Source organism: Pleurodeles waltl, chromosome 11 (genome assembly GCF_031143425.1).
Source record: "Pleurodeles waltl isolate 20211129_DDA chromosome 11, aPleWal1.hap1.20221129, whole genome shotgun sequence".
NCBI lineage: Eukaryota > Metazoa > Chordata > Amphibia > Caudata > Salamandridae > Pleurodeles > Pleurodeles waltl.
In genome coordinates, this window is record NC_090450.1 from 898426251 (window position 1) to 899002966 (window position 576716).

The window sequence follows — 576716 nt, forward strand, 5'->3', positions numbered from 1 at the left end:
GATAAGTGATCTTCCAGCTTGTTATCTGCAGCACATTTGTACTAAGACAACTTATTAAATTATATATACATTTGTACAGAGTAGCATTCATTGCGTCAGGAAGGCAATAAATGTCATAGTGAGAACACAATAATTTTTCCTGAAAGCCAATGTAGCAGATTATGAAGTACCTTAAAGGTGTGCATGTTCTTAAATCAAAACAAAAACTATGTATAAACCATATCAAAAAGGAAACATTGAAACTACCCTTTGACAACTTTATAATACAAACAACAAAATGAACATTAAGTGGCTACAGCTATACAAATTAACTTTCAAGAGAGTGTTATTGAAGGTTCTATCATTCTAGTAGTTGGTTTAAGAGGATGCGTTGTTTGAATAATTTCTTTTCAAATTGTCATACTTAGAATTTGAAAGAATTAAAGCGAGACTGAAAGTTCAACTTTTGGCTAAAAAAACATATGCTTGTTAAGGTGAAAGTAACTTTTGATTTCCAAAATCTGAAGGGTCAGAAGCAATAGCTAGTGAGCACCATCAAACATGCAAGTTTGTGCATATTCACCAACCATTTGCAGATAGTTTTCAGATGGTAAACTCAAGCATATTTACACCTGTCCAGGGCAGGAAGTGTAAATCCATGGTGGGAGTCAACATCAACAAAATCAATACAGGTGCAGAGGAATGGGATTCTTCAATTTGAAAGTGTGCAAATGTACATTTATCTTCAATATAACCATGCAAAACTAAACATGTTTTAATTATTAATGCAGAAACTTACACATTATGCTATTTAAAGGAATGTACAAATATGCTGAATTTTCTTAACAGCTCCTGCAATTCAGTGAGAATACCAAATAAGGCAGAATGTTTCCTGAAAAAAATGAGTGCATCTAAAGCAATTTAGGAGTTTTTCTATTATTTTGTGAATCTGACTGTTTGACTCAAAAATAATCTCTGACAACCAAATTATTGGTATTTCTATTTTCTAGCTAAGATACTGATTACAACATGATCATACTTCTATTAAACGATAAAGCAGTGGAAATGAAATAGTAGTATAATACAAATGCAATCATAGTAGTATAATACAAATGCAATAAATCAAGCAACAAAATGTGTAGAAGCAAGGCACAGATGAATAAATGCACATCCACTAAAGTTTCTATACGTAAACTAAATTTTAATGGCATGTTCACAATTTTGAACGGATTACATAATGTTCTGTATGTAGGCAAAAAGGCAATAAGTGATGCAGTTTTTTTATGAAACACAATGTATAATACAGCGCTTATTAATACAATTATCAACATTTACATGATTCACATCAAATCGATGACATCCAAACTGTATTCCTTTTAAAGGACAGAATTGTTTAATAAAATATAATATTTCATCTAATACTCTGGTACAATACCTCATACAGTTGAAGAAAAAAGTCACGTATTCTACAACCATGATCTTTTTTCAAAATTCTTCCATAATCACAACGGTGACACAACAACTGCCAAAATGCAATGATTTCATTTTTTCCAATATTGAATCGGAATATATTAACAAGCATTGAATGATAAAGTCATGTAAAACACTGTCTTAGTACCTACCGCATAGCTTTTTTAACATTTAGACTGCCCACAATAAAGGAACATGTTTTAAAAGAGAGAGAACAGATTGGGTTGCAATTATAGTTTCCAACAAAATTACCTTCAGAGAAAGAAACAGTCAAAACAAATAGGATAGTAAAGAGATACCAAAAATATTAACTGAAATGTAAAATCATATGTGGTTAAAACATATTGTGCAGAGGGAATTTGAATATCCCTGTAGTGTAGAGTGCACTTATATGGCCAAGTACTTCAGAACGGTATCCCTTTTGCTTTTGAAAGTGCTAGAAATTTGAATGCTCATATGACAAGTACTTAAAAATAATAATGTCACACAAGAAAACCATTACTGGAGTCTCCAACATCTGCCAAAGCATGGCATACATGCTTTCAATTATTTACAGTGCAATTCAAATAAAGAATGTAAATTGATGTTTGGTGTTTATAGTACTGGTTTAAAAGGCAAAGAGCTGCAACTTCTAAGACACTGTGGTTTTTAGAATGGCTGAGCACAGAATCAGTCTGGAAAATATGTTAGCTATTACCATCATAACTGAATTTTTCACAATAAGTAATACTCCACTGTATGATTGTTGAAACTGATGTATTCTGGGTATATCACCTTCTATCAGGCTGGGTTCTCTACAGTGCCGAGCTCAACCAAACACATACACAAATGATTCGTTATCAGGTATTGTACTTATCAAGAAAGTGAAACTCTATTGTGACTTATGTATGCCATGACCCATCTGATTCATTTGGGAAAGTTGCCACATTCAAAGAAGAATTAGTCACTATTAAAAAAATAATGACCTGTTAATAAAAAAAATATGAAGACCCCTTCATATACACATTTAAAATCAGAATATTACATTCAATGATTTTCTTTATTTTGATCCATCAATTACCCACAAGGCCTCACCCACCACATTTACTCAACAATCATTTTTTTATGTTTTAATTTCAGCACCTAGCATTTCTGTTTGAGGATCTAAATGTGAATGGATATGGCTTAAATAAAGTCTGTACCTAACAAAGAGTACACGTATAGAACTAAAAGAATGTGTAGATCATATTGACTACAAATATTTCATGAGCTGCTCTGGAAAAAAGTAAAATTTGTCATCACTGTGTACTTTTAACACCATTACACCTTTTCAGACAGAATCATTACCAAGCTTAGATTCAGACAGGAAAGCAAGTACAGCTGATAAGTAAAGAGAAAGCTTACAGAAACCTTTTAACATAAAATTCATGACTGAATAAAACAATCACCAATCATAAGGATTCAATTCTTACTGCCACCACATTCCAAACAACATAACAGCTGACTTTGCAGCATCAAAGAATGGCTATTATTTATGGATTACACTTTACAGTCAGTATTTTATAATAAACATTGTTGTAAAAAATATGCTGGTATGCAGGTGACCCATAAGGTTAAAAATGTAAAATATACTCTAGCAAAGAACATGGAGAAAATAACATGTCCTGCCATAAAGAAAGATGCATTAAAAATGTGTTAACTTCAATAAAGAAATATGGAAAATATGATACTGTGCAGCACCCTAAAGTAGAACAGAAATCAAAATGTGTTTGCTACCAACAAGTTCTGTAAGCAAGATAACAATTGCTTCTGAGCAGCCCAACATAGTAACTACATATTTTTTAGTTATGCAGTAATCCACCCTTCACATAGAAGAGTATAGCAGTAATCACATTCTCGGTCTTCACATACTGTTAATATGGCCCAAAATATATCAAGTAAGGATAGACCTCTGTTGAAGCAAGCATGAGCTAAAGGTAGGCTGTGACTTTAAAAGGCACTTTAGGTACAAAATTATGTGGTGGAGCCACCAAATCCAATAAGTAAATTGAATTTGCTGCAACCAACAGCAATTGCTTCTTACATGTGGCCTTTTTCACAAAGGCGACATTCAAGTGCTTGAAGAATTGAAAGTAGTGTATCCCCAATGGCACATGAAGAGCTTTTATACCTTACAACATATTTAATAAGAGTCAGGTAAGATGCAATAAGAAGCAATGGCTTTAACATGTAAAGAGTTTGCTCATGTTTGTTAACATGCTCCTCTAAATGAAACAAAGGGGAAAACATTCCACTGCTTCAGTGCATTGAAACTCTTGCTCAATTCATCAATATCAATGCATATAAATAGTCAAGTCCTCAAGAGGCAGCATCAGCACCTGCTTCATAATTGGTGTTGGGTGCTATCTGGAAGGATTAAAAATCCTCGGAAAGGGTTACGATGCTGTGCCAAAGATTTGCTGCCTTTGCCTGTACGATTCATTTCCACGTAGTTTGAAGAACACACAAATCAGCAGATGCCAATAAAGGACCTTCATATATTCAATGGTTGCTTCATATGGCCCCAAAAAGGTAGTTTGCAACAACTGGCCATGCAATAATGTTCTACCCTGGTAAATAAGTATTAATTGTAAAGTCACAGGTGATCACTTTTTTCACAAAGGTCATAGGATACTGACTTCAAGTCTTATAACTCTGTCAGCATCACAAACAGTAAAAAGAAACGTGTTCCCATAAGATCTGTACATTCCATATCGCAGATTCCTACATTAATAATTTCCCGAAAAGAAAAAGAAAAAAAGAAAAATGTGCTCCAAAAAGAAGGGACAAAACAATCATGAAAATTAAAAGGTGAAATAAAATACAATTTGGGAAAAATGCCAATGTGCACTGATCGCCGGATTTGAAAGTTCCCACAAAATATTGTTGTCTACCTTGCTGAGCCGGCGTTTTACTTTAGTGTCTGGAAAATGAGCAGCTGGAAATCAGGGCGTACTAAGAACGAATTTCTACATGGACTTCAGTTCTGTAATATGGCTGCAGGGTTTAACAGCATTTGTGGGAACAGTGTCAATCCATGAAAGTTCACTCTTCATGTGAAACTTCTCTCACCACCTTCTTCACTTTCTGGACAATTTTACAAAATTAGGCTCTGGTGTGAAGAAAAGATAAAAAGTTAGTACATTGTGAAGAATACATGTGACTGTCACTGCCACCTTTATACTTATTTGATGCTGATTTTCCACCCACCTCTCATCCATATCATTACTGGAAGGTACTTTGTGATTAAAAAAAAGGAAATATCTACATAACATACTTTCTTAACATTTAGAATGAAGAACAGACACCTATAAAATGCACACATTTTACAAAGTAGCTGTGACCGCTGCTTCTCATTGTGACAAGTTCGCCCTCAGAATGTCCATTCAACAACCCACCGGATGCAATATTTGGGAAAGGGGGTAAAAGCAGGCTCTTGCCCCTGACACCAATCTGAAAAGTCTAGGAAGTAAGATTGGATGAACAGGCAGCCACCTGGAAAACATCAAAATTATGGGTGCCAAGCGGAACACAATCAATACAATGTGAAGTGTCAATCACATGCTCTACAGGAGCATTTTAGTTGCTGGTGTTCAAGAGCAATACAGGCACGACAGAAGGTGTTAAAAGAGACCAGCAAAGACAGAACAAGTAGCAGGAAAGTGAAAATAAGAGAGAAGACAAGGTGGAGGGAGGAGAAATAGAATGAAGGAAACATGCAGGAGAAAAAAAAGAAACGGAGTGAAAGTAAGGGAGAAAGTAATAATGAACGGAGGAACTGTGAATGAGGAAGAGATAGACAGCTGAGGAATAGAAGAAGCTAAGTTATATTAGTCATATTACAAAATAGTTACTTACCAGTAGGAGTAGTTTTGCGACCTGAAGAGTTTTCTGGATTCACACGCCGTGCATTATTCCGCCATCAGGCGGTTTTGGTCTGGAATTGTCTTATTTATTTATTTTTCCCCCCTTTGGGCGTCAACCACCATTTGGTCTGCCCCCTGCATGACCTCAGACAGCGCCCCAAAAGTTCATTTGCGTAGTAGCCATCTTCACATTCTTTTTTCATTGTGTCCTCCTTTTCTCCTTTTTCTTTCTCCTTTTTGTGCTTGCTTTTATGTACGTAAGACCTCTTTGTCCTGTTCTCATTTCTGGGGAGGTGAGTGAGTTGCCTGTGAATCCAGAAAACACTTCAAGCTGCAAAACTACTCCTACTAGTAAGTAATCATTTCATTTTGCTGCATGAATCCTTTCCAGGATTCACATGCTTTGCATTAGATTGTGTAGCGGTTTCCCCTTTCTTCAGGTTGGTTGAGGTGTAATGATGAGCTTGAAAACAGGTGCTGTAGTACCTTCTGTCCCACTTGGGCTTCTTTATGCATTTGGATGTCCACACAATAATGTTTTGTGAATGTGTGTGGATGTCCATGTTGCTGCTGCGCACATAGTGTTTATGGGCACATTTACCATGAATGTGTTAATATTGCGCCCTTTTTCCTAATTGAGTGTGCTTTCGGTCAGTGAGGTAGGTGTTTGCCAGCCAATGCGTAGCATGTTTGGATTGTCTCCATGGTCCATCATGCGATAGTCCCCTTTGTGACTCGGGATCCCTTACTGGATCTGGCATATAAAACAAATAGTTGGTTCCCTTTACGGAACTGCTTGGCCTCCACCAAGTAGGATACGAGTGCCCTCCTTACATCCAGGATATGTAATTTTCTTTCCAATTGTGTTTGTGGGTTCTTAAAGAATACCCACAACTGGATGGTCTGGAATTTGCTCACCACTTTAGGCAGGAATTGGGGGTTTTCTCTGAGAACCATGAGAACCATCTTCTCTTTGTGCATTTGCATGTATGGTTTCTGTATTGTTAGCGCTTGAATCTCGCTTGCTCTTCGTAGCGATGTGATAGCTATCAGAAAGGCAGTTTTTAATGCAGTAAATTGGAGTTCAGCTTTGTGCATGGGTTCAAATGGTTTTATCATCAGCTGTGTCAATACTGATTTTGAGTTCCACTTTGGGGCTGGTGCCAATCTTGGAAAGGCGATTCTTTTTGATCCCTCCAGAAACCTATTTATAAAAGGTGCTGTGAAAAAACATTCACATAACACTCCCCTGTTATAGGCCACAATTACACCTTGAGAGAAGAGTAGTTGATTCTGCTGTCCAGCAAGTGCACAAGATAGGTTATTACTCTGTCTTGCCTAGATATTGCTTCTGGGGTATTATTCTCTGTGAACCATAGGAGGTATCTTTTCCATTTTGATGTGTAGCATTTTCTTGCTGTTAGTTTCCTAGACTCCTTTAGTATCTGCATGGCCCCAGGTGGTAGGTTTAGGTGTCCGAATTCTATGTATTCAGGTGTCAATCTGCTGTACTGAGTGTTGCTGTTCCGGGTGGAACACTCGCCCATTCTGCACTGTGAGTAGGTCCCATTCCACTTTGATCTTCATCATCTGTCCCTTGGACAGTTTGAGTAGGTTTGAATACCATGCTTGTCTGGCTCATTGAGGAGCTATTAGTATGAGGTTTGCCCCTGGTTCCTTGGACTTTTCCAGTACCTTCAGTATTAGGGGAATCAGGGAAAAGGTGTAGGCAAATCTCACTGACCAGTTTAGTGGCAGGGCATATTCCCCTTTGACTGGTGGTATGGAAACCTGGAGGCAAAGAATTGCCATTTTTTGTTTTCTGCTGATGCGAAAACAATCGATTGTTGGTGTGTCCCGAGCCCTGAAGATTTTTTCTAGGGTCATTTGTTTTATCTCCCATTCATGTGTGCTGCTTTCCTATCTGTTTGCCTCTATGTTGTCCTTCCCTGATAGGTGGACTGTTTTGTAAGTTGATCCCTTGTGGTATCGCCCACTTCCACATTTCTTGGGCTAGTTTGATTAGGGTAACAGATTTTGTGCCCCTTGTTTGTTCAGATAGAACACTTTTGCTGTATTTTCTGTTTGGATTAGTACTGTTTTCTTCATCTATGGGAAATTGATGTGCATTGTCGCAGCAGTCTTGTTTCATGGGCTTCGAATTCTTAAGTTGCTTTTGTGTGCTACCCAGACCTTCTGGGAAGCATCTGTTGTGATGGTGACCAAGAAAGTTGCTGTCTTGTAAGGTCTTCCCCTGGTTGTCTTTGGATGTCCACCACTGTGTCTCCTTCTGTATTCACTCAGTTACAACCACCAGATCCTCCCAACTCCTGGTAGTTTGTGACCAGGTGTTGCCTAACTATTACTGGAATGATCACATGTGGAGTCTCAAATGGATTATGAGGGGGATGCATAATGCCATCATGCCCATTAGCTTTATGACTGTCCTCACTGTCAGAGGTCGCCCCTTCTGGTAAAAGCGAGTTTGCTCTGCGATTGCCTTTACTCTCCTCCAGGTAGGGTAAGCATGTGCTTTCCTTGCATCCCGTTTGGCTCCTAGGAAGATATTTTCCTGCTGTGGTTTTAGGGATGATTTTTTGTAAGTTATGCTGAACCTAGCCTCTGTAGGGTTGTGATCACTGTTTGGGTATCCCTTTGACATTTTTCTTTTGTATGTGCCTTTTTAGCCAGTCGTCCAGGTAGGGGTATACGTGAATCCCCCTCCTTCTTAGAAATGCTGCAACTGTCGTCAGGAATTTAGTGAAAACCCTTGGTGCTGACTTAATTCCTAAGGGAAAGACCTTGAATTGGTAGTGAACCCTTCTGATTACGAATCTGAGGTATCTTTTGTGTGGCTGGTTTACAGGTATGTGCAGATAGGCGTCCTGTAGGTCTATGGTTGCCATATAGTCTCCCTTTTGCAGAAGTGGGATTACATCCTGTAGGGTTGTCATCTTGAAATGTTGTGTGCAGATACATTTGTTTATGAATCTGAGGTCCAGGATTGGCCTTAGTGTAAGGTCTTGTTTTGGTACCAGGAAGTAGGGTGAATAGTTTCCCTTGCTAAATTCCTCTTTTGGCACTCTTCCAATTGCTTTGTTTTGCAGAAGTTCTTTCACATCTTTCTTTAGTTGTACCACTTCTGTTCTCTGATATATTTTCTTCTTTTGTGGGTTTGGTGGTGGTAAATTTGAGAGTTCTATACAGTAGCTATGGCATACCATGTTTAAAACCCAATTATCTATAGTAATTTCTTCCATTGTTGTGGATATTGTGCTATTCTACCCCCCACCAGTGTTGTGTGTGGGCTTGGGGGTATTTGAGTCACTTGTCTGTTCCTCCTCCTCTGGGTGGTTGGCCCTTTGTTCTCCCTCTCTCTCGAAATGGCTGTCTTGCGGGGTGTTGCCATTGCTGGTATGCGGCCTGTTGGCCAGTCTGCTGAGTACTCACCTGGGGGACGGGGTGGCTGCTACTGCTGTTGCCCTGACGCAAAGGTTCCCCTTTCGGTGGTTCTTCTGATGGTGTTTCCTCCCCTACTGAAGCTGCCTCTGTATTGTAGTGCACCCGTTGCCTATGCTGTTTCATTGTCCTTTTTGATTTGTTGCAAGGACTCATCCAACTCTTGGCTGAATAAGGCCTCACCAGGGCTTGTTTATGATGGAGGCCTGTACCTCTGGCTTGAAACAGGATATTCTGACCCATGCATATCTCCTCAGAGTTGTCCCTGTGCACATTTGCCTACTGGCTGTGTCGGCGGCGTCCAGCTCCGATTTACGGCAGGCGTTGGTTTTCTCTGCTTGGATGATTGCCTTTGGCCTTTTCTTGCACCCCTTTCGGAAGCTTTTTCATTAGACCCTCGATTTCGTCCCACTGCTGATGGCCATATCTTTTGAGAAGGGTGTTGGAGTTCACTATATGCCACTGTGTTGCTGCTTCCCTCTCCATCTTTCTCCCTACCATGTCCAGCCTCTAGCTTTCCCTTTCAGGAGGGGGGGCCTGTGGAGGTGTGTGCATTGCTCCTCCTTCTTGCATTTGTAACGATGATAGAGTCCAACACTGAGTTCCTTTGTAAGTATTTGGGGTCCTTTGGAGAGGGTTTGTATTTTTTCTCAACTCTTGGTGTCACCCCTTTTCTGCAGCCAGTTCTTTGAAGGTCTCCTTACCCTGGCCCAGTATGCCTGGGTAACATGGTGAGATAAATGTTTCCTTTTCTTGATGGCATGAGAGTTTCCAATAGGAAGCAGGGGTCTCCCATCTCTTCTTCTAAGAGTACTCATATGTGTTCACTGCCCGCTTCATTAGGTTGTTGTAACATGTGATGTTGTCAGGGGGAGAAGGCTTTGAGGGGTAGCTGTCGACCTCCTCTTCTGGGCTCTCTGTTTCGAGGTCATTCCAGTCATCCTCGAAACTCCCTGTTGATTCCTACCCTTTGGGGTCGTAGAAGTCCTCCTCTGCCTCTTCTTCGTGAGGTTCGGTGGTTGCTGGTGTCGAGCGCAGTCTCCTCCTCAAAGTCTGTGGTTGTCAAGGGTTTTGGTGGGATTCTGAATTGATTTAGTGCAGCAAACAAAAAATTTTGTTATGGGAGCGCTGCCATTTCAGCCTCTAGTTGACGCCTTTTCTTCTACACCTCCAATGCCTTTTCGTCAATGGTAATTTTTTCAGCGATGTTTGTTCTTCCTTCGACGGCTTTGAGGTTTTTTCTCTGTGGAGGGTTTTGCCTGTTTCAGCGCCCAGCCTTCTTTGGTATCCCTGGTCTGGGGTCTGTGGGGCTCTCTTGTTTGTGGCTGGCCTTCGATTGTCACTTTCTTGGTCGTCAGGGTTGCCTTATGGTGGTGCTTCTCGGGGATTTTCTCCTCCAAGGACTTCAGCGATCTCTTTCCCTTTTCGGGCTTTCTTTCAACGTCCTTTGTCAATTTCTTCAGCGGGAGTTTTTTCTCGGCGTCCCCTTTGACAAGTTCTATGTGCACCCCTCCTTGGGTCGACTCTGCGCCTTAGGTCTGTTCTTCTTTGTCGCTGGATAGGCCTAATTCCCTTAGCGACTCCTGATGTTTTTGACTCTGCATTGTTGTGTGGTGTTCCTCTCTCTGCCTTCAACGTGCCCTGAGAGTTTTGGGTACAAAAGCGGCAGAGGCTTTGCAGCCCTCATCCCTGTGGTCTTTCGGTATGTAGCGGTTGAGGATTTAGAGGGGGTCGCACTGGGCAAATTTGTGGTGGCAGTTCGGGGAGAATTTAAATAGGGTGTTTTCCATGACCCTTAACTTGCTTCAGTCTCCTGCCATTTTCGAATTCTGTGGGTGACACCCGTCGAGGGATGTGTTCTGCTCTCTCCTTCCCCTGGTCACTCTTCACTTCCATCATTCTGCGAAATCTTCCTGAAAAGACGCTTGGATTTCTTTTGATTTTTTCGAAGTTGTGTCAAAAACGTCGGAGCTCCTCCTTTTGCTTCCAGACCCAACGGCGGAAAAAAGAATCTCTGAAGATGGCTACTACACACATGAACTTCTGGGGTGCCATCTGATGTCATGCAGGGGATGGACCAAACAACAAATGGTGGTCGACGATGCCCAAATTGGGGGGAACAGAGGAGAAAATTCTGGACCCAACCACTAAGTGGCGGAATAATGCACATCATGTGAATTCAGAAAAGGATTCATGCTGCAAAAGTAGAATATCCAAATATGTATCCCTTTGCATGATGGATTTTTTTTTAGTTTTGCATTTTCATTTACAACTTATAACATAGGGGTTAATTAAATGAAACATATGGCTACTTCCAGACACAGGGCAACCTAAAATAAGTAAAGGAAGAGGGATTACAAGAGTGAGAACCTACAGGTGGGGGTGGGAGGGTGGGTTGTGTAGTGAGGTGAAACCTGAGGACAAGGGGAACGAAGTGCTACAGTGCGAACAGGAAGTGAGAGGCAGAGGGCAAGGCAGATAGACAATGAGGCCAGTGAGATAGGAAGGGGGATGCATGGGGAACAGTCCACATTTATTTCTACCCAGGTGCATGGACATTATTCAGTTCATTTTTAGGTCTGGCGTAAAAGAAGACCATTTCAATTTACGATTTATAATCTCTTAAGGGGGCTTACTGCTACCCTTTCATATCAATATGTTTGTTGCTGTTTATTTCTTCTGCCCACAGCACAGTGCAATGATTAGCCCATTTCAGCAACTGGCTAGCTTCACTGTGAGTGGCGACATTCTACTGGCCAATATGTGTTTTTTGAGGCCCAAAAAATATTTTGCTTTAGCTAAGCTTTTTTTTCCTTTACTGGTGAGGGTCCTGCAGCTACCACAACTAAAATTTACAAAAACCATAACAAATGAAAACGCATTAACAATGACTAAAGGCTGCATGGGTGTTGATCACCAAAATGCCACGGGTAGCGGAAGAGACATCATACACTCTTTGACCTTAATGATGTCACATGACGTTAATCCTCATGACCCCCCAACCATCTCAGATGCATCCTCCTTAACACCCGCTCCATCCACAAGCACGGCATTGAGCTCTGGCACCTACTCACGACAGCCTCCCCTGACATCACCTTCCTCACTGAAACATGGATGAACCCCTCATCTGAACCAGACATCGCCATAGCCATCCCGGAGGGATACAAGATCACCCGAAGAGACCGTATCAACAAACCAGGAGGAGGAATCGCCATAGTATACAGAAGTTCCACCAGGATCTTCACCAACGACACCCTGAATGCCGCAGAGCACCTACACTTTCAGATACACATCAACGCCAACACCACCCTGAGAGGAACCCTGAGAGGAACCCTTGTCTATAGACCACCAGGCCCGCCCCCAATTCTGCAACACCATCGCCGACGCAATCAGCTCCCACGCCCTCGCCTCCCCGGACTACCTGCTCCTCGGCGACCTAAATTTCCACCTGGAGAGCACCAGCGACTGTAACTCCACTGCCCTGCTGGACAACCTCGCAAACCTCGGCCTCAAGCAACTGGTCACCTCACCCACCCACTCAGCCGGGCAAACGCTTGACACTATATTCTCCTTCAGCAGCCACATCACCTTCACTCACACCACAAACTCCATTGAACCGACCACCACTGCGTTCCCTTTTCCTTCCTGAAGCCCACCACCCACCACCACCAACATCCGATCCCTCACCCCAAGTGGAACAAGATCTCAAAGGAACAGCTGATCTCCAACCTCGCCCAATCCCCACTACCCAAAACCAACTACCCCAACACCGAAGCCCTCAACCTCAAACGATGGCTTGATTACTGTGCCAACACCCTTGCTCCACTCAAGAAAACCAACAACACCTGCATCAACAAGAAAGCTCCCTGGTTCACCGCAGAACTTCAGGCCTCCAAACGAGAATGCTGGAAAACTGAGAAAACCTGGCGCCAAGAACAATCAGTGAGCAACTTCACCGCCCTCAAATCAGCCATGCGCAAACACCACCAGCTCATCCGGACCACCAAAAGACCCTTCTACAAAGAGCACATAGACAACAACGCACACAACAGCAAGGAACTATTCAACATCATCAAGGAACTCACCAACCCCAAATCCTGCTCCATCGACCCTCCTCACTCACAAGACCTCTGCGACTCTCTCTCCATCTACTTCCACCGCAAGATCGCAGACATACATGGAAGCTTTGCAACGCCGTCCCCCACCACCACCACCACTGACACGGTCAACCCCATTGCACCCTGCTGCACCAATGTACTGAGCACCTGGACCCCCACCAACGATGAAGAAACCACCAAAACCATGAGCACCATCCACTCAGGCTCTCCAACAGACCCCTGCCCTCACCACGTCTTTAATAAGGCCAGCCAAATCATCGCTCCCCAGCTCCAGACCATCATCAACAGCTCCTTCGACACCGCCACTTTTCTGGAAAGCTGGAAACACGCCGAAGTCAACGCCTTGCTCAAAAATCCCAAAGCCGACCCCGAAGACCTCACAAACTACCGACCTATCTCCCTACTTCCCTTCCCCATGAAGGTCATAGAGAAGCTAGTTAACAAGCAACTTTCCAGCTTCCTGGAGGACAGCAGCCTACTCAACGTCTCCCAGTCTGGATTCCGCAAAAACCACAGCACTGAGACCGCCCTCATCGCCTGCACCGACGACATCAGGACCAGGCTTGACAAAGGTGAATCGGCTGCCCTCATCCTTCTCGACCTTTCCGCAGCCTTCGAAACCGTATGCCACCAAACCCTTCGCACATGCCTCTTCGATGTCGGAATTCGCCACAAAGCCCTGGACTGGCTCACCTCCTTCCTCTCCGGAAGAACACATAGAGTTTGCCTCCCCCCGTACCGGTCAAAGGCCACCAAGCCCATATGCAGAGTCCCCCAGGTATCTTCACTCAGCCCCACCCTCTTCAATATCTACATGGCTCTTCTCGCCAGCATCGTCCGACCCCACGGCTTCAACATCATTATCCTCTTCCTCACGAGGAACCCTGCAACCGCCAAGAACAACCTCCACACCGGACTTCTCGCCATCGCTAACTGGATGACAGCAAGCCACCTCCAGCTGAACCCAGAAAAAAACGACATCATCATCTTCGGACCCAACAAGTCAGCATGGGATGAGTCCTGGTGGCCGGCCACCCTGTGGCCTCCCCCGACACCCACCACCCACGCACGCATGCACGCACGCACGCACGCAATCTCGGCTTCATACTAGCCTATACTCTCTCCATGACCCATTAAGTCAACGCCATCTCGTCCTCATGCTTCAACACCCTTTGTATGCTTCGCAAGACCTTCAGGTGGATTCCCGTAGAAACCAGAACGGTCACCCACGCCCTCGTCAGCAGCAGACTGGACTATGGCAACACCCTCTACGCGGGAACTACGGGCAAGGTCCAGAGAAAACTCCAGCGCATCCAGAACACCTCAGCACGTCTCATCCTCAACCTCCCTCGCCACAAACACATCTCCACCCACCTCAGAACCCTACACTGGCTACCCATCAACAAAAAGATCATCTTCAAAATCCTATTCCACGCTCACAAAGCCCTCCACGACACCGGACTTGCCTACCTCAACGATCGACTTAACTTCCACATCCCGACACGCCAGCTCCACTCCGCCAACTTCGTCCCTCGCATTCACCGCACCACATACGGCGGCAGGTCCTTCTCCCACCTCGCCGCCAAAACCTCGAACTCCCTCCCCACCAACCTACGCAAGACCCAGGACTTCCTGCCCTTCAGGAAGCACCTCAAGACCTGCCTCTTTGCGCAGTAGCACCCCACCACAGCACCTTGAGACCCTACCGGGTGAGTAGCGCGCTCAACAAATGTATTGATTGATTGATGACATCAAAACAATTGCACTCACTCTTAGGCTAACTCACTCATTCTCTTGTTCACTTTTATTCTGACCCACTTATACATTCTCACTCACGCACATGCGCTATCCCACATACTACATTCATACTCACATACACTCACTCACTCACACAAACTCTCTCTCACCCTCATGCACACATGTAAATACAAACTCTCTCACCCTCATGCACACATGTAAATATACTAAAAAGTATTTTAAATTCACTTACCTAGGATGCCAGGGGAGGTTGCATTCCAGATCCTGCTGTTCCACTTTTTTATTACATTAACAGAGAATGTTATTAATCACTATTAATGTAATAAAAATAAGTAGATAAGGAGGTTGAAGCCTGACACTGGTAATACGAGCTGCCCCTCTATTCGTGGCAAAATTAATTTTGCCACCTCTGAGGACAGGGGGTCGCAAAGGCAGTGTCAGGGGTTGCAAAGGGCAAGCAACCCCTAACTGATATTGTGAAAGGCTGGCGGCCAACTTCCAATGAGTAATTGTCTTTCCACTCTGGCATTTGTACGTTTGTATTTATTCATCCATTATTAAAACTTCTATAATGCAAAAAAAAATCCTGACTGGATGAAAATGAAAGGGATGAAATGTAGAGGATGAAGTATAGGATTAAGGAAAGAAGAGAGAACAGAAGGGATGAGGCTCAAGAGAAAAGGATGACAGAGGGTAAATGGGAGAGGATAAGTGAGAGGCTGGATCAGAGAACTAGAGAGAGAGAAAGTGTGTGTGGGTGTGTGAGAGAGAGAGAAATTGAGTTTTTGAGCAGGGTGACGGGGTGATAACTCTGCTCAAGCAGCAACCACAAAAATCACTAAATTAATCTGTGCTTAATTCTCAGGTAGACAGCTACAAAAGCAGTCAGGCAAAGTTTAAAGTATTTACACAGCACAGAAACAAAATGTGAAACCATAACATAAGAAAAATCAATCCTAAACCAATTTAAAAATACAGAACCTTTCATTGAATACAATTACACCAAAATGAATTAAATCCAACCTGCAGATCCAGAGGTAAACATTTTTAAAGTTTTTAGTAAAATCGCTCCTTAAAGATCAAAGCACCAAGTAAAGGTAAATGGTCACATGAGACCTGGTCAAAGTCACAAGTTAAGGCTGACCACGGTGGAGCGTGGATCAGATCCAAGAGGCGGATCGGGTTTGGCCTCTACTTACCTTTGGACTTGAAAGAAATTTTGAAGAAAAGTCCAGGAGAATGTAGGGTTTAGCGGGACAAGGTAGCTCAGCGGGTCTAGGCAGCAGGGTGTGTCCGTGGAGGAATCGCCATTGCTGGGGAGCACTGGACAAGGTCTTGGTGAATCTGTTGAAAATGGCAGAAAAAAGGCCTGAGCAGGAGAAGCCAGATTTCCAGGCCACAGAGGTTGTTGTCAATGGTCAGCATGTCAAGCTTGGTGAAGATTTTTAGCTTTGCACTTAGGCAACGTTTTGGAAGTTGAAAACCTCCATCATGATGAAGCTGCAGTTCAGTTGCTTTGTAGAGTTGAAGAGGACTCTACAAAGTTGTATACAGTCGTTCGAAGGTCCCACTGAACAGAATTGTTTGCTGTGGAGAAGAACAGAGCAGGAGCTACTGCAAAGTCAAGCTGACCGGCAAAGCACCTTGGGTGGATCAGCAGATAGGTCTTGGTCTTCTGTCAGTTCTTCTGCCACTTTTTGGTGGAAATGTTTCCAAATCCCAACTTTTAGGGTTAGGCATGAGCAGCACCTCTTCACCACTTCCAAGGGTCCAGGACTTTGGGGAATTAGGATTCACTCCAACAGTGGCCAGGTATACGGCTCAATGCTTTTGGAGCTTGTTATGTCCTGAAGCACACACAGAGACGCCAGCCAACTAGCCCTTGGAGTCACTCTGGTAGTCTTTGGTTCAAGCACCAAAGCAGGCCCCTAGCAGAAGAGCAGTTTTTTAAGGGAGCAAGAGAGGCCTCAAGCAACAAGACAATCCTCTAGTAGCAGTACAGCAGTCCTCTGCAGAACAATGAAGACCTCAAGCAGCAGGGCAGGCCTCTGGGAAAGGAAATCAGGCATTTAGCGGCAGGGCAGTCCTCTGGGGAGCAAGGCAGGCCTTAAGTAGAAGGGCAGTCCTCTGGCAGCAGCATGGCAGTCCTCTAGTAGCACAGGGGCAGTCATCTGGGGGTCCAAGCAGTCCTTCTTAAGTCTACCACAGGTCCAGGAGTATACTGAAGAAGTGGGGGAATCTTCTAGGCTACCCCCAATCTGTTTCCAGAAAGTTCTTCCATTCCCCTGCTACGGCTCCAAAAAGGTTGTGGTGACAAAAGGCTAATGTCAGGTTCCTTTGTGTGCATGCCACATCTTAAGCACAAATTCTCCATTATCAACCTTAGTACGTCCTAACATTCCTCCCTTAAAAAGCTTCAGTGTACTCTTCCTCTCCTATTGCCAGCCTCCATCTGCTCCAATAGAAACCCAGTATTACACTAATGTATTTAATATGAACTACTCTCAGCCTTTGTCCAGACTCAACCTTCCACCAGTCTAGTGGCTTGCTCACAACGCCAAAAGTAATGTAATACTGTGCCACCTGTGACTATGATGCAATTTCAGTTTCCTTTTGTCAAAGGTCATTCTACCTTTTTTTGAATTTATAAGTTGAATAAATATGTATGAAAGGTTAAAGCTCACATTGTGCTCATTATAAAATTGTTGCTTTATTTGTCTTAATTTTAAAACTGTAAAATTCACTAAATGCTAGCTTGTGCGACATACCTATGTGAGATTCATGAGCATTACTGGTCTCCAATTAAATCAATTACCACCCAACCTCTAAACCACTATATTTGATTTGCAATTACTCACAGTAAAGTCAGTAACCCTTAAATGTTGTAAACATTAAGGATATTAATACTCGGACAAGTGCACAGCTGCCAATAGAGTAACTATCTTAACTCCAGTAATATAGGTAACTTTTGCCAGGAGTAAAATCAAAGAAAAAAGAAATCTTGGAAAGTAATCAATGCAAATTTTTTTTTTTTTATGTTGGGGACTTAATAAAAAAAGTATCTTTTTTTCTACCTATACCCCTATAAACAACCTTATGTCACTAATGAAGTTTATTAACAACCATTACAATATAATCCATTCAAATAGGACATAGTTAAACATAAACAATAAAGTAAACAAAGACCAAACAAAGCACAAAAACAAGTTAATCACAGCCTCTAGATGCATGGATCATATTCAGAAATAAATATTTACAAACCTGTCCTAACACTGCAAAAAAGTAAAAAAACTAGTTAGTCACAGTTGCACGCTCATCATCCAAGGACATGCTAATGTAGCCTTATGGCCTGCTGCTGATGGTTATACTGGTTGTTAAAGACTCTGAACCCGAGAGCGATGAGGGCATATGATGAGGGTGAGGGCCTTTAACAACCGGCACTGCCCTTGGCAGAAAGGCTATATGGCTGTTAGAACATTGCAACCACCGAGGACAGAAAGAAAACAAAGTCTCCAAAATTTACACCACAGTTCTACAGAAAGATTACTTTTTAAATGCCGACCAGGGCTTAAAGAGTTCTAATTTTACACTCCATATAATTTGAAGCTCTTCATTTATTCAGTATTTTCAGGCTTCTATTAAATGAAGCATCAATTCTTTACTTAATGCTTACTGCATAATAATGCAACAGATTTAATTAGTCTGTAGATTAATCTGCTCAAATTACAGTACTGCATCCAAGCGCTGGAACACTATTTCACATTAATTTCAAGCCACAGAAACTATTTTAGGGAATAACTTGTGGAACTTGCAGTCCTGTCATATAAATTATCTACACTTTATCTGCCAAGACTGAAGTCCCCTGATCACAAACGTTTTACATTTGAACAGAGCAAAACTTGTATAGATTACCTCTGAACACAGTCTCAATAACTGCAATGTGTTCAAGAAATCTGACACAGAAACACTGGGTCTATTTGACCACAACTTGTATAGATTACCTTTGAAAACAGACTCAAAAATTGCAATTCATTCAAGAAATCAGGCTCAGAAACATTGTATGTATGTGACAAAAACAAGTAGAAATCACAACATTCATTGTTCCATCTATGTATGGACGCAATAAACATCCATTTAGTTTTTTTTCCAAAACCCTCTAATGAATAGGTCTAATTTATGTATGTCACAGCCGGGAGAGAGAGAAATAAGTAAATTCACAGTGGTGCACAATTCAAGTACTGGTACTGGTACTCAGAGGAGTTCAGAAAAGGAAGGGGGGAGCTATGTATTATGCTCTGGTTTCCTTAGACCAGTAAGACATGGTTCCATGTATTTAGGCCACTCTGACAGGTCAACAGAACAGCTGGTGTTCCCCCACTCCTTCTTGGTCTAGCTTTTAGAGTTCCAGCAAGCTGTAGGCTGTAAACCATGTGCATACTCTAGGCAATGTGTGGAGTAGGGTTAGTAAATTACATGAATTTCACTGTTAAGTTTTTATTGATATTTATGGTTCAAATCACATAAAACAATTCTCAGCTGTGCCATAAACAAGCAGCTCATCCTCTGAAACATTAAACTGAATGAGATAAAACTTCCCCAACCCCCCCTCCCTCCCTGGGACCTACAGTGTGCGTAAGAATAGGATGTAGGGGTGTCTATCCTCCCCACTCTCCCAGAGTGCCAATCTACTCGGTGTCTTTCTAGTTGCCCGCTTCAGGAACCTCCGTTAGGTGAAGGATCCAAAGATATATGGGGCCAGCGAGTTCTCAGAATTCAGTGGAAAGTAAAGCGATAAAGGGGCACCAAATATAAGTGAAAAAGTAAGAGCGTTGGGCAAACCCAGGATGGTGTACGCCGGCAAGTGGGGGAGCCGTGTGTTTAGGTGAGCGAAAATCGTGTCTAGCAGTTGCGTCCAATAGGAAGTGAGTTTCAGACAGTCCCATAGAAAATGTTGCAATGTACCAGGGGCGCCTCATCCTCGCTAATGCTCAGGTCTGCAAGTGGGGTTTCCCCGATACAGGTGGAATGAGGTAAGGTACCAGTATGTGACGATCTTTGTAGCCGTCTCAATACTAGCAGTGTTGCAGGCAATGTGTTGTGCTCAGTAGTAGATATCCCTCCATTCCTCCTGGGTCAAGGTGCGTCCTGGCTCGGACTCCCAGCGCCTCTGGCCTGTTGATTGCTCCTTTGTTGGGTCAGAGCCAAGGAGGCTGTAAAGTACCATGATGAGGCGTCCGTCTGATGTTTTGGTAACCAGCCATTTCTCCAAACTAGTAAGGACCCATTATGTTCCTGGATGGTTCAATGGGTGCATCACCCAGTGCCAAATCTGCAGATAAAGTATCCACTCGGTTTTGGGTATTGCATGATCCGATTGGAGTTGCTCAAAAGGCATAGGACCCTCTTCATTAAATAAGTGACCTACAGATCTGCATTCAACCTTATGCCAGTGCCAGAAGGAGGTTGAATTAAGTCTGGGGGTGAAGTCTGGGTTACCTGGTATTTACATCCGTTTTAAATTAATCATAATAATAATCAATTTCAATGTGCTCTAATAAAAAGTGCTTACCTTTACAATTACACAAGGAATCTTCCCTCATCTAAAGCTTTTCTGTTGTTGAATCAAACCAACATTCTCATACACCCTTAAATTGTCTTCTCGCAGTCTGGAGGAAAAAAATAGTACTGATCTTCAGATAGTTATATGTTTAAAGGTAACGTAAGTTTTAAATCATATTGAAAAAAGTATAGGGAAAATGATTTTACAGAACAAGACACTTAGTAAGTTACAGCTGTTAATTAACAAACGTATGAACACTGGTGTGTCCCCTATTCACTAATGTTGCCTAGTGGTATGGCTCACTTGCCTGTAGTTGAGAGATACTAAACTAACAATAGTAAGGAACTATAATGTGAACAATGTATAAAATTGTATCTGGGTACATATGAAAAATTACAGCAGTTTACAGTGTTGATACCAGCACCCACTACAAGATCAATTCCAAACAGGCATTGGTGAAGGAGGGCACTTGGCTGTTTTCTATTCAGTGATGCAACTTCTGACTACAGGTTTATGTTGTACTACGTGGAAAACAATAAAAAACAATATTACAAAAAAAAAGCCAAATAAGCACGTGACCAACCATGTTTTGGTAGCAGACCATAACAGAGTGAGCCACTTGATATACCAGTATATTAGCCCTATGAGTGTTAATGAAGTACACCTCAACCTCTCACCTATAGTCTGTCAGAATATCGAAGACAAACATATTGCAGGAAGAGAATATCGAGAACCAAAATACTGTGAAGGCAAGTGCATATAGCTAAGTAAATATTTGTTATTCTTAACTTCACCTCTACATACATTGAATACAGAAAAGAAAATTAGTTACTTACCTGTAACTACGGTTCTCCAGTATTGGTATCTTTCATAGATTCACATGCTTGAAACATTCCCCGTAATCGAAGTGGGAGTCGGACGATACAATCAAATAGCAGTATTGAAAACGTACATGTCAGTGTTAAAGTCCATTCACTTTCACAGCATATTCACATTTTAAAAAAATACCCCAAGTCCAGCCTATAAGGTGACAGCACCCTTTAGAACCCTCATCACAGAAGCTCCAGTCAAGTGAGATATATATCGAGCAGACATAAAGAGTCTCTCTATATGTGGAGGAGGATAATGGTCACATGTGAATCTATGAAAGATACCAATACTGGTACATAATACAGGTCTGAAACTAATTTTCGTCTCCGGTGTTGAATCTTTCATAGATTCACATGCTTGAATAAGAATGGCAAGCAGTATTGTAGTTACACATTTCGTAATATAAGTACCCCTTGAGGATGGTGGGTAATGGAGTTATCTAGCTATCTATATAAGTACATAAATTAACAACGCTCACCTTATTGAAATTGATGGCGCAACTCTGCATGTCAAATGGATGCATCACTGCGCTGTGCCGATTCCATGACATATCTTCTCAAGCAGAACACCGCAAACAGGACAGCTGAAGTGGAAACTGCCCTCGTGGAATGTGTCCATGCTTTTGCTGTAAGTGGTATGCCAGCTTTTAAGTGGCAAAACGGGATGGTGGCAGAAATCCACCCTACAATGGTTGCTTTCATGACTGGAGCACCTTGTCGAGTTTGTCCATAAGCGACCAACAGTTGCTCAGATTTCAGAATGTGTTTGGTGTGATGCAGGTAGAATTTCAGGCATCTCTTAACATCAAGCGTATGCAGAGATCTTTATGCTGGTGATGTCGGAAACATGTGTAGTGTGATCGGTTCACTGAGCTGAAACTGCGATGGAACCTTGGGATTGCATCTTGGGTTAATCCTAATAATCACATAATCATCTGTGAAACTTAATCAAGGTCCCTGCATTGTGAAAACCTGTATCTCACTCACTCTTCTAGCTGACATGAGCGCCAACTGCAAAGCTACCTTCCATGTGAGAAATTTAAGGTCAATTTTTTGATGGATTCGAATGGAGCTTTAATAATTTGGATGAGAATTACATTTACGTGTACCTACTGTGGCACCCGTTGCTCTTAAATATATCCCTAGTGTAATAATATGAATTTTTATGAACAAACCTAATACTTAATAATTAATAGCAATTATTCATATACATTTGTATTGCAATAACCGGGTTTAATAATCAAACTCTCAAAAGAAAAAAACCTTTCAACTCAAATTCAATATAAATCCAAAACTGAATCAGTCCATTTGTGTTCCGAATCGAGTTAAATTCACTATACTTAAGTCATTTCATCCGAGTCCATATTCCGTTCTGCTTGAACACAATTATTCCCATCATTTAATCATCTTGTATTCCGGTAAAAATCCACTAGGAAACCAAAAGGAAAAAACTATCCAAGTTCTTTATGACGACCTTACAGCCAACACGTGTTTCGTCACTTGACTTCCTCAGGGCTGGAATCTGGTCGTTTCCATTAATTTAATCCATCTCTACAAATCCCAAGGATGTAGCCAGTGCCCAGGAAGCCAGGCTCTCTACAGGTAGATGTGGATGAGCAGCCAAGACGTAACTAGGAGACATGCAAAGCTTATGCAATACCAGTGTAGTCACACAACAGACACACACACATGAAAGAACCACACAGTGTTACAAAAATAAAGGTACTTTATTTTAGTGACACAAATACTAAAATACTATATAGGCAATACCCCAAATGGAGGTAAGAAAAACACACTATTTTATGTACAGTAGCAGTCAGAATTAGCATAGAATGCAACAGAAAACAGTGAAAGCAATAGGCAATACTGAAGGCCTTGAGGGACCAAACCATATACTAAGAAAGTGGAATGTAAAAGTCGGGCCCTCATCCAAGGAAATGGAATCGGTAGAAGGGAGCTGGAAGAACGAGGAAACCCACAAGGTAACTACCAGAGTGCCCCCCCCCAGTGACCAGGAGAAAAGAGGTAAGTAACTGGTTCTCCCCAAACCCACCAAAAGGACTTCAGAGAAGGATACTGCAAGGCTCAGACAAGACTGCAAGCAACCAAAGGTAGATCCTGGAAGAGGAAGACATGGTAAAGAAGGGGACAAAGTCCAGTTCACATTGGAGTGCCCAGTGGAGGCAGGAGCCACTACCCATGCATCTGTGGATACAGGACCAGGTCGACGGTGGATGAAGACAGTCAGTAGTGCAGCCCTGGAGCAGCTGAAGAGTTGCTGGCAAAGACAAATGTCGTGGATGAAGAAACGCAGAGCTGCCAGGGACCAGCAAGGACTAGGGGGCCTCAACCCATGGAGGGTAGTCCTGGGTGACCCTTAGCAGTGAGGAGATTCACAGGAAGAGGAGGCAGCCCTCACAGGTGACCCACAGGCAGCAAACACAGGAGTCGCAGTGAGGCCCACGCAGCACACCACAGAAGGAGTCCCACATAGCAGGAGAAGGACGCAGGGGGCTGTGTGTCACAGGAAAGAGTGCTGGGGCTTGGGGCTACACGGAGCCTGAAGATCCCTTGGAGGAGATGCCAACAAGCCTTGGTAGCTGCAAGAGGCACAGTGCACGGGGTACTGTCTTGCGTGGAGAGGCAAGGACTTACGGTCTCCAAAGTTGGACAGCTGGCAGATAGGACCAAGGGGACCACTTCAGACTACCACCCGTGATGCAGAATCCAAGCAGATCTGGAGGAAAGGGGATCCACGCAGCCAGTTGTCATTGCAGTTGGTGAATGCGGATAAAGGGGAGTGACTCCTTCACTCTGAGGGAGATTCCTTCTTTCTGCAGACTGAAGACTTGCCGCCTTCAGAGGATGCACAAGGGAAATGTTGCAGTTGCTGGAAGGAGTCAGAGAAACAATGTTGCAGAGCAGAGTTGTCGCTGTAGCTGCAGACTGCGGTTTCAGTGGCCAGAAGTCGAAGTAAAATTTGCAGAGGATTCCTGCTGGAGTCTTGCATGTCGAAACTGAGGACCCACCCAAGAGGGAGACCCTAAATAGCCCTAGAATGGGGATTGGTCACCTAGCAAGGTGACCACCTATTAGGACGCGGCTGTGATGTCACCTGCCTGACCTGGTGACTCAGATGCTTCCAGAGGCCTCTGCCCACCTTGGATTCAAGATTGCAGAATCAAGTGGCCACCTGAAGGAGCTCTGGGCACCACCCCTGGGGTGGTGAGGTACAGGGGAGTGGTTGCTCCCGTCTCCATTGTCCAGTTTCGCGACAGAGAAGGGACTGGAGGTCCCTGAACCGATGCAGACTGGTTTATGCAAGGAGGGCACCAAAAGTGCCCTTCAAAGCATACCAGTGGCTCAGGGAGGCTACCCCTCCCAAGCCATTTAACACCTATTTACAAAGGGAGAGGGAGTTACCACCCTCTCCCAAAGGAAATCCTTTGTTCTGCCTTCCTGATCTTGAGCTGGTCAAGCAGCAGGAGGGCAGAAACCCGTCTAAAGGGTGGTAGCAGCGTTGGCTGTCTGGAAAACCCCAGAAAGCTGGTAGGAGCAATGCTGGGGGTCCTCTAAGGAGCCCCCAGAGTGCATGGAATCATGCAACCAATTCTGGCAACAGTATTGGATATGATTCCAACATGTTTGATACCAAACATGCCCAGGTTCGGAGTTACCATTATGTAGCTGGACATAGGTAGTGACCTATGTCCAGTACATTGGGTAAAATGGCTTCCTTGCACTCACGAAGTCCAGGAAAACAGAGCTGGAGTCCGTGGGGGCACATCTTCTCATGCAGGGGTGCCCTCACACACAGGTACCTGCACGCTGCCTTCTGGGTTAAGAGGGCATACCATAGGGGTGACTTACAGTGACCTAAAGTGAAAGGGTGCATGCACCTTTTCACCCAGGCTGCAATGGCAGGCCTGCAGACACATTTTACATAGGTTCCCATGGATTGCATAATATATGCTGCAGCCCGTTGGGAACTGCTGGTGTCCCAATACCCTGGGTATTGTATTGTATTGTATTGTAATAGTATTTATATAGCGCTTACTACCCCTGACGAGGCGTCAAAGTGCTTTTTGGTGAGTAGCACGCTACTCCGGAACCCAACAAGAATTTGTGATGGATTAGTATCGGGAAATATGAGTACAGTTTTAGTATTATTATGAGTTAATTTGAGCCGCGGATATGAGAGTTTGTTAGTTAGTTAGATTGACTGGAGTAACGGAGGGGAGGAGGAGATATGAAATCCAGAAGTGTTAATTGGGAGTATATCCCTCATTTACTCGTCCCTAAGGCTTGGGATGAGTAAAGGGGGAAGGGGGATGGAGGAGGGAAGAGTCTGTGGAAGGGTTAGGGAGATCATAGTAGCAGGGTGAGATAAATGAGTGAGAATTTAGTAGGGTTGTTTGGGAGGTCATGGTAGTAGAGTGAGGTTTGGTGAGTTAGATGTGGAAGCGGAGGGAAGAGCTTAGGCAGAGTTATTTAGGAGATGAAAGTAGTAGAATGGACTTGGGATGAGTCAGAGTGGGAATGGAGGATAGATTGATAGCGACATGACATATGATGATGGGTAGATAAGTGTGATAAGATGAGAGCAGGGATTTATAGATATCTAGTTTAACAACCCACCCAGGAGCCATGCAATGACCCACGAACATGCCAAGCACATAACATACACACATACATATATATACATACACACATGAATACACACACATATATGTACATACAATACATAATTAGAACCATGGGTAAATATACTTAGTCAAACAGGTTTAAAGAGTGTGTGTGTGTATTTTATTGTTATGACATAGCAGCAATACATATTTTCTAAAGAACTATACATAACTAGAAATAGACACATAATCAGAAAAAATATTTATCAACATAGGCATATGCAGTCCATAGTTGTTTGAATATGGTGGTTATGAAGGGAAGAGAGTAGTTTTCTGAAGACAAGAAAGTTATCTGTGGCTCTTATAGTTGGGGGTAATGAATTCCATAGTTTGGCTGCTTGAACGGAGAAGGATGTACCACCTATAGTCTTTTTCTTGTATGGTGGTGTTCTAAGGCGGGGTGCCAATCTTGAGCGGACGTTTCTTTGTTGGATGTATTTGGTTATTTAGTTTCTGATAAAAAGCGGTCCTGTTCCATGTATAGCTTTGTGGGTGATACAAAGCAGCTTGAAAGTGCATCTTCTGGCAATGGGTAACCAGTGTAGTGCTCTCAAGGCACCTTCCAGGTGGACTATTTTACAAGCTTTCTTATGGACTGAGCGTGTGGGCTGAAAACAGTGGCCACCTTCCTGGTCCGGCAAGTCGGAGCATGTTGGTTCACTGGTTATGGGGAGGAGGTCGAAGGGAGGCCTAGGCTCTCTTGCGACTCCAACTGGCTCCTCACTAGGAAGCATTTCCTCTACTATGTGAAAAGATTACAAAAAGCGAACTCCCAGCGGTATGAGATTATTATTATTATTATTTTTTTTTTTGTTGTGTGAATTGGCCCTTTAGGCCCTCCCAGACAAAATCTCCGGGGAGATTGGGGATCCCCATTGCCTGGTCTCTTCGGCCATATCCATAATTTTGTGATGGGCCTCTTGACATCCAGCAATTTATCTTGGCACGACTGCCATTAGCAGTCAGTGCCCTTCTTGAGGTACCAAACATACTCAGAGGTGTGCATGGCCTCCTTCTCTAAGGGTTTTCTTAATCTGCTTGTGACATACGTTGCCACTTTCTCGGCTAAGGACCATTCTGAGGAGCCAGGGTGCAGGAGATCGTCAGGGTCCAACATGTCTGGCAAGTCCACCTCTTGTGGGTTTCGGGGGGCTGCTGACTGCCCAGTGTCCATAGATGGGTGCTTAGTTCCCATGGGAATCATCTGTGTCCAGTACGGCCACCAATTCCTCCGGGCCTTTAGCCTTAGGAGTGGCTATCAGGATATCCTGGTTATTCGTGGCAGGTAAGGTATGGAACAGGAACGGCCTTTGTACTATACTTACTATCAAAAGCGTCAAAGTCTGCGCCTTGTACTCGTTTTCGGTCCCCCCCCCCCCTTAAAGGGGTTTTATCTGGAAGTCCCAGAGACTGTAGTGAACACTGTGGTCTAGCAGGTGTGTCCGTCAGGATAAGAATTATGGGGTAGTAGTATGCTGAATGCAGTAGCTTTCGCTCCAATCCTGGTGGAATGACGCATATACTGCATCACATAAGTCATCATCAAAGAGGAGATGAGGGGAATCCTCCTCCAGATAGTCGGCTTCTACATTTCCCTGCATATTAAGAAGAGAGGCCAGACATGGTTATATATTGTAGAGCAGATAGGCTGGATTATATCAGGTTGTGGCAGCTGATAGCTGCGTGACGTGGTGCTGAGCTGTGAAACTGGATTTCGGAGTCTGAAACTCTGAAATGGGTCACTGCCCGAGGACAAATTCGCCCTTCTGTTTTAATGGGCTCTGCACCTAGGCTCTGTCCCAGTGGTAGGGGAACTGGTGTAACAAATGCCCCCGCATTGCGGGGGGCCTCCAGCTCCAGGGACCCCCTCAGCACACTACAATATGCCTGGGCAGGGGGCTCCTGGCCTGAGAGCTCATGACTGAGTAGGGAATGGGGGCCCTCCCTGTACTTTGCAGGGGGGGGGCCCACAAGTCTAGGTAGGAGTAAATGCACTGATGCCTAAAGTTCAGTACAGATCCCTTTGGGGTGTTGAGTACTGCTTGACGGCCTTATTTAGTTTCCCTTTTGTATAATACAAGCCTCAATGGCAGTGTGTTGTGCTCCAGGTGCTGCAGGAGGCCAGGGCTTTGATCACAGTTGCACTGATTTGAAGTGTAATGGAGAACGCACACCACTTGCTGAGCCTAAAGAGACACTCTGGCGCACGGGGACCGCACCCTCTATTGTCTGAGGACATTACCATGTAAGCACTGCCAGCGAGAAGGAGAAAATAACTGTGTCTGCGCGGCATAAGGATCACTGAGATGTGTTCCCGCAGTGCCCTCTGTGAGGAGAAAGAAACGTTAGACCCACTGTACTATTAATTAGATATGAGGAAGAAGGTATTTAACTTGTGGCTGCGGAACAGCAAAGAAAGGGGGGTGTAACATTTGAGGAAGGATTGTTCTTGACTTGGTTGTCTGATATGTTTTTCCACTTCCCTTTCTTCATGGGTGATGGGAAGTTTTTTTATGGTTAACAAGGCTGTTGTATTGAATAAAACAAGGAAAGTAAGCATAATCCTCGCCTTCGGCCTGGACATAGAATTAAAACATATATAGAGGTATTTTGTTACATGGAAACCCACCGATTCCATATAACCACCATATTATCCCATCTGGCTACTCCTGGTTGTAAAAACTGTATATGGTGATATTACTTGTTTCCCCTCATGGCAGGGGGTTGCATATTGTGATGCCAACCTTAACGTTATACGTATTTGTAATTTTAGGATTGTGTCCGATGGTTGCCTTTTAGGGACATTTATGCTCAATACAGTAGACCCGAGTTGGTGACAGTGATAAGCCGGTAATAAAAGTAGTAGGCTTTATTAGTTCATTGACAAAAGTTGTGTCAAATGCTATTAGTCTGATCGGTTTATTATGAAAATGTATGACAAAGGTGGGCAGCTAGGGACTTATATGGGGGCACCAGCATGCCAAATGTGGGGTGTCTGAAGGCCCAGCAACCAAATTTAGAGAGAGAGAGCAGAGTCACTGGGGTCCTGGTTAGCAGGATCCCACTGAACAGTCAAAACTTACTGACATCAGGCAAAAAGTGGGGGGTAACCGTGACAAAAGGAAGGTTCTTTCCTACAGGTACTATCGCCTGATTGGCTGGACTTCAGACCTTTAGTGAGAATTTAAATAAACAGTGAAAGTGAACATATTTTACATTAACTTGTATGTACATTTTCAATATGGCTATTTGATTGTATCGTGGGACTACCACTTCAACGATGGGGGGTGATTCAAGACTATGAATCTATTAAAGATCCAATACAGGAGAATGTTACTTAACCTGTGTAGGAAGCTGGCTCTGTATACACTATATCAAAATGAGATTTAGTCTGCACAGCTTCCAGGGGTTCCCCAGAGGCTTAACGGAGGCTAAAGTAGATAATACTAATGCTCTCTTTTGTGGTAGTGTGGTCGAGCAGTTAGGCTTATCAGAGGGGGGGGGGGGGGGCACAAGTAGGCACCAAACAAACACCCTCAGCAGTGCTGGGGCGGACGGGTGCAGGGTGCAAACAAGATGTCGGGTCTCCAATGATTCCCTATGAGGGAACCCCAGTGGTCACTCAGCGGCTGCAGGCGAGGTCCAGGGGTTCGTCTTACGCAGACCATAGGCTGGACAGGGAGGAGGGCCGCCAGATGAACGTTGCTGAACCAGAGATCGGGTTTTCCAAGATCTGGGGGATGTGGGTGCAGTGTCTCTTTAGGCGTGGGATATCTTCGTCCACAGCTTCGCAGTCAGGGCGATCCTCGGGATTCCCTCTACAGGTGTCGTTGTGGAGAGGTCAACCCAGTGTAGGCACTTGCTCAGAATCGTCTGGGGATCCACTCTAGCTGGTTGGGCCACATGGACACAGGACATGGGCGTCTGCTGCAGAGTGGTCAGGATTCATGCATTCGGAGTGAGGTTGGAGTCCTTAGGTATTGTTTCCTCTTGGACAGGGCCGCTGTCAACGGGAGTTCTTGATCCTTTCGAGTGCAGGGCAGTCATCTGGAGCTTAGCAGAGGTCACTGGTCCTGGTGGATGCGTAATGTTCTTTTGGAGGTTCTTTGAAGCAGGACACAGGCCGGTAGGGCTGGGCCAAAGCAGTTGTTGTCTTCCTACTGCTTTGCTGTGGGTTTCAGCTAAGCAGTCCTTCTTCTTGTCAGGTCACCAGGAATCTGGTGAGCTGGGTTCAAGGGAGCCCTTAAATCCTGGATTTAGGAGGGGTTTCGGGGGTGATAACCATGCCATCAGTGGCACTTTCCTACATCCTGTAACCATCTGTTTGTAGTGCTGTAGATTCACAGGCTCTGCATGCTACTTTTATCTAGTACTGTGCTTGGATGTTTTAAAGTTGTTTTTCTTAAAAGAAAGGTACCTGAGTGATGGGATACAATGTGAATCCACCTGCAAACTTCTGCATGTTTATAGTGAACCCCAGCAGTTGAAAGAGGTCTACCGTAGGCTGGTGTGAGACGACAGCCTGGGGCGAGCCCGCCTTCAACAGCCAGTCATAGAGGTAGGGGAAGGCTGACCTGCACAGATGAGCTGCAACCACCGCCATCACTTTAGTGAATACCCGAGGGGTGCTGGTAAGGCCAAAGGGGAGCAAAGTATATTGCAAATACTTCTGACCTGCTGTGAAAAAACAAGTAACGTATGTGGGCAGGCAGGACGGGAAAATGAAAATATGCATCCTGCAAGTCCAATGCTACTATCCAGTCTCATGGGTCCAGGGTAGATAGGACTTGAGCCAGAGTGAGCATTTTGAACTTCTCCTTCCTGAGGAAGAGACTGAGGATTGTGTGGAGGCCCTTGTCCTTTTTGGGCACCAGAAAGTAGCATCAATAACAACCACAACCTACTTCTGGCACAGAGAACCTCTCTATGGCCAAGAGAGCCTTAACCTCCTCGTGGAGAAATGCCAGGGTATCCTCCGTCATGGTATCGTAGGATGGTGGCATGGATAGAGGGGTAGTCTTGATGGGAAAGGAGTTTCTGCTTTGGACTATTTGCAAAACCCACTTGACGTGATGGATTGCCAGTGGGGCAAGGAGATGGCGAATCCTGCCTCTGGCTGGTCCCAGATGGGGGAGCTTTAGACTAGGAAGGTTTGCATGCTGCAGTGTGAGAGACCGTGGACTGGGCAGACCGCTGGTCCCCAGATCCATGAAGATGTTGGATCCCACTTCCTAGGCCATGCAGAGGCTGGGCATCATGCGCAGCATTGTGGCTGGAAGAAAAGGGATGTGGTTTGGCGCCCCTTCTGTAGCCACGAAAGGGGCGAAAAGCAGACTGAGGGGGGCGAGGTGTACCTGCGAGGCCCAAGTACATGATCGTAGCCCATGTCTCCTCAAAGCACTAGAGCACCAAGTCTGCTTTGTCTCCAAATAGACGAGTGCCATCAAAGGGCATGTCCATAAGCACAGCTTGGACATCCCCCAAAAAGCCATATGTCCTCAGCCAAGCCTGGCGCCTCAAGGCCACGGTCGATGCAACCGATCTACCTCGTGAGTCGGTCGTATGCAGTCAACATCGTACTGTGAACTTCGTTGCATCTCTTCCATTCGCAACAGCTTGAGAGAGCATGGATCGGACCTCCTCTGGGACCAATGGCAGCACTTGCACAACTATGTCGTACAAAGTATGGGAGTAACAGCCCAAGAGGCATGAGGTGTTCAAGGACCGCAATGCCTGTCTGGAGGAAGACACATTTTCTTCCCAAATGGATCCAGTCTTTTGGATTCCCTATCCGGGGGTGCCAAAAGGAATACACCTGTGGAAGTAGAGGCCTGGATAACCAAGCTTTCAAGGGTTGGATGTTGCGTTAGGAACACTGGTTCATTAGGTGATGGTCTATGGCGGCAGGCGATTGTCCTACTAACAGGAGCCCCTTTGCTGGGTTTGGACTAAGTCCCCAACAGGACATCAGTGAGGGCTTAATTAAAGGACAAAAGAGGTTCTGGAGAGGAAGCCCCCTTGATGAAGCACCTCAGTCAGGAGGTTAGTCCTGATGGCCAAAGAAGGCAGCTCGAGGCACAGGACCTCGGCAGCTCTCCTCACCACCACGGAATAAGACGTTCCCCCTCCTCAATTGCCACGGTAGGGGGAGAAAGCATTCTAGCATCTGGGGAAGTCTCCAGACCACTGGCTTCACCCAGGTCCGCAGCCCATGGAGTCAACAAGCTGGTATTCTATGGGGTCCAGCGACCCAAACCCATAGGGATAAAGGTCAAGATCCGACCTCTGTAATTTCCTGCAGCTTGGTGACCAGCGACTTCAAGTCAGTGATGATAGTGAGAATGGCCATTCCCGTCTCCATCTGCCTCTGCTGCGCTGCCAGTCTCCATTTCACCTTCTCTCCCTGTTCACAGCGCTGGTACTTTAACCTCTAAAGCGCATACTCCGCTTTGGAAGAAAAGAGGGTATACACGCTTGGTAATAGCGAGGGGGGATAAGCGCGTGTGAGGTGGGCTACATACACTTCCAGGGCCTTCTGACAATTCTCCCTCTGTCTGTTGGACAGGGCAACATCCCTCACCAGGTGCCCGACAGTTGCCTTCGCTTCCACCCACAATGTAAAGGCAGAGTCAACCAAGCCACCGTTATGCTTCTTACAGGTATGCATGTGAGTTTTAAGCAGATTCTTGCTCACCGGGTGATTGTAGCAGGACAAGCTAAGATGCCAGGGCTTGCGAACTGGCCGTGACAGACCCAGATCAGCCTGTAGGGCTAAAAGGGAGTGGTCCAAAAGTGTGCCCAATAGTATTTAAGTCTCGCAGCAAACAGGAAACAAGGGCCGGGTCTTCAGGAAAAAATCCAATTGTGATTGTGTGCCACGAACCGGTGACAAGTATGTATATTCCCAGTCCGTCGCATGCAAGAGACGGCATATGTCATGAAGGCCGTGATCAGCCCCAAGATCTCCCAGGACGACACTGTCCACATTAATGGATAAATCAATTGGACCGGTGCAGTCTAAGACCACAACTCAGGCTAGGTTCCAATCCCCGTCTATCAGTATGTTGGTGGTATTTATCTCTGTCAATACACTGGTGAACTGAAAGAGGAAGGGGTGTTTCGGAACGATGAGCACATACATTGAAACTACACATTGTACCTTCCCGTTAATCTTTAGTTTGGAGAACACACAGCAACCCTCCGGATCAACCCAGGTCTTAAGCACTACATGGGGCAAAGTTGTTAGAATCAGATGGCTACTCCATGTTTCTAGGGTGCCAGTAAGATGTCTGCCTCTCACTGAGGACAGCAACTGTTTATCCCTTGGTACAACAAACCCCACCAAAGCTTCTGACTCGGTGAGGTACGGCTCCTGGAGGAGAGCTATGTTGACATGTTTGGCATTGAGATAGGAGAGCACTTTTCTATGCTTGATGTAATTGTCAAGATAATTTTCAAGATGTGGCCCGCCCCACCAACTGGTAAAAGGGAGTTGTCCATGTAATGGTGACTTGTGAAATAGGGTCAGAGAAAGGGCTGCCCTGCAACAGGTTCTTGCTCTTCCACACCTGCACAAAGAGATGGGCTGGCCTTTACCAACACTAGATCCTTAAGGTAACCATCTGATTGTGACCACTGAGAGGAGAGGCATTTCTGCAACTGGAGCATGTGGACATGTGCATGGGTTCTATGGTGATGAAGGAGGCATTCACCCCTAGGAGGCGCATGAAAGTCCTGACTGAGTTGACGACTCGGCTGAGAAAGAGGTAAGAGCTGCTGTTTGGGGAAGGTTTACTTGTGACTGCATTGAGTACAGATCCCAGGAAAGGTTAAACCTGGAAAGACTGTAGGTGGGATTTGGAGGCAATGATTGTGAATCCCAGTCCATGAAAAAGGGAGATCGCTGCTTGGCAGTGGGCTAAGAATTATTGCTTGCCTGATCAGCCAATCCTTGAGGTGGATGCCCCATCATCCTTAGGTGATTGCCTACCACTGCTAGGCACTTTGTAAAAACCCTTGTAGAAAAGAGAAGCACTTTGCATTGGTAATGGTCAATTACCACATAGGACAGACAGGACTGCTGGCCAGGAAGGATGGGGATGTGAAAGCAGCTGTCCTTAAGGTCTATTGCTGTCATGTAGTTGCCTGGTTGAAGCAGAGAGATGACAACCAGCAGGGTTGTCATGAGGAAATATTTCAACAGTATGTAGCAACTGAGGGGCCTGAAGAGAGCAGACATCCTTGCCCCGGTGGTGAGGGGGCACAATCTCAATGGCCCCTTTGTAAACTACTGCTAATATTCATTGATCTGATGTGATGTTTTTCTCAGAGAGTGAGGAAATTCTTCCATCTCCCCCCTACCAAACAGGTGACATGTGGGTGGTGAGGGGCGAGGAGGTTAGAAGTGGGAAAAGTCAGTGCTTCGTGAGGTGGGTGCTCCTTTAGTGGAGCTATCCCTCCCCCTGTTGTTATTGCCACTGCAGGAACCACTAGTATGTCTTGTAGGAAACTAGCATTTTTCTGACACAGTCACCCACACTTTTTGCATGGTGTCAGTGTGTTTTGACTGCAGTACACTGGGATCCTGCTAACCAGTACCCGGGGGTTCTCTCCCCTAAATTTAGTTGGTAAGCAACTTTTATACCCTGCAATTGGCATACTGGTGTACCTCTGTAAGTCCCTAGTATTTTGTACTTAGGTACCCATGGTATTGGTACACCAGGGATCCCCTATGGGATGCAGCATGTATTATGCCACTCATGTGAGCCCAGGCAAACTGTAACTAAAGACCTGCCATTGCAGCCTGTGTGACACAGTGCATGCACCTTTCACCTCAGGTATAAGGTTTATCTTATATCGAAGTCACCGAACAGTGAGCTTATAGGTCACCACTAAGGTAGGACCTTCAACTCAAGGTCAGGGTGCATGGCTCTTGGTGTTAGGGAATGCTTGAGCAGAGGTGCCTCTACAAGCCCCAGACTCCATGTTCTGGGTTTTGTAAGTGCAGGGAAGCCATTTTAAGGTATGTAGTGGACACAGGTCATCACGAGATATCCAACAACATAATGGATTCACCAAACCTAGTCTTGTTTGGTATCTAACATGTTGGAATCCTGCAACTACACCGATTCCAGTGTTAGTTGCATGATATCATGTACAGTGGGGATTCCTTAGAGGATCCCCCCATGTCTGCCTGTACAGCCTTCAGGGTCAGAGGGCAAGGCAGTGCTGCCGCCGACCCCCAAAACTGTTCTGCCCTCCTGCTGCTGAGCCTAACTCAGGCAGGGGAAGGCAGAACAAAGAATTTCCTGAAATAGTTGTCTCTGTGCTGGGGTGGGGAGGTGCTCCTGAGCTCCACCAGACTGCTTTGAAGGACACATTTTGTGCCCTCCTTGCATAAACCAATTTACTCCAGACACTCCACACAAAGGACAGGGGAATGACCACCCTCCTGCCCAGCTCCTCCCCTCGGGAGGTGCCCAGAGCTCTGCCACGTGGCCACTTATTCTGCCATCTGGGAAATAAGATGGGATGAGGTCCCTGGGAGCATCTGATTGTTGAATCCACCAGATTAGCATCCCTACCCCCGACAGGTGGGTCAATGCAGAAGCTGTCCAACCCCCTACCACTTAAGGGCTCCGTTGAGGGTGGGACCCTAGATTCACCGGCAAGACACTTCTGCACCCTGGACACTGGAACCACTGATGGACTTCACCAGGAACCACAACAAGACTGCAACTAGTAGGAGGGCTCCTACTGCAACATTGTCCCCATGTATTGCAAGGACTCTGCAACTTCAGTGGCCGTACATACTCCAAATTCACAAGGACTCTGCCTGCACTTAGGACAGCAAGAAGGAATCTCCCTTGGAGTGAAGGAGTCACTCCCTTGTGCCCGCAGGCACCTCAACATCGATGACTGGTTTGTGGATTCTGCTGTCCCATGGACTCTTCAAGGCTCTACAACACAAGTAGTGATTGTGTTGCTCTCCAGAGGTCTGACCTGTCTTCTTTGCATCTGAGAAGTCTGTGGTCCCTCGTTGGAGCTGCTTGCCGGAAACCCTGTGCACCGCATCTATTTGTCACGGCAAGACTTGTTGTCTCTTCAACCCGAAGACCTCTTAGCTCCAAGAAGCCCCAACCTCCATCACACAGCTCCAAGAACAACATGCTCCCTGCAACCCCTGCAATATGGGCATCTATCTTTGTGTGCAGCTGGGCCCCCCCTGCGACTCCCTGTGCCTGCTGCCAGAGGGTCCTCTGAGGTCTCCAACAATTCCTGCTGGCTCTCATGCATGCTGAGGGCTGGCCCTGACTTACCTACAAAGGTTGAATACCTTGGACCTTGCTGGTCCCCAAAACCTGCAACGCTTTATGAAACACATTCTTGCATTTGCCAAGGCTTGTTGGAGGTCCTGCTTACCACTGACCCCGCCTGCTAAATCATGACCAGCATGGGACAGCTCATGGATGACTCCTGGGATTGTCCTGCATCAACTGGACACCACAGCTTCACTTACACAACAACTGTCCCTCAGGAAAGCATCTTCAAGAAGGGTAGGCATTGCCCTCCTGCACCCCTTGCGCATCTCCGGGTGGTCTGGACACTGCCCTCTCTTGCATTAGGTCCTCTTTGTCCGGAATCCATGTCGGATTCCACCAACCTGATCCAAGCATCACAACAGCAGCTGGACAACCGAGGTCCCCAATGACGTCAACAGAAGGTTCAGACACAACTTCACCCCTATGCACCTAGGCTCCCTGGTGTAGTAACTCCACTTCTCTGGGTATGCACAGGTGGGGGCACTCTTGAACCTCCCTTACCCCAGCGAGCTTCCTCTGGTCCTATGGGAAGAGTCCTGGAAAATGAAAACTCTAATCGAGACTTCCTTATGTTACCTTATGTACACTGACTCGGACTAACACCTCTGCACACGGGCGTCTGGAGAAACATAGGTACTTACCTTTGGTATTTTAGTACTGCCCCAGTCCTGAAGATCCTAGGGTGCCAGCCTTGGTTAGCTGTGCCTTTCACATCCCATTTCTTTAGTATATGGTTTGCCCTCCCCACCCTTATCTCCCACCAATGGGGGCCTATGGTATTTTTTGCCTTTACTTACTTGTTTCTAAGTATATTGTTGTCTGTACATATCTCAGGATACGAAATACACCAAAGTTAGTTTTGTGCCTGTGTTTTAATAAATAATACATTATTTTTCTAACACTGGTGTGGTTCTTTCTTGAGTGTACATCACTGATTGACCTATATGGTATTTTCAATTGCGTTACACCCTCCTCAATAAGCCTTAGCTGCTCTCCACAGCGCTGGTTATCTGGATCCAATACACTATCACTAAGGGTTGCCTGGACTCAGTACAGGGTGCCTCACCAATAGTTGTACACCATATACTGAGCCAGACTCCTACATGTCCTATGCACACTAGCTCCCCCTTTTCTAAACTCTTTGGGGTAGATGTTTGACCAACTCCTGTATTTCTTCCTTCTGGGCCCTATTGCAGCTGGAGAGAAGTCCCAAGAAAGGGGTTAGGGGAGCTGCCCTGACACGGTGATGATCAAGGGCTGGGATGCATGGTGGGTTGACATAGTAGTTGTTTAGAGTCGTCTGTGGATTGAAAGGCGTGTCATGGTGAGAGGCAGAACTGAATGGGCTGCCTGGGTCACAAGTGGAGTGTGGAAATCCCTCTGATGACTGTAGTGGAAGTAGTAGAGGTGGAGCACGTGTCGCAATAGAGGTGGAGTGTGTGGCAGTGGTGGTGGAGGATAATAGGGGAGTTGATGCCCCTGTCTCCATGCTTCTAAGGCACATGAGCCTGGGTGCCGCCGATGCAAGTTCCTTAAATGCCATTCTCCTCTTTTGAAGCAGAGTCTCTGTTGGTTTGGCAGTGGCGGCTTTGCTGAAATCTTCCTACAAAGAGGATGGATAAAGAGGCAAATCTGCCATGTGCTGAGTACCTCCTACAGATTTGAAGGATCGGCTGTTCTTTGTCTTTGGATCCAGTCATTAAGGGTGTTCTTGACACTGATGATTGGAGCTGAGAGCGTCCTAGGCGTCACTGTCGAAGGGGTGTTCGGCTTCAAGTGGAGTTGAGGCTTGTTGGTGGTCCTAGGGTTTGAAAGCCAACAGGGGTCGATGGCCTTTCGGATGCTTTCATTCGGTGCCAAGGGGGCAGAGGTCCCCGGAGGCTGTGTCACTTTGTTCACAGGGCCAGACTTCCTCTGGAGTAGTTTTCTGTCTCGGTGTCAGGGTTTAAGAAGGTTTGGAGAGGGTGCAGGAGCTGACCACACCTTCAACCCTGGTGGAGCTCTTTGTTCAAGGACTGCTGGCCTTGGAGCTCAAGGGAGCCTCCTCTTCTTTCTCTGGGCCGGAGCCACTGGAAAGGACAACCTCTGGTCACTAAAAAGACAGCCCCTGGGCTGGGGCAACGGCTAATGGGGCAGGGTGTCTAAAGGGCTGGGATCCTCACTTTCTTTCGTGCCAAAAAGGGTCCTGTTTGCCAAAGATGTTGGGCGTGTCAGCACAGACTTCAGGTTCATTCAACACCTCTTCTTTCTGTACCATAGAATTTTCCTTCAGCAGAAGCTGAAGTAAGATTCACATAAGGTGCAGTCATGGTTAGGGAAGAGGCAGAGGTTACAAACCTCGTGGTATTCTGATCATGTGGCACCATGGGTCTTTAAGTGCCATTGATTTTGGAGGTTGAGGGAGCCTCCTCTTCTTCGTCCAAGTTGAAAACACTGGAAAAGATGGATTCTGGCTAGGTGATAGTTGATGGGACGGTATACCTAAATGGCCAGCATTCTCATATTCTTCGGTGCTTAAAGGGGCCCTGTTTGAGGAAGATGTCAGGCATGTCGGTGACGGACTGATGGTGCATTATACGGTATGCATACCGCTTCTCCCTTCAGTACTAAAGAGTTTCCTTTGTCCGGATAGTGGGCAAGCTGCACGCAAAGTGTAGTTTTGGTCAGGGAAAAGGCAGAGATTAAAACCCTTATGATGATCTGACCACAGATATTTCAGGTGGCACAGTGGGCAGTGCTGGAATGTGGCGGTGGGGAGTAATACAGGGGGGAATAATACAGCAGGGACGAATGCTAGATTAGACTTTTGTAAGTGTAACAAATAGCTTACAATGTCTTTTGTGGAGGCATGTAGTGGTTGAATTTGAATAGTGTGGCAGTAGCAAACTAATCTTTTCCATTTGTTTGCGTAACAATGTCTTGTTGTAGGTTTTCTCGCTTGTTTAATGACCTCCATACACTCTTGTGTAAGATTTAAATGTCCAAATTCTAAGACTTCAGGAGCCAGATTGCTAGATTGAGCGATGCTGGATTCGGGTGTCTGATCTGTCGTTTGTATTGTGTTAACAGATCTGGTCTGTTGGGTAGTTTGATGTGGGGTACTACTGATAAGTCCAACAGTGTTGTGTACCACGGTTGGCGGGTGCCCAGGTTGGTGCTATGAGTATTAGTTTGAGTTTGTTTTGACTTAGTTTGTTGACCAGATAAGTAATGAGTGGGAGAGGGGGAAAAGCGTAAGCAAATATCCCTGACCAGCTGATCCATAGAGCATTGTCCTTTGACTGAGGGTGTGGGTACCTGGACGCAAAGTTTTGGCATTTTGCATTTTCTTTTGTTGCGAATAGGTCTATGTTTGGTGTTCCCCAGCGGTGGAAGTGATCCTGTAGGATCTGGGGATGTATTTCCCATTTGTGAGTTTGCTGGTGATCTCGACTGAGATTGTCGGCTAACTGATTCTGATTGCCTGGTGTGTATTGTGCTATTAGGCGAATGTGGTTGTGACTTGCCCAATGCCAAATCTTTTGTGCTAAGAGACACAGTTGTGACAAGTGTGTCTCCCCTTGTTTGTTGAGATAGTACATTGTTGTCATGTTGTCTGTTTAGACAAGAATGTGTTTGTGGGCTACTAGTGGTTGAAACGCTTTTAAGGCTAGAAAAACCGCTAGCAGTTCCAAGTGATTTATGTGAAGTTGTTTTTGTTGATTGTCCCACTGACCCTGTATGCTGTGATTGTTGAGGTGTGCTCCCCTTCCAATCATGGAAGCATCTGTTGTGATAACAGCTTGAGGCACTGGGTCTTGGAATGGCCCCCCTTTGTTTAAATTTATAGGGTTCCACCATTGAAGCGAGGAGTGTGTTTGGCGGTCTACCAACACTAGATCTTGAAGTTGACCCTGTGCTTGTGTCCATTGTTTTGCTAGGCACTGTTGTAAGGGCCACATTTGAAGTCTTGCATTTGGGACAATGGCTATGCATGAGGACATCATGTCTAGTAGTTTCATTACAAACCTTACTGTGTAGTGTTGGTTTGGTTGTATGCTTGATCTTACATTTTGGAACGATTGGACTCTTTGTGGACTTGGAGTGGCAATTGCCCTTTGTGAGTTGAGTGTTGCTCCCAAGTATTGTTGTATTTGGGATGGTTGAAGATGTGATTTTTGGTAATTTATAGAGAACCCCAGTTTGTGCAGAGTTTCTATGATGTATTGCGTGTGAAGAAGACACTGTTGTTGAGTGTTGGTTTTTATTAGTCAGTCGTCTAAATATGGGATTACGTGCATGTGCTGTCTCCTTATGTGAGCGGCTACTACTGCTAGGCATTTTGTGAATACCCTGGGGGCTGTTGTTTTTCCGAACGGTAGCACTTTGAATTGATAGTGTATGCCGTGCATTACAAACCTTAAGTATTTTCTGTGAGAAGGATGGATGGGTATGTGGAAATACGCATCCTTGAGATCCAATGTTGTCATGTATTCCTCCGTTTTTAATAAGGGAACTACGTCTTGAAGTGTTACCATGTGGAAGTGGTCTGATTTGATGAAGAGATTCAGTGTTCTGAGATCTAAAATAGGTCTTAACGTTTTTGTACTTTTTTGGAATCAGGAAATATAGTAAGTAGACGCCTGTTCCTTTTTGATGATTGGGTACGAGCTCCATTGCTTGTTTTTGTAGTAGTGCTTGGATCTCTATTTGTAAGTGTTGTTGGGACAGTCTGTGCGTTTTGGGTGGCACATCTGGAGGGAATGTTGTGAATTCTATGCAATAACCATGTTGGATAATTGATAGGACCCATGCGTCTGTGGTAATATGTATCCAGTTTTGGTAGTATGTGGTTATCCTCCCCCCAACTAGTGACAAGTGTTGGGGTGTTGGGACATTGAAGTCACTGCTTGGTCTGGCTTGGTTTGGTTGGTTGGAATTTCCCCCTTCCTTTTGGGAATTGTCCTCTATAGGAACCACAAAACCCTCCCCTTTGGTATTGTGATTGATAGGTGGGTCTGGTTTGAGAGGTGGAAGGCTCAGATGTTTGTTGCCGAAACCCTCCTCTGAATTGTGGTTTTCTAATGGTGCCTCTGACTTGTGGGGAATAGAGCGCGCCCATGGCTTTGGCCGTGTCTTTTTTTATTTTTTCACTGGCTGTATCGACTTCCGGCCCAAACAATTGTTGTTGATTAAACGGCATATTTAACACCGCTTGTTGAATCTCTGGCTTGAATCCAGAACTTCGCAGCCGTGCATGTCTGCGAATGGTTACAGCTGTGTTGACAGTTCGTGCTGCTGTGTCTGCCGAGTCTAGTGCGGACCTTATCTGGTTGTTAGATATGGCCTGTCCTTCCTCCACTACTTGCTGGGCACGTTTTTGATGTTCCTTGGGCAAGTGCTGTATGATGTCTTGCATCTCGTCCCAGTGTGCCCTGTCGTAGCGTGCAAGTAGGGCTTGTGAATTCGCAATTCGCCATTGATTGGCTGCTTGTGATGCCACTCGCTTGCCTGCAGCGTCGAATTTTCTACTTTACTTGTCAGGTGGTGGAGCATCTCCTGATGATTGAGTTTGCTCTTTTCCTTGCCGATCCTACAACCACTGAGTCCGGTGTGAGTTGCTGTGTTATGAACACAGAATCTGTTGGGGGAGGTTTGTACTTTTTTTCAACTCTGCAGGCTCCTGGAAGACCTGTTGTGCGTGCTTGAGCATGCCCGGAAGCATCGGCAGACTCTGACAGGAAGCGTGGGTGGATGCCAGAGTGTTAAAAAGGAAGTCATCCTCCACTGGCTCGGTGTGCATTGCTACGTTGTGGAACGTAGCTGCCCTTGATAGTACCTGCGTGTAAGGAAATGCCTCCTTGGCATGGTTACCCCCTGACTTTTTGCCTTTGCTGATGCTATGTTTTGAATTGAAAGTGTGCTGAGGCCTGCTAACCAGGCCCCAGCACCAGTGTTCTTTCCCTAACCTGTACTTTTGATTCCACAATTGGCACACCCTGGCATCCAGGTAAGTCCCTTGTAACTGGTACCCCTGGTACCAAGGGCCCTGATGCCAGGGAAGGTCTCTAAGGGCTGCAGCATATTTTATGCCACCCTGGGGACCCCTCACTCAGCACAGACACACTGCTTGCCAGCTTGTGTGTGCTGGGGAGAACAAAACAAGTAAGTCGACATGGCACTCCCCTCAGGGTGCCATGCCAACCTCACACTGCCTATGCAGTATAGATAAGTCACCCCTCTAGTAGGCCTTACAGCCCTAAGGCAGGGTGCACTATACCATAGGTGAGGGCACCAGTGCATGAGCACTGTGCCCCTACAGTGTCTAAGCCAAACCTTAGACATTGTAAGTGCAGGGTAGCCATAAGAGTATATGGTCTGGGAGTCTGTCAAACTCGGACTCCACAGCACCATAATGGCTACACTGAAAACTGGGAAGTTTGGTATCAAACTTCTCAGCACAATAAATGCACACTGATGCCAGTGTACATTTTATTGTAAAATACACCCCAGAGGGCACCTTAGAGGTGCCCCCTGAAACCTTAACCGACTATCTGTGTAGGCTGACTGGTTCCAGCAGCCTGCCACATCCGAGACATGTTGCTGGCCCCATGGGGAGAGTGCCTTTGTCACTCTGAGGCCAGTAACAAAGCCTGCACTGGGTGGAGATGCTAACACCTCCCCCAGGCAGGAGCTGTAACACCTGGCGGTGAGCCTCAAAGGCTCACCCCTTTGTTCCAGCACCGCAGGACACTCCAGCTAGTGGAGTTGCCTGCCCCCTCCGGCCACGGCCCCCACTTTTGGCGGCAAGGCCGAAGGAAAATATGAGAATAACAAGGAGGAGTCACTGGCCAGTCAGGACAGCCCCTAAGGTGTCCTGAGCTGAAGTGACTCTAACTTTTAGAAATCCTCCATCTTGCAGATGGAGGATTCCCCAATAGGATTAGGGATGTGACCCCCTCCCCTTGGGAGGAGGCACAAAGAGGGTGTACCCACCCTCAGGGCTAGTAGCCATTGGCTACTAACCCCCCAGACCTAAACACACCCTTAAATTTAGTATTTAAGGGCTTCCCTGAACCTAAGAATTTAGATTCCTGAAACTACAAGAAGAAGAAGACTGCTGAGCTGAAAAACCCCTGCAGAGGAAGAACAGAAGACACCAACTGCTTTGGCCCCAGTCCTACCGGCCTGTCTCCTGCCTTCCAAAGAAACCTGCTCCAGCGACGCTTTCCAAAGGACCAGCGACCTCTGAATCCTCAGAGGACTGCCCTGCTTCAAGAAAGACAAGAAACTCCTGAGGACAGCGGCCCTGCTCCAAAAGACTGCAACTTTGTTTCAAAGGAGCAGATTTAAAGACCCCTGCAACTCCCCGCAAGAAGCGTGAGACTTGCAACACTGCACCCGGCGACCCCGACTCGACTGGTGGAGAACCAACACCTCAGGGAGGACCCTCCGGCGACTCCGAGACCGTGAGTAACCAAAGTTGTCCCCCCTGAGCCCCCACAGCGACGCCTGCAGAGGGAATCCCGAGGCTCCCCCTGACCGCGACTGCCTGAACCTAAAGTCCCGACGGCTGGAAAAGACCCTGCACCCGCAGCCCCCAGCACCTGAAGGAACGGAACTTCTGTGCAGGAGTGACCCCCAGGAGGCCCTCTCCCTTGCCCAGGTGGTGGCTACCCCGAGGAGCCCCCCCCTTGCCTGCCTGCACCGCTGAAGAGATCCCTTGGTCTCTCATTGAAAACCATTGAAAACCCGATGCGTGTTTGCACACTGCACCCGGCTGCCCCGCGCTGCTGAGGGTGTACTTTTTGTGCTGACTTGTGCCCCCCCCGGTGCCCTACAAAACCCCCCTGGTCTGCCCTCCGAAGACGCGAGTACTTACCTGCTGGCAGACCAGAACCGGGGCACCCCCTTCTCTCCATTGAAGCCTATGTGTTTTGGGCACCTCTTTGACCTCTGCACCTGACCGGCCCTGAGCTGCTGGTGTGGTAACTTTGGGGTTCCTCTGAACCCCCAACGGTGGGCTACCTTGGACCCAAACCTGAGACTTGTAAGTGATTTACTTACCTGCTAAAACTAACAATAACTTACCTCCCCCAGGAACTGTGAAAATTGCACTGTGTCCACTTTTAAAACAGCTATTTGTGTTTTATGTGAAAAGTATATATGCTACTGTAATTATTCAAAGTTCCTAAAGTACTTACCTGCAATACCTTTCAAATGAGATATTACATGTAGAATTTGAACCTGTGGTTCTTAAAATAAACTAAGAAAAGATATTTTTCTATAACAAAACCTATTGGAAGATTTGTCTCTGAGTGTGTGTTCCTCATTTATTGCCTGTGTGTATGTACAACAAATGCTTAACACTACTCCTTTGATAAGCCTACTGCTTGACCACACTACCACAAAATAGAGCATTAGTATTATCTCTTTTTTGCCACTATCTTACCTCTAAGGGGAACCCTTGGACTCTGTGCATACTATTCCTTACTTTGAAATAGTACATACAGAGCCAACTTCCTACATTGGTGGATCAGCGGTGGGGTACAAGACTTTGCATTTGCTGGACTACTCAGCCAATACCTGATCACACGACAAATTCCAAAAATTGTCATTAGAAATTGATTTTTGCAATTTGAGCTATTTTTCTAAATTCTTAAAAGTCCTGCTAGGGCCTTGTGTTAGTCCCTGTTTAGCATTTCCTTTTAGAGTTTAAAAGTTTAGTAAAAGTTTGAATTAGATTCTAGAACTAGTTTTTAGATTCTTAAAAAGTATTCCAACTTTTAGAAGTATAATGTCTAGTACAGATGTGAATGTGGTGGAACTCGACACCACACCTTACCTCCATCTTAAGATGAGGGAGCTAAGGTCACTCTGTAAAATAAAGAAAATAACAATGGGCCCCAGACCTTCCAAACTACAGCTCCAGGAGCTGTTGGCAGAGTTTGAAAAGGCCAACCCCTCTGAGGATGGCAACACAGAGGATGATGATAGTGACTTGGAGGGTGATTCCCCCCTACCAGTCTTATCTAGGGAAGACACGGCCTCTCAAGCCCTGACTCCAAGCATAATAGGCAGAGATGCTGGCTCCCTCACAGGAGGGACCAACCTCTCTGAAATCACTGAGGATAACTCCAGTGAAGAGGACATCCAGTTAGCCAGGATGGCCAAAAGATTGGCTTTGGAAAGACAGATCCTAGCCATAGAAAGGGAAAGACAAGAGATGGGCCTAGGACCCATCAATGGTGGCAGCAACATAAATAGGGTCAGAGATTCTCCTGACATGTTGAAAATCCCTAAAGGGATTGTAACTAAATATGAAGATGGTGATGACATCACCAAATGGTTCACAGCTTTTGAGAGGGCTTGTGTAACCAGAAAAGTGAACAAATCTCACTGGGGTGCTCTCCTTTGGGAAATATTCACTGGAAAGTGTAGGGATAGACTCCTCACACTCTCTGGAAAAGATGCAGAATCTTATGACCTCATGAAGGGTACCCTGATTGAGGGCTTTTGATTCTCCACTGAGGAATATAGGATTAGATTCAGGGGGGCTCAAAAATCCTCGAGCCAGACATGGGTTGACTTTGTAGACTACTCAGTAAAAACACTAGATGGTTGGATTCAAGGCAGTGGTGTAAGTAATTATGATGGGCTGTACAATTTATTTGTGAAAGAACACCTATTAAGTAATTGTTTCAATGATAAACTGCATCAGCATCTGGTAGACCTAGGACCAATTTCTCCCCAAGAATTGGGAAAGAAGGCGGACCATTGGGTCAAGACTAGGGTGTCCAAAACTTCCACAGGGGGTGACCAAAAGAAAGGGGTCACAAAACCTCCCCAGGGGAAGGGTGGTGAGACAGCCAAAAACAAAAATAGTAAAGAGTCTTCTACAGGCCCCCAAAAACCTGCACAGGAGGGTGGGCCCAGAGCCTCTTCACAAAACAATCCTGGGTACAAGGGTAAAAACTTTGATCCCAAAAAGGCCTGGTGTCGTAGCTGTAGTCAGTCTGGACACCAAACTGGAGACAAGGCCTGTCCCAAGAAAGATACCACTTCTAACTCCACTCCAGCTAAAACTGGAATGGCCAGTCTCCAAGTGGGATCAACAGTGTGCCCAGAGCAAATCAGGTGTCACACTGAAGCTACATTAGTCTCTGAGGGTGGGGTGGATTTAGCCACACTGGCTGCCTGGCCCCCTAACATGCAAAAATACAGGCAGCAGCTCTTAATTAACGGGACAAGTGTAGAGGGCCTGAGGGATACAGGTGCCAGTGTCACTATGGTGACAGAGAAACTGGTTTCCCCTGGCCAATACCTGACTGGACAAACCTATCCAGTCACCAATGCTGACAATCAAACTAAAGTACATCCCATGGCAATGGTAACTTTAGAGTGGGGAGGGGTCAATGGCCTGAAACAGGTGGTGGTCTCCTCAAATATCCCAGTAGACTGTTTGCTTGGAAATGACCTGGAGTCCTCAGCATGGGCTGAGGTAGAACTAAAAACCCATACAGCCATGCTGGGTATCCCTGAACTGGTGTGTGTCAAAACAAGGGCACAGTGCAAGGCACAGGGTGAAAAAGTAGAGCTGGAGTCTGGAAGAAAGGCCCAGCCTACCAAGAGAAAAGGAAAGTCAGCTGGGCAACCAGCTGCAACACAACAAGAAAAAGAGAGCCTCTCTTCTCAGGAAGAAGTTCTGCCCTCTGAGAGAACTGAGCCTATGGAGCTGGAACCTTATCAGGTTGAGCTCTTGGGCCCAGGGGGACCCTCAAGGGAAGAGTTGTGTAAGGGACAAGAAACCTGTCCCTCTCTTGAAGGCCTTAGGCAGCAAGCTGCTGAAGAGTCCAAAGGCAAGAAAAATGGAACACATAGGGTCTATTGGGAAGATGGACTCATGTACACTGAGGCCAGAGATCCCAAACCTGGTGCCACTAGGAGAGTGGTAGTGCCTCAGGGGTTCAGAGAGTTTATTCTGACCTTAGCCCATGATATTCCCCTTGCTGGGCATTTGGGACAAACCAAGACGTGGGAGAGGTTAGTCAACCACTTCTACAGGCCCAACATGTCCCAGAAGGTTAAGGAGTTTTGCACCTCCTGTACCACCTGTCAAGCCAGTGGTAAGACAGGTGGACATCCAAAGGCCCCCCTCATTCCACTTCCAGTGGTGGGGGTCCCCTTGTAGGAAAGTACCATCTTGCCTGGCATGTTACCCCCATTTTTCACTGTATATATGTTGTTTTAGTTGTATGTGTCACTGGGACCCTGGTAACCCAGGGCCCCAGTGCTCATAAGTGTGCCTGAATGTGTTACCTGTGTAGTGACTAACTGTCTCACTGAGGCTCTGCTAATCAGAACCTCAGTGGTTATGCTCTCTCATTTCTTTCCAAATTGTCACTGACAGGCTAGTGACCATTTAGACCAATTTACATTGGCTTACTGGAACACCCTTATAATTCCCTAGCATATGGTACTGAGGTACCCAGGGTATTGGGGTTCCAGGAGATCCCTATGGGCTGCAGCATTTCTTTTGCCACCCATAGGGAGCTCTGACAATTCTTACACAGGCCTGCCACTGCAGCCTGAGTGAAACAACGTCCACGTTATTTCACAGCCATTTTACACTGCACTTAAGTAACTTATAAGTCACCTATATGTCTAACCTTTACCTGGTAAAGGTTAGGTGCAAAGTTACTTAGTGTGAGGGCACCCTGGCACTAGCCAAGGTGCCCCTGCATTGTTCAGAGCCAATTCCCTGAACTTTGTGAGTGCGGGGACACCATTACACGCGTGCACTACATATAGGTCACTACCTATGTGTAGCTTCACCATGGTAACTCCGAATATGGCCATGTAACATGTCTATGATCATGGAATTGCCCCCTCTATGCCATCCTGGCATAGTTGGCACAATCCCATGATCCCAGTGGTCTGTAGCACAGACCCTGGTACTGCCAAACTGCCCTTCCTGGGGTTTCACTGCAGCTGCTGCTGCTGCCAACCCCTCAGACAGGCAGCTGCCCTCCTGGGGTCCAGCCAGGCCTGGCCCAGGATGGCAGAACAAAGAACTTCCTCTGAGAGAGGGTGTGACACCCTCTCCCTTTGGAAAATGGTGTGAAGGCAGGGGAAGAGTAGCCTCCCCCAGCCTCTGGAAATGCTTTGTTGGGCACAGATGTGCCCAATTCTGCATAAGCCAGTCTACACCGGTTCAGGGACCCCTTAGCCCCTGCTCTGGCGCGAAACTGGACAAAGGAAAGGGGAGTGACCACTCCCCTGACCTGCACCTCCCCTGGGAGGTGTCCAGAGCTCCTCCAGTGTGCTCCAGACCTCTGCCATCTTGGAAACAGAGGTGCTGCTGGCACACTGGACTGCTCCGAGTGGCCAGTGCCACCAGGTGACGTCAGAGACTCCTGCTGATAGGCTCCTTCAGGTGTTAGTAGCCTATCCTCTCTCCTAGGTAGCCAAACCCTCTTTTCTGGCTATTTAGGGTCTCTGTCTCTGGGGAAACTTTAGATAACGAATGCAAGAGCTCATCCGAGTTCCTCTGCATCTCTCTCTTCACCTTCTGATAAGGAAACGACTGCTGACCGCGCTGGAAGCCTGCAAACCTGCAACATAGTAGCAAAGACGACTACTGCAACTCTGTAACGCTGATCCTGCCACCTTCTCGACTGTTTTCCTGCTTGTGCATGCTGTGGGGGTAGCCTGCCTCCTCTCTGCACCAGAAGCTCCGAAGAAATCTCCCGTGGGTCGACGGAATCTTCCCCCTGCAACCGCAGGCACCAAAAAGCTGCATCACCGGTCCCTTGGGTCTCCTCTCAGCACGACGAGCGAGGTCCCTCGAATCCAGCGACTCTGTCCAAGTGACCCCCACAGTCCAGTGACTCTTCAGCCCAAGTTTGGTGGAGGTAAGTCCTTGCCTCACCTCGCTGGGCTGCATTGCTGGGAACCGCGACTTTGCAGCTACTCCGGCCCCTGTGCACTTCCGGCGGAAATCCTTTGTGCACAGCCAAGCCTGGGTCCACGGCACTCTAACCTGCATTGCACGACTTTCTAAGTTGGTCTCCGGCGACGTGTGACTCCTTTGTGCAACTTCGGCGAGCACCGTTTCACGCATCCTCGTAGTGCCTGTTTCTGGCACTTCTCCGGGTGCTACCTGCTTCAGTGAGGGCTCTTTGTCTTGCTCGACGTCCCCTCTCTCTTCAGGTCCAATTTGCGACCTCCTGGTCCCTCCTGGGCCCCAGCAGCGTCCAAAAACGCCAAACGCACGATTTGCGCCTAGCAAGGCTTGTTGCCGTCCTTTCGGCGGGAAAACACTTCTGCACGACTCTCCAAGGCGAGAGGGATCCGTCCACCAAAGGGGAAGTCTCTAGCCCTTTTCGTTCCTGCAGAAACCTCAGCTTCTTCTGTCCAGTAGAAGCTTCTTTGCACCCGCAGCTGGCATTTCCTGGGCATCTGCCCATCTCCGACTTGCTTGTGACTTTTGGACTTGGTCCCCTTGTTCCACAGGTACCCTAGATTGGAAATCCACAGTTGTTGCATTGCTGGTTTGTGTCTTTCCTGCATTATTCCTCTAACACGACTACTTTGTCCTTAGGGGAACTTTAGTGCACTTTGCACTCACTTTTCAGGGTCTTGGGGAGGGTTATTTTTCTAACTCTCACTATTTTCTAATAGTCCCAGCGACCCTCTACAAGGTCACATAGGTTTGGGGTCCATTCGTGGTTCGCATTCCACTTTTGGAGTATATGGTTTGTGTTGCCCCTATCCCTATGTTTCCCCATTGCATCCTATTGTAACTATACATTGTTTGCACTGTTTTCTAAGACTATACTGCATATTTTTGCTATTGTGTATATATATCTTGTGTATATTTCCTATCCTCTCACTGAGGGTACACTCTAAGATACTTTGGCATATTGTCATAAAAATAAAGTACCTTTATTTTTAGTATAACTGTGTATTGTGTTTTCTTATGATATTGTGCATATGACACTAAGTGGTACTGTAGTAGCTTCACACGTCTCCTAGTTCAGCCTAAGCTGCTCTGCTAAGCTACCATTATCTATCAGCCTAAGCTGCTAGACACCCTATACACTAATAAGGGATAACTGGGCCTGGTGCAAGGTGCAAGTACCCCTTGGTACTCACTACAAGCCAGTCCAGCCTCCTACATTGGTTGTGCAGTGGTGGGATAAGTGCTTGAGACTACTTACCACTCTTGTCATTGTACTTTTCATGAGAGAAAAATATACAAAACAAGGTCAGTGTATATACACATAGCCAAAAAGTTTTGCATTTCCTCTTTTCACTCTTTTCTAAGTGCTGAAAAGTACTTCTAAACTTTCAAAAAGTTCTTAAAAGTTAAAAAAAAAAATTCTGTCTTTCCAAAAAGTTCTGAAAACTTTTTTCTCTTTTTCTATCACTTTAACTCTCTCTAAAAAATGTCTGGCACAGGCCAAAGTGTTGATCTGTCCAAACTTGCATATGACAACCTTAGCTGGAAAAGAGCAAGGAGTCTCTGTATAGAGAGAGGTTTGAGTGTAGGGAAGAATCCTTCCTTGGAACTGTTACTTAACATGCTTAGAGAACAGGATAAGGCCATAGGTGCCCCATCTGTTGAAAAAGTACCTAATAGTTCCCAATCTGATTCAGGGACTCTCCCAGGAAAAGATTCAGGAAAGAAACTTCCTGGCCTGCCCATTACTAGACAGTCTAGCATAGATGGTAATGATGATGAGCCACACCAGAGAAATAGTGTTGTCTCACATCATAGCAAAAGCATATATTCTCACCATACTGGTAGTAATGTTTCTGTAAACCAAGCTGTTAGGGTGGCTTCTGTAAGGGACAGGCCTCCTTCTGTTCATTCCCATCATAGCTCTGTTTCTAGAAATGTCCCTCCCACCAACCCTGATGACAGAATGTTAGAGAGGGAACTCAATAAGTTGAGGGTGGAACAAACCAGAATGAAGCTTAAAAAGCAACAGCTGGATTTGGATAGACAGTCTTTTGAATTAGAGAAGGAAAGACAGAAGTTGGGTTTAGAAACCCATGGTGGCAGCAGCAGTATTCCCCATAGTCATCCTGCAAAAGAGCATGATTCCAGGAATCTGCACAAGATAGTTCCCCCTTATAAGGAGGGGGATGACATTAACAAGTGGTTTGCTGCACTTGAGAGGGCCTGTGTTGTACAGGATGTCCCTCAAAGGCAGTGGGCTGCTATCCTATGGCTATCATTTAGTGGAAAAGGTAGGGATAGGCTCCTTACTGTGAAAGAAAATGATGCTAATAATTTCCAAGTTCTTAAGAATGCACTCCTGGATGGTTATGGCTTAACCACTGAACAGTACAGGATAAAGTTCAGAGAGACCAAAAAGGAGTCTTCACAAGACTGGGTTGATTTTATTGACCATTCAGTGAAGGCCTTGGAGGGGTGGTTACATGGCAGTAAAGTTACTGATTATGACAGCCTGTATAACTTGATCCTGAGAGAGCATATTCTTAATAATTGTGTGTCTGATTTGTTGCACCAGTACTTGGTGGACTCTGATCTGACCTCTCCCCAAGAATTGGGAAAGAAGGCAGACAAATGGGTCAGAACAAGAGTGAACAGAAAAGTTCATACAGGGGGTGACAAAGATGGCAACAAAAAGAAGGATGGTAAGTCTTCTGACAAGGGTGGGGACAAATCTAAAAATGAGTCTTCATCAGGCCCACAAAAACACTCTGGTGGGGGTGGTGGGTCCAAATCCTCCTTTAATCAGAACAAGGAAAAGAAACCATGGTGCTATTTATGTAAAATAAAAGGCCATTGGACAACAGATCCCAGTTGTCCAAAGAAAGGCACCACAGCTCCTACCACTACAACCCCTACTGCTACACCTAGTGTCCCTACTAATAGCAGTGGTGGTGGGAGCAAACCTACTAATAGCCAATCCAAGGGAGTAGCTGGGCTCACTTTTGGTAATTTAGTTGGGGTTGGTCTGATTAGGGAGACCACAGAGGCTACTTTAGTCTCTGAAGGGGCTATTGATTTAGCCACTTTGGTTGCTTGCCCCCATAACTTGGAGAAGTACAAGCAACTAACCCTAATAAATGGTGTTGAGGTCCAGGCCTACAGGGACACAGGTGCCAGTGTCACAATGGTGATTGAGAAACTGGTGCACCCTGAACAACACATACTTGGACACCAGTACCAAGTAACCGATGCTCACAACATAACACAAAGCCACCCCATGGCTGTTGTAAATCTCAACTGGGGGGGGGGGGTAACTGGTCCAAAGAAAGTTGTCGTAGCTTCAGATTTACCTGTAGACTGTCTATTAGGGAATGATTTGGAGACATCAGCTTGGTCAGATGTGGAGTTGGAGGCACATGCAGCAATGCTGGGCATTCCAGGGCATATTTTTGCTTTGACAAGGGCTCAGGCCAAAAAGCAAAAAGGACAGGGAAGCTTGGATCCTGGAACAATGGACCAAGTGCTCCCTAAAGCTAGGGCTAGTAGAAGCAAACCACTTCCTACTATCCCTCCCTCTACAGTGGATTCAACTTCTGAAGAAGAAGAATTCCCTCCCTGTGCAGAACCTACACCAGAGGAGCTGGAATCAGACACTGCTGAGCTTTTGGGTGAAGGGGGGCCTTCCAGAGAGGAGCTGAGTGTGGCACAGCAAACCTGTCCCACATTAGAGGGTCTCAGACAGCAAGCTGTCAAACAGGCTAATGGGGATGTCAGTGACTCTCACAGAGTTTACTGGGAGGACAACCTCTTGTACACTGAGCATAGGGATCCTAAACCTGGAGCTGCCAGGAGATTAGTGATTCCTCAGGAGTACAGAAAGTTCCTCCTAACACTGGCACATGACATTCCCTTAGCTGGGCATCTAGGACAAATGAAAACTTGGGACAGGCTTGTTCCCCTGTTTCATTGGCCTAGGATGTCTGAGGACACAAAAGAATTTTGCAAGTCCTGTGAAACCTGTCAAGCCAGTGGCAAGACAGGTGGCACCCCAAAGGCACCCCTTATCCCACTGCCTGTGGTTGGGGTTCCCTTTGAAAGGGTAGGGGTTGACATAATTGGCCCCCTTGACCCTCCTACTGCTTCAGGCAATAGGTTTATCTTAGTGGTAGTGGACCATGCCACAAGATATCCTGAAGCTATTCCTTTAAGGACCACTACAGCACCTGCAGTGGCAAAGGCCCTCCTGGGAATATTTTCCAGGGTGGGCTTCCCAAAGGAAGTAGTATCAGACAGAGGAAGCAATTTCATGTCTGCATACTTAAAGGCCATGTGGAAGGAGTGTGGTGTAACGTACAAGTTCACAACACCCTATCATCCACAAACAAATGGACTGGTGGAGAGATTTAATAAAACTCTCAAAGGCATGATTATGGGTCTCCCTGAAAAACTCCGCAGGAGATGGGATATCCTTCTACCATGCCTCCTTTTTGCCTACAGGGAGGTACCCCAGAAAGGAGTGGGCTTCAGCCCCTTTGAACTTCTTTTTGGACACCCTGTTAGGGGTCCACTCACACTTGTAAAGGAGGGTTGGGAACAACCTTTAAAAGCTCCTAAGCAGGATATTGTGGATTATGTACTTGGCCTCAGATCAAGGATGGCTGAGTACATGAAAAAGGCCAGTAAAAACCTTCAGGCCAGCCAAGAGCTCCAGAAGCAATGGCATGATCAGAAGGCTGTTTTGGTTCAGTACCAACCAGGGCAGAAAGTGTGGGTCTTGGAGCCTGTGGCCCCAAGAGCACTCCAAGATAAATGGAGTGGACCCCACACAATTGTTGAAAAGAAGGGTGAAGTCACCTACTTGGTTGACTTAGGCACTGCCAGGAGTCCCCTTAGGGTGCTCCATGTCAACCGCCTGAAACCCTACTATGACAGGGCTGATCTCACCCTGCTCATGGCAACTGATGAGGGACAGGAAGAAGACAGTGATCCTCTACCTGATCTCTTCTCTTCCACAGAACAAGATGCTCTTGTGGAAGGTGTAGTTTTGGCAGATTGTCTTACTGCTGAGCAGAAAGACCATTGCATAAATCTCCTAGGACAATTTTCAGAACTCTTCTCTACTGTGCCAGGCACCACTTCTTGGTGTGAGCACACTATAGATACTGGAGACAGTTTACCTGTCAAAAGTAAGATCTATAGGCAGCCTGACCATGTCAGGGACTGCATAAAGCAAGAAGTTCAGAAAATGTTGGAACTAGGAGTGGTTGAGCACTCTGACAGTCCATGGGCTTCCCCTGTGGTACTGGTACCAAAACCCAATTCTAAAGATGGAAAGAAGGAAATGCGGTTTTGTGTAGACTATAGAGGTCTCAACTTGGTAACCAAAACTGATGCTCACCCTATACCCAGGGCAGATGAGCTTATAGATACACTGGCATCTGCCAAGTATCTAAGCACTTTTGATTTGACTGCAGGGTATTGGCAGATGAAATTATCAGAAGATGCTAAATCTAAGACTGCATTTTCTACCATTGGAGGACATTACCAGTTTACTGTAATGCCTTTTGGTTTGAAAAATGCACCTGACACTTTTCAGAGGTTGGTGAACACAGTCCTGCAAGGGCTGGAAGCTTTCAGTGCAGCATATTTGGACGATATAGCTGTCTTTAGCTCCAGCTGGGATGATCACCTGGTCCACCTATGGAATGTTTTGGAGGCCCTGCAAAAGGCAGGCCTCACTATCAAGGCTTCAAAGTGCCAGATAGGGCAGGGTAAGGTGGTTTATCTGGGACACCTTGTTGGTGGGGAACAGATTGCACCACTTCAGGGGAAAATCCAAACTATTATTGATTGGGTTCCCCCTACCACTCAGACTCAGGTGAGAGCCTTCCTAGGCCTCACTGGGTATTACAGGAGGTTCATTAAGAACTATGGCTCCATTGCAGCCCCTCTTAATGACCTCACATCCAAGAAAATGCCTAAAAAGGTATTATGGACAGCAAGCTGTCAGAAAGCTTTTGAGGAGCTGAAGCAGGCCATGTGCTCTGCACCTGTCCTGAAAAGCCCTTGTTACTCTAAAAAATTCTATGTCCAAATTGATGCATCTGAATTAGGAGTAGGGGCAGTCCTATCACAACTTAATTCTGAGGGCCAGGATCAACCTGTTGCTTTTATTAGTAGAAGGTTGACCCCTAGAGAAAAGCGTTGGTCTGCCATTGAGAGGGAGGCCTTTGCTGTGGTCTGGGCTCTGAAGAAGTTGAGGCCATACCTGTTTGGCACTCACTTCATTGTTCAGACAGACCACAAACCTCTACTTTGGCTAAAACAAATGAAAGGTGAAAATCCTAAATTGTTGAGGTGGTCCATATCCCTACAGGGAATGGACTATACAGTGGAACATAGACCTGGGAGTAGCCACTCCAATGCAGATGGACTCTCCAGATATTTCCACTTAGACAATGAAGACTCATCAGGTCATGGCTAGTCTTATTGTCCTTCGTTTGGGGGGGGGGGGGGGGTTGTGTAGGAAAGTACCATCTTGCCTGGCATGTTACCCCCATTTTTCACTGTATATATGTTGTTTTAGTTGTATGTGTCACTGGGACCCTGGTAACCCAGGGCCCCAGTGCTCATAAGTGTGCCTGAATGTGTTACCTGTGTAGTGACTAACTGTCTCACTGAGGCTCTGCTAATCAGAACCTCAGTGGTTATGCTCTCTCATTTCTTTCCAAATTGTCACTGACAGGCTAGTGACCATTTTTACCAATTTACATTGGCTTACTGGAACACCCTTATAATTCCCTAGTATATGGTACTGAGGTACCCAGGGTATTGGGGTTCCAGGAGATCCCTATGGGCTGCAGCATTTCTTTTGCCACCCATAGGGAGCTCTGACAATTCTTACACAGGCCTGCCACTGCAGCCTGAGTGAAACAACGTCCACGTTATTTCACAGCCATTTTACACTGCACTTAAGTAACTTATAAGTCACCTATATGTCTAACCTTTACCTGGTAAAGGTTAGGTGCAAAGTTACTTAGTGTGAGGGCACCCTGGCACTAGCCAAGGTGCCCACACATTGTTCAGAGCCAATTCCCTGAACTTTGTGAGTGCGGGGACACCATTACACGCGTGCACTACATATAGGTCACTACCTATATGTAGCTTCACCATGGTAACTCCGAATATGGCCATGTAACATGTCTATGATCATGGAATTGCCCCCTCTATGCCATCCTGGCATAGTTGGCACAATCCCATGATCCCAGTGGTCTGTAGCACAGACCCTGGTACTGCCAAACTGCCCTTCCTGGGGTTTCACTGCAGCTGCTGCTGCTGCCAACCCCTCAGACAGGCAGCTGCCCTCCTGGGGTCCAGCCAGGCCTGGCCCAGGATGGCAGAACAAAGAACTTCCTCTGAGAGAGGGTGTGACACCCTCTCCCTTTGGAAAATGGTGTGAAGGCAGGGGAAGAGTAGCCTCCCCCAGCCTCTGGAAATGCTTTGTTGGGCACAGATGTGCCCAATTCTGCATAAGCCAGTCTACACCGGTTCAGGGACCCCTTAGCCCCTGCTCTGGCGTGAAACTGGACAAAGGAAAGGGGAGTGACCACTCCCCTGACCTGCACCTCCCCTGGGAGGTGTCCAGAGCTCCTCCAGTGTGCTCCAGACCTCTGCCATCTTGGAAACAGAGGTGCTGCTGGCACACTGGACTGCTCCGAGTGGCCAGTGCCACCAGGTGACGTCAGAGACTCCTGCTGATAGGCTCCTTCAGGTGTTAGTAGCCTATCCTCTCTCCTAGGTAGCCAAACCCTCTTTTCTGGCTATTTAGGGTCTCTGTCTCTGGGGAAACTTTAGATAACGAATGCAAGAGCTCATCCGAGTTCCTCTGCATCTCTCTCTTCACCTTCTGATAAGGAAACGACTGCTGACCGCGCTGGAAGCCTGCAAACCTGCAACATAGTAGCAAAGACGACTACTGCAACTCTGTAACGCTGATCCTGCCGCCTTCTCGACTGTTTTCCTGCTTGTGCATGCTGTGGGGGTAGCCTGCCTCCTCTCTGCACCAGAAGCTCCGAAGAAATCTCCCGTGGGTCGACGGAATCTTCCCCCTGCAACCGCAGGCACCAAAAAGCTGCATCACCGGTCCCTTGGGTCTCCTCTCAGCACGACGAGCGAGGTCCCTCGAATCCAGCGACTCTGTCCAAGTGACCCCCACAGTCCAGTGACTCTTCAGCCCAAGTTTGGTGGAGGTAAGTCCTTGCCTCACCTCGCTGGGCTGCATTGCTGGGAACCGCGACTTTGCAGCTACTCCGGCCCCTGTGCACTTCCGGCGGAAATCCTTTGTGCACAGCCAAGCCTGGGTCCACGGCACTCTAACCTGCATTGCACGACTTTCTAAGTTGGTCTCCGGCGACGTGGGACTCCTTTGTGCAACTTCGGCGAGCACCGTTTCACGCATCCTCGTAGTGCCTGTTTCTGGCACTTCTCCGGGTGCTACCTGCTTCAGTGAGGGCTCTTTGTCTTGCTCGACGTCCCCTCTCTCTTCAGGTCCAATTTGCGACCTCCTGGTCCCTCCTGGGCCCCAGCAGCGTCCAAAAATGCCAAACGCACGATTTGCGCCTAGCAAGGCTTGTTGGCGTCCTTTCGGCGGGAAAACACTTCTGCACGACTCTCCAAGGCGAGAGGGATCCGTCCACCAAAGGGGAAGTCTCTAGCCCTTTTCGTTCCTGCAGAAACCTCAGCTTCTTCTGTCCCGTAGAAGCTTCTTTGCACCCGCAGCTGGCATTTCCTGGGCATCTGCCCATCTCCGACTTGCTTGTGACTTTTGGACTTGGTCCCCTTGTTCCACAGGTACCCTAGATTGGAAATCCACAGTTGTTGCATTGCTGGTTTGTGTCTTTCCTGCATTACTCCTCTAACACGACTACTTTGTCCTTAGGGGAACTTTAGTGCACTTTGCACTCACTTTTCAGGGTCTTGGGGAGGGTTATTTTTCTAACTCTCACTATTTTCTAATAGTCCCAGCGACCCTCTACAAGGTCACATAGGTTTGGGGTCCATTCGTGGTTCGCATTCCACTTTTGGAGTATATGGTTTGTGTTGCCCCTATCCCTATGTTTCCCCATTGCATCCTATTGTAACTATACATTGTTTGCACTGTTTTCTAAGACTATACTGCATATTTTTGCTATTGTGTATATATATCTTGTGTATATTTCCTATCCTCTCACTGAGGGTACACTCTAAGATACTTTGGCATATTGTCATAAAAATAAAGTACCTTTATTTTTAGTATAACTGTGTATTGTGTTTTCTTATGATATTGTGCATATGACACTAAGTGGTACTGTAGTAGCTTCACACGTCTCCTAGTTCAGCCTAAGCTGCTCTGCTAAGCTACCATTATCTATCAGCCTAAGCTGCTAGACACCCTATACACTAATAAGGGATAACTGGGCCTGGTGCAAGGTGCAAGTACCCCTTGGTACTCACTACAAGCCAGTCCAGCCTCCTACACCCCTTTGAAAGAGTGGGTGTGGACATAGTGGGTCCACTTGAACCTCCCACAGCCTCAGGAAATATGTACATCCTAGTAGTAGTGGATCATGCTACTAGGTATCCTGAAGCTATTCCCCTTAGGTCGACTACTGCCCCTGCAGTAGCCAAGGCCCTCATTGGTATCTTTACCAGAGTGGGCTTCCCTAAGGAGGTGGTGTCTGACAGAGGTACCAACTTCATGTCAGCATACCTAACACACATGTGGAATGAGTGTGGAGTGACTTATAAATTCACTACACCATATCATCCACAAGCTAATGGCCTTGTTGAGAGATTCAACAAGACATTAAAGGGCATGATCATGGGGCTCCCAGAAAAACTCAAAAGGAGATGGGATGTCCTCCTGCCATGTCTGCTTTTCGCTTACAGAGAGGTGCCTCAGAAGGGAGTAGGGTTCTCACCCTCTGAACTTCTGTTTGGCCACCCTGTAAGGGGACCACTAGCTCTTGTGAAAGAAGGCTGGGAGAGACCTCTTCATGAGCCTAAACAAGACATAGTGGACTATGTACTTGGCCTTTGCTCAAGGATGGCAGAGTACATGGAAAAGGCAAGCAAAAACCTTGAGGCCAGCCAACAGCTCCAGAAGTGTTGGTATGACCAAAAGGCTGCACTGGTTGAATTTCAACCAGGGCAGAAAGTCTGGGTTTTGGAGAATGTGGCTCCCAGGGCACTTCAGGACAAATGGAGTGGCCCTTACCCAGTGCTAGAGAGGAAGAGTCAGGTCACCTATCTGGTAGACCTGGGCACAAGCAGGAGCCCCAAGAGGGTGATCCATGTAAATGTAAATTAGCACTTGTATAGCGCACTACTCACCCGTTAGGGTCTCAAGGCGCTGTACTCATACCGCTATGGAACCCCTCCTGGCTTTTCCCTGTGAGGCGCCCACTCCTGAGCACCCCCAGGGTGAAGCCAGGCATCCAAGCGCTGTTGGGGCCGTTGTGGAGATTAAGCACGCTGCCCAGAGTTGCAGAGTGGGACCCATGAATTAGATTAGGCACCGAGGCGAGAATTATCTGGTCAAGGGGAATTGAGCCCAAGACCTGCCGAAGCGGGACTTGAACCCTGGTCTTGAGCCAGATCTCTGCTTCAGGGTCTGCCGCTCTAACCATTGAGCCACACTTCTCCATGTGAACCGCCTTAAGCTCTTCCATGACAGGGCTGATGTAAATCTGTTAATGGTAACAGATGAGGATCAGGAAGCTGAGAGTGAGCCTCTCCCTGATCTTCTGTCATCAGACCCTAATGATGGCTCAGTAGATGGAGTGATCTATTCAGACACCCTCTCTGGCCAACAGCAAGCTGACTGTAGGAAGGTCCTGCAGCAGTTTGCTGAGCTCTTTTCCCTAACCCCTGGTCAGACACACCTGTGTACCCATGATGTGGACACAGGAGACAGCATGCCTGTCAAAAACAAAATATTCAGACAGTCTGATCAAGTTAAGGAAAGCATCAAGGTGGAAGTCCACAAGATGCTGGAATTGGGAGTGATTGAGTACTCTGACAGCCCCTGGGCTAGCCCAGTGGTCTTAGTCCCCAAACCTCACACCAAAGATGGAAAGAGAGAGATGAGGTTTTGTGTGGACTGCAGAGGACTTAATTCTGTCACCAAGACAGATGCCCATCCCATTCCTAGAGCTGATGAGCTGATTGATAAATTAGGGGCTGCCAAATTCTTAAGTACCTTTGACTTAACAGCAGGGTACTGGCAAATCAAAATGGCCCCTGGAGCAAAAGAAAAGACAGCATTCTCCACACCTGATGGGCATTATCAGTTCACTGTTATGCCCTTTGGTTTAAAGAATGCCCCTGCCACCTTCCAAAGGTTGGTGAATCAAGTCCTTGCTGGCTTGGAGTCCTTTAGTGCAGCTTATCTTGACGATATTGCTGTCTTTAGCTCCAACTGGCAGGATCACCTGGTCCACCTGAAGAAGGTTTTGAAGGCTCTGCCATCTGCAGGCCTCTCTATCAAGGCATCCAAATGCCAGATAGGGCAGGGAACTGTGGTTTACTTGGGACACCTTGTAGGTGGAGGCCAAGTTCAGCCACTCCAGCCTAAGATCCAGACTATTCTGGACTGGGCAGCTCCAAAAACCCAGACTCAAGTCAGGGCATTCCTTGGCTTGACTGGGTACTATAGGAGGTTTGTGAAGGGATATGGATCCATTGTGACAGCCCTCACAGAACTCACCTCCAAGAAAATGCCCAAGAAAGTAAACTGGACTGTAGAATGTCAACAGGCCTTTGACACCCTGAAACAAGCTATATGCACAGCACCAGTTCTAAAAGCTCCAGATTACTCCAAGCAGTTCATTGTGCAGACAGATGCCTCTGAACATGGGATAGGGGCAGTTTTGTCCCAAACAAATGATGATGGCCTTGACCAGCCTGTTGCTTTCATTAGCAGGAGGTTACTCCCCAGGGAGCAGCGTTGGAGTGCCATTGAGAGGGAGGCCTTTGCTGTGGTTTGGTCCCTGAAGAAGCTGAGACCATACCTCTTTGGTACTCACTTCCTAGTTCAGACTGACCACAGACCTCTCAGATGGCTGATGCAAATGAAAGGTGAAAATCCAAAACTGTTGTGGTCCATCTCCCTACAGGGAATGGACTTTATAGTGGAACACAGACCTGGGACTGCCCATGCCAATGCAGATGGCCTTTCCAGGTTCTTCCACTTAGAAAATGAAGACTCTCTTGGGAAAGTTTAGTCTCATCCTCTTTCGTTTGGGGGGGGGGGGGTGTTGTGTAAGGAAATGCCTCCTTGGCATGGTTACCCCCTGACTTTTTGCCTTTGCTGATGCTATGTTTTGAATTGAAAGTGTGCTGAGGCCTGCTAACCAGGCCCCAGCACCAGTGTTCTTTCCCTAACCTGTACTTTTGATTCCACAATTGGCACACCCTGGCATGCAGGTAAGTCCCTTGTAACTGGTACCCCTGGTACCAAGGGCCCTGATGCCAGGGAAGGTCTCTAAGGGCTGCAGCATATCTTATGCCACCCTGGGGACCCCTCACTCAGCACAGACACACTGCTTGCCAGCTTGTGTGTGCTGGGGAGAACAAAACAAGTAAGTCAACATGGCACTCCCCTCAGGGTGCCATGCCAACCTCACACTGCCTATGCAGTATAGATAAGTCACCCCTCTAGTAGGCCTTACAGCCCTAAGGCAGGGTGCACTATACCATAGGTGAGGGCACCAGTGCATGAGCACTGTGCCCCTACAGTGTCTAAGCCAAACCTTAGACATTGTAAGTGCAGGGTAGCCATAAGAGTACATGGTCTGGGAGTCTGTCAAACACGGACTCCACAGCACCATAATGGCTACACTGAAAACTGGGAAGTTTGGTATCAAACTTCTCAGCACAATAAATGCACACTGATGCCAGTGTACATTTTATTGTAAAATACACCCCAGAGGGCACCTTAGAGGTGCCCCCTGAAACCTTAACCGACTATCTGTGTAGGCTGACTGGTTCCAGCAGCCTGCCACATCCGAGACATGTTGCTGGCCCCATGGGGAGAGTGCCTTTGTCACTCTGAGGCCAGTAACAAAGCCTGCACTGGGTGGAGATGCTAACACCTCCCCCAGGCAGGAGCTGTAACACCTGGCGGTGAGCCTCAAAGGCTCACCCCTTTGTTCCAGCACCGCAGGACACTCCAGCTAGTGGAGTTGCCCGCCCCCTCCGGCCACGGCCCCCACTTTTGGCGGCAAGGCCGAAGGAAAATATGAGAATAACAAGGAGGAGTCACTGGCCAGTCAGGACAGCCCCTAAGGTGTCCTGAGCTGAAGTGACTCTAACTTTTAGAAATCCTCCATCTTGCAGATGGAGGATTCCCCAATAGGATTAGGGATGTGACCCCCTCCCCTTGGGAGGAGGCACAAAGAGGGTGTACCCACCCTCAGGGCTAGTAGCCATTGGCTACTAACCCCCCAGACATAAACACACCCTTAAATTTAGTATTTAAGGGCTTCCCTGAACCTAAGAATTTAGATTCCTGAAACTACAAGAAGAAGAAGACTGCTGAGTTGAAAAACCCCTGCAGAGGAAGAACAGAAGACACCAACTGCTTTGGCCCCAGTCCTACCGGCCTGTCTCCTGCCTTCCAAAGAAACCTGCTCCAGCGACGCTTTCCAAAGGACCAGCGACCTCTGAATCCGCAGAGGACTGCCCTGCTTCAAGAAAGACAAGAAACTCCTGAGTACAGCGGCCCTGCTCCAAAAGACTGCAACTTTGTTTCAAAGGAGCAGATTTAAAGACCCCTGCAACTCCCCGCAAGAAGCGTGAGACTTGCAACACTGCACCCGGCGACCCCGACTCGACTGGTGGAGAACCAACACCTCAGGGAGGACCCTCCGGCGACTCCGAGACCGTGAGTAACCAAAGTTGTCCCCCCTGAGCCCCCACAGCGACGCCTGCAGAGGGAATCCCGAGGCTCCCCCTGACCGCGACTGCCTGAACCTAAAGTCCCGACGGCTGGAAAAGACCCTGCACCCGCAGCCCCCAGCACCTGAAGGAACGGAACTTCTGTGCAGGAGTGACCCCCAGGAGGCCCTCTCCCTTGCCCAGGTGGTGGCTACCCCGAGGAGCCCCCCCCCTTGCCTGCCTGCACCGCTGAAGAGATCCCTTGGTCTCTCATTGAAAACCATTGAAAACCCGACGCGTGTTTGCACACTGCACCCGGCCGCCCCCGCGCTGCTGAGGGTGTACTTTTTGTGCTGACTTGTGTCCCCCCCGGTGCCCTACAAAACCCCCCTGGTCTGCCCTCCGAAGACACGGGTACTTACCTGCTGGCAGACCGGAACCGGGGCACCCCCTTCTCTCCATTGAAGCCTATGTGTTTTGGGCACCTCTTTGACCTCTGCACCTGACCGGCCCTGAGCTGCTGGTGTGGTAACTTTGGGGTTGCTCTGAACCCCCAACGGTGGGCTACCTTGGACCCAAACCTGAGACTTGTAAGTGATTTACTTACCTGCTAAAACTAACAATAACTTACCTCCCCCAGGAACTGTGAAAATTGCAGTGTCCACTTTTAAAACAGCTATTTGTGTTTTATGTGAAAAGTATATATGCTACTGTAATTATTCAAAGTTCCTAAAGTACTTACCTGCAATACCCTTCAAATGAGATATTACATGTAGAATTTGAACCTGTGGTTCTTAAAATAAACTAAGAAAATATATTTTTCTATAACAAAAACCTATTGGCCTGGAATTGTTTCTGAGTGTGTGTTCCTCATTTATTGCCTATGTGTATGTACAACAAATGCTTAACACTACTCCTTTGATAAGCCTACTGCTCGACCACACTACCACAAAATAGAGCATTAGTATTATCTCTTTTTTGCCACTATCTTACCTCTAAGGGGAACCCTTGGACTCTGTGCATACAATTCCTTACTTTGAAATAGTACATACAGAGCCAACTTCCTACACTGCGTATATGCAGTACTGTCTTCTGGTAGTGACGGCTTTGTTGGATAACATTCTGGACTATTATCCGATACTGGCGCATCATATAAGTCCCATGCATCAGCATCATCCTGTGTCATCCCAGTATGTGTGGGTGACTGCATTATAGGTGTTCCCACTGGTGACAGTTGTGGTGAGTGTGGTGGGGACGGTTGTGGTGCGACCATTGGTGGTGGTGATTTGTCTCTAACCACTTTTGCCTTAGGTCGCATTTCTGTCTCCTGAAATGCAAGCTTCCTTTTTGATTTGAGTGGAGGTAAAGTCTGTATTTTGCCAGTCTCTTTTTGGATATGTAACCTCCTTTGTGTATGGTCAGGTTCTTCCATACCTAACTCTTGCTCGAATCGATGTCTTTCCTTGAGTAGGCTGAAAAGTCCTTGCTCTTCTGTATAAGAGCATCTTTTCGGCTCCGACGCCGCTTTTTTCGGTACCGAAGTTTCTGCAATAAAAGTCTTTTTCGGTTCCGAGGAGATTTTTCGGGCTTTAGTCGATTTGATCACTCGGTGTCGAGATCATTCGGTGCCGGATTCTCGACCGGAGTCGGAAGTCTTCGGCAACTCTTTGGCCTTTTTCAGTGCCGATATTTGGTCACCTTCTTTTCGGTGGGTTGAGCCATGGCCTGCTGGCGGTGGTGTCCCCATGGCCTTAAGTGTTTTTGCATGAACCTGACTTTGGGACGGGGCAGGTTTACTCATGGTTCGTTGCACCGTCGAGGGTCGTTCACTTTCGGATTCATCCGAGTCCATCTCTTGGATGGAGATACTTTCCTCCTCTTGGACGTCGAGCTGTTCTTTCGGTTTCGACGCCATTTGCAGTCTTCTTGCGCGTCGATCCCGCAAGGTCTTTTTCTATCGGAACACTCGGCAAGCTTCACAGGTATCCTCTCTGTGTTCGGGTGACAAACACAGGTTACAGACCCGGTGCTGGTCTGAATAAGGATACTTTGCGTGGCACTTAGGACAGAAACGGAAGGGGTCCGGTCCATTAGTCTGGGATGACGGGTGTGGTCGGGCCGACCAGGCCTCGGTGAAGAGTGGAAGCCCCGAAGGGCCGCCGAAACGGCCCTGATGTCGGTGCCAGACATTGTATCAAATATAAAAAGTCCATATTATTCTCCCTTACTAACTGTAATAAATTTCAATCCCAGTACTCATGAAATCACAAAGCCATATTTTATGAGAGAAACCCTCTTAGAAGTAACATTCATTGTTCTCTAAACCTCTTCCCCAACTAATAACAAGATTCAAAGGCTTGAGCATAGGCCGCATTCATCCGGCACTTATTTCTTCACAATGATCATAACATATGGGCTTGACAATGTTAACATTTAATTTGGTCATTTAAATCAAGATGCCTTCCACACAACTTGAAAATAAATCCTTTCACAAGTCCACTCAACTAAAAAATATACAGATATCTTACCATGTAAGCCTGACAGTATTAGCGGTTAATTCAGTTGTTTAAATCAAGTCAACTTTCAAGCAGCTTGAAAATTTATCCTTTCCTATTACAAGAGAAAAACAAACCCACCAAGTGTATAAAACCCAAAAGGCCATCTGGTGAAATGTTACCCTCGAGCATACTATGCATAATAACTCATCATTTTAAATCATTCTCACCTGACCACACCATGATACGCAGCTCACATAGCTGTTACAAACACTCTACAGGACACCATGGTAAAAGAGCATTGGCGCTAATTTCACTCCTATTTAAATGTTGTGTTGCACTCACGTGACCGAAAGCTCTTTAAAGTAAAATGCACTCGGCACTGAAAGTAAAGCATTTCATATTTATTTCCCTCTGTTATCCTTTCCATATTCACATAGCAGTCAAAAAAATTAACTATTGTCAAATATATGCACTGCCTGTTTCGATTTAACATTGTAGTTATGAGCCAAACTTGAACTGTTTATCAGATCTGCAACCGGGAATCCAGCAGAGCAAGATGCCCTTTGCATTAAAAATCATCCTTTTTGTAAAAAAATTCTAAACCAGAAACAATCCTATTATGCCCCAAAATTTTTTTGTAAACGTCCATTGCATATTTTCTTAATTTAAAATGTTGCCCACATCACCAAAGGTCACACGTTGGGTTTGAACCATCTATCAACTCTTCCAGGCAAAGGTCGTCAGACCCCCTACACCATAGCTAGTTACCTCTTAGCTATCTGACGTAATTGCTACAATAAGGTTACTGAAAAAGGTGGCATTTGAGGATCGATGGTCAAAAAGCTCTTTAGGCTTATGCCTTATGTAAAGGCATTTGTTTATTAGTGATCTGTATGTCTAAAGGGGATAGTGTATATTTAAATATTTTCTCTATAATTCTATATAGATGTATGTTGACACTAGTTTTATTTGTTTTAATGTGCTTGTTTTACAATTGTACATATTGTCTTTTTTCATTGCTGAGTGTTAGTCTTTGATGTTGTATTCTATTGCAAATACCAGCTATGGATATATGTTTGTTCTTTACAGCCCTGAGGAAGTTCACAGATGGTAAACGAAACGCGTTGGCTGTCTTCTTGTTTGTTGGAGAAAATATAGGCATTATTGGAAAGATATATTGGATGATTCGAATTTGTTTTAAAAAATCTTGTCGGTGCCTGGCCAATTACAACCTAAACTCTTCTGATTTGCACCATAGGAGCAGCAGGTGCTTTGGTTGGGGTACGACTTTATAAAATACTTTGGGACAAGAGGTAGGTGCGATTGGACTATTTGGCTCACTGCTCTGGTTGCATGACAAGTATAAGCCAGCATATGTATTATAATGGGCAGAGAGTTTAGTGTCCTCTGAATCATCATCCTACCCATGTCCATATTCTTTATCAGGCATTACAATCTCTTCCATCTGGGCAAATCTTTGAGTCCTACGGAGGAGCACTGCCAAAAAAACATTTTTAGAGTGTGCATTAGCATTTTCCGTTGCCACACAGATCATTTTCTGTGACAGTTTTGAAAGTGGCAGGACTGTCTCCTCAGTGAATAATATCTCTGTTCGTAGTGAAGGGGGATCCAACTAAACAGGGAAGTAGCATCTTGGCAAGTTTTGACTTATTCGCAGGCACTAGAACCCATGGAGGCATGGCTCTGGATTGACAATTAGAGATTCATAAACAACACATAGAATGCAAGAATATGAAGGAAAACATGTTTTAGGGTCATTTGATGGTCTAAACTATGTAACAATGTTAGTAGAAAAAGAGTCAACAAGTCCACAGGGAAGTACTCCCCCTGTGGAGCAACCCAAAGGGTGGAGGAGTTGTCCTGAACAGCTCCAGCATAGCACCCAAGAAGGTGTTGACCTGTGCGGGTCAGCCCTGTTGACCCAGAAACCTTTTTCAATGTGGATCATATACAATGGGCAGGACATTTTCAGCTTTGGGGAATGGTGTCAAGACGATCATGGGAGCGGGACCAGTTTCCTCAAGGAAGAAAAAATCTTCTCCTTCCTAAGGTGTTTTTTATGGGAAGATATTTTAGGACATCAGACCACATACAGGATACTTACTAGTGCATGAAGGAGATCACATCGATGCCTTTCTGAGGGCTGTAGCAAGAAACAACTTAGGCTCCAGCTCCTAATTGCTTTTGTTTGCATGGATGCACAAAAATCTCAGGCTACAGTGTCATGCTCTGTTCCAGGATACCACATGCAACAGTCATGTGAATTAAAAAAGCACAACGTCTGTGACAAGGCTTGGACCCTGAACATTCTAAGGAAGACATTTGATCTGATTTGATTTGATTTGATTTGATGCTGTCTAAATGCTGAGGAATTTCAACAGTGAGACACCAAGTAAGTTCCCTGGATGGGGGATAGAAAAATAGGAACTGATGGTTATATAATGACTGACACTTAATACATTTCAGGTTTGTCATGGCTAAAGCCAGATGGCACCACCTGGCAGAAATCAATTATGTGATTAGGCTGGGGAATTTTCCAGACCAGTCTGATGCCAAAAAGGATAATTTATAAGGTGACGAGTCTGCATGAAAATGTATTCATCAGAACCTATGTATAATAAAATGCTTGAAGAACACATTGAAAAATTTAGGTGGAAGAGGTGAACTGCATGCACTGACATCCTTTTAATGTAGATGGAACTAAGGGCCAGATGTAGCAACCAGTTTGCGACTCGCAAACGGCAAAAATTGCCGTTTGCGAGTCGCAAACCGGAGTTTGCTATGCAGAAATGCATTTTGCGAGTCGGGACCGACTCGCAAAATGCATTTCCGACTCGCAAATAGGAAGGGGTGTTCCCTTCATATTTGCGACTCCCAGTGGTATGCAATTCCATTTGAATGGAGTCGCAGTTACCATCCACTTGAAGTGGATGGTAACCCACTCGCAAATAGGAAGGGGTCCCTATGGGACCCCTTCCCCTTTGTGAATGGACCCCAAAATATTTTTTCAGGGCAGGTAGTGGTCCAAGGGACCACTACCTGCCCTGAAAAAATTCCGAAACAAAAGGTTTCGGATTTTTTTTTAAGTGCAGCTCGTTTTCCTTTAAGGAAAACGGGCTACACTTGAAATAAAAAAAACTGCTTTATTAACAAACAGTCACGGACATGGAGGTCTGCTGACTACAGCAGGCCTCCATGTCAGTGAGTGCCCATAGTCGCTATGGGGCCGCAATTTGCGACCCACCTCATTAATATTAATGAGGTGGGTCTTTGCGACCCCATAGCGACTCGCAGACGGTGTCTGAGACACCGTTCTGCATTGCAAATTGCGAGTTGCAATTTGCGAGTCACTCGGACTCGCAAATTGCAAGTCGCAATTTGCAAAGTACCTACATCTCGCCCTAAATCCCACCATTGGACCGTTGGGACAATGGGTGATGGGCTAGATATGCTGGGGAATCCCATGGCTTCTAAGAGGTGATAAAAGACTTGTAGAAACTGAAAATAATCATTGTTAAGTAAGGCACAGAAGAAAAGATGGAGGTTAAATGGAAACAAAAACATGTGACCACACATTAATGTAATATTTGACTTACTCTGGGAGGGTTGGAGTGGGAGTTGGAATTGGAGTACATGGCGGCAAGGGACTCTGATCCCCAGCTGTCTGGTCCGTTAAAGAATATTTAATGTTTGTGTACTCATGTCCTTTCCTCTTGCTCTTCTGAAAATAGAAGTAAAGCTGCAAAATTAACATGTTAAATACCAAACGTATAATAACTGAAAAAACATACGTTCAGAAGGATAGTATAAAAATCAGCAAGTAAATCAGAAAACATTCAATAGTGTTTTTTTGTTTTGAAAAATAGAGATTCATAGTATATTATACTTGAACAACACAAAGAATGCAAGAATATGAAGGCCACTAAAGGAAAACATGTTTTAGGGTCATTTGATAGTCTAAGCTATGTTACAATGTTGGAAGAAAAAGGAGGAATAGGGATCTGTAAAGAGAAGGGACTGGTCTGCTGCCCTCCCACTGTTGAGTTTGGTATGAGTTGTATTACTGAGCAGGTCAGCCTCTGACACACACACCCACACAATGCAAGAAGTACAAGTTACTTACCTTTGGTAACAAAATATCTGGTTGAGACATATTCTAGTTGCAGATTCCTTACCTTTGAATTTCCCCAGGCGTCAGACTGGATCCAGATAATTTTTCTTCGAGCAGTACCTCTGCGCGCCGTCAGGTGGCGTCAGTCGACTCCGCGGGCGTCGTGCTCACCGTGATGACGTTGCGGTCATATATAGGCACCACCCAGGCACGCTGACGTCAGTTTCTTTTCACGACTTTCCACACCAGTAGCGCAGAGCCATGAAGAACCAGAGTGGTGCGCCAAACCTTTGGGTGCTCAAGGGAAAGTTTCTGTCCTTAGAAATCAGTTTGCAGTGCGGGGAGGATGAGCGGGTCGGTAAGGAATCTGCAACTAGAATATATCTCTACCAGATATTTCGTTACTGAAGGTAAGTAACTTGTACATCTGGTAGAGACTTCTAGTTGCAGATTCCTTACCTTTGAATAGATACCCAAGCAATACCATTCCCCGGTGGTGGGCCTGCGAACTAAGATCACACCAAAAAGTCCTGCAGGACCGAACGGCCAATTGTCCAGGCAGCAGTGCTTGGTAAAAGTGTGCAGAGATGCCCACATTGGTGCCTGACAAATATCCAGGACTGGAACGCCCCATGCTAGCACTGTGGTGGCAGCAGTAGTTCTGGTGGAGTGAGCTCTCAAACCTTCAGGGAGTTGCTTTTTAGTCAGAACGTAGCACATTTTCATGCATAAGAGTACCCATCTTGAAATGGTCCTCTTCTGTACCGCCTTCCCCTTCTTTGCACCCACATGTCCCACAAAGAGTTGATCATCCAACCGGAAGTCTTTGGTACGCTCAAGATAGAACACCAACCCTCTTTTTGGGTCCAGATGGTGGAGTCTCTCCTCTTCATGAGAGGGATGTGGGGGTGCATAAAAGGTAGGCAACGTGATGAACTGTCCGACATGGAAGAGTGTTACTACCTTAGGTAGAAAAGAAGCCCTCATGCGAAGCACCAATTTGTCAGTGTGTATGGCAAGAAAAGGTGGCTTAGATGACAGAGCCTGGAGTTCACTAACTCTGCGGGGCAGAAGTAATGGCAACTAGAAAGACAGTCTTTATAGTTAAGAGCCTTAGAGGGCAGTTGTGAAGCCGTTAAAACAGGGTACGCGTAAGGTAAGTTAAGACCAGGTTGAGATCCCATTGGGGCATGATGAATAGGATAGGAGTAAAAAGATGTGTGAGGCCTTTAAGAAACCTCCCAACTATGGGAGATTTAAATAAAGAAGGCTGATCAGGTAACCTTAAGAAAGTAGAGATAGCAGAGAGATATTCCTTAAGAGTGCCCAAGGTGAAACCCTGCCGGGCAAGAGAAGAATAAAGAGAAGAACTTGAGAGAGAGGAGCAGATAGAGGATCAACAGAATTGTCGATGGACCATGCCACACATTTCTTCCAAGGACAGGCATATATAGTTTTTGTTGACGGACGCCTGGCTGCCAAGATAACGTCACAGACTTTGGGTGGCAAGTCGAAAGACGTCAACTGTCGCCGCTCAATCTCCACGCAAGAAGTCGCAGAGTTGACAGGTTCAGGAGGAGGACCTTCCCCTGCTGCTACGTCAGAAGATCCTCCCGAAGAGGCAGACTGTTCGGAGGAGCTATGGCCATGTTCAAGTTCTCAGGATACCAGACTCTCCATGCCCAGTCCGGAGCCACCAGTATTACTTGGGCCTGGTCTTGTCTGATGATCTTCAGAACTCTGGGGAGAAGTAGTATTGGTGGGAAGGCATACAGGAGGCCTGAGTTCCACTCGCGACGAAAAGCATCGCTGAGCAAATGCTGCCTTGGAAACTGCAACGCGCAAAACAGGTGACATTGCGCGTTCTCTACGGAGGCGAACAAGTCTAACCAAGGTTCGCCCCACTGCAGGAAGAGAGCTTGTGCCACCTCCAAATGGAGACGCCATTCGTGATCGACCATGCATCGTCGGCTGAGTTCGTCTGCTCTGGCATTCAAGGAGCCTGCCAGGTGTTGAACCAACAGGGAAATGCCCTGATGTTCCAGCCAAGTCCAGAGACGAAGGGTCTCTTGATAAAGAGTCCAAGACCCCACTCTGCCTTGTTTGTTGCAATACCACATGGTGGTGGTGTTGTCCATGAACACCTGCACAGCTTTCCCCTTGAGGGAGGGAAGAAATGCTTTCATTGCTAGTCGAATCGCTCGGAGCTCCTGAAGACTGATATGGAGACCGGTTTCCGCCAGAGACCAGTTACCGCTGATCTCTGCCTCTCCCATGTCGCCACCCCATCCCAGAAGTAACACATCTGTCACAACTGTAATATCTGGTTGGGGAAAGGAGAGGGATCGGCCCTTGACCCAATCCTGATTTGTTAACCACCACAGCAGGTCTTTCGCAGTCCCTTCCGAGATCTGGACCTTGTTGAAGAGATTCCCTGATGCTGCGCCCACTGGAACTTCAGGCCCCACTGCAGAGCCTACATATGCCATCTGGCATTTTGAACCAACAGGATGCAGGTTGATAGTGAACCCTTCAACAGCCAATCGTCTAGGTAGGGGAAGACTGGGACCCCTAACCTGCGCAGATGAGCTGCCACCATTACCATCACTTTCGTGAACACCCGAGGGGCACCGGTAAGGCCAAAGGGACATAGGGCAGATAGGACCTGAGCCAATGTTAACATTTTGAACTTCTCTTTTTTTAGGAAGCGATTGAGGGACCGAAGATCTAATATAGGTCAAAGACCTTTGTCCTTTTTCGGAACCAGAAAGTTGCAGGAATAGCAACCACGACCTAGTTCTGGAAGCGGAACCCTCTCTATTGTTCCTTTGGCCAAAAGGGCTTAGACTTCCTCGCAGAGAAGCGCCATATGATCCTTCGATATCTGACTGTATGAAGATGGCATGGCTGGAGGAGATGTCTCGAAGGGGAGGGAGTAGTCCCTTCACACAATTTGGAGTACCCACCTGTCCGAGGTAATGGCTTGCCATTGGGGCAGGTGATGGCGTATCCTGCACCTACTGGTTCCTGATGTACCTGCGGACTAAGAAGGCTTGGAGGCTAAGGAGGGAGCAGGGGTGGACTGGGCGACCCGCTGGCTCCCTGATCCCCAGGAACATAGGATCCTGCATCCGCGCAGGGGCTGTACAGCATGCGCAGGTCTGTGGCCAGGTGGAAAAGGACGTGGTTGGGTGCCCCTTCCGTTGCCACGAAAGGCGGACTGCTGGGGTCTAGGTGCGGGTGTGAGGCCAGGGGACCGGGCTGTGGCTCAGGAATCCTTAAAGCCCTCGAGCCCCAAGTCCGCCTTGTCTCCGAAGAGCTGTGTGCCATCAAACAGCATGTCCATCAAGGATTGCTGGACATCCCCAGAAAAGCCAGGTGTTCTCAGCAAGGCGTGGCGTCTCAATGCCACCGTCGATGCAACCAATCTGTCCAGAGAGTCAGTCGTATCCAGTCAACAACAAATCATGAACTTAGCTGCATCCCTCCCACTTGTTACGGCTTGGGACAGGACAGCCCGAGCCTCCTCTGGAACTGTAGGCAGCACTTGTGCGACCGTATCCTAGAGAGTATGGGAATAGTGGCCCAAAAGGCATGCAGTGTTCACGGACCGCAGCGCTAGACTGTTAAAAGAAAACAACTTCTTCCCCAAATTAGCCAGTCTTTTTGATTCCCTATCCGGGGGTGTGGCAGGGAATGCGCCAGATGGAGAAGAAGCCTGGATGACAAGGCTCTCAGGCGTGGGGTGTTCGGTCAGGAATTTTGGGTCTGACGGTGCAGGCCGATGGCGGCGGGCTATTCAAGGGAGCCCCTGTGCTGGGGCTGGGAAGGACGTCTGTCAGTGCTTCGTTAAAGGGTAAAAAGGGGCTCGGAAGAGGAAGACCCCGGATGAAGCACGTCGGCAAGGATGTTAGGCCTAACCTCCACAGAAGGAAGCTCGAGGTCCAAGACCTCAGCCACCCTTTTCACCACCATAGAGTAATAAGCACCCTCCTCCGTTGCCAGGAGGAGGGAGCATACCATTGTCAGGGGAGGTGTCTAGTCCAAAGGCATCACCCAAATCCTGCACCCAGTCCATTTGGGGGTCAAGCTGGTATTCTAAAGGGTATTCTAAAGGGTCGATCCCTCTTTACTCTCCCCATATCCATACCCACAAGAATACGGGTCAGGATCAACCCTGGGCCCAGGAGAGCCCATAGAGAACGGAATTGTTCCGGCTCCGGGTTGTCAGGTATGAGTATGGGATCGACGTTGATTGTGGGCCCAACCGACACCTGGAGCGTCGACGTCTGACCAGAAGAGCGTCGGGACAGATCCGCGTTTGGATCCGGGGGGGCCCTCCGTAGCCAAGGCCGAAGCCGACAGCTTTGAAACCGAAGTCACCCCAAACGACTCACCTGAGCCCGAAGGTGGGTTGGGCCGCCTAAAAATGAGGCACTTGGCCTCGTAAAACTCTGAGTTGGGCGGCGGTGGCTCCGGCTCCCGGGAAGTCAGGGAATCGTGTAGCTGACCTAGAAGAAGGCTCCACTGACAGAAGCCTAGAGCGTTGATGCTCGTCCCGCGCCGTATCATCCGATCGACAGTGTGAATGTCCTGATGACTTGGAGGACGAAGAGTGGTGGCTGATCTCAAGACCTTCCTCTTGAACGTTGTGAGCGCCATGGAGACGAGTGTCAGGACGCCATGAGCTTTAGGGACAGCTCCCTCAAAGCCTTCGGGTTCATGGCCCAACACTCGGAGCATGACTTCGGGTTGTGATCGCGCTCCAAACACCATAAGCACACGAGGTGCGGATCCGTCACCGACATAGTTCGGTGACAGGAGTCGCAGGGCTTGGATCCAGTCTTGCGGGACATCCCTCGAAGCATCCACGGACTTAAAAAAAAGAGCAAAAAGGATGACGTAGTCAAAAAATGACTGAGGTAGCTCTTCTCCGGATCTGCGCGTAGGCTGGTGCGGAAAGAAAAGAACTGACGTCAGCGCGTCTGGGTGGCGCCCACATACGACCGTGACATCATCACGGCGAGCACGACGCAAACGACGGTGCGCAGAGGTACTGCTCGAAAAAAAAATCGCCAGGTCCAGTCTGACGTCTGAGGAAATTCAAAGGTAAGGAATCTGCAACTCTATCAGATTGTGCATCTTTAGAGCATGACAGTGTGTGTGTGTCTCTTGTGAGGGGAGACACGCATTGCAAAAAAGAAGCAGGTTGTTCCAAGACACTAATGTGTCTCAACTGAGACAGGATGGGAGCTGTTCCAAAACCCAGACACTTAACTTCTACTGTCAAAGGCAAAGCCTTCAAAGAGTCATCAAGTGAAAGGAGACGCCGGGATCCTAGTGAAATAGAATGTGAAGAAACAAATTTTTCCTGTGCATGTCCCTGCCTGCATGGTCCCCTCTAGCCTCCTAATCTGCCCCATACAGACAGGAATCCATCCAGGAGAAAGGCCACCTAGGCACTGATGGCAGAAATCTGCCAGCCGCAGCTCACCATTTCCTGAGCTCTCAGGAGGCTAGCACCACATGAAATGGAGCATGGTGCCTGCAGCTCTCTCCTTCAGGTCACAACTGGATCAATACTACCCGTGTAGCAATATCTATGTAAACTGTACTAAACATGGCTTATTTTTCATACTTTTTTCAAATCACTGAGGAATTCTTTTTTAAGATCTTGGATCACTGGGGTGGCTTTTGGTACTTTTTAGGTACCCATGACTCCTCCTTTAGTTGCCAATGTGCCGGGAGACCGACTATATTGTTAAGTTGTGTTTCACACAGTGGGTGAGCCTAGGTATGGAGTGGTGAACAGACTGAAAATGGTGATCATGCAAACAGTGTAACAGAGTAGTAGATCATAATATTACAGATAGGTGCAACAGAAAACTGACTTCGGGGAGGAGGTTGTGAATTTACACCACTACAGGGGGGGGAGGGGGGGAAGAGGGAGAGAGAGAGAGAGAGAGAGAGAAGAGAGAAGAGAGAAGAGAGAAGAGAGAAGAGAGAGTTTTTTTTTTTTTTTTAGGAAGTGTGTACAGGGCTACCCTGAGCCCACCATTGACGGGCAACCAAGATTGATAGGTACTGGCTCCCCATTTATATCACTGTGGTTCCAGTTGGCTCAGGACTTTGAGTTGCTTGGGAGATAACACTTTTATAGTGGAGTGAGTCTTTGGCTGGATGTAGCAAGTCTGGGGTGCTTGGGAAGGCACATATTGTTCTGGATTGTTTACCCGGTGGGTGGGATTGGTGGTTTTCTATTTAAATTGTTGTTCAGTTGCAGCAGCTGCCCAGCAGTGGAAGGTGGAGCAGGGTGGGACAACATGTCTCTTAAGAGTCCATGACTACAAGCTATGGGGTGGTGACTTGGAATGTTCGGGCCTTATCTCAAATATTAAAAGATATACGATTAAAACATACTACAGAAGGCAAAGCATACAGATTGATCTTCTGCAGGACATCCACCTCTTGGGCAGCAAAACCCAGAGGGTACAGAGGAGGTGGAGGGGACAATTTTACTCTGCTACATACTCTAACTATGCCCATTGTGTTTCTATCTGGATCGCAGCTCTGGTCCCCTTTCAGATGCACAGTTTTAAGGCTGATGTCGAGGGTAGACACCTTTTGTTGTGTTGCCTCCTGGATGGCCGCAAAGTGTGTCTACTGAATGTGTATGCACCCAACACAGATGATGGGGCGTTCTATCTTTGTCTCCAACAAGAACTCCTCCCCTATCTTGGATTCCCCTAGTCTGGGCTGGAGATCTTAACAGTGTGCTGGATGGTGGTCGGGACTGTCACCCTCCCAGGACGGGCACAAAGCCCAATATAGTAGCTGCATTATGCGAGGTGATCAATCAGGTGGGATGTGTAGATAGCTGGCACATGACGCACCCAGGCATCAATGAATACACATGCTATGTCATGACACATATAGTCGACTAGACATATTTTTAACCACACCGGATATATTCTAAGAAATGGTGCAGTCGCGGATACTTGGTTGATTCCTTTCAGGCCAAGCATCACTACTGATGGAGTGGGTGACGCTAGACTCTTGGTGCTCCTGTGGCGCCTTCGCTCGGGGGAACTTACTGATTCTCTATTTCGTGAGGTGCTCAGAACGGTGACTGCTGGCTCTTTCGAATCCAACTGGTTAACATCGACCCATAGGAGTATATAGTGGGATGCACTGAAGGCAGTGAGGAGAGGGGAGTGTTTGTCACGTTACAGGGGCTCCAAGCACTGGCAAGAGGCAGAGCTGCTTGAAGAGGAAAGGTGGTAGACGACCCTCCAGCAAGACGCTTCCAAACTGGGGGCTCAGCATGGGCAGGTACTGTCAGCCCAGAGAGCAGTGGAAGAAACCCTAGATAGGCTGGGCCACCTGGTTTGGTGTGACTATCATCCGTTATTACACCTACTGATAAATCTGGACGCCCACAATGGCACAATTTCAGATCACAGACTGCAATTAATCTTCTTTTGTTGGATCACCTTGCAGCAGTTTATGGCTCACAAGGGGTTAGCAGAGTGGTGAGGGCGTACAACTTCTTAGAATCATTGCCTTTCACTTCCTTCATGATCGAACAAGGTGCGACTCTCAAGGGTGAGCTCTCGTCGGAGGAGTGGGTGCAGCAGCCTGGGAGATGGAGAGTAGTAAGGCGCCTCACCCGGATGGGCTGCCAGTGGAATATTAGCAGACATATTCAGAGTTGCTTCTCCCACATCTGTGAGAAATGCTCCTGGAACCTCGAGAGAGCGGGACACTGCTGCACACTATGGGGGTTATTACAACTTTGGAGGAAGTGTTAATCCGTCCCAAAAGTGACGGTAAAGTGACGGATATACCACCAGCCGTATTACGAGTTCCATAGGATATAATGGACTCGTAATACGGCTGGTGGTATATCCGTCACTTTACCGTCACTTTTGGGACGGATTAACACCTCCTCCAAAGTTGTAATAACCCCCTATGTGCGAAGAGCAGACTGTTAGCTCCCCAAGCCGGGTAGAGACCCTTTGGCTCCCAGCTTCTACCGTCCTCTGTCCATGCTGGAAGTTGGAGTCAAAATTCTTGCAAAAGTTCCCTCTATGAGACTACGTGGCATGGTCACTCCTTTGATTCACAATGACCAGTGTAGTTTCTTGCCGGGGCATGGTAAGCACATGAACCTGAGGCGGTTTTCACATGTCTTACACTCTGTTGCTGACAGTGGGATAGCGGCTGCGTTATTTGTCTTAGCAATCGAAGAGGCGTTAGATGCACTAGACTAGGAGTACATCTGGAAGGTCCTACAGAGAATGGGACTGAGGCTGGTATGTGTCCTGGGTGAAATCGCTTTATACTGATCCATTTACAAGGATCCAGACAGGCCTGTGGTGTTAGAAACGCTTTACCCTAGAAAGGAGCACTAGACAAGGATGCCCCCTGTCACTGCTCCTTTTCACTTTAGTGATGGAGCAGCTGACAATATGTCTCTGCCATGACATGACTGAGTGGTGGGGTCGTAATGGGCAGCATCACACAAATTGTCTCGCTCTACGAAGACTATGCTCTAATGTATATCACACACCCTGAGCAGTCAGTTGAAGTACTACTACACATCATGTCTGAATTTTGAGCCTTATCAGGCCTTCAGATTAATAAACAGAAGACAGTACTGTTCCTATTGGTTAGGATACAACCAGCTGAGCTTCCTGTGACTGAGCTACATTGGGAGAGAGATCACTTTCGGTATCTAGGAATCCAGATAGCAACTACTCCAGTAGCCACCTATGACCTCTCCTACAGAGACTTGAAGACTCCATCTGATTCTGGATATACCTACCGCTCTCAGGGATGTGCTAAGCAAAATGGTTTTCCCACCCTGATGTATCTATGCCATGTACAAAATTCCACCATCTACCTTTGCCCCCTCAACAAACTCCTAGTCTCCCTGGTGTGGGCAGGTAAATACACCAGAGTTAAGCTGGATCTACTGAAATCGGACACTGACCTGGGGGTTCTGGGACTGCCAGATCTCAGATTGTACCACTTTGTGAGCCTCTTGCAATATGTTGCCCAGTGATGATCGGATAGCCTGAACATGGAGAAGAATCAGCTAGGTGCATGGGTGCTGAGGCTGACCTCCCATGCTGCCTTGTGCTGGGGCAGGCATCCCCAACGACCACCCCTTCATTGTCCAACAGGTGATGGTGGCAGACGAGTATGTAGCAAAACTTGTGTTGAACTGGGCTCCATATGCAAAACTCTGCCCTTTGTTGGCTGAAGCCGATACGAGACATCCTATCGGTGATGGACCTGACACAAGCGGCTATAATACTGTTGGTGATCTATACCTCGATGGTGTATTTCTTACGATGGAGGAGGCTCAAGATGTTTAACCTACACTGGGGTCTGTCTTTACAGTGAGCCAAAGTATCCAGAACGATCCGAGAGATCTGTCCGACGTTCCCCACTGAGCCACAGAGTTTCAGACACTGCAGGTTATACTGGACCCCGGGTCATCACGAGGCCTGGTCTCGCACGTTTACAGAGCCCTTAAGGAGGATCGCCAAACTAACATGGCAGTGGTCCAGGACAGGTGGACGGGGGCGTGGACGGTGCCCCTCACGGAGGCTGCCTGGAACAGAGTGATTGCCCAGGTGTAAGGAAATGCCTCCTTGGCATGGTTACCCCCTGACTTTTTGCCTTTGCTGATGCTATGTTTTGAATTGAAAGTGTGCTGAGGCCTGCTAACCAGGCCCCAGCACCAGTGTTCTTTCCCTAACCTGTACTTTTGATTCCACAATTGGCACACCCTGGCATCCAGGTAAGTCCCTTGTAACTGGTACCCCTGGTACCAAGGGCCCTGATGCCAGGGAAGGTCTCTAAGGGCTGCAGCATATCTTATGCCACCCTGGGGACCCCTCACTCAGCACAGACACACTGCTTACCAGCTTGTGTGTGATGGTGAGAACAAAACGAGTAAGTCGACATGGCACTCCCCTCAGGGTGCCATGCCAACCTCACACTGCCTATGCAGTATAGATAAGTCACCCCTCTAGTAGGCCTTACAGCCCTAAGGCAGCGTGCACTATACCATAGGTGAGGGCACCAGTGCATGAGTACTGTGCCCCTACAGTGTCTAAGCCAAACCTTAGACATTGTAAGTGCAGGGTAGCCATAAGAGTATATGGTCTGGGAGTCTGTCAAACACGGACTCCACAGCACCATAATGGCTACACTGAAAACTGGGAAGTTTGGTATCAAACTTCTCAGCACAATAAATGCACACTGATGCCAGTGTACATTTTATTGTGAAATACACCCCAGAGGGCACCTTAGAGGTGCCCCCTGAAACCTTAACCGACTATCTGTGTAGGATGACTGGTTCCAGCAGCCTGCCACAACCGAGACATGTTGCTGGCCCCATGGGGAGAGTGCCTTTGTCACTCTGAGGCCAGTAACAAAGCCTGCCCTGGGTGGAGATGCTATCATCTCCCCCAGGCAGGAGCTGTAACAAAGGCTTACCCCCTTTGTTCCAGCACCGCAGGGCACTCCAGCTAGTGGAGTTGCCCGCCCCCTCCGGCCACGGCCCCACTTTTGGCGGCAAGGCCAGAGGAGATAATGAGAATAACAAGGAGTCGTCACTGGCCAGTCAGGACAGCCCCTAAGGTGTCCTGAGCTGAAGTGACTCTAACTTTTAGAAATCCTCCATCTTGCAGATGGAGGATTCCCCCAATAGGGATAGGAATGTGACCCCCTCCCCTTGGGAGGAGGCACAAAGAGGGTGTACCCACCCTCAGAGCTAGTAGCCATTGGCTACTAACGCCCCAGACCTAAACACGCCCTTACATTTAGTATTTAAGGGCTTCCCTGAACCTAAGAATCTAGATTCCTGAAACTACAAGAAGAAGAGGACTGCTGAGCTGAAAAACCCCTGCAGAAGAAGAACAGAAGACACCAACTGCTTTGGCCCCAGTCCTACCGGCCTGTCTCCTGCCTTCCAAAGAAACCTGCTCCAGCGACGCTTTCCAAAGGACCAGCGACCTCTGAATCCTCAGAGGACTGCCCTGCTTCAAGAAAGACAAGAAACTCCAGAGGACAGCGGCCCTGCTCCAAAAAGACTGCAACTTTGTTTCAAGGGAGCAGATTTAAAGACCCCTGCAACTCCCTGCAACTCCCCGCAAGAAGCGTGAGACTTGCAACACTGCACCCGGCGACCCCGACTCGACTGGTGGAGAAACCACACCTCAGGGAGGACCCTCCGGCGACTCCGAGACTGTGAGTAACCAAAGTTGTCCCCCCTGAGCCCCCACAGCGACGCCTGCAGGGGGAATCCCGAGGCTCCCCCTGACCGCGACTGCCTGACTCTGAAATCCCGACGCCTGGAAAAGACCCTGCACCCGCAGCCCCCAGGACCTGAAGGATTGGAACTCCAGTGCAGGAGTGACCCCCAGGAGGCCCTCTCCCTTGCCCAGGTGGTGGCTACCCCGAGGAGCCCCCCCCTTGCCTGCCTGCACAGCTGAAGAGACCCCTTGGTCTCTCATTGAAACCTATTGAAAACCTGACGCGTGTTGGCACACTGCACCCGGCCGCCCCAGTGCTGCTGAGGGTGTACTTTTTGTGCTGACTTGTGTCCCCCCCGGTGCCCTACAAAACCCCCCTGGTCTGCCCTCCGAAGACGCGGGTACTTACCTGCTGGCAGACCGGAACCGGGGCACCCCCTTCTCCATTGAAGCCTATGTGTTTTGGGCACCACTTTGAACTTTGCACCTGACCGGCCCTGAGCTGCTGGTGTGGTGACTTTGGGGTTGCTCTGAACCCCCAACGGTGGGCTACCTTGGACCCCAATTTGAACCCCGTAGGTGGTTTACTTACCTGCAAGAACTAACATTACTTTACCTCCCCCAGGAACTGTGAAAATTGCACTGTGTCCACTTTTAAAACAGCTAAATGTGTTTTATGTAAAAAGTATATATACTATTGTGATTATTCAAAGTTCCTAGAGTACTTACCTGCAATACCTTTCAAATGAGATATTACATGTAGAATTTGAACCGGTGGTTCTTAAAATAAACTAAGAAAATATATTTTTCTATAATGGAATCTGAGTGTGTGTTCCTCATTTATTGCCTGTGTGTATGTACAACAAATGCTTAACACTACTCCTTTGATAAGCCTACTGCTCGACCACACTACCACAAAATAGAGCATTAGTATTATCTCTTTTTGCCAGTATCTTACCTCTAAGGGGAACCCTTGGACTCTGTGCATACTATTCCTTACTTTGAAATAGTGCATACAGAGCCAACTTTGCATTTGCTGGACTACTCAGCCAATACCTGATCACACGACAAATTCCAAAAATTGTCATTAGAAATTGATTTTTGCAATTTGAGCTATTTTTCTAAATTCTTAAAAGACCTGCTAGGGCCTTGTGTTAGATCCTGTTTAGCATTTCTTTTAGAGTTTAAAAGTTTGGTAAAAGTTTGAATTAGATTCTAGAACTAGTTTTTAGATTCTTAAAAAGTACTCCAACTTTTAGAAGCATAATGTCTAGTACAGATGTGAATGTGGTGGAACTCGACACCACACCTTACCTCCATCTTAAGATGAGGGAGCTAAGGTCACTCTGTAAAATAAAGAAAATAACAATGGGCCCCAGACCTTCCAAACTACAGCTCCAGGAGCTGTTGGCAGAGTTTGAAAAGGCCAACCCCTCTGAGGATGGCAACACAGAGGATGATGATAGTGACTTGAAGGGAGATTCCCCCCTACCAGTCCTATTTAGGGAGAACAGGGCCTCTCAAGCCCGGACTCCAAACATAATAGTCAGAGATGCTGCTTCCCTCACAGGAGGGACCAACATCTCTGAAATCACGGAGGATAACTCCAGTGAAGAGGACATCCAGTTAGCCAGGATGGCCAAAAGATTGGCTTTGGAAAGAAAGATCCTAGCCATAGAAAGGGAAAGACAAGAGATGGGCCTAGGACCCATCAATGGTGGCAGCAACTTAAATAGGGTCAGAGATTCTCCTGACATGTTGAAAATCCCTAAAGGGATTGTAACTAAATATGAAGATGGTGATGACATCACCAAGTGGTTCACAGCTTTTGAGAGGGCTTGTGTAACCAGAAAAGTGAACAAATCTCACTGGGGTGCTCTCCTTTGGGAAATGTTCACAGGAAAGTGTAGGGATAGACTCCTCACACTCTCTGGAAAAGATGCAGAAACTTATGACCTCATGAAGGGTACCCTGATTGAGGGCTTTGGATTCTCCACTGAGGAGTATAGGATTAGATTCACGGGGGCTCAAAAATCCTCGAGCCAGACCTGGGTTGACTTTGTAGACTACTCAGTAAAAACACTAGATGGTTGGATTCAAGGCAGTGGTGTAAGTAATTATGATGGGCTGTACAATTTATTTGTGAAAGAACACCTGTTAAGTAATTGTTTCAATGATAAACTGCATCAGCATCTGGTAGACCTAGGACCAATTTCTCCCCAAGAATTGGGAAAGAAGGCGAACCATTGGGTCAAGACTAGGGTGTCCAAAACTTCCACAGGGGGTGACCAAAAGAAAGGGGTCACAAAACCTCCCCAGGGGAAGGGTGGTGAGACAGCCAAAAACAAAAATAGTAAAGAGTCTTCTACAGGCCCCCAAAAACCTGCACAGGAGGGTGGGCCCAGAGCCTCTTCACAAACCAATTTTGGGTACAAGGGTAAAAACTTTGATCCCAAAAAGGCCTGGTGTCGTAGCTGTAATCAGCCTGGACACCAAACTGGAGACAAGGCCTGTCCCCAGAAAAATACCACTTCTAACTCCACTCCAGCTAAAACTGGAATGGCCAGTCTCCAAGTGGGATCAACAGTGTGCCCAGAGCAAATCAGGTGTCACACTGAAGCTACATTAGTCTCTGAGGGTGGGGTGGATTTAGCCACACTGGCTGCCTGGCCCCCTAACATGCAAAAATACAGGCAGCAGCTCTTAATTAATGGGACAAGTGTAGAAGGCCTGAGGGATACAGGTGCCAGTGTCACCATGGTGACAGAGAAACTGGTTTCCCCTGGTCAATACCTGGCTGGACAAACTTATCCAGTCACCAACGCTGACAATCAGACTAAAGTACATCCCATGGCTATGGTAACTTTAGAGTGGGGAGGGGTCAATGGCCTGAAACAGGTGGTGGTCTCCTCAAATATCCCAGTAGACTGTTTGCTTGGAAATGACCTGGAGTCCTCAGCATGGGCTGAGGTAGAACTGAAAACCCATGCAGCCATGCTGGGTATCCCTGAACTGGTGTGTGTCAAGACAAGGGCACAGTGCAAGGCTCAGGGTGAAAAAGTAGAGCTGGAGTCTGGAAAAAGGGCCCAGCCTACCAAGAGACAAGGAAAGTCAGCTGGGAAACCAACGGCAACACAACACCAAAAAGAGAACCTCTCTTCTCAGGAAGAAGTTCTGCCCTCTGAGGGAACTGAGCCTATGGAGCTGGAACCTTATCAGGTGGAGCTCTTGGGCCCAGGGGGACCCTCAAGGGAAGAGTTGTGTAAGGGACAAGAAACCTGTCCCTCTCTTGAAGGCCTTAGGCAGCAAGCTGCTGAAGAGTCCAATGGCAAGAAAACTGGAACACATAGGGTCTATTGGGAAGATGGACTCCTGTACACTGAGGCAAGAGATCCCAAACCTGGTGCCACTAGGAGAGTGGTAGTGCCTCAGGGGTTCAGAGAGTTTATTCTGACCTTAGCCCATGATATTCCCCTTGCTGGGCATTTGGGACAAACCAAGATGTGGGAGAGGTTAGTCAACCACTTCTACTGGCCCAACATGTCCCAGAAAGTTAAGGAGTTTTGTGTCTCCTGTACCACCTGTCAAGCCAGTGGTAAGACAGGTGGACATCCAAAGGCCCCCCTCATTCTACTTCCAGTGGTGGGGGTCCCCTTTGAAAGAGTGGGTGTGGACATAGTGGGTCCACTGGAACCTCCCACAGCCTCAGGAAATATGTACATCCTAGTAGTAGTGGATCATGCTACTAGGTATCCTGAAGCTATTCCCCTTAGGTCGACTACTGCCCCTGCAGTAGCCAAGGCCCTCATTGGTATCTTTACCAGAGTGGGTTTCCCTAAGGAGGTGGTGTCTGACAGAGGTACCAACTTCATGTCAGCATACCTGAAACACATGTGGAATGAGTGTGGAGTGACTTATAAATTCACTACACCCTATCATCCACAAACTAATGGCCTTGTTGAGAGATTCAACAAGACATTAAAGGGCATGATCATGGGGCTCCCAGAAAAACTCAAAAGGAGATGGGATGTCCTCTTGCCATGTCTGCTTTTCGCTTACAGAGAGGTGCCTCAGAAGGGAGTAGGATTCTCACCCTTTGAACTTCTGTTTGGCCACCCTGTAAGGGGACCACTAGCTCTTGTGAAAGAAGGCTGGGAGAGACCTCTTCATGAGCCTAAACAAGACATAGTGGACTATGTACTTGGCCTTCGCTCAAGGATGGCAGAGTACATGGAAAAGGCAAGTAAAAACCTTGAGGCCAGCCAACAGCTCCAGACGTTTTGGTATGACCAAAAGGCTGCACTAGTTGAATTTCAACCAGGGCAGAAAGTCTGGGTTTTGGAGCCTGTGGCTCCCAGGGCACTTCAGGACAAATGGAGTGGCCCTTACCCAGTGCTAGAGAGGAACAGTCAGGTCACCTACCTGGTGGACCTGGGCACAAGCAGGAGCCCCAAGAGGGTGATCCATGTGAACCGCCTTAAGCTCTTCCATGACAGGGCTGATGTAAATCTGTTAATGGTAACAGATGAGGATCAGGAAGCTGAGAGTGAACCTCTCCCTGATCTTCTGTCATCAAACCCTAATGATGGCTCAGTAGATGGAGTGATCTATTCAGACACCCTCTCTAGCCAACAGCAATCTGACTGTTGGAAGGTCCTGCAACAGTTTTCTGAGCTCTTTTCCCTAACCCCTGGTCAGACACACCTGTGTACCCATGATGTGGACACAGGAGACAGCATGCCTGTCAAAAACAAAATATTCAGACAGTCTGACCAAGTTAAGGAAAGCACCAAGGTGGAAGTCCACAAGATGCTGGAATTGGGACTAATTGAGCACTCTGACAGCCCCTGGGCTAGCCCAGTGGTCTTAGTCCCCAAACCTCACACCAAAGATGGAAAGAGAGAGATGAGGTTTTGTGTGGACTACAGAGGACTTAATTCTGTCACCAAGACAGATGCCCATCCCATTCCTAGAGCTGATGAGCTGATAGACAAATTAGGTGCTGCCAAATTCTTAAGTACCTTTGACTTAACAGCAGGGTACTGGCAAATCAACATGGCACCTGGAGCAAAACAAAAGACAGCATTCTCCACACCTGATGGGCATTATCAGTTCACTGTTATGCCCTTTGGTTTAAAGAATGCCCCTGCCACCTTCCAAAGGTTGGTGAATCAAGTCCTTGCTGGCTTGGAGTCCTTTAGTGCAGCTTATCTTGACGATATTGCTGTCTTTAGCTCCAACTGGCAGCATTACCTGGTACACCTGAAGAAGGTTTTGAAGGCTCAGCAATCTGCAGGCCTCTCTATCAAGGCATCCAAATGCCAGATAGGGCAGGGAACTGTGGTTTACTTGGGACACCTTGTAGGTGGAGGCCAAGTTCAGCCACTCCAGCCTAAGATCCAGACTATTCTGGACTGGGCAGCTCCAAAAACCCAGACTCAAGTCAGGGCATTCCTTGGCTTGACTGGGTACTATAGGAGGTTTGTGAAGGGATATGGATCCATTGTGACAGCCCTCACAGAACTCACCTCCAAGAAAATGCCCAAGAAAGTAAACTGGACTGTAGAATGCCAACAGGCCTTTGACACCCTGAAACAAGCAATGTGCACAGCACCAGTTCTAAAAGCTCCACATTACTCCAAGCAGTTCATTGTGCAGACAGATGCCTCTGAACATGGGATAGGGGCAGTTTTGTCCCAAACAAATGATGATGGCCTTGACCAGCCTGTTGCTTTCATTAGCAGGAGGTTACTCCCCAGGGAGCAGCGTTGGAGTGCCATTGAGAGGGAGGCCTTTGCTGTGGTTTGGTCCCTGAAGAAGCTGAGACCATACCTCTTTGGTACTCACTTCCTAGTTCAGACTGACCACAGATCTCTCAGATGGCTGATGCAAATGAAAGGTGAAAATCCAAAACTGTTGAGGTGGTCCATCTCCCTACAGGGAATGGACTTTATAGTGGAACACAGACCTGGGACTGCCCATGCCAATGCAGATGGCCTTTCCAGGTTCTTCCACTTAGAAAATGAAGACTCTCTTGGGAAAGGTTAGTCTCATCCTCTTTCGTTGGGGGGGGGGGTTGTGTAAGGAAATGCCTCCTTGGCATGGTTACCCCCTGACTTTTTGCCTTTGCTGATGCTATGTTTTGAATTGAAAGTGTGCTGAGGCCTGCTAACCAGGCCCCAGCACCAGTGTTCTTTCCCTAACCTGTACTTTTGATTCCACAATTGGCACACCCTGGCATCCAGGTAAGTCCCTTGTAACTGGTACCCCTGGTACCAAGGGCCCTGATGCCAGGGAAGGTCTCTAAGGGCTGCAGCATATCTTATGCCACCCTGGGGACCCCTCACTCAGCACAGACACACTGCTTACCAGCTTGTGTGTGCTGGTGAGAACAAAACAAGTAAGTCGACATGGCACTCCCCTCAGGGTGCCATGCCAACCTCACACTGCCTATGCAGTATAGATAAGTCACCCCTCTAGTAGGCCTTACAGCCCTAAGGCAGGGTGCACTATACCATAGGTGAGGGCACCAGTGCATGAGTACTGTGCCCCTACAGTGTCTAAGCCAAACCTTAGACATTGTAAGTGCAGGGTAGCCATAAGAGTATATGGTCTGGGAGTCTGTCAAACACGGACTCCACAGCACCATAATGGCTACACTGAAAACTGGGAAGTTTGGTATCAAATTTCTCAGCACAATAAATGCACACTGATGCCAGTGTACATTTTATTGTGAAATACACCCCAGAGGGCACCTTAGAGGTGCCCCCTGAAACCTTAACCGACTATCTGTGTAGGCTGACTGGTTCCAGCAGCCTACCACAACCGAGACATGTTGCTGGCCCCATGGGAGAGTGCCTTTGTCACTCTGAGGCCAGTAACAAAGCCTGCCCTGGGTGGAGATGCTATCACCTCCCCCAGGCAGGAGCTGTAACACCTGGCGGTGAGCCTCAAAGGCTTACCCCCTTTATTCCAGCACCGCAGGGCACTCCAGCTAGTGGAGTTGCCCGCCCCCTCCGGCCACGGCCCCACTTTTGGCGGCAAGGCCGGAGGACATAATGAGAATAACAAGGAGGAGTCACTGGCCAGTCAGGACAGCCCCTAAGGTGTCCTGAGCTGAAGTGACTCTAACTTTTAGAAATCCTCCATCTTGCAGATGGAGGATTCCCCCAATAGGGATAGGAATGTGACCCTCTCCCCTTGGGAGGAGGCACAAAGAGGGTGTACCCCCCTCAGGGCTAGTAGCCATTGGCTACTAACCCCCCATACCTAAACACGCCCTTAAATTGAGTATTTAAGGGCTTCCCTGAACCTAAGAATCTAGATTCCTGAAACTACAAGAAGAAGAGGACTGCTGAGCTGAAAAACCCCTGCAGAAGAAGAACAGAAGACACCAACTGCTTTGGCCCCAGTCCTACCGGCCTGTCTCCTGCCTTCCAAAGAAACCTGCTCCAGCGACGCTTTCCAAAGGACCAGCGACCTCTGAATCCTCAGAGGACTGCCCTGCTTCAAGAAAGACAAGAAACTCCTGAGGACAGCGGCCCTGCTCCAAAAAGACTGCAACTTTGTTTCAAGGGAGCAGATTTAAAGACCCCTGCAACTCCCCGCAAGAAGCGTGAGACTTGCAGCACTGCACCCGGCGACCCCGACTCGACTGGTGGAGAAACCACACCTCAGGGAGGACCCTCCGGCGACTCCGAGACTGTGAGTAACCAAAGTTGTCCCCTCTGAGCCCCCACAGCGACGCCTGCAGAGGGAATCCCGAGGCTCCCCCTGACCGCGACTGCCTGACTCTGAAATCCCGATGCCTGGAAAAGACCCTGCACCCGCAGCCCCCAGGACCTGAAGGATTGGAACTCCAGTGCAGGAGTGACCCCCAGGAGGCCCTCTCCCTTGCCCAGGTGGTGGCTACCCCGAGGAGCCCCCCCTTGCCTGCCTGCACAGCTGAAGAGACCCCTTGGTCTCTCATTGAAACCTATTGAAAACCCAACGCGTGTTGGCACACTGCACCCGGCCGCCCCAGTGCTGCTGAGGGTGTACTTTTTGTGCTGACTTGTGTCCCCCCCGGTGCCCTACAAAACCCCCCTGGTCTGCCCTCCGAAGACACGGGTACTTACCTGCTGGCAGACCGGAACCGGGGCACCCCCTTCTCCATTGAAGCCTATGTGTTTTGGGCACCACTTTGAACTTTGCACCTGACCGGCCCTGAGCTGCTGGTGTGGTGACTTTGGGGTTGCTCTGAACCCCCAACAGTGGGCTACCTTGGACCCCAATTTGAACCCCGTAGGTGGTTTACTTACCTGCAAGAACTAACATTACTTTACCTCCCCCAGGAACTGTGAAAATTGCACTGTGTCCACTTTTAAAACAGCTAAATGTGTTTTATGTAAAAAGTATATATGCTATTGTGATTATTCAAAGTTCCTAGAGTACTTACCTGCAATACCTTTCAAATGAGATATTACATGTAGAATTTGAACCGGTGGTTCTTAAAATAAACTAAGAAAATATATTTTTCTATAACAAAAACCTATTGGCCTGGAATTGTTTCTGAGTGTGTGTTCCTCATTTATTGCCTGTGTGTATGTACAACAAATGCTTAACACTACTCCTTTGATAAGCCTACTGCTCGACCACACTACCACAAAATAGAGCATTAGTATTATCCCTTTTTGCCACTATCTTACCTCTAAGGGGAACCCTTGGAAGCTGTGCATACTATTCCTTACTTTGAAATAGTGCATACAGAGCCAACTTCCTACACCAGGTTAAGGAGGTAGCAAGTAATACGAGGTCCAAACTTCCAGTTTCATTATCTCCACAACCCAGCCTGACCCCACTGCGCTTGCACAGGATTAATAGAGCCCAATCGGAGAACTGCCTACATTGTGGGGTTTCCCCAGCCACCTTTCTACATATGAACTGGGATTGTAGCGAGTTGCAAGGGTACTGGGAAGAAGTCCTGAACATGCTACTGGGAGTCCCACTCGTGTCCGTTGAAGCCTCCGTGGAGCACTGCTTGTTTAATGTGCTCCCAAAGCCTCAATTAGGGGCCTGAATGCGCCACTGATTCGCTCTATAGGGTCTGGTGCTGACCAAGAAGGGACTGGCTGTTAGACCTGACAGCCTTAGGGTGGTCACACCTAACTTTTTGCCTGCCTCCCTCCACTTTTTGGGCACTGGTGTTTGCTGGTTTTAGGACTCTGCGCACTTTACCACTGCTAACCAGTGATAAAGTGCATATGCTCTCTCCCTTAAAACAAGGTGACATTGGTTCATATCCAATTGGCTTATTTAATCAACTTGTAGGTCCCCAGTAAAGTGCACTAAATGTGCCCAGGGCCTGTAGAGTAAATGCTACTAGTGGGCCTCCAGCACTGATTGTGCCACCCACATAAGCAGCCCCTTAACCATGGCCCAGGCCTACCATTGCAAGGCCTGTGTGTGCAGTTTCACTGCCACTTCGACTTGGCATTTAAAGTACCTGCCAAGCCTTAAACTCCCCTTTTTCTACATATGTCACCCCTAAGGTAGAGCCTAGGTAACCCATAGGGCAGGGTGCTATATAGGTAAAAGGCAGGACATATACCTGTGTAGTTTATAGGTCCTGGTAGTGTAGAACTCCTAAATTCGTTTTACACTGCTGTGAGGCCTGCTCCTTTCATAGGCTAACGTCAGGGCTACCCTCATATACTGTTTGAGTGGTAGATTCTGATCTAAAAGGAGTAACAAGGTCATATTTAGTATGGCCAGAATGGTAATACAAAATCCTGCTAGCCGGTGAAGTTGGATTTCATATAACTATTTCAGAAATGCCACTTTTAAAAAGGGAGCATTTCTCTGCACTTAAATCCTTCTGTGCCTTACAATCCACGTCTGGCTAGATTACTTGACAGTTCCCTTGTGCATTTCACTCAGACAACCCCAAGCACAGGATGCTCAGTCACACCTGCACACATCTGCATACTGAATGGGTCTTCCTGGGCTGGGAGCGTGGAGGGCCTGACAATTGCATTTGAAAGGACAGTGGCCCGCCCTCACACAATGGGCTGCCAAACCCCCTGCTTGGACCCTGGCAGACAGAATGGCACCGAAAGGGGACCTGGTGCACTTCTAATCCACTCTTTGAAGTCTCCCCCCACCTCAAAGGGACATTTGGGTATTTAAACAGGGTCTCTGACCCTACCAACTCAGACACTTCTAGACAAGATACCACTGGTGAAGAAACTCTGAACCAGACCCTGCAAACTGCCAAGAGGAACTGCCTGGATGCCCAAAAGACTCATCTGAATGCTTTTCTGCAAAGGACTGCTGCCCTGCTGTTGCCCTGCTGCCCTCTGGCTCTGCTGAGAAAAGCTCTCTAAGGGCTTGGATAGAGCGTGCCTCCTGTTACTTGAAGTCTCAGGGCCAAAAAGACTTCATTCTGCAAAGAACTCCTTGTACGGTGAAAATTTTACGCACAGCCTGCCAGAAACGACACACAACATCACAGTGAGAAAATCACCACACGCCGAACCGGAATGAGCAGCCCAGCTCCCCGAAGGGAGATCGACGCAGCACCAGCATTGCAACCAGAACTTCAACGCACAGCCCACTGGATCGACACATAGCCAACCCAGAACGACGCAGTCCCACTTCCTACAAGAAGAATCGACATAGCGCCTGCCGTGCAACAGAAATTTCCCCCATCGCCCACCAGATCGACACAGCCCCTGTGACTTCGTTCTACATGGCCAGCATTTCTCAACATCGCCTGGGGCGTCTGAAAAGCCCGCAACCTGAAGAGGATCCAAGTCAGTGCGCAGGATATCAACGCAAGGCCTTCCATGCGTGGAAAATTACTGCTGCATCGTCTGTGTGCGCCTGGAGAACCCGGCACACACCTCTCCGTTTTCCGTGCATCTCCTCCTCTGCGGTCCATTGCGGAGAATATGAACGCAAACCAGGTAACTTTGTGCTTGCAAGAGACACTTGTTGGTTTTTAAAGACTCCTTTTATCATTCTCTAAAGTGATATTTTAACGTGTACTTATCAAATCGTGATCGTTTTGACCTTCATTTATCCAGATAAATATTCTATATTTTTCTAAACACTGTGTGGTGTATTTTTGGGGTGTTATACTGTGTTATTGCATGATTTATTGCACAAATACTTTACACATTGCCTGACTTGCTCAGTGCCAAGCTACCAGAGGGTGGGCACAGGATAATTTGGATTGTGTGTGACTTATCCTGACTAGAGTGAGGGTCCTTGCTTGGACAGGGGGTGACCCGACTGCCAACCAAAGACCCCATTTCGGGGGGCGTGGCCTGCTGAGCAGCGAGATGGCCGCTCTTTGAGTGAGCTCCGCCGGCCGGAACGTAATCCTTTAATTATCCTTCACTTGAGGGCGAGCCGTAGCTGCCAGGACCGGTAAAAAGCTTGCAGGTGGCGGTGGGGCACGGGCGGAGATACGAGAGGTTTATGCCCTAATGCCCATGAGGAGCTGGGGACCGCGTGGCCTGCGGACGGGCCCGTCGGAGGCGCCTGCCGAGGAGTGCCGCTGGGAGCGCTGAGACTCGGGCCCGGGGCGCGGACTGGCGGCGGGGCCCGAGATGGAGCGGCGCCGGGACGTCGTGGATCCCGGCGCAGACAACAGCTGGCCGGGTGATCCTGCGGGCCGGTGTGCTGTGGCGGCCCCCGTGCAGCCTAGGAGCCGAGATCTTGGAGCTGCGCGGCCGGGTGGCGGCCCAGAAGTCAGGGCGCTGCCCGCCGGCGCGGCCGACACTAGCAGGTACAAGGAACCCCTAAACCAATAAGTTGCATGAACGACACCAGGGCTGCACTCCGTCTTACGAAAGCGGCCCGCTGGACACCTTCGTTGGGCCTACGGCGAGAGCAGTGGCGGCGGATTCTGGAGGTGGCGGATGACATTTAGAAGCCAAAACACAGGCCTAAGAGTGAGACGGTGCGAGAACTTGTGAGCGGTTGGGCATTGACGCGGGGCCCCGCTGATACCGTGGGCGCACAGGTGAAGGCTACTGGAGCACCGGTGGAGGTAGCGGTGCCTGGCATGCTCCAGGGATGCCGAGGTGAGGAGACAGGGATCCTACGAGCAGGCTCAGCTGGGCTGGAGGCTGTAGGTGGTCAGTTGGGACAGGCGCTGCTGTGACGGGGCCAGTTGCCTTGCGTGTGCGGGGAGTGTATGAAGGGCCTCCCCCCCCATCGGTTTGTGGTCATGGAGGATATAGTGGACACTTGATTACATCCTGGCAAAGGTTTTGGTCTACCGTGGAGAAACAATCTAATGGGAACCCAGTGGAAGTGCTGGCGGCGACTAAATGGTTTACAAGTGAGGAATCAGTCAGCGTAGGCACCAAGTGGGGGATAGAAGTCCCCGGCTACGACTGCTTGGAAGTGGAGGTGGCTGTAGGCCCGGCTCTTAGCTCGCGGCGCGACCCGGTTGATATCTGGCTGCCATGGGGAAACATGATGCTAAGCAGCCTAAGCTGAACTTTGATAATAAGCGCTCTACACGTCATGGAGAGCCGGAGCAGGGGCCCCAGGCGGCGGGGGGGCCCGACTTAATCGCTGATGATCAGGGTGAAGATTTGCGCACAGTGATGCTGGAGATGCGTTCCAGTCTCAGGAATATAGACACTAAACTGGACAATCTTACCAATCAATTAGACTCTGTGAAAACACAGGTGACCACTCACGAGACGAGGTTGGACACGCTTGAGGCTCGCCAGACTGAGTGTCACGAATTTCAAGTGGAAACGAGGGACCAGCTCCTACACATGGACAAACTGCTGGGAATAATACAGGCCAAAAATGAAGACTTGGAAGCGCAGTCCTGGCGTAACAATCTACGTATCACGGGGATCCCGGAGACCACTGCCATAAATAAGATGGAAACATACATTACTGAACTCCTACACAAATTATTTGACCCTGACCTCTCGGCGATGTTTGCTGTGGAGAGGGCACATAGGTCATTGGGCCAGAGACCCCCTGTTGGAGCGCCGCCAAGGCCTATAATTGCGAGAATCCTGAACTACCAAGACCGTGATTTGATCCTGGCAAGGCAGAGAGGTTCCATCACGCAGAGGGGCAACAGCATCTCCTTTTACCCCGACTTCACCCCGGCTGTGCAGGCTGCTCGCCGGGGGTTTCTGCCTGCTAAGAGACTTCTACTACAGGCGCAGGTCCCTTATTCCCTTCTCTACACGGCCAAATTAAAGGTGCCCTTTGAGGGGTCTACCCACATATTCATGGATGCCAAGGAAGCGATGAAGTTTGCCAAACATGTGGGACGCAAATCCGCACAAAGATCAAGAGAGGCTGCGGAGAAAATGGATAGCAGGCTCAGTGACAATGAGTAAACGCGGGCCCAATCTACTATATCCTTTGGGAATGACTCTTACTTAAATGTGTCCTCTATTTGCTTGAGGGGGTGATGCATATGTGTAGCCTGTGATTCAATCTCTGTCATCTGCTATTTTAGATAGATCTAAATTATAAGGTTTTGTGCGGCTCGGTTCCCCTGCAGTTCTTCCGGCCACCCCGTTACATACGGGGAAGTAGCTGGCATCGCCACACCCTCTCGGGAATGTTCACCTGTTTAGTACAATGTTTTTTGGGGGATAGTATGGGGATGGTTAATCTACGACCCGGTTGGGGGGTTGGAGTAGGTGGGGGGCGGCTGAATGGGGTTGTTATTTTGTTGTTTATTGCCAATATCTATTGTATGCTATTTGTGTAGTGTCTTGAGTGTAAGGTAGGGTCACTGTCTACATGTCCTCCTGCACTTTACATGATGTGGATGAGAAATGTCAAGAGTAGATAAAACCTTGAACTGTCTCACCTGGAATGTTAGGGGGCTCAACGACCACAGGAAGGCTAGGTTGGTACATGCCTATTTGGTACGACATGGTGTGGATGTCTGCCTATTGCAGGAAACTCATCTGAACACCGCCCCTGCCCAAAGACTGCGCCACACCAGATGGGGGCAAGTTTACTCGGCTATCTACTCCAACTATGCTCGGGGGGTGGCAATACTGATACGCCGCGGGCTGGACTGGCGTGAGGGCGCTGTTCAGTGTGACCCAGAGGGGCGATATGTTTGGGTACAGGGTGTTATATGTGGTGTTTCGTTAATATTCGTGGCTGTGTATGGGCCTAACGCTGACTCTCCAGGTTTCTTTCATAAGTTGTGGGGACAAGTGAAAGCCACTGGGTGCGATACAATTATATGGGGAGGCGATTTTAATGCAGTACTTGATGACAGAGTGGATAGGAAGGGAGTGGCTCGCACTTTAAATCCGTTGGCGGGCTCTGCGCTGCGGGATATAATGTTAGATGGTGCGCTGGTTGATGTGTGGCGTGGTGGGCATGAGGACCTGAGGGAGGGCACTTGTATGTCAGCCGATAGCGGCGCGTGGTCCCGTCTTGACTTCTGGCTATTGTCGCGAGATGTGGCGTTGTGGACGGTGCAGGCGGAGCATATGCCCAGCACGCTGTCAGACCATGCACCCTGCATGCTGAAGTTGCTGCTTCCCAGGGGCCCATTCCCGTCTTTCTCGTGGCGGCTTCCACCCCAGGCATTACTTGATACTGCATTCAGAGAGGAGATACGGACTGATATCACTGACTATTTTGAGCACAATGAGGGATCGGTGGACACAGAGGCGACTCTGTGGGAGGCCTTCAAGGTCGTCATTAGAGGCCAGTGTATAGCCCGACAGGCAGGTGTATTAAGGGCGATAAGGGGCAAGCTGGTGGGGCTGGAAACTGAAATAAAACGTCTTGAGCGCACTTTCTTGGAGGCTGGAGAATCAGAGGTGGCGGGCTGTTGAAAACCAAATTATTGGAATATGATGAGGTGGCGCTACAGGAGGTCAAGTTTCTAGGGAAATATGCGGAGGCGAGACGTTACGGAGAAGGAGGGAGACCGGGTAGGGTCCTGGCAAATATGATTAGACCGCCTAGTCCCGCGACTTATATCCATGAACTACGCACAGCGGATGGCGAACTGCTCCATGACAGGGAGAACATTGTAGGAGCATTCTCCAAGTTTTATTCTCGGGTATATACCAACACTCATGATACATGTCCAGTGGGGTTGGAGCCCTATCTGGACTCCATTGCATTGGCATGGCTCAATAATAACCACAGAGAATATATGGACCTCCCGGAGATGTGGCACAAGTTATCAGGAGCCTACCGCCTGACAAGGCACAGGGACCTGACGGTCTGACAACAGCCTTCTATAAGGCATACGCAGATGAGCTGTCGCCCAGGTTGCTGGCGGTGTATGAAGAGGCCCTGGAAAGAGGGGTGTTGCCTGCCACTATGCGTGAAGCGTTGATTATCACGCTGCTGAAGCCAGATAAACCGGCTGACGATCTAAACTCATACCGACCATTATCTCTGATTAATGTAGATGTGAAAATGTTGGCCAAATTGATTGCGAACCGGGTGCAACCAATGCTGCCGATGATCGCACTCCCTGACCAATCCGGTTTTATACAAGGTAGAGCGACCTCCCATAACCTACGAACAATCTTCGCTACATTACATCACCTACACCCTGAGATTAGAGCGGCTGTGGTGTTTTTGGATGCCACTAAGGCCTTCGATACAATTGAATGGCCATATTTATTCTGTGTTTTAAAGAGGATGGGGTTCAGTGCGTTGCTGATTAGGAAAATCCGCCTGCTCTATACAGTGCCTACAGCCAGAGTGCGGGTGAATGGTCTGGTGTCTGAGCCTTTCCCCGTCTTGCGTGGTACTAGACAGGGTTGCCCTTTGTCCCCGCTGCTATTTGTTATAGCTATGGAGCCGCTGGCAGCGAGGATTAGACAACATCATTCTGCAAGAGGTATAGGATTCAGCTCTAGAAACCTTCTGGTGTCACTATACGCTGATGATGTGACCCTTTACCTTACCAATCCTTCTGACAACTTGGATCCCATCTTGCGGGAATTTGTCCGCTTTGAGGGCTTCGCAGGTATTTCCATCAACTGGTCCAAATCAGTTATCTTTCCTCTCACGAACGCCACCACGGAAGTGCGCTCTGAATATCCTTTGCGTTGGGAGGCAGGAAGGGTCAAGTATCTGGGGATTTGGATTAGCCGGGACCTTCAGGAGATTTGGGGCCTTAACTTTGGTAGAGCAATGTTATGGCTGAGCGAGAAAGTGAAATTATGGGCTACCCTGCCTCTGTCATTGACTGGACGGATTGCGCTTACAAAAATGATAGTGTTACCCAAATTCCTTTACCTATTCGTCAACATACCTATACCGCTTACGGCACACTTCTTTGCCACTTTACACGCTAACACTGCCATTGCGATGGGGAGGTCTAGGTGCCCCAGATATAAAACTGTACGCCCTCTGTGCTCAGGCTCAGTTCTTGCATTTTTGGTCCCACCCGGTCCTTTTTCAGCCTCACGTGGCGGTGGAGCGCGATGTGGTGGCGCCCCTTCCCATTGGAGTGGCGATATGCGCTAAGGCAGGGCGCCCCAGAGCAGACGTAGACACGGCTAGGATGCTGCAGTGGGTATGGGAGGAATTGCGCCAGAGGGCCGGGGTACCACTGTTGTATGCTCCATCGCTCCCACTATTGCATAACCCGTTGCTGCCTTGTGTGGCTGATGGGATAGCTAGTCATCTGATTGACAAAATGCACCTCCACACATTTGCTGACCTTTTTCCCAATGGTAAGTTTATACCTCCCCCGACGTCAGAAGAGGGAGGCACAGCGCCTTTTTCTGAACTATTTCTATACCACAGGCTACGTGCGGCGTGCCGGTCGCTATTTGAAAGTTTCCCTGACGCACCACCCGTATTTACAGCTTTGGAGGCGGTGGTGAGCTCCCCTTCCCCCCGAAAACTGGTAACCCGTATTTATCGCCATATGCAAAGCATGGCACCGGAAGAGACGCCTAAATCTATGCTGTGCTGAAATGAGGAGCTCCAGCCTGAGATTACTGAGGAACAGTGGGAGTTCTGTTGTGGGCAGCTTACTGAGCTTTCGCCAAATTACAAGCTGCGTTTAATACATTTTAAATTCTTGCATAGGTTCTATAGAACCCCCATCAACCTGAGAAAGATGGGGCTTGGGGAGACAGATGAATGTTGGCGATGTGGGTCTGTCTCTGCCTCATTTTTACATATAGCGTGGTCCTGTCCAAGGTTAAAGGGTTATTGGTCCCAGATCTTTGTGTCGGTAAATCAGATAGTGGGCCGCTCGGATGTCCCCTCCCCTCTGCTTGGGCTTCTGGGATATGTCAGGGACACTCCGACAACAATGCGCAGGCTGCATGCACTACTACTACTGTTTGCTAAGCGACGGGTGGCAATCCACTGGGGTAGGCAGAGGGTACCTATGGTGAGAGATTGGCTGGCTGATGTGACTTACGGACACACGCAGTTAACTACATTCTGGGAGTTAATGCCAGCTGCATCTAGGCCCCGTGACATCTGGGACCCGTTTGTGAGCTGGGCTCGGGAACACCGGAGCAGTAGGTTGGGGAGTGATGCTCTGAGTGAATGACCCCTGGGAGGGGGGGGGGGGGGGGGGGAGGCGGGGGCGGTGGGTGTCATATTGTACTTCTCCCCTTTCACACCATGTGGGTGGTGTCCATATCGCTAGAGTGTGTTTGGTTACTAACCCTGTTTTCTTTCGCTACCGCCCTATCTACATGCTAAAGCAAAATACTGTGGCCCTCCGATCCATTGAGTCCAGGCTAGAGGCTTGTAATCTCTATTAATACAGACATGTTGACTATTGTAACACGTTCTATTTATTCGACACCTAATAGCATACCATATTTAACACAATATGATGATAACTGGCAAGTTTGTTTGTTGTATTTTTTATACTGTAAAATGCTCAATAAATATAAAAAAAATAAAAAAAACAAAGACCCCATTTCTAACAGTGGCCATACACTGGACACAAGCAGTGCCCCCGGCTAGTGGAAGATGGCTACCTGATGTGCAGGAGTGGGGTGCGGCAGAGGAGAGACGTTTAAGAGCTGCACGTACAGATGACAATGCTGAGCGGGATCTGGAATGCTGAATACCCTGACGGAGGTCAATCTGTTGGCTGCCCCCACCCCCCACTCCAGGAACCCAGATACAGGAGACACCCCACACGGCTGGTTTGAATACTGAATCAGATACTGAGGCTAGATGAGCTCCTACATGAAGACGGTTTTGATGGTTAGGAGATATTGTGTACATGAGGGGGATGCTCTGGCTACGTCTACCCTGTTGTGGTCCTCCCCCCCTTTCTTCCTCAGCATTGTCCCCTTCCCATCCCCAAGGGCTGTTCAATTTGTATCAGTCACCGTTTCTCCCCCATTGTGTTGTGGAGGAACACATTGGAAAACCCCACACACTGTACAGCGCCGTTTGTTTTCGGCTTGTTGATTTCTTTCTGCTGCACTGTTTAAGTTCTGCATTTGATTCCTGATGATTCTGTAAACTGCTTAAAGATGCGCTCTGCACATGATTGCCCTGTTTGTCTCCATGATGCCCAGGCTAGACATAAGGGTTCTAAATTTGAACCAAATGTTAATAAGACATGTTTACAAAATGTTCCTCTATAACATTACAAAAGAGTCCCAGCTAAAAGAACTACCACAGGATGGACAGGAAAAATGATTTTCCTGTTAGAAAAACCCTCACCCACAATGGTTTACCCCTTGGTGGCATGCTTCATCATTGGGTGTCTTCCCATTCCGCTACAGAGCGGGCGTGTAACGACCTATGAGATACATGGGAGCACTGATGTAGTCTTGTCAATGTGAATCGCAGGAGGGATAGGAGTGGTGGGGTCTTGGATGAGTTAAAATACCTGTCTCCTAGAAATTCCAATGATTTAATAGATCTCTTGGAGGCGGTATGATAAAAAAAGGTACTGCGCAAGTGGGGGATGTAATGTACCTGAACCACAAAGACTTGGTTCAGCAGTGCTGCTCTTGATAAGTGCCAGGATGGGATGCATGAGCTCTGCCCCATCTAAGACATAACAGTAGGGGGATTGTGGTCAAATCACTTTACACATATATTCCACTGAATCCACATTGTGCACGTTTTCCATTCATACTAGGATCCTATCAGTGTGGGTGTGTGCCAAATGCACTTGTGAATAAAATGTGTATTTTCCTGTTTCAAGGAGTTTTTCTCTTGACAAATCATACATTTCAAATTTGTCAGCACCTTGTCTATTGCCAATGCATTCAAAGCAATAGTGGTTGCAAACAGTAGTGGCAAAGACCTATCGAGCCGCACATTAATAACACAATTAAAGTCTCTGCCACATACTATGCATGTGTTCGCAACAACAACTAAACAAAATATCACTGTACACAGTTATTCACCAGGTAAAATATTTGGAGTATAAACACATACCAGAATCACTATTTACCATCACTTTCACAATAAAAATGTTTCCATCCAAATCCAACATGTCCTTGCATACCTCTTGTGGGGCACCTGTTTTTCTCATATCAAAGCAACACAGCATAGATGGAAAAACGAGTTGCAAATATTTTGCCCCACGATCTAACGTAGTTTCACAATCTAAGATCCAATTATATGGGGCTTCTTCACAAAAGCAATACTTTAAATTGTTTGGCACACAGTGGCATATCCTGGATAATCAGGGTTTGATTGCCTTGTGGGAATCATCATAATCAGGACACTCATCAGTCTTGATGTCTCTACTTGTGCACAGGCTCTGCTATAAACAGTTGTGTTCATTGTTCCAGTCCTATGATGTAAAGTCAGCACTGTCAGATACAAGGGATGTACCTCATCCTGCAGAGCAGTACTCAATCTCTCCTCATACTGTTCTACCACTGTTGTGCCATCTTTGTGATGTAACCATAACACTGCAGAGTTCCAGTCCACCAACTCCTCCCCAACAGCTGGGCCAGCTTACCCCTGGTGAACCATAAATCAAGTCATAATCTAAATTTTGTAAGAGAGAAGAGCTATTCATTCCATACACTCATAGCTCCTGACATCCAAATGAACTTCATAAGAAACAATTATAAGGGTAAATGTAGCTCGGCTACCTGCAATTATTTATTAAAATTCATTATGTGCACACCTATCATCTATATGTTCATCTTTACGAGATGACAAAGTCTGAGATCATGTGAGTAACCACAGGTGCTATTCTTTTGATACAATACTGATCACTGGTGTTGTTTTATGTCAAGACTCTTCACTACTGGAGTCACTTGCTTTCATGGACTATCCACATTCCCTCTGAGCTTCTGTAACAGCAACTGCTGCAGCTTAATTAGCTAGCAGCAGACTGAGAGGGCCCTCTGGACTTCCTGTTTTCCCTTCCTATTCTTTTGTATGGATGTGATTGAAGACCATTCTGTAAGGGGCTTTGACCAGCTGGGGGTGCACCTGAGAGTGAGGGAGGAGCAGGTCCAATAAATAAGAAAGAAATATAGTCAGATTTTGTGGGGAAACAGCAGTGGGCAGGCCACTTTTCTAAGAAAAGTGCAGTGTATTTATTTCTAACTGACCAATGATAGAGTTGGTACTTATGTTTTGAATTCTAAAAATCGCAGCCTCTCATTTATGAGACATGTTTATAAAAAAAGTCACCCCTTCTTCAGGCCCACGTTCTGCCAATATCGGCTTTGTCTTTCCAGCTCTTTCAAAGACTTTTTATAGAACAGTACACAGGAGGTCTACATCTAATGCAACTGTGTCTAATTTCACTTCTATTACCAGTATTGCTTCTTGTATGCCAGCCAAGGTGCAGTCCAGGCAGTCCGGAGAATCAGGGCCATGCTCCTATTGCGAGCAGCTCCATGATCCCCCTCTTTAACCTCTAGCCACAATATAGAAGAGGGTGTGTGCCACACTGTAAAGTAAACCTTGGTGAAAGTGAGTGAGGTTCAGGGGTGGGAGAAAGTCATTTACTTAGATAGATGCATCCTTTGTCATTCATCCCTGTGTTTAGGCCATCCACGTCTCCCTAAATGGCCTTCAGCATCTCCTGTGCCACCAGAGGAAATCCAAACTAGGTCTAGAAGCACCCTAAAAGGACAGGACACAAGCCCCACAGACATCAGGGACTAAACCTCTGTCAGCTCAGTCATCTAAGCCATGAGCAGGACAATAAACCGGATGTTTCTACTATGCTGCTTCAATCATGAAGAGCCACAAATGTAATTTTGTTTAACCAGATGGGTAGCTCCAGATTAGACCTTCCCCTTGAACAAATACTGTTGACCTCCAGTCGTGAAGCTAAGCATTTTCAATTTCAGATGATGCAGGGCAAATACCCCTTACATAGTGTCCTCATTTTAGGCAGGGAAAGTTGAGTATTGTGTAGGATTATGTTAGGTGTCTAGGACAGGGTGCTGCAGGCCCACAAATCACATCTCCAGTCATGCTGTCTACTAAGTCCCCAAAATAGACTGATATAAGAGAATTCGAGACATTTTCATATAGATCATGCAGGATCCATTTAAGGAAAACTGTTTACTCCAGTGAGCATTCACATCTACAAAGCAAGCATTGGCAAAGCCAACAGGTCTCGCATTTTAGACCTACTGGCTTTGCAAATTGCTTGGGCAAGCTGTGTCGCATCGTCAAATAAAAAAACTGCAATGGCAATAGCATCAACACTCATGCATGTGCCAGTGGAACGATTCAGGTGCCATTTGCTTTAATGTGTTATTTTACTGATCCAAGATGGTGGGTGGCACTTGAATCTGTAAATAAAAAACAAATATGATTTTAATGCAAAAGTACCAATTAAAACAAAATCAGAACAAAGGTGTTGTGGGGGTGAAGGAGGAGAATAAATGAAAAGCAGAAAACGGAGTTGTGTGAGAGAAACACACAAGCCCACAGGTGACAGAAGGTAACAAGGAACAATGGGTTGCCGGCGAGGGGTGGAGGAACAAGCACATAACAGAGAGAGAGCAATCCAGAGCGGGAGATGGGAGAGAAGGACAAGGGAGACAGCTGGAAAACATATACAATCTGGTGGTTGGCTTCATCAAAAAGAAACAAATTGTTCCCTAAAAGTGAACAGTGGAAGGATACAAGGAAAGAGACTCTCCTCCAAGGGAGAGACAAACACAAGATGGATAGGGCATGTAATTAAATAAGAACCAAGCAAGTGAGAGTGACAATAAGGCCAACTAATAGTAAATATGATAAATAATAAGCATACTTTAAGCCAACTTTCAGATCTTCATAAGCTGACAACAGGTATTTTGCAATAATAACAAAAACAAGGGAAACTCTGTACCAAGAGAACCACAGTAATAAATTCTCCTTAAGAATAACAAATGATAATAAGCCACTGTCACAAAATGCTCCACAAAATAAAATACCTGTCCAAGGTTATCAGAGAAATTAATCAAGGAAGCATTGCATGAAAAAAAAAACATTATATTTGAAATAATGCATATACAATGTACTAGGTGTCCCATGTGAACAAAGGAACAAAACAAACAACAAAGTAATCATATAACTAGTACAATAAATGAGTAAATATGTTTCCATCAAGCCATTAACGACCACACTGAATGAATTTATGAGTACTTAGAATTGACCCTTCTATGAGTTAAAGGGACCAATACATTGAATCATAAATAGGTGGCTTTCAGGGAAAAATCAGCCCTCACAATCGTACAATATTTTCCTTACATTATACTTTGCAGTCTATCCAAAACTATTTGCAAGGTTGTGCTCTTTACAGGGAACACATCCAAAACCCCATACATTAAGAATCCCTGATTGTGATTTAAAAATATAAGTATAAATTAAGGCACACAGGTTGTACTGTTCAACACTGTGATGTGATCTTCGTATTTTATTTCTTCAGCTCAAACTCCAGCCAACACGTGTTTCATCTAGGATGTGACCCATTGACTTCATCAGGGCGGTGAACAATATATATATATTGTAGGAAGTTGTCTCTGTATATACTATCTCAAAATGAGAGATACTGTGCACAGAGTCCAAGGGTTCCCCTTATAGGTTGATAGTGGCAAAACAGGATAATACTAATGCTCTATTTTGTGGTAGTGTGGTCGAGAAGTAGGCTTATCAGAGGGTAGTGTTAAGCATTCATTGTACACACACCGGCAATAAATGAACACACACTCAAAGACTTAACTCTAGGCCAATAGGTTTTATATAGAAAAATATATTTTCTTAATTTATTTTACAACCACAAGATTCAGGATTTGAGGTAAGTACATACAATGCAAGGTACGTCACACAGGTAAGTATAGAACTTTGATTTAAAACAGTAGTACACACAGTTTTGGTTAAAATGGCAATAAGCTGTTTTAAAAGTGGACACTGCAAAAATCAACAGTTCCTGGGGGAGGTAAGTTTGGTTAGGTTTTTCGGGTAAGTAAAGCACTTACACAGTCAGTCTGCTGGGCATAGGCACCCCACTGCTGGGGGTTCAAGGCAACCCCAAAGCCACAGCACCAGCAACACAGGGCCGGTCAGGTGCAGAGGTCAAAGGAGCACCCAAAACACATAGGCACCTATGGAGAACAGGGGTGCTCCGGTTCCAGTCTGCCAGCAGCTCAGTACCTGCGTCCCCGGGGAGCAGACCAGGGGGGTTTTGTAGAGCACTGGGGAGGACACACACAAACCACACCCTCGGCGGCACAGGGGCGGCCAGGTGCCCATGTGCAAAGTTGGCATCGGGTTTGCTACTGAAAGCAATGGAGGGACCGGAGGGTCACTCTGGCGATGCAGGCAGGGCACAGGGGGGCTTCTCGGACCAGCCACCTACTGGGCTAGGATGAGGGCCGCCTGCTGGTCACTCGTGCACTAGTAGGTGGTTCCTCTCAGTCCTGGGGGCTGCAGGTACAGTGCTTGGTCCAGGCGTCGGGTTCCTTTGTTACCAGGCAGCCGCAGTCGGGGAGCCTCTGGATTCTCTCTGCAGGCGTCGCTGTGGGAGCGCAGGGGGGTTGACTCAGGGTGTCCACGTCGTTGGAGTCGCCTGGGAGTCCTCTCTGCGGTGTTGGTTGTCCTGAACTCGAGCCGGGGGCGTCGGATGCAGAGTGTGAAGACTCACGCTTCTGGCGGGAAGTGAGAATCTCTTTAAAGTTGTTTCAAAGTTGCAAGTTTGTTGCAGTTTGTGAACAGTGCCGCTGTTCTCTGGAGGTTCTTGGTACTTTGGGTGCAGGGCAGTTCTCTGACTCCTCAGGGGTCGCTGGTCCCGCTGGATGTGTCGCTGTGCAGGTTCTTTGAGTCTGGAGACAGGCTGGTAGGGCTGGGGCCAAGTCAGTTGTTGTCTCCGTCGTCTCTGCGGGGCTTTCAGGTCAGTAGTCCTTCTTCTTCTTGTAGGTTGCAGGAATCTGATTTCCTGGGTTCAAGGTCACCCCTAAATACTAAATTTAGGGGTGTGTTTAAGTCTGGGGGGCATTAGCCAATGGCTGAGGGGAGGGGTGCACATCCCTATTCCTATTGGGGGAATCCTCAAAAATTAAGATGGAGGATTTCTAAAGGCAGGGGACACCTCAGCTCAGGGCACCTTAGGGACTGTCCTGCCTTTCAGGTGAGTCCTCCTTGTTTTTCTCATTATCTCCTCTGGACTTGCCGCCAAAAGGGGGAGGGGGGAGTGTGTCCGGAGGGGCAGGCATCTCCACTAGCTGGGATGCCCTGGGGCGCTGTAACAACAGGCATGTGCCTTTGAGGCTCAACACCAGTTGTTACAGTTCCTGCAGTGGGAGGTGAGAAGCACCTCCAACCAGTACAGGCTTTGTTCCTGTGACAATGGCACTCACCCCATGTGGCCAGAAACTCGTCTGGCTGTGTCAGGCTGGCATGAACTGGTCGGCCTAACACTAGGAGTCGGATTGGCATGCAGGAGGCATCTCTAAGATGCCCTCTGTGTGCATTTTGCAATAAATCCCACACTGGCATCAGTGTGCATTTATTGTGCTGAAGAACGCTAACACACAGAGGTTTCCAAATAATAGTTGGCACCACATGTGTGTGCATGAATTAATCGTATTGCATTGGACTCTTATTTAGGATACTTTATGTGTATCACTTGTATTAAGGGGTTTCCGATCTATTTAGTCTATCTTCTCCTGTCCTGGCACATGGCTGCTTATAATAACAAATGCTGACTAGATGTGAGGACACATTATGGGTATGTGAACACGTACAGCATGTTTGCATGAATATTCAGGTATACTGGAGTATCATATGGCTCATATTGGTTTCCGCCTGTAGCACACTGGGAACTGATGTGGTGTAGCACACTGGGGGCTGATGTGGCATGTGGTAATGACAGAATTATGTAAGATTGATATTACAATGCTATGGTCTGCTCCCCGGGGAAGCAGGTACTGAGCTGCTGGCAGACTGGAACCGGAGCACCCCTATTCTCCATAGGTGAGTATGTGTTTTGGGCCCTCCTTTGACCTCTGCACCTGACCGGCCCTGTGTTGCTGGTGCTGTGGCTTTGGGATTGCCTTGAACCCCCAGCAGTGGGGTGCCTATGCCCAGGAGACTGACTGTGCAAGTGCTTTACTTATCTGAGAAACCTAACCAAACTTACCTCCCCCAGGAACTGTTGATTTTTGCAGTGTCCACTTTTAAAATAGCTTATTGCCATTTTAACCAAAACTGTGTGTTATACTGTTTTAAATCAAAGTTCTATACTTACCTGTGTGAAGTACCTTGCATTTTATGTACTTACCTCAAATCTTGAATATTGTGGTTGTAAAATAAATTAAGACAATATATTTTTCTATATATAACCTATTGGCGTGGAGTTAAGTCTTTGAGTGTGTGTTCCTCATTTATTGCCTGTGTGTGCACAACGAATGCTTAACACTACCCTCTGATAAGCCTACGGCTCGACCACACTACCCCAAAATAGAGCATTAGTATTATCTAATTTTGCCACTATCAACCACTAAGGGGAACCCTTGGACTCTGTGTACACTAGCTCTCATTTTGAGATAGTATATACAGAGACAACTTCCTACAATATATATATATTGTTCACCGCCCTGATGAAGTCAATGGTTTACATCCCAGACGAAATACATGTTGGCTGGTGTTTGAGCTGAAGAAATAAAATACAAAGATCACATCACAGTGTTGAACAATACAAGACCTGTGCCTTAATTTGTACTTGGACCAATAAGTTGGTTCGCTTTTATGTATGTCAACGGCGTTACGACCCTTTGTGAAATGTGGGGTCTCATCAGGACCAGAACAATGTAGGAACACCTGATGGTAAGTGAAATTGCCAAACAATAAAATAAACCAGGGCACAAAGGGTCGAAACGTCGTCGGCATACATAAAAATGAACTAACTTATTGGTCCCTTAAATTCATGCAAGTCATTTCAATTACTCATAAAAAGTTCATTCAGTGTGGTCGTTTTTGGTTTCATGGAAACATATTTACTATTTTTTTTTTTTTACTGGTTATATGATTTCTTTGTTGTTTGTTTGTTTTGTTCCTTTGTTCACATAGGACACTGAGCACTCTGTATATCCATAATGTTAAACATAATGTTTTTTGCGTGCAATGCTACTTTCATAATTAATTTCATTGATAACCTTGGACAGGCATTTTATTTTTTGTAGCATTTTGCGATTCTGCTCACATAATACATATCAGTGGCTTATTATCATTTGGTATTCTGAAGGAGAACCGGTGTGTTCTTGTTAGAACAGGTCTTTTGCAAACATGTAGTCTGCGCTGTCTGATAGGCTCATTCTTACTAATGAACCAAAGAGAGTTACATTATTGCAAAGATGAGTGGCCCATTCATCAAATACAAGTCTCATTAAAGGTAGATGCTTTAAAAGTATGATTTATACATAATCGACTAATATGCAATACCTGTTCTTCATCAATCCTACGCTGCAGTGTTTCAATGTAGTGCTGTACTGCCATATAGATAAACCTATACTGTGCTTCTGTTTGAACCATTCCTGACCGTTGAGACCTGACCATCTGGATAGTCTTTGGGACATCAATGTCGCAATCCACACCTGGAAAATAAGCACATTAGTTTACTTTAGACTTGAGCACTTTTTATAACAGGAAAAACATGGCTGAGACCCCTTCATGAGATAATATCACACTCCTGCTGCTGGACTGGTTACCATGTGACTCAACAAAAAGCAATGTTCAAGGAGCCCTCATACCTGCTTCATCTACCAAGCTGTTTGCTAAAGGAAAAGGAACTCGCAGAAAAACATGGAGTCAAAGTCTATTCAAGAATGCTATTTCATTCAGATTCTACATGTTTTTCCTCTTGACTAAACAACGTAGGAAGCTGGCTCTTTATATAATGTATCAATATGAGATATATCTTGGAAAGGGTCCAGGGGTTCTCTTGCTAGTGGACAGGGGCTTGCTCTAGCAATCCCCATGTGCTTTTTTAAGGGGTAGTGTGGTCAAGCAGCCTTTGGCTTATCAGAGAGGAGTGTTAAACAACTTCAAATCCACACACAGTCAATATATTAGACACACGACTCAATAGGGAAATCCACACCAATTAAAAAAAATTACAAATATATGTATATATATATTTAGGCACCAGAATCAATAAAATCAGGTAAGTACATTTATCAAGAAAAATACTTTCAAGTTTCAAAAGTCGACTGCATTTTTTTGAAATGGCAATGTTGTCCTACGGAAAGAAAAACAAGTACTTCATTCAGGTACAGTACAGCAACATTTGGGACCATCCTCCTGGGCCTATGGTAAGTATTGGGTGGGGTCATGACCACACCACCAGGTTACACAGGGTGTGTCTGAGGTGGCTGGGCGCAGAGGTACAGTACAGCAACGGGTGCCCTATGTAAGTCAATAGGGATTAGTCTGGTTGAAAAGAGGCTACAGGTTTGGACAGGTAGTCCATTCGGAGAGAACCACCAGGTGGGTTCAAGTCTTGAAATGCTCTGGGATGGAGGGACACCTTTGATACTCTTCTCCAGGGGTGACAGTTGCAGGGTAGTCCTTTACCGTCAGGTTTTCTCCACCTGGAGTACTTGCGGTCAACTGGGTGTGTGGAGCAGAGGCTGCAGACTGCGTCAGTGAGTCCACAGTGGGCAAGTCCAGAGCGGACTATGTCTCTGGAGGGCTGGAGGACTACACTGGCCCAGTTCAGCTCGGGCTGGGCTGCACAGGTGCACTGATACTTTCTGGTGTCGACTTTTTGCAGTCCAGAGTCCTTCCAGAACTCTTGGGGGGCCTACAAAACACAGGTAAACAGCTCTGCTCACCACGAGCATTCCTGGGTCTTTACTGAAGGCAGGCAGTCCTCCCAGGCTTTTGGAGGCACAGCATCGTGCAGGGCGAGTCAAATTTGACGCAAAATCAGCAGGAACAGCAGACAGGCCAGCAGGGCTGCGACCAAGTCAGGTGCTTCTTCCTCAGGTCTTGCTTTTACGGCCTTGAGTGCCCTCCTTCTTCGTAGGTCAGCAGGAATCTGATTTCCTGGTGCCATGGCCTCCCCAAATACTGAATTAAGAAGCATTTTGGGAGTGTAGAGCAGTAGTCAATGGGCTAATACACGGCCTATGTGACCACTTCCTGTGGGAAGTGGGCATAACCCTGTCCTAGAGTTCCTAAATCTGCCAACTTAAGGTAGGCAGACGTCTAAATGTTGTGTCCACATCAGGCAGTGCACTTTAGAGGTGGGACTGACCTGAAGGGTAGACACACCTCTCTGAATACTAAAGTACCTGCCTGTTAAGATGCCAAATAGGCTCCGGGGCAGAAGGTTGGCATCTCTCCTTTGAGTAAAGCCAGACCTGCAAACCAAGGGCGGTGTGCTTCTTTGAGGCCCTCTGCCCTGGAATACAGATTCACAGGTCATCCTGTTGGGTGGGGTGTCTAAACACCTGTCCCAGAGCAGGCTTTGCCTCTGACTAAAACTAGCCAGTCCGCACATTGGTAGTTGGTAGGTTTTCAGGCTGAGTGCATGTATTAATAAATCCATCACTAGCATCAGTGAGGGTTTATTAATATAAGATGTTTGATCTCAAACATCACTATCTTAAGTGAAGCAATCATGCAGCTGGGGAACTCGCAGTGATCAATGTCCAGCACATCTACTTAAAATGGCTTCCCTGTTCACTCACTATGTCTAAGAATCGATAAAGAAATAACAGGGGCTATCTGCTCTTGCAGATATGTCCTCACATGTAGTATAATGAATCCTGCCTTAGGGCAGTACGGCCTGCTGTGGGGGTGACCTACATATATTGCATGCAGTGTTAGATAAGATGGCACACAGGCTGTGTGCTATGTCGTGTTTTTACTTTTAGCTGCACCAAGACATGCTGCCTGCAATGGCAGTCTGCATGTGCTAGGTGAACGGTTCCTGTGGGGGGCACAATACATGCTGCAGTCCTTGGGGACACTCTTTAGTACCCTTGACCTAGGCACCAGGGGTGCCATTAACTGGGGACTTATAGGGGGGCCAAAGGTATTGCCAAATGGGGAACAACTGCACAGTTTTAGGGAGAGAGATCTGTCACTGCAGACCTGGATAGCAGGAATCCTGTGCACTCTGTCAAAAATGCATCATGTACCAAGCAAAAAGGGGGAGTGACCGCGTCCAAATGGGGCATTTTCGTACAAACAATATATTCTGAAAGTAATGTACAATGCAGTCTACTCAAATCTGTGCGTTTCCGTTGGGGAATTATAGTCACATTTGCAGGCTCTTTGGAGAAACCCATACAGTTCCCGGATTAAGTAAATTTTTATCAGCTACATCATCTCTTATATACAGACTGTCTCAAAGCAACATGTGTAGTATTATTTAAATTGTTGTCAAATGTTTGTTGATATACAAACTAAAAGTCAAAAAAGCTAAAACTCAATAATTCTAATAACACAGATACAAATTTGGGAAATGCACTAACAATTCTCATATGCCATGCAGAAGGGTTGCAAATATTACAATAAGTGACCATTGACAAACACACGAACTTAGGCTGAAAGAGAATAATACATTCCACTCTGGGCAGGAAGCAAAATCACGATTGCGAATTTGTAAGACTACTGGTCAGTTTAAGAAAATTATTATCAACCAACACGTTAACACAAATGTGAATTAGGAGTGGTCCGGGGAAGTAGCTGCTATCTCTGAGTTCACTTTTGTTTTTAGAGCCCCTGGTCTCAAGAGTCATGAGGGTGGCTGAACAAACTGAAACTAAAGTAAGAGTCCAGTTAACTTTCTGCAGCTTCCTGTCTTTGCCTTTTCCAAATCGAGTCAGCAGCTAACAGGAGGCTGTTGAGTGGCAGAAGATCGAGTAATGGGTTAGCACTCTAATGTCACTGATGGTTACATCGCTACTCCGCACAATATGGCCAATCAATGAACTTGAGTCTCAATACAGCAGAAACCTATTTATGCCTGTATCTTTCTATGTACATAGGTATGAATATATATACTCATTCATCAACAGGTCCTGTGGAACCAGAAAACAGTTACACATCATTCTGACTTTCTTCTCTTTCTGTGCATCAGAAGGGTGAGGCAAAGCTGAGAGCAGGTGGTGCTGCCGAAAATGATAGACGTTGCTTACTTGGCCTATACCTTACTACAGTGTAGACCAAAATCCCAGTCAATAACAATCTCATTTTGACTCTATCATAAGGAGTCAGTTTCAAATACCCACACCATTAGCAGGCCACTCCAATTGTGTGCAATGCTAAAAGAACATCACCAAGGAACTGTGGCCAGCAGCCACTCTATATTTGTTTTAAATGTATTTACTTCTGTATCCCCAAACATACTGCCTTATGGTGACTGAAGAGTACACTTGCTCAACGGAAAGCATATTCTGAAGCTATTCTTAAGAGAATGACCACTATGTCGATCATAAACTATTAACTGACATGTCTATGAAAAACAGAATGTCATGTTTGATATTAGTATAATTTCAAGCATAACACAACAGACGGCAGCACCTTAGTGAGCTCTGCACCAGCAGCACTGACATCTGACGCATCATTTAAAGTACAATCACTGAAATAAAAACAGTTGCTGCTGTTGATTAGCCACCTGACCTTGCTGAGTTAGGGAGCGGCTTCCCCTCCGGGGAGGCAAAAGAGATCATACAACTTAAGGCCCGCAGTAAGCCTCACCTCAAAGGTCTAGCGCTGAGTAGATTTGTAGCATTTCTGCTGGCACCACTCATACAACACTTGGCAGCCGCACCCATATTAGACTGCTAGGTCCCCTCGCCCCTGGTTTAGGACGGATGCAACGAGAGAGCCTGTAGCTCATACAGATGAACAGCTGAACTGATCACAGTGAAGGCAGTTATGAGAGTCAAAAGACTCAACAAGAAGATATGAATTGGCTCAAAAGTGCGCATGAGGAACCTCAGGACCAAATTAAGATCCCACTGTGGCATCACAAACAGTTTAGAAGGGAACATATGTATTAAATCTTTAAAAAAAAATAGTTACAACTGATGATTTAATAACAAGGACAGCGGATCTGGCAAACAAAAAAATAGATGAAAGCATTGACTGACAACTTTTAAATGGTGCCCACTGCAAGATGTTGCTGGGCCAAAGAAAAAACAAACATTAAAATATCATAAAGTTTAGCCTACAACTGCTCCATAATGCGGCTCTACACCAAGCAAACCAGCGACAAACTTGCAACAGTATTCCACATAAATGTATTTTGTAAAAGGTAGCCTTGCAGAAAGGATAACATCCACAAACTCAAGAGGTAGATCAAACGCAATCAACTGCCACCACTCAGTCTCCACACACAGCGGTTTACACTGTGTACGTCAGGGTGCAGAATGCTACTGTGCTTCTGGGACAGAAGGTCCTCCCTAAGTGGAAGCCTGACTGGGCGACAGATGCTCATAGCCAGAAAGTCTGGATATCACAATCTCCTGGCCCAACTCAAAGCCACTCAGGTGATTTGATCCCAGTAAGTACTGATGTTCTTCATAACTCAGGGCAGGAGAGGTAGTAGTGGAAAGACATACTGGAGTCCCGCACTCCACTCTACCTTGAATGCATATCCTAGAGACAGACTCCAGTGGAACTCCAATGTGCAAATATTTTTACAGTGTGTATTAGTGACAGTGGGAAAAAAGTTCTAGCCAGGGTTTACTCCATTCCCTTTAACCCCTTCGCTGCCAGGCCTTTACCCCCTCCTATGCCAGGCCTTTTTTTGCCTATTTGGGGCAGTTCGCGCTTAGGCCCTCATAACTTTTTGTCCACATAAGCTAACCAAGCCAAATTTGCGTCCTTTTTTTCCAACATCCTAGGGATTCTAGAGGTACCCAGACTTTGTGGGTTCCCCTGAAGGAGGCCAAGAAATTAGCCAAAATACAGTGAAAATTTCGTTTTTTTCAAATAAATTGGAAAAAGTGGCTGCAGAAGAAGGCTTGTGGATTTCCCCCTGAAAATGGCATCAACAAAGGGTTTGCGGTGCTAAACTCAGTAGCTTCCCAACTTTCAGAAACAGGCAGACTTGAATCAGAAAACCCAATTTTTCAAAACAATTTTGGCATTTTACCAGGACATACCCCATTTTTGCTATTTTTTGTGCTTTCAGCCTCCTTCCAGTCAGTGACAGAAATGGGCATGAAACCAATGCTGGATCCCAGAAACCTAAACATTTCTGAAAGGTAGACAAAATTCTGAATTCAGCAAGGGGTCATTTGTGTAGATCCTACAAGGGTTTCCTACAGAAAATAACAACTGAAAAAGAAAAATATTGAAATTGAGGTGAAAAAAACATCAATTTTTCTCTACGTTTTACTCTGTAACTTTTCCCTGCAATGTCAGATTATCGAAAGCAATATACCGTTATGTTTGCTGGGCTCCTCTGGTTGCGGGGATATATAGGGCTTGTAGGTTCATCAAGAACCCGAGGAACCCAGAGCCAATAAATGAGCTGCACCCTGCAGTGCGTTTTCATTCTATACCGGGTATACAGCAATTCATTTGCTGAAATATAAAGAGTAAAAAATTGCTATCAAGAAAACCTTTGTATTTCCAAAAAGGGCACAAGATAAGGTGTTGAGGAGCAGTGGTTATTTGCACATCTCTGAATTCCGGGGTGACATACTAGCATGTGAATTACAGGGCATTTCTCAAATAGATGTCTTTTTTACACACTCTCCTATATTTGGAAGGAAAAAATGTAGAGAAAGACAAGGGGCAATAACACTTGTTTTGCTAATCTATGTTCCCCCAAGTCTCCCGATAAAAATGATACCTCACATGTGTGGGTAGGCCTAGCGCCCTCGACAGGAAACGCCCCAAAGCGCAACGTGGACACATCCAATTTTTGGAAAGAAAACAGAGGTGTTTTTGGAAAAGTGCCTACCTGTAGATTTTGGCGTCTATCTCAGCCGGCACCTAGGGAAACCTACCAAACCTGTGCATTTCTGAAAACTAGAGACCTAGGGGAATCCAAGATGGGGTGACTTGTGGGGCTCGGACCAGGTTCTGTTACCCAGAATCCTTTGCAAACCTCAAAATTTGGCTAAAAAAAACACATGTTCCTCACATTTCTGTGGCAGAAAGTTCTGGAATCTGAGAGGAGCCACAAATTTCCTTCCACCCAGCGTTCCCCCAAGTCTCCCGATATAAATGATACCTCACTTGTGTGGGTAGGACTAGCGCCCACAAAAGGAAATGGCCCAAAACACAACGTGGACGCATCACATTTTTTCATAGAAAACAGTGCCTACCTGTGGATTTTGGCCTGTAGCTCAGCCGGCACCTGGGGAAACCTAGCAAACCAGGGCATTTTTTGAAAACTAGAAACCCAGGGGAATCCAAGATGGGGTGACTTTTTGTGGTTTTTTTTTTTGGTTTGTTTGTTTTTTTAGAGATGGGGAGCGACCCATCAGGCAAGGATCGCTCTCCTGGGGGGCAAATTGTATTTAGACCATTTCTGCCCCCCTTGGGGGCAGATTGGCCGATTTTAGGTCAATCTGCCCCCAAGGGGGCAGAAACCACTAGGCACCGGGGATTTGTTTTTTGGCGCCAATGTCACGCAGGGGGAGCGACCCCGTAGGCAAGGGTGGCTCCCGGGGGGGGGGGGGGGGGGGGGTTGGGGTTGGGTTTTCCCCCAACCCCCCCCCCCCCCCCGGGAGCCACCCTTGCCTACGGGGTCGCTCCCCCTGCGTGACATTGGCGCCAAAAAACAAATCCCCGGTGCCTAGTGGTTTCTGCCCCCTTGGGGGCGGATTGACCTAAAATCGGCCAATCTGCCCCCAAGGGGGGCAGAAATGGTCTAAATACAATTTGCCCCCCAGGAGAGCGATCCTTGCCTGATGGGTCGCTCCCCATCTCTAAAAAAACAAACAAACCAAAAAAAAAAACCACAAAAAAAAAATTTGCCCTGGCGCCTAGAGGTTTCTGCCCCCCCTCGGGGCAGATCAGCCTAATAATAGGCCGATCTGCCCCCAGGGGGGGCAGAAATGGCCTAAAATAAATTTGTCCCCCAACCACCCCCCCCCCCCCACCCGGGGAGCGGCCCTTGCCTACGGGGTCGCTCCCCCTGCGTGACATTGGCGCCAAAAAACAAATCCCCGGTGCCTAGTGGTTTCTGCCCCCTTGGGGGCAGATTGACCTAAAATCGACCAATGGTCTAAATACAATTTGCCCCCCAGGAGAGCGACCCTTGCCTGATGGGTCGCTCTCCAGCTCTAAAAAACAAACAAAAAAAAACCCCCCAAAAAAAAAAAATTGCCCTGGTGCCTAGAGGTTTCTACCCCCCCGGGGGCAGATCGGCCTAATAATAGGCCGATCTGCCCCCAGGGGGGGGGGGGGCAGAAATGGCCTAAAATAAATGTGCCCCCCCAACCCCCCTCCCCCCCTCCGAGAGCGACCCTTGCCTACGGGGTCGCTCCCCCTGCGTGACATTGGCGCCAAAAAACAAATCCCCGGTGCCTAGTGGTTTCTGCCCCCTTGGGGGCAGATTGACCTAAAATCGGCCAATCTGCCCCCAAGGGGGGCAGAAATGGCCTAAATACAATTTCCCCACCAGGGGAGCGACCCTTGCCTGATGGGTCGCTCCCCATTTCTAAAAAAAAAAAAAAAAAAAAAAAAACACACAAAAAAAAAATTGCCCTGGTGCCTAGCGGGGGGGGGGGGGGGGGGTCGGGGGTGGAAGGGGAAGATCTTCCCCTTCCATCCCCGCCTTGGGGGGGGAGGGGGGTGCACGGGGGGCGCGCTAGCGCTCCCCCAAGTTCCCCTGTTCCTTGGACGAGGTGACCTCGTCCAAGGCACAGGGGAACTGTAGCCTTGGACGAGGTCACCTCGTCCAAGGCACAGAAGCGGTTAAAACCTTGGGATGCTGTTGTCATTCATGATCTGCCAGGTGCCATCTTCTGAGTTCATCTACACTGGTGTTCAAAGATCCCGCCACGTTGTTCAAGACCAGGGATATGCTCTGATGGTCCAACCAACTCCAGAGGTAAAAAACCTCTCACAAGGAACCCTGAACCTCACCCTGCTTTGCTTGTTGCAGTACCACATGGCAGTAGTGTTGCCTTCTGGTCCCCACCTCTCCCAGATGACCTGCCCAAAGCAGCAGGGATGCATGTGTCATTACCGTCAGGAAGAGAGAAGGGTCTGCTGCTGGACAAGTGATCAAGCAGTCACCATTGCAAATCTTATTCAGTTTCCTTTCAAACCTGAATTGAATATTAGAGCTGAGGTTCTCCTGGTGCTGGGCCCTCTGAGACTACAGATTGCACTGAACAGTTTGCATTTATCACCTGGCACAGCCAACAAGCAGGATGCAGGAAGTAAAAAGTCCAAGAAGCTTCAGAGTCAATGCCACTGAGATCCAGAACCAAGGCTAAAATACTGGGATCACAGTCCGAATGTCCTGGACTCACTGCAACAGAAGAAAGACCTTGAACAGCACAGTTTCCAGTACAGCTCAAATAAAAGGAAGTCTGGTATGACTTGGGCTCATTGATCATGAACCTCAAAGATGTAAGAAGGTTTGCCGCTATCAAGAGGTGGTCTAAAACTGACTGAGGAGAGTCTGCTTTCAATAGCCTGAAGTTGAAGCAGGCATAATCTGCTATCCCAAACTTCAGAAGATGTGCTGCGAACACCGCCATCACAGCGAAAAGGCGAAAAGGCCAAATGGAAGCTCGGCAAATTGGAAACACTCTTGCTTTACTCTAAATTGTAGGTAACATCTGTAGGACTGCAGGATGGGTATATGAAAATATGCTTCCTGCAGGTCCAGGGATACCATCCAGTTGCCCAGATCTAGGGCAGATAGAACCTGGGGTAATGAGAGCATCCTGAATTTGTCCTTCTGCAGGAAGGCATTCAGATGGTAAAGATCTCAAATATGACGAAGGCCTACACCCTTCTTTGGCACCAGGAAACTGCAGGAAATATACCTAGCTCTTATTTCAAAGGTCCTGATCTTCTCTATGTACACTTCGAACAAGACAGCCTGCTCTTCCTGCAGTCCAGTGAAGGGCTTAGCCCTGTTGAATGATTTGAAAGACCCATCTGTCTACTGTAATCTGTTGTCACATGCAGAGAAAATGTTGAATCCAGCCTCCTACAGGGTTGTCATGAGCTGCTACGGGCAAGTTAAAGTGGTCTGAGGGCTTCTGCAGCAGAGCTGGGAAACTGAGAGGACCAGTATCCCTGCTAGCCAACGCGTTATCTGTCTAGTCCCCGTCCACTACCTAGAAAGGACTGGGGTGCTTACAGTCGTGGCACGGGGGCACTGCGCTGGCAGTACCTCAACCCTCTTTAGAATTCCTAAAAGGGACATTTTTGCTTAGGGAATTGCCAGGAAAGAGCTGAAAGGCCCAAGAAATGTGCTGTGACTTGGCTTGACTTTTCTTAAAGCGTTCCAGTCTTACTCTGCTTTCTCAAAAAATGGGAAAGAACCGTCAAAATTGGTACATCAATAAATGATGCCTGGACATCCCCAGAAAAAAAGCTATCTCTCATCCATGAATGGGGACAGAGAGCAATTGGTAGTGTCCAGGCCAGAGTGAATGACATATTTTACCGCATTCTGGCCATTCAAAATGGTTTGTGCCAGGGAGGCCATAAGGTCTTCAGAGAATCCCAAACGGCGTGCATGTTTTAACCATGAAAACAACTGGTGCTGAATGACCTCTAGCCTAGGGAGGTGGGGGAGGTGTTTGTCATAGGAAAGGAGATGGGATTCATCTTGCTGGTAGAAGCTTGAACCACCAGACTCTCAGGTTTGGGATGCTGATTGAAGATGTCAGGGTCACCTCACGCCGGCCTTTGGTGTTTGGCTAACTGCATGTTCCACGGAGGGCAGGAATAAGTCTTTGCCAATGCACCCAACAATCTCAGTCAGGGCTTCATTAGCAGACAACAACGTCTCACAAGATGCCTGCGCAGGTTGCAGGACCTCTGTAAGCACATTAGTTCTGATGTCTACAGAGGGAAGTTGTAGGTCCAAGACGTCCGCTGCAAATCAAATGACTACAGAGAAGAAATCACAGTCTTCGCTCAGTGGTCCAGGGAGAGAAATTAATCTAGTATCAAGGGAAGTATCAAGCCGCCTGGCCTCTTGCAAGTCCATATATAAACTGTCATCACTGTGGGGCAGCACATCCCCATCTTCAGCACTGTCATCATTAAATGGTGGCAGGTTCTAGTCAGAGTCCGAAGTAAAAAGCTGGTGGAGTACCTGAGAGCGGTTCTGTGACAGTGACATAGTGTTCTAGCAGAATTTGAGACTGAATAGGAAAAGAACACATCCATGTGAATTCCAGATGCGTCAACATTGAGACGAGTTCAACTCGGAATCAGATACCATAATCAGTATAAGGCCATCCTCCATCACCAGTAGTTTTCGAGGTCAAAGGGACTGACACAAATTTTAGTGCCAGAATGAAAGGTGGCACTAATGCTGGTGCGGAACCCAAAGTGGGTTTGATGGGCACAGGTGTGCCGAAGATAGATCTATCTGTAGGAGGCAACACAACTGGAGGCCCCTTTGGATGCTTGGGGCTTGAAAGCGCACCAGAGGATACCGGAAGAGTGACAAAGATGAGCAGCATGGCCTCCCCTGCAGGCCTTGATCTGTTGCAACAGCGCTGATGACCCGGGGAATTCGGGTGCATCAGGACCAACCAATGTCAGAATGGGATGTAATTATGGGAAGTGTCTTAAGGGCATAATTTTGTGACTTTCACATAGCAGGTGTTACATGAAATTCACAAAATCATGCGAATAATGCCTATTAGGCCTAATCATAACAGCAAGAGAACACAACAGACTGATCAATAACCCAGTGGACCTCCCCACATACAAGTATGTTGTATTGGGTTAATAGGTAAGACAGAATGTGGGGTGGAACGTTAAAGCTTGGGGTGGAATGTTGATTTCTGAAGCGGAGTCAGTTTCTGCCCCTGGTCCCGCCCTGCTAGTTGTGTATGTTAATCTGGAATAAAGAATTGGGAAAACATACATGGATCTGTGGAATACTTCCATATCAATTGGCAACGACTTGTGAACCACGCAGTTCCCAGCAGGGTGGCGATTATCTGATCTTCGGCACCTCTTCGTCGTTTGATTTGCTGTCAAAAAGGACTCACACAGCTGTAGAATATCCCTCCTTGATCCAGTGTGGAGCAGAGCTGCAGAGGGATATTTTCCAGGGTGAAGTTGGTAAGTGTTGACAGTAAAGGAGTGTACTGCTTTTGGAAGTGAAGGGCACGCGACTCTGCGTTGCCTGCGCGTGGGGTGGTCTGCATAACTGTGTCAAACATCAACGTGCAGAACGGCATCCCCATTGTAACGGAAATGCATTTAGCACGTAATGTTGCTTTGACTGCATAAAGTGTCAGACGCCAGAGTCATCTCCACAGCAAAGCATAAGGTGATTCTTAACAACTGCTTGTACTGAAACTGTCTGACTCAGTACATATAGTTGTCTGAGTCGCAACGTTTGGCCACAAATGTAATAAATGCACACTCGGTGAGGTGCCCACCAGTTTACTTGAAGTTAAGTTTCTGAAAATTGAACCACAACCGAGAGTCCCATCAAGGAATCGGTGATTCGCACACAATTTGGTGCAAACTACGGTGATTTGCACACCAGCAAGAAGAAAAAAGTGACTTTCACACCTTCTACTGTGCGATTTATGGTGATTTGCACCCCTGAATAAAAACGCATTGCATTCTATAGCGATTTAAGGCTAAATTTTAGTACAGTTTACATATTAATAGATATAATGCAGGAAGCAGTTATGCCACCAGTTCCATTTTTATCATCTCTAGGGTTACCCCCTGTCAAGTGGGAACAGTGGAAAGGTTTCAAAACATATTTAGATGCCGCAGAAGGTGAAATCTTCATTCAAAAGAAGAAATGTGTGTTATTGAAACATTCTTTAGGAATGGAAGGGAGGAAGGTATTAAAACATTTACTGTGTGTACTTGTCACTGGTGAGGGAGATGAAATAGATGAATACGAGTCAGCCATAAAACCTCAAGATGCATGTTTCAAGAAGAAAAAGAATTTCATTATGGAACGGCATAAGTTTTACAGGACACTGCAAATGCCAAAAAAATCTAGATAAAACTTTCTAAGTAATCTTAGAATGTTAGCCTCAACGTGTGATTTTAAAACATTCGAAGATGAGGTTATTCGTGCCCAAGTGGTGGAAAAATCAAATAATACAAAAATTCAAGAAAAAGTATTGACAATAGAGAATCTCACGTTGGAGAAAGCTATAGAAATTGCTAATTGAGTTCACAACTAAGTTTATGGAGCAAATGAGTATGAGGTATGAAGTACAGTTTATAATCACAATATAGTACCAAGCAAAAAGAAGATTGCAATATTCAGTGAAAATAAAAGAAAACCACTTGAATGTTATCGTTGTGGTAGTAAAAGACATTTAGGTAACTCTCAATTGTGTCCAGAGGTTGACAAATGGTGCAACAAATGTTTAAAAAAGGGGTCATTTTATGAAGGTACGTAAAGGAAGTTGGGCAAAGGAAACAAAGAATATGGAATCAGTCAATGTTGTGAAAAGTTATGCAGAAAAAAAGAACCTAAGTGACTCAGGTGAAGACAGCCTAGTATTCGTATTTGAGGAAGACGTAGCAGTTGTGTGAAGAAACCATTGTGTTTAATTGAAATCAATGCGATCAATTACGATATGATGGCAGCTGATCTATGCCTAGGCCAGCACTGCGTTCTTAAACAAGACATTTCTTTCACTCTGTGCTTCTCTCAAGGCTGCAGTAAGATAGGTTGCCAGTGAATGTGGTAATGTTTTGTCTCTGGTATTCATAGAATCATACACATCCTTACATAGGGAAATTTACTCAGACTTCAGCTGTTTTATTATAAAAACACTTCCCTGTCCATGCACGTTAGAGGGAGATTCCAGCCAGATGACCACGACTGTATGCTGATTGCTGAACGCTTCTCTATACCTGCTTATGCAGATTTCAGGACTTTGCTCAGGCATGGGGGATGATGTCTTCCCAGGGGAACCTGAAGGGGAGAACTAGAGCTTAACATGCTGTGCTCTAATATATCATAGGTAGGAATTAGTCTATTGACTCAAGTGACAATACGGTTGCGCTATTTCTATGCTTTACTCTCCTTGTCACAATGTTAATCCTGTCAAGCTTTATCGTCCTGGTTATTGCAGTACATGCTTTATTGTCTAAGATGCAGTTGCTTCATTAAAACCTTATTGATACATATAATGCGCCTCTGCTTGTCCCTGTATATGTGAGACTAATGTAACTGAGAAAAACGGATGAGGAATCAATTCTGTCATGCGCTCGGCTGCCCAATCATCCCTGCTCTTGGGTAAAGATAAGGCACTGCTAGTTAGCTGGAGCAAAACCCAGATTAGGCCGACAGGTGTCATCTGTAGTGGGTCAGACTCAGCACCCTCCACCCCAAACCGCAGGCAATTCCGCCACTCAAATCCAGTAATCTCATTAGAATAATGAGAGCCTACGCAACATGGCGCCGCCAACGTTTGGTCAGGCTCTAATTTTCGGGTCCTCCTGAGTATCTCTGTTTCACTACATACAAAGACACCTCAGTACTATATATGGAGACGTCCTTGGTATTGAGGTTTTCCTCTTCAGCTACGTAGGGAGTACCTAATTAAGCTGTAGGTTGTTCAAGCTTGAACTCTAAAAGGTTAATCCCCATATGGTGTGCATATCTCTGAACCTATTTACCATTCATTATGGTGAATCCACAACAGGTAGCAATTGCGGTCAATGTGAGACCACCCCTTACTACACATTTACTGGCACATGGACTAACTGCCCAGGGGGGTCCGGTCACATTTGTCGTTGATGCACATGCAGCCTATAGAACAGAACTTTTTTATTCTTGGGTCACATTTCCAGCAGTCGATGGAAACACAAATACATTTCATCACTATACACCTGCAAACGTACCTGCACAATACAGATCATATGCATATCTAGAGATACCTCTATCTTATCAAGAACATAATAATTGGCTTGATGGTGCCCTACCCCACACAATTTTACATTTTAGGTTAGGTCCCTTAAGTAATGATGGTCCTACCTGGCCTTTACTGGCCACCTATACACGTTACCCTGCTGCAGCGAACCTAACGGTAGCTGAAGTCCTTCGCTTATATGCTGATGTGACGGCAATATGCAGACAATTAGTACAGTTTGTAATGCAAACATTAAACACAAAGCCAGCACGTGCTGCTCCTGCGCAACCACATGCAGTAACACCAGGCATTAACCCTGCGACTGTACATTCGATCATGGTTAAAGCACCCACCAAACAAGAAGAAATTAAGTTTTGGTTAGCTAAAAACAAAACAAAAAAAAACATGCTGGAAGCAGTATATCCCCACACGGGACCGCAGGATAAACACAGAATATTAACAATGTGCTTGCCATTTGGGATGGTTCTCACAGTAGATAATTGTAATACATGGGGCACGGTATCTGCTACATTCTATACTACCCTGACACTTTCCAACTCACCAGAAGCATTGAAACAATTACAAGATGAATACGGGGCTACCCGGCCCTGGACTTGGGGATGCAACTAATAGGCAATTTTGCCACAGTATCCTCAATTATATTAAGTAACCTTAAAGGGGAAGTGGTCACACTAGCGGCACGCATGCGGCTTCGGGACGTTCCTCCACAGGATCAAGAACGTGAGCTGCCAAAGATTATCGCGGAGACCTAATCTAGCATTGGTCGAGATAGCCTGGGGCCAGACCTACAAAACCACAATTTCAAGGTAAATTTAATAAAGATTCTACCAAGCAAGCTCCTGAGAGTACGAAGAAACACTGGGATAAAAAACAACAAACACCAAAAAAAGAAAGGGGAGAATCTCCACATACGGAGATCCAGCAGAAAAAATATAATCTCAGAAATAGAGATAATATAAAAACGCCTGACAAATATCAATATACTGATGATACATGCCAATCTTGTTCCTTTCAGGACTCATCGGAAAAACGCAGTGAGAGGGGTGTCGTGGAGTGACGAAACCGTGAGTTAAAGCAGTCCTTAACAGCCAGCGTCTTAGGTACGGGTTGTAGTTGGCTTAATCACATGTATTGAGTCCAGAGAGCACTTAACAATCTGCCTAGAAGGTCCCTGGTGGGTCGTACTTCATATGAGTGCCTGTTCGGAACTTGAATGTATGTTCCAGATCTTGATGGCCCTGGCGTGGAGGCGGCAGAAACAACCTTTGACATAAATGAACGTGTCATTCTCTTGCAGGAATTACAACAGTTCAGTGACAACAACGCTTCTGCCAATGCTGCCTCCACAGGAACTAAGGATGTGCCAATAACATGTACCGGCTGGATTCCTAAAGTTGGGGATCTTGTACGTGAAAAGGTTGCTGTGAAAAAGGAGTTTTGTCCTTCTTACCGTACACCGGTCCCAGTCTTGGGAATACACGGTACCAGAACTGTCATTCTACCACCGTTGGCTGGTGCTAAAGAAAACTGCTTTGTATCTATTGACAATGTCAAGTTACACCATGTGGTTGATCCTGCACAGCAGACCAAGAGGTACAGCCAGTAGTTCCCGAATCCCTCTCACTACTGGCCAGGAAGTCCCTCTAGAAGTTTTAGGCAGCAACGCTGACACCTCTCCGAGCATGGGGAGGGTGAAAAATTATTTTCCATTAGTTCCACTAACATCTATTTCAATAAACAATACAGAAATAACTGATCGATTTGACACAATCTCAACACAGACGGATGGCGTCATTTATTCGGAACCTCCTACAAATATGGCTCCAGCTTTTGCACAAACTGCTTCTGGCAGTCAACAACACCTTCTCTGACTCATTCGCCTCTTCTACATCTGAACTGTCGAAAACAAGTAAGCTGATAAACTGGCTCAAAACTAATTACCTAATTTTCCCATGGAACTATCTGTGGCTTTCTTTGACTGTTCTAGCTTTCCTCCTTTGGTTTTGTCATAACATTTTTCTTATTAATACATGGGTCTTTTTCTTCCTGAAAGATCAACAGTTGAATTGGTGGATGAGGTCCTAAAACACCATCTCTCTTCTCACAAGGTCCGCAGAGACTTGTCTTTTGTGAACATTTCTGCTATACCAATTCTTGATGGAATTGTTTGGGATAAAGTAACATTTGATGTATATGGCCCCACAGAGGTAATTCAAATACCATATGTGCTTAAACTTTCAATAAACAATGTAATAATACCCAGAGTTGTTTTGATAGCTGCATGTAAAAACAGTTCATTCTATGATGATTGAATTGCAGTATTATAGTGTATTTGAAAGTGAAGATGTTTATCAATCTAAAGAAAATTATGGTGATATGTTTTGCTATACTTATTATGGACACCATTTCATTCACAGAGCAAGTACCCCAAAGACTGTTTTTAATTCAACAAAATGGGAACATTGTCCGACTCCACCACATGGGAGTTCTAAAACATATTCTGAAAAGTTTGCATATTTTTCTGGGCACAATGTTTAAATTGCCACCAATGGAAAATGTACATATATTATTGACAGATACGAAATGTATTTATTTGGATTCCTTTGTTTCCCAGTTGGCTATAGAAGGATATGAATATTGGTTAAAGTAGATTGACTTAAAAAAGAGAGAACACTACTTCGTTGGGGACTCCTTGTCCCAGGACTCCATTTCTGTGAGGGGGCAGAGCAAGGACTGCGAGCGCTTCATAGCGCATCGGGATGCCCCGCAACAAGGGAGAACACTACTTCGTTAGGTACTCCCTGTCCCAGGACTCCATTGCCGTGAGAGGGGCAGAGCCAGGACCACAAGCGCTTCATATCGCATCTGGCCGCCCCGCAACAGGGGACGCGCCCGGGCAAAGCCAGGGCCAAGGGCAGGCCCATCCGCGCCCGTCAGAGACCGAAGGAAGCCGGGTCGGGCCAACCCCCTTTTGACACAAGGTAAAATCGGGACATTAACCCTTAGAGTGTATAAACCCATTAAAACCTCCTTGATTTTTGCTATTTAATTGGGAATGGGCAAGCATGAGGCTAAAGGGAGCCCTGCACCGGGTGCAGCTTTGTCTGAATTTCCCAAAATCCACACTACTTCCCGCAATTTCCAAAACTGTGTTACCAACCAGATCGATACATTGATTGAAGAAGTCGAGACTATGTTGAAGGGGAAAGAACAGTATGCCTATGAGAGGAAAAAAAGTGGCCCACTTCCTTCCTTTTTCAAACCAAGCCAAAGAATAAGGGAGAACTGGGTACTAAAACAACGTCAACTGTGGAGCCTATCCCGGGGATTGTGATAACTTTGTTACTGAAAGTGGGACCACCAATCCCTCGCGTGGGAGCTTGGGGGGCGCACCCCTGTGTACCTCAACCACTTATGAGATCCCCTGTGCAAATCGCTTCTTACCCTTGGGGACTCTTGATGACTTACCGGGCATTGACAAGCAGGATTAAGGCATGCAAACATCTTGGCATTTGCCCGATCAAGTCCCCTTCCAGGAAGGTATGGGTAACGCTATTTTAAACCTAAGAGAAGAAACTAGTGCACTCCGACATGACGAGGAAGTGCTTAATCTCTTACGACAGCTGGGAAGGGGTACTAGAAATCAAGGCATTCAAAGTGATTACCCAGCCTCCATGCTGACCATCCATGAAACTCAAAGGCCCATAATGATCGATCACCATCCAAGCCATGTTGCTGTAACAAGATCATTCCCAGCTATTGTACCAAATGTTGGACCGAGTGTTCATAAGAGATTCAACACAGCATTTGGTCCTCGAGCCAGCAGATCTCACGAACAGCCTTTTGTATCGCCACCAATTAAAATCCATGACAAGGCCCACCAAATTTTCATGTGTAATGTACCATCACTACCTACTACCACACGTGAAAGCAGCTTGTCCTTAAAGAACAAAGTCATCCATTGGATCAGACACGTTAGGCAGTGTGGTTCTATAATACATTCTGACATTATTTCCGTCATGCGTCACACAGAAACTACATCTACCCACGATCGTACAATGGGCAATGCTGTGGGGCCAGGCTCTTTTGATTCTGAATTAATGTCATGGAATGTAGCTGGCATCCGTAGCAAGATCATTGATCCTGGGTGGGGACAGTTCATCAATACTTTCAATGTCTGTCTTTTTCAGGAGACCTGGTTTAATTCGAACATTTACAGGCAGGGTTTTATATCATATTGCAAGAGGGAAAAACCATCTGTGGCTGGGCGGGCAGTGGGGGGCCTCATTACATGGATTAACATTCTCCTTGCGGGGGAAACAAGGGAAATATATGTTGATTCATGTGATATATTGGCAATTTCAATAAAGCTAACGCAGGGCCCTAAGCTTTTATGTGCCAATGTATATCATAGACCAGGTCCGCCGAGCCAAATCACTACTACTATCAGCATGCTGAGTGTATTGGTTTTGGAATTTCTCCCTACCCATTATGTTCTTGTAGCTGGAGATTTGAATGTGTCCTTGGAGCCAAACTCCCTTTTTTCTGAACTAATTCAATTAGAAGATTCCTCATGGGGAATTCCCGCTTTCTCTTCAACAAGGAACCAGCCTAAATTTAGTAATCGGGCTCTCCAGGAGATTGATTTTATGTTAACACATGCCTTCGCCAAGGAGATGGGACGTTTCCCTCCGACATTGCTGCTAAATCGACCTTTTTAGAAGGAGTTACAATAGCCCTATCGATTTTGTCCTGATTGATGCTAGGATTTGGCACGAATTCAAAGATCTTAAGGTGGAGGAACAACGTAGTAGTGACCATTCACCCATCTTAGGACAGTGGGACGGGTGGCTCTCGACCAAAGCTAACACGCAGCGGTAATGTGAAGGTATGCTCCTTATCACAGTGGCAAACAACAAACGCTCAATAAAATGGAAGACTTTCTCTAAACCCATGGGTTAATGGCCAAAATGCATGACTTAATCCTTAAGTACTTCACTGTGGCCGTACCGTCTATATGTTAACCTACATAGCTTATGGATAAACATTTAACGTTTTTCCCTCTTTGAGGGACCTATTCTTCAGAGCTTGCAAGGGGAAAAAACAGTGCATGGGGAATAACTGTAGATGGTTTAATAAAGAGTGTAGACAGGCCAAGAGTAGACTCTTGGAGGCAGTACGGACAAATAAAAGAGAGAACCTAATTTTAGCTCGCCGCGAGTATGCTCATACAACAAAGATCTGCAAGTCCAAATGGGAGGAGGGGATTTGGCAAGAACTGCTACTAGCAGCAAGAGATAGCAATTCCAAACGATTTTGGTCTTTGATTGCTACTTGAGAGCCCAACCAAAATCCTAGACCTGATTGCCATATCTCTGCTGAAAATTGGATGCATTATTTTATAGATCTTTACAAACAGGAAACGATTCCTTCTGTATGTAATGAGAGCCCTATAGAGATAGATATACTGGATAAAGGCAAGCTCATACCATTTACCCTAAGGAAAACAGAGAAAGCAATTTTAGCACAAAAATCAGGAAATGTGCCATGTCTAGACGGAATTCCTTGTGATGTGTTTAATCTGATCCCAAATTTTGGTGTCCCTACATCAATAGCATTTCCAATTCTATTTTGGAGGGGTCCCAAACTCCCCGAACATGGAGAGGTGCGATAATAGTCCCAAACCATAAGAAAGGGGACAGGACAATTCCAGGTAATTATAGACCAATAAGCCTCCTAGATAACTTACAAAATATTTTTTCCTACCAAGTTTTGGGCAGGCGTAGGGATTGGATAAAGGACAATGAAGCCCTAAGTCATCTGCAGGCAGGATTTAGTCAGAAAACAAGCACAATAGATCAGATTTTTCGTTTTCTAACAATAAAATGGAAAACTGTTGATTTAGAGGCAGGGAGACTTTTGTCGTCTTTGTGGCCCTTAAGTCTGCTTTTGACCTGGTCCACTGAGACAAACTATGACAAATTATGGGCAAGATCAGAGTCGCAGGACCCCTCTTAAAATTGTTCTAAGTATGATATACTGGAAGTTATGCCAGAATAAGATGGGGAACAGATGGAACAGATGGTGAACTCACAGAGGAATTCCCCCTACAGAAAGGCAGAGTTGCGTACTAGCACCCACACTTTCTTTTTTTTAATTTTTATTTTTTACTTTTTATAAACGCATGCATACCCTACTTGCTTGATTGTGAAAACGATGCCCCGAAACTGGATAGAGTCAAGACACCATGCCTCGTTTTTGCGGATGACACACTACTGCCTTCACAAACCACTACAGGTTTAACCAGGCTGCTTGAGAATTTTTGGGGGTTCCGTAGGGATCACGGCCTCCAAATGAATGCATCCAAGACCAAATATATGGTATTCGGGGACTTAAATTGTAGGATGAAGAAAACGATAATGCTTGATGGGAAAATTTTAGAAAGAGTAACGGATTTTGATTATCTAGGATTTAGGATGGAGGATTTACACAAATGGCCAGCCCATCTGCTAAAGTGTATTATGTCACTGAAACAAAAAGCAGGTGGAATACTGAGATTTGCTGCCAGATCACCCAGATATTCCATTACGCCGGCAATGGAAATGTATAAAAGTCAGGCTAGAGGAGGAGTCCCCTATGGTGCAGAGTTATGGGGGTACTGTAATTTGCAAGACTTGGAGAGAGCAGGAAACTTTATTAAAAGTGCCTTCGAGCTCTCCCACTTTGCCCATACGAATGGACTTAAATTTATACTCTATAGCAAAATCAGCTGCTCTAAGGCCACTTCAATATTGGATCAGATTATGGTCTATAGACACTTTAGACCCGTACAGAGTCTGGCTCAGAGCAGGGTTAGCAGCCCCCCCACATAGAGAAAGTACTGTGGTGTAAACATGTAAAAACTCTCTTCCATACGCTTGGTCTAGGCCTGAATTGGTCCGATCCTACCCAGCTTCCAAAGAATGCCAACCAGATCTTGAAGGATGCTTACTGGATGAGCCGACAAGCTGAAGAGATGGCATTAGTTCCATCTTCCAGTCTGACAGAGGAATTTCTATTAACTAAGTGCCACTATGAGCTTGAGCATTATTTAGACATAATAACCTCACCCCTCGCGAGTGCACTTTATATTAGATTTAGACTTGGATCATTACCCCTGCGGGGTTTGACATCAGGATGGGAACAAACGGAAAATCCAACTGATCTTTGTCCAATGGGATGTATGATCCAAGAGAGCGTTGCACATGTTTTATTCTTTTGCTAGGCGTATAAGAAACAGTGGGCTTACTGGATAAAACCATTATGTAAATCGGTGGGCATTAGGGATTGCCACTCGGCTCTTAGAATTTGCAAAACAAGTCCACATGTGATGGTAGTATGCGTACTGGCAAGGTTTTTAGAGGCAATTTGGTATGTTAGAGGCAAGTGTCTTTCCAAAAAAGGATAAGGTCTGTTTTTACAATGGATACTACTTGTGCATACTCATAGTTCCAGAGACCAAGTGAATTTATCTGCCAGAACGTAGTTATTGCTACTAATAGTGAGATAACAATATCCACAGTTTTTTCCTACAAAGATTTGTAATTATAGTTATGTCATATTATTTGTATGGTGACGTGTATTATTATAATATTTTTTATTGACAAATTGCTTATTTTTAAAATATTAATATTGACAACTTGCCTACTTGTATTATATGGCCTTGGGGGAGTCCTGGATTCGATTTTTTACATCATGATGGGTTTGATTTTATCGACTTTCTTAAAGTGTTTTTATTCCTTTTTAGAAATGTATGAATTTTGTTAGCATGCTTTTATGATATTTGTTTGCCAAAATAAAGCTGAAATTGAAAATGTACTCAAAAAGTGTGTGGGGAGCAAAAAATTGGCAAATAAAGGGGAAGAAAGATTTATTTAGAGCATGCCTTATACCTGTTCAAATGATATTTTTAAATTAAACTGTACAACAAACAATTTGTTTAGGCTTAGAAAAGATTAAGGAATTGAATGCGCCCAGTATTCCTGTCCCTGCAAAATTTCACAAATGGCAAAAATATATAAATGCAACTGAAGATCAGATCGATGAATGAATCCAGAATGGCACGTTTAATGCTTCAATGTCATGTCCTGTTGGGTGGTTATTGTGCCAATAGATACCAATGGGTGTCAAAAATGTTTTATAAACTCCACAGACGTTTTAGAACTAATAGGCCTGTATCATCCGAACTTGCTAGTAACGACATTCAGTGTAGGGAAATTATGCCAGCAATGATTGAAGAGTTCCTCACTAGATGCTGTTAGAGAACACCTCAGTCTTCTGTCTAATTACACTGACTTACAGGACTTCCTGTTAGGCCCCAGAAAACATTGCAGAAAGCGATTTTTATATAAAGTATATAATGAAATTTGGAAGCTTTCCCAACAAGAATCTGCTGCCCAGTTAAGGCAAATACACTAGGAAAACTTACAGAAGTCATTAGCTGTTGTAGATAATGGGATTAATGCCCTGTCCGACCGGATATACACATTAAACAACATTGTTTCCTCTGCAATAGACATAATACAAAGTGATATGCCTTCTTTACACCATGGACAGAGTCAACTAAGGTTCATTATGCAGCTGGGTTGGGACACTTCAAACATTGAAGGCAGGTCGTGTTCCCTGGCAATACGTTAGCGCAAGGGACATATTTTCTACATTTAATTTAACTCTACAACAACAAATAAAGGCTAAAAAAGAAGCAACTTATGTTATGTTAAACATCAAAAAATTAGAAAAGTTGCCTTTCATTGTGGCTGAAATATCATCTGCTGAGCGATTAATACACTGGTTCATTAATATGGCTATTTCAACGCTCCAATTCACATCCTGTTTAAAACACATTCCAGTAGGCAGATATGAAAGGCTGGGAGATAGTTACATCCATGAGGTGTGGGAGTTGCCCTTCTCGTACAAATGTCTCAGTGGCATGAAAGAGGTCTTTCTTAGCAGTAGTGAATGCGAGACTTCTGTCAACCATTCAATGGTTTGTAAACAGCTGTCCTTGCACGGGGCTTGTAACGCTTCGGCAGCAAACTTGGCTTGTTATTTGAAGGGAGTTCCAGTCCCCTTAATTAGACCTACGTTCCAGGGGCTTTCAAATGGCAGCTACGTTCTCCTCAGTAGTAAAAACTGTTGTGGGATGCGAGCCAGAATAGTTTATGTTGTTTTGGTCTCTAAGATTGTTACATGCTGCGAGAACGTACTTTCTCCTCCCACCAGACAAAGGGAAGTAGCTGAGATTTGGCCCCATATTGCTGCTTCTAATGTGAATTTTGACAAGTTGAGCAGACTCAAGGCTTTATTGTTTCAAAAACATGGGGCGCACAAATCTGCACGCGAGACCTATGCACTTCAGGTGGCAAGGTCATCAGCTGAGATACAGCCCCATTTAAGTACCAACTTTCCGAGACACCAGTACTACTGGAATCGCAAATTATTTTAAGGCTGTTGGTTTTCTGGTTTGGTTCATACCTTCCCCTCTATATTCGGTTTAATACCATCAGACATTTATTTATTCAATATTCTCCAGTATTTTCGGGGGGTTTCCGATAACTTTGGCTATAATAGGTAGGATTTTGCTATTGCTACTTTTTCTGCGCAATGGCTGTCCCGCCGCAACAAGGAGGAAGGAAAGCGCTCTCACCAGCGCAGTTGTGTCGTGAACGCATGATGCAGTACTTTGGATCATCGCTCCTGGAGCAATTGGAGTATGACTGGTCTCTGGTCATTGAGACCGGTTTTGTATTGTGTGCGGCCTGGGTTTCAGTGCCTCTGGTGCTCTTTTGAACATGCACTGAAGGTCTGTCTTTCTACGCAGCGATTGCTTTCATTGGACGCTGATCTGTTGATGTTCTCGCTGAGGGCTCATTACCAGACATGCGCGTTGAGGGTGCGTTTGCTTCAGGAAGCTGCATAAGCTGCCCTTCACGGAGGATGCAGCTCTGAACTCATTAATGGCCACACCACGGAATACTGCTGCCTTGGCTGAAGCTCATGCTATGGAACACAAATGCTTCTTGGTTCTTCTTGGTGACAAGTTTTCTACTTTACCACCTGCCGAAGTGGAAGATTTCCTGTCTTCAATTGTCCCGGATTCCATTGGCAACTTCTAAAATGACATGACTTTTTTAAATTCGGCCTTTTTAGGCCACAAGATAATATTTTTCAACTGTCCTATTATATATATTCAAGTGTCCTTTTTAACTTGTCATTATTGACATTTCTATATGTATATATATATAGGATTAGCTTTTATTCATAATTAGGCTTGGAACCACCTTTAAACTGGCAAGAGGAAGGTGTTATGTAGCCATTTTAGTTATAGCTCCATGCATGTTAGTTTAGCACACTAGGCCTGCCGCTGTGCACTTTACCCTAGATATATTTTATTCAGCTACGTTCATTGTTTTAACAATAGCCACATTTGCCGTCTTGTTTTATTTGTTCTTTGCCCAGGCCAGCACTGCGTTCTTAAACAAGACATTTCTTCCGCTCTGTGCTTCTCTCAAGGCTGCAGTAAGATAGGTTGTAGCTAAATGTGGTAATGTTTTGTCTCTGGTATTCATAGAAACATACGCATCCTTACGTAGGGACATTTTCACAGAACATCAGCTGTTTTATTATAAAAACACTTCCCTGTCCCCTACACGTTAGAGGGAGATTCCAGCCAGATGACCACGACTGTATGCTGATTGCTGAATGCTTCGCTAGAGCTGATTATGCAGACTTCCGGCCTTTTTAGTCAGGTATGGGGGATGATGTCTTCCCAGGGGAACGTGAGGGGCAGAACTAGAGCTTAACATGCTGTGCTCTAATACAGCCTAGGTAGGAATTAGTCTATTGACTCTAGTGACAATAAGGTAGCGCTATGTGACCGGGCGTCCCCGGCAACCGCGGCTCGTCATGACGCATCGGACCAGGCCGATGCGTCATGTCCGCGTCTCCCCGTTGCCGGGGCGACGCGGTACGAGCGAGGCAGGGGGAAGGCCGTTGCCTGGGAAACCGGATGGGTTTCCCGGCACGGCGTAAACAAAAGGGAAGACGGCACCGGAAGGAGGGGCAGGAGAGGAGAGCCAAGGAGAAGAGACCGGAGGAGGAAGAGAAGAGGACCCAGGAGGAGAAGGAGGAAAGGAGAGCCCAGGAGAAGGAGCAGGAGAGGAGAGCCCAGGAGTGGAGACCGGAGGAGCAGGAGAGGAGAGCCCAGGAGTGGAGACCGGAGGAGCAGGAGGGGAGAGCCCAGGAGAGGAGACCGGAGGAGCAGGAGAGGAAAGCCCAGGAGAGGAGACCGGAGGAGCAGGAGGGGAGAGCCCAGGAGAGGAGACCGGAGGAGCAGGAGAGGAGAGCCCAGGAGAGGGAGACCTCAGAAACGACCGCAGGAGAAGAAACCGCAGCAGAGGAACGCCACAACGGCAGCCACGACCCAGGAGGATCGTGGCTCACCAAGGTACGGTCCTTCTGGACCAAAACAAAGGCCATATCAGACTAGGGGGGGGGGGAAGGGAAGATAGAGGAGGAAAGGGAGGGAAATCGAAAGGGGCACGATAACGAACACATATGAGCACTGTAAAGAAATGGCTCCCTGTTGCAGTTACCCCCCACTTTTTGCCTGATACTGATGCTGACTTGACTGAGAAGTGTGCTGGGACCCTGCTAACCAGGCCCCAGCCCCAGTGTTCCTTCACCTAAAATGTACCATTGTATCCACAATTGGCACACCCTGGCATTCAGATAAGTCCCTTGTAACTGGTACTTCTAGTACCAAGGGCCCTGATGCCAAGAAAGGTCTCTAAGGGCTGCAGCATGTCTTATGCCACCCTAGAGACCCCTCACTCAGCACAGACACACTGCTTACAAGCCTGTGTGTGCTAGTGAGAACAAAATGAGTAAGTCGACATGGCACTCCCCTCAGGGTGCCATGCCAGCCTCTCACTGCCTATGCAGTATAGGTAAGACACCCCTCTAGCAGGCCTTACAGCCCTAAGGCAGGGTGCACTATACCATAGGTGAGGGTACCAGTGCATGAGCACTGTGCCCCTACAGTGTCTAAACAAAACCTTAGACATTGTAAGTGCAGGGTAGCCATAAGAGTATATGGTCTGGGAGTCTGTTTTACACGAACTCCACAGCACCATAATGGCTACACTGAAAACTGGGAAGTTTGGTATCAAACTTCTCAGCACAATAAATGCACACTGATGCCAGTGTACATTTTATTGTAAAATACACCACAGAGGGCACCTTAGAGGTGCCCCCTGAAACTTAACCAACTATCTGTGTAGGCTGACTGGTTCCAGCAGCCTGCCACACTAGAGACATGTTGCTGGCCCCATGGGGAGAGTGCCTTTGTCACTCTGAGGCCAGTAACAAAGCCTGCACTGGGTGGAGATGCTAACACCTCCCCCAGGCAGGAGCTGTGACACCTGGCAGTGAGCCTCAAAGGCTCACCCCTTTGTCACAGCCCAGCAGGGCACTCCAGCTTAGTGGAGTTGCCCGCCCCCTCCGGCCACGGCCCCCACTTTTGGCGGCAAGGCTGGAGGGAACAAAGAAAGCAACAAGGAGGAGTCACTGGCCAGTCAGGACAGCCCCTAAGGTGTCCTGAGCTGAAGTGACTCTAACTTTTAGAAATCCTCCATCTTGCAGATGGAGGATTCCCCCAATAGGGTTAGGATTGTGACCCCCTCCCCTTGGGAGGAGGCACAAAGAGGGTGTACCCACCCTCAGGGCTAGTAGCCATTGGCTACTAACCCCCCAGACCTAAACACGCCCTTAAATTTAGTATTTAAGGGCTACCCTGAACCCTAGAAAATTAGATTCCTGCAACTACAAGAAGAAGGACTGCCTAGCTGAAAACCCCTGCAGAGGAAGACCAGAAGACGACAACTGCCTTGGCTCCAGAAACTCACCGGCCTGTCTCCTGCCTTCCAAAGATCCTGCTCCAGCGACGCCTTCCAAAGGGACCAGCGACCTCGACATCCTCTGAGGACTGCCCCGGCTTCGAAAAGACAAGAAACTCCCGAGGACAGCGGACCTGCTCCAAGAAAAGCTGCAACTTTGTTTCCAGCAGCTTTAAAGAACCCTGCAAGCTCCCCGCAAGAAGCGTGAGACTTGCAACACTGCACCCGGCGACCCCGACCCGGCTGGTGGAGAACCGACACCTCAGGAGGGACCCCAGGACTACTCTAAGACTGTGAGTACAAAAACCTGTCCCCCCTGAGCTCCCACAGCGCCGCCTGCAGAGGGAATCCCGAGGCTTCCCCTGACCGCGACTCTTTGAATCCTAAGTCCCGACGCCTGGGAGAGACCCTGCACCCGCAGCCCCCAGGACCTGAAGGACCGGACTTTCACTGGAGGAGTGACCCCCAGGAGTCCCTCTCCCTTGACCAAGTGGAGGTTTCCCCGAGGAACCCCCCCCTTGCCTGCCTGCAACGCTGAAGAGATCCCTAGATCTCCCATTGACTTCCATTACAAACCCGACGCTTGTTTCTACACTGCACCCGGCCGCCCCCGCGCTGCTGAGGGTGAAATTTCTGTGTGGGCTTGTGTCCCCCCCGGTGCCCTACAAAACCCCCCTGGTCTGCCCTCCGAAGATGCGGGTACTTACCTGCAAGCAGACCGGAACCGGGGCACCCCCTTCTCTCCATTCTAGCCTATGTGTTTTGGGCACCACTTTGAACTCTGCACCTGACCGGCCCTGAGCTGCTGGTGTGGTGACTTTGGGGTTGCTCTGAACCCCCAACGGTGGGCTACCTTGGACCAAGAACTAAGCCCTGTAAGTGTCTTACTTACCTGGTTAACCTAACAAATACTTACCTCCCCTAGGAACTGTGAAAATTGCACTGTGTCCACTTTTAAAACAGCTATTTGTGAATAACTTGAAAAGTATACATGCAATTTTGATGATTCGAAGTTCCTAAAGTACTTACCTGCAATACCTTTCGAATGAGATATTACATGTAGAATTTGAACCTGTGGTTCTTAAAATAAACTAAGAAAAGATATTTTTCTATATAAAAACCTATTGGCTGGATTTGTCTCTGAGTGTGTGTACCTCATTTATTGTCTATGTGTATGTACAACAAATGCTTAACACTACTCCTTGGATAAGCCTACTGCTCGACCACACTACCACAAAATAGAGCATTAGTATTATCTCTTTTTGCCACTATCTTACCTCTAAGGGGAACCCTTGGACTCTGTGCATACTATTCCTTACTTTGAAATAGTGCATACAGAGCCAACTTCCTACATTGGTGGATCAGCGGTGGGGTACAAGACTTTGCATTTGCTGGACTACTCAGCCAATACCTGATCACACGACAAATTCCAAAATTGTCATTAGAGATTGATTTTTGCAATTTGAAATTTTTCTAAATTCTTAAAAGTCCTGCTAGGGCCTTGTGTGTTAAGTCCCTGTTTAGCATTGTCTTTTAGAGTTTGAAAGTTTGTTAAAAGTTTGAAATTAAATTCTAGAAACAGTTTTAGATTCTTTAAAAAGTCTTCCAACTTTTAGCAAAATAATGTCTGATACAGAGATGAATGTGGTGGAACTCGACACCACACCTTACCTCCATCTTAAGATGAGGGAGCTAAGGTCTCTCTGTAATATCAAAAAAATAACCATTGGCTCCAGACCTACCAAAATTCAGCTCCAGGAGCTGTTGGCAGAGTTTGAAAAAGCCAACCCCTCTGAGGATGACTTCACAGAGGAAGAAATTAGTGACTTGGAGGGCAATTCCCCCCTTCCAGTCCTAAATAGGGAGACCAGGGCCTCTCAAGCCCTGTCTCCAAAAATGAGTCAGAAATGTTGCTTCCCTCACAGGAGGGTCCAGCATTTCTGAAATCACTGAGGATGCTCTCAGTGAAGATGACCCCCTGTTAGCCAGGATGGTCAAAAGATTGGCTTTGGAAAAGCAGCTCCTAGCCATAGAAAGGGAAAGAAAAGAGATGGGCCTAGGTCCCATCGATGGTGGCAGCAACTTAAATAGGGTCAGAGATTCTCCTGACATCCTAAAAATCCCCAAAGGGATTGTAACAAAATATGAAGCTGGTGATGACATCACCAAATGGTTCACAGCTTTTGAGAGGGCTTGTGTAACCAGAAAAGTGAACAGATCTCACTGGGGTGCTCTCCTTTGGGAAATGTTCACTGGAAAGTGTAGGGATAGACTCCTCACACTCTCTGGAAAAGATGCAGAATCTTATGACCTCATGAAGGGTACCCTGATTGAGGGCTTTGGATTCTCCACTGAGGAGTATAGAATTAGATTCAGGGGGGCTCAAAAATCCTCGAGCCAGACCTGGGTTGATTTTGTAGACTACTCAGTAAAAACACTGGATGGTTGGTTAACTGGAAATGAAGTGTGTGACTATGTTGGGCTTTATAATTTGTTTATGAAAGAACACATTTTAAGTAACTGCTTCAATGAAAAGTTGCATCAGTATCTGGTAGACCTAGGTCCAATTTCTCCCCAAGAATTGGGAAAGAAGGCAGACCACTGGGTCAAGACTAGGGTAACCAAAACTTCCACTGGGGGTGACCAAAAGAAAGGGGTTACAAAAACTCCCCAGGAGAAAGTGGGTGACACTAGAAACAAAGAAAAAGAGTCCTCTGTAGGCCCCCAAAAACCAGAACAGGTGGGTGGGCCCCAAGACACAACCCAAAACAAAGGTGGGTACCAGGGTAAGAACTGGGATGCCACTAAGGCATGGTGCCACAACTGTAAACAGTATGGGCACCACACCAAGGACACTTCTTGTCCCAAAAACAAACCCCAGAACAAAATTCCAGGGGTAACCAGTGTAGCCATGGGAGATGACTCCTCAGATGAGGAGGTCTTCCTAGCCTTCAACTGGAAACAGGGCCCAACAGGTGAGTTGGAGATTCCAGAGGGAAGTAGACACTTCCACCACCTACTGGTGAATGGAATCCCAACCACTGCCCTGAGAGACACTTGTGCCAGTCACACTATTGTGCATGACAGGCTGGTGCTCTCAAACCAGTACATCCCAGGTGAGACTGCCAGGGTAAGAGTTAGCCTAGACAGGGTCACTAAGAGGCCTGTGGCTTTAGTGCCCATAGAAGTGGGTGGCACTCTTAGCTGGAGAAGGGTAGTAGTCAGTACAGACCTCCCCCTTGATTGTCTCCTTGGAAATGACTACCCAGAGGTTAGTCAGAGCCCAAGAGAGAAACTGGTCCAGTGCCAGCCCTCTCCCAAGGATTTTGGAAGTCCTGCCTCTGCAGTAAATGCAAGCAGGCCCCAGAAGAAGAAGAAAAGAAAACAGAGTAGGAAGGGTGGACAACCTTTAGCCAAGGTTACAGCAAGCCAAGGAGATTCTGCTCCAGTAGGGGAGAACTCAAAAAATGGCCCTGATAAAGTCCAACCTGACCCACAAGAAGTCCTGGCTAGTCAGGCAACTGTTAAACCTGAGTGGGTGGCTCCTCAGCTAACAGAAGAAAGAGTGGAAGAAGGGTGTTTACTACAAGATGTGGTAACCCCCCACTCCAATACAGCAGACAGGCAACCTGAACCCAAAGAAGCCTGTAACTTAGCCCCTTCCCTTTTAGGTGAAGAGCTAAAGGTGTGGTTCTGGGCACTGACAGCTGTCAGTGGCCTCTGCTGGGTGTTAGCCTTTATGGCTGCACTATCCTTAGCATGGTGGTCTGACCCCATGCCAAATAGCAAGTTAGGCCCCCTGACCCTATTGGTCATGGTGGGGTTACTCCAGCTCTGGGTAACCTCTCTGGGTAAGCTAGGGGTGACCCTGGCCAAGATAAGGTTAGCAGAGGTGGACACCTCTAAGACCAAAATAGAAAGAATGGGTGGAGACATTGAAGAGGCAGACAAGAGGCAATTCAGACTAGGTCCTATCACTGTGGAAGTGGGTCAGTTCCCCAAAGGGAATGACCTGAACAGAAGGATGTAAGGCAGAGTAGGCCCTGCAACTAACCAGCCTATTTCTCCTACTCTTCCTCGCCTGACAGACTAGGAAGACTCTCCCAGCTTGGGCTGAGTCTCCTGGCCTGTGGGCTGGGGGGGGCTTGTGTAAAGAAATGGCTCCCTGTTGCAGTTACCCCCCACTTTTTGCCTGATACTGATGCTGACTTGACTGAGAAGTGTGCTGGGACCCTGCTAACCAGGCCCCAGCCCCAGTGTTCCTTCACCTAAAATGTACCATTGTATCCACAATTGGCACACCCTGGCATTCAGATAAGTCCCTTGTAACTGGTACTTCTAGTACCAAGGGCCCTGATGCCAAGAAAGGTCTCTAAGGGCTGCAGCATGTCTTATGCCACCCTAGAGACCCCTCACTCAGCACAGACACACTGCTTACAAGCCTGTGTGTGCTAGTGAGAACAAAATGAGTAAGTCAACATGGCACTCCCCTCAGGGTGCCATGCCAGCCTCTCACTGCCTATGCAGTATAGGTAAGACACCCCTCTAGCAGGCCTTACAGCCCTAAGGCAGGGTGCACTATACCATAGGTGAGGGTACCAGTGCATGAGCACTGTGCCCCTACAGTGTCTAAACAAAACCTTAGACATTGTAAGTGCAGGGTAGCCATAAGAGTATATGGTCTGGGAGTCTGTTTTACACAAACTCCACAGCACCATAATGGCTACACTGAAAACTGGGAAGTTTGGTATCAAACTTCTCAGCACAATAAATGCACACTGATGCCAGTGTACATTTTATTGTAAAATACACCACAGAGGGCACCTTAGAGGTGCCCCCTGAAACTTAACCAACTATCTGTGTAGGCTGACTGGTTCCAGCAGCCTGCCACACTAGAGACATGTTGCTGGCCCCATGGGGAGAGTGCCTTTGTCACTCTGAGGCCAGTAACAAAGCCTGCACTGGGTGGAGATGCTAACACCTCCCCCAGGCAGGAGCTGTGACACCTGGCGGTGAGCCTCAAAGGCTCACCCCTTTGTCACAGCCCAGCAGGGCACTCCAGCTTAGTGGAGTTGCCCGCCCCCTCCGGCCACGGCCCCCACTTTTGGCGGCAAGGCTGGAGGGAACAAAGAAAGCAACAAGGAGGAGTCACTGGCCAGTCAGGACAGCCCCTAAGGTGTCCTGAGCTGAAGTGACTCTAACTTTTAGAAATCCTCCATCTTGCAGATGGAGGATTCCCCCAATAGGGTTAGGATTGTGACCCCCTCCCCTTGGGAGGAGGCACAAAGAGGGTGTACCCACCCTCAGGGCTAGTAGCCATTGGCTACTAACCCCCCAGACCTAAACACGCCCTTAAATTTAGTATTTAAGGGCTACCCTGAACCCTAGAAAATTAGATTCCTGCAACTACAAGAAGAAGGACTGCCTAGCTGAAAACCCCTGCAGAGGAAGACCAGAAGACGACAACTGCCTTGGCTCCAGAAACTCACCGGCCTGTCTCCTGCCTTCCAAAGATCCTGCTCCAGCGACGCCTTCCAAAGGGACCGGCGACCTCGACATCCTCTGAGGACTGCCCCGGCTTCGAAAAGACAAGAAACTCCCGAGGACAGCGGACCTGCTCCAAGAAAAGCTGCAACTTTGTTTCCAGCAGCTTTAAAGAACCCTGCAAGCTCCCCGCAAGAAGCGTGAGACTTGCAACACTGCACCCGGCGACCCCGACCCGGCTGGTGGAGAACCGACACCTCAGGAGGGACCCCAGGACTACTCTAAGACTGTGAGTACAAAAACCTGTCCCCCCTGAGCTCCCACAGCGCCGCCTGCAGAGGGAATCCCGAGGCTTCCCCTGACCGCGACTCTTTGAATCCTAAGTCCCGACGCCTGGGAGAGACCCTGCACCCGCAGCCCCCAGGACCTGAAGGACCGGACTTTCACTGGAGGAGTGACCCCCAGGAGTCCCTCTCCCTTGACCAAGTGGAGGTTTCCCCGAGGAACCCCCCCCTTGCCTGCCTGCAGCGCTGAAGAGATCCCTAGATCTCCCATTGACTTCCATTACAAACCCGACGCTTGTTTCTACACTGCACCCGGCCGCCCCCGCGCTGCTGAGGGTGAAATTTCTGTGTGGGCTTGTGTCCCCCCCGGTGCCCTACAAAACCCCCCTGGTCTGCCCTCCGAAGACGCGGGTACTTACCTGCAAGCAGACCGGAACCGGGGCACCCCCTTCTCTCCATTCTAGCCTATGTGTTTTGGGCACCACTTTGAACTCTGCACCTGACCGGCCCTGAGCTGCTGGTGTGGTGACTTTGGGGTTGCTCTGAACCCCCAACGGTGGGCTACCTTGGACCAAGAACTAAGCCCTGTAAGTGTCTTACTTACCTGGTTAACCTAACAAATACTTACCTCCCCTAGGAACTGTGAAAATTGCACTAAGTGTCCACTTTTAAAACAGCTATTTGTGAATAACTTGAAAAGTATACATGCAATTTTGATGATTCGAAGTTCCTAAAGTACTTACCTGCAATACCTTTCGAATGAGATATTACATGTAGAATTTGAACCTGTGGTTCTTAAAATAAACTAAGAAAAGATATTTTTCTATATAAAAACCTATTGGCTGGATTTGTCTCTGAGTGTGTGTACCTCATTTATTGTCTATGTGTATGTACAACAAATGCTTAACACTACTCCTTGGATAAGCCTACTGCTCGACCACACTACCACAAAATAGAGCATTAGTATTATCTCTTTTTGCCACTATCTTACCTCTAAGGGGAACCCTTGGACTCTGTGCATACTATTCCTTACTTTGAAATAGTGCATACAGAGCCAACTTCCTACAAGCACCCCACGAATCTATAACTAAAGATTGAGAGCACTTATTCCCCAACTCCTCACAGGCACCCACCCCTCCTTATCGTTCCTACCCATACACAGAGAAAGAGTGAAATAACCTTGGATAAAACCCCATACTTACCCGGGTGTTGTTTTCCTTTGTTTTCCGGTATCTGGGAATCCACCTGAGGGGATCCGCCAGAAGTCACCCGGGAAAAGAAATTGAGACTAAATCAACAATACAGGAAACTGAACAACAGCACCGAAAACCCTAAGGAAACCCGCCCGCTTGGTTATATACTTCAAGTTTTGTCTTTATTTCACCTTAATCTTAGAATAAACCCCACCATAAACTAAACGCATATCTCGTCGTCATTTGTATATTGTTCGATCTGTCACAGTGGTGTCAGAAGTGGGATCAGATTCTAGATCCTCCTCGACAATCGAACAGTATACACAATGAGTGACGCCCCCTCTCTGGAGGACATGATAAAACAGTTGGCCGAGGGCCAACGACACCTACAACTGGTGTGGGAGGCCCACCAGAGGGAGGCTAAGGAGGACCGTGAAGCCTTACAGTCGGCTTTGAAAAGTCAGGCAACCATACTGGCCAATAATCAACTGGTCCACGAGATGGCCATGAAGAAACTAACGGAGACTATTGCTACCACTAAGGTACACCCCAATGTCCCAAGTTCCGTCTTGCAAAAATATCAAGAAGGGGATGATCCCGAATCCTTTTTTACTAATTTTGAAAGGGTGGCCTCAACCGCACAATGGCCGGAAGATAGATGGGGCCAGTATGTCGCCCCCCTGCTTACAGGAATCCTACAAGCCGCATATCAAGCAGCGAACCCCGGGGGAACAACCCCATATTCCGAAATAAAAACCAGTATATTAGAGCGGGTGGGCCATGACACAGAATATTATAGAATCAAATTCAGGAAAATCAAATGGGGACCGAACGAGGATCCCCGAACCTTCTACTATCGGGTAAACGATTTGGCTTTAAAATGGTTGGGTCCGTCAGGGAATAGCCGGGAAGACGTAATCCAAACAATTGTCCTCGAACAATATTTAGATGCCTTGCCTACGGCTACAAAACACTGGATCCGTCAACATCCCAAGGTGAATACGGAGATGGCAATTGACTTAGCATGTGCATACCATCGTTCGGTGGATGTACGAAATATGCCAACCCGCCCCAGCATAAAACCGGGGCTCCCCAACCCAAAAAGCACTCCCAGAGTCCTTCCCGAAGAACCCATACCTCGCAGAACCTACGAGCATCCACCAATACCGGGTCCTCAGTGTTATAACTGTGGGGAATGGGGACACATTGCCCGTATGTGTCCCAGGAAACAAGACACTAGTGAACCCATGGAGGTTGGAGTTACCCGACGACGGGTACTGTGTACAGGCCGGGGCAACCCCAAATTTAAACAGTCCTTAAACGTCAATGGTCGAGTGGTTTGCGCCCTTATAGATTCTGGATGCAGTCAATCCGTGATAAGGAAGGATCTCCTAGCCCTAGCAGACCAGGAAGTCGAACATTGGGTGACTATTTGCTGCATTCATGGGGATAAGGAGAGATACCCCTTACAGGCCCTGACAGTAGAGTGGAGGAATTACAGGGACAGCCTTCCTATGGGTATAATGTCAGATCTGATAGAGGAATGTATTATTGGGACGGATTACGAACATTTTCAGGAGATCCTGGACCACGTTCGACAACCAACCCTGACCCAGGATTGGTGGAGGGCTGCCCCTTTTTCTGACAGCGACCTAGAGCCCCCCCTCTACCCGTAGGAAACTGTCACGTAGGGAGAAACGTGTAGAAAAAGCAAACCACCGAGAGAAAGAGACACATAGCACATCCTCAGGTCTGATTGCCGAGACACATGAGGTGCCTGTCGGGTTTCCCCAAAGACAAAGAGAAGATCCTTCTCTCACCCAAGCTTGGAAATCGGCCAAATCGGAAGAAACCGAAGAGGTGGGTCCCTACTTCTTAATTAGAAAAAACCTCTTATATCGCATAACCACTAATCGCTCCGGAGACCGTAAGCAACAGTTGTTAGTGCCCGAGCACTATAGAGACCATATTTTAACCTTAGCCCACTGTCAACCCGGAGGAGGTCATTTCGGAAGGGAAAAAACAGAGGAGTATCTCCTCCGGCGGTTTTATTGGCCGGGGGTTTTCGCCCACATACAAAAATTTTGCTCCCAATGTTCCAGGTGCCAACTTACCGAACCCGGTAGACCTAGAAAAGCGCCTCTCATGCCATTACCCATCATAGACGTTCCATTTAGTAGGATGGGAATGGACTTGATAGGTCCCATAGTACCCTCCACGAAAGGACACACATATATCCTAGTCATGGTAGATTATGCCACCCGATACCCAGAGGCCATTCCTTTAAAAAGGATGACAACCAAAACAGTAGCCCAAGCAATGATTAATGTATTTTCTCGAGTAGGATTTCCACATGAAATACTCACTGACCAGGGAACTCCTTTCATGTCTACACTCATGAAGCAGGTGTGCAAAACGTTAGGCATTTCCCAAATTCGCACCTCGGTGTACCATCCACAGACCGATGGACTGGTGGAAAGGTACAACCGTACCATAAAAACCCTGCTAAGGAAAGTAGTAGAGGAGTCAGGTAGAGACTGGGATCAAAAGTTGCCCTTGGTATTGTATGCAATACATACACATGAACAGGCGTCTACCGGACACAGTCCTTTTGAACTCGTGTTCGGAAGACAGCCCCGATCCCTGCTGGACATGGCCATAGAAGCTTGGGAAGAGGAGGCGGAGGAAGGGGGGAAACCCTTGTTAGAATATGCCCACGACTTACGGTCTCAGTTACAAGGGTTATGGGACACAGTCCGAGTAAATATGGAACATGCCCAACAGAACCAAAAACAGTATTACGATCGAGGGAGTAAATTAAGGGTTCTACTACCAGGAGATCAGGTACTTATAATGCGCCCCACGTCTGAACACAAATTGGTTGCAAAATGGCAGGGCCCACATAAAGTACTACGAGCCGTTTCCCCGGTCACTTACCTAATTGAAATCTCGACCACGCCGCAGAAAACCCAGATTTATCACATAAATCTCTTAAAGAAATGGGAAGAACCCGAGAGCTCTAACTCGACCGAAGCCGTGGGCCGGTTCCTATGTCCCAATGGGAGGGTTCAAATTGAATTTTGCCCGACCGAGACCACTATTGAGGAGAATCTGCCCACAGTGAACACCTCATTAACAAAATTAGAGAGGGAACAGGTATTCAGTTTACTGGAACATTTCAGATCATTTTTTTCCATAGTGCCAGGCAAAACCTCTTTGATTGCCCATAAAATACGGACTACGCCAGGTACAATTGTCCGGTTACGACCAAATCGTATACCAGAGGCCAGGAAACAGATTATGGAGGATGAGGTCCAAAAGATGCTAGAATTAGGAGTGATAGAGCCTTCTACTAGTCCCTGGTGCTCCCCAGTTGTCCTGGTACCAAAACCTGATGGTACTATTAGGTTCTGCATCGACTTCAGGAAACTCAACGAACATTCCATGTTCGATACTTATCCGATACCCAGGGTGGATGATGTATTAGAAAAACTAGGAAAAGCAAAATACATGTCCACCCTAGATTTAACTAAAGGATATTGGCAGATTCCACTAGCCGCAGAAAATAAAGAGAAAACGGCCTTTGCCACGCAGTCAGGTCTGTACCACTTCACAGTGTTACCATTCGGACTGCATGGAGCCCCAGCGACATTTCAACGGTTAATGGACAGCCTCCTAAACCCCTTTCGACATTTTTCAGCTGCTTACTTAGATGACGTAGTTATTTTCAGTGAAACATGGAATGATCATCTACTGCATTTGCAACAGATATTCCATACTCTGAGACAGGCAGGGTTAACTGCCAATCCAAAAAAATGCGTTATCGGACAGCCTGCCATATTATACCTAGGATACAAAATCAGTCAAGGGAACCTCCAGCCACAATCTAAGAAGGTAGAAGCTATTCTCAATGCACCTAGCCCTGCAACGAAGAAAGATTTGCGTTCCTTCCTAGGGTTGGTCGGCTACTATCGAAGATTCATTCCCAATTATTCCACCCTAGCCGCCCCCCTTACAGATCTTCTGGCTAAATCTCGTCCTAATCAATTAGCCCCTTTTTCAGATCAACAGGAGACTAGTTTCGAACAGCTAAAATCCTTTCTGACTAGGGAGCCCATCCTACGGTGCCCAGATTTCTCGAAACCGTTCCACCTCTATACAGATGCCTCTGATGTCGGGCTAGGAGGGGTACTGACCCAGCCCGATGGGGACGGTGGGGATCACCCGATAGTGTATATTAGCAGGAAACTGTTTCCTCGGGAGCGCCATTATCCCACGATCGAAAAGGAATGTTTGGCCATCAAATGGGCTGTAGACACCTTGCAGTATTACCTTTTGGGTCGCCCTTTTATTCTCTATACAGATCATGCTCCCCTCACTTGGTTATCGGCTCATAAAGATACGAATTCACGGATCTTGAGGTGGTTCCTTGAACTCCAACCCTTTTCATTTCAGGTCCGTCACATCCCTGGTCCCCAGCAGGCCCCGGCTGATTATCTCTCCAGATACCCAGACTCTACCTCGGTCCTCGATCAGGACCGTTCTTGGGAAGGGGTGTGTGACCGGGCGTCCCCGGCAACCGCGGCTCGTCATGACGCATCGGACCAGGCCGATGCGTCATGTCCGCGTCTCCCCGTTGCCGGGGCGACGCGGTACGAGCGAGGCAGGGGGAAGGCCGTTGCCTGGGAAACCGGATGGGTTTCCCGGCACGGCGTAAACAAAAGGGAAGACGGCACCGGAAGGAGGGGCAGGAGAGGAGAGCCGAGGAGAAGAGACCGGAGGAGGAAGAGAAGAGGACCCAGGAGGAGAAGGAGGAAAGGAGAGCCCAGGAGAAGGAGCAGGAGAGGAGAGCCCAGGAGTGGAGACCGGAGGAGCAGGAGAGGAGAGCCCAGGAGTGGAGACCGGAGGAGCAGGAGGGGAGAGCCCAGGAGAGGAGACCGGAGGAGCAGGAGAGGAGAGCCCAGGAGAGGAGACCGGAGGAGCAGGAGGGGAGAGCCCAGGAGAGGAGACCGGAGGAGCAGGAGAGGAGAGCCCAGGAGAGGGAGACCTCAGAAACGACCGCAGGAGAAGAAACCGCAGCAGAGGAACGCCACAACGCCAGCCACGACCCAGGAGGATCGTGGCTCACCAAGGTACGGTCCTTGTGGACCAAAACAAAGGCCATATCAGACTAGGGGGGGGGGGAAGGGAAGATAGAGGAGGAAAGGGAGGGAAATCGAAAGGGGCACGATAACGAGCACATATGAGCACCCCACGAATCTATAACTAAAGATTGAGAGCACTTATTCCCCAACTCCTCACAGGCACCCACCCCTCCTTATCGTTCCTACCCATACACAGAGAAAGAGTGAAATAACCTTGGATAAAACCCCATACTTACCCGGGTGTTGTTTTCCTTTGTTTTCCGGTATCCGGGAATCCACCTGAGGGGATCCGCCAGAAGTCACCCGGGAAAAGAAATTGAGACTAAATCAACAATACAGGAAACTGAACAACAGCACCGAAAACCCTAAGGAAACCCGCCCGCTTGGTTATATACTTCAAGTTTTGTCTTTTCTTTCACCTTAATCTTAGAATAAACCCCACCATAAACTAAACGCATATCTCGTCGTCATTTGTATATTGTTCGATCTGTCACACGCTATTTCTATGCTTTACTCTCCTTGTCACAATGTTAATCCTGTCAAGCTTTATCGTCCTGGTTATTGCAGTACAGCTTTATTGTCTAAGATGCAGTTGCTTCATTAAAACCTTATTGAAACATATACTGCCTCTGCTTGTCCTTGTATATGTGTGACTAAAGTAACTGAGAGAAACGGATGAGATCTGAGTGACTGCGATTTCCCTGAGAATCAATTGTGTCATGCTCTCGGCTGCCCAATCATCCCTGCTCTTGGGTAGAGATGAAGCAATGCTAGTTAGCCGGAGCAAAACCCGGATTAGGCCGACAGGTGTCACCTGTAGTGGGTCAAACTCAGTCCCCCACATCGCAGGCAATTCTGCCGCTCAAATCCAGTAGTCTCATTAGAATAATGAGAGCGTATGAAACAGCAGATTCTGATTCTTTGTTTACATTGATTAATATTGATGAATTGAGCAAATTACAAAATGTTCAACTAAGTAAGTCTAAAATGAAGCTAGCAGCATATGGGGGAATGCCTATTGAGGTAGTAGGTGAATTTAATGCAAATTTGGGTTTTAATGGCAATCAAACTCAAACTACAGTGCATGTGGCACGTACAGGAGGAAATTTACTGATATAGTTGGACCAAAGAAAACTGGAAATTGTTCTTGATCTCAACAGTCATGAACAAGTGCTGTTACGTCAAGATGTAGTAACCTCAGTGTCGGCAAAGTGCTGTATATGGATAGAAAAATTTACAGAATTATTTAACAACACATTAGGGGGAATAACAGATTCCTGTCATCATATACAATTGAAATCAGGAGCAGAACCTGTTGTTCATAAACCCAGACACTTACCAATTGCCATGAGAGAAGAATTAAAAAAGGAACTGCAAAGTTTGTGTGATCAAGATATAATAGAACCTATAGCATGTTCCAAATGGTTATTCTCCGGTGGTTTTGGCAAGGAAGTCCAATGGGGCGTTAAGGATGTGTATCGACCTGAGAGATTTGAATGAAAGGATAGGGGTCTATAGGCATCCTTTACCTAACATTACTGAAATGTTGACCATGAATAAAGGCGCAAAAGGGTTTACAACGTTGGATTTATTGTCCGCTTACCATCAAATTATATTGCATAAAGATTTGCGCCATTTAACGTCTTTTGTCACACTGAATGGGGTGTACAGAGTTAAACGTATACCATTTGGATTGGCTTCTGTCTCATCGGTTTTCCAAAGAGTGATGAAAGCTGTGTTTAAAGGTGTTGGAAAATTCAAATGTTTTCAGGATGATATACTGGTTTAGGGAGTATCAAAAATAACTTGATGAAACTTGAACAGTAGTTTTGATGATTTTGAAGGAAAAGGGAGTCACATTTGAGGCAAGCAAATGTCACTTTGGACTGAAAAGTGTGGATTATTTGGTACACAAGTTGTCTGACAATGGGGTGGAACCAAAGAGGAGTTTGGTAAAAGCTATAAAAGAATTTTCTGCACCCCAAAATAAAGATCAGCTAAGATAATTTTTTGGGATTTTTATGCAGACGAAGAGGATGCAAGTTATTAAAGAAAAATGCCAAGTTTGAGTGGACTAAAGAGAAGGAAGATTAATTCAATATGATAAAATGTGAAAAAGCTAAGGCTATTCCTCTGAAACCATTTGGCAGGCGGGATCAGAGTATAGTGTGACAGATGGTCAACATGGATTGGGAGCTGTTTTGATGCAATCCAGGGATGGCAAAAATGAGGTGGTGGCGTTTGCCTCTCGAGCATGGAGAGGCGCTGAGGTTACATTTTCAGTTATCGAGCCGGAAGCTTTGGCATGTTGGTGGGCAGTGAATTATTTCAGGAAATATTTGTGGGGTACAGAATTTGTTTTGTGGATGGACCATAAACCTTTAGTCAATTTATTGTCAACAAAGGGTGCTTTTAAAGCAACACCTAGAATTGCCAAAGGGTATATTCCTGGGGCGAAAAATATCTTTGTCACGTCTTCTTATGAATGCAAATATAGAAGAGGATAATAGTGATGACTTTGATACAGTAGCATGCACAATGCTAGATGGAAAGGAATGTATAAAAGAGGAAGAATGGAAAGAAGCAGTGAGTCAGGATAAAGTGTTGCAAGAATTGATTAGGTGGTTGAGTAGTGGATGGGGTAAGGTGGATGAAGAGATGAAGGTGTATAAGGACATTTTTGAGGAGTTAAGTTGGACTGGAGGCATTTTGGGACAAGCTAATTTGCTAGTGGTGCCTCAAGCGATGCGAAGTATAGTGTTGAGTTTGGCTCATGAACGGCATGTTGGAATGAGTATAATGAAAAGGAGAGTAAAAGAGACATTTTGGTGGCCTGGTGTGGATGGAGAAATTAAACATTGGGTAACAGAATGTGTATCATGTGCTTTGAGTGACAAATCTCAAGTAACTGTACCAAGTCCGGTCGAAGCGGTGTCTGTGCCAAAGAAACCTTGAAATAAGTTAGGAATGGATATTATTGGACCAATGAATATGCTGCATGAGAGTCACAGGTTTGATATTGAACTAATGGATTATTACCCATGTTGGCCAGAAGAAGTAAAATTGGTTAGCTTTAAAAATACTAAAGAAATTATGAAATCTGCGCGTGATTTGTTCATGAGGGAAGGTGCTCCATTTGAAATAGTGACACATAATAGAGTGCAATTTATGTCTAAAGAGTTTAATGACTTTATGAGCAGTGGGGTGTAAAGCATATAACTGCTTCTCTGTACCATCCAAGGAGTAATGGTTTAGTGGAAAGATGCAACCGAGTGATGAAGGATAATGCACAGCTGTCATTGCTGAATGATTTAGAATGGAAAAAGGAGTTGGAAAAGTTGATATGGGCATTACAGACCACTCCAAATGCTATCATTGGAATGTCACCTTCAGGGAAGGGAAGTAGCGAACAAATTAGTTCGTATTTGGATGAGTAATTTGGAGGTATAATAAAAATAAATATGGATAGTTAAGAAAAGAAGAAGTAGGGAAGTAAGGGAAGGAAATTGGGTTTGTGCCAAATTACCAGTGAAAATTACTAAAGGAAATTCCACATTTTCAGATCCCAAGATGGTGGTGTGTGAAGAGGTGTATGGTTGAACTTAATGATGGAAAATGGTGGAATAAAGAAAGATTGGCCATTCAAAGAAGAAAAGGGGCAACATCAGACAAGGACAAAACTAACAAATGGGAATCTAGGGAAATGAGTGGTCGACAGTTAGAGGGTAGGAGATCTGCAAGGGAAAGGAAGAAACTAGAGTGGTTACAAGAATATATTGTATAAACGGCAAGAAACATTGTATAGAGTTCATTAATGGTGAGTGTGCATCTATGTTGCTTAGTAACTTAAAAGGAAAATAAATAATTTATTCTATAATTAAATGAATTAGTGGATGTATAGTATTGTAAATTTTATAAAGATGTAAGGTTGGGATTGTAGGACTTAGGAAGTTTTTTTCCCTCCTTCTTCGTTCTCAGGAATTTTAGTTTATTATTGTATTGTATAAGGGGAAGATGTGATGTGTTGTATTAGGCTAATAGTTAAGATAGAATGTGGGGTGGAATGTTGATTTTTGAAGTGGAGTCAGTTGCCACTCCTGGTGCTGCTCTGCTGGTTGTGTATGTTAATCTGTAATAAAGAATTGGCAAAACATACATGGATCTGTGGAATACTTACATATCAAAGCTGATGCACCATGGTTTATAAAAAGGCTGCTGACAGTTAATTTTCAGTATTAATAATATTAATTAAAACAGTTTTATTTCACAAAAATATTTACACACAGAACCACAAATTAAATGTTTTATGACAAAGCTTTGAAATCATACCTTTTTCTCTGATGATGTCAATGAGAATATCAATGACAATGAAAGTGCCCGTTCGCCCAATCCCAGCACTGTTAAAATAAACAAAATTAATGTCACCCTGCAGAAAGGTATATTGTTGCCAGTCTTGCAAAGCAAATTAGATGAAATATAAGTGTGCTCTCTTTTGTCAAATCAATAGGCTCGTCCAACCTTTCAAACAAGATTAAGAGCAAGTATATAGTGAGAGATCTTGCTCTGTAGTAGCATTGATGCTATCATAACGTGCATTCATAATTTCCAGGATATAATTAAGCATCCTGTGTTACAAGCCTATTAACTATACATGCTTCACTCACAGTGTCCAATAAACATGGTGCAGATGATTCGCCACTGCTGAATAACTTGGCCTGAATGGTTGGCAGTGTATTCACTGTTAAGACCGACGGGAGTGCACCTTTTTGGCCTCTTTGCTTTGGTTATGTCATTATAGAGGGACAAATCACGGAAAATGGCTAACCAAATCCAAAAGCAACAGAGAAGGCAAAGAAGTGGAGCCTCACTGTAGTACTGACTTAGTTTCTCCTGCAGGAGAAGGATGTGGAGGCAGGTAAATATGCAATGGACATGGAAAGTCTGATTATATGCACCACCTCCTTTCCTAGTCTGCCTTTTGATTGCACCATACCAAAAGGTGCAACCCGGCAGGAAAAAGTCCTGTAGTGTATTCACCAGTATCATCTAGTTATTTTACTCAGGCACCAAAATGGGTTCATAGTGTATAACTGTATAACTCTGCCTACTGACCATAAACATATTCTCAATCAGTAGATGAGGATTTATTAGCAACTCATTTACCAAATAACTACTGTACTGAAATGATAAAACGGATATACATCTCCACAAATAGCAAATTACTGTAACGATGCTGTAACCTATTCAGTTTATTAAAAAATGGAGTATTCCCAAAATCAATAACAGAAACATTTTCAGGTCAACACATCCAATTGTGCCAGTTTGATACAATAAAATGGTCAGACTGAAGAAACTGTTGAAATATTTAAGCAATCTCCCGCCAAAACTGAGGTGGGTTTACATCCATTCCATAAAGACAACAGGTATATTTCCTTCTCCAACAGAAAGCCAACGACCCAACATCATATCTTTTAGTGCTGTATTGATTGAGGCAGCAAAGTAGGGTCTTACTGCTATAATATATTGCACTTTTCCTGCTTACAAAAAGGCACACAACTCAATGAAAATTGGAAAGGCAGCTCGAAGGAGGAGGCTGTTGTGTGACTCTGGTGGAATTACACAACCATTAAATAAGGCCTTAACTGTAACCAGTGGGTACTGGTTTCTTTGCTAAATGCACCAGTAAGATATTATAAAACTAACAGCTGTAGCCTAAAGTTGACATTGTTGTTACTCACTAGTCAAAACAATAGAACAATAGATACACAACAATGCAAAATATCAGTTAAATTACCTGCAGTGTACCACAACGGGACCGGGGTCAGTGATGTTATCTTGTTTATGGTGGACCTCTTCCAAAAAGTCAAGAACACCGCCAGGGTCAGTTGGCACACCATGATCGGGCCAAGTTTTAAAATGATATTGCCATACAGTTCGTTCAGTGTTTCCCTACAAACAAAAGAAGGCAAGAATAAAACTGTAATTCTTAATCAAGCACTGGTGCAAATTTACATGATAGGCTTTGAAGAAATGAAGATTCAAATAACTGTCAAACAGCCTTATGTTTAAGACTCACAAATTATGAAAATGCCTTGAGAACGCCATAGAGGGCGAAACACGTGTCAGCTGTGTTCGTTGTGTAACTTTCAAGTCTCTTCCAAGATTGGATATAATTGAATCAACCAATAAATATAACTGAATCACAACATATGGACTGCACAATTTTTTGACTGCTTGCAAGATTGTATTATGCAATATTACCGTACCAGTACTAATTAAGTGGGCCCTCAATCTCGACATTTACATTCCTAAATGACTGTCTACTCGAGTGACAAGTCTGATTATTGTTAATGACAATGGAATTTTGAGTGGTGATGAAATAGGATTTTGGCCACTCATGCTGAACCTCTGTTTTATTTAAAAAAAAAAAAATATTGGCATCTCATCAAAAGTTACAAACAACTGTGTAATTATTCAGCAAGGAGTAAAATATTGATTCATAACAGAGTAACACTGCATCAACGAACTACATTAATAGATAAACATTCAACAAAATACCTCAAACCACTTCTTGTCTAGCTTCATGTTATTGCTCAAGTTATCAAGTTAGCAATAAGGCAAGCTTGTCAAAACTTTGAACAAGTTATGCAGCTGCCTGGCATTTGGAAGCAGTGTCAGTTGTGTATGTAGTAAAACCAGGTGTAAGAAATAGAAAGTAAGCGAAACAAACAGTAGAATCAGAACAATGACTAATGACTTCAAAAGGGGGGAAGCAGAACTTCTAATCATAACCAATGCATGTGATATGTAGTCTAGGGATGGGTGACAGGAGCCTCTTGCAAAGTCACATGGAGAGAGATAGGTGAAGAAGATTAGCTAGAGGTGCTCTTAATCATGGCTGTGTGCATCTCATTCTATTCTCTCGCCACTGGATATAGTGTCAAGGCCCCAGGCTTCAACATTACATAACACTGTGTGTGGCACTAATCACAAACTTGTGAACTGCGATTTTCCACAGATTAATGCAGGAGCCAGAAGCAGATTTCTAATGTATTGTAATTAATCACTAGTATCATTAAAAGATAGGAAATTCAGTCCCGGCCTTAACTTGCTTTGGGTGAGCACGAAGCCAGCCTCGGGAGAGGTGTTAAGACTCCTGGCAAATCACCAGCTTTCCTAAGACTTGGACTTTGTGCCTGAACTGCATTAATATTGGACAGTTTCAGATCATATGAATAAAGTCTCCTTTTTCCGTGCGACAGTGGGGGCAGAAGAACATCCCAGTGGGCTGCAATCTGCTGATTATGTGTGGGGAAACGCAAGTCTGATGTGTCTGGTAATACTGGATTCTTGCAGTCTGGTGTTGCAAGACACTTTCCTCGGGCACCATGTAAAATGTACCACATCCCTGCCAGAGAGGAGGTTCCAAAGTCAGTCTACCAGTGGGTTCAGAGTCTAGTCAATGGGGCAATGTACAGCATATCTATAAAGCCATATACAGCCAGGTTATCAACCACCATCCTGTGCCCATGGTGAAAAAAGACCGCCTATAACTGTAGTTTGGGTTTAGAGTCTGTGATGCTCATGTGCCCCAAAATCACCCCATGGGATAGGAATGACCTAGGAGGAAGTCTTATATTGGCCATCAAAGCATCTATGTGCATTAACGCCCCTTAACTAAAAGGTGAGAGTTATGTGGAATCTGTAACATACCATCTGTCTGGCCAGTGGAGTTGTCCAACAGTGACAATACTGTGCTGCCCTCAGGAGGCAGTAGTAAGTGGTCTTAGGCTTTATTGGTCTAAGCACCCAAGCACCTAACTGTGCAACTCTAGAATGTTGATTATCATTCCAAGGTCATTCAACTTTCGCTATGCTAACCATCATGAGAGCCATTGTGTTTGGGCTGCTAAATAGTACATTTCAAAATCTGGGGTCCCTCTGTTACCCTGGTCCACTTGTTGTTTTAGAGTGTCTAAAGCCACTCTAGAGTGACTACCATTCCAGATAAGAACCAGCAGCAGATTGGCTATCTCTTTCAAATGTTTCCTGAGGAGAATGCATGATATGTTTGTATAGCAGTAAAAGAGGAGCGGTAACATTATAATTTTTATCAGTGCTATCTGACCAGCCACAGTGAGGGGCTGGGGGAACACCAAAACGTCACTTGTGAATGGAGGAACCTCTTCTCACACTCTAGGTTTCCATCAGTCACTTCTGTGGTTGCATAACTGAACTGAATAACCAAGTATCCAATGGTGGTGGCCTCCTATTTGGAGAGGAGAGTGAAAATATAAGCCAGCGCCTGGGGAACTCTAGTTATGAGGGGGAATATACATACTGTTTCCTAATAACTACATTAAAAACAATCTTAGGATCCTTCATATACACCAACAGACACCATTGTGTCTGCCGCCACAGGGAATACCCTAAATTTTGCTGTGTTGACAAATGTGTGTTGCAAAGGGTTTGAACGTTTGCTTGAACAAGAGTGGAGATATGGGTCAATGTTGTCAGGTGCTCCTAGATACTTGATTTTGTTCCGAGGTTACTCAAGCTGTCCAAACTTGCACAGTCAGAAGGATGTAGAAGACCCTGGTCCATTTATGAAAGGAGCTTTCTACCCCAAAGCGGTCAAACACATTTTGCAGGTATGTGCAGCTGAGGGAGCCAAATGCCTACTCCATATAAACCGCCAAGACCAATACCACCGCCCATGTCCTGGGGGCTTCCCCAGAGATTCTAAGCAGGCGTCATATGTTGTGCGATGTTTTGCGGGACAAAGTAAAGCCATTTGTCAGTGTGGACAAACTATGGCATGTGTAACAATGGTCTATTATCCAGGATTTTCCAAAGTTTTTTTTAATAATCAAAGCTTACAATGAAGAGGGAGTGATAAGCTGATAACTCCTCTGGTGGCTTTCTGGGTTTCAACAAGTCTGTTACCCGTGCCTCACCGGTCCAGCGCGGTGGGGGAGGGGGGGTCCGAGACCCCTCTATGCTCGAGGTCGCGTAGTTGGCCCCTACAATGTGGTCCTAGCTCACTCAGAACATCTATTGTGGTCTGAATACAATGGCCACAAAGCATCTAAACATTTCCCATATGATAAGATAGGAGCCAACCGATACCTTGTTCTTCTATTAAAAAAAAGCCTTATGAGTCACGTAGGGACTCCTCGAAATGCAGAATCTTCTAAAGCATGGGGAAGAAGCTGCCAAGTGGGGATGGGTGCCAGTCCCTCCCCACAGGAAATGCATAGCAGAAGTAGGTTGTGGTACAAGTTGGTGCGGCTCAGGTATTCCACTGCAGCTACTCCATGGAGCTGGCCATAAGCAGGCTATAAGTACATATAATAAACTCCAGGTAAACATGGACATCATGAACAGTCAAATAATTTGAGAATTCCTGTGACATTGGTTGTTTGTTGTGCCAGGTGTCCCCATAGGACCAAAAGCCAGTCCTCGGGAGCCCTGGCTGTTATGTGTCCCAAGTTAGGGAGGGGCTGCTGAGACTGGTCTGAACACACAGATGACCCCAATAAAGTATCCCTCTATGTTAGCAGAGTGGTTATACCAGTTCGAGAGTGGTGGAGAAAGGGATGTGTGATGTGTAAAGACACACCTTCCATTTGAATATCATGGTCAGTTTTGAAAGGGACCCCTGGGCTTATCCAGAGAGGTGTCCCTGTGGCTTACGCAGAATGCTCTGTGGATATTACCCAGCCTAAACCTCAGAATGTGTAGGTGCTGGCACTCTTTGTCGGTCAGATGGGTCTCCTGGAGCATGGCCACTTGTACACCCCAACAAGGCAAATAGGAATGTATCTTATAACACCTGGATAACCTGAACATCCCCGGACGTTCCAAGTCAAAAGCCTGTATGTGTTTAGACCCACCCAGTGTCATGGTAGAGGGACCAATGAGGTCTGATTAGTGATCCCATCTTGTGCAAGAACCTACTCCAGTAACCAAGGAGTACCATCCATTGTAAAGCCACCCCCCACACCCTCTGAGGAATAGACCACAACTTTACCCAACTCATGTTAAAACAACTGAATTCATGCACTCCTTTCTCTGCGACTAGGAAAAGATGTGCCATGATCCTAATGGCTAGGGGGGCATACAGCTGACACAGAGCTGCTGTAATGAAACCTCCACAGACCTGGATGACCTCCCCAGTCGGCACGACTGGCCCAACGTCGATCAGCTGTCATCATCTCTAGGCACTCTGATATCGCCAGGCATATTGGGGTATAGAGGATGAAAACAGGGCGGTAGGGAAATCCTGTTAAATCACGTGGGTCTCGGTTTGTGACCGCATGTCTATGTTCCAGCGGTGAGAACCGGCACTGAATTTCTACTCCCAGGGTGCTGAAGGATGCATGATCTTTCAATCATGTAAGCAGACCATCCCCTGACAAAATATCTATAACAGTTTGTCCGCTGTTTGTGGTGTGACAGTGGGCATAATAACAGTTTGTCTGCTGTTTGTGGAGTGACAGTGGGCATAAGTATGGAGATATCACTGCTGGCATCAGATTCAGTTCCATCCTTTGAATGTGACCCATCCAAAGCATCAAGGAGAAGGTCACCTACTGGTGTTGAAGCAATACTGCAATTACTATGGTGGCCTGCCTGCCTAATTGGGAGGGTGCAGGCCTATTGTGTGTGTGGGGGTCAGGGGGGTCTTCCCCATAGCCTCCCTCCCCATCTTCCATGGAGTAGTCTGGGATTTTTGTATCATGCCTCCGTTTCTCTTTGAGCTGATGGCCTCAAATCACTCTGTCCAGTCATGTGCCTCTGTTGGTTCAATAAAATGAATGCTGGCTGGTTGATCATAACCTGCAGGAAACAGGAGGGTGTATCTGAGTCCTTGTGAATGTAGCTTCAGTTTGAGCTCCACAATGCTGGCTCTACGGTGTGGACCAGTGGTGTATATTTGTGAAAGATAAATGTACCGGAGCCAATCCCCTAGTTCCCTTCTTCTGCTTGATGAAATTTCGGTAGTTCAGGATTCTTGTAATTACTGGGTGAGTGTAGTCGGTAGAGCAGGCCTACTGGCTGGCTGATGGTGGACTCTACATTGTGCACCAATTTAAGACACCTTAGGGTGAAACTGTTCCCGACAGCCAGGACTTAATACAGTGAGCAAGATTGGGTCCCTATGTTCTATCTAGCGTAACAACGATATGGAAGTTATAGACCCTGAACCATCCTTCTATATCGTCTGCTCTCCCCTCCAGAGAAAGCACCTGGTCCAGATGAGTATGCACCTGTGATTGTAGTCCGGACGGCTGCGGTTGTAGCTCCTGAAACATTGACTCAGCTATGACCTGGTCAGAGAGCTTGTGCTGAGCATCCTTCAGAAGGCTAAAGCCAGACTGTCCACTTTTTACAACAGGGTTGTGTTGGTGCACTGGTTAACAATAGCCCTCGCAGCTCCTCCAGTGCATGGGGGAGAGCTCCAGGGGGCCCCGCCAGCACAGTAAATTGTACACAGCCTGAGAGCTCCAACCTGGGCAGGGGTCCCCTCGATGTATTTTGCAGTGGCGACCCCTCAAGTTTCGTTACGCCACTGTGTTACCAGAGGCGCATTAAGTGGCTCCACAGTGCACTCTGGTGCAGGTTCTGACGTGGGTTCCACTGTTGTCTCCGAACAAGGATTAGCTGAATGACACAGAGAATGTCAGTCAGGGTGGGATTCATGATCAGCACATCGTTCCAGGTTTCTCGAGTATGCCTCACCCAACAGTGCTTGAGCAGCTCTCGGATAGGAAAGATGTTAGGAGCACAAACAGCTGGAGCAACCCAACAGCAATCTTGTGAGGTCCAAGTGAATTGGGTAACACAGATGTTCTTACCTGTCCAACCTTGGAGAGTTTGAGCTCTCGTAGTATGTAGTCATGAGCTGGTGTCTCCTTGACATTTCGGACTCGCATAACTCCATATTCCTTCAGAGCAAATTCTTCAGGCCAATACTTGACACACTTGCTCTAGACAGAAACAAAATAAAAACACCATTATGTAAAAAATGCCATTCTTATTCTCCACGGTATTCGTTTGGGAACAAAAACATTTCTGTTGAAGCATTGTTAACACTACGAACCCCTCAAATAAAACACAAGAAATTAAGTAGTAGTAACTAGAGCTTGAAAATATGAAAACTTCACTGCTCTGCTCAGCAAAACTGTAGCATCAAGGGCTATATAATAGCAAGCTTTTGCTGGGATATTTATGCTTGTGCAACACATATAAATCAAATACATTAAAGAGAAAACCGTGCATGAAAAGACACTCTCCCATGACATACGAGAATCAGTATATGAAAACTCATGCTTGTATTGTATTTTAATCATTTTTACAATTGAGGAAACACAAAGTAATGTGACACCATGATAATGAAAGGTCCATCAAAGCAAGAATATTAGGGATATAACATGAATCTTTCTAGCTTCGGCTTTTACTTTAGAACATCTCTTTTTAGTGAAGTCCTAGACACAACTGCAGAAGACCCGGTCACATAAAACTGTTTAAAAAATTAAAGTTAAATCTGCTGCAATAGTGGGATCATAAAGGGAATATTGGAAGACAATATGGAACAGAGCATTATGGATAAGATAGGTTTGCAGAAAAAAGTTAATCAAGTAGGCTTGGAAAAGCAGATCAGTCAGTGTTTTTACACAAAGGGAGCAAACTGAGCAGATTTTATTAAGGAAATGGTGTCACATTCTGTGGGAAAGCAGGAAAATGGTTTAACCAGAGCTTTGTAACTCGTACATTATGGGGTTTTAAGGACGTGTTGCATGTAGATCTGAAGCCACCTGCAATTGTGAGTTTGTTATTCAAATAGGGTGGGTAAGAGAAATGGATGGCTTTGAAGATTAAGGAGGTGATCTTGAATGCAATCCACACTTCCTTAGGGAGCCGGTGCTGTTTGATTTACAGTAATATTAGGTAGCATGATTTATTTGCTTCAGATTTCTTTACTCTCCCCAGTAGGTATAACTGACTTAAGGCTTTCAAGAATCTAGGTATACAGGAGTGAAGAGAGAGACAAATACCCTGAGTGGAGCATATTCACTTGGCTAGAGTAGGAAGAATAACTATTGCAGACCAGTTTTCTATTTGGACTGGACTCAGGGAGAGAACTCCATTTTCATTAGGTTAAGGTTTAAGGAGAAATAAGCCATCTGTTTTGCATTGTATCAGATGAGCTTTATTAATGTTATCCCAAAAGAAAGCCTTCCAATAGTATGCAGTGTTTTATGTATATTGATGGGACTCTGACCCCAGTGGTCCTACGTATATGGTGAACAGAGCTTGGTGCAAAAGAGATAATTGGGGTACTTCACATAGGAGCAGACAAGCTGGGAACACAGATAATTCACAAATGGTCACCTCCTGAAATCGTATAACCAATTAATTTAAGTAAAGGACAGTTTCCGCATATCAAATATCCCCAAAATGTTATTTCCAAATAATAATAATGTTCAGTTCTTACAAAATAACTGCAAAATATCCTAGTATAAGATTCTGAAATGAATTACTCACTCTTCAGGAATATTTCCATAAACTAAATTACTTAAACACACTTGACTCACCTGCTCACAAGCCACATCATACATCAATTTCAACCATCGCAAAGTAGACAAATTACTAACAAATCTCACCTACAACATCAGCCCAATCTCACCCTAATCAGAAGCTGAATTTAGAACACAAATTATACCATAGGGCTTCGCGACTATTAAACATTCCAAAAAAATCGTTGTATAATCCTACAGATCACCTTCAGATGCTGTTCTATTTCAAAAGGGGTGCAAAAACTGAGACCATTTTGAGAACAACGTATTGCCAAGTTCTGCACAGATTACTGTTTTTTCAAAGCTTCAATTGTCAAACTCTTCTAAGACTTTACTAGTCACACAAAAAAGATCACATCCATCTATTCATAAACACCCTTAACAAATACCTTGTACTAATTTTCAATAGGAATTCTAGCCAAGCAAGGGGTGGTTTGTTCCAAACATTTAGAGCAAAAGTCTAATTAAAAATAATGAACATAAGAACAATTCTAACATGTTTCTTGATCACAAAATGTTTCAGAGTGAAAGGGGAAAAATAAAGTAATGCTAATGACTGGAAACATGTGAGGAAGGAGTAAGGGGAAGCAAGTGCCTGAAAAACAACAGATAAACACACTACTCCTATTCCAAGGTTTCCAACCACAATATCTATAAGACAATATATTTTTAGACCATTTTCCGTGTAAGATAAATTGCATTAGGAATTCTATTGAAAAGGAACGTTAAGATGTCACCAGTTGTGTTTGTGAATTACCAGGAGCAGAAATCAGCTTAGTTCCTGAAGAACTACAAGTGGTTCACCTATCGTTCCATTGCCCAAATGCAATCAAGATTACTGTTCTGAAAAAGAGATTGAGCTATGTGCCCACTATTTGTTATGATGTGTCTGGAAGCAGGGTGAAGATCTTAAAACTGGTCTCCAAGAACAGATTAAAACCATTTCTCAAAATCAAGAATATGAGGATACCACGTGTCTCGGAAAGCCCTCCTCTAACCAGTCTTCCCAGAATACCATCCTCCATGTAATCATACACCTTCAGCCAGACAATAACGAAAGATATTAACAATTTACAACAGAAACAGAACATTTGGACAATTAAAAGCCCTTTGGATGTTGAAAAACAGATATTTACATCACTGAATAGCCACAAGAATGTAGTGATTAAGCTGACAGATAATAGGGGTGCACATACTTTATGGATATCAAATCACACAGAGCAGAGCTAATCTATCTCTTTGATGACTCCAGCAAAAACAATGGGCTGGAATGTGGTGCAGAGTATTTATCAATAGCAGAAAATAATGTAACCATTCTACATTTGCGGATTGCTTAAATGAATATGTTTTTTTTTTAAAGTGAGGAACCACCATATTGCTTGGGCTCTACCATCCATGACATGCACAGAAAGCATTCAAGTAATGTTCCAGTCCGGATAGGGACTTAATCCTTTGTGTACTTATAGGTGACTAGTACAGCCTGTTTCTGGGACTGGGATAGTTATCAGTAACACCACCTATGTGGCTTTGTCCTACCAAATAGCTTTAATGTATCTTGGTGTCAGGAAACCAATAAAGACCAACCACCAAGAGGCCCTACTTGAACCACTTATTATGAAAAAAGGCACAAAAAAAACTTTATAAAACAAATATACGGGCTTCTGTTGTATCGCATAAAGAAAGTATTCTAAAAGATTGGAAGATTCTAAATCAAGGGAAAAAGCACTTTAACACGGATGGTATCTGTATTTAAAAGGGATCTGAATATAAAATATACATTGTGTCCTGAAAGCATGTCCAGGCACAAATCAAGTGTAAAAAAAGGAGGATCCTTTGTCCCTCGCTAGGATTAACTGGACATTATCAAAGTGGTTCCTGTGAGGCTAGCCAAAACACAGCAGTCACAAACACTGAACCACTGAAAATGTTGGGCTATTTTCTTTTTATTCACTACACCAATATGTGTGCATATTTGTCACCATTTATATGTTTACCCTTCAGCCGTTAGCAAACTGACTTTGTACTTAAACATACATATTGTTCAGGCATCAAGTCAATCATGATTACTATGAAAACCAATTCCAAAACATTACCATGCTCAGTGCTACAGCTTGAGTATGGCAAAAAGAACAACAGCAAGCACAATAAAAAGAAAAGCAGAGTAAACAGCCAAATTTTGAGCCAGTTACAAAATGAGAAAGCTCTTCACCTCGGAAAGTGAGCGGCAGGCTATCCCAAGACCTAAGGGTGAGAAAAGCGAAGCCCCTGAATCCCCTTTCCATTGCTGAAGAAGGAGCAATTCCTGGCACACTCAGAAATTATGTTGATCATAGTCTAACTTTAACATCAATGTGCCAGCTCCTCTAATGAGAAGCTACTGATCTGACAAAATGGCTAAAAAACATTAGGTGTCATGGCATTTGAGGCTTCATGTGTGCATTTGGGGTTTCTACTGACTATCAGTTACAATAATGATGCACTTGAGGTTGTAACTGGGCACCTGGACTGTAATTTAACAAAGTTAAACTTAGATATACAAATACCATGTATGATGGATGTAGATGATGGATGTTCCACTAGTGATTATTGGCTGTACTCTTGGCAATCAACATCATCATTTTAGTGAATAATATGACAGTAAATGAACTGGCCTTTTGTCTGCCTTAGCAAGTGTTTGTGTTCATTTTTGATATTTTATCATTCTAGCGTGTTTTTTTTGTTTTGTTTTTTTACTCCATTGATGTCACTTCCTGTAATCAAACTGGCAAAATTCATATGTCGATTTCATTTCATCATGGTGAAAATTAATGCAATGGCAAAGTCTGAGTAGAAACACGAGTAGGTGGAATTTGGTATGGCAAAGAGCCCATGTAAACCTAATGAAAACCAAGTATGCAAGAGAGGCGAGGTCAGAGGATGATTTCAAGATGTACGGTAACCATGTTAGGAATTACCAAGGTTGATGTTTGGTTTAAAGCTATGTTAGATGGTCTGAGCACAGATTTCATGTGGTACAAGGATAAATGAATTATGTGTTTGAAGATGACTTTCTGTGATCAGGCCTTTGTGGTTTACTCTGTTCGAGGTTAGCAAGAGAGTTTGTAGATGGTAAATGGTGCTAAAGTTTTTCTAACCGTCAGATGACCCTTTTGCTAGCAATGATTACCAGTTTTATTTGGAAATGTATTCTTTTTGTATGGCGAACATCATTCCTAAAACTATCATTTAAGATATGAATAAGCCTACTAGATTGTCCGTTCCTTTCACTAAAGACATAGCCTTTTATGCCATTCCAGCTGAATAGGTCTTTGGTGTTAAAACCATGTTAGAATCCATTTTGAATTGATTCGTTTCTTTTACATGTGTAAGTTTGAGCTTTTTTGTCTCTGAACGCACTGTCTATCACATATGTTATCTTATGTATATTTGTTTAAGTAAAATAAGCCTGGTTCCACACCATAGGCTTGCAGCTGGTTTCTTTCCCTAACTGGGGCACGGTACTCATTATAATTATGTGTTCAAAATAACTAACTGACCTCGGCTGTTGTATTTTGGGGAGGGAAAGGCTGATATCTATACCTTTGAACCACGCAATCCTTTGAAGGGTCTCAAGAATGTGGGGAGTCAGGCAGCTGCAGAGGGGAGGCAAGGACAAAGCTGGGAATGGAACCGGTGTGTGGAAAACTGATTAACTCCTTAAAATATCTGTATGACGTATATCATTAGTTACACACTTTATGTATCCTTTGATGTATGAGTATAAATATCACTGTTAAACGCTTCATGCTAGCACACTTTACTTCGGGCCTGGGATGCCAGTGGTAAACTTGTCCTCTTTTGCTGCAGCAAAAATAAACAGACCTTTGGTCATTGATTTTTCACTCCGGCTCTCCGTGTCAAAACCTCCTTTGTAAATGCATTTGTAAGTATCTGCAAATATGTGCATTTGACAACCATTACTGGGAAAGCAATGCAGAAAAGGGTTTGCATATCTCTAAACTAAAGCCTGCACAGTTATTGTTGTGCTTGCTCAAGGTTTATGCTCAAGGTGTCCCTGTATAGATCACATGAGCACAACAAGGTGCATGATGGATGCTCTAAAGTAATGTTGTTGGCAGTGGCAATAGTGGAAGATTACACTGGTTGCAGAGAGATGGGCCTTTCTTCAGTGTTCTTTATGTAGAGGGCCTAATAGTTGGGAATCCCCAGGATACATTTATGAGAACAGCCTTACTTAGTGTAAGGTCGTATCCCAAACACTGGGATGAGTTGTATAAAATATCAGCTCTTGGAGAAGTACTAGTGGGATAATGTGTTCATAACTGAAACATAGCTATTCAAAGCTTTGAGATGAACACTGCCTCTGCCATTCCTGCTTGTTACAATATTTTGCAATGGGTCAGGAATCAGCACCTGGAAGACACAGTTGCACTGGCATTCAAAAACCCAAGGTTATCACCACGGATGTGGCACACATTAATCACTTGGAGAAAAGTATACCACCATACCACCTCTCTAGGCACCTTTCTGGGTATTTGTATGAATCCAGTTCGCAGTCTGGCTATCATCTCCACCAGGACTTAATTCAGTGGTTTGACACCACCACCCCTCTTACCAGCCAGGTTCTAGTCCTCTCAAAATTTCTAACCACCCATAGATTTACTCAGGATGCAGGTATGGCTCCCAATCATTTCATTATTTCAAATGATCTCATCTGACCACTCTCTAAGTCAGTTCAACGTCTCTCATCTAGCTAAAATAACTCCACTCAGCATTCATGTCAAAGGAGGTCACTCCCAGCCACACAACAGGAAGAAGGCATATAAGGCCACTGGAGAGTTTCACCAACTATGATCAGCAACACCCCTGCCCAAGTATAGGTCTTTCACTAATACCTTTTATTTGTACATCAGACCTCCGTGATTAGTTCATGAAAGTAAACAGGCTTCAAGGATGTGCAATTGTTGGCACATTTCAGCCCTGAGATCTGAAAAACTGACACTTTCACAGGCAGAATCGAAATAGTATACTAATTACTTGGCTGAAGCTTGGTCAAATTGTCAAACTGGATTAAAGCATTATAAAATTTGCCTTCTCATAGAAAAACATCTCTTATGAGAACACACTCTCGCAAGTGATGAAATCAGGATGAACATCATTTGGATAGTCACTTAGTTAACCCTGTGGCTGGGTTGACATAGCAGTCATGAGGACTCTCTTGTGGGTCTTTCAGCTGACAATCTGAGATAGACTATTTGCATCAGGAGTACGTTTAGTATTGTTTGGCATAAGGAGAGCCTCTTTCTACAGCTGCACAACAGGTTAAAACATATGGGTTGGAAAGCTACCCAGAGCGACTGCTAGCGATTTAAATTATTTTCAAGCATTTCTTGCATGATCTATTGTGTTTTCAGGCCCACTTGGTATCAATAAAATCCGGGTTCCAGGTGATATTTGCCCCTTGTCAGCACTACAGACTTTTGTTTTTACATCTATGTGTTGGAAACTGACTTTTCTGCAGGGTTATCCCCTCCTAATTTTCTGACCCTCTTTTTGTTGGCTTTGGGACTCTCTGCACTTTACCACTGCTAAACAGTGTTAAAGTGCATGTGCTCTCTCCTCTACAACTTGGGATAATTGGTTTACACCTGTTTGGCTCAATAATTGACCTTTAAGTCCCTTGTAAAATGGTATAAGATATACCCAGGGCCTGTAAATTAAATGCAACTAGTGGGCCTGCAGCGCAGATTGCACCACCCACAGAAGTAGCCTTACAAACCGGTCTCAGGTCTGCCACAGCAGGGCCTGTGTGCACAGTTTTCTGCCACCCTGACTTGGCAAGTCAAACTATTTGCCAAGGTCTAAATTCCCTTTTTGCTACACGTAAGTCACCCCTAATGTAGGCCCTGTATAGCCCTATGGGAAGTGTGCTGTGTATGTAAAAGGTGGGGCATATGTCTTTATGAACTACATGTCCTACTAGTAACAAACAACCTATTTAGTTTCTCACTACCGTGAGAACTGTTAATCTCATAGGATTGCATTGGAAATGCCCTGACATATGTCTAAGTGGGATCTTCTGATCTATGAGGAACAGCACGGGCATGTTTAGGATGTTTGGAATTGTAGTGCTTACTGGTGTAGGTGGATTTTTAGAACCATTGTAGAGATGCCACTTTTATAAAGTGGGCATTTCTCCGTGCTTATAACTCTAGTGATTTTGCAGCCGGACTCCAATCCACGTCTGGGGTAGAGTGACAGCTCCACCTGGTGCATACTGTCCGGACTGCCATAACACAGGAGGGGCTGGGTGTGACAGAAGTATCTGCATACTGATAATCTTCATGGGCTGGGGAGAGGGAGGGTCATTCACACATTACATGTGAATAGGCTGTGTCTTGCCCTCTCACAATGGACTGATTACCCCCTACTGATGTCTAGAGACAGGGCTGGGTTGAAAGGGTGTTGTGCTCGACTTGAAAGGACTCTTTTGAAGTTACCACCCTGAAGACTGTAAGATATGCACACTAATGTTTTGTTTGTGATGTTCTTTTTATGACATATGCAAAGAATGCGGATATCTTCTTTGCAGATTCATAATGATGATGACCTGACAACTGTTTAGCAGAGTATTACTGGTTTGTGTCATTTTTGGTCTAATGTTGTATTACACAATACATAATATTTTCATATAACTTGTTGTGGAGTTTTCCTTGTGGTTTAATTATTGCGTCATTGGTGTGAGGGGGTTGCACAAACGCTTTACACTTTGCCTCTGAAGGTAAGCCTGACTGCTCTGTGCCAAGCTACCGGGGGTGAGCACAAGTTATCTTTGGTGTGTACCTTACTCGCCCTGACAAGAGTGGTGGTCCCTGCCTGGCTGAGGTGCCTACCCTATTCAACCAGGAACCCCATTTCTAACACTATTCTTATCATAACATCAGTGCTTAAATCCTTATTTGACTTGGTTACAGTGCCCCTTCTGTTGGCCGAAAGTGGTAATTAAGCCACCCCTAAAAAATCCCAGTGTCGACCGAAACACAGAAGTCAATTGAAGACCAATTTCCATGCTTCCATCTCTAGAATTGGTGAAAAATACCTGCACTGTTGATTCTCAAAACATCAGGATGCATATGATCTTCTTGATTTTGCACAAGTGGGCTTTTGAACACAGCTGGAGATGATGCCTGTCCTGAGTGAATCTTTCTGCTGTCTATGATGAAGTGAATCATGCAATCTTATTTCACTGTCAGTAACCCTGCCGGTGTAGTGCTATCTTGTTGTGCATTTCCATGCCCGAAGGAAGTCAATCTCTGACCCTTCATTCTTTACATCAAAACTATCCCCTGTGAAGCACTGTACGGGTCTTCCCTCTGCCACATTTTGTTCAATGTTTGCATGCGATCCATGATAATCATTGTAAAGTCTTTTGTAACTGAGTCGGTCTCCTATGAAAAATCATACATAACTGATTCTGTGCTTCAACAGATTCCCGTTGAAACTTCAGCATTCTTGCCTGTTAACGATCCAAGACTGGATAAGTAATGATCTGCTGAAGCTCAACATCAAAAAAACTTACCTCTTGATAGTTTGTCAGGAAAACCTGTTGACCCCCACCATGTGGTCTAAACAGATGGAGCCCTAAATCCTGCCCTGTCACCAAGACTAACAAGCTTGGCCATATTTCTGGCAAGCAACTGTGACCGAACAACTAAGTGAACTCAGTTGTCTCGGCCTGATTTCATTAAATGAAAATTCTTCCTTTCAGATCACACATTTCCATGATTCTATGGTGGGACCCAGGATCCTATGCCAATGCATGATCCTTGAGACTACCACCACTGCCTGGTTAGGAAAACTATGGGTTATTGAAAACCTGGTAGTAAGACTGTTCTTTAATATACATATATTTGGCCTTGGTGAATACCAGCCAATGCTTAAGTTGGGTCCCTGTAAAGCAGCATACTGATTTTAGGATATGCCTCACTCATCTGGCCATTTACTCGCACAGGATCAAAGTAGCCCCATCCTACACCATACACTCCTTTGGTAGCATCCATCCTTAGCATTCTGGAGTATTATGCATGTTAAATGTTGCCCTTCATGAACCCGGCTTGGAAAGAGAGCAATCTCTGATCTTGTTCCTCAGATCTGGAATAGATTAACAGCATCTCTAGCATTAGTGGAAGTTTCTAAATTCCTCCTGCTGCAATTTAGGTGACAGTTGAGTCCGGTTTCCAAGAGGCTCTCTGGTGTACTTGTGCTCATAAGTATTTTCATTCAACATGGAAAGAGACAGAAAATATATATACGGTAGTGACTGTTGTCTACCATACTGGATGACAGCATAGTAGTCTAGGAGGATGTTAGACCTGTCAGCCTTAGGATGGTCTTCTCTGAAACCTTTTGCCTGCTTTGCCTCACTTTTGCTCATCTGTTTTTGTTGGCCCTAGGACTTTGGGCGCGTTGACACTGCTAACCAGTGCTCTAGTGCATGTGCTCACTCCTGTAAAACCTGGTAACACTGGTGTGGCCACAATTGCCATATTTTACTTACTTATAGATCCCTAGTAAAGTGCACTATATGCACCCAGGACCTGTAAATTAAATGGTATTAGTGGGCCTGCAGCACTGATTGTGCCACCCACTTAAGAAGCCCTTTCAACATCTCAGGACTGTGTGTGCACTTTGACTGTCATGTCGACTTGGCATTTAAAACCCCCTCCTAAGCCTTAGACTCCCCTTTTATTACACATAAGTCACCCCTCAGGTAGGCCCTAGGTAGCCCAAAGGGCAGGGTGTAATGTAATTAAAAGGCAGGACATATACATTCAAGTTTTACATGTCCTGATAGTGAAAAACTCTCAAATTCATTTCTCACTACTGTGAGGTCTACCCCTCTCATAGAACAACATTGAGGAGTCCCTATTACATTTACTAAACTGTAATTCCTAATTTATTTAAAAAGACTAGACCTGACAAGTTTAGTACCTATGGAATTGCAATGATAAATACTTTTTCCTGGTGAAGTTGGACTTACTGCTACAATTTTGAAAATGCCACTTTTAGAAAGTTGGCATTTTCCTGCTCTTACCCCTGTGTACCTGCAGCCTGTCTCCTATACCCGTCTGGGTTGGAGTGGCAGCTGGTTTCCTGCATTCCGTCTAGACAGCCTCACAAAAAGGAAGGGTAGGAGTGACTGAGTAGCCATCTGCATGTTGATGGGTCATCCTGGGAAGGATGGGAGGGAGGAGTTGACACTTCTACCTCAATAGCAAGTGTCCTGCTCACACACAAAGGACTTGATAACCCTGTGTAGTGAGTCTGGAGCCAGGGCAGGAAGGGAAGACTTCTGCGCACCTCCAAGCCCTTCTTTGAAGTCACCACTGGGTATAAGACCTGGACATGTGACTCTACCAACACAGTACACTTCTGGACCTGTGAAGAACGCTGCCAGGAAGAAGAACTGACATTTTGCTGTGCTGCTCTGCTGCCATCTGCCCTGTTGAGGAAGGACTGGACCCATCTCACTTGAACCCAGAGAGACTCCAAAGGCTTGCCTCCTGTTCTTCTGAAGTCTCAGGGAACATTATCACCTACAGCACCTCGACTTTACTTGATGCAAGTATTGCACTGCCAAGTGGTACCAATCCAGTCCTGGACCTATGGAAGTGGGGTTAAAGTGCTGCAGCTGGCAAAATCCACGCATTGTCGCTGTTGCGCAAGTCGAAACTGACCCAACTCCTTCGTCACAAAGGGTGCATCTAGGATGCATCTCCAACTGTGCGACTCGGAACCAAAGCATCGCCAGCATCCAAAGGGATCAACGTCGGTGCATTGCCTCCTCTGCTCCAACCAGCAGGATGTCGACGCATTCTCCATCCAAAGGTTCTTTTTCAGCGGGACAAGGTTGGTCCCCGTATCCAACTCACACACCATTGCGGTCGGCCTAAACTTTCAGATTTGACCCAGTGAAGTTCGACCAGAAAGCCCCAGATGGTGATTTATGTTTCTGAGCACTATACTGGCAGATATTCTTTGAAAATTCACATCTCAATTTCTACTTATTGGATGTTTGTCGTTTTGGTCTTGTTTTGTTCATTAAGTGTCAAACCAGGCGTGGTATCTTTTTGTGTGGTGTTTTCACTGTTTTGCTGATTTAAGTGTTGCACCAATACTTTACACACTGCCTCCTAAGTTAAGCCTGCCTACTCTGTGCCAAGCTACCAGACGGTGAGCACAGGTTAATTTATGGTGTGTAGCCGATTTACCCTGACTAGAATTGAGGTCCCTACTTAATCAGGGTGCATATCTCTGCCAACCAGAGCTCCCATCTCTAACAGAAGATAATAGCTAAGATGATGGAGGAATACTAAAAAAAAACATGTCTCTGATAAGGAATAGGCCAAACTGCTTATGCTCCACTATACCAATGATTTTGTTACAGTGGGCTGCTTCTGGGAAAGGGTTGGTAAAGCAGGATTGATGATTGCAAGTATATTTTTAACTAATGTGCGCAGGGACTTAGATGGAAGTCCTAATTTCCAGTCAGTTGTTGGTCTATACCTGGTGAATGGATACAAAGGTTGAACCGGGTTCTGGACAAAGAGCTTTAGAGAGGGGCATAATGCATTTTATGACACTGTAGGGTAAGGGGAGAGAAACAGTAAACTGTGGGAAGGTCACACACAGGCAGAAATATCGCAATGCACGGTAACAGTATTTATATAGACGTATCCTATCCATAAAAAAGGCCCAAAACTGTTTGGATGGTCAAACAATAGAGTACTCTGTCTGGAATACATGGTTGGCAGAGTGCACATTCTTGTATGTTGTCTGTACAGAATATTTAGGTGTCCTAAACTCCGTTTCAGAATTCAACCTCTAATAACAGCTTAATCATTATTTTGCAAACCAAGCAATTGGGTGAAAAGGCGCCCTAAAACATTTTCACAGACTCTGAAGCTGATGTGGACATATATTAACATCCTTAATATATGTTAGTATGGTATATATATGTGTCTGTTGAAGAGTATTCACTTAGCATTAGGCTCAGAATGGGGCATTAAAATGAAATGTAAGTTCCTGTTTCATTCCCATAAAGCAAACAGGCCTCGTCATCTGTTCAGTTTCTTTGCTGCTCTGCATTACCAGTCGTTGCGGTATGAGGTAAAACATTTCATGTAGAATGACCTTGCTGTGGTTTTGGTTTCCACCGAGAAGAATGCTATGGAAAGAAATATTTATAAGCTCTCCCTGAGTAAAAATGGGGGTGAATTGGAGAGAGAAATCAGATGCCGGGGACATGCAGTCTACATGGACATTTAATTGAGGACCCTTCACTCTGCAATAGGTTTGATAGGGTACTACGTCACTACAGCATATTAACGTATTGCCACATGGCAGACAGGGAGTTCCAGACTAATAGATTAGGTGAACAGGTGTATGTGATCAATAATGCTTTAATGTTAATTAAGCTATAAAATAAAATACTAACTTAATTCAACTTGGTAATATGGATAATCTCTGGGATTAAAAAGATCAATCAAAATTTGTGTTAGCACTGATTGTAGGAGTACGGGGTGGGTACCTTTTTCAATAACGTGCAAGAATACAAGCTTCTCTAAACTCTTCCACACTTCTGTTGGCATAGTCCATAGGAAGGGGTAGGGAATGCTTGTCTGTTTTAATTCTCTCCACAGTGGATTTTGCCATCTTTGGGGGCTAAGAAAATCTATCAGGAAGGACACCAAAAAGAGGAGGAAGGCTCCCAACAGGATGCACCTAGCAGGTACAGATGGCAATGTGACATGGTATACTTTAATAATCCATGGAAATGTTACTGACACATCACAAGCAGAGATTTTTGGACATCTGGGTAATAAAATTAGCATTTATATGGCAGCAGGCATGTTCTATGTGCATTGATGGGGAGAGGACCGATGGATACAAAGCTATTTGAAGTAACTAATCTTTAAACGATCTACACATACTAAGAGTGTGTGTTGAGCCATCTAGTATTGGATTACATTAAAGCCATCTAGTATAGGTAAACAACTCTCTTAGTGTAATCAGGTAATGAACTATGACACCAGATACCCAAAAGCCAATGGGTTGCTTTAACAAAAGATTATGTTAGCTTTTGCATATCTTTATGCATAGCTATGCATCAACCCATACATGTATTGTTATAGTTTGCAATGTGTGACAACTTAAAAAGATATCAAAATATTAAGTATTAAAGAAACATTTACGAAGCTACACATTTATGTAAATTTCTAGTACCTTTCCCCTTTCAACTTCTTTGGTGGTCATGACGATTACTCGAGAATTTTCCTGAAAAACCATCCTCCAGAAGTCATTGACTGTGTGCTGCAAACACCCTTGTGTGGCAATGTAGCGCTTCCTGGGCTTGGAGTTGTTGCATTTAGAATCCCCTTCGGGCTAAAAAACAAAGGACAGGAAATTCATTGACACTTAAATTCTGAACTTCAATAGAAGTGCGACACTGATTGAAAAATATTTGAAAATTGTTGCAATTACAATTTCTATAAATATTATTAATGTTAAGCATGTCACACAGCTAGATAACTGTAAAATCAGTTGTAATAAAGTTGTTCCACAATGTTTCAGCAGGCAAAAGATGGATCTGCGGACCTGTAATTACACCGGATACACACTGCGGATTAAGGTTCACCCATACCATAGGACGCTATAGGGAGGACTGTTGTTTCTATATGACAGAGTCTACATAATCACATTAGGGATGCAGTAGTAATCTTCTTAGAAGAAGTGGCCTGATGGTGTTCGGCTTCACACTGACATCTTCACATAGGCACCTCCAGTCGCTGAGTATAAGGATTCCACAACATGTGTACTGAAAGTGTACATAGAGCAAGAAGGAAGCCATCACACCACAAACACGGTGAGAGCACAAACAAAATACTGCTTGCTTTAACTTCCAACTACAGTTGAAATTCTTTCACTTGAAATACTCAAATCACCTCTTCTCAGGAACCATGTACTACATTTTTTTTTTTTTAAATGAGAAGTTTAAAATCAACGACTGATGGTAGAGGGAGTCGGCTGGTGTTGAGAAGCAGTGACTCAGACGAACAAAGGCGCTGCACCACACCTCACCCTTAAAAGAGCATTTTAACCTATTGATGACTAACAATGATCAGTAAGTAGATGGTCATTCTGTTTAAGGCCAAAGTATTAGGTAGTGGCTTTCTAACCAAAAAACAACACACGCATACATGTATTGTACATACAAATTCAACGCTAAGATGACAAATGTTTTTGTCAAAAAATACTTATTCACTTGAGTGCTTTGAAGGAAAACCAGCATTACAGTATTAACAATATACCTCCAGGGACGGCTCCTCCACTATGGCGGAGGAGAATCACCCCATGCCAGCAGCAGTTGCAAACCTTTTGCAATAAAACCATAATAAACTACGTTTATTATGTTTTTATTGTAAAAGTGGCAGGGCAACAGAGAATGACAGGGATGGAGGCATGTATGTTTGGCCGGCCATCTCGGGCTGGCCACACACACATCCGTACAGGGCTTTCTTCAAATCAGCACTGTGTTGGCGGGTTGGAGAGAGCAGGCAGAAGCTCCCATCCTGCCTCGGAGCACCCAGCCAGGGCGCTCCGTCCAATCCTAATGCTGTTGGCAGCATGAAAGCAGAGTTAGGATTGGCCACAGGGTAGGCTGGGAGCCTGTGCTTGCAAGTACTGGAGCCAGAGGAGCAGTGCAGTTTTTTTCCCCTCAAATCCATCACTCCACCCCGACTGCGTACTTCAAATCCGGGCTGTGGATTCCCAGTTTCTTGCCTAGAGAAATTTTGAAGGGCACAATCTATTTCTTCCACCTTAAATTCTTATTAAAAGTTAAAACAAAGATATATAAGTGTGCACTGAAAAATATGATCTCTCGTCCGAACGCTGTACAGGCACTAAAAATGAGATGTAAGTGGTATTGTTCATATTTTCAAACATCTAGCATTGTTAAAGTTAAAATGATAACATTGTTAGTTTCCTTGTCTGGACTTTATTGCACAGCAGTCCTGTGCCCTACTTAACATTTTTAACATCAAATTTTGCATTACTAACAACTGACAAAATGCCTACATCTCAATTTCAAGATGATTTTTAAATTTGCTGTAGTCTACACTGTAATCAACAAATAATAATGAAAACAAAGGTGCTTACCATAATGGTGTTAGCATTAATATAGTCTGATACTGCCTCGTTAGGGTCTCCATCATGCAGAATAACTCTGGTGTGATCAACTATTCCGAGAAAAAAATACACATCAAGTTACACTTTTCAGCTGCCGCCCAATCACAGGGTTGCAAAACGTTCTACCCATCTATTTGTCCACCCGGGAGCTCAAGTGTGTCCATGTGAAAACACGGAGTATACAAATACTTATCCAAATACACAGATTATAAAAATAATGACAACATAAAAGCATAAACCCACAAGAACATTAACCTGCTATTATCTCAAAATTCAACCAATCTCACTTTTCACCTCTTTTGGACAGTTTTAAATTGCTATGGTAATTTCTTTCATAGAACATTTGGGGGCAGCTGCTAATTCCAGCAATAGGTACAGGTTTTTGTTGTACCTACATACTTTCATATGGTCTTTAAATCTGTAGTCCATAATGTTATAATTTGTGTATTTTCACATGATACTTTCTTAGTCAGGTTGCAATAGATGACCAAATACTGTGTGCATTTACAATGGTTCTAAAATACAGCAAGTTAAATAGCCCGCCTACCTTCTGTGTCAGTGAGCATCGGGTGAGCAGCTGGTCCTTAGGGCAGAGGGGGTTTGCAGAGCAGGCACACAAGCAGGTAAGAACATAATATTGATCTTATCGCCCTACAACAATTACATCTGTGGACCGAATTAATGTATTGCTCTTGCGAGAGGATGAGAAAAACCATTATCTCCAGGTCTAATTATCAGCAGTGCCAAAATCTTTCCACCTAGATAACCATACTGTATAGATTCTGAATCCGTGAGTTCTAAAACAAAGGCCATTTTAATTTTTCAGAGGCACGGAGATCAACAGAGATAAATGGTCTTACAGAGTATGGATGTATTTGAATAGAATATTCCCAAACATTTCATAGGCAGCAATGTGGTGTATGACCTTCACAGGAGTGAGGGAGCAGGTGGGAATTCAAGCCGTTACAGCTGTCCTAAAATAGTTTGAAAACTACATGATATGGAATTGTCAACACATGCTCTAAATAGTTTAAACCTTGTATTTCAAAAATCCACGGACAAAATGTAGTAAAACCCTCCTCCTGATCAGTATGCAAGAATGGATGAACTGCGCATCGTCCATGTAGGATTAAGGACAGATACCCCTCAATTGAAAGCATCACACCTCCTATGACTAAACCTTCTCCATGAATGTTTTAAACAATCGATCAGGGTCTCGATATACAATTCTACTTGAAACATCACAGCAACATTTTTTTTTTTAAAAAGTGACTTAAGAAGATTCTACAGACAATTTTGGACATGCAACAAGAAAATAAAATGTTAGAAAACGTAGGCTAACAAAGGCCCTTTTCTGATGTAAATGAAGACCCTCTCCCCCCTTAAAAGAAATTGATGTCATTCTGTAAAATGAAATGTGAAAGACAAGACTAGAAACACTTTGGTGGGAAAAAGTTTCATTATATTGGTTCTGCTGGAGTTCTCATTGTTAAACACTGCAGCAAGCCCTCTTGATCGTTATTAGTTAATTAGCATACGTCTAATCATTAACTTGATTTTTCCATTTTTTAATAGAAACGGAAGTACAAAAAGACTTGTCCTCTGGGAAGTGCAAACCACGCTTGAACATGTTTAGTCAGAATAAGGGAGATGATATATTATAGCACGAAATACTTACATGGCAAAATATTCTTGTATCGATTCTTCGCTTTGTTTTCAGATCGTTGTCCCTCCTTTCGGCTATAAAGAAGTTTGCATTCTTGCTGCTGTAACGTCTAGATAGAAATATTTGTGCATTTTAGTATCACGTGTATTGTGTGTAGGAAAAAGACAAGTGTGTCTCTACAAAGATTAATCAATATGACTTTTAAGTTACATTCATTATAATATGGCCATCTAAAAATATTTCAGAATTACTAGAAGGTGCAATTCCTTGCCCCCCTATACTGCTGCAATCATCAGTCTCAATTAACGGCACTTTCACGTCATTCGCAACGGGATCCTCTGGGATGAGTCAGCCAACATTACATCATCTCTCTAGTTCTTCACGTCATGGGTATTGCTGTGGATGCTCTTGGTCACAAAAAGAGATGTTTTCTTAATTTGCTTCCTCGTCTATTGTGGTTATAGTCAATGGCAAGAGTTTTTTTTTTTTTTAAGAACGCCAAACTGCACAGGAATAAAGAAGGCACATGTAGTGCAGAAAGTCACATGTCCAGGTCCTGGGTCACAACCCAGCATTTGAAGCTCCGGTGGTCCTGAAGCAAAACAACATTGCAAGCGCTGAGCGCACAGTGAGCAAGCGTAGCGAATCCTTTCCACCCGGCACTCGACTTTTTGTTCATTCCTGTTTATTTTTGTCTCCATGAATGTAAGATTTTCACATGCCCATCGCCTCTTGAATAATTAAAAAAGCATTTATCTTTTCAAACATTCTTTTTTCCTCATCGTGAGTTACACAGCCTGAGGCCTAGCATCTGCTTCGCCGTCTTCTCAGGTTGTTTCATCACCCTCCTCCTAATTCTTAGCCACTTGAAATACGATTCTATGTCAGGACCAGAGGCGAGGATTATGCTTTCCTTTATTCACTTTGGGCAACATGAACGTAAATTCAGAATTGCGAACCGCAAATTGCGAGTCAGAGCGACTCACAATTTGCGGGTCACAATTCCGAATGTAGGATCGTGTCCCTGACACCATCTGCGATTCGCAAGGGGGTCGGAAAAGCACACCTCATGAATAATCATGAGGTGGGTTGCAATTTGCAACCCCCTTGCGAATGGCGGACCTCACAGGGATGGTGGCCTGCTGCGGACAGCAGACCACCATCTCTGTGACTGCTTTGCAATAAAGCAGTTTTTTTTTTGTAATGCAGTCCGTTTTCCTTAAAGGAAAACAAGATGCATTACAAAAACAAAAAATAAAACGTTTTCGATTAATTTTTTCAGAGCAGGCAGTGGTCCTACGGACCCCTTGGGGACTCCTTCCCTTTTGTGAAAGGGTTAGCATCCATTTGAAATGAGTGCAAACGGCAATTGGTTTGAGAGCGCGTTCGTGGTCACAAAACAATCCTACATTGCACTGCGACTCGCAATTAGGAAGGGAACACCCCTTCCTAATTGCGAGTCGCAAACCCGTTTTGCGATTTGGTAACCAGGTTACCGAATCGCAAAACTGGGTTTGTGCATCGCGATGTGCTTTTTGCACGTCGCAAACAGCAAAATTAGCTGTTTGCTACGTGCAAAAAGCTACCTACATGTCGCCCTTTATTTCAACAGCAGCCATTTTAAGCAACACTGAACCACTGTTCCCATGAACCATTGGAAAAAGAAAGTCAGTCCAGCCAATTAACAATCAAGGTCTCACCTCATGTTCCCCTGTTGCCTCGCCTGCCTCCTCGATGCTCCAGCAGCCAACAGTTAAGTGTCTTGGACTCTATGGTCTACTGCTTTGTTTAACTATATGGTGTATTTAGCTAATTGTGTATTTGATATGCTTGTTGCTAATTTGCCATCTTGTATTGCAGAGTTCCCTCAAACAACATAGCTGTGGGACTTCTGTGATGCTCCTACGTGGGCACTATTTACTGCGCAGCATTTCACCTCAGGAAAGGCATCGGGGTCAGCACACTGCAGTCTTCCTACCGCTGGTGACTATGCCCCACTTAGCATGTCTCAATGCGCACATTTCCTTCTCTCCCACAGCCAGAGCACAATACGGGAAAATTCAGTTAAACCTGGTTCAACGCACCCAGACGCAGAGTGCAAGTAGTGATGGCCCCTTCCAACCTGGAGTCAACACCCCTTTTTTGGGGATCTGTACTGGCCTTCTGGTTTTTAGGCACTGTGACTCTTGGTAGTGTGTAGGACACCGACCTAGGCAACAGACAACATCCATTGAGCCCCTATAATACCCGACGATTGTGTGGTGTTGCGGGCTTTGACTCAGATTTTCCTTGGGGCCAATATATCAAAAAAATCAGAAAAACAATAATACATCCTGGGTACCTCCCAGCTTTCAGTTGCCTTTTGAAGAGATGTAGGAGTCTGACGACTCGTATATAGGAGAGAAGTATATCTCCTACTTCCCGTTCACGGATGAGGTTTGTGAGACAATGGATACCTCCATCCATAGAGCAGTCGCGAACGCAGTGGCACCCTTTGAGCAGAAACCTTACAAATAGCAGAAAGATGCTTTAAACCCTGCCCTTCAATGGAATACCTTTCTGGCCCTCTGGTCCCCCAACCTCCAGGGCAGCCTGATACGTGAACACTTGAGACCAGACACAAACGCACACATGACCATGGGATGGATTTAGATACCTTTGCCAGGTTTAAAAAGGTGTTTATAAGCAATGGTTCATATTCCTTCCCCTCCTCAACTGCCAGGGGCCTTGATGAGGCCTGACTGTACAAGGGGCTGATCACCCACCTCACCCGTTCCTCTAGACCGCAATGACTCCTCAACAGGGTTCGACGTGGATGCTAAGCCTGACACACCATGGTGCATGTCTGCAAACACTCCCAATAGGGATTCCCCACATGATACTAAGGTCTGTGACAGGGAGTTCGATATGTTGAACCTAGAAGATCTCTTACACCCTCACTCTTCCGAATGCGACCCAGTAGAAGAGGTAGCCACCTTTGTGGCAGGGAGGTTGCGAAAACTGCTGGATAAAGAAATCAACAACCACCTGCAAGCAGAGTGTCTCCATTCGTCGCTGGATGGTAAAGTGGCACTAACATCTGAAATTGATCCCAGGAGGGCTACTTTCTTGGCCAAATAGGTCAGTGACCTCAAAAAAGGGAATTGACTACTCTTGGCTGGTCCCTGGACTAACATTTTTGACATGGCCAAGGATGACAAGGTGGCTAACTCGCTCATATCCCCTGGATTTTTTTTCAGGTTGGGTCCAACAAGCCATTATTTTCCTGGGGAGAGCCAATCGTGCTATCTCTACTGAATGGTGCAGGTCCCTCCTGATAATAATCCTGGCCCTGATATATACCTCCATAAAAAAATATATTTTCTAGAGATTTTCATTTTTGATTTGTGTTTCTGGATCATTAGAGTAGTAACTTAGCTTGGGTAGGCATTGCTGAGCCGGACAAATTTTCCTGAACAACATTTTTAAAAATGGAGGATGTGTTGTAGTGATAATGTAATTTTTCAGTAGCCATGAGAACCCTATACTTAATTTTGGTGTAAAAACATAAGTTTTAGGGATCGGCTCAAGTAGTCTTATACGGACAGAAAATAACTCCTAAGAGCAACTTTTACGCCATTTTCTAAAATGGCAGCTATAATAGAGGAAGAAGAGGAATATAGAAATAAAACAAATATTGTTTTTAAACCTTTTGTGTATACACCAAACAATATTTATAATCTGAATATGAAAAATATAAGGTTTATTACTCGTGTTTTAGACACATTTTCATAGTTGACTTTATTTGCTTCGGTAATCGCTTGCGGTACATTGACAGGGGCATCTTTTTGTAGCACAGGTTTTGCAAGTACATGTATGTGTAAGTTCTGTAGGTAGAGGCTGTAGAAATTACCTAGGTTTTAGCAACCCATCAATATCTTCCAAAACCAATTCACACGGATCTTTCTCTACGTATGCACAATGCAGAACATTTACACATCTTCTGATCAATTAGAACGCTCTTTTAATGCGTTTACGTGCAGAATACGACTTAGCGGGACAGATATCTTGGACTCACTATACTGAAGATCATCAAATATGTGACAGTCAGAACTCGTTTTCCACACGTGCACAATGTATTTTCTACGTCTTTAAAGTCACATTCTTCATCTCAGCAAATCGCAAAATTTCACAGTTCAGCAGTTAAAGCCTCAAGCTTTGTTCCAATTTTGCTCATAGTGTCATCACTCTCACATTCATTGACAGATAGTTCAAGATAACTGTCAAAGACAATAAGCAGTTCTTGAAAGGTGCACACTGACTTTGATATCTGGATGAAATCTTAACTACTGGCAAATGTGACACACAGTCCACAACAAAAACAGTTTTCAATGAGGACACTGTAGGTCTTCAGGTGAAAGGTTTTTTTCTGAGCTCTTTCATGAGTTTGTGCTTCATTGGTTTGGTTGCATTTCCATCAAATAATGTGTTTGTTGAAAGAAGATCATGCAACAATGTCCATGATAAATTCACCCCTTTCTTCTGCTACATCCATGTGTCTATAAGCTTGAGAAAATTATTTTTTGTAACCTGTTTTGTAGTGGCCGGTTGTACTAAACTCTTACTCTAGCAATTAAAGCGTGAACGTTTAGCTTTAGTGATTATGTCAAACAGCTTTGCCTCTTTCAATAAAAATCTCTCCTGTTTTCAGTTCCACGTATAGTTTTGAGCCATGTTGCAGGACATCCAGCTGACCTGTCTTTATATCGTTACCCACATATTGTTTGGTCACCAAGTTGTATAGTTGCACAGGCTCAGTCATTTCAAAGGTGGGTTCCTTGCTGCTGCATGAAATGTAGAAGGCTGTCAACATATTTATTAAAACGTTCCCTTCTCTTTTTCCACAAGTTCATGGTGAGCAACACTTTCGCAATGGTCCATTAATTTTGAATTTGTCATCTCTCTGAAAACACTGCAGATAGAAAGGACTCCATAGTAATCCAGCTGTCATTGAACAACATATTCACTTTTACATGTCTAACCAACAATTTCCTTGGAGCTTTTCTGTGATCTCTGGATCGCGTGTTCCAGTTTCATACATGGGAGCAACAGCATTGAACCTTCCCTTTCAGTCTTTCACCACAAAATGTCTTTGGATTAATTTTCTGTAAAGGTATGGTTTTTCTACTTCTGGCTTCTTCACTCTTTCCAAATACCAGGACCCATATGTCAGGTAGTTTATGCAACTGAAGTTGCGAAACACTGTTATCAGTGACTCCACACTTCTCTAATGATACAAAAACACAAAGCAAAAATGAAAATCTATGGACAATATTATTATTATTATTTTTTAAAAGGAGGTATATCAAGGGGCCAGGACTAATAAAGATTGATCCAAAGTTGGGGGACCTGGCGATCTCCGCCTCACCTTTTTTCCCCACAAAAGGGTGGAAGGGTAGGCTAGCACACGCTTCGTTCATAATTGGAGGGTGGAGACTTACGACTCGTGGGTCCTTCAAACAATTCAGGGTTTCTACATAGAGTTCTATGGATCTCCCTTTCAAACCTCCCTACGCAACCCCTATATTTCTCAGCTGTGGAGGCTGCCCTGATCGATATGAAGATAGAGGAATTACTCTCATTCCATCTACAGTCCATCCCATGGGCTTCCTCAGCAGCCTATTCTTGGTGGAGAAACGGGATGGCGGTCGATGCCCTGTAATAAACCTATGGAAGTTCTACAAAGTGGTTAGTCTTCCATCACTTCAAAAAGGAGGGGGATCTACCGCCTACGTGACCTCCTGAGATCCAACAACTGGTTGGTTTGTCTGAATCTTAAGGACGCCTACCTTACGATCCCGATATATCCAGCACATCGTTGGTTCTTGCAGGTCCAATGGAGACTCCAGACCTTTAAATTTACAACCCTCCCTTTCGGTCTATCCTCTGCACCTTGGTGCTTCAACAAGGTTCCAACACCGGTGGTGAAACACCTCAAGGCCAAGGGTATTCGCATGATTGTATATCTGGGTGACATCCTCCTCATGGATCAATGCCCAATGATGTCAGAACATCTGCAGAGGACCACCAACCTTCTCCAGTCGCTGGGGCTCATTATCAACAGAGCAGAATCCATCCTAACCCTGATCCAGACCCTTACATTATTGGGATTATTGGTGGATTTGGTCAACACTGCTTTGAGCTTTCCCTCCACGAAGCCCTTCAAAATCAAACACAAACTTCGTAGAACCCTGGCCAAGCCAATCACATCTCTCAGGTAGATAGCAAGGATAGTGGGACTTCTTTCTTCCCCAATAGAGGCCATATTTCCGGAACCCTGGCACTATTGATCCCTCCAGCGTCTGAATGCTTCTCATCTTTGCAAGGGCCTCACGTACTCTCAACGGGTTCCACTGATGGATGGCACCAGAGGGGAGCTATGCTGGTGGCTCACCCACATGGGCCTGAAATGTGTGCACTATTTTCGGATCCCAACCTGATTTGGTGATACAGACAGACGCCCGCTGCACAGGTTATGAAGCACGATGTTGGGAATTTTCAACCGGAGTCAGATAGTCCTCTCTAGAACAAACCTTACATGTCAACTGCCTCAAATTGATGGCCGGATCCTTCGTGGTAAACTACTGGACCAAGGAGAATACACATTGCTGCGTCCTTTTAAAAATGTACAATGTGGCAGTGGTCCAGTATAGCAATAATCTTGGCAGAATAAAATCTAGGCCTCTCTCGGAACCGGCTCAAAGCTTCTGGCACTATTGCCTTGAGAATCACATCTAGGTGGTAGCAGGACAACACCATACAAATGGCGGATTGGCAGTCGTGCTATCTGTGAGACGAGAGTCTCTGGAGACTAGATCCAGCAGTGTTCCAGGCCATTTTGAACACCTTCACTGTGGATCAGTTTGCGTCTCACTTGGACCACCAGCTCTCAAGGTACTTTAACTGAAAACTGGACCCCAATGATGTGGCAACCAATGCTTTTCTACAGGAGTGGACAGAGGAGATAGGATATGTGTTTACCCCCTTTTCAATGATAACGCGGCTTGCAGCCCAAACTCAAAGGCAACAAGCGAAGCTGGAGGTGGTGGCTCCAATCTGGAGATCTCAAGATTGGATTCCGGTTGGGGATGGAATGTGTTGGGAATTTTGTTTTTGCAGTTGTATTTTAATATAGTGGCACACACCAGCCAATGGCTGGGCACAACATACTGTCAAGATGTTTCACTAGAACAGATTTTGCTGTGTGATGTTTGTTTATGAACAAAATCTTAATAAACATATATTTTTTTTAAGTTTGTTTTCCGGTTCTGACAGAACTTTCTTGGGATTTTCCAAATCTGTCTACCCCCATTTCTGGGTCTCCTCAAGGATCCCTCCAGGAACCCTAACCATCTGGTTCTGGAAGGCACTCTACAACGTATGGCATGGAGGATTACACGGAACGATGGAGGGTCCCAGGCATTTCTCGAAATGCTGTCAACCTCCTCTTCAGAGCTTGGGCCGATAGCACAATCAAAAGATGTTGGTCGGCTTGGTTTCATTGGATGGTTGCTGTCAGCAGAGACGCCTCAATCTTGTGAGGACAGTTGTCCATATCCTGAATTTCCTGACTTCCCTTGTCTCGATGGGCATGGCTTACAGATCAGTCAATACCTTCCATTTGGCAATATTGGCTGGGCATTCCCACACTGATGACCATCTGGTGGGAAAGCATTCCCTGGTCTGCAAATTGGATAGAGGCATTAGATTGTCTTTGCCTCTGGGACCGAGGTACTCATTCCTCTACGATGTCAGTAAAGTGCTGAACTTGTTTTTATGTTAGTTCAGTAATAGATATCTCTCTAGAAAAGAAACTTGCTACTTTGTTATGTCTGGTATCTTGCAGGTGAGTTTCCGATGTCAGAGCTCTAGACAACGGCCAAAGCCTTTACTGTGGATGGGGTTAACTTCCACATATCCAGACGAACCAAGTGTAAGTCCTGCAAAGTTTCAGACCCCCACATTTACAGAATCCCCAAGTTATGTGTAGTTCACTGTATTAAATCACACATAGCCATTACAGAGGATGTCCGTCTGTCTGGAGAACAATAGCTTCTTATTTCCATTAACACACACACAAGGTGATATCGTCTCCTACGATTCCAAGGTGGGTGAGACGGGCCATGCAGAAAGCTGGTATTGACACAAAAGTGTTTGTGGCACATTCCACAAGAGGTGCCAGAGCTTCAAAGGCATTCGCATTTGGGGTATGCCTAGAGAATATCTTCAGTGCAGCAGACTGGTCTTCGGATTCAACTTTTAAAAGGTTCTATTTTAAACCAGTCTCATCAATGGCCGTTCTGGTGGTTGACAAGCTTTAAAATAGCATAATTCTCAATTTGGCCCCGACAATGAAAGAAAAATGTCCTGGCTATAGTAACGGAAAGTTTCAATTCTATTAACGACATGAAGGTGAGGCTAAGCTAACCCAATGCTTGATTATCGCTAATCACACCCCAGCAGAAAAAATGACTCTCAAATGTTCCACGTAGGTATTTAATAATCCTGCATTTTCAGTGAATTGTGCACCAGTTATCAGTTATGCTGATGGTTTGATTGTCAAACTATTGTTCATCATATGAGAAATGTTTTTCTACTGGTCTAATTCTTTCAGGGATTTTTGACAGTAAATGTAAATCTGCTTCTTTACAGGGGCAGAGTCGTCTAAACGGGAAGGAAGAGAGCATGAGTGCCGGCTTTTGTTGCACGGAAACAAAGGAGGCAGGACAGTCAACAGGGGAATAAAATCAGAGACTTTGCTTGTTGATTGGCTGGACTGATGTCCTTTTTTACCCAGTGCTTCATGGGAAACAAAGTTTATCATTGTTATTTAAAATGGCTGTTGTTGAAATAAAGTCACGAAAGGAAAGCATAATCCTCACCTCCGTGTCCTTAACAGAATTGAAACTTTCTGTTAAAATAGCTAGGACATTTTGCAATCAAGTGCATTGTTTGCCTGTTTGTGTTAATTAGTTGTAGCATCATCCTTCTTAAATGTCTTCTTATTCTGTTGTGTCTACTGCATTTGTACTGTCAGTCCCACTCTCTCGTGGTTTTGTCCTCAGCAGAGTGAGGTGCCATCTATAATCAACTATATGTAGGGTGCGTAGCCAAGACAGCTAACATGACGGACGTGGAAAAATAAAGCCTCGTCTTAGGTCCACACAAGATCCTATAACATCTACAGATGGCGGCAACATCAACCTGCACCTGCCGCCTTATTACGCCTGAGGGCAGTGGAAGATATACTGGCAGAATGAATGGCGCCACTACCCACATGACACTCCCCAATCATTGAGGCCCTGGAGGACTGCGGCGAAAGGCTGCACCACCGCTGCACAGGAGAAGCCTCTGCTGGATGCCCACGCAGCACTGGCCCAAACAGAAAACTGCAGCCATGACTCCTGGGGTGTTGCGCCGATTGAGGGGGAATTGCCTGCTGAAACACCCCTCTTCCCCCGCTCAGGTGGGCCACAATGACCAGTGAGTGCTCTTGCACCTCGGCTCCTGTAAAGGGCATCTGCTGGGGCTGGGGCCTCCCCCTCCACCCTGCTTGAAGACCACTGCAGTCTGGCCCCATTGGATCTGTGCAGCAGCTGGTACATGAATCGGGGGAAGGTGCTGCAACCAGGGGGCCCGTCCCCTCTTAGGATGACCGCGTGACCGCGTTGCACATAAGGGGGAATTGAAGAGTGCCAGGACACCCCTCCCAGAGGACTATTGTGAACAGCAGCACCTCTGACCAGAAAAAAACATGAGGCTTTCACCTGGGCACCTGCGTCCTGGGCCGCCAGCACTGCACCAGAAGCGGGCAGTGTGCTCATCGCCTCCCCCCCTCCTTAACAGTCAAAACTTAAAAATGTGAGTACTTTTGTAAAGCAAACTCCCACCACTTTCGATCCTTTTCTGCATACAAAGACTGGGGCCTCTCTCCCTAACTAGGAGGCCCACAGGTAACGTCAGCCGGCTTTGCTTGACAACTACCACCTGTGTCATATTACAGATACCGCTACCTTGAGACTTGCCGTCACGGAACAACATGGCTCTTGGTAATGGTGGGAAGAGTGGGTGGAGGGGAGGTGGTGTGTGGGGGGGGATGAAGGTGGTGGTGGGGGAGGGGGGTTGTGGGAGGTGACTCTCTTTCCTGGCGACCAGGGAGCATATAAAAGGCCAGGAGCGTGATGACTGGTGTCTACTACGCAGGAAACACCATCCCAGGCACCATTTGAAATCTGTGTTTAACAACATGCGCTATCGCCCGGTTCCCCCCTGCTTGTCAGGCCCACGTGGGCAGCAGGGGAGCTGGGTCACCTGAGTCCAGCATTCACAGTGCCAGAGTCACCAACTGCGGTTCGCGGTCTGCAGGTCAGCGGACAGAGGGTACACGCCCCTCTTAATCACTACACTGCTACCACATCAACACCACCAACCTGTCTGGAAGGCACACACTTCGCGCTCCCCCCGTCACATACTGTCAGGACAACGACCAGGAGGACCTACCAAGTTTCCATTGAGGGTCGTCATGGGCAGACTGCAAACTCATCCACAATCCCTCGACCATGGCATGGGGCCCGTTACCGCCCATGGATGCAGCAATCTTAACACAGGGCAGTACCAGTGTACCCTCGATGTCTGCCAAACCTGATCAGGTATTAGCTGCAATAGAACAATCCAGACTATATATGGGGACACAACTGGAATCGCTAACTGTTGAGTTCAGTCTTCTGCGCGACGCCTAATGGACAAGGTGTTTGAAGGCGAAATAACACTAATCGAACTGCAGCCATGGGTGACAGAACACCATGCAATGCTCCAGGACGTTTGCAGCCGGGCCGGGGCAACTGGAGATACAGACAGATTGTGCCTAAGGGCACTCCCGAAGGAGCAATATCAGGATACTTGGGCTGCCGGAGGAGGTAGAGGAACAGGAATCCCTGAACTTCATCTAAATCTGGTTCAGATCCTTCACTCCAAGCTCTGACCTCACGCTTTTCTACACCCTGGAGAGGGCCCACAGGGTCCGAGCCCGCCGTCCATCTCTAGGGTCACTCCCACGCCCCATGCTAGCCAAATTCCCCCACTTATGAGATAGAGATGCCATTCTACAAATGGCTAGGCTGCTGGCCCCGCTGCGGTATGAAGATAAGACTGTGATGTTGTACCCTGACTCCATGACACTGGTCCAGCAGCAACGTACCTCCTTCAAGGCTGTCAAGGGCTGTCTTCGGCAAGCTGGTCTCCAGCATTCATTACTTTTCCCAGTCTGCTTAAAGATCATTGCAAATGAAACAAGACACTTCTTCACTGACACCCCGGAGGCCTGGGAATGGCTGGATAAACAGGATGGCAGCACTAGCACACACAAAACCGGAGTCCCTTAAAAGTCTACCATCCCTCGACGGCGTCTAACAGCCTGACCATATAAGGAGACGATCACCCAGAAGGTGGCAAATACCTCCCCGGACCTGGAACAAATTATGAAGGAACATAAAGCGGCACGAGATGTGGCGGTCACCTTGGGCACTGCGACCACCTCCACGGACAGAGACAAAGAATCACATCTCTTCTCATCAGATATGGACTCGATTTTTATGCCTCAAGATTCACAAACAATTCCCGCTGTCACACCACAAACAGCAGATGGCTTAATTTAGCAACTCACCCATTACCAGTGCTCTTTATCACTTCCTCACGATGACGCAAAAGAACTTGACATCGAGTGGATGAAGGGAGTGACACTAACAACTGTTTATTATACAATGAGTATAATAAACTATATGCACGGAAACATTTAATTCCATGGCACATAGCAATCTCAAGGCATGATTTCTTTGGTATGATAAGATGCATGGAAACAACAGAAACTGGAGGGGCTGTAGTCTTTCCCAGTAGCTCAGTGGCTGCTCATGCATCTGGAAAATTACACCAGTAGTTTGTTTCATCCCATACCTTATGACCTCCATTTCCTAAAGCTGATGTGTGCGCTCTTACCAGTAACAGACGATTTGGTTTTAGAAGATATCAAGGTGTCCATCACAGGCACTAAGCACGTCAAATTAAGGCTCACTGTGATCAATGATAGATCTGTAAAGATCCGAGTCATTCAGTGACAAGTTAATGTCCTAGGACTTGTGAGAATCAAAACCTTTTATCTTTTTCCTACCCATCATATTCACAGAAATCTTTATAGTCTTGCAGGTTTTGATGTTCCATTACCCGAATAGTTGGCCATGATATTACTGTCAAGCTGTGACTGTGGATTAACTTGTCTCTCTTGTTTTCCTTTGAGCACTAACCCTGTCAGTTGAAGGCTCTCAGACAACCTGCTTCTAATTAGTACAACATTCTCAAGGGACCAGGACAAAACGTCAATGATGTGAAAAACAAATGGCAGAGGTGAGTGTGGCGAATGGTTCTTTAGGGGCAGTTTTTAAATCCAGTAGGACCACTCCTGAAAAGTAGAAGAGTGTTCTTCAGCCACCAGTGATGATAAAATGTAACTTCCAAATGGCATGAATGTTCAGGACATCTAACCAACATCTGTAACTTCCAGGGGTTATGAGAAAGCTGGAGGCTGGAACTGGTTGAATCAAAAGAGGGTATGGTTGCAAGGACCATGTGACTGTTTTGAAAGTGTTGGAGTAGAACATTATACTAATACTCAAGTCTTGCATGTAGAAGGAGGACTATTTGCTGAAGATAGAACTCCATAAAGGTGAAGAAAACAAGGGGCTAAAGGATTTGAGGATTTGAAGGTGTGTATGTGTGTGTGTGTTTGGAGGGTAGTACGGCGGGTTAGGCCTGGGAGTGTAAATGGTGCCTGTTATCATCTGTGGGAAACCATCTGTTACATTTCTTGAAAAGTACAGTATTGGTCGTATGATGTTGGCACTACCCAGATTTATATCCAATAGCAACAATATATAATTGTGCATTGCACTATCATCTTCTCCTTCTCTATAGACCAAAGTATTTTGACAGGAAATGCAGATGCCCAGCTATTAATTTAGGGATGGGTTGGAGTTTAATACTGCTGGGTCTGACATCAGAAAAACTAATTCGGTTGAATAGGTGCCCCCAGGGAATGCTTACATGGAATCCTTTCACAAAGCATGTTCCCACCAGCCTTCTCCTTATAGCCTTTACTCATTTTGACTACAGGCTGTTTTAAAACAGAGTCGTGAGACACTAAATTAAAACCTCGGACAGAGAGCTCATACTCTTACTGAGATATAGCTCCTGATCCTTCCAAAACACTGTTTTTTTTCATCATAAGATTTTGACCCAGAGCATGACAAAGAAAAAACACAAAACGAAGGAATAAAGAGAAAGATGAAAAACCAATGACGAAGAGAGAAAGCAGACGAGAAAAAGAACCTGCCAGAGTAGAAGGTAGATGGTGGATGAAAGAGAAATAAAGGTGGGGTCAAGACTAAGCAGCCTCGGCATTCTGTGCCCCTGTCCTTTGATATCATCTGCTGCTGACTTTTTTGTCAAAACTCTGAGCCCCAACACTTACTCTCTAACAAACCAAACAGTTGGGAAACTGCAGAACTGTGCAAAGAATAGCGAACTTAAGTGCCCCCTCCAGCTTCACTTAAGAGGAGAACGAAGGACACTGAACCCTGACTGAAAGGGAATTTGGACTGTGGTTAGAGATCTGCACAAATTGATTGCACTGACCAGAGACGTGACAAGAGGAACTTTGATCACTACTATCACAATTTTATTATCTACAAGACCATACCCCAACCATTGCTAACAGAAAAGACACTGCAAACAACCAATGTTAACTCGGCTGTGAGCAACACGATAATGGGGGGCAACAAAACGGGCCATGAGCAGATAGGAGGTGTACAATGGATGATGAATGAATGACTGCAACTATGACAATTAATGGATCTAAATGTCACAAATATACCTCACAAAAAATGTGAATATGGACAAAATAAGCTTTTTTAGTGGCACAGGAAAAAAGTTAGGAAATGACAAAAGTGACGAAGATTCAATGCTGTACAGCTCAAGTAATCCTCACCAGTGCAAATATCATAGTCAAAACTCAGAAACGAAAACAAAAACAAAAGAGCACACTAAGTTTGGACATAGAAATACACTGACAATTGAAGATAAATGTAGTAGTAAAATTATAATATCTGAAGAGAGTACAAACAACCAAAATCAGTAAGAAGGTGAAGAAAGCAGATAAAAATATTATTTTCATTCACGACAAAGCGAAATGCCTTTCAGTTACTATCTATACAAGCGCCAGCAAAGCCAAGAAGTCTGGCATTGGGTTACAGCCTTCTCGCTTTGTTTTTTTTCCCTCATGGTGTATATAAAACTTTATTGTTGAGCGAGCTGCTGCCCTTTCACCAGAATACGAAAAAACACTGGCTAAATGCAAACAATTTTTTCTTCGTTGCAGAAAGCACATATTACCATGGTAGTACCTGCCACTGAAAGGAACTACTTTGTGTGAGGATGCTTGCCTTGTGAAATGGAAGAAAGACTTCACTCACAGTGAAATTAGCCAACAGCTGAAGTGGGTTGACCAAAGGCCCCATGCTGTTTGCTGCAATGGGAGGAAAGAAAAACATGAATGACAATAGTGGAGGGGACTAGGCGAAAACCGCTAAAATATATTTTATGTGCATATAATTTTAGCAAAATCAAAGACTTGGTGGCTAACTATAGACCTATAAAAAGAAAATCAAAACACCTATATTTTCCAGCGCTCAGTGTGTTATGGGTGAACTAACGACAGTCAAGGTCATCCACACAGGTATGTGGGAGATGTGTATCTGGTTTTGAACCACATCCTTCTTTAACTAAAGGCATATTCATTCTTCCTCACTTTTATGACTTTTTAACCGACCTGTCCTTGTAGCTTACCTTGTACGTGGTAAAGTGCATAGACAAAACTAAATATTGTAGTCCTTGCAAAAAATAAAATAACAATTATTGCTACTACTATTAATAGTAAAAATAACTATTAAATCTGTCATAAAACTGGCATGTATACTTGTTGGACCTCAAACACATTTTAGACCCCTGTAAACCGTGCCCTACTCAGAACGATCAAATGGTCTCAAAATGGAAAATCAATCAATGTTCTGGATTACAATAAAAATATATTACACCTTGTTTCTGCCACAAATTCACAGAAGAAAAATAAACGGTAATATCGGTCATAATCAGACAATGAATTGAAGAAAAATATTATTTACACCAATGATTTCCTTAGATCTCTGTCCACAAGCATGAGTAACTTGGAGAGATGTATTGTCACCAGCCTAGAAATCCCAACTCAAGCATACTCCTACACACCAGCTAAGTCTGATCTCCAGTAAGGTACAAGCCCTAATGATGCTAGCAGTTCAGAGGATCCTGTTCTAGATTTGCAGGCACATTTTCTAGGCTGAGTACTAAAACCGACATTTAAATGTAAATAATAGCTATATAAAATGGAATTGGTCTATAAACATATGCCACTTGCGCCTGGGGAGTCTGCGGAATTTCAACTCAAGGGCAAGAGACACTCAAAACATGCTATGAAAAAACAGGATCTGCACCGAGCGGCAGGCTATTTGGTGAACTGAGACCAACTTTACCTTCATGTGATTAAAACTAAAGTCGCCCGAGTCTGGCTCTGAGCAGAAAACGATAGAGACTGTTCATTTCATTAATTAATTTGGACAAGAGATTAAATCCGCTGGCTCTCAAAGAAAAGGTGTCAGATTCTAGTGAATCGCTTGGGCGTGTGCAAAAGGGGGCTGTACACCTATATGTTCACTGAGCTTAGGGATTTGGTCAAGAAAGAGAAAATGAAGGAAGCTCAATGATGGCACAGAACAGTCATGAGACAAGGCATGACATGCTATGCTATGCTGATGTTACTATGTTTGCCAAGCCTCAGGAATGTTGAGGAAACTTTCTACATAGTTAAGAGTCTTTTCAACATGACATTAGCATGCGTATTTCTTGATTTGCCTTTCATCCCATGTTACAAATGTCTGTAAAATAAGTACCACATTGCAGATGGAAAATATAACTGCTCTTCGTAACAGGAAGGCAATACCGACTGCGAGATTGACAAACAGGCCTTTTCACTACATTTCACAGCTATTTGCATAGCACTATAAGTCTCAAAGGGCATCTACGCGCTCATGGACACCACTGGCCCCGTTTTCTGTGCTTCTCGGAAGTCGATTGTTAAGCAGTTTTTCAGGCAGGCTATTACACGTGAAGGAAGCAAGTTTTAAATCCACACCAGCCACACCAATATTCATCAGTCGAACACAAGGCTCTTTTAGGTTTATACATGAATCTCCTGCGCGTAAGAGAAGCTAAATAGTTTCATAAATTGATGTGTTCCCATGAACAGAAAGATAATTTCATGCTCCCTTTGACCGACAGCCAGAGTAGCTTCCCAAGAACCATACATATCCCAAATGCCTGTAAGCGCCACCTCTTTCACATCCATATATTTATAAAAAAATTAAAAAAAAGAGAAACCGTTCTGCCAAGTGTTAACTAAATCTTAGCTACTTTCTAAGAATTTCACCCCTGAAAAAATCCACTGCTTTGGCTGAAAAGATGTACATCAGAAAACAGGCTAATTAATAAAAGGGTGTTATATCCTCCCTGAAGACTCAGCGATTTGGGCATTCATAAAACGTGCAAACTAACTGCGTGAACAACTTCACAGAGGACTGTCTGGCATAAGCCCCGACATGCTCATTTCTTGTTAGCAACATCCCCTTTGACAGTACATAAAGGAGTACAATTCACGTGTTTCTACTGCTCGGTGTTAAGTGTAATGGTCAGACATAGTAACTATTCAAGAGCCATACCCTGAATAAAGCTGCAAGATAATTTACATTATTAAAGATAACATCAGACTGAAATCTCAAGAACATTCAGACAAAAGTCATACCAGACAAAGGTTATAAACCGTTGACGAGTAAGCACCATGTTGTGTACATTGTTACATTATGACCATCCAATCTAAATGTTTTATAAAGATTGTTTATTTTTTTGTTTTATAAAAACATTGTATTGGGAGTTTACAGCATACAAACAAAACATTTGGGCTGCATATTATGAAGTCAATGACAGACCGATCCACTTCAAAGTATATTCCCATGTCTGAGTTGGTACTTTGTCCCCCCAAACATTCTCGAAATTACCTCGGGTTTTGTCTAACTTTCTGGTCCAAGGTAGACCCACCATTTTTTTCCAAACGTTGTCATATTTGCTGGGGTACCCCTTGCTTCGTAGGACGTTTCTTCCTGCTTGCCACACCAGTTCATGCCTCTTGTCCAGACCTCCATCGAGGGGGCTGTAGGGCAGGTCCAGTGCCAGGCTATATCTTTCTTGGCAATTACTGTTCCTAGATAGACCAGTGTTCTATCCCCCGTGGGCCTTTCCATATTAACTAGGATACTTAGTGGTGCAATACACAAGTGGGACTCAACAGGTGTGCCCACTACAGCGGAGAGGACATTAATAATGGCAGTCCAGTAGGCATGCCTCACGGGGCAGTTCCATATCGCATGAAGGAAGCCCCCATAGGGTCTTTACACCTGTGGCAGATTGGGAATTCGAAAATGCCCGCCTTCCATATGCAGACAGGTGACATGTACGCTTGGTGTAGGTATTTGAACTGTATTATGTGGAGTCTGGCAGCTACTGCTAAGTTTCAAGTGGAGGGAGGGCAAACAGGCATCTCTCCAGTCTGCCTCATCCAAGTCTCCAGCCCAGCAATCCCACTTTTCTTGAATAGAGTTTAACGATACAGGTGAGTGCATCACTAATGACATGTCTGGGATACTTTTTACTTGCCTACGTGGCCCATAAGAATCCTGCTTGCTAAGGGTCTACACTCGGAAATGTCCTCTATAGCAGTGGTTCTCAACCTACAGTCTGGGGATCCCTGGGGTCCGCTAAGCCCACACAGGAGTTCCGCAACTGCTTAGAAAATTAAAAAATAATAACAACAGTTAGATAAAGGGCATATAAATTTAAAAAAGCATAATATAAATCTGAACATTTTAAAACATTGTATACATGTGAAGGAATTTAAAATTGGAGGCTAAAAAATTACTGGGTGTCTTCATTTTGATTCGTGGAAGCAGTGCAAACAGAATGTAGTATGGATGACTAGTGGCCTCAATTGAAATTGAAATTAGAAAAGTCACAACCATCCCATTAAAATTTTAATTGTTTTTTTATTTGTTTGTGAATTATATACATAAATATTTTGTGTATTTGTTTGAAAAATGCTTGTCTCTGTACTTTTTGTGTGTTGTTTTGTGGTTCAAATCATAGAAAATGCTTAAGCTGGGGGCTCCTGCTCCAAGTAGTCTCAGTGGGAGTCCTAGGACTTCAGTAGTGATTCACTGGGGGGGCCTTGGGTTCCAGGAAGGATTAAAGAGCAATCTACGTGGTGGCTTAGGTCAAAACGGCGCAATCCAGCTCGTGCCAATAGGAATTTCTGAAAAAATAATTCATGTGGAGCTCAAGAGAGGGCGTGGGAGCCACCAAACATTACGCAAAGAGGTAATATACCTCTAATAATATATACATTAGTCCCCCCAAGCTGCCCTTAACACAGCAATGAATATGCTCAATTACAAATTCAAATTTTTCCACGTGGTTGTCTCCAAAGCAGATCCAAGTGCATCCAAGTTTGACAGACATATCTATACAGTTCATGCTTTCCTTAACTTCATACAGATCACGTAGCCAGCACGTGTTTCGTCGTAATGGCAGTAAGCGACTTTGTCAGGGCTACAACATATATAGCATAAAAACCATTCGAACAGAGTTTGCCTCCCTTACAATGTGCACAAAAGAGAAACATTTGAATTTTTAACTGAACATATTCATTACTGTGTTGGGGCAGCTTGGGCGTATCTAGTAATGATTAAGTAGAGGTCCACAGGAGTCAAAAAGTTGAGAACCACTGCTCTAGTGCATCATGATATGTGCATAGGGAGTGTCAGAGCTGCAGTTAGCAGAAGAATTGGGTTGTCAGTATGTGGAATTCTGCTTAGAGCTCTTGACATGATTTCATATGGCCCCTTCCCCAAACATTTCCGATTCTCGATATTCCAATAGAGTCCCTGCCCTTAAACCAGCCTAAAGCGGACACCTAAGCCAAACATCCGCCCTCCCACAGCGGGGTCTCCCTCATGAGTTTACGGTTCCCCCTCATCAATTGAAGGGCATTGCTACATGCTCCAAATACCACTTGGATCACCTCTGGGAAATAGGAGGGGTTAGGGGCTCCATAAAGGATGTTCAGCACATTTTCCAGTACCAATACGGCCATATGTCCCCTATAGGTTGGGTCATCCCACCTCCGTGCAGTAAGTCATTGATGGGGAGGAGTTGGGTTGTCCAATAGTACAGACGCATGTCCTCCATGGCCAGTCCACTGTCGTATATCGCCAGGGTGCATTTCCCAAAGGATACCCAGAGAGGATCATCGGCCCATATAACTTTGTGTCCCATGGCCAACTTGGAGTCAAACGAGGCCTGCTGTATGTATAAGGGGTAGTTTTGTAGAGCATATAGTAGTCTCGGGAGGACCAACGTTTTGAAAAGTAACATTCTACTGTTGTACAGCTATTTTAGCCATGTTTTAGACATGTTATTTTGCTGTAAAGGGGGTGATTGTTCCACCTCAAGAAGTCCTCCCGAGCCTTCCATGTCACAAGGCTAAAGTTCAGACTCCATATCAGGCCCTGCTTCTAATAGAGATGTGTGCCCCGAGATATCGGAAACTAACCCAACGTATCAGGATTTGAGACCGCCAGGCCTCATCCATCCTGGCGATTGCCCTTTAGAGAGCCCATCAGAGATTGGCTCCAGTTGACCCATAACCCCAATAACTCCCCAAAGACACCCAGGTTCTGGAGAAGTCTGGACATAAATAGCATGACGTTGTCCGCATAGAGTGCTACGCAGTCTTCGGGTGTTAGGCCTCAGTCGTAACCTCACACCTGAGTGTCACATTTGATCTACACCACCAGGGGTTCTATAGCCAGTGGGAATAGGAGAGGTGGCATCCCTGTCTGGTACCACTCCCTATGGGGAACTCATAGGACAGCACACCACTGACTTGCACCCGGGCTTGTGGGACTGCACAGAAGATCCTGACATAGGCTCCCCCATGGCTTTCATGCAGGATATGGCTACATGCACACTGCATATGCAATGCCTGGTGACACGACGGGGGGATGAACCACATTGGTCAGTGTGAACGAGATATTGGATGACAATCAGCAACTGGTTCGTTAGGAGCTATACAGAGAATTCAACTTTGCTGCTTATAAGGAAGATGGGTCGGGAGGAGGCACATGTCGATTGTGGACAGCCAGATTTGGGTAAGTCTACTGTTGTAACTTGGTCAATATCAGTGGGGAAACAGCCTTTATCAATGGCTTCAGTGTATAATTTAAGCAAGGGTGGGACAACATCAGGACGGAGTCTGCTGAAGATTTCCACTGGGTATCTGTCGGGTCCCCATATCTTGGCAGGGTTTAGATCCACCAATGCCTCCCCCCATCTCTTCACTGTAGTATCCTGATCCAAAGCAATTCTATCTAGAGCTGACAGAAGGAGGAAAGGGAGCTGCGCCTCCAGAGGGGATGTTACCTCACTTTCTGGCTGCACCCACAATCCATAAAGCTTTTTTGTAGTAACAAGCAAGTACTGCAGCAATCTACCAGGAGTCTTCAACCCACCCCCGGAGTCCTCCATTATGTGGTGTATTATTCTAGCATCTCATTGGTGTGTGGTGAGCTAATGCAACAATGTGCTTGATTTATCCCCCCACTCATACACCCACCGCACAGAGGGCATCCAGCATTAGCAGGCCACATTCATACAGAGTTGGTGTAGAGATGTTCTGTCAGGTTCTAGCTGGAGTTTCTCCGAATCACTTAGTGTTCCTGGGTTTTTCCATTCTCTAAATACTATTGATGCTTCATGCTCAGCAATTCAGCTATGTTTATTGTGATCATCCCCTCCCCCCTGAAAATAGGAGCAGGCCTCTCCGCTCATAGACGTCTTGCCTGCCTCACTTAAGGTCTCTACTGAGTCTACTGAGCCCTCATTCACCCCAATGAAAGTCCTGAATTTGTCAGGTAGCTAATCTGCAAATTTGTCATCTTGAAGGAACCAGGCAATAAGGCACCATATGGGACGATTACCACTGGGTACCATGTTAAAGTAAATCAGGACCGGTGCGTGATCTGATATCCTGCAAGGCAAGATCTGAGAACCTGTGCTCTGAAGGTGATCAGTAGGTGGCAAGAACAGATATTCGATGCGGGACAGTGACCCATGTGTAGCCAAGGCATGATAAAAGCCCAAACCTTCCAGGTGCCCACCCACCAGGCTTCACTAAGGCCAAGTCCCTGTGCCCAGTCCACTAAACTCCGGCTGCATCTCAGAGCGCCCCCTATCGACCCATACCAGCCTCCATGACCCACGATGTCACTGAAGTCTCCCCCCACCCCCAACTATGGTTATCCCCTGAGGGAGCGCCACCACCAAGTTCCTTAGGATTTTCAACGTGGTCTGGTGCATCACTGGGGAACATAAGTGCTCAGGTCATTGTAAGGAGTGCCTTCCATCATACCCTCTAACAGGATGTATCAGCCGTGGGTGTCACGTGTGACCCTGGTTACGGCCATTGGCAGTGATTTGTCTAGGAGGACAGATAACCCTGGGGATCCTCTAGTGTGTCCTGCAGGAAATATCCTATCATATCCACTGTGGGGGAGAAATTGACAGTTGTGGCCTCGTAAGTGTGTTTCCAGTAGTAGCACTGTCCCTTGGGTGTGTCGTTGTGAAAAATGAATCGCAGCACTCCCCCTCCCCACACCCCCCAAATACAGTCCAGAAGGCCATTAGCATTCCATGTCATAATTACTAGGGACTGAGGCATAGCTGGGCCAGCAGGAATAATTTGTGGTCATCGCAATGTATATTTTATTTATTAGCATAGTTACTCTAAACCATTGCATATTTGAAAAAGAAAATAACAATAAAACCTTACAAAACATTATAAGGCAATAAGACTGATTCAAAAAAACCTTTGCAAAGGTAATAAACAGTTGATGTTGCCGTAAATACATGAAGTATGTAATTATAAGTCCTATAAAGCATTTAGGAAACTTCTCTTGGTGTGCAGCTCCCTCAAGTTGCAAAATTGGTACACCAGCAAGTTAAAGGCAAAGAACTTGGTTCGTGAGCCGGCCCTTGACCACACACATGCAGGGTGCAGGAGGTCTGCAACTAAAACACATGCCCTTTCAAAAGACAGCAAAAAAAGCTGGACCTGTTTCGAGACGGACTTAGTTGGATGCTCGAAACATTCTTTCTGCAGTGTTTTTGGCCACCAATTTGAGAAATCGTACAAATGTGCAGCTCAATTGTGGATTGTCTGTGGCAAAGCAAGCCAACACAGCCTGCTGACGCCTGGGACATCTTGTTTGGGGTCAAGGGCAACAAGTTTTTATGTTTACTTTGTCCTTGGGACAAGTAGGCCCAACCCCCTGCAGCACAAACCCTTTGGTTGCTTGTTTACAGAGAGTGGAATTCTCTGCAGTTGAGGTAATGTTTTTCCAAAAGATAATGCTGTTCGAACTTGTATATATGGTTCATTATTTGAAAGCCTTCATTATTAGGGTGAGTGCTGTAAATAAATGTTTTAAGGTCACACTTCACTACTGACGTTGGTTCCAGTACAAAAAAAAAAAAAAACGTGTACACACATGTTTGAAAAGTTTAGGCTAAGAGGCTAAGTATAATGCTCCCAGAATGCTCTCTGATTATATGCAAATGAAGTGTCATTTAGTAAAATGTGTTGATGCATGCTAGTATTTCCCAAAAATATTTCTAATGGAAAATCAGTGTAACCATTTTCAACACGATTATGGGAAGCATGAAAATAAACAAACACTGACAAAGCCAACTGATCTGACATATTTTTATAAGTCTTTTAGTTTCATCAATGCGTGTCTTGTTTTGACATGGCTTTTGTAACACTTTATTCTTGTGGGAGCTACCAGGCACTCAACATTGTAACAAACATTGGCAAAACCCCCCCAAAAAGTTTTTGAACTCTTAAAGCACACGTTGCCACCAGCGGCATAACAAAGGCCCCGCAGCCGCCCTCCAGGGGGCCCCTCCAGCACAGCACCTGCCCTGAGTGAGTCTGGAGAGGGGGCTCCTCCATGTTCTTTGCAAAGGGGCACCCTCCAGTTTTGTTACGTCACTGATTGCCACTGTAGTTCCTGACACTGAACAAAACTACTTTGTGTGGCAATATGCTCCTTGTGGAAGAGCAGAATGCGATCGCTCACAGTTAAGCCAGCCGAAAGAGAGAGAAATAGAAGTTTAATAAAAACAAAATGTCTTTATTAACACCAGACCTAATTAGGGACCAAGACCCACATGCAGGTAGCTTTTTGCATGTCGCAAACAGCGACTTTCGCTGTTTGCGACATGCAAAAAGCACATTGCGATACACAAACCCAGTTTTGCGATTCAGTAACCTGGTTACCGAATCACAAAACGGGTTTGCAACTCGCAATTGGTAAGGGGTATTCCCTTCCTAATTGCAACTCGCAGTGCAATGTAGGATTGTTTTGTGACCGCGAACGCGGGCGCAAACCAATCGCAGTTTGCACCCATTTCAAATGGGTGCTAACACTTTCGCAAAAGGGAAGGGATCCCCATGGGACCCCTTCCCCATTGTGAATGTCACTGTAAACATTTTTTCAGAGCAGGCAGTGGTCCTACGGACCACTGCCTGCTCTCAAAAAAATGAAACGAAAACGTTTCATTTTTCGTTTTTGTTATGCATCTCGTTTTCCTTTAAGGAAAACGGGCTGCATTACAAAAACAAACAAAAAAAACTGCTTTATTGAAAAGCAGTCACAGACATGGTGGTCTGCTGTCTCCAGCAGGCCACCATTCGCGAGGAGGTCACAAATTGCGATCCACCTCATGATTATTCATGAGGTGGGCATTTGCGAAGCCCTTGCGAATCACAGATGGTGTCAAGGACACCATCCTACATTCGGATTTGCGACTCGCAATTTGCAGGTCACAAATCTGAACCTACCTACATGTGGCCCCAAATTCTTAAAGAAAGTCACAAAAGTGCACCCATGGTATATGTCGTACCCCTATAAAATATTTGTGAACTGTATTTTAGCATGGGTAAATACGATGTGTAGATTTGCTCATGTGAAAATCTATTGAGCATTTGCAAGTTCATTTTCCCTCCAGCCACTTTCTTCCCAACCCTGGAAGAAGTTCTAATTCTGCCATTGTCAGGAGTAAATGTCCAACCTTTCTTATTATGGGAAAATATTAGAGAGAAGCTGGTAAAAATCTTTAAAACATGCAGGTTAGTAGGTTTGCAGACTCAAAGGCATTCCAGCCCTGAAACTATTGCTTACTGCTTCCTCCAGCCCCAGTATGCAGATCTGCAGAAAGGTGGCAAAATAAGGAAATTGCTACAGTAGCGATTGAAACGCCAAGTATTCAAGCCCTACTATGGTAGTAGCCCTGGCATAATCAGACAGGCTATTAATTGCTGCCATAATTTGTCGACACACTACATGGCACCAAAGGGACAAGTAGATCTTTTTACAGGACAAGTAGATTTGAGAAGCAACCTGTCCCCTGGACAAGTAGATATTTTAATAAATTCCACACCCCTGTCCTTGGCTGTGCTGCATAAGCGGTAGGTCGTCCTTATGGATTCTCTCTGCCAAGGAGGTAGGTGCTGTGCACACAGTAGCAACCCCAGGCGATATTTCATGAACTGTTCCTTAATTGTTCATGAATAGCCTGAACAAAACAAAAATACCTTTGGGGGGCCAGTGTGCCATAAGAATTAAGTGTCATCCAACTGTGGGCGGTGGTGGCTAATACGCCTTTATCGTCCACCAGCGACAGAGACTTTGTTGATTCCCACACCAGCTTTTTAAACACAGCATTGTTAGTGGAAGAATCCCAGAGCTGGGACTCTCCAATCTTATGCAAGCTGTTCATGAGATAAGACCTGGCCAGTGAAGAGTCTCTCTGTTGCAGTTCTAGCCATTAATAGCGGTTAAGAGAATCAGGGGGAGCTTTCCTATTTGTATCCCAGCATATTATGAAGACTTCTTGCATTGCCAAGGTCATCCTTTGCAGTCCACTCCAGCCTGATCTGTGCTGGTGAGGTGTAGCTTGGTAGGCTAAAGACGATTCTATAAGCTCTTACTATGGTACTATCTAGAATTTTGTCATCCCTGTCCCTCTGGTGTTTGCTTCCATATTTTAGCTTTGGTACAAATGTGACTTGTATTACGCAAACTAAAGAAGATCGTATTGGCCCCTCCATTTTAGTCTTGAGGCGTTTTAGTGAGATTGCCAATGCAAGGCCTCTTCTACCAATTGGGTCTCTCTGGCGAGTAAACTGGCCCTCCTGGTCAACAATCATACCTAAGTATTTATATTTGGATACAGATTGTAGACATGTCTCACTCCAAAACCATGCATGTAATTTCCTGTCGTTTTTTTACGATCGTCATAGTTCGTGTTTTCTCAAAGTTGATGTTTAAGCCATTTGCCTCAGAAAAGTCCTGCATTGTAATAAGAAGGTCTGGCAGACCAGACTGTGCTTGCCTGACCAAGACTACATCATTGTCGGAAAGGAAGCTAGGAAGCATTAGGACTCCAAGCCTTGGAGCATGGGAGTTACAGGCATTAAGTGCCAGTGTCAGATCAGCCAGGAAGAGATTAAATAAGGTGGGCAGCAGGACCCCCCCCTGCTTGAGCCCCTTGTTTGTCAGTATGCGCCTTGATAAAAGTGAACCGTACCCTAGCTTTACCTGCACCCATGTATCGTTGGAGAGCCATTAAAAGGTCCAACAGACTACCAGCGATTCCATTAACGTGGCAGTTTGTTCCAGAGCTTACCAAGATTCACATGATCAAAGGCTGCTTTGAAGTCAATAAAGCAAAGATGTAGCAGCAGGTTTGATGTTTTTGCCTTATCAATTAGCAGTAACAAAGCCATAATATTTGTTACTATGCTGCAAGATTTTGAGAATCCAGTTTGATTGAGTGGTATTATCGATCTCTCTGTGGCCCACATCACACAGTGTTTCTGCAAAAATATTTAGCCTCACTGTCTATAAGGGCTACTAATCAACTAAGCAATTTGTCCCCAACCACCTGAGGGATGCTGCCGGCAAAGGTGCATCTTGTAGGGACCACTAGCTGGGATCCTGTCGGGGGGGATAGAGATCCCGTCCAAAGTGGATACAAGGCATAGCAGAAAAGGACAATCTGAACACAAACATGTACAACAAATCCTTCAAACCACCCCCCCCCCCCAATTCTCCCCTCCCTATACTTCCCACCCCAGATAAGCATCTGTCGCCCATCACCACAAAATAATAGAACAAACTATTCAAATAAGGGGGGTAGATATATCAAAGCAGGCCAAGAAGTCCCCCGCTAGCCACCCCTATAAACCGCGCTTACTGAATAAGTTACGTATCTTTGGTAACACATTGTCTGGTAGAGACTTTATCTTGCTGCAGATTCCTTACCTTTCGAATTTCCTAGCGTCAGCTTAGAATCCAGAACTTTTGCAGAGCAATACCCTTGCGCGTGCTGTCAGGTGGTGTCGTCGACATCCCTGGATCAGTCTGTGACGTCACGGTTGCCAATAAAGGCACCAACCAGGTGTGCGAATGTCAGTTTCCTTTCCACGAACTTCCACGCTAGGAGCACGGAGCCATGGAAAGAACTTTCAGATTGTCTGTGCCAAAAAACTAGGGCCCTGAAAGGGGCAATCCCTCACCCTAGCAGAAGTGCCCGCAGAGCGCGGAAGCATGGGCGGGTGTGAGGAATCTGCAGCTAGATTGAGTCTCTACCAGGTAATGCATTACCAATGGTAAATAACTTGTTCATCTGATAGAGACTTCTAGCTGCAGATTCCTTACCCAAGCCATAACTTTCTGCGTTCTTCTCACACTAAAAAGTCCTGGCGGACCGAATGGGCAAAGTGCCCGTCTCTGCGGAGCTGATTGTCCAGGCAGTAATGTTTTGTGAACATGTGCAAGGACACCCACGTTGCTGCCTGACAGATGTCCAGGACTGGAACACCCATGCTAATGCAGTGGTAGCAGCCGTGTCCCTGGTGGAATGAGCTCTCAAGACCTCAGGAGGCTGCTTCTTGGCCAGCGCATAGCAGATCTTAATGCACAGAATGACCCAGTGCGAAATGGTTCACTTCTGCACTGCCCGAACTTTCTTTGCTACCACGTCCCCAACAAAGAGTTGGTCATCCACCCAGAACTCTTTTGTGCGGTCAAGGTAGAATGACAACACTCTTTTAGGATCCAGCTGGTGGAGTCCCTCCTCTTCTTTAGAGGGATGCCGTAGAGCAAAGAAGGTGGGCAGGGTGATGTTCTTACTCAGGTGAAATGGGGTCACCACCTTGAGGAGGAAAGAGGCATGAGTTCTAAGTACCACATTGTCTGGATACATGGTGAGATAGAGCGGCTTAGATGAGAGGGCCTGCATCTCATTCACCCTCCTGGCAGATGTTACTGCCACTAAGAAGGCTGTCTTGATGGTGAGCAGCCAGAGGGACCAGTTGTGTAAGGGCTCAAAGGGAGCACACGAGAAATGTGAGGACCAGATTTAAGTCCCACTGAGGCATGACAAAGGGTGTAGGAGGATACATATGTACAAGCCTCTTGAGAAATCTGTGTACAACAGGTGATTTGAATAACAAAGGCTGATTGGGCATCCGAAAGACACCGATAAGGCGGAAAGATACCCTTTTAGAGTGCCCCATGCAGATCCCTGCTGGGCAAGGGATAAGACAAAGAGAAGAATGCTAGAGAGAGAAGCAGAAAGAGGATCAGTAGATCTTTCTGTACAATAATATTCAAAGCGTTTACAATGGTAGGAGTATACGATCTTGGTGGACGGACACCTGGCTGCCAGGATAACTTTACAGACTTTGGGATGAAGGGCGAAAGCTGTCAACTGCCGCCGTTCAATCTCAACGCAAGAAGGTGCAGAGTTGACAGGTTTGGATGGAGAACCTTTCCCTGCTGCTGCGACAGAAGATCTTCCCGAAGAGGCAGCCTGATTGGAGGATTGATGCTCATTTTCAGAAGCTCGGGATACTAAACTCTCCATACCCAGTCCAGAGCCACCAGAATTATTTGGGCCAAGTCGTTCTTGATCTTCTTGAGATCTCTGGGCAGAAGTGGTATGGAAGGAAAGGCATACAAGAAGCCTGAGCTCCACTCATAATGAAAAGCGTTGCTGCTCAAGTGCAACCTTAGAACCTCCAACACACAATACTGCTGACATTGCGTGTTCTCTGTGGAGGCAAACAGATCTAACCAAGGCTCTCCCCACTGCTGAAAGAGTCCTTGTGCCACCTCTGGATGGAGATGCCACTTGTGATCTGCTAGGCATCGACAACCGAGTTTGTCCGCCCTAGTGTTCAGAGAACCTGCCAAGTGTTGAACCACCTGGGTTATGTCCTGCTGTTCCAGCCACGTCCGGAGATGCAAGGCCTCTTGACAAATGGTCAACGACCCCACACCACCCTGCTTGTTGCAGTACCACATTCCGGTGGTGTTGACCGTGAACACCTGCACCATCTTCCATTTTACAACAGGAAGAAATGCCTTCAATACCAGTCAGATCGCCTGCAACTGCAGTAAATTGATATGGAGTCCAGAGTTCTCTGATCTCCACCTCTCCCAGATGGCCGCCCCATCCCAGAAGTGATGCATCTGTCACTACTGTGAACTCTGATTGGGAAGGGGAGAGAAGTCTGCCTCTGACCCAATCCCAGTTCATTAACCACCACTGCAGATCTTTTGCAGTTCCCTCTGAGATCTGAACCATGTCGGTGAGATTTCACTGATGCTGTGCCCATTAGAACTTCAAGTTCCACTGCAGAGCCTTCATATACCATCTGGCATGTTTTACTAACAGGATGCATGGAGGCCATTAGGTCCAACAGCCTCAGGTTCTGTCTCACCAAAATCGAGGTTAAAGGATGAAACATCAGAATCATAACCTGAATATCCTGGAATCGCTGCTCGGGGGGATAGGCCTGAAACTATACTGTGTCCAGAACAGCTCCGATGAAGGGGAGATTCTGAGAGGGAGTCAGGTGTGACTTTGTCATGTTTATAGTGAACCCCAGCGAATGCAGGAGGTTCGCTGTAGTCTGAAGGTGGATGACAACAGCCTGGGGAGAAGGAGCCTTCAATAGCCAGTCGTCGAAGACTGAAACCCCTAACTTGCGCAGATGAGCTTCTACCACCACCATCACCTTGGTGAACACCCGAGGGGCACTAGTAAGGCCGAAGGGTAGCAATGTAAACTGAAAGTGCCTGTGGCTTTCCTCGAATTGCAAGTAGCACCTGTGAGCAGGCAGGATGGGAATGTGGAAATATGCATCCTGCAAGTCCAACGCTACCATCCAGTCTCTTTGGTCTAGTTCAGGCAAGACCTGAGCCAGAGTGAGCATTTTGAATTTCTCCTTTTTGAGGAACAGATTGACGACTGCATTGGCTGGCGGGTCTCCAACTTACCGATACTGCAACCAATTCCCCACCCTGGATACTACATCTCTTTCACCCCCTTACTAGGCCACGGCCCCCTGCAGAGCTACTGCTTAAGGTGGCTCACTGCTGTTACCGAAGGTCCCTGCCTCTCACAAGTAACACTATTCCCTACGCTCCAGCCCTGGCCTTACTGGGTGTGCAGCGTGGCACACATCTGCCTTTGGTGTCTTTGCTCTTATCACAACTAAAGATCTTGAGAGTCCTGTCAAAGTGTGCACCATAAGGCCATTAAAGAGCGAGAGGCTAAACTCTTTGTGGCCAGCGGCAACACTGGGGAAAACTACAATCCTGGCCATAGGGCACACTGGGTCCTTGGCATGCAGCTGATCTGCACACTCTAGGTGATCTCTACAGCGGGGTGTTCTGATTCAGTTTGCCGAGCTCTCGACGGAGACGGGGCTGCCATCAAGGCAGTTTCTTTTGTACAATTTGCTACTGCAGGAACTATCGCACAGATGGAGAGATATGGCCTCCGAGCCTCCCACACACCTACTGGTGCAATACTTGCAAGTTCTGGGACAAGGTAGACACCTGATTTGATGGTTCACTGATGCGCTTAGAGCACTTACAGAGAATGCACACACTACTTTACAAGCCAGTTGGGAGGGTGATCTAGCAAGACCTCTCACTGATACCGCTTGGTCAGAGGCACTATCCAGTCATACTAATGTCCCAAGTAATGCCAGATTCCGGCTTATTCAATTTTACATATTACACAGAGCTTACCTCGCGCCAGCCCGCATTAACAGATATTTTAACCGTGTGGATTCTGCTTTCCCTCGTTGCAATTTAATTGGGGCGGACTTCCTTCATATGTTCTGGTCCTGTCCCTCCTTAAGCATTTGTTGGCACAGAGTTACTTCATCCCTATCCAACTATACGTCGCACCCATTGCAGCTAGATTGCGGGTTCTGTCTCCTGGACCTTTTCCAGAGGGCCAAAAAGCATAAAGTATCCACAATATTCCTTGATCTGGGTCTTCTGGCAGCCAAGCGTCTCATTACTAAAAGGTGGAAGGCCACCGAATTTACCATCGGCACTGGCTTGGAGGCACTCCTTTATGGTATAGGCAGAGGCGGAGGGGGTGGCGCTGCGACGTGAGGATGCTATGGGCATGCGTAAATATCCCCTCTCCACTAGCTGGGATGAGATGTTGGCTCAGTTGCAGGGGGAGGAACCAGATGCAGTTGCTGATGATATAGTGCCACCCGACTCCGAGCTGGTACCCGCTTCATAAAGCTATATGCTTTATCTATCACCTGGTCATTTATTCGTATACTTTCCCTCCTGGGCCTCTGCTGCCTCCGCTTGAATATTACTAATCTAATGTTTCTGTGTTGGTGCGAACACGAGTGAAGTTATGGAGATGCTGCCATACTGTGAGTCCCCTGGACAGTGGGAGCGGGGTGGGGGGTTGTGAACGGGCTCTACGTTTTGTTACAAGTTCTTTTATATTAAGTAATTCTTTTTTTTCCACTGTTGTTGCGCCTGCAAATACATCAATAATTTCCTATATGAAGGAACTCGTTTATGCCAGAACTGGGCTGTCCCTAGATCCGTTGAAAGTAGCTCACGGACCCTACGTAATCACCTCATGCATGATATTGTTTTCCAGTACATTCTTCATTCTTTACAACCTTAAAATAGCTGTGTATATTGATCTCGCCCCTATTACTTTCTTGCACTGGCTGTATTTCACTGTTTCCCCCACATGGAGTTCGAATGTATAAATAGTAAGATTGCTACCTTTGACTGACAAATATAAATGCCTACCAAATCTGTACGGTATAAACTGACGCTATGTTAAATGGATAAAATCAATAAAAAGATTTAACTAAAATGAGGGCCCAGTTACCACAAAGGGCCAAGGAGAATAGTATCTAAGCTCCTAATGGTGAGTGTGTAGGTAGTTCAGTTTATCTTATGTTTAACTGGAGTAACATGCACTTCAAAGTAGAGGCCAGACTACAGAGATCATACTAGTGTGTTGGCTTTAAGTTGCCGTTATTCAACACGTCAGAATCTACTGTCTAACTCATAGTAGAAATATCAAAGTAAAACTATGCAATTAAAACGACCCTTTGATGGACACAGATTTATGAGAGTAAGATATCTCAAGCTAAAGACTAGAAGGTTTTGTAGGAATTAAGAGCATAGTAGGCACAAACAATACAACAAAAGGAAGCGTTAAAATGTAATTCTTTGAATTATACTGCAACTGTTATGGGATATATATATATTATCTACCTTTCAAAAAAATTTATATTTTCTTACACAAAAGCAACACAAAATCTTAATTTTAGTGAGGAATAAATTGATGTCCCACAAATCCAGAATAGGGAGAAGGCTGTTGTTCTTTTTGGGTATCGGAAAGTAGCGGGAATAACAACCACTGCCTACTGCTGATATCGGGACTCTTTCTATGGCTCTCTTGGCCAAGAGAGCTGCAACTTCCTTGTGGAGCAAAACCAAGTGATCCTCCATCAGCCGGTCTTTTGAGGGAGGCATTGAGGGAGGGAAAGACTGCAATGGGAGGGTATAGCCCTTCTGTATGATCTGCAAGACCCATTTGTTCAATGTTATGGACTACCAGCGAGGGTGATGAAATTGAATCCTCCCTCAAACTGGAAGATGTCCTGGCAAACCTCATTGACATGCCCATGCACAGTCTAGCAGAATCACACTGGAAGGGCTTTGAACGCTTGTGAGGAGGGGGGCTGGGTGGTGTACCGTGACTGGTCTGTGGATGGCGTTGTGTTGCGCCCCTTCCAAAACCTTCACAGGGGCGAAAGACAGACTATTGGTGAGGGGTTGCTGAAAGGACCAAAGTCTTGGCCGTAGCCCGTAAGTTCTTGAAGTGCTCCAGCGCTGAGTCTACCTTTCTGACAAAAAGGCCGGACCCATCGAAGAGCATGTCCAAGAGGTTTGCCAGGACATCTTCCAAAAAGCCAGAGGAACGTAGCCAGGCACTGCATCGAGAAGGGCCACTGTTGAGGAAATTACCCTGCCCAGCAAGTCCGTCACGTCCAAACCACACCTGATGGTAAACTTGGCTCCCCCACCTTTGACTACCTGTGAGAGAGTAACCCGCACGTCCTCCAGGACCTGAAGCAGCACCTGAGCCACCATATCCCATAAAGTATGGGAAAAACGGCCTAATAGGCATGAGGTGTTTACCGACCTCAATGCCAGGCTGGAGGAAGGAAACACCTTCTTCCCTAATTGATTCAGCCGCTTGGATTTCCTATCCGGGAAAGCGGACGGAAGGCGCCATGGGAAGTGGAGGCCTGGACCACCAAGCTCTTCAGGGAGGGGTGTTGAGTGAGGAAGCTAGGGTCACCCACAGAGGAGCGATGGCATATTGCCCTATTTACAGGCACCCATGTGCTGGGTTTGGACCACGTACCCAGCAGAACATCAGTGAGGGTTTCATTAAAGGGCAACATCGGTTCCAATGAGGAAACCCCCGGCTGAAGCACCTCTGCCAAGAGGTTAGTCCTGACTGGCACCATTAGGAGATCTAGGTCAAGGACTTCTGCTGCCCTACGTGCCACCATTGCATACAATGCACCCTCCTCCGTAGCCACAGTAGGAGGTGAGAGTATGCCAATATCTGGAGAAGTGCCCAGTCCACTGGCCTTGAGTGAGATGAAGAGGACTTAGGTCTCCTGGAGGGGTTCTGTGACCTCCTCCTCCACCGGGACTGTGACTTCCAAGGAGTTGCGCCCGCCGACGTCCCTTCCGCGCCACCATTAGCTTCAGGGACCACTCCCTCAAAGCTTTCAGAGTCATGTCCTGGCAGTCCGTACATGACTTCAAGCCATATCTGGTGGGGGTCCATCACCGACATGAACCCTGTCTTCCTCGTTGTCATCTGCACGAACGATAAAAGTCTTGACAAAAAGGTCGAAAAAGGCCTGTCAAAAAAGACAGAGGGTAGCTCTATTCTGGATCTGCGCTTTAACCAGCGCGGAAGGAAAAGAACTGATGTACGTGTGGCTGGGTGGTGCCTTTGTAGGCGACTGTGACGTCACAGACGGCTCCAACGATGCCGTGCAGATCTGAGCAACACCACCTGCAAGGGTACTGCTCTGCAAAAGTTCTGGATTTTAAGCTGATGCCAGGAAATTCTAAAGGTAAGGAATCTGCAGCTAGAAGTCGCTATCAGATAAATCCATGTCAGGATACAATAGTGCATATTGTAGGGACCACTAGCAGGAATGCTGTCAGGGGGCATAGGATACGATTTATCCTTCCAAAGTGGATACAAAGCAAAGCAGAAGAGTACAAACTGAACTCAAACCTGTACAACAAATTCTTCACATTTTCTCCCATCCCCAATTCTCCTCTCCCTATACTTACCATCCCGGATAAGCATCTGTCGCCCATAACCAACAAAATCACAGAACGAACTATTCAAATAATGGTGGTGAATATATCAAAGCATGCCAAGAAGTCCCCTGCTCACCACCCCTATTTACTGGGCTTATTAATACCATGTCAGGATACCATAATGATGGCATGTTGAAATTATCTGAGTTGCAAATGTGCAAAGTTTTCCTGAGTTCAAGTTCACGGGTAGGCCGGGGTTGCATTGAAATGCAGAATTAGCATTCTTTGATTGATGTTCTTTTTCACACTCGGACTCTGAATTGACATCCACGTCAAGATCTTCTGTTTGCCGTCAATTTGATCTCTTTCTCTGGTGCTTGCCTTTTGGTCTCCGGAGCCTCAGTTAGGTATGCAAGTCAAGTTAGAAGGGCCCCAGGGAAGGGGCAGCTTGGGCGCAAGTGTGCGCTGCTCAGTAAGCCATGTCCATGATTTCTTTAGGGAGTCAAAGAAGATTGTTTTGGAGTGATGGACCACTCGTAGTTTAGCGGGGTACAGGAGCATGTAAAGTTCCCTGCATGGACTGCAGTTTGACTTTATTTTGGTCAAACTGGTCCCCTGAGCAATTTCAAATGGAAACTGAAGACCTGGCTTTTTACCACCCCTGATTCACTCTGCTATTCTTTGACCTGATGATTTATGATTTCAGTCCAGCTTTACAATGGAGTAGTTTATCAGCAAAGCGCCAGGATGCTACTTGGGGATTGGCAGTTCATTCATTCATCCACTCATTCATTCATTCATTCAAAAGACATTGTGCCTGCACCATATGGGGAAAAACCGTGAACATCACAATGCGACTCGATTGGAATGGCAAGTCTTTAGTGAGGTGGGAGCCCTTCAGGATGCATCACAGTCCTCTGTAGTTTAGAAAGAGTGCCCTGGGGTCGCAAGGGGGTTCTGGGTGAGGGAGTGGGGTGTCCGTTCAATAACAGGAGGAAAGGCTGGATCAGTCAATCCAGGACCAAATTAATTGTTTAAGGAAGTGTTCAGAGATTGGACCCTCAGACCCTTGGGGGAGCCTAATGAAACAGAGATTGTTACGGCGGGCCCTATTTTCAGCATCCTCCGCATGGTCTCGAAGGGTATTTGTGTCATGGGATGGTCGGGTTAACTCTAAAGGGAGGCGTTTGATAGTGTCTTCCAGGATTGAGGTTCTTTCCATGGCTGCTGAAACCCTCTCAACTGTTTGACGAAGGTCCTGACGAAGCAGGGCCACAACATCTCCCACTTCCCCATTTTTATTCTCCAGTAGTGTTTTAGATTGGTGAATGGCTTGCAGTATGACAGACGTGATTTTCCCATTCACTGGAGTGTCAGTCCGATGGGCACTCTCCAGGATTCTCTTCACTCCTCCTAGTGGAGCTATGTATTTGTCCATCTTGGCCTGGCATGTTGGACCTGTGTCGTGGCCCATAGCTCTGTCCAAAATTGTAGGTGCAGGTCCGTGCTGTGTTAGAATTCCGAGTTACAATGTAATGTTTCATGGGGTGAAGGGAGAAGCAGGAGGGGGGAGTGGGGATGGGGGGACTGGCACACACGACCACTACTTACAAAAAAAAACGACTTCTCCTTTACAAATCCATTACTATAATTCTATCCCTACTTCAAACTCTCCCCTTTTCAAACACATCCCTATAATTCTCCCCCTATTCCAAACTATTACTAAACATGTATGAAATGAAGAGTACAGACCTAACACACCAGTTCCCAGTTTGTGGGTACAGACCTAACACAGCCAATGCACAAAAAAAACAAAAAGACAGAATAAATAATAAATTACTAACCTATTAACAAGCTACTCGCCGAAAAATTATTTAAATGCCTTGTCCTAGCTGCTCCAGCCAGATAACCAACAAATGTTTTGTGGTAGAAGCAGATGCCTCAGATCATGCCATAGGAGCAGGCTTGATGCAAACTAACACGGATGGGGATGAAGTTAGCATTGCTTTTTTTACTCAAGGAAATTGTAGCTGACTCAACATGATTTTCTGTATATTGAAATGTTACGGAGATTTCCATGCCGAAATCTTTAGTTTATCAATATCACCCTGTTTCTCTGAATTTCGTTCTATTCTCATTGTCAGGACTGTGTTTACAAACATACACTTGAGGAAAAGCACAGAGGCTATATAGATGACCATAATTGAAGTTTCTGATTATATCTGTAAATACCTTGAATACAATCTTTTGTTCACAGATTCAACTTTCAAATTAACTGCATTTTGAATGTACCTCCCTCTTAATCTATCTTTTAAAATGCAGTTCAACACCACTACCAAATTGAATGACGAATCAAAATACAAATGAGGCCCCCTCTTCTAGGGGTGGCCAATGTGACATCATCATGAACAACCATAAGGAGCTGGAGCCATCAACAATGAAACTTGAATAAGTGAGCAATTCCAATGTATAGTGCTTGCACAACCTCATTAGAATATAGACTTAAGAACAGAGACTCTATGGCACAAATGTTTACAACAAAGACAAACAGCAAGCAGGTCCAAATCTATTTCTATCTGTACTATTGCAATATTGTTTGGCGTAGGCATCATCACAGAATCAATCAACATGAGTTTAAGCAATTAATTAATTATATTTACATAAGAAATATTTTACAGATACATAAAGAGAACATGGAAATCAAACATTCCCTTTCTACACAATGCTCAATAATAGAGATTTACTAAGTTCATATAATGATGAAAAATGACAATGAGATGAGCATAATTGGAGCCATAAAATAAATGGGCCAGCACTGATATCATTCTAGCATCAATGTTGAATCAGGAGCTGACAACAAGCTATTACATTGTACCAGATAATAATAACACACTTATATTTCTGATTTACACAAAATGCTCTATATTCCTCAGGGAAAATCCGAAGTGTGCTTGGCAAATAATGGAATGAAAATTGAAATGAGACTGACTAAAAGAAAGCAGATATCCAGCAACCAAAAAGGACTAGTGAGGTTGTATCCAACATTATATGTAGCTATTGCTCCTGGGACCCAACAATCCTAAAATATGCCCAAATATTAGCTAAAGTCTGAAAAGCGGATAGTATAGTTTGATGTAGTAAATAAATCCTTCCTCAGAACATGTGCATAGAAATATGGTTAATGTAAACAAATGAAAAAGGTGCATGGAATGAAAGAAGGTGAATTTGACGATCCATGCTAAAAATTGCTTAATCTAATTGGAGAAATAAATCAGTTTCACAAACGGAACAATTTTTTTTTTTTTAAATACAATATGAAAATGAGAAAATTTCAAATAATGTGAAAAGTAAGGCTTTTTTGCCGCCTTCCTTGAAATCGGTTTGTTTTCCTAGTTACTCTTTGAAATGTCCTGTATCGGTAAATACAAGGCTTATACAGTCTTTGTAGGTGACATATATAACAACGCAATCAGTTAGATGCAAGTAATTGCAAACCTTTCATTTATCATTTGATTCAATCATCTTTGTAAATATTTATGGTATAAAAAGTGAAGGTCAAGTTGATAAAGGGTGTGTGCAGGCTTTTTGATAATTTGGTACTATTTCCAAGCCCATACAAATTGAATGCCTGGTCTACTGTTGGTCCACCCTTTTTCTTAAACCCCTTAGATAATTTGATTAAAATCCATCTATTCTAGCCGACTGAACAAACAATTAAGAATGATAGTGTCAAAAAGTCGCACACTAAAATTGGTTGAGAAGATAGATCCCTACTACCATCATTTTTATATTCAGACACAATATAATCTCATTCAAATGCCCATGAGAACCATCTACTTGGGTAGTATTCATATACACTGCAGCTATAACATCAAAGAGCACAATCGTGTTAAATTATCCTCTAATAGGATAAAAGAGGCAAGGGCTCTGTACATCAAGCTAAGGAAATGGACTTTAAAATCTTGCATTGCTAGCACTACACTCATGCTTGTATATAAATGATGTTTGTGAACTCATCTGGCGAAAGTAAGAAAAACTATAGTGAAATGGTCACATAGGAACAAATGTTGGGGTCCTGGGTGAGGTGTTCAAGGACTGGGACTATTGATGGTTCACGGAGGTTATTGAAAACAGACTTCATTTTGTTTAACGCCTTAACAATGAAGGTAGGTCTCAGAAAACTATTGAGTGTGGCATACAAAATTACTAAATTGACACCGGCAGCTACATGAAAGAAGAACATTTACTGAATAAGTCGGAATGAACAGGAAAAAAAGTTTGAATGAACAGAAAAAAAGTATAGGACAGTTTGGTTCTAAATTTGTGGTAAACAATAAAGCTACCTTATCGAGGAACATATGTAGCTAACCCAGAAAGTCTCCTTGCACTTACTCAAGTCTTGATGCCTGCTTCCGTGACACTCCAGCCACAAGGGCACTTTTTCCTTAGTCAAGTACTGGTTTCCCATACCTAATATTTCACTTATTTGGAGACTTACAAAAGGGTATTTCTCTCAGTTCTTACTATTTTGCAGTCAGCTCTACAAAATTCTGCTTGTTTGCTATTCATGTTTGGATTCAGAAAAGTATAATCAACCTTAATGTAATAATGCCAAGTTTTGAGACCTGATGACAGTTAAATCACTGCTTTTTAATTTGATGATTTGGGTTCAATACCCAAACTGGTCTGGAGTGGTCAGACATTTAGGTGATCAGCTCACTGATAAACTGGGACTGACCTGAAGTTTAAGTAATATCCAAGCCCTCCCACGTGCAGCTAAGAAATTTAAGGCAATTCTTCAATTTTTGCCTAGATATAAAAAAAATACATCCGGTAATTATGTTCATTTTATCAGTCGTACCTAGGATTACTTCAACATCTTATTAGATTACGCTAGTAATCTAGTTAGTAGCTAGTTTTGGTACCACAGCATAATGGTGTTCGCTTATATTAAGTGTTCTGCACTGCTTAATGGCTACCAATTAGCCAGCAATTAAAGTTTAAAGCTCGTATTGTAATTTACAAAGTAATGCATCGACCCTTCCCCACATTCTATACCAGTAAAACTGTAATACCTCAGGACTCAGCCCAAAAGGTGTAATGAGAGTCATGGCCACCTCCTTATGAACAATGATTCCAGCTTTTCTGAGGCTGCAATCCAACTACCTCATCTTCCTTGAACAGCTAAAAACCTGGCCGTTCCCCAGCACCCGAAAAACAAACAGTTTCTTTTCTTACTAGTAGCATATTTTCTGTCATACAAATCACAAAGATGCCCGTGGGTAGAAGTATGCTTTGCATGACAAATACATTTAGTAACTTGTCTACAAGAATCACATTCAAAAGACAATAAGAAACATGTTAAAATAAAATTGTAGCTGACTTACCTCAAACTCTTCCCAAAAACCTTGCTTCACCTTGTCTGTTGTCTCTGCTAGCTTGCTTAATTCTTTCACGCGGCTTTCAATTTCAGCAGCATTGATACGTGTTGTGTTCAGTGGCTAGTGGAAACAGAATATAAAACCTATTATGTAAAAAGATAAATAAAGCACAGCATGGTTCTCCTTCCCACAAGATTCGATTAGTTCCTGTTATAATAGAAATGCAGTGACGTCAAGTTTAGGAAGATGACTGAAAATAAACTTATGTTAGCAAGAATTAAATTACAGGTAATAATATCAGAAATAAAACAAACATGTCAACAAACAATAAATAGTTGATATTCTGTATAGCTACCTTAGAACTGTTGCTTGAAAAAAGGTTCTTCTGTTAAATAGTTTTAAATGTTTGAGGTTTACCACAGGAGTTTGTAACACAGGAGTTGGTTGGACCTTGTTACAACTTTCGTTGTACTGGTATTAACGGTCCAGAGGGCTTTTAGTTTTTTGTATTTAACAATAACTGTCTTATGATAAGGATACAAAATGTCAAGAATCCAATGGTATTTTAACAATCAGTGCTCAGAAATTTAAAACATGTGGTCACTGCCACTATAAAACAATAATTAACATTCACAGTATACATTCTGAAAGTCATTTAACTAACAGTAGCATAATGGAATTTGACAAGGAATCCAAATTCACACGATACAGCACTTCACAACTCCATAAAAGTAACTTAGTTGTAATACTTTTTGTCAATCTTGGAAAATTTATTTGAATCCCTGAATAAAGGATATTTCCACCATTTTCAAAGAAAAGAACGCCATAGAAAACACAGTAACATAGCCTGTCTACAATGGACATCATCTTACTGTTTAACTTCAAATAGAATTCAAACAGAAAGTAGCCCATCAACTTGATTTAAGGCACACACACAAGGCCTCCTGGCATAGGGCCTATGACTCCACTCTACCCTGTTTGTTGTAGTACCACATGGAGGTGGTGTTGTCCGTAATCACCTGTACCAGCCTCCCTTTGATGGGTGGCTGGAAGGCTCTCATTGCCAAGCAGATGTGCTTCAGTTCCATGACGCTGATATGGAGTCAGGACTCTGCCGAAGACCAGAGACAGCAGATCTCCACCTCTCCCAGATGGCTGCCCCATCCCAGAAGCAATACATCAATCACCACTGTCGGCTCTGTGTGGGTAAGGGAGCGGGGTCCGGTGCTGACGCAATCGCTTTAAAGCTAACGTCACTACAAATCTTTTGAAGTCACCTGTGAAACCTGAACGTGGTTAGAAAGGTGATGGGTCCACTGGCACTTCAAATCCCACTGAATCCAGTTTTAAGATATCCAGAGTTAAGCCATCAAGGCCTTTGATGATAAGGCCTTTTTTTCAATTAATGAACACAGATATTCTGTTGTGAATTGTTTATGTAAACCATATTCACTACTACAAATGTATAAGTTGGTAGTGTGTTACTTGAGGAAAATTTCACAATCAAGAACTATTGATGAAAATGGTGACTCTGATCTGGATTCAATGAGCTCTCTTTGTGCCAAACATTACCTGCTTTAACTGAAGTACTGTTCCCAGGGTTTCCACCATAGGGTTCTTCTTGTAATGTTCCACTAAATCTGTCAGGGAGTCAAATTTCTCACCACCACCAACGTCATATTTTAGATCCTTCGCAAAGAAATGAGAATGAACACTTTTTCAGGGGTAATATTGCATACATATTTTAAGACAGTATTCATCAATTAGAATGGCCAACGGTTGATTTGCATGCTAATTTGTATTGCTATTATATAAATTCAAAAGGCAAAACATAAAATAATGGAAAATGAAAAACGAATCCAGGCCAGATTTCAATGCATTCTGTGAACGTGTAATTCACAGTACTACATTCTGTGAACATACAAAAAAAAAAAAAAAGAAAGAAAATCGCAACCCCCCACCATTCTTCCCACTAAACTTTGCATTATTTCACGACTACCAAATTCCAATAAATAGGATATGAAATATACCTGCACATGAATTTTTTAAACCAAGGAAAAGTTACTCACCTTTAATATCACTACGAGGAATACTTGTATTAGATTAATAAACTGGAATATCTTCATTCATGTACGGCATTCCACAATATGTTTTAACAGACTGCACAGAAAAAACTATATCTGTGGTAAGGCAATATTTTCTTTTACAACCAAATATGGTAATAAGCTTCGAAGGCCACAACAGCCATTCATGAACAATTTAAAAAAAACACTGCATTACCACATGTCCATCTCCCCATTCCAAGGAACAGTATGGGAAACAGGTCTTCAAACTGGGGAGCGGGCCTCCTGGGCGGTGGGGGGCTTAACTTATCCTAAGAGGAGGTTGCAGGCTCTGCCCAAGAGAAGCACTATGCTAATAAAAGTGCTATGTCTTAAGTGGAACCAAATGTGTCAGTAACCCACTCTCCAATAGGCCATCACTAACACATTTTGTCATGTATTTACTGGCAGGGAGTCGATGTCAAAAGGAAAGGGATTCCAAACATTTCTTGAAACTCTCCCCCGCCTCTCACTATTAGTGATAATCACACAGTGTATACTTTTACACTTTAGTAAGGCCTGCCTGACCAGAATAGTATGTTTGGCAATCATGTTTTTTATTGTATTTTTAAAAGGGGTAACAGAACTTAACTGCAATGTTTAAATATGTTTAGGCATATTTAAACATTGCCAGTTTCATAGAATAATTGTAAAAAAATCCAGGGGGTTCTGATGTTCAAAAAACATGGCTTCAAAAATGTCGAAGACCACTGGTATAGGATCAACTCAGAGTCCCAAAACCCAGTATGCATAGCCAACAAAACTCTACGCTTCCAAACCTTCTGCAACACAATCACAAACAAAGGTGTATCTATACAACAAGGAATATTACAGCCTCATGCTTCAAACAAAAACAATTAGTTTGAATTCAAGGAAATGCCCAAGGCAAGCAAGTCAGCTAGCTTTCCAACAAACTCCTGCCAAGTACAAACATTAAAGGACATTGTACTCTAAACATCCACTGCATACACAACAATGTACTATAAACATCCACTACATACACAACAAGAATCATCACCCAATAACTTGAGATATTGAGGCATCTATCCCTCCACCATCAAGACCTGCTTCATTAGATCACTTACTAAGACATAAAACCTGAAACAAGTATACCTGTTTAATTATTAATCCACCTTCAATGGATCATTCTTAGGAAAAACTGACTGGAAGAACAATTGTCACTCAGATTTCTGTTTTGATGGAAGGAAACAACCTACTGTCTGATCATCTAATGGGCTTGCACTACTGCAGGACCCCTCTACCACCTTTTGAGGCAGTACAGCACAAGACCCTACTACCGCCACTAGAAGAACTTGGCATCAGACAAAGCATAACAGGTGGGCTCTCCTCTTACCTTTAGGTATCATCTTGCTGCCCTACTCACATCAGCTCCTTTCCCCAGTTACTCTGACATCCAACAAGGTGTAATCACCTCACCACTCTTGTTCACTCTCTACCTCACTTTGCTAACAGTCCTCGTCAAATTAATCAACTTCAAAGAAAAGACACAAATTATCGTAAAACTGGAAAACAGAAAGGATATAGACTCCTCAGGACTTCACCACTGCTTCCAACTACTGATGAATCCAGACTATTCCACTGGTCTCTCTTTCAGGTGGCCCTGCACTTCATACTCAAAATCTGTGAGAGAAGAAAAATGCAGAATCAGCTCTTACACAAGGGGCCCTCAAACTTTTCTGTAGTGAGAGCTACTTCTGAGCAGTGAAAATCATTGTGAGCTACTGAAGGCCAAGCAACTCGCACACTGTTTCCAGCCTAATGTGCATAGAGCCAGATAGTAGCAACTGAATAAAATACTAGGGGCACTATGAAAGGTCTACAATGTGTGTCAGTGAAAGTGTGATCTTTGAGGATGTATGAACATTTGTGCATTTGAATGTAGTATATGGGTGTCCGTGCCCTGTGGTGTTTGTACTTGTGGCACAGGAGACACCTCTCGCCATATGTGGCACTGGTACATGTATTACAATCATACAGCCATTTTATTTTATTTTTTAAATGGGAAACATTCAAAGAACAGAAAAATGTTCATAAATGGTACATGTCTACCAGACACTAGGAGCGAGATGCCTGCTGTGTGTACTGGTGACACTTTGAAATGGGAGAAAATTACACTGACGAGTTTTTTTATGTTTGTATGAATTCCATAAGACTCATCATTTCATTTTTCTCCCATTTCTAAGTGTCATATTTACAAGCAGCAGGTACCTTGACATTGCACCCAGTGGCTTCTAGACACAATGCCACATTTATAACAAATAATACAGCCATTTGTTTAAATGGGAGGAATTTTAAGTGAAGAAACATGGTTCACGAAACAATAGGATGTTATTGGCTTATCTGAAAGCATAAAAAACATAAAGACTTTGGGCTTGATTTAGAACCTGACTACTCGGAAGTCCACCTGTCCATTTAGATGATGGCGGTCCCATAGCCGATAACCCACCCGAGCGCTGCCAACTCCGCCAGAACTTCCCAACCGTGTTGATGGCACCACAGGAGAAAGCAGCTGATGGTGGACTCCAGCCACCCTTCCTGCTGAGCAGATTTGCATGTGCCTTCACGCAAAGCCAACTGTGGAGGTGCTACCTCCACACCTGGGTTGGCAGATTGGGGGAATGAGGTAAAAACCTACCTCCTCCAAAGTCCATTCCCGTTTTCTACTGGACATGACAGGACAAGACCTTTAGTCGCTACAGCCACTGGACCACAGATAAAACACGACCCACCCCAACCCATCGCCCCCACATTGGACATGAGCTCTGGAATACTGCAGTCATAGACATATCACAGTAAAAAAAAAAAAAATTACTTTGACATGCATACGTCAGGGGCACAACTGTGTCTGACATGGATGGGGACACAGTGGTACAAGGCACATATCGTACACATTCACAGATGTCATTTTAGTGTCAGTATTCATTGTCAAATGAATGCTGGCACCACAATGGCGTAACATTCACACTCGTCAACAATGTCCATGTGTGCACATGACCTGTACCTGTGATGCTGTGCTTCCAGCTGTGTATGTGAGTCAATACGTGTATGAGTGTGTGCGACTGGATTGGCTGATTTAGGTGGAGGGAGCTGGAGTGGGTGATTTGGTTGTGTCCGATTAATTGTATATGGGTCCGAGGCAGTGTATGCTTGGTTGTGTTGCTGTGTGTAACATTCAGGTGAGTGTTGTTCTGTGGTGGTGACTGTTGTGATGTGTGTAGTTGTGCTTTTGTGTGAGAGTGTTTGTGTAGATGAGTGTGTAGTTGTGTTAGTTGTCATTGTTGTGTCGTGTGTGGGTGTAGTGTTATTAGTGTGTGTATGTTGTGTCATGAAAGTATGTCAATGTGTGTTTGTGCCTTGTACGTGTTATGTTGTAGTTGAATGGCACAGGATAATAGTGTGTTGTGTAGTTCAGGGGGACACATATGGCTATGGTACAATATGTAACCGTGGAACTTACCTCTCTTCAATAGCTACTGGCATTGTATGATGTCCAATGGGCACCTTGATGGTCTCCCTCAGTCAGCAATCTGCCACCAGAACACCGACTGCAGGACTGTAACATCTAATTATGGCCGGCGGAACCCAATACCCTGACTCACTCCATCATGGCGGTCGGCAGCTCAGCCGCAATACACCTAAATACAGCGATCAGAACACCATCTATTCGATGGCGTACTCCGGTCTGCCCTGCCGTAGACTGGCGGTAGTACCGTCAACATCTTAATCAGGCCCTCAATTGTTTGATAGAAAGAAAAATGTTACTTACCCAGTAAGCCTCTGTTTGTGGCATGCAGTACTGTAGATTCACATGCTTACCATAATCCTGGAATCTTGTGTTGGGCTCGGATGTGTGCAAGTTGTTTTTCTTCAAAGAAAGACTTTTGAATCACAAGGTGCAGTGACTCCTCATCTTGCTGGTAAGCGCATGGTCATTGAGTCCATTGCTAGATTGTTTTCCCGCAAGGCGGTAAGAACGGAATGTGAAATATAGTGTAGGATAATGCAATGTCCATGATGAAAAAATCAGTGACAACATAAAAAAAATGAACTACAACAAACACAAGTGTCCAGGGAGGAGGCTGTGTGCATGTGATTGTGCAGTACTACATGCCAGGAACAGATGCCTACTGGATGAGTAATATTTTCTGTTCAAGGCATGTGTGGCTGTAAATACACATACCTAGCACAGACTGAAAAGCAGTCCTCCTCCATAAGCGGTGGCTAGCCTCTGTTGGTTACAGGTGTTTGGAATAAACTGCCTGACCAATATTAGCTTGTTGACGGGCCGGTACATCTACACAGTAATGTTTTGTAAATGTATGTGATATAGTTCAAGTAGCTGCTTTACATATGTCAGCTACAGGTATATTTCCCAGGGAAGCCAAAGAAGGTCTTTTCTTTGTGAGTGGAATTAGCTCTAAGAGGTATAGGGATAGGTCTTTCAGCTTTTGCATAACATGTTTGGATGCAATTGACGATCCAACGTGCACTGCCCAATTTAAAAAAGGCTCTTCCTCTGTGTGGTTTAGAGAAAGCAATACAGAGTTGTGTGCATCTGAATGTTTTGTTTCTATCAATATATTACATAAGGGCTTGTTTGTTCGGTGTGTAGGGCCATTTCCGCAACTGAGTCAGGTTGTGGAAAGAATACGGTTAATTCTACAGACTGATTAATGTAGAATTGAGATACATACCAATCCCAAATATCTTCCTAAGGTGGTAATACCACTGAATATTTATGTATTGGAAAGAATGTTTCTTGTAAGGTTAATGCTTGAAGCTCACTGACACATATGGGTGAAGAGATGGACACTTTAAATGATACTTTCCAGGATAAGAACTGGAGGGGGCAGGAGTGGAGGGGTTCAAATGGAGGGCCCATTAACCTTGTCAGTACAATGCTGAGATTCGATAATGGAGCTGGTGCACTCTATGTAAAATGTCCCTTTTAAGACCTTCAAGGAAGGGTTTAACAACTGGGATCGTGAATAAGGAAGCATGCTGTCTGTTATGCAAATATGTGGCTACTGTCGCTAGGTGTATCCTTATAGATGTAAAGGCTAGACCGGGGGTGTGCAAGTGAAATAGATAGCAGACAATGGGTTGTAAAGGATCAATCTTTTTAGAATGACAGTAGTGGACAAATCTTTTCCACTTTGCTGCATAACAAGCATGAGTAGTGGGTCTGCGTGCTTCTTTAAGAATGTCCATACAAGATTGTGGTAGGTTCAAATTACCAAACTGTAGGACTTCAGGAGCCACACTGCAAGGTTGAGGGATTTGGGTTCAGGGTGTCTGATTTCTTAATGGGTCTGCTCAAGGAGGTCCTGCCTGTTCAGCAGCATGGGGAACTACTGAAAATTCTAGGAGTATGGTGAACCACCATGTGGGAGCCACTAAGATAAGGGTGAGATGTCTGCCGAAGTTTGCGAACCACTAAAAGAAGCAGTGGGAGAGGTGGAAAAAGCATAAGCAAATGTCCTTGACCAACTCATCCATAGTGAGTTGCCCATGGAGTGTGGGTGTGGGAACTTGGAGACAAAGTTTTGGCATTTTTGCAGTGGCAAAGGGTTCTATTTGCGAGTGACCCAATAGTGGAAGTATGGGGGGGGAGACATGTGGGTGAAGTTCCCACTTGGGGACTTCTTGTTGGATCCGCAAAGTTGTTGTCCACCCCCAGAAGGAGCCCCGCTAACGGTTGAATGTTGTTAATGGAAAGCCCCCTTCCAGATGTTCTGGGCTAGATGAGACAGCTGAGGGGATCTGGTGCCCTCTGGTTTTGGAGACAATAAATGTCAGTCATGTTGTCTGTTCTGATCAGGACCACCTTACCAATAAGTTGAGGAAGGAGGGCTTTGAGCACTAGATGAACAGCTAGCAACTACAGGTGATTGATACAGAGATGTCTCTGGCTGATCACCCAGTGTCCCAGTGCTGTGAGATCATGTGAATGTGGTCCCCATCCGGGGGCGGGAGGCATCCATTGTAATGGTTCTCTGCATAACTGGGTCTAGTAACAGAAGTCCTTTAGGAGATTGTTCGTGTTCCACCACTGCACAGAGTGCCAAGCTTGACTGCCTACCAACACTAGATCTTCCAACTGACCCTCCGCTTGAGTCCATTGGTGTGTTAAGCACTCCTGCAACAGACGAATGTTAAGTCGGGCATGAGGTACCATGGCTATGCATGAAGCCATCATACAAAAGAGAAGTATAACTGTCCTCACTGTTACCTTTTGATGAGTCTGGAACAGTAGAATGAGTGCTTGGACGGATTGAATTGCATCAATATTTGGGTAAGCTATCCCCCACTGTGAATTGAGGATGGCTCCCTGGTAGCATTGCATTTGAAGTGATTGGAGGTACGATTTGACTGCATTGATGGTAAAGCCTAATTGATGAAGTAGATTTATGGTTGCCTGAGTATATTGAAAGCGTTGTTGACGAGCTGCGCTTTTGAAGGGCCAATACTCTAAATATGGGAAATTGTATATGTTTTGCCTGCGCAGGTGAGCTGCTACTACTGGCAAGACACTCAGTAAAAACCATGGGGGCAGTTGGGACCTGTAAGGAAATGCCTCCTTGGCATGGTTGCCCCCTGACTTTTTGCCTTTGCTGATGCTATGTTTACAATTGAAAGTGTGCTGAGGCCTGCTAACCAGGCCCCAGCACCAGTGTTCTTTCCCTAACCTGTACTTTTGTATCCACAATTGGCAGACCCTGGCATCCAGATAAGTCCCTTGTAACTGGTACTTCTAGTACCAAGGGCCCTGATGCCAAGGAAGGTCTCTAAGGGCTGCAGCATGTCTTATGCCACCCTGGAGACCTCTCACTCAGCACAGACACACTGCTTACCAGCTTGTGTGTGCTAGTGAGGACAAAACGAGTAAGTCGACATGGCACTCCCCTCAGGGTGCCATGCCAGCCTCTCACTGCCTATGCAGTATAGGTAAGACACCCCTCTAGCAGGCCTTACAGCCCTAAGGCAGGGTGCACTATACCATAGGTGAGGGTACCAGTGCGTGAGCATGGTACCCCTACAGTGTCTAAACAAAACCTTAGACATTGTAAGTGCAGGGTAGCCATAAGAGTATATGGTCTGGGAGTCTGTCAAACACGAACTCCACAGCACCATAATGGCTACACTGAAAACTGGGAAGTTTGGTATCAAACTTCTCAGCACAATAAATGCACACTGATGCCAGTGTACATTTTATTGTAAAATACACCACAGAGGGCACCTTAGAGGTGCCCCCTGAAACTTAACCGACTATCTGTGTAGGCTGACTAGTTTTAGCAGCCTGCCACAAACCGAGACATGTTGCTGGCCCCATGGGGAGAGTGCCTTTGTCACTCTGAGGCCAGTAACAAAGCCTGCACTGGGTGGAGATGCTAACACCTCTCCCAGGCAGGAATTGTCACACCTGGCGGTGAGCCTCAAAGGCTCACCTCCTTTGTGCCAACCCAGCAGGACACTCCAGCTAGTGGAGTTGCCCGCCCCCTCCGGCCAGGCCCCACTTTTGGCGGCAAGGCCGGAGAAAATAATGAGAATAACAAGGAGGAGTCACTGGCCAGTCAGGACAGCCCCTAAGGTGTCCTGAGCTGAGGTGACTCTAACTTTTAGAAATCCTCCATCTTGCAGATGGAGGATTCCCCCAATAGGGTTAGGATTGTGACCCCCTCCCCTTGGGAGGAGGCACAAAGAGGGTGTACCCACCCTCAGGGCTAGTAGCCATTGGCTACTAACCCCCCAGACCTAAACACGCCCTTAAATTTAGTATTTAAGGGCTACCCTGAACCCTAGAAAATTAGATTCCTGCAACAAGAAGAAGGACTGCCCAGCTGAAAACCCCTGCAGCGGAAGACCAGAAGACGACAACTGCCTTGGCTCCAGAAACTCACCGGCCTGTCTCCTGCCTTCCAAAGATCCTGCTCCAGCGACGCCTTCCGAAGGGACCAGCGACCTCGACATCCTCTGAGGACTGCCCCTGCTTCGAAAAGACAAGAAACTCCCGGGGACAGCGGACCTGCTCCAAGAAAAGCTGCAACTTTGTTTCCAGCAACTTTAAAGATCCCTGCAAGCTCCCCGCAAGAAGCGTGAGACTTGCAACACTGCACCCGGCGACCCCGACTCGGCTGGTGGCGATCCAACACCTCAGGAGGGACCCCAGGACTACTCTAAGACTGTGAGTACGAAAACCTGTCCCCCCTGAGCCCCCACAGCGCCGCCTGCAGAGGGAATCCCGAGGCTTCCCCTGGCCGCGACTCTTTGAACCTAAAGTCCCGACGCCTGGGAGAGACCCTGCACCCGCAGCCCCCAGGACCTGAAGGACCGGACTTTCACTGGAGAAGTGACCCCCAGGAGTCCCTCTCCCTTGCCCAAGTGGAGGTTTCCCCGAGGAATTCCCCCCTTGCCTGCCTGCAGCGCTGAAGAGATCCCGAGATCTCTCATAGACTAACATTGCGAACCCGACGCCTGTTCCGACACTGCACCCGGCCGCCCCCGCGCCGCTGAGGGTGAAATTTCTGTGTGGACTTGTGTCCCCCCCGGTGCCCTACAAAACCCCCCTGGTCTGCCCTCCGAAGACGCGGGTACTTACCTGCAAGCAGACCGGAACCGGGGCACCCCCTTCTCTCCATTCTAGCCTATGTGTTTTGGGCACCACTTTGAACTCTGCACCTGACCGGCCCTGAGCTGCTGGTGTGGTGACTTTGGGGTTGCTCTGAACCCCCAACGGTGGGCTATCTTGGACCAAGAACTGAACCCTGTAAGTGTCTTACTTACCTGGTAAAACTAACAAATACTTACCTCCCCTAGGAACTGTGAAAATTGCACTAAGTGTCCACTTTTAAAACAGCTATTTGTCAATAACTTGAAAAGTATACCTGCAATTTTGATGATTTGAAGTTCCTAAAGTACTTACCTGCAATACCTTTCGAATGAGCTATTACATGTAGAATTTGAACCTGTGGTTCTTAAAATAAACTAAGAAAAGATATTTTTCTATATAAAAACCTATTGGCTGGATTTGTCTCTGAGTGTGTGTACCTCATTTATTGTCTATGTGTATGTACAACAAATGCTTAACACTACTCCTTGGATAAGCCTACTGCTCGACCACACTACCACAAAATAGAGCATTAGTATTATCTATTTTTACCACTATTTTACCTCTAAGGGGAACCCTTGGACTCTGTGCATGCTATTCCTTACTTTGAAATAGCACATACAGAGCCAACTTCCTACATTGGTGGATCAGCGGTGGGGTACAAGACTTTGCATTTGCTGGACTACTCAGCCAATACCTGATCACACGACAAATTCCAAAATTGTCATTAGAAATTGATTTTTGCAATTTGAAAAGTTTTCTAAATTCTTAAAAGACCTGCTAGGGCCTTGTGTTAGATCCTGTTTAGCATTTCTTTTAAAGTTTAAAAGTTTGGTAAAAGTTTGAATTAGATTCTAGAACCAGTTTTAGTTTCTTAAAAAGTATTCCAACTTTTAGAAGCATAATGTCTAGCACAGATGTGAATGTGGTGGAACTCGACACCACACCTTACCTCCATCTACAGATGAGAGAGCTAAGGTCACTCTGTAAACTAAAGAAAATAGCAATGGGCCCCAAACCTACCAAAGTACAGCTCCAGGAGCTTTTGGCAGAGTTTGAAAAGGCCAACCCCTCTGAGGATGGCAACTCAGAGGATGAAGATAGTGACTTGGAGGGAAATTCCCCCCCTCCAGTCCTACTTAGGGAGAGCAGGGCTTCTCAAGCCCTGACTCCACAAATAATAGTCAGAGATGCTGGTTCCCTCACAGGAGGGACCAACAACTCTGAAATCACTGAGGATAACTCCAGTGAAGAGGACATCCAGTTAGCCAGGATGGCCAAAAGATTGGCTTTGGAAAGACAGATCCTAGCCATAGAGAGGGAAAGACAAGAGATGGGCCTAGGACCCATCAATGGTGGCAGCAACATAAATAGGGTCAGAGATTCTCCTGACATGTTGAAAATCCCCAAAGGGATTGTAACTAAATATGAAGATGGTGATGACATCACCAAATGGTTCACAGCTTTTGAGAGGGCTTGTGTAACCAGAAAAGTGAACAGATCTCACTGGGGTGCTCTCCTTTGGGAAATGTTCACAGGAAAGTGTAGGGATAGACTCCTCACACTCTCTGGACAAGATGCAGAATCTTATGACCTCATGAAGGGTACCCTGATTGAGGGCTTTGGATTCTCCACTGAGGAGTACAGGATTAGGTTCAGGGGGGCTCAAAAATCCTCGAGCCAGACCTGGGTTGACTTTGTTGACTACTCAGTGAAAACACTAGATGGTTGGATTCAAGGCAGTGGTGTAAGTAATTATGATGGGCTGTACAATTTATTTGTGAAAGAACACCTGTTAAGTAATTGTTTCAATGATAAACTGCATCAGCATCTGGTAGACCTAGGACCAATTTCTCCCCAAGAATTGGGAAAGAAGGCGGACCATTGGGTCAAGACAAGGGTGTCCAAGACTTCAACAGGGGGTGACCAAAAGAAAGGGGTCACAAAGACTCCCCAGCAGAAGGGTGATGAGACAACCAAAACTAAAAATAGTAAAGAGTCTTCTACAGGCCCCCAAAAACCTGCACAGGAGGGTGGGCCCAGAGCCTCTTCACAAAACAATGGGTACAAGGGTAAAAACTTTGATCCCAAAAAGGCCTGGTGTCATAGCTGTAAACAGCATGGACACCAAACTGGAGACAAGGCCTGTCCCAAGAAAGGTTCCACTCCAAACTCCCATCCAGGTAACACTGGTATGGCTAGTCTCCAAGTGGGATCAACAGTGTGCCCAGAGCAAATCAGGGTTCACACTGAAGCTACTCTAGTTTCTGAGGGTGGGGTGGATTTAGCCACACTAGCTGTCTGGCCGCCTAACATGCAGAAATACAGACAGCAACTCTTAATTAATGGGACTAGAATAGAGGGCCTGAGGGATACAGGTGCCAGTGTCACCATGGTGACAGAGAAACTGGTTTCCCCTGGCCAATACCTGACTGGAAAAACTTACACAGTCACCAACGCTGACAATCAGAGAAAAGTACATCCCATGGCAATGGTTACTTTAGAATGGGGAGGGGTCAATGGCCTGAAACAGGTGGTGGTCTCCTCAAATATCCCAGTGGACTGTCTGCTTGGAAATGACCTGGAGTCCTCAGCATGGGCTGAGGTAGAGCTAAAAACCCATGCAGCAATGCTGGGTATCCCTGAACTGGTGTGTGTGAAAACAAGAGCACAGTGCAAGGCACAGGGTGAAAAAGTAGAGCTGGAGTCTGGAAAAATGGCCCAGCCTACCAAGAGAACAGGAAAGTCAGTTGGGAAGCCAACTGCACCACAGCAAAAGAAAGGGAACCTCTCTTCTCAGGAAGAAGTTCTGCCCTCTGAGGGAACTGAGCCTTTGGAGCTTGAACCTTATCAGGTTGAGCTCTTAGGCCCAGGGGGACCCTCAAGGGAGGAGCTGTGTAAGGGACAAGAAACCTGTCCCTCTCTTGAAGGCCTTAGGCAGCAAGCTGCTGAAGAGTCCAAAGGCAAGAAAAATGGAACACATAGGGTCTATTGGGAAGATGGGCTCCTGTACACTGAGGCCAGAGACCCCAAACCTGGTGCCACTAGGAGAGTGGTAGTGCCTCAGCTGTTCAGAGAGTTCATCCTAACATTGGCCCATGACATTCCCCTTGCTGGACATTTGGGACAAACCAAGACGTGGGAGAGGTTAGTCAACCACTTCTACTGGCCCAATATGTCCAACATGGTTAAGGAGTTTTGCCTCTCCTGCCCCACCTGTCAAGCCAGTGGTAAGACAGGTGGGCACCCAAAGGCCCCCCTCATTCCACTTCCAGTGGTGGGGGTGCCCTTTGAAAGAGTGGGTGTGGACATAGTTGGTCCACTGGAACCTCCCACAGCCTCAGGAAATATGTATATCCTGGTAGTAGTGGATCATGCTACCAGGTATCCTGAAGCTATTCCCCTTAGGTCGACTACTGCCCCTGCAGTAGCCAAGGCCCTCATTGGTATCTTTACCAGAGTGGGTTTCCCTAAGGAGGTGGTGTCTGACAGAGGTACCAACTTCATGTCAGCATACCTAAAGCACATGTGGAATGAGTGTGGAATGACTTATAAATTCACTACGCCTTACCATCCACAAACTAATGGCTTAGTTGAGAGATTCAACAAGACATTAAAAGGCATGATCATGGGGCTCCCAGAAAAACTCAAAAGGAGATGGGATGTCCTCCTGCCATGTCTGCTTTTCGCTTACAGGGAGGTACCACAGAAGGGAGTAGGGTTCTCACCCTTTGAACTTCTGTTTGGTCATCCTGTAAGGGGACCACTTGCCCTTGTTAAAGAAGGCTGGGAGAGACCTCTCCATGAGCCTAAACAGGACATAGTGGACTATGTACTTGGCCTTCGCTCTAGAATGGCAGAGTACATGGAAAAGGCAACCAAAAACCTTGAGGCCAGCCAACAACTCCAGAAGTTTTGGTATGACCAAAAGGCTGCACTGGTTGAGTTCCAACCAGGGCAGAAAGTCTGGGTTCTGGAGCCTGTGGCTCCCAGGGCACTCCAGGACAAATGGAGTGGCCCTTACCCAGTGCTAGAGAGGAAGAGTCAGGTCACCTACCTGGTGGACCTGGGCACAAGCAGGAGCCCCAAGAGGGTGATCCATGTAAACCGCCTTAAGCTCTTCCACGACAGGGCTGATGTCAATCTGTTGATGGTAACAGATGAGGATCAGGAGGCAGAGAGTGAACCTCTCCCTGATCTTCTGTCATCAGACCCAAAAGATGGTACAGTAGATGGAGTGATCTACTCAGACACCCTCTCTGGCCAACAGCAAGCTGATTGTAGGAGAGTCCTACAACAGTTTCCTGAACTCTTCTCCTTAACCCCTGGTCAGACACACCTGTGTACCCATGATGTGGACACAGGAGACAGCATGCCTGTCAAGAACAAAATCTTTAGACAGTCTGACCATGTTAAGGAAAGCATCAAGGTGGAAGTCCACAAGATGCTGGAATTGGGAGTCATTGAGCGCTCTGACAGCCCCTGGGCTAGCCCAGTGGTCTTAGTCCCCAAACCTCACACCACAGATGGAAAGAAAGAGATGAGGTTTTGTGTGGACTACAGAGGGCTCAATTCTGTCACCAAGACAGATGCTCATCCAATTCCAAGAGCTGATGAGCTCATTGATAAATTAGGTGCTGCCAAATTCCTAAGTACCTTTGACTTGACAGCAGGGTACTGGCAAATAAAAATGGCACCTGGAGCAAAAGAAAAGACAGCATTCTCCACACCTGATGGGCATTATCAGTTTACTGTTATGCCCTTTGGTTTAAAGAATGCCCCTGCCACCTTCCAAAGGTTGGTGAATCAAGTCCTTGCTGGCTTGGAGTCCTTTAGCACAGCTTATCTTGATGATATTGCTGTCTTTAGCTCCACCTGGCAGGATCACCTGGTCCACCTGAGGAAGGTTTTGAAGGCTCTGCAATCTGCAGGCCTCTCTATCAAGGCATCCAAATGCCAGATAGGGCAGGGAACTGTGGTTTACTTGGGACACCTTGTAGGTGGAGGCCAAGTTCAGCCACTCCAACCCAAGATCCAGACTATTCTGGACTGGGTAGCTCCAAAAACCCAGACTCAAGTCAGGGCATTCCTTGGCTTGACTGGGTACTACAGGAGGTTTGTGAAGGGATATGGATCCATTGTGACAGCCCTCACTGAGCTCACCTCCAAGAAAATGCCCAAGAAAGTGAACTGGACTGTGGACTGCCAACAGGCCTTTGACACCCTGAAACAGGCAATGTGCTCAGCACCAGTTCTCAAAGCTCCAGATTATTCTAAGCAGTTCATTGTGCAGACTGATGCCTCTGAACATGGGATAGGGGCAGTTTTGTCCCAAACAAATGATGATGGCCTTGACCAGCCTGTTGCTTTCATTAGCAGGAGGTTACTCCCCAGGGAGCAGCGTTGGAGTGCCATTGAGAGGGAGGCCTTTGCTGTGGTTTGGTCCCTGAAGAAGCTGAGACCATACCTCTTTGGGACTCACTTCCTAGTTCAAACTGACCACAGACCTCTCAAATGGCTGATGCAAATGAAAGGTGAAAATCCTAAACTGTTGAGGTGGTCCATCTCCCTACAGGGAATGGACTTTATAGTGGAACACAGACCTGGGACTGCCCATGCCAATGCAGATGGCCTTTCCAGGTTCTTCCACTTAGAAAATGAAGACTCTCTTGGGAAAGGTTAGTCTCATCCTCTTTCGTTTGGGGGGGGGTTGTGTAAGGAAATGCCTCCTTGGCATGGTTGCCCCCTGACTTTTTGCCTTTGCTGATGCTATGTTTACAATTGAAAGTGTGCTGAGGCCTGCTAACCAGGCCCCAGCACCAGTGTTCTTTCCCTAACCTGTACTTTTGTATCCACAATTGGCAGACCCTGGCATCCAGATAAGTCCCTTGTAACTGGTACTTCTAGTACCAAGGGCCCTGATGCCAAGGAAGGTCTCTAAGGGCTGCAGCATGTCTTATGCCACCCTGGAGACCTCTCACTCAGCACAGACACACTGCTTACCAGCTTGTGTGTGCTAGTGAGGACAAAACGAGTAAGTCGACATGGCACTCCCCTCAGGGTGCCATGCCAGCCTCTCACTGCCTATGCAGTATAGGTAAGACACCCCTCTAGCAGGCCTTACAGCCCTAAGGCAGGGTGCACTATACCATAGGTGAGGGTACCAGTGCGTGAGCATGGTACCCCTACAGTGTCTAAACAAAACCTTAGACATTGTAAGTGCAGGGTAGCCATAAGAGTATATGGTCTGGGAGTCTGTCAAACACGAACTCCACAGCACCATAATGGCTACACTGAAAACTGGGAAGTTTGGTATCAAACTTCTCAGCACAATAAATGCACACTGATGCCAGTGTACATTTTATTGTAAAATACACCACAGAGGGCACCTTAGAGGTGCCCCCTGAAACTTAACCGACTATCTGTGTAGGCTGACTAGTTTTAGCAGCCTGCCACAAACCGAGACATGTTGCTGGCCCCATGGGGAGAGTGCCTTTGTCACTCTGAGGCCAGTAACAAAGCCTGCACTGGGTGGAGATGCTAACACCTCTCCCAGGCAGGAATTGTCACACCTGGCGGTGAGCCTCAAAGGCTCACCTCCTTTGTGCCAACCCAGCAGGACACTCCAGCTAGTGGAGTTGCCCGCCCCCTCCGGCCAGGCCCCACTTTTGGCGGCAAGGCCGGAGAAAATAATGAGAATAACAAGGAGGAGTCACTGGCCAGTCAGGACAGCCCCTAAGGTGTCCTGAGCTGAGGTGACTCTAACTTTTAGAAATCCTCCATCTTGCAGATGGAGGATTCCCCCAATAGGGTTAGGATTGTGACCCCCTCCCCTTGGGAGGAGGCACAAAGAGGGTGTACCCACCCTCAGGGCTAGTAGCCATTGGCTACTAACCCCCCAGACCTAAACACGCCCTTAAATTTAGTATTTAAGGGCTACCCTGAACCCTAGAAAATTAGATTCCTGCAACAAGAAGAAGGACTGCCCAGCTGAAAACCCCTGCAGCGGAAGACCAGAAGACGACAACTGCCTTGGCTCCAGAAACTCACCGGCCTGTCTCCTGCCTTCCAAAGATCCTGCTCCAGCGACGCCTTCCGAAGGGACCAGCGACCTCGACATCCTCTGAGGACTGCCCCTGCTTCGAAAAGACAAGAAACTCCCGGGGACAGCGGACCTGCTCCAAGAAAAGCTGCAACTTTGTTTCCAGCAACTTTAAAGATCCCTGCAAGCTCCCCGCAAGAAGCGTGAGACTTGCAACACTGCACCCGGCGACCCCGACTCGGCTGGTGGCGATCCAACACCTCAGGAGGGACCCCAGGACTACTCTAAGACTGTGAGTACGAAAACCTGTCCCCCCTGAGCCCCCACAGCGCCGCCTGCAGAGGGAATCCCGAGGCTTCCCCTGGCCGCGACTCTTTGAACCTAAAGTCCCGACGCCTGGGAGAGACCCTGCACCCGCAGCCCCCAGGACCTGAAGGACCGGACTTTCACTGGAGAAGTGACCCCCAGGAGTCCCTCTCCCTTGCCCAAGTGGAGGTTTCCCCGAGGAATTCCCCCCTTGCCTGCCTGCAGCGCTGAAGAGATCCCGAGATCTCTCATAGACTAACATTGCGAACCCGACGCCTGTTCCGACACTGCACCCGGCCGCCCCCGCGCCGCTGAGGGTGAAATTTCTGTGTGGACTTGTGTCCCCCCCGGTGCCCTACAAAACCCCCCTGGTCTGCCCTCCGAAGACGCGGGTACTTACCTGCAAGCAGACCGGAACCGGGGCACCCCCTTCTCTCCATTCTAGCCTATGTGTTTTGGGCACCACTTTGAACTCTGCACCTGACCGGCCCTGAGCTGCTGGTGTGGTGACTTTGGGGTTGCTCTGAACCCCCAACGGTGGGCTATCTTGGACCAAGAACTGAACCCTGTAAGTGTCTTACTTACCTGGTAAAACTAACAAATACTTACCTCCCCTAGGAACTGTGAAAATTGCACTAAGTGTCCACTTTTAAAACAGCTATTTGTCAATAACTTGAAAAGTATACCTGCAATTTTGATGATTTGAAGTTCCTAAAGTACTTACCTGCAATACCTTTCGAATGAGCTATTACATGTAGAATTTGAACCTGTGGTTCTTAAAATAAACTAAGAAAAGATATTTTTCTATATAAAAACCTATTGGCTGGATTTGTCTCTGAGTGTGTGTACCTCATTTATTGTCTATGTGTATGTACAACAAATGCTTAACACTACTCCTTGGATAAGCCTACTGCTCGACCACACTACCACAAAATAGAGCATTAGTATTATCTATTTTTACCACTATTTTACCTCTAAGGGGAACCCTTGGACTCTGTGCATGCTATTCCTTACTTTGAAATAGCACATACAGAGCCAACTTCCTACAGGACCCCCAAGTGAGAGCACCATGATCTGGAAATGTTTGTTGTTTATTGTGAACCCAAGGTATCGGCGATGCACAGGGTGAATAGGAATATGGAAATGGGCATCCTTCAGATTGAGTGCCACTATGAAGTTGCGTTGTTGTAGTAACAAAATGACTTCCTGAAGAGTGACCATGTGAAAGTGCTCTTAGAAGATATATCGATTTAGAGGTCTGAGGTCCAAGATTGGCCTTAAAGACCCGTCCTTTTTAGGTAAAAGGAAGTAAATTGAATAAACCCCTGTGCCTTGCTGGTGTACAAGCACTGGTTCTATGGCAACTTTCTTGAGACGTGCCTGAATTTCCTCCTTGAGCAACTGTTGATGGTCTGTTGAGAGTTTGTGTTCGAGAGGTGGAATGTGTGAGGTCACAATAACCATGCTGGATAATATCCAACACTTACTGGTCAGAGGTGATGTTCCGCTATGCAGGAAAGAACCTTTGTAGTTGACCTCCGACTGGTGTTGTGTGATCAGGAGGAATGGTTGGTAATTCAGGGTTTGGTGGAGGTGGCAGAAGGTTTCATGAAACCACCCTTACCTGAACCTGTATAGGAGCCCCTAAAGGATCTGCTGGGCGAGGTGTTGTGTGGCTGGAGAAGGTGGTACAACGAGGAGGGATCTGTGGAGGTAGGCTTTGTTGCTCCAAGACTGGATGAACATTGAAAAGAGTTGCATTGTGAATGTGTCTGCCATGTGCCCATAGCTTTGGCCGCCTCATTGTCTTTTCTTTCTTTTCTCTAGTAGAATGTCTACTTGTAGCCCAAAGAGGTGTTCTCTATAAAAAGACAGCACAGGGATGTGTTGTACCTCAGGTTTAAAGCCTGAAACCTTAAGCCAGTCTGAGGAGCAGGTTTGAATTAATGCCTCATGCTGCTGTGTCAGCTGCATCAAAGGATGCAGCGAATGGAGGTGTTGCCAATTAGTTTACAATCTGAGGTGATCTTGTAAACCCTCTTTTTAAGTACCTCATAGAGGTGCTGGAGGAGCCCCTCTATCTAATCTCAACAAATTCTTTCATAACGGGAAAGGATATCAAAGCATTTGTCAAGTCTCCATTGGTTTGCAAATTAAGAAGCAACCCTTTTTCAAGCAGCATCTAACCTTTGACTCTTATCTGCTTGAGGTGCCTCACCAGATGTCTGTGAGTTTGCTCTTTTCATCCCTAGGGCAACCACTAGGGAGTCAGGAGGGAATTGTTCTCTAATATATATAGGCTCTATGGGGGAAGGTTTATAGTTCTTGTCGAGTGCCAAGTGCTGTCAAGAGGATATTAAAAAAAACAAAAAAGCCATTTTCTAGTGGTTCTGTAGGTAGTTGAACCTTGTGACATGCAGCCAATCTACCAATGATGTTGTGGTAGGCAGTGGTGTCATCTGGTGGAGACTGCTTTCCTGGGTATAGGTCAGGGTCCATATCAGTAGGTGGGTCTATGTCAGAAGTACTCCATCGGTCATCATGCTGTGGTGGTGTAAAGGTAAGCACAAGCCTAGTAACCTTGTCAGCCTTTTTCCTGTGCTTTGGTGGTACAAAGCCTACTCAAATAAGTTGTATTATTGCTGGCTGTGCAGCAGTCTGTGAAGGTGTTGCCAGGATACAACCAATGCCCAGTTGAATAACCAGGTGTTTTTGGTGCAAGTCAATGTCCTCCTGCATCCTTTCGAGCACAGGTTCTACAGTTTCTGGATCGACTGTGTGCTTTGCAAAGGAGTAGGATTTCAGCTCCGATGCAACCTTCGATGCAATTCTTTTGGCGATGAGGGTTTTGATGCCGAGAGTCTTGGGTCTTTTGTGGAGTGGTGTTTCGACACTGACCCTCTTATATCCGATTTTAGACTCAACGCTGATGATGTGGGAGTCGGTTTCAGAGCAGGTGTCTTTTGCTGTTTTTTGCCACCGAGCTGAGGCTGGGCGTTTCAGATACAGCTGCTCGGTGCCGACCATGGCCCGAGGGCAGTGGTAGCCCAAATGAAGATTTTGTTTGGTCCAGACGCTTTGGGAAGGCATGTTGGATTTGGGGCAGGGATGCAGAGGGGAATGTAGCCACGGGTAGTCCTGGCTTAGTAATATACATCTCAAGCAGTATTTGGATGAAAAGGAGCCCTCGTCTGCTGCTGAGAACTGAGCCTGGGTCTCGTCTTGAAGGTCTTCAGATCCAAAGAGGTTCTGCAGCAGAACATCTCGAGTTGTCAAGCTCATCGATATCTCATCGCCTTCTTGGATCGTAAGGACTAGCAGACTTCGCAGTTGGCTTCTTTGTGGTTTGGAGAGAGACACAAGTTGCATACCTGATGTGTTTGTAAATCTAATACTTAGAAAATTAAAATGAAGATAATTAAAATGAAGAGTTAATGTAATCATTTTAATGTTCTTGCATTTAAAAGCATTCAAAAACATAATTGTGTTCTCACACTCCAATATTGAGTTGACAAGGGCTTTTTTTGAAGAGTTAAATATCTCATTGCTTCAGTTCCTCACCTCTGTGCCCCAGCCTGGGTCATAAATCTGAGTAAGACTGCTCATTAGCAAGCCCTGCTATCTGCAGCCTGATGGTAATAATGTAAAATAAACATAGCCTTCCCTTAACTCTAAATGGAAAATGTGACCCTGTAGTTATGTAAAAATGAACTCAAGGCTGTGAAATACTCAGAAGGTGTCTGTGAGCTACTGGTAGCTCGCAGTTGACTGGATGGAGACACCTGTCTTACACCTTCACCCACGGGAGCAAAGCATACCGGCACCCTAAGAGTGTTGCTTGCTCCAAAAGACTAAACATTCCTCCTGAATGCACTCTACATCGCCCACCTGGGCATTTAAGGTAAAAGTCATTACTTCATCTAAGTAAAGCTTCCAACACACAGCAATTTACAGTCTTTCAATCAAGCACAGCCTACAATGTAGCTTGCTACCCATCTGCCAATGCACATCAGTGCCACATTTGAGATATGAAGCGCTGAAAATATGTTGAATTGTCAAATGTCTTTCTTCTTCGAATTGGCTGACTTGCTTTCATACCATTCCTTCTGAGGAGTGGTATTATTAATCCCATCAGATCCAAATCAGCGGTGCGGTATGGTTAAAATCTCGGAGGAACAGGCCCTGCTCTTATGCCATTCTCTGCCATGAAGTCACATTCAACTTGTAGTTAGTAAAGTTGATTCAAGTAATTAATGTGATTCTTACACTTTAAAATACTATTTTGTTAATGTCACTGAAAATCTGTTACTGCTTTTGGTGAGCTGGGAAAGACATAACTGCTATTGTTGTGTAGCCATTTTAGTTATAGCTTCATATACCTTATTTTAGCAAACCAGGTCTTTGCTGTGCACTTTAACCTAGACATATTTTATTCAGCTTTGTTTTATTATTTTAACAATAGCCACATTTGGGCTCTTGTTTTATTTTCTCTATCTAGCTGTTCTGTGCCTAGGCCAGCACTGAGTTCTTAAACAAGACATTTCTTTCACTCTGTGCTTTTCTCAAGGCTGCAGAAAGATAGGTTGCCGGCAAACGTGGTAACGCTTTGTCTCTAATGTTCATAGAAACTAGAAACATACCCACTCTTACGTAGGGATCCATTCTTGGAACATCAGCTGTTTTATTATAAAAACACTACTTTGACCCTTGTACGTTAGAGGAAGATACCAGCCAGATGACCACGACTGTATATTGATTGCTGAGTGCTTCGCTGCAGCTGCTTATGTAGACTACAGGCCTCTTGCGCAGGTATGAGGGATGATGTCTTCCCAGGGGAACCTGAAGGGCAGAACTAGAGCTTAACATGCTGTGCTCTAACATAGCTTAGGTAGGAATTATTCTAATGATTATATTGACAATATGGTAGTGTTATTTTTATGCTTCACTCTCCTTGTCACAATTGTAATCCTGTCATGCTTCATCGTCCTAGTTGTTGCAGTACATGCATTATTACTAAGATGCAGATATTTCAATAAAATCTTATTGAATTCTATTCTGCCTCTGATCGTCCTTGTATTTGTGAGACTAATGTAACTGAGAGAAACGATGCAATCTGAGTGACCACGATTTCCTTGAGGAGTCAATTGTGTCATGCGCTCAGCTACCCAATCATCCCTGCTCTTGGGTGGAGATAAGGCACTGCTAGTTAGCCGGAGCAAAACCTGGATTAGGCCGACAGGTGTCACCTGTAGTGGGTTCAGACTCCGTCCCCCACAGTGCAAATGATTCTGCCAGCCAAATCCAGTAGTCCCATTAGGATAATGAGAGCCTACGCGACACTACAGTCCTGATTCTAGACCCCTTAGTATTATTTAACAGGCAAGACTGTAAATGTTTTATACAAAATGTAATGTTCAATTATTTTTGTTCGACATTTGAATCTATGAAACTGAGTATCTGCCTGTTGATTTCTATTCACCTAACATTACATTTTAAATGCTTATGCCCTACTGGGTACAAAGGAGCTTTCAACAATGGAAAAGCTAGAGAAGTCCTATCAAAGCAGATGGTGGTTATGGTTGTGATTGACCCCTGCAGGTTGGTTCAACCCACAAATCAAGAATATACTTTCTATTCAAAATCTCAAAATTATTTTCAAGAATTTATGTTTTACCTAGATAATAAACCTCAGATATACAATAGCATGTATGTCAACGTCATATGCAGAGACATGAACAGTCACTATGACCATCTTAAAAAAAACTACTCTTTGGCAAGATTAGCAAAATACAGCTTTACATGCAACAAATTAAAATCCAGTTGAAAGGAGCAATGCAGTGAAAAGAAAACAGTTATCTTTACCCAGTCCTGCACCTCTAAAAAGCACCAGCAATAGGTGTTCCAGAACGCTGCTTTATTGGATGGAGCCTTTTGGGGCCTTAAGAGATACAGTCATATCATTTAATGGATGGCCCCTTAAAGATTTAACAATCTGGTTGCCAATGAAAACCTATGTAACAGGACACTTTTCACATACACTGAGGGAGCCCACTGGAACCATCATCCGTGAGCGACAACAGCAGAGAGGCCGGGGGAGCCACACGGCTGATGTGGGTGGGACAGGTGCTGCCTGCGAGGTGTCTGGAGCCTCCCAGGGAGAGGCCGCAGGAGCTGAGGGCATACGGCATGGACTGGGTTATCTGCTGGACCGCGCTGTGACACCTTCTGGCATTTGGGTGGCGCTCTGGCAGGGTCGTGACGCTGGCAGGCCTAGGCCGTCGGGTTGGGGCGGTCTTTGTGCAACATATGCTGTGCGCGTGAGTGGGCACCGGCACTCCCTCTGGGTGACGGGGCCCGCGTTAGGGGCTGGCGCACTTCCCCCGTGGTCTGGGATGCGGGTCGCGCCCGTCCTCACCACCAATTTTTGTTGAGCCCAGACACACCGTTGCGTGGGACCCATGACTCCCTGGGATGTCACGTCCTAACAACCTCACACCACCCCACACAACGACCTCATCTCCAGTCTGCCTTCCATGTGTGACTACTCGGTCCCCTAGACCCACCTGGATTGCGATTGGCCCCAGACGACCAAAAAACACAGTGGCCCGCTGCTCATTATTATACCTGAACAGGGTGACACTGAGACTAGAGTGCAAACTGAGAGGTACCCTTGGAGGACTCCTTCGGAGACAAACTGGCAACTGAGTTGTGTATGGGTGCATGCCCGTCATGAACAACTATGACATTGATCCTGCATGGTCTGCTCGTGACCCTTGAGTGATTGCTGCCCCAGGGTGACGCAGGACCACTACATGCAACGCACTGCTTGTGCCCATAGGCAGTGTGTATTAACCTGGCAGCATGTCTCTACAGAGGGGCACTCCTGATTGCCCAAGGCTACCCCACTGGAACTACCTGGGTACCGAGAGCATCCAAATGATAAGTATTTGCGCAGGCCACCACGGGCAAAAAAGACACCAAACAATGGAAATTAGCCTTCGATCAAAAGCGTGTCACCCATCAGGTTGAACTAAATTCTTGTCAAGACAACGCCTTCAGACTCTCCAAGGAAGACACCCAGCAAAAGACTGAGTTTAGAGACATTCTTGTGGATGTTAAATCTAGCCTAAAAGCCATAGATGCCAATCAGGACCTCCTCACAAGTGAGTTGGATCAAGTCCAAACACAAGTTGACAAGCACAAAAAGACTGGACATGCTGGAAAACCATGTCTTGGATGTAGAGGGCCTGCAAGCTGAAACCAAGAAACATCTACTGAAGATGGGCAGAGTTTTAGCCCTAATTAAGGCCAAGAACCAAGATCTGGAAGCACGTTCCAGGCTTCCAGGCGTAACAATCTCCACCTTGTTGGCATATTAGAATCAACGGTCATCACTAAGATGGAAGACTTTGTGGAAACACTGCATAGAGTCCTTTTCCCAGAAGATATCTCTGCTGTATTCGTCGTGGAGCACGCATACTAATCTCTGGTGCAGCGACCGCCACCTAGGGCTCCACCTCACCCAATAATTACCCACCTCCTGAACTACAATGATCTGGACACAGTGCTGAGAAGCACCCAAGAATGCGATCCACTGCAGTACCAAGAAATGAAAATGTCACTTACCCAGTGTACATCTGTTCGTGGCATCAGTCGCAGTAGATTCGCATGTTCTGCAATAGCTCGCCATCTGGTGTTGGGCCGGAGTGTTACAAGTTGTTTTTCTTCGAAGAAGTCTTTCGAGTCACGGGACCGAGTGACTCCTCCTTTTGTCTCCATTGCGCATGGGCGTCGACTCCATCTTCGATTGTTTTTCCCCGCAGAGGGTGAGGTAGGAGTTGAATTGTAGTAATAGTGCCCATGCAATGGAGTGACTAAGTATGCACTTATTTAAGGTTGAGATGATACATATATAAATAATTGAAGGTAACTTCCAAACTGCTACAGGCTCCCGGGGAGGCGGGTGGGCACATGCGAATCTACTGCGACTGATGCCACGAACAGATGTACACTGGGTAAGTGACATTTTCAGTTCGATGGCATCTGTCGCTGTAGATACGCATGTTCTGCAATAGACTAGTAAGCAGTTATTTCCCCAAAAGCGGTGGATCAGCCTGTAGGAGTGGAAGTAGTCTGAAATAATGTCCTTAATACAGCTTGACCTACTGTGGCTTGTTGTGCGGATAACACGTCTACACAGTAATGCTTGGTGAATGTGTGAGGCGTAGACCATGTGGCTGCCTTACATATTTCTTGCATTGGGATGTTTCCTAGAAAGGCCATGGTAGCACCTTTCTTTCTGGTTGAGTGTGCCCTTGGTGTAATGGGCAGCTGTCGTTTAGCTTTAAGGTAGCAGATTTGGATGCATTTAACTATCCATCTGGCTATACCTTGTTTTGAAATTGGGTTTCCTGCATGAGGTTTTTGAAATGCAATAAAGAGTTGTTTAGTCTTTCTGATGTTCTTTGTTCTGTCAATGTAATACATTAATGCTCTTTTGACATCTAATGTATGTAGTGCCCTTTCAGCTACGGTATCTGGCTGTGGAAAGAACACCGGAAGTTCCACTGTTTGATTTAGATGGAACGGTGAAATAACCTTTGGCAAAAATTTAGGATTGGTCCTTAGGACGACTTTATTTTTGTGTAGTTGTATAAAAGGTTCCTGTATAGTAAACGCCTGAATCTCGCTTACTCTTCTCAGGGAAGTAATGGCGATGAGAAATGCCACCTTCCAGGTTAGGAACTGTATGTCGCAGGAGTGCATGGGTTCAAAAGGTGGACCCATAAGTCTAGTTAGGACAACATTTAGGTTCCATGAAGGAACAGGTAGTGTTCTTGGTGGTATAATTCTCCTAAGGCCCTCCATGAATGCTTTAATGACTGGTATTTTATATAGGGAAGTTGAATAGGTAGTCTGCAGGTATGCAGATATTGCTGCAAGGTGAATCTTAATGGAAGAGAAAGCTAGGTTAGATTTTTGTAAGTGAAGCAAGTAACCCACTACATGTTCTGGAGTTGTGTGTAATGGTTGTATTTGATTAATATGGCAGTAGCAAACAAACCTCTTCCATTTACTTGCATAGCAGTGCCTGGTGGATGGCCTTCTTGCTTGTTTTATGACTTCCATACATTCTTGGGTAAGTTGTAAGTGCCCGAATTCTAGGATTTCAGGAGCCAGATTGCTAGATTCAGCGATGCTGGATCTGGGTGTCTGATCTTTTGGTTGTGCTGTGTCAACAGATCTGGCCTGTTGGGCAATTTGATGCAGGGTACCACTGATAGGTCTAGCAGCGTTGTGTACCAGGGTTGCCTTGCCCAAGTTGGTGCTATCAATATGAGTTTGAGTTTGCTTTGACTGAGTTTGTTTACCAGGTAAGGAAGGAGAGGGAGAGGAGGAAAAGCGTAAGCAAATATCCCTGACCAGTTCATCCATAGGGCATTGCCTTGGGATTGTTTGTGTGGGTATCTGGATGCGAAGTTTTGGCATTTTGCGTTCTCCCTTGTCGCAAACAAGTCTATCTGAGGTGTTCCCCAGAGTTTGAAATAAGTGTTCAGTATTTGGGGGTGAATTTCCCATTCGTGGACCTGTTGGTGATCTCGAGAGAGATTGTCTGCGAGTTGATTTTGTATCCCTGGTATAAACTGTGCAATTAGGCGAATTTGGTTGTGAATTGCCCAATGCCAAATTTTTTGTGCTAACAGGCTTAACTGCGTGGAGTGCGTCCCTCCCTGCTTGTTTAGATAATACATTGTTGTCATGTTGTCTGTTTTGACGAGAATGTATTTGTGAACTATTATTGGTTGGAAAGCTTTTAGTGCTTGAAAAACTGCAAGAAGTTCTAGGTGATTGATATGCAGTTTTGTTTGATGTACGTTCCATTGTCCTTGTATGCTGTGTTGATCGAGGTGTGCTCCCCACCCTGTCATGGAAGCATCTGTTGTTATTACGTATTGTGGCACTGGGTCTTGGAAAGGCCGCCCCTTGTTTAAATTTATGTTGTTCCACCACAGAAGCGAGAGGTAAGTTTGGCGGTCTATTAACACCAGATCTAGAAGGTGACCCTGTGCTTGAGACCACTGTGATGCTAGGCATTGTTGTAAGGGCCTCATGTGCAGTCTTGCGTTTGGGACAATGGCTATGCATGATGACATCATGCCTAGGAGTTGTAATACCATCTTTGCTTGTATCTTTTGTGTTGGATACATGCGTTGTATGATGGTGTTGAAATTTTGAATTCTTTGTGGACTTGGAGTGGCTACTCCTTTTGATGTGTCTATTATGGCTCCCAGGTATTGTTGTACCTTGCGTGGCAGAATTTTGGATTTTGTGAAATTGACGGTGAACCCTAGTTTGAAGAGGGTTTGTATGATATAATTCGTGTGATTTGAGCACTCTATTAACGAATGGGCCTTGATTAGCCAGTCGTCTAGATATGGGAACACATGTATTTGCTGTCTTCTGATGTGTGCAGCGACTACCGCTAGACATTTGGTAAAGACTCTTGGTGCGGTTGTTAATCCGAAAGGCAGTACCTTGAATTGGTAATGTATTCCTTTGAATACAAACCTTAGGTATTTCCTGTGCGATGGGTGTATTGGTATATGGAAATAAGCATCCTTGAGGTCTAAAGTTGCCATGTAGTCGTGCAGCTTTAGCAATGGCAATACTTCTTGTAGTGTGACCATGTGGAAGTGGTCTGATTTGATGAAAGTGTTGACTACTCTGAGGTCTAGGATTGGTCTCAGTGTTTTGTCCTTCTTTGGTATCAGAAAGTACAGTGAGTAAACTCCTGTGTTTATTTGTGTGTTTGGCACTAATTCGATTGCATTCTTTTGCAATAGTGCCTGCACTTCTATCTCTAGGAGATTGGAATGGTGTGTTGTTAAATTTTGTGCTTTTGGTGGTATGTTTGGAGGGAACTGTAGAAATTCTATGCAGTAACCATGTTGGATAATTGCTAGAACCCAAGTGTCTGTAGTGATTTTCTCCCATGCTCTGTAATAATGACCTATTCGTCCCCCCACTGGTGTTGTGTGGAGGGGGTGAGTGACATGTGAGTCACTGTTTAGTAGTAGGGGTTTTGGGGCTTTGGAATCTTCCTCTATTTCTAGGGAATTGCCCTCCTCTATATTGTCCCCGAAAACCTCCTCTATACTGTCCTTGGTAACTGGACGGTGTGGCTTGTGAGGTGCTGGCTTGTGTGCTTTGACCCCGAAACCCCCCTCGAAAGGGCGTTTTACGGAATGAGCTGTAATTCCCTCTGCTCTGCGGGGAGTAGAGTGCGCCCATGGCTTTGGCAGTGTCCGTATCTTTTTTGAGTTTCTCAATTGCTGTGTCCACTTCTGGACCGAACAGTTCTTTTTCATTAAAAGGCATATTGAGAACTGCTTGTTGAATCTCTGGTTTAAATCCAGACGTTCGGAGCCATGCATGCCTTCTGATAGTTATAGATGTATTAATTGTCCGTGCAGCTGTATCTGCAGCGTCCATGGAGGAGCGGATCTGGTTGTTGGAGATGGCCTGTCCCTCCTCAACCAATTGTTTTGCCCTATTTTGGAAGTCTTTGGGCAGATGTTCAATGAGATGCTGCATCTCGTCCCAGTGGGCTCTGTCATAGCGCGCAAGTAGTGCCTGGGAGTTCGCGATGCGCCACTGGTTTGCAGCTTGTGCTGCGACTCTCTTACCAGCTGCATCAAACTTGCGGCTTTCTTTATCTGGGGGTGGTGCATCTCCAGATGTGTGAGAGTTGGCCCTTTTTCTAGCTGCTCCTACAACAACAGAGTCTGGTGGCAGCTGTGTTGTGATGAAAGCCGGGTCCGTAGGAGGCGGCTTATACTTTTTTTCCACCCTTGGTGTGATTGCCCTACTTTTGACCGGGTCCTTAAATATGTCTTTTGCGTGCCGGAGCATACCAGGGAGCATAGGCAGGCTTTGGTAGGAGCTGTGGGTGGAGGAGAGTGTGTTGAACAAGAAATCATCCTCGACCTGTTCTGAGTGGAGGCTTACGTTGTGAAATTGTGCTGCTCTAGCCACCACCTGAGAGTACGCGGTGCTGTCTTCTGGTGGAGATGGTTTTGTAGGGTATGCCTCTGGGCTGTTATCTGACACTGGGGCGTCGTATAGGTCCCATGCGTCCTGGTCTTGGTCACCCTGGCTCATGGTGGTGTGAGCTGGGGAGTGTGATGGCGTTTGTGCTGGTGAAACGTTAATCACGGGCGGAGGAGAGGGTGGTGGTGTAACTCTTTTCACCACTTTTGGTTGTGGTGCTTGTTCCGTCTGGAACTCCAACCTTCTCTTTCTCCTAATGGGGGGAAGGGTGCTTATTTTCCCTGTCCCCTGCTGAATGAAGATACGCTTTTGCGTATGGTCCGCATCAGTTGCTTGTAGCTCTTCCTCAAACCTATGCTTCTGCATTTGGGAGGTTAGCGAGTGCTCTTCTGTATAAGAGCCTGAAGCTGGGTCGCTTGCAGTTTGTTTCGGCATCGAAACTTTGTCTGCGTGTTTTTTCGGCTCCGAGGTGACTTTTTTCTTTTTCGGGGCCGAAACCTCTCGGCGTCGATCTGTTTCGGTGCCGCTGTCTCGGCGTCGAGCCGTGTCCACACCGGCATCTCGGTGTCGAGGCTTGTCTCCAGCACTTTCTCGGTCCCGAGAAGGCTGCGTGCCGGTGTCTCGACCGGAGTCGGACGATCTCGGCACCGTTTGGGCCTTTTTCGGTGCCGACGGTCGGTCACCGATTTTATGGGTTGAGCCATGGCCTGGTGGCAGTGGCGTCCCCTGGGCCTTGTAAATGTTTCTTTGTGTGGTTTTCGACGTCTTACTCACGGTTTGTGTATCGTCGAATCCTTCGGAGTCTGAGTCTTGGATCGAGAAGGTACCTTCCTCTTCCTGTTCCTCGAACTCCCGTCGGGCTGTCGGTGCGGACGCCATTTGAAGTCTTCTGGCTCGACGGTCTCGGAGTGTTTTTCGGGACCGGAACGCACGACAGGCCTCGCAGGTGTCTTCGCTGTGCTCAGGTGACAGGCACAGGTTGCAGACCAAGTGTTGGTCTGTGTAGGGGTATTTATTGTGGCATTTGGGGCAGAAACGGAAAGGGGTCCGTTCCATCGGCGTTCCTCAGCACGCGGTCGGGCCGACCAGGCCCCGACGGAGGATCGAAAAACTACCCCGAAGGGCACCGGAGCTCTTCGATCTTCGATGCGGTGTTGAATGTAAGTACGCCGATCCCGAACGCAACAATACCGACGAAAATCTTCCGAAATTAACTATTTTTTTTGTTCCGAAACTCGGAGCGACAGGAACACGTCCGAACCCGATGGCGGAAAAAAAACAATCGAAGATGGAGTCGACGCCCATGCGCAATGGAGACAAAAGGAGGAGTCACTCGGTCCCGTGACTCGAAAGACTTCTTCGAAGAAAAACAACTTGTAACACTCCGGCCCAACACCAGATGGCGAGCTATTGCAGAACATGCGTATCTACAGCGACAGATGCCATCGAACATAGCATTTCATCCTTTCTGGATTTCAACCCAATGGTACAGACGGCCAGGCAAGAATTCCAGCCAGTAAAATGACTATCGCAGAAAAATCACACCCACTGTGCTTTATTGAACCCGGCCACACTCCAGATCTCGATGACCGATAAATATCACCACTTTACTGACGCAATGAAATTTGTGAAGACCGCTGAGAAAGCTTGGAGGGCTTCTCGGGGTCCGAAACTTGGCACAGTCGACTCAAGTCTCAGCGATAACGACTAACCTAATTCGTCCTTTCGCCTTCCGTGCTGAGCATCCTCCCACAAGAGGACACTCTTGTACTCAATCAAGGCTCGGACTAGTCACACACCTAACACCTACTTGTCAACACCGTGGATGCAGAGGCCTGTAGGGATGCATAGACCCTGAGGGGCTTCACTGGTTGAAGTCCTTGAACATCCTAGAGTGGCCACCCGCCCAGTATATGAAGGGACATGCTTGATCAACCCGCTTCCTCCCGAATGGATCACAAATTGCTCCCAGTTAATGTTTCGTTTAATGGGGGCAAAGGATTACTCAACCAAGTTTGGATGTTGGAATGGGTGAGGGGAGGGACAAAGACTGTTTTATGTTGTAAGTTATTGTTTCCTGAGCAGAACAACAGAGTTCTCAATTGCACCAACTACATATCGAAAAGGAATGACTCCACCCCAATTACTCACCGCAACTAATCTGGCCTCAGACACATAGGGGTGAACACCAATAGCAAGACCCAAACCACCTGCATCACATGCAACATCTGGGGCCTCAATGACCGCCAGAAGGTACAACTGGTATACTTGTATCTCACATGACACAAAACCACAAAACAGATATGTTTCCTACAGGAGATATATCTGGCTAATGCAACAGACCCTGATCTGAAGGCTGTGGAGACACATATGGAGCAGCATATTCCAATTACACAAGGGGGTATCCATCCAGATGTGCAGAGGCCTACACAGGTAGATCACAAACTCGATAGCTCACAGAGAGAGCCACTACGTCATACTTGCAAGCACGCTATATCAACACCTGGTGGCCCTCACAGCTATATATGGCACAAATACAGATGAACCAGCCTTCCTTACTGAGATTTGGAGATTAATTACGGGACTCGGCCCATGCTCAGTTCTATGCGGTGGAGACTTCAATGTCGTACTACAAGACACAATAGACCGTCAGGGTAGTGATAGCAGCTTACATCCCTGCGCCACTAAGGCTCTAAACGCCATCATATCAGATAATTGGCCATATGGAGAAATGTGCACCCGGCATCACGCAAGGGAACATGCCACTCAGCACACCACTCTGCTTGGTCCTGCATAGACTTCTGCCTGCTGTCGCAGGACGTCTCCACCTGGGTCAGAGAGATCTCCCACCTCCCCCATACCTTATCAGATCATGCAATGGTCAAGTTAACAGTACAGATCTATCAGGCGCCATTGAGAGCATACATGCAGCTACTGCCGCCCAGCGTGCTACGAGATGGGGCGTTCAGTGAGGTGATCAGGACTGCCATAGTGGAATATTTCGCACACAATAAGGACTCCCTCCACGCTGTAGGAGGCATTCAAAGTGGTGAGTTGAGGAGACTGCATATCCCTTCAATCTGGAGTTCTGAAAGCAATCCGTTCTACGTTGGCACAGTTGGAAAATGAGATACGCGAGTGGGAACTTAACTACTTCCTAACAGAAGGCATCTCCATGCGCACAGGGAGACACGCTGTTTGTTCAAATAAACACAAGCATGCAGATAAGGTGAGGGTGAACTCCTGAGCAAAACACTAGCAGGGCTTCTCCGCAAATCCCGTACTTCCATCTATATCACCCAGCTCCTGCATTCCAATTTACAGCCGGTATCGTCCCCCTCGAAACTCATAGAGATGACATCTGCCTTCTATTCCCATCTCTATCAGCACACAGTCTTGCCGGACCCTGTTGAGCTGTTCTATACCACTTATATGGCTGGACCCAGCGCATTATGAGTATCTTGACGTCCCTATAACGGTCAATGAGACTGTACAGGTGAATAAGGGACTCCAAGGAGATAAAGCTCCTAGACTTGAAGGATTTACCTTGTATTTCTATAAAGAATATGCCCCCCTCTTCGCCCCCACCTACTGGCAATGTACCAGGATTCATTAGCCGTGGGCTCATTCCCACCAATGCTACGAAAGGCAGTCATCACCACCATTCTCAAACCAGATAAACCCACTGCAGGAAGCTGGCCTGGTATGTGGTGGGTACCTAGGGTACTTAAACTTCCTACCAGGTCCAAGTATCCCCTATCAGTGAAGTGTAGGCAGTGTCTAGAAGCCAGGCCCCCTAGATGTAGCTGTGGATGAGCAGCCAAGGCTTATCTAGGAGACATGCAAAGCTCATGCAAAACCACTGTATTCACACAGCACTTACACACATGAAAGAAAACACTCAGTTGAACACAAATAAAGGTACTTTATTTTTGGTCACACAATACCACAAAGTACTAGAAGGGCAACCCTCCAATAGGAGGTAAGTAATACACTAAGTATATACACTAGTATACAGTAATAGCCATAGAAAAGGTTACAAAAACAGTGCAATGACTGCTATGATCCAAACTGCTACACATGAAGGGGTAATCTATAATCTACAGGATCAGGCGGCCTTGTTTACAGAAGTCTGGAGGCCTTTCCTAGTAGGTCCGTAACTGACAAAAGCCTTTCCCCTTTTAACACCCATCACCTCTACCACCCATCCCTCCCCCCCATTCCACATCAGCTGGTGGACAGCCGACAGACGACAACCTGGTCCCCCCCTTCTCTCCCTTCCCCCTCGTTCCCCATCTCACCAATCTCCATCTCCATTCTCGCTTCCTGTGTCAACGCACACCCTCTTTTTCTCCGACTCCTAGCCACCTATCTCTGGCAGTACCCCTCGGTTCCACACTGTTTCACTATAGCCACGTCCTTCTTAATCCTCCTCAAGTCAGTTTCCTCTCCCTCTCTTCTATCCAGCTTATATTAGCCCGACCAGTGCAGGACTACCAGATTCGCTCCCAAGAGGTTAAAGCTGTCAAGGACACCCACCCAGACCTCCCTTGATCCCTCCTCCTCCCAATCAACGAGGGGAGACCCCCAGGATACGGGAGAGGCAACAGCAGACAACTCACCCATACAGTACTCTACACATAACCGACCCACAGAATATCTGCCCGTTTCGGCTATCTTTTAACCAACAGTATGGTGCTGGGGCATCACTCTCCTGTCGGATTGTACTACAGGCCAACAACTGCATGCATAAACATCTATAAATTGGAGATACATACCTCCAACATCCCGTGATAGACACACCTATGAGCTTACCAGTCCTGATCCCCCACCTCCCTGGTCACTTGAATAAAAGCGGCAATTACGTCCTGGATTACCGCTCAACTCCCCCCACCATGCCCACATCCTGGATACTCCACACTTAACATCTTGGACCTCGCGCCACACAGTATAAGTATACATATACATAAGCTCACATAATATTCCATAATACTAAGGAAATTATCAACATACTCTCTAACCCACCCTGGCTCGCTGACCTAACCCTCCCCCCCCCTCAGTTTTCTTTCTCTTCACCTCTACCACCCCCTGCCCCCTTCTCCCTATCTATCTCCATCTCTAATACATTTTTCCACCAACCCCCCTCTATCCCTCCCTATCTCCCCCCACTTCATATTATTCATATTATTTTTCAGTCTATCTTACTCAATGTATTTTAAATCGCCTCAGATGGCAATTAACCCTCGCATGTTAAGCGTAAAACTAGCCCTGTTATGAAGCATATGGACATTCCCCGCAATGTACTCTGTAATATCCTTCAATTCCCAATAAAGATTTAAAAACAAAAAACAAAAAAAACTGTGCAAATGCAGATACCCAATAGTGACTCTAGGGGGAACCCAAACCATATACTAAACAAAATTGGGTGCGAACACAGGACCACCCAACTAGGTAAGTGAAATGTGTAGAGGGGAGCTGGGAGTACTAGAAAACGACAGGGGTAAGTAACACAGTAACCCCCCCCAACCCTAGCGACCAGGAAGGAAGGAGTAAATCACTGGAATTTCCCCCAAACCACCCAAAAGGAGGGAAAAAAAGAAAAGAAGACACCCAGACTAGACTGCAAGAAGCCAGCGGTGGATTCCTGGAGGAGAAGACCTGTGGAGAGAGGGGACCAAGTCCAGGAACCACAGATGAGTCCAAGAAGAGTATGAGCTACTACCCACCCAGCTGTACTTGCAGGAGTTGGTTGACGGCGATGAAGATCAGGTCAGCACTGCAGTTCTGGAGCTGGAGAAGAGATCCTGAGAGATGCAGAAGATGTCCCATACTGGAATGAAGATTGAAGACGGGTGTTGGTGCAGGAATTCCACCAACAAGCCTTGGCAGAGGCAAATTCGAGGTTAGCGAAAAACCAGCAAGGCCCAGGAGGACTCAACCCAGGAGGGGGAGTCTGAGGGGACCCTCAACGATACAGAGAGCCCACAGGAGCAAAAGCAGCACCCACAGGAGTCCCATAGGACAGGGATACAGAAGTTGCAGAAGAAGCCCACGCAGCACTACAGAAAGGCATCCCACGCTGCAGGAGAACCACACAGAGGGCTGTGCTTCGCAGGAAGGAGTGCTGGAGTTCCACGTAGCCTGAAGCTCCCTTGGAGGATATGCAAACAAGCCTTGGCAGCTGCAAGAGACACAGTGCATGGGGGTACTATACTGCGTGGGAAGGCAACGGCTTACCTCCAGCACAGTTGGACAGCTGGCTGAGAGGACCAAGAGGACTACTCTGAACTGCCACCCGTGATGCAAGATCCATGCAGCTCAGGATGAGAGGAGATCCACGCAGCCGGTCATCATTGCAGTAGGTGCCTTTGGATGCAGGGGAGTGACTCCTTTACTCCAAGGAAGATTCCTTCTCGTGCAGACTGAAGACTTGCCGCCTTCAGAGGATGCACAGTCAGGGAAATGTTGCAGAAGCTGGAAGGGGCTGTGGAAACAATGCTGCAAGAAGAGTCTTCTTCATGGATGCAGATTTTCAGTTTCTGGGGGTCCAGTTGCAGTTCCAGTGGCTAGAAGTCTAAGTGGAGGTTGCAGAAGAGTCCTATTGGAATCTTGCAAGCCGAAACTGAGGACCCACCCAAGAGAGACCCTAAATGGACCCGGAAGGGGGATTGGTCACCTAGCCAGGTAAGCATCTATCAGGAGAGGGCTCTGGCGTCACCTGTCTAGCCTGGCCACTCAGATAATCCCAGAGGTCCCTGCCAACCTTTGATTCAAGATGGCAGAACCCGGAGACCATCAGGAGGAGCTCTGGGCACCACCCCTGGGGTGGTGATGGACAGGAGAGTGGTCACTCTCCTTTCCATTGTACAGCTTCATGCCAGAGGAGGGATGGGGGTTCCTTGAACTGGAGGGCACAAAATGTGCCCTTCAAAGCATACAAGTGGCTTGGGGAGGCTACCCCTCCAAAGTCAGTCACACCTATTTCCAAAGGGAGAGGGTGTTACCTCCCTCTAACAAAGAAAATCTTTTGTTCTGCTTTCTTGAGCTTGATCAGATCAAGCAGCAGGAGGGCAGAAACCTGTCTGCGGGGTGGCAGCAACTTGGGCTGCACGTAAAACCGTAGAAAACTGGTGGTAGCAATGCTGGGGGTCCTCAAAGGAGCCCCCAGAGTGCATGGAATCATACTTCCAATACTGGCAACAGTACTGGGGTATGATTCTGACATGTTTGATACAAAACAGGCCTCGTTCAGAGTTACCATTATGTAGCTAGACATAGGTAGTGACCTATGTCCAGTACACGCAGAAAATGGCGTCCCCGCACTCTCGAAGCCCATGAAAATGCCACTGGAGTTCGTGGGGGCACCTCTGCTAGTGCAGGGGTTCCCTCACACACAGGAACCTGCACCCTGCCCTCTGGGCTAGGAAGGCCTGCCATAGGGATGATTTATAGTGACCTGGTGCAGTGACTGATGGTGAAAAAGGTTGCATGCACCCTTTCACGCAGGCTGCAATGGCAGGCCTGCAGAACACTTTGCAGGGGCTCGCCACGGGTGGCATAATACATGCAGCAGCCCATGGAGATTCCCTGGTACCCCAGTGCCCTGGGTACCTGTGTATCATATACTAGGGGCTTACATGGTGGCACCAGTATGCCAAATTTGGGGGGGGGGGAAGGTATAGTTACCAAATTAGAAGGTAGAGAGCATAATCTCTGGTGTGCTGGTTAGCAGGATCCCAGTGAACACAGTCAAACACAGACAACAGGCAGAGAATGGGGATAACCATACCAAGAAAGAAGGTACTTTCCTACACCCACCGAGCACTGTGACTCTTATAGGCCTCTCTCTGTCATAAACATTGACAACAAGATCCATGTCAAAATTCTGGCTAACGTATGTCCCCCTGATGCCTCTGACAGTCCAACCTGATAAATCAGGTTTCATACCTCGAAGGTCCACCTTCCACAATGTCCGCACCATATTTGCGGTCATGCACTACCTCGCCCCCATGTCATTGCCCTGGCGGCACTGCTAGATGTCACAAAGGCATTTGATTCTTTAGAATGGGACCACCTGTGTTTCCTCCTCCCACGCATTGGGTTGAGTTCCCAGTTCATACAACAAATTAGGCTTTTTTTTACAAGCATGGTGGCTCGAGTACAGCTAAACAGGCTCCTTTCTGATTCATTCCCTGTTTCCTGTGGCATGCGACAGGGATGTCCCTCAAGTTCGCTATAGTGATGGAGCCTTTAGCCGGAAACCCTCACCAACATAATGCCAGCAAAGGTATAGGCTTTCACACCAGTGGCCTCAATGTTTCGATGTACGCAGATGACATCACTCTATATATCAGTAATCCTAGGAAAAACCTTAGCCCTCTCATCCAGGAGGTGCTACAGTTTGACTCATACTTCAGAATCTCAGTTAACTGTGCCAAATTCAATCTCTTTCCACTTACAGACTTCACAATACCCTTTCAATGCGAATATCTGCTGACCTTGGCAATGGGGCCCGTTCGTTACTCGGGCATCTGGATGAGCAAGCATGTGGAAGAGCTCTGGAGAACTAACTACAGTCGGGCCCTGGAATGGCTCGAAGATCATATCTGGTCCCGTCTGACCTTAACCATAGCAGGACATATCACTATAGCTAAAATGGTTGTTTTACCAAAATTGCTCTACCTGTTCGTAAACATTCTGCTCCCCCTCGTGACCCAATTCTTCAAACTACTACGGTCTAGCCTGAACTCATTTTATTGGGCCGGGAAACATCCATGGTCTCCAAAGAAACCATGACACTGCCACTATAACAGGGAGGCCTGGGAGCTCTAAATACAACCATCTACGCACTATGCGCGCAGGCACACTGTTTGCAATATTGGAGTCACCCTACTCCATATCAACCACATATCGCTATTGAGACACATTGTGTATCTCCTTGGCCCCTTTTGAATGCCCTCTTCCTTCCATATAAGGCACCCAAGAGCAAAATCGGTTGAGTGCGTATGATGAGCCTGGGAGGGATTACGAAGGTGGGCAGGGCTGACGACACTTTATTTCCCATCTGCCACACTGGCGAAACACTCCACCACACGTTCTCGAAACCCTCGCTGCGCCTTTCGCCATTGGAACACATGCCAACATCCATCTTGCCCTACAAATCAATCACCAGGCTCTATGTCCACACACAGACAAGTGAATGCATTGTGACCTCAAGATTGTGGGACACATGGACTACAAACATAGACTCCGCCCCCCTCTTCACAGAGGAAATGTGAGCATACTGCTGTAAGCAACTGACAGTGCCCTCACCAAACTACAGACTGCGCCTTATACATTTTAAATTCTTGTATCGTCTTTACAGTACCTCCTTACGGTTATTAAGATGGGACTCTTCCCCGATACAAGATGCCAGTGATGCAATATGCCCGGGGCCTCTTCCCTCTACCTCGCTTGGCAATGTCCCCTCCTAGCACACTTCTAGCTAGAGATCTAAACCACAATTCATAGAATGACAGATATGAGGCCCCAGTTCACTCCACTGACCAGTCTACTGGGCTATGAAGCAGACATACCTCCACGGGACCCAAACGCATTGCTATCCTGCTCATCCTTGCCCATGCACTGAGGTAGGAACCCAGCTCCCACTGTATAGAAGTGGCTAGAAGTTGTGACCTACTGTCAAGAGCAACTGGCTAATTACTGGGATCTCATGCCACCTCGGTCCAGACCAATAGATATCTGGGAACCATTCCTGTCATCTTGCATTTACAAAACTTAGTACACAGGACATTACTGGTGAGCCCCTGGGATGGGTAGTCAGGAAAGGGACACCCTTATGGCAAGGGCCTCGGAGCAGGGCCCTCCATATCATGAAAGGGGTGTGCCTTCGCTAAAGCAACACCCATTGAGACTGCCGGGGGGGGGGGTTCTCCTGTCCCATACTGGACACAAAGCATAACCTGAGTCACCTTTCTCATTAAGATGGCATCCTGGGCCAGTCGGACACTGTAACACATTTGAAACACGCACCCTTATGTCAATCATTCAACTGTAGATCTGTTATGACTTTGTGACATATATAGATATATCTCCTCAATGGTTCTGTGTTTTATCTTTGTAAAAAACAATAAAACCAATTAAAAAAAAAGAAGATAGGATGTGATCCAGTCGAGAGCAGTCCCTCTATGCTGGCTTCATAGAGTCTTTGTATTAGTGTTGCAGGCTACTGTGTTTTAAGATCATTCCAGATAGTGATGAGGGTAGATGCTGTGCCTTTTCCTGGGTGGAATCCTGTTATGTAGTGAGAAAGCATGGAGTTATCTTCAATGAATTGTGACATGTGGGTAAATGCTACTCTCTCAATCAGTTTTCCCAGAAAAGACCCATTTATAATTGGTCTGAGTATGTTGGGTTCATGCGGGTCCAGGTTTGTTTTCTTTAATAAAGGGTTTATGTATGCCTTTTTATGTCTTCAGTAAAGATTCCCGTAATTAAAGAATTATTGATTATTCTTCTTACTGGTGTAGCAGCAGAGGTAGTTAAAAGCATATTCCTGAAGATTTGTGATGAACAAAGATGAGAAGGACAGCAGGCTCGCCTGCTTGGTTTGCCCGGATCCCTAAATCCACTTTGTGATATTTGTTTGAAGAAATGCAGAGGCTGTGTTGGCCTACTCATGAAGGGGATTTTTGGGAATGGGTTGGTGCTGGTGGTTTTCCATTGTTTTAAATAGGAGCCCAAAGTGCCTGCTTTGGTTGTGTAATGATTTTCCAGTTTATCTGTGGATTCCTGTGTAATGGGATGAGTTCCTTCTGTGCTTTTAGGTTTAAAAAATTTGGTGTGAATTTTATAAAACTATTTATTTGCACTTTTATCATTTTGAATTCTGTCTGAATAGTACATTATTTGTTGTCTGTTTACTTGTATATTCAGTTAAGTTTCTGTAGGTAAAGTTTGTCTTGATTGCTGTTTGTTCTGAGCCCGGCACGTTGCAGCTTTCTAATTTGCTATTTTATCTTTTTTAGTTTTGCATTTCTCCAAGGTATTTGTTCACTTTAGTTCTGTTTTGTTGTGCTTAGTGGTACTAGGATATCAAAAGCTTCCTACAGCCACACAAAGTTTTTGAACAGAATGTTTTTTTCTAGATCTGTGTTGGATGTTAGTTGTGTTTCTAAGTATTCAAAATTGAGTTTGTTATACAGTCGGTAGGGGGATGCATGTATGGTGATCTGAGGTGGGCTTGGTTTGTGGTGTTTTATGTTGGAAAGCTAGAAAATGGTGGTCTGATCATATGGCCAGAGTAATTCCTTTAAAAGTAACTAGTTCTGGATTAGCAAGAATGGCGTCTAGGATATGTCCTGTGATGTGTGTGGGTTTTTGTACGATCTGATGTAGGTTTATGGTGACTAGGCCAATGATGATAGTTCCTGGATGGGGCTATTGGGTTAGTCAAACCAAATGTTTAGGTCACCAAGAATGATATTTTGGAATATAGTGTTATACATTTTCAACCTGTGTCCAGAAATGTGCCTGGGACTGTTGCATTTCTAAGTGGTGGTCTGTAAAGGAGACGGAACTTACAGGATGAAGTTGGTTAAGGGCTCATTCTGGTGATATGGGCCTCACATCCATGTATGGAAATGCTACATATATTTTTTCACCAAAAAATCAAGGGTTAGAGGGATGTTACAGTTCAGTTCATATTCTACAGTTATAAAACCAGAGAAATTCAACAGTTATAGTAATAGTTATCTCAATAAATTATAAATAGTGTCCTAAGATAACTATAACTCATCCCCAGCCATGCACGTTTTAACATTCATTATTTTAATGCAAATATTAAAGTTAGGAATGATGCCATACAAGATGTCATTACTGATGTAATATGTGGGGAAAGTCCCAGTGCATGGTGAGGCCGCATGCACCCCCTCCCTGGGCTAATTTTGGACCCCATCCCCCAGGGCCAGGCCAATTAATTGAAGGGGAGAGGGAGCCAGGCAACTCCTCCCAAGGCCGATTATGGCCGCTGGGACCCCATCCCCTGGGGCCCGCCAATCAGTACAGGGGTGGGCTGCGTGGCCCCCTGGACCAGGCCCACTTTGGCCCTCGAGACCCCATCCTCGAGGGCTAGGACACTTGACACTAAAAACATGCTGCTCCCAGCATACAGGAGCAATTACTCCATCTGTTTTCCTTGCTGATTCACAGTGGGCAGAAATACAGACAAAGTCCACTCCCAGCAAGCAGAAGCAGTTTTCATGCACCCGCCCACTGGGAGCGAACTTACTGCTTGCTCTTGGTTAGCGGGACTGTCAAAGCTCCTGCCAAGCGACAGTATACAACTATGTGGCTCAGGGTGGGCACCTCGGGCATAGGAAGCCGGCCCTGGGAGTGACGGTCCCCAGGGCCATCAATGGCTCCAGGAGGGGGGTGGGGGTCGTGCGGTCCCCACCTCTGTATTTCCAGAGCCTGCCCTGGAGAGGTGAGGGTCCCCAGGACCAAAAACAGCCTGGGAGGGGGAACTCCATGGCCTCCCTCTTCAATGACTAATCAGTCATGACATGGGGAAGTAGTGGTCGCCAGGTCATAAAAGACCCAGAAAGGGGGGGTCTGCGCACCCCCTTCCCCTCTTACATTGGCCCTGACCCGTAAAGCTAGCAGCCAATCGGGCAATAAACCCCCCTTCTCTTCACTTAAGGTTAGCCTGGACCCGGGGAGGTGGCGGCCCCCGGGGGCAATATTGGCCTTGGAGATAAGGGCCAGCGTGCGACCCCCTCCTCAAAATCAATAATTATATATGCCAGGCTCAACTATAAACATAGTACATGTACATCTATAAAACTCTTGAATGAGAAGTGAGAGATAGCTTCTCCATCCTTCGTGGAATATGTAGAAAGGAACTAAAGATTGAGGATTTAGTATTTAGAATTTGGTTTAGTTTTATTGAGAATAATGTGTGATTGGCGATTTGAAAGCGCTCTTCTGGTGCAATTTGTTTTTCTTTTATTGCTTTCATAGACTGGACGCTTTTCTTTTGCAATTCAAGAAGCGGGTTCCTTGATGTATTAAACCATATTAAGCTACTGTAACAGCAAACCTTGGTAGTACAAATAATGTTGGATGAGAATTGGCTACACTAGCAAATAACTGTGAAATACTAATAGTTTTGTAGATGAAACAATGTACAAATTATCAATGAAAGTCACAACGAATTGTGATCTTTTTGGTTTGGGGTGAGAAACAACTAACTAGGAATGTAAATGATATAGAGGTAAAATGATAACATGACATCACCAATGAATAGTTCAGCAAATGAATTTGAATTCTAGTTAAGTATTTCTATGCAGTTATTTTAGCTTATGAACTTTGCGAGTACTCATGTGCAATTATAATGATGTTGAATAATTAAGTATTTGAAGACACATTGGGAAGGTGTCTGATGTGCGGCTACTTAAGCATATGAGCTTTGTGATCATGCGTGGGGAAAGTTTGATAATTTCTTATATTAACCAAATGTTTCAAATCAAGCTACTGATATCATAGTGTCACCAATTAACATTGGGAAAATGTGGATTTATCTAAATCATTATGTTGTCTTTTCCTTTTGAAAGCACTTTAGAGAGGCATATAAAGTATTTTTTTTAGACTTGTCATGTGGTGTTGTTTACAAAACACATCACAGGTCATGTGATGAAGAACCGAGTGCGGTTGAAACGCGTTATCTGTGAACTTTTTGCCAGGCTGCAGTGGATCATGTTTTAGCTCTGGGAGAACGAGTGGCAATAGAAGTAAAGATTACTTCGTGGAGAGACACCCGCTCACAAGCCCAGACAGACGGGGCATTTAATGTCTACATGGTTACGTCCTACCAAATAATTGCTTGCTTTGCTTGCTAGAAGCTCTACAGCGAACACAAACATATAATGCTTTAACTGTATGTACATTTTCATAATGTGTTAGGTGGTAAGATTTAAAATTAGCATGATTATTGACTGAAAATTCTGGGGAAATAAAGAAAGACGGACTGCATTTCATGCCTTAACTATGATGGAGAACATCACTTTAATGTTTCTGTTTCAATCAACTGCACCTTCGATGGAGGACAGGAAACAGTTATGATGTTGATCCATCTTGTAGGTTAGGACGAGTTCTGGCAATTTTAACTAATGGAAACTCTGATCTAGAAATCATGTCAAATACACAGCCTGTAATGCCTTCCAGCAACAACAAAAAGGTAGTTGAAAAAGCTCTACCTGGCACCGTATCATGACGTGTGTCACTTTAGATTTTCCATCGTTGCTCTCGCCTTTATCATCCCCCGTGCGCACAGACAGGACAAAGTCACCAGGGTGGCTTTGGCTTTCACGGACTAGAAAGCTTCCATGTTTTCCTTTTTCTGTTAACAACTTCTCAGCTTCCTTCCCAGAAAGGTGCCCATGAAACCACCTGCATTATGGTAAATGAAAGAAAAAGACATTCGTAATCTTGCAACTTGTGACAAATGTATACACTGCTTACAGCAAAATCAAGGACTTGAAGTGGAAGGTAGTAAAAAAAAAAAGAGTGAAAACATAGCAAAGAAATAGAAAAGAACAGGGAAGTTATGGCTCGGAAGAACTATTTTCTTGTGGTTTGTCATACCTGCAACCCAAATACCGGCAAGCGCACCATCATCAATAATGACTTTCTCTAGGATACATTATGTGTAACATTAGCTGCATAAAATTAGGCCTGGGTGGGATTATTAATTCCTCTAGCAGAAGAAGAAGAATTTGGTAATTCCACGCTAATATGCAGTTCAAAGGGGCATATTTATACTTTGTCTGCGCCGAATGTGCGTCAAAAATGTTGACGCACATTCAGCGCAAACCTTGCCCCATATTTAAACTCTGACGCCCGCGGCCGTTTTTTGGATGCGGGAACCCGCCTTGCGTTAATCATATGCAAGGTAGGCGTTCCCGTCCAAAAAATGACTTAAACGGCCATGTGTCGTATTTATGCTTCTGGGCAAAAATGCCGCACGGCCGGGAGGCGGAGCCGGAAAATGACTCACAGCCCGATTTGCGTCAAAAATTAACTCCTGGGTCAGGGGAGGCGTTAAAATGGGGCAAACACACCTGTATTTAATCAGAACACACAGAAGCAACAGCAGAGCAGCAAAAGGGAGACATGGAGGTGCTTCTCATCCAGCGTGCACGCAGATGCAGAGCCCAGCAACAACAACAGAGGCTACCACAACACCAGCAGAGACCCCAAAGGCAGCACAGAAGGCAGGAGAGAATATTCCGCACCAGAACAACCCTTCATGGCCTCAGGGAACATGACATCAACCAGAGGTACAGGTTGAACTGGCAGGCCATTCAGCAGCTGTTGCGCAACATAGAGCCACAGTTGGCACCCACCTTGCTGACACCCCGCACTACCCCAACAGAAACCAAGCTGCTAGCTGTACTTCACATGCTGGCAAGTAGCTCCTTTCAAAGCACTGGCACCCTGGTTGCCGGAATATCACAGCCATCATTTTCTGCCTTCATTGGACTCACACCCCGCCACATCTGCTTCCCAAACACACTGCAGAAGCAGCAGGAGACAAAACAGGGGTTTTACCTTATTGGTGGCTTCCCACACGTCCTTGGTGCCATCGACTGCACACATGTACGCTTTGTGCCACCTGCTGCAACTGAACACCTCTACCGCAACAGGAAGCACACACATTCCATCAATGTGCAGGCCATTGTCGATCACCAAGGATTGTTCACCAACATCGTGGCAAAGTATCCTGGGAGTGTCCATGACTCATTCATCTTCCGTCACTCTACCATCAATCAACGCTTCCAGGATGGACAATATGGCAATGGACTACTTGTTGGTAATACAGAAACCTACTTATATACACACTGCACTGCACAGCAACCCTCTAGGACACACAACACATACACCACGACAGCAACATGTGGACAGAAACACACAGGTTGTGACATCACTAGCCATGTTTCATAGGTCTGCAGTGAACCTGTCACACATCTGAAATTAGTGTACAGTCTAATGTTAAGACGTCAATGATCACAACGTATGGAGAGGTTTGGCCAATTGTCACCTTGCAAAATGTAAGCGGCTCACTGATGTTTAAATTAATCCATTGCATAAGTCTAAAGGTATGGGATGTCCAGGGTACATAGATGCTAACGTGTTACTACCACTGTCAAAATGAATCTGTGTATGGAACTATCATCTCACCCCCGGTGAAGAAACAGGGACACCTGTATAACAAGTCACAAGGCTAGGGAGTGCACACTACTGCAAATACCCAAACATACTGCTGACAACCGGTCAGCAGGCAAACACTTGTTTAGCCAAGGAAACAACCCAATTCAGATTGTACATCCTACAAGCCTAGGAAGGAACACAATAATACAAAAGAGTCACAGACAACACAAGACAACTACTGCCATGCAAGCTGATATCAATGGTGCAAGCTACATCAACATGATCCTATTCATTTTCTTTTTCAGCTGATCATGGGTATGGGATCCAGCCATGGATTATGACACCATTTGGCAACCCAAGAACTGCAGCAGAGCGTGCCTACAATGACGCACATAGGAGGACACGCAGCATAGTCAGGAGGACACGCAGCTTAGTCAGGAGGAAACGCAGCATAGTCAGGAGGAAACGCAGCATAGTCAGGAGGACACGCAGCATAGTCAGGAGGACACGCAGCATAGTCAGGAGGACACGCAGCATAGTCAGGAGGACACGCAGCATAGTCAGGAGGACACGCAGCATAGTCAGGAGGACACGCAGCATAGTCGAGAGGACCTTCGGCATCCTCAAGTCGAGATTCAGGTGCCTTGACATCACTGGTGGCAGCCTCCTATATTCCCCAGAACTGGTCTGTAAGATCATTCTAACATGTGCCATCCTGCACAACATTTGCATACAAAGGAACATTCCCCTCTTAGAACAAGAGCCACACATGCCTGAAGAGGGGGAAGAGGAGGATGCTGTCCTGCAACATGAGGGGGAACAACAAAACACAGCTGCTGGAGTGCGTAGGCGCCAACATATTGTGAATAATTTCTTTTAAACCAACTCACCATTACCACTGTATTAACTAATGTAAATAAACACTGTTAATAATCACCATATCATGGTCTGGGTAATCATTTTTGCTCACCTTTATCTCCAACTATCAGAATAATAGTGTAGCCTCATGGAGCATTGCTGATATACCGATCATGACACAGAAATTTCCTGAGCAACTGTGATGCGTATCATACAACAGTCACATACACACACAATGTAAATGACATATATCCTGTACGTTTCACCTTTGAAGGGCAATAGCAGAGGACCACACCTATTTCACACATACATGTTGGCAACATGGTTCATCGCAGCATATGGCACACAACTAAGACACCATCAGTCACTAAGGGAAAAAACGCCTGTAGGAAGTTGGCTCTGTATGTGCTATTTCAAAGTAAGGAATAGCATGCACAGAGTCCAAGGGTTCCCCTTAGAGGTAAAATAGTGGTAAAAATAGATAATACTAATGCTCTATTTTGTGGTAGTGTGGTCGAGCAGTAGGCTTATCCAAGGAGTAGTGTTAAGCATTTGTTGTACATACACATAGACAATAAATGAGGTACACACACTCAGAGACAAATCCAGCCAATAGGTTTTGTTATAGAAAAATATCTTTTCTTAGTTTATTTTAAGAACCACAGGTTCAAATTTAACATGTAATATCTTGTTTGAAAGGTATTGCAGGTAAGTACATTAGGAACTTTGAATCATTTCAATTGCATGTATACTTTTCAAGTTATTCACAAATAGCTGTTTTAAAAGTGGACACAGTGCAATTTTCACAGTTCCTGGGGGAGGTAAGTTTTTGTTAGTTTTACCAGGTAAGTAAGACACTTACAGGGTTCAGTTCTTGGTCCAAGGTAGCCCACCGTTGGGGGTTCAGAGCAACCCCAAAGTCACCACACCAGCAGCTCAGGGCCGGTCAGGTGCAGAGTTCAAAGTGGTGCCCAAAACGCATAGGCTAGAATGGAGAGAAGGGGGTGCCCCGGTTCCGGTCTGCTTGCAGGTAAGTACCCGCGTCTTCGGAGGGCAGACCAGGGGGGTTTTGTAGGGCACCGGGGGGGACACAAGCCCACACAGAAATTTCACCCTCAGCGGCGCGGGGGCGGCCGGGTGCAGTGTTAGAACAAGCGTCGGGTTCGCAATGTTAGTCAATGAGAGATCAAGGGATCTCTTCAGCGCTGCAGGCAGGCAAGGGGGGGCTTCCTCGGGGAAACCTCCACTTGGGCAAGGGAGAGGGACTCCTGGGGGTCACTTCTGCAGTGAAAGTCCGGTCCTTCAGGTCCTGGGGGCTGCGGGTGCAGGGTCTTTTCCAGGCGTCGGGACTTAGGTTTCAGAGAGTCGCGGTCAGGGGAAGCCTCGGGATTCCCTCTGCAGGCGGCGCTGTGGGGGCTCAGGGGGGACAGGTTTTGGTACTGACAGTCGTAGAGTAGTCCGGGGGTCCTCCCTGAGGTGTTGGTTCTCCACCAGCCGAGTCGGGGTCGCCGGGTGAAGTGTTGCAAGTCTCACGCTTCTTGCGGGCAGTTGCAGGGTTCTTTAAAGCTGCTTCTTGAAACAAAGTTGCAGTCTTTTTGGAGCAGGTCCGCTGTCCTCGGGAGTTTCTTGTCGTCGTCGAAGCAGGGCAGTCCTCAGAGGATTCAGAGGTCGCTGGTCCCTTTGGAAGGCGTCGCTGGAGCAGAGTTCTTTGGAAGGCAGGAGACAGGCCGGTGAGTTTCTGGAGCCAAGGCAGTTGTTGTCTTCTGGTCTTCCTCTGCAGGGGTTTTCAGCTAGGCAGTCCTTCTTCTTGTTGTTGCAGGAATCTAATTTTGTAGGGTTCAGGGTAGCCCTTAAATACTAAATTTAAGGGTGTGTTTAGGTCTGGGGGGTTAGTAGCCAATGGCTACTAGCCCTGAGGGTGGGTACACCCTCGTTGTGCCTCCTCCCAAGGGGAGGGGGTCACAATCCTAACCCTATTGGGGGAATCCTCCATCTGCAAGATGGAGGATTTCTAAAAGTTAGAGTCACCTCAGCTCAGGACACCTTAGGGGCTGTCCTGACTGGCCAGTGACTCCTCCTTGTTGCTTTCTTTGTTCCCTCCAGCCTTGCCGCCAAAAGTGGGGGCCGTGGCCGGAGGGGGCGGGCAACTCCACTAAGCTGGAGTGCCCTGCTGGGCTGTGACAAAGGGGTGAGCCTTTGAGGCTCACCGCCAGGTGTTACAGTTCCTGCCTGGGGGAGGTGTTAGCATCTCCACCCAGTGCAGGCTTTGTTACTGGCCTCAGAGTGACAAAGGCACTCTCCCCATGGGGCCAGCAACATGTCTCTAGTGTGGCAGGCTGCTGGAACTAGTCAGCCTACACAGACAGTTGGTTAAGTTTCAGGGGGCACCTCTAAGGTGCCCTCTGGGGTGTATTTTGCAATAAAATGTACACTGGCATCAGTGTGCATTTATTGTGCTGAGAAGTTTGATACCAAACTTCCCAGTTTTCAGTGTAGCCATTATGGTGCTGTGGAGTTCGTGTTTGACAAACTCCCAGACCATATACTCTTATGGCTACCCTGCACTTACAATGTCTAAGGTTTTGTTTAGACACTGTAGGGGTACCATGCTCATGCATTGGTACCCTCACCTATGGTATAGTGCACCCTGCCTTAGGGCTGTAAGGCCTGCTAGAGGGGTGACTGACCTATACTCGCATAGGCAGTGAGAGGCTGGCATGGCACCCTGAGGGGAGTGCCATGTCGACTTACTTGTTTTGTTCTCACTAGCACATACAAGCTGGCAAGCAGTGTGTCTGTGCTGAGTGAGGGGTCCCCAGGGTGGCATAAGACATGCTGCAGCCCTTAGAGACCTTCCTTGGCATCAGGGCCCTTGGTACTAGAAGTACCAGTTACAAGGGACTTATCTGGATGCCAGGGTCTGCCAATTGTGGATACAAAAGTACAGGTTAGGGAAAGAACACTGGTGCTGGGGCCTGGTTAGCAGGCCTCAGCACACTTTCAATTGTAAACATAGCATCAGCAAAGGCAAAAAGTCAGGGGGCAACCATGCCAAGGAGCCATTTCCTTACAACGCCTCATACATGAGGCAGTGGATGTGCTATTGGATTGGTAACAGGAATGTATGACCAGAACCTTGACAGCAGTAAGTCGTACAGCACCTATCTTTGCAAGGACTATCTGTGACTAGAGTTCCATAGAAGCAGAACATAGACAGCACAAGTGCCACACCTATGACAAGCATTGCGCACATGACATTCCATGTACATGTCAGCCAATTTCCTAACTCCTGACACACCCATGCCCCTGGTCTCAACCCACCTGTCTGAAGAGGTCCCTGGAATGGTAATATGTGTACCCCGATATTCCCTCCTCTACACACACAGACTAACAATAGTCATCCAGTGTGCTACACCCTTTCCTATGTTATGCCATTGTCATAGTACACCTGACTGCATGGACGTCCGGTCAATTAATACACTGGCTTGTAGTTTCTAAGCCCTGTTATCACCTGTAGATTGCTTCCCGTGTGAAAGGAACTGTTAGCCATTTGAACTCGGATCTCACCTACAGGACTTCTGAGAAACTGATGCAGCACACACCTGTGATCACCTCCATGCACACCACCCATTTCAACATGCACTGCCCATGCAGATGGTTGGAACAGCATAGAATTTGACATTTAGTCAAATACACTGTTATGCATTGCTAGTATTTAAGCATGTGACACAGCCTTTGGGTTTATGTGTCACCTTCAAAAACACAGGACATACACAGTTTTCCTTGTCAACTGTCTTGTTCTTCCTCCGACCATTCTTAGTCAGACCACTGAGTCTTTACCTTGTGAAATTGGAGAATCCTGATTGACCCTGCAGCCTGTCAGCCTGACTGGCACCTGTCTGTGAGTTACCCTAAAGGTCCCCTGTGGATACATAAGTACCACACTTGCGTTACCAAACCTCACATTCCTCAGGGGGTATTTTGTCAGGTGCTTCCTCATTGCATACCCAAATACATTGTATAGCATCATCTGCTTTTTAATTGTACCATATTAGTAAAATTGTCTTTGAATACCAACATCATGGCCTATCCCTTGCCTGGGTCTCATGTATGCATGAACGACAAGATGTGACAGTGTACCAGGGCCGTATGCAGGGATTGGGTATGGTGCCTCCAGCAGAACCAGCTACCTCTGATAATGTTCATGAAAAGTCCACACATTTTAGGACCCCAACAGTTCACACGCAGAATTACATTGCTCACATCATATTGATGGGCTGTGCGTGGTGAATATTTGCAAGATTAATCAACACAGAGGCTATGATGTTCTCAGATGCAGTGGGAACTTTACAGGCCAACCTGTGTACAAATGTTGTAATGACACCTGCCGGAACCTGACTCCTGATATATGATCTCACTCAGCACACCAAGGTTGCCCTGTTGACAGTCTCATAACGCGTCTGCAGTGACAGGGTGGGACCATCCCCATGTAGGTTCTCATCGACTTTACTCACATTGATCTCCGAAAGTAACTCAGTAGATACAGGAATAGGCGCCACTGACTCATGATGAGACCTGGATGTAACTGTGACAACATATCCCCCTAAAAATATACTGGATCAACATTGGACCACACACATGAACCAGACACCTCTATGCAATTGACCACAGGAAATATGTGGCCATGTGCTGCCTCGTCTGCTGGTCCACCACTGCCACTGGAGATTTGTGGATCAGTCATATCACCACAACTGTGGCGTGATATAATAGTTGGGGGTCACCTTTGGCTGTCTGTGCCAATAACATGGTACCCACTTAGTCTGTACATGTGCCAGATTCACGGTGGGTTCACCAACAAGTGCCTAGGAAGCAGTTACCAAATTTCTAGGACATGGGATGGGCAACTTGTGAACCATTGACATGAACAAGCGTCTGCCATCACTCCGGTGCATGCTTTGTCATTTGTGGTGTCTATGTTACCCAAAATCTTGGAAGTGCACACAACAGATGTTGCTACATGTATGACTAGCACATGTCCTCTCTCATTTCCACACTGACTTGCATTTAAGGTTTGGACACATTGACTTCACATTCATACAAGCATATTTTCAATAATGCATCTTGTGATGCACACACACTGGGTCGACAACTACATTAGTAGCCAATGCACACACATTGGGCCATAGGCATTGAGGTATTGTACTTATGTGCGTCACCTTGCTATCCTCTCCTGATGCCAAACATGCCCAATTTGTGCAATACATATATGTAGGCCACACATATGGCCATCTAGTGCGTCAGCCAAGCGTGAGAATCCTGTTAAGGAAGTAGCGGATCATGGTCCGCAGCAGTATGATGTCTCACATGTGACCATACACTGTCAACACCAAAGTGGGTGCAATCAGCCTATCTCAGTTGTGTCACAAATGTAACATTACACAAAAATGGCAAAATTACCCAAACCCAGTTAATGCCCTGAAATTTGGCACATACGCGTCAAAAAATGATGCACAAGCGTAAAAAATGACGCTCATGCCAGAGAAATGACGCATTATGCCCTTAAAATTGGTTAACTGTTAAGACTATTTCCAAATATATGGATGCAGCCTAATTTTTCCCCTCTTAGAACTTTATCCAGGAAGTGATGTAATAGGATATCCTGTTTACAGAATATGTACAGTGGGGGTACTTTCACTTTGCAGTCTGTGATTCTTCTAGACTGTGTGGCTGTGTTCTGAGTTTTGTCCAGTGAAATTGTGCTTTTGTCTCCTGTGTGGTCCATTACTTGTTAGTTTGTTATCTAAATTTGTTGTTGTACACTGTCCGAGTGTTTATTGTGTACTATTGTCCAGTATTGTATTGTCTTTGTTTTTTTGTGGGAGTCTGTTGTGGGTAGTGCTAGTTTGGGGATAGTAGGGCTATTTTAGTGGTTAAGTTTACTTTTTTGTCATTCTACTTTCCCCCTTTTCTCCCTTGTTCTTCTTTATCCCCTATTCCCCTTTTTCGGTGCTAAGATGTTGGGTAGGCCACGTCTTGGCAAGATGGGTGAGGAGGAGCTTGGGGGGTTTATATGGCTGGTGTGCCATTTCCTCCCACTGATGATTGAGGCAGGGGGGCAGGTGATACAGGGGTATCACACCGAGGCACGTCGAATCCGGTGGGGAAAGGTCCTGCATCACTTGCAGCGCGTGTATCGGAGCCAGAGGAATGACCTCATCACCAGGGAGCAAGATCTGCTGGACCACCTGAGAATAGTGATTGGTGGCCCTGTTGGTGAGTACAAATCATGTATATGTGCACGATTAAAAGCTCTGTAGTGACATCAGATGATTTGTACAATATCTGCCGGCTATGTTGTTGAGTGTGTGGAATGCTTCGGAAAAATACAGGGTCATTGATGGACTATGTGAAGGAGCACGATTGCTAGCTGTCAGGAAGCAAGTGCTCTGCAAACTTACTGAATACCTTTGCTTAATGTAATTTGGTGCCCCCTTTGTGTCAGACAGCAACGCAAATTAGGAGCCAATCATGTCTATATAGGTCACATTTGACATGAAGTATAGATTTTCCAAAATATTGCCAACCTTTGTTGACGCAACAGCTAGACTGACTTTAGAAACACTACATGATGCAGAAAATGAGTGCAGGCTTCACGTCAATTGATGATAGCAATGGGACCCAGACATATGTCTCATGTGTGTCTGGTGAGTGTGTAAGGAAAGCGTTCACGGAAGTTCTATGAATGTTAGGGATTATTGTGGTCTTTCATCATTTTGGATACATGTCAGATCTGGATTTGGAAACAGAGGGAAAAAGTGTAAGGTGCCCTCAGCTAACATCTTACACTGGTATTTGGTGTTTGGTGTTCCACCTTTCGTTTAAGAATGGCAGGCCAAAGGTATGCACATGGGTTCATATCTCTATGGTTGGTGCAAATCACCATAGCTGGGCCACATCAAATGAATAAACTGTAACAACATGAGGGCTTACAAATGTCCCTTCCCTCTGTACATTGTACCTATGTGTCATAAATTTGTCATGGCCACAATGGCTGTTTGACTGGTAATGCACTACTCAAGTAAACAGGCTTTGGATGTCTCTCTTGGATGCACATGATGAGACGAATACACGCCATTATTATGTCTGCTCACTAATGAAGGAGCATGTTTGCCACCACATGATAGTTAGGGCAACTGCATGTGTGCAGATATGTGTGTAATTGTCACAGGAGACCCATGCTATGTACATGTTAGCCGTGCTATATCGGATGCAGTATCATCATGCCTAGTGGCTTTACTTACTTATGTCATCTTACACATAGTTTATGTCTTTTGTCTTTGGAGTTTTTGTCAGTGCAGATTTTGAGCTCATTTCTTCCTTCCATGCCTTACAGGTGGACCGGCACCCTACACTGTGGGCGAGGTGGCTTCATTTGAGGACCCCGACAACTCCAGTAAGTGTTGATATGTCTGTTATGTGTTGTGTTCGCTGGTGAAGTGTGATGGACTCCTGTGTGTTGAACACATAGCAAGGTGTGATGCGCTGGCCCATCATTTGTCTTGTTCCATGAGTGGGATTTCATGATCTCAGCATTTTGGAGTTTGCCAATGCTTATCCTATTGTCTTATCTAGGGATTCTAGGTCATTCCTGTAGGCCCCGCAATGTGAATTGGGGTGAGTCATATGGATAACACTTGTATCAACAAGAGTCGCACTGGACCTAATCTCAGAATTAGTCTGCCTGTCAGACCCACATTCTCCTAGAATGGGGCTGCAAAATGCTTACCTACAGACTTCTGCTTCCCTATTCACTAATGTACTTATGAAACTGTAGGTTGAACTCCTAGCAGCATGTAGCTCCACATGTAGAACTACAAGTATGTGGCACTTGAGTGCAATGGCCTAGGTGTGCATGCAAATCATGGCCAGGGGTGTTCTTGCAACTCTTTGTCTGTTGTAAGTCATGCCTTACTGGAAGTATCTGATGTGGACAAAGGTCTGCATTTCCAGACATGTGTGGCGCTGGGATTGGTCAAGGGTTGGCTGTCTCCTATTTGTAGATACACCTTACCTGTGGTGTGTGTGTAGAGCCAAACACATGTCCAGCTTTCCTAAGCTTCATGGGTGTCCATGTTGTTTGAAATTGTTAGTTGTTTCTCCACCCCCCCACCTTCAAACACAGGCATGGGTTTGTGAATAGTGTACCTAGGACTGATGATACAAGTATGTTACACAGACATGTAAATCAGTGAATCTTTGGTCGGAACCTAGTATACACACTCAGGTATAGCACATGAGTACTATACTAGCAAGTCCATTTACAACTTGCAGATCATGTGGCCCTAGATTTCCATCCCATACACTGACATTTGTAGCCCTCGCATTGGCGAAGGATGTGCTGAATGATTGTTAGCTGACAACTGTCAGAACTCTGATGCCAAATTCATGCCAGTTGTTACCCATCTTGTAGGGTTTGGATGTGCTATGTATGATACGACCTTTGTAGGCTGGCCTGCCATGTACTTCCTCAGAGACATTCAATGATCTGTATGATGATATGAGCTGTTACAAGTGCAGTAGATGTACTGTCTGATTTACTTCTTGTGCCATTTCACACAATGCAGTTCCTAATGTAATTTTTTGCCTTTGTCTTCACAGCTGCTAACATGACACCCATCCAGGTCCGTGAGCTCCAGAGGCGGGCAATGCGTTTACCAGCATATCCTGCTGGTAGAGTCGGGGTACAGACGGATGGCCCGAAGATACAGGACCGAACGTGCCCCGGAGCCTGGAGGGCTTTCCCAGAGGGTGGCCCTACTTTGCCCACCACAGCCACCACCAGCACGACCACCACTTCCACCCAGGTGGCTCCACCCACAGCTGGGACTGTTGTCCCAACAACGTCTGCAAGTGCTCCAGGCATTCGCAGTGGACCACCTTCAGGGCAGCCCACAGGCATTGACAATACACGGCCACACACGTCAACAGCTGGTACCCAGACCGTGTCCTCCGTCACCTGAGCCGGGATGTTCGCCATATGAACAGGCGTGTGCGGTCCATTAAGCGGACGCTCCGGAGGGCCAACCTCTAGACTTTGTTAATGGAAATGATTCCTTCCCCTCCCTCCTCTTTCCTTGTTCTTATACTTAGTGGGCTTAGTGTTAGGTTAGTATAGGCTGTTAGTTTAGTTAGTGTTAGTGGGTGAGGGGAGGGGGTCCTGATTATTTCAATTTTTTCTTTTTGAGTGTGTGGGTGGGGGGCTATGTTGGGGGTTCTTGTGTGTTTAGAAGAAAAAAAATTAAAAACAAAAAATACAAAAAAATATATATTTGTTTAGTATAGGATAGTATGTGTTTAGGTTAGTATCTGTTGTCCTCCATGTGTCCCGTCTCATAAGGGGTGTGGGGGGTTGATGTTTAGAACGTTTCATTACATGTGATAAGTAAGTTTGGCTTAGGTTAGTGAGGGACAGTTGTGGGTAATGAGTAGTTAGGGTAGATTAGGGTAGGTAAGACTTTTCCCCGAGTTTCCTCTACTGTTATTAATGTTTAATAAATATGTAGTAAACCCTTTACAGTATGTGTAAAATGCTTGTAAATCAGGGCCTTGGCATAAGTGTACATGAATTTTGTTCTATTACATGTGTGTCCTATGCTACAAACAAATCCCAAATAAGCTGTAAGACTGTCAGCTACCCCAGAGCTACCTTGCAAAGATTCCACCATTCATTGCAACCACCAATCACAGTTACTATGGATCTCAGCGTCTTTTTTTCATTACGTATGTTTTCAAAGTCACAAACAGTGCTTCCAGATTTGGTATTGGGGAAACTGTTTTATGTCTGACTGCAGTGTGATGTTCAAGGAAACCCTTATTAGCTGAGTGGTCGTAAGCACTCTTGTAGTATCGTGTTCATGACTCACAGACATCATTTGTGACACTGTTCAGCATGATTACTTATTTGGATGTAAACTCAGACACCTTCATTCATGCAGTTTGTTGACTGTTTGCTTATATTTGTGGGCACTGTTATATGTGTTAGTATTGCATGGTGGCAACATTTTTCTGCCACTATTTGATGGCTTAGATATCCCTTGAGGAAGCATTATTCTGTCCAACACAGCATGATGGTGTATGGTTTCTCTTTTCATCAGATATTACCCTCAGGAAGGGCAGAGTATGGTGCAATCCAGGCCACTGTGCATAGTTATCAGACTACATAATTTCAGGACAGTTGTATTGACAAGCTATGTAATTTGACAGGAGGTACATTTCAGTTATCTACTGCACAGTTGATGTGTCACATTACACAGAGACAAAGTGGTTGTGTAAGTGCTATTTATTGAAAAGTGCTGTAGTGGTATATGTACATTGTCCATGATTGTGAGTCCAATATAGTGACATCTTCCATTGTGATCCTACACAAGTGGTAAAGGAAAATGCATTTGACATGCTGGGGTGATGTGTCAGACAGTGCAGAGGGACAGGATTTGCCAATGAGTAAGTGAGAGACAATCACTGGGCAGGATAACAAGATAAACAGTGGTTTGCAGAACAGTCATTGAGTACAGTTGTTGTAAGACTGGCATGTTACAAAGCGCAGGACCTTGGTAATGCTTGGCCATGTGGCAGGGACTAGTGCTTCCGGGTACTTTTCCGTGTGAAGGTGATCTGTTCCATGCCTTCTTCTTCTGATGTGTGTGTTGCCTCCTCTGTCCTTGGTGGTGGTGGTTGTGAAGGGGCAACACACACACCTCAGTGTTAGAAGACGTGGAGTCAGACATCCTGGTCGCTGCTACCTGTGAAGATCTTAAGGGCAGTACTGCTGCAAAGAGGATCTGCTGATTCTTAAGAATAGAAGCCACATCACGATGGTAGGCAGCCAGGTCGGCCCTGAGGGGGTCATGATTGCATTCGTGCATGGAGTGGAACGTTTGGGGAGCGAGGTGTTGTGGTTCCCTTACTGCAGTGGTGAATTCCTTGACAGTTTGTTGTAGTCCTTGCAGGATGGATGTTAGCGCTTGCATGGCTGCTGCCTGATCTGCAGATGACATCATGCACGAACGCACCCCCTCTAGGCTGGCTGCCATAGTTTGCATCCCCACCCGCACCTCCTTGCCCAGCTCTCGCTGTACTCCGACTACAGTTCTCTCAAAGCTGGTGCCTGTGTTGTCTGAGTCCTCAGCTGTATTCGAGCTGGCAGGTCTTACAATTGGTGTTGTGGGTGGGTCCTCTGCGATGGCTGCTTGTTCTGAGCTCCTCCTTGTGACAGAAGGTGGGGTCTGGAGGGTTCCAAGGACATCTTGGAGGGTCTGGTGGCTGATGTTTGTCAGCTCATCATCCATGTCATCAGGGTATTCCTGGACAGGCATATCCGCAGGAGATCCATCATCCTCTGCAATGAAATAGGGTACAATTAGTGTGTCTGTGTTGTGGCATTAGTGATGTGACATGCCTGCCTTGTGATGTTTTCACATTGTGATCTTGTTTCCTGTTCATTGCTCCAGTCTTTCAGATGGACATTCTCCCAGGCCTATGGCCCACCTACATGTCACATGTATTGTGGTAAGTTATTAGACTTGTCGGCATCATCTCCTCTAGTGCTGTTTTAGGCCAAATAGTGAATTGCCACCTTCTTGTCCTACTCAACCCTCCGTCTACATCCATTCTAATGGCGAGGCCTTTCACTGGCTGTGGGTGTTCTGATGGAACTAGCAGCACACTTAACAATCTGGACCTGCCCCAGTCTCTGATCTTTCACATCCACTTATATGTAGTTGACATGTAGCGTATCCTATGCATAGCATTGTTATGGCACGATATGGATGTTAGCATTGGTAATGTGTACAGCTGATGTTGGGGAATGTGTGGAGATTGGATTGCCCTGATAGTCATAGCAGTGTCCTATTTTTTCCTCTGACTGTGCAGGTGTATTTCAGTTACCAGTTACATGTGTCCTCCCCCTCAATGCTGTTGTCTGAGCAGTATGACATTTGGGATGTTGCATTGTGACCCAGGCACAGGATGGACCCTGGCATATGCAGCATGGGTGTGTCCTTAGTGCTGTGTAGCTCCTACTGTTGATGACATTGGCTGATGTTTGCGGCAACTATGGGCATTCACAATTGCAAGGACTGGAGCATTTGTCTTGTTTCAGGGGATTGTTGAAGTTGTCATCCTCAACCTACTAATTTAGGTGTGTATGATCCATGGGGACGTTACTGCCATTGGCAATTTGAGCTGCACACAGAGCGGAGGTGGTAGTGGCAACTGTTGTCACTGTTACATTCCAGTTGTCGGTATGGCTAGAGGTTGTTAATTGGGCCCTAGGTAATGTAGGGGGTATAGTGGCTGAGGTGTGCCGGGATGTCAGTTTGACGTTGTGCCCTTCCCTCCTGGCGTGGCTTTACCTTTGCTCCATCGTTGGCATGGCAGCATGCCCCCATGGGACGGTTGTTGGTGTAGTGTTATGGTGTGCCCCAGCTTCTCTCTGTACAGGCCATGCCCCCATGCCATACCCCTTTACCCATACCACTCCATGTATATGATGACTTCCATGCATTTTGTGGTCGGTATCCCTCCCCCCCCAGCTTACAGTTGACATTAGTGCATTTTAATTCCCCATGCATGTGCGTTGTCTCCTGGTAGTCTGCGCTGTCCTGTCCTTGAATCCCTGTGACGATCTCCTCGGGGATGACGGCTGCGACCATCTCCTCCATGTGGTCCAGGGCCTCCTGGTGTGCTGGACTCCCACCTCCAGTCTACAGTGCTGCCTTCTTGTTCCTGGCCATTTTTTCCTTGGTCCTGCACTTGCAGTCATGCCAGCATTTCTTGCACTCGATGACTGTTCTGCGTACTTCTGCCACACTGCTAATCTTGTCAACAATTTGTTGCCATATTGCCTCTCTCCAACTGATTGGCAACTTTGAGGTGACAAACAGTTGGAGCTGGTGTTCCGTCACCTCTTTAACCAGAATTTCCTGTTCCTCTGCACTGAAGCAACAGTTTCTTTTCTTCTTAAAACTGTCCGGGGTCTTGTGTGGGTCCTCCTGGCTGGTTCCTGGTCTGTTTTCATCTTCCTGGGGTCTGTACAGGCATCTGGGTTCCATTTTGGCTCTCCTCTGCTGAAATGGCTATGTTTGCGGGGAATTTTGACGCTACTGCGTCAAAAAACGCTGCATATCCGGTGTGCCGGGTCATAAATCGACCCAGAGTAATTTCCCCCGTGCTAATGTCGTTTTGCTTTACGACTTGACGCTGCGGTGTGCGTAAAAAAAAATGACTTACACCTGTGGTTTGTCCCGCCGTGCGTCAAAGTATAAATTTGACGCCCGCACAGCGCACCGAAATGGCATTAGCCGGCGGTAATATTTTTGGCGCAAAACTGCGCCGGCGCAGTTTTGCATCAAAAAGTATAAATATGAGCCAGTGTGACTGCTCCCTCTTCTGCCCCGTTTAACAATCATTGCACAGCATAGCACTGCACAATCCTCAGTGCCCTTACATACCCTGCACTGAATACTTGAAAGTATGTAAGGGTGCCAAGGGCTATCCACTGCAGAGTGATATGCAGTGGTTTCGGCAGCAGCACACTTGCATATGTAAGGAAGGTGAGTGGTGTTTGTCCGAGTAATTTTATTAGTGAAAAATGCAACCTCACATAATTTTTTTTTTAGATGTGAGGGTGAGCTAGGAAAATAGCACCAAATATCCACTTTGCTCAGTCACGGAACTCTATGGAATCTTGCAGAATTTTAATGTAATTCCAAGTAATTCCGCCAATTCCACCTACCCCTACATAAAAAAACAAACGGGCAACTGCTCTCTCATGTATGCCATTTTAAAAGAAATTGGCAAAACTGAGTCGCATCTGCACAGTATAAGTGTTACGTGAAAATAACCTATACACAGGGTTAATGGGATTATGCAACTACCAAGGAAGTAATGATGCAAATGAGCTGACAAATCAAATTACGTGGCACTTGTGCTAGCTTTATTATGTAACTATTTTTAGATGTTACTGCACTTTAATACAAAATGACTTTCAATACTACTGAAAATACTATCAGATCCCATTCAGGGAGCCACCATGCAGACAGGGGCTTCTGGGCTCCAATTGTGGTGGTAGAGTAGTTTCTCCGACAGCTATCCCATGATTCGTCCAAATACAGCTTGCAAACCTCAGCCAAGTACAACCCTTTGTGTATTTGACTCATATTAACGAGGGCCAGAAGTCACAGGCATTTCAGGGAGGAATTGTAGGAGCATGAGCTCAGAATGCAATAATAAGCCAACAGACACAATAGCTTCTATATCCAGCCCAGAGCTAGTCTTTCAACAAAAATGAAGGACTTTTTAATCTCACAGCAGTACTAAAAACCATACAAGTCAATCCAGAATACACGCCAGTGATCCTGACATGATTCTCCTTGTGGGGCTACACTCACTGATCACCCGTCAACCTATTTCCCACCAATAATTTGGTGAAACCAGCTCATTCATCTGAATGCAGCAACTAACAGCTGACTGATGACATGATACCTAATTAATTTTGCAAAGTGCCAGGTGAAGCACTGCAATTCTATTGCCAAGACTTCAATAACATTTGCTACGTTTTTATTGAGCTTGAGATAGATATGTATTTTTTTGTACAAAAATACTCAAATTCTGTTCAAATTCCAAATGTTATGTTATTGGTGTTTTTACGGCACACTAATCACCCATGAGGGCGCCCAGGCCCTCTGTAACAGGTGTGTGATGCACGCCTTGGGGGGGAGGGGAGGGGAGCTTACTCACAAAGCCAGGTCTTCAGTTTCTTGTAAAAGTCCAGAAGAGAAGAGGAGAAGGAGGAGGCTCATATGTTTTGTGGGAGGTCATTCCAGAGTTTAGGGGCCAGATATGAAAAGGTGCGGGTCCCACTACTCTGCTTTTGTATATGTGGGTAGTGTGCACTTGTGAGAGTTCGGCACAGAGGAGGTGTCTTAGTGGTTTGTGGAAGTGTATGCAGCTGTTCAGGTAGGCAGATCAGTGCTGCAGAGAGCTTTGTAGGTGTGGGTGAGAAGTGGCAAGTGCAGCACATTCACAGTCTCATCTGATTGCACTATGGACGGATGGATCAATGAAGTTAAACATAAAACACAATATAGTCCTTAATTTCATATAAACTCTGTTTCGGCCACTGGAGAGTCAATCTCGACTAGTGGTATTGCACATGAAAGACGCCAAAACCCTGCAAAGCTTTGCAGTATGAGTTACAAGGGTTACCTACATTGCCATCCATATTAGCAGAACAACCCTAACTTTAGGACACACCAGAAGGCATCAATACCCGTGTTTGTCATCCATATTAGTAGAACAACCCTAACCTAGGAACCCACCAGAAGACACAAATACCTGTGTTTCCTAATAAAGCAGTTTTTTTAATGTCATGTGAAAGAGACCACGTGGCTGGCTACAGCCAGCAGGGCACAGGAAGCGCTGTACGGGCATGGACAGAAACATGTGCTAATAAAAAAATATTTATCCCGTAGATTCAGTGTTTGGCTTTGTATCCCCAGGAGAATGCTGTGGGAAAAGCTGAGAATGAATTGTGGTTGGTCACAAAAATTAAGGCATAGAAAATGCTTTTTCCTCTCAAAAGCCATTTTCTCTTGCAGATGGTGCATTGCTGATGAGCCAATTATTTTTCTTGGCTATGCCAGTCCTCAACTTAGCATCTGATTACATGTTTCATTACTACAAATTCAGAAGTGACAGTTCCAATGCAAATAGGGAAGCTGCAATATTGTGTACTGACAGCTGTGCAGAATCTGGCGAGATTCCAATCAGAAGTAGGTCACGAAATGGCCTACTGACATTAACACAGTATTATATACATTATTGTTAATTAACAGACGAAATACATAACGACTAACTGTGTAATAAGGTTCTATATTGCTATTAAGGTGTTCTGCTGGCATCCTAAACCATGAGGCCAAAGGCTGAGTGGTTTGTAAATGTCACCAAAACTCTGAGATGGCAAAACAGGACAATATCATACATGTTATGCATTTATTATATCCAATGTTTAGTTTGGAGAAGTTAGCTTGAAAAAGCAGTTTTCTTCAAAGTGCAGCTAATAATGGGCACTGATTACAATTAGCATGTTTAGGCTTTTTTTTTACCATTCGGGAATAAATTGCAATGGTGAGGGTAGTGAATTCAAACGTTTACTGCATAATAATAGACTCACTGCATTTGCAACATCGATGGAAAGTCGGTATAAAGATAATCTGGTTTATATGGCAATCCCATACCACTTCCAGAAGAAACTTCTCTATACTTGTGAAAGATAGTGTAACATTCACAGACACATAGAACGTAGACATAATGTATTACATCAGGCACATAACTGCTGTAATTAGGCTTTTTGCATGCATTCAAGTGGGTGTCTGTGTGTGCGTTTCCACTTATAAAACCAAATGTTACAGAGACGTTATAGTTAAGTTCAAAGTTTACACACACAAAACTATAGAAATTCTAAAGTTGTAGTTATACTTATATTAAGAAACTATAACTCTTCCCCTGCCATGCACTGCTACTTACCCCACATCCTACATAAGTAATGACATCTTGTATGACATCATTCATAATGTAACTGCAACATTTAGAATAAGATTAGTGATGGCAAAACTGTGCATGGGGAGGGCACAAGTTACAGTTAACTAAGGGCACGAGTTATAGTTTCTTGAGATAAGTATAGCTGTAACTGTTGAATTTCTATAGTTTTATGCATGTAAAATTTGAACCCAACTACAATGTCCCTGTAACGTTTGTTTTTGTCAGTGAATTTATATACATACATACATATATATATATATATTTACACACACACACTTTTTTTCTATACTGCACTTCATGTGATCTCTCCGATCCCTCTCCTTCGAGATTTGCAAACCTTTCTGTTTTCACTTGAGATACCTGGATCACCTTTCTTCTTTCCACTTCATTTTCTCTTAGTTGCTCCACAAGTCATCAGTCATATATACACATACACACACATATTTATATGTATCAATTAACAACCTTGCTTGAAAAAGTCCTACAATTTTAAACATGCTCCAAAGGCTATTTATTCATAAAGGTCTTGTCCTATACCTCAATCCCCCCAGAGCATGTCATACACTAAGAAGATAGAACAGATATGGCGTGGGGTGCTCCAGCCATCATTAAATATCCAGCCGGGAGGTAATTATACTAAGATATTGCTTAATTGTACTTAACACTAGATCTGGAGGATACCAAATAAGTTATGTAGAAAAGTGGTGCAATAGGAAATACATTTCACATCATGAGGGATTGTCCTGAGATATCTGAGGTCTCATGGGATCTTTGCACTGTGTAGCTGAGAGGCGATGACTCACTAAATGCGCCAAGGGACCATTCCAGGATACATAACTGCAATTAAGCAGCAGAAGGAATCTGCAGGGAGGGAAACTTGCTTCTTAGCTTATAATACAAAGAAGTTTGCTTTAAGGTCATTTATATAATATAATTATTAACTAACTTGACTTGCGATGTACAAAATAAATCACTTTTAGGAGAAGACAAAGGAGTGACTGTTCAAAAGACATGTTTTAGGTTTGCCTAGAAGTCTGCCTTGGACTATCCTAGAAGAGTCGTTTAGGTTTGTCTGAATGATTGTGTTTATATCACCTGGAAAAACACATTCAAATTTCCTAACATACTGTGTTTAAGTATTCACGGTCTGACTAGAATCCAAAATCAAAAATGGTCAAACTAGCCACACAGTGCAGGGCTGGCCACTTTAGAAATGGACCACGGGTGTTTTATCATGTGGATCATAGCAGCCCATCCACCTCTGAAAACAGGCCCACAGTCCACTGGCATCTTTTGTTCAATTATGGATATTTTGAATGTGACCATACTGTCAACCTTAATGTGTTGTTTGACTTTATCCCAGGTCTTGAAGCTTATTTTGCCTCAACACATAAAGGGTATCAAATCATCCTAGGTGGAGATTTTAATGTTCAAAGACCGCTAACTCAGTTGGAAAATAAATCCCACCTGTTTGATTGTTCCAGCGTAGGCAGCCTAGGGATAATGGGGTCCTGTCTTTTTTCAAACTATAACAGTGCTTGATCCTTTTAATGTTATTGAATTTTGCAACTCACTTTATCCAATGAAAGTGACTTTTGAAAGAGACGAATGCTCCTCTGTTATTGATGATATTTTTGTTACCTGTAACCTGTTATTCAGAGTCCCTAGGGCTGATATTAGCGAAAGCCATAACAATAACCACAATCACCTAAGCCATTTTTTATATACCAGTAGGAGGGGTGGCCACAAGAGTGTGACATCTCAAACTTTAGAAACCAAGACCCGGGGCCTGCGTTTAGCCTGAAAAAATGCTGATTTAAGTACCCTTTTGAAAAAAAAACTATGCTTGAACAACCTCCCCTTGGTTCTTGAATGCCTTATCCCCACTGATGATCACTGGGGGGAACAATTTGCCAAGCTGAATTCAGTAGTTAGCACCTTGCATTTGAAGGCAATTAGACCAGGGGTATACAGGGCCAAATGGTTCGCCAAGCATGCAGAAACGCTTTAGCATGTTTACACAAGGCTCTGTAGGACAGAGCCAGGGACACTAACAAAACCCAAGTGTGTAGAGCAGATTATAAGTCTGCCCAAAGATCCAGGTATAAAGAGCTCCAAAATTAGTCATGGGGAAAGATGGTCATGGCCTGTAGGTTGAAGGACACCAGGGCCTTTTTGGCAATGGTGGCAAATATTAAAACACAGGGTATAAAATCTAATATTGTCATTACCATCATTAGCCAAGAAACCTGGGTCAACCACTTTAAAGTGGACTATTGGTCCTGTCAAGGAGGTGACCCCCCCCCCCCCCCTTCATACCTAGAATTTACCTTAGATGAGGTCAGAGAGGCGGTCAACAAAAGTCCCCCAAATAAGGCCCCAGGACAGGGCAGGGTACCTATGGATTTGTTATAATCTTCTCCAGTCCAGTCTATGGACTCCCTTGTTGTGCAATTGTTTTAATTGTTGCTATTTTGTGCCTACCGTCCAACATCCTTCCTGAATTCAGCGGTTAAGCAGGTGGGGAGAATTGTCCTGGAATGACTTCCGGTCTAGGTCAGGAAATCTGACATTCTGTCGGCGGTGCAGTATGGGTTCCGTGAGGGGCTCGGCACGGTGGAGCAACGCCTGAATTTACATCTATTGATTAGCATATACACTGATGCTATGCAGGGCTCCATCCGCCAGGCCTTCGTGGACCTATACTCTGCCTTCAACATCATGGTTAGTTCATGTTATGGGAGATTCTGACCAACTAAGGAGTGGAGGGTGATCTGGTTCAGTTCCTGAGAGCTTTGCATTATGATCTATCTGCCTCAGTCAGGTTTGGCCAATCAGGTGAGCGAACAGATTGCCTCAGGCTAGGAAGAGAGGTACTCCAGGGGTGCGTCCTAGCCCCTTTGTTGTTTTTACTCTACATTAATGGCTTAGGTGCCGCCCTGTCCAACAAAGTTTCTGACGCCCCCTCTGTTAGCAGGAAAAAAAATTCCCATCCTATTGTATGCAGACGACGCAGTCCTACTTTCGAGACACCCACTGGCCTTAACATTTTAGTACAGGAATTTGTCATCTTTTTGGGCTCACTTGTACTTGTTACAAGTCTATCTAAAACGTTCATTATGGCCTACAAACCCAGGCAAACCAAGATGCGTGTATTTCAATACAAGGTCACCCTGTTGCCCTTGCTCCGAACCTTTCATACCTGGGTGTTGTCTTTGATACAAGGGGCAACTGGGGCTCCTGAACTGCCAAAGTCCGCCACAAATGTGTTAATGGTATGTTATTAATCTTGTCAAGCGCATTGGCAAAAAAACCTGTGGCCCCTCTGATCGAGGTGTATAGAAGGGAGTGTCTACCAATCGATGCATGGGTCAGACAATTGGTGGTACATCAACACTTACCCTTTTCAGGCTGAACAAAATAGGGTGCTTAGGAGACTTCTGGGTTTCCCGCCTGCATGCTCCACATTTATTTTGCACCAGGAGCTGGTGGTAGAATACGTGGCAGACTCTAATAAACTGGCGTCCCTGTTTCTGTGGTGCTTGATTTGGACTAACCCACCCTGCCTCCTCTAACGGGGAAGTTGTCACGGGCAGTATCTCACGTGAGAAAGGTTTGAATATCTTCTGGCACAATTACATAAAGAAGGAGACGACGTGCCTGAGAAGGTGTACCTCTTTTTCGAGCCTGATACTATGAACAGAACGTATATGATGTGTGTGAAAACTATATTTAAATCAAATAAGTGCTACATCAGAAAGAGCTGCGAACTTAAAAAACCCTCTGTAGGGGAATATGCTGTGCTCCACTGCACAATTGCCTTGGAGCTGTATTTAGAATGGGTTTATAACACGGGGGATAGAAGGTTTCTCAACCGTTTTACATTGGGTTTTGCGAGATGGCATCTGGGTTTTCCTCTTGGTCAGTTTGACACATCTAAAATATTGTTATGCCCCTGTGATGAAACCTCTCCCTAGAACAGTGGTCTTCAAACTGGGGGTTGCGACCCCCAGGGGGGCCGTGGAGTCCTGGAAAGGGGGTCGCACATTCCCCCAGCCTATCCTCAAAATGCCTCAGCTGAACTTTGAGTCTCCTGTGCTGTGAAAGCTGCACAGACAGCTAAGGAGGCCTTCCCAGGACATCTGCTTCCTGAATGAAATGCAAATGTGCTCTACGAGCTCATCTGCAAATGTAAAGGGTGCTTGGGAGCAGCTTTAAATGATCAAATCACTCAAAGCTTTGCGATGACAAATATTTATTCTTTTTGAGGGTAGTGCAAAGAGTTAACAACTGCGCTCTGAAGTGCGTGCTTTTAATTGTAATTGTTTTTCCACAGTGCTTACTTCACCTGAAGGTAATGAAGGGACAGCTATTAAAAAAAAAAGGTATTGCATATTCTCTGATATTACTTAAATCTACATTTTGGAACCACAGTTTTATCTTAAACCTTTTTGTAGTGGCCTATCTTATACTGTGTGTAATGCAAGTATAAAATAATGCCTTACATATTCACAGTGCTTTCTGACACAGGCAGTGACCTTGTGACACTAAAAATACACAAGTCACTATTCTCAACTGGACTAACCAAGATTTAGTTCTGTTGCTCTCTGGTTACACGCAGACCTCTGCAGTGCATTAACTAATAGAGGTTTCATAGTGCATTTACCAATGAGTAACAACTTTCTTTTATTTATTTTTCATTTAAGCTGGCTGTTATTTTATATGTAGCTACCTGACAGTGAAAGACCTAAAAAAACGTAGAGAATATTTGGGGTTTATTTTTGAGACACTTTTTTATACGCTCCAGCGGCGCAAGCCTCTCAATCATACCTATGAGGTGACGCAAAGCCACCCTGAGTGGCTTTGAATGGCCTTGTAGATATGGAGTAAGGCAAAGCAGCGCAAGCCGCTGCATTGCCTTACTTTGCATCGAGGAGGCGTTCCATGGGAGTAGTGGTGGGTGTTCCTATGCAACACAGATGGATTTTGACGCTGCCCCAGATTTACAAAATCACGTAAACTGGAGCAGTGCCAAAACCTTACGCCTCCCCAGAGCAGGCATAAGGAGGAGAAATGTTTTAATTTCTCCTTGTTTTTTTCTCTTTCCATGCATGTTGCATTCTGCCGCACATATAGAAAGAGGTACAATGCCTCTCTGGATTGTTTTTGTGCTGGAAGGTCCCCCTTCCTGCACAAATACAAGCCTGCCTATATTGGTGCTAGGCAACAATTGCGCGCCAGCGCAGGGGGAAAGGACAGAAATGCACTGTATTTCATAAATACGGTCCATTCATGCCCTTTTGTATTGGCGTGGGGCAGTGTAGCAAGAAGACTCGTGGCACTGTGCTATGCCAAATCCTCATAAATGAGTACCTTTGTTTTTAGTCACACCCTTGACCACGCCCCCACACTCACTGACCTTTGGTTTGCTAGACACTGTTTAATATTATTTCCTCACAGTAAAAATGATTTGCTGTGGGAAATGGGGACGTTTATTATTGTTGTTGATGATGACGAGTACCAGGTTCTAGAAATTTTTATCAGAAGGGGGTCCTTACACCTAAATTTTTTTAAGAGGGGGTCCCGGCATCAAAAAGTTTGAAGACCTCTGCCCTAGAACCTTCTGCACGTTACCTTTTTTTGCCAATTTTATTCTGAATTTACTAAAAGGTTTTTAATTTAAAAAATCAGGGTCAGTGGCATTAGGAGATCAGGGACTGCTTTCGTTTATTTGCAACAGCCTGACTCTCCATCCAACTTATAAATATCTGAACCTTTTTAAAATATGCTATTATTAATAGAAATAAATGTATGTTCTTTTAAAAGTAACAGTGCCACATATTTTAAATATGTGTTTTTGTAAGTTTCTTGAATACAGTTACTCTGAATCATGTTATCTTGTTAATTAGCACTTGCACTTTACTTGATTATACAATGCTGGAGAGTGGGTAGCTTTATAAGTGGCTTGATAAAGCTTTAACTTACAGTCTTAATGTGATGTGTTTTACCTTGTTGAGGCTTTTACATCTGTATATGGTTTGTCTTGAGCCATATTTTAATGTGTTTTTTTGTGCTTTTATGCTTAGTTTGTTAACCGAATAAAGCTTTTGACTGACTGACTTCTAGAAGAAGACGGGGTGATGCACAAACGTTAACAATGTTTTAGAATGTTCTAAAGTTATGTTTCAGTATTGCCTGGAAGTCTGCCTTCGACACTCCTCGAAGAGTCGTTTAGGTTTGTCTCGATACTTGCGTTTCCATCATCTACAAAGGTGCATTAAAATTTACAAAAATATTGTGTTAAAGTCATCACGGCCGGACTGGAATCCAAAGCATGTCCAATAAAAATGTTCAAACTAGCCACAAAGTGCCGGGCGGGCCATGACTAGGATATGGCCATCGGGGCTTTCATGGGTAGGTCATAGCAGCCCGTTCAGTCCTGAAAACAGGCCGACAGACCCCTTGCATATTTTTATCTACTACAGATCTTAGATGGGGCGACTGCAAAACCTCCTAAAAGTATCCGATGTAGGCTCCTTTTACTTTCATTGTCTCGGCGGCGATTTTATGTGCAGTATTTACAAAGCTATAAATCTACTTGGGGCTTTTTAAATACATTTAAAAAATATTCTACTCAAGTAAATGTCGCCACATATGAAATCACATATGAAAAGCAGCTACTTTGCAGCCATACCACGGTGCTTTAGGAATTCAATGAAAACCTGGTTCAACATTCCTTCACCCACACACCTGATAGCACTCGACATAAAACGATCACTTTTGGAATCAGCTAATATAGATCGTGTGCATTTATTTTTCCCGTTGCATGCCGTTTGAGCTTCAAGCGACATCTGCTGGTTGCAACGTGAAACTGCCGACTGAAAAAAAAAACGATAGAAGAACTATGTACGTATTAAGTAAGGTTTGGCTGGAATTTCGTAAGTACAAAAATTCGCGACACAACTTCGATGAGAATAGTCCGTATACCCTATTAAAGTAGAGAAGTGCGAACACGCTGTGGCCAAAATGGGGCCATTACTGCATCTTTCATGAGGCAGAATGGTTGTACATAATCCACAGAGAACCTCCTGGGCTTGTGTACTAGAGAGGACGGAAGAGAATCCTGAGATGTGCAACTTTAAAGGTGACCATCAGAAGACGTGCTCCAGCAGCTGAAGAATCTCCTTTTCAAAGTTTGCATTATTAACCCCGTACACTTTCTCACATCCCTATCACGAGGTTACGTCTGCATTTGAGCGTGGCCTAAATTTCTAAATATTTCCCTACATATGCTTCTAGCCTTTGCTTTAAGCTTCCAGCCCTTGAGCTGATCAGTTGTTCTTACTGAAGAAGTGGTGTAGCGGTAGCCTTTCCGATAATATAATGTTTGGCTGATTCTAGGGTTTATCAAAAGTCCCCAATACAGCACTGTCTGACATACAAATTATGATGTTTTTCCAGTTTTAAGTATTCAATTTCCACGCAGTCTCATAAAAACACTCCTATAGTCTGATGAATATTGACCCTAACAAAACCTCCTACTGTTGCCTCTCCTTTCCTTTCAAATAACCATCTCCTTTCCATCTACATGCCTCCTTCCTCTGAGAACAGCCGACTCATGCAATGGAATGGTTTTGTCAAGAGCACAAGATGAATACTAATAACCAACAATAACCAAATAAAAAGGATAAGAAAAAAAAAAGAAAACAAAACAACTCCAGCCTTGGGTTCCAGATTAGCATGCTGCCTGGTGCAAAGCATTTTAACACCTCGTCAAGGGTAGTATAAATGCTATTACAATACAACACACTAATGGCCCACAGTAATACAACACTCAGTTGTCAGACAGTCGATTCTGGTTCATACAGGCTGCATAGTAGTTCTCTTATACTGCTTGTTATGCTTGCACTCATATAAAATGAAATTGCAATAAGCGATGTCCATCGCCCAATAGTGTACCATTCCACAGCAATAACTCAACCACTACCAATTGGCATGGAAAACCAAAGTCATTGAAAACCTGTAAAGATCTCAATCAATCAAGGATTTGTAAAGTGCGGCATATCACTCAGGAGGGTCTCAGGGCACTGGAGTTGCTAACTGCTTCGTGGTGATCTGTTCATTCACACAGCCATGTCTTGATTCCTTTCCTGAATTGTTAGAGCAATGAGGTGGTCCTGAAGTACAGGGGGCAGTCGTTCAAAGCTTTGGCCTAAAGGTGTGAGAAGGAGCGTCCTCTGTGGAACCAGGGTGTGTCTGCAAGGAACAGGGAGGCGGAGCATAGGTATCTGGTCAGTTAGTGGAGGTCTTGCATTTGTTGATATATGCTGGTCCTTTGTTGTGCAGGGCTTTGTATGCGTGGGTCAAAATCTTGAACTGGCATCTCTTCTGGATCTGGGGTGTAGCTTCTTGAGGAGGGGTGTGATGTGTGTTCGCCTGGGGAGGTCGATGTGGAGTCTGGCCTCTGAGTTTTGTATTGTCTGTAGTCTCTTCAGGGGTGTGCAGTGATTCCTTTGTATAATGTGTTCCAGTAGCCCAGCCTGCTGGTGACGAGGGCCTGAGTGATGGTCCTTTTGGTGTTGACTGACAGCCATCTGAAGATCTTGCAGAGCATGCGTATGGGGTGAGGAAGCAGGCGGAAGAGACTGCATTTACCGGTTCCTTCATAGGCAGCTACCTGTCCAACATGATGCCTAATTTGTGGGGGTGGTCTGTTGGGACGAGGACGGCTTAAGTTCAGAAGGCCACCATGCATCATCCCACGGGGTGTGTTGTTCCCAAAGATAAGCACTTCTCCCTTGTCGAGCTTAAGAGAGTTGTTCTTCATCCAGTCTGTGACGTTCATCAGATATCTGTGGAAGTTGGCTCTTGTGGTGGAGGGGTCTTCTGACAGTGAGAGGATGAGCCGACGTAAAAGATGATGTTGAGACTGTGGGTTGGGATGGTCTTGGCCACAGGGGTCACATACATGGTGAAGAGGGTGAGGTTGAGGAACGATCCTTGGAGGACGCCACAGATGATCTTCTTGGGTTCTGAGGTGAATGGTGGGAGGCTGATTCTCTGTTTTGTTTTTGGTGAGGTGCGAAGCGATTCAATTGAGAGTGTCTCCCTGGATTCAGATGTAGTTAAGTCTGTTGATCAAGATGTGATGAGAAATGGTGTTGAAGTCGGCTGAAAGGTCTAAGAGGATGAGGGCTGCAGTTCTGCTACAGTCCGAGAGCACCCTGATGTCATCAGTGGCTGCGATTAAGGCCGTCTATGTGCTGTGGTTGGCCCAGAATCCAGATTGAGAGGGGTCCAAGATGTTGTTGTGTTCCAGGTGTTTAGTGAGCTGCTAGTGGATTGTCTTCTCAAGAACCTTCACTGGAAAGGGTAGCAGGGAGATAGGCCGGGAGTTCCTTGGTTCTGCTGGGTCAGCGGATGGTTTCTTCAGGAGGGGCCTCATTTCGGCATGATTCCAGTCCTCAGGGAAGAAGGCCTGAGGTGATGGAGATGCTCAGAGCTTTCTTAAGCTCGTCGCCAATCATCTTGCTCCGGAGGTTGAAGACGTGGTGGGGACAGAGGTCCGTGGGTGCTCCAGGGTTCACGGAGTTTATGATGGATATTGTGGCTGGAGTTGTGAGGGGGTCCCAATGGGTGAGCATGTGTTCAGGGGTTTGTGTTCATGGGTTTGAGCAGGCTGATGCTGTTGGCAGTGGTGGGCTGTGTTTTGACATTTTTGTAGATGGCTGAGATCTTGTTGTGGAACAAGTCCACCAGGGTGTCACACAGTTCTTAGGAGGAGGTTATGTTGTTCCCGGCAGCTTCAGGGTTGAAGAACTTCACAATGGTGAAGAGCTTCTTGCTGCAGATTGTGCTGGCTTCTATGCGGTTTGCTAGGACGTTCTTTATTTCTTTCAGGAAGCGGTGGTATTGGTGGAGTTCTGTCTTGAACGTGGTACGGTCTTCAGTCTCTTCACTGGAGTGTCACTTCCTTTCTAGTAGCAGGAAGTTGTGTTTGGTAGATTTCAGTTAAACAATGAACTAGCTGGCTCTTCTGGCTTGTCCTTTGGCTTGGCAGGGAAGATTGTGTTGACCCATTCAGTGATCCACTGGGAGAAGTTCCTTGCAGTGTGTTCTGGGTTGGATGTCAGTTCTGGGAGATCGGAGTTGAAAGCGTTGTTCTGCTGTTCTTCTGATATTTTTTTTCCACACACATGCCACTGGCAAACGGAGGGTTTAATTTAGTCTACGACTGCAGGTCCTGAGAAGCTGCATACTATGATCACTTATTGACATCTCACAATGACAACCAGGTACAAACTGATATTAAAGTATATCCCAGCAGATCTCTGCACCAATTCTCCCTCCAAAATATGCTGCTCAGGACCAGAAAACTTAAAAACAAAATATTGCAGCATGGCAACCTCAGTTTGATTGGCAAACTCTATTCCAGTGGAGCCCTACATGTATTTTATTTCACCAATTAGTTTTATAATCTCTTTTCCATTTGCAGATATCATTTGGTCGCTGAAGCTCACATTCTACAGGTGCACAGTTGAGACACTAATAATCTCAAATTATATATTAGGCAAGATTTTATTATCCAAAAGAAGGGATTTTTCAGGTTTCGAAACCAGGTTTCGAAACCGCTAGTAGCATAACAAACGCATCACTGGCAATAGCATCACATGGTCTTTGGTCAGCCAATGACATCAACAAAATCACATGGCTATAAATGAGATCCTGACCAGAGGAAATTACATCACAGCTTCTAATTTAGGTATCATGAAATATAAATGACATGATATACATAAGTGAACTTTAATCATTGTGAACTGCCTCAACGTCACTAACACAGAGTCAGTAACTCCAGCAGAAACTTACTAGAAGGCATACATTTCAAAACCGTTTATAGCGTTTAGAGGTTTGTGTTATGTCCAACTTCCTGCTGAGGGACCAGTTAACAAATAAAATTTGCAAAGCAGCTTACATTGCTCAGATAAATATTTATCCTCTAATTCTGCAAACAACATGTAGCCCACTGCCTAAAGCATAAATGTTGGCAAGAACGGGGTTGAAGAAAAGTAGGGGGCACGCATATCTCACACTAAGCCAGTGCCTGAAAGATAGTGTCAACACCAGGGCAGTGTGCGCTCTATTGGCGACTAGAATGCAAAAACCCAGCACTCTCAAAACAACGTAATTTATTCATTGTGCTGATATGCTGTTGTTTAACCTTTTGCATTGCAAAGTTCAATCCTAAACACTTATTTTTAATGTGCTTACAAATGCTGTTCATTTGCAATGTACTGCTGTAGGCTTTCAGAGTGTGTTAGGGTGTGGCCCCTTTCCAGGGCATTCTAGAGACTTTCCCTGCAACATGCCTGGGTGTGGTTGTGGGCTGGGCCAAGACTCTATAAAAAGGAGCCAGCCCAGCTCCAAGTGCTCACTATTCAGAGGTCCCGGTGCAGAGCAGCAGGTACTTCCTGAGCTCCTGTCCCAGTGGACTATTTGATCTTCCAGACATCTGACTTTCATTCTTCATTTGGAGATCCTTGTTCTGGGCGGTAAGACGGTGGTTGGGCTGGCCTCCCGACGCCGTTATCGAGAACTCTCATGTTCTTGGGCCTAATTCTTTTATGATTTGACAGAGTACTTTGCGCGTGTGAAATATGCGCTTGTGTGCTTGTGAAATTTGCAGGGTGACTTGCGAATCGGCAAGACGCGCAATTCGTTTCATGGTGTTTTAACTTTGTTGTTCATTGCGCGCTACCATTTCTTGACATTTACATGGTGGCTTAAGAATCGGCAAAAGACGCGCAATTCGTTTCATTGTACTTTGATCTTGTTATTCATTGTGAGCTGTTATATCTTTGCATTTACATCGTGGTTTACGAATCGGCAAGACGCGCGATTCGTTTAATGATGATTTGACTTTGATATCCACTGCGTACTACCATTTCTTGGCATTTTACATGGTGACACTCGAATCGGAAAGACGAACGAGTTACTTACCTTCGGTAACGATTTTTCTGGTGGATACATTAGCTACCTGTGGATTCCTCACCTAATGAATACTCCCATGGCGCCAGCATTCGACGGAAATCTTCTTACTAGTCTCTGCACGTCGACGAGGACGTCACTCTAGCCCACGCGACGCCGTCTGACGTCATACAGGCAATAAGAGGTCCTCGCCGACGTGCCGATGACAGTACCAACATTTTTTACGTGCATGAGAATAATAATAACCCAATGTAATGAAAGAGCAAAGCAACATCTCTTAATATTGTAAATCACACAACATTGCAATAAAATAGCTGTAGATTTAATATAACCTTTTTTTTTTTTTTTTTTTTTAAACAAATAAATATATTTATACATACGAATCATGTATATACACAATATATATAGATTTATATATAAATATACACATATATACAAATATCATGTATGCAAAATGTATTGCAACTTTGAAGACCAAAAGGAGCACACTCAAGGATTGCTTGGAGAGACCAAAAAGGCAACGGGGAGGCGGGTGGGACCGTGAGGAATCCACAGGTAGCTAATGTATCCACCAGAAAAATCGTTACCGAAGGTAAGTAACTCGTTCTTCTGATGGATACAACTACCTGTGGATTCCTCACCTAATGAATAGAGTCCCAAAGCAGTACCACGCCCGGCGGTGGGTGCCTAAATGGTCAAACCAAGAAATCCTGCAGCACTGACCGTGCAAAATGACCGTCCCTTCTGACCTCAGAGTCCAAACAGTAATGTTTCACAAAAGTGTGAAGGGACGACCAAGTTGCGGCCTTGCAGATGTCGACCACAGGAACACCCCTGGCCAAGGCCGAAGAGGCCGACTTAGCTCTGGTGGAGTGAGCCCTAATGCCCTCAGGCGGATCCTTCTTTGCCAAAGAGTAACAGATTTTAATGCAAAGAACAACCCACCTGGAGAGTGTTCTCTTGTGGACTGCCTTTCCTCTCCTCTTGCCCACGTATCCGACAAACAGCTGATCCTCCAGCCTGATATCCTTCATTCTGTCGATATAGAAGCTCAACGCCCTTTTTGGGTCCAGGCGATGTAGTCTTTCTTCCTCCTTTGAAGGATGAGGCGGAGGATAAAACGTGGACAAAGTGATTGTCTGAGCCAAATGGAAGGGTGAAACAACCTTCAGAAGGAAAGCAGCCTTGGTCCTCAACACCACCTTATCCCCATAAAACGTTATATAAGGGGGTTTAACCGATAAGGCCTGCAACTCACTCACTCTCCTTGCAGATGTTATAGCTACCAGGAATACTGTTTTAATAACCAAATACTTTAAGGGGCAAGAATGCATAGGCTCAAAAGGGGACCCCATAAGGAAAGTCAGGACCAAGGACAAATCCCATTGAGGCATAACGAATGGTTTTGGAGGATATTGATTCAGAAGACCTTTCAAGAATCTGAGAACAATAGGGGATTTAAATAACGATGGTTGGTCTGGAAGACAAATGAAGGCTGACAAGGCCGACAAATAACCCTTAATGGTAGCCACTGCACAACCTTTCTGCGCTAGAGACAGTGCAAAAGACAAAACATGTGACAGATGAGCATGTAAAGGATCAATCTGTCTCTCTCCACACCACATAACAAATTTAGACCACCTATTAGCGTAGATAGATTTAGTGGAGTGTCGGATGGCCGCTAAGATAACATCCACTACATCAGGCGGGAGAGAGAAGGAACTCAGGTTGCCCCGTTCAATCTCCAAGCATGTAGGTGCAGACTCTGGAGGTTGGGGTGTAAAACCTGCCCCTGCGACTGCGAGAGGAGGTCTGCCCTGAGAGGGAGACGGAGCGGAGGGCACAGTGAGAGTTGGAGAAGGTCGGAGTACCATACCCTCCTTGGCCAATCCGGAGCTATTAAGATGACTTGGGCCCGGTCTTGGCGAATTTTCCTCAACACTCGAGGAATCAAGGGTATGGGGGAAAACGCGTAAAGCAACTGGTCGCACCAGGTTATCTGAAACGCGTCCCCCAACGCTCCCTGCATCGGATACTGGAGGCTGCAGAATAACGGGCAATGCGCGTTCTCTAGAGTGGCAAACAGATCTATCCGAGGAAACCCCCATATCTGGAAGATTAGACAGACCTGATCTGGATGGAGACGCCACTCGTGGTCTGCCGAGAATTGGCGACTGAGACTGTCCGCACGTACATTCAAGACCCCGGCCAGATGATTTGCCACCAAGCAAATCTGATGGTCCTTTGCCCAGGACCATAGCCGAAGAGCTTCTCTGCAGAGAAGGTACGACCCTACTCCTCCCTGTTTGTTTATGTACCACATCGTGGTAGTATTGTCCGTCAGGACCTGTACCGACTGACCACGAAGGGATGGGAGGAAGGCCTTGAGAGCCAGACGTACAGCCCGTAACTCCAACAGATTGATATGAAACACCTGTTCCTCTGGAGACCAAAGCCCTTTGATCTCCAGATCCCCCAGATGAGCTCCCCATCCTAGGGTGGAAGCATCCGTTATGACCGTGGCCACTGGTGGCGACTGCGCGAACGGCTTTCCCTGTGAAAGATTGTTGCCCGCAATCCACGACTTCAATTCCACAGCAGCATCTCTGGAGATCTTGACAGTACCTTCTAAATCTCCCTTGTGTTGAGACCACTGCCTTCGGAGGCACCACTGAAGAGCCCTCATGTGCCAGCGAGCATGCGTGACCAACAGAATGCAGGAGGCGAACAGACCGAGCAGACGAAGGACCTTGAGGACTGGAACTACCGCTCCATTTCGAAACATTGGAACCAATTCCTGAATATCTTGAATCCGCTGAGGCGGAGGAAAGGCTCGACCCAATGTTGTATCCAGTACTGCCCCTATGAACAGGAGGCGCTGAGAGGGCTCCAGGTGAGATTTGGGCACGTTCACCGAAAAGCCCAGGTCGAACAACAACTGGGTTGTTGACTGCAGATGATGCGACACAAGCTCCGGGGACTTGGCTTTGATCAACCAGTCGTCCAAGTAAGGGAATACTGCTATCCCCTTCCTTCTGAGCTCCGCCGCAACCACTGACATCACCTTTGTGAAGACTCGAGGTGCTGAAGTAAGACCAAACGGGAGGACCGCAAACTGATAGTGCTGCGACCTTACCACAAACCGGAGATACTTCCTGTGCGACTTGAGTATCGGGATATGAAAGTAAGCATCCTGCAAGTCGACAGACACCATCCAATCTTCCTTGTTCAACGCCAAAAGCACCTGTGCTAGGGTCAGCATCTTGAACTTTTCCTGTTTGAGGAACCAATTCAAGATCCTCAGATCCAGGATTGGTCTCAACTGACCATCCTTTTTGGGAATCAGGAAGTATCTTGAGTAACAACCTCGACCCTTTTCCTGCTCTGGGACCAACTCTACCGCGCCCTTTGAAAGGAGGACTTGAACCTCCTGTTCTAGCAACAGGAGGTGTTCTTCTGAACAATAAGATGGGCGGGGCGGGATGAGGGGCGGGAACTCCCGAAAGGGAAGGGCGTAGCCTTTCCCCACAATGCCGAGAACCCAAGTGTCCGTTGTGATAGACTTCCACTTGTGGAGAAAATGCTGTAATCTTCCCCCTACAGGAGAGGAGTGAGTGGGAAACGGTGGAAGCCTAAGGCTGCTTCCCCTGCTGCACCCCTCCAGAGGACGAGGAAGAGGCAGAGTGCTGTTGAGAGGCTCCTCTGGTACGGGCCCCACCCCTCCCCCTCCCTCTAAATGACCTATAGGGGAGGGAAGAGGCGGGTTGCTGGAACCTCCCCCGAAAGGAAGAGGAAGAAGAGCCACGCCCAAATCCCCGAAACCTCCTGAAAAATCTAGAAGAGGCAGAGGAAGAAGGAGCTTGCAGTCCTAACGATTTGGCTGTGGCTCTGCTCTCCTTAAATCGTTCCAAGGCCGAATCTGCCTTGGCTCCAAACAGTCTGTTCCCATCAAACGGGAGGTCCAGCAGGGTCGACTGCACATCCGCAGAAAACCTTGAGTTTCGGAGCCAGGCCTGTCTTCTTGCCACCACAGCCATGCCCATCGCCCTGGCCACCGAGTCGGTCGTGTCCAGCCCAGACTGGATAATCTGGGTCGCGGCAGCCTGGGCGTCCGAGACCACATCCAAGAGACCCTGGGGGAGCTCCGTAAATGAAGACGAAATATCATCCATCAGAGCATGGATGTACCTCCCCAGAATGCACGTTGCGTTGGTGGCCTTCAACGCCAAACTGCATGACGAAAATATTTTCTTGGACTGCGCATCCAGTTTCTTGGAGTCTCTGTCTCCAGGCACCGTCGGGAAGGAACCAGGCGCTGACTTTGAGGAACAGGAGGCTTGCACCACCAAGCTCTCCGGCGTAGGGTGTCTAGTGAGAAAGCCAGGGTCAGATGGTGCAGCTCGATACCTCCTGGCCACAGCCCTATGAACGGCCGAGGAAGACACCGGCTTCTTCCACACCTCCAACACCGGATCCAGCAAAGCCTCATTAAATGGCAAGAGAGGCTCAGCTGCAGCAGAGGCCGGATGCAATACCTCTGTCAGCAAATTCTGCTTCGCATCTGCCACCGGCAAAGGCAGGTCCAAAAAGCTCGCTGCCTTCCTCACCACAGCATGAAAGGAAGCAGCCTCCTCCGTATATTCCCCTGGAGATGAAAGGTCCCACTCAGGGGAAGTGTCCAGCCCACTGGCTGTATCCAGACCATGTAGTCCGTCTCCAGAGTCCTCAATCTCTCCCTCCTCTAAGACTCGCTGGTACTCCTGTTCTTCTAAAAGACGGAGAGCACGCCTCCTCGAATGAAGTCTCTCCTCGATACGCGGAGTCGACATGGCCTCCGCCGACGTCGAAGAACGGCGCCGATCTCCAGAAGCATCTGACGCCGCGTCCGGCGCCACAGGCAGCTTCGGCGCCGAGGTAGGAGCCGGAGGACGAGGTCTTGGAGCCGATGGACCAACCGGAGTCACAGGGCAAAACTTCGACGGAAGGGCAACCTCCGGGGCCGAAACATCCGAAGCCACCGGGGCGGCCACCGACGCCGGCACCGGCGCCGAGCCCACATTCCCAAAAGGGAGAAAGGGCATAAAGGGTGCCGGCCGAAGAGGCGCAGGATCACCCAACGAAAAGGCCAAGGGCCCCGAAGGACCAGCCGGAGCAGCTCCTGGAGCCATCTGCTGAAAGATGGTATACATCGCATTAAGAAACGCGGTACTATCGGCTCCAGGAGTGGGAAAAGCCGGATACTGGGGTGCCTGGATCGAGGGCGACCCCGACGCCGGCCTCGACGTCTGCGACGCCGGAGAAAACACAAGAGGCTGCACCACCTCAATCACCGACGCCTGACCAGGCGAAGTCGCTGACGCCGGAGAGGGCAACGGCGTCGATGGATGCGGCGTGACCGTGGGGCTGACCTCCCAAGTCCTCCGACGCCGAGCCGAAGGTGACCTCGAACGAGACTCCTTGCTGGAATGACGTCGTGAGTCTCTACGGCGCCGGGAGTCTCGATGACGCCGGTGAGACCTTGGCGAAGAAGACTTCTTATGATGTTTCTCCTTCTTCTTTGACTTTGCCATGAATAACTTGGCCTCACGCTCTTTGAGGGCCTTCGGATTCATGTGTTGACATGAATCGCAAGTCGAGACGTCGTGGTCGGAGCTCAAACACCATAGACAGTCGGAGTGAGGATCTGTAACTGACATCTTGCCCCCACACTCTCGACAGGGCTTGAAACCCGACTTCCTCTGAGACATTATTACCGCAGAGAAGACTACGCAGCAGACAATACACTGTATCCCCGAAGGTAACAGTAGCTCCCTCGAAGATAACCGTTTCGAATGCACGGAAAAAAGGGAACTGTCATCGGCACGTCGGCGAGGACCTCTTATTGCCTGTATGACGTCAGACGGCGTCGCGTGGGCTAGAGTGACGTCCTCGTCGACGTGCAGAGACTAGTAAGAAGATTTCCGTCGAATGCTGGCGCCATGGGAGTATTCATTAGGTGAGGAATCCACAGGTAGTTGTATCCATCAGAAGCACAATTCTCTCCTCGAGTTTAATTCTTGTTGTTTATTGTATGCCACTATTCTAAGATATTTATCATGTAATATTCGAGTTGACAAGTTATGTGATTTGTTTTCCTGAATCCATATTGTGTTATTCATGGTGCACAATCCTTTTATGGTGTTTACTATATATATATAAATCTACAATATGCGCAATTTGTGTTGAAACATTTTAAGAGTACACAGAAGATCAGAGTTTCTAGATGCAATATTGTATGGTCCTAGTATGCATTCTCAAAAAAGGATTTATATGACTGGTTTAAAATTTAGTCACAATGGTTTTCTGATTCTAATGTAAAGGAAAGTACTTGAATAAGAAAGTTTTCATTTAATCCATCTTGATTCCCTTACAGGTATCCGGCCATCTTGAAACTTTGTCATTTTAAACGTAATTCTTAGATTGTTCATGTTTTCAGAATGACGATGCATAGAATCATAGTCTAGTATTGATTTCAGGAGATCTAATTTTCATATTGTGTGTTCTAACCTTTTTCTTACTACAGGTTTCCTTCCCAGCTGTTTCCCTTCCTAATCCCCTCTTCAACTCTCTTAGCCTCTGTGATTTATCTATCAGAGTCTTGGAGCTGTTCAGTGGTGGACGTGTTGGGAACGTGCGCAGACCCCGAGGATCTGGTGACTCTTACAGATATTAGATGAAGCAACATGTGGGAGAAATATACCTGTCCAATATGCCAACTTGTAAGAATACTACCCAAATCCAGACCTTTGGCACACTTTGTTTTTTTTTCTTTTATTTTTAAGTTCCAATGCAATTCTTTCTTGTTTAGACTATAAAATGCTAAACAAACTAAAAACCAAAGTCCAAACACAAAAATCTATAAATAATCCATACACATTACAATAAAATCAAGCTCTCGTTATCACATAATTTTACAAGATCTTAACACATTATTAGCTTTAGCAATTTCACAACCATAATACTGAACACTTTGTTAAAAGAGGATGTCAACCAATACCACCCATGCACAAACGATCTAGCATATTGTTTAATTGTACACAATAGTTTTTCTGTTAAAATCATACAAAGAATATCCCAGGAGAATTTGTGGGAGGGATTTTCCACTAATCGGTCAGAAACAGATGCACAGTACTAGTAATGTATTACCCTGTTGTCCCATCTATGTTCATAGCCATATACAAGACAGACTAATTTTGCAAAAAGTCACAAGATAAAGAAGGACGTTACAGTAGATATACGTAAAGCTTTTCCACAAAATTTCCTATACCTTATTTGAGAAAAGATTATATATGTGCTCTGAATTTTTCTTCCTAATAATGATTGTGTTCTATTTCTTATATCTGTATCACCTGAAGACTTACATAATCACATCACCTGGCATTCTCAGACACACTGGGAAAATACAGTTACCTACAGTTCCCAACATATTAGGCCACTCCTATATCACCTCTCAATAACTGACACCCAATGCCACAAAGACATGATTGACATCCCTTTTCATATTGAAAAAATATGTGCACACTTCCAAATAACCCACATGTGCAAAACTTACTTCCAGTTTTAATATTAATCTCGGTTTATGGCGATGGTACTGTTGTAGTGGCCTTATCTCTAAAGCGATCAAGCATAGCTCAGCATGGAAAGCATGGATCTGTGTTGATTTACAAACTACTAAATGACGCTTACAATTTCGACCTTATGTTACAGGGTTATCTTGATATATGATATTTGCCATACAGTGGCAGTACTGCCACTTTCTTCATACAGTGAAACAATTTTTATGTTTTGTAAGTGTAGTTCAAGACCCCCAATTTGACATACTGACATTGCAACTAGAAGCTAGTCCTGACGTTTGTGTACATATGGACTTTAAAGTAAGTGCAGCATATTTGAAGGGCGTGGACTTATCTATTATATTACAGTTCAAATGGCAAAACATATACACCTTCATCTTCCAAAAACATTACCTGTGATTAAGGGCCAGATGTAAAAAGGGTTTTGAGACTCGCAAACGGGAGGCGCAAAAGCCTCTCCGGTATGCAGAAATGCATTTTGCGAGTCGGATCCGACTTGCAAAATGTATTTCCGTCTCGCAAATAGGAAGGGGTGTTCCCTTCCTATTTGCGACTAGCAATGCTATGCAATTTCATTTGGTCGCAAATGAAATTGCAGTTACCATCCACTTGAAGTGGATGGTAACCCAGTCGCAAACGGGAAGCGGTCCCCATGGGACCCCTTCCCCTTTGTGAATGGAAACAAAAATTATTTTTCAGAGCAGGTAGTGGTCCTATGGACCACTGCCTGCTCTGAAAAATACCGAAACAAAAGGTTTCGTTTTTTTTTTCTAAGTGTAGCTCGTTTTCCTTTAAGGAAAACGGGCTGCAGATAGAAAAAAAAAAACTGCTTTATTAAAAAGCAGTCACGGACATGGTGGTCTGCTGTCTCCAGCAGGCTACCATCCCCGTGAGTGCCCATACTCGCAATGGGGTCGCAAATTGCGACCCACCTCATTAATATTAATGAGGTGGGTCTTTGCGACCCCATTGCAAGTTGCAGAAGGTGCCTGAGACACCTTTCTGCATAGCAAATTGCGACTTGCAATTTGCGAGTCGCACGGACTCGCAAATTGCAAGTCGCAATTTGCTTTTTTGCTACATCTGGCCCTAAGTAACATTAATTTTAGACTGATCCTATAAAAATAAGGTGCAACACTCTGAATAGACTTCGGAACCCAAACGTTTGGAACATCACCAGGTCAACATCTACAAACATAAGAAGTTGTAAATATTAAGATATGATGCAAGGTGGATCGGCTATCAATGCCAGTCAGAAAGATAATAAACAAACAGTGAATGAGGGGGGTAGTTTTCACCCTTCTTTTAAGTCTTAATCCAGGAAGAATTTAAATTCGCTGAGAGCAAATACACTGGAAAAATGACAAGATTATTAACAAGCATTTGCAAAGCCAAAGGGTCTTGTCCTACTTGTTTTGTCAATGGTTTTTAGCCGTTTAGCCTTGCTGCACACCATTCCATATGCTGTGCAGAATGGTTAAATAGGGGGTGGGGGGAATCCTATTACATGGCCGGCGAACTCATTATGTAGGCATGCGCACCACACATGCGTACCAGTACAAAATTACAGAGTATCTGTGTTTTCTTTTTATTTGCCCAGTGGAGTTGGATTGGCAAATAAAAAATGTGTAAAAGCACTGTCTGAAGAACAGGTGGAGGGGAGCAGCATACAGGGTTCAGGTGGGAGCAATATAGATGGTCCGGGTGGAAGTAAGCAATGCCAGGGGTGTGGAGGAGAAGCAACAGTGACAGAGAAGGAGGGAATGCATGGGGAGGAAAGACGGGGGCGGAAGCAACACAGCGACTGGGGTGGGGAAGCGAAGCGATGGGCGAGAGAGCAATGGGGAGTGGGTGGCACAAGAAGCACACAGATGAGAAATCAATGGAGGAGGATACAACAGCAAGACTAACATGCAAGGGGGAGGGAGAAATACACAGGCAAAAGAGAGCAACAGGGATTGCAGGGGGAGAGACGTACACAGGGGGATAACTGAAAAAAAGATGCACTGCTATGAAATACTCAACCAAAAATAAACAAGCAATGGCAAAACCAATGACCCTCACCTTTGTGACCTATTGGCTTTGCCAATGGTTTTAGCAATGCTGCACAGCTTCAGTGAGCCGTAATGCTGTGCAACATGGCGAAAGTATAAAATATATATATATGTCAGAGATGCTCACGTCATTCTCTAGGGGTGCGCACAACACATGCTCATGCCTACAAAATTACAAAGGCACTTTTTTCTGTTAAGTCACCTCTCCAACTTGGATCATTAAGTTAAAAAAAAATGAAACACTCAAAAGTGTGTCTGGCTGGGGGAGCAAAGCAACATGGTGGAATGGGGGAGGGAATAGCACAAGCAACATAACGCATGTTTCGGGAACGAAGCAAAACTGGGAACATGGGGGGCAAACACCACCTAGGTGGTAATAAACTGAAAAAATGGTTCCAGAAGTTGGCCCCATTATTCGTGGCTTGCCTTCAAAACCGCGATCAACAGTCCAAGCGAACCCTGCACTTTAGCTGTTTATAATTTTTGTGTTTACAGAGGCACACAGATGGTAGGAAAGGATAACAATTATTCCATCTTCTTAGTCTGAGAAGTTTTGGTAAAGCATAACAAGGCCCGCATAGAGCCTTCATTTTAGAATGCACATTTTAGCTTGGCATCTTTCCAGTTGGTGATCTTCTACCATAATTTTAAACTCATGCTATATGGTGCTGAGAAGACACTGTACAGGAACTCCTGTACAGAAAGGAGGAGGGAACTTCTGAAAGGGGAGAGCATATCCTTTTCCCACAATATTCAACACCCAAGAGTCCGCTGTCATCAACTCCCACTTGTGGAGAAAAAGATGAAGCCTTACCCCTACAGGAGAGGCATGTTCGATAAAGAGGGGAAAACCAGGGCTGCCTTCCCTGCTGTTGTCCACCAGAGGAAGAGGATGACGAAGAAGGGTGTTGCTGGACTGCCCCTCTAGCCCTAGCCCTCCCACCCCCTCTAAAGGGTCGATAAGACGGGTTGGCAGGCTGTTGGGCCGAGTACCGGAGCCTCCGAAAAACCGCCCCACGACCAAACCCTCTGAATCTGCAAAAAGACCTATACGGAACAGAAGGGGTAGCTTGTAAACCTAAGGACTTTGCAGTAGCTCGGCTCTCCTTAAAACATTCAAGGGCAGAGTCAGCTTTCTCTCCAAACAGCCGTTCACCATCGAAGGGCAAGTCAAGTAAGGTGGTCTGTACGTCCGAGGAAAATCCGGAGGACCTCAGCCACGCATGCCTCCTTGTAGCGACAGATGTCCCCATCGCCCTAGCAATCGAATCAGTGGTATCAAGGCCAGATTGTATAATCTGTTGCGCCGCAGCCTGCGCCTCCTGTGGCAGATCCCCGACCATAGCCTTGGCTGAATTCATAAGGGCATGGACATACCTGGCCAGCACACAGGTAGCGTTCACAGCCTTAAGCGCCATGCTGCAAGACAAAAAGATCTTTTTTGAAGACTGCTTCATTCGTTTGGACTCCCTATCAGACGGGACCACAGGGAACGAACCAGGAGCAGACTTTGTGGAGCAAGATGCTTGAACCACTAAACTCTCCGGGGTTGGATGACGTGAGAGGAACCCAGGATCCTCGGGTGCCCCCCTATGTCTCCTTGCCACCACTCTATTAACAGCTGGAGCCGAAACTGGCTTCCTCCACAAGTCCATAATAGGCTCCAACAATGCCTCGTTGAAGGGCAGCAAAGGATCAGCTGAGGATGTAGAAGGATGCAGCACCTCAGTCAGCAGATTTGTCTTTACCTCTGCTGCTGACAAAGGCAGGTCTAAATAGTCCGCTGCCTTTCTAATAACTGAGTGGAATGACGCTGCCTCCTCCGTAAACTCCCCCAGAGATGAAATGTCCCATTCCGGGGAAGTATCCAATCCACTGGCCGACCTCAATCCTTGGAATTCCTCCAAAGGCTCCATAAGCTCCCCCTCTTCCTATTGCCGGTATTCTTCTTCTTCAAGAAGACGCAAGGCCCCTCTCCGAGATCTCAAGCGGGATTCTAACCTCGGCGTCGGCATCAACTCCATCAACGCCGAATCCCGACCAGGCACAGAAGATGCATGGATCCAACCATCACTCGGACCCGGGGCCGACACGACTCCAACAGCGCCTCCTTTGGCTGGCACGCAGGTAATGGAGTCGGCTGGCCAGGGGAGAGCATCGGCGTCGGCTGACGCGGAGATGGCTACGGCGCCACGGATCTAGATGGGGACGCCATACCTCGAGGAGACACCATCAATGGCGACCCGGCACCCTCAACCGGGCAGAACGGCATAAATGACTGTGTCTGATATGGAGCCGTGGAGCCCAAAGAAATAGCTAATGGCCCTGTGGGACCCTCCGGTGCCCCAGCAGGGGCCATAGCTTGGAAAACAGCATATATGGCATTTAAAAATGCTGTCAGATCCACTCCCGGAGCCGGGAAGGCAGGATAACGCTGTTCTTGATCCTGCTACTGCACATCAGATTCTTGCGCCTGACAAAACGGAGACCCATGAGGAGCCACCTCATATACTGACGGCGTCAGAGACACTTCTGGGCTCTGGGGCTGCGGAGTGACAGTAGGGCTCACCTCCCAATTACTTCGACGTCGAGTTGATGGAGACCTCGATCGGCTCCATGAACCATGACGGCGCCGAGTCATGCCTACGCCTCTTCTTATGCCTCCTGGAAGAGGAGTGAGAAGAAGCCCTCTTGTGGCCCTTCTTCTTAGCCTTCGCTAGGAAAAGCTTGGCCTCTCTTTCCCTAAGTGCCTTAGGATTCATACTGTGGCACGAACCACACCCCTCGACATCGTGCTCAGAGCTAAGGCACCAGAGGCAGTTCTCATGCGGATCCGTGACCGACATCCTTCCGCCACACTCACTACAAAGCTTGAAACACGATTTTCTCGGAGGAGACATTGTAACAACCGAAGATACACACTATCCAATGAGCCACGAAAAAAAAACATTGGCGTCGAAGGCACGAAAAAAAAAAAAAAACTGACATCAGCACACTGTTGAGGACCTTTTATTGGCACAGTGACGTCAGGCTGAGTCGCATGGAGCCGTGAAATTGTGACGTCCTCGTCGACGTGGAGAGCAAGGAAGAGAACTTTCCGTTGGATGCTGGCGCAAGGATGAATTCATAAAGTGAGGAATCCACCGGTAGTTTGTATCCATCAGAGAAATAACATTGCATCAGATCAGCATCCCTGATTAAACTACTGATAAATACTGCCGCTGTACTACATTCGGCAGAGGAGCACTTATGCTAGGATTGTCCTGTGAATTGTGACCAAGATGAAGTCCTGCTAAATCTGACCTCTGTCCGGCAAGGGTCTATAGCCTGCACTAGCCCAGATGAGCTCCCTGGCTTTATGATACATCTTACCCAGGTATAGGGCTTAGGATATCCCAATTGATCTGGCAGAGGGTAATCCACTATGGTAATCCCACTATGGTCTTGATAGATAGGAGTGAATAAACCCAGTCACACTGACATGGTTGTAAAGTAAAAAAAAAGAAAAACAAATCACCGTTCTTATACTGCTGGTTACCATGTTTTGTTTCATCTTTTTAAACAAGAATAAGACTATAGCAAGAAGTGTTTCAAAATACATTTTCATATCTTTCTTGTGTCTTGCCAAGACATTGGCACACCTTTCTTCCTTGTAGAATGTGCTCTAGGAGTGATGAAAAGTTGTCTTTTTGCTTTGATGTAGCATGTTTGTATGCTTCTAACAATCCATCTCGCTAAGCTTTGTTTAGATATAGGATTGCCTTTATGTGGTTGTTGAAAAGCAACAAAAAGTTGTTTTGTTTTCCTAAAATCTTTAGTTCTTTTTATATAGTTAATAATAAGAGCTCTTTTGAGATTTAGAGTATGAAGAGCTCTTTATGCAACTGAGTCTGGCTGTGGAAATAAGACTGGCAATTACACTGTTTGGTTGATGTTAAAAGGAGATACTACTTTTGGCAGACAATTTTGGATTTATCCTAAGCACAACTTTATGTTTGTGTACTTAGACAAAAGGTTCCTTAAGAGTGAATGCTTGTATTTCACTAACTCTTCGTAAAGAAGTAATAGCTACAAGGAAGGCAACCTACCATGTTAAAAAATGAATTTGACAAGAGTGTATGGGTTCATAAGGTGGGCCTATGAGTCTGGTAAGTACTATTTTTTAATTCCAAGAAGGAACAGGTAGTGTTCTAGGTGGAATAATGTGTTTTAATCCTTCCATCAAGGCTTTAATAACAGGAACTCTGAACAGAGAAGTGTGTTGAATAGTTTGTAAATACGCAGATATTGCAGTAAGCTTGATTTTGATGGATGAGAAAGCTAAATTTGATTTTTGCAAATGAAGTAGGTAGCATACAAAATCTTGTATAGATGCTGTACGAGCATCAGTGTTTTTGGATTGACAGTATTAGACAAATCTTTTCCATTTGTTAGCATAACATTGTCTAGTAGTAGGTTCATGTGCCTGCTTAATCACTTACATACACTCTGGTGGAAGTTTTAGGTAACCAAATTCTATCACTTCAGGAGCCAAATCACTAAATTGAGAGCAATGGGGTTTGGGTGCCAGATGAACGAGTTACTTACCTTCGGTAACGACTGTGGATTCCTCACCTATTGAATACTCCCCTTGCACCAGCATTCGAAGGAAATCTTCTTCCTAGCTTCTACACGTCGACGAGGACGTCACAATTGCCCACGCGATGCCGTCTGACATCATACAGGCAATAAGAGGTCCTCGCCGACGTGCCGACGTCAGTACCAACATTTTTTACGTGTCTGAGACGAATAGGCCATTGAAACAATCAATCATATAACAATATTTAATAATATCAAAAGATAAAAACATCATTCCAAAATCTCTTTTTTTTAAATAAATAAATAAATAAATACATAAATATATATACAATATATCTACAAGCCCTCAAATACCAATAGGAGCAGACCCAAGAATAACTTGGTTAGACCAGAGAGGCAACGGGGAGGCAGGTGGGACCGTGAGGAATCCACAGGTAGCTAATGTATCCACCAGAAAAGTTGTTACCGAAGGTAAGTAATTCGTTCATCTGATGGATACAACTACCTGTGGATTCCTCACCTATTGAATAGAGTCCCAAAGCAGTACCGCACTCAGTGGAGGGTGCCTGAATGGTCAAACCAACAAATCCTGCAGCACTGACCGTGCAAAATGGCCATCCCTCCTAACCTCCGAATCCAAGCAGTAATGCTTCGCAAAAGTGTGGAGGGATGACCAAGTCGCGGCCTTGCAGATGTCGACCACAGGAACACCCCTAGCCAAGGCTGAAGAGGCCGACTTAGCTCTGGTGGAATGAGCTCTTATTCCATCAGGGGGCTCCTTCTTTGCTAGAGAATAACACAGTTTAATGCAAAGAATGACCCACCTGGAGAGTGTTCTCTTGTGGACTGCCCTTCTTCTCCTCTGTCCCACGTACCCGATGAAGAGTTGATCCTCCAACCTAAAATCCTTCGTTCTGTCCACGTAGAAGCTCAGTGCTCTCCTCGGGTCTAAGCGGTGCAGTCTTTCTTCCTCCTTCGAAGGATGAGGTGGAGGATAAAACGAGGAAAGAGTAATTGTTTGGGCCATATGAAAGGGTGAAACAACCTTCGGCAGGAAAGCAGCCTTGGTCCTCAACACCACCTTATCCCCATAAAAAGATGTGTACGGGGGTTTAACAGATAAAGCCTGCAGCTCACTCACTCTTCTTGCTGAAGGAAAACAGTCTTCTGAACCAATAATCTTAAAGGGCAAGAATGCATTGGCTCAAACGGCGAGCCCATAAGAAAAGTCAAGACTAGGTTTAGATCCCACTGGGGCATAATGAAAGGAGTGGGAGGAAATTTATTAATGAGACCTTTTAAAAATCTTAGTACTATAGGAGATTTAAATAAAGAAGGCTGGTCCGGAAGACATAGAAAGGCTGACAGGGCCGATAAATATCCCTTGACTGTAGCCACTGCACAACCCCTCTGTGCCAGGGACAACGCAAAAGACAAGATATCCGATAAGTAGGCACGCAAGGGATCAATTTGCTTCTCTCCACACCATATCACAAATTTAGCCCACATGTTAGCGTAGATAGATTTAGTGGAGTGTCGCCTGGCCGATAAAATAACATCCACTACCTGAGGTGGGAGAGAAAAGTAACTCAGGTTGCCCCGTTCAATCTCCAGGCATGAAGGTGCAGGCTCTGGTGGTGGGGGTGTAAAACCTGCCCCTGCGACTGCGAGAGGAGGTCTGTCCTGAGAGGGAGACAAAGCGGGGGGCATAGAGAGAGTTGGAGAAGATCCGAATACCATACCCTTCTCGGCCAATCCGGAGTTATTAAGATGACTTGGGCCCGGTCTTGGCGAATTTTCCTCAAAACTCGAGGAATCAAACGTATGGGGGGAAACGCGTAAAGCAACTGAACGCGCCAGGTCATCTGAAACGCGCCCCCCAACGTTCCTTGTACCGGATACAGGAGGCTGCAGAACAACAGGCAGTGTGAGTTCTCCCGAGTGGCACAAAGATCTATTCGAGGGATCCCCCACATCTGGAAGATTTGATGGACTAGATCCGGATGGAGACGCCACTCGTGATCGGTCGAGAAATGCCGACTGAGACTGTCTGCACGCACGTTCAAGACTCCGGCCAGATGGTTTGCTACCAAGCAAATCCGATGGTCCCTTGCCCAGGACCATAGTCGCAGAGCTTCTCTGCAGAGAAGGTACAACCCTACTCCTCCCTGTTTGTTTATATACCACATCGCAGTAGTATTGTCCGTCAGGACCTGAACCGACTGACCGCAAATGGAAGGGAGGAAGGCCTTGAGAGCAAGACGTATTGCCCGCAACTCCAACAGATTTATATGAAACATCTGTTCCACTGGAGACCAATGACCTTTGACCTCCAGGTCCCCCAGATGAGCTCTCCACCCTAGAGTGGAAGCATCCGTTATTACTGTGGTCACCGGCGGAGGTTGCGAGAACGGCGTTCCTTGGGAAAGATTGCCGTCCGCAATCCAGCATTTTAAATCCGCAGCAGCGTCCCTGGAGATCTTTACCGACCCTTCGAGATCCCCTTTGTGTTGAGACCACTGCTTTCGGAGGCACCACTGAAGAGCCCTCATGTGCCAGCGAGCATGAGTGACCAACAGAATGCAAGAAGCAAACAGACCGAGCAGACGTAGGACCTTGAGGACTGGAATGACCGCTCCACCTTGAAACATTGGAACCAACGCCTGAATGTCCTGAATCCACTGAGGCGGAGGAAAGGCATGACTCAATGTTGTATCCAGTACTGCCCCTATGAACAGGAGGCGCTGAGAGGGCTCTAGGTGAGATTTGGGCACATTCACTGAAAAACCCAGGTCGAACAACAACTGGGTTGTCGACTGTAGGTGATGCAACACGAGCTCCGGAGACTTGGCTTTGATCAACCAGTCGTCCAGGTAAGGAAATACTGCTATCCCCTTCCTTCTGAGCTCTGCCGCAACCACCGCCATCACCTTTGTGAAGACTCGGGGTGCTGAAGTAAGACCAAACGGAAGGACCGCATACTGATAGTGCTGCGACCCCACCACAAACCGGAGATGCTTCCTGTGCGACTTGAGTATCGGGATATGAAAGTAAGCATCCTGCAAGTCGACAAACACCATCCAATCTCCATCATTCAGCGCCAAAAGCACCTGAGCTAGGGTCAGCATCTTGAACTTCTCCTGTTTGAGGAACCAATTCAAGATCCTCAGGTCCAGGATTGACCTCAACCGGCCATCCTTCTTGGGGATCAGGAAGTATCTTGAGTAACAACCCTGACCCCTCTCCTGCTCTGGAACCAACTCCACCGCACCTTTTGAAAGGAGGACTTGAACCTCCTGCTCTAGTAACAGGAGATGCTCTTCTGAACAGTAGGATGGGCGGGCCGGGATGGGGGGTAGGAAACTCCCGAAAGAGAAGGGCATAGCCTTTCCCCACAATGCTGGTGACCCAGGAGTCTGATGTTATAACCTCCCACTTGCGGAGAAAGTTCAATAACCTCCCCCCTACAGGAGTGGTATGAGAAGGAATTGGTGGAAGACTAAGGCTGCTTCCCATGCTGCACCCCTCCAGAGGAAGAGGAAGAGGCAGAGTGCTGCTGGGCGGCTCCCCTGGTTTGAACCCTACCCCTCCCTCTCCCCCTGTACGATCAGTAGGAGAGAGCAGAGGCGGGTTGTTGCTGAAATCTGCCTCGAAAGGAGGAGGAGGAACCACGACCAAACCCCCTAAACCTTCTAAACCTTCAAAAAAATCTGGACGAAACAGAAGAGGAGGCCTGCAAGCCTAAAGACTTCGCCGTGGCCCTACTCTCCTTAAACCTCTCTAGGGCAGAGTCTGCCTTGGAGCCAAAAAGTTTATCCCCATCGAAGGGAAGATCCAAAAGGGTTGACTGTACATCAGACGAGAAACCAGAGCTACGAAGCCAGGCTTGCCTCCTTGTAGCAACAGCAGTACCCATAGCCCTGGCTACAGAGTCAGTCGTATCCAGTCCAGATTGGATTACTTGGGTTGCCACTGCTTGAGCATCAGAAACTAGGCTCATCACTTCTTGAGGCACCTCAGTATGGGACGACTTTATTTCGTCCATCAGGGTGTAAATGTATCTTCCCAAAATACATGTAGCATTTGTAGATTTTAAAGCCATGCTACATGACGAAAAAGCCTTTTTAGAAGAATGGTCCATCTTCTTTGAGTCTCTATCCGAAGGCACAGCTGGAAATGAACCTGGGGCAGACCGGGATGAACATGAAGCCTGAACCACCAGGCTCTCAGGGGTTGGGTGCCTGGACAGAAAGCCTGGGTCAGCAGGAGCCACTCGATATCTTCGAGCCACCGATCTATTCACTGCCGAAGATGACACCGGCTTCTTCCATATTTCCAGGATTGGATCTAACAGAGCCTCATTAAAAGGCAGAAGTGGCTCTGCAGCTGTTGAAGCAGGATGCAATACTTCTGTTAAAATATTAGGCTTAGGCTCAGACACCGGCAAAGGAAGGTCCAAAAAATCAGCTGCTTTCTTAATAACTGAGTGGAATGATGCAGCCTCCTGCGTATACTCTCCAGGCGATGTTAAGTCCCATTCTGGAGAGGTGTCCAAACCACTGGCTGTATCTAAATCATGGAGGTCTCCTTGAGATTCCTCAATCTCTCCTTCCTCCAATGCCTGCTTCTGATATTCTTGCTCCTCAAGGAGGTGAAGAGCAAGCCTCCTCGAGTGTAACCTGGCCTCAATTCTAGGCATCCACATGGCTTCAGCAGACGTCGAAGCTTGACGCCGATCCTCGGATCCATCAGACGCCGGATCCATCAGCACCATGGATTTCTTCAGCGCCGTACGAGGCGAAGGGCGGACAGGAGACTGTTCCGGCACCGGAGCTACAGGTCTACTCGGCGTCACCGTTTGAGAGGCAGATGCCATAGGTGCCGAGCCCACATTTCCCATGGGTGGAAAGGGCATGAAAGGTGCCGGTCGTAACGGAGCTGGTGCACCCATGTTGAAAGCCAAGGGGGCCGAAGGACCAGCCGGTCCTCCACTTGGAGCCATCTGCTGAAAAATTGTAAACATCGCATTCAAAAATGCGGAACTGTCGGCTACTGGGGCCGGGAAAGCCGGGTACTGAGGAGCCTGGGCTCGAGGCGACATCGGCGCCGGCCCCGGCGTCTGAGAAGCCGGTGAGAACTCCTGCCGCTGAGGAACCTCAAATACCGATGGAGGATTCACAGGCGACGTCGGCGAAGCTGGTGAAGTCGGTGATGCAAACGGCATCTGCGGCTGTGGAGAGATGGTGGGACTCACTTCCCATGTCTTCCAGCGTCGAGCTGAAGGCGACCTCGAATGCGACCTCTCCCTACTCGACCGGCGCCGAGATTCACGATGACGCCGATGCGACTTCGGAGAAGATGACTTGCGATGATGTTGCTTTTCTTTTTTCTTAGACTTCGCCAAAAAGAGCTTTGCTTCTCGCTCTTTTAACGCCTTCGGATTCATCCATTGACAAGAGTCACATTTGTCAACGTCGTGGTCGGAGCTGAGACACCACAAACAGTCAGTATGTGGGACCGTAACCGACATTTTGCCACCGCACTCATTGCAGGGCTTGAATCCGGATTTTCTTTGCGACATTCTATCTTTTCTCAAAGAAGAAACAGCAAAATTAACTGTAACTACGTCGAGTAGTAACAGTAGCTCCCTCGAAGAATAACTGTCGTTCGAATGGCACGGAAAAAAGGGAACTGACGTCGGCATGGACATCTTATTGCCTGTATGACATCAGACGGCGTCGCGTGGGCAATTGTGACGTCCTTGTCGACGAGCAGAAGCTAGGAAGAAGATTTCCGTCGAATGCTGGCGCAAGGGGAGTATTCAATAGGTGAGGAATCCACAGGTAGTTGTATCCATCAGAATTGACCTTTGTTCTGTGTTAACAAATCTGGTCTGTTTGGGAGTTTGGAATGAGGTACTACAGAAAGGTCTAGGTGTGTTGTGTACCAATGTTGACGTGCCCATGTTGGAGCGATGAGTATCATGGCCAGAGATGTCTGATGTAGTTTGCTGACCAGAAAGGGAAGGAGTGGGAGAGGGGGAAAAGCATAAGCAAGTATCCCTGAGCAATTGATCCAGAGAGCATTGCCCTTGGATAGGGGATGTAGGTGTCTGGATGCAAAGTTTTGGCATTTTGCGTTTTTGCTTGTTTCGAATAGGGCAATTTCTGGTGTTCCCCACTTTTGAAAGTATTTTTGAAGTACTTGGGAGTGAATCTCCCATTCGCAAGTTTGTTGGTGATTCCTGCTTAGGAGATCAGCTAACTGATTGTCTATTCCTGGATTGCATTCTTCTAATAGATTGCCCATTTCCATATTGTCTGGCCTAGCAGAGACAGTTGAGATTAATGTGTTTTTTGATGTAGTACATGGTCGTCATGTTGTCTGTTTTTATCAGAACAGTCTTCTGTTTGAGAAGGGGTTGAAACGCTTTTAAGGCAAGAAACACAGCCAATAATTCTAGGTGGTTTATGTGAAAATGTTTCTGTTTGGGATCCCATTCCCCTTGAATAGCATGATTGTTGAGATGAGCTCCCCAACCTATCATTGATGAGTCTGTTGTTATTATGGTCTGAGGTACAGGGTATTGAAATAACCGCCCTTTTATTAGATTGCTGAGACTCCACCATTAAGGGGACTTGTGCGTTTGGCGGTCCATCAACACTAGATCTTGAAGTTGACCGTGTGCCTAAGACCATTGTTGTGAGTAGCATTGTTTTAACGGCCTCATGTTTAGTCTTGCATGTGGAACTATGGCTATGCAAGATGCCTTCATCCCTAGAATTTTCATGATAAATCTTACAGTGTATTGTTAATTTGGTTGTATATGTGGGATGAGATTTTGGAAAGCCTGTATCCTTTGTGTATTTGGATATGCTAGAGCTTTTTGAGTATTTAGAATAGCACTTAGGTAAGGTTATACCTGTGCTGGTTGAAGGTGTGATTTCTGATAATTTAGAGTGAACCCTAGTGTATGCAAGGTTTCTATTACATACTGAGTGTGTTGTTGGCATTGTGTAAAATCACTTGATGTTATTAGCCAATCGTCTACATATGGAAAGACGTGAATGTGTTGTCTTCTTAAGTAGGCTGCTACTCGTGCTAGACATTTTGTGAACACTCTTGGAGCTGTTGTTATGCCGAACGGCAAAAATTTGAACTGGTAATGTTTTCCTGCTATGATGAACCTGAGGTATTTCATGTGAGCTGGATGGATGGGTATATGGATATACGCATCTTTGAGGTCTAAAGCAGTCATGTAATCTTGTTTCTGTAATAGTGGAATTACATCCTGCAGAGTTACCATGTGAAAATGTTCTGACAGGATGTTTAGATTGAGAGACCTGAGGTCTAGGAAAGGCCTTAGAGTGCCATCTTTTTTGGGAATGAGGAAGTATATTGAGTATACTCCTGTTCCTTGCTTAAAATGTGGTACCAATTCTATTTCTAGTAGGGTTTGTACTTACTGCTGCAATGGAAAGTTGTGTTCTGGGGACAGTTTGTGGTAACGTGGTGGAATGTTTAGAGGGGTGGAGATTAATTCTAGGCAACAGCCATTGCGGATAATTGATAACACCCAATTGTCTGTGGTGATATTTTGCCAATGAGGGTGTAACTGCTGTGGTCTTCCCTCCACAGGAGATGTGTGTGGTGGAGGGGTGGGAAAAAGTCACTGTATGCATGGTGTAGTGGCTTGTTTTGATGCTTGGAACTTGCCTCTGTTTCTGAAATATTGTTCTCTATAGGAACCTCTAAACCTCCTCTTTGATATTGTTGCTGCTGTTGTCCCTGCTTTACCTGGGAGGTAGAAGCTTAAGGATTGTGGTTTGAATCCTCCTCTACACTGTGACCAGCAAAAGGAGCCTCTACATGGTGTGGTATATAATGCTCCCATTGCTTTGGCAGTATCAGAGTTGTTTCTTAGTTTTTCAATGGTGGGATCTACTTCAGGCCCAAATAAGTGTTTTTTATCAAAAGGCAAGTTAAGCACTGCCTGTTGAATTTCTGTTTTAAAACCAGATGAGCGTAACCATGCATGCCTTCTTATTGTAATGGCAGTATTTACACTCCTTGCAGTTTTATCAGTAGCATCGAGGGCAGAGCTTATCTGGTTGTTACTTATGGCCTGTCCCTCTTCTACAACCTGTTGTGCTCTCTTTTGATGCACTTTTGGGAGGAGCTGTATGAATTCTTGCATCTCATCCCAGAGGGCTCTATCATACCTGGCAAGAAGTGCTTGCGAATTTGCAATTCGCCATTGGTTAGCCGCTTGCATGGCTACTCTCTTGCCAGCAGCATCAAACTTTTGATTCTCCTTATCAGGTGGAGGAGCATCCCCTGATGATTGGCTGTTAGCTCCTTTCCTAGCCGCACTCACCACTACTGAGTCTGAAGGAACTTGATGTGTGATGTAGTCTGGGTCTGTAGGAGCAGGTTTGTATTTTTTGTCAATTCTGGGAGTGATTACTCTAACTTTGACAGACTCACTAAAAATTTGGTGGGCATGTTTGACCATTCCAGGTAACATGGGGAGGCACTGGTATCTAGAGTGAGTGGAAGAGTGTTGAACAAGAAGTCCTCCTCTAGAGGCTCAGTGTGCATCAGCACCCCATGATAAGCAGCTGCCCTAGAAACTACTTGAGTGTAGGCAGTAGTGTCCTCTGTTGGAGAAGGCTTGGAGGGGTATAGGTCAGGATCATTATCCTGAATAGGATCTGGGTCATATAGATCCCAAGGATCCACTGTATCTCCATAAGAGTATTGTGAGTGTGTTGGAGAAGGCAATGGTGGTGGACTATTATAAGAAGGTGAAAAAGAAAGCTGTGGAGAATGAGGAGGAGAAGTAGGGACAGGTGCTGGTTTCTCCTTTTGTTTTTGAACTTTTGCTGGTGGTTGAGCAGAGTATAATTCCTCTTGAAAAGCCAGCTTTCTTTTAGTTTTTAGAGGAGGTGTAGTAATAATTCTGCCAGTCCTTTTATGTATATAGATCCTAGATTGTCTTTCATCCATAACCTCCAATATTGGTCGAATATCAGTGTCCTCATCAGAAGGCTTGTAAGATTCTTGCATCGACTTCGAGATTTGTTTAAGTGTGCTCGAAAGTCCTTGTTCCTCTGTGTATGAGGATTTTTTTGGTTCCGAAGTCTGAATCTTTTTCGGTCCCAAAAATGAAGTCGGCTGTTTCGGCTCTGAAGCTGGGCGTTGAATCTTCTACTCCGAGGAGTGAGGACTCTTACTGGAGTCTGAAGTGGAACTTTTAACCGACTTGCTCGACTCCGAAGTGGTCGGAGGAGTGGCTTTTTTCGGGGCCAAACCCGAAGGTCAGTCAACAACAGTCTTTTTTCAGGCCAAACCATGGCCTTCCGGCAGTGGTGTACCCAAGGCCTTCTGTAGTTTTTTATATATGGGCATAGGGGAAGACATGCTCACGTACTGGCCAGCAGTGATAGGCCTATCTTCTTCCAATTCTTGCTCGGAGTCGGTATCTCAGATGGAGACTGCTGTCTCTGCCTGTTCTTCTTCCATGAAGTCGAGATGTTCTGTACTTTTCGACGCCATTTCTAATCTTCGGGCTCTGCGATCTCTTAAGTCCTTCTTGGATCGAAACAATCGACAGAGCTTGCAATCTTCTTCTCGGTGGTCCAGAGGAAGGAACAAATTACAAACCAAAATGTTGGTATGTATATGGGAACTTCACGTGGCACCGAGGGCAGAATCAAATTGGAGTCCGATCCATCAGGTTTCCATGCGGTAGGCCGGAACAGGCCTGAGCCGGATGCAAGCGCCCAGAAGGGCAAAATCTAGATTCCGACTGTACTATAGGTTCGATGCTAGATGGAAAACGCGATCAAAACAATACCGACGATTAAACAGCTTTTCTAAGGTTTTCCAATTCAAAATCTCAGAGCAAGAGGAAACACGTTTCCGACAGCGGAAAAAAAACAATCTAACAATAGAGTTGATGCCCATGCGAACTGTAACCGAGAAGAGGAGTCACTCGATCCCGTGACTCCGAAAAGACTTCTTAGAAGAAAAACAACTTGTAACACTCCAAGCCCAACACTAGATGTCGAAGAGCTATGCATAGCATGTGTATCCGCAGCTACACATGCCATCGAACATGTAAATACATATATGTAGCTTCACAATGGTAACTCTGAATATGGCCGTGTGAGGTGTCTAAGATTGTGAAATTGAACCCCCAATCCCAATCTGGTATTGGGGGGGCAATTCCATGCACCCTGAGGGCTCCACCATGGACCCCCAGTACTGCCAAACCAGCTCTCTGAGGTTTCCACTGAAGACTCAGCTGTTGCCACTTCACAGACAGGTTTCTGCCCTCCTGGGGATTGAGCAGCTCAAGCTCAGGAAGGCAGAACAATGCATTTCCTTTAGGAGAAGAGTGTTACACCCTCTCCCATTGGAAATAGGTGATACAGGCATGGGAGGGGTAAAAGCATGGAACTCCCTCCCGGCACACCTAAGAACTACCCAGGACCATCTCACCTTCAGGAAGCGCCTCAAGACTTGGCTCTTCGAGCAGCAGTAACCCCCACCCAACTCTCTCAAGTGCCTTTAGACCCTCACGGGTGAGTAGCGCGCTCTATAAATGCACTGATTGATTGATTGGGGGTATCCACCCAGAGCCTCTGGAAATGCTTTGAAGGGCACAAACGGTGCCCTTCTTGCATAATCCAGTCTACACTGGTTCGGGGACCCCGCCAGTCCCTGCTCTGGCGCAAAACTGGACAAAGGAAAGGGGAGTGACCTCTCCCCTGTCCATCACCACCACAGGGGTGGTGTCCAGAGCTCCTCCAGAGTGTCCCTGGCGTTAGCCATCTTGGATCCCAAGGTGTGGGGACCCTCTGGGAGCATCTGAGTGGCCAGTGCCAGCAGGTGATGTCCGAGACCCCTCCTGATAGTTGCATACCTGGGTAGATAGCCAATCCACCTCTCAGGGCTATTTAGGGTCTCTCCTCTGGGGAGTTCCTCAGATTCGGTTTGCAAGATTCATCCAGGACTCCCCTGCATCCTCTGCTTCAGCTTCTGATTGTCAACCGCAGACTGCTCCAGGAAGCGCTGTAACTGCAAAAAAGTATCCAGGAAGGCTCCTGTGACCTGCAACTTCAGCTCCAGCCAGCAACTGCAACAGTTTTCAAGGTGTGCACGCTTTGAGGACTGCCTGTCTTTACCCTGCACCAGAAGAACTGACGGAATCTCCTGTGGAGCAACAGAGTCACTTCCTTTCTTCAGCAGGCACCCCTCTGTGACAATGACCAGTACTCTGGGACTCCTCTCCTGTCAACTAGCGTGATCCCTGGAACACAGGTGGTGGACCGAAGTGACCCTGACTGTCCAAAGGTCCAGCTGTCCAAATTTGGTAGAGTTAAGAGCTTGCCTCCCCATGCCAAACAGAACCCCTGTGCATCGCATCCTCTGCAGCCCCTTGGGATTCTGTGCACTTCTTCCAAGAGTTGTTCATACACAGTGTAGCCCAGGTCCCTAGCACTCCATCCTGCGACGCACAGCTCTCTGAGTTGTTCTCCGGCGGCATGGGATCCTCGTGTGTAGTGCTGTGACTACCGCACTTTGCAACTCATTTGTCCCCGTGTCCTGGGACTCCCGTGTGGGCTGCCTGGTCTTCCGAGGGCTCTCTGAATTGCTGAGAGCCCCCTCTGTCTCCACAGTCCAAGGTGAGACCCCCAGGTCCCTCCTGGGTCCAGGCAGCGCCTCTTTGACGCAAACTGCGTACTTGCGTGAACCAAGGCTTGTTGGCGGAATCCAGTGACGCAAACAGCCTGCATCCAACAATTCGACGTGGGACATCTCTTGCACCAAGCAGGAACCACAGCTATCTTCTTTGGTGCATTTCTGTACTTTTCTTCCAACCAGAGAATCCACTCTTGCACCTTCTCCAAGGTGGGCATGGGCTCCTGCTCTTCCTGGACTCTTCTTCGACTTCTGGACTTGGTCTCCTCTCTCCACAGGTCTTCAGGTCCAGGAATCCTTTGCATTATTCTGCTGTCTAGTGTTGGGTCCAGAGTATAACAAGTAATTTTTCTTTTAAGAAGGTGTTTTTCGAGTCACGGGATAGAGTGACTCCTCCCTCTCGGTGATACTGCGCATGGGCATTGAGTCCTTTGTTAGACTGTTTTCCCACAGGCGGGTGAGAAAGAGGTGTGAGAAGGAAGTATAGAGAAAGAGATGTCCATGCAAGTGTATCTACAAATATATATACAAATTTAAGATAACTGCAATGGCCACAGGCGTCCGGGGAGGTGGGTGAAATCTACAGCACTACATGCCACAAACAGATGTTTACTGGGTATAAGTAACATTTTCCATTCGGTGACATGTGTGTCTGTAGCTACACATGTTTTGCATAGACTGTAAAGCAGTTCCTCCAAAAAACGGTGGCTAGCCTATGAGAGTTGGAGTGGTTTGAAAAAGTGTTCTTAAGACAGCTTGTCTTACATTTGCTTGTTGTTATGCTTGTATATCCACGCAATAATCCTTTGTGAGTGTGTGGGGGTAGACCAAGTAGCTGCTCTGCATTTGTCAGCTAAAGGAATATTTTCCTCAAAAATGCCATAGTAGCACCTTTTTCCTAGTGGGATGCCCCCTAGGAGTTTGTGGCAATTGTCTTTTTGCCTTTAGATAACATGTTTGTATACATTTAACAAGCCATCTAGGCATGCCATTTTTAGATCAAACGTGCAAGTGCTCTGAAGTGTTGTAATCTAGCTGTGGGCTTCTAACCACGCCCACCACAAACCCATCACTTTCACTCGTTCATGGGTTTGCCTTTTAAAAATCCTTTGTTATCATTGGTAAATGCTTTACATTTTCCCTCCTTAGGGGAGTTTTGTTATCGCCTTGGGCACCCACCCTGTTACATGGATTACTGCATGTTTGCCAATACGTTTGACTGTGAGCAAACTTTTTATTCCTTTTGTGTCTCTCCTTTGAGCTCATGGCAGCCATGGCACTTTGAATTGACTTGCTTATATCAACTGTTTTAGTTTTTTTTTCAATTTATGTGGCAAGAAAAGTCAAGTTAGGAATTTACAACACTAATACTCGAGCAAATGCGAGACCCATTGCATTGCAAAAGCGTGTTTGAAATTGGATTGCCCTTGAATGGTAAACCAAAAGCCAGAAAGAGTTGTTTTGTTTTCTTAAACTCTTTTCTTCTGTCGATATTGTACATGAGTGCCCTCTTTATATCTAGTATAGAGTGCCCTCTATGCTAGTAAATCCGGTTGTGGGGAAAAACTGGCAAATTAATGGTTTGAATGATATGAAATTCCTACACCACTTTTGGTAAGAATCTTGGATTTGTGTGAAGGACTACCTTATCCCTATGAATTTGAAAGAAGGGTTACTCTAGAGTTTATGCCTGGATCTCATCTAAGTGATGTGACTGCAACCAGAAAAGCTACTTTCTGTGAAAGGAACTGAATAAGGCATGAGTAAATATGCTAAAATGGAGGGCCCATTAGCATAGTGAGTACAATGTTAAGATTCCATGATGGAATAGGTGGAAGTCTAGATGGAATTACCCTTTTAAGTCCTCCCATGAAAGTTTTTATAACAAGGATTCTGATCAATAAAATATGTTCTCTGTTTTGTGGGTATGCAGTTATAGCTGCAAGATGTAATCTGATTGCAGTATAAGCCAAGTTAGCTTGCTGCAAATGAAGCAAGTAGCAAATATTTTCTCGGACAGATGTTTCTGTTGGATTAATGTCTTTGGACGCTTCCATTTTGCTACATAACATGCTCTAGTTGTTGGTCAGCGTGCCTCCTTCAAGAGTTCCATACATTCAGGAGGTAAATTAAGATTACCAAATTCTATGATTTCAGGAGCCATATCGCTAGGTTGAGTGATTTGGCGTCTAGATGCTTGACCTGTCCATGGTCCTGTGTGAGAAAATCTGGCCTGGTGAGGAGCTTCTCATGAGGAACTTGCGAGAGGTCCAGAAGTGTTATGAACTAAGGTTGATGTGCCCATGTAGGCGCTACCAGTATCATAGTTAGTGACGTATGAGATTGTGAACTGGAAATGGAATGAGTGGAAGAGGTGGAAAAGCGTACGCAAATATCCCTGACCAGTTCATTCATACAGCATTACACTTGGAGCGAGGGTAAGGATACCTGGAAGCAAAGTATGGGCTTTTTGCATTTTCTTCTGTGGTGAAAAGATATATTTGAGGATTTCCCCACCTTTGGAAGTATTTTGAAAGGACCGGTGGGTGGATTTCCCATTCGTGGACTGATGAGCAGGACGGCAAAGTCTTTGTCCGAGCCAGGGAGATATTCTGCCAGTAGGAGAATGTGGTGGTAATGAACCCATTTTCATATTGTTTGTGCCAGTTGTGATAAATGGAACAATTGTGTCCCCTCTTGCTTTTGCAGGTAATACATCACTGTGATATTGTCCGACCGGACAAGGACAACTTTGTGTGTGAGGTGAGGTAAAAAAGCTTTGAGGGCTAGAAATACCACTTGAAGCTCCAAATAGTTGATGTGCGTGGAACAATGTGTGTAATCCCAAAGACTCTGCACTGTGACGTTTAGAAGAAGATGTGCCCCCCAACCTGTCAAGGATGCATCCATCGTCCGAATGAGTTGAGGCACAGGGACTCGAAAAGGCCGCCCTTTCAAGAGGTTGGTAGAGTTTCACCATTGCAGAGAGTAGTACGTTTGGTGGTCTATCAACACTAGATCCCGAAGATGATCCTGGGACTGAGACCACTGAGGAGACAGACATTGCTGTAGCTGACGCATGTGGACTCTGGCATGGGTTACAATGGCAATGCAAGGTGCCATCATTCCTAAAAGTGGCATGACAGTTTTTGCCGTAGGAGTGCAATTCTGTTGAAACTGAGAGAGCAGATGCTGGAATTTTTTTTTCGAGTTACATTGAGGTACGGTAATCTAAATGAGTGTTGAGAATGGCCCACAGATATGGTAGAACCTGGAGAGGTTGTGGATAAGATTTAACAAAGTTGATTCTGAACCCTAACTTGTGAAGAATGTTGACTGTCATTTGTGTGTCGGACTGATGGTGTTGCAACATGCTGGCTTTGATAAGCCAGTAGTCCAGGTATGGGAAGACAAGAATATTTTGTTGTCTTCAGATGTGCTGCAAACACTGCTAGGCATTTGGTTAATACCCTGGGAGCAGCTGTGACCCTGAAAAGTAGAACTTTGAACTGATAATGTTTGACACCAATTACAAATCTTAAATATTTTTGGTGTACCGGATGGATAGGAATGTGAAGGTATGCATCTTTGAAGTCTACAGCTGTCATCAAATCTCCCTTTTGGAGGAGTGGAATGACATCCTGAAGAGTGACCATGTAAAAATGTTCTGAAAGAATTTATTGATGTAGGGGCCTGAGATATAAGATGGGTCTGTGTGACCTGTCCTTTTTTGGAATGAGGATATCTAGAAAAGAAACTTCTATTCCTTGATATTTGGCTGTAACTGGATCTATGGCCCCTTTTGAAAGAAGAGCTTGTACCTCTTCTTTGAGGAGAGTGAGATGTTCTTAAGATAACCAGTGTGTGCGAGGAGGGATATTTGGAGGTGTGGTTGTGAGCTCCATGCAATAACCATGTTGGATAATGAAGAGGACCCACTGGTCCAATGTTATTTGTGTCCACTGAGTACAGAAGTCCTGAAGGCATCCCCCAACTGGTGTATGGGGTTTGGGTATGTTTAGTAGACAGTGTTTTGCTGTGGAACCTGAGCCCCGAAAGGAGTTGTTCTTGCCCCTGCCTCTGAAATTCTGAACTCTGAATGCTCCTCTCAAGGAGCCTATGGTTTAAGACCTGAGGTATGTTTGTTTTGAGAAATGGAAGGCTCAGGTGAAGTTGTTGATTTGTAACCCCTCTGTAGAGTTGCCGACAAAAAATCCTCTTTGTGCCTGCGACTGTCGAAACCCCATGGCCTTCGCAGTGTCCATGTCCTTTTTTAGTTTTTCCAAAGTGGAATCAATTTGTGGACCAAAGAGATGTTCTTTAGTACAGGGCATATTTAAAACTGCTTGCTGTAACTCTAGCTTAAATCCAGTGTACTACAGCTTTGCATGTCTTCTGATTAGTGTAGTGAATCCTAGTTTGTTTTAATGGGTTACATGAGTTAGGTCAGCCTTTGGCTTGCAGACTCATCGCCCCCGTCACCTAGTGACTTTCACCCGATTTAGCTTGCTCAGTTTAGCGCATTTATTGAATTAAATCTTTTAAGATGGCTGCCTTGTTTTTAGTTAGGCCCATGTTTTAGTTTGTGTTATCAGTGCCACGGTGCTAAGGCGTCAATTATCAAGCGACAAAGATAAACAAACTGTAGGTGTTCACTTTAGGTACTTTCCCTCTTCATGCTTTCGAGGGAATTGTTTATATAAATTACCGTCCCAAGCATGCCTTGTTATCTATTGTTTGGGGGACAAACCTACGTCAGGGGTCCAAGTAGATATGTATAAATATTCCACACTTAGACTGTCACAGGGATTCCGACCAGATGTCATTGCTGCTATCGATGCTGCACGTCGCCTTGACGCTGACCCAGTCTTCGTGTCCTTACGGAGTCTGAGCTAGAGACCTCTTTCCAAGGTAACGAGGGTTGGGGGCTCTTCTCATGGACATGGCATTGGCAGATTAGGTTTGACATACCTAGCTCTCTTTTAGGTTAGCGGTTAGGCCTATCATGCTAGGGTATTAGGACATATTTCATATCTTTTCATGTAATTGCAAGATGGTGGGGGTCTTTGTATTAGTGACTCTTTATCATTCTATTTCCTGCACTGTTCATTATCCTAATCATTGCAGCCCATGCAACTTATTGCAGAATGCAGTTTTGCAAAATTAAACCTATTGAAACTTTACTGCATCTTCATTGCCTGTGCTTGGCTGAGATATGTTGTTAATGTGAGAAAGGGGTAATCCCCGTTTAACCACAACACTCCCTGAGATGTCACACTTTTGAATCCATGTGTAAAGGCTGCCACAAATCACCTTTTACTCTTTGGTTTTTTGGTGAGGTGCTGCTTGTGAGTCGGGATGGTTGGGACGACAGTTGCGATCTGTTGTAGGACTGGCATAGTCGCCTACAGACATAAGTACTGGCATCCTTACACCAGCAGTCTTACCTAGAGCAAGAGTCCAACTACGACATTAGGACACTTGTGTTTATGCCTCGTGCTGCGGTGTCTACAGCATCCAGGCACATCTAATCAAGTTGTCTGCAATAGTTTGTCCCTCCGTCAAAGTTTTTTGGCCATGTTTGTGATGCTCTTCTGGGAGATATTGAAGGAGGTCCTCCATTTCATCCCAGTGAACTCTGTCATATCTAGAGAGCAGAGCTTAAGAACTGGCTATGTGCCTATGATTAGTGGCTTGCTTAGCTACTCTTTTGTTTGCAGCACAAATCTTTTTACTTTCTTGGTCATGCCGTGGGAGAGTCTCCAATGGCCTGGCTATTAGCTCTTTTCCTAGTGACAGTAGCCACTATATAGTCTGGCGGAACTTGTGATCTGATAAATAAAGGGTCAGATGGAGCTGGTTTTATTTTTTTTATCTACCCTTGGTGTTGCTATTCTTGAACGAACAGGCTCTTGAAAATGTCGTTTGCATGCCACATCATACCTGAGAGCATAATGAGATACTGAGAGTCCCTATGTGTGCTGGTCAGTGTGTCAAAAAGCAAATACTGTTCAACAGGATCCTTGTGTAAAGGTACATTATGGTACACAGCTGCCCTAGCAATAACTTGTTGGTAGCTGGCAGTATCCTCTGGAGGAGAAGGTCTGGCGGGATACAAATCTGGATACGTGTTAATAACTGGGTCTGGATCATAAGAATCTCATGGATCCTGACCTGATGGTATTTCCTCTAAATAGTGTTCCTCCAATAATGGTAAAACTTGTGGAGTGTGGTCTCCTTCAGTTGGAGAAGTGGGAGAATAAGGGGGAGGAAAAGTAAATGGATGAGGAGGAAGAGGACTACCAAGCTCCTCTGTGGAAGCAGTCTTTTCCTTATGGAGTTTTTTTTAGGTAGTGAGGTGTCCAGTGCCTCCTGAAAGGTTAGCTTCCTTTTAGAATTAACTGTAGGGGAAGCTACAATTTGACCTGAGCCTTCCAGAATATATAGTTTGCGCTGTTTAGATTCCATTGTCTCTAGTATTGGTTGAATAGGTGAAGGCGTGGTGGAGGAGTGGCTTGAGTCAAAGTGCTCCAAAGCAGCATGTTCCTTTGTTTTCTGCACCAAACATTTTGTCGGATCTTTTTCGGCACCTAGCTCAGATGTGTAGATTGCCGGCTTGTAGCTGATGTGATTGATGCGGAGTGCTTAGTGGTGGAAGGTCAGACCGAAGTAGATGAGGTCAAAGCCGAAGGTGCAGACGCAGTCTTCAATGTTTTCGGTGCTGAGCCGATGAGCGGGGCATCCAAAATTTCCTTCCGACACAGACCACGGCTTGAATGCAGTGGCGGTCCGCTGACTTCGGTATGGGGGCTTTTTGGAGATTTTGTGGTAAGAGGTGGGTCCACTGTACTCAGAGTTAGTGTCAAAGCCAGTTCTTGGCTCTCAAAGTCAGACTGGATGTCTGAATTTGAATCTTGGATGGAGACGGCTTCCTGGTGGGGGTCCTCCTGCACACGTTCTTCCCCGAAGATATCCAGTGTGCCCTCTGGAGATCTAAGCGCCATCTCTAGCCTAAGAGCTCTTCAGTCTGAGAGAGTATCCTTGGACCAGAAGGATTGACACACCTCAAAGGTAGCCTCTTGATGATCTGGTGAGAGGCATAAGTGACAATCAGTGTAGGGGTATTTTGCAAATTCAAATGGTACCCATTCCATCGGGCCTACATTCTCTCTAGTGCCAAGAGTTTTAAGGCCCAACAGCGAGACGGGCCTCCACCCCAAAGGGCATACAATCAATAAATTTGAACTGATACGCAAGAAAACAGTTGATGTGAGAGTCAGAAAACCCCAATGGAATGTACAATACCACTGAACAGAAAAGACAGAGGAAAAGTCTTGGACCGGAGCAAGTCTAAGAAGGAGCAAAGAATTACATGTCCGAACCTGATGGCACAGAGAAAACAATCTAACAAAAGACTCGATGCCCATGTACAGTATCCAGTAACAAGAAAAACATCTTCCTCTAAGAAAAACAACATGTAAACTCCAGAACCAACAATAGATGATAAGATAATGCCAAATATGTGTATCTACAGCCACACATGCCACCAAACAAATATAGTTTTTTTTATATATATATATATATATATATATATATATATATGGAAAATTTTACTTACCCAGTAGACATCTGTTCGTGGCATGTAGTGCTGCAGATTCACATGCTTTGCATAACTCCGCCATCTAGTGTTCGGTTCCGAGTGATACAAGTTGATTTTCTTAGAAGAAGGTGTTCAAGTCACGAGATCGCGTGACTCCTCCGCTCGGTGATAGTGCGCATGGGCATCGAGTCTACTCCTAGGTTCTTTTGCTGCATGAGGACAAATTAAAGAGTGTAGAAATGGATACATATATATATATAAACACTTGCCTTTTACAATAAATCAGAGGGTCAGCGCTCCAGAGCGTGTATTTCTTAATAATTTATTGTACAAGTACAACAGGAACGCGTTTAGGCATTACTGCCTTTATCGGCCTGTTGGGTGCCATCTTTGTTTACTATTTATACTATTTCATACGATTGTATCATCTCAGGTCTTTTTAACCAAAATACATTAATTCAAACCAATGCACTGAAAATACATAATATTTTGCATTATATTCATATCATGTAATAAATTACAATTTATCTATTGGCATTTGACACAAAAGAACCTAATGGATTAAACAGGAGTGAAGAGTTATACATACATTTAAAGAGTTAGATTGCATTATGTGCGGACTCTATATAATGGGATATTTATTTCACAATAAAGTGATTAATTAATTATGATGAAATACAGCATTGGTTGTATGACTGCTTGTCAATGGCTTGACTGGCCATGTTGAAATTTTCGATTATTTTTACAATTATTTCTGCCAGAAATTCATTTTTTGCATTAGTACAATTATTTATATAACAATTGCGCAAATAAGTTAATATCATAAGTGAAACAGATTTGATATTAAATATTAAATTTTTATATATTTTACAACAATACTTTTGTGAATGGAATGAGCTATTAATATTGTCGGATACGGTTGTTTGGACCATGTGGGATATTGTGTAGCAATTATCATCGTTTTGATCTGCGTTTGGGCGTTTTCACAAACAAATTGTAGGACAATAGCTAAATTGTAATTTATTACACAATATGATGAATATAATGCAAAATATTATGTATTTTCAGTGCATTGGTTTGAATTAATGTATGTTGGTTAAAAAGATCAGAGATGATACGATCGTATGAAATAGTATAAATAGTAAACAAAGATGGCGCCCAACAGGACGATGAAGGCAGTAATGCCAAAACACGTTCCTTTTGTGCTTGCACAATAAATTATTAAGAAATACATGCCCTGGAGTGCTGACCCTCTGATTTATTGTAAGAGGCAAGTGTTTATTATAGCGGTGGCGCGCGTTCAATTCCAGCACCACCGCCGATTTGGCGCAGAGCGACCACGCCAATATTCGTGTACATATATCTATATCTATATATATATACATATATCTATATATATATATATATATATATATATATATATATATATATATATATATATATATATGTATAGTGAAAAGAGAAGATGCCCATGCAATGTATATACATATTTACTAATAAAGTACTACAACGGCTGCAGGCTTCCGGTGAGGAGGGAGGGTGCATGTGAATCTGCAGCACTACATGCCACAAACAGATGTCAGATACACATGCTTTGCATAGACTGTAAAGCAGTCCGCTCCCAAAATAAGCAGTGGCTAGCCTGTAGGAGTTAGAGTAGTTTGAAATAGTGTTTTAAGCATATGCTTGTCCAACGTTTGCTTGTTCGAGAGAGAACACATCCACACAGTGGTGTTTAGTAAATGTGTGTGGCGTAGACCAAGTGGCTGCATTACACATTTCTTTCATTGGTATATTTACTAAGAATGCCATTGAAGCTCATTTCTTTCTAGTGGAATGTGCTTTAGGAGTTACTAGTAACTGTCTTTTACTTTTACGATAGCAAGTTTGAATATACTTTACTATGCATCTTGCTAATCCTTGTTTTGAAATAGGATTACCCTTGTGAGGTTACTGAAAAGACACAAATAGTTGTTTAGACTTTCTGAATGTTTTTGTTCTATCTATATAATACATGAAAGCTCTTTTAACATCAAGGGTATAAAGAGCTCTTTCAGCAACTGTATCTGGCTGTAGAAAGAAGACTGGCAATTACAATGACTGATTGATATGAAAAGGTGAAACTACTTTTGGTAGGAAGTTAGGGTTAGTCCTAAGGACAATTTTGTTTTTGTGAATTTGAAAGAAAGGCTCTTCTAAAGTGAATGCTTGAATTTCACGAACTATTCTTAAAGACGTGATTGCTACTAAAAAGGCAACCTTCCATGATAGAAAATGAAGAGGGCACGAATGCAAGGGTTCAAATGGTGGGCCCATAAGTCTTGTGAGTACAATGTTAAGATTCCAGGCAGAAGCTGGTGGAGCTCTAGGTGGAATAATCATTTTAAGGACTTCCAAAAAAAACTTTATAACAGGAATCCTAAACAGAGAAATATGCTGTCTGTTTTGGAGGTAAGCAGCTATTGTTGTTAAATGGATTTTAATCAAGGAGTATGCAAGATTTGCTTTTTGTAATTGTAGCAAATAACAGACAATAGCCTGTACTGAAGCTTTAAGTGGGTTAATGTTTTTGGGCTGACAACAATAGACAAAATGTTTCCATTTAGCTGCATAACACTGTCTAGTTGTTGGTTTGAGTGCTTGCTTTAGAATATTCATGAATTCAGATGGAAGCTGTTAATAGCCAAATTCTATGACTTCAGGAGTCAAATAGCCAGGCTGAGCATACTTTGTTTTGAGTCAGTAAGTCTGGTCTGTTTGGTAGTTTGTGATGTGGTACGATAGACAGATCCAACAGTATTGTGTACCAGTGTTGACATGCCCATGTGGGAGCTATGAATATCATAGTGAGGAAGCTGTGACGGATCATGTTGACCAGAAATTGAATTAGTGGGATAGGTGGAAAAGCGTAAACAAATTTCCCTGACCAATTGATCCATAGAGCATTGCCCTTGGATTGGGGATTTGGGTACCTGGATGCGAAGTTTAGGCATTTTGTGTTTTCACTTGTGGCGAAGAGGTCTGGGGTTCCCCATATTTAGAAGTATTGTTGAATTACATGTGGGTGAATCTCCCATTCGTCTACTTATTGCTGCATCCTGCTTAAGAGGTCCGCTAGTTGATTGTGGATCCCTGGAATATACTCCGCCAGTAGTTGAATGTGATTGTGAATTGTCCATTTCCAAATTGTCTGTGCCAAAAGGGACAATTGAGATGAGTGTGTTCCCCCCTGTTTTTGCAGATATTACATTGTGGTCATGTTGTCTGTCCTTATTAACACTGTCTTGTGCGTGAAAAGCTTTGAGTGCTAGGAACACTGCTAGTAATTCCAAATGGTTTATGTGGTAATTTTGTTGGATTGAGTTCCATTCCCCCTGCATGGTGAGGTTGTGGAGATGGGCTCCCCAACCTGTCATTGATGCATCTGTTGTGATTTTGGTCTGTGGCACAGGGTCCCGAGAGGGCCGCCCCTTTAATAAGTAGATGTGATTCTACCACTGCAGAGTGTGATAAGTCTGGCGATCCAACAACACTAGATCCTGAATGTGACCCTATGCTTGAGACAATTGCAGAGAAAGACACTGTTGTAGTGGTCTCATGTGTAGGCGTGCTTTGGGTACTATTGCTATGCATGAGGCCATCGTTCCCAATAGTTTCATGGCCAACTTCACTGTATAAGTGTTGTTGTATTTTAGTTGAGATATGAGATTGTGAAATGCTTGAATCTTCACTGGGTTTGGGTATGCTGATCCTGATTGAGTATTCAGAATTGCTCCTAGATATGGTTGTATATGGGCTGGCTGCAGGTGAGATTTTTGATAATTGACTGTGAATCCTAGGTTGTGTAGGGTGCCCACTGTATACTGTGTATGCTGTTGACAGATTTGAATTGTACCGGCTTCTATGAGCCAGTCGTCCAGATACGGAAAGACATTTATGTGTTGTCTTCTAAGGTATGCTGCAACTACTGCTAGGCATGCAGTGAATACGATTGGTGCTGTTGTTACTCCGAATGGTAGTACGTTGAATTGGTAGTGCTTTCCCGCTTTAACAAATCTTAGATATTTTTGATGTGCTGCATGTATGGGAATGTGGAAATAAGCATCTTTTAGATCTAATGCTGTCATGTAATATTGTTTCTGTAGTAGGGGAATTATGTCTTGTAGAGTGACCATGTGAAAGTGTTCTGGAAGAATGTACTGATTGAGGGGTCTGAGATCTAAGATTGGTCTCGGAGTACCATCTTTCTTTGGTAAGAGGAAGTATAGTGAATACACTCCCGACCCTTGTTGGGACATAGGTACCATCTCTATGGCACCTTTGAGTAGTAATGATTGTATCTCCTGTTTTTATTAAAATGAGATGTTCCAAATTAAGTGTGTGTGTGAACAAGGGGGAATGTTTGGTGGAGTAGAGATGAGATCTAGGCAATAACCATGTTGGATAATTGATAGAACGCATTGATCTGTAGTAATGTTGTGCCATTGTAGGTAAAACATTTTCAGTCTTCCTCCCACAGGAGACGTATGCTCTGTGGGGATGTGTACGAAGTCACTGTTTTGTTGAGGTAGAAGAACCTCTTGAGGTGGCTGATCTACCTTTCCTCTATAATTATTTCTTCTGTAAGAGTTTCTGAAGGAGCCTCTGTGTTAAAAGTGTGGCCCTTGTTTTTGTTGGGATGTGGATGGTTCTGTGGTTGATGATTTGAAACCACCCCTAAGCTGTGGCCTACGAATATTTGCCTGAGTAGGTGTAGTGTATAATTCACCCATAGCTTTAGCTTCTCTATTGTAATATCAACCTCTGCCCAAATAAATGTTGTTTATTAAAGGGCATGTTCAATACTGCCTGTTGTATTTCTTGCTTAAAACCTGAAGCCTCTAACTATGTATGTCTTCTAATTATGATACTGGTGTAGATACTCCTTGCTGCTGTATCTGCTGCATCTATAGCGGATCTGATTTGGTCATTGGAAATAGCCTGCCCTTCCACGACTATTTGTTGTGCCCTTTTTTGATGTTCTGGTGGAAGGTACTGCAACAAATCTTCCATTTGGCCCCAGTGAGCCCTATCATATCTTGCTAAAAGTGCTTGAGAGTTTGCAATCTTCCAATGGTTAGCAGCTTGAGATGCTACTCTTTTACCCGCTGCAACAAATTTGTGGCTTTCCTTGTCTGGAGGAGAAGCATGCCCTGTAGATTGGCTATTGGCCCTCTTTCTTGCTGCACTGACCACTATAGTCAGGCACTAACTGTGTTGTAATAAAAGCCGGATCCGAGGGTGCAGGTTTTTAAACGTTTTAGCCACCCTGGGTGTAATGATTCTGGATTTTACCGGTTCTTTGAAAATGTCCTCTGCATGCTTAAGCATGACTGGGAGCATAGGGAGGCACTGATACACTTTATGAGTAGAGGTTAATGTATCAAATAAAAAATCATCCCCAATAGGATCTATATGTAGTTGTACATGATGATACGCAGCTGCTCTACCAATAACCTGATTGCAAGCAGTGGTATCTTCACGGGGAGAGATGGCTCACAGGGTATAAATCAGGATCATTGGGAGGAATGGGATCTGTGTGATATATATCACATGGATCTCTATCCTCTTGATTGTCGTATAAATCACCCCTATGTGGTGAAACAGGGGATTGTGAAGAAAATTGTGGAGGTGGAGGTGGTGGTGGTGGTGAGTATCTGGTGGTGGAGAAGCAGAAAGTAAAGGATAATGTGGTTGTGAAGGCTGTTGTGATGCCTTTTGTTTCTCCTTTTGTTTAAATATTTTAGCAGCTGGAGGCCCAGCTTCTAAAGTTTCTTGAAAAGTCAATTTTCTTTCGATTGTTGGAGGAGAGGCTATAATCCTTCCTGCTTCCTTTTGTATATGGATCTTTTGCTGTTTAGCATCCATTACCTCCAATATGGAACTTATATCTGAAGACTCCTCAGTAAATGGAGCATATTCACCACCAACAGGTTTCAACTCCGAACGTTTGGATACCGACTGCTTGAGTCAGTCCGAGAATGTTGGCTCCGAAAGCGTTGTTACTTTTTTCGGCTCAGAGGTGGAAGTCTCCGATTTTTGGCTCGGCACCGAAACAGGTGTGGTAAGCTGTTTGCTGAACCCGAGGGTTGGTCATCCAACTGTATTTTTGGGGTCCAGCCATGGCTGGCAAGCAGTGGGGGGCTCAAGACCAGTGTAGGAGTCTTTTTAATTGTCTTTGGGTGATGGGAGAAGGCTGATGTACTCACGTACTGCTCCAGTAGGATGGATTGGCTGTCAACATCGGAATCTCAATCCGGATCACAGCCTGCGAAGGAAACAGATGCATGTGTGCCAATTCCTCTTTCCGTGTTCATCCCCGAAGATAGTGGGCGTATGTTCTGACAACTTGGACGCAATCTCCAATCGACACGCTCTTTGAACCCTAATAATCTTTTTAGAACAAAGCGACTGGCAAACATCGCAATTCTCTTCTCTGTGATCAGGAGAGAGACACAGATTGAACACCGAATGCTGATCGGTGTATGGAAACTTGGTGTGACACCGAGGGCAAAAGCGAAACAGAGTGCGTTCCATCCACCTGACATTGTTTGACAACCACGCGTCGCAGTAGGCCCAAGAAGGGTGAGGTCGCCCGAAAAGGTCGTTTAATCAACTCTCATGATTTCAATCGGATCGGATGTATGTTTAGAAAACGTGATCGAAAACCATACCGATGTTTATAGAAAAGAAGTGAGAAGTTCAGATAGTACAGAATCGAGAGGAAACAAGTCCGAACCCGACGGCAGAAAGAAAACAATCTAACAAAGAACTCGATGTCCATGCGCACTATCACCGAGAGGAGGAGCCACTCGGTCTTGTGACAAACTTTCTTAGAAGAAAAACAACTTGGAACACTGAGCCCAAAACTAAATGGAGAACTTATGCAAAGCATATGTATCTGCAGCTACACATGCCATCAAACATATATATACATATCTCTCACTGCAAAAAACAGAAGTTAAAGTAATGTAATGATTAAGTGGCAATTTCAGTGACAAAGTAACATTTTAAACATACAAATCCACTGAAATCCACCAGTTAGATTATCTCTGATCATTATAACTCGTGTCCTACTATAACTCGCACCCCGCCATGCACCATTTTCTTGTTGCCGTGATATTATCAATGATGTCATAGAAGATGTCATGAGTGATGTAATGTGTGGGGTAATTAGCCGTGCATGGCGAGGGCCCGATTTAAAGCTATCTTAGGGAAAAAAACTACAGTTACCAGACACACTATAACTGGTGAATTTCAGTAGTTGTCCACGTTTAAAAAGTCACTGAAAACTTACCCAACTATAATGTTACTTTCACCTTTGTTTTTTAACAGTGAATTTCTTTTTTTTTTTTTTTACGTAAGGCAATATTTTGTTACCATATGTAAAGACCACCCCCATGTACAGCCTTCCTCCATGCACAGCGGTGTGGCTGCAGGGCCTATCTTGAGGAATGTCCCTGCAAACAATCCCCCCTGCCCCCACTCCCAGCAGGCAGCCAACCCCACATCCCGCAAGACCTTTAGCCATGTGGGGCGTGGGTGTGAGTTTGGCCACATTAGCACAGCTCTCCAACTCAAGCCACTTTGGACCACAGGGTCTCCATCCTATGGGGCCAAAAGAGATTTGTAAAGGGAAGGGGGCATGTGCTTCCCCTTCCTGAACCACAACAGGCCCCAGACACCCCAACTCCCAGAGTCTTTAAGGGGCGGAGTCGCACTGTCCCTCTCCCCGAGCCACTAGTGGCGCAGGGACCCATCACTAAGGGCCATTACTTAAATATAGGTGAGGGGCACACAACCCACCTTCCAGAGCCTTAATAGGCACCTAGGACCGTATCCACAGAGCCAAATTCCTTTAAAAAAAGGGAGGGGCTGCATGTAACTCCTGACAGATCCCTAACAGACCCCGGGGACCCATCCCTCAGGGTCGCATATCATTAAAAGGAGGGGGGCATGCACTCTCCCCCACACCTTAATAGGCCCCAGTGCTGATCATAAATAAAGGGTAGAAGGGGCGCGCAGCCGCCCCTCCTTAAGCCTCCTTGTACCCAGAGGGTCACAAGAGGCTATCATTAAAAAACAGGTGAGCAAAAATGTAGCCACCCTCCACAAGCCTCCTTGGGTCCCAGGGACCATATCCCATGGGTCCTATGCTATAAATAAAGGGGTGGGGCCTTTTCTAACAAATGCTAGGCCCAGAGGATGGAGTTCCTGTGTTCTTTGAACGCTCAGGGAGGGGGCTGCGTGGCCCCCTCACCTTCATTTACATATCAGCCTAGGGCGATGGGGTCCCTGGGGCATCTAGAGGCCCCCCACTAAAATCCAAATGTGTCACCCCTCCGCCACCCCCCACCCCCAGCCCTGGACCACCCCAGAGTTTTTTCTTTTTTAAATTGTGAGGGAGCCTGAGCTTTTCTAGCAACATCGTCCCTGGGCCCGGCCATGTGACTGGGTACCCCCCGTGCACCCAGTCTCAATGTTGCAAATGATGAAAGCCACGGGGAGGTGGCCATCCCCAGGGATAGGGGGGAGGGTAGGGGGGTCCGATCCCCCTGCACTACAATAAACAATGCCGTGGGGAGGAGGCGGTCCCCAGGGCTGCCGGAAGGGTGGCAGGTGCCCAACAAACAATGCCCCCTGGACTTGGCCCACTAGGGGGCTTCTAAATGACAAAGCACAGGAGCCGGTGCTTCAGGTTTTTTTTTTCTTTAGAAATTTCTATGGGATCAGGGTGTCTGCACCCAGGCCCCTTTCATTTTTTTATGCTTTTTTCAGGGACTCGGCTTAAGCAGATTACCAACATGGCAGCCAATGTTTTCTTGATGAAGTGTTGGCAGTCAATCACATCTCAGCCCGGGATCTAGAGGAGTTGCAAATCCTTTGAATCCCTATATATACAAATTTGGATTTTCTTTAAGATCTCTAAAACTACTGAACGGATTTACACCAAATTACAAAAAGGTTGCTTTACTAATTTGCTTGCTTTTATTTTAGTTAGGTCTTTTACGTATGGTGAAGCCCAGCCCCAAACCATCTTGCATCATTTTCATTCCTATCACTGACCTGTCCTTACTCAATGATTCTGATCTCGATTTGTTCCCTTCAATATTTTTAAATTGACGGAATCACGTCACTAACTCCACTTTGTAATGATTTCAAGGGTCCTAATACAAGTAAGATGCCAGGAAGCAACAACAATGGACGCCTACAGGCAATCCCAAGTCTCGTTCACAACATAATTGGATCTTTCCACTTAAATCCAAAAATGATTTGTTTCCTGATCTGCGCATGGCTCCACAAGGCACATGACTGGCATAAGGCACTTAACTGTAAACCACAATCAGCCACCTATGGCTTGTCAACATCCAATATTAAAAAATTGGCAAGCCCTAGGCTCCAAGAATTTTGAAAGCCTACTAATCAGTGTGGTTAACATGGAAGTGGTACTGCGTGGCTTCTTTTATTTCTAGTTACGCAGGGCAAGTCTTATAAAGTGGTTGATACTTGCCATCCAATTTGAGAACATTCTTTAGCATGTTGTTGTTTACATGGTGTACTTTTTGCAAACCTTCAGTCCAAAATCAATATCTCTTGCTTGGTAATTTAGTTTTCAGCTTGTTTACCTCTTGGTCTTGTAATGATCTATCTCTTAAAATGTTATCTGCAAAACTGGTAATGCATCTGTATTTAGGGTCTTTTAAAATATTATTTGATGCCAAAGTTTTAGATACTTCCCTGGTTTTCTCCAATCAGAGTTTTATTATCTCCTGAAGGTTTAAAAAATGTTTTGTTTGTAGAATACCTGTATTTCTAGTCCAGGCAATACTGTGTGTGGTGCAGATGTCTGAGGCTGAGAAAGAAAAAAAACGAACGGTCTGAAAACGTTCTCTTCCTCCCAACATTTAACTTCCTCAGAAAGACTTTGTTCCTTTGTCCTCTCTAACTATATCCAAACCTGTAAAATGGATTAGGTATGTTGCCAAAGATGCCCAGGATTCTTTATGGGCTCATTCCAGAAGGAGTGCTATGGCCTCTAAAGCCTTTTTTGGCTTGTGGCAATTTAGAGGAAGTTCAAAGATCAGTAGGTGGGGCTATTTAAAACTGTTTTATTGTAAGGTGGTTCAGCATGTGTCTGTGACAGTTGCACAGATTCAGTCATAAAAGGATCACCCAAAACGGTTCTCAGGCTTGGGATAAAATCCAACCGACCCACTTTAATAACATGTTAACTGACACACTCCCCATCCTTTCAGAGGATCTAGAATTAGCAGTGTCGCACTATACACCATGGCTAGATTCTGCTGCACTCTCTCTGGCCCCCTACTAAGGTAGTTAAACCCAAGAGGTGTAACACTACAGCCCCCTGAGTTCACTGAAAAGCTCTGAGCCCTTAAGCAAAACTGCAGTTGTCAGGAGAGGAGATAGAGATCAGAATATAATGAGATAGAGAAAGCCAAGTATAGGAACTGCTTAGCTGATTATAAAGCTTTGATTGCTAAGGAGACATCAGCATACTTCACTAACATAATAGAAGCTGCGGCAAACCCTTCCAAAGAGCTGTTTCAAACGATTACCAAACTATCAGTCCCTACCAACCCCGCCTTTTGCCTTAGTCAATCTTTTTGCAATTCACTGGCTAACTTTTTACAACAAACAATTGTGCCTGTATCGGCAACCTGCTCATCTCATTCCATTCCATCTTGGCCTCACCCACACAACCGGGAATTGGGCCTTCTCTTCCTGAATTCAGGTTCCCTCCAGAAGAGGAATTGACGTGACTCATCTTTTCCACCAAATCAGGACCCCCCACTTGACCATTGTATCCCAAAAGTGAGGAAACTTACAGAAGAAACCATCACCCGGTTCTTCCAAAGATACTTCAGGCCATGTTCAAACTCTGATCCTTCTCCGCCTCTTGGAAGAAAGCCTCTGTTCCTCCCCTGATAAAGAAAATTAACCTGGACTTCAATGACCCTCGCAATTACTATCCTATCTCCTGCTCACCTTTTCCAGCTAAAATTGTGGAATAGATAATAAATAGGCAACTCAGAGTTTATTGATACACACAAAATTCTTGATGACACCCAGTTCAGCTTCTGTAGAGGGCACAGCACAGAAACAGCTCTTATTAAGGCCACTGAGGAGACCAGACGGGCCCTCAACGAGGGAGGGCGGGCTGCCCTTATCTTGCTTGACTAGTCAGCAGCCTTCGATACGATCAATCATGAGCTGTTGCGCCTCACTGACATAGGGATCACCGGGGCACCATGGAACATGATGAAGTCCTTTCTCTCTGACCGCCTACAGGAGGTTCATCTCAGCAAACTTGTTTCACTACCTTCCCATGAACAGTCCCTCAGGGCTCCTCCCTTAGTCCCACTCTCCTTAAAGTGCATGTCACATCACTATCCAGCCTAATATGATCATGTGTCTTCCTGCTTACATCATGTGCTGACGATACACAAATTGGCGTCTCTTTTATCAGCGACTAATTAAAAGTCGGGACTAGTTTCTGCGACTGTATGCGGGCAGTCAGCACATGGATGTCTGAAAACTGCCTGAGATCAAAATTATAGCAAAACTGAAGTATTATTTTTCGGAACGCATTCCTCCTTCTGGACAAATTCCTAAGGCCATGGGCACTCAGCCCTCTCCCGGTATCAGTAAATAAAACCCGCAACCTAATGGATAACAGACTATCCTATGCTGACCACATCAAAGCGGTAACCCCCTCAGTTTTGTCCATGCTCAGGTCTCTAAAAAGGTGTCTCCCATTTATCCCAGAACACTCAAACAGACTGGTAGTCACCTCTCTGGTAATGTTCAAAATAGATTATTGCAATGGCCTGGTTATGTATGGACATCAAAATGTACTTAACAAACAATTACTACAGAATGCTGATGCAAGCTTACTCCTGAAGATACTGAAGTTTCAATCACACAACAGGAAACTGCACTGGCTTTCCATAAGGCAGAGGATCGCATTTAAAGCACTGGGCATTGTATACAAAGCATTAATAATAACCAAGGCCCTGCCTTTTTTAGGGTCAACATAAAAAATGACATATCAGGAATGTCTATTAGGTCAGCTTCTAGTATTCTGGCATCAGTTCCCAGGTTTGAACGCCTAGCCTGGGACGGCAGAAGTTTCTTCCACTGTACCACCAAGGCTTAGAACACACTGCCTAGCTCTATCAAGTCAGCCCCCACTCCATCAGCCTTTAGGAAAGCCTTGAAAACCTGGCTGTTCATCACTGATTTAGATATATCTCATACGTAGGTCCTCACTTCTTTTACAGGGATCTATCTGCTTGCCTTCTCAACTAGCGCCAAGACACCTTCGAGTATTTGCAGTGCTCATAAATATCCTTAATATAACAATACAGTTGTCAATATGCTTTAAAAAGGATAAAAGCAGCCTCCCTTCTTACCACAGTATGCAAGTTTTTTAAGATGTGCCATACAGTCCTGATAAATGTTTAAGACATGGAAGTCAGTACTATCCTCCCTCAGTGTCTGTAAACTCAAACTAAAAGTTTTCCTTACAATTACCGTTTTTTCAACGATTCCTCTTTCAGTATTCTATGCATCTTTTTTGCAACACGCTTGTTCATCACATACTACTTTATGTACCCATTTCTGTTGTTCGCTATGTATCATAATATTCAATAAAAAAAATATTATTTAAAAAAAGGTTTGGACGTCAGTACTGACCTGCTTCAGTCTATACTTATTGTTTTCCCACTCCAATTATTTTGTTTATTTCAGCTGCCTCAATCTCCAACATCTTAAGAACCTAGGTACAGTTTCTCCACCTACCACTACCACCTCAGCTCCATCAAACTCTTTCTATGAGCCAATCTCCTTTTGGCCTTGACCATCATTCTCTCCCCCTCCCACAAATCACATTTAGCTAACTCTAGCAAAGAAAAAGAGTGTCATGTTGGTGGCAGTTATGTGTTCTCTTAGTAACTGTTCCTATTTGGTTCACACTTCAGAAGCCTACAGAAGTGTAGTATTTTAAGTCTTCTATTTAAAATAAAAAAAGGAAAAAAAACAATATGCACCTCTTTTATTTTAATTAACCCTTTCGCTGCTGGGTCTCCGCCCCTCTGCCCCTTCCTCCCCCGCAAACACCCTCCAAACCCCCCACCCCACCAGCACACTCCACCAACCCCCCCCCCCTTTGTGCTGAGCCCTTTTTTTGGCTATTGGGGTAATTTGTTCTTAGGCCTCCATCGTTTTTTGAACACATAAGCTATCCATGCCAAATGTATATCTTTCCCCACCCCCCACCCCGCAACATCCTGGGGATTCTAACTGTGCCCAGGGATTGTGGATTCTCCTGGAAGGAAATGAGAAAATAGCCAGAATATAGTAAACATTTTGAGTTTTTGAAGGAGAAGAGTTCCTGAAGCATGCAAAAGGTGTCCCACGCTGAAAGCTGGATTGCAGATGGGTGTCTGGAAGTATTTCCACCAACAAGCCTTGGCAAAGGCAAATTCGCGGTTGGCAGAAAAGAGGTGCTGCTGGGGACCAGCAAAGTACAGGAGGACTCTACCCAGGAAGGGGACTCTCATGAGCCCCTCCGCATTCCAGAAGGCCCGCAGGAGCAGAGGCAGCACCCATTGGTGTCCCACAGGACAGGGACACAGAAGTCGCTAAAGCAGCCCAGGCAGCACACCACAGAAGTTGCTTCCACGTTGCAGAGGCCCAGGTGTTGCAGAAGGGAGTGATGGGGGCTGGAGCTACACGTTGCTTGAAGTACCCCTTGGAGGTGAAGCAAACAAGCCTTGGCAGCTGCAAAAGACACAGTGCAAGGGTACTGTCTTGCGTGGAGTGGAGAGAACCAACCACAACCAAAGTGCGACAGCTGGTAGAGAGGACCAAGGGCGACTCTCTGGACCACCACCTGTGATGCAGGACCCACGCCACTCAGGACGAAGGAAGATCCACGCAGCCGGGTGTCGTTCCAGCCCTGAGGTGGTGATGGACAGGGGACACTCCCCTTTCCATTGTCCAGTTTCATGCCAGAGCAGGGACTGGGGGTCCCTGAACCGGTGTGGACTGGTTTATGCATGGACGGCATCAAATGTACCCTTCCAAGCAAACCAAGCCTGTCACACCTCTTTCCAGAGGTAGGGGGTGTTACCTCCTTCTCGCAAAGGAAATCCTTTGTTCCATCTTCCTGAGCTTGATCAGATCAGTAGCTACCTGTGGATTCCTCACCTAATGAATACTCCCCTTGTGCCAGCATCCAACGGAAATCTTCTTCCTAGCTTCTGCACGTCGACGAGGATGTCACAATTGCCCACGCGACGCCGTCTGACGTCATACAGGCAATAAGAGGACCTCGTCGACGTGCCGACGTCAGTACCAACATTTTTTACGTGCCTGAGATTAATAGGCCCTTGAGACAATCAAATAACAATATTTAATAACATTCAAGATAAAAACATCATTCTAAAAAAACATTTTTTTTTTTTAAATAGATAAATAAATAAATACATAAATAAATATATACAGAATATGTACAAGCCCTCAAATACCAAAAGGAGCACACCCAAGAATAACTTGGTTAGACCAGACAGGCAACGGGGAGGCAGGTGGGACCGTGAGGAATCCTTCTTGGGGATCAGGAAGTATCTTGAGTAACAACCCTGACCCCTTTCCTGCTCTGGAACCAACTCCACCGCACCTTTTGAAAGGAGGACTTGAACCTCCTTTTCTAGTAACAGGAGATGCTCTTCTGAACAGTAGGATGGGCGGGGCGGGATGGGGGGAGGAAACTCCCGAAAGGGAAGGGCATAGCCTTTCCCCACAATGCTGATGACCCAGGAGTCTGATGTTATAACCTCCCACTTGCGGAGAAAGTTCAATAACCTCCCCCCTACAGGAGTAGTGTGAGAAGGAATTGGTGGAAGGATAAGGCTGCTTCCCATGCTGCACCCCTCCAGAGGAAGAGGAAGAGGCAGAGTGCTGCTGGGCGGCTTCCCTGGTTCGGACCCTACCCCTCCCCCTGTAGGATCTATAGGAGAGCGCAGAGGCAGGTTGTTGCTGAAATCTCCCTCGAAAGGAGGAGGAGGAACCACGACCAAACCCCCTAAACCTTCTAAAAAGTCTGGAGGAAACAGAAGAGGAGGCCTGCAAGCCTAAAGACTTCGCCGTGGCCCTACTCTCCTTAAACCTCTCTAGTGCAGAGTCCACCTTGGAGCCAAAAGGTTTATCCCCATCGAAGGGAAGGTCCAAGAGGGTTGACTGTACATAAGACGAGAAACCAGAGCTACGAAGCCAGGCTTGCCTACTTGTAGCAACAGCAGTACCCATAGCCCTGGCTACAGAGTCAGTCGTATCCAGTCCTGACTGAATTACTTGGGTTGCCGCTGCTTGAGCATCAGAAACTAGGCTCATCACCTCTTGAGGCACTTCAGTATGAGACGACTTTATTTCATCCATCAGGGCGTAAATGTATCTCCCTAAAATACTTGTAGCATTTGTGGATTTCAAAGCCATGCTACATGACGAAAAAGCCTTTTTTGAAGAAAGGTCCATCTTCTTTGAGTCTCTGTCCGAGGGCACAGCTGGAAATGAACCTGGGGCAGACCGGGATGAACATGAAGCCTGAACCACCAGGCTTTCAGGGGTTGGGTGCCTGGAGAGGAAGCCTGGGTCAGCAGGAGCTACTCGATATCTTCGAGCCACTGATCTGCTCACTGCCGAAGATGACACCGGCTTCTTCCATATTTCCAGGATTGGATCCAACAGAGCCTCATTAAAAGGCAGAAGAACGAGTTACTTACCTTCGGTAACGACTTTTCTGGTGGATACATTAGCTACCTGTGGATTCCTCACCTCATGAATACTCCCATGGCGCCAGCATTCTACGGAAATCTTCTTACTAGTCTCTGCACGTCGACGAGGACGTCACTGTCTCGCACGCGACGCCGTCTGACGTCATACAGGCAATAAGAGGTCCTCGACGACGTGCGGACGTCAGTACCAATCATTTTTTACGTGCATGAGAACAACCAGGCAATGCAATGAAAGAACAAAGCAACATCCATTATATTGTAAAAATACACCACATTGTATGAATAACTGTAAATCTTTTTTATGTACATATATATATATATATATATATATATATAAAACTCTTTCTTTTAAAAATATATACACACACCAAGTATATACATAAAGATATATACACATATACCCATATATATATATAAATATATTATATATATACATCTATTGCACCCTCAAAGATCAAGAGGAGCGCACTCAAGGATTACTTGGCAAGACCATAAAGGCAACGGGGAGGCGGGTGGGACCGTGAGGAATCCACAGGTAGCTAATGTATCCACCAGAAAAGTCGTTACCGAAGGTAAGTAACTCGTTCTTCTGATGGATACAACTACCTGTGGATTCCTCACCTCATGAATAGAGTCCCAAAGCAGTACCACGCCCGGCGATGGGTGCCTAAATGGTCAAACCAAGAAATCCTGCAGCACTGACCGTGCAAAATGGCCGTCCCTTCTAACCTCAGAATCTAAACAGTAATGTTTTGCAAAAGTGTGAAGGGACGACCAAGTTGCGGCCTTGCAGATGTCGACCACAGGAACACCTCTGGCTAAGGCCGAAGTGGCCGACTTAGCTCTGGTGGAATGAGCTCTAATGCCCTCAGGAGGATCCTTCTTTGCCAAAGAGTAACATATTTTAATGCAAAGAACAACCCACCTGGATAGTGTTCTCTTGTGGACTGCCTTTCCTCTCCTCTTGCCCACGTATCCAATAAACAGCTGATCCTCCAGCCTGAAATCCTTTGTTCTATTGATAAAGAAGCTCAACGCTCTCTTTGGATCCAGACGGTGCAGTCTTTCTTCCTCTTTGGAAGGATGAGGCGGAGGATAGAACGTGGACAAAGTAATTGCCTGAGCCAAATGGAAGGGTGAAACAACCTTCGGGAGGAAAGCAGCCTTGGTCCTCAACACCACCTTATCCCCATAAAAAGTTGTATAAGGGGGTTTTACTGATAAGGCCTGCAACTCACTCACTCTCCTTGCTGATGTTATAGCTATCAGGAAGACTGTTTTTAAAAACAAATACCTTAAGGGGCAAGAATGCATAGGTTCAAAAGGGGACCCCATAAGGAAAGTCAGGACTAAGGACAAATCCCATTGCGGCATAACGAATGGCTTTGGAGGATATTGATTTAGAAGACCTTTCAAGAATCTGATAACAATAGGGGATTTAAATAAAGATGGTTGGTCTGGAAGACATATGAAGGCTGACAAGGCCGATAAATAACCTTTAATGGTAGCCACTGCACAACCTTTCTGCGCCAGAGATAGAGCAAAAGACAAAACGTCCGATAGATGAGCTTGTAAAGGATCAATCTGCCTCTCTCCACACCACGCAACAAATTTAGACCACCTATTAGCGTAGATAGATTTAGTGGAGTGTCGCCTGGCCGCTAATATAACATCCACTACCTCAGGCGGGAGAGAGAAGGAACTCAGGTTGCCCCGTTCAATCTCCAGGCATGTAGGTGCAGACTCTGGAGGTTGGGGTGTAGAACCTGCCCCTGCGACTGCGAGAGGAGGTCTGCCCTGAAAGGGAGACGGAGCGGCGGGCACGTTGAGAGTTGGAGAAGGTCGGAGTACCACACCCTCCTTGGCCAATCCGGAGCTATTACGATTACTAGAGCCCGGTCTTGGCGAATCTTCCTCAATACTCGAGGAATCAAGGGTATGGGAGGAAACGCGTAAAGCAACTGGCCGCACCAGGTCATTTGAAACGCGTCCCCCAATGCTTCCTGCATCGGATACTGAAGGCTGCAGAACAACGGACAATGCGCGTTCTCTCGAGTGGCGAACAGATCTACGCGAGGAAACCCCCACTTCTGGAAGATTAAACAGACTTGATCTGGATGGAGACGCCACTCGTGGTCTGCCGAGAAGTGGCGACTGAGACTGTCCGCACGCACGTTCAAGACTCCGGCCAGATGGTTTGCTATCAAGCAAATCCGATGGTCCTTTGCCCAGGACCATAGTCGAAGAGCTTCTCTGCAGAGAAGGTACGACCCCACTCCTCCCTGCTTGTTTATGTACCACATCGTGGTAGTATTGTCCGTTAGGACCTGTACCGACTGACCACGAAGGGAAGGGAGGAAGGCCTTGAGAGCCAGACGTACAGCCCGTAACTCTAACAGACTGATGTGAAAAATCTGTTCCTCTGGAGACCAAAGACCTTTGATCTCCAGATCCCCCAGATGAGCTCCCCACCCTAGAGTGGAAGCATCCGTTATGACTGTGGCCACTGGTGGCGACTGCTGGAACGGTTTTCCTTGTGAAAGATTGTTGCTTGCAATCCACCACTTCAAATCCACAGCAGCATCTCTGGAGATCTTGACAGTACCCTCTAGATCCCCTCTGTGTTGAGACCACTGCCTTCGGAGGCACCACTGAAGAGCCCTCATGTGCCAGCGAGCATGCGTGACCAACAGAATGCAGGAGGCAAAAAGACCGAGCAGACGAAGGACCTTGAGGACTGGAACTACCGCTCCGTTTCGAAACATTGGAACCAAATCCTGAATATCTTGAATCCGCTGAGGCGGAGGAAAGGCCCGACCCAATGTCGTATCCAGTACTGCCCCTATGAACAGGAGGCGCTGAGAGGGCTCCAGGTGAGATTTGGGCTCGTTCACCGAAAAGCCCAGGTCGAACAACAACTGGGTTGTTGACTGCAGATGACGCAACACAAGCTCCGGGGACTTGGCTTTGATCAACCAATCGTCCAAGTAAGGGAATACTGCTATCCCCTTCCTTCTGAGCTCTGCCGCAACCACCGACATCACCTTCGTGAAGACTCGAGGTGCTGAAGTAAGACCAAACGGAAGGACCGCAAACTGGTAGTGTTGCGATCCCACCACAAACCGGAGATACTTCCTGTGTGACTTGAGTATCGGGATATGAAAGTAAGCATCCTGCAAGTCGACAGACACCATCCAGTCTTCCATGTTCAACGCCAAAAGCACCTGTGCTAGGGTCAGCATCTTGAACTTTTCCTGCTTGAGGAACCAATTCAAGATCCTCAGGTCCAGAATTGGTCTCAAACGACCATCCTTCTTGGGAATCAGGAAATACCTTGAGTAAACTCCTTGACCCCTTTCCTGCTCCGGGACCAACTCCACCGCGCCCTTTAAAAGGAGGACTTCCACCTCCTGTTCTAGCAACAGGAGGTGTTCTTGTGAACAATACGAAGGGCGGGGCGGGATGAGGGGCGGAAACTCCCGAAAGGGAAGGGTGTAGCCTTTTCCCACAACACTGAGAACCCAAGTGTCCGACGTAACAGTCTCCCATTTGGTGAGAAAATGCTGTAATCTTCCCCCTACAGGAGAGGAGTGAGTGGGAAATGGTGGAAGCCTAAGGCTGCTTCCCCTGCTGCACCCCGCCAGAGGATGAGGAAGAGGCAGAGTGCTGCTGAGAGGCTCCCCTGGTGCGGACCCTACCCCTCCCCCTAAAAGATCTATAGGGGTGGGAAGAGGCAGGTTGCTGATATCTTCCCCGAAAGGAAGAGGAGGAAGAGCCACGCCCAAATCCACGAAACCTCCTGAAGAATCTGGAAGAGGCCGTGGAAGAAGGAGCTTGGAGTCCCAACGACTTAGCCGTGGCCCTGCTCTCCTTAAAGCGTTCCAAGGCCGAATCAGCCTTAGCCCCAAACAGTTTGTCCCCATCAAACGGGAGATCCAACAATGTGGACTGTACATCTGCCGAAAAGCCCGAGTTACGTAGCCAGGCCTGTCTCCTTTCCACCACAGTTGTGCCCATTGCTCTGGCTACCGAGTCGGTGGTATCCAGTCCCGTCTGGATAATTTGGGTCGCAGCAGCCTGGGCATCAGAGACAAGATCCAAAAGACCCTGGGGAAGCTCTGTAAACGAAGAGGAGATGTCATCCATCAGAGCATGAATATACCTCCCCAGGATACAGGTCGCATTAGTGGCTTTTAACGCCAGACTGCAGGACGAAAAAATCTTCTTCGACTGCGCCTCTAGCTTTTTTGAGTCTCTGTCCCCAGGCACCGTCGGGAAAGAACCAGGCGCTGATTTGGACGAACAGGAGGCCTGCACAACCAAGCTCTCCGGCGTAGGGTGCCTAGATAGGAAACCAGGATCAGTTGGAGCCGTCCGATACCTCCTGGCCACGGCTCTGTGAACTGCTGGGGAAGATGCCGGCTTCTTCCACACCTCTAAAACCGGATCCAGCAGAGCGTCATTAAAAGGTAATAGAGGCTCCGCCGCGGCTGAGGCCGGATGCAACACCTCTGTCAAAAGGTTTTGTTTCGCCTCCACCACCGGCAAAGGCAGGTCCAAAAAACTAGCTGCCTTCCGTACCACTGTATGAAAGGAAGCAGCTTCCTCGGTATATTCCCCCGGGGACGAAAGGTCCCACTCAGGGGAAGTGTCCAGCCCACTGGCCGACTCCAGTCCACGCAGCCCATCACCCGAGTCCTCTAGCTCTCCTTCCTCTAGGGCTCGTTGGTACTCCTGCTCCTCTAGTACCCGGAGAGCACGCCTCCTTGAATGCAGTCGTTGCTCAATCCGCGGAGTCGACAACACCTCCGCCGAAGTCGGAGATCGGCGCCGATCTTCCGAAGCCACCGACGCCTCATCCGGCGCCACAGGTAACTTCGGCGCCGACTGAAGAGCAGATGAAACGGATGGACCCACCGGAGTCACAGGCCGAAATCTCGACGTCGACGGGATGGAAATCCCTGGGGCCAATCCCTCCGAAGCCATCGGAGCGGCCACCGGCGCCGACACTGGCGCCGAGCCCACGTTCCCAAACGGGAGAAAGGGCATAAAGGGTGCCGGCCGAAGAGGCGCAGGATCACCCAAAGAAAAGGCCAAAGGCCCAGCCGGAGCACCCCCTGGAGCCATCTGTTGGAAGATGGCATACATCGCATTCAAGAATGCGGAACTATCGGCTCCAGGGGTGGGAAAAGCCGGATACTGGGGTGCCTGACTCGGAGGCGACCCCGACGCCGGCCTCGGCGTCTGCGCCGGAGAAAACACCTGAGGCTCCAATACCTCAATCACCGACGCCTGTCCAGGCGAAGTTGGAGACGTCGGAGAGAGCAACGGCGTCGAAGGATGCGGCGTCACCGTGGGGCTGACCTCCCATGTCCTCCGGCGCCGATCCGGAGACCTGGAACGAGCCTCCCTTGAATGACGCCGAGATTCTCTACGGCGCCGGGAGTCTCGATGACGCCGATGTCTTGGAGAAGACTTTTTCTTGTGATGCTTCTCCTTTGACTTGGCCATAAACAGCTTCGCCTCGCGTTCTTTAATGGCCTTCGGATTCATGTGCTGACACGAATCACAAGTCGAGACGTCGTGGTCGGAGCTCAAACACCAAAGGCAATCGGAATGAGGATCCGTCACCGACATCTTGCCTCCACACTCACGACAAGGCTTAAATCCAGACTTTCTCTGCGACATTATTTCCACAGAGAAAGAGTACGCAGCAAGATATACACTGTAACCGCAAGAGTAACAGTTGCTCCCTCGAAGATAACCGTTTCGAATGCACGGAAAAAAGGGAACTGACGTCCGCACGTCGTCGAGGACCTCTTATTGCCTGTATGACGTCAGACGGCGTCGCGTGCGAGACAGTGACGTCCTCGTCGACGTGCAGAGACTAGTAAGAAGATTTCCGTAGAATGCTGGCGCCATGGGAGTATTCATGAGGTGAGGAATCCACAGGTAGTTGTATCCATCAGAAGTGGCTCTGCAGTTGTTGAAGCAGGATGCAAAACTTCCGTTAAAATATTAGGCTTAGGCTCAGACACCGGCAAAGGAAGGTCTAAAAAATCAGCTGCTTTCTTAATAACTGAGTGGAATGATGCAGCCTCCTGCGTATACTCTCCAGGCGATGTTACGTCCCATTCTAGAGAGGTGTCCAAACCACTGGCTGTATCTAAACCATGGAGGTCTCCTTGAGATTCCTCAATCTCTCATTCCTCCAATGCCTGCTTCTGATATTCTTGCTCCTCAAGGAGGCGAAGAGCAAGCCTCCTCGAGTGTAACCTGGCCTCAATTCTAGGCGTCGACATGGCTTCAGCAGACGTCGAAGCTTGACGCCGATCCTCGGTTCCATGAGACGCCAGATCCATCGGCGCCATGGATTTCTTCGGCGCCGTACGAGGCGAAGGGTGGACAGGAGACTGTTCCGGCGCCGGAGCCACAGGTCTACTTGGCGTCACCGGTTGAGAGGCTGATGCCATAGGCGCCGAGCCCACATTTCAAATGGGAAGGAAGGGCATAAAAGGTGCTGGTCGTAACGGAGCCGGAGCAACCATGTTGAAGGCCAATGGGCCCGAAGGACCAGCCGGTCCACCACCTGGAGCCATCTGCTGAAAAATTGAGAACATCGCATTCAAGAATGCAGAACTGTCGGCTCCAGGGGCCGGGAAAGCCAGGTACTGAGGAGCCTGGGTTGGAGGCGACATCGGCACCGGTCCCGGCATCTGTGAAGCTGGAGAGAACTCCTGATGCCGAAGAACCTCAAATACCGAAGAAGGATTCACAGGCGACGTCGGCGAAGTTGGAGATGTCGGTGATGCAAACGGCATTTGTGGCTGGGGAGAGATGGTGGGACTCACTTCCCATGTCTTCCGGCGTTGAGCTGAAGGCGACCTCGAACGCGATCTCTCCCTACTCGGCCGGTGGCGAGATTCTCGACGACGCCGGGAGTCACGATGACACCGATGCGACTTCGGAGAAGATGACTTGCGATGGTGTCGCTTTTCTTTTTTCTTCGACTTCGCCAAAAAGAGCTTTGCTTCTCGCTCTTTTAAGGCCTTTGGATTCATCAGTTGACAAGAGTCACATTTGTCAACGTTGTGGTCGGAGCTAAGACACCACAAACAGTCAGTATGTGGGTCCGTAACCAACATCTTGCCACCGCACTCATTGCAGGGCTTGAATCCGGATTTTCTTTGCGACATTCTATCTTTTCTCAAAGAAGAAACAGCAAAAATAACTGTAACTACGTCGAGTAGTAACAGTAGCTCCCTTGAAGAATAACCGTTGTTCGAATGGCACGGAAAAAAGGGAACTGACGTCGGCGAGGACCTCTTACTGCCTGTATGACATCAGAGGCGTCGCGTGGGCAATTGTGACATCCTCGTCGACATGCAGAAGCTAGGAAGAAGATTTCCGTCGGATGCTGGCGCAAGGGGAGTATTCATTAGGTGAGGAATCCACAGGTAGTTGTATCCATCAGAAGGTGGCTATTTCAAGCACAAGCAAGGGAATACTCTAAGAAGGGAAGGGCTCCTGGTTTATCATCCACTTGGACCCAAGAAGAAATTCTTGGAGAACTGGGCCCGAATTACTGAACCTGTGACCTCCACAGATCATAGTTTAATCCTTAAGGATTTTAAATTCCATTTAGAGGATAGAGAAGATAGTAACACCCTTACCCTCTTGGACTTTATGACATGCTTTGATTGGACTCAAGTGGTTACCTCAAACACTCATATAGCAGGCCACGTATTGGATGGCATTTTCTCCACACATCAATTAATTATGGTAGGGGAGTGCAGGCAGCTGGATTGGACAGATCACAGCATGATCCCCTTTGAATTAAGATACAGGAGACACAAGGGACCCAAGCAGACTCCCACCACTTATTGCAGAAACTGGGACAGAGAAAGAGGATCCAACTCTAGCTCTAGAGGAGCACCAGGGGAGGCCTGAGGGAAGTACAGGGGCACAAGTGGCAGATTTGGATTCTTGGCTCAGGGATGCAACTGAGGTAGTGGCCCCTTTGAGGGAAGTCAAATTCAAGAGTTGGAAAAAAAGTCTCTGCCCCATGGTACACCGAATAGCTTAACGTACTCCAGAGGTCAAGTAGAAGACAGGAAAGAAAATGGAAACTTGACCCTGCATCACTAGAAAATACAAAGCTCAGGGAATTACGTGGACTATAAAAAAAGCCAATCAAACAGGCAAAGTAATGCTATTACTCACAGAAAATCAGAAGCACAGGTAATGCCCCGAAAGAACTGTTCAAAGTAGTAAAAGCCCTAGCCGCCCACACTCCTTCTCAGGAATTCAAAAACTCGCAGACTTTCTGTAATAGTGCAGCTGATTTCTTCAAAGTTAAGATTTTAAAGATTCACTCGGAGTTCTCAGTCCCCCATCCAACTCTAGGGGAGCAGGACACTGGTCCAAATGGCAAAGTGGTTGGGAGACCAATCTTGGCAAAGTCTGCACCTTTAGTAACTGAGAAAATCAAGTCCCTTTAACCTGGGATTCATTCAAGGTCCCCAAATGTCCCCTGCCGTCCCCCACCCCCCACAGAGCTGCAAATGGTCAGCGAATCCACTGCAGAGCCATTAGAGCTGATGTATGCAGAAGTATTGGAATTAGGAGCGTTTCCTGCCACTTGGAAAGAGACCATTATTATGCCTATTTAAAAAACATAAAAAGCAGGAGGCGATCCAGGTGACCTCAGCAATTTACCCCCCATTGCTCTCTTGCCTATGCTGCCAAACATTTTTAGGAGAGCACATGAACCAAGAACCTGCCACCTACCTAATGGCACATGATTATCTGGATATCTCCCAACACGGATTCCAGAAAAATCACAGCATGGAGTCCGCCCTGATTGCTACTACAGATGCTATTAGAAAACCGGTAGAACAGGGAGGTGGTGCTATTCTAATCCTGCTGGATTTGTCGGTGGCATTTTACACTTTTTTGCCCCAGATATTGACACACCGCCTATAGCGGGCAGGTTTGAGGAACTCCGCTCTAAGCATTCTGGAGACATTTCTCCAAGACAGAACCTTGTCAGTTAAGTGCGGGGACTTTAGTGCAGCTCCTTTCCAGCTCCCGTACAGAGTTCCCCAGGGGTCCACTTTGAGCCTGACCCTTTGTAATCTGTATGCTGCTCCCCTGGCTGAACTGGTTCGATCTTTTGACTTCCAGGTGTCCTCATATGCTGAGAACAGCCAAATAATTATTTTCCTTCAAGACAAGGTTCACATTACAGCCAACAGGTTTCAAAACCTGTATTGGCTAAAAGTGAATGGGGACAAAACCCAGGTTGTTATCTTTGGTGCGCATACCTCTATTTGGAATCCAAACTGGTGGCCCGAGACATGTGGGACCATACCCACACCTAAACCCGCAGTTAAGAACCTCTGGGTTATTTGTGGCTCAGCTTTAACTTTTGATGCCCAGGTAAACTGAGTAACCAACACATTTTCATGGCTGATCAAAATTCTAAAGAAAGTCCTCCCATTTATCCTACAGGAACTTAGAGCGAAGTTGGTTATGGCCCTTATTGCACTCAGACTGGACTATTGTAACGCCCTCTCTTAATCAACTATACCTGAACAAGCTGCAACTTGTCCAGAATTCAGCTGCCCGACTGGTACTTGGGTTATCAAAGTTTACATCAACCAAGGAGGGCATGAGGGAGCTGCACTAGCTTCCAATTAGGAAACAAATCATTTTCAAGGTGCTATGTTTGGCTCACAAGGCCCTTCATTCTCAAGGCTCAGGATATTTACAAACAGTAATCAAGTGGTACATTCCTGGTCGCCCATTAAGATCATCAGATCAGACGAACCTTGAGGAGCAAAAGAGTAAAATGGGGAGACAAGGCTTTCTCAATAGCAGCTGTTAAGTTATGAAATTCTCTCCAATTCAAAATTAGAGGTATTTCGTCCCCGCCTCCATTCCGCAAGCAACTTAAGGCCTGGTTGCTTCACTCTAGATCTTTAGATTTGTATCAGTTTCTTCTTACTGGCACAGCACTTCAACACCACTGGTTGGAATGAGCATTGTAAGAAACTCAAATACAATACAATACAGTATAGAGCCTTGTAGCTCTGGCTTGAACCCGGACACTCTGAGCCAAGCATGTCTTCTTAGTGTGGTGCCCATGCACATCTGCGTGCTGGTAATATTTGCTCCGTCCAAGGCTGATTTCAGGCAGGTGTTAGCAATGTTTCTCCATTCTTGCATCACTGCCTTGGCCCTTTTCTTGTAGTCCTCTGGGAGGTATTGCATAAGGCACTCCATCTCATCCCAATGCTGATGTTCGTACCTGTTAAACAGGCATTTGAACTGTCAATCCATCACTGGGATGCAGCCTACCTCTCCATTTTCTTTCCCACCAGATCCAGACTCTTACTTTCCTTTCCAGGTGGTGGGCCTTTGGAGCTATGTGCATTGTTTCTCTTCCTGGGGTTGCATCTATGATTGAATCCGCAGGAGAGTTTCCCTGGATAGACTTGGAATCTTGAGTAGATGGCTTATACTTCTTGTTTACTCTGGGTCTAACAGCCCTTGCAGTGGCTGGTTCACAGAATGCCTCCTTCCCCTAGTCCAATATGCTGGGGAGCATGGTTAAATAAAGGTTCCCCTTGTTTGATGGCATTACGGTTTCAAGGAAAAATATAAGTCTCCTTTTGTCTCCTCTGATTAGACCTCATAAGTCTATGCAGCACTTTTTAGGAGGCTGTTATAAAGTGATGGGTCTTCTTGTGAAGATGGCCTCCAAGGATAATTGCCAACACCTTCTTCTAGGGACTGGGCATCAAGATAGTGTCACGATTCTTCCTTGAAGGCTGTTGGCTCTACGGCCTCCTAGAGATTGTAGAACTCTTCCTACTTCTCCTCCTGAGGTTCTGGTGTTGTTGCAGCCTCCAACGCAAACTGGTCGTCCTCGGTCAACGTCGAAGGTTTGCCTGGGATCTGAAAATCCTTCAAGGAGTTCTCAAACTCCTTTTTCCTTTGCAGGAGTGTGACCATTTCGGCCTCAAGCCTTCTCTTCTTTCTTTTGACCACAAGTGCTTTCTTTTTGCCAGCAAGCATCGACAAAGGTCTTTTTTTCAGCATCGATGGGTGTACCATCATTAAAGCCTTGGTCTTCTCTCACACTCACTCTAGAGCAAATTGAATTGTAGAGGGTGTCAACAGTGTTTTGCCTCCATCGGTATCGCTTGGTCGGGATGGGATATGTGTGGCTCCTTGGGTTTTGGCTGGCCTTCGGTCGAAGAGTGATTCAGCACAGAGGCAGTCTTGTAGAACTTAATGTTGGAGGGTTTTGGGTCAGAGCCTTACAGCAGTTGTGTTACGTTAGGCTTCCGCTTTTCAGCACCCTTCCCTGCCTTTTTCGCAGATTGTCTTTCCTCAGTGTTGGCCGCATAGATCTTGACGTCAGACTCCTCTTCATGCGCTGCCTCGGCTTCTTCAACGTTCTTCTCATCGTCGCTGGAAAAGCAGAGGTCCTTCAGCGAAACCTGTGTCTTTTGAGAGATGATCATGGTGGTGTAGTGATTGAGTCTTTGTCTCTGGCTTAACTTTTGCGGGTACGAACGCAGCCCAGGACTTGCAGTCCTCTTCTAAGTGATCTTTCGGGAGATAGAGATTGCTGACCTAATGGGGGTGTCTCTTGGCAAACTGAGGTGGCAGCTGGTACAGAATTTAAAGGGGGTGTTTTCAATTACCCTTACCTGCCTTCATTCTCCAAACACATGGCTGGTACCAACATGTACAATTATACTTCTTCAATCAGTCTTCTTGGTGCTTTGTTAATTCAACCCAATCTGGTACAAATTGGACGATGCACAACTGTATAATCATATTCTTGCAATCGGAATTGCCATAGTTCAATGTGAGGAAGCATCTTGGTTTTTGGATTACCAAAGATGGTCAATAGAGCTTGATCAATTACCAGCGTGAAAGGCTTTCCATAAAGGAATACATGAAAATGTTCATAAACGACTATCAAACTTTCTTTCGCAGGTTGTGAGTAAACAAGTTCCGTTTTGGACAAACTTCTACTAGCATAGGCAACAATATGCCGTCGAGCAGTAGGGTGACCACTGTGCTGTGCAAGGAGAGCGCCTAACCCGGCCAGGCTTGCATCAACAACAACCTCTGTATGAAGCTTTGGATTAAAGTATTCCATTTTATTAGAATTGTCAATGGCATGTTTGATCCTCTTGAAACTTCTCTCACAATCTTGTGACCACTGAAAATAAAACAAATTCTTCCTTAACTCTTGCAATGGAGCACTAACAGTGGCAAAGTCTTGTATATATTGTGAACAGTACCCAGCCATGCCAAGAAAGGAACATACCATTCAAACATCTTGTGGGGGATCAGCAATTGACAGAGCTTGTACTTTAGCAGGATCAGTTTTTATACCACTATCACAAAATATATGGCCAAAGAATTTTAGTTTTGTCTTGCTAAACTCTTAATTGTCTGCGTTCAAAGTCAATCCTCCTTCACTGAGTAAGTGCCATACTTGTGGGAGAGCTCTATTGTGCTCAGTCTGTGTAGCTTCAATAACTAATATGTCAATGCTATAATCGAATAATTAAACACATTCACAACATGCTGTATGATACGTCAAATGACATCTTGGAAAGGTTTCTCCAGCCGATGACACACCAAAACTAAGTCTTTAGTAACAAAACAAACCAACATGTGTAGGAAAGTTTGCATTATACCTTTAACTTTCTTCAAGTTCCAACTGATGATAAACTTTATTTACATCAAGGCGAGAAAAGACCTTTGTACCCTTCAATTGCATTATCATGTCAGCAATGTGTGGACCTAGATGTAGTTCTCATTCTATTGCCTTGTTTGCCTGACGCATGTCAAAGTAGATGCATACAGCTCCTTCACTGTCCTTTTAGGACACTGTTACTAACTTAGAAACACATGGTGTTGAACCAGTGGAACGCTCAATAACGTCATTTCAAAACAATTTGTGTAGCCTTTGAGCAACAGGACAACATCTTTATTAATGTGCAGTTTTACTTTCATAGTCTTAAGCTTTCGTAAACCATGAAACAATGAAGGAAACTGACTTACTATTTTGTTATGAGCATTAGTTTTGCAATTCACAGAAATCAGTCCCTTATCAGCAGCTGTTTTGAAGCTGAGTAAACAGGCACTTAATGCTGTAACCTGGAGCGAATGGATCGGTGCTTGTACACTAGTTCTCTTATGTTTCACTGTCGCTACAAATGAACCTTTAATTTATATGGGGTCAATTCAGCTCATGTATACACTTTGGTCTTCTGTGGCGTATGCCGTGGTAATGGAGATAGTTGATTGTATTTCTCTTCAGCCATTATATTTACTAATGCACCACTGTCGATAATGAAAGATATTGAACAACCATTTATTTTTAATGTAACCTTTAGACAGTGTTTATATGATCTGGCTGTTTTGGCATGTCGAATATTTTTGACTGACATTTTCTCTTCACATGTAATCAGTCCGACATGCTTGTGTTTCTCTGAGGTAAGCATCGACATGACACAGTCACCAAATTCACTTTCACTTGATATTGAAACAGAAGAACTGTTTGACAATGATTTAGATGACGCTCAACTTAATTTACTATCAATTCACCCCAAATGATGATGTTGCTTAGCTTTGTGGCACGAGAACGTTGTTTCTGGAACTGTCTGACAACCATTTTGTCTTCATGCCATGACGCGCTTTTTCCTTCGCATTACACATCATCACAAAAGGGTTCTCTTTCCTACAGCCTTTAGATATCTGTCCAATGGCAGAACAAGTGCCTTCATGTGGAAACAAACATCTGCATCTAAAACATAACTTCTTTTTACATGTGACCTTCAGTATTTTGCTTCGGTTTACTTTTCACGTTCATGACGGACTCGCTCTGGGCACTTTCGGTATCCTTGTCAGCAGCTTGTCTTTCAGCACACTCTTCAGTTCTTGCAGCCATCAACACCCGCTCCAGTCTGAATGATTCTGACAAACATCCATCAATAACTCTTAAGACGCACCGCTTTTTCGTCATTAAATTAATTGAACTTACAGTGCTTCCAGTCTTTCCACAGAGTCATGGATGATTTCACCAACATTTTGAATTCCTCTGCCTGAAAATGTATTGTTAATAATCAATGGTTGGTGCTGGATTGAACTTGGTTTTCAAAGCATTTAAATCTGACATTACGTGACTTCTTTGTCAGTTCTCTGCATTTCCTTTATGATTTCTTTTTCACCATTACCAGCACAATTCTTGAGATATTTAATAATCTTTTTGTTATCAGCCTCTTCAAGTGCATCAATTAAGTTCTCAAATGTCTCTATCCAAACAGTCCATCTATTGCCAATATTTTGCTTTTTGGCAGAATCGCAAGGTGGTGGTTTCAGGAAGGCGGCAGCATTGTATCCTAGCATGGAACTTAATGATGTAGAAAGTAGCATACTCTCCAACGCCGTTTGTTGGTCATGCTTATGCAAACTTTCTCTAGAGTCTTTGACGTGTGGGCCTCAGGGTCGCCTTTGACATTAATTGGAACCGTGTCTTCTCTCTTGCTGCCATCGTCAAATTTCATGAGTCCAACTGTTGCCTTCAACTATTTGCTCTTTGAAGACCTATGAAGTTGTTCTGAGTCCCAATCGGCAACCTGGAGGGCAACTGCTTTGGGGATGGACAGCTCTGCAAGCACAACCCTGACCACTTCTCCTTGAGCCAGTTCGTCAAATACTGTGCCACTATGGCTCCCTTTAGTAGGCTTGGTGAGTTATTTATTTCCTTCTTTATACACACCAGTTTGCATTTTCTGACACCTGGTTGATCTCTGCCTTGTAGCATCACTTCTGTTCACAATTTTCTTTGGCGAGTTATAATCATCTTGGACTGCACTATGTAAACCTGGTTGTATCCGCCTTCAGCATTAACACTCTGTACTATGTATAACTTTATTTTGCATGGCAGACACTGTATATTTTAGTATGGTCTTGGTCGTAGTTTCTTGACCGACTATGCGTATACTTCTCAGTGATGCTTCATCTTCAAATGCTTTACACTTGCATTGTCAAGCGCGTCATAGAGGAGGCGGCCGGCGGCAACACTGACTTTCGGGGCAGGAGCCCTTTAAATTGGACTCGCGCTCCCGCAAACGCGGGAAGCGCGTCATAGAGGAGGCGGCCGGCGGCAACACTGACTTTCGGGGCAGGAGCCCTTTAAATTGGACTCGCGCTCCCGCAAACGCGGGACGCGCGCGGGCGGCGCCCGGGCCAAGGGCAGGCCCGTCTTGCGCCCGTCATCGCCTGTTAGAGGCTGGGCTGGGCCACCCCTCTTTCCTCTCCAGTGAAAGGTTGACTATTGTGTACTTACTATATATTGGGGATCATTTCGGAACCTTCTTAGTGAGTCTTAGTGGGATTCTAATATTTTCAATATTTTTTTTTTTTTTCTGTTTTGTTGGTTATTTCGTTATTGAAACATTTTGCTAATATGGGCAGGAAAAGAGGTCCGTTAACTGGCCCCATGGGAGGGGGTGGTGGCAGCAGTAGACAGGGAAGTGGTACCACCACATTGGACTCCTTCCTTGCAAGAGCTGTCGGGGTCGTAACAAAGGAGATTGATCTGGCAGAAAGGAGGCTATCAACGGAACTGGAGGACTGGCGTCTGGCCCCAATAGATAGTGGTCCTCGTGAGGTTGTGGATGTGGAGGTGACTTATCCGGAAGGAGACCAAGGTACAGCTATGGTTGCTGTTGAACCTGCTCAAATTGAGCAAATAGAGACTACAGAGGGTTCTGGTGGCCAAGGCCCTTCCACAAGAAGCAAAAGACTTATTATCTTCTCCCCCGGCCTGCCCCCTGGATAAATGCAGCCCCACCCGAGGAAAAAAAAGTCCTTAAAGAAATCGATTCCCAAATCGAAAACATCCCCCTTGGAATTCCCTAAGGGTACGATTAGTGACCCTGCACCTTGCCAGCAGCTGGGTTGTGATGTTACTATTTTTTTGTCAAAATTTCGTGAAATGATCCTGGAGATTTTATCCCCCGTTGTGGCAAAACTATCAGCCATAGAAAAGGCAGTTTCTCTGATATCTGTGCAGGGTAGTCAGGGGAGGCATTGTGTAGGTGGATGTGTGGCCCCGCCCAGACGATTTCATCCTTGCGAGGAGTTGCCCCCTACCGGAGGACGCGGCAGGGCCATTGGGGCCTCTGGGCAAATCATCTCAGCTATTGGTTAATTCTGGGGGTCAGGGCGCTCATGCTGAGATTGCACCGGCTGCACTGACTTCTTTATTAAGGGCGGATAGGACTGTCAATAGGCCTAGCTGTAGTAGGCAGCCTGATTCTGAATTTGTGGTAACGGGGGGGGCTGACCAACAGCTGGTTGGAAATAATAATCTGAATCTCCAGACAGCCAGGCTTGAATTAACCTGCTTGGATCTCCCCCCAGCTTGTGCCCCTTATGTGGTGGTATTAACGAATGTACCTGCTCTTGCCCCTGGGGTTACTGAGTCCACGGCTCAACTCATAAACAAGGCTGGATATTGGTTGAGTAAGAATTGTGATTTCTCATGTAAGGATTTCAACGATATTCTGCTTGCCAGAAGAATTGGATGGGTTGGGCCCAAAAATAAGGTGGGGGTTGATGATTTTATTATTATAAATGTCAGATACCCAGCCCTGAGTCAAAGGCTCCTTTCTACCTACTGCCCTGCTGTATTTAGACCTGGTACAAATGGTATGGTCCCTTTGGGCTATTTTTATGACCACATGCAATTGAGTGCCGGGGTTTTTTCGGGCTCTGGTAGGTTTCCCCCCCTGGGTCAGAAGAGTCACCAGGCAACAAGCAGAAGAACTGTCACTAACAGTAATCTATCCCTGGAAGGGTGGATTGACAATGCGCCAAGACCCCGGCTATACGGGAAGAGGTGACCCCCCAGTGTAAACGTATCTCATGGAATATTGCGGGCTATGATGCTAAGTTATCTGATAAGGCATGGATTAGGTGTGTGATTAATTTTGTTCCTTTGGAACAGACACATCTGAGGGCCTTGGCTGTAACATCGCCCCGGAAGCATGGGTAACTCACTTTTGTAGTATCTTCGAGGGTTCTCCCCTAAGAAATAATCGGGAGAATGAGTATGAGATGGCTCCCAATCTAGCAATTAGGTTTTTGCTCCAGGAGGTTATGGATGCGATACAGAGTAGTGCATGCAATAAAGCTCCGGGCCCGGATTCGATCCCTATGGACCTGTATAAAGCGAACCCCCAGTTATGGGCACCTGTTCTCTTAAATGTCCTCAATGCAGCAGTTACTGTGGGTATCCCTGCCTCTTGGAACTGGCATGTATTGTCCCAGTGTTTAAAAAGGGCGACCGTAATGATCCTAAGTCCTACCGCCCTATTTCTCTACTGGACTCTTCAGTGAAGATTTTGGGACGGATTATTTTAAGGCGCCTGGAGTCCTGGATGAGAGGGAATGATATTTTAAGTCGGGATCAGTATGGTTTCAGGGAAGGCCTTGGCACGGGAGATCAATGTCTTAACCTATTGATGCTGTTCGGCAAATACACGCAGGCTAGGAAAGGTACGCTCTATCTTGCTTTTATGGATCTTAGCTGTGCCTTTGATAAGGTGAACCGGTCTATATTATGGGAAAGATTAAATCAGCTAGGGCTGGATCCTAATATTGTAGAGTTGCTCCGATACTTACATTCTGGGACGATTGCTAATGTTAGGGTGGGGTCGAATGGGGAATGCTCAGAGGCCTTTAAGCTGTCAAGGGGTGTGCGCCAGGGGTGTGTTCTGGCTCCTACTTTGTTCCTTCTATATACAAATGGATTGTCTGATTTTCTGATGAAACATTGTAGGGATGTTCCAAAGGTGAATGGTACTGATATCCCTGTACTAACGTACGCGGATGACGCAGTCCTTATGGCCCGTACTATGAATGGTCTCCGGGAATCAGTTAGAGCCTATGCCTCCTTTATGTCAGCTTTGGGTTTAGAGGTCAATTTTAAGAAAACTCATTTTATGGTGTGTGGAAGACCCCTGAGTAGGGTGGGGGAGCTAAGGGTGGAGGATCAAATTATTAGTAGGGTCCATGAGTTTCCATATCTAGGGATTATTTTTGATGAGAAAGGATCTTGGAAACCTTGTATTGCCAGAAGGGGTGTGCTTTTTCATGCAGTAGTTGGCACAACTTTTGACTTTGCTGTAAGGGTAGGTAGTAAACCCATCAATCCCTTGCTTGAAATTTATAGGCGGAAATGCCTCCCCGTTCTGCTGTATGGTGCTGCTCTTTGGGGGTATAGGGACTCCAGAGCCCTTACGGTGGAAGAAAATCGGTTCTGTAGAAGGCTATTGGGAGTTGGACAAAATATCCCTGGTTTCAGCCTTCATTTGGAGCTGGAGCTTGAGTTTGTCCAGGACACTATTCAGTTGGCTCCCCTTCTGCTATGGATTTCAATTTGGACTAACGAACACGCCACTCTGAATAGGGATATCTTAAAGGATTGTCTGGCTTGTGACAATATAAAGAATATTCCCTGGCTGATGCACATAAGGAAGATGGCTCATGATTTGGGGCGGCCTGATTTGGTTGATTATCCTGTAGGCCTGACCAGGTGTGATAAGAAATGGGTTAAGGAGAATTTTTTAAAAATCCAGAAGAACAGGAGGGAGGTGGAGGCCTTAGGGAAAAAAATCGATCAGGGATTTCATTATGCTAAAGATGTGGGTAGGTCCTGAGCGCTATCTCTTAGAGATAAAGGATGTGAGGGAAAGGTCTCTCATAACCCGTTTCCGTTTGGGGATCATTAGAATTAATTTGTGTTTCCCGTTAGGTCAGTATGGGGACAAATGTATTAGACCCTGCCCCTGTGATGGGGTGTCCCAACAGAACTTGCCCCATTTTACTTTGTTTTGTGTTTTTTATGCATCATTCAGAACTCGTTTTTTATTACCTCTCCTAAGGCCCAAGGGTTTTGTGCAATATCGTCCGGCTTTTATGTGGCTGCAGATGGCTTCAGATGTATTGGTGTGGAAGGGGCTGGGATCATTCCTGAAGGGAGCTATTACTTGGCGTAACAATGTAGAGTTTTTAGAATGAATCCTTCTATTTTATTGTTTCTATGTATGTGGTTATATATGTTTTTATTCCTGATGGGTGTTCTTATTATTTATGGTTATATTGCTAATTTTAACAAATGTATTGAAGATTATCTATTGTAATGGATGAATTTTTTCATACCGAATAAAAGTTATTATTATTATTACACTTGCATTTTGACTCCACAACCACCAACCATCAACTCAGCTTTTTGACGGAAGCACATGTGGCACGCATGAGCAGTTTGCCTGGACCACAGCAAACTCTCTATGACAGCACAGTCCTTCTTTGAGTTAGTTATCCTCTATCTTGTCAGCAGTTGTAGTGTCCTCCCCAACCTCAATACCAGCAAATGACTACACCGCACATAGAGCTCTAAATCGTGCATCTTTATTCCTCTGCGTGTACCTGTGAACGTCAACATTCTAAACCAAGCTTTCATTACATTCTATTCTATCAATTACATCAAACTGCTACTAAGTCCATTTGGAGCCAAGAGAGTTCTGTCTTGCAAGACACTACAATGACACAGACATACAGTTTTACTGATAAAACTATACTGCATACACAAATGATCATGTGTGAAAATCAGGTTTAAGTGAATATTTATCATTTGTGCACCACAAAGTAAAGTGTCCTGAATTGTTTTGATCCCATAAAATATTTGTTTCCATCACACTTCAGAATTTTACAAAAAATATGTGCTTCATTTTAGCTTGCCTAACTTTTGAATGTGTACAGTTCATTTACAAGTATTCATATGATGCTGTATTACAAAACATACATCTTACAGCCTTTCCTTTCACACTCCATGTACCCCAGTAAGACTGACACACAATTCAGTTTACTTTTCATTCTGTCACTGCAAAGTGAGAGGAGCCTGTAGACACCACTCCCACTGTTAAAAAATAAGCAACAATTTGTCAGAAGACATAGCCTGCCTGAACTTCCACCTAAGTCTTTCAATCACAGCAAATGTAACAGGATAACTACAGATTTTAGCGGCATCTTTATTTATTGCTTGGCCTTTTGTAATCCACCACAAATTGACTTGTGACTGGGAAACAATGACCTAGAACAGTGGCTCCCAACCTGTGATCCAGGGACCTCTGGGGGTCCGTGAAGCTTCCATGGGGTCCCACGACTGCTTAGAAATTGAAATCATATAAGCAAATTAATAAAGTGTACATAAATAAAGTGGCTAAATGTACCACTGAAAATTTTTAAAATGTTTTGTAAATGTCAAGGAATTTGAGGCTAAAAAGTAAATTAGTATCCTCAGATTGATTCTTGAGAGCAGTGCAGGTGCACCAAGAAAATATAATATGGAAGATGTGTGGCTTCAATTGAACTTAGAAAAGCTCCAACCTTCCTATTAAAAATATATTTTTTATTTATATTTGTTTGCAAATTAAATAAAATGTGTTATTTATGTATGTGTCGGACAAATGGTTGTTACTGAATTATTTGTGTATTGTTTCACGGATCAAATTATCGGCAATGTTTAGGCCGGGGTCCCCGTCTTCCAGTAATGACTATGGGGGAATCCTTGAGCTCCAGTAAACTTAAAGTTGTGGTCCATAGATGCAAAAGGTTAAAAACCACTGATCTAGAGCATTGCCTTTACTTATTTTATTGGCAGTACATGCCTTTTAACCTGTCAGGGAGAGGTGCTTCCTGGCTTTTCCTGAGTTTTTAATTTGGTCTGCCAGATCACAACACCCAGGTCCTTCAATACATGCCCAGCAACATGGATGTCACACTTGTGTGCAGTTCAGGTACGTGCAGCGATGGAGTGAGCATGGAGCGAGCGAGTGTGTGTGTGTGAGCGAGCGAGCTAGTGAGTGAGTGAGCGAGCGAGCGAGCGCGTGTGTGTGTGTGTTAGTTACACGCGGCTGTGGCATCCGAGGAGTACATTTTGATTTCATGGAGAGATACGTCAGATGGAGGTTGGAGAAAGCCTAAACAGAAATGTGGGGATTCTCCGGAGCAGTCCTGAGGTCCACTGTTGTAGAACAGACTCTAGGATCTGAAGGGTAGGACACAGAAGATTCATTTGAACTGTAGGTGAATCCATTGGCCTTTCCTCTTCCACTGTTCCATGGATGTGCTACACCCAAAAAGCTAAGTGGCAGTTACGTGGGGAAGTTATGGGACTTCCAACTTTACCTCATATTTCAACTGACAATGTGAGGCAAAGACTATGGCCAGACCACCTAGAAGGAATATGCAAAGGGCAAGTACTGCCTGAATCTGATCCCACAACTAGACCTGTGGAACTACACAAACTCTGTGTTTCAATCTTGACATAAGAATAGGACAAAAAACATTATGCCAAGATTTTTCATCAGCCAGGATCCTTCGAGGAAAGGAGCTGACTGACTGCTGAAGAGGGGTGCTGGATGTATATTTGCATCAGGAAGAGGTGACCTATGAAAGGAGTATTATAAGGAGGAGGAAGGAGGAGAGGAACACAACCTCCTGCAAAACAGGAGAGGATCTGCACCACCAGGCCAACTGGCGAGGCCTGGAGATCCTGGGGAAGCTGAGGTGTGCATTTAGCAGAAGCACATGTGATAGTTTGATGCAATCAGAAATCACAAGAGCATTCCACAATTTTCCCTGTACGAAGACCAAACACTGTGACTGAGCGGCAACTAGAGAACTGTGAATGCACTTCAGCGATTGTAGCAGAAGAAACCAAACGTCCTTTAGAACCAGTGGTTATGTAAAACCTCTACTAGACGACAAATGCAATATGGGGTGGGCAAATAACTTAGGCTGGTGAGGTTGCGTTTAAAATGAAAGAAGAACAAATAAAGAAGATCCACCTGAATGCCGAGCTTTGATGGCAAACAGCAGCCTCCCTGCCTGATAAACCAGAGTGCACAACTACGCACAAGAAGCAGACAAGAGACAGGAGCAAATTTCAGCAATCAGAGTCTGTTCAAATGTTACTGGTGGGCAGTGCAGGAGCGCACACCACTGAGAGCAGTGTATACCCTGCCCTCACCCAGCAGAAGCAGGCCAACATACCATGGACTAAAGATCTAGGGTATAGTACAAGGGAACACTGAGAAACAACTGTGACTTACATTGGGGACTATTAAGGCCTACCAAGAACACAGCCATAGGTCCTATGGAACACAAATGGGGTATACATCATTTTTCTAACAACAGTAATACACCCAAGCTTGAACTAATTATGTCGTACTACATTAACACAGGGAAAAACATTCACTAATACCAGGAAACTCAATCAAACAGTGAATGTTGCCCTGATATTTGTGTACTGCATGTTTTATGTACAGGACTGTGTGTGTGTATAGAAGTAAACACTAACATGTGTCTCACTATGCTCTGAGTTTCTATCCTACATCACCCTCCCAGTATGGCTTGGAAATCTCGTATTTGCTATCCTGAGTGCCAAGTGCTAATGCGGTGTATTTGGGGCTCACTGTCAGTTCAACAATGAGGCAAAAACCCAGGACACCAGAGATAGATGGTCTTATCCTTCTACTTTGACCTCAGTAAACCCTATCTGTCCTGCGCTCATGAAAAAACTCCCACAAATTTTATTTAGTAGGCATGTATTTTAGCAGGAAAATTTCAAACAGGGTAAAAACGGGACTCCAGCCCTACTGATTCAATTACACTACTGACAAAAGTGGCCATCACTCACCTCTCAGATGTAGGATCTGCACAGTTCAGGGGATACTTCAGCTCAATTACATCCCCATTTTTCTCTTTTAACTGCCCATGATGCTCCATGTAATACTGAACCAATTCTGCAAGGGTAGCAAATTTTTCTCCTCCATACAGATCATAGTAATCACCAGTGTTCTGGATCTTTATGTGTGTGACAGCTCCATTCCGCCTATATTTAAGTCAATAGAAAGTGGAAAAAAATATATATTCAAGTCATACAAAGACATTCATAGACCATGCATTCAGTCTTATCAAGATGAGGTCTATACCAGGTACTGCTGGAACAAGTTGTGCTGGAACAACCAAAACGCTTTAGCAACACGGTATCTTCTAAGGCAGAATCACTCCTTCCATGACAAATTGAAAAAAGATGACAGCTGTTTCACATTAGAATCACAAAGAATGGAATAAAAAAAGCACAGGATAAAAAACGGGCGACAGGCAAAACTGTACAAAATCATCTTAGAAGTTAACAGGGTTGGTCGGAATGAGCTCTGCATGTTAACTATCCTTGGTTGCTAAAGGGTGTTCAGTTCTGCTATTAACCTTCTCCACGGTCATGCAGCCTGGACACACACACATCTGTAGGATGAAGCTGTGAGACTTGGTCATGATGAGCCTTACCCTGGGTGAATCTTTAAATAAGGTTCAAGATTTTTACAAAGCATGCCATTACCATCTATGTAATACAGTGTTGTTGACCTTTATAACGTGTTGCATTACATGATGTACCTTTACCACACATTTTTATGAGGATGTATTAAATATATGTGTAATTGTGTGTGTGTCTGTGCATGTATATATTTACATATACATGTATTTACATATATTCACTGCAACACTCAAAGGTTAAAGTAACATTTTAGTTTGGTGAATATGTCAGTGACAACAATAACATTTTGAACTACAACAAAAAAAAAAAAAACACCCGTCTTTGATGTAATTCCATTCAGAGGTTTTTGCTGTAGTCCTGCCCAAAAATGTCTATGATTTTGCTTATTTGGGACCCCCTTTTTCTTGGCCCTGCTCAACGGATCACCCGAAAGTTTCCATGCAAAATAAAGGAGAAAAAAAGAGCACTGTTTTAGGAAATGTTTGTAGAGAAAGTCAAACGGTCCCCAAGTTATTAGCAACACAAAATAAAAATCCTATGGAAACACTGACCTAACTGTAACTAATCAGTGGCGACCACTACTGGGTAAAAATATATAAATGTATTCCACTGTAAAAAAAGAAAAAGTTAAAGGGAATGTTACAGTTAGGTGAAAATGTCCTATGGAAACACTGACAACTACAAGTTGCAACCACCAATGGATAATATGCATTTACATATGTTTGTATATATGGGATGCGTGAAGCACTGAAAAAAGCAAAGGTTAAGGGGATGTTACAGTTAGGTGAAAATGTCAGTTAAAACATACCATGCCCTCAGATAACTGTAAGTCACGCACCGGCCACGAACAGTCTTGTCATCAATGATGAAATTGTAGATGTTGCAGTCATTCTATCAATGATGTCATAGATTATGCCATGAGTGATGTAACATGTGGGGTAAGTAGCAGTGCGTGGAAAGGGCACGAGTTATTGTTACCTTCGCCCATGAGTTATAGTTACTTGAAGTAACTATAACTGGTGTATATCAGTGGTTTTTTAAAGTTTAATATGATATGTTCCTTTAACCTTTGCTTTTTTCTGTGAATTTCTAATTTTTTTTTTTAAATGGAACAAATTATATTACCATACCGAACTATAACATTATTTTGGGCTTTGGCTTTTTCAGTGAATTTCTATTTTTTTGCCTAAAATAATGTTATCACCACACCAATCGCCAAGCTCCCATCACATGCACCGCAGGGCAGTCAACCAGCTGCTGTGCATGGCTTGTGGCCAGTGCTTACGTCCAACCCTTTGCGGACAGCCAACCTCACACCACATACAGCTGAAGGCCGTGAGTGGCATGGGGTTGGACGCAGAGCCTATGAGCAGGTCCTGTGTCCTACCCTTCTCAGATAAGCAACCCCTGTATATAAATATCGACATACATAACTATACCTTGCACCCATGCCTGGCACTGTTAATTATCGCACATATTACATTACTCATATCATCTTCTATGACATCATTGTAATATCACTGCAACATCTGCAATGGAATTATTGATCAAAAAATGTGCATGGCAGGGGGTGCAAGTTATAGTTACCTTAGGGCATGAATTAAGGTTACTTGATATAATTACGAGGGTGAATATCAGTGGCTTTGTATGTTTAAAATGCATGTTTTAACTGACATTTTCACCTAACTATAAATGTCCCTTTAACCTATGTTTTTTCAGTGGATATACATTTACAAATATATATACATCTTTCTAACGATCTATCTATGACTAGATGTGTGAAAACACACACAAAATTTTCTAAGTATGTGTAGGAAGTTGGCTCTGTATGTGCTATTTCAAAGTAAGGAATAGCATGCACAGAGTCCAAGGGTTCCCCTTAGAGGTAAAATAGTGGTAAAAATAGATAATACTAATGCTCTATTTTGTGGTAGAGTGGTCGAGCAGTAGGCTTATCCAAGGAGTAGTGTTAAGCATTTGTTGTACATACACATAGACAATAAATGAGGTACACACACTCAGAGACAAATCCAGCCAATAGGTTTTGTTATAGAAAAATATCTTTTCTTAGTTTATTTTAAGAACCACAGGTTCAAATTTAACATGTAATATCTTGTTTGAAAGGTATTGCAGGTAAGTACATTAGGAACTTTGAATCATTTCAATTGCATGTATACTTTTCAAGTTATTCACAAATAGCTATTTCAAAAGAGGACACTTAGTGCAATTTTCACAGTTCCTGGGGGAGGTAAGTTTTTGTTAGTTTTACCAGGTAAGTAAGACACTTACAGGGTTCAGTTCTTGGTCCAAGGTAGCCCACCGTTGGGGGTTCAGAGCAACCCCAAAGTCACCACACCAGCAGCTCAGGGCCTGTCAGGTGCAGAGTTCAAAGTGGTGCCCAAAACGCATAGGCTAGAATGGAGAGAAGGGGGTGCCCCGGTTCCGGTCTGCTTGCAGGTAAGTACCCGTGTCTTCGGAGGGCAGACCAGGGGGGTTTTGTAGGGCACCGGGGGGGACACAAGCCCACACAGAAATTTCACCCTCAGCAGCGCGGGGGCGGCCGGGTGCAGTGTAGAAACAAGCGTCGGGTTTGCAATGTTAGTCTATGAGAGATCAACGGATCTCTTCAGCGCTGCAGGCAGGCAAGGGGGGGCTTCCTCGGGGAAACCTCCACTTGGGCGAGGGAGAGGGACTCCTGGGGGTCACTTCTCCAGTGAAAGTCCGGTCCTTCAGGTCCTGGGGGCTGCGGGTGCAGGGTCTTTTCCAGGCGTCGGGACTTAGGTTTCAGAGAGTCGCGGTCAGGGGAAGCCTCGGGATTCCCTCTGCAGGCGGCGCTGTGGGGGCTCAGGGGGGACGGGTTTTGGTACTCACAGTCGGAGAGTAGTCCGGGGGTCCTCCCTGAGGTGTTGGTTCTCCACCAGCCGAGTCGGGGTCGCCGGGTGCAGTGTTGCAAGTCTCACGCTTCTTGCGGGGAGTTGCAGGGTTCTTTAAAGCTGCTTCTTGAAACAAAGTTGCAGTCTTTTTGGAGCAGGTCCGCTGTCCTCAGGAGTTTCTTGTCGTCGTCGAAGCAGGGCAGTCCTCAGAGGATTCAGAGGTCGCTGGTCCCTTTGGAAGGCGTCGCTGGAGCAGAGTTCTTTGGAAGGCAGGAGACAGGCCGGTGAGTTTCTGGAGCCAAGGCAGTTGTTGTCTTCTGGTCTTCCTCTGCAGGGGTTTTTCAGCTGGGCAGTCCTTCTTCTTGTTGTTGCAGGAATCTAAATTCTTAGGTTCAGGGGAGCCCTTAAATACTAAATTTAAGGGCGTGTTTAGGTCTGGGGGGTTAGTAGCCAATGGCTACTAGCCCTGAGGGTGAGTACACCCTCTTTGTGCCTCCTCCCAAGGGGAGGGGGTCACATTCCTATCCCTATTGGGGGAATCCTCCTTCTACAAGATGGAGGATTTCTAAAAGTCAGAGTCACCTCAGCTCAGGACACCTTAGGGGCTGTCCTGACTGGCCAGTGACTCCTCCTTGTTTTTCTCATTATCTCTCCTGGACTTGCCGCCAAAAGTGGGGGCTGGGTCCAGGAGGCGGGCATCTCCACTAGCTGGAGTGCCCTGGGGCATTGTAACACGAAGCTTGAGCCTTTGAAGCTCACTGCTAGGTGTTACAGTTCCTGCAGGGGGGAGGTGTGAAGCACCTCCACCCAGAGCAGGCTTTGTTTCTGTCCTCAGAGAGCACAAAGGCTCTCACCGCATGAGGTCAGACACTCGTCTCTCAGCAGCAGGCTGGCACAGACCAGTCAGTCCTGCACTGAACAATTGGGTAAAATACAGGGGGTATCTCTAAGATGCCCTCTGTGTGCATTTTTTAATAAATCCAACACTGGCATCAGTGTGGGTTTATTATTCTGAGAAGTTTGATACTAAACTTCCCAGTATTCAGTGTAGCCATTATGGAGCTGTGGAGTTCGTTTCTGACAGACTCCCAGCCCATATACTCTTATGGCTACCCTGCACTTACAATGTCTAAGGTTTTGCTTAGACACTGTAGGGGCATAGTGCTCATGCACATATGCCCTCACCTGTGGTATAGTGCACCCTGCCTTAGGGCTGTAAGGCCTACTAGAGGGGTGACTTACCTATGCCACAGGCAGTGGGAGGTTGGCATGGCACCCTGAGGGGAGTGCCATGTCGACTTAGTCATTTTCTCCCCATCAGCACACACAAGCTGGCAAGCAGTGTGTCTGTGCTGAGTGAGGGGTCCCTAGGGTGGCATAAGACATGCTGCAGCCCTTAGAGACCTTCCCTGGCATCAGGGCCCTTGGTACCAGGGGTACCAGTTACAAGGGACTTACCTAGGGGCCAGGGTTGTGCCAATTGTGGAAACAATGGTACATTTTAGGTGAAAGAACACTGGTGCTGGGGCCTGGTTAGCAGGGTCCCAGCACACTTCTTAGTCAAGTCAGCATCAGTATCAGGCAAAAAGTGGGGGGTAACTGCAACAGGGAGCCATTTCTTTACACAAGCCCCCACCAGCCCACAGGCCAGGAGACTCAGCCAAAGCTGGGAGAGTCTTCCTAGTCTGTCAGGCGAGGAAGAGTAGAGGAAATAGGCTGGTTTGTTGCAGGGCCTACTCTGCCTTACATCCTCCTGTTCAGGTCATTCCCTCTGGGGAACTGACCCACTTCCACAGTGATAGGACCTAGTCTGAACTGCCTCTTGTCTGTGCTTTTTATGTCTTCACCCATTCTCTCTATTTTGGGGTTAGAGGTATCCACCTCTGCTAATCTTATCTTAGCCAGGGTCACCCCTAGCTTACCCAAAGAGGTTACCCAGAGCTGGAGTAACCCCACCATGACCAACAGGGTCAGGGGGCCTAACTTGCTATTTGGCATGGGGTCAGACCACCATGCCAAGGATAGTGCAGCCATAAAGGCTAACACCCAGCAGAGGCCACTGACAGCTATCAGTGCCCAGAACCACACCTTTAGCTCTTCACCTACAAGGGAAGGGGCTAAGTTACAGGCTTCTTTGGGTTCAGGGTGCCTGTCTGCTGTATTAGAGTGGGGGGTTACCACATCTTGTAGTAAACACCCTTCTTCCACTCTTTCTTCTGTTAGCTGAGGAGCCACCCACTCAGGCTTAACAGTTGCCTGACTAGCCAGGACTTCTTGTGGGTCAGGTTGGACTTTATCAGAGCCACTTTTGGAGTTCTCCCCTACTGGAGCAGAATCTCCTTGGCTTGCTGGAACCTTGGCTAAAGGTTGTCCACCTTTCCTACTCTGTTTCCTTTTCTTTCTCTTCTGGGGCCTACTTGCATTTACTGCAGAGGCAGGCACTCCAGAATCCTTGGGAGAGGACTGGCACTGGACCAGTTCCTCTCTTGGGCTCTGACTAACCTCTGGGTAGTCATTTCCAAGGAGACAATCAAGGGGGAGGTCTGTACTGACTACCACCCTTCTCCAGCTAAAAGTCCCACCCACTTCTATGGGCACAAAAGCCACAGGCCTATCAGTGACCCTGTCTGGGCTAACTCTTACTCTGGCCATCTCACCTGGGATGTACTGGTTTGAGAACACCAGCCTGTCATGCACAATAGTGTGACTGGCACAAGTGTCTCTCAGGGCAGTGGCTGGGATTCCATTCACCAGTAGGTGGTGGAAGTGTCTACTTCCCTCTGGAATCTCCAACTCACCTGTTGGGCCCTTTTTCCAGTTGAAGGCTATGAAGACCTCCTCATCTGAGGAGTCATCCCCAATGGCTACACTGGTCACCCCTGGGATTTTGCTAGGGGGTTTGTTTTTGGGACAAGAAGTGTCCTTGGTGTGGTGCCCTGTCTGTTTACAGTTATGGCACCATGCCTTAGTGGCATCCCAGCTCTTACCCTGGTACCCACCTTTGTTTTGGGTTGTGTCTCTGGGCCCACCCACCTGGTCTGGTTTTTGGGGGCCTACAGGGGACTCTTTTTCTTTGTTTCTAGTGTCACCCACTTTCTCCTGGGGAGGCTTTGTAACCCCTTTCTTTTGGTCACCCCCAGTGGAAGTTTTGGTTACCCTAGTCTTGACCCAGTGGTCTGCCTTCTTTCCCAATTCTTGGGGAGAAATTGGACCTAGGTCTACCAGATACTGATGCAACTTTTCATTGAAGCAGTTACTTAAAATGTGTTCTTTCATAAACAAATTATAAAGCCCAACATAGTCATACACTTCATTTCCAGTTACCCAACCATCCAGTGTTTTCACTGAGTAGTCAACATAGTCAACCCAGGTCTGGCTCGAGGATTTTTGAGCCCCCCTGAATCTAATCCTATACTCCTCAGTGGAGAATCCAAAGCCCTCAATCAGGGTACCCTTCATGAGGTCATAAGATTCTGCATCTTTTCCAGAGAGTGTGAGGAGTCTATCCCTACACTTTCCAGTGAACATTTCCCAAAGGAGAGCACCCCAGTGAGATCTGTTTACTTTTCTGGTTGCACAAGCCCTCTCAAAAGCTGTGAACCATTTGGTGATGTCATCACCATCTTCATATTTAGTTACAATCCCTTTAGGGATTTTCAACATGTCAGGAGAATCTCTGACCCTATTTATGTTGCTGCCACCATTGATGGGTCCTAGGCCCATCTCTTGTCTTTCCCTTTCTATGGCTAGGATCTGTCTTTCCAAAGCCAATCTTTTGGCCATCCTGGCTAACTGGATGTCCTCTTCACTGGAGTTATCTTCAGTGATTTCAGAGAGGCTGGACCCTCCTGTGAGGGAGCCAGCATTTCTGACTACTATTTTTGGAGTCAGGGTTTGAGAGACCCTGTTCTCCCTAAATAGGACTGGTAGGGGGGAATTTTCCTCCAAGTCACTATCTTCATCCTCTGTGTTGCCATCCTCAGAGGGGTTGGCCTTTGCAAACTCTGCCAACAGCTCCTGGAGCTGTAGTTTGGAAGGTCTGGGGCCCATTGTTATTTTCTTTATTTTACAGAGTGACCTTAGCTCCCTCATCTTAAGATGGAGGTAAGGTGTGGTGTCGAGTTCCACCACAGTCACATCTGTGCTAGACATTTTGCTTCTAAAAGTTGGAATACTTTTTAAGAAACTAAACTGGTTCTAGAATCTAATTCAAACTTTTACCAAACTTTTAAACTCTAAAAGCAATGCTAACAGGGACTAACACAAGGCCCTAGCAGGACTTTAAAGAATTTAGAAAAATTTCAAATTGCAAAAATCAATTTCTAATGACAATTTTGGAATTTGTCGTGTGATCAGGTATTGGCTGAGTAGTCCAGCAAATGCAAAGTCTTGTACCCCACCGCTGATCCACCAATGTAGGAAGTTGGCTCTGTATGTGCTATTTCAAAGTAAGGAATAGCATGCACAGAGTCCAAGGGTTCCCCTAAGAGGTAAAATAGTGGTAAAAATAGATAATACTAATGCTCTATTTTGTGGTAGAGTGGTCGAGCAGTAGGCTTATCCAAGGAGTAGTGTTAAGCATTTGTTGTACATACACATAGACAATAAATGAGGTACACACAATCAGAGACAAATCCAGCCAATAGGTTTTGTTATAGAAAAATATATTTTCTTAGTTTATTTTAAGAACCACAGGTTCAAATTTAACATGTAATATCTTGTTTGAAAGGTATTGCAGGTAAGTACATTAGGAACTTTGAATCATTTCAATTGCATGTATACTTTTCAAGTTATTCACAAATAGCTATTTCAAAAGTGGACACTTAGTGCAATTTTCACAGTTCCTGGGGGAGGTAAGTTTTTGTTAGTTTTACCAGGTAAGTAAGACACTTACAGGGTTCAGTTCTTGGTCCAAGGTAGCCCACCGTTGGGGGTTCAGAGCAACCCCAAAGTCACCACACCAGCAGCTCAGGGCCGGTCAGGTGCAGAGTTCAAAGTGGTGCCCAAAACGCATAGGCTAGAATGGAGAGAAGGGGGTGCCCCGGTTCCGGTCTGCTTGCAGGTAAGTACCCGCGTCTTCGGAGGGCAGACCAGGGGGGTTTTGTAGGGCACCGGGGGGGACACAAGCCCACACAGAAATTTCACCCTCAGCAGCACGGGGGCGGCCGGGAGCAGTGTAGAAACAAGCGTCGGGTTTGCAATGTTAGTCTATGAGAGATCAACGGATCTCTTCAGCGCTGCAGGCAGGCAAGGGGGGGCTTCCTCGGGGAAACCTCCACTTGGGCAAGGGAGAGGGACTCCTGGGGGTCACTTCTCCAGTGAAAGTCCGGTCCTTCAGGTCCTGGGGGCTGCGGGTGCAGGGTCTTTTCCAGGCGTCGGGACTTAGGTTTCAGAGAGTCGCGGTCAGGGGAAGCCTCGGGATTCCCTCTGCAGGCGGCGCTGTGGGGGCTCAGGGGGGACGGGTTTTGGTACTCACAGTCGGAGAGTAGTCCGGGGGTCCTCCCTGAGGTGTTGGTTCTCCACCAGCCGAGTCGGGGTCGCCGGGTGCAGTGTTGCAAGTCTCACGCTTCTTGCGGGGAGTTGCAGGGTTCTTTAAAGCTGCTTCTTGAAACAAAGTTGCAGTCTTTTTGGAGCAGGTCCGCTGTCCTCGGGAGTTTCTTGTCGTCGTCGAAGCAGGGCAGTCCTCAGAGGATTCAGAGGTCGCTGGTCCCTTTGGAAGGCGTCGCTGGAGCAGAGTTCTTTGGAAGGCAGGAGACAGGCCGGTGAGTTTCTGGAGCCAAGGCAGTTGTTGTCTTCTGGTCTTCCTCTGCAGGGGTTTTTCAGCTGGGCAGTCCTTCTTCTTGTTGTTGCAGGAATCTAAATTCTTAGGTTCAGGGGAGCCCTTAAATACTAAATTTAAGGGCGTGTTTAGGTCTGGGGGGTTAGTAGCCAATGGCTACTAGCCCTGAGGGTGAGTACACCCTCTTTGTGCCTCCTCCCAAGGGGAGGGGGTCACATTCCTATCCCTATTGGGGGAATCCTCCTTCTACAAGATGGAGGATTTCTAAAAGTCAGAGTCACCTCAGCTCAGGACACCTTAGGGGCTGTCCTGACTGGCCAGTGACTCCTCCTTGTTTTTCTCATTATCTCTCCTGGACTTGCCGCCAAAAGTGGGGGCTGGGTCCAGGAGGCGGGCATCTCCACTAGCTGGAGTGCCCTGGGGCATTGTAACACGAAGCTTGAGCCTTTGAAGCTCACTGCTAGGTGTTACAGTTCCTGCAGGGGAGGTGTGAAGCACCTCCACCCAGAGCAGGCTTTGTTTCTGTCCTCAGAGAGCACAAAGGCTCTCACCGCATGAGGTCAGACACTCGTCTCTCAGCAGCAGGCTGGCACAGACCAGTCAGTCCTGCACTGAACAATTGGGTAAAATACAGGGGGTATCTCTAAGATGCCCTCTGTGTGCATTTTTTAATAAATCCAACACTGGCATCAGTGTGGGTTTATTATTCTGAGAAGTTTGATACTAAACTTCCCAGTATTCAGGGTAGCCATTATGGAGCTGTGGAGTTCGTTTTTGACAGACTCCCAGCCCATATACTCTTATGGCTACCCTGCACTTACAATGTCTAAGGTTTTGCTTAGACACTGTAGGGGCATAGTGCTCATGCACATATGCCCTCACCTGTGGTATAGTGCACCCTGCCTTAGGGCTGTAAGGCCTACTAGAGGGGTGACTTACCTATGCCACAGGCAGTGGGAGGTTGGCATGGCACCCTGAGGGGAGTGCCATGTCGACTTAGTCATTTTCTCCCCATCAGCACACACAAGCTGGCAAGCAGTGTGTCTGTGCTGAGTGAGGGGTCCCTAGGGTGGCATAAGACATGCTGCAGCCCTTAGAGACCTTCCCTGGCATCAGGGCCCTTGGTACCAGGGGTACCAGTTACAAGGGACTTACCTAGGGGCCAGGGTTGTGCCAATTGTGGAAACAATGGTACATTTTAGGTGAAAGAACACTGGTGCTGGGGCCTGGTTAGCAGGGTCCCAGCACACTTCTCAGTCAAGTCAGCATCATTATCAGGCAAAAAGTGGGGGGTAACTGCAACAGGGAGCCATTTCTTTACAGTATGTTATTATTTTGGGGAGGAGAAACCTCCCAAATCCTCCTTTTACTCCTAACCTTTGTTTATCCATCCCTGCCTTTGAACACTAACCTAAAATAACCCTAACGAACAAGTTACTTACCTTCGGTAATGCTTTTTCTGGTGGATACACTAGCTACCTATGGATTCCTCACCTTATGAATTCTCCCAAGCGCCAGCATCTGACGGAAAATCTTCTTCCCAGCACTCCACGTCGACGAGGACGTCACAATTGCACGGCTCCATGCGACTCAGTCTGACGTCACAGTGCCAATAAGAGGTCCTCGCCGGTGGGCTGACGTCAGTTTAACCCATTTTTTACGTGCCTTTGAGGCGAACAGGTAAAAACCGACCTCATAATAGCTCAAATGAATGCATATATACATAAAACCATAATGATGCAATAGAATTATAACCATCATTTCTATATACACATAATCACCAAAATCTATATACACTTTTAGAACAAACATCTTGGTTTAACCAGACAGGCAACGGGGAGGTGGGTGGGACTGTGAGGAATCCACAGGTAGCTAGTATGAACTATATATATACATATAAACATATATACATAATATACACCAATCCACAAAACCAAGAGGAGCACACTCAATAATTACTTGGTTAGACCACACAGGCAACGGGGAGGCGGGTGACACCGTGAGGAATCCACAGGTAGCTAATGTATCCACCAGAAAAGCGTTACCGAAGGTAAGTAACTTGTTCTTCTGATGGATACAACTACCTGTGGATTCCTCACCTTATGAATAGAGTCCCAAAGCAGTACCGCACTCGGAGGTGGGTGCCTGACTGGTTACACCAAGAAATCCTGCAATACAGATCGTGCAAAATGGCCGTCCCTCCTAACCTCAGAGTCCAAGCAGTAATGCTTTGCGAAGGTGTGGAGGGACGCCCAAGTTGCTGCCTTGCAAATATCCACCACCGGAACCCCTCTAGCCAGAGCCGAAGTGTCGGACTTAGCCCTGGTGGAATGTAGCAAACCTTGATACAAAGAATGACCCACCTGGAGTTCATTCTTTTATGTACCGCTCTGCCCTTCCTCTTTCCAAGATATCCCACCAACAGCTGGTCTTCCAAGCGAAAGTCTTTTGTCCTCTCAATACAAAAACTGAGAGCCCTTCTGGGGTCCAAACAATGGAGCCTCTCTTCCTCCTTCAAGGGGTGAGGAGGAGGGTAGAAAGATGGAAGGGTAATGGTCTGCCCCATGTGAAAGGGAGTGACAACTTTAGGTAGGAAAGCCGCCCTGGTTTTCAGCCCCACTTTATCAGGAAAGAATAAAGTAAAGAGAGGTTTAACAGGGAGAGCCTGAAGCTCACCAACATGCCTAACCGAGGTTATAGCTATCAGAAAAACCGTCTTAAGAACTAGAAACCTTAGCGGGCAAAAATACATGGGTTCGAACGGTGACCCCATTAAAAAAGTTAAAACGAGATTCAGATCCCACTGAGGCATATGAAAAGGAGTGTCAGGAAGCCTATTAGTTAAACCCTTTAAGAACCTAATAACAATAGGTGATTTAAACATGGGGGGCTGATCTGGAAGGCAAAGAAAGGCTGACAGTGCCGCCAAATAGTCCTTAACCGTAGCAACTGCACAAACCTTCTGTGCTAAAGCAAACAGAACATCGGAGAGATGGGCCCTCAAAGGATCAATTTGCTTCTCTCCACCCCAAGCCCCAAATTTTGCCCACCTGCCGGCATAAACGGTCTTAGTTGACAGAATAACATCCACTACCTCTGGTGGGAGAGAGAAAGAGCTCAGGTTGCCCCGTTCAGTCTCCAGGCATGAAGGTGCAGGCTCTGGAGGTGGGGGTGTAGAACCCACCCCTGCGACTGCGAGAGGAGGTCTGCCCTGAGTGGGAAACGGAGTGGAGGACACAGTGAAAGTTGAGGAAGGTCTGTGTACCACACCCTTCTTGGCCAATCCGGGGCTATTAAAATGACCCGAGCCTGATCTTGGCGAATCTTCCACAGAGCCTCAGGAATCAAGGTATGGGTGGAAATGCATAAAGCAACTGGTTGCACCAAGAGATCTGAAATGCATCCCCCAAAGCTCCTTGCATCGGATACTGGAGACTGCAGAATGACGGGCAGTGCGCGTTCTCCCGAGTGGCAAACAGATCTTTCCTTGGAAAACCCCACATCTGAAAGATGTGCAGGACCAGATTCGGATGGAGACGCCACTCGTGAGCGACTGAAAAATGTCGACTGAGAGTGTCCGCACGTACGTTCAGCACTCCGGCCAGATGATTCACTACCAAACTAATCCGATGGTCCCGAAGCCAGGACCAGAGACGCAGAGCCTCTATGCAGAGAAGATACGACCCTAGTCCTCCCTCCTTGTTTATATTCGTCATGACCGTGGCCAATGGAGGCGGCAGTGAAAACGGCCTTCCTTGAGAAAGGTTGGCGTCCACAGCTCGCCATAGTACATCCGCTGCATCGTCTTTGGACATCGTTATTGACTCTTCGAGATCCTCTTTGTGTTGAAACCACTGCTTGCGGAGGCGCCACTGGAGAGCTCTCATGTGCCAATGTGCATGAGTGACCAACAGAATGCAAGAAGCAAACAGACCGAGCAGGCATAGGACCTTGAGCACTGGAACAACCGCTCCATTTTGAAACATTGGAATCAACGCCTGGATGTCCTGAATCCGCTGAGGCAGAGGATAGGCCCGATTCAATGGTGTATCCAGTACTGCCCCTATGAACAGGAGGCACTGAGAGGGCTCCAGGTGAGACTTGGGCACGTTTACCGTTAAACCCAGACTGAACAACAACTGTGTTGTCACCTGCAAGTGATGCAACACGAGCTCTGGAGACTTTACTTTGATCAACCAGTCGTCCAGGTAAGGGAATACAGATATCCCCTTCCTTCTGAGACTTGCCGCAACCACTGCCATCACCTTCGTGAAGACTTGAGGTGCTGAAGTAAGACCAAACGGAAGGACCGCAAACTGGTACTGTTACGACCCCACCACAAACCGGAGATACTTCCTGTGCTACTTGAGTATAGGGATATGAAAGCAAGCATCCTGCAAATTGACAGACACCATCCAATCCTCTCTGTTCAACGCCAGAAGTACCTGTGCTAGAGTCAGCATCTTGAATTTTTCCTGTTCCAATTCAAAATCCTCAGGTCTAGGATTCGTCTCAATCGACCGTCCTTCTTGGGAATCAGAAAATATCTTGAATAACAACCCTGACCCCTTTCCTGCTCTGAAACCAACTCCACTGAACTTTTGACAACAGGATTTAAACCTCCTACTGCAACAACAGGAGATGGTCTTCTGAACAAAACGAGGGACGGGGAGGGATGGGAAGGGTAAACTCCTGAAAAGGGAGAGTATATCCTTTCCTCACAATGTTCAGAACCCAGCAGTCTGATGTGATTAACTCCACTCGTGGAGAAAAAGACGTTATCTTCCCCCTACAGGAGAAGAATGGCTGAAAATGGGCAGAAAACTAGGCCTGCTTCCCTTGTTGTTGTCCTCCAGAGGAAGAGGACGACGAAGGGTGCTGCTGGGTGGCCCCTCTTGACCGAACCCTCCCCCGCCCTCTAAAGGACTATAAGGGAGGCTGGTAGGCTGTTGGACGGTGGACGGGGTCTCCCACGGTAAACAACTCCACGCCCAAAACCCCGGAACCTCTGAAAGGACCTGAAAGGAGTAGTAGTGGAGGCCTGCAGACCCAAAGACTCTGAAGCGCTCTAAGGCAGAGTCAGCTTTAGCACCAAAATGTTTTTCCCCATCAAAGGGCAAGTCCAAGAGAGAAGTCTGTATATCAGAGGAAAAGCCAGAGGACCTCAACCATGCATGCCTCCTGGTAGCAATAGAGGTACTCATCGCCCTGGCCACCGAATCTGTAGAATCCGGACCGGATTATCTGCTTTGTGAATATGAATATGTGAATATGCAGCCAGAGCATCCGACAGAAGTTCTCCAAATTGTCCCTGCACCTCCTGCGGCAGGTCCGGAACCATAGCCCTAGCTGAATCCATCAGGGTGTGCACGTATCTACCCGAAACACAGGTAGCATTTGCTGCCTTGAGGGCCATACTGCAAGAAGAAAAAGTTTTATTCGCAGACTGCTCCATCCTCTTGGATTCCCTGTCCGACAATCATAGGGAAGGAGCCTGGTGCAGACCATGTGGAACTAGGGCCTGAACAACCAGACTCTCCAGGGTAGGATGTTTTGACAAGAATCCTGGATCCCCAGGCGCCACCCTGTACCTCCTTGCCACAGATCTGTTGACAGCAGGTGACGACACAGGCTTCCTCCATACCTCTAATATAGGCTCCGTAAGAGCATCATTAAACAGAAGCAATTGATCCGCCGAAGTAGAAGAAGGGTGCAGGACCTCAGTTAAGATATTTGTCTTGACCTCTGCAGCACGCAACAGAAGATCCAAAAAATGTGCTGCCTTCCTGAGCAAGGTATGGAAAGAGGCCGCCTCCTCCGTAAACTCCCCTGGTGAAGAAAGGTCCTATTCCGGGGAAGTGTCTAGCCCACTGGCCGAGTCAAGCCCTTGATATTCCCCCAAGGGCTCCACAATCTCCTCTTCTTCCAACAACTGCCTCTGGTACTCCTCTTCCTCCAAAAGTCTTAAAGCCTTTCTACGCGACCTCAGCCTGGCCTCTTGTCTTGGCGTCGACATAAAATTAGCTGACGTCGATGACACCGGCTTCAGAACTGAAAGGCGCGGACCAGGAGAAGAAGGTTGACTTCGATCTAATCAGGAGCCATCCGGCCCTGGAGCGAATCCCATCGGCGCCACGGACACCTGAGGCCACATCATCGGTGTCGACTGAAAGTGTGATGAAATTGGCGCTGTAGGTCTAGAAGGCGATGTCATCGGAACCGCAGTTCTCTGAGGTGACGTCATTGGTACCGAACCGGCACCCTCAGCCGGATAGAAAGGCATAAACGGCGCCGCCTTGTAAGGACCCGGGGAGCCCAACAACAATGTTAAAGGACCCGTGGGACCAGACGGTGCAAGAGCAGGGGCCATAGCATTAAACATAGAAAACATGGCATTTAAAAATGCTGCTAGATCCACTCCCGGAGCTGGGAAGGCAGGATACCTCTGGTCTCCATGCTGCACCTGCGCTTGCTGAGCATCCGAATCCTGTGCCACAGGTGAAAAGTGAATAAACCATTCTCCATATACAATTGGGATAAATGGATGTGTTAACGAATTAACAATGAAAACATCAATTAATCATTGTGGACAATTATTGTCCTAAATTTATTTTTAATAATTCTCAGTGTTTTTGTGTCTCTCTATTCTACTCATATCAAAAAGTGGAGTTGCGTGAATACTATAATACATATGGTACATGTGATTCTTAAACTAAAACACATAACAAAAAGTACAAAATATACACAAATGAAAAAAATCTATCAATAAAAACAAATAGTTCAAAGCACTGGAATCAATCTACAAGTCGTTCAAAGAACTGGAATCAGTCTTTTATACCAATAAAGCTGCTAAACCATCATGTGGCAAGCAGTCTTCTATCATGATGTAATGATGCTTGGTATCGTTTTTCTTTCAGGGGTGATAACTCTCAGTAATGACAATACCATTCTATTTTTTTTATTCCATTGCTCAAAAAATTTTCAAGACATTCCTCCAACACATGGTCGACGCGTTTCGGCCTTTCAGTTTTTTGGCCTCCTCAGGACATCAGACACAGTGCCTATATACAAATTTACAGTGAATTACTATCATTTGACATCATAACAACGACAACAACACCACTGCTGCCAAAAGAACGAGTTACTTACCTTCGGTAACGACTTTTCTGGTGGATACATTAGCTACCTGTGGATTCCTCACCTCATGAATACTCCCATGGCGCCAGCATTTGACGGAAATCTTCTTACTAGTCTCTGCACGTCGACGAGGACGTCACTCTAGCCCACGCGACGCCGTCTGACGTCATACAGGCAATAAGAAGTCCTCGCCGACGTGCCGATGACAGTACCAACATTTTTTACGTGCATGAGAATAATAATAATAACCCAATGCAATGAAAGAGCAAAGCAACATCTCTTAATATTGTAAATCACACAACATTGCAATAAAATAGCTGTAGATTTAATATAACCTTTTTTTTTTTTTTTTTTTTTTTAAACAAATAAATATATTTATACATACGAATCATGTATATACCCAATATATATATAGATTTATATATACATATACACATATATACAAATATCATACATGCAAAATGTATTGCAACTTTGAAGACCAAAAGGAGCACACTCAAGGATTGCTTGGAGAGACCAAAAAGGCAACGGGGAGGCGGGTGGGACCGTGAGGAATCCACAGGTAGCTAATGTATCCACCAGAAAAGTCGTTACCGAAGGTAAGTAACTCGTTCTTCTGATGGATACAACTACCTGTGGATTCCTCACCTCATGAATAGAGTCCCAAAGCAGTACCACGCCCGGCGGTGGGTGCCTAAATGGTCAAACCAAGAAATCCTGCAGCACTGACCGTGCAAAATGACCGTCCCTTCTGACCTCAGAGTCCAAACAGTAATGTTTCACAAAAGTGTGAAGGGACGACCAAGTTGCGGCCTTGCAGATGTCAACCACAGGAACACCCCTGGCCAAGGCCGAAGAGGCCGACTTAGCTCTGGTGGAGTGAGCTCTAATGCCCTCAGGCGGATCCTTCTTTGCCAAAGAGTAACAGATTTTAATGCAAAGAACAACCCACCTGGAGAGTGTTCTCTTGTGGACTGCCTTTCCTCTCCTCTTGCCCACGTATCCGACAAACAGCTGATCCTCCAGCCTGATATCCTTCATTCTGTCGATATAGAAGCTCAACGCCCTTTTTGGGTCCAGGCGATGTAGTCTTTCTTCCTCCTTTGAAGGATGAGGCGGAGGATAAAACGTGGACAAAGTGATTGTCTGAGCCAAATGGAAGGGTGAAACAACCTTCGGAAGGAAAGCAGCCTTGGTCCTCAACACCACCTTATCCCCATAAAACGTTATATAAGGGGGTTTAACCGATAAGGCCTGCAACTCACTCACTCTCCTTGCAGATGTTATAGCTACCAGGAATACTGTTTTAATAACCAAATACCTTAAGGGGCAAGAATGCATAGGCTCAAAAGGGGACCCCATAAGGAAAGTCAGGACCAAGGACAAATCCCATTGAGGCATAACGAATGGTTTTGGAGGATATTGATTCAGAAGACCTTTCAAGAATCTGAGAACAATAGGGGATTTAAATAACGATGGTTGGTCTGGAAGACAAATGAAGGCTGACAAGGCCGACAAATAACCCTTAATGGTAGCTACTGCACAACCTTTCTGCGCTAGAGACAGTGCAAAAGACAAAACATGTGACAGATGAGCATGTAAGGGATCAATCTGTCTCTCTCCACACCACATAACAAATTTAGACCACCTATTAGCGTAGATAGATTTAGTGGAGTGTCGCCTGGCCGCTAAGATAACATCCACTACATCAGGCGGGAGAGAGAAGGAACTCAGGTTGCCCCGTTCAATCTCCAAGCATGTAGGTGCAGACTCTGGAGGTTGGGGTGTAAAACCTGCCCCTGCGACTGCGAGAGGAGGTCTGCCCTGAGAGGGAGACGGAGCGGAGGGCACAGTGAGAGTTGGAGAAGGTCGGAGTACCATACCCTCCTTGGCCAATCCGGAGCTATTAAGATGACTTGGGCCCGGTCTTGGCGAATTTTCCTCAACACTCGAGGAATCAAGGGTATGGGGGGAAACGCGTAAAGCAACTGGTCGCACCAGGTTATCTGAAACGCGTCCCCCAACGCTCCCTGCATCGGATACTGGAGGCTGCAGAATAACGGGCAATGCGCGTTCTCCCGAGTGGCAAACAGATCTATCCGAGGAAACCCCCACATCTGGAAGATTAAACAGACTTGATCTGGATGGAGACGCCACTCGTGGTCTGCCGAGAATTGGCGACTGAGACTGTCCGCACGTACATTCAAGACCCCGGCCAGATGATTTGCCACCAAGCAAATCTGATGGTCCTTTGCCCAGGACCATAGCCGAAGAGCTTCTCTGCAGAGAAGGTACGACCCTACTCCTCCCTGTTTGTTTATGTACCACATCGTGGTAGTATTGTCCGTCAGGACCTGTACCGACTGACCACGAAGGGATGGGAGGAAGGCCTTGAGAGCCAAACGTACAGCCCGTAACTCCAACAGATTGATATGAAACACCTGTTCCTCTGGAGACCAAAGCCCTTTGATCTCCAGATCCCCCAGATGAGCTCCCCATCCTAGGGTGGAGGCATCCGTTATTACCGTGGCCACTGGTGGCGACTGCGCGAACGGCTTCCCCTGTGAAAGATTGTTGCCCGCAATCCACCACTTCAATTCCACAGCAGCATCTCTGGAGATCTTGACAGTACCTTCTAAATCTCCCTTGTGTTGAGACCACTGCCTTCGGAGGCACCACTGAAGAGCCCTCATGTGCCAGCGAGCATGCGTGACCAACAGAATGCAGGAGGCGAACAGACCGAGCAGACGAAGGACCTTGAGGACTGGAACTACCGCTCCATTTCGAAACATTGGAACCAATTCCTGAATATCTTGAATCCGCTGAGGCGGAGGAAAGGCTCGACTCAATGTTGTATCCAGTACTGCCCCTATGAACAGGAGGCGCTGAGAGGGCTCCAGGTGAGATTTGGGCACGTTCACCGAAAAGCCCAGGTCGAACAACAACTGGGTTGTTGACTGCAGATGATGCGACACAAGCTCCGGGGACTTGGCTTTGATCAACCAGTCGTCCAAGTAAGGGAATACTGCTATCCCCTTCCTTCTGAGCTCCGCCGCAACCACTGACATCACCTTTGTGAAGACTCGAGGTGCTGAAGTAAGACCAAACGGGAGGACCGCAAACTGATAGTGCTGCGACCCTACCACAAACCGGAGATACTTCCTGTGCGACTTGAGTATCGGGATATGAAAGTAAGCATCCTGCAAGTCGACAGACACCATCCAATCTTCCTTGTTCAACGCCAAAAGCACCTGTGCTAGGGTCAGCATCTTGAACTTTTCCTGTTTGAGGAACCAATTCAAGATCCTCAGATCCAGGATTGGTCTCAACTGACCATCCTTTTTGGGAATCAGGAAGTATCTTGAGTAACAACCTCGACCCTTTTCCTGCTCTGGGACCAACTCTACCGCGCCCTTTGAAAGGAGGACTTGAACCTCCTGTTCTAGCAACAGGAGGTGTTCTTCTGAACAATAAGATGGGCGGGGCGGGATGAGGGGCGGGAACTCCCGAAAGGGAAGGGCGTAGCCTTTTCCCACAATGCCGAGAACCCAAGTGTCCGTTGTGATAGACCTCCACTTGTGGAGAAAACGCTGTAATCTTCCCCCTACAGGAGAGGAGTGAGTGGGAAACGGTGGAAGCCTAAGGCTGCTTCCCCTGCTGCACCCCTCCAGAGGACGAGGAAGAGGCAGAGTGCTGTTGAGAGGCTCCTCTGGTACGGACCCCACCCCTCCCCCTCCCTCTAAATGACCTATAGGGGAGGGAAGAGGCGGGTTGCTGGAACCTCCCCCGAAAGGAAGAGGAATAAGAGCCACGCCCAAATCCCCGAAACCTCCTGAAAATTCTAGAAGAGGCAGAGGAAGAAGGAGCTTGCAGTCCTAACGATTTGGCTGTGGCTCTGCTCTCCTTAAATCGTTCCAAGGCCGAATCTGCCTTGGCTCCAAACAGTCTGTCCCCATCAAACGGGAGGTCCAGCAGGGTCGACTGCACATCCGCAGAGAACCCTGAGTTTCGGAGCCAGGCCTGTCTTCTTGCCACCACAGCCGTGCCCATCGCCCTGGCCACCGAGTCGGTCGTGTCCAGCCCAGACTGGATAATCTGGGTCGCGGCAGCCTGGGCGTCCGAGACCACATCCAAAAGACCCTGGGGAAGCTCCGTGAATGAAGACGAAATATCATCCATCAGCGCATGGATGTACCTCCCCAGAATGCACGTGGCGTTGGTGGCCTTCAACGCCAAACTGCATGACGAAAATATTTTCTTGGACTGCGCATCCAGTTTCTTGGAGTCTCTGTCTCCAGGCACCGTCGGGAAGGAACCAGGCGCTGACTTTGAGGAACAGGAGGCTTGCACCACCAAGCTCTCCGGCGTAGGGTGTCTAGAGAGAAAGCCAGGGTCAGATGGTGCAGCTCGATACCTCCTGGCCACAGCCCTATGAACGGCCGAGGAAGACACCGGCTTCTTCCACACCTCCAACACCGGATCCAGCAAAGCCTCATTAAATGGCAAGAGAGGCTCAGCTGCAGCAGAGGCCGGATGCAATACCTCTGTCAGCAAATTCTGCTTTGCCTCTGCCACCGGCAAAGGCAGGTCCAAAAAGCTCGCTGCCTTCCTCACCACAGCATGAAAGGAAGCAGCCTCCTCCGTATATTCCCCTGGAGATGAAAGGTCCCACTCAGGGGAAGTGTCCAGCCCACTGGCTGTATCCAGACCATGCAGTCCGTCTCCAGAGTCCTCAATCTCTCCCTCCTCTAGGACTCGCTGGTACTCTTGCTCTTCTAAAAGACGGAGAGCACGCCTCCTCGAATGAAGTCTCTCCTCGATACGCGGAGTCGACATGGCCTCCGCCGACGTCGAAGAACGGCGCCGATCTCCAGAAGCATCTGACGCCGCGTCCGGCGCCACAGGCAGCTTCGGCGCCGAGGCAGGAGCCGGAGGACGAGGTCTTGGAGCCGATGGACCAACCGGAGTCACAGGGCAAAATCCTGACTTCGACGGAGGGGCAACCTCCGGGGCCGAAACATCCGAAGCCACCGGAGCGGCCACCGACGCCGGCACCGGCGCCGAGCCCACATTCCCAAAAGGGAGAAAGGGCATAAAGGGTGCCGGCCGAAGAGGCGCAGGATCACCCAACGAAAAGGCCAAGGGCCCCGAAGGACCAGCCGGAGCAGCTCCTGGAGCCATCTGCTGAAAGATGGTATACATCGCATTAAGAAACGCGGTACTATCGGCTCCAGGAGTGGGAAAAGCCGGATACTGGGGTGCCTGGATCGAAGGCGACCCCGACGCCGGCCTCGACGTCTGCGACGCCGGAGAAAACACAAGAGGCTGCACCACCTCAATCACTGACGCCTGACCAGGTGAAGTCGGTGACGCCGGAGAGGGCAACGGCGTCGATGGATGCGGCGTGACCGTGGGGCTGACCTCCCAAGTCCTCCGACGCCGAGCCGAAGGTGACCTCGAATGAGACTCCTTGCTGGAGTGACGTCGTGAGTCTCTACGGCGCCGGGAGTCTCGATGACGCCGGTGAGACCTTGGCGAAGAAGACTTCTTATGATGTTTCTCCTTCTTCTTTGACTTTGCCATGAATAACTTGGCCTCGCGCTCTTTGAGGGCCTTCGGATTCATGTGTTGACATGAATCGCAAGTCGAGACGTCGTGGTCGGAGCTCAAACACCATAGACAGTCGGAGTGAGGATCTGTAACTGACATCTTGCCCCCACACTCTCGACAGGGCTTGAAACCCGACTTCCTCTGAGACATTGTTACCGCAGAGAAGACTACGCAGCAGACAATACACTGTAACCACGAAGGTAACAGTAACTCCCTCGAAGATAACCGTTTCGAATGCACGGAAAAAAGGGAACTGTCATCGGCACGTCGGCGAGGACTTCTTATTGCCTGTATGACGTCAGACGGCGTCGCGTGGGCTAGAGTGACGTCCTCGTCGACGTGCAGAGACTAGTAAGAAGATTTCCGTCAAATGCTGGCGCCATGGGAGTATTCATGAGGTGAGGAATCCACAGGTAGTTGTATCCATCAGAAACAGCAATGTTCACCCTTATCTTGCACCATATATGTGTTCATGATTCTATGTTATTTGCTACCTTATTAATTAGCACAATACTGCCACCATCTTTTTATAGCTTACCCATCTGTCTTTGCATGCTGTTTATAAATCTCTATTATTACAATTAGCAGGCAACATCATGCATAGTCGGATAAAGCCACCCTTTGTGGTTACTAACTGTTTTTATGTGAGTGTGATCAGCATGCTAACGAAATAAAGAATGGCTGACCTTCTTTTTTGTTTGTCTGTGCAGTAGTCTTTCCAGAGATAGTTTTTTTATATATATGAAGGAGTGAGCTGTTTGTATTGAATTGATCCTCCATGGTACTGAAACCATTGTGGACATATTGCCAAATAATTATAAAAAGGTTTTAAACTTCACTCTTATATTTTTTTAGCTGTACTTAACAATAGCGGTCTTTCCTCGCTTGTTTCTAAGTAACCGGCACATGTAAAGCCTCTGTTCTCGTTTCGGGAAACAAAAAAAAACTTGTGCTATGTACGAACGCGGGTACATTTAAACCGAGCGTTCCTAAACCGCAATGACAACGAGGCCTCGGGTTGACAGCAACAAAAAGGAAGGACATTAGTTCCTGCATTGGAGGAAGGCTGCAAACTAGCTTTCCATGGTGGCCATCTTAGACTCATCAGAATTATATCCTGAAACAATGTTCCAACGATAAAACAACTATTTTCTGCTGTAAACGACAGGCCCATTCAATAAGTTCAAGTGTTATTCTTAATTACTCACTAATATCTGATAAAGTTATGTTATAAAAAGACTGCACATATTGCCACACATCACATCTTGTGTTCTCTGTATATTGGCAAGCCGAACAATTGTTACATTTATAATGACCAATGAGAGGTGGTAACTCTAGCATGGCCCTCAGGCCATTCTTCTTTTTAGATGTGGCAAAAGAAGCATGGACTAATGAGTCCCGTATATTGCGGCCCCTTTTGAAAGAGAACAATGGCTTTTTTATCCCTAAAGGGTGCAATATTTTCCATATTGAAAATATTTTCCAGGTGAAAATTGTGGACTCTCTGGAGGCGCGACCACCTCAAAGACCGACGGTGCCGGAGTAGCCTGAGGGCTCTGAGGTTGTGGAGTCACAGTTGGACTAACCTCCCACGTTGCACGGCGCCGCCGAGATGGAGACCTGGACCTTGAATGGCTCCGAGCCACTTGACGCCGAGAGTCATGACAACGCCTCTTGTGTTTCTTCGTCGAAGTGTGAGAAGAGGACCTGTGATGACTTTTATGTCCTTTCTTCACCTTAGCCAAAAAGAGTCTGGCCTCCCTCTCCTTCAGAGCACTAGGATTCATGCCCTGGCAGGATACACACTCCTCAACGTCATGCTCGGAGCTCAAACACCAAAGGCAATCATCATGAGGGTCAGTGACTGACATGCGGCCTCCGCACTCTCGACAAGGCTTAAATCCCGACTTCCTAGGAGGAGACATTATAACCAGAAACAAGATTGTAACCACAGACAAGATGGAACACCTTCAACAGTAGCGAGAGCTAGGAAAAAACCGTTAGCCCTGAAGGCACGGAAAAAAGAGAACTGACATCAGCATGCCGGCGAGGACCTCTTATCGGCACGGTGACGTCAGTCGGAGTCGCATGGAGCTGTGCAACTTTGACATCCTCGTCGACGGGGAAAGCTGGGAAGAAGATTTTCCGTCGGATGCTGCCGCATGGGAGAATTCATAAGTTGAGGAATCCACAGGTAGTTGTATCCATCAGAACTCACTTTATGTCTACACTCCTCTAAACCCTAAATTTATCCTTTCGATTCCTTTACCTCTACCCTCTTTTAATTCCTACAATCACCCTCACTTTCTTTTGCTACTATCCACCATTAAGCTTTAAATGAAAATGTCACTTACCCAGTGTACATCTGTTCGTGGCATTGGTCGCTGAGGATTCACATGTTGTGCACAGTCCGCCATCTGGTGTTGGGTCGGAGTGTTACAAGTTGTTTTTCTTCGAAGAAGTCTTTCGAGTCACGAGACCGAGGGACTCCTCCTCTTTGCTTCCATTGCGCATGGGCGTCGGCTCCATCTTAGATTGTTTTCCCCGCAGAGGGTGAGGTAGGAGTTGTGTGTGTTAGTAATATTGCCCATGCAATGGAATGAATAAGTATGTACAAGTTAAGGTTAAGTAATATATATATATATACAAATGTACAAATGTTGAAGATAACTTCCAACGGCTACAGGCTCCCGGGGAGGCGGGTGGGCACATGTGAATCTGCAGCGACCAATGCCACGAACAGATGTACACTGGGTAAGTGACATTTTCAGTTCGATGGCATCTGTTGCTGCAGATACACATGTTGTGCATAGACTAGTAAGCAGTTATCTCCCCAAAAGCGGTGGCTCAGCCTGTAGGAGTGGAAGTAGTCTGAAACAAAGTTCTTAGTACGGCTTGACCTACTGTGGCTTGTTGTGCGGATAGCACGTCTACACAGTAGTGTTTAGTAAATGTGTGAGGCGTGGACCATGTGGCTGCCTTACATATTTCGTGCATTGGAATATTTCCTAGGAATGCCATGGTAGCGCCTTTTTTTCTAGTTGAGTGTGCCCTTGGTGTAATGGGCAGTTGTCTTTTTGCTTTAAGATAGCAGGTTTGGATGCACTTAACTATCCATCTGGCTATACCTTGTTTTGATATTGGGTTTCCTGTATGAGGTTTTTGAAATGCAATAAACAGTTGTTTTGTTTTCCTAACCTCCTTTGTTCTGTCGATGTAGTACATTAGTGCTCTTTTGACATCTAATGTATGTAGTGCCCTTTCATCTACTGAGTCTGGCTGTGGGAAGAACACTGGTCACTCTACCGTTTGATTTAAGTGGAACGGTGAAATAACCTTTGGTAGGAATTTAGGATTGGTTCTTAGTACAACCTTATTTTTGTGTATTTGGATAAAAGGTTCTTGTATTGTAAACGCCTGAATTTCACTTACTCTTCTTAGAGATGTGATGGCAATGAGAAATGCAACTTTCCAGGTTAAGAATTGTATTTCGCAAGAATGCATGGGTTCAAAAGGTGGTCCCATGAGTCTTGTCAAGACGATGTTAAGGTTCCATGAAGGAACAGGTGGTGTTCTTGGTGGTATTATTCTTCTTAGGCCCTCCATAAATGCTTTAATGACGGGTATCCTAAACAATGAAGTTGAACGGGTAATCTGCAGGTATGCAGATATTGCTGCAAGGTGTATTTTAATGGAAGAGAAGGCTAGATTTGAATTTTGTAAGTGTAGTAAGTATCCCACTACATCTTTTGGGGATGCGTGTAATGGATGAACTTGATTATTATGGCAGTAGCAAACAAACCTTTTCCATTCGCTTGCATAGCAGTGTCTAGTGGATGGTCTTCTAGCTTGTTTTATGACTTCCATACATTCTTGAGTGAGGTTTAAATGTCCGAATTCTAGGATTTCAGGAGCCAGATTGCTAGATTGAGCGATGCTGGGTTTGGATGCCTGATCTGCTGTTTGTGTTGTGTTAACAGATCTGGCCTGTTGGGTAACTTGACGTGTGGTACTACTGACAGGTCTAGTAGTGTTGTGTACCAAGGTTGTCTTGCCCATGTTGGTGCTATTAATATGAGTTTGAGTTTGTTTTGACTCAATTTGTTTACTAGATATGGAAGGAGAGGGAGAGGGGGAAAAGCGTATGCAAATTTCCCTGACCAGTTCATCCATAGGGCATTGCCTTGAGACTGTCTGTGTGGGTACCTGGATGCGAAGTTTTGGCATTTTGCGTTCTCTTTTGTTGCAAATAGGTCTATTTGCGGTGTACCCCAAAGTTTGAAGTAAGTGTTTAGGATTTGGGGGTGAATCTCCCATTCGTGGACCTGTTGGTGATCTCGAGAGAGATTGTCTGCTAGTTGATTTTGGATCCCTGGAATAAACTGTGCTATTAGGCGAATGTGGTTGTGAATTGCCCATTGCCATATCTTTTGTGCTAGGAGACATAGCTGTGTCGAGTGTGTTCCCCCTTGCTTGTTTAGGTAATACATTGTTGTCATGTTGTCTGTTTTGACAAGAACGTATTTGTGGGTTATGATGGGTTGAAATGCTTTTAGCGCCAGGAATACTGCTAGTAATTCGAGGTGATTTATATGCAGTTTTGTTTGATGTACGTCCCATTGTCCTTGGATGCTGTGGTGATCGAGGTGTGCTCCCCACCCTGTCATGGAAGCATCTGTTGTTATTACGTATTGTGGCACTGGGTCTTGGAACGGCCGTCCTTTGTTTAAATTTGTACTGTTCCACCATAGAAGCGAGATGTATGTTTGGCGGTCTATCAACACCAGATCTAGAAGGTGACCCTGTGCATGTGACCATTGTGATGCTAGGCACTGTTGTAAGGGCCTCATGTGCAGTCTTGAGTTTGGGACAATGGCTATGCATGAGGACATCATGCCTAGGAGTTTTAAAACCACTTTTGCCTGTATTTTTAGTGTTGGATACATGGCCTGTATGACCTTGTGAAAATTTTGAACCCTTTGTGGACTCGGAGTGGCTAATCCTTTTGTTGTGTTGATTACCGCTCCTAAGTAGTGCTGTATTTTGCATGGCACAATGTGTGATTTTTAGTAGTTGAGGGAGAACCCAAGTTTGTAGAGGGTTTGTATGACATACTCTGTGTGTTGTGAACACTTTGTTAGTGAGTTGGTCTTGATTAGCCAATCGTCTAGATACGGGAATACGTGTATTTGCTGCCTTCTGATGTGTGCGGCTACTACTGCTAGGCATTTGGTAAATACTCTTGGTGCGGTCGTTATACCAAACGGTAAGACTTTGAATTGATAGTGTATTCCCTTGAATACAAACCTTAGGTATTTCCTGTGCGAAGGGTGTATCGGTATGTGGAAATACGCGTCTTTGAGATCTAAGGTTGTCATGTAATCTTGTTGCTTTAGCAGTGGTAACACCTCCTGTAGCGTGACCATGTGAAAGTGGTCTGATTTGATGTAGGTGTTTAGTATTCTGAGATCTAAGATTGGCCTCAGTGTTTTGTTCTTTTTGGGTATTAGAAAGTACAGTGAATAGACTCCTGTGTTTATTTCTGTACATGGTACCAGTTCTATTGCTTCTTTTTGCAGTAGTGCTTGAACTTCTATTTCTAGGAGGTCTAAATGCTGTTTTGACATTTTTTGTGTTTTTGGTGGGATATTTGGAGGTATCTGTAGAAATTCTATGCAATAACCATGTTGGATAATTGCTAAGACCCAAGTGTCTGTTGTTATATCCACCCACAACTGATAAAACTGACTTAGTCTTCCCCCCACTGGTGTTATGTGGAGGGGTTGAGTGACTTGTAAGTCACTGTTTGGTTGTTGGGGTTTTGGGGCTTTGAAATTTTCCCCGGTTTCTCAGGAATTGTCCCCCTCTGTACTGGCCCCGAAAACCTCCCCTTTGGTACTGTCCCTGGTAGGTAGACGGTGTTGATTGTGAGGTGCTGGCTTGTGTGGCCTGACCCCGAAACCCCCCTCTGAAGGTTGTTTTACGGAAGGTGCCGAAAGTGACTCTGCTTTGCGGGGAGTAGAGCGCGCCCATGGCCTTGGTTGTGTCAGTGTCCTTTTTCAGCTTCTCAATCGCCGTGTCAACCTCTGGTCCGAACAATTGTTGTTCGTTGAACGGCATATTGAGTACTGCTTGCTGTATTTCTGGTTTAAAGCCAGACGTGCGTAACCATGCGTGCCTTCTGATGGTTACTGCAGTGTTTATTGTCCTTGCAGCTGTGTCCGCTGCATCCATAGAGGAGCGTATTTGGTTATTGGAGATGTTTTGTCCCTCCTCAACCACCTGTTTTGCCCGCTTTTGAAATTCTTTGGGTAGATGCTCGATGAGATGCTGCATCTCGTCCCAATGGGCTCTGTCATAACGCGTTAGGAGCGCCTGAGAGTTTGCGATGCGCCACTGGCTTGCAGCTTGTACAGCGACTCTTTTCCCAGCTGCGTCAAATTTTCGGCTTTCCTTATCCGGGGGTGGTGCATCGCCCGATGTGTGGGAATTGGCTCTTTTGCGAGCTGCTCCAACCACGACTGAGTCTGGTGGCAGTTGAGAGGTGATAAAAGCAGGGTCTGTGGGAGGTGCTTTATATTTTTTCTCTACCCTCGGAGTGATCGCTCTACTCTTGACAGGGTCTTTGAAGATTTGCTTCGCGTGCCTTAGCATTCCTGGAAGCATAGGCAGGCTTTGGTAGTTGCTATGGGTGGAGGAGAGGGTGTTAAAAAGGAAGTCATCCTCGACAGGTTCTGTGTGTAACGACACGTTGTGGAATTCTGCTGCCCTAGCTACCACCTGCGCATACGCTGTGCTGTCCTCAGGTGGTGAGGGCTTGGTAGGGTATGACTCTGGACTATTGTCTGACACTGGGGCGTCGTATAGGTCCCAAGCATCTTGGTCATCTTGGCTCATGGTGGTGTGAGCCGGTGAATGCGACAGAGTTTGTGCCGGTGATATCTGAGTTACAGGTGGAGGAGAGGGTGGCGGAGTTGCTTTCTTTGCCACCTTTGCTTGTGGTGTTAGTTGTTCAGTTTGGAACTCTAGTCTCCTTTTTCTCCTGATTGGTGGAAGAGTGCTAATCTTCCCTGTTCCACTCTGGATGAAGATCCTCTTTTGTGTATGGTCTACATCAGTAGTCTGTAACTCCTCTTCAAACCTGTGTTTACGCATTTGAGAGGACAATGATTGTTCCTCTGAATATGAGCCGGTAGTGGGTTCGGTTGCTGGTTGTTTTGGCACAGAAACTGTGTCTTTTTTTGTTTTCGGCTCAGAGGCGAATCTCTTCTTTTTCGGAGTCGAGCCTTCTCGGCGTCGATCATCCTCGGTGCCGCTGTCTCTGCGTCGAGCAGCGTCAGCTCCGCTTTCTCGGCGTCGATCCTTTTCGGCAACACTTTCTCGGTCCCGAGAATGTTGCGTGCCTGTGTCTCGACCCGAGTCGGACGTTCTGGGCACCAGTTCGGCCTTTTTCGGTGCCGATGGACGGTCACCTTTATGGGTTGAGCCATGGCCAGTTAGCAGTGGCGTCCCCTGGGCCTTGTCTGTTTTCTTGTGCTGTGTGCTTTTCGACGTCTTACTCACAGTTTCGTCGACGTCGAATTCATCCGAGTCCGATTCATGGATGGAGAAGGCTTCCTCCTCTTCTCCTTGTTCCTCGAACTCTCGGCGTTCTGTCGGCGTGGACGCCATCTGTAATCTTCTGGCTCGACGGTCACGGAGCGTTTTTCGGGACCGGAATGCACGACAGGCCTCACAAGTTTCTTCTTTGTGCTCGGGTGACAGGCACAAGTTACAGACCAAATGTTGGTCCGTATATGGAAATTTATTGTGGCATTTAGGACCGAATCGGAACGGGGTCCGTTCCATCGGTATCGATGTTACACGCGGTCGGGCCGACCAGGCCCCGACGGGGGATCGAAATTACCCCGAAGGGCTACCGGAGCTCTTCACGATTCGGTGTCGATTCTAACTATCCCGATCCCGAGCGAAACAATACCGACGTTGTTTTTCGAAGTTTTGACTATCTTTCCGTCCCGAAACCCAGAGCGAAAAGGAACACGTCCGAACCCGAGGGCGGAAAAAAAACAATCTAAGATGGAGCCGACGCCCATGCGCAATGGAAGCAAAGAGGAGGAGTCCCTCGGTCTCGTGACTCGAAAGACTTCTTCGAAGAAAAACAACTTGTAACACTCCGACCCAACACCAGATGGCGGACTGTGCACAACATGTGTATCTGCAGCAACAGATGCCATCGAACACCACGTTACCTCTACCTAGCCCTAAACCTTAAAATCACCCTTACCTCTCTTTACTACTTTCCACATCTTAATTGCCCCCTTTTTTTAATAACATAAAAATTATGTAAAAAAAAAACACTTATGGGGTGTGGCTTGGCTGCAGCCAAGATTCCGCAATCTAAGGAAGCTCCGGAAAACTCACAAAAATAACCCTCAACATCTGTGACAAAATACGAGTACATCTGGCCAGAAAGTGGCCCCAGACGGACCGAAAGCTGACGGTGCCTGTAAAGATCCGTGATGTGAGCAATAGGGACCCGGGAATCGGCTGCAAGGAGGTCTCAGGCAGAAAAGGCCAGAGAGAAGGAGAGACACGAGGAGCCAGCGAGGAAGATTCGGAGGTGGAGGCGAACCCCGGCAGTGAGTGGAGTGAGGTGGCGGGGAGACCTGGTGTGAGGCTTGGGTGGCTGGGGCCAGCGACAACCACCATAGGTCACAAAAGAGAGAAGGAGTGGGAGCAGAGATGCGACCCTGCCAGCGGTGGGCAGCGGCTGTGGAGGTGGGGCCTGGGAGCGAAGAGCTCAGCCTGAAAGATACCCCAGAGGACTAGCAATGAGGAGGCAGATGGAGAGGTGAGCAGGCGGCCCCGGGGTCGCAGAAAGAGTGGTTAAGGGCCTGGTGATTGGGAGCGCCTTGCCCGGGCCCAGCACTGCCCAGGTGGCAAGAGAGAACCTCCCCTTCTGGCGCCACTAAAAAACCGTGTGGAGACGGCTGCCAGCCCCTTGCGGGACCAAGAGACTGACGAGCCAGGGTGCCCCGCAGGGAAGATTGAACGGCAGGGGCCCAAGCCGATCATCGCCGCCACAGAGGAAAGCAGAAGCAGAGGCCGAGGCATGACCTGGCGGGCGGTGTGGATCGGTGGCGGAGGCAGGGCCCAGGAGCGAGACACTCGGCCCGGAAGACGGCAGAGGGGCCCAAAGGCAATGAGGCATACAGAGAGGGGAGCAGAGGGGCCACTGGGAGACAGAGAGGAGCAAATAAGGGCCTGGTGGCAGGGATTGTTTGAAATTTGGGGGCGGGGGTGAGAGGGCTCATTGCCGGACTCAGAGGTCATGCAGTCACAGGACTAGAGGTGGTGAGGAAACACAAATAAGGCAAATGGAAACTGAATGGAACTGATCCCTGAAGTCCAAGGGCCGCGAAGGACTTGAGGGGGAACTGTTGGTGGGCGGACACACAACTGGAGAATAGATGGTTATAAACTAGATGTCAGGCAAAACAGATGTATGGTTAGATGGGTCGCATAAGGGGGTCTCAGAAGTACACATATATGATACGAGAAGTTGACAGGCGACACCAGCCAGTCCTCAACTAGCTAAGTTGATTTTGGGACGACAGGGGCTCCGCAGTTTGGGGCGGTGGCTGGGTTTAAGCCCATTTTTCAGGGTGGGGGGAGTAGTTTATGGGGGAAATTTGTTCTGGGTCAGGTTGTGACCCTTCAGAAGATATTTGTTTTTGCTCAGCTGCACAATATCCACGGCGCTGGGGTACGGCTGTGAACTGGAGAGAGGGGAGAGTCGTCATGTCACGAATGGGTGGGGGAGGAACTGTGGCACATTCTGACCTACTATGAAGCGCAGAAGTAAATCAAAGGTGAGGATCATGACCTGGAACGTCAATGGCCTAACAAATAAAATTGAACGCACTGTAGCCTTGCAATACATCAGAAGACATGCACCGGACTTTGTCCTGATACAAGAAACTCACTTGAAAACGAACAGACATAAGGCAATGGATCGAATGGGCTACTCACTTGTCACACATGTGGGTTACACGTCTAGCTCAAGGGGTACGGGAATACTGTTCATCAGTAATATATACACCGGGTGTAGAAAGCTGGCTCTGTATATACTACATAAAAATGAGATATAGTGTGCACAGAGTCCAATGGTTCCCCAAGAGGCTTGACAGAGGCAATAATAGATATACTAATACTCTATTTGTGATACTGTGGTCGAGCAGTTAGGCTTATCAGAGAGTAGTGTAAAGCATTTGTTGTACACACACAGGCAATAAATGAGAACACACACTCAACAACATAACTCCAGGCCAATAGGTTTTTATATAGAAAAATATTATTTTCTGAATTTATTTTAGAACCACAAGATTCAAATTGTACGTAAGTATATAAATAGGACTTTGAATCAAAACAGTAATGTACACAGTTTGGCATAAAATGGCAATAAGCTATTTTAAAAGCGGACACTGCAAAATTCAACAGTTCCTGGGGGAGGGAATTACAAGTTCGTTTTTGGGGTAAGTAAAGCACTTACAAGTTCAGTCTCCTGGGCATAGGCAGCCCACCGTTGGGGGTTCAAGTCAAACCCAAACCCCACAGCACCAGCAACAAAGGGCCAGTCAGGTGCAAAGGTCAAAGAGGGGCCCAAATAACATAGGCGCCTATGGAGACAGGGGGTGCTCCTGTTCCAGTCTGTTAGCAGGTAAGTACCTGCGTCCATGGGGAGCAGACCAGGGGAGTTTTGTAAAGCACTGGGGGGTCACAAACAGGCACACAAAATACACCCTCAGCGGCACAGGGGCGGCCGGGTGCAGTGTGCAAAGTAGGTGTCAATGCAGGCATGGCACAGGGGGGCTGTGAGGGTGCAGGGATGTCGTCTCAGGTGTCCACGTCGTGAGAGTCGCCTGGGGGTCCTCGCTGCAGTGTTGGTTCTTCTGGACACGAGCCAGGGGTGTTGGGTGCAGATTGTTGGGGACTCATGCTTCCAGAGTGAGGCTGGAGTCCCTTTAAAGATGTTTTTTCTTTGTAGATTAGACAGAGCCGCTGTCCACAGGAGTTTCTTCGTCCTTTGGTTGCAGGGGAGTCCTCTGAGTTGGCAGAGGTCGCTGGATCCGCTGGATGCGTCGTTGTTGTAGGTTCTTTGAGTCTGGAGAAAGGCTGGTAGGGCTGGGGGCAAGTCAGTTGTTGTCTCCGCCGTCTCTGCAGGGCTTTCAGGTCCTTCTTCTTCTTTAGGTCATCAGGAAATCTGTTTTCCTGGGTTCAGGGTCACCCCTAAATACTCAATCTAGGGGTGTGTTGAGGGCTGGAGGGCAGTAGCCAATGGTTACTGTCCTTAAGGGTGGTTACACCCTCCTTGTGCCTCTTCCCTGTGGGGAGGGGGGTACATCCCTAATCCTATTGGGGGAAATCCTCCAAAGCAAGATGGAGCATTTTCTAAGGCAGGAGTCACCTGAGCTCAGGACACCTTAGGGGCTGTCCTCGCTGGAGGGTGACTCCTCCTTGTTTTTCTCATTATCTCCTCCGGACTTGCCGCCAAAAGTGGGGGCTGTGTCCGGGGGATGGGCATCTCACTAGCTGGAGTGCCCTGGGGCGCTGTAACACCAGGCTTGAGCCTTTGAGGCTGACCGCCTGGTCACAGGTCCTTCAGAAGAGGTTTCTTCTTCTGTTCTTCTTTGGACAGGCCCTCTGTCCACGGGAGTTCTTGATCCTCTGTGATGCAAGCAGTCCTCTGGAGGTTTTTCAGAGGTCGCTGGACCTGCAGGACGCGTCGCTTTTCTTCTGCAGGTTCTTTGAAGCAGGAGACAGGCCGGTAGGGCTGGGGCCAAGTCAGTTGTTTTCTCCTTTCCTTCTCTGTTGGGGTTTCCGCTAAGCAGTCCTTTTTCTTCTTGTGAGGTCGTCAGGAATCTGAAGTCCTGGGTTCAGGGTCACCCATAAATACAGAATTTAGGGGTGTGTTAGGGTCACAAGGCAGTAGCCAATAGCTACTGTCCTTGAGGGTGGCTACACCCTTCTTGTGCTCCCTCCCTTTGGGGAGGGGAGCACATCCCTATCCCTATTGGGCTAAATCCTCCAAAACAAGATGAAGGATAATCCAAGGAGGGAGTCACTCCAGCTCTGGTCATCTTAGGAGTGGACCTGGCAGAGAGAGTGGCTCCTCCTTGTTTTTCTCATTATCTCCCTGGACTTGCCGCCAAAAGTGGGGGCTGTGTCCTGGGGGCGGGCATCTCCACTGGCTGGAGTGCCCTGGAGCATTGTAAAACGAAGCCTGAGTCTTTGAGGCTCACTGCTAGGTGTTACAGTTCCTGCGGGGGGAGGTGTGAAGCACCTCCACCCAGTGCAGGCTTTGTTTCTGGCCCCAGAGAGAACAAAGGCTCTCACCCCAAGGGCGCCAGAAACTCGTCTCTCAGTGGCAGGCTGGCACTGACCAGTCAGTCCTGCACTGAAGGACTGGGTAAAATACAGGGGGCATCTCTAAGATGCCCTCTGTGTGCATTTTTTTATTAAATCCAGCACTGGCATTGGTGTTGGTTTATTACCCTGAGAAGTTTGATACCAACCTTCCCAGTGTTCAGTGTAGCCATTAGGGAACTGTGGAGTTCGTTTTGACACACTTCCAGACCATATACTTAATATGGCCACACTGTACTTGCAATGTCTAAAAATGGACTTAGACACTGTAGGGGCATAATGCTCATGCAGCTATGCCCTCACATGTGGTATAGTGCACCCTGCCTTAGGGCGTTAAGACCTGCTAGAGGGGTGACTTATCTATGCTCCAGGCAGTATTTTGTGTGCACGGCATCCTGAGGGGGATGCCATATCGACTTTGCCTTTTTCTCCCCACTAACCCACACAATCTGCAATGGCAGTGTGCATGTGTTAGGTGAGGGGTCCCTTAGGGTAGCACAACACATGCTGCAACCCTTAGGGACCTTCCCTGGTCACTGGGCCCTTGGTTATACTGGTACCTTTTACAAGGGACTTATCTGTGTGCCGGGGGTGTGCCTAGTGTGAAAACAATGGTACATTTTTAGTGAAAGAACACTGGTGTTGGGGCCTGGTTAGCAGGGTCCCAGCACACTCTCAGTCAAGTCAGCATCAATATCAGGCAAAAAGTGTGTGGGGGGGAGGGGTAACTGCAACAAGGAGCCATTTTCCTACACTGGGTAACACATGGGCAGGCCCACTGGGTAGATTCGTAGTGCAGACAGGAACCTGGGAGGGTCAAACGCTAAATATTTGCTCGGTCTATGTGCCACATCGGCTGCAGCGGCCTATCAGGAGCTGGGGGAGGAACTGTTGGGACTGCCCTGGAGTATTCTGATTTTTGGAGGAGATATGAACGATATTTTATGGACATGGGGAGAGATAGATTGTCTGGGGCCAGTGGGCGGGAGAAAGATGATAGTTCCCTTAAGACATCTGTGGAGGCAATGAGACTGGTAGAACTTTGGAGGGAGCATAACCCGTTAGAGGGGTGGAAAACTAATATACATATTTCTATGCAGTACACAACAGCTTTTCACAAATAGATTACATCCTTACGCTGCATTCCCAGGCGGGACAGTTCCACTGGGCTTCACTTCATGGGCATATATTGCTCATGCAGCTAAGTCCATTCTTAGACATTTTAAGTACAGCCATATTGAGTATATGGTCTGAGAGCTTGCCATTACAAACTCCACAGCTCCATAACGGCTTCACTGAATACTGGGAAGTTTGATATCAAACTTCTCAGCACAATAAATCCACACTGATTCCAGTGTGGATTTGTTGAAAAATGCAGCCAGAGAGCATCTTATAGGTGCCCCCTGTATATTAGCCAAACTGCTAGTGCAGGACTGACCAGTCTGTGCCAGCCTGCCACTTCCAGACGTGTTTCTGACCACACGGGATGAGAGCCTTTGTGCTCTCTGTGGCCAGAAACAAAGCCTGTCCTGGGTGGAGGTGCTTCACACCTCCCCCCTACAGGAACTCAAAAGCTCCAGCCTCTTGTTACAGTGCTCCAGGGCACGCCAGCTAGTGGAGTTGCCCGCCCGCCGGGCAAAAGCCCCACTTTTGGAAATTTAGGGCAAACCGGGAGGAGTGACCACCCCAGCTAGGACCATCACTAAGGTGTCCAGAGCTGAGGTGACCCCCTCCCTGCAGAATTCTGGACACAAGAAGGGTGCAGCCACCTTAACACCCCAGAATCCAGGATTAAAGCACTCCCCTGAACCTAAGTTGGGAGATTACTGGGACCTGACAAGAAAGAAGAAGGACTGCTAAGCTGAACCCCCAGCAGAGAAGAAGGAAGATGTAAACTGACTTGGCCCGAGCCCTAGTGGTCTATCTCCTGCTTCAAAGAACCTGCACAAGAACAGCGACGCATCCTGCGGGACTAGAAACCTCTGCTAAGCTCCAGAGGACTGCCCTGAACCCCAGAGGACCGAGAACTCACAAGGGCAGCAGCCCTGTCCAAAAAGAAACTACACCAAAGGACTCCAGGACCTCATTGGATCCGCAAATTCTGGCCCCTGCAGTGGGAATCCAGAGGACCCCTCTGACCACGAAAGCTCCGGACGAAGATATCCGACAGCTAACGGTACACTGCACCTGCAGTCCCCAGGCCTTGGAGAACCCGACCACAGGTGCAGCGACGTTAGCAGGCGGCCCTCCTACTTATCCATCCTGCGGTTTTCCCAATTCAACCCCTTGGACCTCACCTGCAGTATCTAAGTGACCCCCAGAGTTCCCTCTTAGTAAAACATTGGAAGCCGGATGCTCTGTTTGCGCCCTGCACCCGACTGCCCCTGTGATGCTAAGGGTGGGTGTTTGGTGCCTACTTGTGGCCCCCCAGTGCTCTTCTAAATCCAAAGGTCTGCCCTCCGAAGACGCTGGTACTTACCTGCATGCACACCTGAAACAGAGTGCCCCCAGTCTCTATAGAAGCCCATGTTCAATTTGCCTCAACTTTGATCTCTGGACCCGGCCTTCGATTTCAAACAAAATATTATTGATATATATGTGAAATGCCAATCTATTGAAGTACTTACCTGCAACTTGAATCGTGTGGTTATAAAAATAAAGAAAATCTATTTTTACTATATAAAAAACACTGAGTTAAGTCATTGAGTGCATGCTTCTTCTATTGCTTGTGTGTGTACAACAAATGCTTTGCACTACCGTCTGATAAGCATAACTGCTTGACCACACTACCACAAGAGAGAGCATTAGTATTATCTACTTTAGCCTCTGTTAAGCCTCTGAGGGAACCCCTGGACTCCGTGCACACTATATCTCATTTTGATATAGCACATACAGAGCCAGCTTCCTACAGGCCCCGACTGGAGGGGTTAGAAAAGAGCAATCCCTCAGATGTGAGAGGTTGGAAATGGAAATTGCAGATCTCGAATCGGCAATGTTGCAGGGAGGACGGCCAAGACCTGAGCCGTGTCATCGGCTCAGGCTTTGTCAGCAGAAGCTGAGGGATCTGGTGGACAATAAAGACAACAGCGCAAGTGAGGGTGAATGGAGCACTCTCCCGCCCATTCGCTCTTCATAGGAGAACAAGACAAGGGTGTCCCCCAGTTCCCTAAGATTTTTTCATTGGCATTGGTGCCCCTAGCCACCTGGGTACGGCAGGACCCTTTGGTGCAAGGGATAGTGAAGAAGGGGGGATGGGAGGAAAGTATCTCCCTGTATACAGACGATATCCTGCTGTATACTACCCGACTTGGTACCACGGTGGACAGGCTACTCCATATCTTTCAAACCTTTGGTAGCTATTCTGGATATCAGATTAACTGGGACAAGTCCCTGGTCTACCCTCCTATATTGCCTCCGTGGTGTACTGCCCTAGTGGTGACGGATGGGTTCAGATGCCCGGGAATGTACATAACATGCAATGGGAATAGATTTATGGAAGAGAACTTGCTTTCTAAGCTGCAGCTCCTCCAGGCTGATGTCTCCCACTGGAGGGGACTCCTGGTATCCCTGATGGGGTGGGCCGTGCTCTTCAAACTAATGGCTCTCCTACGGCTACTATACAGCCGTCAAAACACCTTGTTCAGGGTGCCGCTCACTGTGTTTAAAGGAATTAACAGCGAGCTGAAGAGTCTTCTATTAGATAGGGGCAGTTCACGCATGTCTCTGACTAAGCTCCAGAGAGGAGTGTTTGAAGGAGGGCTTGCAATCCCAGACATGACAGCCTACTATTGGGTGGCGCAAACGAGTACAATAAATGACTGGGTGTTTGTGGAAGGGGATGAACCAGCATACTGAGTGGACACAGAGGCAATTAGAGGCCAGGGATACCCTTTGATCCTAAAATGCAAAAGACAGAAGGACCAGATGCCATTCCATACTCAGTTGGTGGTGCAGGCCTGAAGGGAGCCCAATATATTCTTGGGCTGGGAGGGTAAGCGTACAAAAAGAACCCCAGTGTAGGACAGTGAACTGCTGTAAGAGGTTGGGAAACTCCATGGATTTAGGAAATGGGAGCGGATTAGCATTTGAGGACCTGAAGAGGGAATACATGATGGGATAGGCTGAACGCTACAGATTCTTACAGCTGGGACATGCGCTGCGCAGGCACATACTGGAGAGGGAACAACTGCCAGAGTCGTCTCCACTAGAGGACAGATTGCTGACAGAGCCCATGACAAATAAGGCCATCTCCTTGACATACAGGAAAATAATGAATCATTCTCCAGATCCTATGCAGTCACTTTCGGGCAGCTTAGGAGGGTGATCTGGGAACATTAGAAGATGAAGATTGGGCAGAGGCGATTCAGAGCCCCAGAGTGGTAGCTATAAGGGCCCGCTTCTGGCTGATACAGCTGAGGGTCCTACATAAAGCAATAAAATCACAGTGAAAACAGGTGGAGAATGCCAAAAGCGCTCACACATCAACATAGGTTTGTCTAATGTCCATCAGTAATAGTCTTTTTCAAGCAACAAATAGTAGTGGGTGCCAGTAGCCATGCACCTGCCACCACAGGTGTCAAAGGAACACACACTGGAATCAGTGAGTGGTAACCTATACAATGAGAACACAAAGGCCAGGGCACACCCAAAGTGAAACTTCGTATGGTAGATCCAAGTAGTGCTTCAAGAATTAAGTCAAAGTCAGGCAAACAGGTGACACTGGATATTTATTACAGGAGAGAACAAATGGTCAGAGTTCCAATCAAGTGACCACATATAATACAAGTGCAAACAGCAAAACAGCCGACACGTGTTTCGTCTTCAAGACTTTGTCAAGGCTGTGAAATAGATAAACATATATACCAATATATGAGATGGGCTATGAATACACAAATAACCAACATCAAAGTCAATTATAGGGGGAAAAAAGAGGGGGGGCGGGGGGAAAGAGACCCAACCAATTATAACCAGTGTGGCAAAATTAATCACACGCAATCTTGCATTGGCTACTGCCCTCTGACCCCTGTAACACCCCTAAATCTAGTATTTCAGAGCTTCCCTGAACCCAGCTCACCAGATGCCTGGCGACCTGAAAAGAAGAAGGACTGTTTAGCTGAAACCCCCCAGCAGAGAAGAAGGAAGACAACAACTGGTTTGGCCCCAGCCCTACCGGCTTCTCTTCTGCTTCAAAGAAGCTGCAAAAGAACAGCGACATATCTAGTGGGACCAGCGACCTCTGCCAAGCTCCAGAGGACTGCCCTGTACCCAAAAGGACCAAGACCTCCTGTATCCTCGTCCAAGAGAAACCAAGGACTCCAGCCTCAATCCGAATGTGTGAGTCCTAACCACACTGCACACGATGCCCTTGGCCCGTGTTCAGGTGGCCCAACCAGCTAGAGAGGATCCCCAGTCGGTTCTGAGCAAGTGTCCACCCTGGGTTGACCTCTCCACGACGACACCTGCAGAGGGAATCCCGAGGACCCCTTGACTGCAAACCTCTGGACGAAAATGTTTGACGCCTAAAGACACACTGCACCCGCAGACCTCAGGACTTGGAGAACCCGACCTCCGGTGCAGCAACGTTCAGCAGGCGGCCCTCCTCCCTGTCCAGCCTTTGGTTCGCCCAAGACGACCCCCTGGACCTCGCCTGCAGCCTCTGAGTGACCCCCTCATGGACCAGCATTGGGAGCTCGAAATCCTGTTTGCACCCTGCACCCAGCCGCCCCTGTGCCACTGAGTGTGCGTGTTTGGTGCCTACTTGTGGCCCCCCAGTGCTCTTTTAATCCCCCCTGGTCTGCCCTCTGAGCCATGGGTACTTACCTGCAGGCAGGCCTAATTCTGAGTACCCCGTCTTCATAGAAGCCCACGATAAGTTTTCTCAACTTTGACCTCTGCACCCGGCCGGCCCGTGTTGCTGGTGGTGGGTGTTTGGGGTTAACTTAAACCTCGACCGGTGGACATCCTAAAACCCAGAGACTGAACCTGTAAGTCGAATACTCATGAAAATTGCATGAAAATTCAATTTTTAAAACAGATTATTGTCAATATTTCAAAAAACTGTTTGACTTATCGATTTCAAACAAAGTACTGTTGAAACACGTGTGAAATACAAATCTATTGAAGTACTTCCCTGCAAATTGTGGTTCTAAAAATAAATTAAGAAAATATATTCTTGCTATTTAAAAACCATTGGTCTGGAGTTGTCATTAAGTGTGTGCTTCTTCTATTGTCTGTGTGTGTACAACAAATGCTTTGCACTACCCTCTGATAAGCCTAATTGCTCGACCACACTACCACAAAAGAGAGCATTAGTATTATCTTTTTTTAGCCTCTATTAAGCCTCTGGGGAACTCCTGCACTCTGTGCACACTATAGCTCATTTTTATATAGTATATACAGAGCTAGCTTCCTACACTGGAGTACTGCAATACTTACCTGCTATCCAAAAGGAAAAAAACAAACATTATATGCATACTAATAGAATAAGGACAAATATTATCTGTGTTCCACAGAGTGCTAGCTTGAACTTCACACAAGTCTAAAAGAAGTGGGATTGGAAGTAGAAGTACAGCTTCTTAAGGAATGACAAATGTAAGTTCTAAAGGTGAGAGGTGACAACTCTGATCTACCACCAGTCTGGGTGAGGATGGGTTTGGGGACGGCTGCACAATTTAAAGGTGACTGACGACAGCAGGCATGCACATACTCCACAGTGCTCTGCCCTTAATAAGTCACTATTGCAATTATTTCCATGCTGTTTGGGTCTCACCCAGACAGCACATGAGCTGACTCTTCAAGACCTTTTGTATTCTATCATTGAGCTTTGAGACCACAAATTTGTTATCACTGGTTGGTTTCAGTGTCACTCTCCTTTGGTCACTTTTCCTATTGGTCACCTGCCAAGGGCTTCTTTTCTTTGTGTATTTGCCAATCACATGCTTATTGTTTTCAGGCATTACTTTTTTCTTTGTGTTTAACAAATCCACCAGATTGAGTCTTTTTCAGCTGGCTCCCCTGTGCATTTTTACTTCCTCATTCCCCTGAGCTGTGGCTTGTCCCCTCCCACTTACCCTCCCTGCCCAGTGTTGTTGTTATTCTCAATGCATTTTGGGCATTATTCTTGTCCTTCCTCAGTATACGTAAAAACCACTTTACTTTCACCAAATAAACAATCATAACATATATTCAAACTATGTTCTCTCATGTCCATATAGCCTAATCATTTTTATTCAAACAAGCTCTCAGTCCCAAAAACAGAGACTAGCACTCCAGAAGCTGCTTCAATATTTCAATTGATATGTTGCTGAGATATGGCTCTCTGAGTCCCTGGCAACCTGGGCCCTCCCCCCCACACCTGTTCTGGCCCCTTAAATTTGTGGAGGGAAGCCCAAGACAGCCACCTCCATTTTGTGAGCCTCAGCATCTTCCCTGTGTCCTAATACAGCCCAGTGTTCAAGGATTGCTAAAAGACCTAGGTAAGGAGCCCCCAGACTTTTCTGGGTAAATAGTATTATTTGTTCAAGAGTGTTTTTTCAGCCTGTTTTACTGTAGACTCTCTGTGTTTCAGGCAGCTTGGCCTTTTAAAGTAGTGTTTTTTTTAATTTTTATTTAGTTTTTGCCGTGACTGTGTGAATTACCTTTCTAGTTTGTGGCACATGACTTCATAACCCCCTCACCCCCTCTTTTCCAAGTAAAAAGGCTACATACATCCTGCAGAGTGTGTTTTAGGAGACTGTTTCATCTGTCTGATAGGTTGATGGGAGCTGGTCTTTCCATTGGTTGTTGGCTCCAGGGCTGGGGCTGTGATTGGTGGACAGGGCTGAGATTCGAATTGGCTGTTGGTTCTAGGGCTGTGATTGGTGGATAGGGCTGAGATTCTGATTGGCTGTTGATTCTAGGGCTGTGATTGGTGGATAGGGCTGAGATTCTGATTGGCCTTTTGGTTCTAGGGCTGTGATTGGTGGATAGGGCAGGGAATATGATTGATTGCTGGTTCTAGGGCTGGGGCTGTGATTGGTGGTCAGGATTAGGGGTATGATTGGTGATTAGGGCTAGGTCTCCCATTAGTTGTTTGAATCAGGGTTACAAATCGGATTTGCTAGGGTTAGGACCAGGTTACTATTGGACAGTAGGGCTATTTAAGCCTAGGACTCAGGGCGTCTCGGCAAAGGGCGGAGAGGACAAGGGCAGTTGCCTGTTTGGGCCTGTTCAGGACAGGTAGGGACTAAGGCCTAGGGCAAGAAATGCTGCCCAATTCTCAACTGGCCAGAAATGATTTCATTCCCTACACATCCATCAACATGCAAACACATTATCTGCAGACATCCAACTCATGCATCACAAACTGACCGCAGACAGATTGCAATGTCCCATCATCCAACACAATACCCATTATACAACAGATATACACATATCCTCCACAACTACAACAGTCTAACACCTACATTCTCACAACAAACACTACTCTGTCCACTAACACAACCTGCCATCACTCACACAACACAAAACCACACTATACATTTCTCTCAGTCTCAGCCTTCCAGATACAGTCCCTGCTCATACTAACCAACAACACTATTCTCTGTTTGCTCCACACAGACCACCTTTCATCATAACAATGCCAAAACCCAGCCTTCCAACACACCATCTACAAACACCCTTCCCCTTTCTTCACCAATTATACAAAGCCATACAAGCCCCACACTTCACTCCACCACACATATTACCTCTTCCAGTCATCACAACTAACACTAACTCCCCTGACACACATCCTTCGCCTCTTACACACCTCATACATTCATCTCCAAAACACATCAACACCCCATCTAACACTCTAATTCCACTCACCAGCACTATTTCACATATAAATCCCTCACCAAAAACAACTACATTAATATCCCCTCTCACTATTCCACAAAAACAATACAGACCACTCACATCAGCACATCAAATCAACACAAACTTTCATTATACTTATCGTCACACCCACTCCCACCCTCAGGACTACACAAAGAATACAAGTCCCGTCCTATCTTTACCCCTACTTTCTCACTCTTCACAAACACCTACCACAAGCACCCCAACCCAGCAACTTTCATTCACTCGCCTCTCCGCCACTGCACAATTTAGAACCTTGCATCATGATCCATATACTCCTCCACCACCCCTAACCCATACTCCATCCACACTAAACAGACGCAACCAAATAAACAACATGCCATTCTTAACAACCTTGCATCCCCTTGTCTATTACATAATAAATAAAGACTACCCTACAAAAAACAGTACACTCTTCATGTCTCTCTCAGTCACCAAGTCCACCAACCACACACACAGACCCAACAAAAGGCCTCCTTAACCTGCCGGAAGAGGAACACTATATTGAAAAGCAAGACTATTGTGAGCCTTCTTGGGGATCTAAACATTTGGTTTGACAAACCCAATATGCTCCATCCAAAAGCTATCACCACTGGCCTAGTCGCATTGAACCTACATCAGATTGTACACAATCCCACACACATCGCTGGACACATCCTAGATGTCATTTTTGCTAAGCCTGAACTAGTTACCGTTCATAGCATCACGCCAATCACTTGGTCAGACCACCATTTGATAACTTTCCAACATAAAACTCCACAAATCAACACACCCCACAACTACTTACATACATGCACCTATTGACCATGGAGCAAACTCAATTTTGATGACTTAGAAACACAACTAACAGCCAACACAGATCTAGATACAATTAATTATGTTCCAAAACCTTATGAGTGGCTACAGAAAGCTTTTGATATCCTAATACCACTCAGAAAAACTAAACACGACAAAAGAAAACCTCAGAATGGGTGGCTTGGAGAAACACAGAACTTAAAAAGATAAAGCAACAAATCAGAAAGTTGCAGTGGACCAGGCTCAAAACAAACAGTCAAGACAAACTGCAGCTACACAAACGTAACAGAATATACAAATCATCAATCAAAAAAAGCTAAAAAAAAGTTACTACTCAGACAGAATTCCAAATGCTAAATCTACAACCAAGGATATTTTTTTACATTCTCAATTAATTTCAAAAACCTACATGCATGGAAGGAAGTCATCCCACTACTCAAGATTTCACAAACAAATTGGCAACTCACTACAAAACCAAAGCAGACACATTGGACTCCTATTTAAAACAGAAGAAAACCATCAGCACCAACCCCTTTTCTAAAATACCCTTTAAGAATAAACCAATCCAGTCTCTACAGTCCTTCCAACAAATATCCCAAGGTGAATTTATGGATTTGGTCAAAGCAAGCAGGCCTTCCGGTTGCCCATCTGACCCTTGTCCACAAATTTTCAAGAACATTCTTTTATCTACTTCTGCTGCCACACCTGTAAGAAGAATCATCAACAACTCTTTAACTACAGGAACTTTTCCTGTAGACCTGAAGAACGAGTTACTTACCTTCAGTAACGACTTTTCTGGTGGATACATTAGCTACCTGTTGATTCCTCACCTAATGAATACTCCCATTGCGCCAGCACTGGACGGATATCTTCTTCCTAACTTCTGCACGTCGACGAGGACGTCACAGTTGCCCATGCGACGCCGTCTGACGTCATACAGGCAATAAGAGGTCCTCGCCGACGTGCAGACGTCAGTACCAACATTTTTTACGTGCCTGAGAACAATAGGCCATTGAGATGAAAGAACAATAGTAATATTTAATGATATTCCAAACAAACACATCAATCTGAGAATTCAAACTAGCATTTATTTTTTTTAAACAAGTAAATAAATATATGAACTATATATATACATATAAACATATATACATAATATACACCAATCCACAAAACCAAGAGGAGCACACTCAATAATTACTTGGTTAGACCACACAGGCAACGGGGAGGCGGGTGACACCGTGAGGAATCCACAGGTAGCTAATGTATCCACCAGAAAAGTCGTTACCGAAGGTAAGTAACTCGTTCTTCTGATGGATACAACTACCTGTGGATTCCTCACCTAATGAATAGAGTCCCAAAGCAGTACCGCACTCGGTGGTGGGTGCCTGAATGGTCAAACCAAGAAATCCTGCAGCACTGACCGTGCAAGATGGCCATCCCTTCTGACCTCAGAGTCCAAGCAGTAATGCTTCACAAAAGTATGAAGAGATGACCAAGTTGCGGCCTTGCAGATGTCGACCACAGGAACACCCCTAGCCAAGGCCGAGGAGGCCGACTTAGCTCTGGTGGAATGAGCTCTTATACCATCAGGGGGATCCTTCTTTGCTAAAGAGTAACACATTTTAATGCAAAGAACAACCCACCTGGAGAGTGTTCTCTTGTGGACTGCCTTTCCTCTCCTCTTTCCCACGTATCCGATGAAAAGCTGATCCTCCAGCATGAAATCCTTTGTCCTGTCTATATAAAAGCTTAACGCCCTCTTTGGGTCCAAGCGGTGTAGTCTCTCTTCTTCCTTTGACGGATGAGGCGGAGGATAAAATGTGGATAGAGTAATTGTCTGGGCCAAATGAAAGGGTGAAACAACCTTCGGAAGGAAAGTAGCCTTGGTCCTCAACACCACCTTATCCCCATAAAAAGATGTATAAGCCCAGGTCGAACAACAACTGGGATGTGGACTGTAGGTGACGCAACACGAGCTCCGGAGACCTGGCCTTGATCAACCAGTCGTCTAGATAAGGAAATACTGCTATCTCCTTTAGTCTGAGCTCTGCCGCAACCACCGACATCACCTTCGTGAAGACTCGAGGTGCTGAAGTAAGACCAAACGGGAGAACCGCAAACTGATAGTGTTGCGACCCCACCACAAACCGGAGATACTTCCTGTGCGACTTGAGTATAGGGATATGAAAGTAAGCATCCTGCAAGTCGACAGACACCATCCAATCTCCATTGTTCAGCGCCAAAAGCACCTGAGCTAGGGTCAGCATCTTGAACTTTTCCTGTTTGAGGAACCAATTCAAGATCCTAAGGTCCAGCATTGGCCTCAACTGACCATCCTTCTTGGGAATCAGGAAGTATCTCGAGTAACAACCTTGACCCCTTTCCTGCTCCGGAACCAACTCCACTCCTTTGAAAGGAGGACTCGAACCTCCTGTTCTAACAACAGGAGGTGTTCTTCTGAACAATAAGATGGGTGGGGCGGGATGGGGGGCGGAAACTCCCGAAAGGGAAGGGTGTAGCCTTTTCTCACAATGCTGGTAACCCAGGAGTCTGATGTTATGACCTCCCACTTGTGGAGAAAATTCAGTAACCTCCCCCCTACAGGCGTGGAGTGAGTAGGAATTAGTGGAAGCCTAAGGCTGCTTCCCCTGCTGCACCCCTCCAGGAGAAGAGGAAGAGGCAGAGTGCTGCTGAGAGGCTCCCCTGGTACGGACCCTACCCCTCCCTCTAAAAGATTTATCGGAGAGAGCAGAGGTAGGCTGCTGGAATTTCCCTCGAGAGGAGGAGGAGGAGCCACAACCAAATCCTCAAAACCTCCTAAAAAAATCTGGAGGAGGCAGAAGAAGTGGATTGCAAGCTCAGCGACTTGGCCGTGGCCCTGTTCTCCTTGAACCTCTCTAAGGCCGAATCCGCCTTGGCACCAAAGAGCTTGTCCCCATCAAAAAAAAACGATAACGTATTCAGAATTCCGCAGCCAGGCTACTGTTACATGTAAAGCCGCAAGCCCACATCTCCCCTGCCTTGAGAGCACTACACTGGTTACCCGTTGCCAGAAGATGCACTTTCAGGCTGCTTTGTATCACCACAAAGCTATACATGGAACAGGGCCGCTTTTTATCAGAAACAAAATAACCAAATACATCCAACAAAGAAACCTCCGCTCAAGATTGGCACCCCGCCTTAGAACACCACCATACAAGAAAAAGACTATAGGTGGTTCATCCTTCTCCATTCAAGCAGCCAAACTATGGAAATCATTAGCCCCAACTATAAAAGCCACAGATAACTTTCTTGTCTTCAGAAAACTACTCAAGAGTTGTCTCTTCCCTTCATAACCACCATATTCAAACAACTATGGACTGCATATGCCTATGTTGATAAATATTTTTTCTGATTATGTGTATATTTCTAGTTATGTATAGTTCTTTAGAAAATATGTATCGCTACTATGTCATAACAATAAAATACACACACACTCTTTAAACCTGTTTGACTAAGTATATTTACCCATGGTTCTAATTATGTATTGCATGTACATATATGTGTGCATGTGTGTGTCTATTCATGTGTGTATGTATGTGTGTGTGTGTGTGTGTGTGTATACATATATTTATATATATGTATGTATGTATGTTGCTCTGTGCTTGGCATGTTCGTGGGTCATTGCCTGGCTCCTGGGTGGGTTGTTATATACTAGATATCTATGAATCCCTGCTCTCATCTTATCACACTTATCTACCCATCATCATATGTCATGTCTCTATCAATCTATCCTCCATTCCCACTAACTCATCCCAAATCCATTCTACTACTTTCATCTCCTAAAAAACTCTGCCGAAGCTCTTCTCTCCGCTTCCACATCTAACTCATCAAACCTCACTCTACTACCATGACCTTCCAAACAACCCTACTAAATTTGCCCTCATTTATCTCACCCTGCTACTATGATCTCCCTAACCCTCCCACAGACTCTTCCCTCCTCCATTCCCCTTTACTCATCCCAAGCCTTTGGAATGAGTAAATGAGGGATATACTCCCAATTAACACTTCTGGGTTTCTTTCCTCCTCCACCCCTCCATTACTCCAGTCAATCTAACTAACAAACTCTCATATCAGCAGCTCAAATTAACTCATAATAATACTAAAACTGTACTCATATTTCCCAATACTAACCCATCATTAATTCTTGTTGGGTTCTGGAGTAGCGTGCTACTCGCCAAAAAGCGATTCGGTGCCTCGTCAGGGGTAGTAAGCGCTATATAAATTCTATTACAATTACAATATGTGTTTTGACTAATCAAAGCTTTGTTCACAGCATCAGTCACTATTATAATGTATTCCAAACATACATACTGATCCCCATTACTCACATCATGGAAACAAAAGACAGACTGCCTCATGTTGCACATCGCTCACCACATTGTAGTGTAGTAAACATTAACAGATTATATGCAAGACAGAAGTAATATCCACAATTCACAATGCAATTTCACGTTATATAGATGTTTTAAACACGTAAGGCACTCTTGTTTCTCTTGTAAATAACCATTCCCTAATATCGAGCACTCAATTAAACCAATACATAATGCCCAGTGGGCTCTGCACATTGACCCATAGCATAAACCAGCTTAATGGAGTGCCATAATATAGTACTTAATTTGCAATATTAATTTTCATATCAGACTTAATTCAACTGCCCATGACCTGTCTTATGGGCTTCTATGACTGAGTTATATAATTCACCAATGTGGCAGATATTCTGTAAAAAGGAAAAAGTTAAAAACACTTAAAAAACCTGGAGGCATCAACATCTTAGCTATGACAGATGATCCACATTATCACAGATATACATGTAATTCTTCATCAATATTGAGACACTGGGGTTCCTTTAAATTCAGAGCTAGAATATACCTTGGCTCGCGTTTCCAAAGCATCCTTTCCCTATCTCCTCTTTACGTGTATACAGGGATTACTACACTTCTGTTACTTAAAAGAATCCTACAGCACATAAGAGCCAAACAAAATAATAACATAAGCTATCCCGCAGCAGTCATTGTGGAAGATTTCACAAAGGAGATTAACCACTATGAGATATAGTTTACGGATGCCAATACCATAGTATTTTACAAGTGTAAAACAGTAGTTGTAGCATGGACCGCATGCCATGAAAATAAAGTTTGGTGCTTCTGCTAGAATGACAATGTGTGATTACTTATACAGTGCTGTGTGAACTGAATTGATTTTTTGAACTAATTTGCTTACCTCACAGACAGTGTGAAATCCCCAGGGTTACTTTTACTGAGTCGTGCCAAGAAGCTTCCATCAACCCCTCTGGTGAGGAGCAGATTTTCTGCTTCCACTCCTGTGATGTTCGGGTGAAACCACCTAATGAGAGCAATGAGAAACAAATAAAAATCGATCAAATAGAAAACAACCTCAACTCAGGAGTTAGGAGGGGGCTACATTTCAGGCTAGTAAAAACAACAATGGCAGCTTGAAATTGGTTCAAAGAACAGAAGGTTTATTTCATTTATTTTATGAAGGATATTTAAATAATGAAAACATAGCCTAACTTCAACTCTATTGGTCACTTCAATGAAAATTAAAGGTGTAACATGGCTTAACATATAAATGAAACAATTCCTCATGTTACCTTGATGCAGAAGACGTTTACTTTAGTCCTGTGTTAATTCGTGAGTAGATGACAAACACTTCCTACTATGGGCCTGATTACAACCTTAGCAGATGGGATACTCTGTCACAAATGTGACAGATATTCTGCCCGCCGTATTACAAGTTCCATTATATCCCATAGAACTTGTAAATCGGCGGGTGGGATATCCATCACGTTTACGACGGTGTATCCATTCTTCGAGGTCGTAATCAGGCCATATATGTTTTGCTATGCAAATAAGCACAAAAGTGAATGTTACTCCTGTAGGAAGGTACTCTCTTTTGGGCATGGTTACCCCACTGCTGTTAGTGTCTTTTCACTGTGTTCACTGTGATTGTGCTAACTAGGACCCCAGTGACTGGGCTCTCTCCCTCTAAATTCGGTTGTTCCAGACTTTAAACACCCCACAATTGGCATACTGGTGCCCCCATGTAAGTCCCTAGTATTTGGTACCTAGGTGCCCAGAGGGCACTGGGGCACCAGGGGTTCCCCATGGTCTGCAGCATGTATTATGCCACCCATGGGAGCCAATACAAAATGCGTCTGCAGGCCTGTCATTGCAGCCCATGTGAAAAGGTGCCTGCACCCTTTCACTACAGGTCACTGTAAGTCACCCCTATGGCAGGCCCTCCTAGCCCAGAGAGCAGGGTGCAAGTGCCTGTGTGTGAGGGCACCCCTGCATGAGCAAAGGTGCCCCTACAAACTCCAGCTCCATTTTCCTGGACGCCATTTTACTCATGTACTGGATATAGGCACTACCTATGTCCAGCTACCTAATGGTAACTCTGAACCTGGGCATGTTTGGCATCAAACATGTCGTAATCATACCCCAATATTGTTGCCAGTATGGGTTGTATGATTCCATGCACTCTGGGGGCTCCTTAGAGGACCCCGAGCTTTGCTCCTACCACTTTGCAGGGTTCTACTGGGTCGCCCACACTGCAGCCATCCTACAGACAGGTTTCTGCCCTTCTGCTACTTCACCAGCTCAAGCCCAGGAAGGCAGAACAAAGGATTTCCTTGGGGGGTAGGGTGGTAACACCCTCCCCCTTTGGAAATAGGTGTTACATGGCTTGGGATGGGTAACCTCCCCAAGCCACTGGCATGCTGTGAAGGGCACATTTGGTGCCCTCCTTGCATAAACTGAATTGCACCAGTGCAGGGACCCCCGGTCCCAGCTCTGGTGTGAAACTGGACAATGCAAAGGGGAGTGACCACTCCCATGTCCATCACCCCCCCAGGGGTGGTGCCCAGAGCTCCGCCAGGTGGCCCGTTGGTTCTGCCATCTTGAATCCAAGGTGGGCAGGGGCTCCTGGGAGCATCTGAGTAACTAGGTCAGGCATGTGACGTCACAGCTCCCACCCGGCAGGTGGTCACCCTGCTAGGTAACCAGTCCTCCTTCCTAAGCTATTTAGGGTCTCCCTCTTGGGTGGGTCCTCAGATTTGACGTGCAAGATTCCAGCAGGACTCCTCTGCATCATTTGCTTCATCTTCTGGCCACCAGGACTCCAACTGGATCCTCCAGGGACCAACAATCTGCACTCCAGCAACAACTCTGCTTTGCAACATTGTTTCTCCGGCTCCTTCTAGCAACTGCAACATCTCCCTGGCTGTGCATCCTCTGAGGGTGACAGGTCTTCAGCCTGCACAAGAAGCAAGCAGGAATCTCCCTTGGAGTGAAGGAGTCACTCCCTTACACCCACAGGCACCAACTGCAATAACGACTGGCTGCTTGGATCGTCTCTCCTGCAAAACTGCTTGACTCCGGCAACAAAGGAGATGGTCTGGAGTGGTCCCCTTGGTCCTCTTTACCAGCTGTCCAACTTGGGAGACAGTAAGCCATTGCCAATCCTTGCAGGACGGTACCCCTGTGCACCGTAACTCTTGCAGCTACAAAGGCTTGTTGGCTTTTCTTCCAAGGGAACTATTTAGGCTCCCTGAAGGCCCTGCCTCCAGCACTCTTCCCTGCAAAGCACAGTCTCCTGCCTGCTGCTTCAGCAACTTGGGACTCCTCTCCAGGTGTCCTGAGTGGGCGTCACTGCAACTCGCAGACACAGGAGTTGCCTGTGGGTGCTGTATTTTCGACTTCCAACTCTTCTCACTGCTGAGGGTCACGTGGGACTCCTCTCCGTGGGTTGAGTCCCCTGGACCTTCCTGGTCCTCTGCAACTCTTCCTCTGCAACACTTGCCTATGTCAAGGCTTGTTGGTGGTTCTTCCACACTACTGACTGAATGCAACTCTTCTTCTGACGTGGGACATCAACTGCATCACTCCTGCAACTCTTCTCCTGCTCCTGCTCCTGTGCTGCATAGCTGACTCTTGGTCTTCACCTTCGACCTGGTCCTGCATCTCCAGAAGGATGGGTAGTGGCTCTTGCCCCAACCGGACATTCCAACTCGAACTTGACCTGGTCCCCTTCTGTTGCAAGTCCTCTTCTTTCAGGATCCACCTTTTCTTCCTTCCAGCCTTGCACAGTCCTTTTACAAAGTTCACCTGTGGGTTTGGGGGAAAACCAGGTACTTACCTCTTCTCTCCTGGTCCCTGGGAGGCACACTGGTATTTACCTTTTGGGGTTCCTAGTTCCTCCAGCTCCCCTCTGCAGATTTCACTTCCTTGGGTGAGGGACTGACTTTCACATTCTACATACTTAGTATATGGTTTGGTCTCCCCCGCCCAGGGCCCCCATTATTTTCTGTTATTTCACTGTTTTCTATTGACTTCTAAGCCAATTCCTGACTACTAATGTGTATATAATAGTGTGTTTAATCACCTTCTAGAGGATTATTGCCTATACAATATTTTAGTATTTGTGTTACGATAATAAAGTACCTTTATTTTTATAACACTGTGTGGTTCTTTCATGTGTGTAAGTGCTGTGTGACTGTAGTGGTATTGTATAAGCTTTGCATGTCTCCTAGGTAAGTCTTGGCTGCTCATCCACAGCTACCTCAAGAGAGCCCAGGCTTCCTAGACACTGTCTACACCTCACTAATAGGGGATACCTTGACATGGTATAGGGTGATAACACCATAGGTTTTCACCACACACCAGGCCAGCTTCCTACAACTATGTGAGACAAAGTTGTCAAGGGGTTCTGCAAACCATATGTCCTGAACTTGCATACAGAGTCCTTTGCTGGAGCATGGAAATCCAAGGTGACAATGCTTTAACCTGAATGTGGCATGGATGCACATTTTTCAACAGGAGACACATTCAGATTATTTTACATTGTGCTCTAATATAATCTAGAACAAACCAAACATTCAGAGTCTCAGAAACATATTTTAAGTCTGGAAAGGAGGTTATAGGCTACTGCTGAAGTATATATTGCATATTGCAATAATTCTAGTGCTTCAAAAAGCTCCCACCTGTTCACAAAGGTTTTGAGTGTTTTTACATTTATTTGACCCAAGCTGAACGTTAAATTATTTAACTAACAATATATCCATTTGAACATGTAGAAATTATAAAGTCCCTACAGTACAGAACCTTTGAGAGCCAGTTGCCAGTGATCGGATTTGGACCATGACAGAAAGCGTCTTTTTTAATTTGCAGAGAAAAAAATGAAATCACTCCATGGAATAAACAAGGACATACCATTTTAAAGAGGTCATTTATTTATGAATTAAATATGTTTTGTGTTTACTTGGGCACTATTTGTATGACCAATTTGACTAATAAAAGAATTTGACCTTTATTTCATTTCCTGAAGGTTCTGATTTCCAGCAAAGTTGGAGGTTTGCAGGGCATTGTGGGTAAGAAAATTGTGAGGGGTGCATGTGAAGCACACTACCTTGGAATCACCCAGAAGTTTCGTTTTCAGATGTGTCTAGGTCTTGTGGATTTTTCTACATTGCAGCGTCCCAAAATCCAAAAAGTGCAGCCCTCACCACTCCAAGTGGGATGATTTTGAGAGTTAGCCAAGCTCTCATGGTCCAAATGTAAAACCAAAACCCAAAATAATCAAATGTCCTCTTGCTTGCCGTGGGATAAGATGTTTTAGTGGGCAGGGGAGAGTTGAAAGACTGTTACCCCCTTAATTTAGGGTGGGGGCATAACCAGGCCCATACTGGTTGGTAGTCACCACCCCACATTTTTTAGTTCCCTGGCACCTAGTATGCTTTCTGCCCCCCTCTCTTATTTGGGGAAAAATAATCGGATCGGCCTAATAAATGGCCTAAAGGCAATTTGCACACCAAGGGAGTGACCCTTGCCTAAGGGGTCACTCCCCACATACATAAAAAAAAAAAAAAATGATCCCTGGTATCTAGTGGTTTCTGCCCCCCGTGGCCAGATCGAACTAATTATAATAGGCCGAAATGGCCTAAAAATAAATTGCCCCCCATGGGGAGTGACCCTTGCCCAAGAGGCTGCTCCCCAAAACAAAACACACACCAATCCCTGGTGCCTAAGTCGTTTCTGACTCCCCCCACCACGGGGGCAGATCGGCCTAATGGAAATAGGCGGATCTGCCCCCAAGGGGAGTAGAAATGGCCTAAAATAAATTTGCCCGCCCAGGGGAGCAACCCTTGCCTAAGGGGTCGCTCCCCTTGCGTGAAACTGGCGCTAAAAAACAATCCCTAGTGGTTTCTCCCACTTGGGGGCAGATCGGCCTAATAAAAATAGGCTGATCGGCCCCCAAGGGGGGCACAAATGGCCTGAAATGAATATGCCCGCCCAGGGGAGCGACCCTTGCCCAGGGGGTCGCTCTCCTTGCATGAAATTGACTCCCATTATGACATAAACAAACAAAAACAATTCCCTGGTGTCTAGTGGCATTTCTGCTGCCTGATCGCATTGCGATCGGGCAGTAGAAATGCAGAGATACATGAAAGGAGAGGAAAAGCCTTTCCTCTCCTTTCATGCCTCTCTCGGCCCCTCCACGTGATGGGAGGAGAAATGCTTTTGCATTTCTCCTCCGATCCGCGCTGGAATTGGGGGCAGCCTCTGATGAGGTCACTGCGTGGTGACGTCATCAGACGTCACAAGGGCGGGGGTGGAAGGGGAAGCAATTCCCCTTCCATCCCTGCCCAGGGGAGGGGGGTGCCAGGGCCCCTGGGGGAGCGCTAGCGCTTCCCCAGAAGGGCCCCTAGCTGGATTGAACAGTTACGTCCTGGGCACCCAAGCGGTGCTGCCCAGGACGTAACCGTTACATCCAGGGCACCCAAGGGGTTAATGAACCATAAATATACAAGTTAAACAGCATTAACATGAGGACACAAATATTACCTCAACTGCAGCCAAAGGGTTTGCGCTGCTGCGCTGCTGAGGGTTGGGCCTACTTGTCCTTTCCACACCTTTGAAAACAGGCGCTTACTTAAGCCTTGACATTGCAAAGTCAAAAGGCAGCAACAAAAGTAATGTTGCACAGGCCGACGTGTCATATCTAATTGATGGAGGGTCTCCAACGCGTCTCCCTCCTTCAGGATTTGCTCCGGGATGTTGCACAGTAATGTTGCCGACGCTGGTGAGGAGTGAGGAGGTGTCTGACAGCCGATATACGAGCTACGGCGCCTGAACGCTATTTGGATCTGGTGAGGCCGGGAGGAGGCCGGGCTGCCGCTGGAGCGCGCGGCCACCCCTGCGGTGTCCTGAACGGAGCAGCTCCTGAGTGCAGAGGAGGGCGTACAGGGCAGGGTCCGGTGCAGCTGCACCCTGAATAAGGTTCCCAGGAAGGAGCGAGCGGCACGATCCCCCTCCCCACGCTTGTTATTATCCAAGACCCAACCTGGGAGAGGTCTTAAATGAAACAAAATGCCTGGAAAATACATCCTGCTTGGCAAGAGGGCCTGCCCTTGCAGCAGGACTAGCGTAAACTGGCCACACGGAAAGTGAACATAAAGGGACTGAAGTGGCTCTAAAAGAGCGGTAAGGAATTGGGGCCATATTCTGTCCAGCAAAGATTTTACATATGACAGTGAGACTGGACGGAGGGCCTATCTTAGTGGCCGACCTTCCTAAGCATGTGTAGAAGTATTGTGGATACAATTCCTCATGCGTTCAATCACAGGACAGAGGCGATGCCTGTTGCCAGAGGCAAGAAACTAGGCAGATATTGGCAACTTTGAGCTCCTGAACACCAAATGAAACAACGCACTGACTGCTAGTACATGACAGTGCATTGATGGGTAAAACTAAAAGCACCAAGCACACGGAACACGACCCAGAGCAAATCCCAAAGGAGGGAGGGGCATTGGAGACCCTCCATCAATTAGATATGACACTCAAATTGCACTCCTCACAATTCAACAAGGTTCTCCAGGCCATTCTGGACACGAAAACTTCGCTGGATGTAAGAATCGATGCCATGGCCGTGGAGGTTAACCTTCTTCGAGTAGACCACTGTTATCTAGTAGAGCGGGTCGAGGAGGCAGAATCCTCACTCGCTGCTTTTCGCCCTACAGTTCAAGATCTCCAGACGCAGATGACGCAGGCAAAATGGTAGATGTCCGTCCTCCACAAACAAGGAGAGGAGGCCGAAGGAAGATTGCGCCGTAAGAACATCAGACTGGTGGGTTTTCATGAACGAACGGAAGGGCCTAGTGTTGAATTATTTGTGGGACAATGGCTGACTCCTAACATGCTAGACGGGAAACCCTCAACGTTCTTCTCAGTGGAACGGGCCCAAAGAGTACCCGGCAGAGCACAGGGTCCAGGTGCTCAACCACGACCAATAGTAGCTCGCCTCCTTAATTTCACAGACCGCAATTTGATATTGCAACTGTCTCGCATCAAGGGCCCGTGGTACTATGAAAATGCTAAGATCTCAGCCTATCCAGATTTTACTTCGGAAGTACAAAAGCAGAGCAATTCCTTTATCAAATCAAAGCAACATCTACGAGGACTGAATTACAAATATGCACTTCTGTTCCCAGCGAAGTTGTGGGTGATTGATGGAGATGCAATGAGAATGTTCACCTCCCCTGAGGATGCCTGGACTTAGGTGCATGTCAAAGGGCTTATGCACTCTCCGCAACTGTCACGGGCTGAGGACACCTGGCTAACACAACGAGCAAACAGGCGTAAACGCAACATTAGCAGAGCGAGACCATCAAAGGCCCAAGTGGCAAAAGAAAAGAGGGAGCACTGAAAGAGGCCTTGCAGCTGTTTAACAACACGTTTTTTGCGCTGGCAGATAAAACATCAGTTGACTCTGAAGAAGATGCCGGAACTTCATCGCCGTCCCGGAACTCACCCAAGGAAGAAGGCCCGGCGCTAACACTGTGTGCAGCAGACAACCTTTGACACTTCTTGCACTGTTGTTCTCCTTTTGGGAAGTAGGCTATGAAGTGCAAGGTAAATAACTCCCAGAACAGAACAGAACCCCGTCTAAATGGCTACCCCTGCCCCCGGGCGACCTGCACTGTAAGTCTTTTGCTTAATCCTGGGGCTAGCGGCGCAGACATTTGTCTGCTACAGACCTTTCTCCACCCTCTTCTTCCCACCCTCTCAAGGAGGAGTCGGTGTCAGGCTTATGCCTTGACCAGAAGGACGCAAGTATACTATGGCAGTTATGGTACGGTTTAGCTGTTTGAGGTTTGGTGGCAAGATACATATTAATGGTCAAGCCAGGGAACAGGGAGTTGTTTATCTTGTTACTGTTTATCTTAGAGATGCCGGGTGGTTTGGAGGGGGGGCAAGGTGGTTTTGGGGCATGGGGGGTGGTGGGCGTGCGGGGGGTGCATGGGAACTTGCACAATATGTTTTGATGTTATGGCGGTGAACTATGTTATTTTAACTTGGAACATTCGGGGATGGGTAATCCTGTTAAATGCTACAGGGTGTACAATTACCTCAGAAGGCGGCAGATTCATTTTGCCTGTCTCCAAGAGATGGATTTAACGCATGGGGAATTACTTAGTCGCCGGGGTGGGGGGGGGGCAGATATATGGGACTGAATACTCAGCATATGCTAGAGGAGCATTAATCTGGGTGGTACCTTTTGTTAAAACTAGAGTATGTGTAGACCGTGAAAAGAGATACGTACTACTAAAGGGTCGATTGAATGGACAACCTATTACTCTAGCATCGATATATGGCCCAAACACAACCCAAGAGACTTTTTTTGAATGAGCTATCCTCGAACCTGATACATAACCCCGAGGCCCCTGGAATCTGAGGGGGGGAAGGAGATTTTAACTGCATACAGAACACCCTTTTGGATTGTTCACTCCCAGGCACTTCCAGCATACAGGCAATTAGAGATTTCCAACAATGGTCCCAATCTATGAATCTACACGATATTTGGCGGCTACATCATCCGAAAACCAGAGAATACTCATATTACGCACCAGGTTACCAAATACACACAAGGCTTGACTATGTTTTCTGCGACTCCCTGTTTTGGCCCTATATCCGCGGTTCTGAATATCTGGGTAGGGCACTGTCAGATCACAATCCGCTTAAGGTCACCTTTAGTTGGGGCAACACTAAACCCCCGATACCACTATGGAAACTATGGCCAGTGGCATTGCAGGATTCAGCAAACAGGTCTAAGATAGGCTCCACTCTTTCAGAATACTTTAAACATAACTCGGGCTCGGTGGATGACCCCGGGATGGAGTGGGATGTAATGAAGGTAACTATGCGGAGCAATTGCACGGCCACTTCTTGGGGGGTGAAAACAGATCTTACCCAGCGTATATTGAACTGTGAAAACGAGATACGTAGACTGGAAAAAGAGGCCATAAGTGAATCACAGGCCTGTCCATTGCTGGCGACTGAGCCGGCAGTATCGAGAGGACCTGAGGCAACAAAGTAATATGGATTATAAAGCTCATCTGGCCCAACAACATAAGGAGGGGGATAGACCAGGTTGCATACTATCATGGCTACTGCACTATGAAAAGCCCAAAATGGTCATAGGAGCAATTCGCAACAATAGGGGGGAGCTGGTGAACTCCCAGGAAACAATAAATGAAACTTTCACACAATATTATGAAACACTGTACTCTGCGCCTCCTGCCCCACCGGTTTCCCATCTTCGATCGTATCTGCAGGCGCTACCACTACCTACCCTGTCCCAGCAGCAGCGTCAGGATTTACTCCTGTTGCAAATAGAAGAGTTACAGTTAGTAATACAACAGATAGCTAAAGGGAAAACCCCCGGAATGGGTGGGTTTCTCACTGAATTTTATTTGACATACAAAGACACACTCACACCTAGATTGGACTTGTATAATGCATTTTATCAACGAGGGAACCTCCCAGTGTCACTGTGTGAGGCACTTATAATAGTACTGCCCAAACCGCGCAAAGACCCACTTGAAGTAGGCTAATACAGGCCTCTTTCTATGTTAAACGTTGGCTACAAAATACTAAGTAAAACCCAGGCACATTTCGCAACACCAGGTGACTATGTCACACAATGGATGCAGTCTCCAGGGATGCAGGCCACCCCGTGGCTATATCCCTGGATTTTGAAAAAGCATTTGACACGCTGGGTTCGACATATCTTATACAGGTCCTGGAGAGTTTCAGACTTAACCTTAGTTTCATAAAATGGATATAATTACTATACACCGTCCCTTGAGCAAGGGTCTGCACTGGCCGTCAGAAATCTCACGCCTTCTCTATCCAAAAGGGACGCGACAAGGCTGCTGTCTTTCACCAGTGCTTTTCGCGCTAGCCAAGGAACCACTAGCAGTGCAATTGCGAACGAAAGAGGTTGAGTGGGGTACTTGGACGGGCAGACAATGGCACATCACCTCCTCATACACCAATGATGTTTTAATTTATATAAGGAACGTAGCTGAAGCGCTTCCTGAGTTATTCATTATATTAGACTACTTTGAGAGGGTGGCAGGCTTGAGGGTGAACTGGAATAAATCCTGTGCCTTCCCACTACGTAGGACTGGCGAAATGGCAGACCCCCTGCAGGCCGAAGACCGACTGGTGTGGGCCACCGGGACTTTCTGCTATTTGAGCATCAATGTTTATCACTCTGAGTTGGATCTGATAGAAGGTTACTATGGCAGGGCCCTGTCCATCACTAGGCAATCCATGGCCTTTTGGACCCACCTCCCCCTCTCTCCAATGGGTAGAGCAGCCATTGTTAAGATGCTGGTCCTTCCCAGATTATTTTATTTGTTCCGGGCAATGCCGATTCCTCTGGGGAAATCCTGGTTTAAATCTGTGCGCAGTTTGATTACAGCACTCATATGGGGCCTGGGTCATAGGTGGATATCTCTGCTTCCTTTGAATGAGAGTGGTATGGCGGTGTCAGATATAGAAAGATATTATGAAGCGGCCCAGCTTCAATGGTTGATGCCTTGGTTAACGAGGGATCAGACAATGGAAGGAAATATGACATGAGAAATGTTAGGGGAGGAAGGAATTTGGGGTTGGCTTCTCACACAGGATGCTCCCAATAGAGAATTGGGTTTATTGATGCGGACAGTGAAGCAGGTTTGGATAAAGTATATCATGCCACACCATGGTTTGCTCCCCTACTCACCTAAACTCCCGGTGTGGGATGTACCAGTTAAGAGCTCTTGTCCAAATTGCAATCCCTGGAGGGAGGGTGGATTCACTCACATGGGTGACCTCTATGCTGAAGGCCAGCTGCATATCATTTCAAATCTGAAAGATACTTATGGTTTGGACTTGGGACAGTTCCTTGCCTATGCAGCACTACAGGTAGCGTTAAGGAACATTTAGCGGCTAGGACCTACAGAACCCACAACACATCAGGGGATACATTATATTCTAACATGGGGCTCAGACAGGAGGGCAATCTCTAATCTTTATATAGCACTAAGGGAGATGCAGGATGGAGTACAGGCCTGGAATAAAACCAGATGGGACACTTGCCTGGGCACTGATCTGACTGAGCAACAATGGATGATGGCATTAGAAAGGGTGTGCTATATTTCCAGAAATACTAGATTAAAAAATACTCAATTCAATTATGTTCACCAAACCTATTTAACGCCCCATCGTCTACATGATATGTTCCCTGGGGCCTCTCCCTCCTGTCCAAGGTGCGGCCATGAGGATGCAACCTTTCTGCATATGACATGGGAATGCCCAGTGTTGCATGCTATGTGGACACAAGTGGTGCGGCATGTGTCAGATATCATAGATGTGTGCCTGCCGCTGGAACCCTTCTCTGTCTCCTCGGAATAACTAAGAGAACCACACGAACTAAGCACTACCTAAGATTTGTAGATCTTGCACTTGTATTGTTTAGGCGACTTATTGCCATGTCCTAGAAAGGAGCGCAACCCCCTAGTGTAGAGAGCTGGCTACGAGAGGTATCCTGCTGGGCTGTAGCAGAGGTCACGGCATTGGAACAGGACCAACAGTTCAGGGGTGGTGGTGGACAAGTGACAATTTGGGACACCTACATCATAAAGTTAACTGATAAAATAATACCCCGAGAGGGAGGAGACACCAGCCCTGTGGGATCACCCAGGTTAACAGAGTAACACAAAGAGATATAACACACAACCTGGCGCAAACGCCCCACACTACAGAACTGCGGCCTTGATACTGTTATTTATCATGTCACCCAGGGGCCAGATGAACGAGTTACTTACCTTCGGTAACGACTTTTCTGGTGGATACATTAGCTACCTGTGGATTCCTCACCTATTGAATACTCCCATTGCGCCAGCATTCGACGGAAATCTTCTTCCTAGCTTCTGCACGTCGACGAGGACGTCACAATTGCCCACGCGACGCCGTCTGACATCATACAGGCAATAAGAGGTCCTCGCCGACGTGCCGACGTCAGTACCAACATTTTTTACGTGCCTGAGACTAATAGGCCATTGAGATAAATAATCAAATAACAATATTTAATGATATTCAAGATAAAAACATCATTTCAACAACTCAAGATTTTTTTTTTTTTAAATAAATAAATATATAAATAAAAAATACATAAATAAATATATACAGTATATGTACAAGCTCTCAAATACCAAGAGGAGCACACCCAAGAATAACTTGGTTAGACCAGAAAAGCAACGGGGAGGCGGGTGGGACAGTAAGGAATCCACAGGTAGCTAATGTATCCACCAGAAAAGTCGTTACCGAAGGTAAGTAACTCGTTCTTCTGATGGATACAACTACCTGTGGATTCCTCACCTATTGAATAGAGTCCCAAAGCAGTACCGCACTCGGTGGTGAGTGCCTGAATGGTCAAACCAAGAAATCCTGCAGCACTGACCGTGCAAAATGGCCATCCCTCCTAACCTCAGAGTCCAAGCAGTAATGCTTCGCAAAAATATGGAGGGATGGCCAAGTTGCGGCCTTGCAGATGTCGACCACAGGAACACCCCTAGCCAAGCCTGTAGCTCACTCACTCTTCTTGCGGAAGTAATTGCAACAAGGAAAACAGTCTTTAGGACCAATAATCTTAAGGGGCAAGAATGCATAGGCTCAAACGGGGAACCCATAAGAAAAGTCAGAACCAGGTTTAGATCCCACTGAGGCATTATGAAAGGAGTGGGAGGAAATTTGTTAATAAGACCTTTTAAAAATGTAAGTACTATAGGGAATTTGAATAGAGAAGGCTGGTCCGGAAGACATAGAAAGGCTGACAGGGCAGACAAATACCCCTTAACTGTAGCCACTGCACAACCCCTCTGTGCCAGAGACAATGCAAAAGACAAGATATCTGATAAGTGAGCACGTAAGGGATCAATTTGCCTCTCTCCACACCAAATCACAAATTTAGCCCACCTATTAGCGTAGATAGATTTAGTGGAGTGTCGCCTGGCCGATAAGATAACATCCACTACATCAGACAGGAGAGAAAAGGAACTCAGGTTGCCCCGTTCAATCTCCAGGCATGAAGGTGCAGGCTCTGGAGGTGGGGGTGTAAAACCTGCCCCTGCGACTGCGAGAGGAGGTCTGCCCTGGGAGGGAGACGGAGCGGAGGGCACAGTGAGAGTTGGAGAAGGTCCGTGTACCATACCCTCCTTGGCCAATCCGGAGCTATTAAGATGATTTGGGCCCGATCTTGGCGTATTTTCCTCAAAACTCGAGGAATCAAGGGTATGGGGGGAAAAGCGTAAAGCAACTGGTCGCACCAGGTCATCTGAAACCCGTCCCCCAATGCTCCTTGTCCCGGATACTGGAGGCTGCAGAATAACGGGCAATGCGAGTTCTCCCAAGTGGCAAACAGATCTATCCGAGGAAACCCCCACATCTGGAAGATTAGACGGACCTGATCTGGATGGAGACGCCACTCGTGATCGGCCGAGAAACGGCGACTGAGACTGTCCGCACGAACGTTCAAGACTCCGGCCAGATGATTTGCTACCAAGCAAATCTGATGGTCCTTTGCCCAGGACCAAAGCCGTAGAGCTTCTCTGCAGAGAAGGTATGACCCTACTCCTCCCTGCTTGTTTATATACCACATCGCGGTAGTATTGTCCGTCAGGACCTGAACCGACTGACCGCGAAGGGATGGGAGGAAGGCCTTGAGAGCCAGACGTACAGCCCGCAACTCCAACAGATTTATGCAAAACATCTGTTCTACTGGAGTCCAAAGACCTTTGATCTCCAGGTCCCCCAGATGAGCTCCCCACCCTAGAGGGGAAGCATCCGTTATAACTGTGGCCACAGGCAGAGCTTGCGAGAACGGCCTTCCTCTGGAAAGATTGCCGTCCGCAATCCACCATTTCAAATCCGTGGCAGCATCTCTGGAGATCCTCACCGAACCTTCGAGATCTCCTTTGTGTTGAGACCACTGCTTTCGGAGGCACCACTGAAGAGCCCTCATGTGCCAGCGAGCGTGAGTGACCAGCAATATGCAAGAAGCAAACAGACCGAGCAGACGCAGGACCTTGAGGACTGGAATGACCGCTCCACTTCGAAACATTGGAACCAACGCCTGGATCTCCTGAATCCGCTGAGGCGGAGGAAAGGCTCGATTCAATGTTGTATCCAGAAATGCACCTATGAACAGGAGGCGCTGAGAGGGCTCTAGGTGAGATTTGGACACATTCACTGAAAAACCCAGGTCGAACAACAACTGAGTAGTCGACTGAAGGTGGTGCAACATGAGCTCCGGAGACTTGGCTTTGATCAACCAGTCGTCCAGATAAGGAAATACTGCTATCCCCTTCCTTCTGAGCTCTGCCGCAACCACCGACATCACCTTTGTGAAGACTTGAGGTGCTGAAGTAAGACCAAATGGGAGGACCGCAAACTGATAGTGCTGCGACCCCACCACAAACCAAAGATACTTCCTGTGCGACTTGAGTATCGGGATATGAAAGTAAGCATCCTGCAAGTCGACAGACACCATCCAATCTCCATTGTTCAGCGCCAAAAGCACCTGAGCTAGGGTCAGCATCTCGAACTTTTCCTGTTTGAGGAACCAATTCAAGATCCTCAGGTCCAGGATTGGCCTCAACCGACCATCCTTCTTTGGGATCAGGAAGTATCTTGAGTAACAACCCTGACCCCTTTCCTGCTCTGGAACCAACTCCACTGCACCCTTTGAAAGGAGGACTTGAACCTCCTGTTGTAGCAACAGGAGATGATCTTCTGTACAGTAGGAAGGGCGGGCGGGATGGGGGGCGGAAACTCCCGAAAGGGTAGGGCATAGCCTTTCCTCACAATGCTGGTGACCCAGGAGTCTGATGTTATGACCTCCCACTTGTGGAGAAAGTTCAATAACCTCCCCCCTACAGGAGTGGAGTGAGAAGGAATTGGCCGAAGTAAAAGGCTGCTTCCCATGCTGCACCCCTCCAGAGGAAGAGGCAGAGTGCTGCTGGGTGGCTCCTCTGGTCCGGTCCCTACCCCGCCCTCTATAAGATCTATACGAGAGAGCAGAGGTGGGTTGATGCTGGAATTTCTCTCGAAAGGAGGAGGAACCACGACCAAATCCTCGAAACCTCCTAAAAAATCTGGAGGAAGCAGAAGAAGAGGCTTGCAAGCCTAAAGACTTGGCAGTGGCAGTGGCCCTATTCTCCTTGAACCTCTCTAGAGCTGAATTAGCCTTGGAGCCGAAAAACTTATCGCCATCGAAAGGAAGGTCCAAGAGGGTCGATTGTACATCCGAAGAAAATCCAGAGCTACGAAGCCAGGCTTGCCTCCTTGTAGCCACAGCAGTACCCATAGCCCTAGCAACAGAGTCAGTCGTATCTAACCCAGATTGAATAACTTGGGTTGCTGCTGCCTGAGCATCAGAAACCAGGCTCATTAATTCTTGGGGCACCTCAGTATGAGTCGACTTTATCTCGTCCATCAGGGCGTAAATGTATCTCGCTAAAATACATGTAGCATTGGTGGATTTCAAAGCCATGACAAGAAAGCCTTCTTCGAAGATATGTCCATTTTCTTAGAGTCTCTATCTGAGGGCACAGCTGGAAAGGATCCTGGAGCAGACCGGGCTGAGCAAGAAGCCTGAACCACTAGGCTTTCAGGAGTTGGGTGCCTGGAGAGGAAGCCTGGGTCAGCAGGTGCAACTCGATATCTTCGAGCCACAGATCTATTCACCGCCGAAGATGACCCCGGCTTCTTCCAAATTTCCATGATGGCATCCAACAGAGCCAAATTAAAAGGCAGAAGTGGCTCTGCAGTTGTTGAGGCAGGGTGCAACACTTCTGTTAAGATGTTTGGCTTAGGCTCAGACACCGGCAAAGGGAGGTCCAAAAAGTCAGCCGCCTTTCTGATGACCGAATGAAATGTTGCCGCCGCCTCCGTGTACTCCCCAGGTGACGACAAGTCCCATTCTGGAGAGGTGTCCAGACCACTAGCCGTGTCCAAGCCATGGAGATCTTCACGAGAGTCCTCAATCTCCCCTTCCTCCAATGTCTGCCTCCGATATTCTTGTTCTTCAAGGAGGCGAAGAGCAAGCCTCCTCGAATGTAGTCTCTCCTCTATCCTTGGCGTCGACATGGCGTCAGCAGATGTCGAAGCTTGACGCCGCTCCTCGGATCCATCAGACGCCGGATCTAACGGCGCCATGGATTTCTTCAGCGCCGAACGAGGAGTAGGACGGACAGAAGACTGTTCCGGGGCCGGTGCAGGTCTACTCGGCGTCGCTGGCTGAGACGCTGACGCCACAGGCGCCGACACCGGCGCCGAGCCAACATTTACCAAGGAAAGAAAGGGCATAAAGGGTGCCGGTCGTAGCGGAGCCGGAGCACCCATATTGAAGGCCAAAGGGCCTGAAGGACCAGCCGGTCCACCACCTGGAGCCATCTGTTGAAAGATGGAAAACATCGCATTCAAGAATGCGGAACTATCAGCTCCAGGGGCCGGGAAAGCAGGGTACTAAGGTGCCTGGGTTGGAGGCGACATTGACGCCGGTCCCGACATCTGCAAAGTCGGAGAAATCTCTTGACGCCGTGGAACCTCGAACACGAAGGAGGATTAACAGGGGAAGTCTGAGATGCAAACGGCGTCTGCGGTTGGGGAGAGACGGTGGGACTAACTTCCCAAGTCTTCCGACGTCGAGTCAAAGGTGACCTCGATCGCGACCTCTCCCTACTCGATTCTCGACGACGCCGGGAGTCCTGATGACGCCGATGCGACTTCGGTGAAGACGACTTGCGGTGATGTCTTTTCTCCTTTTTCTTTGACTTCGCCAAAAAAAGCTTGGTCTCACGTTATTTTAAGGCCTTTGGATTCATACGTTGACAAGAGTCACACTTGTCAATGTCATGGTCGGAACTAAGACACCACAAACAGTCAGAATGTGGGTCCCTAACCGACATTTTGCCACAGCACTCGTTGCAGGGCTTGAATAACCGTCGTTCGAATGGCACGGAAAAAAGGGAACTGACGTCGGCGAGGACTTCTTATTGCCTGTATGACGTCAGACGGCATCGCGTGGGCAATTGTGACGTCCTCGTCGACGTGCAGAAGCTAGGAAGAAGATTTCAGTTGAATGCTGGCGCAATGGGAGTATTCAATAGGTGAGGAATCCACAGGTAGTTGTATCCATCAAAAGTGCCGGTACTCTCCAGGTTCCTTGATAGGTTGGACAGTTCATATGCCCAAAGAGAGTGTTTGACAACCCCTGTAGGGCGGGACTCAGAAGCTACTGATATTTGGGTGCTTGCCCGCCGCCCTCTCTTCCCCCCTCCTGACCCGGCGGCCCCCCTGACCCCATCCCTCCCCACCGTTTGGGGCCAAGGTCCCGGGAGGGAGGGGTTGCCGGGGTTCCCCCTTTAGCCCCAGACCGCACTTACCTGGCACACACTATAGTTTGAAAGTTTCACCAAGTTCTGTCCCTTCCCCTTACTCGCCATGTGAGGACCCTTTGATGACGTGGGCAACTGGTCATGCCCCAAATTTGTAAATGATGGCATGGTCGGTGGCACATACTTACGATATACATTGCTAGATGGTTCATGAAAGATTTTGTGTGGAATGAGTCATGTATTTTGTATTATTGCATAGGACCAGGGTTTGCCTACGTGCTGCAGTGATTAACAGTGATATGAGGCGAAGCTGTTGCTGATACTCTGTAACCTCGCTTGAAAATAAGTTGTAATATGTCTAAAAATGTTGTTGATGGCCACTTTTGACATTGTTGGAAAATTTATAAAAATATAAATAAAAACAAAAAAATGCACATCACTCCAGCCATCCATGGTAGTTTCACAAGATGAGCCAGCATCAGAGCCAGAAGAAAACACATTTTCATGAATGACATGGGAATCTCATGCTCCTTTGTTACCAAACCTAGGTTTGACTCCAAGGAACTCGACTTACCCAGCTCTACTCAGCCCATCCTACAATCACCATGCAGTCTCCGTTTCTGAAGCTTCACTGGGTTGCTTCTCCTCACCCGCACCAGAAGCACTCATGTTCTTTTCTGACGAGCAACTTGCTCCGCTATTTGCCATTTTCAACCAATATGGCATGATTAGAAACTTTTGTGTGGCAGGAAGAGACTTGGAACATAGCTTCTTTTGCTCTTGAGGTCTTTTAATCTTCACCAAATCACCAACATGGAAATCAAGCTCCTTAACATTGCGAAGAGTGGCATACCTTTCCTTAGATCTCCTTTGCTCTTCTTTAACCTTGCATCACACCTCCTCACAATTAGGAACTCTTTTGCTTTCTTCAGTCCTATTTAAAACTCACACAGGAGATAAAGCACAAGATGATTGCCTGCCTCTCAATAATACAAAAGATGAAACTCCTGTGAAGGGATGTGAGGTATTACCATAGTTCCACAGCCTGTCTTGAACAGCCCTAGATACATATACCCCAGCAGCAAACGCTATATGGACAGTTTCCTTCAACATTCGGTTAACACCTTCCACCATCCCATTACTCAGGGGACTATACAGAACAACAGTGAGATGTGAGATGCAATGGTCATTGAAGAATTCTTGCATGTTGTTGGACTTAAATTGCACTCCACTGTCTGGAATAATAACCTGAGGGTAACCCTCCCTCAAAGACAACAAGAACCCTATTACTGCCTCCATGCTCGGTTCTTTCATAAACTTACACTCAACCCATTTAGAGTAGTAATCCATGACTAACAAAGCATATCTCCCACGGGCCCTCAGGATATTCGACTGGCCATATGGGAATCTAATAAACCCACTGGGATTTGTCAGACTGACTGCAATACGTGCATTGGCTCACCCACACGGCCACTTCTTGCCCATGCCTAGCCACCAATAAAAGCCATACACCTTTTTTGTGCCAATTCTGCCAAAATGACCTTGATGAACAAAATCTACCAGGCACTTCCTTAAACAACTTGGTGGGATGAGCCTGATCTCAAGCAGCACCAGTCCATCTTCAATGGACAACTCGTCTTTGAAAAAGATCATAATTTACTTTCTTTTCCTGAGGCCAACCACTGAACAACTGTCTGATCTTGACTTGACAACTGTCCTTTTCAACACTATCCTTCCCTTCCCTTCCAAAAACAAAATAGTTTTACTGCTAATTATCACAGCATTCACTTTCTCAACCACACACTCAACCTCCTCATCCATAACCTCCTCACCCATATTCTGAAGGACACCTTGACAGATAATCCTCCCTGGTATTCCTCACACCTGGAATGTGTCTTACATCAAAATTTAATTCATACATTCTTGCAAGCAGCTTCACTAACCAGGGACTGGTCTTGCTCAAATTCTTATCAGAAAGCAAAAACACTAAAGGTTTGTGATCTGTGATGAGAGAAAATGTCCACACACCCCCCCCCCCACCATGTGGATAAATGCTTAGTTGCCCACACAAAGGCCAGTGCCTCACATTCTATTGTACGTTAATTACGCTCCGCCAGAGACAGGCATCTGTATGCAAAAGCTACTGTGCATTCTTTCCCTCTAATCAATTGTGACAGTACTGCCCCCTGAACAAGCCCGCAAACATCTACCATCAGAATTGACTTAGCATAATCTTTGAATGGTGGCATAGCAGGAGCATCACAATCAGTTGTTTCAATAAACTGAAGACTTCACGTTCTTGAGACCCCCCCAAACATATTAAGCCCCTTTGCATATAATCTTAATTGATCCTTGTCAGAAGCTCATGGGCTCTGTTTAATTGCATCAACCAAATCAGATTTGGGTTTAATACCTACTTTAGACTTGACTTTCCAGTGTGCTCAAAACATTGTCTAAAGCTTCCAAATGCTCCTTCCCACTGGCCGTGACTATCAGGATATCGGCTGGTACGCCGAGACCTGTTTGTTGTCACCAAAAAGTTTAAACATTGGTTTCTGAAAGAAGTCGAGGCTAGGCTAAAAAGTAGTCTCGGGAACCTGTACGCACCAAAAGGTGTATTGAAGGTGGTTAAGGGTCTACAATTGGAACACAATTCTATCCATGATATGCTGCTCTAAGGTCAATGGGAGAAAACACCTTAATGTCCCCCAATTTTGCTAGCATTTCTTGAATTTTTAGGGAGAAAGACAATCTACTAAGATGTTCTTATTGACTGATCTGAGGCCCACACAGAGCCCATTATTATTCTTGGCCACCACCATGGGGGGAACCCATTCTAAGGAATCGCTGGGCTCAATACCTTTATCAGAAAACTATTTATCAAGATGATCCTTCAACTGACATATAATACTTAAAGGAATATTTTATGCACAAACGATACAACATCTTTTTAAAAAATAATTTTGAAACCTTTTTCCAAACCTAGTTGATCCTCAAACAGAGCTGCCTGGTTCTCAAGTAACTTTGTTAATGTTTTGGGTTGAGATAAATGACCTTCTAGTAATTTGTTGTCCTTTGGGGCTGCACCACAGGATCCACTAAGGAAATAGGACACTCAGTTCCTGGTGTGGGCACCATGCCAAGTGCTCCCTGATTTCTCCACCCCAAGATTGTGTACATTTAGTAGAGATGGACCTCCCTTTAAACGACAGGGTATCCAGGAAAAAAAAACATGAAATCAATACTATAGCCACCAAAGCGATAGTGCGTATGTCAGGTGGCAGCAACTGGATAGAACACCATTCAGAATGATACAATTTGTCAGTAACAATGGTTATTGGTAATCCTGACTCCACCGTGACTTTCAATTTAATTTTACCAATGCAAACATCACAAATGGGATCACCACTTTTAACATTATCTTGAGTATTCTCCACCATCTTGATGGATAAGACCATCCCAGAGTCTAATTCTTCTGCCAAATCAGAGCAAGAATGAAATTCCTCTTGCCATACCAATCCACCTTTTGCGTACTCTTGCATACTTTTGCAAAATGGCTACATTTGTTACATTTCAAACATAGTTTATTAGCAGCTGGGCAACTTTTAGCACCGGCTAGGTGGTTGCTAGATCCAGGTCTAAAAAGTGTCTCCCACCCTTCTTTACATTTTTATAAAGGGAGTTATGTGCCTTGGTTTTGAGTATACTCGCATATACCTGTTCCGTAGAAATTATTTCTTGCCTTTGTTAAACTCTTGTGAAGCCTGGGTCGATCTTTCAATTCCTCTAGCACTTCCTGGAGATTGGGATTCTGACAGCATAGCAATTTCTGCTGGATGTGCTTGTCAAAACAATTAACTACAATTTAGTCCCTGAGGTAATTTTCCAGGTTACCATCAAATTTGCATGTACAGGCTAACACTCTCAACTCAGCTAAGAAATAATCAATGGTCTGAAATTGAGACTGTGTTCTAGTAAAGAACCTGTCTTTTCACTATGATACTGATGTCATCCTTGAAATGACATTTTAGCCTATTAATAGCTACTGCATAACGATCCCATTCTGTGTCTGGAGGCTGAGGAGCTGTGGATAAATCGTCAAACATGCGTTGCCCTTCAGCACATAAGCAATGGTAAAGTAGGGCGAATTTCCTGCCTTCATTAAATTTGTCTCCTTCAAAAGGCAATTAAATAGCTGTTGAAGTTTTTAAACTAATGGGTACATTTATACTTTTGAACACCAGCTCTGTTAAAAATGGCGGAGGAATATTATCATTCTGCATTTTGTCTAAATCCCAATAATGAGCAGAACACCAAACAATACACTTAAATAAGTATCTTTACAGTATACTGTGAAATATATACCATGCATCCCAAAAAGTGAGACAATAAGAATTACTTAAATACATGTGTTAACACAAGCACAATGCAGTAGGTCTCTTCAGCTTGTTCATTCCTTGAGAATGGCCCGAGTACCAGTACAGCGTGCTTGCCGCTGAAAGCAACCCAACAAAGAGGCGACTATGGCGTGTCTGCTGCCGCAATTCAGAACTGTGATTTGTGCTAATGAAAATGTTAAAATACCACTAGATGTGCCTATTGCCGAAGTCAGGCAACTGGCAATACAGTAATGCGTTGATAATATAGGCATGCCTATCGCTGAAGCCAGGCAACTGCTGAAATAGGAGGGCATGCCTATCGCCGTAATCAGGAAGTGCGGTTTAGAATAATGGCAATTGTAAGCTTTGACAGTAAGGCGTGCCTAATGCCTAGGACATGCAACTAGAAAAACCAAAATGGCATGCCTGTCACTGCAATGGACGGTAAGATGAAATCCCTTTCCAAAATATGTCCGCCAAGCGTAAGGTGCAGTGCTATAAACATGCGATTGACCTTGTACTTGGCCGTATTCGGCACATGACGTAGACAAGGCGCTGACAGTGTCAAGTGCATGAAGTAGAACTTGTGCACCCAGGACACGCAAACAGGCGCACAATGCTGTAGACTCGGTGAGTATTAGTTTGAACAGCTGGCACTGATCACAGTATTTCAAGGACTCCCGACTTGCGCCAGAAGAGCCAATACACTAACAGCCAAGAGGAAACTGCCTCCGAAAACTTATTGCCACTACGCCTATCTCAATTAATCTATGCACCCGATTCTTTAACGGTTCTGATTATCAGTATATAGTTTTACAGTACACAAACATCCAAAGCACCAATACCTTGCCTGCCTATCGTCCAGTTTATGCTAATTAAATAAAGTGGTTGTACTGGTGCTGTGCCTCGATGTTGGGGTTTAGCTGCTTGTCGCAAAATGAGTTGTGAAGAACAGCACGAAACATATGATGAGAGTATGTACTTTATTCACAAAAAGACAGCACACAGCCTTCCCAGTAGCTTGTCCCAGGCAGACTATCTTCCCCAGAACCCTCCATCATAATGATCGTGGTGACATTCCAATGCCACATTCCATTTCAAATGGAACTTAAGTAAAAGCAGCCCATAACAAAAACACAGGCACTCTGGTATGGTTCTTAACTATGAAGAAAACAAAAAACAGTGTGGGAGCAACGGCAACAAGCAACGGAGGGAGAGGGGACTTTAATGATATCTGTATTTGACCACTGCTCCATCTTGATCACTGACTCCAGTTTGTGCTTAACTTGGCTTCAAACACTGTCACATTGGTGGTGCAGGTATTTATTCATGCACAACTTATGCAACATGTTTGTTGCTCATGTTTTCACTCTTTGTGCTCTTTCTCCCCAAGGGCAGGAACATAGAATGGAGGAGTGAGGGTAAGATAAGGATGTACTAGAAGAATGTTTACGGTACAGTAGGGAACAGCTCTGTCTTGGGAGTGCACATTGGGATGTGGCCAAATCTCTAACGTGCTCTTTCAACACGGACTGATTCGGCGACATAGGATTTGAACAACAACTCACAATAAGGAAGAGGGGAGTTTCTAGAATTCTCCCCCTAGCTTGTGTAAGGTATTTAAGAGGGAAATAAAACGACCAGGGTTAGAGACAGAACTCATTCCGGGGGAGGGACGCCTTCGCCTGGTTCCCATTGAGGGTTGTTTTTTCTCTCTTTCTACAGACGTCTGGGTTCTTGGCTTGAAGTTGGCAAAGAAATGATGTCCCTACCTCACCCCATGGTGATGCATTTTTTATTCTTATTTTTAGCTTTGCGTTGTGAATGAATATATAATCATTGCACATGCAGTTATATAACCCATGATTAAAGTAGTGTATTTTCATTATTTGTTTCTACTGCTGTGATTATTTTTGGAAGTGTATTTGTGTTGCTACATGCTTCCTCAATTTGAACTTTAAAAAGTGCTTAAATAAATGTATTACTCAGACTAAGAGCTCTGCGTACTTGGACTTCCTCTTATTAGTGTTTCCTCTTCATCTGAAGTAGAAGCAAAACAGGAACAGAAGGGAGGGGGACAAATGGACCTTAATCTGAGCACCACCTGCAGACGAACACCTATAAAGAAATGGATCAGCACTTAGTTCATGTACAATCTGGAATATGCACACAAAGATAAATTGAAACCAGGTGCAATGACAATGAAGCCTAAAAGTAGTAAGTAATGGCTGGGCTTTAAGCCCCTTTTAAGGTTTCTTTTGTTATCAATAGACTATTGCAAGCAACAGCTCATGCACTGTCTCAGGAGAGGGTTAAAATGGAATAGAAGCCGAATGCTGAAGCCAGTTCCAAAAAGGTGACCCCAATAATGTCAGCAATGAACTGCTGCCAGTAATATTTTTTCAACTGCTCAATTCTGAGGAAACAGTGAGCAAACTACCAACAATTAAGTACATTTGAAAGCTGTCCTATTAAGGAAGCAAGGGCAGTCAAAAAGAGTAGGCAAAATGTAACAGAGAGACCTTACAAATATTGAACAAATCAGAGACAGTTTAAAGCAGTGCAGGACCAGACATCACATCATGCCAAAGTTTGATCTAAAACACAGTAACCAAAGCATGGCATGGAGCTTGGAGGCAGCGTTTGCATGATCATAGATCTCCACTCCTACCACTAAGAAAATGTGATCCTGTGAACCTGATGTGGGTGATTGTGTGGGGGGAAGAAGTTCAAAGGGCTAACAGACATGAACAGATGATCTCACTGATGTCAGGCTACGTTGTCACGTCCACATGCATCGGCGGAGAGGAATCGCAGTGGTACACACAGAACAGTGAGTCCAAGTCCACTCCCAAGAATCCAAGCAGCATAGAGACATGAACTGTTGATTCGAGAGGAAAAGCAACCCCATGAAAAGGATTAATACAAGGTGAGGAGGCACAGACTGCTCAGGAGAGAGAGCGTGAGCTGGAACCTGCACAGCAATGGCACACAAGAAATGGGAATCTGATGGAAATAAGTACAAATACAGTTGAAGCCCCCACCACATATACAGATCGCACCAAACATGTGTGGTAATTCAGAGGCCTCCCTATAAGAAGATGCTTAATAGGCGCAAACCATGGATGTGCTACACTGGCAGACACAGTGGGCTTAATTGGTAAGAGTTTTGACAAGGTCCACAGGTAGTGCATTTACACACTCAAATACAGAAAAAACTAAAATGAAGGGTTCAGCACTGCCACAGTTGAGGAAGTGGGGCTTGATGGTGCTTGAAGGCAAAGTGCAAAAGACATGCTTGCCACCATAAACCTGACAACACCCAAGCATCTAGAAATACAGGTCAGAGAACAGATGCAAAGGCAAATACTACAGTCCAGGACATGCCGCAGAGACAGCCAGAAGTCCATCCAGGAGGCCACACATAGGACTTATCAGTGAAGACTGATCAGTAAAAAATAAATAAACTTCCTCACTGAGACAACCTCAGATGCCCCAGAGCCTGACCTCACCATGGGCCAGATGTATCAAGCCTTTTTGCATTCGCAAACGGTGCAAAAGCCCGTTAGCGAATGCTAAAATGCCTTTAAGTATTTATGAAAGGCATTCGCAACGCAAATTTAAGGAATCGCTAAAATAGCGATTCCTTAAATTTGTGAGCCCGTTTAGAGAATCGCAAATTGCGGTTCTCTAAATAAGAAACCGCAAATAAGGAATCCTTATTTGCGATTTCTAAACCACATGTATCAAGCAATTCCTTAATGCAAATTTGGCATTAAGGAATCGCAATTACCATGTGCAAATTTTAAAAATGCATTAAAAAAGCATTTTTAAAATTGACATGTAACGCACACATGCCTCTTTGGCATGTGTGCGCCTTACATGCCCAAAAAAACTTTTTGGGGTGCAGCAGAGGGGTCGTAGGCCCCCAGCACCCTGGGGTTTTGCATTTCCAAAATTGCGAATTCCAGTTAGGAATTCGCTATTTGGGAAATGCAAAAAATCAGGCCCATAGGTGCGAATGGGGGCTGTATTGCTATTTGCAATTCGGTAATAGCATTTGCGATTTTTAAGAAATCGCTATTACCGAATCGCAAATATGATACATAGCATTTTGCGAATCAGAAATAGCGATTTCTTAAAATTCGCTATTACCGATTCGCAAAAGGCTTTTTTGATACATCTGGCCCCATAACACCAAACAAAAGTCTAAGACAGTGTGGAACACCTTAACATGAACACAAAACTACAAAGCAAAATGCTGAAGAAAATAGATTTTCACAACCCTGAGGCACAAGATAAAGCAGGTCGTGTCCCGAACGCCCAATTATTATAGATAAAGCTGTCATCCTGGGAACCAAAGGAGAGTCTGCCTGGGCTAAGCACTTGAAACCCTCGAACTCAAACCCTGACAGGGAGCAAGATGATGGGTGTGAAGGAGAAAACAGCACACCATTAAAGTGATGCTGCAACACTGCACCTCCAAGTAGAAGGGGTAACGCTTCCTAAGAATGATGTCAGTCCAGATGCAGCACAAATCCCTTATGGTATCAGGAGATGAAGGCAAAGAGATGACAAAAGCATTTATTTAGGAAGGAATTCTTTCAGGACTTTAAAGAAAAGACAACTGGAGTCAAATAGGAACTGAAGCAAAGCCCAAAAGTCATTAAATTAAAAGATATGATAGTACTGTTGCTAGTACAAATGCTAGAAAAGCAAGAGGACCTGGAAAATAGGTCCAGACAGTACTACATATGAACCCATGAGGGTCACGACAAAAGAAGGCAAATATGTTATGAAATGTGTCTAGAATCTATGCCAAGCCCTGCTGGACCACTCTCAGGATCACCCTCTCAAAACAGAAAGAGCACATAGGGTGGTGCTTATGCACAAAAAAAACATGCATCAAGACATGATGGCTTGGCTGTACAACTGTAAAGACAAACAGATGTTAATAAAAAGCATGAAAGTGAGGAGATACAATAAGATACAATGGAGGTGCCTAGGTTTAATATTTGAAGACATTTTATTGATGATACCTCACAGAATCAAAACATTTAAGACCAATGATAAATCTCCTATGAAAAAGAAATACGATACAGGTGAGGCATCCCATAAGTATTAGTTTCGACTGGAAAGGCAACCAAAGGTTGACTAAGTCACAAAAAGAAGCCTTCAACATCTTAGGTCTGGTGTGTAAACAACCAGAAGAAGCCAAGACGCTTCAGATCTAAATGTCCACCATTGGAGAAAAGAGATGCCCTGATGCACAAACAGGAATACAAACTACCATGAAATCAAATTCTACAAGGCAGTCTGAACACCATTAGGCAAATCCAAAGAATCAATGGAGATAAAGACGAGCAAGGCAGTGCAGGCACCAGCACTCCCTAGTCCAGCCTGAAGACACTAGACTGAGAAAATTAAACTAGAGAAACAAGGGCTTTACCCCTAAGCAGCAAAGACATTTGATCACATTAAGTGAGGTAAGAGAGGAGTGGTTATGGCAGAGGGACAGAATTGTGAAGAAGAAAACCCAATTGATCTGCTCTTACTTGCGTGATTATAGTAATTTAGGTGGTGAATATAGGACATGGAAGTCCCAGGAGGGCACTGGTATTCGCTATTTATCTGCTGAGCCTGCTTTATTATTTTTTTTATTCAGGAAAGATTAAGGAGATAGGACGATAGGGAGGACGGGGGTCCGTTCCACAAAAACATTAAGCAAACTGGGCAATTGGATGGAAACAGGGCAAAATCTTTTAGAGACATAAGACATCACATATGTCATGTCATCTCACTGGCATAGCACCACCAGGGTCACAACTTGCAATGTTTGGGGGCTTTGTGGTCCTGCCAAAGGATAGGCTTTTACATGATTTCTCATTAATTGCAATCAATATAGACTTCCTACAAGAAAAATGCTTGGAAAAAGAAGATTAACGCTGCCTCAGATCAAAACATTTTCCAACTTCTCATGCGGACAAAATAAGACTTCAGGAGTGGACATCTCAATTCACAAAACCTAATTCACCACTGACAAGATTAAAAGAGACACAGGACGTTGGATAGCAATATAGATTTCAAACAAAGGGATGGCTCTGATGATGGCATGCCTTTATGCACCCAAAACAGGCTTTTCTCCACACAATTCTACATGGCTCTTGGGTGGCTGGAAACCCCTGTTAGAGTGGGTGGCAAATTCAATCTAGTGATGGACCAGGGAAAGGAAAAAACCCAAAATAATTGTTTGGAGGGGAGCGATGGACATATCCAAAGATAAAGAACGTATGGTGAGCTCTGGGCTAGCTGACATAAGGGACACAAACACCCAGAATAAAAAGATCCTGCACATTACTTAAAACATAAATTAATGCACTCACAGATCTCATTCTCATAAACGGACAAACATTCACCTACACAAGTAGAAAAAGCCAAACAGGGTCGCTTCGATCATGGTCCTGTAACTTGTTCCCTGGTGTGGTGAGAAGAAAGATGTATAAAAGGGCATGGTGTGTACAGAGCTCAGCAAAACCTTCTTGGGATACCCAGTGGTCCTACCCAATACGAGAAAGCAAATCAAAGGCTATATCCAATTTATTGATAATGAGAGAATAGCAAAGAAACTGCATGGGGTGTCCTTGAGGCCCTGCTTAGTGGTTGTTTTACTCAAGAAGCAGCACATTTTTAACGGATGAGAGGCCCTAACCAAACAGCTCCAAAGACATCTTGAGGACGCAGAACAGAAACATAAAGCAATGCAGTAACAAAAAATACAGAGGAGGGTCATCACCCGGAGAGTGAAAATTAATACCATAGAAACAGACAGAACCTATCACATACTAAAGAAAATCTTGAAATAAAATCCCAGGAATGAGATGATAAGCCAAGGAAGTTGTCAGCCAATACCCTGCATGCCTGCCAGGTAGGAAGATACATAACAGAGATACAAGACAGAGTAGAAAACATAGTGACTAGTGAGGCAGTGAATGCTGAGAAATTAAGAAAATTCCACAAGGAGTTTTATACAAAATGACCACAACCCATGAAGAGAAAACAGCATATATAGTCCCGGCGATTATCTCAAGACTTATTTTATAGACCAAACAGGAACTTGAGGCCAAAGATGGAAGTGCTTCGAAATAAAAAGACTCAATGCTGAGAAAGCTCTGGGGATAGATGGCCTGTCAACAAGTTTTTTTAAGGCTTTTGTGATCTCAATTGTGGAAATTCTCATGGGGGTCCTCGATGTAATGACAGACACAAACCCCCAACCATCATCAACAGTGGAGGCCTTAGTCTCATTTATCCTCAAGCCAAATAAGTCACCCTTCCAGTACACTCCGTGAGCACCAATAGCACTACTTACTGTAAATGTCAAACTAATAACCAAGACTGGAATAACAAAGAAAGCTTTGCATGTTACTGACATCGCAAGATAAGATGGAATGAGTGCAGTCCCCCTGTTAATGTACGTGAAGAAAGTCTTTGATGGTGTAGGCTTTGTCATCTTAGAGGATACTTGGAAACAAAACATTTTAAGGTGAGTTTCTGGTCGGCTACTGCACCCACACAGCTCATAAGAGTAAACAAAAAACTCTAAAAGGAAAACTGCAGTATAAGGCACTATATAGAATCAAATTACTTGTGTGTATATACCTTGCAAACACATTACATCAGCCATTTTCCATTTATGCTGCTTTTGCCTGGCCTCAAAGTTAGGAATCAATAATTGAGCTTGATTTGCCATTTTATTTATTAATTTTACATGCATTGGCGAAGCCAGTAGTTCTGGGTTGCGTCTTCAATTCTGAATGAACATTTAAAAAAACACCTTCTGAAGTGAAATAAACAAAAGGATTACAAAGAATTTAAAGTGTGACAATCAGTGCACAATTGGTTATAAATTAGTTCCCCATGTTTTTAATGCATTCCATAAGAAGCAGAATGATACACCAAACAGCCGAAGAGCCAGTGAGAGACAAAAAACACACTACATTTATTTAAAATCATTGCCAACAGGTCAAGCAGACAGCTCCTTGGTACTCAATATATATATATATGCAAACATTTCACGGGCATTTAGCATCAATAATAACAGCACAGCATTTACAGATCTTAGCAGTGTGAGTTAAACCCACTTTGTTATCAAATTACTTTTCTATAGCACACTTTAACAGATATAGCTCCAAGTGTTCTGAATGCAACAACTTTTGTTGAGAAGAAGGGCTGTCTGTGGCAGAAAGGTTTATTCAATAGGTCTGTACTTCATTACCAATGCCCAACCCTGAGCAGCTGTTGTCCCTACAGTAAAGCTAGAGTAGGCTATTATTTGAAGAGTGCCTATATTAATTCTGGCATCAATTCACTGAAAAAAAATAATTAAAAGCATATTAGCGTTATATAAACTATTGCCTCTCCTTGCCCCAGTAAACCCCACAGAGAGTTTGTCGGCCACCCAGTGGTCTTTGGTGTGATCAATGTAAAAGATCAAAGCTCTTTTGTTATCCAACTAATGTAGTCTCTCATTCTCTTTCGAGGGGTGAGGTGTAGCAAGGAACGTTGGGAGGGTTTATTTACTGACCAATGCAAAAAAGAATCACAAATTTGGGCAAAAAAGGCACCCTGATCCTCAACACCAGTTTGTCTGGATAAAAAAGCAGTGTAAGGCGGTTGAGCCGAGTGGGATGAGGCTCATGCGGTATGCTGAAGTAACCAGGATGCGGAAAGCAGTTTTCAGAATGAGGGGACACAACAGGCAGCTGGAAAGTCAGGACCAAAGTGAGTTCCCATTGTGGCATCACAAAGGGCTTTGAAGGAAACATATATGTTAAAAACCTTCAAGAAATCTGGGGGAGAAAGCTACTACTTAAGAGGACTTTACTGATTTCTGGTACAGGGAGATTTTTTTTGCATAGAGACACGTGTTCTTTACCTTTATATTGGGATGGGATCCTAGGAGAGCTGTATGTTTTGTTACCCTGTTCCCGTTCTTTTGATTGTTGTGCGCCTCCAGAGATGGGAAATCCAACTGTGAAATATGCCTTTTTGTTTCCTATTTATACTCTGCATTTGATGCAAAGTTGTGCAATATTTTGAAGAAATAATAAAAACCTTTTAAAAACCTCATCACAGCAGCTTTGGTAAACTACAATTACTCTCTGGGCCACGAAAAAAACAAACAGTAAAATATCAGAACGTTTAGTCTGCAATGTTGCGGGCTCCACATCAACCCACAAACGTCCCACAGCCCTACATAAATTTTGTTTGTAGAAGGTCGTAGCAAGGATAACATTCTCGACCTCAGGAGGTAGATCATACACAGGCAATTGCCGCCGCTCAATTTCCAGGCAAGGAGGTGTAGATTGCGCAGGCATGGGTGCAGAACACTGCCCTGCTGCTGGAACTGGTCCAATCAGGTAGTCTGATCAGGGGACTGATGGACAGATGCTCATGCCCTGATGTTCTAAGTACTACACTCTCCTGGCCTCACTCCAGTGTGCAAATGTGCACACATTTTGACACTGCATGTTCTCAATTGTGACAAAAAGGGTTCTTGCCAAGTGCCGCAAGATGCCCTGTGCCACCTTGTGATGTAGTCACCATTTATGATCCATCAGGCACTGTCACCTGAGTTTGCCCACACTGGTATTCAAAGATTCAGCCAGGTGGTTCCCATAAGCTGAAGACTATTGGCGTGCATACCGATGACCACACCTCTCCAACTGCTGTAACTTGCCATAGTAAAGTCTAAGAGAGGACATTTCTGGTCAAAACATGCACAGAGAGCAACACATTATCCACTTTAGACCGTCTAGCTAAGTCACAGTCATTAGATGAGATTTTTACAGTTCTTATGAACCAGAAGTTTAAGTATGTGACTGGTGAATTTGACATCTGCTTAAACAATATTTGATTGATAAGAGTTGAACAGATAATCAAGATAGCAGGCAATGTCCCCTTTTAGGAATAACTGCAATTTATCCCAAATAATAGCCCTACCTCATAAAACAATGCTTGTAACCATGTAACAAAGGGAAAGGGAGCTTTGAAGGCTAATCTGCCTACTTTTTTCCTGCTGTAGTTTTACCCAGTTAAAGACTGATGCCAGCTTGGGTGTACTGCATTTAATTTATTTTGTAGAGCTTAAACAGCACATTGGGGCATTTACCCATGTACACAACCAAAGAGTAGCTTGTAACCAAGTTTATTTTACAGAACAAAGCTCTACAGATACACAAAATATAAGCTACACCAATTACAATTTAATGTGTTTCAAATCATCTCTGCTTTGACCACATTTTGTAGCCAGTACACACATATGGGCTTCCCAAGACAGTGTGGAATGTATTATCTTTCCCAAACTCAGGTATTCTTTCAAAACTTCAAACTTGCAACCATTTACTTGCCATATGTAAATCATGCTGCTTTTGACAAATACTGAACTATTTTTAATTAATAACTGGTGTACAGTATTCAACCAGGAAAGTTGGATAAGTTACAGATATATGGTGGTGCAATTCAACTACACATGGTAGTCTGCAAATAATAACAAGACATGAAGTGTGTCTAATTCCAAAGGAGAAAAATTAACTGATTTCAACGATTTGTGGAAGATGTGCAGTATGCAAATTAAAAAGTACTGGCATTTCCGTGCAGGTGATTCAGCTGTGCGTGGCGGGTGTTTCCAAAGGTTACAATTGCTATTCATTTAGACACATACCCACGCATGTTCTTGTAAAGTGCTCAATGTCCATAAAAGTTTGGGCTAAATGTCAAAGTTGGCAATAATTTTCCATAGTCTACTGTGGTCAATGTCGTCACAGGCTATACTAAAATTTAATACATAAATAACATCAAAAATTGTGGCTGTGTATAGGTGGTGCGCACTTCCAAAATTTATGCTAGCATCCACGTACAAAGTCCATGACCATAAAGTCTATATTGGAGGAAGGAGTGCCCAAGTGGTTTAACACCCAGCCACAGGGTGTATAAGCTGTCGCCTAGAAGAGGCCACAATTGATATGTAAGAAGAAGAAAAACCACGGCACATAGTAGATTCGCAGAGATTTCAGTTTATTCCTCTGTGGTGTTTCAGGAAACACATCACCTGACCCATTGAGGCACAATGAGCATGATGTCAGAAGGTCAATACAATTCTCAGATTCTGAAAAAACAGCCGACACGTGTTTCGTCAAGATTGACTTTTTCAAGGCTGTGAACATATACAGATCGAATTCGTCAGTCACAAGTATTGCTGGTATACTCAAAATACTTTAAAGCCTAGTGTGAGCTGGAATGAAAATGAGTATTGTGAATAGGAAAAGAGGCCCGATGCCGCACTTTGATGATATACCTTGTGTAGATCATGGATGAAAGCATAGCCCTTCAATAACACCAGTGAAAGTGAAAACAATTACCAGTGATAGGTATATAAATGTCGTGTTGGCAACGAAAATGCCAGTGCTAATGTATAGAAATATATGTTGACAGACAGGAAACAGTAAGAGACAAATAACTGAGGGAAAGAGAAACCATAGTTTATATCATGTGTTGAAGATTCCAACCGCGTTCTATGTGCCAATCTACGATGTGCTGTGGTTTTTCTTCTTCTTACTAAAATATAATAGTATAATATTATAAGAGGTCTGGTAATTTATCAACCCTAAATCCATTCTGTACACAAGGTGGTACATTGTTGCAAGCAACCCAGTCTTGAAGAGGATGTAGTAGATGTTTAGCAAAAATCCCCTTTCTGTATTTAGTAAAGCAATCAGATGCACGCTTCTGGTATTATTTTCGGTCCTCTTTTGGTTGAAGAATCCACGGATTTTACCACGATTCAGGAACTATACCATTCTACACAACATGACTGAAGCAGTGGGAGCAGCATCGTAGATGGAAACCCATAAGGTCAGGTCCTCACCAGACTGAGAATTAACATTTTAATAATGGCCAAATTAATGCTTAATGTTCCAGGTTGCCAAGTCTCATCAAGAAGCTCACTGCTGATATTTTGCATTGACACTTAAACCCTGAATATACTATTTACATTTAAACTCACCTGCAATCAGGTGAGTGTGCTTCTGGTTTTCTAGTCTGATTTACCCCTCATTAGACAAATGCACCTGTTATGTTCTTCTTTACTTGTTTCCAACATAAGATTCCACATTATTTCATGCTACGCTATTTTGGGAAACCCACAGTGTTTATATTCTCTTTGAAAATACTGTTTAGGAGCATTTATTGTGAGTTGTAGTATTACAAAGTCTAATTGTCTTTAGGAGTTTAGACAACCAGGGTAGTCTCTTGTCTAGATCAGATTTATCAACTCTGGTTGATGCCCAGTCACTGGGGTACCATCACTAACCACAATGTGACACAGGTACAGAAAGTGAAACCCAGATATTGTAATACTTATTTTAACAAATCAAAAGTACGATACCCTCGTCTGAAATATTCTAGACACTGTCCAATTAAAAAATGTGTTTAGCTCTTACTTCATTCAGCTCACTCACCATGGTATTACTAAAATTAATGTTTGCCAATCAATTACATTTACTTAGTTGGGAAAGTGATCACGTAGGAAGTTTTCTTTAGTATTACAAATCTTTAAAAAAAAAAAAAAAGGTGAAGGCCATCCACCATAGCATAAGCTAATGTTCCCTTTCTCTGAATTAAAGACAGATGTGTAACATGAGCAAGCTGGTTATCAATGAATCACCAATTTAAGACCAACAGTGCAAAGCAATAGCTATTCCTCCAGTAAGAGACCTCTGTTAGCCACTATAGATGAAATGCCTAGATGTCACTGAAGACTCAAACATACCTTTGAGACGGGCAGAGTCACTCCTGCCTTTCAAATATATAGGATAAACATTACAAAGTATTAGACTAACCGTGGAGAGCAATGTGCTATGAAGGATGAAATTGATAAATAAAACAGTCATGGCCGTCCAAAAGCACAACATCACTGAGCACATTGGCAATATAGCCAATAGTCATTAATCCTCTCTTTAGATCTCCTGTATCCAGATTTTTTTTTTGTTTATTGATTTTTTTTATAATATACAACATATGACCAACAGTCGCAAGGCAATGTCCATTTGCAACAACATGACGACATGATCATCCTGGGCATCGACATACATTTTGTGTTTGTAGTACATAAAGTCCTTTAGAGCTGTCTTATCCATACTGTGTAAAGCATAAGGTAAAGCAGAGAGTTGACATGTTGCCTGCATCCATGAAGATGTTAGTCGTTAGATAGCAAGTACATCTGAAGGGGCAGCCAAATATCCGCTGGGCGTGAACTGGGTGTCATCAACTCCCAAAAGGACAATAGCTGTTCCTGACAGTACGCAGCATCTTTTAGCCAGTCTGTTTTGCGCTGTACATGCTTTCTCCCCTAGTTCATGGCCACCCTGCACTTCGGCAGTACCAGCAGTGGACCCACCAATCTCCAAGATGTGGGTTGTATATCTTTCACAAAGCCTAGGAAAGCAGCAAACTTTGGGGTATGTTGGACTCTCTTTCCTACCATTTGATCGATTGCGTCCAGCACCTCGCGCCAGTAGCCTATACCACGCGGCAGTTCCATGTGGTGTGCAGAAAGTTAGCTTCCGCCAACGGGCATCTGATGCATTTAGCATCTGCTCTGAGACCCATTCGGAGTAGTCGTTGCAGTGTATAATATATGCGATTTAAGAACTTGAAGTGAATCAACCGCAGTCTATAGTTAGGGGAGAGGTTGTGCATGTGCATGCAGCAATATCGCCAGACATCATCCTCCAAAGCTTCGCCCAACTCCAACGCCCACTGCATCATGGCCATGGGGTCTACAAAGGGGGCAGTGACCTGCATGGTTGCATACAAACCAGTGACTATTTGACGGATGATTGGGCCTTATATAGTAATTCAAGTGTGTGAAATGGCCGTGGCGCAGTGAGGAACCTGAGGTAACGTGCACTCATCTCCACTTTTATCTGAAGATACGTCAGGTGACATAGCGCTGTATAGTAAGGTTCGCAAAGCGCAGCCTACGAGGAAACGAACTGGCCCTCTGTAAAGAGCGATCCTAAGGCTGACAGCTTCATACTGTTGAGGCACGCGCGGGCCTCGACACCCTCTGCCATCTGCAATCCCGGAAGATCTGATATTGGCATTGAGGGTGCATATACCTCTGAAGCCCCAGTGCGGCGGAGAAGCGCCCACCAAGCCACGGCTGTGCATGTCACCGTGTAAACTCTCACCCTGGTCCGCTTAGGGGTGTGGAGTTTTGCAGTGGACAACTTACGAGGCCATATGGCATCCTGCTCCAGGGCCAGATGTGGCAAGTATATAATGGGGTGGATCCAGAAATGCGTGAAATTTGCCCGAGCGCAATTGTAATATAATTCTAGGTCCTGTGCTGCAAGTCCTCCGCTTTTGAAGGGTTGAGTGAACATCTCCCATGAAATTTTGGGCTGCTTGCCCACCCAAACCAACGATATCAGTAGTGAACGGAGTCTCTTCTGAAAGCTAATTGTAAGAGAAAGAGGAATACTGATAAATAAGTATAAGAATTTGGGTAAGATGACCATCTTGGCTATTGGTATACGGCCTGTCAACGAGAGTGGGAGACATCACCAGGTCAAGACCTTGTCCTCCCAGCCATGTAATTGCCCTACCATAATTCTAGTGCCCAGAGCTCGTCTACATCTCTGCTAAGCCAGATTCCTAAATAGCTCACTGGCTCCGATTCCCAGCGCAGGGGATAGTCTGAGACTCCCATACCCAGATTTAATCACTTGTTCTTCCAAACATAAGAAATACATTTTCTAATCAAGCACATTTGTTGTAAACACAAAATGTCACAAGTCTGAGGTAAATGCTTAACACAATTGAGCGTTTGCAACCAGCTACGTCCCATGCCACTAATGTCAAAGGTTTGTGATCAGAGTTTAGAGGTGAGCTTTTCTGGGTAAACAGGGGTTAACTATGAAATCCTTGCCAGTATATTCTCAATTATAAGTATATTCAGTGGTACTGTCACGGAGCAAAGACAAATTTATGCGTGTTGCTAGGAGTTACAGACCTGCATTGTGATTAGATGCCCTGCTGCCAACATTCAAAGCAGTGTGCTAATTACAGACAGCATTTCAAGCTCTAAAAGAGCAAACTGGTGTGCTGAAACGCAGAAAATTAAAGAGTGCTGAGTCCTACCCTCATGAAACATTCTTCTCTGCAACTAGCCACACGTCCTAATCCTAGTGGACTCCCCAGCTGCCATTCGATGAAAGTCGAATAGTGACTTGTCCAGATCAGAGATCTAGCAGCACAAAGCACCGTTGCTGCTGTTGGAGGAAGTGCTAAGTCAGTGCAGCACATGTAGTGAACTAGTGGCCAACTTTTCTTTACACAAGCTAGCCACATCAAAAGCATAGCAACCCACTGATGTTATAGTGTTCCATGCCAAAAACCTTTATGGAGTAATTTATACGAAGAATGGTGAATGCTAACATCAACAAGGCACAAACTCTCTAAAGACAACAGCAATAATCTTACTAACCTTTTTTGTTTGAAGACTTTTTTTGATGCAGGTTTGGGAGTTTAGTGCTGCTAATTATTTAACTGTTACACTCCAATTAAAGGTCAGAGTTACTGCTGAGGATATGGCAATCCTCAGCCTGACAGATCTGAGATATAATAAGGTATTTCAGAGAGGAGCTAAGTTCTTTTAATATAACAGCCTTTCTTCCCCACTGAAATATCCCCAAACACCACTGAAAACGTGAAAGCTCTGGACCCTCCCATCATGATGGCAACTAATATTACTGAAGACCATGAATTTGTTTTCTCCAAATCAGATTTCAATTTAGAAGACCACTCCTAATTAATACCCATTCTCATACAAACTTGCCTCTGCTAAAGCATTCATTTATCAAGCCCTCCACCTCTGGATACTGCAGCATGGATCACCACCAAAAGTTAACATTTTGCACTATACAACTATTTTTTGCAGCATTCTGCTACACCTTTTTAACCAAATCTGGTAGTCCTGTCCACCAAACACACTGAGGATCCAGCTAATCCATTAACTACATTTAACGCACATTCAACATCTCTGTTTTCTTAAGTAAACATTGGTCCAAGGCAACTGTTTCAGAGCAATGTCATTATTAGGGTTTAATGTGTGTGTCCAGTGTTGTTCCTCTTCCAAAAGTCTCCATGCTCTGTATTCCACTTCAACTAAAGTATTAACAAGGATTTGCTTGTTTGAGCTATTAGTGTTGTAAACTCCTAACCCGACTTTTCTTGCCACATTAAATGAAAAAAGAAAAAAAAAAAAAAAACAGCGCGATCGCGTTGCGAAATAAAGAGATAAAGTAGTCCAGAAACCATACGGAAAACATGGAGCCTTGTATGTTTCCAGTAGTTTACCGGTGCTCTCGAGGAGGCCTAAATACCGGAAAAGGCATGACGTATGCATCTCTTTCACGAATAAAAACAAGCAGAATTTAAAAGGCAAACCCACAAACCAATAAAAGTGACTGAAATTCATGGGCGTGGTTAAAATCCCCCTAAAGAGAGATTAGAAGACGGGCGGAGTACTTTGCATGCTCCCTTAAAAAAGTGACTCAAGCCCCATCCCAGTTCATTGTTATTTAGCGCACCATGTCACCTCTGGCCAAATTACCAACCCAGGTCCTCCCTGAACCAGAGCACAAGCACCCCAGGAACAGTTTCACACTGAAACTAAGCAATACTTGTCTTGTGAGTCCTAACTTGGGCAAAACCAGCCCTGGGTTGCTTGTGTACCAATTTGGGGACGACCTGACCAGGTGGTTTGAGCTGGACTGTTCCCATTAGAATAGGGTCAAGGCTAATTTGCATACGTCTGGATCCAAATGGTTTGTAAAATAACAATGGAATGGGATGCAGCTCGAGTGATAATCCCGTCCCCCTGATATACCTCGATAAAAAAAATTGTTGTCCAGAGATTTTCATTTTTTGATTTGTATTTTTGGATCATTAGAGAAGTAATTTAGCTTGGTTTGATATGGCTGATCTGGGACAAATTTTCGGGACGATATTTTTAAAAATGGCAGATGTGTTGCAATGATGTCATATTTCAGGAACCATGAGACCTATACACTTCATTTTGATGTAAAAAAATAAAATAAATTGGTTCTGGGGGTCAAGTAGTCATATAGAGACAGAAGATAACTCCTCAGAGCAACCCTTCCGACCTTTTCCAAAATGGCAGCTATAATAGAGGAAGAAGAGGTATATATATAGATATGAAACAAGTAATAATGGTTTTTAACCCTTTTATTTATACACCAAACAATGTTAATGATATGAAAAAAATGTGTATCACTCCTATTTTGGACACAATTTCATAGATCACTTTATTTCACAATTGCTCGTGGTACATTTGCAGAATGTTGAAAATTTGGGAAGAGCATATCGACAGGAACATCTTTGTGTAGCACAGGTTTTGCAAGTACACATATGTGTAAGTTCTGTGGGTAGAGGCTTTAGACATTTTATAGGTTTTAGCACCTCATCAGTATCTTCTCAACCAAAGTCACATAGATCTTTCTCTACATATGCTTGATCCAAAACATTTACACATCTTCTGATCAAGTAGAACGCTCTTTTAATGTGTCGACGCAGAGAATATGAAGAAGTTGAAGGTCAATTAGCAGGACTGATCTCTTGAACTCACTGTACCAAAGACCGTCAAACATGCGACAGTCAGAACTTGTTTTCCACAAACACACACACACAAGGTATTTTTGTATGTCTTCAAAGTCACACTCTTCTTCTGTTTCAGCAAATCGTTTTAGAAACTTCATAGGTTCAATAGTTAAAGCTCCAAGCTTTGTTCCAATTTTGCTCATAGTGTCAGCATCCGTAAAAATATGTGCCTTGATAAGAACACTGGGTATCTCTGGGTCACATTTCTTGTACACAATATGAAGTGGGATTAAGTGTCTTTTCTCACCTGTTTCATAACGTATCCATAACTTTGACAATCCTAATTGCAACAACTCTTACTGCACAATAATAACATATGTGACTGGAACCATTTCAAACAGTGCACTCAACATATGGCAAAACATGAAGGTCAGCTCCCCCAATGTGCTGTTAAGTTCTTGAATAACATGGCCCCTTCCCTTTTGAATATATATCTCTGCAGGCACCAACTCCTCAGAGATAATCATTCCATTTGCAAAAATTGAAAATTCAGTGTTCATTGACGCAGCAGCAATGTTTTGGCAAGTTAACATCTCCAAGTTCATCTTGCTCGATCTTGATGACCTGAATTTATCAAGTCGCACAGGCATAGGTGCTGAATTTGTGATGCAGGCAAAGTCAATTGTTACACTTGTAGATTGTCCGATTCTCTCACATTCTTTCACAGATAGTTCAAGATAACTGTCAAAGACAATGTGCACTTCTTACAAGGAGCACACGAGTGTTGATATCTGTAGAACAGTCTCAGAGACCTCTTCGAGGTTTTGCATGGATGAAATCTTGACCATTCCCAATTGTGACATAGTCCACAACAACAGCAGTTTTTAATGAGGACACCTTTTCAAATTGAAATTCTTCAGGTGAAAGTTAATTTTTTTCAAGCTATTGTACAATTTTGTGCTTCACTGGTTTGGTTGTAGCATCTCCATCAAATAACGTATGCTTTGGAAGAATATCATGCAACAGAATGTCCTTGATGTATTCACCCCTTTCTTTTGCTATATCCATCTCTCAATGTGTGTATTTTTGTAACCTGTTGTTTAGTGGCTGGTTGGACAATTAAAGAGTGGAAGTTTAGCTTTAGTGATTATGTCAAACAGATTTTTCTCTTTTAATACGTATCTCTCATGCTTCAGTTATGCGTATAGTTTCGATCAATGTTCCAGGACATCTAGCAGATGTGTCTTATATCATTAGCCACATATTGTTTGGTCACAAAGTTGTGTAGTCATACAGGCTCAGTCATTTCAAAGGGGTTTCCTTGCTGCTGCATGAAATGAAGAAGGCTGTCAAAATGTTTATTACAATGTTCCACTCTCATTCCCACAAGTTCATGGTGAAGAACAGTTTCACAATGGTCCATTAATTTTGAAATGGTCATCTCTCTGAAAACACTGCAAACAGAAAGGACTTCATGATAAACTAGCTGCCACTGCGCAACATATTCACTTTTACATGTCCGACCAACAATTCCCTTGGAGCTTTTCTTGTGATCTATGGATTGTCTGTTCCAGTTTCATATCTGGAGCCATAGCATTGAACTTCCCCATCTGTCTTTCACCACAAAATGTCTTTGGATGAATTTTCTGTAGAGGTATGGTTTTTCCACCTCTGGCTTCTTCACTCTTTCCAAAACCAGGTCCCATATTTCAGGTAGTTTATGCAATCGAATTTGCAAAACATAGTAATCAGTGACTCTACAGTCTTCACGTGTAGCACCCAATCACCTTCTTGATCACCACATACCAAGTTTTCCACAACAGCAATCATGTGTAAACACTTCCCCAATACTCGCAATGTTCTGATTTTTCTTCACATTCTTTGACAAACACTACAAACTTGGTTTTCTGATTTTGAACTGAGTGTATTGGACATTGCCTGGCTTTGTATTATGTCTTTTGAATGAAGTGCACCCTGTGCTTTGTTCACTTCTAAGATACGTTATACAAAACCTAATTTGTCATTCTTGTTCCAGAAAGCATTCCAACGCAATGCTTCTATGCCTCAGATATGATGAGCATACCTTGCATCAAACGAACATAATGTGTTCTGCTCAATACTAACTGGACAGTTGTGCTTCCAAATATCAGCCTCAATAAGTGCATCTTCTATGCCAAATCCAGTGAGAGAACTTCCTGCACACCGCAACTTAACTTTTGTCATGTGGAAAACGCCCATTATTGGATAAATATCATCAACATCTACTGGATTGCTCATAAAAATATCAGCACAATATGGAAAACACCATCACAGAAAATTGGCAGGATAGGCTGGTCTTCAAGCTTAGCACCACATTTTGAAAATGTTTAAAGCTCTGTCTACTGTGACTGGAGATGGTATTACTGGTAAAACCCCGACCTTCTTCAGTGGGACGGTATTCTAGGAGATCAGAACATGAATTGCAGCCCAAGGGGGAACTAGCTTTTCTTCATGCTTGAGTCCCCCCCGAATAAGTAATTTTAAATATTCTGTTAAATCAGCTTTGCGGACCGCAGCATCAGGTAGAAGAAAATCCATGCCCTCAGCCACTTTGAAGCTTCCTTGTGGACTGGGACGTATTGATGGCTTGTAGTGATTTTGCACACGTTGACAAGGCAGTTGTGTTATAAGTTTGCAGCTTTGTTTGTTTATGCCTACAGCGGACACAGCTTGTTTTCCACCAGCTACTTCATTGGTACAGTCTTGAAAAAGCACCATGGAAGTATCATGTGTGCTGGATGTTCCAAACAAAAAAGCGCTGTCTTCAAAATCAAAATAATCAAGGGCAGCAATTGTAAATCCTTTCTTGGTAAAGTGACTTGGAAGTGATGTGTTGTCGGATTCACAAGATTTTACAGCATGAGCTGCTAACAAGTTCCTGCACTTTAGTATGCCATTATAACTTGTTGATACACTAATCCGATTCATTGAAGTGATTAGCTCTCTACTGTTGCACTTGTCATAGACTGCGTGGGCAGTCATGTGTAGCAGGGTTTTCTTTTTGCCGTGATGTAATTCATAAAACATGATTTGGAAAAGATGGTACATTTGCACAGCATAAGCCTGTCGGTTCATGGAACTGTCTTCCACTTCTTTGCTTATATCTTCAAAGCCAACATCAATGTTGGTGGCTTCTGTTCCGAACTCAAGAACTTTAGTTTTAACGGTTTTGCTTTGCTCATATTAAACAATTATGTAAAAGATGTTAAGACAACATCAGGCATTCTCGTTGACTCCCATGATTTGTGGACTCTGGGGCATCACTAAATTTGTCATTAAGGCCAAAATCTAAATCTTTCAGGACATTTCTTCAAATGGTTCCTGCTGATTTCACTGCAACCTGTGATCTTATTTTGGCAGCAAGAACTTCAGGAGTCAAATCAGCTGAGAACACCATAAGTGGCTCATTCTTTTTGTTAGACTGACAAAAAAGAATTCTGTCTTTGTACATTCTCACCAGAAAAGTCTTAATTTCATTATTGTGGATCAATATAGTTCTATTACTTCTCTGATATCACGGAGTATGAACCCGTAGCCAGCACTCAAGAGTAACTTTAAAAATTAATTTTGCTTTTTCAAAGAGAGCAAACTTAACTGAAGGCTTGCGGTTACGTTACTGCTGGGAGCTCATTGTACATTCATATTTTCAAATGTATGCACGCATGGAGTCGGTGAGCATACAAATCTGCTGCAAATATACCTCACTGTTTAGATCAGCTTCTCGGCTGAAAACTTCATGTTGGAAGAAACTAGCTGCAGATAACAAAACTGTCTGCCCTTTGAGACTCACATACTCTGTACTTTGCTCTTTCGTCAATCCCATTGGCCCTTGATTGGCTAAACCACAGATAACACACTGAAGATACTCTGCTTTCTGATCAGTTGTTGGAGGTGGATGAGGGGTAGCCATCGATCGTCTAAGCGGATGGGCATTGGGTTTGGTTGTCATCCCTTTCTCAGAAGACTTCGATTCTTGTGATTCACTGGTTTCTGCTATTTTTTCACTATTTTTTTCCAGGCTTTTTTACAGGTATATACCTTGTAGCACAAGTTGCTACAAAGATAAAATATTTGATCCTCTTCATCCATCAGTTTAAATCTTTTGTGAACTTTGTCTTCACATATTTCTGCAATGTCCAAGCTCTCTTCTATCCAGCCGCAGTTGATGTTAGCCTTTCTTTCGGATTATTTTGGCACATGACACATTTTTCTTTCAGGGCTCAAAAAATCTACCCAACCACTCGCTATGGCGAGTTTTATTTTATGAGGTCGAGCTATTTTTAGATTTCACTCGAAGAACAGGTGTTCTGTTCAGTCAGAAACTGAATTAGCAAATAAAATGCCTTTAAATCTTATTCTGGTCATATTTGCTCTGTGTTCAGAGACATTGGTCAAACGTCAGTTTGTCTTCTTGCAATGCAAATACTTTTCCTTGTGACTGCAGAGTTCCAGGATTTTGTAAGGTGAACTGTCTGACCTACGTGAAATGAAATGCTTTTGGTATCGGGTTTTCCCTAACACACTGCATTTATATAACTAAGTCAACTTTACAAAATATATTTCAGTACCTGAAAAAGACCATTTTTTGTACTTCTGCGTGATGAAAAAAATATTTTAATGGGATGAAAAAAAAGTCATAACACTTTACTTGGTGATGTACAAATTATAAATGTTTTCTGAACCCCAGTTTTCACAGATTATTGTTAATACACTATATAGTTTTATCAGTAAAGCTGCAAGTTAGTGGGAAGATTTTTGGAAATTTCTTGGAAATGTACTGTCTGTAAATGACAGTACGCTACCACATCATGCTTTAGTAATATATTTATTTAAAGTGAGTGTTTAACTGGTTCTGTGCCAGGGACGTAATGGTTACGACCCGCGGCACAGAGCTCCTGTGCCGAGGACGTAACAATTACGTCCCAGCAGCGGAGTTCGAAGGGAACGTGGGCTTCTCCCCCTCACACCCCCTTTAAAGGGATGGGGGGAAGCCCTTCCACCCTTGACCCCCCCCCACCCCCTGTGCCATCGGAGGATGTCAGCACGCCATCGCCTGCCTGATCGGAGGGGAAATGCTTTTGCATTTTTTCCTCCGATCACGTGGAGGGGCCGAGAAAGGCATCAAAGGAAAGGAAAGACCTTTCCTTTCCTTTGACGTCTTTCTCAGCATTTCTGCTGCACGATCGCATATGCCCACTAGACACCAGGGAGTTTTTTTTTTATTTTTTACATGAGGGGAGCGACCCCTTGGGCAAGGGTCGCTCCCCAGGGGGGGGAAATTATTTTTATGCCCCGGGGGGGAAAGAAAGCCCCTAGACACCAGGGATAATTTTTTTTTTTTTTTTTTTTTTTTTTTATATGTGAGGAGCGACCCCTTAGGCAAGGGTCGCTCCCCAGGGGAAAGGGGAGAATTACTTTTAGGCCATTTCTGACCCTGAGGCCAGGGAATTATATATTTATTTTATTGAATGAGGGGAGGGGCCCCTTGGGCACGTGCCGCTCCCCAGGGGGGCAAAATATTTTTATGCTTTTTCTGTCCGCCCTGGGGGCAGATCGGCCTATTATAATTAGGCCAATCTGCCCCCAGTTGGGACAGAAACCCCTAGACACCAGGGATATATATTTTGTTATGTTTACTTTTGTTTTTATATATATATGGGGAGCGACTCCTTAGGCAAGGGTCGCTCCCTTGGGGGGAAAATTATATGTTGGCCATTTCTGCCCCCAAAGCCTATTTTTGTTAGGCCAATCTGCCCCCAAGGGAGGCAGAAACCACTAGACACCAGGGATTTTTATGTTTTGCGTCAATTTTACACACGGGAAGTGAGCCCTTAGGCAAGGGTCGTTCCCCTGGGGGGCAAATCTATTTTAGGCCATTTCTGCCCCACTAGGCACCAGGGATTTTTTTTTTTTGCACCAATTTCACATAAGGGGAGCGACCCATTAGGCAAGCAATGCCAAGTCATCCAGAAAAGCACAAGCCACAATGTTGTAGGGCTTGTCAAAGTGAGGGTTTAGATCTCCTAAAATTGGATCCAATGGGACCACTTGATTTACTGAAAGCTTTGGAGGGGCCGGGGACTCTGTAGTGTAAAATCTTTGTTCATTGATATCTGGAAAAGGGAGCTTTTACAATCTTGGATTTGGGCAGGGATACAGACTGCAGACTATTGTACATTTGTGAGCAACAGCTATGCTGCCCCCTCTGCCACTGAATCTATCACATCTTTTGATGCTATAGCCGGGAAGGGGGAGAGGGGCAAAAGGAGTTCCACTATGGTGGTGGGAGTAAGCCAGGTTTCAGTAAGAATTGCCACTTCATTTAGGTTATCTGGAATCAGTGACAGATGCGTTTCTGTAGAATAAATTGAGTGGCTAACCCCTGGTGCTGCTTAACATATATGTGCCAAATATGGATATCCCAGTATTATTTGATCAAATAATTGAACTTCTAGCACCATATGCAAATGATGGCATATTATGGATGGGAGACTTTATTTTCCTCCTATCACGCTTGTTAGACCTCCAAGCGGAGCCTCAGTGGTGTCCCACAATGCAATAGATGTCTGAATCTCTCCAAGGTCTGGAGGGCACAACAAGGGGGTTTCAAGAAGCTATTCCTTCTATTCACTCACCCATTACATTGTTTTCAAACATAAATATTGATTTGGTTCATGCTGATCAAATGGTTGATCTCAAGAAAGCTGAATAGTTAGAACGCACCTTATCGGATCATGCACCTTTATGCATCAAGTGGCTGTGGGGAAACAGAGAAGCTTATAGGCAAGAAAAGCATGTTGGAGGAGAAAATAAAGTCACAGACCCTACACCGAACAGCAGCATTAACAAGGGGACAAAACAGGTTGCCTAGTGAGTTGGCTAGCAAATAGGAAGAAAAGGAACGGAATAGTGGGAGCTATACAGGATGGTATGTAGCACGCACTTGGCAAACAAGATGTGATTAATCACAAATGTAAAAGGATTCTATTCTGCTATATTAGGGAGAAGCAAAATTACCCAGGATAGCAGTAGAATTCTGAGAGGAACTCAATGCTCCTTTGGACATTGAAGAAATAAAGTGAGAGATACAAGACATGGAAACAGACAAAACACCCTCCTATTTCTGCACATGTACAATGAAGCCATAATTATGGGGATGCTTCTGGACACACTAAGGGAAGCCATGTTAGTGTTTTTTTCCAAAGTAGAAAATAACCAGTTGGATTGTGAACATAATATGCTGGTAATGACGATTAATTGGAACACTGACAATTTAGAGATGGACCGGGCCAAACGACTTGCAAAGACAGTGAAGATGTTGATCCACAAGGATCAGAAAGCATTTATAAGGGGCCATAGCCCTACTACAAATGTCAGGAAAGCATCTGTAACAATGCAGCATGTGCAGCAGACAGGGGAGAGATATGCACTTGCCCAAGTGTCCGAGCACGGAGAGTTCTAGAGGAACACAGCAGAGTTGCCCCCGTCTCCTCTCATATTTGCATGAGCAGAGTCCCATCAGCAAAATGTAGGTCTCACCTAGGTGTCTACAATAGTAAACTATCAAAGGGTTGCTGAGGGTTTCCCAAGAATACACTTTTAGACTTGATATAGAATCCTCAAAAGTAATCTATCAGCACCTCAGAAGCCTGTTAATCCCCATGGTAAACAAATACAAAAGGTAGAACCAATATGTTAAGCAGGAACCAATGGCAATAGTACTAGTGAGAGACAGTGGTTCACTGTGGATTCATTTAAAAAATAAAATATCTGATTATGTGGATGCATAATCCATCCAAATATAATTACAATCATATAGAGTAGGTGGCTGTGGTATAGGGGCTGCCGCACTTCCCACCAGTACCATACAATCAAAGGAAACTGAGCTCAATGGATAGTAACACTGAACCACCAAGCAGTGTCTAAACATGCAGGGAAATCTCCACATACAACAATTAAATCTATCAGGGGCAAAGACACACAAGTCCTTAAGTTTCACTGCCATACCATGCAAGGAAAATGTAATTAAATCTGGTGAGGTACCAGTTGATTCAATGTTCTTTATTTCAGATGAAATAGCAGCAGCCAACACATGTTTTGTCTAAGCATTGTATTATGTATACATTTATTAACTAACAAACCACTGAGTGCAACAAGGTGTAGAAGTGTTGCAAGATACCCAAAGCCAATAACCACTGAAACCATGTGAAGGTGACAGATAGGTCCTATGACCATAAGCAAGAAAAGAAAAATAAAGAGAAATTCCATAGGTCACAACCGCTTGTAGTTACTGATCGGAAAAGGAAACAACCATATAATATGTAAGAAGGTGGGAACCCATAGAAAAGAGGATTCAGGACGCTATATTAGATGACATTCTTGTAATTGGGACAGAAAATGTGGCCTTACTATCTGAGTTTGTTCACTTTCTTAACAGCAATCCAAATAACATTTCCTTTACATATCATCACTATCAAGACCATATAGCCTATCTGGACCTCACCCTTTACAGTGAGGAAGACAAAATTCTCTCCACTCTAAATAGAAATCCGACAGCATGCAACTCGATTCTTCATGCCACTAGTTCTCACCTTAAATCTCAGATACAGGCTATCCCCTATGGGTAAATGTCTAGACTTGGGCATAACCGCAGTGAGGACACCGACGTCCAGACTGAACTTCAAACCCTTGAAGAGAAGTTCTTCTTTAAGGGCTACTCTGTCTCAGTCATCATAAATGTGAGGCAAAAAATACTTAAAGTCAAACGTCAAGTTTTTTTTTTTTTACAAACAAAACCTTGTCCCTCAAAAATGCTCCTAATCTGGCTCTTGTCACTCAATATCACTCCTAGAGCCATATTTTTTTTAAAATCTTGTCTCGTCATTTTCACAAACTCAGATTAGACAAAACTTTACGTGATAACATTTCCAAGAGGCCATAGATCACCTACAGCAGAGGCAAAACCTTGCGCAACACACTGTGTCCTAGCTTCCTGGCTAAAGACATCAAGTGTAGTCCTACTGATTGGCTCAATACCTTACCTCAGGGCTTATACAAGTGTGAACACTGTAACATGTGTCCTTTTGCCCTAGACAGATTGAAATGTTTCTGTTACAATACCACTACCACACACAAGATCAAGTCCTTTTTTAATTGCAATACTATAAAATGTGATCTACTGTATTGTATGTGTCTGTCATCACATCTACAATCAGACTTCTCAAGGAGAGGATGCAGGAACATATTTGTGCCACCCGGACAGGAAACAAGAGCTAGCCCCTTGCTCTACACATTAGAGCGCAAAACAGAATTGGCAAACTTTCACATCTAAGGTTTTATGCCATTGGCGGGGTTCCTGACCATTCAAGAGGAGGCAACAGAGTTCGGATGCTCAGAAAATTGGAAATGAGTTAGGTCACAAAACTTAGCGCCGTGTACAATGGTCTCAACCTGGAATGGGAACTACATGTGTTTCTTGAAAACTCATAAATACCTGTAAGATTCTGTAAGCCCACTGAGACCACTTATTTCATAATTTACCTTAACGGACAACCATATTCATTTGAACTGACCACTTATACCTTATTTTTCCTTATCACTTTTTGATTGAGTCCTCAATTGCCTCTGACTATCATCTGTTCCAAATTTTGAATTATCGGTCTCTCTTGACAAGCCATACATGCTGGTTGAACTTTTTTGTTTGATCTAGGGTTCTTTTTCACATTATAACCTTCACTAAATTGGTTCTTTACTACTATGTCCCCCCTTTTTTCCCGGAATGTACGACTTGTCCTACAAATTCACAAATGTTGGCAAGACTTCCTGCTCTCACTGGGATTTTTTATTATCACTATTATTATTATTGGGTTGTTCTATAATCTTATACTTGTCTCCCACTGAAATTTGCAGTGTCTTAATACCTGAAAAGGTATGATTCATTTCTGTATACATACGGAAGATATTTCTATAACTACTTATATTTCAATACCTGTGTTTATTACCTCCTTCCCTGCCATTACTTGTTTCTTAACACGTCTATTTTAAACACTAGATAATATTTCTTCTTTAAATTCCTTGATTCAGTTTTCAAGTTTCTCTCTTCGCTGCTGCATATCTAGTGCCTATATTCTCGGTATGCATGACTAGCCCTTGCCATTTCTACTTCTCTACATACTGTGAGTTTTGAGGACATGCATGTTATGACTGGAGCATTCCCTTATTTTCTTCTGCTCTTTCACATGCACTGTTCTGAGTACACATCTTTCTTGGTTTTCATTCTAACTATCCTTACACACCACTATGTCGTTTGGGGCTTTATTTTTTTGCCCTGTGTTTTCACAAGCTGAGGTTTTGTCATCCACCTACAACATGGCATTCACCCTTTTTGTCTGACTACACCACAGAGTGCCACTTCAGTCCCATTTCCTTTTTTATGACCCGCAATTTCTTAAAATCCTGGCATGGCAGGGACGAGCACATTGTCACTTACTCCACTGGCTTCATCACATATACACGGTAAGCTTCCCCGTACCTGTTAACTTTGACCACATTACCAGTCTTTTCAAACTATATTGATTAAACGTGTGCTTCCTGTTCACTTACAGGTGCCTGGGAGCTTAATAAGGCCTCTCCCACGTCCTCCTGATACTTTTACCTTCTATTAGGACTTGGCTATGGCCCAGAGCTCGCGCCACGGCTTCTCCACTTTAGAGCGCTTTTTTCTTTCACAAACAGGTATTTATTTGTATACTCCAACCATGAGTCATACAATTTTTGTATGACTCCCGCTTCCATAAACATGTTTCGTAACTTGTCATGATTATACTTTTTCATTTCCGGACAGAAACACACTTTTCTATAAAGACTGATATTGAATTTGTTCTTCAAACATTACCAGTCCTATGATATACTCCCTTACTCATACATACAGGTGAATATCGTTTACTGAATTCTTCATCCTAGTTTTTTCAGTCTCCCCACATCAAACATGCTTGTTGGCTTTACTGATTCCTCTTTTCTATGTTTCCCACTTTCTCACATATAATATGGTTGTTGCCTTTTCCAGTCAGTAACTACACATGGTTGTGACCTATGGAATTTCTCTTAATTTTTCTTTTCTTGTTTGTGGTCATAGGGACAATCTGTCACCTTCACAGGGTTTCAGTAGTCACTGGCTATGGGTGTCTTGCGATGCTTGTAAACCTTGTTGCACTCCTCAGTGGTTTGTTAGTTACTGTATGGATACATGATACAATGCAGATTTATTTGGCTTTATGGTGTTAATCTTGTAGCCTTAAAACAGTTGTCTTAGACAAAACACTTGTCGGCTGCTGCTATTTCATTAGGAATAAAGAACACTGAATCAACTGGTATCCCACCAGACTTGGATACATTTTTCTTGCATGCTATGGAAAAAGACTATTCTCAAGGACTTGTGTGTCTTTGCCCCTGACAGATTATATTGTTTTCAGATTATTTTGTTTTAATTACAATCATAAGCATAAAAAACAACCAAAATATTAGAGTACTAAATATGTTCATACATACATACATACATACAGTAATGTACTCAATATTAAAGCACTATACAATGATCAACCTATGCAGAAAAAGTGAGTGACACATAAAGGACACACAACTATTGACTCCTAAAGATATTTTGTCAATTAGAGTGAAAGGGTCTCATTGGCCTTTCAATCTCTAGCCCTGATAGGGGGTCATCATCAGGACAAGGGAACAGTTTAGAGCACTTTGTCTAGAATAGAATGCAGGGATAATAATTAAAGGGGAGGATATTATGGGGATTAGATCTGGATACAGGAAACTTATAAGGTCTGACGTCTCCCTGTAGAGGAAGGAGGGTGGATGAATACATGGCACCTGCGAGGCACTGAATGAATGATTATTCAGAGTAACAGAAAAGGATGGAGTTGTGACAGTAAAAGTAAAGATTGCTCACTTCAGCAGATGAACAATTCTATCTGGTGATATAGGATATGGGTTGTGTATATCGAACAATTTAAAGGAATTATGACAAAACTGTGTGAAAGGAAACATGGGTGCTAAGTCACCGAAATACAAATGGACCGGTTGGGTAAAGCTTCTGGATGAGAACATAGTGGGACGTAAACAACTGCCCAAGTCAGAGAGTAGCTTAAGTAGTTAATTTAAATATGCTACCTCTAAGTCATAAGCTTAAAAACAAGGGCAGGCATGTACAGAAAGGAAAGGTATCAGTGGATGAGGCCACATAAATTATTAACCTGACCTCAAGACGGAAAGCCTAGGTTGGTACAGACTCACCTTCTGCTAATCTTCTCTCATCAAGCCAACACTGGCATGGGCCGCCAATATACTGGAGTACAAAGGCATGAGCAGGGCAGAGGGACACAAGTACATCAGTGTGTGATCATGCCCTTAGTCATAAGGTCCTGTCTGTCCATTGGAACACTGATGCATGCAGCACTCTTCAGAGCTTTAATATTTCCTTCTTTGGAAGCTACATAAAATATTTGTAATGATTACACCAAGAGTAAATTACTTCTCCTCTGAGAAGTGAACAATTCTCTCTAGAAAATAAAGGAAGAATCATTCTCAGGATCAGACGTTGAAAGTAGTAGACAATGGCTAACAAACTAATCTGCTATGACTCTTTAAAATCATGATCAGAAGTAGTCCGCCGACAGAATTGCTGCTAGGGATTAACAAATTTACCAAAGAAAGACAAGAAAGCTCCTAAAGCTCTCACTATAGGAGATCGAAAAATCAATTTTAATTGTTTGTTCTTATAGCTGGTCCACTTAGAGAACTGAAGTCTGGTGGAGTGTCCACTAATTCCATACATCTTTCTTTTTATGTGATTCTGCTGTAGAAGAAAGGATTTTAGAAACTAGGGAAAAATAGCTCTAGTTAATGTTCTCTGCAGTGTCAGCAGAGAAACCACATTTGCTACCTCTGTAATCAGAAAGAACATAAGATTATTTTAGCCCTCACATCCAGCAGGGAGTCATGCCGCATTTCAAGAGGACCCTAAATCGTAGTGAGTTGGTAGCTGATATTTATTTTTGCACTGTGAAGCCATTGGTAACATTTTAGGACAAGACCATACAGACCTAGCTTGAGGAGTAATACTTTGTTGTTAGACCACAGTATGGCAAGATCAATGAGGTCAATGTGAAGGAAGACTTGGTGCCATAAAATGGCAATGTGGGATCAAGGTCAAGATAATCTATACTTTTAATAAAACCTTAGAAAATACTTGACTGTTCTATCAATACTGCCCTCAAAGGTCATGCTGTATTCTGTCAGGAGGATTGAATGGTCTGTAGAATGAAGAACAGGGAGGACCCTAATGCATGTATCACTTCACTTGTCAACACAGAAGTAAGAAACACATTATTCAGGTATAAAAAAAAAGTACAAATAATTTCTGATGGATACAACTACCTGTGGATTCCTCACCTCATGAATACTCCCATGGCGCCAGCATTCGACGGAAATCTTCTTACTAGTCTCTGCACGTCGACGAGGACGTCACTGTCTCGCACGCGACGCCGTCTGACGTCATACAGGCAATAAGAGGTCCTCGACGACGTGCGGACGTCAGTTCCCTTTTTTCCGTGCATTCGAAACGGTTATCTTCGAAGAAGCAACTGTTACTCTTGCGGTTACAGTGTATATCTTGCTGCGTACTCTTTCTCTGTGGAAATAATGTCGCAGAGAAAGTCTGGATTTAAGCCTTGTCGTGAGTGTGGAGGCAAGATGTCGGTGACGGATCCTCATTCCGATTGCCTTTGGTGTTTGAGCTCCGACCACGACGTCTCGACTTGTGATTCGTGTCAGCACATGAATCCGAAGGCCCTTAAAGAACGCGAGGCGAAGCTGTTTATGGCCAAGTCAAAGGAGAAGCATCACAAGAAAAAGTCTTCTCCAAGACATCGGCGTCATCGAGACTCCCGGCGCCGTAGAGAATCTCGGCGTCATTCAAGGGAGGCTCGTTCCAGGTCTCCGGATCGGCGCCGGAGGACATGGGAGGTCAGTCCCACGGTGACGCCGCATCCTTCGACGCCGTTGCTCTCTCCGGCGTCTCCAACTTCACCTGGACAGGCGTCGGTGATTGAGGTATTGGAGCCTCAAGTGTTTTCTCCGGCGCAGACGCCGAGGCCGGCATCGGGGTCGCCTCCGAGTCAGGCACCCCAGTATCCGGCTTTTCCCACCCCTGGAGCCGATAGTTCCGCATTCTTGAATGCGATGTATTCCATCTTCCAACAGATGGCTCCAGGGGGTGCTCCGGCTGGGCCTTTGGCCTTTTCTTTGGGTGATCCTGCGCCTCTTCGGCCGGCACCCTTTATGCCCTTTCTCCCGTTTGGGAACGTGGGCTCGGCGCCAGTGTCGGCGCCGGTGGCCGCTCCGATGGCTTCGGAGGGATTGGCCCCAGGGATTTCGCTCCCGTCGACGTCGAGATTTCGGCCTGTGACTCCGGTGGGTCCATCCGTTTCATCTGCTCTTCAGTCGGCGCCGAAGTTACCTGTGGCGCCGGATGCGGCGTCGGTGGCTTCGGAAGATCGGCGCCGATCTCCGACTTCGGCGGAGGTATTGTCGACTCCGCGGATTGAGCAACGACTGCATTCAAGGAGGCGTGCTCTCCGGGTACTAGAGGAGCAGGAGTACCAACGAGCCCTAGAGGAAGGAGAGCTAGAGGACTCGGGTGATGGGCTGCGTGGACTGGAGTCGGCCAGTGGGCTGGACACTTCCCCTGAGTGGGACCTTTCGTCCCCGGGGGAATATACCGAGGAAGCTGCTTCCTTTCATACAGTGGTACGGAAGGCAGCTAGTTTTTTGGACCTGCCTTTGCCGGTGGTGGAGGCGAAACAAAACCTTTTGACAGAGGTGGTGCATCCGGCCTCAGCCGCGGCGGAGCCTCTATTACCTTTTAATGACGCTCTGCTGGATCCGGTTTTAGAGGTGTGGAAGAAGCCGGCATCTTCCCCAGCAGTTCACAGAGCCGTGGCCAGGAGGTATCGGACGGCTCCAACTGATCCTGGTTTCCTATCTAGGCACCCTACGCCGGAGAGCTTGGTTGTGCAGGCCTCCTGTTCGTCCAAGTCAGCGCCTGGTTCTTTCCCGACGGTGCCTGGGGACAGAGACTCAAAAAAGCTAGAGGCGCAGTCGAAGAAGATTTTTTCGTCCTGCAGTCTGGCGTTAAAAGCCACTAATGCGACCTGTATCCTGGGGAGGTATATTCATGCTCTGATGGATGACATCTCCTCTTCGTTTACAGAGCTTCCCCAGGGTCTTTTGGATCTTGTCTCTGATGCCCAGGCTGCTGCGACCCAAATTATCCAGACGGGACTGGATACCACCGACTCGGTAGCCAGAGCAATGGGCACAACTGTGGTGGAAAGGAGACAGGCCTGGCTCCGTAACTCGGGCTTTTCGGCAGATGTACAGTCCACATTGATGGATCTCCCGTTTGATGGGGACAAACTGTTTGGGGCTAAGGCTGATTCGGCCTTGGAACGTTTTAAGGAGAGCAGGGCCACGGCTAAGTCGTTGGGACTCCAAGCTCCTTCTTCCACGGCCTCTTCCAGATTCTTCAGGAGGTTTCGTGGATTTGGGCGTGGCTCTTCCTCCTCTTCCTTTCGGGGAAGATATCAGCAACCTGCCTCTTCCCATCCCTATAGATCTTTTAGGGGGAGGGGTAGGGTCCGCACCAGGGGAGCCTCTCAGCAGCACTCTGCCTCTTCCTCATCCTCTGGCGGGGTGCAGCAGGGGAAGCAGCCTTAGGCTTCCACCATTTCCCACTCACTCCTCTCCTGTAGGGGGAAGATTACAGCATTTTCTCACCAAATGGGAGACTGTTACGTCGGACACTTGGGTTCTCAGTGTTGTGGGAAAAGGCTACACCCTTCCCTTTCGGGAGTTTCCGCCCCTCATCCCGCCCCGCCCTTCGTATTGTTCACAAGAACACCTCCTGTTGCTAGAACAGGAGGTAGAAGTCCTCCTTTTAAAGGGCGCGGTGGAGTTGGTCCCGGAGCAGGAAAGGGGTCAAGGAGTTTACTCAAGGTATTTCCTGATTCCCAAGAAGGATGGTCGTTTGAGGCCAATTCTGGACCTGAGGATCTTGAATTGGTTCCTCAAGCAGGAAAAGTTCAAGATGCTGACCCTAGCACAGGTGCTTTTGGCGTTGAACATGGAAGACTGGATGGTGTCTGTCGACTTGCAGGATGCTTACTTTCATATCCCGATACTCAAGTCACACAGGAAGTATCTCCGGTTTGTGGTGGGATCGCAACACTACCAGTTTGCGGTCCTTCCGTTTGGTCTTACTTCAGCACCTCGAGTCTTCACGAAGGTGATGTCGGTGGTTGCGGCAGAGCTCAGAAGGAAGGGGATAGCAGTATTCCCTTACTTGGACGATTGGTTGATCAAAGCCAAGTCCCCGGAGCTTGTGTTGCGTCATCTGCAGTCAACAACCCAGTTGTTGTTCGACCTGGGCTTTTCGGTGAACGAGCCCAAATCTCACCTAGAGCCCTCTCAGCGCCTCCTGTTCATAGGGGCAGTACTGGATACAACATTGGGTCGGGCCTTTCCTCCGCCTCAGCGGATTCAAGATATTCAGGATTTGGTTCCAATGTTTCGAAATGGAGCGGTAGTTCCAGTCCTCAAGGTCCTTCGTCTGCTCGGTCTTTTTGCCTCCTGCATTCTGTTGGTCACGCATGCTCGCTGGCACATGAGGGCTCTTCAGTGGTGCCTCCGAAGGCAGTGGTCTCAACACAGAGGGGATCTAGAGGGTACTGTCAAGATCTCCAGAGATGCTGCTGTGGATTTGAAGTGGTGGATTGCAAGCAACAATCTTTCACAAGGAAAGCCGTTCCAGCAGTCGCCACCAGTGGCCACAGTCATAACGGATGCTTCCACTCTAGGGTGGGGAGCTCATCTGGGGGATCTGGAGATCAAAGGTCTTTGGTCTCCAGAGGAACAGATTTTTCACATCAATCTGTTAGAGTTACGGGCTGTACGTCTGGCTCTCAAGGCCTTCCTCCCTTCCCTTCGTGGTCAGTCGGTACAGGTCCTAATGGACAATACTACCACGATGTGGTATATAAACAAGCAGGGAGGAGTGGGGTCGTACCTTCTCTGCAGAGAAGCTCTTCGACTATGGTCCTGGGCAAAGGACCATCGGATTTGCTTGATAGCAAACCATCTGGCCGGAGTCTTGAACGTGCGTGCGGACAGTCTCAGTCGCCACTTCTCGGCAGACCACGAGTGGCGTCTCCATCCAGATCAAGTCCGTTTAATCTTCCAGAAGTGGGGGTTTCCTCGGGTAGATCTGTTCGCCACTCGAGAGAACGCGCATTGTCCGTTGTTCTGCAGCCTTCAGTATCCGATGCAGGAAGCGTTGGGGGACGCGTTTCAAATGACCTGGTGCGGCCAGTTGCTTTACGCGTTTCCTCCCATACCCTTGATTCCTCGAGTATTGAGGAAGATTCGCCAAGACCGGGCTCTAGTAATCTTAATAGCTCCGGATTGGCCAAGGAGGGTGTGGTACTCCGACCTTCTCCAACTCTCAACGTGCCCGCCGCTCCGTCTCCCTTTCAGGGCAGACCTCCTCTCACAGTCGCAGGGGCAGGTTCTACACCCCAACCTCCAGAGTCTGCACCTACATGCCTGGAGATTGAACGGGGCAACCTGAGTTCCTTCTCTCTCCCGCCTGAGGTAGTGGATGTTATATTAGCAGCCAGGCGACACTCCACTAAATCTATCTACGCTAATAGGTGGTCTAAATTTGTTGCGTGGTGTGGAGAGAGGCAGATTGATCCTTTACATGCTCATCTATCGGACGTTTTGTCTTTTGCTCTATTTCTGGCGCAGAAAGGTTGTGCAGTGGCTACCATTAAAGGTTATTTATCGGCCTTGTCAGCCTTCATATGTCTTCCAGACCAACCATCTTTATTTAAATCCCCTATTGTTATCAGATTCTTGAAAGGTCTTCTAAATCAATATCCTCCAAAGCCATTCGTTATGCCGCAATGGGATTTGTCCTTAGTCCTGACTTTCCTTATGGGGTCCCCTTTTGAACCTATGCATTCTTGCCCCTTGAGGTATTTGGTTTTAAAAACAGTCTTCCTGATAGCTATAACATCAGCAAGGAGAGTGAGTGAGTTGCAGGCCTTATCAGTAAAACCCCCTTATACAACTTTTTATGGGGATAAGGTGGTGTTGAGGACCAAGGCTGCTTTCCTCCCGAAGGTTGTTTCACCCTTCCATTTGGCTCAGGCAATTACTTTGTCCACGTTCTATCCTCCGCCTCATCCTTCCAAAGAGGAAGAAAGACTGCACCGTCTGGACCCAAAGAGAGCGTTGAGCTTCTTTATCGATAGGACAAAGGATTTCAGGCTGGAGGATCAGCTGTTTATTGGATACGTGGGCAAGAGGAGAGGAAAGGCAGTCCACAAGAGAACACTATCCAGGTGGGTTGTTCTTTGCATTAAAATATGTTACTCTTTGGCAAAGAAGGATCCTCCTGAGGGCATTAGAGCTCATTCCACCAGAGCTAAGTCGGCCACTTCGGCCTTAGCCAGAGGTGTTCCTGTGGTCGACATCTGCAAGGCCGCAACTTGGTCGTCCCTTCACACTTTTGCAAAACATTACTGTTTAGATTCTGAGGTTAGAAGGGACGGCCATTTTGCACGGTCAGTGCTGCAGGATTTCTTGGTTTGACCATTTAGGCACCCACCGCCGGGCGTGGTACTGCTTTGGGACTCTATTCATGAGGTGAGGAATCCACAGGTAGTTGTATCCATCAGAAGAACGAGTTACTTACCTTCGGTAACGACTTTTCTGGTGGATACATTAGCTACCTGTGGATTCCTCACGGTCCCACCCGCCTCCCCGTTGCCTTTATGGTCTTGCCAAGTAATCCTTGAGTGCGCTCCTCTTGGTCTTTGAGGGTGCAATAGATGTATATATATAATATCTTTATATATATATAGGTACATGTGTATATATCTTTATGTATATACTTGGTGTGTGTATATATTTTAAAAGAGAGAGTTTTTTATATATATATATATGTACATAAAAAGATTTACAGTTATTCATACAATGTGGTGTATTTTTACAATATAATGGATGTTGCTTTGTTCTTTCATTGCATTGCCTGGTTGTTCTCATGCACGTAAAAAATGATTGGTACTGACGTCCGCACGTCGTCGAGGACCTCTTATTGCCTGTATGACGTCAGACGGCGTCGCGTGCGAGACAGTGACGTCCTCGTCGACGTGCAGAGACTAGTAAGAAGATTTCCGTCGAATGCTGGCGCCATGGGAGTATTCATGAGGTGAGGAATCCACAGGTAGCTAATGTATCCACCAGAAAAGTCGTTACCGAAGGTAAGTAACTCGTTCGTTAAAGTTTTACCCTGAAGTATCATCTTTGGCCAAAACTTTCTAAACAGAAGACTACTTCCAACTCTAGAGACATTAGCAAAATGTAAAATAAATACGTTGGTGTATGACCACATACCTGCTGCATAATAACCTGTCATTTACCAAGAAGCACAGATCAGTGCTTCAGGAAGACATCTTGACCAATTACATTACAGATGTGGTTTGTTTAAAAAACATGACAATGTCACTCAGACCCTGATGACGTTAAAGAGCTGAAATGTTGCTCAAAGGAAACAAATGGAATGATGAGGTAACTTCTGTGTAAACATCAGTGTCATGGTCCCTCTTATTTCCTTCCCTTCCTCCTCCTCCATTACTAAAAGATTACCAAACAAGAACCACTCGATCCTCCTGGCATGAACAGGAGCTATATATTACTTCTTACAACGTTGCACTTCTCGACCAACCAGATAATACTAATTTGACTGCTCGTGTTATCAACAAACGTACATAACCTACTCATTTGGACTTCTCTACCTGGTTAATTTGATCTGTGAAATTTACATTTATACTTCAAGCAGTGTAATCTATGACACCTGAATGTTATTTTTTTGTTTGCTCTACTGTACACCGATATAAAGTCTAACTGTATCAAGTCTGCATTTTTTTATAAAAACAAATTTAATGGCATTCATAAAACTAAAATATTGCCTTCTGGAAAGTAAGGGAACGCATCATTTCACCTGGAACGTAAGGATCACCTCTCCGCCAATGCACAAATGCAAAAACTGTAGCTCCTTGTATTTGCTTGATTAAATACACAATGGGTGAGGCCAACCTTCTGCAAAATCATTGTATGAAAGTACCCTCTTTCTTGGCATGGTTACACCCATTTTCTGCCTGTTGTCAGTGTGTTTGACTGTGTTCACTGGGATCCTGCTAACTAGGACCCCAGTGATTATGCTCTCTCCCTTCAAACATGGTTACTTAAACAATTTTCACCCCACATTTGACATACTGGTACCCCCATCTGAGTATAAGGTAACCAGGTACCCAGGGCACTGGTGTACTAGGGGATCCCCATTGGCTGCAGCATGTATTATGCCACCCATGGGGAGCCCGTGCAAAGTGCCCTGCAGGCCTGCCATTGCAGCCTGCGTGAAAGGGTGCATGCATCCTTTTTCACTACAGGTCACTGCACCAGGTCCCTGTAAGTCACCCCTGTTTTTTTTAGTGAATTAATGGTTACGCATGGGTATGTGTGGTTGTTTTGATTGACTTGAGATTTTCATTTTATAGGGCTAGGGGGATCTTTCTGTTTTTTTTTCTTAGGCTGGTTTATCTATGTATCTACTATATCTAAATCAGCATGAGAAAGTATAATATTAAGATTGCATTTTTCATATGTTCGTGTTGTAATAAAGTGAATTTTGTAAGTACAATCAACAACTTGAGAGATATGTAGCATTGTATCAAAATTAGATTATCTCACTTATATCCTATATAAATATATATATTGTCATTTTTCGGGTGGCCCACTATGTGTTTATTCTAGTACTTTTCCCTAGAAGGGCCATCTGTTTGTCATTCAGGGACTCTCATGTATTATTATAATCCCTCCTGATAGGTAGTCCGTCACCTGGCTAGGTGACCAATTCCCCTTTCACAGCTATTTAGGGTCTGTCTTGGGTGGGTCCTCAGATTCATCTTGCAAGATTACGGCAGGACTCCCCTGCAACTTCTACTTCGACTTTTAGCCACTGGAACCGTGACTGAACTCTCCAGGAACAGACAATTTGCATCCAAGAAGAAGCCTCTGCTTGAAACATTGTTTTCACGGCTTCTCCCGACTTCTGCAACATTTCCCCAGCTGTGCATCCTCTGAGGGCGGCAAGTCTTCAGTCTGCACGAGAAGGAAGAAGAAATCTCCCTTGGAGTGAAGAAGTCACTCCCCTGCATCCGCAGGCACCGACTGCAACGAGTGGCTGCATGGATCTCCTCTCATCCTGGGCCCTGTGGATCCTGCATAACGGGTGGTGGTCCGGAGTAGTCCTCTTGGTCCTCTCTGCCAGCTGTCCAACTTTGGTGGAGGTAAGCCCTTGCCTTCCCATACAGGACAGTACCTCCCATGCACCATGTCTCTAGCAGCTGCGAAAGCTTGTATGCATCTCCTCCAGGGGACCTTCAGGATCCATGTAGCCCCAGCCCCAAGAACTCCTTCCTGCGACGCACAGACCTCTGCGTGCTTCTCCTGCGGCATGGGACCCCTATCCGGTTGTGCTGCGTGGGCTCCTCTGTGACTCCTGGTTCCTCTTCCTATGGGTCTCCTGTGGGGGCTGCCTCTTCTTCTGTGTTCTCTCTGCTGTGCTGAGCATCCCCCTAGGACACCTCCCGTGGGTTGAGTCCTCCTGGACCTTGCTGGTCCCCTGCAGCTCCACTTTTGCTTCACCGCGACTTCTGCCTTTGCCAAGGCTTGTTTGTGGCTTTTCCACACCCCTGACCGACTGCAATCATCCATCCGGCGTGGGATGTCGACTGCATCCTCCAGGAATTCTTCACCTACTCCAGGGCTGCATTCCTGACCGTCTTCATCCTACTGTCGACCAATTCCTGCAACCACAGCTGGGTGGGTAATAGCTCCTACTCCTCCTGCACTCTTCTGTGACTTCTGGAATTGGTCCCCTTCTTCCACAGGTCTTCCTCTTCACAAATCCACTGCTGGTTTCTTGCAGTCTGGTCTGAGTGTTGCATTTTCTTCCTTTTGGGTAGTTAGGGGAAAATCCAGTAATTTATTCCTTTCTTCCTGGTCGCTAGGGGGCACAGTGGTACTTACCCTTGGGGTTTCCTAGTACCCCAGCTCCCCTCTACACATTTCACTTACCTAGGTGGGGGTCATGTGCTCGCATTCCATTTTGTTTAGTATATGCTTTGAGCTCCCCAGAGGGTCACTATTGTCTATTTGCATTTGCGCTGTTTATCACTTTTTATGTCTATTTCTGATAACTAGTGTACATATTTGGTGTGTTTACTTACCTCCTATTGAAGGGTTGCCTATCTAGAGTTTTGGTACTGTGTTACTGTAATAAAGACCCTTTATTTTTGTAACACTGAGTGTTTTCTCTCAGGTGTGTAAGTGTTGTGTGACTACAGTGGTACTACATGAGTTTTGCATGTCTCCTAGATAAGCCTTGGTTGCTCATCCACAGTTACCTCTAGAGAGCCCGGCTTCTAGACACTGCCTACACTAATAGGGGATACCTGGACCTGGCATAAGGTGTACGTACCTTAGGTACCTACCACACACCAGGCCAGCTCCCTACAATCATTCAAAAATAAATTTCAATATTCAATGCAATCATCATCAAAAGGCTGGACTATGACAACACATTCTACGGAAGAATATCCAAACAACTCCTAAACAGACTCCAGACCATACAACACCGCTGCAAGACTCATACTAGACATCCCATGCCGCACCCACATCACACCAAACCTCAGGAAGCTTCACTGGCTCCTCATTCTTAAGTGCAGCCAATTCAAACTTCTTGCATGCACATTCAAAGCCCTACACAACACAGGACCAGAATACCTGAACTGCCTCATACACTTTCACCAGACACTTACCCTCTGCCTCACTTTCACTTGCACATATTCCCCATATCCACAAAGGCAAAACTGGAGGCCACTAATTCTCTTACATAGCACCCAAGACATGGAACGACCTCCCTCAACACATCAGAGCCTCCTCCTCACTCCTTGAGCTCCGCAAGAAGCTGAAGACCTGACTCTTCATATAAGCACCGTGGGGGACCATATACACCTGCCCAAGCGACTGAATACCCCTCCCTGTAGGTGATTCATGCACTACACAAATCAATATAACATAACAATGTTCAGTGTGCAATTTGAACACTCACAGGTGGAAAGTTAACTAAGACATTGCAATTTCAGATCAATAACCTATACTATAAGATATAAATCTGAGGAACATCTCTGGCTCTATAAAAACACAAAACTAAATTAATATTAGCTTACTATATACTACTTAACATTTCAGCTTTGTTGTTTCAAAGTGCCGTAAACATCATTATTATTCAACTTAATCAACCTCAGATGGATGAAAGCAAAGATTGCCCTGCCCTAAATCAAACTTCAGACCCAAAGATCACATCAGATGTCAAAAGCAAATGTTAAACCTCTTAACTCATCCAGACATCTTGCCAGTTACTGGGAAACTTACAGATTTGTTCTACACTTGTCAAGCATATATCTGAAGACGTTGACAGGAATGATCTAGGCTAGCCAAAGGGCGATATAACTCATCTGTTTAAAATTGTATTTAAAAATACATGATGAATAGAGTGGCACTGCCAGTGCATCCACTTACACCTTCTTAAACACACCTAGTGTGTTTATGGTGCATGTCCACAATTACAATTGAAACACGAGATGTGGGGGTGATTTTCCGGAAACGGAGAACACACAATGAATTGAACGAAAAATCTCATTGCAGAATGTATTTATATATATTATTCATTATCAGTTATGGTTCCAATTTATGAACATCACAGTGACATACTTCTCGCTGTTCTACCGAACGTGAGCAAGAGAAAAGAAAACATTTCTTCCTGATCCATTGATGTCATATTAATTCTGAACCCAGAGAAGTTTTGAAAAAAATATGTTCAAAATGAAAGATATTTCGTAAAGCAGATTAAAGAATATAAAGTTTGAAACAGTATCATGTTCCTTTCATTGTGTGCTCTCTGTTTTGGGGAAATCACCCTAATATATATATATATATATATATACACACACACACACACACACACACACGTTGTGAATTTTTAACACTATAATCAGTACACGAAGCAGAAACGAAGAATCAAAAGAAAACATATGATGTTAGTTAGGGGCACAGTAAAGAAATATGGTGGGTCTCCGAAAATTACCACTGAGCATAAGACTGGACCAAAATCCCTGAGTCTGACTGCCAAACTGATCATTCCTATACGAGCTTTCAGTTAAAGTGCTACCACTATAAGAAAATATTAATATACAACAACTGACTCGTTCAAGTAGTCAGCTCTCCTAAGTCTGCTTAACAATGTCAATGTTGCATACAATAACATGCTTTACGAATGTCCACTTAAAAATATATTTTGCCACCAGCCAATCAATGAAAGTTGGACTAAGAAACACAGCATGTTACTGTAGGGACTTGGTCCAGTTTAAGTGCAACTCACTAGAGCACAGCATTCGGTAGTCTTAAAAAGGAGTGACTCAGAAAAAGGTAAATATATCTGCCCGAAAAATGTTGGTGATAGCAGGTTATGGCATCTTAACAGAGTATTCTCACCTCCTAGAAGTCATATTTGTCTGGCTTCTAGATCACTTCCCACTGATCTCAACAGCCTTCTTCTTGCTCGCATACAGTCGCATTGGACTCAGCAGGTAATAGACCGTTTCCCATTGGGTTCACGCGTCAGGTTCCAACCTCGTCATCCTGTTAAACGGTTACCAAATCTAAAAATAAACTTTAAAAAAAAATAAAACCAAAAACCCTTTGCAGGAGACTCCACCAGAACTCGGAGTGCGCATAGATGACGTCATGCAAGAGCGACTGCCTCCATACACACTTGCCATAGAAAAAGGACTCAAGAAAGTAAGTTTCCGCATAGCATGTCAGCCATATTGGTCGAGAGTATTTTCAGAGCAGTGGAACAGGACCTCCAACTTCTAATGTCGTATACATCTAAAATAAAAGCGATTTCTTATCAAAGCACGTTTCAGTACATAAAGTCCAACTATAATAATAATGATAATTTTAAAAAGATTTTAGTGTCGCTCAGTTTTAAAGTGCATGAAGAACACGTTTTAATTTTTAGCGACCGATCTCTACCCACCGTTATTATGGCGGATTCAAAAGAGGACACGTGTGTTGAAAGATGGCTTCTTTTTTAAGTACATCCAAAAGTAGGTTGAAACATGTTCTCCTTTCTATGTATATGCCACCGCACGTTCCTTTGCACCCGTGACCCGCCCCTGTCTATTTTGCTCTCTGCATTTTCCTAGCACAGACTCCACGCAATCTGCCCGACCCTGACGCGTGAGTGTGCTATGTGGGGGCACAGCTTCCTTACTGGATATTCTTTTCTAGTGATGCAAAAAGCATTGGTAAAGCAACTGGGCCTCGTCTTTAGGACCTTATGGATATGACAATTTTTTTAAAATAATTAAAACATGCAATGGCAAAAGCAGTAGATTTCGTCTTTAGGGGATTGCTGTTGGTTTTGTCAATTTCTGTTAGACGTGTCTGCTGTGCAGCATGGTTGAAATTGAGGTTAAAAAGCACTTTGATGTGTCCTCAACCAGCCCCGCGATGGGCAATGATCCGTTTCTTTACTATCTACCTTGACAAAAAAATAAACGTTTAATTATGTTATATCCGAGCAGAAGCTCGCCATTTGGAGCCCGCATGAAAACAGCATCAAAGAGGTCACGAAAAGCAGGGAGCACAGTTCAGTTTGCATCTTTGTAACATCTTGAAATCAGCTGGTGTGTCTTTTGGGTGCCTTTTCCGTGGCAGGATAGCAAACAATGCAATGTTTTCAAACAACAAAGAGGGAAGTGACTGGGTGTGGCCAGGGCAAGCAACAATGTAGGAGGGGTGGAGCAAGCATGCAACAACACAGGGGGGAGGAGGGGTGGTCAGATCAACAAACATACTGTAGTCAAGTTTTTGTCAGAAATAAAGAAGTGACACAATTCCAATAATAATTGAGTATATTTATAAGTAAATAAAATACGTCCGGAAGTACAGTACAGTTCTGTAACTGAAACCACTCTCAACTCAGCTCTTACAAACAGCGTTTTTTTAATACACTAGGTTCCACTTCCTTCATACCTTTACAATTAACAAAATACCATAATTCTTTAAACGCTATCTGACTGCTTGTTACAAAAATACAGTTATAACAGATATAATACATATATCTTTCTACATACACAGTAACCTTCTATCCTACCCTTTGAACTCTATCAATATGTCCTCCCTACATGTCTACCAGCCTTTGAGGTTTTACGGTCTGCCCCCCATTTACTGCTAACATTGAAACACATCTAGTGCAGTGGATAGGGTCCACAGAAGCACACATTGCTTGAAGAGCAACCCGGAGAACACAGGAGTGGGGTTGGTGGAAGAGAAGAGCAGCATATGTGGGACACAACTGAAAAACACTTGCACTCTCATGGAGTGCTTCACAAAAAAAGTAAAAAAGGAGCTCCTGAAAACAGAGTACTCGAGGAAGAACAAAAGGAGCAAATCACAGGTGGTAAACAGGCTCTGCTCCAGCGGAGGGACAAACATGCTAGATGGGTTACAGCGAACAGAAAGCAAGCAAATGTGAAAACAGAGTGCCAATGGTAAGCAATGGGCAGAATGCATTCCTAGGTAACCTTTCAGCATGTCCCCAATATGTCTTTGCAGCCAGGGCTTCGAACTAAAAAAACAGCATGGGTGGGTGGAGGCTTGGGCTGGCTGAGGATACAGACACTCCGGTCTAAATAGTGACAATCATGGAATGGAATGGAGAAAACTTTCAATGTAGTGGAAACACTCTTTCTGTGTAAGGGCATTACGTTAGTTTATCAAACAAATTTCAGCAGGAAAGACAAAGTAATTGTATATCAATATCTTCATTTGATGGTGATTGGAAATAAACTACTTGTGCATTTGCATTGTTTTTTGTACTGTGACTTCATGCATCTGGCCTTTAAACAGGGTGTAATAAACTGAAGAATTCTGGAAAATACAGGAAACAGATTTTGCAGATCATCACAATGTAACAGCAGATGTCCCCATGTCACCTAACGCCCACTAGGTCTTTGGATTCCAACAAGCAAACCAATATTTGCCGAACATGGACAGCGGTTTTATGATATAGCAGGTAAAAAAATTGAAAAATCGGCTAAATCAGGTATTTTTTTACAGTCGAGCCTGCGTCGCATGCGCTCGCGCATGCATATCACTAGCAAGACGCTTTAGGTATTAGAAAAGGGCTCGGAGCCCCGTTGACGTCACTTTAGTGTCTTTCATTGGAATGTTGGCTTGCCTGTTAGAATCCGCTGCATTTGATTAGTGGAAGGCACGCATACGTCATGCCTTTTCCGGTGGTTAGACCTCCTCGAGCGCAGCGACCATGTACAGAAAACATGCGAGGCTCGCTGTTTCCAGTCAGGTTTGTGGACTACTTTTTCTCTTATTCGCACCGCGATCTCACTGGGCAGAAGTCGAGCGCTTTGCATGCTATCGACCTTGTTACACAGTTAATTGCACTTTTGCCGATAGGTATTATTACATGTGAACTGTAGCAGCGTGATCACACTGTTTTTTTCTTTTAATACAAGAAAAATCCGGTTGGGAGTTTACAACTGGGAATAGCTGTAACTCCGACAAATGCAAGACCCTAGTGCATTGCAAATGCTTGTTCTTATTTGTAATGTAAACATAAAACAGGGAATACAAGAAAACAACCTCAAAAGTATTTTAAATCTATCTAAGTGATTAGGAATAGAAAACCAAACAGCTCAATCACAAATCATGAACAAATGGCCAGTATTTTTGCTCTTGGAAAGGTGTTAGTCCGAATACTATTAAACATGGCACATCTCAGGTCACAGACTCACCTCAGCATCTTGTACTCAGAGCCTGTAATCAGTCACTTGATGTAGATCAGGCTCAATCAGGAGACTTAGCTTGCTGTTCAGGTGTCTACCTGAGCATTTTGTTCTCCATGTTCACAGACATCCGTCCAACACCTCCTCGCATTGGCTTTACTTCTGCTACTGTCACTCCATAGAATAGATGTTGGGATGCGCTTTTCCCACTCTAGTGCTGAGGATAAACTCCCAGAGTCTGCACTCGCACAGTACAAGGAGATCCGAGGGATCACTTCTGTCACTTTCGGCACAGGACTTTAGATCTATCTTGGAATCCGCCGAAACACAGCATCAACATTCCTGTCAAATATATGAATTATTGTTTTTTATTTGTGTTTTTTAATTATTCTGCACTTGTAATGTTTTTATGAATTTTAATCGGGGGGCTCGAAATACAAACTGTTGTGAGAAATCCCATGCTAAAGCTTAAATGTAACATCATGTTAAATATTGAGATTCATGTCAGAACTAAGGGCCAGATGTACGTACTACCTGAATTGCGATTTGCAAATTGCGAGTCAGAGAGACTCGCAATTTGCGAGTCGCAATTCAGTATGCAGGATGGTGTCCCTGACACCCTCTGCGACTCACAAGGGGGTCGGTCGCAAAGGCCCACCTCATTAATATTAATGAGGTGGGTCGCAATTTGCGACCCCCTTGAGACTCGCAGCACTCACAGGGATGGTGGCCTGCTGGAGACAGCAGACCACCATGTCTGTGACTGCTTTTAAATAAAGCAGTTTTTTTGTTTTTGTAATGCAGCCCGTTTTCCTTAAAGGAAAACGAGATGCATTACAAAATTAAAAAATGAAACGTTCGTTTCATTTTTTCAGGGCAGGCAGTGGTCCATAGGACCACTGCCTGCCCTGAAAAAATGTTTTCCATGCCATTCACAAAGGGGAAGGGGTCCCATGGGGACCCCTTCCCTTTTGTGAATGGGTTACCACCAGTGTGACACTGGTGGTAACTGCGATTACTTTGCGACCATGTTCGCGGTCACAAAGCAATGCAGCATCGTGCTGCGACTTGCAATTAGGAAGGGGAACACCCCTTCCTAATTGCGACTCGCAGTCCCGTTTTGCGAGTCGGTAACCAGGTTAACGACTCGCAAATCAGGGTTTGGGCATCACAATGTGCTTTTTGCACATCGCAAACAGCAAAATTAGCTGTTTACGACATGCAAAACATTGCTACATCTGGCCCAAAGTAACATTTGTGAAAAGTTTTTAATAAATGAGCTAATATATTTCAACTAAATATAGTGCTCAAGTGTAGTACATATTACTACCGAAAGTCCTTTCATAATTAAATGCACCTAGAAAATAACTGCTAAACTCAAGGTATTGCTTGAAGAGAAGCACTTTTTGTTAACATGTCTGGAGAGGTAATCAGTAGGATTCTAAGTTCCTAGCTTCTTTTTCATGATGAACTGATACTACTGGAGCTGCAGTATCCATTTCTCTATCTATTGGTGCCTAAGCTACTAAAACTATATGAAAAAGCATAACATTAGAAATGGCTGCCAGCTATGACCAGTGAGACTGAAATTAAAATCTTCAGCTTCAGTGGACCAGGCTGGCCAAGGACCATTTGGACAGGGCCAGGGCTATATCAGGACATCCTCAGCTTGTTGGCAGGCACATCCTCTGGATACCACCAGCGATGGGGAGGGAGACCAAGAATCAAGCAGGGGTAGTGCATCCACAAGGTCAGAGACATTGTTATCTACATCAACAGCACTAGTAGAGGCTGAGGAGACTGAAGGGGGGAGCAATGAGAGGGACACCACCAGCCTGGACAATGATGAACGTGGGTCTCCCTGGACCCACAAAAACTAGAAATAGAGATGGTGCCCTGTGAGCAGGCCCCAACACCAACCCCTCCTTAACTCTTGAGGCCCTCAATCCATCCTCCAGCTGCACCCCTTGGCACTACTCTAATCCCCCTTCAAGTGCTTGCCAAGAAGAGCTGAGGGAGATATCTGCCCCAACACCCTACACCCCTCATGTTTAACCAAAACTCCTTCAAGTGTGGTTGCTCCTGTGGGTGAACCCCAGGGTGTGATGGTGGCAGATGATAATGTCTGGACTGTGTTCTCTCAGGGCAGTAGGTCAGAAAAGAGCTTTGCTTGTTCCGGGAGTAACAGTCCGGGCTTTAGGAGAATATCAATGCCTCCATCACTGCTTTGGGTGCAGCCATACTGCCTGCGTTGTCCCAAAGACCCACACAGACCACTGTTGTTGTGTCTCCAAGTGTGTCTTCCCTCTCTGTTACTCCTTGTGTGTTATGCTCTTGTGGCGTGTCTAGTCTTGCACTGACCAGCCACAGTGAGTCTGCAGAGGATCGAGATATAGTCATCAAAGAAGACTGTGAGAATGGCCAGTGACTGTGTATCCCCCAAGCCTGGACACTTGCAGGGAAACTACATGTGGCTTAGGGTGGACATTATTTTATATGTTGACAATTAACTCTTTAGGGCAATGTTTTGACTGTGGACTTAATATTATTTGATAGGCTGGTTCCCCTGACATTTCCACATGTGTTTTTATTATGTTGCCCAACGCCCTCCAAGTTCCCTTGCCCAATCTGCGTGAAGAATTTTTTTTTGGGGGGGGGGGGGGTGGAGGTGGCCGACCAGCAAGATGGCCGACACGGTGTGAGGCTCTGCCGGATTAGGGGCTGAAATTCTACATTTCTCCTGATTCAGTGGTGCTGTAGGCGCCCCCCGACTGGAGGCATTAGTGAACGGACCGGGCTCTTCCTGGTTCGTAAATCTACAGACTTGGTGCCTGGGGGAGTCGGTGAAGTGCCGGGCCCTGCTGGCAGTCGGCTGGGCCGGAGGCGGGGCGGCGCTAGGTGCTGCCGGGCTGCCGCAAGGCTGCTGTGGGGCCGTGAGGGGCTCTCTCGCGGCCCCATCGAGGATAGGTGAGGCGCGGCGCTGGTTGGGGGGACCCTCGGCGGTCTTGTCGGGCCGCGGCCCCCATGAAGCTGTGGACCTGGTCGAGGCCTGGTGCGGCGCCACGTGGTTGATTTGCGGCGCGTGGCTGCTGGGAGGCGCGCATCGCGGCTGCTGGGCTTCCCCGCTCTGGTGGTGACTGCGGAGGCCAGGGGGGGTTCCCCCGTGGCCTGCCTGGAAAGGAGGTGCGGCGGCGCTGGTTGGGGGGGCTATCAGCAGGCTTGCCGGGCCACGCCCCCCTCCCCCCTGGGAAGTGGTAGGCCCAGTCAGGCCTAGATTGGTGCGGCGCGGCTGCCTGGAGGCACGCGTAGCGGCTGCGGGCCTTTCCTGCCTTGAAGGGGGGACCGGAGACGGAGAGGCCTGATCTGGAGGAGGTTCGCGGGGGCCCTTTGGGGCGGTGGAACTTCTGCTTTCAGGGGGCCCCTGTGGGATATATGCCAGAGAGGGCCGTTTTCGGTGGCTTACTGGGAGGCGGCCTTGATTTGGGCCTCGAGTGGTGAGCCCCTGCTGGGGGGGCCTGTATTGCCTTGCATTGTCGCTGGCGGGATCGGGCCGGGGGGAGGCCTCGTTGTCGCTCATTGCGGGGTCCGGAGAGCTTTTGTCTCCCCCTTCTCTGGGGCTTGTGGAGAGCTGAGGAGACGCTTGGGGTACCTTGCGTGTTCTTGAGAATACGGCTGTTGGTGCTGCGATTGCTGGACAACTTCCTCCGGAGGAGTGCGACTGTCGGTGGGTGTGATCTAATCAGTGGCTGGAGAACTCCCTGTGGGTGGCCGGCTCCCCTCTGCTTGCTGTGGACTCACCTGCCTCTGGCCACTTGGTGGAGTGTCTGGAGTCGGGCTGTCCGGAGCAGCCGCGATGGGTAAGGCGGAGCAGCGACAGGCCAAGATCTCCTTTGAGGGTGGCAGACAGAAGGGAAGCACTGCAGCGCTGCAATCTGGTGAGGTGCAGAGGGAGGATGGGCCTTCAGAGGCTTCTGTCAAGCCCATGTTCCTGGATCTTAAGAGTAGCTTGGCCAGGAATAGACGCTACGTTGGATCACTTGACAGAGCAGATGGACCGCATCAGGGCTCGGGTGGATGAGCATGACGCTCGATTTGAGCAGCTGGAGTCACGCACTTCGGCGATGGAGGATCAGCGACACGGGGAGAGAGAGCATTTGCTGCAGATGGAGCGAGTACTGGAGGTCATTAGGGCTAAGAACGAGGATTTAGAGACGCGGTCCCAGCGCAATAACGTTCGGTTGCTTGGCCTCCCTGAGACCACAGACATGGGCAGGATGGAGGATTTTGTGGAGCAAATGCTTGCCAATCTGTTTCCTGGTGAGCTTTCTCGTATGCTGGTGGTGGAGTGGGCTCATAGATCCCTGGGTCCCAGGCCCCCTCCTGGGACCCCGCCGAGACCTGTTATCTTCCGTCTCTTGAATTATCGTGACCGCGATGCTGTGCTGCGCCTGGCTCGGAATCGCTGCCCGGTGGTATATAGAAACACTGAGCTGCAATTTTTTACGGACTACACTCCAAGTGTGCAGGCAGCGCGTAAAGCGTTCTTGCCAGTTAAGCGCTCTCTGAGTCTGACTGCAGCTCGATTTTCGCTTATCTACCCGGCTAAGCTTCGGATACAACATGGTGGAACACTGCATTTTTTTACTGATCCGAAGCTGGCGGCCAAGTTTCTTAAGATGCTCCCTCGGCGCCCTGCGGCTGAACAGGCTGGAGCTTCGGGCTCGGAGCAGGCGTGCCTCAGTGATACTGATTGACTGTTCTGCAGTTGTGATGACGGCTGGCCCTGAATCATCGCGGGTGGCATCTCGGTGGTGCCGCTGATTTTCTTTTCAGCGCTTCTGAATCAGTTTATCTGCCTCTTTTTATTAGCCCTTTGTCCCTTCCGGCCTGTCTGTTTTTCGGATGGGCTGGATGGCTAGCTTCACGACCCCTGGATGAGTCCTTTCCTTCTGATGTGGGGTTCAGATCTTCTCTGTTTGGGGAAGTGGGTGTTTTGCTTCGACTTGTTTGGGGGGTCCGCATCGGTGGGGGGGTCTGGGTTTTGATTTCTTGTTTATGTGATGTTCGACTTGCATTACTGTGTTATTATGTTGGACGGAGTTGGATGGCGGCGGTGGTCGGTTCTGCAGCGGAATGCCTTTGAATAATGTTGGGAGGATGCTGGGGGCAATGACGGCGGTCAGTTGCCTTACGTGGAACGTGCGTGGTTTGAATGATCAGTGGAAGGTGCGTCATGTCTCTGCTTATATCCAAAGGCATAGTATAGATTTGTGTCTACTTCAGGAGACTCATCTGGTGGCCCCGATGATGAAGCGGCTGAGAGCAGGGTGGATCGGAGAGTGTCATGTGCGGTGTTTTCCAGGTATGCTAGAGGGGTGGCAATCTTGCTGCGCAAGGGGCTGCAATGGCGCACGCATCGTGTGATAGCAGATCCGAATGGGCGATATGTGCTGCTGGGCGGGACATTGTTAGACAGGCCCTGTCGGTTGGTGTTAGTGTACGGGCCTAATGTGGATGACCCTGGCTTTTTTCTGCGAGGTGTGGTGTTTGGTGGAGTCGTTGGGCAGTGGTGCTGTGATCTGGGGGGAGATTTTAATGTGGTTTTGGATCCGGAGAGGGACTGGGAGAGTTCAACTAGGCCTAGGCATTCTGCTGCTGCTGCTTTGTAGAATGTGATGTGTGATGGTGCTTTGGTTGATCTCTGCAGAGCTAAGCATGGGGATCTGCGAGAGGGCACATGTGTTAACTATGTCCATAACAGCTGGTCCCGACAAGATCACTGGCTGGGGACTAGGGATGTGGAGATGTGGACGTATTCGGTGGGGCATATGGCCCAGACCCTTTCAGACCCTTCTCCGGTGCGGTTGCGGCTGTCGATACCTGGGGCTCCGAGGGCTGCGTTTGATTGGCGTTTGCCGCAGGGAGCTCTTCGTGATGAGGTGTTCCGTGAGGAGGTGCGGGAGGCCAATTTGCATTTCTTCGCTGAGAATCATGGGTCGGTGGATTCTGCCGGAACGCTTTGGGAAGCCTTTAAAGTGTTTATTCGAGGGGTGTGCCTCTCCAAGCAGCATGATGTGCTTCGTGACTTGCGTCGGGAACTAGCTGAGCTGGAGTCTCAGATAGCAGAGATGGAGGCGAAATTGGCAGCGGACTGGGCTGGTGGGACGTTGGCGGATTTGCGGGGTGCAGTCTCTCGCTATGAGGAGGCATCCGACTGCGAGGTTTGCTTTTTGGGGAAATATGCCAGGGCCAGGCGTTATGGGGAGGGTGACAGGGCGGGTTGCACCTTGGCGAGTATGCTGCGTAGGCCCTGGGCGAGTGGGTATGTCACTGAGATAGACGGACGGGAAGGACAGCGGGTAACAGGAACGGTGGGGATTGTGCAGGCCTTTGCACGGTACTATGAGGACTTGTATTCAGCACCTGCTATGTCAAATCTTGATGCAGTGCAGGCTTACTTCGATGACATCAGTCTGCTCTGGTTTGATGACAAGCATAGGGCCTATTTTGATGAGCCCTTCTCGATGGAAGAGAGCAGTAATTAGTGGACTACCTGGTGACAAGGCTCCGGGCCTCGATGGCTTGACCCCTGCTTTTTACAAGGAGTACTCCGATATTCTGGCTCCTTCCCTGTTGGAGGTTTATGCTGAGGTGCTGGAGGAGGGCTCTCTCCCCGCCTCCTTGCAGGAGGCACTGATTGTTACAATACTTAAGCCAGGCAAGGATCCTTGCGGTTGTGATTCGTACCGCCCGCTCTCCATGATTAATGTTGACAATAAAATCTTGGCTAAGTTGATTGCGCTTCGGTTGCAGCCGGTGATGTCGTGGCTGGTGCTCCCGGATCAGTCTGGCTTTGTGCCGGGGGGTTCGACTGCGCATAATTTGTGCACGTTTTTTGTGGTGTTGGGTAGCCTCGCGGCGGAGGATGAGGCGGTTGCAGCGTTTTTGGATGTGACAAAGGTGTTTGATTCCCTGTTCTGGCCCTATTTATTTGCGCTGCTGGGCAGGGTAGGTATGAGTGCGCGCTTTATTGGGTTGATTCGCTTGCTCTATACGAATCCAGTTGCTAGGCTCCGGTTGGATGGATGTATCTCGGAGCCCTTCCGGTGGCCCGAGGAACTCGACAGGGGTGTCCTTTGTCCCCGCTCCTTTTCGCTATTGCGATGGAGCCGTTGGCGGCCTATTTGAGGCAGCACCATAATCCTAGGGGACTGCAGTTTAGGCAGCGTCCGATATTGGTCTCTATGTACGCGGATGATATTGCGCTGTAAATGCGTGAGCCGAGTGAGAACTTGGATGTTTTGCTTACTGAGGTTGTCCGCTTCGGCACCTTCTCTGGCATAGTGATGAATTGGTCCAAGTCGGTGGTGCTTCCTCTTACTCATCGCACCACGCATTTTCTGTCGCGCTATCCTGTCGAGTGGGTGGAAGGCCCGGTCCGTTATCTGGGCGTATGGCTCAGCTGTGATTTTGAGACCCTGTGGCTTGCCAATTATGGTAGGTTGGTGGCCTGGTTGGAGGACAGGCTGGAGATGTGGCGCTCCTTGCCGCTTTCGCTGATTGGGCGCATTGGCATTGCCAAGATGGTGGTTTTACCTAAATTTCTGTATCATTTCGTTAATCTTCTGCTGGTGCTGCCCCTGAGCTTTCTGCGGAGACTCCGATCGGCATTAGTGCGGTTGGTGTGGGCGGGCAGGCAGCCCAGGATCGCGTGGGAGAAGCTGATGCTGCCATTTGAGTTGGGTGGGCTTGCCGCCCCAGATTTGGAGTTGTATTATTACTGTGGTCAGGCCCACTTTGCATACTTTTGGATCCGCCCGGTGAGATATTTACCTCATCTTGCGGCAGAGAGTGATGCGGTATGGCCAGACCGGCTGCCGAGAGTGCTTGGATGCATGACTCGGACTCGTCCCAGGGGTGTGAACAAGGTTGCGTATACGTCTGGGGCTTGGGCTGCATTGTTACGTCGGTCGGGTGAATGTGGAGGTTGCGGATGAGAGAATGTCAAGTGATGTGCGACTGCAGGACTTTCTTTCTGCTTCCAGGCTGTCTTTGCTGGGGGACTGGTTTCTGAATGAGCGTTTGCGGGCGCCTGAGGAGGCGCTAGGTGATGGGGTTGATAATGCGCTGCATAGGCTGTATTTGTTGCGGGTATACGCGATGCTCAGGGCGCGCTTTGCTGGTCTTCCGACTATGCCGCGGGCCTGTCAGGTGCTTGAGCTGCTTTGGCGCGTGCAGTCCCCGCGTCAGCTTATTACCAAACTTTATAGGTGTATGCAGGAGCAGCGACGGATGGTGGTGGAGGCTGCAAGAGTCAAATGGGAGAGAGATGCTGTGGAGGAGATCACTGATGCTATGTGGAGAAGCTGCTGTGCGCACATGAGAGCACTGTCGCCCAATTATAGATTACAGCTCATACACTTCAAATTCCTGCATCGCTTGTATCATACCCCCTCAGTTTACGGGCTATGAGGTTGCGGGATGATGCGCATTGTGAGCGATGCTCTGCTCTGGAACGCTGATTTTCTGCACCTGCCGTGCACTTGTGAAGCGGTACGCATCTTTTGGGGTGAAGTGATGTGTGCGATAACTGGTATGACTGGCCTGGATTTGCCTTTCTCTCCCGTGGTGGCGTTGATGGGTCTGCTGGATGGGGTGCCATCGGAGTGGCGACGTCTCGTTGGTATGTTGCTCTTGCTGGCGAAGCGAAGAGTGGCGGTCTGCTGGGGGAGGGGCAGGGCTCCGCAGAGGGATGATTGGCTGAGGGATGCTGTATTCTGTCAGGAGCAGCTGTCCATCTTTTGGGAGTTGGCCCCGGCGCGTTCTTGCCCGAGAGATATTTGGGCGCCTTTCCGCTCCTTTATGGAATCCACTGGTTAAAATTAAGAGCATCCTTTTGATGGGTGTGAGCATTTGTGCAGACAGTTTGGACTGAATATTGCTCCTGTATGTGTGGAGAATGGTGTTTGTTGGGCGTTGCTGCTGGGTGGATCTGTTCGGCTGCCTCCATCCTCTTAATGTTAAGATTGTTATTGTTTTTTTGCCCCACGAGCTTCTGTGTTTAGGTTCCCACTGAGAATGTGCTTTCTGCAGCTCCTATCGGCCTGTATATGGGATGGTAGTGAATCTAGGGCTTTGACCCTGCTGTGGACTTTGCTTTCTTGGACTTCGTCTTGCTATTCCGGATTGCCTTGTGCACATGCTAATGGACTCCTAACGATCTTTATGGAGCTTTCGGGGCTGTTGTTGTTGGTATTATGTAAAATCGTATTAATAAATAAATAAATATCAATTTTTAAAAAAAATGGTTTTTTTCCTTTCTACCTTTTCATTGGACAGTATTTATTAAAAATTACTTTTGAAGGATTCGTTTTCCAACTAAGTTTTTGATCACAATATAAAACATTGTTCCAAACCATCTCTCTGTCTTGTGGATTCAAAGTAGTGAAGTCTACATCAATATGTGTTTTGCTATGCTTTAAACATGATACCTTGTAACATGGATGTTCCTACAAATCAACATCACACATTTATAGTTCCATATATGTCCTACAACCAGAGTAGGCATTTGAACATAATCAAATATTAATCAACTCAGGATAGAAGTATTTGATAGAAGGATTGATTTAAGTTTATTTACATATCTTTTGAGTGTTTACATATTAACAGTGGTCACGGGGATTTCTCTTGCAAATGTGGTGGTGAGAATCTCTATGAGTTTGTACACATTCTGGGTTGGTGCCGATGTGTGTTTGGGTGTGTGTCATCTGCTGTGGGGGACGTGCCTGTAGTTGGTGATGGTGCCCGTACAGGGATGTGGGAGTGCCTGTACTGGTGGGGGGCATGCCTTTACAGGTGGAAGGTGGCTGTACAGGTAGGGGTGCCTGTACAGTGAAGGGGGGTTGCCTGCATATATGTGTGTGGGGGGGTACCTGTTCAAGTGGGGGGGTATCCTGTACAGGCAGGGGAGTGCCTGTACAGGTGGGGGGGTATCCTGAACAGGTGGGGAGTGTCCGTACAGGGGGTGCAGATGGTATAGGTGGCTGGGTGGAGTGGGGTGCACATTGATGTGTTTGGTCCCCTCCATGTGTATACCATGAAGGAAGTCTTTAAAACATTTTCAACATTCCCTCATCATCTTCATGGCCAAGGCATGGTGTTATGTACTCTCTTCCCTATAGATTTATATTTGGTCATGGTGCATACTTGACATGTTTTGGCAAGATTTCACCACACTGTCCAAGACATGGGTCTGTCTGTCCATATTCTGAGTGGTTTCCTGTAGAGGGTCTGAAACGTGAGACAGAGAAGCTTCTATTGCATGAATGCCATGCTTCACATCAAACTGTTGTTGGAAAAAATCTTCCTCCCACTGGCAAAAATTTGCCTTTTCCACCCCTCCGCATGGGATGCCCTCTGATATGACTGTCAGGTCCACCATCCTGGGAAAGGGTGGCAAGTGAAAGGCTGTGTGAAGAAGATTCATGCCTAAGGGATACTTGCTCCTAACAGGTTTTATGTTCTTTAGATGCTTGAGAGTAGGCCTGGTATTCACTGTCATGGGAGGAGTGTGTAGGAGAATCAACACATCAAGCTCAGACGTGATGGCTAAGAGGAGGTGATGAGGGAGGAGAACTCTGTGGCTGGTTGGCTGACTGTTAGGAATGGGCAATCCTCAGAAGGAAAGTGGGAGGTACAATGCTGGCCGGACCTGATGTTGCATTCAGTCTTTTGCTCAGTGGGCCAACAATTGCACCCCTCCATTCATGTCCTCCTCCTCCTCCATGACCAGCAACTGCTCATCTTCTTCCTTGTCTGTATCTTGTTAAGCAGTGCTGGCCACTGATATTCCTGCTTGGAGGAGGATTGGGTTCTCTCCTCTGATTGCCTGCCACCCTCTGCTGGGGAGGGTTCAGCTTCATCAAGAGACTCATTGTTCCCAGCACCTGAAAGACATAAGTTGCAACATATAAAGTGTGTGCCACAGTATATCATGATGTGCTACAACACAACGATTTTAACAATTCTTCTTTGCATCTATCTGTAGTGCCACATGTGATCTGGTTTGTGCAAACCTACTTATGATGGCTCAGACTGTAGCACTGAGGTGTTCAATGAAGATGTGCACTGCAAAATAGAACTCAGCAGCTCCAGCCACAGATCTGTGTGGCTTTGATATGCCCCATGATGTCAGCTGCTGAATCTGCCTTTTTGATTGTATGACAAGCTTCAGAAGGAAGTGACACCTTAATTAATGTTCAGCATGAATAATAAGTGAAAAGGCAAAATAAACACAGACATCCACCATTATGTTGGAACATATCACACACCACCAATAGATGCTTAGTGAATGTGACGATAGCTGCAAATTATTTTCACGATTATTTGGTAATTGTAAACTGTTAAATAGTTTACAACACTATATGGCATACTTACTCATCAGAAGGATAATAGTTTGTCTGACTGCTGCAGCCAGAAGGTCTCCCAAATGCCTTGATGAAGTAATTTGGATGTAAAGAAAAAAACATATCCATATCACTATACAAAGGATGATGAGTATTATTTTACATGTATGTGTCAGTAGAATTCACTTTTAACACAGTCAGTGCTACTCCTCTTCAGATGAGACAATATACTGAATTAGGTACATACTTTAATTTCAAATTATATGTTGAGCCATTCTTTTATTAGCCAACATGTTATGAAGTTCTATACTCTTATGAACTATATCTGAGCATATGAATATAGGTGACAACAGGTATGTTTGCAAAAAAGACCACATACTGCTAACATGTCATCGAATAGATTAGACTATAAGCACTACATAAAGTTATATAAGTGACCTTGCCAGGTTCTACCATCCGCCTAATGTGTGGTGCCTGACCATTTGTCACACCCGTATGTGAAGCACAGGTCACTGTAGCATTGTTGCCCTGGCCAAAGTCACAGGACCTAAAAGGATATGAGTATAAGTTCATGATCATTCTAGCTGACAGATGTTAAAACCAACATATACAAGCTAAGATCACAAGTGTGAAACTAATGATGGAGTTTATGAAAAATATCTGTACATTGTGTGATAATGTAGTACATGGGACCCTCTTCAGGGCATATTTACATATCAGTTTGTGCTGGTGGTAGTGGTTGATCTGCCCCATAACATTGCCTTTCTGCAAGTGCATGAGCCTCTGCTCCAGTTGGTGGATCTACTTATGACAATAGGTCATTTATTACTAGCAACTTACTTTTTAGAAATTATGTAAGGGTTTGTGGAGCAATGTGAATAGCTGTATCATGAATGATGTCATTTGAGACGTCATCAGTGATGTCATCAATTATGTAATTTGAGATGTCATCAATAATGTCATAAGTGATATTATATGTAAGATCTTAAGCACTGCATGATGGGAGGGCAAGGTATAGTTAGTTCGCTAACTGGCAAATTTTCTGTGTTTTTTTGTTTTTTAAACGCCACTGCACATGGCCTACAGGTTGCACAGTGTCAATTGTCCTTCTCTTTTTTTCAAAAAATTATTTTCTATAATGGTACCAGTCATGGTTACACCCCTGGGAAGCACATTACAAGAGCTGGTACTGCTGTACCTGCTAACTGAGTTTCTTGTAAAATATTTACTTAATAGGGGTTCATTTGGGCCCCCACATGGCCCTGGGTGTCAGGGTGTGCACACTCTATACCTTAATGTTGAGTTTAATCTTTTCGGAGTCCCTGAGTCCTGTAATAGCTACCACAACAAATTCTCCATGCTATGGCCAGCCATTTAGGACCTGCCCATCCATTGTGAATGGGTCAATCAGGGCATAGCTGGAGACCAACGGTCCAGATAATACCAACTATTAACCAGTGTTAATCCCTTAATGCCCACCCGAGCACCATTTTAAACTCCAGTTTCTCAAAAACGGCTGAATGGATTTAGATCAAATAACAAAAAGCATGCTTTTTAAGTAAAATTCTAACTTCTTGCCAAATGTTGCTGCGATTCCATTCATACATTTTCCTGTATCTGAGAGAACACTTTTGTAAATAAATTAACATGGGAAATCACATTTTTTGGACACCTCTCTTTTTTTTCTTGGCCAATACTTAATGGACAAGTTCAAATCTTTCTGCGAAGGAGCCAAAGTCGATTCACCTTTGTTTGTAAAGTTTCAAGCAGATTTGTCAACCAGTATCAAATTTATTAGAGAAAAAAAAATACCTTTCCAATGGAAAATGTGACCCAACTATAACTACACAGTGGCACATGTGTAAAAAAGATATAGATTCATACACATACAAAGTCAAATGTAAACATTTACGCAAAATATATATGTGAAAGATATTTATCTGTGTTTCAAAGTGTGCCTCCATCAAAATTCACTTCTTGAGGCACCACTGCCTTTCTTTCTGGTGAGCAAGTTCTCCGAAGTGTACAGAATTCGACTGCTGATACTGAAGGCGCAAAATGGAACCCAGTATCTTTTGAAATTGAAAAAAAAGTAGGATAAAGGGCCAGATGTACCAAAGGATTTTACCCATTCTGTGTCTATGGGAAAAAGCTTTCGTACATGTGGCCCAAAGTGTCAGCCTACCTTTACTGATGTGTGTGTGATGAAATCCTGCATATGTTCACCATTTCGGTCACTTTAGTAGTAATAACTTTCTTTTAGCAATTTGGTTTATTTATATTGATTGTAGTAGCATTTGTGCCCTCTTATATTAAAGACAGTATCACTGCCTCTCATACCATGAACACTAGTGTCTCTTTTGTCAATACTAACTGCAGTATTGGACATCTCTTTTTTATTGTGCCCTCGCTGTGACACTGTGGTAACTATAGGAAGAGTTATTTTTAAAAGGGCTATAAAAATGCCATTAAAGTCAGGAATAAAAAACTTGTTCAATTAAATAATATAATCTAGAGGATGTTCAGTTCGTTTTCACTATTCCTTGCAGATTTGTATTCATAGTTTTTGTTTGAAAAGTCAAACCCAATTTAATTTATGACTTTTAAATAAATGTTTATGTTATCTAATTCATCTAAAAACCTATTAGCAAGTATCATCAGTATATCTGTAATGGGCCCCACAGCCGTAGACAGTGGAAGTAGAGGGGGCATTATTTAAATTTGAATTCTTCAGTGAAGTTGAACTTGGATCGTGAGCTAATAATGGGCAAGTTATTGATATTTTAGGAGAAGACATTGTCTCCAGTTCAGCAAACATTTTGACATGTTCCAGCGTAACATTTGTGGAAAGTCTGATGCATCTTTTTTTTAACAAACTTGTTTCATCAATGGTATTATTGGTAGGTGGAGAAAGACCTTTGAGTATCAATGAATTATGCTGCAAGTTACTACCATCAGTACTATTGTAAAGATATTTATCAATTACTTGTTGTTTAGTTGTTTATGTGCTGCAGATACCAGTAGACTTGATTGTTCTTGTGCTAGTTCTACTGATGAAGTTGCCATAGCATATTTGGAAACCGCATCAGCATAGTGTAAAAGAAACTGTTAAATAACTTCGGAAATATCATTTAAAAAAGTTAATAGCTCAATAGGTCTTATGCAGGTTGGTTCCAGCACAGCAGAGAGGAAGCTCCAATTCCAATCTCCGGTCTGTGGGGGGGTAGATGGGGGCAGGAGAGGGAAGAGGGAGAGGGTGAGAGAGGGGTGTCCATCGGTCTTACTGTTGCACTTCGTGCTCTTCTCATCCTGAACGTCGTCACATCGCTCATCAATCTGTGGAGTCCATGCATATTTTTTGAGTGTGTGTCTTAGAAAAGGGCAAGGAATGGGACTCAGCTACCTAGTCCTACAACTCTATGGTTGTAGAAACCAACTCTTATAGTTCCGACACCTGCCGCAGTGTCCTAATTCAAAGATGAGACTTGTCGCCCAGCTATGGCGGTCTTGCATAGTGACTGCCCTACCAACCTACTGCAGAGACCTAGTAGTACAGGAATTCTTGGGCAAGAGTCATCTCAAGTGTGAGTGCACTACTTGGATTTTGTGAGTAATTGCTAATATAGGGACCCGTAGGTCAGTACTGTTTATATCTTGAAATAAAGTTAGTTTTGGCACTCCTTACCCCTTGGATGGGCAGTTCTAACGCAAGACATAGGTGGTCATTACAACCCTGGCGGTCGGTGTTAAAGCGGAGGTAAGACCGCCAACAGGCCGGCGGAAAATAAATGGAATCACGACCACGGCGGAAACCGCCAACAAAGACAGCCACTTTAACACTCCGACCGCCACGGCGGTACAAACAAACACCGCAGCGGTAACTGCCAAAAGACAGGCGGAAGACAATGTACTGCCCACAGTATTACAACAGGCCAATCCGCCACCTTTTCCGGGGCGGTTTCACCGCAAACAAAAACATGGCGGAAACAGGACTTGGAAGGGAAAACCCTCACCTCTACATGCCCCACGAGGAACCAGGATGCCATGGAGCCGGAACTCCATATTCTCCCTGCCTTTGTCTTCCTGCTCCTCTACCAGGAGCACGAATGCCGGCGGCGAAGACCACGGTGAGTACTGCACCTACGACACAGGGGAAGGGGGAGGGAAAAGAGAGTGACAAACACACGCAACACCCCCACCTCCACCCCCACCCTCACCCACTACAACACACACACAAATACATGTTGATACATTACAGTTACACCCCCCAACCCCCCAGAAGAATGCAAATACAAAAGGAAATGATTTGAACGATTGTAATCTATTAAAATCCAGTATTTAAATATATATATACACTATAAACAAATATATACACCAATAATACAAGTCCAGGTATTGCACCATTAAAGTTCGTGGGCCACTGGGCCCAAAATGCATGGGCGGGGCCCACACTCGATACCCGACCAAACGGAGAGAACACTGCTGGGGCATCAGATAGAAATACAACAGGCACCTCAGGGGGAAGGGAAGGGGGGCACCTCAGCCGGATGAGTGCATGACGCCAGATCCACGAGAGGGCTCCATGCCCACTGCTGTATCCTGGGGAGTGCAAAGCCACAGTCTCTCAAGTCTCTCAAGTGGGTGGTTTGCCCACTGCTTCATCCTGGGGAGTGCAAAGCCACAGTCTCCCAAGTCTCTCCAGTGGGTGGTTTGCCCACTGCTTTATCCTGGGGAGTGCAAAGCCACAGTCTCTCAAGTCTCTCAAGTGGGTGGTTTGCCCACTGCCTTATCATGGGGAGTGCAAAGCCACAGTCTCTCAAGTGGATAACAGTCTCCACTGGTTCTGGAGGGGGCTTTGTGCCCAGAGTGCTTCATCCTGCCAAGGACTGAGGTAGTAGATGCCTTTCTCCACTAGTTCTGGAGGGGGCTTGGTGCCCAGAGTGCTTCATTCTGCCAAGGACAGAGGTAGTGGATGCCTTTCTCCACTGGTTCTGGAGGTGGCTTGGTGCCCAGAGTGCTTCATCCTGCCAAGGACAGAGGTAGTAGATGCCTTTCTCCACTGGTTCTGGAGGGGGCTTTGTGCCCAGAGTGCTTCATCCTGCCAAGGACTGAGGTAGTGGATGCCTTTATCCACTGGTTCTGGAGGGGGCTTTGTGTCCAGAGTGCTTCATCCTGCCAAGGACTGAGGTAGTGGATGCCTTTCTACATTGGTTCTGGAGGGGGCTTTGTGCCCAGAGTGCTTCATCCTGCTCGTGGCGGCCTCAGTAGCGGCGGTGCTTGCGGCGCTCATTGGCCTGCGGTGCTGGTGGGTGGCTCAGTGAGTGTGCTGGTGGCGGAGGTGTCCTGGGCAGTGGTGCTGGTGGCGGCGGTGTCCTTGGCAGCAGTGCTGGTGGCGGCGGTGTCCTGGGCAGTGGTGCTGGTGGCGGCGGTGTCCTTGGCAGCAGTGCTGGTGGTGGCGGTGTCCTGGGCAGCGGTGCTGGTAGCGGTCTTGTCCGCCGTGCAGGTTGGCGGCGAATTCCCTTTCTTTCTGTGCCCCTTCCCCACCTTGGATGTTGGCGCAGCTTTCTTCCCACTCCCAACTGTGTAGTCCTGGGAGGGCCCTTGGTGGCAGGTGTTTGACCCTTCTTCCTCTGGGCAGTGAGCAACTTCTTATGCTTCTGAGGTGGGGGACTGTCCGTGGTCTGGCTCCTTAGCACACTGGCTGCCCTGCTGTTTTGCCCACTCCAGAAGCCGGTTACTGCTGGCACCACTGTTCCCTCTGATGTGGTAGCTGAGGTGCTGGTCTGGGACCTGGAAAGGCGGGCCCTAGGGGACTGAAGGGGTGGGGGAGGTGAGGTGAAGAGGTCAAGGTTGGACAGGAAAAGTTTTTTAGACACACTGGGACGGGTAGATGGAGGGGGTTTGGGAGTGGAGGAAGAGGTAGTGGTTGTAGGAGGTGTACGTTTACTGACTTTGGGTGAATGTGCATGGGCTGGAGGCTGTCGTGAGGTGGATGGCTGTTGTGTGGGTGTGTGACTGCGTTTGTGTACCTTGGGAGGTGGGCTCACAAACACACTGGGAGAGGACACAGGGGATGTGTGAATGGTAGTGTGGGTGGTGACTGCACGTGAGCGGTGTGTGGTGATGGGTGTGCTGGTGATGGATGTAGTGGATGAAGATGTAGTGCATGCAGGTGTGAGTGGAGATGTGACAGGGAGGGAGGAGGGGGACACAGTGGAGGCAGTGGATGTTGGTATGTCTGCATGGGTATGATGCCTGTGGGATGTGTGGTGCTTATGTTTGCCAGAGCTTCCCTTGTGTGTTGAGGTGTGTGCATGCTGGTCTGATGGTGTGCTTGGGATAGGCTGAGGTACAGGGGTTTGGATCTGGGTGGAGGAAGTTGGAGGGGGGAGGCTGGACACAGGGACAATGGCTGCCATCAGTGCTGAGGCCAGAGTCTGAAAAGCTTGCTGTTGGGCTGCCTGACCAGAATGAAAGCCCTCCAGATATGCATTGGTCTGTTGCAACTGCCTCTCTACACCCTGGATGGCATTCAGAATGGTAGACTGCCCAACAGTGAGGGATCTGAGGAGGTCAATGGCCTCCTCACGGAGGGCAGCAGGGCTGACAGGGACAGGGGCTGAGGTGCCTGGGGCGAAGGAGATGCCCACCCTCCTGGGTGAGCGACTACGGGGCACACGCTGAGGGGCTGCTGGGAGGGCGGTACTGGTAGGGGGGGTGGCGGCTGTACCTGTAGATGCAGGGGCATAGAGGGGCCCGCCACCGCAAGGGAGCTCCCATCAGAGGAGTAGTCCGTGTTGCTGGTCTCAGCTCCTATCCCCGCCGTGGAGCTCCCCTCGCCCTCTGTCCCACTGGTGCCTTCAGACTCTGTTGTCTCTCCCTCCAGGGCCATGTGAGATGCAGCTCCCTCCTGCTCCGGTGCCACTGCTCCTCCGTTTGATGATGCTATTACAAACCAGAACAGGGAGACCAAAAAAGGGAGGGGTAAAGACAGAAGAAAGACATGTTGAGTGCATGCAATACCGCTACCGTTGGCCGACACTACAGACACAGAAGACCTCTGCACTACATTGTGCACTTAGAGTTCCCTAATTAATCACAGGGACATGGGGTACAAGGCCTATGCCCAATTGATGCACACATGGAAGTCACACGAGCCTGACTAGGTGTAGTTGCCTCTGAACACTGGTAGGGTGGGGTGCCACATGGCCTGCCTTACGAAGGGACCTTGCCAACTAAACTTGCCCTGGCCTAGGGGAACCCACAGCCCACCTCCCCCACCTAGACACCTCATAATGCGCACTGAATCAGCTGAATGAGAGTGTACTTACCCCCTTGTGGCTGCTGTGATGCTCTCAAGCACCCATCCAACTCCGGATATGCCACTGCCAGGACGGTGCGACGGGCAACCCTCCCACGTTGGGAGGACATCCCCAACTGGGCCTCTGCCGTCTTCTTGCTCCAGCGGCGAATGTCCTCCCATCTTTTCCAGCAGTAGGTGCTCAGTTTGTGGTGGACCCCCAGGGTCCGGACTTCCTTGGCGATGGCATTCCAAATATCCTTCTTCTGGTGGGCGCTGACCTAGAGGAATGGTACAGGGGAAAAGGAGAAGATATAACCGTCCGGAAAGTCACAGTCATTGGCCCGCTTTCCTACCCTTGCCATGAGGCACATGCACTCACCGTTGTTTCATGCACGCCTCATTCTCCCCCTCCCCCTATCTTCCATTCACACCACTCCACACAGGCATTGCCCATACAGCATGCTCACAGTGTACTTACCTGTTTGTCTGGAATACAGTAGAGTAGCGTGAACTGGGGGAGGACACCATCCACTAGTTTCTCCAACTCCTCTGTGGTGAAGGCAGGGGCTCTTTCCCCAGACACATGAGCCATTGTCTCTTCCAGACTGAGGTCACAGCAGCACTTGCAGTGTAGGTCCTCTCCTGTCGAAGATCAGGTATCAAGTGAGTGAACAGACAGAAAATGGCGGTCATGTCTGCGGCGATGCGATGCATACCGTCACTGCTGGCGTACATAGTCATTGGCTCCTCTGACCCATAGGGTCCAATGTTAACCAATGCAGGATTGCGCCGCGGTCTTCGACCGCCTACCACGACGGTGTACAACGCCAGCGCAGTTAACTCCTATACCCTTGTCCCACATTACAAGTCAGGCAGCCGCCATTTCAGGGGGCCACATGGCATTCATTTAAAATGCGTCACACATATCTAGGCCTTGCATACACATTACGTCAGGGACATAGCGGATTGAAAAATTTGTGCAATGAAGTAGTGTTTTCGTACCTCAGTGTTGGCTGACCCTCTGATCGCTGTTCTCCTCCGTAGAGCACGTCCGCTGGGACAGGTGAGATGGCGGCATACTCCGGTGTACAGACCGCTGGTGGACCTGTCGACAATGGAAGAGCGACATGTAATTGTCACCTACGGACTGGACCGTGCCACAATCCTGGAAATGTGTGCCCAGTTGGAGCCGGACCTGATGTCAGCTTTCCGCCATCCCACAGGTATCCCCCCTCTAGTGCAGGTCCTGTCTGTACTCCATTTCCTGGCAAGTGGGTCTTTTCAGACGACAGTGGCCATAGCATCAGGAATGTCCTAGCCTATGTTTTCCAACGTGTTGTCCAGAGTGTTGTCTGCCCTGCTGGAACACATGCGCAGCTACATCATTTTCCCTCAGGTGGAGGATTTGCCAACAGTGAAAGGTGACTTCTATGCCCTGGGACATATCCCCAACATCATAGGTGCCATGGATGGGACACATGTGGCCTTGGTCCCCCCGCAGGAGTGAACAGGTGTACAGAAACCGGAAGAGTTACCATTCTATAAATGTGCAGATGGTGTGTTTGTCTGACCAGTACATCTCCCATGTGAACGCTAAATTACCAGGCTCAGTGCATGACTCTTACATTCTGAGGAATAGCAGAATCCCTTATGTGATGGGGCAACTCCAGAGGCACCGTGTGTGGCTATTAGGTGAGGACAAGGACCCTATACAGTGTGAATAGTTGTCTGGGTCTGTGGTTGTCCCTAAAGGTTAGTGTGTGTCTAACAGTTGTCCCTCGACATTTGCAGGTGACTCTGGCTACCCCAATGTCATGGCTACTGACCCCTGTGAGAAATCCCAGGACAAGGGCAGAGGAACGCTACAATCAGGCCCATGGGCGAACTAGGAGGGTTATAGAGAGGACCTCCGGCCTCCTGAAGGCCAGGTTCAGGTGCCTCCATATGAAAGGTGGTTCCCTATTCTACTCACCAAAGAAGGTGTGCCAGATCATCGTGGCCTGCTGTATGCTTCACAACTTGGCTTTGCGACGACAGGTGCCTTTTCTGTAGGAGGATGGTCCAGATGGTGGTCTTGTGGCAGCTGTGGAGCCTGTGGACAGTGGAGACGAGGAAGCAGAAGAAGAGGATATCGACAACAGAAACACGGTGATTCATCAATACTTCCAGTGAGACACAGGTAAGAAGACATCCCTGCCTGCTACATCTGATACACTTGTTCTACCTCTCATCTGTCTGTCACTTTCACCCAGTGTATGGAGCCTGAGTTGTCACTTTCCCTTTCGATTTCACAGATGTGGGTCCCACTGTGTGATGACATCTGCTTTGTTTTCTCATGGACTAGAGCTGTGTGACAAAGGTATGTTGACAATACAATGGATATATCATTTTTGCTCAGTTATTGCAAATACACATTTTCGAAAGCACAGACTGACTCCAGATAGTTTTGTGATTTAAGGGTGTTTATTTAAGTGCTAAATAGTGGAGGGGGTTGTAAAATGGTCAGGGGTGATGGTGGAGGAATGTCCATGGCAGAGTCCAGTCTATTAGTCTCACAGGTGCATTGTCCAAAGGGGCATAGGAAGTGGAGCTGGGGCAGTTTAAGGATGGACAGGGTGACAAAGTGGGACAAAAGGATGACAATCAGGGTGGTTTCATTTCTTGGCGGGGGTCTTGGCACTGTTCTCTGTCTTTGTCCTGGATCTCAGAGACCGCTTGCGGGGTGGTTCCCCATCTGCAGGGGGTGGGATGCTGGTGTCTTGGTCCTGTGGCGGTGCCTCCTGTCCACTAGCGCCGGCGGAGGTGGTGGGCAGTTCATCGTCCGAGCTAGTGTCAGGGGCCCCTTGTTGTGCCACAGTGTCCCTCCTGGTGTTGACGAGTTCCTTCAGCACCCCTACAATGGTGCCCAGGGTGGAATTGATGGCTTTGAGTTCCTCCCTGAACCCCATATACTGTTCCTCCTGCAGCCGCTGGGTCTCCTGAAACTTGGCCAGTACCATTGCCATCGTCTCCTGGGAATGGTGGTAGGCTCCCATGATGTTGGAGAGGGCCTCGTGAAGAGTGGGTTCCCTCGGCCTGTCCTCCCCGTCGCACAGCAGCCCTCCCACTTCCCCTGTGTTCCTGGGCCTCTGTCCCCTGAACCGTGTGCCCACTGCCACTGCCCCCGGTTCCCTGCTGTTGGTGGGTTGGTGGGTTAGCCTGGGTTCCCTGTAGTGGTAGACACACTGCTGCTTGACATGTCCTGGGGACAGAGGTATGGGCCCGCTGGGTGGGTGCTGTGCTGGTGTTTCCAGAGGGGGGAGGCTCTGTTGTGGCTTGTGCCAGTGTGAGGGGAACCGACTGTCCTGAGGTCCCAGATGGGCCGGGCTGGTCATCTAGATCCAGTTGGACAGAGCTGATGTCATCACTGTGGGCCTCTTCTGTGGGTGGAGTGGACATGTCTGGACCGTCCTGTCCGGTGACGTTGGGTAGTGGTCCTGCAGGGGTGTATTGATTATTGCATCTGTGTGTACCATGGTGTGCAATGGGTGGGTGACCCCGTACCGCTGTGCTTACATTCTTGTGTAGGACCTTGTGTGATAATTGTTTAGGGGTCTGTGTGGGTATGTGTAGTGGACATTGGTGATGGGTGTCCATGCTTTGTTATTGCATGCAGGGCTTGGTGTTGGGATGGGTGGGTTGTGATAGAGGGACATATGTGAGGAGTTGGAGTGATGGGGGTGAGGGCGAGAGTGGGGGTATGTGATAGCATGCAGGTAGGGTGGGGGATGAAGTAGTGAAAGATTTGACTTATCAGAGTCCATACCTCCAGCTACTCCTGCAAGGCCCTCAGGATGCAGTATAGCCAAGACCTGCTCCTCCCATGTTGTTAGTTCTGGGGGAGGAGGTGGGGGTCCGCCGCCAGTCCTCTGAACCGCAATGTGGTGTCTTGAGACCACGGAACGCACCTTCCCCTGTAGGTCGTTCCACCTCTTCCTGATGTCATCCCGTGTTCTTGGGTGCTGTTCCACTGCGTTGACCCTGTCCACGATTCTGCGCCATAGCTCCATCTTCCTAGCTATGGTGGTGTGCTGCACCTGTGATCCGAATAGCTATGGCTCTACCCGGATGATTTCCTCCACCATGACCCAAAGGGTTAGTATGCCTGCAGCAAAGAACGTGTACTATGCAGATCACAGATTAGTATTTTATGTGCATAGCTCAGTGGGTTACTGCTTACGTCACAGAGCTCCTTTTGTTACTATGCAGTTCAAAAGTTACAATCATAATTCAGCACAGTGAGATATGAACAGCAATCAAAGAGTTGCATATAAACTGCATGGTACAGGTTAGAAAGTTATGTTTTCTTCCTGTCTTTCACTATCCTAATTTTGCTAAAAAGGGTTTGAGTAGAAACAAATTCTTATTAGTAAAGTCAGCCCTAACCACCGTGTTACGTTCTGAATCCTGAGTGTATGCTTCCCTAGACCAAGCACTCTTAATAAATAGCTACCTGTATGGATGGCATGTGAATCCTACACCTTGCAGTCCCCTTTGTCTTATGTATCACTTTCTATACACTGATTTATACATATATGATTTATTGTCTTTGTATGTGTGTGTGATGTAAAGTGCCCCGACACCCTACACTGGTAAGAGAGGTGCTATAAAACAAATTAAATACATGTGAGAGAAGGGGCTATTGAGAGCTGAGCTGAGAGGCACTGTTGGAGAGTAATAGTGAATGAATCATTGAGGAGCCCCAATATAAATTGCAGCATCCTGGTGCACTGCACAGTCATCGTTTATTATACTTTAAAAATTAATATAATTGAATATATAATGGGAAATGTGTTGCAGAATACACCATTTTTGCCATTTTTTTCACAATTTTCCTTTGAGGAAGAACCCCGTCTATCCCCCTTCTAGTGGTCAGGCTTGCTTGCTGCGCTCGCTATGCATCCTATGGGGGCTGGTCTGACAAAATTTGCCAGGGCTGCTTTGGGTTCTCAGTCTGGCCCTGCCTCTACCCTACCATTAATCACATGGCAGTACAAAAAAGGATTAGGCAGCAATCACCTTCTCCGAGGGCAGCATATCTCCATCGTCCATTACTTCAGTGTCTAGTGCTCCTCCGTTCAACTTCAGGAATTCAGGCAACACAGTTCCACTGCCTGGCTGGCATGTATCCCTTCCACCCTCTTGTGCCATGTCAAATCACGGGCTACCCAAAATGGATCCCACTAACCCCATCACTCTGACCTTCACCACAAAAAAGAGTCTTGTTACCGTTCAATTAATCAAGCAGGATTTACAAAGTGTGGCTAATCACCCGGTAGGGTATCCAGGCGCTTGCAGGTGCCCGAGGCTTATTCGAACAGCCAGGTCTTGAGGGCGCTTTGGAATTCCGAAAGTGATTTGAAGGTCCAGAGGTGTGTGGGGAGGCTGTTCCAGGTTTTTGCTGCAAAGTGAGAGAAGGAGCATCCTCCACTTTTGCTTCGGTAGATGCGGGGAGTATGGGCAAGGGAAAGGGAGGCAGAGCGTAGTCTTCTCGATGGTTGGTGGAACCCTTCACACTATACACACATGAACAACACACATACGGTGTCAGTGCGAGGGTGATGGGTATTGCATTTAGGCAGAACTTTACATGAGTGGGGTTGGTAGGTCACACTCTTCCTAAAACAGGAAATTAGGTTGCTCAGATCTATCAATATAGAGAAATATTGGTAAGCTGCCACCAAACAGGACATGGACAGTAGCCTCATATTAGTAAAAAGTGCACACTTTGTGCACCCCTCCAGGTGAGAGAACAGGTTATGGACCTTGGAATCACCATGGACAGGCCTGTGCCTTAGTGCACACGCTAGAGTAACATGTAAGATGGGCCAACAAAAAAATCAGGATACCAATTTCACATGCATTCAGGACACTTAGTGCATATCTGCATGCCCTTTTTCCATACAGGGTATGTTACCACCCCAACAACAATCAAATTATTTGTGATTTGCAGGCGCGGCTCGTGGAAGGGACGGGGCGGCGCCCGGAGGTGGAGGGAAAAGGGGAATCTTTTTTTTTTTTTAAACCTACTTATGTGTACGCTGCCGCGCCGCTTCTCTGTCTCCTCTGCTTCATCGCTGCAGGCAGAGGCTCCCAGCCAGCCCTGCAGCCAATCCTGAGGCTACCCAGTGCAGTGTCAGGATTGGCTGGGAGCCTAAGCATGCTCTCTCTAGCCCGGCAACACAGTGCCAGACTGGTGAGAGTACACTGCGCATGTGTGTTTGGCCGGCCCAAGACGGCAGGCCAAACATACATGCGCACTGAGAGGGAGTGCTGTGCACTCCCACTCACTGCTTGTCACCCCTGTGGCCCCGCCCCTTTACAAGAAAACCATAATAAACATAGTTTATTATGGTTTTCTTGTAAAGGTTTTGCAGCTGCTGTTGCTGGTGGAGGTGATGCTCCTCCGCCCTAATGGAGGAGCTGCCCCTGGTGATTTGTTAAGGTATGATTCAATACTTTGCTTCAGAATTCACAGTTGGATCTAGGCACGCAAGTTTTAGTGGCTCTGAGTCGAAAGTGAAATTCATGTGGGATGTTTGTGCCTTTGGTGAGTTTGGAGACAAAACAGACTTTTTTTTGTAGTGAAGGTGGTTTATTGTATCATTTGCTATTGCTTTTGTAAATAAGAGGATTGATTAGGTTGGTGAAAAATGAAAATGAAATGAAATGAAAGTCAAATTATGCTGCAATTATGTAGCTCCACACCAGAACCGTATAGTACATTTCACATTAATTAAGTATGATTCTCACTAGGAGGGTCTTAAGGATTGAAAATATAGGACCTTAGAAAGAGATGCAACATATTTGTCATTTTCTTAAACCCTGAGTGCGATATTGATATATTGTTAATTGAATTTGTGTTAAGAGCAAAATATAAAATATCACAACAAAGAAGGATTAATTCTATTAAACTGTATTAAATTCATTTTCATGTCCAAGGTTTTGGTTTCTAGATGATGACAAAAACCCTTCCTTCATTCCACCAAATTGGAAAGTGTCCACTATGACTGCAACTTTGTCACTTCTTTATACGTCTGACTGCAGCACTCAACAGCTGAAGGTACCATAAACTATCTGGTGTGTCATTGCACCCCCATCTGCTGGAATTTTAAAAACATTTGGGCCCTCATTACAAGTTTGGCAGTCCGAGGACTGCTGCGGGCCCTGCGGAGTAGACCGCCATATTATGACCATGACGGTGTTCCGACTGAAACACAGCTAAGACACCGCCAGTCCTACCAGTGCAGATGGGCCGCGGCGGGCGGAGGTAGGCATGTCCAGGCCGGCGGGGAGCATGTTTGCGCCGAACATATTATGAGGTCGCACACCGCCAGGCTTTCTGCCGCGGTTGCCCCACTACGAAAAGCCTGGCAGAAACTAACAACATAAAAGGGGACACTCACCTTCAGGAACACAGGCACATCTGCTGCTGCCATGGAACCCGAACTGAAAGTCTTCCCAATGCTCCTGCTGGTCGTACAAATCCAGAACCAGCAACGAAGACACCAACCGTAGGTACACCCACCTAGCACGCACTGAAGGGAAGGCCATTAGTACACACAACACACACACCCAGCACGGCTAGCGACGGCCAGACACACATGCAAACAAACACCTGTAGCAGCACACACACACACAGATACACAGACACAAACCACACACAACAAATCGCACATATGCAACACGTACATGTGGAAGGAAAGCCAGGACAGGTATGTTACCCTTGACACCAAGGCGTCCCTGGTGCAGATATATTAAATCGTAAATCACAATGAATAAATAACTATACAATATATGCCTACTGGCCTGTCCAACTGTATTGTGTGCCCCAGGCACACAGGGCAATGTCCATGGCCCCAACTTAACTCCTGACTGCAAAGTGGCCTCCACATGGCAGGGGCATCAATGAGTCATGCAGGCACCTCAGGGGTGAGGGGGTCTGAGGTAGGGGGTTTGGGTTTTGAGGGGGGTCCTTTGGTTTGGTTTGGAGGGTTTAGGGTTTGACTTTGATTTTGGGGAAAGAGGCTTGGGTCGGGGTTTGGGAGGGGTAACCTTTGCCTTTGTGTGGGTAGCAGTCTTAGGTGGGGGAGGGGCATGGCTGGTACCAGGGGGACCATGGGAGACTAGGAGGTAGAAGGCAGGGTTTTGGGGAGGGTAACAAGGCGCTTGGGGGGGAACAGGGACTGGGACAGTGGGAGGGAACTGGGAGAACTCTTGCAGGAAACGTTTCTTAGGGGCACAAGGTTGGTCATGGGATAAACATTTGGGAGTGGAGGGAGAGGTAGTGGTTGTGAGGTGTGTACGGTGAGGTGCCTTGGGTGCAGATGCAAGTGTGGATGCCATGTGTGTGCTGTGCGACTGTTAGGTGGGTGTGTGTGGGCGTTTAGGTGTAGTGGGAGGAGGGGGGAAGATGCAGGGAGATGACAGGGTGGACGTGTGAATGTATGCTGTGGTGGTGTCTGCAGGTAGGGTGGATGTGCTGCATGTGGGGATGTTGACAGTTGTGCTGAGTGTGCATTTGGTGTATGGGGTGCATGTATGGGGTTCTGCTATTGTAGTTACGGTGGGAATGAGTGCACTTGTGGCAGGAGCTGGGAGTGAATATGTGGTGACTGCAGATATGAGTGGTGTCTGTGAGGGAGGAGGTGGTGGGGGAGTCCGTGTAGGGGGTGGATGTTGTTGTGTCTGCATGTGTCTGCTGTGTGTGTGCATGGCAGCAGTGTCTTTTGTGGTGCTTGTGTTTGTCCTTGCAATCCGTGTCTGTTGATGTGGATGCATGGTGGTATGAAAGTGTGCCTTTTATGGGTGAGGGGAGAGGGCTGTGGGATTGGGAACTGGTAGTTGGAGGGGAGATGGAAGAAGAAGGGACACTGGCTGCCATCAATGAGAAGGCCAGAGCCTGAAAGGATCTCTGCAGGGCAGCCAGGGCACCGTGACTGCCTTCTAGGTAGGCATTGGACTGCTGCATCTGTGATGCCAGTCCCTGGATGGCATTCACGATGGTTGAATGCCCACAGAGATGGACCTCAGGAGGTCAACAGCCTCCTCAATGAGGGTAGCAAGGCTGACTGGGGCAGGGGCAGAGGTGATTGCGACGAAGGAGATGCCCACCCTCCTGGGTGAGATGGCACGGGCAAGTGGGTGGGGAGCTACAGGGACGGCGGTGCTGGTAAGGGGGGTGGCAGACAAGGAAGAAGCTGGTCTGGTCCCAGATGGGTCTGCTACCGCCAGGGAGCGTCCATCGGAAGAGGAATCCAAAGATTTTGTCAATCCTGTCTCCCCTGTGGCACTCCCCTCGCCCTCCGTCCCACTGGTCCCCTCGGCTCTGTTGGTGTCAGCCTCCTGGGTCCTGTGGGCTGCAGCTTCCCCACTCACCGGTGCCACTTCTCCTTCACTTGATGATGCTGATGCACACAAAGAGAGAGGAGGAGAGGGAAGGAGGGTGGCAGAGAAAGACATGGTGCAATGGGTCAATACCAACCCAACATTCACACAGAGTAACAACATCATTATCTGCTGCTATGCAGTGGCAGGCCTTGCCCTCACCTGTACATGCTACAACACTGGGACACCATGGGGAAACTACAGCAATGCTGATGTAAACTGCTGATGTGGGAACAATAGCACGTATGTACTTGATGAGGGTCATACTAGTCACACTTGTCCAGTGCTTAGCACATTCTCATGGACGTTTATGGAGACATCTCCTGTACTCCTTACTCAAGAGAATCCTGCATGGTAGGTAGCATGCCCACTTATCCATTGACAAATAGCACAGTGACATCTGGGTCCACTGTGCCTATCTACACATGCAGTACATGGCAGCTGATTGAGGACTCACCAGTTACCTCTGTCACAGTGGTAGGATGATACTGATGGCAATGCCCTGACACCTCAGGAATAGTGATGCTGATGGTAGGAGCTAGGATCTTAAACTTTGTTGAGGGTGACCACACAAATCTCATATTGGAAGTAAATGCCCTCATAAGTTACTGTCTGCATGGCATGGGCACACATCTTTGAAACCAATCCTGCCAGGGTGGCTGATACCCATAGTTGACATGCTTCTACCAATGACCTATGATACACCTTCCCACTAGTAGTCAACCCAAAGCCATGCAAGCTTTAAATTATCGAGGGGTGAATGCGTACTTACCCCTTGTGGCTGCTGTGCTCCCCTCAAGCGCCCATCCACCTCAGAGTAGGCCACTGCCAAAATGCGGGCCATTAGGGGTGTCAGGGTCCGAAGGGCACCCCTCCCTCATTGTGAGGACGTCTCCAGCTGAGCCGCTGCGGTCTTACATGCCCAGCATCTCAGGTCCTCCCACCCCTTTCTGCAGTGGGTGCTCTGCCAGCTATGTACCCCCAGGGTCTGCACTTGCTTGGCAATGGCACGCTAAATCCCCTTTTTCTGATGGGCACTGACCTGCATGGGTGACAGAGACATAAGGACAAAGTCATGTAGAGAGGCATCACAGGGGCAGCAGTGGACATCACATATCAGACACTTCTCATGACCACGCTCATGTGTCATCACCCTACTAATACTCAGACTCCTCACCCATCTCCATGCATCCATTCCATCTACCTCATTCAGACAGAGACATAAGACTCACTTGCTGCTCTGGTACCCCATACAACTGCCCATACAGGGGTAGGAGCCTGTCCACAAGCTTCTCCAGCTCCTCCTGAGTGAAGTCTGGGGCCCTATCCCCTCCATGACGTGGCATATTGGCTTCCAGAGTCAGAACACAGCAGCACACGCTGTGGAGGTCTTGCTTGCACAAGTGTCAGGAGTCAAGTGAGCTATGCCACTGTAAATGGTGGTCACGCCCGCCGCATACATGATAGTCACCGCCGGCAGTGATCACCATTGGCCCCAGACTCCCATAGGCAACAATGTTATCCAATGAGGAATAGCACGGAGGTTGAGACCGCCTACCACCATGACGACTAACGCTGGCAGAATGAAGTCAGTTCCATCTGTCATGTGCATGCAGGACAGGCAGCTGCCATTTTACATGTAAATAGTGATTAGCAGTTGAATGTTAGGTGTATCATGGATGAAATATAGTGTCTACTGCATAGATTGGCTATGTCCACACAGTTGGCTATGTCCACACAGTAAATACATAAACTTTTGACTTCTCCTCTCTCATATCCCAGATACGGTTCAATGTTGCTAATGAGACATGCCCCTGTGTACCGACCCCTAGTCGACCTTGCGACCCTGGAAAAGAGACACGTCATACAGATGTATCGTCTGAACTGTCAGACCATCGTGGAGCTGTGTACCCAGTTGGAGTCGGATCTGTTGCCTGCCAGTTGTCACCCCTATGCCATCCCTCCCACAGTACAGGTGTTGTCAGTTCTCCACTTCCTTGCCTCAGGGCCGTTTTAGAGTACAGTGGGCTTGGCAGTAGGGATGTCACAGCCGATGTTCAGTAATGTGTTGAAGGATGTACTGTGTGCTTTGCTCAGACATCTGCCCTGCTACATCAGGCTCCCCCAACATGCTGATTTGGCCACTGTTAAAGCTGCCTTCTACGATTTGGCAAATGTGACAGGGGTCATAGGTGGCACCCACATTGCCTTGGTTCCACCCAGGATAAATGAACAAGTGTACAGGAACTGGAACTGGAAAAACCTTTATTACATTAATGTCCAGGTGGTGTCTCGCTGACCAATATATCTCCCAGGTTACGGCCAAGTTACCTGGTTCTGTGCACGACTCATTAATTCTGTGGAACATGATGGCACAACTGCAGAGGGAATAGACCTGGCTTATCGGTGTGTATCTAATAGTATGTGTGCCCCTGTAATCTCATCTCTCTGCCCTGTTTCTCCACCAGTATTGAAATAGTTCCAACCTTTGGGCACGCAGGTGACTCTGGCTACGTTCACTTTCCCTGGCTGCTGACACCTGTGAGATATCCAACCACAGATGCTGAAAACCGTTTCAATGAGGCCCACGGCAGGATGAGGCGCATCATCGAGAGGACCTTTGGGCTACTGAAGGCCCGATTCCGGTGTCTACATGTTTCCGGAAGTGCCCTACTCTACAAACCACTTAAAGTCTGCCAGATCATTGCTGCCTGCTGCATGCTACACATTCTGACCCTGAGAAGTCACATCCCATTGCTAGATGTTGAGGAAGTGGCAGTTGGACCAGCTGCTGATGAAGAGGACATAGTGAGTGATGAGGAGGAACATGATGAGGATGCAGCTGACTCAGCAGAGTTAATTCAACAATACTTCCCATGAGAAACAGGTAACAGTTTTGTATGTGACCTGTACTCCTGTCTGCCTTGTGACATAGCTCCTCCTGGTGTCTGTCATCAGTGGAGGTACTGAGTGCAGCTCTCCCTCTGGGTTGGGTGGGGGGACACTTTGTCCATCAGAGGAGGTGTTAATGTTCAGATGTCAGTGCTATGTTCTCTCTGCTGTTGTGTTGCATTACTTATGCAATTTAGTGTCCATGTTCTATGTTCCCTGTACTGCTGTGTCCACTGCAATTGTAGTACCAAACGTAGTGGTGTCTTGCTACTTATCCTCACAGTTCACAATGGGAGGATGTGTAACCTAACTTTTACTGACAGTGGAACATGCCCTTATTTGAGTTTTGTCAGCTGTGAAGGAAGGACCATTGGGTATGGATGTCTAGGATATGCGGATCCGACATGGGAATATGGTTTGAGATTCCACCTGCCAAATCACACTAGGGATTTCAACATTGTACTGCATGCGTGCTGAGTAGCCAACATTGACTCCTATTGTGATAGTTGTCCCTGTCTTGGTCTATTTGCAGGGCATTTGTATTTTGCAACTCTGGTTCCTGCCTTGCCTGTTGCCCCCCTTGACACATGCATCTAGAATATGTCTGTTCTACTATCACCCTTGCATCATATTGCTCTCCCTTCTGTCTATCTCACAGACCTTTGTAGGGCAATAGGTTGACTGTTCTGGCATGTTTTACAACAGAACATTGTACTCATTACAATAAAGACACGTAGGCAGTACCTGTGCTCAAAGGTGTTTAATTTGATTCACAAGTGCAATGGGTGATGAGTGGGGTCATAGTGGGTGAAATCACCAGAGTAGTTGTCCCAGCTGTAGGTAGTCCAGATCCAGTGTCCATGGGGCCATGGGAAAATGGAGACATGACAATGGACAGTCCACAGGGTGTCAGTGGCAGACAAGGGAGAATGTTCAGGAGAGGGTCACTTCCTGGCAGTAGTTTTGGTCTTGGCATCGGGTCCTGAAGGATGTCTGGATGGACATCCTCGCATGAGTGGGGGTTCCTCAGCTAGGAGTGCTGGTGGTCTGTGGGTTCTCTGGCTGCCGCAGAAGTGGAGGTCTCAGTTGGAATATGGCCACTGGAAGAGGCCTGCTTGTGGGTGGAGGACGCACACAGCATGGTGGTCAGTTCCTTGAGCACCCCTGCAATGGAGGCCATGGTGGCATTGAGGGTCTGCCACTGCTGCATGGTCTCCTGGTGGTATTCCCCCTGCAGCATCTGGTTCTCCTGCATGGTTGCGAGGATCTGGCCCATAGTGTTCTGTGAATGGTGATATGCTCCCAGGACTTGGGAGATGGTCGTTTGGCGTGGGTGCTCCATCCCTTGGGCCACCAGTGCAGTCCCTGGCCCCCTGTTGCTGTGCCCCTGGCACAATGTGCCCACTTCTAGGAGACAAGCTTGGGGATGAAGGGTTGGCTGTGCTGTATTAGCTACATGGGTGGGGTCTCCAATGTGTCCAGGGTGGGGCTGGTGGTGGTGGACTGACCAATTGTCCCAGATGGGCCAGCCAAGTCGTCAGTATCCAGACATCCACTGGGGCCTTCATCCCGGGAGGGCTGTCTGTTTCTGGCATCCGCTGCCAGATGGCAGTGGCAGCGGGTGCTGTGGATGGAAAGGGAGGGAGATACATTGTGGAGATGTACTTGTTCGTATCATTGTCCGATGCATGGAGTAGCATGACTTGCTTCCAAGTGATGGCAATGACAGATGCAGCACTGCAGACATTGCTTCCTGGTGACGGATTGTACCATTGTTTCCATTTTCCACTTAGGGTTGAGGATAGTCGATAGCATTGTTGTCATTGCCATGTGTTGAAATGCAGTGGAAGCATCCAGTTGGTGTGGCATGTGCTATGGTTTTCCGTGCAGGTGTTCCACTGTGAAGTGGTACTATGATCTTTTGATGTGTAGGGGGTGATACATTATGGGAGTTGTGGTGCTTGCCATTGTGATTGGTATCCATGCATTAGGGAAGTACATTGTGGGAATAGTGGCAGTGGGGTGGTGTGGCATGCAGGGGAAGGGTGTGGGGTGATTGGGGGGGTGCAGAAGTGTCAGATGGGGTGGATTAGGAAGTGATGGGTAGTGGGGACGCATTCTGCACAGAAGTGGTTGGTGCCTGGGGAGTGTTGTCCACTTACCAGAGTCGAGTCCTCCAATGATTCCAGTCTGGCCCTCAGGATGCATGGTGTCCAAGACTTTCTCCTCCCATGATGTGAACTCAGGGGGAGGAGGTGGGAGCCCACCGGCAGTCTTGTAGATGGCAACCTGGTGATGTGATGCCATGGAACACACCTTCCCCCTAAGGTTGTTCCACCTCTTCCTGATGTCCTCCCTTGTGCATGGATGGGTGCCCACTGAGTTGACCATGTCAACGAGCCTCTGCCATAACTCCATTTTCCTGGCTATTGAGGTTTGTTGGACCTGAGCTCCAAACAGTTGTGGCTCTACCCTGACAATTTCATCCACCATGACCCTCAACTAATCATCTGTCAAACATGGGTGCTTCTGACAGGACATGGTGGTTGTGTTGTGGGTGGGGGTTTGTGTTGTGTGTGAAGGGTGCAGTGTAGGGTGCTTGGTGGGGGTGTTGGGTTGTGTGTGCTGGTGGTATCTGTTGTTTGTGTGCAGTGGCGATGTGTGTATTGTGTTTCTGGTGCAGTTGTGTGGTGTGTGGTTTGTGATGCGTGGGAAGTGTGTTGGTGCCTATAGAATCGACCTGCAGTGTCCTCCGTTGCTGTGCTCCTCAATATTTCTGTCAGTAGTTGTAGTTGCCAAGGATTGTTGGGGGGGTGAGGGTGTGTTATATAGTGCAGTGAGCAGGTTTGTGTGGTCTGTGCATGTGATTCAGGTGTGGGGTATTCAGACTGTCGAATGTGGTGTCGGGTTCTGGTGGAGGTGATTTTTAGACTGCAGCAGTTCGCACCGCCAATGGTTTTCTGCTGTGCAATGACCACCGTGCTGATTTGTGGCTCATAATATGGAGAGTGGGATGTTGTTGGCGTGGTGGTGCTTGTGGTGGGAACATCTCTCTCCTGCCCTTGGTTGGCCTGGCGGTTTGGGATTAGTGGCTGTATTTGGGCAGTCTTCAATTAGTGACTTGTAATACGGCGGTCACTGTACGGTGGTCTTGCCAAAAGACCACCAAACTCGTAATGAGGGCCTGGATCTGGTTCAGCTAGAAACAAAATATTAAGAAAACCTGCACATTATGCAGCAGATGATGGATTATGTGGCGAGTGTGACACATTCATATTTATGTGGCACATGTCAAGGATGCAAAATTGCTTACTAGGTCTCGCCTTCAGGCAGCGCTCATTTGCTGCCACTTGGCAACAATCAATTGCAACTAAAAATAAAAACAAAAAAAACTCTAATAAGGGCCGCCCAATAAGATTGATTTATCAAAATCAGAGTCTGTTGGATGCGAGTGAGTTAGTATATCTTCTTTTTTCACATTTTGATATATATAGCATAAACTCGACCCTACCGGAAGGTATTGGAGCGCTTTATATGAGCACTAGTAACATTACACAACTTCACATTCATTTTTTTAAGAAGAGAGATTAAGGCCCTAATTACAACTTTGGCGGTAAGTGCCGCCTACCGCTGCGGCGACGGCCACCAAAAGACCATCGCCGTGGCTAACATTCGTCTGCCAAATAATGACCACAGCCGGATTTCCGCGACAAGAAGGGTGGAAATCCGGTTGTGGCAATGCTAGCAGATGGTATTAAGGTGGTGCTGCTACCACCAGCAGCGCCACACCAGTAGACCGCCACAACACGTATTATGGTGGTCATTCTGACCTTGGCGGTAAAAGGCGCTTACCGCCGGTCAGAAGACCGCCATAACACCGCCGCGGTCATTTTGACCCGCAACTGGCAAACCACCAAAAACCCGACATCAACAAAAGTCCGCCACAGCAACGGCCAGCGAAAAACTGGCGATGACCAAACCTCCACCGTCACGCCAACAAAAATACGCCCATGCCATTCCGACCCACAAATCCCCGCAGCGGTCTTTCAACCGCGGTATTCCATTGGCGGTACACACCGCCGCAGTCAAAATACACACACCTTTACAAAACACTACCACATTGGACAATTCAAAATACACACACCTGAGACACATACACACACCACTCCCACACACCCAATTAAATATAAAACACACACCCACATCACCCACAAACCCTTACGACCACAATTGCGACTGAAGGACAGAGAGAGACAGCACAGCATAGAGTAGACCATCACACAGAGGCAAATCACAACATCACCCACACAATTTCCACGCACAAAACACCATACACCACCACACTCACCACACTCTACAACACATACACCACCCCTCACCCCATCCACACCACCCCATGGCACCCCAAAGACACCCCAGGTTCTCTGACGCAGAACTCAGGGTCATGGTGGAGGAAATAGTTCGGGTAGAGCCCCAGCTCTTCAGGGCACAGGTGCAGCACACCACCATTGCCAGGAAGATGGAGCTATGGAGCAGAATAGTGGACAGGGTCAACGCTGTGGGACAGCATCCATAAAATCGGGACGACATCAGGAAGCGGTGGAACGACCTACGGGGGAAGGTGCGTTCCATGGAATCAAGGCACAACATCGCGGTACAGCGGACTGGCGGCGGACCCCCACCTACTCCCCCAGAATTCACAGCATGGGAGGAGGAAGTCTTGCACGTCCTGCATCCTGAGGGCCTCGCAGGAGTAGGCGGAGGAATGGACTCTGGTACGTCAAAGCTTCACTACTTCATTCCCCCCACCCCACCTGCATGCCAAATCATACCCCCACCCCCATCACACCAACTCCTTGCAAATGGCTCACTATCACAACCCACCCATCCCAAAACCTAGCCCTGCATGCCTCCCCAAAGCATGGACACCCATCACCAAAGCATGCCCACTGCACATACCCATCTCCCCCACAAGCCACCGTCACAAAAGCCCCCACAAGGGAATGCCAGCACTGGGGTACACGGCCACCCACCCATTACACGAAATGGCACACACAGAAGCAATAACCATACTCTTATACCCCTGCAGGACCCGAACGCCACCACACCGCCCAGGAGGGTCCAGAGATGTCCATCCCACCCCCAGAAGAGGCCCCCAGTGATGACAGCAGCTCTGTCTCCCTGGACCCAGATGACCAGCCTGGCCCATCGGGGACCTTGGGACAGTCGGTTCCCCACAGACAGCCACAGGCTACAGCAGACCTAACCCCCTTTGGGAACACCAGCACAGCTCCCACCCAGCGGGCCCATGCCTCTGTCTCCAGGGCACGTCAATCAGCGGTGTGTCCACCACTACAGGGCACCCAGGTTGACCCACCACCCCAGGGACCTGGGGGCAGTGGTAGTGGGCACACGGTCCAGGGGACAGAGGCCCAGGGAAACAGGGGAACTGGGAGGGCTGCTGTGCGACAGGCGGGGGACAGGCCCAGGGAACCGACTCTCCAAGAGGCCCTCTCCTCCATCATGGGAGCATACCACCACTCCCAGGAGACGATGGCTACGGTACTGGCCAGGTTCCAGGAGATCCAGGTACTGCAGGAGGAACAGTACATGGGAAACAGAGAGGAACTGAGAAACATTAGTTCCGCAATGGGGACCATCGTCGTGGCCCTTAACCAGATAGTCACCACATTGCGGGACCATGTGGCACCACAAAGGGCCCCTGTCACTAGCATGGACCAGGAACAGCCTACCACCTCCGCCGGCGCTAGTGGACAGGAGGCCCCCACACAACGACAGGCCACCAGAACCCCACCTCCTGCAGAAGAAGAACCACCCCGCAAGCGGTACCTGAGATCTCACAAGAAGACAGAGTAGGATGCCAAGACCCCCGCCAGCAAACGATACCCCCTGATGTCATCCCACTGTCCCACATTGTCACCCTGTCCAAACTTAAACGGCCCCTGCTCCATCCTTCCACAGGCATATGGACAATGCACCTGTGAGACTGAAAACTGGACTCTGCCATGGACATTACTCCACCATCACCCATCACCGTTTTACAATCATGTCCCTAAATTTAGCACTTTAATAAAATCACTTATTGCACTTAAAAAATCTGCAGTCTGCTTGTATTTTGAACAAATGTATTAGACATAATGTTGCCAAAATGTTCAGTTACATTGTGATGACAACATACCACTGTCACACAGCTGTAGTCAATGGGCAAACAAAGCAGAGGTCACGCAGTGGGGCCCACAGCTCTGAAAACGGAAGGGAAAGTCACAACTCAGTTAACAGGAACTGGGGGGAAACACTTACAGTAGAGAGGCAGGAGACTTTAAGTAAATGTAAAATGGCGGGGTTGATTCGTACCTGTGTGCTACTGAAAATACTGTTGTATCACTGTGTCCCTGTTGTCTGTGTCGTCCCCGTCGTCTTCCTCCTCTTCACTCTCCACAGGCTCCACAGCTGCTACAACACCACCATCTGGACCATCCTCCTGCAGGAAAGGCACCTGGCGTCGCAAAGCCAGGTTGTGAAGCATACAGCAGGCCACGATGATATGGCACACCTTCTTTGGTGAGTACATTAGGGATCCACCTGTCATATGCAGACACCTGAACCTGGCCTTCAGGAGGCCGAAGGTCCGCTCGATCACCCTCCTAGTACGCCCATGGGCCTCATTGTACCGTTCCTCTGCCCTTGTCCTGGGATTCCTCACTGGGGTCAGTAGCCACGACAGGTTGGGGTAACCAGAGTCACCAATTAGCCACACACGGTGTCTCTGTAGCTGTTCCATCACGTAAGGGATGCTGCTATTTCGCATGCTGTACGCGTCATGCACTGACCCAGGGAACTTGGCATTTACATGGGAGATGTACTGGTCAGCCAAACAGACCACCTGGACATTCATCGAATGATAACTTTTTCTGTTCCTGTACACCTGCTCACTTTCACTGGGGGGAACCAAAGCCACATGGGTCCCATCAATGGCACCAATGATGTTGGGGATATGGCCAAGGGCATAGAAATCACCCTTCACTGTAGCCAAATCGCCCACCTCAGGGAAAACAATGTATCTCCGCATGTATTTCATTAGGGCAGACAACACTCTGGACAAAACCTTAGAAAACATAGGCTGAGACATCCCTGATGATATGGCCACTGTTGTTTGGAATGATCCACTTGCCAAAAAATGGAGTACTGACAGAACCTGCACCAGAGGGGGAATCCCTGTGGGTTGGCGAATGGGGGACATCAGGTCTGGCTCCAGCTGGGCACACAGTTCCTGTATAGTGGCTCGATCAAGTCTGTATGTCGGTATGACATGTCTTTCTTCCATTGTCGACAGGTCCACCAGCGGTCTGTACACGGGAACATTCCTCCATCTCCTCGCAAGTCCCAGCGGACGGTGCCTAGGAAGGACAACATGGAGCACAGAGTCAAGCAACCCACAGGTACGTAACCACAGCTTGCACAGAACACGATTCGCTATGCATTGAATGGCTTCTATGAGTGGCAATGCAAGGCCTAGGCCTGTGTGACGCAGTACAAATTAAGCCATGTGGGCCCTTGAAATGGCGGCTGCCTGACCTGTGAAGTGTGACAATGGGATGTGAGGTCAATGCGATGGCGTAGCACACCGTGGGGGTAGGCGGTCAAAGACCGCGGCGCAAAGCAGCATTGGTTAACATTGAACCCTATGGGTCTCAGGAGCCAATGACGATGTGCGCCGGCGGTCGCGGTACGCACCGCCGCGGGCGTGACCGCCATCTTCTATCTGCTTAATCACTTGAGACCTGATCATCCACAGGAGAGGACCTATACTGCAAGTGCTGCTGTGACCTCGGTCTGGAAGATACAATGGCTGCTGCGACTGGGGAAAGGGCCCCTGCCTTCACATCTGAGGAATTGGAGAAACTTGTTGATGGGGTCCTCCCCCAGTATGCGCTACTCTACGGTCCTCCAGACCAACAGGTAAGTACACTGGGACCATGCTTTGTGGGCAATGCCTGTGTTGAGTGGGGTGGATGAAAGATGGTGGGGAGGGGAGCGAATGAGGCATGCATCGCACGACAGATGAGAGCATGTGCCATATGGCAAGGTTGGGGAGGGGGGGCCACTCACATCGACCATGCAGAAAAGGATGATATTTTTTTTCCCACCCTGTCCATGTCACATAGGTCAGCCCCCATCAGAAGATCGACATTTGGCGTGCCATCCCCAAGGACGTCCGGACCCTGGGGGTCCACAACAGACGGGGCACCCACTGCCGCAAGAGGTGGGAGGACATCCGCCGCGGGAGCAGGAAGACCGCGGAGGCTCTGCTGGGGATGGCCTCCCAACGTAGGAGGGGTGGCTCCCGTCAATTGACCCCCCTGATGTCCCGGATGCTGGCGGTGGCCTACCCCAATTTGGATGGGCGCGTGAGGACATCACAGCAGACACAAGGGGGTGAGTACCAGCACATTCTGCTATGTTAGCGCACAGTGGAGGTGTCTGGGTGGGGGAGGAGGGCTGTGGGTATCTCTAGGCCAGGGCGACTTCTGTAGGCTGGTCCCCTCCGTAAGGCATGGCCCTGTGCCCCGCCCCCCACCTCTGTAGGGTGCTAAGTACAGCTATCCATGGCCCTGGGTCACCTATGTGTGCAGTTGTCGTCCATAGGCCTGTAGGCCAAGTCACAATAATTGAGTAGTGTACACCGAGTGCGCGGCGTAGTGCAGGGGGCTTCTGTGTCTGTCCTCTCCGCCAACGGTGTCGCCAATGCATGCACTCAACATGTCATTTTTTCTCCCCCCCCTTTTTTGTGGTCTTCCTGTTCATGTGTGCATTAGCATCATCAGGCGGAGGAGAAGTGGCATTGGAGCACGAGGGAGCTGCATCTCACATGGCCCCGGAGGGCCATGCAACAGACTCCGAGTACACCAGTGAGACGGAGGGCGAGTGGAGCTCCACAACGGGGACCCGTGGAGACGTCAGCGACACCGACACGTCCTCGGAAGGGAGCTCCCTTGCGGTGGCGGCAACATCCGTGCCCACCGCCACAACAGGTACAGCCGCCACCCAGCGCACCAGCGCCGCCCTCCCAGCAGCCCCTCAGCCTTCGCTCCGTGCCCGCTCGCCCAGGAAGGCGGGCATCTCCTTCGCCCCAGGCACCTCAGGCCCTGCCCCAGTTACCCCTGCTGCCCTCAGTGAGGAGGTCATTGACCTCCTCAGGACGCTCATTGTTGGGCAGTCTACCCTTTTGAATGCCATCCAGGGTGTAGAAAGGGAGGTGCACCGGAGCAATGCATACCTGGAGGGCATTCATTCGGGTCAGGCTGCCCATCAGCGATCGTTCAGCGCTCTGGCCTCAGCACTGACGGCAGCCATTGTCCCTATCTCCTGCCTCCCCCCTCCAATTTCCTCATCCCAGTCCCACTCCCCTGTTCCTCTGCCTATCCCAGCCACACCTACAGACCAGCCTGCACACACATCAACACCCAAGGGCAGCTCATCCAGACATAAGCACCACAGATCACACAAGCATTCCCACATGCAACATCCACATGCAGACATGCCAACAGCCACTGCCTCCTCTGTGTCCCCCTCCTCCTCGTCTCCCTCCTCCCTCCTTGTGACGTCTCCACTCACACCTGCATGCACACCACCATCAGCCAGTACTTCCATCACCAGCACACCCACCAGAACACTCCGCACACGTGCAGTCACCACCCCCACTGCCATTTACACGTCCCCTGTGTCCTCTCCCAGTGTGTCTGTCACCCCCTCTTCCAAACCACACAAACGCAGGCAGCCACCCACCCAACAGCCATCCACCTCACGACAGCCTCCGTCACAAGCACCTGCACCCAAAGACAGCACACTTGACTCTCCTACAACCACATCCTCTTCCTCCACTCCCATACCCACTGCACCTACCCTTCCCACTGCTCCTAAAAAGTTTTTCCTCTCCAAAATTAACCTCTTTGCATCACCTGACCCACCCCCTCCATCTCGTAAGAGTCCAAACAGCACCTCAGCCACCACAAGCCCTGCACCTACAAGGACCATAGTCCAGGGCTATTGGAGTCCACCAGCTTCTAGGGCAGCAACATCGGCCAGCAGCAAAGGGACAGCCAGCCCACCCCCTGGGAAAAAAACTAAAAAAGGGAAGGGCCGGCGCGAGAGGCCAGAGACGGCAGCCCCCAAAGGCAATACCCTGGCACCGTCACCTAGCACATCCACAAAGGGAGGCAAGGGCCCCAGAGAATTGGCGAAGGAGGGCAAGGGCAGCAGGGCGGACATTTCCTGCAGCAGGCGAGCTGCCCAGGAGGGCCCCACCAGCCCCATTTCGGGTGTGAAGGAGGACACCCACGGGCCTAGGACTCCAGCACAGGAGGGCCCCGCCAGCGAAAGGTCGGATGGCGACTGAGCAGAAAATATTGGCCCGATCTGGTTCCCTGGGAACACATGCCAAGCACCGCTGAACAGGGCCCCGCCGTGGCAAGCACCGCTGAACTGGGCCCCGCCGTGACAAGCACCGCTGAACAGGGCCCCGCCGTGACAAGCACCGCTGAACAGGGCCCCGCCGTGGCAAGCACCGCCGAACTGGGCCCCGCCGTGACAAGCACCGCTCCGCTGTGCCCTTCCTGTCAAGCACCGCTTCGCTAGGCCCTTCCTGTCAAGCACCGCTCCGCTGGGCCCTTCATCTCAAGCACCGCTCTGCTGGGCCCTTCCTGTCAAGCACCGCTGAACAGGGCCCCGCCGTGACAAGCACCGCTGAACAGGGCCCCGCCGTGGCAAGCACCGCCGAACTGGGCCCCGCCGTGACAAGCACCGCTGAACAAGGCCCTGCCGTGACAAGCACCGCTGAACAGGGCCCCGCCGTGACAAGCACCGCTCCGCTGTGCCCTTCCTGTCAAGCACCGCTCCGCTGTGCCCTTCCTGTCAAGCACCGCTCCGCTGGGCCCTTCCTGTCAAGCACCCCTCCGCTGGGCCCTTCATCTCAAGCACTGCTCCGCTGGGCCCTTCCTGTCAAGCACCGCTGAACTGGGCCCCGCCGTGACAAGCACCGCTCCGCTGTGCCCTTCCTGTCAAGCACCGCTCCACTGGGCCCTTCCTGTCAAGCACCGCTCCGCTGGGCCCTTCCTGTCAAGCACCGCTTTACTGGGCCCCGCCGTGACAAGCACCGCTCCACTGTGCCCTTCCTGTCAAGCACCGCTCCGCTGGGCCCTTCCTGTCAAGCACCGCTCCGCTGGGCCCTTCATATCAAGCACCGCTCCGCTGGGCCCTTCCTGTCAAGCACCGATGAACAGGGCCCCGCCGTGACAAGCACCGCTGAACAGGGCCCCGCCGTGGCAAGCACCGCCGAACTGGGCCCCGCCGTGACAAGCACCGCTGAACAGGGCCCCGCCGTGACAAGCACCGCTCAACAGGGCCCCGGCGTGACAAGCACCGCTGAACAGGGCCCCGCCGTGACAAGCACTGCTCCGCTGTGCCCTTCCTGTCAAGCACTGCTCCGCTGGGCCCTTCATCTCAAGCACCGCTCCGATGGGCCCTTCATCTCAAGCACCGCTCCGCTGTGCCCTTCCTGTCAAGCAACGCTCCGCTGGGCCCTTCCTGTCAAGCACCGCTCCGCTGGGCCCTTTATGTCAAGCACCGCTCCGCTGGGCCCTTCATCTCAAGCACCGCTGGCCCATTGGCAGGGCCGGATCTGTGTTGGCCAGGGCTTCACGAAGCACTCTGGGCACCATGCCTCCTCCAGAACCAGTGGAGTCTGTAATCCACTTGATGGACTGTGGCTTTGCACTCCCCAGGATGGTACAGTGGGCAACCCACCCATTGTAGAGACTTGTGAGACTGTGGCTTTGCACTCCCCAGGATGGTACAGTGGCCATGGAGGCCCCTCGTGGATCTGGCGTCGTGGACTGAACTGGCTGAGGTGCCCCTCTTCCCTTCCCCCTGAGGTGCCTGTAGTTTTACTATCTGATGCCCCTGCAGTGTTCTCTCCAATGGAATCGGGTCTCGTGTGTGGGCTTTGCCCATGTGTTTAGGCCCATTGGCCCACGAACAATGGATGATAGCCAATATGGGCCGGACTTTTGACCTATGTATATATTGTTCATGAGGTAATATATTTTATTTATATTTTCATATTTCACTTAACTTCAATTATGCTATAATATACTTCATTTTTAATGATCATTTTATTTTGTCTTTGCATTCTTCCGGGGGGGTTGGGGGGTGTCACTCTGACTTGTTGCTCTGCATTGATGTGTGTGTTGTAGTGGGTGAGGGTGGGGGTGGGTGTGTGGCGTATGTGTGTCCCCGTAATTTTTTGCCTCCCCCCTCCCCTGTGTCGTAGGTGCAGTACTCACCGTTGTCTTCTGCGCCGGCGTTCGTGCTCCTGGTAGAGGAGCAGGTAGACAATAGCTGGTAGGATGTGTAGTTCGGGTTCCATGCTGTCCAGATTCCTCGTGGGGTGTATGGAGGTGAGCGTTTTCCCGTTCGAAGTCTGTTTCCGCCGTGTTTTTATCGGCGGGGCTCCCGCCCCGGAAAAGGTGGCGGATTGGTGAGTTGTGATAGGGTGGGCGGTACATTGTCTGCCGCCTGTCTGTTGGCGGTGACCGCCGCGCTGATTGTCTGTACCGCCGTGGCTGTCGGAGTGGTAAAGTGGCGGGCTGTGTTGGCGGTTCCCGCCAAGGTCGGAATTCCATTTTTTGGGCCGCCTGCCTGTTTGCGGGTTGGCCGCCGCTTTTACACCGACCGCCAGGGTTGGAATGACCCCCTATGTCTAATAATACGGCCTGGCCGTGTTCTGCTGGTAGCCGCTGCTGGCAGTAGCAGCGACCTGTCCCGTCCCCTGCCGGAAGACCCCCTGGATTCAGGTGAGTCGGGTTTCCCACAGGTGAGGGGGATGGGGGTGTTGTGTGTGTCTGTGTGGGAGGGTGTGCATGAATGTGTGAGTGTGTGCATGGATTCGAATGTATGTGTAGTGTTGTTTGCGTGCATGTATGCATGTGTGAGTATGCGTTTATGAATGGATATGTGAATGCATGTCTGCCTGTCAGTGTGAATGTGGTACAGATGTGTGCATGAATGAATGGAAGCATGCGTCTATGAATGCGTGTATGCCTGTGTGAGTGGGTGTGTGTATGCATGGCACGTGTCTGCATGTGTGTATGGGTGGGGTGGGGGAATAGAAGGGGGGCATGGGGGCGTGGATGGAGGGGGGTTGCATATGTGGAGTGTTTGGGGGGGAGGAGGCCTCCTATCAGTGACAGGGAAGGAATTCATGTGCTGCTGTGAATTACATCTGTGCACCCCATACTATAGGATAATATTCACTTATTGGCTTGTTTTATGCATATATATATATAATTATATATATATATAATTCCAGGAGATGGCACAAATCGAGTACGATTCAATTGCTTTTAAAAGAGGTTATCATTTCATTCAATAAAGTGCAACGTACGAGGTGCCACAAAGAAAACCTGGCCTACGCTTTTCAGCAAAAGCCTTCGACTGGGCCATGTATATAAAACTTGGGTAATGGGGTTATTGCCCGGTGCTAATGTTGATTCCTTGGTACTTCTTCTTTTATTCTTAATCACTGTGTCATTGGTAAGTACCTTAAACAGCATACACAGTCAACATGTGTTTCGCGCATACTGCACTTCTTCATCAATCCCATATGCATATGACATGGCTCAAATGTATCCAATTTGTCCCCAGTGACTAATTCCTTCCCTTATATTCATATGTACATATATATATATATATATATATATATATATATATATATATATATATATATATCAATTCTCATATATAGATATTTTTACATATTGTAGTGACTCTTATTTTTCAAATTACTAAAAGATATATTTAATGCCACCTATAATATACATATTATTACCTTTGGTACAAAAACCAGATCCTATTCCTCAATTTTAGATTTTAATCCTGATATCTGAAAGTGTTCGATGACCGGGGGGAGACTGCACCTACCAGGACACACGGCAGGAGGCAGGTCCGGAAGGCAGCAGCGCTCGCAGGTGCACTTCAACAGCACTGTGTTGCCGCTGCACAGTGAGTGTTTGGTAACCGGAGGGAGCCTGAACTGCACCTACCAGGGCACACCACGGCAGAGGCGGGCCCGGAAGGCAGCAGCAGCGCCCAGAGGCGCACCTCAACAGCAATGTGTTGCCGCTGCGCGGGGAGTGTTTGGTAACCGGGGGGAGCCTGAACTGCACCTACCAGGTCACACTGCGGCAGGAGGTGGGCAATTCAAGCGCACTGTGTTCCCACTGTGCGTGTATTTTTTTACAAGCCTAAGTGTTGAATCACACCAAGCCACTCCTCTTTCTTTGCTGCTTCGCAGCCAGATAAGTGTGATTTTCGTTTTTTCTTACTGTTACTTTCTAAGGTATTGTAGCGGGCTTTTCCCCTCCTTACAAGCGTCCTTTGGAACGCTTTTTCAGCAAGTGGAGTGGGAGCAAGGGAGCGAGGGCTCGCGCTTCCTGCGCAGCCCTTTTTTATGCTGGTGAGGTTCTTTTCTTCATTTCCTTTCTTCTTCACTTCGTTCGAGTTAATTTTATGACCCGCGCTCAACATGAGCGCGTTTTATGGGTCTACGTTATCTTTGTTTTTTCCCCTCTTCTTCGCGTGGCATACGCGCGAGTGAGCCTGTCGAGCAATCCTCTTCCGATCCCTCAAGACCGTTCTTTGTATTCCGCCTTCCCCAGGACACCTGGTATTCAACGCTCATATCGGAGCGTTTATCTTCCCCTCTCCGCACGCTCGATCGGAGCGCTGCCTGTTTCTTTTGTGTATTTCCCCAGGGGGCCCAATTTCAGCGCTCATCCCGGAGCGCGGCTGGGGCCTAATTTCTTTAGTGATTTCCTTCCTTTGTTCACGCAAGGGCAATTTCTAGAGGCTCTGCCTCGGACGATTCGAGCGCATTTGCGCTATTAACCCCCTCATTACGAGGACCTTATTAGAGGCTCTGCCTCATAAAATTCAAAGCGTTTTAGCGCTTTAAGCCCTCTGTAGTTCCTCCACCGGCTTAGCTCCCAATTACGCCCCAGTGCTGGGACACTGGGGTTGAAATAATTCTAATTCAGGCTGTGCCTGGCGTAAGGGTCTTTAACCCCTTCAGGGCTGCTCCCTCCACATCTTAAAATTCTGATAATTGGTCACTGCCCTGATTTATTTATTATATACTGATTATACTGTTTCTCCAACAGTATGGCTGGCTATGATGAACAAGCTGAGGACTTGTACTATATTGACGATACTGCTGGCTCTTTTGACCAGGATTTAGTGTATGCTCTAGACGCGGGCGTGCGTCATTCAGTTAATCAGGCCTTGGTTCAGGCCATTCAGCCCATCAAGCATCACCTCTTGGGCTTGGTTGATCAACAAGCTTGGACAGCGCCCGTGGGCGCACCTTCCTTGGAAGATCCTTCCTTTGCGGCAGGCCCGCAATCTGCAAAACAGCCTTCTAATCCTCATGCTGCGGATTTCCAATCCCTTTTAAGGAATATGGCTAGAGAGCATGATTACAATGCGGGATTGCAAAAGAAAGCTGTGGATGATCCAGCTTCTTCTTCTTCTTCATCTGACCACTCTTCCGAGCAGGAGGACGCGCCTCCTCGTAAACGCAAGAAGAAAGCCCACCACCAGGAGGTCTCTACCCCTAAAGTGTTGACTTTCGAGCCAGAGGACATCGTGCATCCCAGACCCTCTCTGTGGTTACTACCACCTGAGGTGGCAGATTATGTAGAAGCACATATCAGACACAGATTTGATAAGGATATCCGATCTAGATTAAGGTCTGAGTGTCCCAGACCTGATTTTCCCTCCAAGGTTACAGAGACTCCAGAGTTAGATCCTACCCTTGTTACGTTCCTCAAAAAATCGGCTAAGGATCCTAAGAAGGGTATCGATCGCGCCTGGTGTGGATGTCAAGATAAACTTTTAGACATTTCCGGACCTCTAACTAAGATTCTGGAATTGGCATTTCAAGCCAAGGAATCGGGTGACCCCATTAACCCGGATATTCTGGTAGGCTGGGCTCAGAGAGCTCTATGTTTCTTGGGCAATGCTAATTGCGCTATCTCATCTGAACGACGCAGATCGGTTTTGATGAAACTGGATCCCAAACTGGCGGACCTTGCTGCATCGGAATCGGGCCCCGTGGCCCAGGGTTTACTATTTGGTTCGCCCTTCATGAAAGAACTTGCTAAGTTCGTATCCACCTACGCCAGTCTGGACAAAGCACAAGGATCCATCCGGAGAGTGCTGCGTCCACTTTTTCGAGGGGCCGGACGCTACCGAGGGCGTGCCTTCGGCCGTTTCAATCAGCAAGGCCCTCATCGTGGATCCTTCCAACAAGGAAGAGGGGGTTATCAAGGTTACGACTCCTCCTCGTCTACCTTCTACCCGTCAAGACCTAGGTATGGTCGAGGCAGATTCCGCAGAGGAAGAGCCAAAGGACAACAATCTTTCTCCCAGGAGTCGGGAGCCACAGGTGAGATTGGTCTTGAGTTCAGAAGTAATTTTGGGGGGCAGAACTCAGAAGTTTTTGGAGAATTGGCATCTAATTTCATCGGATGCTTGGGTCTTGGAGACCGTACAGGGGTTCAAACTAGAATTTTACGAGACCCCTTATCAAACATGCCTCCCAGGCAGGGATATTTTTCCCATCAAGAACACAGTCTTATTTCCGCAGAAATTGCAGCTCTGCTCAAAAAGGGTGCCGTTATTAGAGTTCCCCTTCACCCTTCTGGGTTTGTCAGTCCAGTATTTCTAGTAGACAAGAAAGGGGGCGGCTTGCGCCTAGTTCTAAATTTAAAAGACTTCAACGTTTTTTTGCTATATCGTCATTTCAAAATGGAAGGTATCCATTTACTAAGAGATGTTCTCCAAGAGGGAGACTGGTTAGTTCGCTTATATCTAAAAGATGCTTACTTGACCATCCCTATTTTTCCTCCACATCGGAGGTTCCTTCAGTTCTGTTGGGAGACCGAATATTACGAGTACAAGGTCCTCCCCTTTGGCCTGTCCTCTGCCCCTTGGTGTTTCACGAAGGTTATGCGTCCAGTAGTAGAATTCCTTCGCTCCCAAGGAGTCAGGCTGATTGTATACCTAGACGACATCTTGATCATGGCTCAAGATCGAGACCTTCTGTTAGACCACCTCAATTGGTCGGTGTCTCTTCTTCAGAGTCTGGGTTTCATAATCAATGCCCAAAAATCCGTTCTGGTCCCCTCGCATCAGATAGACTTTCTGGGGTTCCAGATAGACTCAATTTGGTCTCTTCTGATTCTTCCTTCTGGGAAGATCCGGTCAATCAAGAGAGAATTGAAGTCTCTATTATCCAGACAGACTGTTTCCTTGAGAGCGATTGCTCGCATGGTGGGCCTGCTATCTTCTTCAATTCAGGCGATTTTTCCCAGGTCCTTTGCATTACCGAGCCCTTCAACGTTTGAAGATTTCTCATCTTCAGAAGGGCCTCAGTTATGCAGACCAAGTTCCCTTGTCGGAGGAGTCCCGTGCGGAGATGCATTGGTGGCTCGATCATATGGAAGCCTGGAACGGCAGAGCCATATTCAACTCTCTCCCGGATGTAGTGATAGAGTCCGACGCCAGTCGTTGGGGCTGGGGAGCCCGGTGCAGCTCAGTGTCCACGGGAGGCAGATGGTCCAGCTTGGAGTTGCGTCTCTACATAAATTGCTTGGAACTCCTAGCAGGCTCTTTTGCAATCAAGAGTCTTTCCCCCATCAGAGCGAATTGTTGCATTCTTCTTCGCATGGACAATATCTCGGCAGTGAGATATGTCAACAAGTTGGGGGGAACTCGTTCCCGCATCCTGACAGAAATAGCCAAGGAATTCTGGCACTTTTGTCTTCAGCACAGGATTTCTGTGGTGGCGGAGTACCTCCCTGGGGCCAGCAACTTAGTGGCCTATTGGAACTCTCGTCACCTGAGAGACTTCAGCGATTGGAGGTTACATCCCAGAGTTTTCCAAACTCTGTCTGCGAAGTGGGGTCCTTTTTCGATACATCTGTTTGCATCTCGCCTCAATCAGTAGATGAAAAGTTTTTTCAGTTGGAGGCCAGATCCAGAGGCATCAAAGACGGATGCGTTCCTTCAGGACTGGTCTCAGGAGCTGAGTTATGCATTTCCTCCCTTCTTGATGATTCCCAGGGTTTTGGCCCAGATCAGGCGTCAGCAAGCAGAGTTAGTTCTAGTGACGCCCCTTTGGAGATCGCAAGCTTGGTTTCCGATAGCAATGGAATTGAGTTGCGACCATCCGATCCTTCTTCCTTTCCGGGAGAATCTCCTCCAGGACCCTCAGGGCTTGTTACATCCATTGATCCTGGCAGGCAAGCTATCCCTGATGGCATGGCGTCTTTCAGGCAAAGATGGGTCATCCCAGGACTTTCGCAGGAGTCTTCCGAGTTCATTGCAGGTTCCTGGTCCTCCAGTACTCACAAGAGATACGCTTCGGCATGGAAGCGATGGAGTGCTTGGTGTAGTTCTAGGAGTGCAGCTCCTTCTTCAGCAGGTAGCTGTCTGGTCCTGAATTTCCTTTCCTCCTTAGCAGCGTCAGGTTTGGCTTACCGTTCTATCAATAATTACAGGTCCGTTATTTCAGCAGGGCATTTACCAGTAGAGGGTAAACCCACTGGTGAGTCTCCTATTGTATGTAAATTAATGAGGGGTATCAGGTTAGCTAATCCTCCTCGCCCCCGTTATTCGTCCCTTTGGGATGTTAATGTTGTTCTTAGATTTTTCGAATCCTAGCCTGCTAATAGATTTTTGTCTAGGAAACAGTTATCAGCTAAACTCACCATGTTATTGTGTTTGATATCATGTAAGAGGGTGTCAGATGTTAGGGCTCTAGATTTAGCGGGGAGAGTTTTTTCTCCTGAAGGAGTCTCTTTCGCCATTTCGCGTAGGACTAAATGCAATTTGAAGTCAGTGACTTACCCTTGTTTTGTGGACAACCCCAAGCTTTGTGTGGTACAATGTCTTAAAGCTTACGAGGTAAGTACAGAAGAATTTCGTTCTGATATGGGGGGTCAATTACTCATTTCATTAGTTAACCCATATCACCCTGTTTCCTCAGCCACACTCGCTAGATGGATGCGTTGGTTGCTGAGTGAAGCAGGTGTTGATGTTTCTAAGTTTCGAGCGCATTCTGCTAGAGGAGCTATGGCATCAAAGTCTTTGGTTTTAGGTTCTCGTTTAGAGGACATTTTAAAGGCAGCAGATTGGTCTTTGCCTTCTACGTTTAAAACTTTTTATTATAAACCTATTGTTGATATAGCATCTGTAGTTGTGAATCAGCTTTGAACAAGCATAATCTGAGCCTCCGGTCCTGACATAGAATAAAAAAAATTCTAGCATTCGCGCTAAGAATTTTTCAATTCTATTAAGGACACGGAGGCGAGAATTATCCCACCGCACTGTATATATATGATGTCAGAATGTCATGGTATTTTGTTGATATTATGTGCAAATTACTGTACGTCAGTGCTATCCCACCCTATTGTTTAATAATATAAGTATTTCTTATGCTATTCAGTTTTTATGGCCTGGATTTTTTCATTTTTCTAGGAAATGATGAGAAGTAATATGATCTGCTGCGATTTCGCTCTTCTTCCAGTCAAGTGGGATGCCGGTTCGCCTGCTTTCGGGATTTCGTTTACAAGTTTTTGATTAAGACTTTGGTTTTTCTGTTGCGAATTTTTTGATTTTGATTTTGAAATTTGAATGAGGAGTGGCTTGGTGTGATTCAACACTTTATAGGCTTCCTCCTCTATGGTTGATCACGTGTTATGACTAATATTGGGTGATGTAGTTTTTACTTTCCATGATGTTCATTGGCTGCTGTTAAAAATAAAGCATGGAAAGAGAAGCATAATCCTCGCCTCCGTGTCCTTAATAGAATTGAAAAATTCTTAGCGCGAATGCTAGATTTTTTTTTATTTCCCCCTAGCAGATGTTGCGCCGCCGGGGGCCAATGGGGGAACATTTTGCCCCCGCAGGCTCCTGTTCACTTGGAGCCAGAAGTTGTTATTGTTGCCCCTAATCCTAGGATTGATAAAGATCTGCTGAGCGGGAAGGAAGGGGTAGGAGTCGCTAAATCCTCAAAACATCAAAAGGTCAACACCAGCCAGTCTGCTAGGCAGAAGGTGCCATTAAAGGGGGATGAGCCAGCACCCGTGTCTGGCCAGGGTCTCTTGATTGACCAGCTGAAAGTCGTGATAAATACTGCCCTGGACCTAAAATTTAAACCACTAGTTGAGTGCATGGGACTGATTGATTAGAACTTCAAAAGATTAGAGACCTGAGGCGTGAAAGCATGCAAGCTTGTGGTTTATCTCCCTCAGGCTCTGTTATAATGACTGGATCCAGAACTCAGAGTAGAGGGTAGTTACTAAGGCCCAGGCATCTCATCGGACTAGCGCTGTCCACCAGACCCCTGGGTGTTCTTAGTTGTTAGAGGAGAGCAGGGCTCTTAGCGTTAATAATGGATCCAACAAGGGCCCCCATCAGGAAATATTTAACGAACCATCTATTTCCGCATCTGGGGGACGGGCTTTAGCCCCCATAAGTGGAAGGTAGGTTCAGGGAATACAATTACAAGGCTTGGAAAAACCGGTATTAAACCCCATATTCCACCTCAGTGCACCCCCTCCCTACATTATTGTACTTGAAAATGTTTCATCTCTCCCTGCAGCAAAGCAGGAGTCGCATGCTTCTCTCCTAAATAAAGTCTCTTATTGGTTGCAGGAGCATTCTGGTTGGACTTACAATCTCTCCAGTAAAATTATTTCCACTCACAGGTTCTCCTGGGTAGGCCCCATTCAGAAAGCTTCGCATGGAGACTGTATTGTTGTGCATTTTAAGCCACTAGGGGCCAGATGTAGCAAGGGTTTTGCGAGTCGCAAACGGCGAAAAACGCTGTTTGCGACTCGCAAAAGCCACTTTGCTATGTTGAAATGCATTTTGCGAGTCAGATCCGACTCGCAAAATGCATTTCCGAATCGCAAATAGGAAGGGGTGTTCCCTTCCTATTTGCGATTCGCAATGGTATGCAATTCCATTTGTGACCGCGTATGCGGTCGCAAATGGAGTCGCAGTTACCATCCACTTGAAGTGGATGGTAACCCATTCGCAAACTGGAAGGGGTCCCCATGGGACCCCTTCCCCTTTGTGAATGGACCCCAAAACATTTTTTCAGGGCAGGGAGTGGTCCAAGGGACCATTCCCTGCCCTGAAAAAACCGAAACAAAAGGTTTCGGATTTTTTTAAATGCAGCTCGTTTTCCCTTAGGGAAAACGGGCTACATTTAAAAAAAAAAAAAAACTGCTTTATTTAAAAGCAGGTCGCTAACATGGAGGCCTGCTGACTACAGCAGGCCTCCATGTTAGCGAGTGCCCATAGTCGGTATGGGGCCGCAATTTGCGACCCACCTCATTAATATTAATGAGGTGGGTCTTTGCGACCCCATACCGACTCGCAGAAGGTGTCTGAGACACCTTTCTGCATGACATTTTGCGACTTGCAAATTGCGAGTCGCTAGTACTCGCAATTTGCAATTCGCAAAATGTCATTTTGCTACATCTGGCCCCTAGTCTTGTATGGTCTTTGCTACCTTTACTCAGCCAATCCTGCCATGGTCGGGGGGGCATTAGAGCCCTTCCCCTAGGTTTTTTTAATCCATCAGTAGTAATGGGAGCAGCTGCAGAAGCTAATCAGCTTGTCCAACAGGGTATAGTGCAATAACGGGGCTACAGAAACATCAATTTTGCAGTTCCCACTTTCAATCGATTTTCAGCTCTTGCTTGTTTAGACCAGCTGGATTGACTATGTCCATTTGGGTGGTAGCCAGTAAATAGAAGTAACTACTTATTCCTGGACCTAGTGGATGGGCTGAACTCTGAAGTATCTCCTGTAGCCGAAACCACTGTGTTAGTGAATGATGCATCAGTCCCACAGCCAACTCCTTCTGCTGACATGGAGCAAATGAATGATCCTTCTACAGCAATGTCCACATCAGAATTTCATTTAATTTCATGGAACGTGGCGGGATTAATTCTAAGTTGGATGACATTGACTTGCTTTCCTTTATTTGGAAGCATGATGTCTGTTTGTTCCAAGAAACCTGGGCTGTAAACAAGGTTTTTGTCTGTAGATTTACAACTTATAGCGTAGAGGCAATTATCCCAAGAAAATGGGGCAGACGATGGGGGCGGGGTCTTATGATTTTGATAAACAATAATATTGCTTGCGCCCATAAGTCCCTCCTGATAGATTCACCTGATCTAATGGGCATCAAGCTAAAGTTCCCTGGGGCTTGTCAATAATCTAACTGAATGTGTACACTTGTTCTGTGCCTGGAAAGCGTGATTCGCCAGTGCTAAGTATGCTAGATAATCTAGTTGGGACCTACTAACAGGATGCCAAATAGTGGCTGGTGATTTTAATACTTCATTTGAGCCCTGAACTGCACTTAATTTGGTAACCGAGGAAGAGGACGAGCACTGGGGATTACCAAATGTGGCAGGTAACCCGCGGAGTCATTATTCTAATTCAGCCTTGCAAGTAGCTTCTTTGGTCATTGAGCATAGTTTGCACGCCTGCAAAGGGAGAACACGTTCAGATTTAAACAGAGAGTTTCTTTTTAAAAGAGGCTGCCAGAAGAGTGTCATTGACAATGTGCTGGTGGATGTCTGACTGTGGCCGGATCTTAGTTGAAGATGATGAGTACTACTGTTAGTAATCATAATCCCCTGACCATCTCTTTTGGGGGAGTACAATTTTACAGTACAACTAGTTTGGATTTTGCAGCATTGCCTGATCCTATTGTGGCTAATAATTGTCATAGAGTAGCGTGGCTTAGAGTCATGGCGGATCGGGAACTACATGCAGAACTGTATCAACTTTTTGTCCGATTTACGTCAGAACTTGAGAGAACTTCTATGGATCCTGACTCGATGTGACATACCCAGACGATTTTGTTTTGACAAACTTAAGGCTATTATTTTGTAGAGATTGCAGGGTAGACCTAGTTCGGCAGGGAAAGTTCCTTGCTTTCTCTGGGTCCTGAGTAGATCACCCAGGATTGCAAGCTGGCTAAATTATTGATAAGAAGAGTTGTGAAGGAGTGTAAATGGGACAAAATTAAATTTGCTTGCCTTAGGTATAAAACAGCACTCAAAGTAGTGAAGAAAAAAATGGGACGAGGATAAATGGCAAGAATTGTTACAGTCCCTTAAAGTGAAAGATAATGGCACTTTTTGGTCATTGGTTACGGCTGGGATCAGAGGTCAGGTGAATCCCAGGTGCTTTTATATTTCACCAGATAAGTGGGAGGATCATTTCCGTGTTTTATATTCTGGGAGCAGTAACAGTGTGAATCCCCTAGTACAGTGGCAGGAAGAGTTGGAAATTAGTAATGCAAGCTTGGTGCATGGTTCATGTACATTACTTTTCTTTAGTCTGGAGGATACCCTTTCTGTAATAGATAGTCTGAAACCCTCAAAAGCCTCTGGCCCGGATTGCATCCCGGGGGACTTATGTAAGTTGGAACCCCAGTTATGGTCTTGGTATGTAAATACTTTGTTAAACACGATAGTTAGAGGCGGCAAGATGCCCGATACTTGGAAAGGGGCTAAAATACTTCCAGTTTTTAAAAAAGGTGATGCGGGTTGTCCTGCCAACTATTGGCCTATTAGCCTACTGGACAAGCTTCAAAAAACTTTTGCGAGGCAAGACCTAGATAGATTACGTATGTGGGCATCCCGTGAGGATATACCCTCGCCCATACAGGCGGGATTGCGGGCAAAAATGTGTACCATCGATCAGGTATTTAGGTTTTCCCTCCTATACTGGCAGCAGTTTTGTTTGAGTCAACAGAAGTTATATGTAGCACTTGTCGATCTTCGAGCTGCATTTGACCTGATTTTCCGCGACAGCCTATGGAGGGTACTGAGGAATGTGGGCGTCCTTAGTTACCTTATGTATATCCTAGTCAGATTACACTGAGGGAACTATGCTCAGGTACAATGGGGGGAGCAAGGGGAACTGACATCCAGGAGTCCTATTGGTTATGGGGTGCGCTAAGGTTGTGTACTTGCCCCTACTTTATTTTTCCTCTGCACAAATGATGTAACCGAGACCCTGGGGCAGTGTGTTAATGATTCATCCTCTGTGAATGGGAAAAAATTATCCCAATTTTCCTTTTTGCAGCTGATTCATTGTTAATCTCCAAATCACACATGGGTCTTTAAAATATATTGATCAAGTTTATGGTATTTTGCGAAGAAAAGGGCTTAGAGATAAACTGCTCAAAAACTAAATATGTGGTCTTCGGCAAGAACTCCACTAAAACTAATTGCGTTAAGGTGGGTAATGAAATTCTCAACAGGGTTTTGTGTTTTGACTATTTAGGAATTACCCTGTCAGACAAGTTTAAGTGGGGTCCCAAATCTTAAAGAGTTCCCTTATACTGTGTTATGCTAACACAATTTTACGTTTTTTTAGAGTGACCATCACTCAAACAATCTCACCTGCCCTCGAGGTCTATCATGGCAAGGCCCTGCATGCTGCTATTTACAGCACTGAAATTTGGGCGTACACTAACACATATAGGTAATCAGTGTCTGAAAACAATTTCATTAGAGCTGTTGTGGCCGTTCCTGCTAGTACACTGCTCATTCCTCTGCTCTATGACTTAGTCATTAATGGAGTGTCTGTTCTTGCCCAGCTGAAACCGCTTTTTTATTGGGTTTGTATTTGGTCTACTCCTGAATTCGCTGTGTATATTGTCTAAGTGATCAAAATAAGCTTTGACCGTACTCTGAAAGTACCTTGGTTGAAGTTTATACATACCTGGTGGAAGAGTTGGAAGCTTGATGTACTCTGGGAGAATCCTGAGCGAATCTGTAAGGCCGATCAACAAGTTGTAAAGTCGGCGTATTGTGCTATAAATTGGAGTATCAACAATCCAGGGTTAAATTGGACCACTTAACAGGAAGGTTTCTCGGGGTCAAAACAACCCGATGTTTAAGTATTTCCTGGACACTATAACTCCCCCATTGGCAAAAAGCCTTTATTTATGATTTAGATGTTGTCTGCCACTAAACACGTCCCGCAGTTTATGGTTTGAAGGATGTGTATCCACTTTTTGCTCTATATGTGAATTGGTACCTGAGACAGTGAACCACATTTTTATTGTTTGCCCAGGCTATCGAGAAATAAGGCTTTGATAGCTCTGACCTATTTGTCTGTCTTTCGGGGGCTATCAAGTGGCGATGCGCTTATTCAGAACAAATATAGCAGAGCCTATTGTGTATTCAGTGAGCCACTTCCTCCTTAGTGCCTGGCACTATCGAGCCCCGTTTTATAAATAACATGAATAATTACATTTCTGGCTTATACCGGACCTTTAAAGGGTGGAATTTGACCTGTGAGTAGTGGCCTAATGTCATAGGGATACCCTTAGTTCTAAATGACTCACTGGGAATCTCTGGTTATCACTTGATTTTATTTTTCAATTTGTGGTTGCACTGAACAGATAATCCAGCTGGGCCAGAATCTGGGTATGTGGGTGCTTTAGGAGGTGGCAAGGGTCATGGGATCAGACATTAACAAACGTGCAAATTTTGTAACATAATTTTGTATTAATTTGACACATGTTGGCAAATTGGAGAACAAAATGTGTGTTCCCCTAGGGAATTAGGCCGGTGCTCACTTATTCAAAGTGCAATATGTCTATCTTTTGTTTTAATTCATAGATTTATTAGCTTCGGGTGATAAACATGTCAATTGCTCATTGGTTTTTATCTTGATTTTAACATTTTGTTTTGAATGACTGTATTTACAGATTTAGGAATTCTATAAAACTTATATTGATGTATTTTTGTATGATTTTATGTAATATTATTTTACGTGCTTTTAAGACCCCTTGTGCCGAAATAAAGATCAAATTCAAATACATCTTCAAATCTTCTGTACAACCTTATCTTCTGTGAAAAATAAATACATTTCCCCCATTAATTTCCTCTAAAAACAAGCTTGCCAAACCTTTACCATGTAGCAATTATGCGATAATAAAAGATACCCAAATCATACAAAGTTAATCTCAACACTCCAATTACGCCTTTTATAAGATTGTCCTCCATTGAAAACCTTACCACTCTTGTTGTACTTTTAATGCATATCTCAGCTCCTTCTCCTGGTCATTCCTAGTTCCTCATTGCTTTTATCCCCATGATACGGGCTCCTATTTAAAATAAATACCCTAATTACCTGACTCAAATTTCATAAAATCTTAATATAACAAAAACTATGCTTCCAAATGGTACAACATCTTCATCTGTTTTTATATATGAGGATGGGTGATCTTTTATTCATTTCCTGTATTCACAATTACCCTCTTGTCATGAAACAGGAACAATTACTCGCTCTGGTGCTCTGACTTTCCTATGCAGTGAAATGCAGGAGTATGAAGAAATAACAGAAGAAATCACATTACGATGTATGAGGAGGGGGCATGATCTGACCATCATTAACAAAGGTAAAAAAAAGAGTTCAGAACATAACTAGAGCAGAATTACTAAGAGACAAGTCAAAAATAAAAACAGTGATTCAGGATATTTCAAGATTTGTTACTGCCTATGTTGTAGGAAATAGGAGAGTATATAAGACTCAATGAAAATATTGGGGAATCCTGAATTTAGATGCAGACATTGTTAAGATGTTACTGTCTATTCCTGTGATGGTATATAGGAAAGCACCTACACTAAGAACACAGTTGACTCCAAGTGATATGGTACCGTATTGCATTGGAATAGGAGAAGAGATTGGATATAAAGGTATGTTACCAAGAGGCTCATATAGGTGTAATAACTGCATATGCTGCAAACATGTTATTGATGGTACCAAGGTACTGAGGTGTTCACAGATGGTAGGAAAAGGGGAGAGTATGAAATTGCCTCATTTATCAATCGCAATACAAGTAATTGTGTTTATGCTATGAAATGTATTTGTGAGAGAATATATGTGGGATCAACAGTGAAGAAACTCAAAATTTGCTGGTTGGAACATTTGAAGCAATAAAATATTGTGACACAAAATACCCGATGGCGGTACACTTTTGAGAATATCATAAAATTACAGAAATAGGTGGCATTCATTTTATGGGTATTGAACATGTTACAGTAGACCGAAAAGGTGGTGATTTAGATAAGAAAGTAAGAATTTGAGAAACATATTGGATAAATGAATTACAAACTGTCCGATATGGACTTAACATAGACAGAGAACTACATAAGATGTTGTAGGTCAACTTAACAATGACATTTATGTATGGGGCCTACAACAATAGTATGCTGAGGAGCAATTAATAGACTATTTTTTGCATATATACGAGGCAACACGGTAACTGGACTATTTACTTTAAGTTGCAATTCTGTATTTTAACTGGGCACATATCACAAGAATTGGAGTGGTAATGATATTAACTGTCCGATATGGACTTAATATAGACAGAGAATACATACTATGATACAGGTTAAATTATAGATGACGTGTGTATGGGGTCTATAGCAATAGTATGCAGAGGATTAGCAGATTGATAATTTTTCTGTGTATATTTGAGGCAAGATGGTGTTTGGACTATTTACTCTAATTTGCAGTTCTGTATTTTAATGAGTATTATAATAGGTATGGAGATACAATGAGTAGCTAGCACCTCAGTAGTATTGAGGAAGGAGAGACTTGGTGAAGAGGTGGCACGAGGGAATAAGCTTGTTGGTTGTACTGCAAAGGATATTAATGGTTCAAATCCCATTTAGGACTATTGGAATTACTATTTGATATGGATTTATAATTTTCCAAACTGTGGTGTTGATGTAGGATGAATACAATACAAATAAGCCTTAGTGGGGAGAATAGTAGGGTTATTAATAAAAATATATAATTTAAAATATCTTTAGGGAAACAGATGCAGTCTTTGGTATCGTGAATAAGGGAGATAAGTTAGGATAGCACGATGGAGAATGTATACGGGATGTAGCAAAGGATGGTATCATGGGTTTGATCACCAATTATGGATGTTTACTAATGAATAAAAGAGATTAGCTTTATTGGTTCAATTTACGTTGTAGGTTTTAATTTAGAACAGAATAAATGAAGCTGTTATAACAGCAGCTATTTTGAGTAAAATGAATCCGCAGTGACAAGGCGACAGCGTGACATGAAGACAAGATACCCTTTTTGACGTTGTAACAATTTTATTTAGGCTCACCATCAGATAGAAAACAAAGCTATGGTGAAAATGTGGCTAGCTAATTAATGGTAGATCAATACTAAAAGTCAGGTTAGTGAAGTGGATGGAGCATATAAAAAAGTCTAAGCAGTGCACGTTAGTATGCAGCAGTTTGATAAAGGAGAGAGGACGTTACCGGAATGTCATGTGGGAAGTGGAGACGATAGGGCGGGTTTGTTTGTTTTGTTCTGTTTTGTTTAGGTGTGAGACAGCAAAGGTATTTTGATGAAGCGGGATGTAGAGATGCGGTTTATTGTATTCTGGGGAGAGAGAAGTGTAGACATGAAGATGTGGTTGTGTGTACTGTCTTCCAGAGAGAGGAGTGGTGACATGAGGAGGGTTACTAAATAGACTAGAGATACATGATGTGGAGGCTAAGGGATGCCATGATTGGGGGTGAGAGGCATTTTGCTTAAATGAAATGTACGTCAGTCGATTAGACTAGCGATATATGATGTAGTTGCCATTACCGGGGGCGAGGTGCGTTTCTCTCAAATGTGATGCACGTCAGTATATTAAATGAGAATCAACCTAACTGTGGTAGATTAACTGGAAGGAAATGAAGAACTAGGTATATTTATTTTTCTGGTTGTGAGGTGGAAGCATATAGTAAGAATGGAGAAATGAAGGGTGATTAAATAGGGTCGTTTACAAAGGAAAGTGAGACTACCAAAGTGAGTACACGTTAAAAATACAACAAGAGTGGTAAGGCGAATTATGTTTAAAATTAAGAAAAATCTTTAAAAAGGTGTAATTGGAGTGTTAAGATTAACTAGGTTGTTTAATTTAATGTTAAATCTGAAAGTATCAAAATCATTGAATGATTTTGGGTATCTTTTATTGATCTCTTTATTGCATGATTGCTACATGGTGAACGTTTGGTAAGCTCACTTTTAGAGGAATTTAAGGGGGGAAATGTATTTATTTTTTCACAGAAGATAAAAATTGGACAGAAGATCATTTTGTATGAGATTTGAAGATGAATCAGTTTTTTGTAACAAAGGTACGATTACAAAGGAAAGTGAGACTACCAAAGTGAGTACACATTAAAAATAAAACAAGAGTGGTAAGGTGAATTAGGTTTTAAATTAAGGAAAATCTTAAAAGAGGTGTAATTGGAGTGTTGAGATTAACTATGTTGTTTAATTTAATGTTAAATCTGAAAGTATCAAAATCATTGAATGATTTGGGTATCTTTTATTGATCCCTTTATTGCATGATTTCTACATGGTGAACGTTTGGTGAGCTCACTTTTAGAGGAATTTAAGGGGGGAAATGTATTTATTGTTTCACAGAAGATAAAAATTGGACAGAAGATCATTTTGTATGAGATTTGAAGATGAATCAGTTTTTTGTACCAAAGGTAATAGTATGTATATTATAGGTGGCACAAACAAATTTGGGCACTAAATCTTTCAGTAATTTGAAAAACAAGAGCCACTACAATATGTAAAAATATCTCTCTATATATATATAAGAATTTATATATATGTACATGTGAATATAAGGGAAGGAATTAGTCACTGGGGACGAACTGGATACATTTGAGGCATGCCATATGCATATGGGATTGATGAATTTGTGTGAACTATTGTCCTAGGGAAGTCTGTGGGTCTGATACAAAGCAATTGATATGGGCAAATTTGTGGCATGATAGGTGTTTAAGTTAGTGTCTACAGAGGTTAAGATCAAGTATTCTAGAATTATGGTGATGGACGACAAAGGAAATTAATTTCTCTCTGTGTAGTTTTGTATTTTGTGCAATTACAAATAATAAGAAATGATGAAACATCTTTGTATTTTAAACAGCCCTGAAGAAGTGTGAAACATGTGTTGGCTGTGTATGCTGTTTAAAGGAATTACCAATGCCACAATGATTAAGAAAAAAAGAAGTCCCGAAAATCTCCCTCTCTTTCTCTCTCTCTCTCTCTCTCTCTATATATATATATATATATATATATGGTAACACAAATGTTTCACTAGTACCTGTGAACAAGGTCTGGAGAGACCGAAACGCGTCAGGGGATTTAAAACAACTATGGATGGCCTTTGAGCTCGATAATAAAAGGAAGAAAACGAACAACTTCCGAGTGCGGTTTTCTTTTTGTAAATCAAAAAGTATTAGTGAAAAAAAAATACATATATATATATATATATATATATATATATATATATATATATATATATACTGAAACACCAAAGGACTTAGGGCACGAGTTATAGTTATTTGAAACACCTCTAACTATAACAGCTGAATTTCTGTGGCTTTGTGCGTGTGAATTCTGGACCTAACTATAACTTCCCTGTAAACTTTGGTTTTTTAGTGAACTTCGAAAGTTTTTTTAAATTCTATTTCCTAACTATAACATTCCTGTAACCTTTGTTTTTTTAGTAAATTTCTACTTTTTTTTTTACATTAAGTGAAATGCCCATCACACTGCACGTGGGGGAGGGGAGAGTTAGATGCAGGGCCAGGCCTGGCATTGTGCTGCCTTCACCCAAGCTTGCTGCTCCTGCCCCCCTCCTACTTGCCATCTACTGTCCAAGTCCTCCCTGCTACCTCATTACAGCCCTGTGTGGCAGATGTTCTGCCACTGCCCTTTCCGCCTGCCTTGAGCAGGTAACTTGCTGCTCCATCCACCTCCTCCCTAGCCTTTGTTCTCCAAATCCATGCACCAGCCCCCTCCTGCTGCCCTGCATGGTCTGAAGTGCTGCCAATGCCTTCCATTTAGCTTGATGTCCCTGCCCACTGCATCTGCTCTCCATTGCTCAATATAATGCCCCATTATTGCCCTACTGCTTAGCTTCTGTGCTTAGCTTGCTGCCCCTACCCTCCTTCCCTCTGCCTTCTGATGTCTGTGTGCTTGTCCTTGCTCCCCTCTTTTTGCACCCAATGTTCCATGCACCTGTCACTGTACCTCCTATCTACTCTGAGTGTTCTATTGAGTTGCCACTGCTATTCCCACCTGTCTAGCATGGTCACATGACTGCCGCCTGTCCCTGACACCTCCACCCTGCCTGTCTGATTTCCATGCCTCTATTCCCTCCCTCCTGTCCTTCATGGTCGATTTTGCTGCCACTCCCTTCTGCCCTCCATGCTGTGTTGTGCTGCAACTGCTCCTCCTGCCGACCCGACGTGGTCTGTTGTGAAGCTCCTTCCCTGCCCCCTCCTGCCTGTGACCAGTCCCTACCCATACTGTCTGTCCTCCATGATCCTTTGTGCATGCCCCTGCCCCCTTCCTCTTGCCCACCATGGCCGATGTGCTGCCACTAACCCTACCGCTTGTCATGCATGGCCTTCTGTGCTGTCACAGCCCCTCGCACCTGCCTTGTATGGTAAGCTTGCTGCTCCTAACCCCGCTCACACCTTCCCTCCATTGTCTGTGTGTCTGTGTGTATGCCATTATAGTCTCACTGTTGCCCTCCATGGTGTGTTGTACTTCCAGTGCCCATCCTATCTGCCCTCCATGGTCATCTTGCTGCTCCAGCCGTGCCCCCTTGCCCTCTGTTTTCCATATGGGGGCCTCTATCCCCTCTCTCTTGCCTTGTCTGGTCCGATGTCATGCCCCTGTCTCCTCTCTCCTGCCCTTCAAGGTCTGTAATGTTGCAATTGTCCCTCCTGCCTGTCCTGTATGGTCAGCTTACTGCCCTTGCATCTTTCCCATCTGCTGTCTGTTGTCCATGTGCATGGCTCTGACTGCTCCCTATTGCTTTCCATGGTCTGTTGTGCTGCACTGCCGCCCGCTTGCCTTGTGTGATGTATTGTGCTTCGGCAACCCCTGACGCTTGTCCTGTAAGGTCAGTTTGGTGCCCCTGCCCATCTCCTTCCTGCACTCTGTTATCTGAGTCTATGCCCCTACCCCACTCCTCCTTCCCTCACTGATCCAATGTACTTGCCAACATTTTGAACTTAGTAAGAGGGAGATTTTGAAAAGGAAACCTGCAGAATTGATTTTCCCCATTGACTTACATTGTAAAGGAGGATATTGTAGGCACAACACAGATAAAATCCCTTTTGGACTTAAAAACATCAGGAGTCTCCTGACTGAATCGAGTCTGTTGGCATGTATGATTGTAGTGCCACTGCCTCTTCTTTCTACCCTCAATGGTCTGTTATATTGCCACAGGCTCTCTTGCCTGTCCTATACGGTTAGTTTATTGTCCCCTTTTCCCTGCCCTCCATGGTCCCTTGTGCTGCCAATGCACCTCCCGCCTGCCCAGCGTGGTCAACTTGTTGCCTCTACACCCTCCTCCCTGCCCTCAATTATCTGAGTCGTGCCTCTGACATCTTCCTCCCCACAATATTCTAATGAACGATTAGATTGCTAACATCCTATATTTATTACAAAAGTGTGGCACACCTGACATCATCCTGATGTAATCAAAACTGTAATACCTAAAGCATTTCCTTTAGAAATCATAAAAATGAGAGTGTCTTATTCCCATAGAAATTATGAATAGTGCTCTAAAAACTAAAATAGGGACGTATTTAGTGAGTTCTCAAATAGTGACAAAGCACTTTTTAATTATTTGCTATCTTGATGTTTTTTTATCCAGTTGATCACTTGATTATATGTTGCACTTAGGGGAGAGAATGAGGTGTTACTGCCAGAGCTGTGGACTTTGCAACTGGGAAATCAGGTTTGAGTTTCAGTGTTAGCTCGACATCCTGTTATTCTGGGAACATCACTTATTCTCCCCATGCCTAAAGCCCAAAAGAAATGTATTCTTGTGTAATGTACTGGATGCCCATGTAAAGCAGTCCAATAACTTTGGGGCAAGTCTGTGCCGTAAAAAACTGCAAAAACGAGATAAGTACCACAATTTCTTCTCTTCATATTACTGTAACGTTTTTCCATTCACAGCGATATCGCAGCCATCGGAGTTACAAGAATGCGATGCAGGGCTCTCAAGCGGCTCGTGATCGGCTGTTTATTCATTTTCTCGCACCCGGCGGGGTGCCAGGAGACAAAGAGGAACGAGCGCCTGAAGTGCGAGGACCGTAGTCCTCTTTCTACCTTGCGGCCCACCCGCGCGCTCCACGGGCTCCAGTCAGATCCAAAATTCTAACAGTGAGTGCACACCACCGGACCCAGCTGTATTTGGGTCAGCTCCCGCTTGTCTGCAAACAGTCTAGCAGAGCGTTCCCCACACGCCCGTTCGCCAGGGCTGTCAATTGGTTACTATAGGCTTTGCCTGAGGGGGTGGTATACTTATATTCACACACCTCTTAGAAAAGAGGTCTTAGAAGCTATTGCTTCTGTTCCAGTTTTGCCTCCTGTACGGCCATAGAAGCTTGGGAACCCTCACTCTTTTCTACATTGGAGAGTAAGCATTACTACTACGGTCAGTGCACTCTAAGCACCATGAGTGAGCAACAGAGACAAGATGATGCGGCCTACATTACTGAACAGGAGGATTTACTCCTCGCCAAAGACATTGTCCATGCCCTGGATGTCTCAGTGGCGCAATCTGTCAATAGAGCCCTAGCGGTTGTGCTCCAACCTATCGCCAGACAGCTTAAGCGCTATACTCTGACTGCTCCTCCCTTTGGCAATCCCAGGCATCTTTCTACCACTGGTCAGGAAAAGCCCCCGCCGGGTCCCGAATGGCCCCATTCAGCGCCCATGGCTCATCTGTCCCAATCTCAGCCATCCTACGACCAGCACTATTTGGCGCAACCGTCCACCAGCACCCAGGCTCTATCCTTCCCCCCAGACGATGCCTCTGACATCTCCCATTCATCCCAGTCAGATTCAGACAATGGTCCTCAGACTGGGTCCCCCCCTGCATTGATAGACTATGCCCATGCACATACAATGAAGCCCCTAGAAAAGGATGTCCGGAGTCGCCTCTGGTCTGAGTGTCCACGACCTGACATACCCGACTAGGTGGCTCTGACCCCTGAGCTGGACCGGAATCTGGCATCCTTCCTCAAGCGCTCCACAAAGGGCCCTAAGAAGGGCATAGATAGGTCCTGGAAGTCCTGCCATGACAAAGTCCTGGACCTCTCTGGTACTTAATGTAAAATCTTAGACCTGGCAGTGGCAGCAAAAGAGTCCGGCTCGCAAATAGATCCTGATACATTGGCTGGATGTGCTCAACGCGCACTCTGCTTATTGGGGAACACTAAATGTGCTAGCTTCATGGAGAGGAGAAAGTCTATTCTACTTCGTATAGATCTGAAGTTGGCAGACCTCACTAATGCAGAACCAGGCCCCCTAGCTGACAAGCTTCTGTTTGGCGACAAATTCATAAAGGATTTGGGCAAATTAGTCCATACATTTACAGCACTGGACAAGGCCCAGACCTCCATGAAAAAAGTATTGATGAATCGGATTTTTGGCAGGGCCGGCAGACTTAGAGGGTGCCTGTCAGGCCGTGTGCCTCAAACAGCCCTCAGTCATCCTACAGCTCATCAGGCAGAGGATTTTTGTCTGCCCGAGACACCTTCTGTCCTGCCAGAGCCCTTGCAGGTCGTGCCCGCTTCAATCGAGGTAGTTTCAAGAACAATTAAAAACTCTGGTTCCAACCCTCAAGGCAAGCCTGATTTCACCTTCTCTAGTAAGTCTGGAGGGAAGGACCAGGTTTTTTCTGCACAATTGGTTGGCACTAACAGCAGAACAATGGGTTCTGGAGACAGTTGCGGGTTTCTGTCTAGACGTCTTTGGGAATCCTCAACAGATGTCCTTGCCACTTTTTCCCAACTAGATCTAGCTTTTATTCGGCAAGAAGCCCAACAACTGTTGCTCGAAGACGCAATTGATCTGTGCCATCCAGACCCTTCAGGTTATTGCAGCAATATTTTTACAGTAAGAAGGAGAGGTGGAGGGTCACGTCTAGTGATAAATCTAAGTGAATTCAACACCTGGATACTATGCCAGCACTTCAAGATGGAAGGGATCCGTCTTCTCAGGCACATTCTCTGGGAAGGTGACTATATGGTACGCTTAGACTTAAAAGATGCCTATCTCTCAATTCCAATATTTCCTCCCCACGGGAAATATTTCCAAGTCCAGTGGGACATTTAATGGTTCCACTTCAAGGTACTCCCTTTTGGCTTTTCGGCCGCTCCCTGGTGCTTCACCAAGGTTATGTGCCCCGTAGTAGAGAGTCTCTGGGCGATAGGGGTTCGGAAGATCATCTATTTAGACAATATGTTGCTGATCGCCCAAGACACCCATCTCCTCATGCAACATTTAGATTGGACATACAGTTGCTCCAAGAACTGGGATTTTTGATAGATGTAAAGAAATCTGCTCTGATACCATCTTGTCAAATGGAGTTTCTGAGGTTTCAGATTGACTCTGTTTCTTCCCTCCTGTCCCTTCCGGCCCACAGAAGTTACAATCAATCCAAAAGGAGGTCAAGTCCACTCTCCAAAAAGACAAAAATATCCCTCAGGGTCCTAGCCAGGATAGTGGGACTACTAGCATCTTCCATACAGGCCATATTTCCAGCACCCCTGCATTACAGAGCGCTACAACGTCTAAAAATCCATCACCTTCAGAAGGGTCTTTCTTACACGGAGCTCATAGCTCTCACCCAGGAGACGTGTTGGGAGCTCCAATGGTGGCTCGACCACATGGCAGCGTGGAACAGCAGAGCCATCTTCAGCTCTCGTCCGGATGTCATTCTGGAATCAGACGCCAGCAAATGGGGCTGGAGAGCCAGGTGCAACTCCGTCTCCACAGGAGGGTGTTGGTCCAGCGACAAGTCTCGGCTTCACATACACTGTTTGGAGTTGTTAGCAGGCTCATTTGGCATAAAAACTGTAGCCCCTCGTTCCAACTGTTGCGTTCTCCTGCACAAGGACAGTGTCTCAGCGGTGCGTTACGTCAACAAGCTAGGCGGGACGAGGTCTCGTATTCTAGCAGAGATAGCGAAGATCTCAATAACTGCGGAATACCTTCATGGTCAATTCAATACGATAGTGGACTGGAATTTCAGATTCCTCAGAGATCCCAGCGAGTGGAAACTCCATCCCTCGGGGTTCCAAGCCCTCCAAGGGGAGATGGGGACAGTGTCACATAGACCTCTTTGCATCTCGTCTCACCCATCAACTGCATCGGTTCTACTCTTGGAAACCAGATCCCCTCGCCATAACCACGGATGCCTTTCTTCAACAGCGGACAGAGCCTCTTCTTTGTGCCTTTACCCCCTTCATAATGATATCCAGAGTAGCGCCTCAATCCCTCATTCAGAAGGCAGAGCTAATTCTTATCACTCGTTTCTGGAGACCTCAGCCTTGGTTTCCAGTTCTCCTGGAAATGTCCAGTGACTTCCCAGTTCGGATTCCCTCAATTCCAGAGCTATTGTTGGACCCAGCAGGTCAGACACATCCTCTTCTGATCCAGGACAAATTAAACCTCACAGCCTGGCGCATTTCAGGCAACGTTGGCTTCTGCCAGACCTTTCGGAGCAATCTGCCTCCTTCATCTCAGCATCTTGGTTAGACTCCACCCATAAATGTTATTCCTCAGCATGGGTGGGTTGGGGCATCCCTCAGGATTAGGATCCCTTAGGGGCCCCAGTTGCTTCTGTAGTCAATTTCTTGGTAGAGATAGCTTCTGAGGGGCTAAGTTTCTGCTCAGTAAATAATTATAGATCTGCTATATCAGCAGGCCATGTATTCCTAGATGGGAAACCAATAGGGGAACATCCTCTTATGTCTAGGGTGATGAGGGGTATCCGATTGGCTAATCCTCCTCAACCAAAGTATGCTCATCTTTGGGATGTAAATATCATCTTAAAATTCTTACGACAATTGCCTTGTAACGCAGACTTATTCAGGAAGCAATTGTCAGCTAAACTGACTATGTTGTTGTGTTTAATATCATATAGAAGAGTGTCAGACGTGGGAGCTCTAGACATTTCTGGTCACGTCTTTTCCACACGTGGAGTTACCTTTTCAATATCCAGAAGGACGAAGACCTTTTCAAGGCAAGTAACCTATCCTAGTTTTCCGGAAGATGCCAAACTGTGTGTGGTACAATGTTTAAGGGAGTATGAGGACCATACCAGAGACTTGGGGGCCAATAGTTTATTGCACTTCAAAAGCCTTTCCATCCAGTATCTTCTGCTACCTTAGCTCATTGGGTGGGATGGATTCTGACTGAAGCAGGGATAAATACTTCTGTGTTTGGGGCCCACTCTGCACAAGGTGCTATGACATCGACATCCTTTTCTCATGGTTCTCAGTTGCAAGAAATAATGAAGGAAGCACAGACTGGTCATCCGACTCTACATTCAAAATGTTTTATTTTGGATGTAGTCTTGGTTGCCTTATAACAGCTTTAAACAAGCATAATCCAAAGCCTCCGGTCCTGAAATGCATTCTAATGTTTATTTCCCTCTACAAATGCATATGTATAATACATTTATTCAAACAATATCCAACTGAATATTACGTAGACATTTTTTCTTTTAGTCCAGTGTCCGATCAGAAGACTGCATGATGGATCAAACGTGGAATATGTATTTCTTCAGGTCTCTTGGGCTACTTGTTTGAGGAATCTACCGATTCAACGCTGGATCCAGTTTTCAGCTTCTTGTTAAGACTGTTTTTTCTCTTGCATCTAAGACTAACTTCCTAACTGCAAAGAAAGAGGAACGGTTATGGAGGTTCTCAAAGTTATGTGACAGTATAGGTGTCAATTAGTGGTGATGCTTTGACATCAGGCTTATGGGTTTTGTAGTTTTATCAAAAAAGTTAACTTTATTGGCTGCTGTGGTTTGTGAAATAATAAACAGCGAAGAAGGAGAAGCATAATCCTCGCTTCTGTGTCCTTAATAGAATGTAAAATTTCCTAGCTATTGTGAAGGAAACTTTAAATTCTATTAAGGACACGGGGCGAGGATTATGCAGTCCTTTCTCCACCTGTATTAATACACCAATTTCAAAGTTCAACAATAGAAAGAGAAAAAAACGTCTGAAAAACTGCCAATCCCATGATGCTCCCTCGTCGTCATGGTGACCGATGACCAATCCTCTCCATGTCCGATAACCATAAAACTGTCAAATCACCGTCATCCTTCCTCTCCTTCACTGTAGGAAGTTAAGTTCGAGCAGTCTCAATCCGACTTGCCATCTCCTGTAAAATAAGCAGATGTGAGAGATCCATCGTCCACTATTGAGGTACGCATACCAACATGCTAACCTACAAATGTCAACCAAAGTACGATTTGAAAAAAGCAAGAACAAACCATTGATTATTCCATATATAAACATTCTTGAATACAGCAAATTAACCATAAGCATCATCAAATTATCTCAGTCTGTTGAAAAACCCAGCACAGTATGTCATAGAATTAATGAAAAGATACAGCTGTGAAAATAGCAATCTTCATGTTTACGCCTCGATAAAAAACACTCCTCCATAAAACCCCCAGCTACCTGGTGGGGATACTGAAAGTTTGAGGGAGGAATAATCCTCACCACCGTGTACTTAACAGATTTGAAACTTTCCTTCACAATAACTAGGAAATGTTACATTCTATGTCAAGGCCGGAGGAGAGGATTATGCAAGTTCAAAGCTTACTTACCACTAAAGATGCGACTTGATGTACTGGTTTAAAATATAAATTCTTAAAAAACGATTCTGAAGACCATTCAGCCGCATTCATGATATCCTCCAATCTACCACCTACCTGAATAGCTTTAGAGGACATCGCCCCCTCTGGTAGAATGTGCACCAAAAACTCGTACATCAATGCCTGCTTTGGTCATAATCCATCTAACCCACCTAGCAATCGTGGGCATAGAAACCGATCTAAATGATTTCTTAATAGTGATCAATAATTGTCTCTCACCCGGAGGTCTGCTCTCCTCTGTCATTTCCTCATATGCTTTCAGACACCTCACCACGCATAGCTTGGGATGGGACTCAAAATTAGGATAAGATACCGACCTGGTACTCGTTTTAGTCCTCCTCGAGATAGTAAACGTTATCCCCTCTGCGGTAAAAACTCTTGCTGATATGTCCAAAGCACCAACATCCGAAACCCTGTTGCAGGAAACCAGGCATAGTAAAATAGCTAATTTTGCTGAATTCTGCTTTCTGGAAAACAAATGGTTATCCTGCCAGGATTAAAGAAAATGTAAAACTGTATTAACATTCCACAACGTTCTCCTTCTTGCAAATCCCCTTCGGCTGTGTCCCCGTGGCCCCTCCCACCTCCCCCACCTCCTTCTCCATCCGTTCTCCTTTTTACAAATCCCCTGCCGCTACGTCCCCGCGGCCCCTCCCGCCTCCCCCCCACTTCCTTCTCCATCCGTTCTCCTTCTTGCAAATCCCCTGCCGCTGCGTTCCCGCGGCCCCTACCGCCTCCCCCCACCTCTTTCTCCATCCGTTCTCCTTGCAAGTCCCCTGCCGCTGTGTCCCCGCGGCCCCTCCCGCCTCCACCTACCTTTGGTTTTCCTGCCGCTGCCATCCCCTGTGGCACCACCCCCCCAGCCTTCCCATTCACCCAGCCCTCCCTCCTCCCTCCTCCCAGCTGCCACTCCCTCCCTCCTCCCCATTTATGGCAGCCACGGTGCGGTAACGAGGAGCAACCTTTGACCCTGCTTCCAGTAGGCAGGTTGCTCCTTGCGCCGCCTCCTTCTCCATCCGTCCTCCTTTTTTGCAAATCCCCTGCCGCTGCGTCCCCGTGGCCCCTTCCACCTCCCCCACCTCCTTCTCCATCCATTCTCCTTCTTGCAAATCCCCTACTTCCCTGCAGCTCCTCCCACCTCCCCCCACCTCCTTCTCCATCCGTTCTCCTTCTTGCAAATCCCCTGCGGCTGTGTCCCTGCGGCCCCTCCCGCCTCCCCCCACCTCCTTCTCCATCCGTTCTCCTTCTTGCAAATCCCCCGCCGCTGCATCCCCGTGGCCCCTCCCGCCTCCCCCCACCTCCTTCTCAATCCGGTCTCCTTCTTGCAAATCCCCTGCCGCTGCGTCCCGCGGACCCTCCCGCCTCCCCCCACCTCCTCACCATCCGTTTTCCTTTTTGTTTTTTCCGCTGCTGCCATCCCCTGCGGCCCCACCCCCGCCTTCCCTTTCACCCAGCCCTCCCTCCTCCCAGCTGCCACTCCCTCCCTCCTCTCCATTTATGGCAGCCGCGGCACGGACACGCCGCTGGCGCGCCACAGGCGTGCCAAAGGCAAGCCCGTCTGCGCCAGTCCATGTCCAGCGCCAGTCCCCCTGGCCCCCTCAGACAAATCTACTCCCCCCTCACCCTCCACTCACTCAACCCAGGCCCTCGTCCCACCTGCACCCTTCTCAGCCCCACACACACCCATGGCCCCTTCACCTGCTACACCTGTCATTTCTCCTGCTCCTCATCCCTCACACCAACCATAGCGACCCCCCCAACAACAAACACAACACCCCCAACGCAATACTCACCTGCTCTGCCCCCACCCACACCAACCAGCCCCGCCGCACACCACCCCACAACCAGAACACACCCTGCAACAACTCCCTCATGCACCCCAACACCACCCACCACAACCACCTCAACTGCCTGCTCCTCAACACCCGCTCCCTTCACAAACATGCCATAGAACTCTGGGACCTCATCACATCACATTCACCAGACATCGCTCCTCCGAACCCGACATAGCCATCGCCACCCCCAAGGGATACAAACTGCAACGCAAAGTCCGCCTCCACGGGCCAGGTGGTGGCATCGCCATCCTACACAGGGACACCATTAAAGTCACCACCAGCTCCCAAGACACTATCGACAACACAGAACACATGCACTTCCTAATCCACATTAACAACAGCTCCACCCTCAGAGGTACACTAATCTACAGACCACCAGGACCATGCACCGCCTTCTGCAACACCATCGCCGACACCATCAGCTCGCATGCTCTCACCTCCACAGACTACATCTTCCTCGGTGATTTCAACTTTCACTTGGAGAACCTTCAAGAACACAACTCAACCTCCCTCATGGACAACCTCACCAACCTCGGACTCAAACAACTGGTCACCGCATCCACCCACTCAGCAGGACACACGCTTGACGCAATTTTCACCTCAAGCCAACACATAGCCTACTCCCACATCACCAAACTCCACTGGACTGACCACCACTGCCTCCACTTCACCAAACCCCCCACACACCACCATCAACACACCACACCCTAACGCATGTGGGACAAGATCCCCACAGAATGCCTGAACTCCCAACTGGCTCACAACCTTCCCCCCACACCAACGACCCCAACGCAGGTGCACACAACCTCTCTAAATGGATCACTACCTGCGCAGAAACACTAGCCCCCCTCAGAAAACACATCGTCACCGGCAACATCAAGAACGCCCCATGGTTCACCCCCGAACTCCATGACTCCAAGCGCAAATGCTGCCAAGCGGAGAAAATATGGCGACAAGAACCCTCTACAACCAACTTCTCCACCCTCAAAACTACCATTCGCACCCATCACTAACTCATACGCACCACCAAAAGAGATCACTACAAGACACGCCTTGACAACAACTCCCAAAACAGCAAAGAACTCTTCCCCATCATTAAAGAGCTAGCCAAACCCAAAGCTAGCAACACAGACCCCCCCCACATACAGCCCATATGTGACGCCCTCTCCAACCACTTCCCCCACAAAATCCTGGACATTCACAACAGCTTCATACCACACACACCCACCACACACACCCTGCACTCACCCAACTCAACCCCCACTCATGACCCCCCCACCACACTCACCACCTGGACCCACACCACACACGAAGAAACAGAAAAAAACATGAACTCCTTCCACTCCGGATCCCCCTCCGACTCCTGTCCTCATTGCATCTACAACAAAGCCAGCCCAACCATCACCCCCATACTCCGCAACATAATCAACTCCTCTTTCGACTCCGCCACCTACCCAGACCCCTGGAAGCATGCAGAAATCACTGCTCTCCTAAAAAAAAAACAAAGCCCACCCGGAGGCCCTCTCCGATTATCGCCCCATCTCCCTCCTCCCTTTCCCCGCCAAGGCTGCAGAGAAACTAGTCAACGCCCGCCTATCCCACTTTCTCGAAGAAAACAACACTCTTGACCCCTCACAATCCGGGTTCCGCAAGAACCACAGCACAGAAACCACCCTCATCGCATGCACTGACGACATCAGGACCAAAGTGGACAAAGGCAAGACCGTCGCACTCATCCTCCTAGACCTCTCCGCAACCTTTGACACTGTCTGCCACCACACACTTCGCACACGCCTCCACAACACAGGAATTCACCACAAAGCCTTAGACTGGCTCACCTCCTTCCTCACCGACCGGACCCAAAGAGTCCGCCTTCAACTTTCCACTCCACCGCTACCAAGATCATCTGTGGAGTCCCCCAAGGGTCCTCCCTCAGCCCCACACTCTTCAACATTTACATGATCCCCCTAGCCAACATCCTCAGACCACACAGAATCACTATCCTCTCCTACGCAGACGACACCCAACTCATCCTCTCCCTCACCCACAACCCCCCACCGCCAAAACCAACCTACACACTGCTCTCTTCGACACCGCCAACTGGATGACAACTAACCACCTCAAGCTTAACTCTAACAAAACCGAGATCATCATCTTCAGCCCCAACATAACCATATGGGATGACTCCTGGTGGCCCACCGCCCTAGGCCCCGAACCCACCCCGCAAACCACGCACGCAACCTCGGCATCATACTGGACCCATCCCTCTCCATGACACAGCAAATCAATGCACTAACATCCTCCTGCTTCCACACACTCCGCACTCTAAACAAATCCTTCAAATGGATTCCCCCAGAGACCAGGAAGACAGTCACCATCAGCAGACTAGACTACGGTAACACCCTCTACGCCGGCACCACACTCAAACTCAAACGCACACTCCAGAGAATCCAGAACACAGCCGCATGCCTCGTCCTCGGCCTCCCCCACCACGAACGAATCTCACCACACCTCAAATCCCTTCACTGGCTCCCCATAGACAAGAGAATCACTTTCAAGATCCTCATCCACGCACACAAATCCCTCCACAACACCGGCCCGACCTACCTCAACGAAAGAGTGAACTTCCACACTCCCACCCGCAACCTCCGATCAGCTGACCTCGCACTAGCTACAGTCATCCGCATCCAACGTACCATCACAGGAGGCAGGGCCTTTTCTTACCTCGCCCCCACAACCTGGAACTCCCTCCCCACCAACCTCCGCAAAACCAAAGACCTCCTACTCTTCAGAAAGAACCTCAAGACATGGTTGTTCGAACAGTAACCCCTCCCTCACCCCCCCCACAAGCGCCTTGAGACCCTCACGGTTGACTAGCGTGCTCTATACAGGAGGTTTGGACAATCTAACACCTTTGAGAAGTTTGCTTACCCAGGGGTGTTCACCCACCGGTAAATTGTTGACTTGGTTATGCCCTCCCGAAATGGCTGATCTGAACGAGTTTATCATGTAATAGGCTAATCCTGACCTATAAAATTCTGCCAGAAAGTTGACCATGAGAGTGACGGGTGCCCCCACAGGATCTACCTGTCGTTCCACACACCAATGGGACCATCGATTCCAGGCCGATCTATACCTCTTAATCGTGCCTGGTGCCCAGGATAGTCTGATAAGGTCATTAGCATCTTGTGAAAGTTGCCCGTCTTGCCAACGTCCCCTGAAATCCTCCAAGTCATGAGGCTGAGGGTCCCCTCTAGCACTAAAGGGTGCTCGCAACCCGGCGGGTCCCGAAGGATCCCTGGTGACACTGGTAACTTCAAAGGAGCCATGCACGACAGCTCCAACAGGGTGGGAAACCAACCCTGTGCCTTCCACACAGGCGTAACTAGTAGCAGAGATGCTTTTTGCCTCCTGACCTGAGCTGCTACCCTCGGAATCAAAAGAATTGGAGGGAAAGCATAGCCCTGAAAGTTTGACCGATCCTGTAGAAATGCATCCACTGCCTCTGCTCTCGGATCCAGACTCCAGCTGAAATACCGAGGAAGCTGAGCGTTCAACCTGGACACGAACAGGTCCAGCACGCAGGGACCCCAAAGTGCCATCAGGGATTGAAAAACTGATGGATCCAGTTGCCAATCGCTGTAGTCCTTGAGGTGATGGGAGTTCCAGTCCGCCACCAAATTCTGTTGACCTGGAAGGTACTCCGCCGTCACTGTGATCTGCTTCTCCAGGCAATAATGGCAAAAATCTTTGGCTAGGTCCGCCAGGACTCTGGAGTGTGTGCCGCCCAGCTTGTTGATGTACTGGACTGCTGACGTGTTGTCCATTCTCAACAGGACACAACAAGATGATTTGTCCCGTGTTAATAAACGGATCATGAAAGAACCCACCAGGAATAATTGATATGGAGATCCAGTTCCTTCGAAGTCCATAGACCCCCCCATGGAGATCTGACCACACCTGGCTCCCCAGCCCGTCCTCCTGGCGTCTGACTCTATTATCATGTCCAGAAGGGATCCAAAGATCTCTCTCCCGTTTCATGCCTCCATGTGGTTCAACCACCAAGATATTTCCAACCTGGCCTATAAAGATAGTTCCACCATCTCCGAGTACATGAGGCCCCTTCTGAAGGTAACCTACTTTGATTCGCTGGAGGGCCCTGTAGTGAAGGGGACCCGGGAAGATCGCCTGAATGGATGAGGATAAAAGACCCAATATCCTGGCAACCTGCCACAGGGAAATCCTGTCCCTCCTGATCACTCTCGCAAGCTCCTTCTAAATTTTGGAGATCTTGCCCTCCAGAAGGCTCAGAGTGGCTGAGGCCGTGTCTACTAGGAAACCCATGAAAGTTGTGGACTGGGACAGAAAAAGCCTTGACTTGTCTCTGTTGATCACAAACCCACAGTCCTGAAGCAACACAATAGTTGTGTTCAAGTAATTCAGCAGCTGCTCCTGTGACTGGTCCATCAGGAGTGTATCATCTAAGCAAATTATCAACCTGATGCCCGAGTTCTCAGGATCTCTACAACGGGCCTCAGCAGCTTCGTGAAATACCACGGAGCGGAAGAAAGGGCAATCGGTAGGCACTGGAACTCGTAGACCCAATCCTGCCAGTGAAACTGCAGAAAACGCCGTTGAGGCAGGAAAATGGGAACTGTCAAATATGCGTCCTTTAGGTCCAAGTGGACCAACCAATCTCCTTGGAGCAATATATCTCTAAGGAGATGGATACCCTCCATCTTGATGTGACGGTAGACTATCCACTTGTTGAATTCTCTGAGATTTATCACAGGACAGAACCCCTTGTCCTTCTTCTCAACCAGGAAAATGTTGCTCAAGAAACCTCTTGGGTGCAGGGACGTCCGAACTATGGCCCCTTTGCAAAGAAGTTGTTGAATCTCTGACTCTACCAACTGGGACGCTTGCAAATTGCAATGAATGGGACGAGGTGTTACTCATTGGTTCGGAGAACCGTAAAACTCTATGTGGTAACCCACGACTGTTTCTAGTATCCACCGGTCAGAGGTAATCTGCTCCCAATTCCTTACAAATAATGCCAATCTCACTCCTATATTTAGAGGGGAAAAAAAGGGAACGCTTACCAACAGTTTCTCCTGAGGCGCTGAAGCCTACTCTGGCCGTCCGGGAAGGTCTACTTCTCTTGACTCCCCTATTGGGGAAGAAGGTCCCTTGTCTGCCCTCACTCCAGTCGTAGTTCCGGCGGGCTTGGAATCTGGAAGGGCCTGATTGAAAAGCGCGGCCGGAGGAGTGACCCCGGCCTATTCTGGCCCCTTGGAAAACCTTCCCCGGGGAATATCTTGTTCATGGACGCCTGTGCCTTATCTAATGCAGAAAAAGTCACCACGAATTTCCCCAGCTCCTGTCTCTGAAGAGATTGCCTTGCGCTACTGCTGCAGCCTCTGAGCTGGATAACTCCTCCAGTTTGGGATCAATTTTTATTAGCAATGATCTACGCCTCTCAGCCGAGATGGCACAGTTAGCTTTACTGAGCAAACAGACCGCTCGTTGTGCCCAGCCCGCGACAATGTCCATCTGTAAGGGGACCCCGGAATGTTTGGAGGCCTCCGCCATTTCAATAATCTTAGTGATTGGGCCCAGGACATCCAAAAGTTTATCCTGGCAAGCCCGCCAGGATCGATCGATACCCTTCTTTGAGTCGTGCATATACTTGGAAAAGAATGTACATAATTTAGGGTCAATGGAGGGGGTTACAGCAACCTTGTCCTCCAGTGCCGGTCTAGGGCATTTTGCTTGCAAACAGGCTCTCACCTCCTTGTCCAGAGGATGGTGAATGGCCTTGGCTACATAAGCTGCCACCTTGGCATCCGGCACCCACTCCGAAAACCTAGGGTTATATATGTCTTCCAGTTCGAACATGTCTGACTACTCTGGCCGGTCCTCCTAGAGATGGTCGTCGATGGGCACCAAAGCCTGCCCAAATCACGCCCTTGATCCCTCTTCATCGGAGTCACCCCCCCCCCGATCAGGGAGATCCCTGGAAGAGATGCATGTCCAGTGCAGCTGCTCCACCATGCTCTCCTTATAATACATCTTCCTGGCAGGGTCTGTATTTTAAAGTGTGCGCGCTCTTGCGGGACGCCTCAAGCAGCTTATCAAAGCCTTTGATGTGCCCCACGTCACGCTTCGTTTGTTTCGAGGCGGAGGCCTTGGTAGCGTTGCTGGGGCCGGCACCTACCTCCCCTAACATGCCTGGGGCGCTGGACACCTGGTCCATAAGCCTGTCCACACTGTCCTGAAGGGGGGGCGAGGGCCTTCGCAATGGCTTGCGAAAGGATTCTGTCCACCCCTGGAGGAAGGTGACGCTGGGAGGTCCTCCACAGCCGGGAAACGGGCATAAGCATAGTCCTCCCCAGGATCCATGAAAAAAAGTGCTGAGGTTAGGTTAATTAAACAGTATTCCGGGGAATATCAATGAGCCAGTGGTGGGAGCACCATTAATCACCCTACAGATACCAGGGTAGCCCCCTCACTATGCTCCAAAATATACAAAATATGTTGAAACAGAGACCTGGCTCTGCCGAGTAAGTCAGTCTTTCCACACGGGGTTAATATATTTGACAGGCTGAGCCTGTTCTTACCGCACACGCGGTGTCAGCGAGAGTTGGGAGGGCAAAATGGATGGGACTGCGAGTGCACGGTCTGATCCGCCCCGCTCGCACCGGTGATCACAGAGAGCGAAGAAAAACGCTTCCGATGCGGTCGGCGAGTACCTGACGGAATACCCAGTGGCACGAAAGTGCGCCCCTAGCGAATCCGTGCGTCACCGCACACACGCTTGGGCCGAAGCCTACCGCACGACGAGAACCTACCAATGAGGAAGAAAATAATTAGCAGCCACTGCAACAGCAACGTTATTTTAGCCAGCAATAAGCACAAGGCAATCCTCGCACCCTGCAAAGAAAGTTACGGAAGCGAGGACTTAACTGACTATGCAGCAGTGAAGAAAGAGGAAGGACGACTGTGGTTTGACAGTTATATGGTTATCGGACATGGACAGGATTGGTCATCGGTCACCATGACGATAAGGGAGCATGATGGGATTGGCAGTTTTTCAGATGTTTTTTCTCTTTCTATTGTTAAACTTTGAAATTGCTGTATTAATAAAAGTGGAGAAAGGACTGCATAATCCTTGCCTCCAGTCTTGACATAGAATTGAAAATTCTTGCAGCGTATGCTAGAAAATCTTTCAGTGTTTTGGACACTTCTGTCATTGGGCTATACTTGGGCTACAATTGGGTGATATTTGTGCAACATTTGGGCTCTTTTTTCTCTGGTTGCCATCTTGGGAGACTCCTTTGTCATGAAGCTCCCTAATCTCCTGACATATCCTTAGTAGAAAATGCTTTCAGTTTTCCACTTCAATTCCATCAAGATGGCGATCAGATGTGCCACGTTTTTTACATGAATTCAGAATTTGCATGTTTCAGTCAACATGTCAGAATTTTTGTAATGAAATAGAAGGTGAAGCTATTTGAGAAATCACTTAAAATGTGTCCTAATTTTTCTTTCTACAGCACTAACCATAATTTCTATGACAAAATTAAACCCCTCAGTTTGTTGCTTTCTAAATTAAATGTTTTAAGTTTTATCAGTTTGATTCAATCAAGGTGGCTTCCAGTGTGCCAGACTTTTGTGATGAGTAAGACCGTTAGCACACTAGTTGTTCTTTAGAACACTCTGGAAGGCTACAGTATAATACAATGGAATCAATTCTATATCAGGACTGGAGGCTCTGATTATGCTTCTCTTCCTTTACTGTTTATTATTTCAGCAACCAATGAAACAAAACTTTATTAAAATACTACATTTCACATGAATATCCATAGTCACATGTCCAATCATAGAGCATAAGTCCTATTTAGACTGAAATACCAACTCCTCTTTCTTTGCTGCTTCGCAGCCAGTTAAGTGTATTCACTTTTTCACTTATATAATGTTGCTATTATGTTGAATGATATGATGTGACTTACTTGTTGAGAAAATCGTTATATGATATACCTTTGATGTGTTTGTTTTTGCAACGCTGTGTGCTTTGTGAAATTGCGGCGCACTAATGGGCCTTCCCTGACAGGTAGGCATCGCTCCCCTCAAGCTGCCTTCCACCAGGAACGGCGATTGAGTTCTCTTCGTCTACGGCGCAGCCGGTGTGTTTAGGCAGCAAGCCAGAGACACAGGGGATTTATGTGTTAAGTATCGCCAGCCTTGCTCCAGCACGTTATCTACTGCATTGGATTGGCGGCGCGAGCCGGGGTGCGCACTATCCAAGAGCGTTTTTACTGGGTCAGCTGGGCAGCATGCCACCCATGCTTGTTTGATATCTGTGGACTGGGAGAAGGGAGTGGGGAATTTGTGGCACCTTGCTCCTAAAGAGGACTCAACGCGCATGCACGTTCAACCAATTTGTTTACACAACACTGATGTGGGTGGTTTCAAGCGACAGGAAGCATTTGCTGGCCGTTTTTGCCTCTCCCCTACGGAGCGTGCTCCCAAAGGCGATGTGCTTGAACAGAGTTTCTACAGGGTTGCAATAATTGTGTGGAGGCCTTGCCCAGAGTTTTGATAATGTCTACAGCCTCCACGCTTGAATTACCAACAGTCCTCGTGGTTGTGTGACCTGAATTGTATGAGGACCCTACAGGATCACAGGAGGAGAATCAAGTGGACGCACTTGATGTAGGAGTGCGTCAGATGATGGATGACGTCCTGGTAAGAGCAATTGCTCCCCTGAAACGCCACTAATGTGGCTTTGCTTAACAGCAAGGCTGGCTACCTTCAAAAGCAGGGTCACTCGAGGGAAGTGACGAGTTTGTGATGGTTGATTCAGCCACAAAGGCTAATAAAGGCCCCTATGCGGAAGCCTTTGATAAATTGGCAGCATCACTGGCAAAGGAACATGCCTACAATACCACTACAGACCTGTCTCCAAATTTCAGGTCAGACAATTCCAAGTCCGCCTATCAGAGTTCTGACCAAGGAGATCGCCCTGGCCCGAGCAAACAAAAGCAAAAAACGCATCACAGCACTTCAGGTAAGCAACCAAAGGTGCTGCCATTTCAACCAGGGGATATCATCCACCCAATATCTACCACATGGGTTCCTCTTCAAGAGATGGCAGAATATGTTCAGGGGCACATTCGCCAAAGTTTCAACAAGGAGGTAAGAGCTCGCCTCTGCTCTGAATGCCGCAGACCTGAGTTGGAGGACAAAATCACAGTAACCCCTGAGGTGGACCCTACTATTGTGAGTTACCTGAAGAAATACTCCAAGGACCATAAAAAAGGTATAGATTGCACATGGTGGTCTTGCCAAGATAAACTCTTGGATATTTCTGGGCCCTTAACAAAGATCTTGGATATGGGGTATCACTCCAAGGAGTCAAATGTCCCCATCGACACAGATGTTTTGGTGGGCTGGGCCCAAAGAGCAATATGCCAACTGGGCAACGCGAATTGCGCTATTTCTAGCAAACGTCGCAGGACTGTCTTGCTCAAGTTAGATCCAAAGTTCACTGACCTAGCCGTCTCTGAAGCAGGGCCGTTCACCCAATGCCTCTTTTTTGTTGTCCCATTCTTAAAAGAACTGTCAAAAGTTGTGGGCATCTATACCAACCTGGACAAAGCCCAAGGTTCTATTAAAATGATTTTCAGACCACTTTTTGGCACGGCTGGACTCTTCAGGGGGCAAGTGTTCGGCCGTGGATACCAGCAAAGCCCGCTGAGGGAGTACTATCAAAAGCGCAGAGAAGGCTACCAAGAATCCGGCTTCACCTTCTATCCATCACATTACAGGAACTTCAGAATCCGGTCCATAGAGGAAGATTTAAGGGCTTGCATGGGTCCATCCAAGACTCAGGCTCCGCAGGTGAGAATTACTCCTTTCCCCGAGGTTTCACTGGGAGGAAGAACAAGTATGTTTTTACACAACTGGCAAAAGGTGACATAGGATCGGTGGGTTCTAGAATCAGTACAAGGTTACAAACTAGAGTTCTACGAATTTCGCACTCACACAATTTATTTTTCCCATCTCCAACAGTCTTTCATATCCTCTGAGATACACGCACTTGTGCACGAAGGAGCGATAGAAGTGACCTCCAGACATCCAAACGGTTTTCTCAGTTGCGTTTTCCTAGTAGACAAGAAGGGAGGAGGTTCCAGATTGGTGCTAAATCTATGGGAATTCAATGGTTGGATTCTGTATAGTCACATCAAGATGGAGGGAATCCATCTTTTGAGGGATATACTACAAAAAGGAGACTGGATGGTTCTCTTGGACCTAAAGGATGTCTATCTGACCATTCCTATTTTTCCTCCTCATCAACGTTTTCTCCAATTTCTATGGAAAGATGTGTGTTACGAGTTCAAAGTCCTGCCCTTCGGACTTGCCTCAGCTCCATGGTGCTTCACAAAAATCATGAAGCCAGTGGTGGAATTTCTAAAGGCTCAGGGAGTTTGCCTAATCATTTACCTGGACGACTTTATTCTTATGTCCCAATGTCCCCAAAAACCATGCTACACCTGGAATGGACAGTTGCCCTCCTTCAGGATCTGGGATTCGTAATCAACATTAAAAAATTAAAAAATTGATTCTGAGCGCATCTCAATGCCTGGAGTTCCTGGGCTTTTAGGTGGACTCTCCATCCTCCCAACTGATCCTCCCTCCTCACAAAGTGAAGTACAAGAGGGAGTTGAGTGCAGCATTGAGCAGACAGGTTACATCATTGAGATGCATAGCTCGCCTAGTAGGCCTTTTGGCCTAATCTATTCTGGTGATTTTTTCAGGGTCCCCTTCACTACTGTGCCATTCAACGCCTGAAGATTCAGCATCTCAACAAGGGCTTTTCATACTCGGAACAGGTCCCACTTTCGGAGGAAGCCAAGACGGAAATCTCTTGGTGGTTAGAGCATATGGAGGCCTGGAATGACAGAGCCACTTTTGGCTCGACCCCAGAGATAATAATGGAATCCAACAACAGCCGCTGGGGTTAGGGGGCCCGCTGCGGCCAAATCTCCACGGGAGGATGGTGGTCCTCAATGGAACTGAACTTTCATATCAATTGTCTGGAGTTCCTTCCAGGCTCGTTTGAGATTTGCGGTTTCTGCCTTGGGAAAGCCAAATGTTGCATTTTCCTCTGCATGGACAACGTCTCAGCAGTCTGTTATGTGAACCAGCTGGGTGGAACCAAATCCCAACTTCTGACAGAGATAGCCAAGGATTATTGGCATTTTTGCTTCCAGAATCATATTTCAGTGATGGTGGAGTATCTCCCAAGGCAGCGCAATATAATTGCGGATTGGCACTCCAGCCATTTGTGGTATTTCAGCGACTGGAGACTACATCTGGAGGCCTTCCAGGCGCTCCTCTGCAGATGGGGCCCGTGCGAGATAGACTTATTTGCAGCTCGCCTGAACCGGCAACTTCCAGTGTACTTCGTCTGGTGACCGGACCCAGAAGCTCAGATGACAGATGCCTTTCTACAGGACCGGCAATCATTCATGAGCTATGCTTTTCCTCCATTCATGATCCCTAGAGCGTTGGTACAGCTGAGAGGTCAGAAGATGGGGATGATCCTAGTAACTCCTCTATGGAGAGCGCAGGCATGGTTCCCAGTGTTGCTAGAGTTAGCTTGTGCTCGACCAATCCTAATTCTATGGGGACAGAACCAGTTAATAGATCCAGGGGGGTCTCCCTCACCCGTTGATCCAATCGGGACAACATTCTTTGGTGGCCTGGAAAGTTTCAGGGATAGATGGAACCTCCCTGGCCTTTCATGAAAGGCTCAAGACTACATTACCCAAGCTTGGGCAGCAATGTTGGTGTGCTTGGTGTTGTGCAAGAGGTGCAGATCCGTCTGGAGCTGATTGTAATTTGATAATACATTTTTTGTCTTCATTGGCAGCTTCAGGTATGGTGTACCGATCAGTGAACAATTTCAGATCAGCCATCTTGGCAGGCCATTCTTTGGTAGATGGCAAGCCAGTGGATGAATATCCAATAGTATTCCAGTTACTAAAATACATTCAGATGTCAAAGCCTCCCCAGCCAAAATACTCTGTGCTTTGGGATACTAATATCGTCTTACGACTAATAAATTCTTGACCAGATAACAAACAGAAAACAGTTATTGGCCAAGTTGACCATGCTACTATGCCCCATTTCTTGTAAACGAGAGTCAGATGTGAGTTCATTGGATGTAGGGAGTCATCTTTTTTCCCTGAAGGAGTTTCATTTACCATCCACAGAATAACTAAATGTAATTCCAGGGTAGTAACCTACCCAGCATTTCCAGATAACCCTAAAATCTGTGTGGTGCAGTACGAGATGAGTACTGCTGAATGCCGTAGAGATATGAAAGGACAGCTATTGATCGCACTGCAGAAGCTATTTCATCCGGTCACTTCGGCTACTTTTGCAAGGTGGATGCGATGGCTCCTGGCAGAGGCAGGTATCGATATTACCATGTTTGGTGCTCATTCAGCAAGAGGAGCAATGGCCTCAAAATCTTTTGCTTTCGGGTCTCGCTTAGAAGGTAGCTTGAGGGCAGCAGATTGGTCATCTGAATCCACCTATAAAGCATTTTACTACAAACCCATTGTGAATGTAGTTTCTGTGGTGGTGAGACAGCTTTAAACAAACATTATCAAAGCTTTTTGGAAACAGGTACTGCATTTCGCATATAGACAGGTAGGGGTGGACATTACGCGAGGAAAAAGACAAGAATGTCTCCTCCATCGCTTTTCATTGGCCGGGAGTATATTAAGATATTAGGAAACACTGTAGCTCATGCCCAAAATGCCAAATGGTAAATACCAGTAATGACCCTAAGGCCCCGCTATTCCCCCTTGTCCATCATTGAGACTCCTTTCTCCCGAGTAGGTATGGATTTGGTAGGACCCCCTGCACCCTCTGGTCTTAGTTCATTACGCTACTCGGTACCCAGAAGCCATACCCCTAACCAAGGGCATCGCTCATGCTATGATTGGTTTTTTTTCTAGGGTAAAGTTCCCTTGGGAACTCCTTACCGATCAGGGTACCCCCTTCATGTCACGTCTAATGGCCCGAGATATGTCAATAACTCAGGGTAAAACAGATACGTGCGTCTGTCTGTCACCCACAGACAGACGGCCTGGTTGAGCGGTACAACAAAACCCTCAAAACCCTGTTAAAAAAGACGATTTCGGACGCTGGGAAGAACTGGGATAAAAAGTTGCCCCTTGTCTTATTTGACATAAGAACGCATGTACAAGCATCTACTGGGCATAGCCCTTTTGAGTTGCTCCTTAGCTGGCAGCAGAGCAATGGGAGGAAAAGGAAGAGGAAGCTCATGATATCCTTACTTATACCCAACAGCTGAAAGAGAACTTACACAAGATATGGGAGGACGTGAGAGTTCACTTACAAGGAAGCCAAGAAAAACAGAAAAAACAATATGATGTGGGAAAAAGACTGAGACCTCCCGATAGGTAGTAAGGTCCTTGTTCTGTAGTCAAGGAGGGAAGAGGATGACAGTCAACCCTCCGGGAGTAATTCCAACCTCCTCATTACCAGGACTGAAACATTAGAGATACCCCTTCTGCCTTTGTCGGAAGAAGATAGGAAGATTCTGCCCTCTCTTGATCCCAACCTATCATCGATACAGAGGACACAAATAGTGGATTTTGTCCGAAAGCATAGAGCCGTCTTTTCAAAGATTCCCGGGAAAACCTCTTTAATATACCACCACATCCATGCAGAGGGAGGGAAAATAGTACGACACCAACCCTACTGTATCCCAGAAGCAAGAAGACAGGTGGTAAAAAAAAGAAGTAAGAGAAATGCTGGGGGCAGGGATAATAGAACCCTCAAATAGTCCCTGGAGTTCCCCAATCGTCTTAGTGCCGAAACCAAATGGGTCCGTTCAGTTCTGTACAGACTTCCTCCAACTTAATGCTATTTCTCGTTTTCACATGTATCCCATGCCCTGCGTATATGAACTAATCGAATGCTTAGGCGATGCCCGGTACCTTACCATTTTAGACCTCACGAAAGGGTATTGACAGATTCCCCTAAATAACGAAGACAAAGAGAAAATCGCATTCTCTACCCTTTCAGGTCTTTATCAATTTACGGTGTTGCCTTTTGGGTTACATGGGGCCCCAGCGACTTTTCAATGCCTTATGGATTTGGTGCTAAAACCCCATCATGAATATGCTGCCACATACCTAGACAATATAGACAATATAGTCATATATTGTCGTACATGGGACCAACACTTAGAATAGTTATCACCTGTTTTACGTTCCCTCCAAGAGGCAGGCCTAATGGCTAATCTAGAAAAATGCAGTGTAGGAAGCTGGTTCTGTATATACTATATCAAAATGAGATATTGGCCCTCATTACAACCCTGGCGGTAAATGCCGTCTACCTCCGTGCTGATGGCCGCCAACATACTGTGACCGCGGCGGTAATCCACTACGGGTATTATGACCCACACAGAGAATACCTGCCACAATACGGACACCCACACAGGTCCGCCACACCAAAGGTCAGTGATAAACTGGCGATAGCAAAACCCACACCGTTACGCCAACAAGAATACACCCACAGTATCACGACCCACGAATCAACGCAGCGGTCATTCAACCTCAGTAAACAATTGGCGGTACACACCGCTGCGCTCAAAATACACACACACTTACAAAACCACAACACATTGGACAATTCAAACTACACACACCTGACACACATACACACACCACACCCACACACCCACATCACTATAAAACACCCACCCACACTACCCGCAACCCCTTACAACCCCCAAAAAATCGAACAAGTACAGAGAGACAATCAAAGAGCACACAATCACTCAAAGGCACAGAACACCATAACTCATACACCATCCACGCACATCACATAATACATCCCAACACATCACCCCACACATCACCTCACACATATCACTCACACCACATCATGGCACCTCAAAGACACCACAGGTTTACTGAGGAGGAGCTAAGGGTCATGGTGGAGGAAATAATCCGGGTCGAGCCACAGCTATTCGGATCACAGGTGCAGCTGACATCCATTGCAAGGAAGATGGAGCTATAGCAGAGTCGTCGACAGGGTGAACGCCGTGCCACAGCATCCAAGAACCAGGGATGACATCAGGAAGAGGTGGAACAACCTACGGGGAAAGGTGCGTTCTGTGGTATCAAGACACCAGATAGCAGTTCAGAGGACTGGCAGTGGATCCCCACCTCCTCACCCACAACTAAGAACATGGGAGGAGCATGTCTTGGCTATCTCACATATACCCCACTATCACAACCCACACATCCCAAAACCAATTCCTGCATGCTACACCAATACAAGGACCCCCATCACAGACCTGCATGGACACCCATCATCACAGCATGCCCAGTAGAGAGACCCACCTAGCCCACACAATCAGCAATCACACAAGGCCAAGCCGACAGGGAAAGCACAATTCTATAAGGAAAATACACCCATTGCACAAGATGGCACAAACAGATACAATAACAATTAATTTGCATCCCAACAGGATCCCTACCCAACGTCACCGGACAGAAGGTGCCAGCTACATCCAGCTCCCCCCCAGAAGTGGCCCACAGTGATGACAGCTGCTCTGCACGCCTGGATCACGATGACCAACCTGGCCCACCAGGGACCTCTGGACAGTCGGTTACCCTGCCACACTCCCAAACCACCACAGAGCCTCTCCCCTCAGGAAGCGTCAGCACAGCACCCACCGAGCGGGCCGATGCCACTGTCCCCAGGACACGTCAGTCGGCAGTGTGTCCACCACTACAGGGACCCCAGGCAACACATTAACCCAGGATGATCAGGGACCTGGGGTCAGTTGCAGTGGGCACACGGTTCAGGGGACAGAGGCACAGGACAACAGGGAAGCTGGGAGGAACCCTCCACGAGGCACTCTCAAACATCATGGGAGCATACCACCATTCCCAGGAGACCATGGGCCTGGTACTGGCCAAGTTTCAGGAGACCCAGCGGCTGCAGGAGAGACAGTACCTGGGGATCAGGAGAACCTTAAAAAAATCTACAGCATCCTGGTCACCATAGCAGGGTTGCTGGTTGATATGGGCAAGACCATGAGGGAGGCAGTGGCACAACAAAGGGCCCCTGACACTAGCCAAACCGAGGAACAGCCTTCCACCTCCGCCTGGCGCGAGTGGGCAGGAGGCACTGCCACACGAACATCAGGCCACCAGCACCCCACCCTCTGCAGAAGGAGAACCACCCTGCAAACGGTCCCTGAGATCCAGGCAGAAGACAGAGAAAATTGCCAAGACCGCCAGGAAATAGGACTCTCCTGATTGTCACCCTTCTGTCCCACTCTGTTACCCTGTCCACCTTGTACTGACATTTCTCCACTTCCTATGCCCCCTTGGACAATGCACCTGTGATGCCATGAGACTGGACTCTACCGTGGACCTTCCTCCACCGTCACCCTAGCCCCTTGCACATGCCCCTATACTTATTATCACCTAAATAAACACCCTTTAAACAAATAACAATCTTGAGTCAGTCTGATGAATTACAAATGTATTACTAGAACATTAGCAAAGCATTGCAAGGTATATGCTCATTTACTCATGCCAATGTATGACAGTTGTTGGGCAGCAGTACACATAGCAGAAGCCAAAATGGGGTACACAGATCTGAAAAAAGGAAACCCAAAGGGAACAGTCAGTGTCCATAGACAGAGGGTAAGAGGCTGCCATGTACAATGTCCTAAAGTATACTGAAATGTGAAGAGGAGTTAGTCTCTTACCTGTGTGTCACTGGAAGTACTGCAGGATAATGTTTGTTCTGTTGTCAACATCTTCTTCCTCTGCCTCCTCTTCCTCACTGTCCACAGGCTCCACCGCTGCCACAAGACCATCACCAGGCTCATCCTCCAGCAGAAAAGGCACCTGGCGTATCAATGCCAGGTTGTGCAACAAACAGCATGCCACGATGATCTGGCACACCTTCTTGAGTGAGTAGTACACAGAGCCACCTGTCAGATGGAGGCACTGGAATCTCGCTTTCAGGAGGCCGAATGTCCTCTCAATAATCCGCCTAGTTCGCCCATGTGCCTCATTGTAACGTTCTTCTACCCTTGTCCTGGGATTCCTCACTGGGGTCAGTAGCCATGACAGGTTAGGGTAACCAGAGTCACCTGCAAATATTGAGGGACAAATGTGAGACACACACTAACCCTTAGGGGCAACCCATACCCAGACACCTACTCATACTGTGTGGGGACCTTGGGCTCACCTATTAGCCACACCCGGCGCCTCTGGAGTTGGCCCATCACATAAAGGATGCTGCTATTGCGCAAGATACAGGTGTCATGCACAGAGCCAGGATACTTGGCATTCACATGGGAGATGTACTGGTCCGACAACCACACCATTTGCACATTCATCGAGTGGTAGCTTTTCCTATTCCTATGTACACCTGTTCATTTCTGCGGGGGCAAATGCCACATGTGTACCATCAATGGCACCAATGATGTTGGGGATATGTCCCAGGGCATAGAAGTCAGCTTTCACTGTGGCCAAATCCTCCACCTGGGGGAACGCGATGTAGCTGCGCATATGTTTCAGCAGGGCAGACAGCACCCTGCTCAACACGTTTGAGAACACTGGCTGAGACATCCCTGATGCCATGGCCACTGTAGTTTGGAAGGAGCCACTTGCCAGGAAATAGAGCACTGACAGGACCTGCACTAGATGGGGTATACCTGTGGGCTGGCAGATAGCTGAAATTAGGTCTGGCTCCAAATTGGACACACAGTTCTTGGATTGTGGCACGATCAAGTCTGTATGTGATTATAATATGTCTGTCCTCCATTGTCGAAAGGTCAACAAGGGGTCTGTACACCGGAGGATGCCGCCATCTCATCATCTGCCTCAGCGGTTGTAGCCTAAGGAGGAGAACGGTGAGCATAAGGTCCATTACCACATACATAGCACAACTGTGTCGGAATTAATGTAAAAGAAGCAGTGTGTGAAATCGTGAGTCAGTATATGTGCCAATATGTGCTGTGACGCAGTTAGGTGCCATGCCATGTACCACCCTGAAATGGCGGCTACCTGACCTGTGAGGAGGGACAAGGGGAAATGAGGTAACTGCGCTGGCGTTGTGCAGTGTCGCTATAGGTGGTCGAAGACCGCCGCGCCACTCCGCATTGGTTATAATTGGGCCCTGTGGGTTCCAGGAGCCAATGGCGATGTACGCCGGCGGTGATGGTACGCGCCGCTACGGACGTCACCGCCATTTTATAACCATTCACTCACTTGATACCTGACCATTAACAGGAGAGGACCTACACTGCAAGTGCTGCTGTGACCTGAGAATGGAAGCAACAATGGCTAGAGTGTCTGGGGAAAGGGCCCCTGCCTTCACTTTCAGAGGAGTTGGAGAAACTGATGGATGGGGACCTCCCCCAATACACGCTACTCTATGGTCCTCCAGACAAACAGGTGAGTACACTGTGAACATGATGCGTGGGCAATGCCTGTTTGGAGGGGGTGCTAAGGCGTCCTGGCCTGAGTGCTGCATGGGAGGTGGTCAGGGCATGGGTGGGACTGGTGGGCAATGAGTATGACGGTCCGGATGGGTGAGTAATTACATTTTCCTCTGTCTTTACCCTCTAGGTCAGCGCCCACCAAAAGAAGGGTATTTTTGCGTGCCATCGCCAAGGAGATGTGGACCCTGGGGGTCTATCATAGGCGGAGCACCCACTGCCGCAAGAGATGGGAGGACCTGCGCCGCTGGACCAAGAAGACGGCGGAGTCCCTGCTGGGGCTGGCCTCCCAACGTGGAAGGGGTGCCCGTCTCACCTTGACCTCCATGATGTTCCGCATCCTGGCGGTGGCCTATCCGGAGTTGGATGGGCGCTTGAAGGCATCACAGCAGCCACAAGGGGGTAAGTTCAGTTTCAGCAAGCTGACTTTGAGCACTTTTGGAACTAGATGGCTGAGGGATGTGGCCTGTGGGTGCCCGTAGGGCCGGGCGATCATGCCAGGGGAGGTCCCTTGTTTGCAGGCTCTGAAGCACCCCTACCCCAATGGTGCAAGTGGGCAACTACTAGTGTGCAGGGTCCTCTTGGTGTCAGGTGTGCAGGTGCTGGTGTTAGGCATTGTACCCCATGGGCTGGTGACTACGTTAGTGAGTGGTTGGCCAAGGCCTAGTGCATAGGGCAGCTCAGTGTGTGTTGTGTCCACCAACGGTAGTGGTGTTGCTGGCATTGACCATGTGTGTCCTCTGTCTCCCCTCCCTTCTTGTTTTGTCACCCTGTCCTTGTGTGCATTAGCATCATCTGGCGGAGGAGCAGAGGCACCGGCGACAGAGGGAGCTGCATCCCACATGGCCCATAAGGGTGAAACCACGGAGGGTGAAGCCACCAGTGGGACGGCGGGTGAAGGGAGCTCCACGACGGGGACAGTAGTGGATACCAGTGACAGCGACTCCTCCTCTGATGGAAGCTCCCTGGCGGTGGCGGACCCCTTTGTGCCCACCCCAACAACTGGTACAGCCGCTGCCCCCCTACCAGCACCGCCCTCTCAGCAGCCCCTCAGCGTGTTTCCCGTGCCCGCTCACCCAGGAGGGTGGGCATCTCCTTTGCCCCAGGCACTTCAGGCCCTGCCCCAGTCAGCCCTGCTGCCCTCAGTGAGGAGGCTATTGACCTCCTGAGATCCTTCACTGTTGGGCAGTCAACCATTCTGAATGCCATCCAGGGTGTCGAGAGGCATTTGCAACAAACAAATGCATACCTAGAGGGCAGTCATTCTGGCGTGGTGGCCCAACAGAGAGCATTTCAGGCTCTGGCCTCAGCACTGATGGCAGCCATTGTCCCTATGTCCAGCCTCCTCCCTCCACCTTCCACTACCCGACCCAATCCCCTGTACCTCAGCCTATCCAAAGCACACCTTCAGACCAATATGCACACACATCAACACACAAAAGTGGCACAGGAAAACATAAGCACCACACATCATCACACAGGCACTCACACAAGCACCATCCCCATGCACACATACCAACATCCACTGCCTCGACTGTGTCCCCCTCCTTCTCGTCCTCCACCTCCCTCCCAGTATCATCTCCACTCACACACTGCATGCACTACATCATCAGCCACTGCCTTCATCACCAGCACGCCCATCACAATACACCCCTCACGAGCAATCACCACCCCCACAACCATTCACACGTCCCCTGTGTCCTCTCCCAGTGTGTCTGTGAGCCCTCCTCCCAAAGTACACAAATGCAGGCACACAACCACTCAACAGCCATCCACCTCACAACAGCCTCCAGCCCATGCACCTTCACCCAAACTCAGCAGACATACACCTCCTACAACCACTACCTCTTCCTCCACTCCCACACCCCCTCCATCCTCCCATCCAGTTTGTCAAAAAAACTTTTCCTAGCCAACATTAACATTCCCTACACTTCCCCCCCTCCTCCCCTAGGGCCAGGATGTCTAGATCCCAGGCCAGCACCTCAGCCACCAAATCAGCATCCGCTGTGGTCCCTGCAAGTCTGGGAGGATTGAAGGGGGCACCCATCAGGGCTGCCAGTGTGCCACCTACAGATCGGAATGACCACCCGATTCCGCCACCTGCCAAGGTTAAGAAGGGGCCGGCATGCAGCAGGGGAAAGTCGCACCACCCACCCAGCAAGGCCTCATCCAAACCCAAATAGGACAGTGCCAGGGTCTCAGCAGTGACTACCAAGGTGGTGAAGGGACACATGAACAAGGGCAAGTCACCTTAGGGCACAAAGCCTGCTGGTGAGGAGCTGGTGACCACTATTTCCCCAGACAGGCCAGCAACCTGTACCACGATCAGCACCGCCGCTGCCACAACGTCAGTCACCAGCATCCTCCCCAGTGACCAGCCGTCCGAGGCTGCCGGAGATGGTCTGGTGTCTCCCTCCACTACTACAGACACCTGCACCACGGGCAGCACCGGCCGCATCCCCGCAGCAGACACCGCCACAGCCACCGCCACCGCCACCTGCACCGCCACATGCCCAGCCGATGCCACTACATCGGACATCAGCAGCATCCCCAGTGGGCAGCCGTCTGAGGCTGCAGGTGACATCCTGGACCCTGCACACACCACATGAGGCACCATCACCAGCACTGGCACTACCAGCAGTTTGCAGCCTAAGTTGCCGCATGATGGAGTGTGGCTCTGCCTCCATGGAGTATCATGCTACCTGTTTCCTGCACACCTCGTGGTTCAGACACCCAGGTGAGAGAATAGGAACTGCCACAACCCAGGTGCAGCATCACTGGGCACAATTCACCCTCCAGAACCAGTGGAGAGATGCATCCTCTCCCCCAATCCTTGGCAGGATGAAGCAGACTGGGCACAATGCCCCCTCCAGAACCAGTGGAAAGATGTATCCACTACCCCAATCCTTGGCAGGATGAAGCACACTGGGCACAAGGCCCCCTCCAGAACCAGTGGAAATCTGCATCCACTCACCCCATCCTTGGCAGGATGAAGCACAATGGGCACAAGACCCTCTCCAGAACCAGTGGAGAAGCCATCCACTAGAGGGACTGTGGCTTTGCACTCCCCAGGACCAAGAAGTGGGCAAACCACCCACTGGAGAGACTGTGGCTTTGCACTCCCCAGGACCAAGCAGTGGGCAAACCACCCACTTGAGAGACTTGTGAGACTGTAGCTTTGCACTCCCCAGGAGCATGCAGTGGGCAAACCACCCACTTGAGAGACTTGTGAGACTGTGGCTTTGCACTCCCCAGGAGTAAGCAGTGGGCAAACCACCCACCTGAGAGACTTGTGGGACTGTGGCTTTGCACTCCCCAGGACCAAGCAGTGGGCAAACCACCCACTTGAGAGACTGTGGCTTTGCACTCCCCAGGACCAGGCAGTGGGCAAACCACCCACTTGAGAGACTGTGGCTTTGCACTCCCCAGGACCAAGCAGTGGGCATGGAGCCCCCTCGAAGAGCATTGGCATAGTACCATCTTCTGGCTGAGGTGCCTGTGTTTTTTCAACTTGATGCCCCTGCAGTGTTCTCTCTGTTTTGAGGCAGGTGTCATGTGTGGGCTTTGCCCATGATTTCTGGGCCCACTAGTCCACGGACATTTACAAGAGACAGTGTACGGCATTCTGTACATAATGTGAATATTTGTATATACTGATTTATTTATATTCAATTGCTATATCTGATTGTTCAAAATATCACTGGTTAAACTCAATTCCTTTTGTCCTTGCGTTCTTCCAGGGGGTAACTGGGTGTATCTGTAATGTTGTTGGATATGTTAGTGTGTATGGTGTGGGTGAGGGTGGGGAGGTGGGGGTGTTGCATGCTGCATGTGTGTGTGTGTGTGTGTAACTGTCTTTTACCTCCCCCCCTCCCCTGTGTGCTAGGTGCAGTACTCACCGTTGTCGCCGTCTTCTTTCTACTTCCTGGTGTATTAGTAGATACACCAACATGGGGAGGACCTGCAGTTCAGGCTTCATGGCGTCCTGGTTCTTCATTGAGTGTCGAGAGGTGAGTGGTTTCCCTTCAAAGTACTGTTTCTGTCGTGCTTTTGATGCCGTTGGTACCGCCCGGAAAAGCTGGCGGATTGGTGCCTTGTAACTCAGTGGGCGGTACTTTGTCTTCCGCCTGGCTGTTGGCGGTTACCGCCACGGTGTTTGGTGCTACCGCCGTGGAGGTCGGAGTGTTAAAGTGGCTGTCTGTGTTGGCGGTTTCCGCCGTGGTCATAATTCAATTTTTGTTACTGCCGGCCTGTTGGCGGTATTACCGTCGCTTCGACATCGACCGCCAGGGTTGTAATGAGGGCCAATATTGCAGGGCTCCAACAGCCTACTTTATGGGCAGACACACTTTTTCAAGGGTGGGATAGTTCTTTTCTCTTGGTAACAATTTCTTGCTGATGTAGGCTACGGGGTGGGAATGTCCTTCATCGTCTTTTTTGGAAAGAACGGCCCCTAATCTGTGGTTGGAGACATTAGTCTGGAGTATGAAAGGCTTTTGGAAATCAGGTCATCGTAACACCAGATTAGTGACCAAGGACTCCTTCAGTTTTTGATAGCTAGTGTATTGGAGCCCTGTCAAGTTGGGTATTTTGTTTGGTCAGTTCTTTACTAGAAGATCTGTTAAGGGGTCTGCATGAGTAGAGTAGTGTGGAATAAACTGTCTATACTACCCAACCATCCCTAAGAATGACCGTATGTCACATTTTTATTTTGACGGTGGTATCTTCCTGATTGCCTTGGCTTTGTCCAACTGAGATCTGATGTTTTCGTTTTCAATAATGTAGCCTAGGTAGTTAATGGAATTTCGGGCTAGGCTGCATGTAGGAAAATGCCATTGTTCCCATGGTCAACCCCCACTTTTTGCCTATTGTTGATGCCAGCTTTGACTATAAGTGTGCTGGAACCCTGCTAACCAGGCCCCAGCACCAG

At 46.2% G+C, this 576716-nt stretch overlaps 1 protein-coding gene across 1 annotated transcript; it reads right to left on the minus strand.

Annotated features, from left to right (window-relative positions):
* Nucleotides 1-1159: 1159 nt before the first annotated feature.
* PTPN11 (protein tyrosine phosphatase non-receptor type 11) lies at nucleotides 1160-478371 on the minus strand. Its single transcript, XM_069214808.1, has 16 exons — nucleotides 478094-478371; nucleotides 413717-413839; nucleotides 364319-364513; nucleotides 260708-260900; nucleotides 217895-218011; nucleotides 216329-216442; nucleotides 176896-176992; nucleotides 175188-175267; nucleotides 173253-173411; nucleotides 159246-159377; nucleotides 153179-153333; nucleotides 151714-151781; nucleotides 107742-107893; nucleotides 69083-69207; nucleotides 20238-20334; nucleotides 1160-4579 (listed from the first exon to the last, which is right to left on the minus strand). The coding sequence occupies exons 1-15, from the start codon at nucleotides 478105-478107 to the stop codon at nucleotides 20265-20267; spliced, it is 1794 nt and encodes a 597-aa protein (XP_069070909.1). The 5' UTR covers nucleotides 478108-478371; the 3' UTR covers nucleotides 1160-4579; nucleotides 20238-20264.
* Between the last annotated feature and the right edge of the window lie 98345 nt (nucleotides 478372-576716).

Coding starts and splice junctions, on each gene's coding strand:
- PTPN11 (XM_069214808.1), bottom strand. Junction 260,901..364,318: donor GCAGATCCTACATCTGAGAG/GTGAGTGATGGC, acceptor ACCATAATGCAG/GTGGTTTCATGGGCACCTTT. Junction 20,335..69,082: donor CCCACTCCAACCCTCCCAGA/GTAAGTCAAATA, acceptor TTTTTCCTCCAG/ACTGCGAGAAGACAATTTAA.